This window comes from Taudactylus pleione, unplaced genomic scaffold (assembly GCF_031769625.1).
Source record: "Taudactylus pleione unplaced genomic scaffold, aTauple2 ptg000473l, whole genome shotgun sequence".
Taxonomy (NCBI): Eukaryota; Metazoa; Chordata; class Amphibia; order Anura; family Myobatrachidae; genus Taudactylus; species Taudactylus pleione.
Window position 1 is genome coordinate 11,031,344 of NW_028284875.1, and position 576,716 is coordinate 11,608,059.

The 576,716-nt window shown below is 44.9% G+C and overlaps 1 protein-coding gene and 2 long non-coding RNA genes across 5 annotated transcripts; 2 read left to right on the forward strand and 1 right to left on the reverse strand.

The window, feature by feature from the left end:
• Window positions 1-1,127: 1,127 nt before the first annotated feature.
• Window positions 1,128-450,317, reverse strand: PCNX2 (pecanex 2). Its single transcript, XM_088448947.1, has 34 exons — window positions 450,165-450,317; window positions 429,794-429,990; window positions 400,623-400,713; window positions 396,902-396,944; window positions 390,452-390,550; window positions 381,654-381,783; window positions 378,820-378,977; window positions 360,113-360,200; window positions 357,848-357,983; window positions 336,285-336,430; window positions 326,681-326,834; window positions 324,674-324,706; window positions 320,757-320,928; window positions 276,253-276,363; window positions 264,154-264,245; window positions 252,861-252,970; window positions 232,692-232,797; window positions 227,917-228,009; window positions 225,428-225,578; window positions 205,989-206,130; window positions 156,532-156,709; window positions 153,544-153,652; window positions 152,242-152,371; window positions 150,142-150,200; window positions 140,350-140,562; window positions 113,559-113,812; window positions 102,883-103,116; window positions 94,506-94,609; window positions 72,076-72,220; window positions 51,680-51,910; window positions 45,448-45,722; window positions 24,365-24,555; window positions 10,186-10,634; window positions 1,128-1,319 (listed from the first exon to the last, which is right to left on the reverse strand). The coding sequence occupies exons 1-34, from the start codon at window positions 450,315-450,317 to the stop codon at window positions 1,230-1,232; spliced, it is 5,067 nt and encodes a 1,688-aa protein (XP_088305073.1). The 3' UTR covers window positions 1,128-1,229.
• LOC148503977 (uncharacterized) lies at window positions 272,581-295,566 on the forward strand. Its single transcript, XR_015869930.1, has 3 exons — window positions 272,581-272,656; window positions 294,940-294,999; window positions 295,489-295,566. It is a non-coding gene; the product is annotated as an uncharacterized LOC148503977 (long non-coding RNA).
• Window positions 450,318-450,713: 396 nt separating the features above from the next.
• Window positions 450,714-480,525, forward strand: LOC148503978 (uncharacterized). Of its 3 annotated transcripts, none has more exons than XR_015869935.1 (6): window positions 450,714-450,753; window positions 453,265-453,481; window positions 459,870-459,992; window positions 461,029-461,077; window positions 468,396-468,538; window positions 479,730-480,525. It is a non-coding gene; the product is annotated as an uncharacterized LOC148503978 (long non-coding RNA). The 3 variants fall into 3 exon arrangements; XR_015869934.1 differs by lacking the exon at window positions 450,714-450,753 and adding an exon at window positions 451,223-451,387; XR_015869936.1 differs by lacking the exons at window positions 450,714-450,753; window positions 453,265-453,481 and adding an exon at window positions 451,223-451,387.
• The last annotated feature ends 96,191 nt before the right edge of the window (window positions 480,526-576,716 follow it).

Consider the following 576,716-nt stretch of genomic DNA (forward strand, 5'->3'; position numbering starts at 1 on the left):
CCAATGCAGATAAATTAGCTGTTACTGCTGTAGTTATACCCTGTATATACTGTACTGTATATATATTTTAAAATGTTGTGCAAAATGTACATATATTCGTCTCTCAACTGAAATATCTAATTGTAACTCAATTGTCTAACTACGATGCAAGGTTTTAAGGGTAGAGCCCAAAATGTAAGAGAAGACTGCTCCACTTATGATAACTATGGTGGATCAAGTAAAGTCACAGTCATCAACAGGATTACATTAGGACATAATATATTCCTGCATTAGGTATTACTAACAAACTTTTATAAAAAATATAATTGTTGCTGTATGTGGTAATGTTAATTTACCTGTTGTTGATAAAGAGTAAAGAGAATCAGTAAAGAGAATTAAACAAAACAATAAAAACCCCAGGATTGTGCATGCAGTGGTTGTAAGATATATGAGTGCATAGACTGTACTATTCAGCATTGTGCATAATATATTACTCTTAACATTGGGCCTGATTCAGAGCCGAACGCTATTTGCGCTCGCTCGTTCAGAAAAAGGGGCCGGCTATTTAAATTGAGCGGTCGCTCTTTGCGGTCTGTTGACGCCTCTATGTCTAAGCGAGCGAACGAAACATGCTCTCGCTATTTTGTAAAGACGCCCCCTGGCCACTCGCATCATACGTCATCTCCACTATTTATTTGAGTAATCGAGTACATCGAAAGGCGTCTGAACTGCTCGCAGTGCTTGTGGTTGGATTTTCCTACCGCAATCATGCGAACAGTTCAGGCTAAGAAACAACCAAGTGACGTGGTCGATGACGCTGCTTTGTTAATTATGCACACCCTTAAAACGCCCATTTTGACCTTTTGGCACGCCTGCGTTCGGATCACCACTCCCCGTTTTCAAGCACCTTCCCCTGTTACCACCCACAAACGCCTCATTCTGTCACTCAAATTAGCAGGCATTCGCTGTTTTGCGAGCACACAATTTAAGACCACAATGAATGGTTCGCGCATGCGTATTACAACCCATACGCATGCGCAGTTGTGCGAACATCGCTCGGAGCGAACGAGCGGCCGCTTACGAGCGGCTCTGAATCAGGCCCATTGTTCATAGGAATGTCCGATTCATTAGATACTCTGACATCTGGCATGTGTAGAGAGCTGTTATTTTATTACCGGTGAAAAGTTTGTTCCATGCTAATGTTCATGTGCTAGAAATTAATTTTCTTTAGCCATTGGCAATATTTCCCTTTATTCCAAGTAAGAGGTCTCAGCAGCCTCAACTGGATGTTCTTGTCCAACATCAGTAAGATCATCAGTGTCAAAGGTTCCATAGACTTTCTGAAAGAAAGAGAAAAGTTTTAGCTCATTGTACGTGATGTTCTGGCTCCTAATGTCATGTCCTGATTTACTACATGGGTGACCATTTATTGTTAAGTGTAGCAATATCAAATGTCTCGCCAGATAGCATTATAATAAACATAATATCTCACAGAAGTTTAGTGTTTCATTTGTTAGGCCGGGTACAAATTAGAACGACAGCCAATTGTTTAGATAGACGGGGCAATTCTCCTCCATCCTGGACCATCACAGATTTGCCGTACACACTACACGATAATAAAGAAAAACAGAACAATACCTTGTTCCGTCATTCTTTAAAATGCACAGCCGCACACATGAAATTGTTTGAATGACCATGCAGCATGGTCAATCAAACAAACTGTTGTCCACGGGAGCACACATTAGACGATATTTACGATTTGTCATTTCGATATGGCAAATTGTGTCAATATTCTAATGTGTACCCAACCTTACAAAAACCTGAAATAGTTTTGTTTCTAAAAGAAGACTAGCAATTCCATTTTAGACCTACAGAAAATAAACCATAAAAAGTAAATGTAGGAAAGCAAGAAAAAAAAATCAGTGAACACGCTGACAGGCCCATTAAATTGATAAATTACAACTGTATATACTGTTATTGGACTGTTACTTTTAAATCAGTTTAGATATTTGGGTGACCAAAAGTCACATGAAAAGCACAGAAAGAAATCATAAGTTGAAGCATTGTATTTAGTAAAGGTTGCATGTCTAACACCAGCATTACAGTTTTGGTAACATGCTAAGAGTCCTGTATCCCTGCCATCATGAAATCAGGGTTCTATTTTACATGGTATCTACATAACACCTGTAAATAACCATGAAACTCTGATCATTCTTGTAGGATGTTCAATACGTTACTGGGGCATTATCTCTCTGGCACTGAGAAGTGCGGATGTCTGCTATGGTATCACAGGTGTGTAAATAATTACATTATATGGTCACTGGCCGACCATGACTTTCAGATCCTAAAGGCGCATACACACACAACGATTTTTTGAACGACTATCGTTAACAATATTGTTTATCGTTCAATCGTTGTAAAAATCGTCCACTTTCTGAGTTAAAACAATGAACGATTATCATTCATGCGCATTCACGTTTGTAGTTTGTAGTTCAGTCAGACTTCATTACACTTTAAAAAATCTGACAGATAATCTGACAGGAAATCGTTCATAAAATCGTTGGTAACAAAATCGTTGGTAACAAAATCGTTGTATGTGTATGCAGCTTTAGTAATAAAGGGTTTCTGCCGATTAAACATGGCTGAATAAATAGTCTATTGATCAGTACCCATCTGCATTGTGGGTTTAATCAATGTAACTTATTGGAAACACACATCTTACAAGGTTCAAAATAAAGGACAACTAAAGCTCTCATGTAATAACATAAAAGTAAAATGCTTCCATAACTTCCCATTATAACTGCAAGTCTGTTAGAAAGTAGACAAGATTATCCCTTCCTCCACATTACAAAGCACTCCAGCCTCCCCCCCCCCACACACACACCATTATACACTCACAGGATAAAGAGCTAATATGAAAAAGCATTATATGTTACATTAGCAGGTGCTGAAAGGTGAAGGGGTAAGCAAGGAGTGAGAGGTGCAGGGGAGAGAGAGGAAGCAGGCAGTGAGAAGTGCAGGGGATGAGAAAGGGAAGCAGGCAGTGAGAAGTGCAGGGGATGAGAAAGGGAAGCAGGCAGTGAGAAGTGCAGGTGATGACAAACTAATGCAGGCAGTGAGACGTGCAGGGGATGAGAAAGGGAAGCAGGCAGTGAGAAGTGCAGGGGATGAGAAAGGGAAGCAGGCAGTGAGAAGTGCAGGGGATGAGAAAGGGAAGCAGGCAGTGAGAAGTGCAGGGGATGAGAAAGGGAAGCAGACAGTGAGAAGTGGAGGGGATGAGAAAGGGAAGCAGGCAGTGAGAAGTGCAGGGGATGAGAAAGGAAATCAGGCAGTGAGAAGTGCAGGGATGAGAAAGGGAAGCAGACAGTGAGAAGTGGAGGGGATGAGAAAGGGAAGCAGACAGTGAGAAGTGGAGGGGATGAGAAAGGGAAGCAGGCAGTGAGAAGTGCAGGAGATGAGAAAGGGAAGCAGGCAGTGAAAAGTGCAGGGAATTAGAAAGGAAATCAGGCAGTGAGAAGTGCAGGGGATGAGAAAGGGAAGCAAGCAGTGAAAAGTGCAGGGAATTAGAAAGGGAAGCAGACAGTAAGAAGTGCAGGGGATGAGAAAGGAATGCAGGCAGTGAGAAGTGCAGGGGATGAGAAAGGGAAGCAGGCAGTGAAAAGTGCAGGGAATTAGAAAGGGAAGCAGGCAGTGATAGGTGAAGGGGAGAGAGGGGAAGCAGGCAGTGAGAAGTACAGGGGATAAGAAAGGGAAGCAGGCAGTGATAAGTGCAGAGGATGAGAAAGGAATGCAGGCAGTGAGAAGTGCAGGGAATTAGAAAGGGAAGCAGGCAGTGATAGGTGAAGTTGAGAGAGAGGAAGCAGGCAATGAGAAGTGCAGGGCATAAGAAAGGGAAGCAGGCAGTGAGAAGTGCAGGGGATGAGAAAGGGAAGCAGTCAGTGAGAAGTGCAGGGGAGAGGGAGGAAGCAGGCACACACACCATTATACCCCAACAGGATAAAGAGCTAATATGAAAAAGCATTATATGTTACATTAGCAGGTGCTGAAAGGTGAAGGGGTAAGCAAGAAGTGAGAGGTGCATGGGGAGAGAGAGGAAGCAGGCAGTGAGAAGTGCAGGGGATGAGAAAGGGAAGCAGGCAGTGAGAAGTGCAGGGGATGAGAAAGGGAAGCAGGCAGTGAGAAGTGCAGGGGATGAGAAAGGGAAGCAGGCAGTGAGAAGTGCAGGGGATGAGAAAGGGAAGCAGGCAGTGAGAAGTGCAGGGGATGAGAAAGGGAAGCAGTCAGTGAGAAGTGCAGGGGAGAGAGAGGAAGCAGGCAGTGAGAAGTACAGGGGATGACAAAGGGAAGCAGGCAGTGAGAAGTGCAGGGGATGAGATAGGGAAGCAGGCAGTGAGAAGTGCAGGGGATGAGATAGGGAAGCAGGCAGTGAGAAGTGCAGGGGATGAGATAGGGAAGCAGGCAGTGAGAAGTGCAGGGGATGAGAAAGGGAAGCAGGCAGTGAGAAGTGCAGGGGATGACAAAGGGAAGCAGGCAGTGAGAAGTGCAGGTGATGAGAAAGGGAAGCAGGCAGTGAGAAGTGCAGGTGATAAGTGCAGGGGATGACAAAGTGAAGCAGGCAGTGAGAAGTGCAGGGGAGAGAGAGAAAGCAGGCAGTGAGAAGTGCAGGGGATGAGAAAGTAAAGCAGGCAGTGAGAAGTGCAGGGGAAAGAGAAGAAGTAGGCAGTGAGATGTGTGCGGGATGAGAAAGGGAAGCAGGTAGTGAAAAGTGCAGGATAAAGAGAAGCAGGCAGTGAGAAGTGCAGGGGATGAGAAAGGGAAGATGCAGTGAGAAGTGCAGGAGAGGAAGCAGGTGATAAGTGCAGGGGATGACAAAGTGAAGCAGGCAATGAGAAGTGCAGGGGAGAGAGAGAAAGCAGGCAGTGAGAAGTGTGCGGGCTGAGAAAGGAAAGCAGGCAGTGAGAAGTGCAGGGGATGAGAAAGTGAAGCAGGCAGTGAGAAGTGCAGGGAAGAGAGAGAAAGCAGGCAGTGAGAAGTGCAGGGGATGAGAAAGGTAAGCAGGCAGTGAGAAGTGCAGGGGAAAGAGAAGAAGCAGGCAGTGAGATGTGTGCGAGATGAGAAAAGGAAGCAGGCAGTGAGAAGTGCAGGGGATGAGAAAGGAAAGCAGGCAGTGAGAAGTGCAGGTGAGGAAGCAGGTGATAAGTGCAGGGATAAGAAAGTGATGCAGGCAGTGAGAAGTGCAGGGGAGAGAGGGAAAGCAGGCAGTGAGAAGTGCATGGGATGAGAAAGGGAAGCAGGAAGTGAGAAGTGCAGGGGAAAGAGAAGCAGGCAGTGAGAAGTGCAGGGGATGAGAAAGGGAAGCAGTCAGTGAGAAGTGCAGGGGAGAGGGAGGAAGCAGGCACACACACCATTATACCCCAACAGGATAAAGAGCTAATATGAAAAAGCATTATATGTTACATTAGCAGGTGCTGAAAGGTGAAGGGGTAAGCAAGAAGTGAGAGGTGCATGGGGAGAGAGAGGAAGCAGGCAGTGAGAAGTGCAGGGGATGAGAAAGGGAAGCAGGCAGTGAGAAGTGCAGGGGATGAGAAAGGGAAGCAGGCAGTGAGAAGTGCAGGGGATGAGAAAGGGAAGCAGGCAGTGAGAAGTGCAGGGGATGAGAAAGGGAAGCAGGCAGTGAGAAGTGCAGGGGATGAGAAAGGGAAGCAGTCAGTGAGAAGTGCAGGGGAGAGAGAGGAAGCAGGCAGTGAGAAGTACAGGGGATGACAAAGGGAAGCAGGCAGTGAGAAGTGCAGGGGATGAGATAGGGAAGCAGGCAGTGAGAAGTGCAGGGGATGAGATAGGGAAGCAGGCAGTGAGAAGTGCAGGGGATGAGATAGGGAAGCAGGCAGTGAGAAGTGCAGGGGATGAGAAAGGGAAGCAGGCAGTGAGAAGTGCAGGGGATGACAAAGGGAAGCAGGCAGTGAGAAGTGCAGGTGATGAGAAAGGGAAGCAGGCAGTGAGAAGTGCAGGTGATAAGTGCAGGGGATGACAAAGTGAAGCAGGCAGTGAGAAGTGCAGGGGAGAGAGAGAAAGCAGGCAGTGAGAAGTGCAGGGGATGAGAAAGGGAAGCAGGCAGTGAGAAGTGCAGGGGAAAGAGAAGAAGTAGGCAGTGAGATGTGTGCGGGATGAGAAAGGGAAGCAGGTAGTGAAAAGTGCAGGATAAAGAGAAGCAGGCAGTGAGAAGTGCAGGGGATAAGAAAGGGAAGATGCAGTGAGAAGTGCAGGAGAGGAAGCAGGTGATAAGTGCAGGGGATGACAAAGTGAAGCAGGCAATGAGAAGTGCAGGGGAGAGAGAGAAAGCAGGCAGTGAGAAGTGTGCGGGCTGAGAAAGGAAAGCAGGCAGTGAGAAGTGCAGGGGATGAGAAAGTGAAGCAGGCAGTGAGAAGTGCAGGGAAGAGAGAGAAAGCAGGCAGTGAGAAGTGCAGGGGATGAGAAAGGTAAGCAGGCAGTGAGAAGTGCAGGGGAAAGAGAAGAAGCAGGCAGTGAGATGTGTGCGAGATGAGAAAAGGAAGCAGGCAGTGAGAAGTGCAGGGGATGAGAAAGGAAAGCAGGCAGTGAGAAGTGCAGGTGAGGAAGCAGGTGATAAGTGCAGGGATAAGAAAGTGATGCAGGCAGTGAGAAGTGCAGGGGAGAGAGGGAAAGCAGGCAGTGAGAAGTGCATGGGATGAGAAAGGGAAGCAGGAAGTGAGAAGTGCAGGGGAAAGAGAAGCAGGCAGTGAGAAGTGCAGGGGATGAGAAAGGGGAGCAGTCAGTGAGAAGTGCAGGGGAGAGGGAGGAAGCAGGCACACACACCATTATACCCCAACAGGATAAAGAGCTAATATGAAAAAGCATTATATGTTACATTAGCAGGTGCTGAAAGGTGAAGGGGTAAGCAAGAAGTGAGAGGTGCATGGGGAGAGAGAGGAAGCAGGCAGTGAGAAGTGCAGGGGATGAGAAAGGGAAGCAGGCAGTGAGAAGTGCAGGGGATGAGAAAGGGAAGCAGGCAGTGAGAAGTGCAGGGGATGAGAAAGGGAAGCAGGCAGTGAGAAGTGCAGGGGATGAGAAAGGGAAGCAGTCAGTGAGAAGTGCAGGGGAGAGAGAGGAAGCAGGCAGTGAGAAGTACAGGGGATGACAAAGGGAAGCAGGCAGTGAGAAGTGCAGGGGATGAGATAGGGAAGCAGGCAGTGAGAAGTGCAGGGGATGAGATAGGGAAGCAGGCAGTGAGAAGTGCAGGGGATGAGATAGGGAAGCAGGCAGTGAGAAGTGCAGGGGATGAGAAAGGGAAGCAGGCAGTGAGAAGTGCAGGGGATGACAAAGGGAAGCAGGCAGTGAGAAGTGCAGGGAAGAGAGAGAAAGCAGGCAGTGAGAAGTGCAGGGGATGAGAAAGGTAAGCAGGCAGTGAGAAGTGCAGGGGAAAGAGAAGAAGCAGGCAGTGAGATGTGTGCGAGATGAGAAAAGGAAGCAGGCAGTGAAAAGTGCAGGGGATGAGAAAGGAAAGCAGGCAGTGAGAAGTGCAGGTGAGGAAGCAGGTGATAAGTGCAGGGATAAGAAAGTGATGCAGGCAGTGAGAAGTGCAGGGGAGAGAGGGAAAGCAGGCAGTGAGAAGTGCATGGGATGAGAAAGGGAAGCAGGAAGTGAGAAGTGCAGGGGAAAGAGAAGCAGGCAGTGAGAAGTGCAGGGGATGAGAAAGGGGAGCAGACAGTGAGAAGTGCAGGAGAGGAAGCAGGTGTTAAGTGCAGGGGATGACAAAGGGAAGCAGGCAGTGAGAAGTGCAGGGGATGAGAAAGTGAAGCAGGCAGTGAGAAGTGCAGGGGAGAGAGAGAAAGCAGGCAGTGAGAAGTGTGCGGGATGAGAAAGGGAAGAAGGCAGTGAGAAGTGCAGGGGAGAGAGAGGGAGCAGGCAATCACGCCGCTGCACTACATAAGGACTCCCACTTTATCTTACACACATCTGTAATGTTTAGCAAGACTGCAAAACCATCGGTACAATCGAGTACCATCACAGCCACACGCACACTTGCACAAGTTCATACCTTACTCAGAAATTGCTAACTTCCACGCACGCTATCAGGCCTCAGGCTGCGTAGGGCATCGCAGTGGATAATTTAATCACACCCCTTCAACGGCGTTTAAACGCACTGACACGCCTGCGTTCGTCCGACCACCCCTCCGTCACCACCCACAAACGGCACTTCCTGTCAATCACTCTGCGATGGGTCAGCGTGGTCTCTGCGATCGCAGTCCCGATCACAGTGGCTGGTTCGCGTATGCAAGAATCGGCCAATTGCATGCGTATTAGCAACTGCATTCCTAGCTGAATCAGGCCCATTGACCACACTTCCCTTCGATACACAAAAAAAGATCTCTGTGTAATACAGTAAGGATGCAATTGTTCCCCAGTAATCAGGACCTCCTTATAACTCAGTATGAGTTCACCCTCATTTATGCTGACTGTCTACTGTTTGCTATGTTTATAAATTAAGAAGCTTTTATACAAACCTTCTCACCACTTTATGTACACTTATACCCATGCTGAGGGTCTATCTGTGCTAGACAACAAGGAAAAAGGTAGACTTATCAGCTAAAGACCTGCCAGATGTGTCTACTATTACTGTATTTCTACCATTGTGTGTACTTTGTAGAGGGGACATCCCCAACAATATAATATATACGGTGACTGCCTGTTGTGAATGGTTATTTGAGATTATTACCTACCATTGTGAATGTTTGGTTAAGAGGGAGCACCCACCATACTGCAATTTAATTCACAGATTATCATATACTGTATGTGTGTCCCAAAAGGTGGTTACTGGGGAACAATTGCATCCTTACTGTATTACACGAAGGACCATATCATTTTGTATTATCATCCTTAGTAATGATTGTCTTCACCTTTAGCAGAAGTGCTAAGTGCAATAAGTGTTAAATAACAATGTTGAATCATCCAGTATGTTTTGTGTGTAAGATTCTGACACTGCGGGTGTGGTCTCAGACCTGATAGTCTTGATCTTTAGTGGAAGCATAGGCAAACGCAGGGGGGTGTTCCATCTGCCTGGAAACCCCCTCCCCAGCCCACACCATGAATAGTAATATAATGGAATTTTACTAGCGCTGCATGTTCTTCTCAGTATCATAAATTAAATAAATAGCACCACCTATGGATCTTTTAACATGTATCAGCCAGTAATAAATACACCTGTGCACCAATTAGGGGATTTGGAAAACATGCACCGTTAGGGATGCACTGCTGTAGAGTCCAATATTTACATATAAGTCCATGGCAGTGCTAGGTTCTTCTGCTGCTCCCCCAGACTACCGGACTTGCTCCCATGCCCTGGAATGGTGCTCACATCCAGGGGTGCCGAGAGGGGGGGGGGAGGGGGTACAGATTACCCGGGCCCGGGCTTCCCGGGTCCGGCGCCGCTCCCCCCCTCACTGAGCAGCAGCCACAGCAGTCTCCTATGCCTGTGCGGGGGAGCGATCACACTGATCGCGCCCCCCCTGGCTTGGCGCCGGGCAGAGGGGGCTCAGAGCGCCCCCCCCTCTCCAGGGGCTGCATTTTTTTTTTCTCGGCAAGGGGGCGTGGCCACACCTCCCGCGATTAGGCCACGCCCCCTATTACCGGGGCCCGACACGGCTCTTAGCGGGCCTGCTCACATCTAAAATAATAACATTCAGCTCAAGCAGGATGGCCCTACTGACGCATTTAATTGCTTACTGTGATCTCTGGTCCTGTATATGCTGGAATTATGACACACAATACACTTTGTATAACACATATTAAAGCTGGATAAGTGGTAATTATATCCTCTTCATGGACTGGCCACACTCACTCTAAAATCAAGCATTTGGAAACCCCCCTCTAGAAATCCTGCGTTTGCCGCTGAGTGGAAGTGCTGATTCTGCAGTAATTGTTCAAGAAGAGTATTGAAGTGGCCAGCATAGCAGTGCTTTGCACCCTGTTGTATGGTATTGCGGCAGATTCTCGAATGAAATAGGCTTCCCCATGCAAAGGTGAAAGCAGGAGGATCTTACAGCCACCAAGGGTTATTGCTAGCTAAAGCAATGTTATTGCCAGCAGTAACTATTAATGTATTGAATAAAAAAAATAAAATGATAAAAATAATGATGCTGGCTATCTCTACAGTATGTAGATGGATTGAAAGACTGAACGTTTTTAACTCACCTCTTTACTTTGCTTTTCCACTCTCAAATGGGGACACATTACTAGGTTTACACTAGTGGAGGACAAAGTATCTGCTGTGTTATCTCCATCAGCAGCTGACAGCCCTGACAAAACAAGTGCACTTGAAAATCCTTTTTTCCCAAACAAAAGACTCAAAGTGGAGTTTGTGGATGAAGCTTGGCTAGACTGCTGAAGTCCTCTTGTTTGTTCATGGAAATTCCTATGTCCAGTAGCAGATGCAACAGTAGTGTGAGGATAAGGTGCAACAGATGAATCTGTTAAGCATTGGTGGCTTGAAGATAGTCTTTTGGCAACTGTGTGATCAGCTCTTAATGTATCACAATAAAGATGATGTTTTTCAATGTTTGGGCCAGAGAGACTTGACACAGGAGGTATTTGGTGTAAAGAGGAATGTGTGTGAGCTGAATGACTCTTTTGTTTTCTTTTGCCTGCAAAATAGATATGATAAAAGATAAGACCAATTTTTAATCAATGTTTTAACCAGACCTTTAGATTGCAAATAATTGGTTAATCTACCTATCACATTCTTAGTGGTTAGCATTGCTGCCTTATAGTGCTGTGACTATGGCCCTCATTCAGACCCGGACGCAAATGGCCGTTCGTACGTTCGGCGTACGTACCGAAAAATGTTAATTTAAGTGCTCGCTCGTAATTTCGAACGCAGCTAAACTTCCTCCCCAAAGTCTACCGACCCCTCCTCTAGCTAACGAGCGTTCCAAATAGCGAGCGTACATCCCCATTGTGGCTTGCAGGGAACGCACGCACAAGTACAAACCGGAAGTGGGCCTGTCAGATTCCGATTACCTGCTCGTTTATTCTGCCTACCTCCCTCAATCGTATCATGCCAATCAATATATCAATTAGCTTAATTGCTCGTCCATTTTTTTTTATTTTTTTTTGACATGCAATAAACTTTACTCTTGTCCGTGTTTGTGTTTACCCGCAGAATACGTACGGCTTAAACATTCGCTTTTATTTGTCAAAATACATGTTTGAGGCAATTATCCATTTGTTTTCTGTGTTTTTACCCACGCATATTTTACTGGGTTCATTTCTTTATTTAAATTAGCTTACGCATGTCACTGCATCAAGCCTATCATAACTCTCAATAGATTTGTGGCCCTGTCGAACACATGACTCATACACTAACCAATAGAATTGGTCCTGTTAATTACCCAAATACATTAGCCAATCAAAATTTTTTTCTGGTCTTTATTAAAATTGTTTTATTAAAAATACACCATTGCCATCATGAGAGCCTCGGCATTCACCAGGCGCGAGCTCCTGGTATTAACCGAGGTGATGGACAGGCGGATCACCAGCCAGCCTCCCCCCATCACCAATCGGGAAAAGCGTTCCGCATATGCGGAGGTACGTGGCCGTCTGCGTTCCTTCGGCTCACGCCGCCAGATCGGCCAGCTGGAGCGCAGGTGGTCCGACCTGCAACGGCGGACGCCCCGCTTGCTGGCATGCTTTCGCATGCAGATAGCGGAAAGTAAGTTTATTTGACTTTGGTTTTCATGTTTATCTTTGTGGACCTAACTGCGTGTGCATGTTTTCATGTATGGCCTATTTATTATTTGTACTCATATCTGCATGTGCATGTTTTCATGTATGGCCTATTTATTATTTGTACTCATATCTGCATGTGCATGTTTTCATGTATGGCCTATTTATTATTTGTACTCATATCTGCATGTGCATGTTTTCATGTATGGCCTATTTATTATTTGTACTCATATCTGCATGTGCATGTTTTCATGTATGGCCTATTTATTATTTGTACTCATATCTGCATGTGTATGTTTTCATGTATGGCCTATTTATTATTTGTACTCATATCTGCATGTGCATGTTTTCATGTATGGCCTATTTATTATTTGTACTCATATCTGCATGTGCATGTTTTCATTTATTGAGGTTCAACAATTAGCGTTTAGCAAGGTGCTGTTCTAAAGTAACCTCAATTTGTTTTCCATCATTTAGGGGCAGAGCGAAGACTACGGCGTCATCACCGTCAAAGACGGCGCTCTCTGCCCCTCTCCCCAACCCCCAGCCAAACATCCTCTCCCCAAAATAACCTAAATTCCCCCTCCTCTCCAGCCTGCCCAGACCCTGTCGCACATCCCTTTGTGCTACTTCCCCTCCATCCCAATTCCCCCTCCCCTCCAACCACCCCTCTCGTGACTACCCCCTCGGCGGAATCCGTCATCACCCCTCCCACCTCGTTGGGGAATGTGGCCACCTCCGAGGAGGACGAGGGAGTTTGTTCTGGGCCAGCCGTCATTTTGAATGGTATGTTTCCCTTTTATCCTTTTTTGTAGTTTCAAATGTTTTGTTCTAATCCTGTGTCTGTGCCTTTTCCTTTATTTGGTTTGTCCCAAGTTTGGGTATATCTCTGTTTGTCTTTACCTTTTACTGCTGATTTCCCCATACACATATCCCACATGGCAAAACAGTTTTGTTTGTTTTTTGTGTTTTTTTGGGTGTCCATTTGTGTGTCCTTTGGGTTTTTTGGTTAAATGTGCTTTTGGTCACACTATTGTCATTTTTGGATAGCTCTGTTTTGCTTGTTTTTTCAGGGTGTTTCTTAAATTTTGTATTAAGCCCCACACTTTTCTAATCCACAGAGGACCAGAGGCGTTTGGCGGACCTAGCCGGGTGCGTCCAAGTGATGCGGGGCCACGTGATCGGCCTGCTGGTGGTCCTTGACCATATGGCTGGGATCCTGCGTCCATAATTTTTTATTTTCTACCAAAATTATTTCTTTTAATAAAAATTTTAAAGTTAAGAGTTCAGTCTCATTCCTTGTCTCCAAATCTTAGATTGTTTACACTGACATAAGTAGACTCTTGCAGCAAGTATTTGCAACTAATGTCACTAAGATTGTGTGTTGTAGATTTTTAGAAAACAGGCACATGAAACAGCTAACAGTAACAATCTGCTTGGGTTTTTTTTTGGTGTAACAATTTTTATATTAGTACATTTTACATGTTCCAATTTTGTGGGCAACCTGCTTAGCCCGAGATTCCAAAGCATACTGATTGTACATAATACCTTTTGGTGTTGGTTTTGACCCAGAAACCATATTTAAATTTTGATCAAATTGCGACATTACAGGATTAACCCTTAAGCAATTTTAACGTGGGTGAACCTGGTTACACTTGCTTGCAATGTTCAAGAAAATTTGCAAAATTACACTCTCAAAAAATTTATTCAACACATAACTAAAAAACCAAAGTGTTGGCTCACAAACAATACACACAGTGATAACAAAAAGTACAACCCATCAAACACCATATGAAAAAAGTAAAGAAAAATCAAGAACTGGTTGACGAATGAGCATGCCAACATGATTCCACAAATGTTGCGTTGCAATATTGGGTCCAGAATATATATCCAATTTGTCCCCATGAAGGTTATTTTTGGGTAGCAGGAAGTAGTCATCGTTTCAGTCCCAAAGATTATGAAATCAAACAGAAGATGGGAAAAAATAAACAAATTAATTAGATGGTCTCCCAAAATCCTTAACACATTGTGTCAAAGAACTTCTTTTGTGCCAATAATTACCTAAAATATCTGGCCACCACATCATCGCGTATGGCCCCCCCACATACTGACCTCCGACCAACCTCGGGGGGGCCATCCTCAGGCAAGGCATCCTCTGGCTGCATTGGGACACCACTCCTTATGGCAATGTTGTGAAATATCCCACACAGGACCACAATTTTCGAAACCATATCCGGCAAATACATGAGCTCACCACCAGAGCGGTGGAGGCATCTGAATCGGCCTTTTAAAAGGTTGATACAGTGCTCCACCACTTGCCTGGTGGCTGTAAGTGCGAAATTAAAATTACTTTGTGGCCCTGGTGTGGGAGCCAAATAAGGAGTGAGCAGCCAGGGCGTGCAAGGGTAGCCACTGTCTCCTGTGAAAAAGAAGTGACAACATCAGGATCACTGTGTATCAAGCTTAACATTGTTATGTACTAAAGGTCTCCACTTACCCAGAAGCCACGCATCACCAGCTTGTAGGTTGTTTAATTTTTGCCATATCCCTGATTGCCGGATGACGAATGAGTCATGTGCACTTCCGGGTAATTTTGCATTCAGGGACAGGATCTGGAGGGAGGCATCACATACCACCATTACATTCAGGGAGTGATAGTGTTTGCAGTTGCGAAAAATGGCCTCCAGCCGTGCTGGAGGCTGAAGTGGTATGTGAGTACCATCTACAACCCCTATGATGTGTGGGAAGCCAGCTATTTGGTAAAAATTGGCCTTGGCCACACTAAGGGCACCCATATCCAAAGGCATTTGAATAAAATGATGGAGGTGCTTGAAAAGGGCCTCCATCACTGCCCTCAGGATCCTGGAAAAGGAGGATTGGGAGATTCCCGCAACTATTCCCACCGTTGTTTGAAACGATCCTGAGGCACAGAAATGTAACACCACCATAAATTGCGTAAGTGGTGGTATTGCAGTAGGACTGTCAATTTGCCGCTCAAGATCACTCTCTATTAATGAGAGAGTGTCTATGATGATTTGGGGCGGAAGACGGTAGCGTCTTAACACCTCATCATCGGGCATTCCAAAAAGGGTGACACGTGTTCGATATATCTGGGGCCTTGCACGCCTACGATGCCTACGCCTGGGACGAGATTGAGGTTGATCGGCTTCCGGGAGCATGGCCAGAACAATCCGACCAAGATCAACCTGAAATGGCAAGAATTGAATGTAAGGTTTTTTTGCCCCCAAAAAACTTAAAAATTACTTATCTTTACGATACAATCCAATGATGCTTACATGCCGGGGTATTGTCATGATTTTCAAAACCTAAAAATAAAAACAAACAAACAATGCAAAACTTTAGGGTGGTCATTTAGGAATCTAAATTGGGTGCAATACAAAACATAAAAGGGGATAAACACACATTTCGGCAAATAGCAAAGCGACAGTGCGCAGACTACCACAATTTGGGCCCCAAATTCTTTAAAAATTTAGAACGGGAAATCACAACCAATTTAAATACAGAAAATAAGCAGATAAAAATGCGCTAATTAGTTCGCAATTACAAGACAGAAACTAACCAGATAAAAATGCGCTAATTAGTTCGCAATTACAAGACAGAAAATAACCAGATAAAAATGCGCTAATTAGTTCGCAAGTACAAGACAGAAAATAACCAGATAAAAATGCGCTAATTAGTTCATACATTTAGGAATCACCAAACCAAAGGTTAAAAGTGTAAGGTCAAACAAGTTGCGTTAAACAAAACATGAACATTTAATAAACAAGTGAAAAAACAAACTTACCAATAGAGGATACTGTATATAAGTCACCGGATAAAAAGGTCGTTGGGGCAGAGCCAAAAGAAACCTACCAAAGGAGAATTAATTAGCGACCCAAATTTATCAAAAAGAAGGAGACACAAAGTGAACAAAAGGAAGACGGACAAAAACTTGCCAAAAAATGACACGACAAATAAAACAACCACACCAAAAAAAGCGAACGGAAATAAAAACTCCAAAAAGACACACCGAAAAAAAACTCCAAACAACGCCGCCAAATCCAAATCCCGCCAACAATCCACTCCGACCAACTCGAGACGCCCAAAGCCATAAATAGTGTTTATTTTCCCGCACAAATTAAGGAGGGATCATAGGAACGCACAATCAATGATGCGGACGAAAAATAAGGACGCATGTATAAATACGTCACGACCCAAAAAAAACGTTCTGGTGTATTTCTTGTTTGGAGGTAAGAAATGGCTACAGACCAGGGAAACAATGGCCAAGAGTCGGCCGGTAAGTTTTTCAGGCATTTCCAAACAAGGATTATTTTGAAACATAATATAGTGAAAGTTTGCAAGCTTAAATTTCTCAACGTTTAAACAAATAGGTGAGGAGGATGACATGGAAGAGGCTGCTGGGCCCAGTATTCCGGGCAAAGCAGGGAAAAAGAAAAGGCAGCCACAATTCACAAGAAAGGAGATGGAGGTTTTGGTTCAGAAGTGTGTGGACATCCTGCCACAGGCAGACAGGAATATGGGTGCAAGCCAGAAGTGGAGAATGTGGGAGGAGATAGTCAGTACTGTCAATAGGGTGGGTGATTATGTCCGTCTAGCCCGGGATGTCAAACGGCGGTAAGTAAAAACTTGATCCCCCTAAAACCACTTAAAAAAAAACAACAGGAATAATGGTTACTTTTTCACCCACAGATGGCAAGACTTCAAATATCGCCTGAAACAAAAAATGGCGGACAGGGCTAGGCATGCAAGGAGGACAGGTGGGGGTCCCACCCCTGTGTCATTGGAGTTGAATGATTTGGAAGAGCTGGCACAGGGGTGTGTGCAGGCTGTGGAGGTGTTTGGCGTGTCGAACATGGATATGGACATGCCAGACTTTGCGGCTCCTCATGTTGTCCCAGGTAAATATTGTGATGTAACCAACTCTGAAATGTTATTGTGCCAATATGTAGATTCTAATGTGACTCTTTTCTCATTTTTCACACAGAGACACAGGCGGATGAGTCTGCTCCAGAGGGGAGCCTTGGCCGCAGAATTTCTGCTGGCTCTGCAGGGGACGAACCAGTACATCCGGCTGAGGACCCTGCAGAAGCCAGTCCAGGGCAATCCCCCTCGCAGGCAGTGGCACTCCTCACAGAACTCAATTTTAAATCGGATTTCCATACAGAGATTCTGCAGAGGATGGACACCAGTCTGCTACGGGTGGCTGAGGCCCTGGAGCAAAATGCTGCGGCCAACGTGACCATTGGTCAGGCCCTGGCGGAAAATACCAGGGCCAACATCCGCATCGCCAGTGCCCTGGAGCAGCTCGTTCGCCAGCACATGGTGGAGCCGACCTCCCTTCCTGCCGAACATCAGGATCCTCCACCTCTGGCACAACATCAGCCAATCCTCCAAATGTGCCTAGCCCTGTGCCTAGTCCAGAGGCCACAACATCTGCCTCTGGACAGGCCAGCCCGATGACATCCCGGACCCGGTCTGGCGCCCACCCTCCCCCAGCCAAACGGGGGAAAAAACGTTGACAGCACTGGCTACTTTTCCCACACTCCTTCTGTGCTTGCCCCATATTCCTTTCTGGCCAAAACTTCCCTCTCCTTTCTTGTGAATTGTTTTTAATTTTTTGTTTTAAGTTTCCATACCTTTTATGTTTGGCCAAATTATAATTTTTATTGGAATAACACTGCCAAAAAAGTTTGGGCCAAAAATGGGCCAGAAAATGTTTTTATTTTCAAATTAATTTTGAAAAAATGTTCGACATTGTATTCTGACATTATTTTATAAATGGTTTGCAGTTAATACTGGCCCACAAGGCAAAAACGACCTCCCAAAAAATAAAATCAAAAATTTTAAATAAAGGGCTCTTTAAGGAACACTTTAAAAATTACATAAGGATGCAAATTCTCCTGACCAAAGCAAAATGGTAAAATACACACAAACATGATGACATTATTGTTACAATAGCACAAAAACCAAATTCAAACAAAAAAAAACATACCTACAAATGTACGCTAATTGATTGTGTAATCCTGAAATTAGCAGCTCTGATTTCCACCTGCGTACGGTTTTGTGCTAACCAAAAAAACTCTTTTCAAAACACATTACAAGCTGGTTTTCAATTCAAAATTGATTGTTTTTCTGACAAGCCGTGATTAATCGATGAAACATCGTGGAGGCCCGGGACGGAGGAGAAGGCCATCGCCAATGTGGTCGAGTAATCCAGACCCAAAGCTGTGCGAGCAGTTTGAACGGAAAGAGGATCATCCAGTGACGTATGACTTGGTACAAACACATTTGACGTTCGCATCAGATAATGTATGTACGCCCCAAAAACGCCTCGCCACGCCTGCGTTTTTCCATCTCCACCCCCGTCAACGCCCAAAAACGCCCTGTTCTGTCAATCACATTTGACATGTCACTTCCTGTTCGCAATTTGACGAACGAGACAAAAAAAACTCGCAATCTGCCGTACGCACATGCGCAGTGTTACACCGACGCATGCGCGGTTTCCCAACATCGGAACGCAACGAGCGTACTGCTGTTAACGAGCGGCTCTGAATGAGGGCCTATGTGTTCAATTCCTGACCAGGGCTCTATCTATGTGGAGTTTATATGTCCTCCTTATGTTTGAGTGGGTTCCTCCATGCACCCCCAGTTTCCTCCCACATTGCAAAGACATATCACTGTTACTTGACACCTTACTAAGAATGGATCTGTGTCTGTTTGTTAAGAAATGTATACTGTTATCTCCAATACGCAGAAATTGATGTGATTGACGAATATATTCTCTGTAAGGCTGGGTGCACATCAGAACAATGTGTATCCCAGCCGACCCGAGGCCGGATAGAACGATACAGCGGTCAGCCGTACACATTATATGTACGATATGTCGTTCCAATCAGCAATGGAATGATATATTGTCCAATATATCGTCTAATACACAGGTTCTCAAACTCGGTCCCCAGGACCCCAAACAGTGCATGTTTTCCAGGTCTCCTCACAGAATTACAAGTGAAATAATCTCCACCTGTGGCTCTTTTAAAATGTGTCAGTGAGTAATGAACACACCTGTGCAACTGCTGGGTGACCTGGAAAATGTGATCTTTGTGGGGTCCAGAGGATCGAGTATGAGAACCAGTGGTCTAATGTGTACCCGACCTAACGCACTGCAAAATAACAAATAAATAAGCACAGTGCGGGACATCTTGCCTTTATTTACCCTGACCGCTCAGGCCCGCACAATTTTTTATTATATGTGTTAACTGTTAACTGCATTTATCCAAAAAGAATGACAAAGCATTTGCTGTGCTCATATCAATATTTTAATTAGCTAAATGAACGATGGAGCAAGTGACAATTGCTCCGGCACAGAGATAGCTGATCCGAAAATGTGCTGTCTCCCCGAATGCTTTCATTGCTCTTCGGAACAGTGAAACTTAGCACGGCCGAGTCTGACTCGGCCGTGCTAGTGCGCTCCAGCCAGGGGCGGAGGGATCCGAAATGAACCCTCTTCACAACCCGGGACTCCTTCCTATAGGGAATGAGCGGGGTGAGCGCCGTGTGCAGGAGCAAACGCCATCTGAAGATTGTTAATGCTCCCGCAGTCAAGCTCCAAAAATATAGTATATTTGGAACTTGATGAAATTAGGTCCCCATAATAGTGTATGGGGTCAGCAGGCCACATCGGGAAAGAAAGGTAATGCAGGAGATATCAGTGATATCTCCTGCATTACCTTTATGATGAATGGCCCCAATAATTAATTTCTCCAAAACTAGGTGAAGATGTTAATTTTCACCTGCTTTTGTAGAACTTAAGTGATAATAAATAGACCCCAAACAATTAGAAATGCACCTACAGTAGCCATCACTCTATATTTTACTAGAAAAAAATAAATTATAATCCATCATCATCCTCTATTCTAGGACACCCCTCCCTGCTGTCATGTAACTTGACAATGGTACAAAAAAATATCACCACAACAGCCTGCGCTCCTGGACTGCAGCCCTAGTCCACTCTGAGGCGCACTACACCTTGATACATATAAACGACACAAATGAATGGTCCACAGGGCGCTGTCTTTCTCTTTTGGTTCCCGACGTACTATGGAATCTTCCTCTCAATAAAAAGAAGAGAAACAAAAACACAGTCTGTGTATAAATCCCATGCATTATAGGTATGATCGAGATGAACTAGTGAGTGACTCACCTATCCTAGGTGAGATGCATTCATCAAAAGGTATCTTTCATATTTCCTCCTCAATCTAAATTTAAGGGTATTACATGCGGGTATCCCCCTTTAGGGAACAAACTCACCTGAATTCAGGTTTAGATGTTCCACAAAAGGTATCTTTATATATCCCAGTGAGTCGTCTCAGCGGGTTTATCCCTCTGGGTATTCAATCAGCAATACCATACCAACATATTCCAGTAAACATCAAGTTCATATAGCATCACTTCATAAAGTGCAGATGTTCAAAATTCTTGGGTTAAAAATATTTTTATTCTCCAAACAAAGCAGCATAAAAATCAACATAAAAAAAGTAGTCCAATATAAACGACCCGCTGGGATATATAAAGATACCTTTTGTGGAACATCTAAACCTGAATTCAGGTGAGTTTGTTCCCTAAAGGGGGATACCCGCATGTAATACCCTTAAATTTAGATTGAGGAAATATGAAAGATACCTTTTGATGAATGCATCTCACCTAGGATAGGTGAGTCACTCACTAGTTCATCTCGATCATACCTATAATGCATGGGATTTATACACAGACTGTGTTTTTGTTTCTCTTCTTTTTATTGAGAGGAAGATTCCATAGTACGTCGGGAACCAAAAGAGAAAGACAGCGCCCTGTGGACCATTCATTTGTGTTGTTTATATGTAACTTGACAATGCCTTCAATATTGGGATGTCTCCCTTAGGATATACTGTATATTTATTAAAGAGTATTTTCAGGATATCCCATGAAAACAGCAGTTTTCATGGGGTATCCGCAAATACTAAGGATTCCCAGCACTTAATATAGAGGGACCACAGCACTTCCTGCTAGCACATGTGCGGGGTCAGCAGACAGCGCATGTGCAGTAATGTGCCGCAGACCAGAAAATGAATGTAAAGCAATGGCAGTGATCGCTTTACTTTTACACATCACGGGGATGTGCTCCTATTGGGGAACCTGTCCCTGTATGTGATTTTTGGTACAGATGTGTCCTCATACACTATTGCCACAGTCGCACCAAACAGCCATTCACGTTGCGCCAGGTTCCGTGAAACTCAGCTTGCGCTGGGCATATTTTTTTCTTAAATTTTTTACTTTAATCTGCGAAAAGATGTGTGTCTGAATCTGTATAAAAGTGCTACAATAAAGCGGCCACAGCTTTTTTTTACACCAAGTTTTGTTTTAGAGATTTAGGGGTCTATTTATTAAGCAGTGAAAAGTGTGGAGAAGTGAACCAGTGGAGAACTTGCCCATAGCAACCAATCAGCTTTCAAGTAGCATTTATCTAGTACAGTCTATAAAATAATAGGTAGAAGCTGATTGGTTGCTATGGGCAACTTCTCCACTGTTTCACTTCTCCACACTTTTCACTGCTTGATAAATAGACCCCTCAGACTCAGTGTCATATATCAAATTAATCAGTGCAGTCTTGCGAGGCGGTTGCACATCCCAGTGATCTATCATTTCTATAAGTGGCGATAAGAAACCCGATAATTTATAAATATGGCCCATAAAAGGAAGTCAAAAGATGTGCCTGGTATCAAGATAATATACTGTACTCACAATGTTAAAACCCCTGTGTGTAGACAGAGCCGTAACTAGACTTTGGTGCTCTGGGCCAAAAAGAGCATCCCCCACCCCACACACACACACATTTATTCAAATGGGACATGCAGGGCCGTAGAGAGCCTGGCCGGGCCCGGGTAAAGGAAGGGGCATGGCCACACCCCCTTGATAAAAAAAAATATATACATTTTCAGCACCGCGGAGGGGGGCACTGTAAGCCCCCAGCGCTAAGCGGGAGGGGGGGCGCGATCAGTGTGATCGCTCCCCCACGCAGCCACAGGAGACTGCCTGGCTGCTGCAGCAGCTGTGAGCAGTCTCACACAGCAGCCCAGCACAAGCTATGTGATGAGCTGCTGTGAAGGATGGAGGGGGGCGGCGCCGGACTGTACCCGCTCCACCCCCCCTCTCGGCGCCATAGGATGTGCACCCAAAAAAGGGGCGTGACCTCATGGGGAAGGGCCATGACAAATCTGATTTGTCCCTTACGATGATGAAGGAGTACCAATCTGAAGGTATAGAAAGAGTGCTACTTGTAATGTATATGCAGCAAATATAAGCTGCACGGAGATCCGTGTATATACCCTTTGCAGGCATCTGAACTTTCTCCACTCTACACTCTCACACCGATGCTCTGCATAGCTGAGCAGCAGTGAATGGATGTAGTATACACATTGCTGGCTCTTAAAGAGGCTGTGGGGCTGTCCAGCAGCTCCTGGACACTGGGCAAGCCCCCAGCATGATGAAAATGGGGGGTGAGGCTCGCGGCTGCGTCATATTCCTCATGTCCACGCCCCCTTGCTGATAGGCCATGCCCCTATTTCCGGCCGATGTCCCTCTTCTACATCTTGAAAACTTGGGAGGTATGTGACAATATTTTGCAATGTGTGTATTAAACAAAAGAGGAGGTGCCTGAAGGTGTCCTCATTTAGGGGAGGTCGGCCAAGGAGGAGATAGCGGGGTGGCCAGGGATAAAAGAAGAGGAAGTTACAAATGAAAGTGATTATAAACAGAAAATAAAATGGTGCCTTTTGCACCCTAGTTACGGCTCTGTGTGTGGACTTGCTGACCACTTGCAGACATTTGGATTGAGAGTAGAGTTAAGTTAGTTTTTTAAAATGTAATTCGCAACAAGTTTACTGTAGTTAATAATAGAATTAGAAAATCAGCAAATTGTTTTGCAAACTAAAATATAATTTCCTATAGGATGCTCCTGACTTTATTTAGAACCCAGTCATGTGGTGCATACACACGGTCAGATTTTGTGTCAGATCTGAACGATAACAAGTTTAAAAATCGTTCATATCTGAATGAAAATCTGACATGTGAGCGTGCAACGATGAATGATGCGCGTTCCCGCTTGTCAGATAACGATATCTGATGTGTTTGCAGTCAGATTTGGACGATTTCATTCATTTTAATACTGTCTGAAAACAGTAGATTGCAGCTTGTGATTGGTCTGCCTTCTCACACAACCACTCCAAAACCATTTAATAATGTGGGTTTTTTTGATTTTCAGCTTCTGTATTCTAGAATCCACAAAAACAGATTTATGATAGCAGCCAGGGAGCTCTGGCAAGGAAGAGTAGGTTTTAAGGTAAAGATAACCTATTTGGTAGTGCAGCTTTAGCTATTCACAAATACTCCTCTAAGGTTCTGGATTGCTCTGAGGTGTATAGCTTGATATGTGGCTTGTATGGTCATTGTTCATGTACATCTGTACTGACATCAAAATACTTTCTTGCTATCTCCCTGTTTTTCACTTCAGCCTGCTAATCCAATTACAAACCTAGGGGGAGATTTATCAAAGCTTGGAAAGAGATAAAGCAGATGGAGATAAAGTACCAACCAATCAGCTCCTGTCTTTTTGCAGGCTGTGTTAAAAAAAAATAACAGTTGCATACCTCCCAACTGTCCCAATTTCAGCAGGACAGTCCCGTTTTACAGGCACTGTCCCGTTGTCCCACCCGCGGGCCGCAGTGCCCCACGGCCGTGGGAAGTTGAGGAGGCTGCCATGCGCATGCTCGCGTCATCCATCTATACTTTGCCAGCTCTGGACAAGGCTGGGGGGCTGTCCAGCAGCTCTCGGAGCGCTGGGAAAGTTCTCAGCATGCCGAAAATGGGGGCGTGGCTCACGTGGTAGGTATTTCCTATGAGGCCACACCTCTTGCCAACAGGCCATGCCCCTATTTTCAGACACGTGTCTACGGCGCACACAGTGTCCCTCCTCCCCATCATCATGTGACCTCTACAGCTTACACTTAATAGGGACATATATAAAGCTGTATATCTGTGGGCACACAGAGCAACTAATCCTATCTTAAAAAATACACCTGCTCACATTCAAATACATATATTAGTGCATCATGGTGGCAGTATCTGTGGGGTGCAATACACATTTGATGGGAAGAGGTTTTTCACAATGCTAGATCATGGAGTTCCTTGCTGACTGGGGCCTAAGCAAACAGGAGATCCTATATTATGGAATGAGAGATGAAAATGAGCCTCAGGCGTGGAGAAGGAGTGCTGCATATGTTATTACATGTTACTAAATGTACATACATAACATACATGTTATTAAATGTACCATAGATAGGACTTACATTTTCCAGGTGAACTTTATATTAGAAGTAAATTATGGCCCTTTGTTTTCCGTTTGATTTAGATATATTCATTTTAGATGAATGTGTATTTTTCTTAGGTCATCAACATTCATTTATAATATAAATGACCATAATTTCATTCATCAATGAAGATTGTTATATATTTACATAGTTTGATGGAAGACATGTCTATCCATTTTACTGCATAAAACGTGCACATTCTCCTTTTAAAGTAACAAATAGCTCACCTATAGATTGGTGTATTTTTATCTCCAATGATTTTGCATCTGAATTTTTATTACAAACATTTGGTGAGTTTCTGAAGCTTTGACTGCTATAGCTTTCTGAGTGGCTGGTAAGTGCAGAACAGCCTCCTCCACAGTCACCTTCCTCAATACGGCCTCCATCCTGCTGGCTTCTGTCATATTCCTTCCTCATCCTGGATGAATACAGTTCCTGTTAAGTACCGGATTACTCATTCAAAAATACAAACACACAATACACAGTGAAGTACTCGCTTACTATTGTGCTGTACACAGATATGAGTGAATTTCCCAATAGTGTCAATCTGTTCCACCAGCATACTATAAAATCCAGAGTACAATTAAAATTGTTTTGTTGGTGCAGGTCATCATTTTGAAATTTACAGTACATGCTTCATAAGGTAAACACTGATCTAGATTTCTAAGAGAGAGATAGAGGGACTGATTCAGAGTAGCACGTAAAGCTCATCGCAGCTGCGATCACGTACACATTGGTCGTACGAAAATATGCAAATGTCGCAGCCATAAGAATTTGTACTGAAACGCCTATTGAGCCTCTGAGCAACCCTATGGCCGCCAGAGCCGTTACCACTGCATACAAGTACCTCCCCCACGGACATACATTGCCCATCAAACTCCCTCAATCCCAGTGACATACTCTCCCCACCCAATCCCCCCAACCCAGGGATATACACAACATACACTATGCACCCTATCACCCCCTCTCCCCTATGGGCATACACTGCTTGACAAACCTACCCCCCCCCCCCCACAGCCCCAGGAACATACACTTCTGACTCCCCCAACCAAGGGACAAACACTATCCAGGCTAAGTTATGGGGTCAAAGGCAAGGTGACATTAATATCCTTGTACTGTTTGTAATTCTTATTATAGGGCATAGCGGAGGTGGTGCCTAAAACCTTCTTCACATTACCCCTCCCCCTGGCCCCAGGGACATACACTATCCCTCCGCCACCCAAGACATATAGTACACCCCCCGCCCTGGGAATATACACTATTGTTTATGTACTGGAGGATGGGGTGCCATAGCATGTGCCTGCTTAGACCACCCAGAAGCCCTGCAGTTGCCTCTATTACAGTGCCCCGCGGCCTGCAAGACAATTGGGTCAGGCCCAATTCATCCTGCAGCATTTGTGTTGGTACTGTTGCCAGCCCGGGCACATAAGTGACCACAATAAACTACAGCTCCCGCCAACTCTTGTGCCAGGTGCTAAACAGTCGAATACACATCGCTCTTGGGGGATGGAGCCAAGCATGTCAGGAAGTACTGTAGACAGGTCAGTCTTCTGTGGGGGACTGGGGCAATTATGTATCTTTTATTTTTTTTCCCATTGAGGCCAATGTGTTTGCTATTTTTCTGTGAGGGACAACGTGTGTGTTTTTTCCTGTGGGGTCACAAACGGATTTATTTTTTTTATTATGCAATGTTTTTTATCTGTGCATGCATCTAAGTTGCACTGCGCATGCTTGCCGATGGTGTTCGTACAGAGGGCCTGATTCAGAGCTGAACGCTCTGACCAGAGCTCTGAATCAGGGCCCTCCTCCCTGAAAATGGAGCGTCCTCTTGGACGCTCGCATAGCTGTGGGTGACCACCCACAGCATATGCGAGCGTCCATGATGATGGTCACGATGGTCTTGACCATCGCGACCATCGGGCTTGCGATGGAGACCCTGCGGTAGGGTCTCGCTGCCGCAAGCCCAGGAGTGATTTTGGCTCTATCAGAGCCAAAATCACTCCCACTGACATCACTAGTGATGTTAGTGGGGCCGGCCCCAGACGGAAGGCGTTCCCATGGGAACGCCTCCATCTGGCAGGCACGCCCACCAAAGGGGGCGTGCTGTCAATCAACATCGACAGCACGCCCCCTTCGGTGCGAGACCCGGAGCGACAGCTTGGCTGTCGCAGTCCGGGTCTCGCGCATGCGCACGACGGAGTCCCTCCGTCGTGCGCATGCGCAGTGGGGGAACATCGACCCGTTTGCGAGCGTCCTTTGCTCGCGAACGGGTCTGAGTGACCCCCAGAGTCAGAGACAGATTCAGACACATGAACAAAGAAGTGTATCAGAAATGCTAGGACATCCCAAGATTTTTCTATTGAGGCCAATGTGTTTTTTTTTTACCTGTGGGGACCAATGTGTTTTATTGTTTTCTGTAGCGGCCAATGGGTTAGTGGTTTTTCTGTGAGGGACAACGTCTGTGTTTTTTCCTGGAAGGCACAAAGTATTTAATTTTTTTCTTGTGCAATGTTTTTCATCTGCGCATGCGTCTGAGTTGCTCCGGGCAAGCGTCACAATGGTTTTCGTGCAGAGTTGCAGTACAGACTCAGACGCACACACACAAAGTGTATCAGAAACGTGTTGGGTGTTCCTGGGTGGTTACAGGAGGTTGGCTAATCAGATGCAGATGTAACACAGTATAGGCATGTTACTGGAGTTGCCCCCCACACCCCCATTTTCCTTGGCTTTCTTTGTCAAAGCAAATTAGCCAACACAACATTCCTTGGTGGTGGTGGAGGCTGGAAGGGGGTTTGGGGTGACACTACCTAGGCAAGCCCAGAATGTATAAGACCCCCTTAATTTCTGTTGGATTATTTGCTGGCAGTCCTAATGGGCTCAGACAAATAATAAACCCTGCAGTTGGACATTACACATCGAGGGTCATTCGCAGGTCACCATGTTGGTAATTAAAAGAAATATGCATAATAAACACCAAGGGTTACATGTTGCCTAATATCTCGTGAACCATAACGTAATAACAACATCTTCTCCTTCTGTCATCAAACTGTCCAGGCAGAAGTCAGTGTGCTGCTGGGTACATCTGTTCAATTGAAATGCTAAATTCTAACAAAGAATCACTCTTTGCCCAGTGCCAGGCTGAACAGTACTAGTTCCTGACAGTCTGAGAACTGCCACAGCACTCACTGACTGTGACTGAGTCAGAGGAGACTGGCCATGGCGCCATGCTGCATTCAGCAGCATAGCCCCCCTGATGATATCACCTGACAGACCTGCATGCAGGTCCAACGGATGATGCTGCTGTCGATGCGCTGGCACGTGCTATCTTCATTGGCATAGCGGTTACACACTGGCCGATGTGGACAAAATGTTGTCCGATCCGCCAGATCGGACAACATAACATCTAGTGTGTAGCTGGCATAAGGGCCCCATGTAAGCTAAACACCAGAAGCATTTTTTATTTAGGGTGGCAGTGACACAAACGAAAATGCCCCTCTGGCGAGTTACAGCAAAGTCCTCCTTATCGGCCACATCCTCCGTTCAGCTGCTGGCTGCCAGCGATGGGCTTCCGTGTAATGCGCATGCGCGACAGTCCGTTTGCGCATGTGCATGCCACTTAACCCAGAGGGGACCTGGTAGTGCCTGGAAGGCTTCGCTGAAGCTGGAAAGGCAGCGATGGATCCCTGTTGCCGGCAATGGGGACCGCATCGCTCTCGCCATCTAAAGATGACGAGAACGATGCTGTGACAAACAGCAGTAATCTTAGATTACTGCTGTTTGTTAAATACAGAAAGAATGACATAACCCTTTTCCCTAGCGCTAAAGGGGTTATGCATCATTGATAATGGGGCCCTAAGTATGGAGCTCTCTGCTGGTAGAGGGGCGCTGCTGGATAACTGAGAGATGCTGACTCTGCTGGGAAAGGGGCGCATAGAGGCCATCCTGGCCAGGGATGCTGACAGTGCTGAATGACTGATGAGTGCTGTGCTGGGAAAGTGGTGCTGTGCTGAATGCGTAGTGTATAGATCCCCTTCAATAGTTGCACCTGGAAGTGACATGCAGTCCACTTCCAGGCTCGTTTTGCTCGCCACGCTTCGGGCACAGGTTTATATTCCCTCTTTATGACCACGTGGATAGTAGGGAATGACTTTGGACAGTAACTGATGACATCAGGGTACAAATACTGAAGGGGATCTATCCACTGCAGTGCTGAATGAGGGGTTCTGACTGCTTGATAAGGGGTGCATAATTAGACCTGGGGTGCTGTTTCTGGATGTGGGGTACTAGATGAGGCCAGGGGTGCTGTGCTGGGAAAGGGATACTGCATGAGGCCAGGGCTGCTGTTTTGAGAGGAGTGCTGTTCTGTGAGGCAGTGTTACAAGTCACGGTCACGCTTTCTTCTGTTGCTAGGAGATCGGCACGCCTGAGGAACTGATGTATCATCCTCAGTGCAGCATGATTGGTCAGTCCTCCTATTTGTACACACTGAACTTTACGACCTCACCGACTATAGTGTTCCTGTGGGTTCACTTGGCTCAGCGGCATTAGCAGTATCCTGTCGACCCTGCTAGAAGAATCTCCCTCTCCGGTTCTATCTCCCAGCTGCCTCCAGCTCCTGTGGTCTCTCCTACGGCTCCCTAGCCGCACCATCAACTCCCGTACTGTGCTCCGGCTTCCTAATACCACCTGTGGCTTCCTAGCTGCACCGGCAGTAACGGCTCTCCAAGCCGAATCAGCATTTTCGACAGGTCAGTGGACGCTAATTTGTACACAAACTTGCTCAACTTGTACACAAACCGGTACTCTAACTTGTGTATTGTCCATCAGGACTTTGGATGCTAAGTTGTATCAACCTGTACACAAACTTGTACTCCAATCTATGTAAATTCCATCAGAACTGTGGATGCTACTTTGTACACTAACCTGTACACAAACTTGCACAACTTGTACACAAACTTGCACTCAAATTTATGTACTGTCCATCAGGACTTTGGACGCTAATATTGTACATTACTTGTACACAAACCAGTACTCAAATCTGTGTACTAATTATCAGGACATTGTATCTGGTTCACTGCTCAAGCCACAACATCGACTCTCAAAGCCAAATCAATTGTCAAACTCTTCAGCATCGGCTCCAAGCAGCACCATCGGCTCTCAAAGCCAAATCCATTGTCAAACTCTTCAGCATCGGCTCCAAGCCGCACCATCAGCTCTCAAAGCCAAATCAAAAATTTAATTTTCCTCAGCAAAGGCTCCAAGCCACAACAACGGCTCTCAAAGCCAAATCAATTATCTAACTCTTCAGCACGGGACTCAGGCCACATACTCGATTCCTACTGTTGCTCTCAACATCGAATCCTTTTGCTACTCCATGTGAATTGCTACTACTTCGAGCTATAAGTCCAGACGGCCGCCTAAGTGCCGGTGAAAGTATCCCAATTCTAAGGAACCACGGGCGGATGTTATTGGCAGAACATCTCGCTAGCCTGGTTCTAGACTTTTCACATGGAGTAAGCAATTGGATATCATAACAGGTGGGCAGTGAAAGGGTAGTATGTGGTGCTGTGAGGTGGGCAGTAACTGGATCAATGTGTGTGCTGTATATATGTAAGTTTGTGTGTCTGTGTTTGTGAGTGTGTGCATGTAGCTATACATCTATCTATATAGAGAGAGAGGGAGGTGTAATAAATATGTAAAAATGGGGGCAAATGAATCACAATTTTATGTCCTCTGCCAGACTCCTAAAGAAAGAAAGAAGAGAAAAAAATAAAAGGATCACCTAAGAGGTAAGTGATACTGAGTATCATGTAAAAAGAGGTGGGGGAGAGTGTCTGTAGAGTGTAGCGTGGTGGGATTATCTTGCCTAGGGCACCAAATTGGTTAGGGCCGGCTCAGCTCGTATGTATGTACTGTATATTTGATAGGAGTTAAGAGATTCAGCATCTTTTGAGATTAAACACATTTTTGTGATTTATAACATCTGAATAATTGTGTGAACAAGACAAAAGAGATCAGTACAAAACAACCAAAAAATGATGCAGGGATTTATCCATTGAGGTTCACTTATCAGGTAATGCCACAATTTACCAAAAATCCGTGGGAGAGCTGAGCAAGACACAACTGCCTGGCACTACTACTGTAGCTCAAAACACTAAGGGCTAAATTATCACTTTGACAGGCCAGTCTCTACAGCTGTATGTATTTATGAGACACAAATGTGCAGTTGTACGGTAAAGCCCATATTTGGGGTTTCTGGGCCTGATTCAGAGCCGGACGCTCTGACAGAGCGCTCGCTCTGAATCAGGGCCGGCCCTCTGGTCTTTTTTGAGCGGCCTCCTGGCCGCTCGCATAGCTGTGGGTGACAACCCACAGCTATAGCGAGCAGCCATAATGATGGTCGCGATGGTCAAGACCATCGCGGCCATCTGGCTTGCGACTAGACCCTTGTGGTAGGGTCTCGTTGCCGCAAACCCAAGAGTGCTTTCGGCTCTAACAGAGCTGAAAGCACTCCCACTGACATCACTTGTGATGTCAGTGGGGCCGGCCCCAGATGGCAGGCGTTCGGATGGGAACGCCTCCGTCTGGGCAGCCACCCCCCCGGCCCGCCCACCCACCAAAGGGGGCATGCTGTCACTCAACATCGACAGCATGCCCCCTTTAGTACGAGACCCGTGCAACGGTTTGCCTGTCGCTATCCGGGTCTCGCACATGCGCACGACGGCGCCGGCTCCGTTGTGCGCATGCGCACTGGGCCACCATCGACCTGCTTGCGAGCACATAGTGCTCGCGAGCGGGTCTGAATCAGGCCCTCTGTTCCACTCATTTTAAAAACAGAGTTATAGAAATAAGTAATTAAGTAAAACCTGAAACAATTTACACTTTAAAGTAGAAAGTGTATTATTTATAGAATTATAATTATTAGGCTACATTGTGCTAAACTAAATAATGCCACTGATGTGGATTATCACCAGCAGTAATCCCTAAACTAAAAAGAGATTTTTATTTGTTGTGCTCCCACCTTCTCTGGGTCTGACTGGTCATCTGACCACCACTCTCACTGTGTGATTAAGGTAAGTGAAAGGAGGGATAGAGGGGAATTAGCAAAGGGGGACCGGGGGGGAGGTTATCAGGGTGAAATAGTTGGAAGTAGTAGGTAGCATGGGAGAACAGAATAGGACACATAAGTATATTTATAATGGGTGCACCCATAGTATATTTACATTGTGCCGGCAAGCAGGTTCAGATTCCTCCTCATCTATGGCACCATCTTCACAGTGACATCTTCGGGAACATGTCGCCGCACAGTGAAAACAAAGACTAGGACACCGTGCAAGATCTTTGCTCTCCTATGCGCATGCTCCATCTCTCTGAAAATAACTGGGAAGATGGCGCCGCAGAGGAGGGACCCGTTTGCCAGCACAAGGTAAGATGTGGAGCTTACTGAGGGCCCGCTACTCAGAAGAGGGGGCTCACTGCACATGGTCCCCCTAGGGCAGTGGTGGCCAACCTGTGGCTCTTGAGCCACATAAGGCTCTTCCATTGTCCTGATGAGGCTCCCCTGACTGACACTGACTTCTTCCTCTGCTAGGCATGCAGCTGTTCAGAGAAGACTCGTTCTTTGTTGCAGCAGTCTGCTCCGCTCCAGAGGCATGCATGGGTGACATGGTGACATCACGTCGCAAACAGGTGGTGGAGCTCAACTTTTGACTGAACCTGTAGCCACGAGGACGCGGTCGCAGACGCCTGAGCCTACCTTGGTGACACAGACAATCTGCAACAAGGTAAGAGCTGTGAGGGTTTTTCATTTGTTTTTTCCTTTTATTTGTGCCATGTGAGGGGCTGGAGTGGTCCATGGAGTGGGAGGGAGTGTGGGGGAAGGTGGCTGGAACGGAGTGGCCCAGGGAGAGAGGGGGTGGGCTGTAGTGACACCTGGGGGGCTGCTGGAGTGACACATGGAGGGGCTGGATTGTATTATGTGAATGTTTTTTTTTTTCTTTCAATGTATTTTTTGTGGATGTGGCTTTTTCAGTGTATTATTTAGGATGTGGCTCTTTCAGTGTATTTTATGTGGATCTGGCTTGTTTCAGTGTATTTTATGTGGATCTGTTATTTTCATTGTTTTTTTTATATTGTTCTGGCTATTTCTTTCCCTTTATTCCCTTTAATAGTTACCTCCATGGTGATTGTGTGCATGCACTTTTACATGCTCCTACAAAAATCATGCCAGGGGCGTGGTTTAGCTGGCACAAGGCCACACCCCTTTTTGCATATACGCCTTTGGTGCGCGCATGATCTCAGCTCTTTGACATACCTGCTCAACTTAGGCCCACCCTGGTTAATGCTTGGGTTAACAAAGCGGTGGTTTGCTGGGCTGACCAGTTGGTTACAGGTTTGGACTCTGGTACTTCCAGAGCAGAGTTACGTCTACTAGCAGAACACATATGTGAGTCTGCAGTTTACATGGGAGAAGCTTCTAAAGATATCAGTCAGATTAGTGCTCGCAGATCTGCTTCGGCGATTTAGGGCCGCAGAGCCCTCTGGCTGCGCGCTTGGCAAGCGGACACAGAATCCAAGCGTGCTGTAGAGGGTTTACCATTCAATGGCGATATGCTCTTTGGCCCGGAATTAGACAAATGGATATCCCAGGCCACAGGGGGTAAGTCTTCCTTCCTCCCGTAAACTACACCGGCTCCCAGAAAAGCTTACACAGGACCTTCGTTTCATTCCTTTCGTGCGCCACATTCCTTTCGTAGTAGAGCCAGAGGGGCTCCCTCCCAAGCAAGAGGCGGCAGAGGTAAAGGCTGCCCACACACGGTTGCACGCAGACAGGAGCCTAAGCCAACTGAAAAACAGGTGGCATGACGGTCTTCCGTCCCACCTGGGACCACCTACAGTGGGTGCCCGGCTGCAAGGATTTCAACATGTTTGGAACCAGACGTCTCCGGAACCGTGGATCCGCAGACTAATTTCCCTGGGGTACCGAATAGACTTCGAGGTCCCCCCTCCGCCTCGGTTCTTCACTACAAGTCTGCCAATACCTGCAGACAAGGCCAGAGTTCTACAGGAGGCTATCCAGTCTCTAGCAGTATCATCTGTGCTTGTTCCGGTTCCAGAACATCAACGAGGTATGGGGTTCTACTCAAACCTGTTTGTAGTACCCAAACCGGATGGATTGATCAGGCCCATCTTGAACCTCAAGTCATTAAACCTGTATTTGAAGATGTATCGATTCAAAATGGAATCTCTGCAGTCCGTTATTGCGATCTTGGAACCAGGAGAGTTCCTATTATCTCTGGATATCAAGGATGCCTATCTCCACGTTCCCATCTGGGAACCACACCAAGCCTTTCTGCATTTCGCCATATTGAAGGATCATTATCAGTTTCGGGCATTGCCGTTCGGGTTATCCTCGGCTCCCCGCATCTTCACCAAAGTCATGTCAGTCATGATTGCTCTCCTTCGGTCATCGGGAGTGAACATAATCCCTTATTTGGACGACCTGTTACTCAAGGCGCAATCGGTATCTCTTCTTACAAGTCATGCCCTGCTGACATATCAGACTCTAACCCAACATGGTTGGATAATCAACTTCAAGAAATCAAATCTCAATCCGTCCCAGAGGCTCCTGTTTCTGGGCATGATCTTAGATACGGCATCACAGAGGATCTTTCTTCCACTAGACAAAGCCTGGGATATCCGGTTGTTAGTTCAGCTGGTCCTCAGGCCAAAGAAGGTGTCCCTCCTTCTTTGTCTGCGTCTCCTGGGGAAGATGGTAGTTGTTTTCGAGGCACTATAGTTCGGCCGGTTCCACTCCAGGGTGTTTCAGCTGGACCTATTGACACAGGGGTCAGGGTCTCATCTGCTTCTACATCGACAGATCCGTCTGATCCCACCTACCAGAGTGGCCCTTCTCTAGTGGACACAATCCAACAATCTTTTAGCGGGCCAGAGATTCGGGGTGTGGGACTGGATCATCGTAACAACGGATGCCAGCCTTCGAGGATGGGGAGCAGTGGTCCCCGATTATCACTTTCAGGGTCAATGGTCTCCTCTAGAACAAAAGTGGCCCATAAATGTGTTGGAACTCAGAGCAATTTACAATGCTCTGATAGAAGCAACAGAGTTTCTAAGGAATCGTCCGGTAAGAGTTCAGTCCGACAATGCAACAGCCGTCGCGTACATCAACCGCCAAGGTGGGACTCGGAGTCGCATGGCCATGCGAGAAGTAACTCAGGTCCTCAGTCAGTAATCCTGTCGGCGGTATTCATCCCGGGTGTGGACAACTGGGAAGCAGATTACCTAAGCCGCCAGGATATCCATCCCGGGGAATGGAAGCTTCATCCAGACGTGTTCAACACGCTGATACGTCGATGGGGATGTCCTCAGGTGGACCTCATGGCGTCACGATTGAATCGTCAGCTCCCGGTATACGTGTCAAGAACTCGAGATCCGCAGGCGGTGGCAGTAGACGCTCTGACAGTTCCGTGGAACTTCGACTTAATTTACCTCTTTCCTCTGATTCCACTTCTTCCTCAACTACTAAAAAGAATAAAACACGAGTCAGCCTCTGTCATTCTCGTGGCTCCGAACTGGCCTCGGAGAAGTTGGTTCGCGGACCTTCGGTCCCTATTGGCAGACGATCCGTGGCCCCTTCCTCTGTGCCCGGATCTGCTACAGCAGGGTCCTTTCGTACATCCCAACCTAGCGCAGCTGCGTTTAACGGGGTGGCTCTTGAAACCGATATTCTAAGATGCAGAGGAATCCCAGACTCTGTCATTCCCACCATGCTACGCACCAGGAAACCAGTTTCGGCTGCGCATTATCATCGTATCTGGCCTTCTTATATCTTGTGGTGTTCCAGTCGGGATCTTCCATCTAGGACTTTTCGGTTGTCCCGGTTTCTGCTTTTTCTTCAGACTGGTCTGGATTCTGGCCTTCGTCTTGGGACTTTAAAGGTGCACGTTTCTGCCCTTTCCATTTTCTTTCAACGGAAATTGTCTCTCATTCCTGAGGTGCAGACGTTTCTTCAGGGGGTCTTGCGTGTGCAGCCTCCTTTTGTACATCCAATAGCTCCCTGGGACTTGAACTTAGTGCTTTTGTTTCTTCAGTCGTCCATGTTTGAACCTTTGGAAGAGGTTGAGATTAAGTATTTGTCTTGGAAAACGGTCCTCCTCCTGGCTCTAGCTTCGGCTCGTAGAGGTTCGGAAATTGGGTGCTCTGTCTTATAAGCCACCTTACCTTGTGTTTCATGCTGATAGGGCGGAACTCCGGATGGTAGCCGCCTTCCTTCCCAAGGTAGTGTCGGCTTTTCATATTAATCAGCCTATTGTGGTACCGTCTTTGGTGGAGGACTCTGGTGGTTCTTCTACCTTGGATGTGGTTAGAGCTCTCCGCATCTATGTTGACAGGACTGCTTCTCTCCGTAAATCTGAGTCGCTTTTTGTCCTCTATGATGCGGTTCGGAATGGTTGGCCAGCGTCTAAGCAGACTCTGGCACGTTGGATTCGGTTATATTCATCAGGCTTATGTTGGTGCCGACCGCCGGCCTCCTTCGTCCATTTCGGCTCATTCCACACATTCAGTGGGTGCGTCATGGGCGGCCGGTAGAGGAGCCTCCACGTCACAATTGTGCCGTGCGGCCACTTGGTCTTCAGTACACACGTTTGTCAAGTTTTACAAATTTGATACGTTTGCTACTTCGGCATACTGTTTTGGCCGTCTTGTTCTGCAGGTGCCACAGAGCGTTCCCGCCCGTGGGGAAAACTTTGGGACGTCCCCAGCATAAGCACCTCCAATGTCCCCTAGTAAATCCTTTTCTCTGATTCCACAGGGGACACTGGACGCCCACCTCAGCGCTCTCTGCCTGCCTGTTTGGTTTGTTACATATGTTGTATGTTTTGATTGCGTGTTCTCTCCTTTTTACTCCGCTTGTTCTCCATCTCCTCTCGGTCTCCATTTTCTAAACTGGGGGCTGATGGGGTATAGAGGGAGAGGAGCTTCACACTTCTAAATTATTTAAAGTGCCGGCTCCAGTTATCCACACCTCTATACCCCAGCGTAAGCACCTCCAGTGTCCCTTGTGGAATCAGAGAAAAGGATTTACTGGTAGGTACCAAAATCCCATTATTTGTTGGTTCAGAGTGCACTCTATTAGATGCTTTCCTTTTCTCTTCTTTGATATTCTTGTTTTGTATTTATTAATTTTCATCATTTGTTTTAATTTGTTTTTCAGATTTTCCAATAGTAATCCGGCATCTCCTGCTTTCCAGCCCCGTCCCTGTCTGATTGCTGCTCCACTCCCATCCTACCTCCCCCCCAGCCCCACTGCCTCCTGTCCGTCAAAACAAAAGTCTACTTATCTGCTAATGCTAGTACTATTTTTCAGTATGCCCGGTGGTAGTGAGAGTAAAAAGTATAGTAGCGGTCTGTCGGGTTATGTGCACTAAACAAATCAAACAAATTATACTTATCCAGAACGTGTCGGAAAGAACTAGAATGATCCTGCCCACAGAAAAAGGGTGAGATCTATCAATTTTGAGTTCCAAGACTATGTTAAAGTCACCCAGTACAAGTATTGCCCCTTTTACTCTGTTATTGAAGAACAGAAGTTTTTTTTTAAAGAATGGGATTTGACTAGTGTTGGGGCATATAATGAAACGACTTACTGCAATGTTCTAGAAGACTCACCAGATTTAAAAATCTACTATTCTTATCAGCATACTGGTTTGTCAACACAAAAGGGCATTGACGTTTAATAAGTACTGCCACTCCCATTGTCTTTCGTGGACCATTACCAGTATAGCAATGTGAATATTTAATATTATAAAAAAGAGGAGGGGAATCAGCAGCAAAATTGGTCTCTTGCACAGTGACTATATGAGCCCCAGATTTATCAAAGTACAGGTTGAGTCTCCCATATCAAAATATTCCGAAATATGGAATATTCCGAAATACCAAATTTTTTTAGCATGACTAAGAAAACTTTGCTTTCTGATGGTTCAATGTGCACAAACCTTGTTTAAAGCACATATTATTAAACAAATTGTATACAATTACCTTCAGGCTTTGTGTATAAGGTGTATATGAAATATAAATGAATTTCATGTACGTTCACAAACTTTGTTTGAGCCACAAAATTCTTTAAAATATTGTATAAAATTACCTGCAGGCTGTGTATATAAGATGTATATAGAACATAAATTCATTCTGTGCTTAGATTTGTGTCCCAATCCCAAGATATTTAATTATATTATGCAAATATTCCAAAATACGGAATATTCCGATATCCAAAATACCCCTCGTACCAAGCATTTTGGATATGGGAGACTCAACCTGTAGCATAAAGCGATTTTACTTTTGTTTGGTGAGTTAAGTCCTTTTCCCTTAAGTTACATTAAATTGAGCATGACTCAGTGTATCAAGTGCTTGCAAAATGTGTAACATATTCAAAGGCGAGGACATATGTAGTATTTGGATGAGTTCTACCATATGAGCAGATTACTCTGCCAAAGTTTCCTTTATGTGCCAGCTACATGAATTTACAGAGTAAGTGGTTTTCCTATAGGGGCTTTGGTCCCATCCACTTTTTGACCTCATTTACCAGTGGTGTGGTTCACTATCTACTTCAAAAGGGTTAAAATAAAATTAAAGATACATTTTTGGTGCCATTCTTCAAGAGATTTTGTGTAAGCCTATATGCACTCGGGGACAGAGGGCTCGATTCAGACCCGCTCGCTAGATGCGTTCGCTCGTTAGATGTGTACTGAAATCCGGCTAACTAACATCAAGGCAGGCGATAGCACAGAAAGGCATTAGCACACCCACTATGTCTTGGCGTGCGATTGCTCTGTGTATGCAGACGCCCACCAGCCTGTTTTAAGACGCCCACTTATGCACGTCATCTCCAGGACGTGTATGCAACCATCGGTCAGTAACATGGAGTACCATCGGAAGAGAACGCAGCGCGTGGTCGACCATGCCCTACCGCAAGCACTTTAGTGTCAAATTCAGCCAGGTGACGTGTACTATGACGCTACGTCTTAATTATACACGCACCCTGCGGTCGCATCTCCACTCCCCCATTTTCATCGACCAACCCGTCACCACCCATAAACGGCTTGTCCTGTCACTCACTCAGCTGGGCAGTCTATGCACAGCGGGAGAACGCTTCCCGATCGCTCGGACTGGTTCGCACACGTGCACTGCGATGCATACGCAGAATGCAAACATCTGCTGGCTGCGTGCGAACTCATCTTAGTGAGTGGGTCTGAATCGGGCTCAGAGTCCCATTCTCATGTGCTGTTTGATGACTTGCTCCAGTTGGAAGGGGACTGGATCACCATTCCAATTTCTCACACAAGAGGTGACCAATATTTTCAGCATTATGCTATGTTTGTTTGTATTGTTTATTTTGCATATCTCGGAGACATCATTGACAATTTGAATGAGACAACATTTTAGGATATGGTGAAGATTCCAATCCATCTATGTTGGGACTATACACGGGTGATACATTTGAGCCTATTTTCATGTTTGCTATAGGAAGGAGAGGAGCCTAGTTATGAGTGAGCGGTCCATATTGGGCCAGCCAAGTGTTCCATACATTGGAAAATTGAGAATGGTGGTCATGGAGGATACTAGTAATATGTTCAAACTAGGGATGTGCAGGCTCGGTTCTACTCGGTTCCGTTCGTTTTTTTTACCGAATCTTATTGGGTTTCAGCTGTCACGAGTTTTGGATAGCCAATAAGATTCGGTAAAAAAAAACGAACGGAACCGAGTAGAACCGAGCCTGCACATCCCTAGTTCAAACATGTAGATTTGCCTGCTATGAGGTGTCCAGATACAATGAGGATGTGATCGAAGAGTTTCTAAGTATGTGTGAAAACATCAGGTATCTGGTGAGAGAGTAAAACATAGGAGAGATTAGTCGGGAGGGTGACTTGTTTTATACCCAATATTAAATCAAGGATTTTGAGCCAACAGGACTGCAATTTGCTACAGGTCCATCAAATGTGGGACAGGGTGCCATGCGAACCACAATTCCACCAGCAAAGGTTCAAGAATGTTGGATAAATGTGTAACAGCAGATGCAGATCCTAATACCAACAAATCCTGACCTTTTTCCTTAAAATAAATATGGAGCTCCAGGATACTTCCCTTCTAATTCGAGACCAAACCTCTGGTTCAAATGTCTACCCCATGTCCTTATCCATGGTGTCTCATTTCCATACAAGTGGCTGCTGGGGAGGTAGCGCCTTAGAAACTGGTTTATATTTTCTATACATAAATCATGTAGTGTAAGGGAATGCAAAGGAAACCAGGGTTGAGGTGAGAATATTTAAAGTACGTAGGAGGGATTAACTGAAATAGCACCCAAAGAGAGATAGAGGTGACCACCAATCTCAGGTGGTGAACTGGAACTATCAGGGGCAGCAGCCTCACCGCTCAAAAGGGGAAGAATAATATTAAACCTCTACACGCAGTCAACAATACCTGTTTATACAACACAAACAAAACCAATCATCTAGCAAAAGAATAATAAACATTTCAAGAGTACTTACTATATAAAATAGAAAATACTCATGATCTAGTATAGACACAGCATGATTAGCCGGACATCAGAAATCAGGTGGGTTAAGATAACCAAGCATAAACATAAAGAAAGTATGAATGAAAGAAATGGGATGTAGTCGGCATACCGGCGTGCGGGATGCCGACGATCTAAATACCGGCGCCGAAATCCCGACAGGTCGGGATCCCGGCACCAGTATCCCGACCGTTGGCATCCCGAATGCTAAGTATCGGGGTGCACGGGTAGGGTAGCGTTAGGTAGCGGGTTGGGTTTAGGCATTAGGGGGAGGGTTAGGCACCGGGAGGGAGGGTTAGGGTTAGGCACCGGGAGGGAGGGTTAGGGTGCGTGGAGGGGGAGGTTAGGTTTAGGCACTAGGAAGGGGGGGGTTAGGTTTAGGCACCGGGGAGGGAAGGTTAGAGTTAGCGTAGGGGTTAGGATAGTGGTAGGGAAAAGGCTTACCTTGCGTTGCCTATGGGTGTTGGTATTCTGGCTGTCGGGATGCCGCTGTCGGTATTCTGAACAGCGGCATCCCGTCAGCTGGGATATCATACTGCAGTGGAACCTTTATAAGAAACAATCAATTTATTTGGGTATGCCCACCTGTAAGGGTATCCAGTCAGGATGTCGACAGTCCGAATATTGACATGGACATAAGGTCAACAAGTAAAACGACAACATTCACAAATGTCAACGTGTTCATAATGTCCACATTTAACATGTTGACACCAGAATGTGACAGTAAATTCTTGTGTTATTTTTTAGGATTAAGGTTAGATTTAGGTTTAGGCTAAAATATGGAGAAAACTGTATTTCAACATTATGGTGTTGACATGCTATAAACATGTCAACATTTGTGAATGTCCACATGTTGCTTGTTGATCTAAAGTCCATGTCCATTCAGAACCTGACGACATTCTGAATGTTCACTTTTCATATTACACCCCCTGTCAGTAATGTTCATTTTTCTCTCCATATTGGTGGTCTGCGGAAATGATCTCCTTTTAGCAAAGATACCCTGAGAAATATCTCTATAGACCTGCAAATCTCCCAAAACTGCCATGAAGGTCTCCTAACGTCTAGCCGTCCTGAGGATATCATCTTTAATGTGGAAATAATGTAACCTCATAAGACTGTCTCTAGGATAGGGTTGCTGTATTATACCTTTAATCAAGTGTCGAAGCCTGATAATTGGCTGAGACAGAAGCTGTTAAAATTAAAATCTGCACGACGCCATTTTTCGAATGGCAACAAGAGCCCATTTTGCGAATGGCCGCCCAGCGCCATTTTAGCGAATCTCACACAATATCAGTTCATACGGCGATGTTATTATTTAGCGTTGTGCGATTCCCACGCAATAGAACAATGTTAAAGTCCTCATTATATAAATACATACATTTACTAAAACATATAATATGAACAATCCTGCAAAACACGTACCATGGTGTACTCCACAAACACGTAGACGCACAACGCTAACTAGCATCTTTTCTTAATAGCCTTACAATTACACATTGCACACTTACATAGGAAGGTTCCCTAGCATTAAGGTCAATACTCCAGATTTTATTCATTATTAATGATGTAATAAAGCGACTGCATTTAAGATCTCAGGTTTAGTACATGATAAGCAGACCGTGTTTGGTGCCATTCTGAACCACTGTTTATTTGCAGATTTCCGGTTCCATTGGCGAGGAAATTGCAACATGCGTCTGCAAATTATGGATCATAGAGAGTTAGGCATTGAAATGTACTCTGTAATGTAGCCAGTTTAGACTTGTTCTTCGGTGGGAAAACGGAAACAAAGAACTGTTGGAGGCTGAACTATAACAATATAAACTGACCTATGAACTGTATCGTACCAGAAGAACCAGGAAGAAGAACCAATGGGTTATGCCAACTTGTTCTATTGTATTGCCTATCTCTGCAAGGGTTTATATGCAAGCACCTTGGATCTGTTAGTTAGTCATCTTTCTTTGCTCTTGACGGAGGTTTCATAATTGATGTCGGGAATCTGGATTCAGAGCGCATGTGTATGTATTCGACTGTACCTTGTGATTGTATAATTTGTTTGCGCTAATTGTATTTAGATCACAGTGTGTAACTATCTTTTTGTGCTTTGGAACCACAATCCAAGTCTGGAAAGCAATTATTTCTTGTGCGACTTATAATGCTAAATAGCGACATTTAGGGTGTGTAGATCATTAGGTATTCATATCAGGGACACACATGAATAATGCAGGTTCTGTGGCTGAATAAAACCAGGTGAAACACACACTTAAAGTTAGGCAGTCACAGAACATGTGCAATTCATATGTGTCCCTGATTAATGGGATATTATAGAAACCCTCCTCTGGGGTAGTAAGTGTATTAAGTCAATAAGAAGGTCAGAAATTTGAATGCTAGGGAGACTTCTTTGAAAAAGATCCATAGTGAATTATTTAATACCCAAGTAGGGGACAGTCTCAGGTATTCCCCATATTTTAACCTTGTTTTGGAGTGACCTGTCTTCTAAGTTGCTGACCTTGCCCTGAAGAAAGGTTACTGCAAAGGCTCATGTAGGTTAATGAGGTCATTAAGGGATTCCAACGACTTCACCCATTTTGCCATATATTCAATTTGGCTACCCAGATAATGTATACTTTATCAACATGACTGAAGGGTCATACAAATTTCAGAGGTAATTTAGGACCTGAAACGGGTCAGAAGCTGTTTCATCTTATCAACCATGAGCTGTTCATTGTCCTCCAAACTATCTGCCAGAGGCGCTGATGCTGCAATGCCAGGGGGAGAGGGTGTCAGTGTACATTGCTGACCAGTCAAGGGAATGGACTTTACTACCCCAAAATCCTTGGATGACTTCAGTCTATTAGGACCCATGGTGAGGGAGTAAGTACAGTAAACCAGAGATCAGTGCATCCAGTCACTTACAGCAGGGGCTCCACAAAAAGATAAATTATAAGTCACATAAAAAAGGTGAGGGAATGTCAAGGATGAATTAGCAAGGCATCATCTTAAGAGCATTTGGCCAGGATGAGCCTGGCCAAATAGCCTCCAGGGAGACAATGGTAGGAGCTACAGAGTGTCCAGCAATATGGAAGATCAATAATAGCTACAGCACGGATAATGCAGCTGACATTGGAGTAGAGCAGCAGAATTAACAGTTATAGATATCTCCTGCACAAAACTATACATTTCCCCCCCATGGATGTAGTTATTTGTTTTCAAGCTGCTTTAAAATTGTGTTGTGGTTTGTGGATTTTCTTGAACACAGTAGTTATAGTGCATCAGGGCAGTAAATATCATTTAGAAACATACATAAATGTGGGATGACGATGTCTCAGTTTTAAAGAAAGCACATGCATTTGTGCAGCAACATGTATTAAAGACTGTGCTATAACTCTGTACTGTAAGTTTCATTGCACAATATTGTTTACTAACTAATAATAATTAACAACTAATTATATACAACTCGCAAAGTTATAACAATAATTATAATTAATTTCCCACCTAATTTCATATTCTTTGCAAATAAAACTGCACACAATATGTAGAAGTAACAGATTTTGTATTTGTCAATTTGTTAATCAATCGTAATAAAATTCACCAACATTCAAAATATATGCAACAGTTAGGTATAATATAGATGTTAATTTTTCATTTCTTGACTGGGTGTGAGTCATACTTGCCGACCTTATTAATTTCCTCTCCAGGAGAAGCCTGGAAAGGAGATGAAGGTGGGCGGTCATGTGGGTTGGGCCACACTACCGGCAGCATTACGCCCCGCCCCTCACTGCAAAATGTGGTAAATCTCGCATATTTAAATAGGAGCAAATCAAATTATGCAATTATCATAGAATCACATTATTAGGCCACCACCCCCTATTCATGGACTGCCAATTCTCAGTAAGATTCTCCCCATTCTGCCCACTTCACTAGAAAATGGGTGGGATGCAGGAGAAGTGTATGGTATGGTGTGAGTCTAGTAAAGGAGAGGTGATTTCATTTCACTGTGCAAGATTAGAGAGAAGGCAGAAATGGGTGGAAATTTTGTTATCCAATATTCCAAAGTTCTATTTGTTTGTTTATTATTTATGTAATTTTAATTCTTTCTTATTATATTAACACTTATTGATTATCTTTGACACATCTATACTTTACACTTCACTATCACCTTTCATCCATTTTTCGTGTGATGCCCTGGGAATGGTCTTTGGCTGGATTCTTTTGGGGTGCCTTGCGCCTCGGACGTGAACCCCTGAATGTTAGGGACGCCGGTATAGAGGAGCCTTGACGTTGGTCCAGCGCTTAATCATATATTTGCAAATGTATGTAACTAATACCTCTGAATTTCTATTATCATGTAGGATTCAAGTATTTTTGCCAATATTGCTGCAGTGTGCTGGAGGGAATAATCCCTTTTTTTCTCTGGTTCAGTGTAAACCCCGCCCTTTACAAGCACCTGTGCAATGTCATTAAGCTGATGTGAGTGACCACCATACTTTCTATTTGTAGATCATAACACTGGCCAGGTGCCTATTGTGGCAACGGCTTTTCTGTTAATGACAATATATCTGTCGTTTTCTCCTGTAGATATATGAAAATTATATGTAAAATGGTGGATCCTGTAACACAGTGCAAAAGGATCGGAAGATTCCTATATGAATGAGGTAATTGATTAAAATTGTGCATAAATGAGATTTAGCTGGACAAAATATTTGATAGAAGTGGTGGAGAGGGTGCAATTTTCTGAGTAAGATGAATAGATATTTGTGTGTCCTCAGGAAATGTCAGGTATTGTATTGGACCACAATCTGTACTTTCAATGGAGCAACTTCTGCAACTTCCAGAAAATGTTATTTGAAAAAGAATATTTAGATTCTCTTCTGCTAATGTAATAAAAGCATTGAAATATATGCTAATGATATTTATTATTAACTGAATACATACAATGATGCTCAACAGTATTTTATGACAATAAAGGTTGAATTAATAAGGTGGTAGTAAGGTTCATGGTTGAAGTAAGGTCTTACTTTTTCCACCATGTCCATTGCCAGCCAGACTTGCAATGTGGGCACTGTACCTATGCATGTGCGCAGTGCAGTAGGGGTGTATGTATTCCCTGGGGCTCAGACCCAGATATTTCTTGCTATATTATTGCTGCTAGTGCAGATATTATTATTAATACAGTTTCCATTACTATCCAGCCAATGTTTTCTAGCAGAGATGTTCTGTCACTTATGTGTACTCATCCCCATTTCTTTGGTGAGGAATATATGTCAATTTCTACATAGTTAAATATAAAAATGCAGCAGAGTGTGAAAAACAGTATAGTATTAGAATGGTCTGGTGACACACAGCACAGAAATATTAATGACAGTGCTTCAAGGCTTAACGAATAAACAAAATAATTTTCATATGCTTGGTCATGCTCTTTGGAGCCCCCCTTTCCAACATCCCTTCAATGACGCGCACCTGATGCTGCTGTGCGCAGCACTGAATGGTCTCCATTAGTGGGATAATTCTAGCAACTGTCCTGGTAGCAGGGACGTCCTGGCCTGCAGAGCGGTGGGACTGTCCTGCCTAAATTCAGAGCTGTGAGGCATAATTTAAAGTGTGGCTTCAGTTCTTAATCATGTTTTAAGATATTTTGATTATTCCAACTTTAAATTGTTTACAATTGTTTACCTTTAAAAACAAGATACAGCAAAAGAAAAAACAATCTGTATTACTTACGTAAGCCATTTTGTTTGAAACCACAATCTAATAACGTCAAAATGAATCGGCAACATCAAAACATTTTTGAGCTGCTCATGTGTCCCTAGATATGATGTGGTCAGAGGAGACACATAGATTGGGTAACCCAGGGGCTGATCACAGGAGGAGTTGATTAGGTTTCTTAGAACATGCTTGTTATTCTGAATGCTGCCCCTCTCATGGTCACGGTTGCGAAGGAAAATTAGTTCCTGCTGCTGTCCAGCCCACAGTCCTCTAACACATTCCTTATTGACCTGCACCAAACATGAAAACATAAATTATGGAGTTACAGAAAAATAAATCGATAATGGCTCCTTAACTTACATTCTGATACCAGATTTAAAATATGTCAGACTATTTCAAGTAATCCAAACAAGTGCAATGCCTGTGATTTTGCTCTCTTCTCTTGTACATATGTGCACATAACATGCATAGAGTTGTTCTGCATTCTAAACAAGACTGTAACCACTTCGGAAGCTCTACCATGTTTTCCAAAGCACACTAGGTTAAAGATGACATATTTGGTGGTGAAATGCTTTGAGAGTTTGATGTTGAAACATGTTAAGTCACATTTTTTGGTGGGGTTTGACCCCTTTCAATTTGCCTTTAGGGCAAATCATTAGACGGATAATGCTGTCTTGACTGTCTTCCATCACGTAAATCACATTTGGAAGATAAGAATACTTACAGTCAGGTGCATAAATAATGGGACATTGACAGAATTTTCATATTTTGGCCTCTATTCACCACCACAATGGCTATGAAATGAAACAAGATGTGCTTTAACTGCAGACTTTCAGATTTAATTTGAGGGTAATTACATCCAAATCAGGTGAACGGTGTAGGAATTACAACGGTTTCTATATGTGCCTCCCACTTTTTAAGGGGCCAAAAGTAATGGGACAAACTAAACAATCCTAAATCTAACTCACTTTTTAATACTTTGTTGCAAATCCTTTGCAGGCAATTACAGCCTAAAGTCTGGAACGCATAGACATCACCAGACGCTGGGTTTCATCCCTGGTGATGCTCTGCCAGGCCTCTACTGCAAATGTCTTCAGTTCCTGCTTGTTCTTGGGGCATTTTCCCTTCAGTTTTGTCTTCATCAAGTGAAATGCATGCTCAATCGGATACAGGTCAGGGGATTGACTTGGCCATTGCATAACATTGCACTTTTTGGCCTTAAAAAACTCTTTGGTTGCTTTTGCAGTATGCTTCGGGTCATTGTCCATCTGCACTGTGAAGCGCCGTCCAATGAGTTCTGAAGCATTTGACTGAATATGAGCATATAATCTAGCCCGAAACACTTCAGAATTCATTCTGCTGCTTTTGTCAGCAGTCACATCATCAATAAATACAAGGGAACCAGTTCCATTGGCAGCCATACATTACCACGCCATGACACTACCATCACCATGCTTCACTGATGAGGAGGTATGTTTTGGATCATGAGCAGTTCCTTTCCTTCTCCATATTCTTCTCTTCCCATCACTCTGGTACAAGTTGATCTTTGTCTCATCTGTCCATAGGATGTTGTTCCAGAACTGTAATGGCTTTTTTAGATGTTTTTTGGCAAACTCTAATCTGGTCTTCCTGTTTTTGTGGCTCACCAATGGTTTACATCTTGTGGTGAACCCTCTATATTCACTCTTGTGAAGTCTTCTCTTGATTGTTGACTTTGACACATATACACCTACCTCCTGGAGAGTGTTCTTGATTTGGCCAACTGTTGTGAAGGGGTTTTTCTTCACCAGGGAAATAATTCTTCTGTCATCCATCACAGTTGTTTTCCGTGTACTTCCGGGTCTTTTGGTGGTGCTGAGCTCTTCGGTGTGTTCATTCGTTTTAAGAATGTTCCAAACAGTTGATTTAGCCACACCTAATGCTTTTGCTGTCTCTCTGATGGGTTTGTTTTGATTTTTCAGCCTAAAGATGGCTTGCTTCACTGATAGTGACAGCTCTTTGGATCTCATATTGAGAGTCGACAGCAACTGATTCCAAATGCAAATGTCACACCTAGAATCAACTCGACCTTTTACCTGCTTAATTGATAATTAAATAATGAGGGAATAGCCCACACCTTTCCATGAAATAGCTTTTGAGTTGATAGTCCCATTACTTTTGGCCCCTTAAAAAGTGGGAGGCACATATAGACACCGTTGTAATTCCTACACCGTTCACCTGATTTGGATGTAATTACCCTCAAATTAAATCTGAAAGTCTGCAGTTAAAGCATATCTTGTTTGTTTCATTTCAAAGCCATTGTGGTGGTGAATAGAGGCCAAAATATGAAAATTCTGTCAATGTCCCAATATTTATGCACCTGACTGTATATATATATATATATATATTGGGGCATATTTATAATGGGCACAGGGTGTGCGGTGCACATGGGCACCTGGGTCCAGGGGGGCCCTCACCACACACCCTGCACCCAAATTATACTTACCACTCAGGAGGGATTCGAGAAGACATCCTTAGTCCGACTTAGCAGCATGATGAATTGAATAGCCCCGGGAGCTGATTCCCCGCACTATTCACTTCGCGTTTAATATAATTGAGCCAAATATAATTGAGATTTTATATATATATATATATATATATATATAAAATGAATATATAAAACTTGAGAGTGGTGTTTGGAGGGAAGGAGAGAGAGTGGCGGATTTCCAACAGTGGCCACTTAGTTTTAAGGTAGGCGCCAGCAATACCTTCCATGGAACTAAATACACCCACATCACAGGCCACGCCCATATGTTTACCACACCTACACCACATTGGTCACGACCCCACATCACCAGTCACACTGCTGCGGCACTTGTCACACCCCCAACAGTGGCACACAATAGGCCCCTCATGAATTTCAGCTCCAGGCCCATGTGGATGTTAATCTGGCACTGGCTTTATGTCTCAGAATCTAGAAAACACTGTAGAACACAACGAATGTTTTATTTTATTTCTTACTGTTAGAAACAGTTTAAAAGAAATAAATATTTATGTCTATTTTTATTGTCATTTGTATTTTTTGTGTAGTGTACTGTGTAGTGGTCAAGGTTTGGCTGTTCAACTGATGTGGATGGCCAACATTCCTGGATCACTTCACTGTGCAATATGTGATTATTTATAGAACAAGGAACTGCCAAGGTCCTGTAGGGGGATGTACTCACAATATAGACAGCGGCATTGAAACGGCCACAATCCCGACAAAGGCAGCAGGAGGGGATGGTTAAGGTTAGGCAGCAGGAGGGGATGGTTAGGGTAAGGCAGCAGGAGGGGATGGTTAGGGTAAGGCAGCAGGAGGGGACGGTTAGGGTAAGGCAGCAGGAGGGGACGGTTAGGGTAAGGCAGCAGGAGGGGACGGTTAGGGTTAGGCTGCGGGAGGGGACGGTTAGGGTTAGGCTGTGGGAGGGGACGGTTAGGGTAAGGCAGCAGGAGGGGATGGTTAGGGTAAGGCAGCAGGAGGGGATGGTTAGGGTTAGGCTGTGGGAGGGGACGGTTAGGGTAAGGCAGCAGGAGGGGATGGTTAGGGTAAGGCAGCAGGAGGGGATGGTTAGGGTAAGGCAGCAGGAGGGGACGGTTAGGGTAAGGCAGCAGGAGGGGACGGTTAGGGTAAGGCAGCAGGAGGGGACGGTTAGGGTAAGGCAGCAGGAGGGAACGGTTAGGGTTAGGCTGCGGGAGGGGACGGTTAGGGTAAGGCAGCAGGAGGGGACGGTTAGGGTAAGGCAGCAGGAGGGGACGGTTAGGGTAAGGCAGCAGGAGGGGACGGTTAGGGTAAGGCAGCAGGAGGGGATGGTTAGGGTAAGGCAGCAGAAGGGGACGGTTAGGGTAAGGCAGCAGGAGGGGACGGTTAGGGTAAGGCAGCAGGAGGGAACGGTTAGGGTTAGGCTGTGGGAGGGGACGGTTAGGGTAAGGCAGCAGGAGGGGATGGTTAGGGTAAGGCAGCAGGAGGGGATGGTTAGGGTAAGGCAGCAGGAGGGGACGGTTAGGGTAAGGCAGCAGGAGGGAACGGTTAGGGTTAGGCTGCAGGAGGGGACAGTTAGGGTTAGGCTGCAGGAGGGGACAGTTAGGGTTAGGCTGCAGGAGGAGATGGTGAGGGTTAGGCTACAGGAGGGGACGGTTAGGGTTAGGCTGTAGGAGGGGATGCTTCCATATTAATGAACATGTGTAACTCTTACAAGCACCTCCTTATGTGTGTACAAGCAGAACAGGAGAGGGAAGGAGCATTTCAGTATAGGATAAGCGCAGCAAAGGTGTCTTCACATGCTTTTTATTTGTAGGTGGAGACAGCAGTAGATACGTCATTCAACTTGAGAACAGTAATACAAAAGCTACTGCATTTTTAAATAAATAACCACATAAAGCACAATGAAGTGATCCAGGGATGTTGATAACTCCACAACAGCTGGACTATTATACTGTACACTGATCACTACACTACACATTGGAAAAATATGAAAACAAAGAGCAATGCAAACGGACATAAATATAGGCTTTTTGAAACAGAAATATTAGATTTTTAGAAAAATATACAATAATAAGATTTTCGGTATTCTGCAATGTTCACTTGGCTCTAAGACATGGAGCACCCACATGGGATGAGGTCCATGATGACGGTGATGATAATGATCGGCATAGACTTTATTACTAGTGTAAAAAAAATTGTAAATGTTGAAATAAATTATTTTAATAAACGTGGCTCCCCATAGTTTTTCCAGCAGCAGTTGTCGTAGTCTGGGCTCATAGTGGCAAGTTTGGGTAGCCAAACAGCATGTGGTACCACCAAAAAAGCTAATTAGACAACATCACACTGTAACAGGGAAACCCACAGCCTGTTCAGCAAAGAGCTAACTCTTTTAAGGAAATAAAGTATGTAAAATAAACACCATAAAAAATACTGTATTAACATGAAAATCATTTCCCACACACCATTATTCATCACTTTACTGTCCATTGAAATACAGGATAAATGTTTTTATTTTTTGCAGCTTGAAATTTCCGTAAGGAAAAAAAATTTAAAAGTCGATGAAAAAGGAGCACATGCTTCACAAGGAGCCATGAGCTACAACCTGCCGGCCTGTCCACTGCATATCCATTAAGAGTTTAAGTGGGCATACGCTGCCAGATAAAATGTCCATCAGACCGACAGACATTTTATCTGGCAGCCTGACACCCAGCAGAACTCACAGGCAACTAGACATTTCCCCCCTTACTTCCCTGTAAAATGGGAAATGTCTGCCGGTCGGCATCGGGCATACACTGCCCGATGCAGTTGACTTTTAACTGTAAAACATCACATTGACGGGCATGTTGGAGGATCCGGCATGTCCAACATATTGATATTCTCAGATCGGTCAGCCACATACATTATACAATTATATGGCCGATCTGCCAATATCGATCAGATCGGCCCTATAATTGTATAGTGTATGGCCAGCATAAATCAGAGTGTGAGATATAAAGATTGTGCAATAGTCTGCTATTTCCGATGGTGCCTAACCCTTTCGACGCCTATTTTTAGTCCTGTGCATTCCGGCCGCCGGTAATGAGACCGCATCCCCTGTAAATAACTCAGAGGTATAATAATACTTATATTATTATAGAAAAATATTGAACAACAAAAGAAAGGTAATTTATCCAAATGCGCAGGTGACCTGCAGCTCACTGACAATGATCCCAAGAGTGCACCCCACACCCTACACATATGAATTGCAAATGATAAATGGGTAATAGTCTTGTGGGCGCTTTCACATAAGGAACCTGAAGGTGTAAAGTTATAAAGTCCACCAATGTTCATCAATAATCCACATGAATATCGTCCTTTGTGGTCCAATCTCTCTCCTCAACAATCCTCATGCATAGGGTATATGGTAAGTTCCAACCCAAAAGAGACAGAGAAAAGAAATATAGTGCAATACAATACTTTAATCATGTTCTCAACCACCCATGTAATATGGACAATAACAACATTGGTGGATTTTATAACTGTACACCTTCAGGTTCCTTATGTGAAAGCGCTCAAGAGATTTAAAATTTAAAATTTAAATTTGCATAAAAAAAAAATATTGTTTGCCATTAATAATGTAGAAATATTGGCAACATTTAAGTAACAAAGGTAACATACTGTATTTTATGCCCCTATGACAAAAACAGAGACACACACAAAAAATCCCCAAAGCCTGAAAAGGAAATAATGAAATTTTTCAAGTTTTACCTTGATAACTTTAAAACTGAGGTAACTTTTGTGAAGCATAATAACACTGTATTCATCTCTCCCTTCATCAACAGCATGTCTCAATGTCAGCAGTTCTTCTCTGTTAGACAATATAGCAGACCTCCAAGCAGGATCTTCCTCATTGCATATTACAACTTTTTCTTCAAATGCCTTAATAGCTTCATATAGTGCAGGAGGGTCTTCATATTCTTCTGGACAAGCAAACTGTCCCTATTACAGATAAACAGCAATGATTACATGCATATGCATAGCAACTTACATGTGCTGGGACTGAGTACACATACACCTATCCTCATATTGCGCCATATAGTGTGCCATCGACTTAGCCATGCTAAAACATTCATTCTAATTACTGCACTAAGGACCCGATTCAGCTATTGCGACAGTGTACTCAGAAGGCCGATTGTTGCGTTCTGTGCATGCGTATGCATCGCAGTGCGCGTGTGCAAGTTAGCATTGCGATCGCTCTGCTTAGACCTACGCAGATACAAAGCCATCGCAGACAGAGGGACGGGACATCAGCATTTGGGGGTGGTCACTGGGGAGTGGTAGGAGAAATGCAAGCGTGCCAGTCCATTTGAGCGCCGTCATAGGGGCATGCATAAATTAGCTACTGCGACGGCATACGCAGCTTGTGTACCCACTGCGTGCGATGAGATTAGCAATTTCTGAGTAATGTCAGACCTTCTGTAATTGTGCATGAGAGGCCCTAAGTAGACTATAAGCAAACTGAGGTGGGTATAAGGGTACTAATGCTGCGCTCCTGTTATCCTTGGGTGCTTAATGTAATTAGGGAGCTGCCTGGGATAAGAGTTCTTTTCTTCCTCTCGGTGACTCTCAATAATATTAAAGGTTAAAATATCCTATTTGGCGCTAACCTACATATATCTACAGAAACACAAATTAATTGTAAAAAGTTTAGGTTTTTATTATGTTACAGACTGAATATGTGATAAATAACAATTATAATTATGTACATTCCTTGGTAAAAATTATCAAGTAAAAACACATACATATCAAATATTTACACATCATAAAAAATTGTTCACATCGTAAAAAAATAAGTAAAAAGGTATTTATAATAAAGGGGGTCCTTGTTGTTATTGCTGTAAAGAAAGTGGTAACTGTATCCAATTCCTGTGTAATAGAGTTTCAGGTTTCCATTTAAAATGTAGCAAAGTTGTTTTAATCAGTGATTTCTTTAAAACAGTTTAGAAACATTTCTAATATGTTCCTCCAGTCTGTACTTGACTTGCACGTGTGGGGATGTTGGTATAATCTTACCGCTAAGCTCGTAGTTGTTATTGTCCGATCGGGTAAGAGTACAGACCTGTAGCCGGTCGATGTTTCTACCTGGGTGCGCACCTATTCAGTGACGACCTTCTCTCGCTCGTGTAGTCCACGCTCCTAAAACCTGGAGATCCGGTATACCCGTTGCGTGTTCCCCGGACAGTCAGATGGAGGACAGGGATGCTGACCAACGCATTTCACATGTTATTACCGTACGTGCTGTGGGGGGATTGTGGATTTGTCTGGTTCCTAATTAGGCTGTCAATCATAGGGCCTGATTCAGCATGGATCGCATTCGCTAATGAATGTAATTGCATGGCAACAGCAGCACTACAAGACGCCCATCACTGTATAAAGGCATCCATTTCCCATTACATGCATCCGTAAGTCAGTGAAAACATCGGTAACATTGGAACCATTCGCACTTTGGTTGACCTGACCCTACCTCTCAAACTGCTAAACTTCCTGTCGCCATCTAGACCTCTGCCAGCATATATATATATATGCAGGGGCTGTCACAGACGTGGGATTTTGAGGCTGTGTTCCCGGACTGGGCCTAGGACCTGTATTAGTTGGCGCAGACGCTCGCTGGAGGAGACATGGCTTAATAAAGTTCCTCCGCATGAGAGGGAGCAGTGAACTGATGGGGAGTTTGAGTAGTGTAGAAGTAGCGTGGTAGCTTGGAAGCCACTTGGAAAGACTGGATAGCCTTGAGTGGATGTTAGGAGCTGGGAAGCTATGTGGAGCAGCTGGATAGCCGTGGGTAGATGTTGGTAGCTGAGTGGCTACGTGGAGCGGCTGGATAGCCGTGGGTAGACGTTGGTAGCTGAGTGGCTACGTGGAGCGGATGGAGAGCCGTGGGTAGACGTTGGTAGCTGGGACGCTACGTGGAGCGGTTGGGTAGCCGAGTGGAGACATTGGTAGCTGGGACGCTACGTGGAGCGGCTGGGTAGCCGAGTGGAGACGTTGGTAGCTGGGATGCTACGTGGAGCGGCTGGGTAGCCGAGTGGAGACGTTGGTAGCTGGGAAGCTACGTGGAGCGGCTGGGTAGCCGAGTGGAGACGTTGGTAGCTGGGATGCTACATGGAGCGGCTGGGTAGCCGAGTGGAGACGTTGGTAGCTGGGACGCTACGTGGAGCGGCTGGATAGCCGAACACCTTTGGAGCACAGTGAGAAGGCTCACTTAGTAAAACTAAGAAACTAGTTGCACTGGCAACTTGTGTCAGCATTGGGGATCCTTTTATAGTAGACGCTGAGAGCTGACAGGCTGAGAAAGAAGGAGAAGATTCCTCATTGGTGGAATGGAGTCACATGGGCAATCCAAGATGGCCGCGCCCATGGACCTGAGGACAGCGCTTCTTGGATGTAACCAGCAGAGACCAGCGATCAGCAGGAGCCAGTGTGGAAGCAGCACAGCAGCGGGACCCTCCAGAGGACAACAGAGGAGACCGCCCTGAGAGAGGAGTACGGCGCGGGAGCCGGAAGACAGCGCGGGTCAGCACCCGCAAAGGTAAGCGGCGGGGTCTGATTCTGCGGTCTCCAGGGCAGCGTGTGACAGGGGCTTAATTATGCATGCCCCTGTAACGACGTTCAAAAGCACAGGCGCCGGTTTGCGCATGCGCACTGAGATGCATATGCATGCGCAGAATGCAAATATCGGCCGGCTGCCTGCCATGTGATCCGTGCTGAGGCCCTTAGTCTGTATTCCTCCTGTTTCCATTAGTAAAAAGTCTCAATAAAAGGTTGACTCTCTCATTAATTGAGCATGAGGCTATGCACGCAAAAAAAGTCAGGAGGGGAGAGAAAACATACAGTTTGGACTTCACATACAGATGTAATAAATAACTTCTATAATAAAACCATTGAAAAAATATAATAATATCCATTATATGCCTCTATGAATCAATATTTGAATCAAGCTCCCATATAAAATCACATATCTAATTTAAACCCATGTAAGAAATCAAGTATTTATTTTATATGAAGTACTTCTAACACATCAAAAAGATCTGGAGACTATGGCCAGGGTTCAGTAATTATTCATAAAATTTCATACTTACATCTATAAAAAAAACTGACTCACACAATGTTGTTGTTTTTCTTTTTTCCAATACTTTTCTTATAGAAGTTATTTATTGCAGCAATAACAAAAAGGACAGAGGGCAATCGCTATATTGGAGTCCCTTTATTATAAATATCTTTTAACTTATTTTTTACAATGTGAAAGCAAACTGAGGGTCTGATTCAGCAGTGCACACTAGCATGCCGCTGATCGCAGATTCCAAGAGTCTGGGAATCTGCGCATGTGCAGGACCCATTCTGCGTTCCCGTAAAATGGGGACAGATTTCCGCATCTTGCAGGCTGCCAGGACCCGGAATGCTGCTAGTAGGCTTCAGCCTCTGCAAGAAAAACTAAAAAGTGGAAATAATTGTCCAACCAAGCGCTAAAGAATATAAGTGACCAGTTCTAAAAAATGTATATATATCTCAAACTCTATCCCAGAATGTATAAATATAAATATATATATATATATATATATATGGTCATATAATATATTAAAAGACAGGTAGAGTCATTACCTCTGTCTTGCTGCTCAACCCAAGAAAAACTGGGATTGCTGAGTCCCAAAATTTAAATTAGAGATAAAGAAAAATGGAGAGCGCTGGACAGAGGTAAAGCATTTACTGGTCACTACCAAAAGACATACATTTAAAAAAAGACTTCAATATAATCATAAAATACAGTATGAATTAATGAATCCAAGACCTATTGTCATTGAGAGACACCTTAAATGATCCAAAAATGATCAAACAATATAGCAAAAAGTGGCATAGGATTGACAGCATCTCATACATTCCACATCCAGCTCAAAAGTGTTAGTAGATTAAGTTGTTAGTATTTGGGAAAAAAGCCTGCATACATAGTTTCACTCCAGCTTAATGAGTAATGAATGGTAGCTCATAGCAAGTACACCGGGGAAAGACAGGGAACTTGTATCAGTTATCAGGCAGCAGTAAAGATCTTATCACCTGTGTGTGGTGAAGCTGTTTGCCGGCGTCCCGGCAGATACAGCTGGGTGGCATCTGTCCTGCCTTCCACAGGCTTCGGTGGTATGTGGGTTCTCTACCGCCTAGAGAGGAGAGCTGTGCTGTCCACTGTGAGCCCAGCAGTGCAGATTCCTGGAGATGGAGGTGAGTATAGCGCCTCCATGTGTGAAGTCCCAGCAGCTGAAAAGACACAACGGCGTGTCCGTCTGTGTACTCGCTGGAGCAGTGCGAGTGGAGCCAGCTAGCAAATGCTGTGTAGCCAATTGGGTGCTCTCTTGGTCCAGGATTCAGGAGGAAACAACTGACGCATTTCTCGGCCAATAGGGGGGCCACTTCATCAGAGGTGACTAGTGTGTCAGAACACACTCTATTTATACTGATATATAATTTAATAAATAGTAGCACATGAAACAATTAAAGTCAAATGATTTATCAACTTGTATTGTCACTGGGATAGATGGAATATAAATTCAAATACTAAACAAACTTTAACAAGGTTAAGAGATAAAATATATAAATTCAATTCATACTCTTTAAAATGAACTGGACACCTATATAAAGAGGATTTGGTGTAAATTATGTGTAATCACCATTTAATTAGCAGGGGATCATACTCATTTTTTCACAGGAGATAAAATCGATATATTTGTCTTTATCAAATAATTGTATATATATAATAATAATTACAAAACATTTGAATAAATAATAATTTAAAAATAAATAAATTTCATAACTAAATTAATTGAATGGCATTAGTTTAGGGAACACCACATCTAGGACCTCATTCAGAGTCGGTCGAAGCGGCCGCATGGTCGTATGGGAAAAGGGGCCGGATATTGAAATGATTCCTTTGCAAGTTGCGTCCCTAAGTTCGGATCGGTAGTTGGCCGACCAAGGGGAGGAAGAGGTCGGAAGTCAAAAAAATACGCCCCCTTCTCGTACGCATTGCACGTCATCTCTGGGCATATAAGGATTAATCGAGACCATCGGGAACCATCGGAACTGGTCGTAGAGCTTAAGGTTGACCATACCCTCTCTTAAGCTCTACGATCACGTGAGTGTAAAAACCTCCCATGTCACATGTGCCATGACGCTACTTTGTTAATTATGCACTCCCATAATCCGTATGCACTCCCATAAAACGCTGTTCGCATAATGAGGCACGCCTGAGTTCGGATCTCCACTCCCCCGTTTTCAAGCACCTTCCCCTGTTACCACCCACAAACGCCTCCATCTGTCACTCAAACTACCGACCTGGCTGTGTTCAAGGAGAGAGAAATTTCTGATCGTAGCGGCTAGTTTGCGCACGCGCATTGCGAACTTTATGCATGCGCAGTATAGCGAACATTGGTGGCAAACGACCGTGCGGCCGCAATGACCGACTCTGAATGAGGTCCCTAGACCCTGATAACATAGACATAATAAAAACTAATAAATTATAAATAAATATATAATAATAAAAAATATTGTATAATAAATAATAAGTAAATAATAAAATATAAGTCATAAATAATAAATAAATTACAAAATTTATAATAAATAAAATAATATATATATAAAATATGATGGACACATTAAAAATCAAACATATATAAATACACATGTAAGTACATTCATATACATATCTATACACTCACATGTACACACATAGGCACCCATATGCACATGTAAAAGTATGCTTATGCACAAACAATGAACATGAACACATACGTGCGCTAACTACACAAGTGTAAATAGAACACATAACAAAAATAACTCAATCTCTAGCCGGGATTATAAACAAAACATACTGATGTATTGGCATTACATCAATTAGTGACAATAATAAGGCAACAGAGCCCTAGAAAACAGGATGGAGAAGAGTAGAGAGAAATAAAAAAAAAAGAGAAAAAAAGGGGGCGGGGAACGGGTATTAGACCTGCCTATAGAAAGGACCAGAATGAAACCTGTGTATAAAGTCATACATCTCATCCCACTGCACTTGAAATATCCAAGTACTTTGGGGGGGGTAACCAGGAGATCGTACTCATGTCTAGGTCTTTCGATTGTCTTTTGAACAAACTGGGGGCTAGATATTATTTAAGATTAGTTGCTTTTCTAAAGACAACTCTCTGTTGGTTGTCTAGGACGGGACTTAGAACCCTATCTGCTTTCAAAAGTGAGACATTTTTTGAAATGATCCTTTTAATGGCATAAGCTGATGTATTCTATTGTGTAATAAAGGGTATTTTCTCTTTCTTATCTTCTTGATCTATAGTTTGTTTCAGATGTTTTGGTCTATTGTCAAGTATCGAAGTTCTATCTATATCGGTGACCTTTTTTAAGTACCTTATCCAGTAGGCAATGTGGGTATCCTTGTTTAGGAAAAGTATCATACAATTCTTGGGCTTGAACTTGAAATGTTTCTAGTGAGGAACAATTCCTCCTAGAATTGCTCCTCACTAGAAACTGGAGGAACTGGTCTTTAGGAATGTTATTCTTCCAAGGATTGTAGTGCCCACTTGAGTAGTTTAAATAGTTTCCACAGTCCACTGGTTTGGTATAAGTAGAGGTCATGATCTGATTATCTGCTACTGTCAGCATGATATCCAGAAAATTGATCGATACTAAACTATAAGTGTTGTTGAACTTCAGCCCGAAAGTGTTAGTGTTAAGGTGTCGAACGAAAGAGTCAATAGAGTTGGAATCCCCATCCCAAACAAAAAACAAATCTATATATCTGCCATAGAGGACCAGATGCACCCCAAATTTGCTCCCCCGCACATAGTAATCCTCAAATCTATCCATGTATAGGTTTGCAAAACTCGGGGCAAACCTGGTCCCCATGGCAGTCCTCTGTGTCTGAAGAATAAATCGTGAATCAAAAGAAAAATAATTGTGTTCTAAAATGAACCTTATACTAAATAAAATAAAGTGACGTGATGCCTTAGTTACTGTAGGATAATTTCCCAAATATTGATTAATGGCAAGAAGGACCAGTTCATGTGGTATATTAGTATATAACAATTCAACATCGAAAGTAAATAAATGGTAAGAATCTTTCCATTTTATTGTATTTATGAGGTTCAAAAAATGTGTTGTGTCTTTAATATACAAAGGTAAGGACACCACGTAGACTGTGGAAACTATTTATACTACTCAAGTGGGCACTACAATCCTTGGAAGAATAACATTCCTAAAGGCCAGTTCATCCGCATTAGGAGGAATTGTTCCTCACTAGAAAATTTCAAGTTCAAGCCCAAAGATTGTATGATACTTTTCTTAAACAAGATACCCACATTGCCTACTGGATAAGGTTCTTAAAGAGGTCACCGATATAGATAGAACTTTGATACTTGACAATAAACCAAAACATCTGAAACAAACTATAGATCAAGAAGATAAGAGAAAATACCCTTTATTACACAATATAATACATCAGCTTATGCCATTAAAAGGATCATTTCAAAAAATGTCTCACTTTTGAAAGCAGATAGGGTTCTAAGTTCCAACCTTGACAACCAACAGAGAGTTGTCTTTAGAGAGGCATCTAATCTTAAACAATATCTAGCCCCAGTTTGTTCAAAGGACAATCGAAAGACCTAGACACAAGTACGATCTCCTGGTTACCCCGCAAACCATTTGGATATTTCAAGTGCAGTGGGATGAGATGTATGACTTGTAAATTCTCTAAAAACAAGGTGACAGAAGTAGTTTCTTTTCATAATAAGAAACGATAAAATATTACAAACTTTATGAACTGTAAATCTACATATATTATATTTGTCATTTGTTAGGTTTGACGAGAATAGACACAATATACTTAATGGTACCAAAACCCACAGTCTATCCAGACATGTGGTTTACTGTCACAAAGGGGATCTAGAAGGTCTTTCGGTTATAGCTTTGGAACAATTCCCTAACACATCGAGAGGGGGCAATAGGTTTCGCCAGCTATGTAGAAGAGAAGCCTTCTAGATATTCCAGTTGGAGAATTTGATACCTTTCGGTTTGAATGACACGGTCGAATTAAACCATCTTTAATTTTTATCTAGATATAACTTCCGTATTCATGGTAGATTCTGTCCTATAGTCTCATTCTGGTCCTTTCTATAGGCAGGTCTAATAACCATTCCCCACCCCCTCTCCCCCCTTTTTTTTCTCTTTTTTTTTCTCCTTGTTTTCTAGGGCTAGGTCACCTTATTATTGTCACTAATTGATGTAATGCCAAGTCATCAGTATGTTTTGTTTATAATCCCGGCTGGAGATTGTTATGTTTGTTATGTGCTCTATTTACACTTATGTAGTTAGCGCACGTATGTGTACATGTTCATTGTATGTGCATACACATACATTTACATGTGCATATGGGTGCCTATGTGTCTACATGTGAGTGTATAGCTATGTATATGGATGTACTTACATGTTTATTTATATATGTACGTTTTTTAATGTGTCCATCATATTTTATAAATATATATATAATTTAATTTATTATATAATTTTGTAATTTAATTATTATTTATGAATTATATTTTATTATTTACTTATTATTTATTATACAATATTTTTAATTTTTATATTTTTATTCATTATTTATAATTTATTATTTTTTATTACGTCTATGTTATCAGGGTCTAGATGCGGTCTTTCCTAAACTAATGCCATTCGATTAATTTATTTTTGAAATGTATTTATTTTTTAAATTATTAATTATTCAAGTATGTTTTGTTATTATATATATATATATATATACACACACAATTATTTGATAAAGACAAATATATCGATTTTATCTCATGTGAAAAAATTAGTATGATTCCCTGCAAATTAAATGGTGATTACACATAATTTACACCAAATCCTGTTTATATAAGTGTCCAGTTAATTTTGTATTTATATATTTTTATCTCTTAACCTTGTTAAAGTTTGTTTAGTATTTGAATTTATATTCCATCTATCCCAGTGACAATACAAGTTGATAAATCATTTGACTTTGCTTCATGTGCTAGTATTTATTCAATTATATATTAGTATAAATAGAGTGTGTTCTGACACACTAGTCAACTCTGATGAAACAGCCCACCCTATTGGCCGAGAAATGCGTCAGTGTTTCCTCCTGAATCCTGGACCAAGAGAGCACCCGATTGGCTACACAGCATTTGCTAGCTGGCTCCACTTGCACTGCCCCATCGAGTACACAGACAGACATGCCGCTGTGTCTTTTCAGCTGCCGGGACTTCACACATGGAGGCGCTACACTCACCTCCATCTCCAGTAATCCGCACTGCTGGGCTCACAGTGGGCAGCGGAAGGTGACACCCGGTGCAGTCCACACCCCCACTGTCTCTTTACATTGTTTTTTCACATAAGCCGACTTCTCTAGTTTCAGAATAGAATTTACTGTACTTGCCCCATAGAAATTGACATGTCCAGCCTTTCTTCACCCTTGTATTACTCCAATAACTTACTGGCATTTGGTCAGTGATACAGTACAGTTCTCTTGTATCATATACAAAAGTAACATTTTCAAAGTGCACAAACATCTCTTGACAATTTATTTATCTTATTCTGCTCTTTGCAGCTTATTATATTTCTCATAAACCTTCTCTTTTTCTTATCTGTCATTGATTACTCACTTTCCATTTTAAAAGTGCAACTTGAAATACATGTTTTGGGCTTGATTTAGATTTGGAAGGGAGTCAATTTGGGGTGTGGATTATTAGATCGGACACAATTTGTTCGACCATGAAATGATCGACCACGTTAGTTCGACATGTAGTTTAGATAGACAAAGTATAGATCGACAGTAACAATAGTCAGATAGTAATATAGTTGAACGTGACATTAGATCGATATGTAATATATTGAATATGTAAGATCGAAAGGTATATAAGGGCAACACAACAGATCGACAACTAATAGTTGGACAATGTTCCAAGTTTGAAACCAAATAGGTAGACAAATAATAGATCGACAGTTAATAGATCGACACCACACAAATAGACATAATAACAGATCGAAATCAAATAGATCGACAGCTAATAGCTCGACAGATAAAAGATCAACAGTTAATAGATCGACAGATAAAAGATCGCCTAGTCCAGGGGTGGCCAACCCGTCATAGGTAAAGAGCCCAAGAATATCTGTAGGTATGTCAAAGAGCCGAGAACATGCGCGCACCGAAATCGCACGTACAACAAGGGATGTAGCCTCGTGCCAACTAGGCTACGCCCCTTGTATGACGTTTGTAGGAGCATGTAAAAGCACATACACACAATCACCGTGGAGGTAACTATTAATTGGAAAGAAAAAGCCAGAATACAAAAAAACATAAAAAAAACAGATCCACTTAAAATACACTGAAAAAGCAACTTCCACAAAAATACATAAAAAAACAGAATCACATTAATACAAACCAGCCCCCATGTGTCACTTCAGCCCTCCATGTGTCACTCCAGTCTCCCTCATGTGTCACTTTAGCAGCCTCTCATGTGTCACTTCAGCCCCCCATTTGTCACTCCAGCAGACCCTCATGTGTCACAACAGCAGACTCTCATGTGCCACACCAGCTCCCCTCTCTACAGGGGCGTATCTATAGTGGGTGCAGGGTGTGCGGTGCACAAGGGCCCCCGGGTCCAGGGGGGTCCGCACTGCACACCCTGCACCCATATTATTTAAAACTTACCTTTCCTAGGCCTTGCGTCGGATCTCTCAGCGCTGCCCAAAATGCCTGAAAATGGCCACCTCACCATTTTTCCAGTGATCTTCGCATGCGCAGCAGACTCTGGGCACACTATAGTGCCCAGAGTCTACTGATGATGCGGTGGCCGGTCAGTCGGCTCCGGGGTGAGAGGAGGGGGCCCCATCAGCTCCCCTCTCTACAGGGGCGTATCTATAGTGGGTGCAGGGTGGGCGGTGCACAATGGCCCCCGCGTCCAGGGGGGGTCCGCACTGCACACCCTGCACCCATATTATATAAAACTTACCTTTCCTAGGCCTCGCATCGGGTCTCTCAGCGCTGCTCAAAATGCCTGAAAATGGCCGCCTCACCATTTTTCCAGTGATCTTCGCATGCGCAGCAGACTCTGGGCACACTATAGTGCCCAGAGTCTACTGATGATGCAGTGGCCGGTCAGTCGGCTGCCGGGGTGAGAGGAGGGGGCCCCATCAGCTGCGCGCCTATCAGAGGAGACAGTCAGTGTCAGTCAGGGGAACCGGCAGGGGAGATGCATCAGAACAACGGAAGAGCCACATGTGGCCCAAGAGCCACAGGTTGGCCACCGCTGGCCTAGTCCAAGATCGATGCCAACTTGGTCAACAGTTAATAGATCGACAGATAAAAGATCAACACGTTACTTTTGGACAATACAAAAAGGTATACATATCCTACACGCTGCCTGCTAATAGCGCATCCCCCGATGCTACTTTCAACTGTGAAACTACAGGTCCCAGCCAGCCCTTTCATTCATGCAAGCACTCCTGGCAATGCTAGCCCCAACGTACACCTTGCAGGCCTTGTCCCTAATTGCTTGGCACCCCCATGCGCTGCAGTGCACCCCTTCATCAACCCCCCCAGTGCTCCCCACTATCCTGGACATGGGCACATCCGTCTAGCTTAAGACGCTGCCCGCTAATAGTGCATCCCCCGACACTACTTTCAACCGTGGAACTACAGGTCCCAGCCTGCCCTTTCATCCATGCAAGTGCTCCTGGCAATACTAGCCCCAACGTACACCTTGCAGGCCTTGTCCCTAATTGCTGGGCACCACCATGCTCTGCAGTGCACTCCATCATTACCACCCCCCCTCTGCTCCCTGCTATTCCTAGTTCGCCTAAACTTAGGCACATGTTAACCACGACAACCCGTATACTTCTAGACACTTCCCGCTAATAGCGCATCCCCCACTGCTACTTTCAACCATGGAACTACAGGATTGACCTTCGAGTAGCCTACAATTTGATTCAGATTAAAGTCGGAGACCAATGGAAGACGGTGTTCAGAACGCATACGGGGCATTACGAATATCTAGTTATGCCGTTTGGGTTGGCCAATGCCCAAGCAGTGTTCCAAGATCTGATTAACGATGTCCTCCGAGAGTTCCTTGGCAAATTCGTGGTCATTTATTTGGATGACACTCTCATTAACTCTCAATCCATGCACCATCATGTCCAGCACATTAGTCAGGTCTTGCGTAGACTAAGAGAAAATGTGTTGTTTGCCAAATTTGAGAAGTGTGAGTTTCATGTGGAGCAAGTATCTTTTCTCGGATATGTCATTTCTCCTCGTGGCTTCTCCATGGATCCTGGGAAAGTGAAAGCAGTGATGGAGTGGGTCCAGCCAACCACGTTGAAAGGCATCCAGCGATTCCTTGGTTTTTCCAATTGTTATTGGAAATTTATTTGCTCTTTTTCCACCATTGTTGCCTCCATAGTGGAATTAACCAGGAAAGGTGCGGACACCTCCAACTAGCTTTGTCAGGCTGTCTGGGCATTTGAACTTCTTAAACTTGCTTTCACCAGCTCTCCAGTCCTTAGACATCTATATCCTGGTCAGCCTTTTGTTATTGAGGTGGATGCCCCTGAGGTTGGAGCTGGAGCTATACTCTCTCAGAAGGATCCATTGGAAGAAAAACTTCATCCCGTGTGCGTTTTTCTCCCACAAATTTTCCTCAGCCGAATGTAATTACGACTTTGGCAACAGGGAGCTGCTTGCCATAAAGTTGGCTTTTGAAGATTGGAGACATTGGCTTGAGGGAGCCAAACACCAGATCTCCGTCCTCACTGACCACAAAAAGTTGACGTACATCGAATCAGTCAAAAGACCCAACTCCAGGCAAGCACGTTGGGCATTATTTTTTTTACCAGGTTTAACTTTCTCATCTCTTTTCACCCTGGATCTAGAAACAGCAAGGCTGATGCACAGTCCAGGAGCTTCGCCCCGGTCCAGCAGGATACTGTGGTTAAAGAATCCATCATTCCCAGTTCCTGTATTCACATGGCTTTGTCACGGAACTTGGCTGAGGATCTATCTGGATTTCAGGCATCAATAAGGCCACTGAGTTAATTTCTCATGCTATCTGGTGGCCGTCCTTGTCTTCGGACGTTTGGGAGTTCGTATTGGCATGTGAGATTTGTGCTTGTAATAAAACCCTCGGACTCCGCCTTCAGGATTGCGGCTCCCTCTTTCTACACCTAGGAGACCCTGGATACACATTACAATGGACTTCATTTTGGATCTACCTTGCTCTGCTCGATGCTCGGTAATTTGGACCATTGTTGACAAGATTTCACATTTTGTTCCTCTGCCCAAATTGCCATCTGCCAAAGAACTTTCTGTCTTGATTTTGGAACATGACTTTCATTTGCATAGACTTCCCAGTGACATCGATTCTGACCGTGGGACACAATTCATTGCACAGTTCTGGAGGTGTTTCTGCGCTTCATTGGGCATCAGTCTCAGCTTGTCTTCAGGATATCACCCACAATCCAATGGGCAGACGGAACGTGCTAATCAAATCTTGGAACAGTATCTACGTTGCTATGTCTTGAAGTGTCAGAACGTTTGGGTGTCCAATCTGCCCATGGCTGAATTTGCGTTCAACAACTCCCATCACTCAGCATCTTCAGTCTCTCCGTTCTTTTTTGTGACTGGGCAATATCCTCGAGCCAATTCGTTTGATTTCAGTTTCTCCAGGTCCAGATTCAGCCTAGTAGACTGGCTGTCTACTAGGAATATCAAACTCCGGTAGCCCACTCACAAGTTGGGCCCTCAGTTTATTGGTCCACTCCGGATCATTTCCCAGGTTAATCCAGTGGCCTTCAAACTCCAATTGCCGAACTCGTTGATGATCAACAACACCTTTCATTCCTCTTTATTGAAGCCAGTACACAGGTCAGATACATTTGGTGATAGAATTTCTTCCAGGCCTGCTCCGGTGGTGATCCATGGTCAACAGGAGTTTGTGGTGGAGAAGATTCTTGACTCTAGAGTCTCTTGGGGACGGCTACAGTTTCTGGTCCTTTGGAAGGGCTACAGTCCATAAGAATGTTCATGGATTCAGGAAGATGCCTTACATGCTCCCAGGCTGAAGAATATATTTATTCAGGAGTTTCCCTTTGAACCAGGCTTTAGGGGTTCTTCAACCCCGCGACAAGGGGGGTACTGTCACAAGCCGTGGCAGCGACTTGTCTCCTTCAGGCTCTGGGCTTCCTCTCACTGGCAATGCACTGGATTCTGCTCCGTTGGTTACTAGGTGCTCTGAACACCACAGGGAGTGACGTATGGTCTCAGATGCTGCTGATTGGCTCCTTTACCTATTTGTATCGTCTGAACTTCTGCCGCCTCGATTATAGCGTTTTACTTGTTCCGGTAGTGTCTAGTCTCCTGTTGTTCTTCCAGTCGAGTACCAGTGTCCCTGTCAGCCAAGTTCCTGCCTACCTTTTGTACCATCGAGGTGGCACGGTCCGCATATCTGCCACCTGCCACTTGTGTCATCTTGGCGGCACGGTGTGCATTCCTGCCTTCTGCCATTTGTGTCATCCAGGCAGCATAGACCGAGTGTCCAGAGTGCGCAACCCAGTGTCCTGTGTACACAATTTTGTGTACTGCGTGTCGAAGCCAGATAATTGCTGAGACAGGATCGGTTTAAAATTAAATCTGCACGACGCCATTCTGCGAATGGCAATGAGATGCCATTTTGCGACTGGCCGCCCAGCGCCATTTTAGTGACTCTCGCCCATTATAAGTACATACGGCGATGCTATTATTTAGCGACATGCGATTCCCACACAATAGAAAGATGTTAAAAGTCCTCATTATATAAATACAGACCATCACTAAAATATATAACATGATCAACCCTGCAAAACATGTACCATGGTGTACTCCACAAACACGTAGTCGCACAACGCTAACTAGCGTCTTTTCTCAATACCCCAATACTTACACACTGCACACTTACATAAAGAGGTTCCCTAACATTAAAGTGTAATATTCAAAGTTTATTCAGTATTATTAATGTTGTGAAATAAATGTAATTTGATATCTAAGGTTTAGTACATGGTAAGCAGTGTTTGGTGTCGTTCTGATCCACTGTGTCTTTGCAGATTTCTGGTACCATCGGTGAGGAGATCTCAACATGTGTCTGCAAACTATGGACCATAGAGAGTTAAACATTAAAATGTACTCTGTAATGTAGCCAGCTTAAATTTATTATGCAGCGGGAAACAGGACACAAAGAGCTGTTGGAGGCTGGATTGTGTCCATACGAATTGACCTATGAACTGTACTGTAACAGAAGAACCAGGAAGAAAAACCAATGGAATCATGCCAAACTGTTCTATTGTATTGCCTATCTCTACTAGAGTATATACAGTATGTGGGCTCTTTAAACCTGGATGCCAGTCTGCTTGCTTTGCTGTTGACGGAGGTGTCTACTTTGATGCCGGGATCTGAGTCCATGGCGCGTGCGTATGTAACGACTGTAACTTGGGTCTGTGTAATTTATTTGTGCTAATTGTATTTCGATCACAGCGTGTAACCATCTGTTTTTATATTGAATAATAACTTTTTGTGCTTTGGAACCACACTCAAAGTCTGAAAGCATTTATTTCTTGCGCGACTCATAACTCTAAATATCGACAATTTTAGAAGGTATAGACAGGTAGGAATCAATATGCGGCTAGTGTCATCCCGACAGCACTAAGCACACTTCAGCGTCCTGTGTACGCAAGCCTGTGTACTGCCGCTAGTGTCATCCAGGCGGCACTTAGCGCACCTCAGCGTCCTGTGTACGCAATCTTATGTACTACCACTAGTGTCATCCCGGCGGCACTAAGCACTTCTCAGCATCATCTTGCCAAGTCTTTCAGCCCTCAAGGCTGCTATTCTGCCCAGAGTGTGCAACCCAGTGTCCTGTGTACTGCCGCTAGTGTCATCCAGGCGGCACTTAGCGCACCTCAGCGTTCTGTGTACACAATCTTGGGTACTACCGCTAGTGTTATCCCGGTGGCACGAAGCACACCTCATTGCCCTGTGTATGCAAGCCTGTGTACTGCCGCTAGTGTCATCCAGGCGGCACTTAGCGTACCTCAGCGTCCTGTGTACACAATCTTGTGTACTACCGCTAGTGTCATCCCGGCAGCACCAAGCACACCTCAGCGCCCTGAGGGCCTAATTCAGACCCGCTCGCAAGCGCTGAGCGCTCGCAAGTGGGTTGATGGTGCCCAAGTGCGCATGCGCACGACGGAGGCGCCTCCGTCGTGCGCATACGCGAGACCCGAATAACGGCGGCCAAGCCGTCATTAAGGGTCCCGCACTAAAGGGGGCGTGCTGTCGATGGTGATTGACAGCATGCCCCCTTTGGTGGGCGTGCCAGGGGCATGGCTGCCCAGACGGAGGCGTTCCCATGGGAACGCCTGCCGTCTGGGTCCGGCCCCACTGACATCACTAGTGATGTCAGTGGGAGTGCTTTTGGCTCTGATAGAGGCAAAAGCACTCCTGGGCTTGCGGCAGCGAGACCCTACCGCAGGGTCTCATCGCAAGCCCGATGGTCGCGATGGTCTTGACAATCGCGACCATCATTTTGGCCGCTTGCTATAGCTGTGGGTGGTCACCCACAGCTATGCGAGCGGCAAGGAGGCCGCTCCAAAAAGGAGCAGGGACGGCCCTGATTCAGAGCGAGCGCTCTGTCAGAGTGTCCGGCTCTGAATCAGGGCCCATGTACGCAAGCCTGTGTACTGCCGCTAGTGTCATCCAGGCGGCACTTAGCGCACCTCAGCGTCCTGTGTATGCAATCTTGTGTACTACTGCTAGTGTCATCCCGGCGGCACTAAGCGCTTCTCAGCGTCATCTTGCCAAGTCTGTCAGCCCTCAAGGCTGCTACACAGCCCAAAGGCTGCTACTCTGCCCAGAGACTGATATTCTGGCCCAAAGGCCGCATCAATCCAAGGTTCTCCAGCCCCCAAGGCTGCTATTCAGCCCAGAGGCTGCTACCGGCCCAAAGGCCGCATCTCATCTTACTGTCCAACAGGCCACAGCAGTCAGGGCCAGCCAAGTCACTTCCAGCGCTCAAGGCTGCTGCAAGGCCGCATCTAGCCAAGGTATAACAGCCCTCAAGGCTGTTGGCGGGACTAATTCCTTATTGTCATGCCCGAGTCTTAACAGTAAGTCATTCTCTTATGTTAAATATTGATTTGGGAGGTGTTATAGTGCTTGTCAAGTGCACCAGCCCTACTTATATATGTACATTGCTTGTTCAAATATAGGCATGTGATGCCCAGGGGAGTAGCGAGGGTGGTTCCAGTGAGCATGTGCTCCAGGTACCAAAATGGACAGAGGACGCCATTCAGGGTTCCAGAATTCATGGGGCGCTGCACAGTATGACGGCCGCCTGTTAGTTTTATCTCGATTTGTTTGCTCTATATCCTAAATAAGTTACAGGTCTGAGATCCGTTTCTACATTTCATGCTCCCTCAAGATGTCCAGATTGCCTCCCCTCTGTGATCATCTTTTGTCACCTCCCCTTTCCTGTCAGATTGATAAAATTCACTTCTCACCTCTTTAATTCCCTCCCCTATCTACCATGGGATCAGCTCTTTGCTGCTGTCTACTCCTTTCTTTTTGGCTTCTGTCACCACCCCTCTCTGATCAACTCTTTGTCCCTCCCTTCTCCTGTCTTATTGGCTTCTGTCACCACCCCTTTCCTCTCCTTTTCTTACTGGCAGGTATGAGTTTAAAAAAAAGTAATTACTTTGCTATATAAAGTAATGAGGTGTTCCTAGACATGACCACAAAGTGTTATTTGAAAGGTCTTTTATAAAATACTGTATTAGGAGACCTGTAATAATAATAATGGTGGTAGAGAGAACATGCATAGTAGTACTCACATTAATATAGGTGCAATGTATATTTGCGAAGTAGGAGCATAGCTGAGAAGGGAGCTTCCCATAGGTGTTCCCACTCCAGTGTAAACTACTTGGGGCAGTAATCGCAGTCATAAGCTGTGTGCCCTGTGCAATCTCACTCAATTTAAGTTAAATGATCAGAATATATAATACAATATGCTCTATTGACTAATAACAATGATTCAAATGAGATAAAAGTCAGATCCTAGGTGCTATACATAAATAAAGCAGTGCCAAAGAAGCTACCCCTTAATGTCAGATAGTGTATCACCGAAGCATTCTATTTCCCCAATGGGACCTCAGTGCCCAGCGTGATACTGATACTGTTTGCTGTTTTTCTCTTCATTTCAGTATTCCCCTGCAGGGTAGCCATACCCCACTGGCACAGTTCAGTACAGGGAAGGGGAGGCGCTACAACATGCACTTTCTCAGGGCACCATGGTTCCACGCTACTTGTCTGGTGATGCCACAAAAGGGAATTTGTTTTGCACTTTTCCGTTTCCATAAATGCACCTTTCTGCTGGCACAGTGTTGCAAATACACAATGACTGTAGATTGACTGACTGATTTTTCAGCTGTTACCAGGGGTGAAATTAGACAATAAATATTTGTTTTGCACTAAGCAGCAGATTACCAAAGAAACTGCTTTTTTTTTTTTTTTAATATGAGAGTTGCAAAACTGTTGTGTATTCTAAGGAGTAGGCAAACAACTGTAGATGTGTAGTACATTTCATTGTAATGCCTTGTGCACACATTGGTGCATGCCAACCTTCTGCTTTTGGAAAGGGCCTCTGGGCCTGATGCAGAGATGTATGCTAATGCCACCATAGCGGATGTGCGAAAATACACAAAACACACTAATGCCACTGCTATTGCCAATTTGTACACAGTGGCTGTGTGAAAATACGCAAAATACAGAACTAAGATGCCAGAGCCATTTTTACTGTGTATAGGATCGCAGTTGCAGGCTGAGGCACGTCCCAAAAATGGTCACGACATGTCTGCATTTGAGTTGCTGCTCACAAACCGTCCTTGGCTGTCCATCACTTGGCAAATAAATCCTCATTGCGAGCAGTAATGGAACTTGATGCGTGCGCAGTGCAATTTAAACGCATTCGCAGATCACCAATAATCGCTTAACTTCATAAACATCAGTATTGCGTCCAGCTCTGAACCAGGCCCTACATGCAAACACTGTCTGTGACCATTTGTGGAATTACAGTCAAACATGGGAATGTGAATTGTAGAAAAATGAATAACCTCACTTCCAAGTCCTGACTATTATCACTATCATTTAATACCTGCTGAAGTACAAACACCCCTTACATGTCCTTCCATTTCTATTCCTGGTACACAAATTATAATATTTGCATAGAAACATAATAAAGGGTATATTTTGCTTCCATCAACACAATACCACTCTAATGCACTAATATATGGGTTTATATAAATGGATGCAATTTTTCAAAATAATGAAGTCACAAAACACAATTTATTCTATGTTGAAGAGTGACTCATATTATCAATGTTTAGCGTCTAAAAGTAACAAAATAAAATGTAACAATGATATATGCAGTACATTCATCATAAAGAACATGTAAACATTATGGAACTCAGAAAACAATACAACCAGAAACAATACAACCAGATCAGTTTCTATATGTTGGAAGACATAAATGTACTGTAATAGTGGAATAGTATGCCAATACACCTCATGTTAAAAATGGTTTCAATTATATTGGAAATTTTAAGTTATGGGTGGATCAGTCTACTACTGACAAATTGTTCAATCCTTTAGCCTTGCCCAGGCTGTAGATTCCACAAGTGAGTATATGACTATATAATGTCTTTAGTATCTGGCAAATTCACAACTTGTACCAACCTTGATACAACCATTAAGGAATCCTGTTGAATGTATTCACACATCTGTTATAATAAGATTAATGTATCTGCCACTGTCAGTTCTCACATGCCTATCCTAGGAATCCTCCTTTGCTATATATGTGTTATGTATTACCAGCTTCACCATCTCCAGTGTGTTACTGCCTCCCTATTTACACCAAATTATCAATCTCATCCCAATTATGTACCTGCTGTAATAATGAGTAATGTGGCAAGTATCATAGTAAAACATATTATTTGACACATACTTGATGGAGCTTCAAGGACATTCGAATTGCCGGTGCAACAACTGTATGCAGCAAGTCCATATCTGCAAACACCCATTCTTCTTCTTTTGCTATTTCATAATGTCCCTTAAATAGGGTATGAAGTCCATGGAGGAATGAATCCAAACTGAAATATTAATGGTTATATATTGCATTATATGCTGTAAATAATATAACTACAGTTTAGCAAAATAAAAATACATAAATATAATTTATGTATATAAATTCCATAGTGTATATGATAGACACTTGAGAGCTGAAATGATGTAATACTCTGATGAGCATTTTTTTTTATATATATGGTTTTGCTTTTAGTTGGTTTCCCTGAGCATAGCAATTTACCTTTTACTATGTATAATCGATAAGTACAATGTTAATTACATGCATGTCTTGGAATATTGCATAATCCTTATTACACATCATGATGTCAAATGCGTTGGCGAGCACTGGGAGCAGGAGGTAAGGTGCCAGACACGTTCTAAGGATGTGTCTGCACCCTTCTATGAAGCAGGATGTCCCTCCTGCTTCCTGCAAGGTGAAAGAGGGTAGGAGGCTGCCTTCACTTGCTACACCGTCTGTCACGGCTGGCTCAGGGGAATCTCCTACTGAGGAGCTGAAAGCTGAGGTCCCGTGTTGTGGAAGGAATCAGAGGCGAGGGGCCTGGATGTATGTCATCCTCATCCACAAGTATCGGATGTTTGCGAGACCTGACCAAACTGCTGGGAGGTGTTCACCAGTGACCCCTCTAAGCAGGATATGGATTTATACTGCACCCAGCAAGCAGGTCGCGGGTCTTTGGTCAGTTATCCGATAGAGGTGGGAAATGGAGGCAGATAACACCAATGAGGCCCAGGAGAATGTACCTCTGAAAGAGGCACTAGCGAGGATTTTGTATTTGGATATTGAACAGAGGCCCTGATTCAGAGCCGGACGCTCTGACAGAGCGCTCGCTCTGAATCAGGGCCGTCCTTCTGAATTTTAGAGCGGCCCCCTGGCCGCTCGTATAGCTGTGGGTGACCACCCACAGCTATAGCGAGCGGCCGGAAAGATGGTCGCGATGGTCGAGCAATCATTTTGTGTTTATAGACGCCCACCACCCTGTCTTTAGCCGTCCACTAGTGTACGTCATCTCCAGGAAGTATATACAACCATCAGTACATTGGGCTCCATCGAATCTGACTGCAGCGATTGCGGTTGACTGTACCCTACCGCAAGCACTGCAAGCACTTCAGTGTAAAAATCAACCAGGTGACGTGTACTATGACGCTGCCTGTAAATTATGCACGCCCCAGAAACGGCGTAAAAACACTCTGGCACGCCTGCGTCCGCAACTCCACTCCCCAGTTACTACTGGCCTGCTCTTGTTATCGTCCTACTACACGCATGCGCACATTAGTGAACATCGTCTGTAACGAGCGGCCGCTTGCTAGCGAGCGGGTCTGAATGAGCTCCAGAGTATGCAGGCAAGGTATCCAGCTGCACTGCTGGCACAGGAGAGTAACTAGAGATGACTCGATAGTAAACAGCAAGGGAACCTGGAATGAAGTGACGGCAAGCAAACACCAGTAGCAACGATGTTGTACAGGCAACTTCCTGCTGTCCAGAGCCTAGTTATATGCCCTAAGGTAGCAGTTCATTGGAGGATAGCATCAGCTGACAACCACCACACTACCATTGGGTAAAGACTAATCAGGTGACTGTCATGGCTGCGTCCATGACGGCAACCGCAGCAATCAAGACACGGAGGAGCTAATGGATGTCTACGTGATCCCTAGGCATAATCTCCAGCGCGTCACTCTCTGCTGCACCTGATGTCTGATCGCTAGAGAGGTCAGGGGAAGCCGGCGCTGGGGTGAGTAACGGCCGATCCTAGGCCGCAACCCTCCTTGTGCCCTTGGTGGCGATATCAGTTGCACTCCTACCATTATAGCCCTTTTTGGACAAGAGGGCAATAAATGGTCTATAAAGTGGATTATTATTAAATCTTTAAATAACAAAATATCTTAGAAATTAGAAATTTTTGGGGGATCAGTCTACTAATGACAAATTGTCCAAACCTCTAGCCTTTAACAGGCTGTAGATTATACAAGGGAGTAAATGACTATAAATTTTAGTTTCTGTATTTTATTCCCATCTTATTTTACACGGTTTTACATTTAGAATTCATTATTATGTATGTCAGTTTGCTAAAACTATTTTATTCAAGAAGCACTGTGACTTTCTTGCAATATTTAATCTATTTGAATAACATTCTGTCAGTGTCCAATTAAAAATTGTGTGTCTTAATTGCTTAGTTTTTGTTATGCTAAATATAAACAGGTAATTGTCTGGTCTACTGTAACTCTTATTAAATTAGGTGTCACATTAATTTCAAAATAAGATGTGCCAACTCATGTACTAATCTTAACAGCAAGTTTGAGATTGAATTTGGATAATCTTTAAGCAATTTTTGTATTGTTTTTACTTAATAGCTTAAGGGTAAAACAATATGTATGATATATGCAAAAGAGAATAAAGAATAATTCACCAAGGTCAGAATTCAATGCATAAAATATTTTTAAACAGAGTGCAAACTGTTATTTTCCTCCGTCTTTTTGTTTTATTTCTCTAAATGTCATTTTGCACAAGGTATCTGAAGATGGAAGCTTCTGCATATAATTTACAAAGGATGGACTAGCAGAGCAAAGGGAATTCAATTTGCAAGAGAAAACATCAATTAATAAAGGCCTTCTTGCAAAAGGGTCACAGCCAAATTGGACAGTTGTGCCATGAAGAGCATAGGCCTGCTGCAGAGAGCATTTTGATAGTGGGACCAGTATGACTAAGGTACATCCATTAGTCAAGAATACTGGTCATACCAGACCAGACCATGTCTAGACCACCTTATAAAAAAATCAGGCTACTTTTCTGCAGCAGTTTGAAAAGACTACAGGAAGATAGGCTGTCCTGAAGTGAGCGAGTATCACAACTCACAGATAGGTAATAGATGCTAACCCGTATTTTGGGATTGACGAGACCAAGTGGTAAGGAGTTTATCATGCTAGCGGTATTCACCAGGGACCCCCGCAGAGGAGGTTTGAACTTAGCTGCATCTGACACACAGGTTGTGGCCCTCAGACTAGGTTCCCTAATACATGTGCTGGTGTTCTTTAGACAGCAGTAGAGTACTAAGAAGACGTATAGCGTAGCGTCAAGCCGGGTCAGAAACAAACGGAAAAGACAGTACCAGGGAGTAGACGTATGCAGGTCACGGGGACTAGTCAAGGGTCAAACTGAAATACCAAGCGCAGTACCAAGGAGCAGACGGAGTAAGGTCACGAACAAAGCCAAGGTCAGGAACGAGCAGTAGTATCACAGATAAGAACGCTGGAGTAAGGTTTTTGAGCCTATACTCTGGCATTGAATAGTGCTCAGAGCTGTCCTTATATAGGGAGGGACAAATTATGCTCAGAGTGACGTCACACTAGGTGCATCTGGCCCTTTAAATCACATTCAAATCGGTGCACACTCCCCTATGGGAGCAACGACCGCCGGTGCACAGAATCAACAGCAGTCGCCGGGACTCTCCGACCACTGCCCGCTGGCCACAAGCAGATCACCACAGTGGGCGCTGACGGACCCGCCACGGCGACATAGCCCCCACAGGAAGCCAGTGCTGCCGGACCCAGTAAGAGGGATCGGTAGCCAGGCTCGCTGTGACAATGGGTTTCCTACTCCACATCTGGATTTAAAGGTTAAGCATGAGGAGCAGATGCAGATCTTTCCTCTAAACAGGACCATTATGATACTATTAATAGAATACTTCTATGATATTTTAATATCCCTCCAGAGACAAATCAACAACAGTTCAGGAACTTCAGGTGAAGTGTTACTGCCACCTACAGCTGGGGTCACTACCTCCAACAGTGGATTGAACACTATGAATCACCAGTTTTGATAACAGATCGGTTTCTAAAACTGTGTCTAGGAATTGTGAAGCAATAGGAAATTAGATGATGCATCATCTAAATAGGCATTGATGTGTTAGAACTCTGTACTGGTCCTTACCAGAGGTGCTGCTCTTTGGACTCTGTTCTGTGACATGTAATTAATGACTCAATTAACAGCATGGACTACATCTGACAGCTGGTTATTTAGTCTGTATGAGCCCAGCAATCATTGCTGGGTCATTAATGGTTCATGCTTGGTTTCTGCATTACCCTGTTTTGATGTCTGCAAGAACTTTGGATTTCAGTGCCTGTTTTGTTTGTGCAAGCTCCAGTTTCTGACAAGTTAAAGGAACTCTGGGCCTGATTCAGACCCGGACGCTATTTGCGGACGGTCGTTCAAAAAAAGGGGCCGGCTATTTAAATTGTGCGCTAGCTCATTGCGGTTTGTTGACGCCTCTATGTCTGAGTGAGCGAACGAAAAATGCGCTCGCTATTTTGTAAAGACGCCCCTTTGCCGTTCGCATCACACGTCATCTCCGGTATTTATTTGATTAATCGGGTACATTGAAAGGCATCTGAACTGCTCGCAGTACTTGTGGTAGGTTTTTCCTACCGCAATCACTGCGAGCAGTTCAGACTAAAAGACAACCAAGTGACGTGGTCGATAACGCTCCTTTACTAATTATGCACTCCCATTAAACGCCATTTTGACCGTTAGGCACGCCTGCGTTCGGATCTCCACTCCCCCGTTTTCAAGCACTTTCTCCTGTTACCACCCACAAATGGTACATTCTGTCAATCAAATTAACAGCCCCTCGCTGTTTTGCGAGCGCACGATTTCCGACCGCAATGGCTGGTTTGCGCATGCGCATTACGACCCATACGCATGCGCAGTTGTGCAAACATCGCTCAGAGCGAACGAGCGGCCGCTTACGGGCGGCTCTGAATCAGGCCCTCTGCCTTATCTGCTTACCATTCTGCTATTTGTTTCTGGATTGTTTACTTCTGCCATTCACCACATTATCATCCTGCTATTTCTGGACTCTCTTTGCTTCTGTCATTACTATTGCAAAATTAGATTAATCAGCCTTGATTTATCAAATACCAAATATATCTGCATTGCTTATGTACATACATCCCCAGTATTCATGGTTTCCAGTAACCTGTGTTTTCTAAGTTTACCTGCACCCCCTGCCATTGTATTTTCCCACAAAAAATACATTTTAATGTTTCATCATACTCTGTGACTTAACTGTAGTTTAACTGCACCCAGGGGAATCATAACATGATGTGTCACTAACTGGGCATCAACAGCTAAAAAAAGGACTATATGTAACAGTGCAATCCATTTGGAAGGGGATAGACTATGAGCCCTAATGCCTTCATCAGTCAGTTCCAATACCATCTTTCTTTCCTTTAGTAGGAGAGTGGAGCAGCAATAAAATATATGGTGGCCTCATCCAGTCCTTGCCAATGCTGGATGACATAAACAACAATGTCACTGGGAAAAGGGCATAGAGTTTGAAATAGTTCTACAGCATTTGGGAGCAAAGTTGGACTACTTTAGTTTTCATGGGCAAATGTGGACACATCAGAACACTATTTTATTCTATACATGATGTTGTGATTATGGATTGAATCATAAATTATTAAGATTTCCTATTCATTTCTGTGTGTATGAAATGTGTGCCCTGTGACCTATAAATGAACAATTATGTATTGGCCCATCTGCAGCACATAATAGTTCAGAAACCCTGCAGAAACCTGATCCTAGGACAAAAGAACGTATGTGAAACTAGTTGGCTAAACTAAATTTACATTAACACAGACAGCAAAGCATAGAGAGAAAGAAATGGCTGTCACAGCCTATTTTCACCATATAACGGTGTGGCAGCCTAAATGCATTGTACAGTCCAAGGATTCCATGGCACATAGAGGTTGCACTTGAATTATTGTGAGCTCCTCACAGCAGATTCTTAATCCATAGCATATGTAAGTGGACTGTTTCTATTATTTTCTCCATTTTATTTGATAAAAAATCTATTTGCATAATATTTTATAAGTTCAGTTATTTAATCTTTTTTTTGTGTGTAACTTTTAAGCATTGTGAGTAAACTTTCTCAGATTAAACTTTCACTTAATTATCTTGGTCTCTGTTGATTTTTATTGAATCAATAAGAATGTGGATTAGACAGTACATGCTACATATATTTGTTACAGATTATTGTTTAAATAATAATAATTGGGTTGTAACTAATTTGTAGGGACAACTGAAGGCCTTTTAGGCTTTAGTGGTGGCAGGAATTTGTAATATTAACATTGAGTGGGGATTTGTGGGAGTGTATTCATTACTGTAACAGACCAGGTGGTTGTTATTTTGATTAACTCTGTGTTCACCCATGTTATGCCAGACACAAGTGGGTGCTGCCCATAATCATTGACTGCGGTTTCAGATTGACATATCTGGGAACCAGTCATTGGTGACACGTGATACAGCACAAGACAAAATACAAGGTATAAAAACAGAGTCTGGTGAAAGGTTTCCTTGTAGTTTGGAGAAAGCAAGAAGTTGTCTCCTCTTACTTCTGTCCATTTTACTGGGAAATATTTGATTTGACCTTAACTATGAAAAATAAAAAAATTAATTTAAAAAAGAGAGAGCAGGTATGTAATCATATCTGTATACATGTGTACATAGCAGTACAATCATTATGAAAGCAAACATCTGCATTTACAGTACTGTGCAAAAGTTTTAGGCAGGTGTGGAAAAACAAGAGATATGGTAAGGACTTACCTTATCTCTGTTTCTATGAGGTCCATAAGGTCCACAGGGTTGACCTTGGGATATAGCTGCATCTGGATCCATAGGCACCACGCAGTTAAAGCTTTGCTGCTCCCAGGATGCACTGGGTCCATCCTCCTCTATACCCCGCCCCAGACACAAGCACATAAGTTGGTAAGTAGCCAAGGCCGGAGGAGATAAAAACAGAGAGAAGACTTGAACACACAAGAACCATGTTCACGGAAAGGGAGACGGAAAACCAGTGAACAGCCACATAGCCCATATGAAGCCCATATGAAGCCAGGTGCGTCAGGGCAGGTGCCCTGTGGACCTATGGACCGCGTAGAAACAGAGATAGCAAAGGTAAGTTCTTACCATATCTCTTGTTTTCTACTTCAGGTTCCATAGGGGGACCAGAGAGTTGACCTTGGGGATGTCCCAAAGCAGTACAACTAAGGGCGGGGATGCTCCTCTGGTGAAAGGAGAATCCAGCGCCCGAAGGATGCATCCTGAGAGGCGAAGGTGTCAAACTTATAGAACCGTAAAAAAGTCTGTATGGAAGACCAGGTGGTCGCCTAACACAGCTGAACAGCTGAGGTGCCACGGCCAGCAGCCCACGAGGGACCCACAGACCGAGTGGAATGAGCCTTAACAGAGGCCGGAACAGGTAAACCCTCCTGTGAATAAGCCTCACAAATAACCAAACAAAGCCAACAGGCCAAAGTTTGTTTGATGGCAGGCCAACCTCTTTTGTGAAAACCAAAGAGGACAAACAAAGAATCAGACATCCGAATGGAACTAGTCCAGTCCACATAAACTTTGAGAGCATGGACAACATCTAAGGAAGCCTCACCAGCCGAGAGATCGAGTGACTGAAACGCCGGCACATCTATTTCCTGGAACTTAGAGACCACCTTAGGAAGAAAACCCAGACGGGTGCGAAGCACTGCCCTGTCCAGGTGAAAAGTTAAAAAAGAACGGCAAGAAAGCACTCCTAATTCTGACACTCTCCTGGCCGAAGCAATTGTCTTAAGTGTCATCCACTTGAGTGCCACCGACTCAAGAGGTTCAAATGGAGGACCTTGCAGTGCCCGAAGCACCACTGCCAAATCCCAAGGAGCCACTGGTGGAACAAAAGGAGGTTGAATCCTAAGAACACTCTGGAAAAAGGTGCGGACATCAGGCAGAGTAGCAAACCTATGCTGGAACCACACAGAAAGTGCAGACACATGAACTTTCAATGAGCGAGGCGTAACCCTAGGTCCAATCCAGACTGACGGAACGCCAAAATCCTAGAAACACAAAACGATTGAGGATCGTAGTTTCTGGACTCACACCATTGAAAATAAGTACGCCACACCCTGTGGTAAATCCTGGCGGAAGCAGGCTTGCGCGCCTATAGCATTGTGCTGATAACTGAGCTGGAAAAACCCCGGGCCTTTAAGACGGATGTCTCAAGAGCCACACCGTCAAGATAAACGACCCAGATCTGGGTAAAGGCAGGGCCCCTGAGACAACAGGCCCTGACGTTGAGGCAGAGGAAATGGAACGTCGATGGAAAGGCCTTGAAGATCGGAGTACCAGGGACATCTGGGCCAAGCCGGTGTCACCAGCAGAAGCGTGCCGCCCGTCCTGTTTGAATTTCCGAAGGACGCGAGACAGCAAGGCTATCGGAGGGAAAAGATACGCCAGCTGAAATGTCCATTTCGCTGACAGCGCGTCCACCATGCTTGCCCCGGCATCTCTTATCCTGGACCCGTACACAGGCAATTTGCGATTGTGACGGGAGGCCATGAGGTCCACCTATGGCAGTCCCCACTTGTCCACGAGCAGTTGAAATACATCTGGCTGAAGGGACCATTCCCCGGGATGCACGTCGTGATTGTCACGGCCAGGGTATTTCAGCATGGCGCTAGGCGGGTATTACCTGTGAGGTCATTGTGGCGCGGGCTGTCTGGTGGCGGAGCTGGTGTCTGGCGGGGGACCTTGGCTGCGCGCGTTGTTGTGCGGCCCTGTTGTCACTCTGCGCTGGTGAGGCCTGGCGGCATCTCCGTTCCGTTTGGCATGGGCGCCGCCATCTTGCCTTCTGGCCATGTGATGCGGCTGGCCAATCCTGGTGAGTCACATGTTCCCTCCGGCCAGTAACAGCACGGCATGGGGTATTTAGGAAGGGTCAGTGCCTTCCTTCTTTGCCAGTGCAACGTGTATCTCAGCCTAGCTGAGAGGGAGTTCTCTGTGCTTTCCTGTTCCTGTGAATTCGCTGTCTGCCAGTCTGCCTGTCAGCTCCTAGTTCCCACTGGACTACCCCGCTACCTCCACCACCCTTGCCCATACCTGAGTGCCTGAGCCTGCTGACATCCTGCGCTTCAGTTCACTACCTGCAAACCTGGCTTGATTATTTTCAGTTCACTACCTGCAAACCTGGCTTGATTATTTTCAGTTTCACTACCTGCACACCTGGACAGCTCTAATTGTTTCTACCTGGACATTAACCCTTTTGCTCCCACCACAGAACTCTTGTGCACATTTTTATTTTCCTGGACTTTTATTTACTGCCACATTATATGTCTACTCAAGCACTTATTAAAAATCCTAGTTTTATTTACAAATCTGCTTCTGTGATCGCTCCTGCTACCACCCCGGGTCCACAAACAACCCAGAACATAACAGTTTGCACTGGCCCCATGGAGCCGGACACGGATCAGGAGTCAGGAGTGGATTTGTTCAGGTGCATTTCTGGTCGTTTAGAAAATCTGGAAAACGTGCAGCATCAGATGGCTAAATTTCTGCAAGAGATGTCCAAGCGACAGGATAGTTTGCAAACTTCCTTTTCTACCCCTGAAGTACCAGCATCTACATCCGCATCAGCATCTGGGAATACAGGAGGCAGATCATCTCCCCGCTTACGTCTTCCTTTACCAAATAAATTTGACGGCAATCCTAAACTCTGCCGAGGATTCCTAAATCAGTGTGACATACATTTTACCCTGCAGCCTGACAACTTTCTAACTGCAAGAACTAAAGTGGCTTATATAGTCTCTCTGTTATCCGGCCAGGCCTTGGAATGGGCTTCCCCACTCTGGGAGCGCTCAGATCCGCTGCTGGATAATTACGCAGGCTTTGTGTCATCCTTCAGGAGGATTTTCGATGAACCTGGGCGTACTGTATCAGCATCATCAAACATCATGACACTGAGACAAGGGGTCCGTCCTGTCAGTCAATATGCCGTGCAATTTCAAATTTTAGCATCAGAGCTCAAATGGAATGAGGAAGCCCTCACCTCGACCTTCTGGCATGGGTTGTAAGACCGACTAAAGGACGATCTAGTCACTCGAGAGCTTCCTACTAATCTGAACAACATGATTTCGTTGTGTATCAAAGTTGACCTACGCTTCAGGGAATGTCAGGCTGAAAAAAACAGAACTGACCGGCAAAGGTCATTTACCCCCTCCATTTCTACCCGTCCCATTCCTTCCCCTACTGAAGAGGAGCCTATGCAGGTGAATCATACACACCTCTCTAAAGAAGAACATCAGAGAAGAATGCAAAAGAACCTCTGTCTGTACTGCGGAGAGTCCGGTCACCTGCTGATCTCCTGCCCCCGTAAACCGGGAAATGCCAAATCCTAATTGACCCTGGAGACATCAAGTTAGGAGTTATGAACCCGTCTCCAAAAATTTAAGATTTCACGATTACCCTAGCCTTTAAACCCAAACCTGTCTTTGCTACTGCTCTACTCGACTCGGGAGCAGCCGGAAATTTCATAACGTCTAGATTCCTTGTTTGTCTCTCAACCATGCCATCTCTCTGACCTCTATAGACGGACGCCCTCTAACTAACGGGGTAGTCACCAAAGAGACTCAACCAGTATTGGTCCGAATTGGGACACTTCATTCTGAGTCCTTAAAATTCCTGGTGATATCAGAGGCCTCTCAAGAAATTGTTCTTGGTCTACCCTGGTTACGTCAACATAATCCCAGGATTGAATGGAGTTCTATGCAGATTCTGTCATGGGGTATGGACTGTCAGAAACCCTGTCTTCCAAAAATTCGACCTGTGAGAAAGACAGTTCCATTAGTTTCTTCTGCCATTCCCAAGGAATATCAGATGTTCGCCGTCGTTTTCTCTGAACAACAAGCAAATATCTTACCCCCTCATAGGGAATGGGACTGTCCAATTGAATTGATACCTGATAAGCTACCACCTCGTGGTCGTACCTATCCGCTGTCCTTGCCTGAGACTCAAGCCATGACCGAATACATCCGGGACAACCTGGCAAAGGGGTTCATTCGCCCCTCTACTTCACCTGCCGGAGCCGGGTTTTTCTTCGTTGGCAAGAAGGACGGTGGTCTAAGACCATGTATCGATTATTGAGGCCTTAATGACATTACTGTAAAGAATCGATACCCTCTTCCCCTGATTACCGAGTTGTTTGATAGGGTCAAGGGCTCTGTCATTTTTTCAAAATTATATCTAAGAGGGGCTTACAACCTCATTCGTATCCGAGCTGGCGATGAATGGAAGACCGCTTTTAATACCAGAGATGGACATTTAGAGTATTTAGTAATGCCTTTTGGATTGTGTAACGCTCCTGCTGTCTTTCAAAGTTTCGTTAATGAGATTTTCCGGGATCTGTTATATGTTTCGGTTGTTGTCTATCTGGATGACATACTGATTTTTTCACCCTCTGTGGCTAAACATCAAGAACATGTTAAAGAAATTTTGACCCGTTTGAGAGAAAACCACCTTTACTGCAAACTGGAGAAGTGCGTCTTTGGAGTGCCCAGTGTACCTTTTCTCGGCTATGTAATATCTGGCTCCAGTTTAGAAATGGACTCCAAGAAGGTACAGGCAATTCTGGATTGGACCCGACCTCAAACACTGAAGGCCATCCAGAGATTGTTGGGCTTCGCAAATTATTATAGACGCTTCATTAAGGGATTTTCTACACTGCTGGCTCCCATTACAGCCTTGACTCGCAAAGGTGCTAATCCTGCCCAATGGTCACCTGAGGCAGAGTCTGCCTTTCATCTTCTAAAACAGGCCTTTATCTCAGCACCAGTTCTTCGACAACCCGATCTGGACCGCCCTTTTTTGTTGGAAGTAGACGCATCATCTGAAGCTGTGGGAGCAGTCTTGTCTCAACGTTATGAGGACAACCGAGTCCATCCGTGTGGGTTCTTTTCTAAAAAATTCTCTCCTGCCGAAAGGAACTACGCCATAGGTGAGCAAGAACTACTAGCTGTAAAGTTGGCGTTGAAGGAATGGAGATATTTGCTAGAAGGCGCCAAGTTTCCATTTACTGTATTTACGGACCATAGAAATCTCCTATTTCTCAAAAACCTCCAATGTGTGAGTCCTCGTTTGGCCCGCTGGGCAATATTCTTTGCCAGGTTTCAGTTCACCCTGACCTTCCGGTCTGGAGCACTTAATCAGAAGGCTGATGCCCTATCGAGATCTCTCATCTGTGATGATTAATCTGAAAATCAAAGCAATACCCCTGTTTTGGAATCAAGAGTTTTCGCCGCATTACAACTTCAGCCTCCTACGGGAAAATCATTTGTGGCCCCGGAATTAAGGAAGCAGCTTCTCACTTGGGCACATTCCTCTCGCTTCGCAGGGCACTCAGGCAGTCGGAAGACCTTGGAGTTCCTGAAAAGACACTATTGGTGGCCTTCTATGAAGGAAGATATAATGGAGTTTATCTCTTCCTGCTCCTCCTGTGCCCAGCATAAATCATCATGACAAGCTCCAGCTGGGGAATTGCTTCCATTACCTACTCCATCACGTCCATGGACGCATCTCTCCATGGATTTCGTCACAGACCTGCCAGTCTCTCAAGGTTTCAACACTATCTGGGTTGTAATAGACCGATTTTCTAAGATGGTCCACTATATACCGTTGAAGAAGTTACCTTCTGCCCCTGACCTGGCACAGTTGTTTGTCCAACACATATTTCGTCTACATGGCCTTCCTGCTGAAATTGTCTCCGACCGTGGTGTGCAGTTTACTGCAAAATTCTGGAGGGCTTTGTGTTCTGTTCTTCAAGTGAAGTTTAACTTTTCCACGGCCTACCATCCGCAAAGCAACGGCTCCACCGAGAGAGTTAATCAAGATCTAGAGACTTTATTAAGAATTTTTATGTCATCTTCCCAGGACAATTGGGCTGCCTTGCTGCTGTAGGCTGAGTTTGCACATAATGCTTCCTACCACTCGTCAACTAACCAAACGCCATTTCAGGTTGTATATGGCATTCATCCTCGTGTTCCCGAATTCCGAAGCCTGCGTGTTTTCGATGTTCCGGCCGTGGAGGACACGGTGCGGAATTTTGCTGCCATCTGGACACAAGTACGGTCTGATTTGTTGAAGGCATCCTCTCGCTATAAGACCCAGGCCGATAAGAAGCGTAGAATAGTTCCACGCATGCAAGTAGGAAACCAGGTCTGGTTGTCTACTCGGAACCTTCGTCTAAGAGTTCCGTCTATGAAATTCGCACCCCGCTTCATCGGTCCCTTCACCATAACAGAAGTCATTAATCCAGTGGCCTACCGTTTACAGTTACCCCCATACCTAAAAATTCCCAATTCCTTCCATGTTTCCTTATTAAAGCCCCTAGTCATGAATAAGTTCCATAATGCTCTACCTGCTTCTCCTCGAGTCCAGACGGAGAGAGGAGTTGAGTTTGAAGTCGCCCAGATCTTGGACTCTCGTCTGCGCAGAGGTCATCTTCAGTATTTGTTGGACTGGAAAGGTTACGGTCCAGAGGAACGTTGCTGGACCGATGCTCGTGATGTCCACGCTTCCACGCTCATCAGGAGATTCCATTCTGCCCACCCGGAGAAGCCTGGTGAGTGTCCTGAGGCCACCCCAAAAGGGGGGGTACTGTCACGGCCAGGGTATTTCAGCATGGCGCTAGGCGGGTATTACCTGTGAAGTAGTTGTGGCGCGGGCTGTCTGGTGGTGGAGCTGGTGTCTGGCGGGGGGCCTTGGCTACGCGTGTTGTTGTGCGGCCCTGTTGTCACTCTGTGCTGGTGAGGCCTGGCGGCGTCTCCGTTCCGTTTGGCATGGGCGCCGCCATCTTGCCTTCTGGCCATGTGATGCGGCTGGCCAATCCTGGTGAGTCACATGTTCCCAGCGGCCAGTAACAGCACGGCATGGGGTATTTAGGAAGGGTCAGTGCCTTCCTTCTTTGCCAGTGCAATGTGTATCTCAGCCTAGCTGAGAGGGATTTCTCTGTGCTTTCCTGTTCCTGTGAATTCGCTGTCTGCCAGTCTGCCTGTCAGCTCCTAGTTCCCACTGGACTACCCCGCTACCTCCACCACCCTTGCCCATACCTGAGTGCCTGAGCCTGCTGACATCCTGCGCTTCAGTTCACTACCTGCAAACCTGGCTTGATTATTTTCAGTTCACTACCTGCAAACCTGGCTTGATTATTTTCAGTTTCACTACCTGCACACCTGGACAGCTCTAATTGTTTCTACCTGGACATTAACCCTTTTGCTCCCACCACAGAACTCTTGTGCACATTTTTATTTTCCTGGACTTTTATTTACTGCCACATTATATGTCTACTCAAGCACTTATTAAAAATCCTAGTTTTATTTACAAATCTGCTTATGTGATCGCTCCTGCTACCACCCCGGGTCCACAAACAACCCAGAACATAACAGTGATGGCTGAAGAAGTCCGCTTCCCAGTTGAGAACTCCTGAAATTAAGACTGCCGAGATGGCCGAAAGGTGGCACTCCGCCCAAGACAGGATGCGTGACCTCTCCGACATTGCTGCTCAACTGCGAGTCCCCCCTTGATGGTTGATGTACACCACTGTGGTGGCATTGTCGAACTGAACTTGCACTGAACTTCCGTGAAGAGCGTGACCGGACAACTGGAAGGCCCTGTATATGGCCCAAAGTTCCAGAATTTTGATGGGAAAAAACGCTTCTTCCGCCGTCCAACGGCCCTGAAGTGAAAGTGGACCCGACTGCCCCCCAACCTCGGAGACTGGCATCCGTCATGAGAACCCAGTCCGGGATCCAAAGGGGGCAGCCCTTGGTGAGATGAGATGTCTATAGCCACCAAGTCATTGACAGGCACACCTCCAGGGACAACACAAGCATCTGAGTCCTGATTCGGTGTGGTAACCCGTTCCATTTGGATAGAATCAGACCCTGCAGGGGCCTTGAATGAAACTGGGCATACTCCACCATGTCGAACGTCAACACCATGGACCCCAGAACTCTCATTGCCAAGTGAACCGACACTTGGGGAGTCTTTAAACAACTGCTCACTCGTAGTTGTAGGGAGTCAGAAAGATCCTTTGCTGATGAGAGTCCAGAAGGGCTCCCAAATGAACCATCCTCTGTGATGGAATCCTTTTTTCCGGAGTCAGAAAGATCCTTTGCTGACGAGAGTCCAGAAGGGCTCCCAAATTAACCATCCTCTGTGATGGAATGAGGGAGGACTTCTTCCAGTTTATCAGCCACCTGTGCGCTTGGAGACAAGCGATCGTCAGGTGCAGATGTTGCAAAAGTACCTCCGGAGAGCCTGCCAGCAATAGGAGGTCGTCCAGATATGGCAGAAGACGTATACCCTGGCTGCGCAGATGGGCAGCCATGACAGCCATAACTTTGGTGAACGCCCTTGGAGCCGTGGAAAGACCAAATGGCAGATCCTGAAACTGGAAGTGATGCTGTTCTATAGCAAACCTCAGATACCGCCGATGTGAAGGGGCTATAGGACCATGGAGGTAGGCGTCCTGCCTGTCCAGGGAGACCATATAATCCCCCGGTTCCATAGCCAGAATGATGGAACGCAAAGTTTCCATCCTGAAAGTTGGCACTCTGAGGAACTTGTTCAACAATTTCAGGTTGAAAATGGGTCGATGAGAACCATTAGGTTTCGGAACCAGAAACAGAGAAGAGTAGTAACCCGTCCCGCGTTGAGAAGGTGGAACGGGAACAACAACCCCTGCTTTCAGCAAGGACTCTATGGCTTCCTGGATCTGCAAGGCCTTGGTCTTGTCCTGGGAAAGACTCATGCAGAAGAACTGTTGGGGGGGGTCTGTAACGGAATAACAGGGCGTACCCCTGAGAGACCGCTTCTCATACCCAAACATCCGTTGTGGTATTGAACCAGCACTGGGCTAATTGAAGAAGTCGGCCTCCCATTCTGGGATCCCCCAGAGAGAGGCCCGTCCTATCAGGCTGAAGGCTTATCTTCTGGCTTGGAAGCAGGGCATCTAGTGCTCCAGGCCTGCTTCTTTGGTTTAGGGGCAGCCTTGGTTGACGACTGCCTCGGGAAGGACTGACCCTTAGACTTACCCTGAGTCCGAAAAGGCTGAGGTCCTAGCAGTAGAAGGCGCAGCTGCTGATGGCAGAAACGCAGATTTAGACTTTGCCAAGGTATGAACAATTTTGTCCAGGTCAGGGCCGAACAAAATCTCCCCATTAAAGGTTAAGGCCTCCAGACCTTTCTTGGAATCCCCATCCGCTCTCCAAGAATGAAGCCACAAAGACCGGCGAACAGAGACTGCTGCCGCTGAAACTGTAGAAGTTAGAAGACTGGCATCCAAAGGCGCTTCCCCATTATAGGAAGCAGCATCCCTCATCTGACCAACCAAAGCTCTCTGAACCTCCGGAGCTTCTTCCGGAAGCGTATCCTCCAGTACATTGGCCCAGCTCTCAATGGCTTTAGCCACCCAAGAGATGGCCATGGACAAACGGGCCACTGCCCCAGAGAGAGAATAAATGGACTTTAAACAAGTCTCCACTTTCCTGTCCATGGGATCCTTTAGGGATGAAATGGACGGCATTGGCAAGGTAGCACTCTTGATCAGTCGAGTAACGTGAGAATCCACTGCTGGTCAGATAAAGGAAAAACAGCCAAAGTCACCTTTTGCCTGTTTAAAATGTGGATACTTGGACTTAGGGGTGGGGGCGTCATCCTCTATATCAAGAATGGACCGCACAGCCTGCACCAATGCCGGCACATTAATGGTAGATTTCATCTCCACCTCCAGAGCAGGGAAATCTGAATCAGAATCCTCATGCAATTCGTCCTCCGCGATGGAGGCCAGCACCTGCGAAAATACCGCCCAAGGGGGATCCTGTCCTGAAGTTGGGGGGATAGAGGGACCAGGTAACCGACGACATCTCACACAAACCATCATGCGATAAATCCTTCATATTCCCCACTGAGACGCAGCGTCTGCAGGCGAGCAGATTGTGAGCCGTAGAGCGCTCAACTTTCTCATCAGACATGCTAACAAATAGATATATATATACCCAAATATATATAGCAATACAACAGGGAAGCACTTGGCGCGCCCACAAGTATGTAGCACACAAGCCCACAAATATGGCACCGTGTACCACACCACCGTATGTGACCGACCTCACAAATACATGAATTTATATAAGTATGATCCTTGAAAAGCCCTTCCCACACACCTGCCAGGGCTGTAGCAGAAGGAAAGGGATAGTTATAGACTGACAGTAAAGAGAAAAAAGCAGAAACAGTCAGCACTAGCAAAAGTCACATTCAATGCAGAAAGTTAATACTCACTGCACCTTGTCACTACAATCAACCGCCCAGATTCAGTGCTGTGTACACTGACCTTTTGCCGGGGAGAGGTACACAGGGGGATCCGACCACACACTGCCTGGAGAGATCTGCGCTGCCCACCTAAGAAAAGATGGCCGCCGGAGACCTCAGAGGAGGAGTGGCCGCAGGAGGAAGCAGCTCAGCGTCGCCAGACCTAAGTGGAAAGGCGCGTTGAGCTGAGTGGAGGAGCCGCTAAACAGGGAAGGCTCTCTCCCCTGGCTAGCGTTTAACCCCCGGGACGCCGGTTCCCGCTGCCGGCATTTAACTCCCTGTTGGTCCAGTGGTACCACGGGGTAGGCCTCCGGAGAGAGGGAGCCCGCCGCCACTAGCTAGCGCTTCCGGTCTATCCCCAGAGACCGGAGGCATGCGACTGCATAAGGCACACAAGTTTGTCACCGCAAGCAGCGAAGCGCTTACCTGATCCGCGGCTTACCTGATCCCGCCGTGATCCCCAGATCTGTAGTGGCATCGCAGCGCCAGCCGGGTGTTGGAGCGGCAGCTTAGACGTCTAATGGACAGTCTGAAGCTGCCGCTCTGAAGAGTCAAAATAAAAATAATAAAAGAACTCTACAAATAAGCTTAGGGACTGCCAAGCAGCCCCCCTGCACTAAGGTGACCCGACTCCGGCCGGGCACCAACTAAAACTGATGTGCCTGTGGCTGGGTATAGAAGAGGATGGACCCAGTGTATTCTGGGAGCAACAAAGCTTTAACTGCGTGGTGCCCGTGGATCGAGATCCAGCTATACCCCAAGGTCAACCCTGTGGACCCTATGGAACCTGAAGTAGAAATGCTGCAAAGTAAATAACAAAATGCAAAGTGAATGAACAGAAGAGAAATCTAAATCAAATCAATATTTGGTGTGACCACCTGGCTGGAGAGCGGTACAATAATGTGTATGTCTGTAGGCAACAGTAAAGCATGGTGGAGGCTCCTTGCAAGTTTGAGTCTGCATTTCAGCAAATGGAATTGGGGATTTTGTCAGGATTAATGGTATCCTCAATGCTGAGAAATACAGACAGGTACTTATCCATCATGCAATACCATCAGGGAGGCGTCTGATTGACACCAAATGTATTCTGCAGCAGGACAACGAGCCCAAACATACAGCCAATGTCTTTAAGAACTATCTTCAGCGTAAAGAATAACAAGGAGTCCTGGAAGTGATGATATGGCCCCCACAGAGCCCTGATCTCAACATCATCAAGTCTGTCTGGGATTACATGAAGAGACAGAAGAATTTGAGCAAGTCTGAATGCACAGAAGATCTGTGGTTAGTTCTCCCAGATGTTTGGAACAACCTACCTGCCGAGTTCCTTCAAAACCTGTGTGTATAGAAGAATTGATGCTGTTTTGAAGGCAAGGGTGGGCACACCAAATATTGATTTAATTTAGATTTCTCTTTTGTTCATTCACCTTGCATTTATTAATTGATCAAAATAAACTACAGATTGAAATACGGAATATTCCGAAATACGGAATTATTTTGGCATGACCGAGATAATGAAAAATTAGATTTTTGATGGTTCAATGTACACAAACTTTGTCTAAGGCACAAATTTTTAAAAATATTGTATGAAATTACCTTCAGGCTGTGTGTATAAGGTGTATATGAAACATAAATGAATTACATTTCTGCACACAAACTTTGCTTGAGCCGCAAAATTATTGAAAATATTGTATAAAATTACCTGCAGGCTGTGTGTATAAAGTGTATATAACACATAAATGCATTCTGTGTGTATATTTGGGCCCCATTCCCAAGATATGTCATTATAATATACAAATATTCCAAAATACGGAATATTCCGTTATCCAAAATACCCCTGGTCCCAAGCATTTTGGATATGGGAGACTCAACCTGTATTAACACTTCTATTTTTGAAAGCATTCTTACTTTGCAGCATTTTTTCCACACCTGCTTAAAACTTTTGCACAGCACTGAATGTATGTAAAAAAATTTCACATATTTGCCAGTTATTTAATTGTTCAATTGGTATTGTATGCTTTAATTTTTAAAAGTCATAAGTCAGTTTTTTTTGTCATGTTACCTCACTGGATGTTCTGCGATCGATTTCTACTATGAATATTGACAACTTAGTGTACATTTTTTTTATTATGTATAATGTTTTGCTTCAGTAAATACAATAAAAAAAGACAGTATGCACTGGCCAGGTATCTAGAGGACTGAGTGTAACAGAAGACATACTGGGCCGTATTGTGAGTCACATGCAGAAGCGCACGCAACAGCGTCTATTTGCGGTTGCCCATCTGCAACTTTATGCAAATGCTGCTATAAACTCAATCCCTTGGGTGCACCTGTGCAGCCAAATGTGCAAGGACTGAGACACCCACTTTTAGCACCCATGCACGCTGTATTATCTATTGGAACTTCCTAATGGGTCGCACCATCGACTTGCACCAGCCCTATGCCAGGTGCAGATTCTCCGTATGACCATGGACTCCTATGCTTGCGACTGAGCGTCTGTGAATGCAGCCGATTGCATTGACACGCTCGGGACAGTCCCATAATATGCCCACTGAAGGAACCACATTTGTGTGCACTATTAGCCACTATCCAGTCACCGCTCAGGAATGCCCAACACTTTTCCACCACCATTCTGATACCATCTGTCCCGATCACAACAGTGTCTTTAGGTGAACACTCTGTGTAACACGTGTCGTAGGGTTTTCAGAAATTTGCAAATAATGGCCGAAATATGTGAACATCAGTACTGCGTTCGTATCATGTGCGCTTCCTAAACGAGATCAAAATCTCCATTGTCAAGATTTATTAATTAATTTCCATAAGTAAATTTCACAACACAAAACAGGAGAGTGACTCTAATGCAATGCCCATTTGAATGAGGGGTTGTCCTGTGTCCCTAATGTAAGCGCATTTCCCTCTGCCTGTGTGTTACTTTATGGAAACAATAAATAAGATTGTGTTTTGGTTGGATCTAGTGGTGTAAAGAATATTGACCTAATTTTTGGGCCTTCTAACTTTCAAGATATGCTTAGCCCTTGGAACCTGGGCCGTCCTACTATCCTCGGGTGGAATGGATGACTGGCTGTTAGTGTGAAGCATTTTTTGCTCAATCTTGAGGTGTTAATATCAGATTTCACAGATAGATAAGGTCAGTACAGAAGTGGTTACATCTGTAGAGGTTTGAAGAAAAGTATTGGGGTCCTGCCAGACCTCTCCTGGATGGACGGGGTGTAGTTCTTGGTAATAAATAAGTGGTATATATTATTTCAGGTTGAGGGGGGTAATGATTTTTTGAATAAAGGGAGTGAACGGAGTTTGTACCATGTTGAAAATAAATTTATATTTCTGAATGGTGTACGCAGGGCCATCTCTTCCCTTGGGCTTGTTGGGCAGTTGCCCAAAGCCCGAAGCTTGTAGGGGCCCGCCAACCTGCCCCCCTGCAGCCACGGCCATTTGGTAAATTTGTGATATTTTTTTAAGCCGGACGCCGGTGCCCTGTATTCTAATCTAATCTAACCTCCCCCCCCCAGTGGCGAGTACTCACCTCAGTCCCAGTTTAACTTCATCCGCCGGTTTCAGACAGAGGGCCTGATTCAGAGCCGGACACTATTTGCGCTCGCTCGTTCAGAAAAAGGGGCCGGCTATTTAAATTGAGCGCTCGCTCTTTGCGGTCTGTTGACCCTCTATGTCTGAGCGAGCGAACGAAAAATGCGCTGGCTATTTTGTAAAGACGCCCCCTGGCCGCTCGCATCCTACATCATCTCCGCTATTTATTAGATTAATCGAGTACATCGAAAGGCATCTGAACTGCTCGCAGTGCTTGTGGTAGGTTTATCCTACCGCAATCATGCGAACAGTTCAGGCTAAGAGACAACCAAGTGACGTGGCCGATGACGCTTTGTTAATTATGCACACCCTTAAAACGCCCGTTTTGACCGTTTGGCACACCTGCGTTCGGATCACCACTCCCCGTTTTCAAGCACCTTCCCCTGTTACCACCCACAAACGCCTCATCCTGTCACTCAAATTAGCAGGCACTTGCTATTTGGCGAGCGCTCGATTTCCGATCGCACTGACTGGTTGGCGCATGCGCATTACGACCCATACGCATGCGTGCGAACATCGCTCGGAGCGAACGAGCGGCCGCTTACGAGCGGCTCTGAATCAGGCCCAGAGTCTCTCTGCATGTGTGAGAGGTCTGATGGGCATGCAGGAGGGTTATTTTTTTCTTCCGTGAATGGGTATGTAGGGGCCCCAGTGCATTGCTTTGCCCAGGGCCCGCACTGCTGTTAAGACAACCCTGGGTGTACGGCTAATAATGTATTGACTGCTTTTTAGGTGTAATGGACAATTATATTGAGAACCCTTTTTCCATTAAACAGAGATTACATAGTTGGCACAGTTGTCATCTACGCAATCCCAAACTCTCACCCACAGACCCCTTGTCAGCCCTCTTACAAGGTGATGTAGAAATACCCCAATGCTTGTTAGTACAAGGCTTATAACCGCTTTAAGATACAATCCATTGTTTACCTCTCCTTTTCTAATAGCTGCATATCTGCTTAGTTATTTACTTCCTGTTCTAATTAGCAGTGCTGAACAATGGAATGATAGAATGGAACAGATATTGAAGCATTGCTGGTTTATATGCAATAAATGTAATTCATTACTATTAAATATGGAAACAAATAAAGCAAAAACATATTTGTTTAAAAAAAATGGGCAGTGATGTACCATTCTAGAAACTCAAAAACCAGCCCCAGTGTCAGCGTGGTTTGATTATCACTATAATGGGAAAAGCTAACAGAGTGAGGTTTCCCTGTCATAGTGGTACCCAGCTCCAAGGTCTGCATGTCTGAAATAGAGGAGAAGGTAAAACCATTCATTTGGGCAGTCTAGGAGATTCCTCGATTTGGGAGATCGTTAATTGGGCGACAGTCACATTGTCGACAATCACATAGTTGGCAGCGTAATCTCAAGCACAATATGCCAACACTGTACTAATGTCACTGTACAATTCCTTGGATTCAATCAGGTGATTGGCGGGAGTGTTTTTCCCATCTATGTATTACATTGAGTCATGAAAGGAGTTAAGAGAAGGTTAATGTTACCTAAAAGACATGTCATGAGGTGCTGTGGCTAGTAGTTTTCTACCCAAAATACACAGTCCAAAGGAAAGGGTTACCAAAGAAGAGTCTTCATCAATATTCACTTTCTGCAATAATATAACATAAAACATATAGATAAAACATATGTAAGATAAAACACCCTATTGAAATTTACAATTAGAAAAAATAATAATTGATAAAATGGCAATTATACAGTACAAGGATATAAGTCTTTTGAAAAGCCTGAAATAAACAAATAAAAGCTCCATTAGTCTGGCAGGAGATCAGGGATAGTATCCTGCTGTTCAATTTCTACACTTATCAAAGAGCTTATCAAGCTTACAAACTTTAATATCACATACGCTGAACAAAATGTTTCTGACAGCAGACCCAGCTTGCTGGTGGGGGTACTGCCACACGGGAAATTTCTATCATATTTGCTGGACCTGCCTAAGTTATCCCTATTTTAGTCTCAGACTGCAGAAACTATGGGCTCGATCCAATTAGGTGCAATGGGTGCGATGTGCCGTGGCAACGGCGTTAAACCGCCGGCACTGAATTTGCCTGAATTTGCTTGCTGCCCTATGGGGAGCCTCTGCTTTGATTGTAGAGTTAATCCATCAAGTAAGTAGAATAGGAAACCAAATTTCTGGGGTCTCATGGCTAGAAGGCTACCTGTGCTTGTCTGGATGTGCTGGGACAAGTGCATTGTTATTTTATAGGTGTGTGATTATATATACATATTCACAGTCAATTTGTATTATATGTCACTTGGATGCTCTCTGCATTATACTATGATGTTCAGTGAACTGTATGTGGTCAATGAAATGCTCAAAGTACTGTATGACGATCATTAAAATGATCAGGGTCCAAAATGGTGATCATTTGGATACTCAATGTACTATATGTAGTCACAGAAATTCTGAGTGAACTGTATGACAGTCACAGAAATGCTAAATGTACAGTATGGTGGTCACTAGGATGCTCAGTGTACTGTATGGCAGTCACTGAGATGCTAAGTGTACTGTATGGTGGTCAATGGGATGCTCAGTGTACTGTATGGTGATGGTGGTCACTAGGATACTCAAGGTACGGTATGTGGACACTGGGTTGCCCACTTTACTGTGTGGTGGTCACTGGAATGCTCTCTGTATTGTGTGGTGGTCACTGGGTTGCACTCTGTACTATATACTGTAGCTGACGCATGGATGTTCTCTTTATTGAATATCTGTAAGTAGAATTGTAGGCATTGGCAATGATTTTTTTAATACTCCTAGGGAAAATTTTAAACTAGTAAATAAAATCATACGTAGTAAGAATGATCTATTTCAGGGGTAGGAAACGTGTGGCACTCCAGCTATTGTGGAACTGTTGCAGGGCATGCTGGGATGTGTAGTTTCCCAGCAGCTGGAGTGCCACAGGTTGCCTATCCCTGATCTATTTTATGGTGAAGGGGCTTCACCAGGACGGAATGGAAGGAGGGGGCATCACAAAGAGTTGGGGGCAGACAGAGTGGAGGGCAGGGAAGGCGGAGGTTTCTACCTCTCAACTTCTCAAAAGAGTTACAGACAAAAATTTTAAAGTCGGGGCTCATAACCTCTTAGAACATGGATCTGTATATTCACATTCTTTGTAAATTAGGACAGATGGACACAGTTGGAGAACAAGAACTTAACTGTATTTATTGTACACAGGATAACATTAACAGCATGACTTGTCTAACACACAAAAAGCAAAAGAATAACGTGCAAGCATAACACAAGAGCAGGAAAGACATGAAATCATATGACCTCCCAGAGTTATTGAGCATAAGATTGGGGTGAGCCAACACAATTTAGTATTTATTGCAATTAATTTCTTGCATTTTGCTACTTCATAAACTTTGCTATGTTGGACAGCTGTCTCTGTTTGCCTTATTATAGGTACACCTTTCACAGTTGACTACACTGTTTAATATATAACACATGCTAATTAAAAAGCTCTTAAGTATAACAGTTGAAAGCGCCACTACTGTGTTACTCTGTTGTTTCTGCAGCCTGGAGTGCAATTCCCACCTGGCTGTGAACCATGTATGGTGTTTATGGACAGGAATGGCTCATTCTTAGGATAGTGTTTTGCAGAGAGGCATAAGGCACATACTGGGCCTTATTCTGAGTCGGATGCAAGATGCATATACTACATATACTACAAATATCAGCAGACTGAGCATGTGCCGAAGACAGCAATAGCAGACTGTGCATGCGCTGCACCATGCAAACGCACCTTCATGGATTGCCATGTCCATGAAATGGGCGTATCTTTGTAGTAATTGTGAGGTTACTATGTGGATGAATGGAACATATGCGTCTTGTGAGAGTGTCACAGATGGTTAGCCTGACTTCTGTGCTTGTTTGAGATAGGACGACAGTAACAGATGGGAGCCTCATGGTATTTATTTGCAAATTTGCTATTTTTTTGTGCTGTGAATTTTAATAACAAACAGTGCATCTTTCACCCACTATTTGCCTTGTTGATTAATTTAACCCACATTGAGGTAACATAAAGGGGAAAGCCAGGGATGATGTAAAAGGCTGGCCTACAGGAAGACCAGTTGGATGGCAAGACAAAAAGAGCTAAACTTTACTCCAGTTTTGTAGCGATTAGGCCCAGAAGTAATCACCAGTGATTATATTTCATGAACGTTGTATGTATAAAGCAACTGTATTCTATTGATCTATGCGTGTTCATTGTGTAAAATGGTCCTGGGACATGTATCAAAATAAACAAGAAGGTAGGGCCGGCTCCAGGTGTTCCAGCACATTGTGCGTGAAATGTTGGAGCGCCGACCCCCCCCTTCCTACCCAAAAGCCAACAGTGGTTGTAATAATTCAGTTAAATAAGTTAAAGGTTTTTTTTGCATTTTTAAGTAAAATTATAGAAATCAACATTTTCAGTAGCAGATTGAAGAGAATAAGGAACATGAATAAATAATGTATACTGTGTGAGTTTTTATAGAAATGTGCTTGGCATAGGAAAAACATCTACATTTGCAAAAGTAGGAGCCAGGGTCAAGCTAGATTATGAGGGGTATTCAATATGAAACGTTAACTTCACTGTCGAAGTTAACGTTTCATATCGGAGTTTTTTCCTGCGTTAAAGTCTGGTGTGCGCTCCCGCTTATCCCCGTATTCAATATAAAATTAACGAAAACGGGAAACTCTGAAGTTGGATTTGCGTAAAGTTACGAATTTTTCCTTAAAATAATTGTAAGACCCCCCTAAAGTTGTAAAAACATGGGGGAACACTATGGGTACCCCCGTTTTAGCCTTTAATTGAAAGTCGGGGATTTAAATAGCCGCAGCAGGTGTTTTTTCCCCGATATTGAAGAAGTGATGCAGAAGAGCACTTAGGTTATTTTTTCCGTTTTTTTTAAGTGGTCCTATCAAATTTGGGGTACATGAAAATGGGTACTAGCATATTTTGATGTCCCTAAAGTTTTTAAAAATTCTGCATTTGTGCACCTGCCGCTATAATTGTATTCTAGAAAACATCTGCCGCATACTTGCAGAATATCCCTGAACCTATTGTTAAACAATTTCTTCCCATTTTTTTTTTTCACCCCAATTTTTGAATTCATTTTTTGGGGTGTCCCTATTTTTTTTTTAAACTTTTTTTGACACAGTTCTTTTTTAAATGTCATTCCCAGGGGTGCAGGCTATTTTTTTTAAGCCTGCACAACTAAACCCCAATTCTGCACTTTTTTTCGACACCTATTCAATGGTGAAAACTTACCCTCGTTTTTTATCAAAGACTTTTCAAAACTGCGATAAGTCTGCAATTGAATACGGTGTAAAACTAAAACCTGCGATAATGACGTCATACCTCCGATATTAACGCAAAAACGATGTTATCGCACCCATATTGAATACCCCTGTATGTCTAGGATAAGGTCAAGAGGCCACTCTTGGAAAACAATTAATGCAGAAAGTCACTTCTAGATGGCTGGAAAAGTAAATGACAATGTAGGGTCTCAGAGTTCAGATGGGGATCGGCCGTCCCTTACCGTCCCGCCGGCTTCCTCTGACTTCCCGGGCAGTCGGGCGGCTGGAGCGGCGACGTGGGAGGAGCTGAGCATTCACCCTGTAGCTGTGGTGTCAGGCGACCCAGTGACCGGGGATCGCAGTTTCCGTCATGGGCGCCGCCATGACACTTTCCCTATGTCAGTACTTCCTTCCCTGAGTGGCGCGGCTGGTCAGCTGACGCTGTGGGCCTTTCAGCAGGCTTCCAGGGGTATATATCCGGCTCCTGTGCTCCAGGTAGTTGCCTGAACAATCACTGTCGCCGCTAGTGTAACTAGAGGAGTCTCGTTCCAGGTTCCTGTGCTTCCAGTGTGTTTCTTCCAGAGCTTCTAAGCTATCTCACCACAGTGCCTTTACTATCAACAGCCTGTGTGCAAGTTTAACCTCCATCTCTCCACAGTGCCTTTACTAAGTAACAGCCTGTGTGCAAGTTTAACCTCCATCTCTCCACAGTGCCTTTACTAAGCAACAGCCTGTGTGCAAGTTAACCCTCCATCTCACCACAGTGCTTTACCATCACAGCCTGTGTGCAAGTTAACCCTTCATCTCATTACACTGCTTTTACCATCACAGCCTGTGTGCAAGTTAACCCTTCATCTCACCGCAGTGCTTTTACCATCACAGCCTGTGTGCAAGTTAACCCTTCATCTCACCTCAGTGCTTTTACCATCACAGCCTGTTTGCAAGTTAGCCCTTCATCTCATCGCAGAGCTTTTACCATCACAGCCTGTTTGCAAGTTAGCCCTTCATCTCATCGCAGTGCTTTCACCAACACAGCCTGTGTGCAGGTTAACCCTTCGTCTCATTGCACCCTAGTGCATGATCTCTGGCCAGCAATCTGGTATATACTTCGTGGGATATCCAGCTGTTACCTCAGCCTACCAATAAATCTCCACACCTCTCTAGCCAGCACCTCAAGTGCCTTTCTCCAGCCAGGAGTTCTATCCCACTCCCCACGTGCCTATTCCAGGCATTACCCTTGGGCCACGGGTGTTTTGATTCTCTTTTCCCTGCAGGCCTTGGTCAACAAGTCAAAGGACCGCGACCTGCTTACAGGGAGCCGCACAAGCCCATATCCCGCTTGGAGGGGTCACTGGCGAACACCTCCTTGTGAGTTAGACTCTGCACCATTGACTAGGTCTAGCCAACGACCAAGACTTGTGGATGTGGAGATCATATGTCCAGGCCCCTCGCCTTCGCCTCCTCCCACAGCCTCAGAGCTCGGCTTTCAAAAACTCGCCGCCCAGCGTGACATAGGGTTTACAAGACATACATGAAGCCCCCAGGTATTTGTCTAAGGAATAGAAATTTCCACAATTCCATCAGCCTGATGAACAAATAGCATTGATGGATAGAAGTATTGTACATCATGTGCAAATATCGGTGTAGCCTTAGGTGGACGGTTGCTGCTAGATCCTATTTGGAGAAAGGACCTCTGTGACGTTTCAACCACATGACAGCTGCAGAAGGGCCTGACCGCTCAAGTGTTCCCATCCACGTGGGCACAGAGGGGGAATACATTTTTGTGGCAAACATAGCGAGCCACCGTGCCCGAAGCGGGGCGAGTTTAGCGAGCCTTCAAGGGGACACATTTGGCCCCCTGTTCTCATCCTTGCCACTCCCCCTTTGATCGTGGGTCATGTGGATCTGATGTCACAGGTCCGTTACAGCACTCTATTCTAGACCTAACCTTAGGTGGACACTTCACTGCTCCCTCCTGATTAGCTAACCTCTGATCTCTATGCACTTGCATATGTTTTTTATGTGGAAAACACAGGATGTTCTATGCATTCCATAGGATGATAAGCATGCAAAGCTTGCTGTATCCCTGTACCAATTCTGTAACACTCAAGCAGAGGGAATCGGGATGTAATACCGCCGGCCACATGGCCGGTAGTTCGAATCCAGGCAACGTTAGGCCAACAGAGGAAGAGATCCCGGCAGCGGGAGCCCGACAGCGCTGGAAATCCCGATCGTCCCCAGATAAGTACTAACTAACCTAACCTACCCCCCTAACCCTCCCTTATGGGTGCCTAACCCTAACCTCCCCCCAAGTGCCTAACCCTAATCCCCCCTTCCCCGCTGCCTAAACCTAAGTCCCCCGTGGGGGTGCCTAACCCTAACTTCCCCTCGGGGGAGCCTAACCCTAAACCTCCCTCCCTCTAGCCTAACCCTAACCTCCCAGGGGGGTGCCTAACCCTAAGTCCCCCCGGGGAGCCCTAAACCTAACCCTTCCCCGCTCGCAGCGCTCGGCGTCGGTAAAATGAGCGGCATCTACATCTAGACGCTGGTCATTTCACCCTCGCCGGGATATAACAGTCGAGAAGCCGGCTGTCGGTATAATGTCTTCCTGATTGCATACCAAGCAGAGGCAGTGTATATAAAAGGTAGGTGATTTATGCCAGCAGCAGATCCAAAACACAGTACAAGCCTTCAGTGTATGAGCCACCAATTACAACAAAAGATCAGACACAGCCTCTGCTATTGCATTTCATTAGTAGTGCAGGGAGGGAGAGAGATTCCTACAGGTACAGTATTATATATTCACCTCCACACTACACCTAAATGCCCACGTTACTGCAATAGAACATAGGACGTCATACACAGGCATGGGACTGCTATCGACAACAGATCGCAAACAAGATGTTATAGCACATTTAATAGATACTTTATAAAGCAATGGACATCACACTGAAATGCCATACATATATTACTGCATATGGGTTTATTGACCAATACTGTGTCTGCATGCTGCAGTGCTGAGTGAGTGACTAGCTTCTACCTCTACCATACCCGGCTGCCGCACCCCACCACACTCACAGCCTGTCTGCCAGTGCCTGCTGCCAGCCCATGAGTAAAAAAAACAGTGAAGTGTGTGGATCACAAACTTCACCATTTTTTAATAATGGGCTGGCTGCTGGCAGCAGGCACTGGCAGACAGGCTGCGAGTTTGATGCTGAGGCACAGTCACTCAGGGCCGGTGGTCTGTCTCCTCAGCACGGCCTGGTCGGTCGATGTCTTCTCTCTGGGCATTCCGGCGTCCACCCAGTGCTCACTGCAGACACGCTGAGCCTCATGCCTGGTCCGGTGGCGGGTTGTCCACCCGCTAGCACTGCAGCACCCAGTAACTACACTGCGCTGTCAGCACCCATCCACATCGTGCACCGTAACTGCCTGCTGGAATCGGAGACTGCGTGGGCAGGGATGGCGTGTGATGTCATTCCCTGCCCGCCCAGCCCAACATTGGCGCACCATGGGTGTGTCCAAAAGCGCTTCGGGGTGGGTGGGCAGCCCGGCACACAGTGACAGCACAGCCAGACAGTGACAGGGTCGGCAAGGGAAAATGGTGGCAGAAAATCGGCACGCCCACTGTAGGTGGCGCCCTTGTGCAGCTGCTCGGGTGGAATATGCCTAGAGCCGGCCCTGACGACAGGTACTCTGCTCTAACCCTGACCTGGGTCTCTACTGCAGAAGGGCTGATGGGTTACGACCGCTGAGCCCTTTGAAGCCAGGACAGGAAGGGGGGAGATAACCATTCATTTATATCCAGATTCACGAAAATGTGTGGTATGTTGATACAACAGCATCCTATCTCTTGGGTAAACAGCTATAGGACACTTCAAATAGCTCTGTAACTATGTGTAAAACTGCCCTGTGCTTTCCTGACATAAGAAGGTGTGTCACACCATTCATTAATATTTGGCACTGAGAGAGTTAACTAGAAGGTTGAGGCTATGAAAATCCCTCCATAGCATAAAGAGAGATCTCTGCAAAAGTATCTCTTTCTCTTTCCAGCCCTTCTTGGTTGCTGCGAGATTTCAGCAGACATGAATTGATTTTAATAAAATATATAAATTATTTCAAAAAACATCTGCATCTTATTTTCCTAGATTTTGATTTACTAAACACACAGGCAACACATACTGAATACTTCTCATTTTATATCACTTAATAGTAAAGCTGCATACACACATAACGATTGAGTTAATGAACGATTTTAGAAAACGATTTTCTATCTTGAAAAAATGAACTAAAATCGTTTACTAAAGTTGTTCATTTACTATGTTCATTTAAATGTAATGAACGATTTTTATGAACTACAAACGATTTTTGCATATTAACTTAATGAAAATCGTTGAGTTGACAAGTCTGACTGAACTACAAACTACAAACGTGAACGCGCATGAACAATAATCGTTCATCATTTGACTCAGAAAGTGAACGATTTTTAGAAACGATTATCGTTAAACGATATCGTTTAACGATAATGGTTCAAAAAATCGTTGTGTGTGTATGCACCTTAAGTTATATAAAGCAAATACCTGTGCTTCTTTTTTAATACAGAATTGAATCCAGTCCAGATAAACACTGCAGAAGCTGGCTCTTGTGATACCTTGCAAGCATGGAATGTAATCTTCGTCAAAATTTATGTTAAACATTGCCAGATCATTTTCAACATGGTTCCACTTTGTGTATGGCTGTAGAGCTTTCTGTATTGATTTATCTTTCAGCCAATCCAGAAGTTTTGGGGATCTTGCTGTAAAGTATATTATACTCTGTGGATACAATTCCAATATATTCTATAAGTCAGTATTACTGTACATTACTATAATTATAACCCAGTATTCATTTTAGATATGGTATTACAGTTACAGTATTAAAAACAATTATCTAAAATACATATAAAATACAGTCTGGTCAGGCCTTAAAATACACCCATGCTTCAGCCTAGTCTTCAGAAAGATAAAACAGTTATAGGAAACTATTACCACTTGAAATGTTAGATTATCGGGTCAGAGAGAGAAGGAGAGTGAGGGCAGAGAGAGGACCTGGCAGATAAGAAGCGTGTGCATCACTGAATGTTACCTATTAACTAAATCATTTTATGCTTTGAAACTGAGGGGTAAATTTACTAAGATGGGAGTTCTATTTAAGAATTGATGCTTCCCATAGCAACCAATCAGATTCCAGGTATTATCTTCTAGAAGGTGCTAGATAAATGAGAAGTAGAATCTGTTTGGTTGCTATGGACAACATCACTTCTTAAATAGAACTACCATCTTAGTAAATTTACTCCTAAGGGGCATATGTATCGAAATCAGCATCTCATCGGATTGGCTGTGATAAATTCGCCCAATATTGCAATGCAATATTTGAATACATCACATGGATGTATCAAACATTGCATGCAGGTAAATAGTTTGCGATAAAGCTCTATCCCTGCAAATCCACTTTACTCACTTCCCACTCCCTCGATCGCCCCCCTCCTGCAATGCACACCCCACCAACCCTGTTCAGCTTACACTTACCTGCCTGGTGACTGGAGCTCCGGTGAGGTCCTCTGGGACCAGGGCTGCCATCAGAAATGATGTGGCTCGGTAGTGACAAAATAGGCAGGGCCCCCCTCCCCGGGATGCAGGGCACAGAGCTGGGAAGGCTGGCTGGACTAGGTGGGGGGCGGGGGGGGGCACAGGGCTGGGGAGGCTGGCTGGACTAGGGGTGGGGCACAGGGCTGGCTGGATTAGGGGTGGGTACATAGCTGGGAAGATTGACTGGACTAGGGGGGGTACAGGGATGGCTGGGTAGGCTGACTGGACTAGGGAGGACACAGGACTGGGAAGGCTGGCTGGAAAAGGGGGGCACAGGGCATGGAAGGCTGGCTGGACTAGGGGGGCACAGGGCTGAGAAGAATGGCTGGACTAGGGGGGCACTGGAGTGGAGGGGGGAAAGGACAGACAAGGATGGCTGGACTGGGAAGGGTGCGCAGGGAAGGCTGGCTGGACTATAAAGCGAGTGCAGGGAAGGGTCAGTATGCTTACCTGTCACTGGCAGCCAGTCAGGCATGGTGAAACCGGGCCTGGATGTCAGCGTTGTGGATTGCATCGGCAGCCAGGGAGAAGAAACAGCGCCGGCGTCATTTTAAATACGACATTGGCTGCGAGCCAATCACAGCTCGCGGACCGGCAGCCAATCAAGAATGGCCGCTGCTGATTGGCTGCTCGCGACCCCGCAGCCAATCAGTAGCGGCCGCTCCTGTCTGGGACCCCTTTCATCTGGTCTCCAGGTTCCTGCACTGTGACCCTGGTCAGCTGCCCTATGCACGACCTGTTGGGGGTCACAGTGCAGGAGTCCGGAGAACAGCAGACCGGAGTTCCAGGGAACCTCACCGGAACACTGATCACCGGTTCCTGGATGCAGGCAGGTGGGTTTTTTTTGTTTTTTTTACAGTGGTCTTATTGTGGTCTATTTAGACCACAAAGCTGATCACAGGGGCCGGCTCTCGGCTCTGTTCTGCCTGTCAGAGCAGGAGTCAGGAAAACAGGGGAAAGCCTGGAGAACATCATCTGAAGATGGCGTTATCATCACAGGGCTTTCCCCGGTATTTTTTCACAATTTATTTTTAGTAAATCTAAATAGATCACTTTTCACATTACAAGTATGGGAAATGCAGTCTGCTTACTAAAAATATATGAATTGAAGGGCTTGGAGTAGTTTTCATGAAAACTGCTCCAAAAGTCCTTTAATAGAGTTATGTGATACTAAGATAATGTGAAATGAGTGTGAAAACACCCCTTTTCACATTTTTTTGGAAAATGTATATCAAAAACTAGGGCCCTAGAAACCTTCCAGACGCACTTTATACAGTACATGCATTGTTTAGGCCCACTTCAGCAAATGCAATATAACCATTTAAAATTAATATCATACAGGCCTGATAGTCATGATACATATATACAGTAAATACAAATAAATTAAACAGTCTTTTAGAAGAAAAAACTAAAAGATGTAATTGATGGTAGTACTTATAAAGTGGTAGTACAGTAAGTTGGTGTTGAAGTTTCAGTGTTCCCATCATATGCATGTTCAGGTGGAGCAGCAATCCTGCATAAATGGGCATGCATCTCTCCTATGAGGGCTGTCCCATAAGCGGGGGAGATGGCATGCCTTGAAATAAATATGGCAGACAAATGCATCTGCACAAAAATAAACCAATGCCACCCCGTAATTGTTCATATTATCCCGCTGTTTGTTAATAACCCTTATTTGCTTTTCAACAGTTGAAAACAAAGAAGAAAAACTTTAGAAAGACGGTTTAAATTTAATGGAAAAAATCCTGCTTAATCCCATGAAGCCGTTATTTGCAGGAAACATGTTTTTTTCACCACAAAATTACTTGAAATGCATTCTTCCAAATGGCACAATAAACATAGGACAACTCAGAAATCTAAGGCTTGCTAATGGACCCTTCTGGCATATATTCAGTTTTGGAAGAGACAGGACGAGGTCCTTGCACTAGGTCAAACTCAAACACAATTACAGAATAAAGCAGTTAAATAAGTTTATTGACTCGTGACCTAGTCGATAATAACAGGAAAAGGGGCCTAGAGTGGTTCACATGCGTATCAAGAGATGGCAATGCACCCCTAAAGTATGAAACACATTAATTAGTCTCTGCATACCTCCACCTTTCCATTCTTATAGAGATTCAGACATCCTACACCAGCATTATCTGTGGAATAGCTACTTGGCATAAAATCGCCTGGTGGTCATGATAATTTAGTGTGTGTAAATATAATATACATAGCATAATAACATCAATGCAATATTCTCTAGCCCACAAGGATTGCACATACATCAAATTAAAATATCTGCCATATCATTGTACAATAAATCCTCTCAGTATCCTAGTACCAATAGGTCAAAAACATGACAGTTAGGAGCTGATTGGTTGGAGCAGCATTTAAGATTAGTAACGAGTAATAACAAGAATATCACTTGTTGATTAAACTGGGCCTTTGTTCTAAAACACAGGTTTTAACAAAATGGCTACTCACAATAATGTAACTGGACCATCTGTCATCTGTCAATAGGAAAAACATCCAAAGACTAACAGAAGTCGCCAGTAGCGGCACAATATTAACAAGAACTCAGAGGCGTAACTATAACTAATTAGTTTACCTACTTTGTAGAATGCCCTAACTCATTTTCTAAATTCTCTTGTCCTGCAGTAACTTAATCTAAAATCTACTAGATTTTTTGCACAAAATGGGCGATTCAGATCAGTCGTATCGACCAATCATGAACATCATGTGCAGAATTTGAACGATTATGCTGACTATGCGCTGTCATAATTCTGCATCGTAGACCTTATGGAAAAGTGGTGAGATTTCGACCTATCGTGTACGATGTGCTACATATGCATATCGGTATCGTATGCTCGTATGTACAATCGTGTATACCATTTGACAATAGAGTTTCAAGGGAAGTATCTCAAGTGAAATCATACAAGACATCTGAACGTTACGAGATCGTATGGCCGGCATAACACTTGACATCAATTTTGTTTCTTATTTTGTTTGTATTTATTTATTTAACAGATGGCACTGTTGTAACTTTTCTGTAAAATTCTTAGTGACAGATGAGCATTAACTGACTATAACTTGTGTGGGATATTTTTCTATATTTATATTATTACAATTCTTTGAGTGAACTGGTGGGGTGGAGCGCTGGGCACTTTTTGTTTTCTTACAGTTGAACATTAAGTGCCACAGCTTACCTATGAATTGTGAGTTTACATATATCCAGTGACTTCTAATACTTATAATCCAATATCAAGTGATCTGGGAATTGTGATATCATAATTTTGCATAAAGTAATTATTTGTTATTGATACTAATTTATAATAAGTAATTAAAACTCTGAAAAACAGGATAAAGGCCGCGTGACATCTCAACCGCGGGTGTATACATCAGTCACTCCTGCTTCCTTGGCAGGACCCGGGCCCTTCCTCTCAGTTGTGCCTCCTATCAGGTCAGATTTATTCCTCCCTAGGGATCATAATGGGCTGCCATTTTGGGACTCAGTTTGCTACTTATAGTGTGTTTGGGTGCTGTTTAATAAGCTTTCATCTCCACCTATAACATGCTACATGCCATCTTGCTACATGGCTCCCAAATATCCTGCCTACCCATGTGTTCAGTTTGGTGACTGATTGTCTGACTTACATTTCCATCCTCCTGCAAGGTTCTAATACCTCCCATCTCAATGCTGTTCCAGTGATGTTTTTCTGCCCACACTCATCAGGCCTCTGCAGTTCATACAGTACCTCTCTGATACAGCTCTTCTAAAACTACTTGTCTTTCTACTACTGCCTGTGTCTTCAACCCCCCCAGAAACCACCATGCCTGTCAAACAAGGCAAACTCTCTACCCTTGCACCTCCTATTAAATTTATATCACAAATAAAGCCTGATCCAGTGTCTTCCGAAAAGCTGTCAGTGACGTCCACCTCCATGACCACCTCTTCACCCAGCAACAAGCTTGGACTTTTCTGCTGATGCTCCGCTCACAGTCCGCACACTTCATCAGATGTTTCAGGTGTTTCGGACGGATCTCACTGCTGACTTTCAAGCTTCCTTTAAACAACTTTCTGGTGGTGTGACGAGTATTGGCACCGCACTAACAATATGGAGAATACAATGTAAGAGTTAGTGTCCTCTCACAACGACCTTTTTACCTCTCACAGTTCGGTTTTAACGGAGCTAGCGGCTGTTAAGTACAAACTTGCTGACTTGGAAGATAGAACCAGGAGAAATAATGTCAAGAACAGGGTTGTTCCAGAATCCGTGTCTAATGATGACCTCCAGGACTTTGCTCTGACCCTCTTTTACCTTCTGTGGATGTCCGAGACCTGGTGATTGATCGCATCCATTGCCTCCCTAAACCCTGCTCAGCTCCTGGAAGTTTGCCCCGAGACGTCCTTCTGCGCCTCCATTTCTTTCACATTAAGGAGGATATCCTTATAGCTGCACATTTAGCTGCACGTTTAGTGGAAGACACGGATGTTTTAAATAATCTCCAGCTGTTCCCAGATCTCTCTATATAAACTTCCAATCAAAAAAGCGCTCAGAGGTAAAGCTTTTGGTGCGGAAGGATGGCTCTACATTTGTCATATCGTCCATAGACGCTGGTTGTAAACTGCCGTCAGAGTGGAATATTCCTGTCTCTAAAGTCGGATTGGTCCCAGGGGGGATGAAGATACTCCAGATTATCCTCCCTGGATTTCTCAAAAAATTCTGGACTTTTGCTGGCTGAGATGGGAGCTACTCTGAACAGGGTCGCTGTTGTTACCTTATTACAGTGACATTACCTACTGACGATCAGACTCTTTATTAGGAGTACTGACTTCTCTTACAGCCCTATTCAGGTGTTCTGCCCTAAGACACTGCATAATGAGCTCCTCAGCCGCAAGTATTTTCAGTTTTTGGACTCCTATTGCTCTAGCCTGTTTTAAGATGTAGATTAAGTGGTTTTATTATTTTATTCTCATTTCCCCCCCCCCCTTCCCTTATTTTTGTTATAATATGTATGGCGTTTATTTCTCCAAATAGGTTTGGCGGGAAAATATGCTATTTAATGCTGTGATGTTAAAAGTTAGGTTGAGATTCTTAGTCATTATAGTATGTTAATATTTGACTCTTTCGTTTGTATTTTATAAAAGGTCTCATGGGTGGGGAATGGAACAGCCCACCCCGACATGTTAACCATTTTGCCATACATTTCCCTCACGGCAACTACTGTGGCCAGGTATACTGGACCTTTTGGTTTCTTTGATTTTTCCTGTGTTTCATTTTCTCTGTCTGGGTCTTTGTCTCCCTTTCCCTTATTTTATGTAACAGGTATATCTATTACATCCTTTTTTTCCATTTCCAGTTTTATCATGCCCAATGGTCAAGGGTTTTTCCCTAACTGTCAAGGGGCTCAATTCCCCGCATAACCGACGGTTAATCCAGTCGATTTTCCATCAACATAAAGCTAACATTGTGGTCCTGCCAGAAACACACTTTTCCTCTTCGGCACCTTCTATATTTACCCCTTGTGCTATACTGCTAATGGTCCATCCAAACGTAATGGTGTTGCCATTTTGGTCCATGCAAATAACTCATTTGTATTACATCGGAAAATTGAGCATAAAAATGGAAGATTTCTTATTCTCACTGGTATTGTTGTGGAAGTTCCAGTTACCATGGTCTCTTTATATGCTCCTAATTCCAGCCAAGTCCCTTTTCTTCGAGAAACTTTTGAAGAAATTTCTAAGGTCCGCCAGGGAGTACTTATATTGATGGGTGATTTTAATTTGGTCCTTGATCCCAAACTAGATAGATCCTCCCCCCGTGGCCACCCTTTTTCTCCTCGTGAACTAGGCCCTTCACTTGCCTTTAAGATATTATTGGCAGAGTTTGATCTGTATGACACCTGACACACCATTTTTCCGGATGCGAGAGTATACCTTTTTCTCTTCAGTTCATAAATGCTATTCTAGAACTGACCTCATTATCCTAGATAAAAGAACCCTTCAGTTTACTAAAAAGATTAAAATTCTCCTTATAACCTTGTCTGACCATGCCCCTATGTTATGGAATTGGGATACTGGCCGTCATTTTCCCCCTACACGCCCTTGGAGTTCCCTGATTATCACCTGAATGATCCTGAGATTCTAAAGGCTCTTACTGATTCTCTCAAACTATATACGCAGACTAATTCCCCTTTTGATACTTCCATTTTCACTTATTGGTGTGCCTTAAAGGCGGTACTCCGCAGCACTTACATTCAGAAGGGTGCTCATCTTAAAGTATGTTCCCGGAAAACGCAGAGAGACTTGGAATCTACTCTGCGCTCTTTGGAGTCCCAGAATCAAACCCATCCTACCAGAGCATTACATAAACAGCTTCAGGAGGTGTGACAACAGCTTCAGAAATTGTTTATGCTTTGTATGCACTCTTGCTCGCCATCAGTCATAAATTTTATGCTGCTAGAAATTAAGCTTCCCGTCTTCTAGCAGGCAAACTTCATGGTCGTCAAGCCCGTAATAGAATCAAATACCTTCTCACTCCCTCTGGTTCAAAATGTCTGATTCCCCTCGACATTGCTAACTTGTTCTCAAATTATTATGCAAAATTATATAATCTCCCTTCCACTCCCCAGCCTTCCCCTGACATTATTTCTTCCTTTTTAGATTGTCTCTTCCTTCTCTAGATGCAGATAGCCTGGCGTCCTTGAACTCCCCTTGGTCTCTAGAGGAGGTACTGTTGGTAATCCAACAACTCCCTAAAGGTAAAGCCTCTGGCCTTTTTACTCTACATTTAGTGAGGTCCTCTCCCCAATTCTTTTACAGCTATAATAAGAGGCTTCCAATACTGGCTCTTTTCCATCTGAAATGGTGGAAACACAAATTGTGACTATCCCGAAGCCTGGTAAGGACCCCTCTGAATGTAAAAATGCTAGCACTTCTTAATACAGACATTAAAATATATACGCTAACCTAATTGCTAATTGCCTGAAACTACTAATCCCCCATATTGGTACACCCTGACCAGGTGGGCTTTGATCGTGGATATCAGGCTCCTGATAATACCCGAAGAGTTTTAGATTTAGTTGAATAAATCACAATTTCTTCTTCTCTCTCTTGACGCTGAATAAACTTTTGATAGACTCCATTGGGATTGGGATTATATGCGCCAGGTGTTTTATAACTTTGGACTCCAGGGTGACATTCTCCGATCTATTAACGCTCTTTATACTGGCCCTTCAGCCCAAATTTTCAGCAAAGGTTTCCATTCCTCTCCTTTCCCGACTTCTAATGGTACTAGACAGGGGTGCCCCCTTTCCCCGTTAATATTTGTGTTAGTCACAGGTACTTCTTGCTCAAAAGATTAGTTTATCTTCTGATTTCCTGGGTTTTCAGTCCGGTACACTTCCCACAAACTGTGCCTCTTCGCAGATGATGTTTTATTATTTGTGACTGATCCGAAGACCTCATTGATTTCCCTCCATAATATTTTAAACAGCTATAATGCTGCTTCTTATTATAAACTAAATACTACTGAAACTGAAGCCCTGCCCATTAATATCCCCCCTTTAACCCTCCAACCCCTGAAAGAGCGCTTTCCTTTTATTTCAAAAGACGCTTACCTATTTTACCTAGGAATTTCTATCCCTTCTACTATTCAAAATGTTCACAATGTAAACTATGTCCCATTATTGATTCAATTGACATATCTAGCTACTGCTTGGATGAATCACAAGGTCTCCTGGTTGGGCCGCATTTAAGATGATGTTATTGCCGAAACTGATGTATTTATTCCATGCTATTCTATATGCAATCCCTCGTAAATTACTACACCAGATGCGGCTGTTGATGCTCTCTTATGTGTGGAAACGTAAAGCTCCTAGAATGGCTTATAGCCATACGATTCATTTTAAACCACACTCTCCCTGATCTATCCGGTACCATGAAGCAGCCCTACTTTCCCAACTATGTGATTGGTTCCTCCCCCTCACTCTAAACCTTGGGTGGACGTGGAATGTGCCCTTCTTCAGGGTTTCTCTCTGCCTGATCTCTTTTGGATACCCCAACGGCTTCGCCCACAATTTCCATTATTCCCTAAAGCTACCCTCGATACATTAAAAGTATGGGATTGTAATCTGACCTTTGTGTTAAATTTAAATTAGGTCCTTCAGCCTGGTTCTACTATCTCCAACTTACACATTGGGTTGTCCAGATGAATACTGGTCCCACTACGTTTCAGACGTCACTGGACCAAGTTTTAAATAGATTATCTAGACAAGATAAGATATGGCCTACAGTATCTAAACTATGTTGTCGCCTTTGCCATTCTGTTGGTACTATTTAAAAAATTTACTGGGAATGCCCTGCCTTACTTCCTCTCTGGATGGAAGTATTTACTTGTATAAAAGAAGTCCTAGGTCTCATCCTACCTCTAGACCCTTTCCTAGCCCTTTTACACTGGTAAACTGTCACAGGGCCTGATTCAGAGCCGCTCGCTCTGACAGAGCGCTCGCTCTGAATCAGGGCCGGGCTTTTTTTTTTTTTTTGGAGCGGCCTCTTGGCTGCTCGCATAGTTGTGGGTGACCACCCACAGCTATAGCGAGTGGCCATGATGATGGTCGCGATGGTCAAGACCATCGCGACCATCGGGCTTGCGACGAGACCCTTGTGGTAGGGTCTCGTTCATCGCAAGCCCCAGAGAGCTTTCGGCTTTATCAGAGCCGGAAGCTCTCCACTGACATCACTTGATGTCAGTGGGGCCGCCCCCAAATGGCTGGCGTTCTCATGGGAACGTCTCCTTTTGGACAGCCACCCCCCCCAGCCTGCCCACCAAACGGAGCAAGCTGTCACTCATCATCAACAGCTCGCCCCCTTCGGTGCGAGACCTGGAGTGACGGAGTGCCCGTCGCTAGCCAGGTCTCGCGCATGCGCACGACGGAGCTGGCTCCGTCGTGCGCATTTGCTGTGGGCCACCATCGACCTGGTTGCGAGCGCTCAGCGCTTGCGACCGGGTCTGAATCAGTCCCACTGTTCCCAAATCTGCACGTTATGTCCTCGCTCAGATTTTAATATCTGCTAGGGCTACTATTGCCCAACATTGGAAGTCTCTCCCCCCTCCTCCATTTGCTAAAGTTATAACAAAAACACAATTCCATTTTGAAATGGAGATGAGAGAAGCTGCTTATTCTATGGCATCCTATTTACCCATTGAAGTGGTATCCATGGCATTTATAGGTCACAGATGGTAAGGGTACACCCCCTGCACAACCAATTTCACTGTGTCCGTCTCCCCCTTTTAACCTAAACGAACCTCCCTAGGGAGATTCAGATGTTTAATTTCCTAATTTCTTATGTATTAACAGATGTACTATTTGTTTGATGTCTATAGATGTCCTGTTACCCCCACCCTTATTTGTTTCCTTCCCCTACCCCCCATGTTATTCCTGTTTTAGTTTTTCTGTATCCCTATAATTTTTTGCATTCACTCAATAAAAAATTATTGATGTACAAAAAGAAAAACAAGATAAAGTAAATCACTGCAGTCCAGTCTCATCATGCATTTAGGAATTTACACAATATTATAATAATAATATAACTTAATTGTTTTTGTAACACAAATTACAAATTAGATGAAAAGCTCATACTGTACCTTTACATAATATTTGATGAGAATTTTTCGCAGATCAAATACCTGCAAAAGACTTTCAGCATTACTATATATTACACTGTATCCTTCAAGTATATATTGGGTTCTTGCTACCTCCCAAGTCAGCCATCTCAGGTTGAAAGCTGCATTACATGACAGGATATGTGGCAAATGACCAGCTTGAAAGCAGCAGCATCCTTCATTGTCCTCATCACCTTCAGTTATTGCTTCCACTTCTCTTTGATGACAATATGTTCCTTTAGTGTAAAAATTAAATAAATAGAAAATCATTTCTTCCTTCATATGCATCAAAATAAACTGCTGATCTGCTGACAAACACACTATACAATATACATATAATATTAAAAATAAAACACTGTATTTATATCTCAAACCATAATAATTTTTTTTTTATTGTTTACATTACCTTTCTTTAGCTTCACAGGGACCATAACCCTGATCACTTGAGAGGGATCATAACCATTTCATTGTACCAATTTCTCACATTTCTTAGCATCGGAATATATATATTGTTTTAGGAGAGGGGGCGAATATGTAGCCTTATGCTGGCCATACACTAGTGCGATTTCAGGCCGATTGCCTGATATTCGACGTGTCGTACGATGAATTGTGTATTTTTTAGGTAGGATACGATCCGATGCGTTCTCCCACTGCTCTTAAAACGTATTGTACTATCAGATGTGCAGCCCATCATTATCGTAATTGTATGCAGATCGTGCCGTGTATTTGTGCATGCGATGCATCAGGTGTCCGACCGGCGTCATTTCAGTGACATTTTGAAGAAGTGTGTGTTCTTCAATGACCTTCCCTCCTAAACTGCAGATCGATCGTATCGTGAGATCGTATGTACAACGTGTGTAAATCGTGTGGTCGGGACTGCCAGGGAGCTGCTGGGGAGGTTCAAGTGAAATCGTAAGATGAATCTTATCTTATGCTGGTCGTACTAGTGTATGGCAAGCATAAGTTATGTACCATTATGTATATGATAATTCAATCCACAAAATGTCAGAATGTACTCTTATTTTACTATGTGGTATAATAGAAGTTTTGATCAATGTTTTGGGCCAATATTAAATGTATTAATTTTTAAAGTTGTGTGCTTTGTTTACATTTTTTTTATCTATTATTCTTGGTCATAACTAGAACATTTTGAAGGGACCCCTCGTACCCATACTTGCCTAGTCTCTCATAAGCTGCGGAAGTCTAAAGATTTTTCGGGGATCCTCCCTCCCTACCCCTGAAAGAGTGACTGGATCTCCCGCATCCGGCCCACTACCTCGTGAGGTGGGCAGGATGGGGAGATAATTGCCAGCAAAAGCGGATCCGTAGGAAGGAATGGGGCTAAAAAGTCGCAAAGCACGTCATTTTTGCTCCACCACCTCACCACAGACCCTCAACATTTTGCTGTGACAGGGGCAGGGCCTAATGATGTGAGAGTCCTGCCCCTGTCACTAAAGTATTAAGCTGTGTCTCCTCTACGGGCTTCTCCAAAAGAATGCTACTACCTAGGGCGGGAGAGAGGGGACATCTGCAAGCCACTTTTATAGGACAGTATTATACAATAAAAGTAAACATCTCATATTGAAAGTGTCAATTTAATCTTACAGTATCATAGCATTTCATTATGTTACAGAAATAGCATCATACAATATTCCAAACTCCTGTGACCCAAAAGGATACACCTTAACATGACCTTTCCCATTCACAACATGATGTTCCACTACTATGGACCAAGTTGAGTTGAGCACTTGATAAAATTTTCAGATCAGGTATGCACACTTAAAGAGTTTGTATAAGTCTTAACACTTTAACAGATGATAATAATCAAAGATAAGATAACCAAATTAATATTTTATAGATAAATAAATATGAAAAGATACGGTACCTTTCCTAACTATAATTCAACCTTTTATTTTCTACAAATGGACATATGTTTACTTCTATCTACATTTCCTTTAACACAAGAATGTCTTTGATTTTACTATGCTATATGCATGTCTTCTATTACTGTAGATACGAAAATACGAGAGGAAATTTAGGTTTGTCCTATAAAATAATTTGGACACAAGGAGCTAAAGGAAATCACTGGAGATTGACTTTTCTGCTGTGTGTATTTTCATGCCTATTGTGGTGATTCTATAAATTCATAGGAGGGAGTACCAATATTCTATACCCTTTTTTATACAGTAAACTATTGTATGACATTTTTAAAGGACATTAGTTTTTTTTATACCTACAGTTAACCAATACACTCATTATGACCATGTTTATTTTTTATCAGCTATATCCCAGTAAGAATCCAATATGAGCCATTGGAAAATGGAGTGCTGATAACATTTTGCTTATCCCAAAAGCCTGCGTTAAACACTACAGCAGAGACGAGCAACCTTTGGTTTGGAACCCAAAGTGGGATCCCAGAATCTGTTTTAGATATCTACTGGTTGTAAATTAAGGGGATTTGGTCAGGATTAATGGTGTCTTGACTGCTGAGAAATACAGACAGGTACTTATCCATCATGCAATACCATCAGGGAGGCGTCTGATTGGCTCCAAAATAATTCTGCAGCAGGACAACGACCCCAATGTCATTAAGAACTATTTTCAGCGTAAAGAAGAACAAGGGGTCCTGGAAGTGATGATATGGCCCCCACAGAGTCATGATCTCAACATCATCGAGTCTGTCTGGGATTACATGAAGAGACAGAAGGATTTGAACAAGCCAACATCCACAGAAGATCTGTGGTTAGTTCTCCAAGATATTTGGAACAACCTCCATGCAGCGTTCCTTCAAAAACTGTGTGCAAGTGTACCTAGAAGAATTGATGCTATTTTAAAGGCAAAGGGTGGTCACACTAAATATTGATTTGATTTAGATTTATCTTCTGGTCATTAACTTTGCATTCTGTTAATTGATAAAATAAAGTATTAACACTTCTATTTTTGAAAGCATTCTTACTTTGTAGCATTTTTCCACACCTGCCTAAAACATTTGCACAGTACTGTTTATTTTTTTTTCTTCAAAATAGATTACAAATTAGTCAAATATAGTACATCAAAATGTTGGGGAAAACACAGCATAGACTAATTATAAAAAATACATATAGAACACAACAACAATATCCAGAAGTTATCAGGGTTAACACAAACAAGAAAATCAATAAAAATAAGAAAAAAATAAAATTTGAAAACAAACAAAAATCCAACAAAAGCAAAGCCAACACAAAAAAAGGAAGGGATGGGACGAAAAGGGAGCGGAGGTGGAGAGTGCAAATATAGAGATTAACTGGGGAAGGCCGGCCTTTAGCAGAAGTATCTATAAAAGCCCCATCAGGGGAGAGATATCCGGACTCAGACAGCAGCAGCATTTGGTATGAACTTGAGGATTTGAATACCAGCCATGGGTGCCAAGTAGAGGTAAACTCCTGGTTACCTCTCTGTGCTCACAGGGAGGTCCTTCCTAGACATGTACATGTCTATTCAAGTGAACCATTCCTTAAAAGGGGGGGGAGACCGCCAATTAACCAAAATCACAGATTTTGCCGTGTTATTAGGGGTCAGAAGGAGTTTCCTTGCCCACTATTGACTTAGAGATAAATATCACTTGGTCCCAAAAGGGGCGTACAAGCCTGCAGTCCCACCAAATATGTAGTGGGGAACCAACTTCTACATTACACCAGCATCTACCTGGCAGGCCAGGAAACATCTTGGCTAGAGTAAGGTGACATCAATCACAGAATAACTGACAGAACTAACAAATACATTCTGAAAGATTCTGTTCCAATTATCATCTACTAAATCAAGCTGTAAGTCACGTTCCCAATCTTTACCATGTAGGGGGAGCAGAGTACATTTGTTCAATCATAAGTTTATAGCCCCACAAGAGAGAATACGCCAGGCGTGAAGGGGCTAGGCACATATCAAAAGGAGTCAATGGTCTAACAGAAGTCACGGATAGTTCCCCTCTTTGTCCAAAATGCATCAATTCTAAATATCTCCAAATCTCAGAAGGGGAAAGGTCCCATTTAGCCTGCCGAACAGAAAAGAAAGACACACACCCCTCTTTCACCAATTGGCCAACTCGTTCAACTCGATGTTGCATCCATGTAGAAAAAGCAGAGCTAGCGACACCTGGAGGAAATTCAGGATTATTAAACAGAGGGGTCATGGGGTACAATTTGGAGGACATGCAGGATATTTTCCGCAATTGTTTCAGCGAGCCAAGGTGGGTCCAATAGGATGAGGGACAACAGAGGCTTTGGACCTCCAGGGGTACTGTGTGATATGCATGGGCAAAGATTCATTCTCTAGGTGAACCCACTGTTTAATGTCAGTCGTCCGAGACCACACCATTATCCTACTCAACACAGCAGCATCATAGTAAACTGAGAAGTGCGCCAATTGAAGCCCTCCCATATGTCTGCGTCTAAAAAGGATAGCGTGTTGAAACCATGGTCTCTTATTCTCCCATACAAAATCCCTGACAACATTGTATAAATACCTGAACCAAAACTTGGGGATATGGATAGGTAGAGTTTGAAGTAAATATAAAACCCTGGGAAGTATGTTCATTTTAACTAGACTAATTCTACCGAGCCACGAGAGCCGTTTGTTTCCCAGTTTCTGAGTTTGGAGCGGAGTGTGAGGAGTAACCATTTTAATTTATCGTCAAAAAGGTTAGATGGGTAAGTACACAGGGTAACTCCAAGATATTTGAGGCTAGTGGGATGCCATGAAAAATAATTGGTTATGGTAGACTTACCTTTGATTACTCTTTCTTCGAGGTCCTTAGGGTCCACAGAAACTACCTTGGGGGATATGTGGTTTGGAGAAAACCCGGCACCAAACAGTCAACTCTTTCCGATCCCGGGATGCACTGGGTCCTCCCCCATATATACCCCGCCTCCGGCCACAGGTCCTCAGTTTGTAAACAAGCCCATTGACAGGAGAATGAAAGTGGAGAAGGAAGTACACATTACACTAGAAACACTCATACAAAAAAGAGTGAATCAGTGACAAGAAGGATCAAATCCCACTGAAGCTAGGTGCGTCAGGGAGGGAGCCCTGTAGACCCTATGGACCTTGAAGAAAAAGAGTTATCAAAGGTAAGTCTACCATAACTCTTATTTTCTTCTTCAGTGTCCATAGGGTCCAAAGGAACTACCTTGGGGATGTCCTAAAACAGTTCCATTAAGGGTGGCGACGCTCCTGAGCCAACAGACGGATCCGCCACCCAAAGGAAGCATCCTGGGAGGCAAAAGTATCAAATGATTAGAATTTGATAAAGGTCTGGATGGAAGACCAAGTGGCTGCCTTGCACAGCTGTTCAGCCGAGGCACCATGCCTAACCGCCCACGAAAGTCCTACATACCGAGTTGAATGTGCTGTCACCCTGCTGGGAACAGGAAGATCAGCCTGCATTTAAACATTGAGAAATAGTCATACGCAGCCACCGAGCCAGAGTCTGTTTGTCAGCTGGCCAACCACATTTGTGAAAGCCATACAAAACAAAAAGCACATCTGATTTCCTGATGGAGTTGGTACGATCCACGTAGATCTGAAGGGCTTGAACCACATCCAATGAAGCTTCACCAGAAGAAAGGCCTAAAGACTTGAAAGCCGGTACAACAATTTCTTTGAAAACAGGATACCACTTTTGGAAGATAGCTTGCCCGCGAACGAAGGTCAGCTTTATCCTTTTGGAAGATAAAATATGGGGGGCGACCCAAAAGTGCTGCCAATCAGAGAATCTGCAAGCTGAGGAGATAGTGAGGAGAAAAAGTGTCTTCGCTGTCAACCACTTGAGGCCCACTGTATTCAAAGGTTCAAAGGGGGAAGCCTGAAGCACCCTGAGAACCAAAGACAAATCCCATGGTGCCACCGGAGGAGCATAAGGTGGTTGCAGATGCAAAAACATTCTAACATCTGGCAAGGGAGCAATTCTATGCTGAAACCAAACTGACAGCATAGAAAACTGCATTCTCAATGTGGCCAGGTGGAGATCAAGGTCTAATCCAGCCTGGAGAAAAGCCAGAACTTGAGAAAGCCTAAAAAGCTTAGGATCAACTTTTCTATGGGAACACCATAGAAAAAAGTAATGCCAAATTCTGTAATAGATGCGGGCAGAGGAAGGCTTTCTTCCCGCAAGCATCGCATGAATCACAGAGTTGGTAATCCCTCTGTCACGACCAAGGGTTCCTTACCGGTAAGTCCGCTGTCTTTGCCCGTTAGGGCGCTCTGGTGTGGGCCTTCCGGTGGTGTTGCTGGAGTATGGAGACTGGTGGTTTATTGTTGGTAGGCCGTACAAGAATGGGAGTGTTGCGCAGCATTTCTATAGGCGCCGCCATCTTGCATTGGGCCAATCCCCTAAAGGTCAGCTGTTCTGTCTGGCCAATCAAGCTCTGCTGTTGGGGATTTAGGGGAGTTCACAGCTCCCTTACTTTGCCAGTGCAACGTGTATCAGCAGAGTCTGTTCACATTTATCTGACCTCCTCTACGCAGTTGACTTTGGTTCTGCCTAGCTCCCTGCCGGTTTCAGGTAGCCTCAGGATTCCCAGTGTTGATGTTAAATAGAAATGGAGTCCGTATTGCCTGAATAAAGAAATTATTAAGGTTTTATGCTAATATATGTGTGTTCAGCTTTTACAGTGATTCAGATGGATATGGGTTAAAAAAACTTAAAAATAATTGAAAAACAAGTCATAAAAGTGACTACTTTTCTGGACTACGTGATATGTAAAGTTGGAAGCCAGTCAGACTGTGGCATGATACATTTGAGCCTATTTTCATGTTTGCTTGAAGAGATAACCCCAACTTTTTTTTTTTTTTTCAATAAATTTTTATTGATTTTTTAACAAGAAAAAAACACAAATACAGTAGTAAAATACAAATAAAAACACAATACTTACAGTTATAATAGTTGCAAATAAGTAACATAAAATAAGTAACATAAAAATAAAATAAAACAAAGGGAGAAAATAAATATAAACCCGAAATGAAAAGGAGAAGGTACCACAGTTCACATGAATATACAATACATATAAATTGTATCACATTCAAAATGCCTAACTCAGAGTAGAGTCTAATAATCAAAATATTTTCATACAGAAGGCGTATCCCTAAGCAGAAGGTCTACACCTTCACCAACAGTTACAAATTCCTGCCATTTAAACCATAACTTCAATGGCGAAAAAGCAGACTTGGAGTATGCGACATCCACAGTTTCCATCAAAAATGCAAATTGTACCTTATGCATAATTTTATGAATAGAAGGAAGAGTAGATGATTTCCATAAATGTGCTATTGCTGTCTTGGCTGCTATAAGAACATGACCCACTAAATAACAGTCAGTTTTGGGCATACCTAAAGGGTAAACGTGTAGTAGCGCCAAAGACTGGGATGGCTGGATATTCACTTTCAATACCTTGGAAATCAAATCAAATGAATCTTTCCAGAAAGCCTGGATATGAGAGCAACTCCAAAAAATATGAAATATGTCTCCAACACTCATATTGCATCTCCCACAGTATTTTGATTGCGTTGGCCATATTACGTGTAATTTGGCTGGAGTGAAATATAGCCTATGGAGTATTTTATACTGTAATTCTAAATGATTATAACATTTGGACAATTTGTATAGGCCTCCCGAAGATCAGACTGCCATTGCTCTTGGGACTTAGATTTAACTGGAGGGCTAGCCTCGAGACACATGGAGTACCAAAAACCAATAGTACCTTTAGAATTACCTCTTTTTAATTTAGCCAAGATATCAGCCGAAGGTAATTCCAAGGAACCACATAGTTTTATTATATTAACTACCCAATGCTGAATTCGAAGATAGGAGAAAAGCTCTCCAGGAGGCAACTGAAATTGGGATTGAATTTGAGAAAACGGGATTAGAGAGGAAGAACTCGAAATGTCAGCGATGGTTTCAATCCCACATGAACGCCAAATCGCCACCGATAGATCTGGGATTAAGCGTGCTATAGCGGCTAAAGATAAGGTTTTAGCCGGTAGTTTGATACATTTAGATTGAAGTATCATGTCGTCCCACCTTTTAAGAGAGTCGATTATGGCTCTAGGGGTATTATTCAATAAAGGGCGCATTTGTTTGGGTGTCCAAATTAACTCCACTAAAGGATACTCTTTCAATAATGCCCTTTCTAAGTCAACCCAAGGTTTAGTGCTATGGGGAAGAAACCAGTCACTAATTTGTGAAACTAGACACGCTGACTGATATAACTCTAAGTCTGGGATTTGTAACCCCCCCTGGATTTTAGGTTTAGTCAAACGCTGGTAAGCTAGCCGTGGTGTTTTACCTTTCCATATATAAGACACAATTAATTTACGAGCCTTAATTAGGAAATGTTTCGGAACCGAAAAGGGAATGGTGCGAAATAAATACATTAACTTTGGCAAAATCATCATTTTAAATGCCGCAAGACGACCCAGCCAGGAAACCTCAAAACCTAACCAATTATGTAACAGTTCGGCTATATGTTTTATCGTCGGATCAAAATTTATCTTAGCGAAGTTATCTAGTCTGTTCGGGTATGTTAATACCAAGATAAAGAAGATAATCCGCTTTCCAATTATACCGTACCTGTATTTGGCTTGTAGACGTGACAAAACAAGATCAGATATGTTAAAAGGTAGGGCCTCAGTCTTGGTAGTGTTAAGTTTGTATAGGGAAGCTGCACTAAATTTGTCTAGTATTTCATGAAGGGTTGGTAATGAAGCAACAGGGTTGGTTACAAACAAAAGAATATCGTCTGCGAACAAACATAATTTATGTGAAGTTGAACCAACTGTCACTCCAGGAAATAAAGGGGAATTTCTAATTGCTGAAGCTAATGGTTTAATGGCTAAAACGTACATAAGTGGGGATAGAGGACACCCCTGTCTTGTACCGTTCCTAATGTTAAATGGGGATGACAGAAAGCCATTACTGAACACTCTAGCTGTGGGATTACTGTAGAGTGCCTTGATAGACTTCAAAATAGCACCCTGAAAACCAAAATGACTTAGTGATTCGTAAAGAAACAGCCACTGAAGGCGATCAAACGCCTTCTCGGCATCTAGGGAAAGGAGAATGAAGTCCTTACTTCGCCTCAACATCAGCTCTGCTAAATCAAAGACCCTGCGAGTGTTATCTGATGCTTGTCTGCCGCTGACGAAGCCCCCTTGGTCCGGATGAATCAAAAGGGGAATAAAAGGGGCCAACCGATAAGCTACCATCTTGGCATAAATTTTGATGTCTGAATTGAGTAGGGCTATTGGGCGAAAATTCGGACAGGAGGAAGAAGGTTTACCTGGTTTAGGTAAGGTGATAATTTGAGCTTCCAACATCTCTGTTGGAAAGTTGCCCTGACCGGAAACAAAATTAAATAAAGAAGTAAGTATGGGGGAGATCGAATTTGCAAAATGTTTATAGAATGAATTGGTAAACCCATCCGGACCAGGGGACCTCCGCATAGGCAATGCTTTGACTACACTCAAAGTTTCTTGTTCGGTCCAAGGGGCATTTAAAACTGCCAAAGCATCCTCTCCTAACTGAGGAAAAGTAACGTCTCGTAGAAAAGCAGAAATAGAAGCGCCAGATGGTTGTGTTATAGTACTGTCAGTATGGAGGTTATACAGTCCTGCGTAATACTCAGCAAAGGCGTTTGCAATATCAGCAGGGTTAAGTAGATTCTTATTATTAGGTGTAATTAAATATTCAATCCTATCTCTGGCCTGATGTTTGCGCAATTTACGAGCTAGGAACTTGCCTGCCTTATTCCCTGAATTGTAGAACTTTTGTTGAAGTTTAATTAGAGATGATTTCATACGAGCCAAAAACAATTTCTGAAGTTGATTTTGGATAGACACTAGTTCTCTCTTAAGAATACGGGAAGGACGTGCCCTATTTAGAGATTCAACCTGAGCTAAACGTAATTCCAATTCAGATTGATTGAGTAAATATTGTCTCTTAAGTCGAGAACTTGTTTGAATGGCTACTCCTCTAAGGACAGCTTTGAGGGTGGGTCGTTAGTTTCCAAATAAGATTCCAGGGCATCTGCTAATGGTTTAACACCTTCCGGAGAAGATAATAAGTGATCTGGTAAACGCCATGGTCTAGGAGGAATACTTGTAATATGACCATCCCAAGTCCACGTTACCACAGCATGGTCCGACCAAATTATGGGTTTGATACTGGATTGGCGAGTATGTTAGAGTGAATGTTTGTCTAAAAGAATCAGATCAATACGTGAATAAGTACATGTGAGAAAAACGTATAGTCTTTCACATTGGGCGAATGAACCCGCCACACGTCATATAAATCAAATTCCGCCAAGTACTTCCGCAGAAGAGCTGATGTATCGGTAATGCCACTGCTAATTCCGGAAACATTAGCTAATGATTTATCTATCCGACTATCAGGGACTAAATTAAAATCACCCATTATAATCGTATGACCACGTCTAATCTGGTGGACTTCCTCAAACACTCGTCTAAGAAACGGGATTTGAAGCGTATTAGGGGCATAGAGAGAGACTAGTGTAACCTCTCTACCATCTAGTTGACATATTAATATCAAATACCGGCCGTTCTTATCTTCTACCTTTTTAGATAAAGTGAAAGACACTGAATTATGGAACAGCACAGCTACGCCATTCCTTTTGAGAGGACCGTTGGCATAATATGCAACATTATATCTCGCGTCTCTCAAAATCGGTGGAGCCAAAGATGAAAAACGAGTCTCTTGTAGTGCTACAACTTTAGCTCTATGTCTATGGAAGGTGGACAAAGCAAGCCTGCGTTTGTTAGGGGAGTTTAGACCGTGAACATTTAAAGAAAAAAATTGAACCATAATCTATAATCCATAAATAAGAGACGTTGGTTTGACATAAATACCCAAGGTTCTAGCGAATACAGAATAATATGAACTATGGTACCCAAAATACAAATTAAACCAGAAAAAAACAAACAAAAAGACACATATAGCATTATAAATAATAAAAAGGGGAACACATAGGGGAAACTGGGATAACCCAAAAAATTAGGGTTAAAATGTTTGCCGTATAGGAAAAAAAACGGCAAAACCAAGAACATGGAGGAACGTGGCCTGAAACAAAAGCCACCCATGCAGTATATTGGTAACAAAGTATAAAGAAAGTGGACAACATTGATATGGGAGTATAGCAAAAATGATATACTCAACAAAGCAAGATACGTAAGAGCTATTCAAGTCTTACTAGAAGTCTGAAACGCACTATAGCTAATTCCAAGAACGAACTAACATAAACTCATCCACTTTGTGAACAATATAAACGTGGAGTCGCTAAACCCACAAAACAACAAAAATAGCAGTGATAACATGAGAATTTCGGAATCTGAATTACACAGGATAACATAATCAATATGCTCTAAACGTGCTTATTTAACTACAGATGTACTAGAAAGGAGGCTCAAATTAAGACTTTTTGCAATAGTAAGAAGGAGGAAAACTCTTAAAGATTCCCTCCCCTAATTTCTTAATGGTAAATAAGGTCCTTAAACTGACAAAAATACAAGTAAACAGATTATTGCTATCTAATTTGGTGCAATCAGACAAAAAAAAAAACACAAGGAAAAACATACATAAGAAATGACTATCTCATGTAAAATATAAATCTAATATCTCTGGTCCTATCGAGGAAACAGGACTGACAAGAATATAACATAATTAACACAGTAGCTGTATGTATGTAGTATTCTCACGTAGCTTTAGACCAGTCTTGAGATACTTGACCGCTGGGACCAGAAACTCAAGTAGACACTGGGATGTCCCATTCCGCCAGAAGCTTAATTCCAGCTTCCACAGTAGAGATTACGTATGAGGAAGCCTCGTAGCTGACCAGGAGCTTTACGGGGAACCCCCATCAATAAGTGATGTCATTATCTCTTAGAGCTGTAGTAATGGGCTGGAAAGAGCGCCTTTTGGACAGAGTAGCAGCAGACAGATCAGGAAAGATTTGAAGACCCCCTAGGGTGTCCGTGCCTTCAGCTTGACGTGCAGCACGCAAGATTTGCTCTTTGAAATGAAAGAAATGGACACGCATTAAAGTGTCTCGCGGGTAATTTCCAGATCCTGATCTCGGTTTGGGAAGACGATGTACCAGATCAATTAACAAGTCTTGTTGAGTAGCCGTGGGCACCAATTTAAGAAACAACTTTGAAACGTAATCTGGTAACTCTGCGTTAGATACAGAATCTGGGATACCACGAATCTTCAGATTGTTTCTTCGTGAGCGATCTTCCATATCTGCCATTTTATCTCTCATAGATGAAACCTCCGATTGGAGTTCTGCATGGGCTGAGAGGCGTTCGTTATGAAATGAGACCAATTCCTGCATCTTCACCTCTAGATGGTCTGTGCGATCGCCTAGCTCCAGAATATCAGTTCGGATAGATTGTATAGAAGTATCCACACCCTTTAACACATCAGACCGAAACGCTGCAGAAACCTGAAACATTGCCTGTGTGGTTAGCGGTGCATTAACATCCAGGTCTAGTCCCAGGTCAGCTGGTGAAATCGAATCCTGTGAAGTGGACATAGATGACGCTCCAGATGTTGGGGAAGGCATCTGTCCGACTTTAGATATAGGGGCAGTAGGAAATCGGATTGGTGCTGGAAATTTTTGTTGTCTTGTTTTCTTTGACGGCATAGTCAGATAAATGAGTAGAAATCCCAATTTGAAATGGACCAGAGGAGTGTTTTGGGGGAAGTGACTCAGAAAATTACTGCATGGGTAGGTAAAGCATTTTGCCCGGAAAGGGACAACATTCTTTAGATAGGTATCTTCACATCGTCTACACAGTTGACTCTGGTAAGTATCTATTAGAATATTATCTGCTTGCAAGGATGGTATAACACACAGGTACTGGGCTCCGTCTTCTGCCAAACGACCCCTATAGAGGAGGTGACCAAGCAAGTGAGGAGAGTCCCCTATGTAACTACCAGACTCCAGAAAAACAAGATGGCTGGGTTGTTGTTACAGCCACTATCTGGGGCAAGCAATGGGCATGTCAGGATAGGAGACACAGGGGTACAGGGACTCACCAATCCAGCCGCCCAGGCTCCAGAGATGGGATTTTACAACCAGGAAAGCCGCTCTGGACGTCTGGATGGCTCCGGCCGTCTAGGAAAGACCGCGGCTTCAGGTGGCCGGGTAGGCCGCGACACCGGAAGTGTTGCTAGAAGGGCACTATTTGCAGGGGATCTGGCCCAGAGCATGCAGGTGAGAGGAGCAGTCACCGAGGACCCAGACAGGGGTGGCAGACCCCGGTATAGATGAGGGATCCCAGGGGGTTACAGGGGCTCCGGGGAAGCACGCCTGCTTGGATGAGCAGGTCACGTCCCTCAGCCACCAACCTTTTAATGGAGCCTCCAGTGCTGAGTATCCGCAGGGCCCAGGATCTCCGTCAGGTAATGGGGGTTTGGGCGAGGTGTGAAGGCTGCAGGTGGCATAGCTGTGTCCGGCTGTGGCGATCAGCGGTGATCGCGGCCGCCTCGGCGCCAAAATCGAGGCCGGTGCTTCCGGATGTGTGGTAGGCCGCAACGGCCCCCGGAGCTCAAATTCACCCCTGGAGTTCAGACAAGGGGTCAGCAATATCGCAGGCCAACATCGGGTGTGAGTGAACCCTCAAAGGCAGCAGGGGTCCGTAGAAACAGGCCGTGTTTTGTGGGTGTTTGAGGAGCTATGGAAAAACACGTCCACTGAGCTTGATGGTCAGGCCACACCCCCCAATAACCCCAACCTTTTGAGAAGATTTCATCTAAGATGTCATGATGACCAGGGCATACGATGTCAAAGATCACAGATGCATCATCTGATATTAATTACTTATTCACTAAGAAACTCAACCCTTTTACATGCATTATTGTATACTGTCACAACCCTTTCCTATGCATCAACCAATCAAATATCTTGATTGTAATATACATGTTAACACCCATTCTGTTGTTTTATGTAACCATGTGTATAAAACCCCTTGTATCCTGGTATACTGCCAGAATTCTTACTGGTTTCTCAGTTGTGATCACCCCACAAATCTCTGCACAGAATAGTGGAGGTATTGCTGTAATAAAACTTATATGTTCTTTATCACAAATGGACGGTCCAAGAATTTTTATTTAACAAGATTGGGGCTCGTCCGGGATTTGAACTCGGGACCTCTTGCATGCTTTATGTTCAGGCAGACTCAGATGAGTAAAAATAATATTGCATTTAAGGAACTATAAAATAGAAATAAAGTTTTTTCAGTGTCTCTGATCTATATCTCTGCCAACATAGTGTTTGTTATGTACGTAATCATTAATTGTGTATTGCATTGTCACTCTGACCCATCTCCACTTTTGCCCTGGACTTGGTTCTTTCATGCCTACCATTCCATTCATTAAACAACCCAAGTTTTTCTACAGTTCTGATTCTGTGTCCCCTCCTGTATCCACCCCAGGTCCACAAGAAAACCAACCCCTGACACCCTTTGGCTCTTAAGATGGAAGACTCAAGAGCCAAGCCATCAAAGATAGACAAGGTAGCTAAGGATGTAGGCAGGGACCCTGCACTAGCAGATTCGGTCGTAGAGGAGGTGTGAGCAGAGTATCTATGGAGACACACATCAGGTCGGTGAACCAATAGCGAATGGGCCAAGACAGAGCTTATAGAAGTGCCCTGCCGCCCTCTTGCTTGAATTTTCTGAGAATTTTTGGTAGAAAAGAGAATGGAGGAAGCAGGTTCGCCAACCTGAAATCCTACCCTACTGCCAGCGCATTCACGAAGGCGGCTGAGGGTCTCTTGTCCTGGACCCGTATCTGGGGACCTTGTAATTGTGCCGTGAGGGCATGAGATCCACATTTGGTAGTCCCCACTTGTCCACTAGGATTTGGAATACCCCCGGGTGGAGAGCCCATTCTCCAGCATGTATGTCCTGATGACTCAGGAAGTCTGCTTCCCAGTTGTAGACTCCTGGGATGAATATTGTCAAAGTCAGAATGTTTGCCATTTCCTGCATGGTTGCTCGACTTTGCGTGCCTCCCTGATGGTTGAAGTAGGTTACCGCGGTCACATTGTCAGATGGTCTGGACAGGCCTGCCTCGTGCTAGAACTAGCGCCCTGTATACTGCCTGGAGTTCCAAGATATTTATGGGCAGGTGACTTTCCTGAGACGTTCACCTTCCCAGGAAAGTGCATTCCATCCTCAAAGACTGGTGTCCAAGGTGAGAAGTACCCACTTTGGGATCCACAGAGGGCGACCTTTGTTTAGATGAGCCATCTGAAGCCACCAGGGAGAGCCGAACCCTGGGGGAGAGAAGGATCGTCTGAGACTTTATCCACTGATACTGACTGCTCCAACGAAAGAGAATCAATAGCTGCAAGGGCCTGGAGTGGAACTGGGTGTATTCCACCATGTCGAAGGTGGAAAGCATGGACCCCAGGACCTGCATTGCTGAATGGACTGATACTCTTTGATTTTGGCGCAATCAAACGTTGAGCTGCAATCTTTTCCACTGGCAAAAAGATCCTCTGTGCCTGAGAATCCAGGAGCACTCCCAGATGTATCATCCGCTGAGTTAGAAAAAGTAACGTTTTTTTCCAACTGACAATCCAGCTGTGCTCTTCTAGGCAGGCCACTGTCAGCTGGAGATGATGTAAAACATCCTCAATTTGTGCCAATATCAGGAGGTCATCCAAGTATGGCAGTATCCTGACTCCTTGACCTGCCGCTTTTATGGGCAGGTGTCTGAGATGAGCAGTCATGACGAACAGCAGCACTCAGAAACCCTTGGGCAATAGGTATATGCAGATATGCATCCTGTATGTCCAGGGAACAATGATATCCTCAGCCTAATTGACCATAGGGTCTCCATATGGAACTAGGGCACATAGATAAACCTGTTGAGAGATTTGCAATTCAGAAAAGAACCATTTAGCTTCTGAATCAATAACAAATTATTAACTCCTTCCTTGTTATCCAAAGGAAACGGGATTATCACCCCTTAATTTAGCAGGGCATGAATGTTCCACTAGAGGGCAAGGGCCTAGATAGAAATTGATGGGGGAGTTATGCAAACATACTTTTGGGGAGTAATACCTTAGGAAGGTGTCACGTAAAAATCCCAGTAGGGAGGGGGATTTCCCACCTAATGCACTCTCCCTGTGGGAGAGGGTAAAAAGATACCAGTCTTTTTGGAATCTGGAACAGTTTATCTAAAGTATTCCATGCTTCCCATATAAGCTCAGTGTTCTGTTCAGATTGAAGTAATCCAGCCTAAATCACCTTCTGGTGTCTAAACACCAGGTTTATTAGGCTTTAGAAGCAGGAACCTCATCTTCTATAATGAGGATTGAATTAACTGCACCTGCTAGAGAGGAACATCTACTGATGATTGATGCACCTCCTCTCCGAGATAGGCCCAGAGGGAGAATCCTGTGTATCCTCTGCCTCCTCAGATGATACATCATAACCTGAAAGCAGGGTGGACTGAGAGGATGGTCCAGTCCATTTATATGCTTAGATGGCTGATGCCTTATTCGCCTGTAACATCTGCAGATAGCTAGATGCTAAAAGCCAAAGTCTGCACTGAGTGGACATAACCCTCCATCCAGGAAGGATATATGGGAAGAGGAAACATAGCAGGCTGTAGTCACTGTGGGAAATCCAAAGTGGGAGGCAATGTGGGGGCTGCCCACTAACTGTGTCATAACCTGAGACCAGGAGGACATTCAAGGTGACCCCTGAACAGGTGCTGGCGAGGTGAACTGTTGTGGTGTATAACAATCAACCTACAGTCCATCATTGAGAGGCCTACAGCACAGGCCTTACCTGAAACCAGCACAAGGACAACAGTCTCCTGTATACCTTTGTCCTGAAACATGGGAAATACTTACAAGTAGCCTACAACCAGAGCTGGCCCTAGGCATAGGCATTCTAAGCAAATGCCTAGGGGCGACTGGAGTGCCTTGGGGCATTCCAGGGCTCTGACACTGCCCCCGCCCCCTCTGCGACGCTGCCCCCCTTTGCACCGCTGTCTCCCCCTCCCCTCCCATTGCTGCCGCAATCGGAGCTCAGCTCAGCTCCGATCGGGCAGTACAGCAGTCAGCCGGTCAGGTGACGCGCTGACTGCCTGTGAGCCAGGTCAGAATGAGCTTCTGTATAGAAGCTCATTCTGGCTATTGGCTACAGTGGGAGACAAGATAGCCGCGGGAGGGCATTCTGCGCATGCCCAGCCGCGGCCACTCCACCCATGGGCCTTTGCGGAGCAGAGCCGTGAGGTCGGCTCTGCTTCCAGATAAGCCGCCAGCCCGCCCACTGCAGTGCCCAGGAGTTGAGAGCAGCAGCATTAGCTGCATCGAATTGTAGGTGTAACCTGCTCAGGCAGGTAGGCACTGTGGGCAGAGAGGGGGGCTGAGCAGCTGTGCCATGTGTATATATATTTTATAGATATATATATATATATATATATATATAAATACATATCTATAATATATATATCTCAAATGCAGAAGAGTGGCAGCAGGCCATGGGCTTCAAGGAACTAATCACAGCACAAGGCTTAATGTTGGTAATATTATGCATTGTGGTGTGGTCATCTCCTTGAAGTCCATGGAGTGCTGTGCTTATGTAAAGGGGAAAGCTTTGGTCTCTGGATGTGCATCCGTGTATGTATGTATATATACATATATATATATATATATATATACATACACACATATATTTGTATACACACATATATATATATATATATATATACACACACACACTCGCACATATATATATATATATATATACGCACACATATATATATATATATATATGTATATATACCGAGGACCGAACTAGAAATCAGTGTGATAGCTGTGATAGCGTAGCTCTTCCCCAGGACAGGCTCTTATCGGAGCCCGTCTCCTGGCAAGAAGATTTTAGAAAATTTGCATCAAATTATTAATTTACACATTGCAAATTTCGGCGTAAAATATTTATCACATCCACATTTAAATTGCAGATTGTGAGAAATAAGCCTGTTAGTAACAGACAGTCGTGATTACCTTTCATCCTTAGGTTCAGTTTTATGGCACGAATGCAATTGGTCCTCTGTCCAGCCACCTGATTGCAGCCACCAGCCATGTGGTAATAGGGCAGTGGCAAACATGCTGGGAGGAGAAATAGGCACAGATGGGGAGGGGGCAAAGGTACAGATGGAAAGGGGGAAGAGGTGCAGATGTGGGGGGAGTACAGGCATACTGTATATGGAGAGGGGGATGAAGCTCAAACTTTTCAGACAGTAAAAAAGACTGCAGTGGAAAAGTGACAGTGGAGGAGACTAAAGGAGAAAAGGAAATAGTGGGAGAGACTGCAGGAGAAAAGAAAATAGTGGGAGAGACTGCAGGAGAAAAGGAAATAGTGGGAGAGACTGCAGGAGAAAAGGAAATAGTGGGAGAGATGGAAACAGTGAGGGAGACTACAGTGCAGGGGATAAGGGGACCGTGGGAGAGACTGCAGGGCACAATGGACAGTGAGAGATACTGCAGGGGATAAGGGGACAGTCGGAGGGATTGCAGAGAAAGGGGTCCTTGGCAGAGACTGCAGTGGAGAAGGGGACAGTGGGAGAGACTGCAGGGGAGAAGGGGACAGTGGGAGAGACCTCTGTGGTGTGCACTGCAGTTACAGTAGGGTCAGCCTTCTTCTGTGTGGTGCCAGTAGAAGCAGGGAGGAAAGAGAAGCGAGGAAGTGAAGAGAGCTGGGGGTGGGGCTACTGCAGAGCCAAGGAAGGGAAGCTGTTCTGGTGGGGGAGCTTGAGGGGGGAAACAGTGTTAGTATGCCGGCCCCTTCTCATGCTAGCTGCACTGTGCCACAGCCTGACACTGAAAGCCAGGAGGCAGGCCGAGGAATCTTCCCGGCTGTCACTGCTAACATCGGCCCCTCACGCACAATTATAGTAGGTCTGACCTTACTCAGATATTGCAAGTCTCGTCACACACAGTAAGTATTCAAGCTTCGTATGCTGTCGCAATGGCTCATTTATGCACGCCTATGTAAGTGTTCAAACGGGCAGGCACGTCTGCGTTTCTCCGACCACCTCCCCCATCACCACCCCCAAATTCTGACCTGACATTACTCACTCTAGGTTGGCTTTCCGTAGTCTGTGTGATCGCAATGTGAGCGCAATGCTACTGTCGTGTATGCGCAGTATGCAACTACATACGTTGTTGTAGAATTAGGAATCCATGCTGAATTAGGCCCTAAATTCAGCATTCTGCCAGAGGTGGTTTGTGTATGGGTGCCAGACAACTATAAAACACATGCTACTCTTCAAATGATGGCACTACCGAGACATTTCATCGAACCCATCTCCTCACAGACCAAGGAAACAATTCACTTAATGCAACACCAACCACCCTCTGTGCAGCCATTTAACATCAGATACACCGAACACATTTCAGGGCTGTCTGGTAGAGTGCAGGAAGTCTATTTTCAAGAAGGATTAGAAATTAGACAAAGCTTCAGCCAACTACATTTCCCCTACTGCGGGAGAACTACAAGTCCCAGAAAGCCCTGCCAGTCACCAAATACATGCTTCTGGGGCTCTTTATGGTACCAAAATTTGCATAACCACTAGATGCTTGCTCGTCTGTATGCATTACAGTCACTCTGCTGCATGTTGAAGGTGAATGATTGACAGCTTTATTACAAGATGTTATGCAGCAGGTCTCTTTGGAGTATGAGAGCTGATGAGCCATGGGTCACTGCATGCAGCCAGTTATTAAACTGTACCTTGCGGTCCAGGAGGAGATGCAGCGGGAGTCCAGGTCTCCAGGATCCCCACTTGGGCTGTAGTTTGTAAAAAAACAGGCCGGCCTCCATCTTCTCTGCTAATTGGGCTCTCACAGTGTCGGTACAGTGCGGAGTTAGATCGCGTCTGGGTGAGACCTTCTCGGCTCACAGGGCATGCATTGGTTGCTGCTGGCTCCTGTCTCAGCTGCTTCCTCATCAGGTGGTGCGGTGACGGGGAGGGTGAGTGAGTGAAGCAGCTGACTACGGGAAGGAGCTTACGGCCGGCGGCCCTAGTGCCACACAATTGTACCGGCCCGGGGGGCATCTGGCACCCTGCCCCCCGGCCCAGCCTGCCACTGAGTAAGGACCTCTAGTATCTGTCTCCTCCTTGGCGGCTGCCATTTTCTGAATCTGCAGCCCCCAAGCCACTGTGAGTATGCTTTTTTTTCACTCCCTGCATTCCGGCACCCGGTGCACGTGCAACTCTAGCCCCCCCTATTTGCGGCCCTGGTCTGACATCCTTGCAAATAGCCAGAAAATTAATAATTTAGAGCAAAAGCCGCTTAAACGCATTGCGTCCAATAAAAACTCCAAAAAAGACGCAAGAATAACGTACTGTAGTTACACCATATGAGTTGAACACATTTAAAGATGTGTTCAGCACTGCACCAGTAGCATTTATGCCAGGCTTACGTTAGGCATACATGAGATACACTTATAACTAACCAGGTAATAAGCACAATTTTTCAGATTTAACAGGATAGTAAAAAAAAACATATACGCTATTAGGTTATATGAATATAAAACTGTATAATCTTCCTTCCTATGTATGAATAAGAGTATTCAAATTGGGGCCTGACTGGTCTTCCTGATTATCGTTTGAACTGTATGAATATATATTTTTGGTCGCTTGTTGAGATAATTGACATAAATGAATAGTCCTTAAACAAATTCTAGCTATAATAACTATATACATCACATTTGACAAACTCATTGACAGGACACTTATATGATTGATGACTGGGAGGATACCTGGATAATAATATTGTAAGACTAATTTCATCTTTTTGATTATCTGATGTACAAAGTGATTCTCACCGGACATTTTATTGAAAACAGCAATTACAGTCTATCATTTCCCCAGAATTAATAGGGAGATGCAAACTAAGCTCCAAAGGGACTACAGTATTCATTCACCAATATATGTGAAGTGATACTTTGAATTAATATTTCTGTTATAACCTATTTTTAGATTTCGCCACAATACTCTCTTGCTCTATTTCAATACAGCTTGAGTTTCCCATATCCCAAGTATTTTGGATATCAGCATATTCCGTATTTTGGAATATTTGCATACCATAATGAGATATCTTGGGAATGGGACCCAAATCTAAACACATAATGATTTTTGTTTCATATACAACTGTGGTAGAAGCACTGGAGAAGTCTGGGATGGCATATATGTGTGTCCCAGATTCCTATCATATGTGTTTTAAAACCCCAGGAAAAGTCTGTTATGCCAAACAGATCAGAAGTGTCGGCTTTTGGTAAAAGCCGGATAATGGGTTCTAGGGGTGTGGATGTGAGAAGAGAAGGGAGGGCTCCATCCACAGGCCATTCCAGGTGTTGGGCCTTTCAGTCTGAGAGGAGGCTGATTAGTAGTTGCACCTGGAAGTGGCTCAGATAAGCTATGTTAGGTTTTGGTTGAGTGTCTCACATACCCTGGGGGAGAACAGACACTGAGGTTTGTTCAGAGACACTGTGTTATTTGGAAGTGCTGTGCTGTGTTTGTGGTAAGGCAGTAGGCCCTGCCACTTGTAGAGAGGGAATAACCTGTCTAGTTAGTGCCCTGACGGGCTAGGATTTATTTTGATGTGTTTTTTTTGTTGTTGTTTATATTGCACAATAAAACTCGTTCCGACCAGCTTGCATGAAAACTCTGCACTGGTGTGATGTTTCCAGGCTGCTGTGTGTAAGGAGGTGTCCATCTGCCCCAGGAGTGTGTAAGGAGGTGTCCATCTGCCCCTCCTGGGGCAGATGGACTACCCCGACTATATCACAAGTGGTGGAGAATGCGGGCAGACACACTGAAAACTGCAGCAAGAGAAAAAGTTTTGCATTGAAAATTTAAAGAGACAGACACCAATTTGTTGTTTGGATGTCAATCTGTGTTTTATGAAATCCATAAAGGTGGCATTGGTAGATGCTTAGAGAAGCAAGATTCCACTTCCAACCTACACCTAAAGACAACATGGACATTGTTAAGGCCTTGCTCCAAGCTAACAAGGTTCTGCAAGAAGCTACCAGAGCCCAGCAGGAATCTAAAAGGGCTCAGCAGGAAGCTACCAGAGCGCAGCAGGAAACTAACAGAACTCAGCAAGTCGCCATAGAGGAAACCTGCCAGGCCTTAAGAGAGGTGGTACAACAGCTAGTAGACCGGTCTGGAGATGCTTCCCCTGCTCTTCCAACTCACACTCACACCATACGGGCCAGTCACATTCTGCAAAAGATGATCCAGAACGATGATGTGGAAGCGTATCTTACGCCCTTTGAAAGAACCGCAGAAAAAGAGAATTGGCCTAAAGAGCAGTGGGCATGTCTTGTGGCACCCTTCTTGTCTGGAGAACCATAGAAAGCATACTATGACTTGTGCTTGGCTAATGTGAAAGACTATGTTAAATTGAAACAGGAAATCTTAACTCGATTGGGAGTCACAGTATTTTTTCGTGCCCAACGAGTCTACCGCTGGGAGTTCCAAACAGAAAAGCCTCCACGCTTGCAAATGCATGACCTCATCCATCACTAAATGGCTACAGCCAGAAATTCTAACAGGACCACAGATCGTGGAAAGGGTCATTATGGATCGATATCTGCGGTCTCTACCTGCAACTCTACGCAAGTGGGTGAGCCATGGAGACCCTAACACAGCAGACCAATTGGTTGAACTGGTGGAGAGGTATGTGGCGGCTGAGGAACTGTTGAGTGTGCCCACCGAGCCCCGATTCCTCTATGGCGATCTCCCGTGATCACTGGTAAGACTGTTCCAGGGGAGAAGGGTGCTGGGCGGTGGAATGTACTTAAGACTGAGGGTTTGGAACCTGGAGAAAGGCCGGCCAGGCCAGGAAGGTTCCTACTCTGTAATAGACTTGATAATAGTAGGATTCAATGTTTCCGATGTGGTGATTTGGGCCATATCTCTGCTAATTGTTCACTTACCTCTGAACCTATGCAATGTGATACTGCTTATGTCAATCGCAGAATGTTTTTTTTGCACAGCCAGCCTGTACTGCTGACCAACAGGCTGGGACAGATAAGCAAATGTGTATAGTTACTGTAGAAAGCAACCGAGTAGAGGCTCTGTTAGATTCTGGTAGCCTGGTTACACTGGTGAAAGCTGAACTTGTGAACCCCTTGAAGCGTAAGGGGAAAACTGTTGGTGTGACCAGCATACATTGGGATACTCGCTATTATGTTACTGCAGAGGTGAACATAGAAACACAATGTGGTTTCGCAATAGTCTCTGTGAGCTTGGTGCATGGCTTGATGTATGATGCAATATTGGGGAGAGACTTTGCTCACTTCTGGAAGTAGTGGGAAAGCCGATTTGTTATAGAAGTAAATAACCCCGACCCATTTGAGAAGGTTACTGATGCAGTAGCAGAGGGAGTTTCTTCAGAATCTGAGAATGATGGTGGCTCACCAAGTGATGTGTCTCCTACTGAGATGGGAAGTGTTATTGAGCCAGCTGGTCATCTGCCTGATCTTGAAGTCAGAAAAGAGGTCTTTGCCGTGGAGCAGTTAAATGACCCTACTCTGGTAAAAGCCAGGGAAAAAGTGGGGGAGGCTAATTATAACCTTTACCAGCCTGGGAAAAGAAAGCCAGAACAGATATACCATGTAAATCTTATAAAATCTTGGAAGGATACAGCAGCTCTGTCAGCCGTCCAAGCCCCTCCAGTAAACCCAGGGCCCTTGGTTCCCGATGTGACAGTAGCTAAAACCCTGTCAGCAGTCCAACAGCAGGAAGTTAAGGAATTTCTTAGCAGAAATAGGGTTTTGTTTTCAGATAAACCAGGCAAAACCACAGTCATTAAACATGACATAATCACTGACCCAGAGGTTAAGATTAACCTAAAGCCCTATAGGTTACCAGAAACCCAAAGAGAATCAGTATCTAAAGAAATTAAAAAAATGTTGGAATTAGGTGTAATTGAAGAATTGCATAGTGAGAGGTCAAGTCTGTGCTTATTCCAAAGCCTGATGGGAGTGTGCGTTTCTGCAACGATTTCCGAAAGTTGAACAGTGTGTCAAAGTTTGATGCCTACCCTATGCCTAGGGTGGATGAACTAATTGAAAAACTTGGAACAGCCAGGTATTTAACCACTCTAGACTTAACCAAAGGGTATTGGCAAGTGCCGTTAACTGAGAATGCCAAAGAAAAGACAGCCTTTTCTGCACCAGAAGGGTTGTTCCAATACAAGATGTTGCCCTCTGGGTTACATGGGGCACCGGCTACCTTTCAAAGGATGATGGGTAGAATTCTAAGACCCCATAGACAGTATACTGCTGCTTATCTAGATGGTGTGGTCATTCATAGTCCTGATTGGCAGACTCACTTGCCCAGAGTGCAAGTAGTATTGGACTCCATCAAGGATTGATAGCCAACCCAAAAGGGTGTTGCCTAGGGATGGAAGAAGTAAAGTATTTAGGATACACCATTGGTGGAGGATTGATAAAGCCACAGCTTCATAAAATTGAGACAATACAAAACGGTCCATGACCCCTGAATAAGAAGCAGGTAAGAGCCTTCTTAGGGATTACTGGATATTATAGGAGATTTATACCCAATTTTGCCACCATTGCAGTCCCACTAACTGACCTTACCAAAGGCAAACAGGAAGTCATGGTTAATTGGAGTCCTGAAGCAGAGAAGGCTTTTCAGGGGTTAAAACTTGTATTGTGTACCCAACCAGTTCTGATGAACCCTGATTTTGACAGGGAGTTTGTTGTGCAAACTGATGCATCAGATGTAGGCATAGGAGCGATCCTGTCCCAGAGTAAAGAAGGTGAAGAACACCCTATTTGTTACTTAAGCAGGAAGTTGAATGTACATGAGATAAACTATGCTATGGTCGAGAAAGAATCGTTGGCCTTTAAGGTGGCATTAGAAACTCTCAGGTACTACTTGATGGGAAAGAAGTTCAGGTTGATCACTGACCATGCCCCTTTGAAATGGATGTCAGAGAACAAAGTGAGCAATGGGAGAATAACAAGGTGGTTGTTGGCACTGCAGAACTTTAAGTTTACAGTCGAACACAGGCCAGGAAGCCAGCTGGCAAATGCAGGTGCTTTGTTGCGTGTTCACTGTTTGGGGGATATGTGGTAGAAGCACTGGAGAAGTCTGGGATGGCATATATGTGTGCCCCACATTCCTATCATATGTGTTTTAAAAACCCCAGGAAAAGTATGTTATGCCAAATAAGACCAGAAGCGTCTTTTGGTAACAGCCGGATAATGGGTCCCAGGAGTGTGGATGTGAGAATAGAAGGGAGGGCTCCTTCCACAGGCCATTCCAGGTGTTGGGCCTTTCAGTCTGAGAGCAGGCTGATTAGTAGTTGCACCTGGAAGTGGCTCAGATAAGCAGTGTTAAGTTTTGGTTGAGTGTCTCACATACCCTGGAGGAGAACAGACACTGAGGTTTGTTCAGAGACACTGTGATATTTTAAATTGCTGTGTTTGTGGTAAGGCAGTAGGCCCTGCCACTTGTAGAGAGGGAATAACCTGTTTAGTTAGTGCCCAGACGGGCTAGGATTTATTTTTATGTTTTGTTTATTTTGTTTTTGTTGTTTATATTGCACAATAAAACCGGTTCCGACCAGCTTGCATGAAAACCCTGGACTGGTGTGCTGTTTCCTGGCTGCTGTGTGTAAGGAGGTGTTCATCTACCCCAGGAGAAGGACCCCCTACCCCGACTATATCACACAACTTATATACACAGCCTGCAGGTAATTTTATACAATATTTTAATAATTTTGTGCATCAAACAAAGTTTTAGTAGTACATACACAAAATTTATTTATGTTGCATATACACCTTTATACACACAGCCTGAAAATGATGTTATACAATATTTTTAAGAATTTTGTGTATTAAACAAAGTTTGTTTACACTGAACCATCAAAAAGCAAAGGTGTTACTCTCAAAAATTCTGAATATTCCATATTTTGGATATGGGAGAAAAAACCTGTATTACAATATTTATCTTGGAGGCCAGTTCCCAACCACAAAGTATGAGTAATATTTATTTTTAGCATGTTTGTGTTGTCTCTCATTGAAAGAGGACTATAATTGGATTTTAAAGAAACGTAATTTTTATACCCCACAAAGGAGCCGTCTTCATTTCTCTTTCGCGAAATTCTATAGAATGCCTATGAAACCATTTATTATATAATCTCCTGCAGCATGTGACTAGACCCCTTTCCTCCCCTCACAGCTCTCACTGGCTGGCAGACTTTCAGACTCAGCATCACTTCCATCTTCTGCCGCCAGCGCTGTTAGGACAGGGCTGTTCCCTTCTGTCAACACCTGCAGCCAGGATCTCCCCTCGCATGTGATCCCAGGGGTGTGCTAGAGGGGGAGGCCAAGTGCAGGTGCCGACAGAAGGGAAAAGTCCTGTCCTACTAGTGTTTCGCCTGTGACCCACACCCCAGGTGGGATTGGGAACGAGTTGCGAGAGACTGACATTAGGGACAGAGATGAAAAAGAGTGAGATGGGGAGATGAGCGGGACTGACATAAGAGAGAAGGATATGAAGGGTTGAGAAAAACAGAGATGAAAAAGAAGGAGACAAGATTGGGGGAAGAAAGAGGTGAGAGTCGAAGAGTGCGGGGGGTTGAGATGAGATACAGGTGGGAGGTGAGGGGGACAGAGAGGAGAGACAGATGACAGATTTGCCGTTTATCCATAATCCCCTTACCTTTAAATTCAAGTCCTCGTAGCTGGAAAGTAACAAGACCATTTCCAGTTTCTACCAAATGGACAAATGCATTTAAATAATCAGATGCTAAAATGAAACAGTCACCGGAAGCATAATTTCCCCATCGTCCTAATATCAAGTCTCCACACAATGAATGCTGAAGGGATCTTGCTAGGTGCTCATAAAAAACTGAGTTTAAGTTGTCATCATTTCCTGGAACGAAATAAATGTAAAATAAGTACAAAAGAAATAACAGCCTGATAAGAATTACAATTAATGAAAAGCAATAGGCAGTGTATGTGTATTTTTTATAATCGTCTGGGTTTTATTTTATTTATTTGAGCAGAAACAAAATCTGATCTTTATCAAAGTCCAAATACAAGAAGGAAACAATCAGATTGAATAAATACCAAATAAAATCTGGTCTTTTTAATGTTGTTTTGAACAAATGTGTACAATGTTCACTCAATAAGTTTAATTTACAAATGTAAAAAGTGTAGGAATATTTTTAAATAAATGTACTTTTATCTTTCATTATTGTGTCTGTTTTTTTGGAGTTATGAAAGATGGCATTCAACTGACAGATCTAGTATATAACATATATATCTATCTATATATATATATATATATATATATATATATATATATATACACGGATACAATTATATACCCAACTAGGTAATAAGTATAAGAAAAGCCTTTTAACATTTATTTTCATAGCAAAAAATGCATTCTGTATTCAACCTAATTTCAAGAAAGAAAAACTTCTATAATACAGCAGATACTGTATATTATTCATTATTGCATATGTATAAAAGTAGCAAAAAGATAATTTTTTTTAAATATGCCCACATTCATAGAATATACGCATGGTCAATAAAGAAAGCATTAATCAGATGGAGCAGAGTGGGATAAACTGTAAAATATGTCACAGATCTTAATAAATGTTATATGTGAAGACAAGTAAAATAGTGATAATATCAATAAATTATTAAATAAAATAATTTAATATATATAAAATTCTGTTTAAATTATATTAGCAACATGTCAATGTTGATAAATCAAAAACATTAAACAAATATTATTAATATTAATTAAGCAAATAATATGAGATATGGTAAGAACTTACCCTTGTTATCTCTATTTCTACGAAGTCCATAGGGTTCCACAGGATACCTTGGGGGTATAGGTGTGACGTCAGTCGCAGGGCACCAAAGAGTTAAGCTTTCAGCCTCCCAGGATGCACTAGGTCCCCCTCCTATACCCCGCCCCCGGGCCAAGGCACCTCAGTTAGTTACCAAGCCATAGGCCGGAGGAGGAGAAGGAAGAGAGAGAACAAAGATCTGGACACATACAAGAATCACATTCTCACCAGAGGGAGATGGAAAACCGGTGACCAGAGCAAAGCCCATCTGCAGCACAGGTGCGACAGGGCGGGAGTCCTGTGGAACCCTATGGACTTCGTAGAAATAGAGATAACAAGGGTAAGTTCTTACCATATCTCATATTTTCTACTTCAGGGTCCATAGGGTATCCACAGGATACCTTGGGGATGTCCCAAAGCAGTATCCTTTAAGGGTGGGGACGCTCCTGTGCAGAAAGGAGAATCCGCCGCCCGAAGGAAGCATCCTGAGAGGCGAAGGTGTCAAACCTGTAATACCTCACGAAGGTATGGACAGAAGACCACGTAGCAGCCTTGCAGATCTGAACTGCCGAGGCATCACGTCGAGCTGCCCACGAAGGACCCACAGACCTAGTGGAATGAGCCTTCAGAGAAGGAGGGACCGGTAGGCCTTCATGAAGATAAGCTTCAGAAATAGCCATACGGATCCAGGCTGCCAAAGTTTGCTTTGAAGCAGGCCAACCCTTTTTACGGAAGCCAAAGAGGACAAACAAAGCGTCCGACTTCCTAAACGAAGAAGTGCGGTCAACATAAGTCCTCAACTATTTCCTCGTTAATATGAAACTGGGAAACAACTTTGGGAAGAAACTCGGGCCGAGTGCGGAGCACTGCCCTGTTCCCATAAAAAACCAAGAAAGGGGGTCTACAAGAAAGAGCCCCTAACTCAGAAACACGTCTGGCCGAAGCAATGGCCAGAAGGAAAACAGTCTTAGCTGTTAGCCATTTAAGATCCACTGAGCCCAGTGGTTCAAACGGCGGTCCTTGGAGAGCCCTCAGGACCACAGCCAAATCCCAAGGCGCCACAGGTGGAACAAAGGGCGGCTGAATGCGGAGAACACCCTGCATAAACGTGCGCACATCCGGGATTGTAGCAATCCTACGGTGAAACCAGACAGATAGGGCCGAAACCTGTACCTTCAAAGAAGCAAGGCGAAGCCCATGATCTAGTCCCGCTTGCAGGAAGGCGAGAATCCGAGACAGACGAAACTCCCGCGGTGCATAACCTCTCGGTCGACACCACTGGAAGAACGTATGCCACACGCGATGGTATATCCTCGCGGAAGACGGTTTCCGAGCTCGCAACATGGTACGCACCACAGAGCTGGAAAACCCCCGGGACCTCAGCATGGCCGTCTCAACAGCCACGCCGTCAAAGACAGCCGAGTCAGGTCCGGGTGAAGGCAAGGACCCTGAGACAGAAGGTCCGGTCGTAGCGGCAACCGCAGAGGAATGTCCACGGACAGACCCTGAAGGTCTGAGAACCAGTGCCGTCTGGGCCACGCGGGAGCTATCAACAGGGGCGTCCCTCCTTCCTGTTTGAATTTCCGGATTACCCGTGGAAGAAGGGAGACCGGAGGGAACAGGTATGCGAACCGGAACGTCCACCGGACGGACAGAGCATCCACCAGAGACGCCCCTTCGTCTCTTGTGCGAGACCCGTACACCGGCAACTTGTTGTTGTGCCGGGACGTCATGAGGTCGATTTCTGGAAGACCCCACCTGTCCACCAGTAGTTGAAAAACGTCCGGGTGCAGGGACCATTCCCCCGGATGAACGTCCTGGCGACTTAGAAAGTCCGCCTCCCAATTGAGCACTCCCGGGATGAAGACCGCTGATATGGCCGGAAGATTGCGCTCCGCCCAAACCAGGATCCGAGAGACCTCTACGAGAGCCGCCCGACTGCGAGTTCCTCCTTGCCTGTTTATGTAGGCCACGGTGGTAGCGTTGTCCGACTGGACCTGCACCGGGCGACCCTGGAGAAACCGCTGTGCCTGCTGGAGAGCATTGAAGACCGCACGGAGTTCCAAGATATTTATTGGAAGCTCCGCTTCTGTCGGCGTCCACCTGCCCTGGAACAAGTGTGGACCCGAAACTGCTCCCCAGCCCCGAAGACTGGCGTCCGTTGTCAACAGGACCCAATTTGGAACCCAGAACGGACGTCCCTTGTTGAGGTGGGTCGTCTGTAACCACCACGTAAGGGACAGGCGAACCTCCTGGGTGAGCACAATCGTCTGGGACTTCAGAGACTGAGTCAGCCCGTTCCACTTGGACAGGATCAGGTGCTGCAGAGGTCTGGAGTGAACCTGGGCGTATTCCACCATGTCGAACACCGACACTATGGAGCCCAGTAACCTCATCGCCGAGTGTAAGGACACCCGGCGGCTGTGCAGACAACTGCGCACCCTTGACTGTAAAGCAGAGATCTTGTCCTCCGTCACGAAGATCCTTTGCTGTCCCGAGTCCAATAAGGCTCCAAGATGCAGAATCCTCCGAGACGGGATTAGAGTGGACTTCTGCCAGTTGATTAGCCAGCCGTGCCGTTGCAGCAGTGCAATGGTCAGGTCCAAGTGGCGTAACAGGAGCTCTGGAGATCCTGCCACCAATAACAGGTCGTCCAAATACGGCAACATGCGGACTCCCTGCAGCCGCAGAGAAGCCGCCATGACCGCCATCACCTTGGTGAAAACACGTGGTGCTGTTGCCAGGCCAAAAGGTAACGCCCGAAACTGGAAGTGGTCGCTGCTGATTGCGAACCTGAGGAACTGTTGATGGCGCCAAAGAATAGGGACATGCAGGTAAGCGTCCTGTATGTCCAATGACACCAAGTAGTCCCCAGGTTCCAGCGCCAGAATGATGGACCGTAGGGTCTCCATCCGAAACTTCGGGACCCGCAAAGACTTGTTGAGTGCTTTGAGGTTGAGAATCGGACGATATGACCCATTGGGTTTCTGTACCAAAAATAGATTTGAATAGAAACCCTGGCCCCTCTGGGAGAATGGAACCGCCACTATAACTCCAGCCTGGAGCATAGTGTGCAATACCTTCCGCAGCTCCGTAGCCTTGTTCCGGTCTGATGGGAGACCCGTGGTGAAGAAGCGAGCCGGGGGTCTGTGCCGGAAGGAGAGGGCGTATCCGTGAGAAACCACCTCCAGAACCCAAGTGTCTGTCGTAGTGGTCGACCAACACTGGGCGAACTGTAGCAGGTGGCCTCCCACCCTGGGATCCCCCAAAGGGAGGCCCGGACCGTCAGGCCGCAGGCTTGTCATCTGGCTTGGGGGCCGGACGTCTGGTACTCCATGCCTGCTTCCGGGGCTTGACCGATTTCTTAGGGCCAGCCTGTCGAGGAAACGACTGTGGTTTGGGCCTGCCCTGGGCCCTAGATGACCGAAAGGACGATGGTCCCGAACCAGAAGGAGCAGCGGCCGACGGGAGACAGGCAGATTTGGCTGCCGCCAGCGTGGCCACAATCTTATCCAGATCCGGACCGAAGAGAACTTCTCCGGTAAACGGCAACGCTTCCAGACCTTTCTTGGAATCTGCGTCCGCCTTCCAGGATCGCAGCCACAAGGTGCGACGAGCAGCTACCGCTGCTGAAGAAATTCTAGACACCAGAGTACTAATGTCTAGAGCCGCCTCGTTGATGTAGGTGGCCGAATCACGGAGATTGCCAATCAACTCCGCCTGATCGGCCGGACAGTCGGATTCAAAAGAAGCCTCTAATGAATCCGCCCAGCGCTCCATCGCTCTGGCAACCCAGCAAATGGCCATAGCCGGCCGTGCTGCCCCCCCTGCAAGGGAATAAGCGGACTTCAGGCAGATTTCTACCTTGCGGTCCGTAGCATCCTTAAGGGAGGACATGGATGGCATCGGCAATGTGGCACTACGGACAAGACGGGTCACGTGAGAATCCACCTGTGGAGGGGATTCCCACTTCGCAAAGTAATTATCCGCGAACGGATAAGCCACCGCCAGGCGTCTCTGCGGCTGGTATCTTTTGCCAGGTTGTTTCCACGCCTCCTCTAAATGGTCCACCAACTGACCCGAAAGAGGAAAGACTGTGGCATCGCCCTTCACATCTTTGAAAAAGGCATACTTAGATTTAGCCGCTGGGGGAACTTCGTCCTCAATCACCAAGGCTGTTCGGACCGCCCGAATAAGTCCAGGAATATATACTTTGGACTTAGCATCAGCGTCCTTAGTATGGAGAGGTTCCTGATCGTAAGGATCCAGAATCTCCCCATCATCAGACGTCCCTTCGTCATCCTCATAAGGAGCGGACAGAGACGCCACCGGCCTTTTATGAGACCACATCACAGACTCCCCTTGCAACACATCCGACAAGTGCTGTACAGAACTCGTCAGGGAGTTAACCCACGCTGGCTCCTGAGAACCCGGGAGCGGGGAAATAGGGAGACTGTGGGGTACCACCAATTGTCGTGGGAAACCCTGCATGGGTGACGACACCACAGACTGCTGGGACAATCCCATCGGAGTAAACGCGGGCTGCGGAGCTAACTGGCCCACTAAAGCTGTTAACGCCTGAGCGAAACAAGCCCAGGGCGGCTCCTGTACCGGTGCTGTAACCGTAATAGGCCGCGCCATGGACAAACACTGCCAGCAAAGGCCCTCCGCGCTACCCTCCCCCTCCGCTAACGGTACTTTGCACGTGGTACACTGTAGCCGGAGGGGAAAATCACTTTCAGACATGATGGCACCACGTATGTGACCTCTCTCACCAATTAAGTATTAAATAGGCGAGAGACCACCCTGCAGCACCGCACCGCAAGGGCTTTAGCAGAAAGAACAGGGACAGTAATAAAGCTGACAGTTTAGATGAAGAAAAGATTACAGGCAGCAGCGCTAGCACAGTCACATACAATGCAGAGAAATAACAATTCCTGCACTAACAGCGCTGATCACTCAACTACACAGACACAGGGCCTGGTAGGACACAGCGCTGCATACACAGACCTGACCACAGCGGAGGAGAGGTATGCGGGGGGACCCAGACCACGATGCTTCCGTCCAGCGCTTCCAGCAGCGTTCACCATGCGTTCTGGAGAAGATGGCCGCCGAGGAGCAGAGAGAAGGCTGGCCTGGGGGAGGAGCGCTGCCACAGGACCAGTCGGCAGCATGCAGAGAGGGCTGTGTGCAGCGGGGGAGGCGCCGGCTGTGAGACAGGGAAGGCGCGCTCCCCTGGCATGCATTTAACCCCTGGGACGCCGCAGCGCTACCGCTCTGCTGCGGTCCGCTGTCCCAGGGGGTAGTGGAAGCGCAGGTTGGTCGCCTGGCTCCACGCTGCAGCCAGTCCCCAGGGAGCCCCCTGCCTGGGGACTTAGGACCATGTGATCAGCGGGGACCCACCGCGGGACCCCGCTGCTTACCTCTGTCCCCCTTGAATCCGGCCATGGTCCGGAGCATCTGGGGTCACCGCTAGCTGTGACCCCAGACGCCCACCAGCATCCCCGGATCAGTACCGGCGTTCTGGTACCGGCGGGGTGTAGGGAAGACAGCATGGACGTCAGGACTGACTGTCCATGCTGTTCATCCAGATGTGCAGCCACAGCTGCATGAAGAATAAGCTTCAGGGGCTCTTCTAGCCCCCACTCCAACAGGTGCACCCGACTCCGGCCGGGCACCTAACTAAACTGAGGTGCCTTGGCCCGGGGGCGGGGTATAGGAGGGGGACCTAGTGCATCCTGGGAGGCTGAAAGCTTAACTCTTTGGTGCCCTGCGACTGACGTCACACCTATACCCCCAAGGTATCCTGTGGATACCCTATGGACCCTGAAGTAGAAATTAAATACTGTTCATCAAACCAACAATTGAAGTAAATCACAATTGTTAATTGGTTAGGGAAGTTTATTATAAGTCCATATCACGACGGACTATGTACTAAATGTATAGTAACTCGCAGGAAGAGCAGTGAGAACTGCTGTCACTGCGAGTTACAACTTGGGCATATCAGTGGAGTCTTTCACATTTTCAAGATTCCACTGGAGAATCTGAGAAAGCACATGCGCACAGTGTCCGTTTTCTGAGCCGGACAGAGGCTGCGGGAGAGGAATCTTAACATCAAAAACCTGCGAGAATGCCTCCATAGGAATAAAGCTGACACACCATCAGAGGATGGCGTAAACTGATGGGGCCAAATTAGAAAAAGCTTGGGTCAGATCATAATCCCCATTGATAATACTGTGGACTGCAGTCTGCAGCCCTAATTAGTCTATTGCTGGAGATTTCCGTGATTGTTACATAAAATTATGCAGAAACTGCAGTTTCTACATAATTTTGGGAAACAAAAGCTTAATAATTAGGTCCTTTAATCTCTGTTGGCTTCAAAATCAGACCCTACATCATTTGTGACGTCTCTTCTGAAGAAACCATAGTTTTACAGAGAAATGCGTCAAGAACACAGGGAACCAGTCCTGACTATTACATTTAAAGACGCTTATCACCTTTATTTCTACTGCCAATGTATACTGAAAAGTTAGGGGCCTGTTTTGCAAGGTTTTTTTTCCTTAAATTATGTAGGCTCTGCAGTTGCTTGCAATGAATGTATTTTTTTACAGATGTGCACTAATGCACCTAGCCTAAATACGCCAGGTATCTTGCGCTGCATGGTGTATTGAAGCTAGGTGTATTAGGATACATCTGTAGATTCATGAGTTTAATTTGTAGAAAAACATTTTTATCTTTTCATCCAAAAGCCATCGACTGTACTTTCTCCACTTGAATTGTACAGTTGATTGTTCTTAGTAAGTTTATTATATTTTCTTTCAAAATAAGGATTCATCTTTTTTTTAATACAGTGTATACACAGTATAAAGACTAAACAGGTGTGATTTTAAATGTTCAGGCAATGGAATAATCCAGTGGTTACCCAGTGTTAGTGCATTTTTAGAAATGTTAGTACTTATACATTTTTGGCCAATAATGTTAAATTACAGTTACAATTTTACTGGCAGGACAGAATTGACACTTTGACAGATCTCAAAAATTCTGGTCAAGGGCCAAGTTATTTTATTAACCACTTGCCTGGCATGGTCACAGTGTTTGTGACCACACCAGGGATTGCACAAAAATGCGACCAGTCGTAAACGCATACTGGTCAGCAGCCGCCAATGGCAGAGGGACCTCCGGCCCTTCTGCATCCCTGCACCCTCCAACCAGGGTCTGCCGTGCTGACAATTTCTGCTGATTGGGTAGAATGGCAGGACCCCCGACACAGCGGCTGCAGAGAGGAGCAGCCGCTGGGGAAATGTAAGTGACCAGCCCTAAGCCTCCCAGTGTATACTTGGCGGCTGCTCCCCTGAGCAGCTATGAGGGAAATGCAAAGTTGTGAAGGTCCGATCATCGATAGTCTGATATATCATTGACTGATATTTAATAACGCAATATTAATTTTATGTGTTTAAAAAAAATGTTTGTAAATTGTGCTGGATAAATTATAAATAGATATTCTTAACCTAAAATAGTCAATTTCTGAACGGTTTTTGGAAAAAATATTAGCCAGTTAAGTGATTAATATCACATTCTGGTGAAAACACAATAAGACAAACATTCTGTTCAAACATTATCTGTCTGATATAACTCAATTTCTTGCGCTTTGAAGGTAATAACGTTGGCCATACACTTTGCAACATTGCATCTGATATTGAGAAATTGGTCTGATATAGCAACATATGTCACCAAACTACTGCAATGTCCATTAATCACCTAACCATAATTTATCATATCATTATTGGACACACTGGTAAATGTAGTTAGAATATGATTACAAATAACTACTATGAGCATGTGTGAGGTCATCTTTTAACTAGTCATGTGGAAATGATCGGGTAACTCAGTAGTAGATGTGGTAGATACAGCCCACCAGAGTTTAGATATGTATTGTTTGGCACACATCCACCCCTGACCCCACTGCATTTATTTGATGAGAAACAAGTATATCTCTAAGATGCTCCACGGCCGCAATAAGATATATTTTATAACTAACAAAATTAATTAACAAAAAAAACAAGCACATTTACAGTGTAAATTACAGCATAATCTGAGTCCATTGCTAGCAGGGTTACCACCCGTCCAGTTTTCGGCTGGATTGTCCAGGATTTTAGCGCATTGTCCCGGATCCCAGACAAAGGGCATATTGTCCCGCCTTTTGCCGATTTTGAAAGATCTAGCGGCTAGATTCTAGCCACTCACCACTGATCATCCAACCGCTGTGCTGTGCGTGCCTGTGAGCCCTCTCTACCTGCTCCGGCTCTGCTGCTCTGGGCCGAGATTGCAGCTACACTTGGCGCAGGCGCACAGAGGCAGGCACCATCTTGGATCCGGCTGACTGACAGGTCAGGCACAAGTAGGAGGAATTGTCCAGCCCTGATACTTTGAAAGGTGCCAACCCTAATTAGGGGCCACCTCTAGGAGTATATGCATATGCAATTGCATACTTGTATGGAATCTAAAACCTTATTTGTTTTTGCGACCACTGTTTTATGTATACCATTTATGGCTGGCATGTGCTTCGGATACAATAAAAAGATATATATATATATATATATATATATATGTGTGTGTGTGTGTGCGTTTAGATTAAATTATACAGATACCTGAATTATTTTCGATCTGACTTTGAAGTCTTCGATTCATATTGTCAAGTCTCTTGGTGCTAGGGATAGAAGAAAATTAAATATTTTTCTTATATTTATAAGAAAAATAACAAGCTAAATGTACGAACTGTTCCATATAGAGATCCACTGCACACAACCATCTTCTCACATCAGCTTGACATGGCTCTTACATTACTTAACTGAGCTATTGGTAGACCCTGCTTTTCCCTCTATAGTTTGTGCCCTAAGATATAATGGCATAACCTTCAAACCTCTAAAATCCTCTGTTTCTAATACTAAAATGATACCTGCAATTATCGGGCATCCTGAAAAGTTCAGGTTCACAACTCTTTATGTATCATATGTAAATGTTAACAATTTGATATTTTATTTTGTTCTGGTCCGTGTGTAGTTATTGCTGTTTTTTTGTAATTACAACATGGGTTAAAGGTCTTTTCCATACTCTTTAACTTTTTGTTTATTTTTCCCCTTAAGAGATTGATTTGAATTCTTAAGGCGGGTATTCACTACTATATATACACAAACGAGAGCACGAATATGACTTTGCAATCGTGCTCTCGTTTGTATAACTAGTGATGTGCCTAGACTGAACGTTCACTCGTTCAGTCTAGGCAGCATGAGATCAAGACACGGACCTCTCTGCAACACACGGGAAGGGAAACAAACAGTCACAGCCTGATGACACCTGACACTCACATGTTGTGAGTGTCCGGCGTCATCATTCTGTGACTGTTATCTTTCCCGCGTATTGCAGAGAGGTCCGGCGGCAGCAAGAAGAGAACAGTAGGTGCTTTCTATTGCTCCTCGTACATGCTGAACCTGACGGGATCGTCAGGTAGACCAACATGTACAGGCGATGACAGATGGCAAAAACGACCAGCGGGCACGCGCATCACTGGTCGTTTTTGCCATTTACATGCCCGATTTGTGGGCGATTGCACGATAACAACGTCGTTATCGTGTAATCGCTTGCCAATATCGCCTAGTGGATACCCCCCTTTACTCCACCTCAATTCTGTTTATTAGGCAAATTAGTGAAAGCTGACTCAAAGGTAGACTTTAATCTAATCATTATGTAGCATCCACTAAAACTGACGATTTAGATTACCAACTGTATCTTTTTCACAATCTCTTTCTTGGTTTAATTTTTTTTCCGTAGCAGAAAGTCATCGTGGTTTGCTGACCTGCCAATTATGTGAATTGTGCCTTGGCAGGTGCAAGCTACAAAGACTTTTTGCCATTAAAAAAAACTAATTCCAAAAAAGAGCAAATAATTAAAATAAAAAAAAACCTTCATGGTCAGTTTGTTTAACCCCTAAATTCTTCTCAGTTTCCATTGATATTGCATGAGTAACATGTAATGAACATAACAAATGAACAAAATATCATCCAAAACTTCTGTAAAGGCTGGTCTTTATTTTGTACAGATTTCTCTACTTATAGTTTATCTGTTATACAATAAGTCATTCTACCTACTGCCAACGTTCACTGTCAGTGAACACACCTTCCACTCAGAACTTTATTTACTACAGTACATCTAATATCTCCAGAATGTTTCTTCTTCACACAAGATTCCACCAAGCTCTGATATATATGATACTATAATGCTCTGATATATGATACTATAATGCTTTGATATACTGTATGATACTATAATTTTCCGCCTCGATTACTGTAATCTCCTGTATCTGGCCTGCCAGTAACAAGGTTATTCCCCCGAAGTCAATTATGAATGCTGCAGCTGAACCTTATCTTTTGTTTCTCTACTTCAAATCATGCATTAGCTCAGAGGTTCCCAAACGCGGTCCTCAAGGCTCCCCAACAGTTCAGGTTTTAGAGATATCCATGGTTTAGCACAGGTGACTTAATTAGTACCTCAGTCAATTTGATTTAGCCAGCTGTGCTCAACCATGGATATCTCTAAAACCTGAACTGTTGGGGAGCCTTGAGGACCGCCTTTGGGAAACTCTGCATTAGCTGTTAGAAACAAGCTGTTTATCTTCGCCTACAAATCCTTCTGCACCTGTTATTTGAGCCAAATATTCACACAGTTAAATGACTGGTGTGTGAGATACTTACTTATTGTTTTCTTCCCAAAATTTCACTGGTCTTACATATGATGGAATAAATATGACACTGCCAAGATAAGGACTTAGGGGGCTAGAAAATATTGAAGTTGCAACTGTTTGGATCAAAAGCAAAGCAGAGTCTGGATGAATTATATGTTAAGGATTACTGGACATATACAGTATGTATTTTGTGGACCTCGGTTGAAGCTCTTGTGCAAAATGCCAAATGCTAATTAGGTTTAATGTCAAAACCCAGTTGATGTTTGATCCAGAAATGCAAGGTGTTATTATTCAAAACTGGAACACAAAGGAAAGTTAACTGTAAAGGATCAGCATGCATGGCACTCTTACCTGTTTGTTTCAAAACCAAAAAAAGAGTTATTGCGAAGGTGAAAGCAGCAAGATTAGGAGACAGACTGCATTTGGGGAGTGCAGGAGAGGGAGGAGTCCTAGAAACATATACAATGTATATGCTTTTGTTTAGATTATATAGTACTAGCTGAAGTACCCGTTGCCTGGGTTTAAATCTTGAAGTTGTTAAGTTTTAGTAAGTGATGTTGTCCAAATCCATCCAGTGGAAGGCCCAAAACAGGCTCCCTGTATCAAATTTCTGCCCAGTGCACTCCGTCGTGATGTCCGACTGGGACCCCAACAACTCCATTAGGCATCTCAGATCAATTACCACCCCTCTGTGAAGTTTTCATCCAAATACATCCAGGGGAAGGCCCAGAATAGGCTCCCTGAGTCAAAGTTCTGCCCAGCGTATATTAATGGGAGGCCTGACTGGGACCTCAACTCCCTAGTATGTCTTCTGGGATGCAATTTTACCACTCTGTGAAGTTTTTGTCTAAATCCATCCAGTGAAAGGCCCAGAACAGGCTCCCCAGGTCAAAGTTCTACCCAGTGTACACCAACGGGAGGTCCGACCGGGACCTCAACCCCCTAGTATGTCTTCTGGGTTCCAAAGTTAGCACTCTGTGAAGGTTTCATCCAAATTATGTGATGTCGTCTAAATCCATCCAGTGGAAGGCCCACAACAGGCTCCCTGGGTGAAAGTTCTGCCCAGCGCAGCCGGAGGTCCAACCGGGACCCTAACCCCCCTAAAACCTGGACTGGATCCAACTGGACCATCTCGCATTGATTTCATCCCAATCGGTGCAGCGGTGTCCGAATGCAAAACCGCACAGACAGACAACATAAATAAACAAACAGACCAATGATTTTACATATAAGATTAGGTACTAAGCTCAGTAGTAACTTTGTTTATGTGATAGCTGTATACTTTAAATATCTTAATAACAAAAAAGGATACGAGGTATAGCAAAAAACTGAGCAAATACATGAAATGATGATCCCCAGGCGATTTGCCATGGTGCAATATAGGTTAATACATATTTCATCTTGTAAAGTAGGTCCCAGATCTAGGAGAGAAAAAGCAAGTAATAAATAACATCAATGCAGTGGCATAGAAAATAACAGTAATGTTTATTTTAAATTTAAAAAAAAACCACAATCTACAGTACATGTATAATATGTGCAAATATACCTTACAAATTTTACAGATAATTACCTAAGAGCATGTTCTGCAATCTGACACACAGGAAGTTGGGCTATATGTCCCCACTGACCATGGCGAGCAGGAGTTGTGTGTACAGCAACTGTAGGGTGTTTTGAGGGATGAAACCCTCTAACCTGTTCTGACTACACACCCCTTTGAAAGGGTACGTGGCTGTGTTTGGAAACTCCAAATATTGGAAAGTGTACATCTTATTTATTGCTTCCAGGCAGGAGAGGCAGTGTCTGATCACATGAGCCATATTTATTTTATTGCTAATGCTGGGTATATGCTCTACAATTGTCTGTCAGACATCTGTCCTATCTGGCTGATTGGAATGAAAATCTGGTAATGTATGAAAGGAAATGACAATCTGCCATTTGCGCACAAACACTAGAAAATGGACAAAAAACAAACAAATTTAACCAATTTGAACAATCGTTTTTGTCTGTTTTCTAGTGTTTGGGACCATATGGTCCAATGTCATTTGCTCCCATACATCACCAGGATTTCATTCCAACCAGCCAGATTAAACAGATGTCTGACAAATAATTGTATAGTATATGCCTAACATAAGAGATTGAGAAAGAGGTCACAAACCAAGTGTGCATTCTGTCGGGTATGTTTAAAGCATTTAAAGAGTAATGGGAGACAGGTGATGTGTTTGAGGTTTGCTGTAATACTTTCCTGTTGTCAATCAGATGTACATGTGTGGGAGAGGCGGGTGACTCATTCTTGTGTTGGTGACATATCACCAGCTGATATAAACAGGAGTAGAGAGAGATAAAAATGATAATAATTGGATATGTGACCTTTTATTTTCTGGCGATAGATTGATCAATTTACATTTAATGATTACAGATAGGTAAAAAGTCCATAGGGGAGATGTATCAAGCCTTGGAGAGAGATAAAGTGGAGTAATTGCCCAAAGACTGTGCCAGTTAAAAGACAGAAGCTCACTCCAAGGCTTGATTCATCTCCCCCATGAGTGTTAGTAAGAGATGAGAGTAACCATGGAGAGGCAATATGGACAGCGTGGTGCGATGCAGGGACGGTGATGTATGTCATAGCCCTAGAGATAATGCCTTGGGAGGATGTTAAGAAAACAAACAATGTTAAGTTAAAAGTTAAAGAAAAGAAAGCATTGGGCAGGATACATTTGGGATAGTTTACCCCTATTGTTTATGTAATTCCTGGATAAATACTAACATTACTAATAATGTAAAGTAAGGACTATTTTTCCTTAAAATATTCAAGTTGTAATTTACAAACATTGGCTCCTAATCAGACAAATGCACACAGACTCACATTACACAGACGGACACACAGCCCTTTGGCAGCATCCCATCTGTGACTTTATGCTTATGCTGCTAGTGTACATCGGTGTAAGGACTGAGTCGCCCACTTTCAGCGCCTGTACATGCTGTAATACAGCCCGGTGCGTCTTTAGACATCACCACTGAATCTTACACCAGTGACATAAGACGGACCATCTCTGTGTATCAGTTTAGCCACCTCCTAGAACGCCCAGCACTTTTCTAAGCCATTTCTAATACTGGGCGCCTCAATCACATTTGTGCGTACACTCTGTCTCATGAATGCGCCACAGGATATTTTTAGGGATTTTTGTGCAAGGACAATAGCAACAAATTGCTGGAATCCGTGAACATCGGCAAAGCGTGAGACTCTGAATAACGCCCCCACAGACTAATATTTACACAGACCGACACACAAACGCACATTTATATAGACTCATAATGACAATGACTGACTTACACTAAATCGCACTGACAATTTAAGAACTTTTGAAACACTTTAGCAATGGAATCTTTGTACGACGATGTGCAGCAATCAGTGAGTGAAGTAAATAAAGGAAAGTGAGTAAAGGTACAGTAGTCAGGTAATCTGCAAGGGATGGATCTCCATTGTAATACATAGCAATGAAAAACCAAGAAGTATGTAAAAGCAGGGCTATTTTTCAGCAGGAACTCAGTACCTGAACCTCTCAGTAACTATGACGTAATGTCCTGGGTCAAAATGTAATTTCCATAAGATAAGTTTTAGACCCTTTTGAGTGCATTCTTATCTAAATACTATATATATATATATATATATATATATATATAAATAAAAGTATATAAAATGTATATATAACTGTTTTTCTAAAGCTCCACCCCCAGTAGCTCCACCCACAGTTTCTGAACCTATTTTTCCAGAAAAACAGCCCCGTGTACAAGTATCACTGAGCGGACCTCTCTAATAACACATTGGAAAACATTTGTTTTATCTGCCAATTTCAAGTATAATTAAGTAATAAGGTAATGTACGTTATTTACACAGTGGAACTCAAGGCCTCATTCAGAGATGTACACTAATCCGATGGTTTCTGTACATCTCCGATGGTAGGACACTTGCCCCCTGAGCCACAGAGGATGTTTGGGAGCAGGGTGGGGGCAGCACCGGCCTTGGTTCTGGGAGTGCCGAGGCCAGGGTCTGCGAGACCAGAAAGGCGCAGACTTCCTGGTCTTGGCTACAGAGCTTCGAGGGCCAATTTGAGTAACTTCAGGGTTACTCAGATAGCTGAAGGTAATACTGTCAGGAGGCTTCTCGTCTCCTTAGATGCCACCTGCTGCATTAGCATGTTTTCACATTGCTGCTTTTGAAAAAAAAAATTGTATAACAATAAAAAAAGTCAAACATTCTTGAATAAAATGCTTCCATTGCAAGTCCAATACAAATACTTGCCTTATAAAACATAATAGACATAATGTAAAAATCCAACAAAAAGCTCTCAGAAATAGCACCATAATCAAAGTGAAAAAATAGAGCTGTAAATCCTAGTGTGACATATTGGTTGAAGGGATTGCAAAAACAGGATCGCAGCAGCTTCATTCCAGCAACTGCTATCAAGAAAGCATCCAATCTGCATAAACACAATAACACAAATTCATACAGTGTAACTGTATCACATACAAAAACATGTTTTCAAAGACTCCTCAGTAAAGAAAATAATACTGTACATGATGTAATAATACAGTGATCACATTTAATACAGAAACATCTATAAGTACACATAAACATTACTCATATATTGTTTGTTACTGTTCTTCTTATATAGCAGATATACCATGGTAATGACTGCAGCTATTTCCAAACACAATTATGAAACATTCACAATATAAATCCAGGTCTTTGCTAGTAAGTAAGACATTTTTTTATTAATTTGGCAGAGGCGTATTATTATGTTAACGCATGTCAGGATTAGCATTAACATTTTCAGTAACTGTCATTGTCAAAACTCAATATGTTTACATAAGTCCATGTCCATGGCAATACAATGTACTTGGAAGGAAGCATATGTTCGGTTTATTCATCTACCTACAGCAGCAGTTTTCAACCGCTGTGCCGTGGCACACTAGTGTGTATTGGGCGGTTGCAGGGTCACTGAGAGGGGGGGGAACGGGTACAGATTACCCGGGCCTGGGCCTTCGAGGGGCCTGGCGCCGCCCCCCCCTCACAGCAGCCCAGCACACAGCGTGTGCTGAGTTGCAGTTGGAGACTGCTCGTGGCTGCTGAGGAGCAGCCACAGCAGTCTCCTGTGCCTGTGCGGGGGAGCGATAACACTGATCGCGCCCCCCCTGGCTTTGCGCCGGGCTGAGGGGGCTCAGAGCGCCCACCTCCCCAGCGCGCAGCACCGCTTCGCGGCGGTGCAAATCTTTTATTTCTATTGTCAAGAGGGCGTGGCTAAGCCTCCAGCTATTAGGCCACGCCCCCTATTACCGGGGCCCGCCACGGCTCTTGGCGGGCCTGGGCGGTTGTTCAGTGTGCCGCAGCACGAACAGAGCCGGCGGTCAGATTAAGTACTGTGGATCGGGCAGAGCTGCTGCTGAGCTATTCTGGGAAGCTCAGCCACGGATGGGCCGTGACCTATGTAGACGCAGCGGCATGACATCACAGGTCAGGCACGCCACGTTGCCAGCCAGCCCAACCACCCCGCCAGCCTGCCCGCCAGCTCCGACATCCAGCCCGCCTGCCTGTACTTTGCTGTGCTGACAGCTCTACACTGTGTCAGCCGATGAGGGACAGGTAGGTGTCAAAAAATTTATATTTATTCTTAATGTGGGAGTCAGTGTGAATTTATGTTTTTTTTGGGGAGCAATATGCCCTTTATACAGTGCCTCCATTAGCGCACCCTTATACAGTGCCCCCAGTAGTGAAACCTTATTCTGTGCTCCCCTATGCAGTGCCCCTTATACAGTCCCCCTTATGCAGTGCCAGCAACAGAAATCTTGGGGCCCGGTACACTGAAAGCACTGGACCCCCCCTCAAGAGAAACGACTCTCGCACCCACACATCCCTCCATTGCATGTGACAATGGCCCTTTAAACCTTCTGCAAAGCTCTCACTATCTGAGGCTATGCAGATATAAAAACAAATCTGCCATGAGGAAAAGAAGCGGAGCAAGTGCTTTACACGCTTGACTGAGTTTTTTTCACTAATTATATATATATATATATATATATACACACACTCATATGAACATTTAGAGTATACACACACACACTTTATATATATATATATATATATATATATATATACATACACACACACTCATATGAACATATAGAGTATACACACACTTTATATATATATACACACACTTTATATATATACACACGCACACTCATGAACATATAGAGTATACACACACACACACTTTATATATATATATATATATATATACACACACTCATATGAACATATAGAGTAAACACACTTATATATATACACACACAAACACATATATATATATATATATATACACACACTCATATGAACATATAGAGTATACACACACTTTATATATATATATATATATATATACACACACACACACACACATATATATATATATATACACACACACATATATTAGGGGTGAGCGGGTTCGAATTTCTGAAATCCGAACCCCCCCGAGCCCTCCCCGATCCGAGGCCGATCCGAGTCAGGCTCGACTTTTTCCGCCTGACTCGGATCTGAAATCGAGGCAAAACGTCATCATCCCGCCTTCCGAGTCTCGCGGGTTTTGGATCCTATATAAGGTACCCGCGTCGGCGCCATTTTCTCACTCGGCTGTGGACAGTGAAGAGGGAGGGTGGGAGTTAGGGCTGGCTGGGCTGTGTAGTGTAGTGCAGAGTAGTGTTGTGCTGTGCTGTGCTGTGCTGCTGTTGTCCACTACTTCAAAGTCCATAGGGGCTGGCTGTGTTGTGCTGCTGTTGTTAATAGGGGCTGTGTCCACTACTTCAAAGTCCATAGGGGCTGGCTGGACTGTGTTGTGCAGTCAGTTCTCCATAGGGGCTGTATCCACTCCAAAGTCCTGTGCAGTGTCCCAGTCCTAAAGGGGTGCTGTAGTGTTGTCCAGGGGGTGCTCTGTCCATCAGGGGTGCTCCCCCCAAGTGCTAAAAAAATTATATTTTTTGTGTTTGTGAATTGTGTGCGCAGTAGTCGCACGTGCATCAACAAAGTAGTGCCAAGCGTGCACCTGTGTCATAAGTAAATGGCCGGCTGGCTTGACCGTTAAAGGGTGCTGTAACCCCCAAAGTACACTCCAGTCCAAACCAAAAAAAAAATTATTTTCTGTGTTTGTGAATTGTGTACGCAGTAGCCGCACGTGCATCAACAAAGTAGTGCCAAGCGTGCGCCTGTGTCATAAGTAAAGGGCCGGCTGGCTTGACCATTAAAGGGTGCTGTAACCCCCAAAGTACACTCCAAACCAAAAAAATAATATTTTCTGTGTTTGTGAATTGTGTGCGCAGTAGCCGCACGTGCATCAACAAAGTAGTGCCAAGCGTGCGCCTGTGTCATAAGTAAAGGGCCGGCTGGCTTGACCGTTAAAGGGTGCTGTAACCCCCAAAGTACACTCCAGTCCAAACCAAAAAAAAAATTATTTTCTGTGTTTGTGAATTGTGTACGCAGTAGCCGCACGTGCATCAACAAAGTAGTGCCAAGCGTGCGCCTGTGTCATAAGTAAAGGGCCGGCTGAAAGGGTGCTGTAACCCCCAAAGTACACTCCAAACCAAAAAAATTATATTTTCTGTGTTTGTGAATTGTGTGCGCAGTAGCCGCACGTGCATCAACAAAGTAGTGCCAAGCGTGCGCCTGTGTCATAAGTAAAGGGCCGGCTGGCTTGACCGTTAAAGGGTGCTGTAACCCCCAAAGTACACTCCAGTTCAAACCAAAAAAAAAATTATTTTCTGTGTTTGTGAATTGTGTGCGCAGTAGCCGCATGTGCATCAACAAAGTAGTGCCAAGCGTGCGCCTGTGTCATAAGTAAAGGGCCGGCTGGCTTGACCGTTAAAGGGTGCTGTAACCCCCAAAGTACACTCCAAACCAAAAAAATAATATTTTCTGTGTTTGTGAATTGTGTGCGCAGTAGCCGCACGTGCATCAAGAAAGTAGTGAACAAGCGTGCGCCTGTGTCATAAGTAAAGGGCCAGCTGGCTTGACCGTTAAAGGGTGCTGTAACCCCCAAAGTACACTCCAGTCCAAACCAAAAAAAAAATTATTTTCTGTGTTTGTGAATTGTGTGCGCAGTAGCCGCACGTGCATCAACAAAGTAATGCCAAGCGTGCGCCTGTGTCATAAGTAAAGGGCCGGCTGGCTTGACCGTTAAAGGGTGCTGTAACCCCCAAAGTACACTCCAAACCAAAAAAATTATATTTTCTGTGTTTGTGAATTGTGTGCGCAGTAGCCGCACGTGCATCAACAAAGTAGTGCCAAGCGTGCGCCTGTGTCATAAGTAAAAGGCCGGCTGGCTTGACCGTTAAAGGGTGCTGTAACCCCCAAAGTACACTCCAGTCCAAACCAAAAAAAAAATTATTTTCTGTGTTTGTGAATGGTGTGCATCAACAAAGGAGCAGCGCCAAGGTGCGCCTGTGTCCCATAAGTAAAGAGCCGGCTGGCTCATTTCTTAAAGGATGGTGTAACCCTCAAAGTGCGCTCCACAAACAATAAAAATATTGTTCTTTTTTTTCTGTCTTTGTGAAATGTGTGGGCTGTAGCCGCACCTGCATCCTTAAAGCAGCAGCGACAAGCGTGCGTCTGTCTGTTAAAGGGTGGTGACACCCTCAAAGTGTGCTACACAAACAATAAAAATATTCTTCTTTTTTCTGTCTTTGTGAATTGTGTGGGCTGTAGCTGCACTTGCATCTTCAAAGCAGCAGCGACAAGCGTGCGTCTGTCTGTTAAAGGGTGGTGACACCCTCAAAGTGTGCTACACAAACAATAAAAATATTCTTCTTTTTTCTGTCTTTGTGAATTGTGTGGGCTGTAGCCGCACTTGCATCCTCAAAGCAGCAGCGACAAGCGTGCGTCTGTCTGTTAAAGGGTGGTGTAACCCTCAAAGTGCTCCAAGAAATAAAAAACTATTTTTTTAATGTGTTTGTGACTTGTGTGCGATGTAGCCGCACTTGCATCCTCAAAGCAGCAGCGACAAGCGTGCGTCTGTCTGTTAAAGGGTGGTGACACCCTCAAAGTGTGCTACACAAACAATAAAAATATTCTTCTTTTTTTTTCTGTCTTTGTGAATTGTGTGGGCTGTAGCTGCACTTGCATCCTCAAAGCAGCAGCGACAAGCGTGCATCTGTCTGTTAAAGGGTGGTGACACCCTCAAAGTGTGCTACACAAACAATAAAAATATTCTTCTTCTTTTTTCTGTCTTTGTGAATTGTGTGGGCTGTAGCCGCACTTGCATCCTCAAAGCAGCAGCGACAAGCGTGCGTCTGTCTGTTAAAGGATTACATCGGTGACAGCATCCAAGTAGGCATGTCAGACAGTCCGTACCTGTACTGGCAGGAAAAAGAAGCAATTTGGAGGTCCCTGTACAAACTGGCTCTATTTTACCTGAGTTGCCCCCCCTCCAGTGTGTACTCCGAAAGAGTGTTTAGTGCAGCCGGGAACCTTGTCAGCGAAAGGCGTAGGAGGTTGCTTCCACAAAATGTGGAGAAGATGATGTTCATAAAATTAATTATCAACTCTTCCAGGGAGACCAGCCTCCAGACCGTACAGAGGGACCTGTGGTTGTGGATTCCAGCGGGGACGAATTAATACTCTGTGAGGATGAGGATGTACACAACACTGAAGAGGGTGAGGAATCGGTGGATGAAGAGGATGAGGACGACATCTTGCCTCCGTAGAGCCAGTTTGTGCAGGGACAGATTAATTGCCAGCTTGTTTTGTGGGGGCCCAAACGAACCAATCATTTCAGCCACAGTCGTGTGGCAGACCCTGGCGCTGAAATGTTTGGTTTGTTAAAGTGTGCATGTCCTGTTTATACAACATAAGGGTGGGTGGGAGGGCCCAAGGACAATTCCATCTTGCACCTCTTTTTTTTCTTTGCATTATGTATAGTTTGGGGCCTAGTTTTTCAAACTGCCATCCTGTCTGCCACTGCAGTGCCACTCCTAGATGGGTCACGTGTTTGTGCCGCCCACTCGTATCTCTTAGCATAGTCATCCAGCTACCTCGGTGCAACCTTTTGGACATAAAAACACTATTGTGAGGTGTGAGGTGTTCAGAATAGACTGGAAATAAGTGGAAATTAAGGTTATTGAGGTTAATAATAGCATAGGAGCAGAAAAACACACAAATTCTGTGATTTTAGCTGTTTTTATGCTTTTTTTCAAAAAAATACAGATCCAAACACAAAACCCAGAACCCAAAACACGGAAGGGTGGTTTTGGCAAAACCAATCCAGATCCAAAACACGAAGAAAGATCCAGATCCAAAACCAAAACACAAAACACGAAAAGTGGCTGGTGCACACCCCTAACATATATATATATATATATATATATATATATATATACACTAGGGGTGAGCGGGTTCGGATTTCTGAAATCCGAACCCCCCCGAGCCCCCCCGATCCGAGGCCGATCCGAGTCAGGCTCGACTTTTCCCGCCTGACTCGGATCTGAAATCGAGGCAAAACGTCATCATCCCGCCTTCCGGGTCTCGCGGGTTTCGGATCCTATATAAGGTACCATCGTCGGCGCCATTTTCTCACTCGGCTGTGGACAGTGAAGAGGGAGGGTGGGAGTTAGGGCTGGCTGGGCTGTGTAGTGTAGTGCAGAGTAGTGTTGTGTTGTGCTGCTGTTGTCCACTACTTCAAAGTCCATAGGGGCTGGCTGTGTTGTGCTGTGCTGCTGTTGTTAATAGGGGCTGTGTCCACTACTTCAAAGTCCATAGGGGCTGGGTGGACTGTGTTGTGCAGTCAGTTCTCCATAGGGGCTGTGTCCACTCCAAAGTCCTGTGCAGTGTCCCAGTCCTAAAGAGGTGCTGTAGTGTAGTCCAGGGGGTGCTCTGTCCATCAGGGGTGCTCCCCCCAAGTGCTAAAAAAATCATATTTTTTCTGTGTTTGTGAATTGTGTGCGCAGTAGCCGCACGTGCATCAACAAAGTAGTGCCAAGCGTGCGCCTGTGTCATAAGTAAAGGGCCAGCTGGCTTGACCGTTAAAGAGTGCTGTAACCCCCAAAGTACACTCCAAACCAAAAAAATAATATTTTCTGTGTTTGTGAATTGTGTGCGCAGTAGCCGCACGTGCATCAACAAAGTAGTGCCAAGCGTGCGCCTGTGTCATAAGTAAAAGGCCGGCTGGCTTGACCGTTAAAGGGTGCTGTAACCCCCAAAGTACACTCCAGTCCAAACCAAAAAAAAAATTATTTTCTGTGTTTGTGAATGGTGTGCATCAACAAAGGAGCAGCGCCAAGGTGCGCCTGTGTCCCATAAGTAAAGAGCCGGCTGGCTCATTTCTTAAAGGGTGGTGTAACCCACAAAGTGCACTACTCTCCAGCAAAAATAAAAAAATATTTTCTGTGTTTGTGTGCGCTTTAGCCGCACGTATATATCAATATAACATAAATGGAGGACCAAACTTTCTCCGATAAAAATAAAATAGGGAAAGATCAAGAACCACTTCCTCCTAGTGCTGTTGCTGGGAGTTGTTCATCATCCCAGAGAGGAAGTAGGAACATCACTACTTTTACTAAACAATTGACACTCCAACAGTCCCTAGCGATGAGGATGAAGTACGACAGCAGTCATCCTGAAGCAAAACGTATAACTGAGGCCTTGACTGCTATGTTGGTGTTAGACGTGCGTCCGGTATCCGCCATTAGTGCAGTGGGATTTAGACAATTGATGGAGGTAATGTGTCCCCGGTTCCAAATCCCGTCAAGATTCCACCTGCATCCTCAAAGCAGCAGCGACAAGCGTGCGTCTGTCTGTTAAAGGATGGTGTAACCCTCAAAGTGCGCTCCACAAACAATAAAAATATTGTTCTTTTTTTTCTGTCTTTGTGAAATGTGTGGGCTGTAGCCGCACCTGCATCCTTAAAGCAGCAGCGACAAGCGTGCGTCTGTCTGTTAAAGGGTGGTGACACCCTCAAAGTGTGCTACACAAACAATAAAAATATTCTTCTTTTTTCTGTCTTTGTGAATTGTGTGGGCTGTAGCTGCACTTGCATCCTCAAAGCAGCAGCGACAAGCGTGCATCTGTCTGTTAAAGGGTGGTGACACCCTCAAAGTGTGCTACACAAACAATAAAAATATTCTTCTTCTTTTTTCTGTCTTTGTGAATTGTGTGGGCTGTAGCCGCACTTGCATCCTCAAAGCAGCAGCGACAAGCGTGCGTCTGTCTGTTAAAGGATTACATCGGTGACAGCATCCAAGTAGGCATGTCAGACAGTCCGTACCTGTACTGGCAGGAAAAAGAAGCAATTTGGAGGTCCCTGTACAAACTGGCTCTATTTTACCTGAGTTGCCCCCCCTCCAGTGTGTACTCCGAAAGAGTGTTTAGTGCAGCCGGGAACCTTGTCAGCGAAAGGCGTAGGAGGTTGCTTCCACAAAATGTGGAGAAGATGATGTTCATAAAATGAATTATCAACTCTTCCAGGGAGACCAGCCTCCAGAACGTACAGAGGGACCTGTGGTTGTGGATTCCAGCAGGGACGAATTAATACTCTGTGAGGATGAGGATGTACACAACACTGAAGAGGGTGAGGAATCGGTGGATGAAGAGGATGAGGACGACATCTTGCCTCCGTAGAGCCAGTTTGTGCAGGGACAGATTAATTGCCAGCTTGTTTTGTGGGGGCCCAAACGAACCAATCATTTCAGCCACAGTCGTGTGGCAGACCCTGGCGCTGAAATGTTTGGTTTGTTAAAGTGTGCATGTCCTGTTTATACAACATAAGGGTGGGTGGGAGGACAATTCCATCTTGCACCTCTTTTTTTTCTTTGAATTATGTACTGTTTGGGGCCTAGTTTTTCAAACTGCCATCCTGTCTGCCACTGCAGTGTCACTCCTAGATGGACCACGTGTTTGTGCCGCCCACTCGTATCTCTTAGCATAGTCATCCAGCTACCTCGGTGCAACCTTTTGGATATAAAAACACTATTGTGAGGTGTGAGGTGTTCAGAATAGACTGGAAATGAGTGGAAATTAAGGTTATTGAGGTTAATAATAGCATAGGAGCAGAAAAACACACAAATTCTGTGATTTTAGCTGTTTTTATGCTTTTTTTAAAAAAAATACAGATCCAAAACACAAAACCCAGAACCCAAAACACGGAAGGGTGGTTTTTGCAAAACCAATCCAGATCCAAAACACGAAGAAAGATCCAGATCTAAAACCAAAACACAAAAAGTGGTCGGTGCACACCCCTAATACACACACACACACACACATATATATATATATATATATATATATATATACACACACACACACATATATAAATATATATATATATATATACACACACACACACATATATATATATATATATATATATATATATACATACACACACACACACACACATATATATATATATATATATATATATATATAACAAAAAGGTGGAACTTTGGTGCTGTATTGCTGTACTGGGATATGTTCAAATTTTGAACCTGGGGAATAGTTCACTACACTGTGCGTCTTCTTTGGAAAGGATGGCAGCTCAGTCTTTTCTGTCGACCATTTAGTTTGGACGGTTTGTAGTAGAAATGTGGAGAAAAGGGGGAAAAGGGGCGAGCGCCTGATAGTGTAGTAGCTAAGATAACCAATGTAAATTACTTTAGATTCCAATATATATGCGTACCCTGTATACGCTTGTTATGTAAGCATATCATATAACAACTTGCGACGAACACCAGACTCCAAATCTAGACGTCTTTCTCCTGTAACTCCTCTGTCCTGGACTCAATATACACCACATTCACAATTTTCTGGCACTTTAGTAATGCAAAGGATTTGCTACCATAGTGTAGTAAGTATCAACTTAGATCTATTAATGAAATGCACATTAAAATTAACACAAGGTAAAAAAGAAGGTGCTTATCTTATAAAGCTCTCTGTGGCTGGTCTCCCAGGGCAGGTTTCCAGGGGTTCGGGGTGTCAATAAAGGTAAGAGGAGGTGAGGCTGGGTAGCCAACGTGTGTCACCTTAAAGAAGGCTTCCTCAGGGGTAATATTTACTATTTGCCAGGGAGAGCCAACGGAAGTGTAAAGCCATACGGTCTTTACCAGTAAAGCTGGTATGGACCCACATGCTATGGTAAAGACTGTCTCAATCCAGATTGGCCCTTTATTGATCAAGTGTTCAACCTGGACTGGCTCTATATTGTTGGAATATGCTGGCTGCCTTAATAATTATTTTAATAGATACTATAAAAGGGTATATAAGGGTTGGGGAATATTGTATAAATATTGAAATATGCTAATACATATGCTATAAAATGATACATCATAATAGTATAAATAATCGTAAATATATATACACTACCATTGAAAAGTTTGGGGTCACTTAGAAATTTCCTTATTTTTGAAAGAAAAGCACAGTTTTTTTCAGTGAAGATAACACTAAATTAATTAGAAATACACTCTATACATTGTTAATGTGGTAAATGACTATATTAGCAGCAAACGTCTGGTTTTTAAAGGAATGTCTACATAGGTGTATAAAGGCCCATTTCCAGAAACCATCACTCCAGTGTTCTAATGGTACATTGTGTTTGCTAAGAGCGTTAGAAAACTAATGGATGATTAGAAAACCCTTGTGCAATTATGTTAGTACAGCTGAAAATAGGTTTGCTCGTTAGAGAAGCTATAAAACTGGCCTTCCTTTGAGCTAGTTGAGTATCTGGAGCATCACATTTGTGGGTTCGATTATACTCTCCAAATGGCCAGAAAAAGAGAACTTTCAATTGAAACTCGACAGTCTATTCTTGTTCTTAGAAATGAAGGCTATTCCATGCTAGAAATTGCAAAGAAACTGAACATTTCCTACAACGGTGTGTACTACTCCCTTCAGAGAACAGCACGAACAAGCTCTAACCAGAAAGAGAAGTGGGAGGCCCTGTTGCACAACTGTGCAAGAAGACAAGTACATTAGAGTCTCTAGTTTGAAGTTTGAGAAATAGATGCCTCACAAGTCCTCAACTGGCAGCTTCATTAAATGGTACCCACAAAACACCAGTGTCAACGTCTACAGTGAAGAGGCGACTCCGGGATGCTGGCCTTATAGGCAGAGTGGAAAAGAAAAAGCCATATCTGAGACTGGCCAATAAAAGGAAAATATTAATATGGGCAAAAGAACACAGACATTGGACAGAGGAATATTGGAAAAATGTGTTATGGACAGACAAATTGAAGTTTGGATCACACAGAATAACATTTGTGAGATGCAGAACAAGTGAAAAGATACTGGAAGAGTGTCTGACACCATCTGTCAAGCATGGTGAAGGTAATGTGATGGTCAGGGGCTGCTTTGGTGCTGGTAAAGTGGGAGATTTGTACAAGGTAAAAGGGATTTTGAATAAGGAAGGCTATCATTCCATTTTGCAACGCCATGCCATACCCTGTGGACAGCGCTTGATTGGAGCCAATTTCCTCCTCCAACAGGACAATGACCCAATGCACACCTCCAAATTATGCAAGACCTATTTAGGGAAGAAGCAGGCAGCTGGATTTCTGTCTGTAATGGAGTGGCCAGCGCAGTCACCAGATCTCAACCCCATTGAGCTGTTGTGGGAGCAGCTTGACCGTATGGTACGCAAGAAGTGCCCATCAAGCCAATCCAACATGTGGGAGGTACTTCAGGAAGTGTGGGGTGAAATTTCTTCAGAATACCTCAACAAATTAACATCTAGAATGCCAAAGGTCTGCAATGCTGTAATTGCTGCAAAAGGAGCATTCTTTGACGAAAGCAAAGTGTGAAGGACAAAATTATTATTTCAAATAAAAATCATTATTTCTAACCTTGTCAATGTCTTGACTATATGTTCTATTCATTTTGCACCTCATTTGATAAATGAAAGTCAGTTTTTATGTAAAACACAAAATTTTCTGGGTGACCCCAAACTTTTGAACGGTAGTGTATGGCGAAAACTACAGTATATGAAAATATTGATAAAAACAATTATAATAAAAAAAATGAATTAATATTAAATAATAAAAAAATAAAACATAAATAAGGATAGACATATATTAATATATATACATAAATATATATATATATATATATATATATAAATAGATGCATATAAAATATAAAAACACCAACAGTATTTCAAACCACTTAAAAAGAAGGGGGGACACTTCAAAAAGATTTATACAAGAATAAGTTGTTAAGCATTAAAATATTTCTGAAAGAGGGGTCACAAAAAGGGTGCTATTTCAGAGCCTTCATTGTGGCCCAATGGGAACAATGTATTCAATTCATAATTCCAAAACATTTCTCTTTGTGACAGAAGTTTCACCATATCTCCACCTCTGGGGCCCAAGGTGACAGGTTCCAATGCTTTATAAGTAAAGCCTTCTGTTATAGTGGTCGGAAAAGTGCCTCGACAATGGACGACTTTCAATCTTATTTTTTATATTTCTTAAATGTTCTTGTATCCTTAATTTCAGCTGTCTTTTTGTCTTACCAATGTATTGCAGTCTACAACTGCACTCAATCATATAAATTACCGATGTAGAGTTGCAATTAGTGAAGTGCTTTAGTTTATACTTCTTGGATCTGTCTGAGTTAAAGAATGTACGTCTATTGGGGTTGACAAATTTGCATACATTACAGCGACCACACTTATATGATCCCATACATTGGATAGTTGACTGTTTCACCGTGGTTATTTGTTGAAGTCTGCTTGGAGCCAAGATTTCTTTGTGGTTTCTAGATTTCTTGAACACTACGTCCGGTCTATCTGGTAACAGATCTCCTAAGACAGGGTCCATCTTAAGGATATTCAAGTGCTTATTGAAAATTTTTTGATATTCCCTTCTTCACTGTTCAGTTGTGTGATAAAAGGAACAAATTCTTTCACCCTTTTATCTTTCTCCTTCTGTATTAGTAATTCCTGTCTGTTGAACCTCTCCATTTTGCACTAATTGACTAATTTTTTGGGGATCTAGAAAAAACTCTCACGAAAGAGACCAAGATCTGGTGGGACATAAAAGGCCTGGAGCATTATATTAAGGTGAACAGAATTCCTAAAGGCTAACACAGAATTCATAACGAAATGGTATAAGATACTACACTAGTGCTCCCTCAACCTGATGAGATTAATCATTAAAGAGAAAAAGAAATCACTTACCACATTAGAAGAATGTCTCAAAACTAAGGAACAGTTTATCATTACGAATAAAGAAAGTGAAGAGAACAAAATCAATGAGGAAGTCGAGATACGAAACGGAAGTATGCAATAAGAGAAAACATCACGAGGGCCTCCCCACTAAAAAGGAGAAGAGGAAATAGAGTAGGCCGATAGAAATCTCAAAAGAAGGTTTCTCCGATAGACACATCTCACAGAGAAAAAGGCATTTTTAACTTATTAACACATACCCTAACCACTGCAGAAGTATCCCTACTAAGTAGAGGCTTGACTTTTGCTCCCATACAAAAACCCAATAAATTCCAGATGTTCATTGACCTCAATAAGTTTACAAGGAAATGAACCCTGAAATGCCACTTCGCTAAGAAAGAAACAACAATCATGACAAATTATTATTCATCAAAGTCCAATCTGAAGCCATCCTCTAAGTTTTATCCACTGGAATTCAAGGGACACCACATTAACATGTTTTATGACCTGGTTAAGAAACATATACTGGATACTACCAATCTGAAGGAGGCCAAACCAAATCTCACCCGTATAGAGAAACATGCCTTTAAAACATTGAAGAATAATAATGAGCTAGTACTGAAGCCAGCAGATAAAGGAGGAGGCGTAGTCATCCAAAACAGAAGGGACTATGAGAAAGAAGCTTTCAGACTACTAAATGATGAAAAATCATATAAACCCCAACCCAAGGACAATACGGAGGAGTTCCTCACTGAACTCAGGACGATATTGGTCAATGGATTGCACAACCATATTATAACTAAGGATGAATACCAGTTTCTTCTAAATAGTACCCCCATATTTATCATCTACCGAAGATACATAAAAATTTAGAGAATCGACCATGTAGACCAATCATAGCGGGGATTGATTCAATCACGGCCCACCTATCTGAGTATGTGGACGTATTTTTGAACCCTTATGTTAAGAAACTTACATCATAGATAAAAGATACTACCAGTGTACTAAGCAATATGGAAAGATTTGAATGGAAAGCGAACAACAAATGGGCCACAAAAGACGTCTCATCATAATATACTTCAATAGAACATGAGAAAGGTATTCTGGCTTGTCAGAAAAGTCTAGATGAAGATTCTAAACTTGATGATCTCCATAAACATTTTATCTGCATTTTAATACGTTACATTTTCACCTACAATTACTTAAAATTTTTAGACAAATTTTATCTTCAAATCTGTGCAACCGCTATGGGCATGATTTTCGCACCTAGTTATGCAAATATTTTTATGGGTATGTGGGAGGACAATCACATTTTTAAAGACAACCTTTTTTATGACAAGATAAGATTTTATAAGCGATATATAGACAATATTATTCTGATCTGGGAGGGTGAGAAAGAAGATTTTGAAAGTTTCATTCAATACATCCTCCTGAATTACTTCAACCTGGAATTCACTTATACCTTTAGCAAAGACTAGGTGGAGTTTCTGGATCTGGTTCTGTCCAGTAAAAGATACCTCCGTAGTTACCAAAAACTTTATTAAACCTGTGGACACGAATAGCTATCTTCACTATAAAAGTAGTCACACTAAATCTTGGAAAGATAATATTCCTTTCTCACAATTCTCCAGAATTAAAAGAAATTACACAGACCAAGAGTCTTACCAAGAACAAGTGAAAGTATACGCCAACCGCTTCAGAGATAGAGGATACCCGGAGAACATACTGGATAAAGCTCTGTGCAGAACGGAGAGGATCAACAGACAGGAATTACTAATACAGAAGGAGAAAGATAAAAAGGTGAAAGAATTTGTTCCTTTTATCACACAACTGAACAGTGAAGAAGGGAATATCAAAAAAATCTTCAATAAGCACTGGAATATCCTTAAGATGAACCCTGTCCTAGGAGATCTGCTACCAGATAGACCGGACGTAGTGTTCAAGAAATCTAGAAACCTAAAAGAAATCTTGGCTCCAAGCAGACTTCAACAAATAACCACAGTGAAACAGTCAACTGTCCAATGTATGGGATCACATAAGTGTGGTCGCTGTAATGTATGCAAATATGTTGACCCCAATAGACGTTCATTCTTTAAATCAGTGTTATAATATCCAATGCCTACTCCACGTGAAAAGTCTAGAACTAGGCTAGCAAGTTCTTTTGCCAATAACAACCGCCCGTTGTTCCCTTAGAACTAGGATACGTTCACCGGTACTTAGGCGGCCGCCTGGACTTACAGCTCGAGGTAGTAGCAATTCACATGGAGAAGCAAAAGGATTCAATGGTGAAAGCAACAGTATGCATGGAGACTAAACAATGGATAGTTGATATGAGTATAGATCTAGTACAGGAGGTGGTACACTATCGATGCAGCTAGAAGCTGGTGCAAGATTCTGTTGGTAATAAATGTGATATGACTTTGGGAGTAAAGCGGCTTGAGGCCAGTACTGAGGAGAGTTAAATAGTTGATACATTCTAGAGATCCGATGAGGCGGCTAGGAGCCTGTACTGAAGAGTTTAAACTTTGATTAGACTTTGAGAGCTGATGGTACGGCTTGGAGCCCGTGATGAAGAGTTTAATAATTGATTTGGCTTTGAGCCCCGATGTTGTGACTTTGAGCCTGTGCTGAGGAGAGGAAAATATTGATTTGGCTTTGAGAGATGATGGTGTGGCTTGGAGCCCGTACTGAAGAGTAAAAATATTTGATTTGGATTTGAGAGCCGATAGTGTGGCTTGCAGCCCGTGTTGAGGAGAGTGTCACAGCTCATCACAGAGACCCCAGAATCAGACCCCGGAACTTACCTCTCAGAGCGCTGTGGTGCGGTGGTCTGCTGCCCCGCCGTCCTGTACCTGCAGGCGATCGCTCTCCCTGTCTCCTGATGGCGCCTGCATCTTCTCCTCAGTCTCCGGCCCGGTGTTTCACACATGTATCCACCGCGGGTCTCCGGTCCATGGGTGCGGCCATCTTGGATTGCCCATGTGACGCGGTTTCCACCAATGGACTTGCTCCTCCCACTCCTTCAGCCAGTAAGCATCCAGCGCCTTCTATAAAAGGAAACCTCATTCCTCTCACTAGTTGCCAGTGCAACAAGTCCCCTAATTTAACTAGTGAGCCTCACCACTGCGCTCCATAGGTGTTATAGCCGCTCCAAGTAGCTTCCACGCTACCACCATCTCCATACGGCTACCCAGCCGCTCCAAGTAGCTTCCACGCTACCAGCACCTCCATACAGCTACCCAGCCGCTCCAAGTAGCTTCCACGCTACCACCACCTCCATACGGTTACCCAGCCACTCCAAGTAGCTTCCACGCTACCACCATCTCCATACGGCTACCCAGCCGCTCCAAGTAGCTTCCACGCTACCACCATCTCCATACGGCTACTCAGCCGCTCCAAGTAGCGCCTGAGCTACCACCGTCACTCTACGGCTCCCTAGCCGCAACCAGCAGCCCGTGCTGCCATCTTTACCATACGGCTCCTTAGCCACACCAAGCAGTCTGTGCTTCCACCATCTATTACACAGCTTTCCAGCCGCATCAAGCAACTCCCGTGCTATATCAATCCTCTACCAGTCTTCTGCATCCTCTCATGTGGATGAACTTCATCAAACCTAGTCTCCTCCAGAGAGCATGTGAGCTGAGTAATACAGGTCCAAGACCCAGCCCTGGAACAAAGTCCCAGAATCCCACGCCTCTGACAGTTTGCACTGGCCAGATGGACTCGGCAAGTGGTCAAGGATCTGGAGTAGATTCCTCTCAGGATGTGCTATCTCATCTGGAAAGACAAGAGACCTCTCAGGCCCAGTTGATCCAATTCATCCAGGATATGTCATCGCGTATGGACAACATTCAGGCCTTGCTAGCCCACCCTGTTCCAGTTGGCGCTCAAGCCGCTCCTCCTCCTGCGGTGTCACCTGCTCCTCCGATTCCACCTTCTGCTCATCTTCAGCTCTCACCTCCGAGCAAGTTCGAGGGCAACCCCAAGTTATGCAGTGGTTTCTTGAATCAATGCAAAATCCATTTTGAGCTTCAATCTGCTAATTTTCTGACAGCCAGAACCCGAGTGGCATACATATCTTTCTACTCTCTGGTCAAGCACTCGATCGGGTCTCGCCCCTCTGGGAGAAGTCTGATCTTTTGCTCTCCAAATATTCTGAATTCGTTGCCACTTTTTGCAGAATTTTTGATGAGCCTGGAAGAACCACTTCCACATCAGCGGATATTCTACGCCTCCGTCAGGGCAGCAGGACCGTCGGCCAATATGTCGTCCAATTCCGGACCCTGGCTTCGGAGCTCAATTGGAATGAGGATGCTCTCATTGCTGACTTCTGGAGTGGTCTTTCAGAAAGACTCAAAGATGATCTGGCTTCCCGTGACCTTCCAACCAGTCTGGATGATTTAATCACTCTCTGCAATAAGGTGGACCTTCGACACAGAGAACGTGCCTTGGAGAGAGGCAGATTAGATCGTGGAAGACTACTTCCAGCTTCTCGACTACCTTCTCCTCCTGTGGGTGAAGAACCCACGGACTTTGTTCATAAATATCAGATTCCTTTTGAAGCTCTAAGCCGAGAAGTGACTTTAACTGCCATCGATGGTAGTCGAATTAATACTTGAACCATAACCCAATGCACTCAAACCCTTAAACTCACCGTTGGGGTTCTCCACTCTGAGGAACTATCTTTCCTAGTGATTCCCAAAGCCTCTCATTCCCTAGTTCTCGGGTTACCCTGGTTGCAGAGACATTATCCACAAATCAATTGGTCAACCATGCAAATTACCTCTTGGGGAGCCAACTGCTTCAAGAATTGTCTACTTCGGGTGGTTACCGTTCGGTCCACTGATCTACAGCTACCAAAGGGTCTACCTGAACCCTATTTGGATTTCTCGGATGTGTTCAGTAAGCAAAAAGCGGATCTTCTACCTCCCCATCGCAAATGGGATTGCCCCATAGATTTAATTCCAGGGAAGAACCCTCCTAGGGGATGCACCTATCCACTCTCACTCCCAGAAACTCAATCCATGTCCGAATATATCGAGGATAACCTAAAAAAGGTTTCATCCGGCCTTCCTCTTCTAGAGCAGGGGCTGTTTTTTTCTTCATAAAAAAGAAAGACGTAGGGTTACGTCCATTATCGCGGACTCAATGACATAACTATTAAAAATCGGTATCCTTTACCTCTCATAACCAAGTTGTTCGACAGCGTCAAAGGAGCCACAGTCTTCACAAAACTCGATTTAAGAGGCGCCTACAACTTGATTCGTATCCGACTTGGTGATGAATGGAAGACAGCTTTCAACACCAGGGATGGGCATTACGAGTATCTCGTCATGCCTTTCGGTCTCTGTAATGCCTCAGCTGTCTTCCAGTTCTTCGTCAACAAAATCTTCCAAAACCTTCTGTACAAGACTGTGGTCATCTAATTAGATGATATATTGATCTTTTCTCAAGATTTGGCTAGTCATCAGGATCAGGTGAAGGAAGTTCTTCTAAGATTACGCTCTAATCAGCTTTACTGCAAGTTGGAAAAATTTATTTTCGAAGCTTCCAGTGTACCTGTCACAGTTGGTGCTAGTGAGTTACCTGTATCAGGTGATGAACTGGAATCACTGGAGGCCGGCTGGACTGGAACCATGGTTAACATGAATAGCTCTTTTATTATAAGAAGTGGGTAGCAGTGAGAACTGCCTTTGGTGATGAGTGACTGGAACTGGAAACTGGAGACATTGGAATGAGACCAGAAGGAACTTGGAGGGACCGGACTGGGACCGGCAGGTAGGCTGACTGAGCTGGTCGGGGTACCAGTAGATGAGCTTGCAGATGGATGGTAGCACGGAAGCTACTTGGTGCAGCTAATGAGCCGTGAGGTGAGTGGACTTGGAGGAACCGGACTGGGACCGGCAGGAAGGCTGACTGAGCTGGTCGGGTTACTAGATGAGCTTGCAGACGGATGGTAGCGTGGAAGCTACTTGTTGTGGCTTGGGAAGCCGTGGGTAGATGTTGGTATCTGGGTAGCTATGTGGAGCAGCAGGATAGCCGTGGGTGGACGCTGGTATCTGGGTAGCTACGTGGAGCGGCAGGATAGCCGTGGGTGGACGCTGGTATCTGGGTGGCTACATGGAGCGGCCGGTTATCCGTGGGTAGACGCTGGTAGCTGGGTGGCTATGTGGAGTGGCTGGATAGCCATGGGTAGATGCTGGTAGCTGGGCAGCTACGTGGAGCGGCTGGATAGCCGTGGGTAGACGCTGGTAGCTGGGTGGCTTCGTGGAGCGGCTGGATAGCCGTGGGTAGATGCTGGTAGCTGGGTGGCTACGTGGAGTGGCTGGATAGCCGTGGGTAGACGCTGGTAGCTGGGTAGCTACGTGGAGCAGCTGGATAGCCGTGGGTAGACGCTGGTAGCTGGGTGGCTACGTGGAGTGGCTGGATAGCCGTGGGTAGACACTGGTAGCTGGGTAGCTACGTGGAGCGGCTGGATAGCTGTGGGTAGACGCTGGTAGCGTGGAAGCTACTTGGTGCGGCCTGGGAGCCGTGGGTGAGAGATGGTAGCGTGGAAGCTACTTGGTGCGGCCTGGGAGCCGTGGGTGAGAGATGGTAGCGTGGAAGCTACTTGGTGCGGCCTGGGAGCTGTGTGGAGAAGCTGGTAGTGTGGAAGCTACTTGGAGCGGCCTGGGAGCCGTAGGTGAGAGGCTGTTAGCGTGGATAGCTGAACGCAGCAGGCTTACGGATAGCACTGGTCTAGGAACCAGCAGGAGCCTGGGCCATACTGGCACACAGAGGTACAGCTATAGCACAAGCAGTACACCACGGAACGTAACAAGATGTTCAAGCACTGAGTGCTATTAGAGGAGGATCTATATACCTAGAGTCTGGCAGCGATTGGTGGATACAGACAGGTGGTCTGGCAGTGGCATTCTGAGTGGAGCAAGGCACAACATGCAGAGGGAGTAATCATCTCTGCAGCCCTTGAGAATCAGGACCACACCTGTGATTCCAATTAAGACTAGCAATGCTCACAGACAGAGCAGGGTCTAGGTGATTAATCAGTGTGGGGAGGTGAGAGCTCTGCACACACAGAGATGTAACAGCCAGCATGATTCAGCCAGAGCAGATGTCCCAGGAGAATTACAAACACAGATCCATGGAGCAGCTGGCAGAGGTAAGTCACAAAAGGTAAAAACTAGCCAGGATTGTGACAGTACCATTTCTAGGGTACGTCATCTCCGGGTCAAATCTTCACATGGATCCTGCAAAACTTCAATCCGTCCTCGACTGGTCTATTCCTACATCACTGAAGTCCATTCAATGATTTTTAGGTTTTGTGAACTATTACCATACATTCATTAAAGGTTTCTCTACCCTGGTAGCTCCCGTCACAGCTCGCACCTGTAAGGGGGCGGATCTAACTACTTGGTCAGCATAAGCCACTTCTGCTTTTCAACTCCTGAAGCAAGCGTTCATCTCGGCCCCTGTGCTGAAACAACCAGAGGTGACAAGATCTTTCATTTTGGAAGTCGATGCTTCATCCGAGGGAGTTGGAGCAGTTCTCTCTCAATGTTTTGAGGATGAAAAACTTCATCCTTGTGGATTCTATTACCCGAGATTTTTGCCAGCTGAGCGGAACTACTCCATCGGATACCAGGAGTTACTCGCCATAAAATTGGCGCTTGAAGAATGGCGATATGTTTTAGAGGGGGCTCTGTTTCCCATCACCATCTATACAGACCACAAAAACCTACTCTATCTGAAATCAGCTAACTGTTTGAATCCACGGCAAGCTAGATGGGCAATGTTCTTCTCTCGATTCAACTACAAGCTTTCCTACTGCCCCCGCTGATGCTCTCTCTCATTCTCTGGAGAGCGTTCCTAAACAGCTCTTTGAACAGCATCATCCCATCTTGGATCCAACCTCGTTTTCTACTACCAGTATTTCTATGACTCCACATGTTGGGAAGACTTTCGTGGAACCCCACCTTCGTAAAAAGTTGTTACAATGGGCTCATGCATCTCATTTCTCTGGACAATATGGCATTGAGAAGACGACTGAATTTATCCGGCGATCCTACTGGTGGCCTTCAATTAAAACAGATGTTGTCTCCTACGTCTCCTCCTGTGTTAAGTGTGCTCAGCATAAAGTACCTCTGCAAACTTCTTCAGGGCAACTTCAGCCTTTAGCCATTCCTTCACGACCATGGACACATTTATCTATGGATTTCATCACTGAACCTCCTCCATCTCAAGGCCACAACACGGTCTGGGTTATTGTGGACAGATTCTATAAAATGGCCCACTTTGTGCCTCTCACTGGACTTCCATCAGCTCCATTACTCACCCAAAACTTCATTAAGGAGATCTTCAGACTTCATGGTCTTCCGCAGACTTCATGGTCTTCCGCAAGGAGTGCAGTTTGTAGCTAAATTTTGGAGATCACTTTGTTCAGCACTTCGGGTGAAACTTAACTCCTCTACCGCATATCATCCCTAGACCAATGGACAAACTGAGAGGGTCAACCAAGATCTCGAACTGTTTCTTCGCACCTTCATTTCCTCTTCGCAAGATGATTGGGTAGAGCTCCTTCCATGGGCCGAATTCGCTCACAACAATCATTATCACACATCCACTAACTCCACTCCTTTCTTTACAGTGTTCGGTCATCATCCTCGAGTTCCAGAATTTTCACTTCTTCCGACACTGGATGTGCCAGCTTTCAAGTTTTCTCTCCAGCAGTTCTCTGATATTTGGAGGAAGGTTCGCTCCGCCCTCATTAAAACTTCTGCACAATATAAAAGATTTGCTGATCGCAAGAGATGAGCAGTACTTAGTCTTCAATCTGGAGATTTGGTCTGGCTCTCAACCCGTAACATCAGACTCCGGGTTCCCTCAATGAAATTCGCTCCATGTTATATTGGGCCATTTCCAATTGCCAAGGTTCTGAATCCAGAAGCTTACAAGATAAAACTACCTCCACACCTCCGCATTCCTAACTCTTTCCATGTCTCTCTTCTGAAACCATTGATCCTCAACAGATTTCAAAAGGAACCTCATAAAACTGCTGGTGTTCAAGCTAAACCTGGACAGGAATTTGAGGTCATTAGTATCCTGGACTCTCGTTTACGATACAATTGCCTTCAATACCTCATAGACTGGAAGGGTTTCGGTCCAGAGGAAAGAATCTGGATTAATGCTCCTGATGTACATGCACCTCGCCTGGTCAAGATTTTCCACAAAAAGTTCCCTCATAAACCCAGAAAGTGTCCAGAGGCCACTCGTCAAGAGGGGGGTATTGTCACAGCTCATCACAGAGACCCCAGAATCAGACCCCAGCACTTACTTCTCAGAATGCTGCGGTGCGGTGGTCTGCTGCCCCGCCATCCTGTACCTGCAGGCAATCGCTCTCCCTGTCTCCTGACGGCGCCTGCATCTTCTCCTCAGTCTCCGGCCTGGCGGTTCACACGTGGATCCACCGCGGGTCTACGGTCCATGGCCGCGGCCATCTTGGATTGCCCATGTGACGCGGTTTCCACCAATGGACTTGCTCCTCCTTCACCTTCAGCCAGTAAGCATCCAGCGCTCTCTATAAAAGGAAACCTCATTCCTCTCACTAGTTGCCAGTGGAACAAGTCCCCTCCCCTAGTTTAACTAGTGAGCCTCACCACTGCGCTCCATAGGTGTTATAGCCGCTCCAAGTAGCTTCCACGCTACACCATCTCCATACGGCTACCCAGCCGCTACAAGTAGCTTCCACGCTACCACCATCTCCATACGGCTACCCAGCCGCTCCAAGTAGCTTCCACGCTACCATCATCTCCACACGGCTACCCAGCCGCTCCAAGTAGCTTCCACGCTACCACCATCTCCATACAGCTACCCAGCCGCTCCAAGTAGCTTCCACGCTACCACCATCTCCATACAGCTACCCAGCCGCTCCAAGTAGCTGCCATGCTACCATTTCCATACGGCTACCCAGCCGCTCCAAGTAGCGCCTGAGCTACCACCGTCACTCTACGGCTCCTTAGCCGCAACCAGCAGCCCGTGCTGCCATCTTTAGCATACGGCTCCTTAACCGCACCTAGCAGTCCGTGATTCCACCATCTATTACACGGCTTTCCAGCCGCATCAAGCAACTCCCGTGCTATATCAATCCTCTACCAGTCTTCTGCATCCTCTCATGCGGAGGAACTTCATCAAACCTAGTCTCCTCCAGCGAGCATCTGAGCTGAGTAATACAGGTCCAAGACCCAGCCCGGGAACACAGTCCCAGAATCCCACGCCTCTGACAGAGAGTTACCAGTTGATTTGGCTTTGAGAGCCGATGGTGCGGCTTGGAGCCGATGCTGAGAAGAGTAAAATAGTTGATTTGGCTTGGAGAGCCGATGTTGTGACTTGAAGCCCATACTGAAGAGTTTGACAATTGATTTTATCTTTGAGAGCCAATGTTGTGGCTTAGAGCCTGTGCTGAAGAGTTGGACAATTGATTTGGCTTTGAGAGCCGATGTTGTGGGTTAGAGCCCGTACTGAAGAGTTTGACAATTGATTTGGCTTTGAGAGCCGATGTTGTGGCTTGTGCACTGAACAAGATACAAATGTCCTGATAAATGGTACATAGCTTGAGTACAAGTTTTCTGACTAGAGATGCGGTGGTGTGACCAGTGTTGTGGGGGTGTTGCCTGCACAGGGGTCATATTAATAGTGTAATGTGAGAGTTTTGGAACATAGGGAAATACCCCTTGTTAACGGGACCATAATATGACAAAATAAGAAAATTAGCACTTAGTGATGATGTAAATGTGAAACCCTTTAATAAAGAGCATAAGGGTCACATAATGATGTCATGAATGCGACAGCTCTCTATATAAAAAAAAAAGAGTGACCTTACCTAATTAATAGCTATACTGAGAATATATTCGATCACAATAATGAAAACTAAAAAAAAAGAGTCACAAATCTAAAAAAAAAATATGCACTCACCCAAAAGAAATTAAGAAAAGAAATTAAGGTGCTGGAGACAATTCTGATTGTAATGTAAGGAGAGCAAAAAATAGATGGCTTGCTAAACATATCTTGTTTATTGCAAATGGTCCAATGTGCAAGTCCGCAACTGTTCAGACGCAAATGGCCCTTTCTCAAGTTGTTCCTTGAAAAACAGTAACAAACTGGACTTTTAAAGACTAAGGGCTCGATTCAGACCCACTCGCTTTCAGCGTATGCGAATTCGGCTAAGTGACGGCATGGCAGGGGATCGCACGGCAAGGCATAAGCACGCCCACTATGTCTTGGCTTGCGATAGCTTTGTGTATGCAGACGCCCACCAGCCTATCTTAAGAAGCCCACTTGCGCATGTCATCTCCAGGAAGTGTATGCAACCGTTACATCGGGTACCATCGGAAGCGAACGCAGCGCTTGAGGTTAACTATACCCTACCTCAAGCACTGCGAGCACTTCAGTGTAAAATTGAACCAGGTGACGTGTACTATGATGCTGCCTGTTAATTATGCACACCTCTGAAATGGCGTTAAGACGCTCAGGCACGCTTGCGTTCGCACCTCCACTCCCCCGTTTCTAGTGGCCTGCCCCTGTTATCACCCACAAACGGCTTGACCTGTCACTCATTCAGCTGGGCTGTCTATGCTCGCCGAGCAAACGCTTCTCGATCAATTGGACTAGTTTGCGCACGCGCACTGCGATGCACGCTCACATTGCGAACCATCGCCAGCTGCGAGCGAACGCTTCTTAGCGTCCGGGTCTAAATCGGGCCCTAAATGTGATGTAGCGGAGCTCACATACCCACGCTGATGTATTAATATATGTACTAAATGTGTGCCCAAACCATATAGGCAGCGCTACAGTTTAAGATGCAGGTATGGCACATATCGGGCTTACAGAAGCAACATCTCTCCATCCATGAATATGTACAAAGCGGATATGCTGTAATACTGAACATACCCTTCATGGCAGAGATAGAAAGATGGTGGATATGATGCAATCTAAATATACTGGGATAATAATACTACTCAATATCCCAAAAGTGACACAATGAGTATTACCTACAGTAATTTGATACCGCTCTATGTAATTCTAATATATTTCATTAAAAGGGAGGTATCTGATGTCTACGATTTCAAATGTAAATGATTCTTAAAAAATATATATATATGTATATAAATATATATATATATATATATATATAAAATTAGTTTTATGGAAATATAACAGATGGCATAACCATTCAAAAATATTTACAGCAATAATTATATATAGGGCTGAGCTCAGATACTTTTAGGAGCAGTGGTTTGGCGGCAGCTGCATGACGTCATACAGCGCCAGCCAGAGACACTGTAAGAGGACCGGCCCCAGATCTGAAAGCACCCTGTGCGAGAATTTTTGAAGCACCGCCCTCCTCCCAAACTACTTTAAATAATACTTTATTATTAATTATTATTAATAATAATAATTTTAAACAAAAACTATATTTTCTAGTATTTAATTTAAAAACACAAATGAAAAAAAAAATGTTCAGGCCCCTTAGGATTACCTGTCTCATATATACCCCATTATTCACAGTAGTACCATATACATATAACCCAACCGCAGGAGTTTTGCATATGCCACCTCCAAAGTAGTGCCCCATATGCCACCACTACAGTACTGCCACATATGCCAACAACACAGTACTGCCCCATATGCCAACACCACAGTGCTGCACCATATGCCAACACCACAGTACTGCCCCATATGCCACCACTACAGTACTGCCCCATATGCCAACACCACAGTACTGCCCCATATGCCAACACCACAGTGCTGCCCCATATGCCTCACTGATGCGTGGAAGTGTCTGTGTGGCTGTTGAACACTTCAGATAAAGAGACTCTTGCATTCTGTCACCCACTTGCAGTATGAGATCGTCCATCGGTGGCTCCATGAGCAGGTGTAGAGGCTCTGCCACCAGGAGCATGTAAAAACGGCAGGGCTAAGATTCAACGGGAAGAACACTCACTTTAGCCACCCTCTGCTAGTGTCCCCTCCTATTTGCGGAGTTCCAAACACCCGGACTTCTGGGTACTGGCTATGCTTGCTGGGTTTGTGCGGCTGCTCTGCATGAGCATTTGAATGAAGTGTGGACTTCAGTTAAAAAAACAGGTAGCACTGGCCGTCCGGAGCCTGTACAGAGGCGTGCCAGACCAGTCCATAACAAATGATTCCCGGTGGCCTGTAGCCAACGATGTTCCACAATGCACCCGTGTGGCTTGAATTACAGGGAGGGCTAGTTAAGCCTTCACGCTGCGGCATGGGCCATGTGTGAGTCACACGACAGTGTGTGACACTATGTACGGCATATGAACTGTGGGTGGGCGGGTGGCCAGGGGTGTAGGGGTCTGCCAAGGCTTCAGTGGGCGGGGCATTGGTCAGGAGATGCTGACAGGCTGCTGTAGCAGGATTTTTTTGCCTGTCTACAGCAGTACAGCAGATCAGAAAGTGTGGGCCTATTTTGATGGGGTGGCCTGGAGCTACAGCTCCATCCGCCCCATTGTTAATTCTGCCCTGCAGTTAGCGTCCACTGACCTGCCGAGAATGCTGATTCGGCTTGTAGGGTCGTCACAGCCAGAGCACAGCACGGGAGTTGATGGTGCGGCTAGAGAGCCGTAAGAGAGGCCACAAGAACCGGAGGCAGCTGGTAGACAATACAGAGGAGAATGAGTTCCTTCCAGAAGATACAACAGAATACTGCTCGTGCTGCTGAGCCGAGAGAACCCACAGGAACGCTATAGTCGGCAAGGCAGCAAAGGTCCGGTGTGTACAAATAGGAGGGTCACCCAATCAGATTGTGCTATGGACAGAACGTGACCTCCTGAGGCATGCCGATCGCCTAGCACCGGAGGAGACCGGAACAACCGTAATCTGCACAGGTAAATTTCTGGAGGGAGACAAGTCGTGACTGCAGCATGTAACACTCGGACAGATCAAAGGAGTATAAACTAAAGCACTTCACTAATTGCAACTCTACATCGGTAATTTATATGATTGAATACAGTTGTAGACTGCAATACATTGGTAAGACAAAAAGACAACTGAAATTAAGGATACAAGAACATTTGAGAAATATAAAAAATAAGATTGAAAGTCCTCCATTGTCGAGGCACTTTTCCGACCACTATATGGAAGGCTTTACTTATAAACCATTGGAACCTGTCACCTTGGGCCCTAGAGGTGGAGACTTGGTGAAACTTCTGTCACAAAAAGAAATGTTTTGGATTTATGAACTGAATACATTGTCCCCATTGGGCCACAATGAAGGCTATGAAATAGCACCCTTTTTGTGACCCCCTCTTTCAGAAATATTTTAATGCTTAACAACTTATTCTTGTATAAATCTTTTTGAAGTGTCCCCCCTTCTTTTTAAGTGGTTTGAAATACTATTGGTGCTTTTATATTTTATATGCATCTATATATATATATCTATATATATATTTATGTGTATACATTTGTATCTATCCTTATAAATGTTTTATTTTTTTATTATTTAATATTATTATTATTTTTTTTATTAACTTTTTATCAATATTTACATATAGTTTTCGCCATATATATGTTTACGATTATACTATTATAATGTCCTCTCGAAAGTATCATTTTATAGCATATGTATTAGCATTTTTTGAATGTTTATAGTCCCCAACCCTTATATACCCTTTTATAGTATATATTAATATAATTATTAAGGCAGCCAACATATTCCAACAATATAGAGCCTGTCCAGGTTGAACACCTGATCAACAAAGGGCCAATCTCTAATATGTGCTGGTGACTTCAATAACGTATTGAATTTGTCATGAGACAGACATGTTGGCACGGGTCAGGCTGGTAGAGACCGGGGGACTGGATTTGCGAGCATGATGAGTGAGGTGGGCTTATTAGATGCTTGGAGACTTAGACACCCACATGAAAGGCAATACTCATACTTCTCTACTCACAGATCATTTTCAAGAATTGACCTGGCCTTGGTAACACCAAACATTATGCCTCGTATACAGAGGATCCACTACCAAACTAGGGGCATTTCTGACCACTCCCTTATCTCATTGACTATTGATTTAGAAGGCCATAGAGGACAATCTTTCTGGAAACTCAATCCGTTTTGGCTAACAATAATTGGTGCTGGTCTTGAATTGGAAGCTGCATGGTCGGAGTTTTTTTATTTAAATAGTGAACCGCTCTTTCAACCCAATTTGTGGGATACTTTTAAGGCTTTCCTTAGAGGTACGTTGATACAGAGAGTAGCCAGCCTTAAATCATTCTATAAAAAACAGGAGCTTGATTGGAGACAATGTGTACAACACTGGAGTTGACCTACCTTTCTGATAACTCTGGATCTAACAGACAGGATTGGGTAGATGCGCAAAAGGCATGGAAAAACTGCTTGGACGATAAGGCAAACTTTAAACTGCTATTTTCTTCTCACCTCCAATATGCCTAAAAGGATAGACCCGGATCATACTTGGCCAATCTAGAGGCGAGAGACCATCCATAAATGTAGCCCAAATTATTGACTGTGATGGAGTGGTATATAATAAGAATTTGCTAAATACTACCGTCAATTGTATAGTTCTCGTTTAGATGATAGGGTACAGGATATTCAAAACTATTTGGCGGATATATCTCTTCCAAGACTTAGTCAAGAAGACCGTGACTTCTTAGACTCCCCCATAACCATAGAGGAGATTGAGTTGGCCATTAACGCCTTTCCCACCGGAAAGGCCCCGGAGGTAGATGGGATCCCCCTCGAGCTGTATAATAAACATAAAGCCTTTTATTTGCCTTGCCTACTTAATCTTTTCAATCAAATATACGAATATAACAAGCTTCCGGGTTCTATGTCAGAGGCTTTAATAATTTAACATTCTAACTACCAGAATTAACCAAGTTATATTACAACTGGTTCACCCAGATCAAACGGGCTTTATGCCGGGCAAATCAACTGCCATTAATCTCAGATGCCTGTTTACTCACTTGCAAATGCCCCGCGATGACGACTTAACATCTGTCATCATGTCTCTTGATACCGCTAAGGCATTTGATTCAGTGGAGTGGGAATATTTGTGGGAAACACTGGAGAGATTTGGGATTGGTCCGAGATATATAAAATGGGTTAAATTATTGTACTCAGCTCCAATGGCAAGAGTTGCGGCAAATGGATTTGTCTCCTCCCAGTTTCCACTGTTCCGGGGTACCAGGCATGGCTGTCCCCTTTCACCTGTCTTGTTCGCCCTTGAAACATTGGCGTGCAAAATCAGAGCCTGCTTGAATATACTAGGACTTACCGTGGGAAATTAGGTGGGGAAGACTGCGTTATACGCAGATGACATTTTATTGTTTATTTCAAAATATACAGTTTCCATGCCGCATGTTTTAAGTATTATAGATACATTCGGTAGACACTCCTACGTACTTCCATTTGTAGATCCTGGCCCAACTGACCCACTTTTACAATTCTCGCTGCAATGGGTAAATTCTTTCAAATACCTTGGGATTTGGATTTCCAAAGATCCCTTGCGATATCTACCCCTTAATATCACCCCCCAGCTGGAGTTTATTAAAACTCAAATCTCTGTTTGGGGCAAATTACCACTCACTATGACAGGCCGGGTTAACATAGTTAAAATGGTTTTGCAACCTAAACTATTGTAAGTTCTACATCATTCCCCAATATATACCACAAAGCAAATATTTAAGCAGATTGATGGTCTGCTTTCCTCCTTAATTTGGTCTAGTGGGAGAGTGTGAATCAAAACTGATACACTGACTAGACATAGAGATTCAGGTGGTTTGGCATTGCCTTCATTTAAATTATACTATTATGCAACGCAGCTGGCACAATTGTGGGAATGGTTCCAAGAATTACAGGCATATTCAATGCCTAATTTTATTATGGCTGGGAGTGGCACGGGTTTGTGTCCAGTTCAACTACTCCTTAGTGATTGTTTGATAATTGTTAGAATCCCCCTGTTTAATCAAGCTGTAATGATTTGGAGAGTGGCCTCACAGATTCTAAGGGGGGAGGGATTAGACCCAGATACCTCGTTAGTTCATGCAAAGGCGCTTACTGAGCTCTCTGAGTTACAAGTTGGGGAGGTGTGGGGAAAATGGGGTGTGACATCTATTGGGCAATTATATCGAGAAGGGTATCAAATAATTTCAACAACTTCAAGACGAGTTTAAAGTCCCTGGGGAATACTTTTATAGATTCCTTCAACTCAGATATGCACTTAACGCTCAATTTGGTGGGGCTCCTCTGCTTCTCCGAGACTTACTGCTTAAAATAATAATGTAATCTACAGGTTCTAGCCGTCTGATTTCTATTTTATGTACTAAACTACCGGATGTGCATCATGATTCAGATCTAGCTCATATTAGACAAAAATGGGTAAATGATGTTGGTGCACTCTCTGACGAGGCATGGCAGGAGGCCCTGGCTAGTCCGCACAATGCCACAGTATCTGCTCGATTTCAGCAGATACAGCTGTTTATACTTCACAGAGTATATATGACACCTACTAGGCTACATGCAATTGGGGGTAGGGCAAATACACAATGTCCTAAATGTAACTTGCCAGAGGGAACTTTTTGGCATCTTATATGGCAGTGTCCAAAGATAAATACTTTCTGGCAAGAAGAGTGCCGCATTATATCAGATACGGGTATACCATAAGATGTCCTCACTCCGGTATCCTGTATTCTAGCTAATATTGAAGATGATTCAATTGGTAAATACCCTAAATTATTTGTAAACAATATGTGCATGCTCGCTAAGGTGTGCATAGCGAAGGAATGGATGGCACAGTAAACACAGTCGTTTCACATAAAAAATATGAATATATAGACAGGAAATCAGAAAATAAATACCTTAAAATTTGGTCTAGATGGCTTAAATCGTCTTATGTTGGTCATGAAAATGAAAAGTGTGTTGGTGATCAGTGATTGCTTATTGAGTCCTGATGATATATGTAAAATGCTTGAGATAATAAGTCTTCCTATGTAGATTGTGATTTAATGTGATATGTTTACTCGGCGACTCGCTTGCTGGAAATTAAATGTAAGTGACCATGTTTGAACCCTTCAGAAATAGTTTTTTTCTATATATCTCGAAATAATGTTTTAAATACCAACTAAATAAGAGACCACGTCTTTGTCCTCTTTGAAATATATATAAATCTATTGTAAATGAACAAATGTCATTATATTGTTTTTTTACAATGATTCAACAATGTAATTTTCTGTTTGTAAATGTTTACGAAAAAAAATCAATAAAAATGTATTGAATTAAAAAAAAACAAAGGCCAATCTGGATAGAGATAGTCTGTCCCATAGCATGTGAGTCCATAACAGCTTTACTGGTAAAGACCGCATGGCTTAACACTTCCGGCGATGGCAGACTGCTGGAAGTGACGCTCACTTCCGGTCCGCGAGTGACAAAAAACTGGAAGTGGGTGTATTTGGCGCCATTTTACTGCTAAGAGCAGCTGTAAACAGGGTATAAAAGGGCTCTCCCTGGCAAATAGTAAATATTATCCCTGAGGAAGCCTTCTTTAAGGTGAAATGCATTGGTACCCCAGCCTCACCTCCACTTATCTTTATTGACACCCTGAACCCCTGGAAACCTGCATTGGGAGACCAGCCACAGAGAACTTTATAAGATAAGCACCTTCTTTTTTACCTTGTATTAATTTTAATGTGCATTTTATTAATAAATCTAAGTTGACACTAACTACACTATGGTAGCAAATCCTTTGCTTTACTAAGGTGCCAGAATATTGTGAATGTGATGTATATTAAGTCCGAGGCAGAGGAGTTACAGGAGAAAGACGTCTAGATTTGGAGTCTGTTGTTCTCTGCAAGTTGTTATATTACGCTTACATAACAAGCGTATACAGGGTACTCATATATATTGGAGTCTAAAGTAATTTTGATTGGTTATCTTAACTACTACACTATCAGGCGCTCACCATTTTCCCCCATTTCTCCATATATACATATATACATATATATATATATATATATATATATATATATATATAGTAAAACACAATGAAGGTGGCACTCCAAGACTGATACCTTTAGTGAAGCAAATGGTGCTTTATTGCTATGTTTCGGGGTCCAGCACCCCTTCGTCAGGACACACACAGAGTGAACACACAGTGCAACTTAAATACAAATATTCTAAAGACTACAGCTCCACACCCTTAATCACACAACCTATGATCAAATTAAGGACCTAGTGGTGAAGACAGACATCACAAAAGATCGTTCATAGATATTGTTCATAGATATCGTTCAAAGATCGTTCAAAGATCTTTCAAAGATATCTTTCAGTGAGTCATCCTGCCACATCTCTGAAAAGGCATAGTTGACGATATCGTCCAGATTGGCCTGCATGTACGGACGATCCTAGATATCGTTATCGTTCATGCAGGAACGCGCATCATTGGTCGTTCGCTGAATAAACAATGAACGATATGATTGATATATATCGTTGAACGATATCGTTATCGTTCATACCGTAACGATAATATGAGATATGGTAAGAACTTACTTTGTTATCTCTATTTCTACGAAGTCCATAGGGTTCCACAGGATACCTTGGGGTATAGGCGATGGCGGCAGACATCCAGGCATCACAGAGTTAAAAACTTCTCCATCCTCCCAGGATACACTGGGATCCCTCTCCTATACCCTGCCCCGAGCCTCAGGCACTCAGTTTCGTCACAAGCCATAGGCCGGAGGAGGATAAAGAGAAAGAGAAGAAAGTCTGGAACACACAAGATTCACAGTCTCACCAGAGGGAGACGGAAAAACCGGTGACCAGAACCACAGCCCATCTGCATTACAGGTGCGACAGGGCGGGAGTCCTGTGGAACCCTATGGACTTCGTAGAAATAGAGATAACAAAGGTAAGTTCTTACCATATCTCATATTTTCTACATCAGGGTCCATAGGGTATCCACAGAGTACCTTGGGGATGTTCCAAAGCAGTATCCTTCAAGGGTGGGGACGCTCCTGTGCTGAGAGGAGAATCAGTCGCCCGAAGGAAGCATCCTGAGAGGCGTAGGTATCAAAAGCATAATACCGTACGAAAGTATGGACAGATGACCACTTGGCCGCCTTGCAAAGCTGAACAGCTGAGGCGCCACATCGAGCTGCCCACGAAGGACCCACAGACCTAGTGGAATGAGCTTTAACAGAAGATGGAACAGGAAGGCCCTCGTGAGCAAAAGCTTCAGAGATAGCCAGTCGAATCCATCCTGACAATGTTTGTTTAGTGGCAGGCCAACCTCTTTTATGGAAACCATAAAGGACAAACAAAGATTCTGACTTCCTATAGACAGAAGTGCGGTCCACATAGATTTTCAATGCCCGCACCACAGCCAAGGTGGCCTCACCAACCGAAAGGTCCAGTGAAGTAAACTATGGTACAATAATTTCCTCGTTGATATGGAAACTAGATACCACCTTTGGAAGAAACCCAGGACGAGTGCGCAGCACAGCCCTGTGTCTATGAAAAATTAGAAATGGAGGTCTGCATGAGAGAGCTCCCAATTCTGAAACCCTTCTGGCCGAAGCAATAGGAAGAAGGAATACAGTCTGAATGGGTAGCCATTTCAAATCCACTGAGCCCAGTGGTTCAAATGGCGGTCCTTGAAGAGTCTTCAAGACCACAGCCAGATCCCATGGTGCCACAAGTGGAACAAAGGGAGGCTGAATAAGAAGCACCCCTTGCATAAAGGTGCAGACATCAGGAAGCATAACAATCCTACGATGAAACCACACTGAAAGTGCAGACACCTGTACCTTCAGGGAAGCTAGGCGAAGACCCTGGTCTAAACCCGCCTGTAGGAATGCCAGAACCCTGGACAATCTGAACACCTGAGGAGCATAACCTATAGTGCGACACCACTGGAAGAAAGCCCGCCACACTCTATGGTAGATGTTGGCAGATGAAGGCTTCCAAGCTCTCAGCATGGTGTTGACCACAGAGCTGGAGAAACTTCTGGACCTCAAGAGGGCAGTCTCAATAGCCCCGCCGTCAAAGACAGCCGACTCAGGGCCGGATGAAGGCAAGGACCCTGAGACAGCAGGTCCTGATGTTGAGGCAACAACAGCGGAGTGTCCACTGAGAGACCCTGAAGATCCGTGTACCAGTGCCGCCTGGGCCACGCTGGATCAATCAGCAGAAGCATGCCGCCTTCTTGCATGAATTTGCATATCACTCGAGGAAGAAGGGAGAACGGAGGGAAGAGGTACGCATACTGGAAGGTCCACTTGACTGCCAGAGCAGTCACTAGACAAGCCTTTGCGTCTCTTGTTCTTGACCCGAACATCGGCAGTTTGTTGTCGTGTCGTGAGGCCATGGAGATCTATCTCTGGAAGGCCTCACTTGTTCACCAGTAGCTGACACACCCTGGTGAAGAGACCAATCCCCTGGATGCATGTCTTGACTGCTGAGAAAGTCTGCTTCCCAGTGGAGAACTCCTGGTATGGACACTGCTGATATTGCGGTGAGATGATTTTCCACCCATACTAGAATGCGGGACACCTCTGTCAGAGCCACCTGACTGCGAGTCCTTCCTTGGCGGTTTATGTATGCCACCGTGGTGGCGTTGTCCGACTGTACCTGCAAAGGTTTTCCCTGCAAGACCTGTCTTGCTTGCTGGAGAGCCTTGAATACAGCCCGCAGTTCCAATATGTTTATTGGAAGAGCAGCTTCTACCGATGTCCACCTTCCCTGAAAGAAGTGTGGACCCATCACGGCTCCCCAGCCCCGGAGACTGGCATTCGTCGTCAGAAGGGCCCAGTCTGCGATCCAAAAGGGGCGCCCCTTGTTCAGGTGAACCGTCTGTAGCCACCAGGCCAGAGATAATCGCACCTCCGGGGAAAGCACCATAGTCTGTGTCTTTATCCTTTGGGGCGACCCATTCCATCTGGAGAGGATCAGCTTCTGCAGAGGTCTCGAGTAAAACTGGGCAACCTCCACCATGTCGAACATGGATACCATGGGTCCCAGTAACCTCACTGCCGAGTGAATAGACACCCGGCGACTCTGCAGGCAAAGACAGACCTTTGCCTGTAACGCAGAGATCTTTTCTCCCGTCACCAAGATCCTCTGATGTTGGGAATTCAACAGAGCTCCTAGATGCAGCATCCTGGTACCAGGGAGGACTTCTTCCAATTTATCAGCCAGCCGTGAGACTGCAATACAGAGACTGTTAGTTGCAGATGGCGCTGAAGTTTCTCTGAGAACTCCGCCAGTAACAGGAGATCGTGGAGATAAGGTAACAGGTGGACTCCCTGCAACCGCAGGTGAGCTGCCATAACTTTGGTGAACACCCGAGGTGCTGTAGCCAAACCAAAGGGCAGAGCCTGAAACTGGAAGTGGTCCTTGACCACTGCAAATCTGAGGAAGCACTGGTGTGCTGGGACAATAGGGATATGCAGGTAAGCATCCTGAATATCCAGCGACACCATGAAATCCCCAGGTTCCACTGCTAAAATAATGGAACGCAGGGTCTCCATCCTGAACCGAGGAACCCTCAGAAATTTGTTGAGGGATTTGAGGTTGAGTATTGGCCGGTAGGACCCATTGGGTTTCTGCACCAGAAAAAGATTGGAGTAATACCCCAAACCCTTCTGAGACAAAGGAACTGGCACTATAACTCCATTCTGGAGCATCGAGTGCATTACCTTCTTGAGTTCCTGGGCCTTGTCCTGATTGGACGGAAAGCACTTGGTGAAAAACCAGCAGGGAGGCCTCATGCGGAAGGAGAGGGCGTACTCCTGAGAGACCACTTCTCCGACCCATGTGTCTGAAGTGGTCAGACACCAGCTTTTTGGGCGAATTTCAGAAGTCTGCCTCCCACTTTGAGGTCCCCCAAAGAGAGGCCTGTCCAGTCAGGCCGAAGGTTTGTCATCGGACTTGGGAGTGGGACGTCTGGTACTCCAGGCCTGCGTCCAGGGCTTTGCAGGTTTCTTGGCGGCAGTCCTCCTAGGAAAGGACTGTACCCTGGGTCTGTTCTCCGTTCTATAGGCCCTTTTTGGAATCAGCATCTGCCTTCCAAGAACGCAGCCACAGGATACGACGAGCCGCCACTGCTGCTGAGGAGATCTTGGACGCCATGAGGCCCATATCTAAAGCTGCCTTATTAATGTAGGTAGCTGAGTCCTTTAAATTACCCACCAACTCCACCTGTTCAGGTGATGAGTCTGGGTCCAGGGATGCCTCCAAGGTATCAGCCCAGTGCTCCATAGCTCTTGCCACCCAGCACAAGGCCAAAGCCGGCCTGGACACGCCTCCTGCAAGGGAATATTTCTACCCTGCGATCCGTTGGATCCTTTAAGGAGGACATAGAGGGCATAGGCAACTTAGCACTCTTTACTAGACATGTAAATCCACTTGTGACGGGTTATTACATTTTGCTAAATAATTATCTGCAAAAGGGTATGCCACCGCAAACCGTCTAGGGGGCTGGTAACGCTTACCCGGCGTTTTCCATGCCTCCTCTAAATGATCCACTAGCTGATCAGATAGGGGAAACACTGTGGTATCACTTTTAATATCCGTGGAAAAGGCATATTTTGATTTAGCTACAAGAGGAGCGCCATGCTCAATAACAAAGGCCGTGCGCACCGCACGTATGAGCTATCATCTGTCGTCACAGCATCCTGATTTTGATGAGGTTACAGCAAACGCTTCTGCGACCGCACAGACGACTAGCCCTGTAACACATCTGACAGCTATTGTACTGTGGTAGACAGTAAATTAGCCCACGCTGGTTCATGGATGACCTGAGGGGCGACAACGGGAAACTCTGAGGTACGATTAACTGTTTAGGAAACCCCTGCATAGGGGACGACACCATAGACTGATGTGAGACCCCCATCTGGGGACACGCAGGGGTTGTCGTTAACTGGCCCACCAGGATAGTAAGTGCCGCAGCATAACAAGCCCATGGTAGCTCCTGCACAGGTGTAGTGACAGAAATCGGCCGTGCCACCGCAGGCACGCCTTACATAATCCATCAGAGTTACCATCACCCTCTGCCAATGATACCTTGCATACAGTACACTGAGGCGGAATGGGGAAATCATGCTCACTGTCAGACATACTGAGTGTGTGACCCGGAGCTGTATGTGACCACTGCACTTCACAACAAGTTGTATAGTGAGGTATAAATACCCCTTGCAACACCGCACGGCAAGGGTTTGTTAGCAGAGAAGAAAAACAGGGATAGGGAAAATAGCTAACAGTATGTGAAAGTGAAAGTAACAGACAGCAGCGCCAGCCCAAAGTCACATACAATGCAGAATATTGAAAACCCTGCAGTATCTGCGCTTCATCAACTAACCAGACCTCAGCCTGGTAGGAAACAGCGCTGCATACACTGACCTTGCACTGGAGGAGAGGTATGCAGGGGGACCCAGACCACGATGCCCGCGTTAACAGCTTCCAGCACTGTTTGCCACATGTATTAAAATGGCCACCGAGGAGCAGAGGGAGGGCTTGTCCGGGGGCGGAGCGCATGCAGATGCCTAACCACCTTGTGGAGAGGCCGTGTGCAGCGGGGGAGGCGCAGGCTGCTTAGCAGGGAAAGCGCGCTCCCCTGGCATGCATTTAACCCCTGGGACGCTGGACATTTACCGTTTCTGTCCAGTCCTCAGTCCCAGGGGGTAGCGGAAAGCGCAGGGATCAGTAGCCTGGTTCCACACTGCAGCCAGTCCCCAGGGAGCCCCTGCCCGGGGACTAAGGACTGTGCTATTCGACTGGGACCCACTGCGTGACCTTGCCACTTACCTGAACCACCGTAAATCCGGCCACAGTCCGGGCAACCATGGCCACCGCTAGCTGTGACCCCAGTTACCCACCAGCATCCCCGGATCAGTACCGGCGTTCTGGTACCAGCGGGGTGTAGGAGCGACGACATGGACGTCAGTACAGACTGTCCATGTTGTCTGCTCGTTAGATGTGCAGCCATAGCTGCATTGAAGAACTTCAGGGGCCTGCAGACCCCCACTCTGTACGGTGCATCCGACTTCGGCCAGGCACCGACGAAAACTGAGTGCCTGAGGCTCGGGGGCGGGGTATAGGAGAGGGACCCCAGTGCATCCTGGGAGGATGGAGAAGTTTTTAACTCTGTGGTGCCTGGATGTCTGCCACCATCGCCTATACCCCAAGGTATCCTGTGGATACCCTATGGACCCTGATGTAGAAATATCTGTCCATGTGTACGCACCTTAACCCTTATAATGAAAAGCCCTGATACATAATTTCTACAAAGTAGGTGAACATGTTAATGTTCACCTATTTTTGAAGAAATTAAGGGATAATGAATAGACCCCATGGTAATACTGTGCAGTAGTACTATTTGAATGTTATTGTGCTGTGCAATGCACATGAGGTGGGGGATGTTTCTCATTTTTGTATGCCTTGTTGGGCTGTGCCTCTCTCTGAAATTTAAGTTGAGTGCTCAATTTAATACATTTTCTATTCTGTTTAAACATGTAGAGAAAGTAGAATATCTCAAGGTTTTATGTTAAGGGAGATGTGTGACTGTTCAAGGGAAGACAGCAAATTATAATTAATGGATGAAATGACAGTGATGGGACCAAAAAAGGTAATGTGCTATTTCAATATTTTATTATATATATTTTGCTTACATATTTGTATTACTGTTCCACACTGTGGCCCTGATTCAGAGCCTCTTTGTGAGCTCTGAATCTGGACGGCCTGTTTTTTTTTTTGGCCTGCCTCCAGGCAGCTTGCTAAGCTGTGGGTGACCACCCTCAGCTTTTGCGAGCGGCCAGGTGATGGTCGCGACCATTGGACTTGCGACGAGACCCTTGTGGTAGGGACTTGTTCCCGCAAGCCCCAGTGAGCTTCCTGCTCTAATAGAGCAGGAAGCTCACTACTGACACGAGTGATGTCAGTAGGGCCGCCCTCAAATGGCAGGCGTTCCTTCAGGAACGCCTCTGTTTGACCAGCCACCACCCCTCCCTGCCTACAAAACGGCCGAGCTGTCGATCAACATCGACAGCTGCCCAGTTTGTACCGAGACTCGGAGCGAGTGAATTTCTCACTCGCTCCGGGGCTCGCACGTATGCAATGGCCCACCATCGACCCGCTTGCGAGCAGGTCTGAATGAGGCCCTGTATTCAGCAGGTGGAGTCATGAGTACTGAATATGCAAGGAGATGACCAGATTGGCGATGTCAATTAGTGCAGCTGTTCAAGGGGGGTGTCACTCTCCAATATGAGAGATAAATAGAAAATTACTAGAAAACAGCCGTAGATAGCTGACAAACGTAGGGTGGAGTAGGAAATCCACATGTATAACTGGTCCGGATGGATGATGAGGGTTATCCCAATAAGTCCAGTACAAGTGCTTTTGCTTAAATGTGCGTTTTGATGTGGAAATAACCCACAACTTCTTCAGATGCTTCTGAAGTAGTAGTGGGTTGTTTCCACAACGAAATGCGTTAAGCAAAAGCAATCATACTGGCGTTCAATGTCAGCCATCTATAATCTTGCTAATCACTGACCATCTCATCTCTCTACAAGATGGTTTATATTTACTGACAATACTGGGCATTATCTGGATAATTAATATTCATGTGCACATAATAGACTATTTGTAGCCATTACAATGACCCTATTTTTAGAGGGTTCTGCTTTGGAATTTAATAATCAGTTGGATGCTCCTTATTGTGTCCAGGATATCCATATTTAACAATGGTTTTTACTGTTTTCTATTATTTTGCAATTATGTCTGTTTAGTTTTTTATTTTATTGAAGTGTTATATTCATTCTACCAAGCTGTATCAATAAGAATTTTTTATTGACAATTGGTAATTTTTTATTACTACCACATTAGCACTGTTCTCTAGTTCTTTTTGGAGTTATGAGTACTGTATACTTTCCTCTCGCATCTTAAAGTATAGTGAGGATCAGTAAAGATTATATATATTGTATAAGACTGAATTTGATTACAATTATTTGGTCGCCAGCTTGCACATCACCTGACCTCCTTCACATCATATTGCCTTCTAAACACAATGCAGAGTGGCGCGCACAGTACCAGCAACACATCTGAGTTCAGATTGGCTGAGATACGCAGTTTGCATCATGTGGTCTTACTTGTACCTCTGTATGGATGAGCTACCTGATTCCTTCAAAATTCAAGAATGCAAGAAAAGGAATGTTTAGGCACTGTTTTAGTAGTCATAGATTAGTAGGGGTCACTGGTGCTCATAGCAACGGGTTAATGGTGTATTTGAGTAGATTTTTAATTGAGTTTTATACCTCTTTTCCACCTAAATTCCGGGTCTGACCCGGAGTTGGAACAAAGTTCCTATCCGGATCAGACCCAGAATTTTGCCGGCGCCGACTCGGGATATTCCCGAGTCAGCGCCGCTCACACCGCAGTCGGGTCTGCATAGACCCGGCTTTTGCAGAGTGAAAGTGGTCGCTTGGAGATGACCCGGAGTGCGCTGTTCTCACAGGAGGGTTTCACGGGCTACACCCGTGTTAAACCCTGCTAGTTACCTGGGTTGGATTGCCGGGTCACTCGACCCGGCGATCCAACTGTCTCCCCTTTTACACCAGGGAGCTGCCCGGGTTAACCCTTCAAAAACCCGGGTTTTAGCTCCGGTGTAAAAGAGGTATTAGAGACATGTGAAATTTGCAGGCAGAGTTGGGGCCCAAGAAATGTTAAGGTAAGTTGTAAATATGAGAAGCACATTGTGATGTAGGGCTCTAAAGGTCAAATGGGATTATTTGGGGTAAATGAGGAGTGTTTTGGTGCAAGTGTAGGTTTAATGATATGTGGAAAACTGCAGGGTGTAATGGAGTATGTTTGGCATATATTGTAAAGGCATGTGGTGACTCTGATTACTAATATTAAGGGTACTGTGTGGCCCTTTTGATAGTTAGAAGGCCACAATTGTTGCACTTGTATCAGGTGTCTATCACTGGTGTAGATACTTCCACCCACTGGGGCTGATTCTGAGTTGGGAGCAGGGTAAATACTGGCTGCTTTTGCATGTAGCCCACAAATGCTGTACAGCTTTATTTTTACACTGCAATTTAGATTTGAGCTTGAACACAGCCCTTACTCTCTCATTTTAAATCTGCCACACCTGCAGTGCAACATGGTTTTGCCAAGGTGCAAAGTTACTTGCTCTTTTTTGCTATGCTTCCAACTCAGAATAAGCCCCTTTGTGTCAATACCTGTTACCTAGAAACTCTGGTACCAATGTTATAATGTGATGGTGGCTGTGTAGAAGGTGAAATAATGATTATGTTGTATATATTACTTTAACTATATCTATTGGCAATTATATTTATTTATGCATTTAGGCCCTGATTCAGAGCCGGACGCTCTGACCAGAGCGCTCGCTCTGAATCAGGGCCCACCTCCATTAAAATGGAGCGTCCTCCTGGACGCTCGTATAGCTGTGGGTCACCACCCACAGCATATACGAGCATCCAACAAGATGGTCGCGATGGTCTTGTCCATCGCGACCATCGGACTTGCGAGTGAAACCCTGTGGTCGGGTTTCTCAACCGCAAGGCCAGGAGTGATTTTGGCTCTATCAGAGCCAAAATCACTCCCACTGACATCACTAGTGTTGTCACTAGTGATGTCAGTGGGGCCGGCTTCAGACGGTAGGCGTTCCCATAGGAACGCCTCCGTCTGGCAGGCACGCCCCCGGAACGCCCACCAAAGGCGGCGTGCTGTCAATCAACATCGACAGCACGCCCCCTTTGGTGCGAGACCCGGAGCGATGGAAAGTCCTTCGCTCGCCGGGTCTCACGCATGCGCTCGACGGAGCTCCCTCCGTCGTGCGCATGCGCAGTGGGGACCATCGACCCACTTGCGAGCGTACTGCCACTCGCGAGTGGGTCTGAATGACCTCCTTATTTTGATAGGTCACAGGACAAGACTGCAGCATAGCCAACCAACAGGACTTACGCTTGGGGGTTCAGGACTACAAAACACTGAGCGTGTCCAGAATCTTGGTGTTGTCCTGGATAGTGGCTTGACACTTAAACATCAGGTATCAGCCACAAACAAATCCTCATTCTTTCATCTGAGGAACATACTGTATTCAGAATGAATCACTTAATTCTCCCAGAAGATCTGCCTAAAGTCATACAGTACATGCATTTATATCATCACGCCTAGACTACTGCAATGCCCTCTACCTTGGTCTCCCAGCAAAAGAATTGCACCGCTTGCAAATGGTACAAAATACATCTGCCAGGCTATTAATAAACCAGCCCCATTCCAGCCACATAACACCTATTCTCTACTCACTTCACTGGCTGCCTGTAAGATGGCGAATAGTTTTCAAATTTGGCTTACTAACTTTCAAAGCCCTACATGGCCAAGGCCCAAGGTACTTGAAGCAGCTTCTGGTCCCTTACTGCCCACTCGATTACTGCGATCTGCTTACAAAGGACTATTAACAATACCTAGAATCTCCCGAAATTAATTTGGGGGTGTAGCCTTCAGCTTTGTGGCTCAGATTCTATGGAACTCGCTTCCCCGCACATTGAGTGCTATTAGGAGAAAAGTGCTGTATAAATAAAATTATTATTATTATTATGTCACAAATCGTGCTGTACACTGCAGCCGCCGGGTTAATTACCTGGTTCCCTGCTCCATGATCCGACTCTGTGACAGTCTCCCTCCAGCTGCAGTTTCTTCTCACCTCCTACAGTCTCCACAGCTTTCACGTGCAGCATTCCCTCCAGTGCTGGCTGCTGGGAGCAGCCATGACAGTCTGTATCAGGTGACTGTCCAACAACCAACAGGAGACCAAGTTGCTGTCATCTGACACCTGCAGCCAATCACTACTCTCCCAGGGGTATTTATGGCTTCTCCCTGCACACAGCACTTGCCAGTGCAATGCTGTCCTCAGTCTAGCTGCGTGTTCCATTGGTGAGATACAGCGGATTATTCCTATTGATCCCCTGTGCAGTTTTCCACCTTGCTGTTCCACTGGCTCCTGTTATCCTGTTCTATCCAGGTGGTCCTGCACTCCGGTTCCATAGAAGTGATCCTGCACTCGATTCTAGTCCAATACCTGACTTTGACTGTTCCAATCCAGTCCCATTCCGGTGTTCCAACAATCTGGATCCATTCCAGCATCTGGTCCCATTCTGGTGATCCAGTATTCCGGTCTAGAGCTATTCCGAGTTCCACGTGATCCAGTGACAAACTAGTTCCAGTCTCTCTGTACCAGTGTGCCTCAAGCACCTATCATCTGTTTATGTCTAGACCCCTGCTGTTCCACCAGTGCCTTCAGTCACCAGCAGCCACATCTTGCTTTCCAGTACACACAAGTACACACATATACTTCACATTCCTGTCCCAGTCCATAAGCAAAAACTACTTAAGACCATCCAGCTTACGTCAACAGCCTCAGACTGCATTCCAGCCCAAGACTCAAATCCAGTTCCACAAACAAGTTCAAGCACAAGCGTGACTTATTATTATTATTATTTTCACAATGATAAGGGATGTCAGCAAAGAAAAAAAGGAGAGTTATGGTATAATTTACCCTTGTTAACTTTCTTTCTTCGAAGTCCATAGCGTCCACAGTGAGACAATGGGGTGCAGATGGTACTTGTAGGACCGTAAACCAACAGCAAAGCATTTTTCTATCCCAGGATGCTCCGGTCTTTCCCCCTATACCCCCCGCCCAAAGCCTGAAGGAAATTCAGTTTTGTTAACAAGCCCAAGGCAGGAGCAGATGGTAGAGAAGGAAGACTGGTACACTGAAGAATCACAATCTCACACAGAGAAGGAAATGTGACCAAGAGAAAAAAACCATAGCAGCCAGGTGCGTCAGGGCGGGTGCCCTCTGGACTTCAAAGAAAGAGAGTTAACAAGGGTGTTTTACCATAGCTATCCTTTTCTTCTTCAGGGTCCATAGGGCTCCACAGGGAGAGAATGGGGATGTCCCAAAGCAATTGTTCGAGGGCTGAGACACTCCTGAGCTGAGAGGAGAACCCGTCGCCTGAAGGAAGCATCCTGAGAGGCAAATGTATCAGAGGCATAGAACTTAAGAAAGGTGTGAACAGAAGACCAGGTGGCGCCTTGCATAGATGCACCATGGAGGGCTGCCCACGAGGGACCCACAGAGCAAGTAGAATGAGCAGATACTGTAGCAGAAACAGGAAGGCCAGTCTGCGTGTAAGCTTGTGAGATAGTCATGCGAAGCCATCTGGCCAGAGTCTGTTTGTTAGCTGGCCATCCCTTCTTGCGGAATCCATATAGGACAAAGAGGGAGTCCAATTTCCTGATGGACTAGTATGGTCCACATAGATCTTCAAAGCATGGACCACATCCAAAGAGGCCTAACCTACTGGTGAGTGAAAGGCCAGAACCAAGATTTCCTTATTAAGGTGAAAACGAGAGACCACCCTGGGAAGGAAGCCAGGGAACGTTTGAAGAACAGCCCTGTCCGGATGAAAGATCAGAAATGCGGAACAACAGAAGAGCGCCCCTAAATCCGATACTCTACTGCCTGTAGGGTATCGGATTTAGGGGTGCTCTTCTGTTCCTATAGCCACAAGAAAAAAAATCTTCGCAGTGAGCTATTTCATATCTGCTGAACCCAGTGGTTCAAATGGAGGTTCCTGAAGCGCGTGGAGAACCACTGACAAATCCCACAAAGCCACAGGAGGGACAAAGGGAGGTTGTATGCGGAGAACACCTTGCAGGAAGATGTAAACATCCGGCAGAGGAACAATTTTGAGCTGGAACCAGATGGACAGAGCAGAGATGAGCACTTTCAGAGAGGCTAGCCGTTGTCAGAGATCCAATCCAGCTTGAAGAAAGGCAATGATTCGAGAAACCCTAAAAACCTGAGGGACAAAGTTTTTAGTAGAACACGCTCTGAGCATGCTCTGGACCACAGAGCTAGAAAAACCCTTTAGACCTTAGCAGGGAAGTCTCAAGAGCCAAGCCGTTAAAAACAGACGGGCCAGATCCGGATGTAGACAGGGACCCTGAGACAACAGGTCTGGGCGTAGAGGAAGTTGGAGAGGAGCGTCTATGGAGAGACTTTGGAAATCAGAGGACCAATGGCATCTGGGCCAAGCCGGAGCTAACAGCAGGACGTGCCTCCTTCTTGCTTGAACTTCCGAAGAACCCGAGGAAGAAGGGAGACTGCAGGAAAGATCTACGCCAAATGGAAAGTCCACCTCACAGATAATGCATCCACAAAGGCTGCGTCGGGGTCCCTTGTCCTGGTCCTGTACACTGGAAGCTTGTGGTTGTGTCATGAGGCTATGAGGTCCACATCCGGTAGACCCCAGTTGTCCTCCAGGAGCTGAAATGGATGTAGAGACCACTCCCTTGCATGCATGTGTGATAGCTGAGGAAATCCACTTCCCAATTGAGAATCCCTGGGATGAACACTGCGGAGATGGCTGAGAGATGGCGTTCGGCCCATGTGAGAATGCGGGACACTTCTGCCATCACTGACCGACTTAGAGTGCTTCCTTGGTAATTGATGTAGACCACTGCCATGGCGTTGTCAAACTGTACTTGTACTGGTTTGCCCCGAAGAATATCCTGAACCAGGGTGAGGGCTTTGTATATAGTTTGGAGTTCCAGGACATTGATTGGTAAGATCGCCTCAGCTGGAGTCCAGCGTCCTTGGAAGGAGTGCTGGCTGGTCACTGTGCCCCACCCGCGGAGGCTTGCATCCGTGGTGAGAAGTGCCCAGTCCGGGATCCAAAAGGGGTGACACTTGTTTAAGTGGGACTTCTGTAACCACCAGGATAGGGACAGGCGAACCTCCGGAAAGAGGCTCATCATCTTGGATCTGAGCAGATTGGGCAGCCCATTCCACCTGGAGAGGATCAGGTGTTGTAGAAGCCTGGAGTGGTACTGAGCGAACTCCACCATGTTGAAGGTGGACACCATGGATCCCAAGGTCTGCATTGCAGAGTGAATTGACACTCAGCGACTGTGGAGTAATCTGCACACTCAGTGCTGTAGTGCGGAGATTTTGTCTGCTATCAGGAAGAGTCTGAGTCTGAGAGTGCAGGAAGGCTCCCAGATTTACCATTCTTTGAGAAGGGGTCAGGGAAGACTTTTTCTAGTTGATCAGCCAATCATCCATTTGTAGAAAGGCAATGGTTACTTGTAGATGGTGGTGAAGAATCTCTACAGAGCTTGTTAAGAGCAAGAGATCGTCCAAGTATGGGAACAGTCTGATCCCCGACGAGGAAGACAGGCCGCCATAACTGCCATGATCTTGGTAAAGACCCGAGGAGCTGTAGAAAGCCTAAAAGGCTGTGCTTGAAATTGGTAATGTTGCTGAAGGACAGCAAACTGGAGATATCGATGAGAGGGCGCTATAGGTACAAGTAGGTAAGCATTCTGAATGTCCAGAGACACCATAAAGTTCCAAGGCTCCGTAGCCAGGACAAAAAAGCGAATGGTATCCATACGAAACCTGGGCACCCTGATAAACTTGTTCAGAGACTTGAGGATAGGTCGATGAGACCCCTTTGGGCTTCTGAACCAAGAAAAGGGTAGAATAAATAACTCATCCCTTGCTGTAATGAGGGGACCAGAATAATTACCCCTGAGAGCAGCAAGGACTGAATGGCCTTCTGGAGGTCCTGTGCAAAAGAACTGCTGGGGAGGCCGCCTGAGGAATAAGATGGTGTAACGGTGGGAGACCACTCCTTGAACCCAGGCGTCGGTGGTGATCTGACGCCAGGACTGGGCGAACTGTAGCAACACACGTCACGTGGGAATCCACTGCAGGGTGGAACTTCCCATTTAGTGCAATCAGTAGCTGGTAGAGGGTAAAAAAAATCAAACGTTTAGGCAGCTGAAAGTTTTTATTTGCTATATTCCATGCTTCACTCAATAGATCAGATAGCTGATCAAAATGAGGAAACTAAAAGATTTGCCTTAGGAGTGAGTTCTACATCTTCTATGTGAAGAATTGATTTTACAGCTCTGACAAGTGCAGGTATATTCAATTTAGAGGGGGCTCGTCCTCTCCTGAGGGGAAGTCAGCGTAAGAGAGGTCTGCGTCTTCTGCCTCCCCAGATGATAACTCAGAATCTGATAGCTGGGTGGACTGGGAAGATAACACAGCACGCTTAGTAGGTTTACTAGGTAAGGGTCTCTCCTTTTGCAACAATTGTTGAAAAGCTGTAGAGGTACCCGCCAGATTCTGCACTGAGATAGAAAGTACGTCTACCCATGGAGGAGGCAAAGGATTTGCATCGAGTACCTGTTGTGGCCATCTCAGCAACCACAGGGACCGTTAGGCAGTCCACAATTTTTGCCAACACTTGTGAGAAAGAAGCCATGGGGGGTCCTGAGGAGATGTTGCAGGGACCAATGGGCCAGGTGCCGTATAACAAGATGGACAGAGACCATCTTGAATGAGATCCTATGAAGCTAAGCCTGCTAAACAGGACTGACAAGAAACCAGAGTGGGAGCAGTAGCCTGCTTGTTATTCTTGCTTTTGCTAGACTTAGCTGCAAAGATAATATAGTACACACTCTGGCACAGTGCCGTGAGCAACACAGATATATGTACAATATGGCACAGTGTAAGGAAAAATATGATGGTGTTATACACAAATAGTGGAGGGAAAAAGGTATACACTGGTCCACAACAGGCACAAATCCCCACCTGGACCACTGTACCTGAACTACTACACTGTTCAAAATTCTATAGAGAAACTGATACATCAGTACGCTTCAAACATTATTATGGTCTTTTGACATGAAACTATATATATATATATATATATATATATATATATACATAATCAGTCTTGCAGTGTGGCAAGCTTAAACACCCCTGATAATCAGGGCAGGTATTTTCACTATTCAATGAATAAGGTACAGTAATGTCATCCATTATTTGTCTATATTTTCACTGCAGCGCCCCCACATCAGATGTCAGTCTCTGACATTGAAGACAGCAGCTAGCAGCTTCTTACCTGTGAAGCTACCGGCAGGTGTTCCTCCATGCTGTTAATGGAGTCCGGGGCTGGACTGGACAAGTTTGGAAGGGGGTGAAATGGAGAACTATTATAGGAGGGACCTCATGGGTTTGTGTCAGCCCTGCTCATAACTCTGCTCTTCTACCATTCTTCTGGTTTGTTGTGGTTGGCCTAGATACAGGGGCGCAGAGAGGGGGGGGAGCGGGTACAGATTACCGGGGCCCGGGCTTCCTGAGGGGCCCGGTTCCGGCGCCGCTCCCCCTCCCTCACAACAGCCCAGCACACAGCGTGTGCTGAGCTGCAGTGGAAACTGCTCGTGGCTGCTGAGCAGCAGCCACAGCAGTCTCTTATGCCTGTGGGGGGGAGCGATCACACTGATTGCGCCCCCCCTGGCTTTGAGCAGGGCTGAGGGGGCCCAGAGCGCCCCCCTCCCCAGCGCGCAGCGCCACTTCGCAGCGCTGCAAATCTTTGGGGGTTTTTTCGGGAAGGGGGCATGGCCACACCACCCACGATTAGGCCACGCCCCCTATTACCCGGGCCCGCCGCAGCTCTCAGCGGGCCTGCCTAGATATAATAATAACAGCAAAGAGCATTAAAAAATATGAAGGCTACTTGAGAGTTTGATCAGGTATGGCAGGAAATTCCATTGGCGAGTAGCATCAAGGGGGAAGTCTTGGAGGCCCAAGTGAGAGATGGTTATCAGTAAGGAGGTGAAACTGATCTAAGAGGGTGTCAGAGTAAAATGTATGGGTAATGTAATATCATTTACATCATATGTGATATGATTAATGTGATATGCTATTTTTTATTAACTAATAAATATGTATTTATATTAAATTATTGCTATTCATGATGCATTATATACAGTACAAGGCTCATATAATATGTTTTCAGTGGCTTCACAATTATTATACTGACAAAACTGGTCACCTAGCTAATTTATTTTAGGATAGACCAATAAATGTATACATTTTCCTGGTTTGGTGAATCCAATTTTTTGTTTTTACAATTTAACAATTTTTTTTCTTAGGAAAGAACTGAACTGATTTTAAGAATAAAAAAATCAACAAAAATGTACAGAATGCATTACTGTATAGTAAAAAGCAAATGATTAGTATATCAACAAAAAGTAAAATAAAGCTGTAAAAATATATGTATACCTAATGTGTCTCTATCAGTAAATGTGCAGGTGGAGAGGACACAATTAAAAAAAAGTCCAAAATTTTTTTTTTTCTTTTAGAATACATTTGGTTTCTATATATTGTCATGCTTGTTATAAGTACCAAGGGGTACATTTACTACAGTGTGGGTTTTTAGAAGTGGAGATGTTGCCCATAGCAAACAATCATATTCTAGTTATTATAGTCCATAAAGTGCTAGATAAATGTTAAGTAGAATCTGATTGGTTGCTTTTAAAAACCTGCACTTTAGTAAATATACCGCTAAGAATACTCCAATGGTTCCACGACAGTATATATACACTTGAATGTTTGACATATTTTTATTTTATAACACAACTTACTGTTTTCCAAACCTTTTGTACTTGCTGATTGAAAAGGCCTCAATGGTCACAGCATTTAAAATGATTGATGGGTACAATACATATTTTTCAAAGCAGACAAGCCATACATAAAACTTTTCAAACCACATTAAGTGGGCTGCATCTAAAATAAATAAATACAATACATTTTTTAAAACAACTACAAGTACAAATTAATGCAAGTAATCAAGCAAAGAAATATAATTGAAGAACAGCTCAAGGGTGTTTATTGCACCAATACACTAAAAATTCTGGCAATACCTATTTCTATGTGAAATAGAACAGTAGATGCACTAGGGAGGTTTATTCAGCTAGACATCCATGCACTAGCCAGAATAACTTTCCAGATCCACACTAATTAGATCTAAAGAAAAAATTTCCTAAAATAAAATGTTAGCAGTCTATGTATTTGTATTTATTTTAAGTGTAATTTTAATTTGTTGTGCATTATAATAAATTTGGGAACGGGAAGGATATGTGAAAGAAGTTTTATTTTCCTTCTAATTTAATGAATCCAAAGAATTTGAAGGTTCTGGATTCTGTGCAATATAAAGGGTTTTTTGAAGTTTTTGGGACAGTTGAGGTTTGTTGAATTTAAAAATTTTCACTAAAATGTAATCTGCACTGGATCCCCAAAGATCTTTGAGTGATCTTGCAGAGATCAGTACAGTATGCAGTACACAACTTCCAAGTTGCCTGGGTCTCTCAATGTATATTAAACTCAAACAGGTTAATGTCTGGAATTAAACATTAACTATCTAACTAGCCGATTAAGGCACCAAACATGGAACCTATTAAGTTTCTTACACAAAGGGATAAATTTACTAAAGGTTGATTTTAATCAATTTAAATCGATCAATATCAATGTTGTGTTTCAACGGCTAAATCACAGATTTGCTAACAGATGATTTTTATATAGCTTTTTACGTGTTAGTAAATGTGCGGTTTAGCCCCTGAAACATAACATCAGTGTTGATCGATTTTTAATCAATTAATCGATCTTAGCACTGAGGTAATTGGTTTGATGCGGCCTCATAAAGCTACAATTTATAACTGGCTTGTGAAATTGATAGTATTTATATAGTTCAAAATAGCTTCTGCGTATTGCATATGGATCTTTGGACCCACTGTGCACCTACATTTTGGTAAAGCCTATTTCTCAGGGGTGTATAAGTTTGCAAGCAAGGTCAGCAGTAAATTGCACAGGCAGAGGGGAGGAGTTGGCTAGAGTGAAGGTGTTCCTAGTTAAGTATAGAGGAGAAGTGGAGCAGTGAGACTTTATTTTATGAAGCAATAATACTGAAATCAGATAATGGCCAGAATGTAACAGCCTTCCGATTTTGTAAATTGATTTTTAGAAGATTTGCGAATTGTCGTATGTAATAGATTGCAAATTTCAGCAAAAACGACAGAAGCACATTTTAAAATGTGCATCTCCGCAAGTCGTCATCCCACATTTTTTCAATCTTGAAGGTACAAGTACAAGTAAAAAAAATCAGAGAATAGAATAGAGGTGTCTCTGGGCTACAAGATAGCTGCACTCACTATCTAGCCTGGCACCTTGTATCAAAAGTAAAAATAAAAATAAACAATAAAAAAGTATAACCCCCTCAGCTCAAAAGTGTCACCAGTACACAGCCCAAAGGCTGCATCTCACCATTATCCCAGGGGCCACGACTAGTCAATTTAAACCAGCCCCAAGGCTGTCTTCAAACCGAGTCTAGCTAAACTAACCCTGTGTTCATAACATTATCACCGGCCACAAAATAGAGGTTAGTCATGGAACCCGGACAGAATTCGGCGCAAATTCTGGCAGCTCAGATTCAGGTGCTAACCTAGAAGGTCCAGGAACTTTCCCTCAAGGTGGATGAAACACGGGCAGCACCCGTCCACCCCATGGTTCACGAGCCCAAACTCAATCTGCCCGACCGGTTTTCTGGGAATCGTAAGGTCTTTCTAAACTTTAAGGAGAGCTGTAAGTTTTATTTCTAGCCTATGCCTCAATCCTCGGATTCTCAGGTTCAACGAGTTGGCATCATCATTTCCCTCCTGCAGGATAACCCACAGACTTGGGCATTTGGTCTCCCTTCCACTTCAGTCCATGGACTCCTCTTTTACAGCTCTCGGACTACTTTACGATGATACAGACAAGGCAGCTCTGGCAGAGACAAGCCTCCGGTCTCTGAGACAAGAGAACCGGCCAGTGGAGGATTACTGTTCAGAGTTCGGGAAGTGGGCCGTGGATTCTGGATGGAATGATCATGCGCTGCGGAGTCAATTCCAATGGGGGTTGTCAGACCAGATCAAGGACATCTTAGTCCAACACCCACCACAAATTCCTTGGACGACCTCATGAGTTTGTCTATTCGGATAGGCCGACGTCTCCGAGAGCGCAGGTTGGAAAGAAATCTGCCATTACCAGCTCCTCACTCCCCTCTTTGAGTTCCTGCTGCAGTCCAGGAGGATCTGATGCAGTTGGGGGTTTGCCGTCTTCCAGCTAAGGAGAAATGGAGGAGGCGCACACGGACTATGTATGTACTGCGGAGGTAATGGACATGTGGCCCAACACAGTCCTGTCAAGTCAGATAAAGACAGGGTCTAGATGGTTGTGGAGAGTTACATCTAGGCCTTGCATCCATCTCTCCAAAAAATTCAGTCCTTTTCCCTACCTTGCGCACATCTTCGGACGGTCAGGTTCCTGTCTCGGCCTTTATCGATAGTGTGGCCATGGAAAATTTTATGGACCAGGCATTCTTTGAGACCTAGGGTCTACTTCCTGAACCTCAGAATAATCCAATCACTGTTATTGGCCTAGATGGAAGAAGTCTTTCTTCAATTCCTATTAATTTCCAGACGCCTCCTATACAGTTGACTGTGGATGCTCTGCATCAAGAGGAGCTCTCATTTCTTCTCCTCCAGTGTCCGATGGCTCCTGTCATATTAGGCTTATCATGGCTAAAGAAGCACAACCCCGTTATCCAGTGGCAGACTGGGGAGATTCTCCAGTGGAGTCCTTCTTGTTTTGTTCATTGTTTGTCTCATCCACTTCGTCTTGCCGCAGTCATTCCAGTGGACACTCCCAAGGTTCCTGCTCCATTTTGCCACCTCATCGCCCCATCGATTGTGCCATTGATCTGGTACCTGATGCCAGACTTCCTAAGGGTAGGCTGTAAGCCTTGTCAGTTCCTGAGGATAAGGCGATGCAGGAATACATCAAAGAGGCTCTTGAGAAGGGATTAATTCGACCATCCAGATCTCCGGTAGGTGCCGGTTTCTTCTTTGAACAAATGGGTCCCTCTGGCCCTGCATTGACTTTTGTGGCCTTAATAAAATTACAATGAAAAATGCCTACCCTTTGCCTTTGATCTCAGTTCTATTAGACCAATTACGGGAGGCATCAATTTTCTCAAAGGTTGATGCATGGAGCTTACAATCTCATCCGCAAAGTAGACGAGTGGAAGACAGCCTTCAACACCCACTTGGGGCATCGAGTATTTGGTTATGCCATTTGGTCTGTCCAATGCCCTCGCTGTCTTCCAAGACTTTATTAAAGAGATCCTGAGAGATTTCCTGGGGAACTTCGCTGTGGTGTACTTAGATTATATCCTCATCTTCTCTGTATCCTTGGAGCAACATCGACAACATGCTAGGCAGGTGTTGCAAAGACTCTTGGACAACAATCTTTACGCCAAGTGCGAGTTTGAGTTGAAGGAGATATCTTTCCTGGGGTACATAATTTCCTCTCAAGGCTTCTCCATGGACCCAAGTAAGGTGAAGGCGGTTCTAGATTGGGAACAACACACTTCTCTGAAGGCCAAACAGCGGTTCCTTGGGTTCTCTAACTATTACCGCCGCTTCATCAAATCTTTCTCCACTATCGTCTCACCTATCATAGATTTGACCAAAAAAAGGGGAGGATGTCTGTCATTGGTCTCCCCAGTCTGTACTGGCATTCAATCTTCTCAAGATGACCTTTGTGAGTGCTCCTGTTCTCCGCCATCCCAATCCTGACCTTCCTTTTGTGGTGGAGGTGGAGGCCTCTGAAGTCGGTGTGGGTGCCATTCTTTCACAAAGGGATGTGAAGGACAATAAACTACACCCTTGTGCCTTCTTCTCTCTGAAGTTTCAAGCAGCTGAGAAGAACTACGATGTAGGCAACCGACAGCTTCTGGCTATCAAGTGGGCATTCGAATATTGGCGACACTGGTTAGAGGGGGCTAACCATGTAGTATCTGTTTTGACGGATCATAAGAACCTGGTATATATTGAGTCCGTCAAAAGATTAAATGCCAGGCAAGCATAATGGGCCTTATTTTGTACTCGCTTTAACTTCACCATCTCTTTTCGGCCTGGGTCCAAGAATGTAAAGGCAGATGCCTTATCCCGTAGTTTTCCTGCTGATCATGGTTCTTCTGATAAAGAGGAAACCACAATTTCTTCTACTCGGATCCATTTAGCCCTGACAAGAACCTAGGCAGAATCTCTCAAACAAAGCCAGGCTGAAGCTCCTCAGGAAATGCCCAGGGATGAATGTTTGTCCCGGAAAGATTACGCAAGGCAGTCCTTAAGGAGTTCCATTCGTCCAAGGCTGGGGGTCAACCAGGTGTGGCCAGGACTCTAGAACGTCTTTCACTTTCCATTTGGTGGCAATCCATGCCTTGTGATGTTCGTGAGTTTGTGGCAGTTTGCGATGTCTGTGCTAGGAACAAGGCTCACCGTACCGCACCTGAAGGTCTGTTATGTCCTTTGCCGACTCCCCTTAAACCATGGACACATATCGCAATCTCCCGTCGTCTGCTCGTTGTACTGTCATCTGGACAATTGTTGATAGATTCTCCAAAATGGTGCATTTTGTTCCACTCAGCAAATTACCCTCAGCCAAAGAACTTACAGTACTTTTTGTTCAACATGTCTTTAGAACACATGGGCTTCCTTTGGATATTGTTTCAGACTGCGGTACCCAGTTTGTTTTGCAAAATTTTGGAAGTGCTTCTGTGCGGATCTGGGCATCAAGGTCAGCCTGTCTTTAGGATATCATCTGCAGTCCAATGGCCAGATGGAGTGGGCCAATCAATTCCTGGAGCAGTATCTCCATTGCTTCATCACCAAATGTCAGAACAACTGGGTGTCTCTTTTGCCATTTGCTAAGTTCGCCTACAACAATTCTTGATCATTCTTCATCCTCAATGTCTCAGTTTTTCTGCAATTTCGGAATTCATCCCAGGAGCAATGGTTTTGAGTCTTCACCAAATACAGGTCCTCATCTTCGTCTGTTTCCAGATTACGATGTGTTTGGTGGAAAGTTCATCAGTCCCCCCCTGTAGGCGTCTGGTCGTTCCAAGGGCTGGGAAGGCATACGCCGTGGGATTGCAGTCTGAAGGTGTGGCATTTGGTTTGGCTGTCCACCAAGAACATCAATATACACCAAAGATCACAAAAATTGGGACCCAAGTTCATTGGGCCATTCAGAATTATTGCTCAAGTTAATCCTGTTGCTTTCCGCTTAAAGTTACCCCAGTCCCTCAAGATCAATAACACTTTCCACTGTTTTCTTCTTAAGCCAGTTTTCCTATCCTCCAGATACTCTCTCAAATGTTCAATCAGACCACCACCAGTTCTTGTTCAGGGACGGCAAGAGTTTGTTGTGGAAAAAATCCAGGCTCTAGAATTTCCAAAGGCTGTCTCCAGTTTCTTGTTCACTGGAAAGGATACGGTCCGGAGGAACACTCTTGGATTCCAGAAAGGTCATTACATGCTCCTATCCTGAGGAGAAGATTTTTTGAGGACTTTCCAGACAAACCAGGGTTTAGGGGTTCCTCAATCCCTCGTCAAGGGGGGGTACTGTTAGGATCTTCAGTGAAGCAGATCATTTTGTTTGCAGTTTCGAGCCTTAGTTGCTACTGGGGCACTGCATTAATAACTGCCTGTCTGTGTGCAGTATCAGGTGCACACTAATTGATTCTCCTGTCTTGCACAGCCCAGGTGCACACTGGTCTGTCATCAAGGGAGGCTTGCTCTGGTTGGGCCCTGTTCTGTTAAATTCCAGCCAGCCCTTCACTCCATGCCGGTGATAGAGTTTCTCGTACTTCCGGTTGTTCCAGTCTCCTGTTTCCCAGTTAAGTTCCAGAGCCAGTCTAACTGTGTTTTTCTACTGCCGTTTGTCCCATCCAGGTGGCGCAGTCTGCATTCCACCTGCTCATGCTGCTTGTGTCATCTAGGCAGCACGGTGGGCTTCCTCCACCTGAAGCGCCAGTCCATGTCCGGTGGCTTGTGTCAACCCGGCGACATTGGCCGCAACTCTGTATCTCGAGTGCGCGATCCAGCACACCATTGCCAGTGTCATTCCGTAGGCACTGTTAGCATCTCAGCGTCCCAAGTGCGCAATACAGTGCACCATCACCAGTGTCATCCCGGCGGCGCCGGTTGCAACTCAGCATCCTCAGTGCGCAATCCAGCACACCGTTGCTAGTGTCAACCCGGTGGCATGGGTAGCAACTCAGCATCCCAAGTGCGCAACCCAGTGACATTGGTAGCAGCTCTACGTCTTTGTACCCAATCCATCAAAGACTCTTCAGCCCAAAGGCTGCATCAAACCTTGGGGCCCCAGGTCACAACTAGCCAAGGCAAATCAGTCCTCAAGGCTGCTTCAACAGATAACACTGTACAACAAATGAATACTTTTAATTTGTTTCCTTTCTAAAAATAGTCATACATTACTAATTTGAGGTCAAGAAAAACTAAAATGATTTCAGAATGTTTTTACTAGCTCTATTTAACAGTTGTTTTAATTCAATCACAAATAAGAACACAAAACGAAACAAACATACAGCATACGAAACAAACATACAGCATACGAAAGTACTATCTAATATAGTGGCCTATTCATGGGGGTGCTTTCTCTTTGCTTGTCGCTTGAACTCCTCTTCTGGGGCATCTCTTGTCACCGTCCAACAGTAGTGATTCACCTACCCTGATATCTTTCTTCCATCGCTGAAATGTCTTGGTGGAATCGCTCACTATGCTTGTCACTCAGTGCACCAGCTATCTTGTGTGGGTAATCCTGTGAATCGCATATATTTGAATAGGGGAGGGGACAAATAACTGATTCATTTAATTGGGTCATTAGGCCCTGCCCCCTCTGCGCGGAACGCAGATTGCTGGTAAGATTCTCTCCATTCTGCCCATTTCACTAGGAATACCCCTACATCGTCATAAATGGGCTATATCTTGGAACTCAGAGCTAACTGAGAGTTTTAAATGTAATATTCATTCTTTGCATGCTGAAATCAATTAGAAGTAACTATTTTCACATCAGAAACATTTTCATTGTTGTGCAGTGTAGTTGGCTGCATCTCAACATTAGCCCCTTGGCCACAACTAGTCAATGCAAATCGGCCGTCAGGGCTGTTCCAACAGCCCAAAGGCTGCAGCTCACCTTTAGCCTCTTGGCTACAACTAGTCCATGCAAAACAGCCCCGAAGGCTGCTTCACAGCTCAAAGGCTGCATCTCACTCTTATCCCAGGGGCCACGACTAGTCAATTTAAACCAGCCCCGATGCTGTCATCAAACCGGGTCTAGCTAAACTAACCGTGTTCATAAAAATAGACAGGTGTATGCCTTTCAAAATCATGTCCAATCAACTGAATTTACCACAGGTGGACTCCAATTAAGCTGTAGGAACATCTCAAGAATGATCAGTGGAAACAGGATGCACCTGAGCTCAATTTTGAGCTTCATGGCAAAGGTTGTGAATACTTATGTACATATGTTTTCTTAGTTTTTTTCTTTTATTCAATTTGCCAAAATCTACAAAAAACTTTTTACACGTTGTCATTATCGGGTATTGTGTGTAGAGGACAAAAATTAATTTATTCTTTTGGAATAAGGCTGTAACATAAAATGTAGAAAAAGTGAAGCGCTGTGAATACTTTCCGGATGCACTGTATTTAAAAAGAAAAAACGTAAAACCAGATTTGGCATTTCTTTTCTATTAGGTAGTTTTTTTGTACACACCTGTTCCTGTATCTACATGTTCCAGCCCCTGACTGCAGGGCATGCTGATGCCTTTAATTTAACAAGTGCCCGCATACCTAAGCAGTCAATGGCTGCCATGGCTTGATGATTTTAGGGCTTTTTCACTATTACCCTGGCACCAACCACCCCAAGGGTGCTAGGATTAGTTAATCTCTCAGATTATTCTGCCACATTCTCATCAGCCTATGTAATCAGGTTTAAGAGTATATTAACAAAAACTAGTTTGGACCCATAATTCACCAAGTTGCTAGCTCTGTCTAATCTCTGCTCCCCATCCCGGGCCTGTCTCTCTCTTATATCTGCCCTCTCATCTCTCTCTTTCTCATCTGTGTCCCCCCATCTGCATCCTGCTGACCTCTATTCCCCTCTTTGTTTCTCCATCAACCTTCTCTCCTCATCTTTCTTACTGTAATCTCTGTCCAACTCCCATCTATCTAAACTCTGACACCCCATTGTCTGTCCCAAACCATCTCACCTCTGTCCCACTGCTGCCTTGTCTCTAACACCCCTCCCGTCTATCTTTCTCACCTCTCCTCCCCCAATCGTACATCTATCCCCCTCCAATTTCTCTTATCTCTGACATCCTCTGTCTCTCATCTCTGCCCCCGTATCTTATCTCTGTCCATCTCCCACCTCTGTCATCTCTGACTCCCCTCTTCCTGTCTCTCTCTCTCACTGTTATTCCCCTATTACATCTCTGTAACCTTCCAGTCTCACTCATCTTTATGTCCGTTTGTGTGTATGCAAAGGGTAAGGGGAGGCAAGTGTATGTGCGTGGTGTGGGGGAGCGGCGCAGTTGGGGGGCGCAAATGGGGGCACAATGAGTGGGGAGGGTGTGGGGGTGCTGGCTTTGGGTGCTGACAGGAGTTTACAGAACTCCATTCTGCTGTCACTGCTCATGACTCTAACCGTCCTCTGCGCATGTGAGCAGAAGGAAGGGCCTCTTCTCTGCTCTACTGCGCAACTGTGGAGACAGAAGTCTAAGAAGATTATATTTTAGATTATCAGGACTTGTAATGTCTCATTGCAGCATATTTAATCAATAAAAATTAAGTATTACCTGAATGTCCCAAAATTACATGCAGGGACAGTAGCAGCGATAGGAGCCCGTCCCTGCAATGTGTAATAAGTAAAGTTACTTCCGGGTTTGGACTGTGGCCGCCCTACTCTAAATGCATGATCATCAGACCACGCACCTTTGTCGAAAATGTTTGCGTAATGTGGCCCATAGACTACAATGGGCCACATTACATATAAAGATGGTATTAGCTAACGGGTCCAAGGGGCAATTCGAAAGCTTGGTAATTTTGACAATTTAGCAGCCCACTGCTTTTGCGATCAAAAACAGGGGACAGCAGCAGATATCTCCGATACATAGGGGGGTATTCAATTCGGAGCGAAAAGTCCGTGCTGGACTTTTCGCTCCACATCGGAGGATAAAGTATCGCACGTGCCGGCTTTATCCCCGCATTCAATTAGGAATCAGCGAAAACGGGAGGCGGCGGAAAGGTAAGCATCGGGAATTGTTCCTGGGACCCTCCTAAAGATGTCTAGACATGCGGGATCACTATGGGTACCCACATTTTTGGGTGTAAGCATATTTTTAAGTCCTTGAAGTCATTTTTCAAAATTCTTCAAAAATGCCCCTGCCGCTACTACTCGCATTTTGTAAAACACCTGCCGCATACTTGGGAACCCTTCTGGAATTAATTTCGGTACTTTAGAAGTTTGTCCCCCTTTTTTTTTTTACCCCAAAATGAAACTTAATTTTTGGGGGTGTCCTGATTTTTTTAAAAAACTATTTTTGACACAGATCTTTTTTAGGGAACATTCCCAGGGGTGCAGGCTATTTTTTTTAAAGCCTGCACCCCTAAACCCCAATTCTGCAATTTTTTTTGCCATGTAAAACATGGTGAAAAGTTAGCCCCGTTTTTATACAAAGACTTTTCGCACCGGCGAAAAGTCCTTGTAATTGAATATGGGGATAATTAAAATAGGTGAAAATGACGTAATCGGTAATAAATTATCACCGATAATGACTTTTCGCAGCCAAGTTGAATACTGCCCAAACAGTCAAGAGATATTTCATATTTTTGGAGGATATCCCGTCAAAAACTGTTTGATAAATATGTCCCTTATCCCACCTTAAACAGACCTTAGATGATGTGTCAATTATTTGTGAAAAGTCCCCAAGTATTCCCCAGGTGTTTTTAAGATTGCAGTCGCCTGCGGCAGATGGATTTTTTAAGTTTTTTAAAACTTTACATTAGCAACTTCCAAAAATGCTAGCATCCATTTTCATGTACCCCAAATTTACTGGGACTAGTTATTTTGATGGAAAAATATTGCTTAATGCCATTCTTCACCAATTATGCAAAGATGCTAATAGCAAGCTTTTGGAGAAACCCCTCTCCTCAGATTAGCTTTATTAGGGGTACTAGAACACCCCTATAGTGATCCCCTATGTTAGTGCAGCTTTTCGGGGGGGGGGGTACAGAGTGTTTTCCCCATTTTTTACAGTACTTTTTGCCAGATCCGAATTCACAGGGTGCCGTTTTCACCGCTTTCTAATTGTATACGGGGAAAAGCGGTGATGCACGCGATGCTTTTTCGCATGGAAAACCAGCGAAGACGGCGAAAAGTCCATCGTGCAAAAAGTCCGGGACTTTTCGCGGCTAAATGAATACGGGCCAAAAATCTTTAGTGAAGAGGATGGACTACTTTTCACCCAATAAGGCACACTTATTTTGGGGAGGTGGCTCCTGATGGTTAGAAGTTGAAACTTAAGCAGGGCATCCACTATACAATTATCTGTCAGATATCTGTCCAATCTGGCTGGTTGGAATGAAAACCTGGTAATGTATGGGAGCAAATGACAATTAGTCAAAAATAGCCAAAAATGGTTGTTCAGACAACTTGGTTAAAACACACAAATTTAACCAATTTGAACATTTTTTTTTGTCCTTTTTTCAGTGTTTAAAACCATATGATCGACTGTCATTTGCTCCCATACATTACCAGGTTTTCCAACCAGCCAGATTGGACAGATATCTGACAGAAAATTGTATAGTGTGTGCCCAGCTTTACCTTTACTCAGGACTGAAAAACCAAATAACGTTGCCATGTACATTAGGCACATTTCATACCCTCATACTCAAAGGTACACAGGGGGTCATTCCGTTAGCGCCGATGCGCTCGGACCGGATCGATGGCCCCCCACAGAGCATGCGCACGACGGCGCCGGCACCATCGTGCGCATGCGTGAGACCCGCTACGACCGACAGCGCCGGTCGTAGTGGGTCTCGATCCAAATGGGGCGAGCTGTCGATGTTGATTGACAGCTCGCCCCGTTTGGAAAGCGGGCCGGGGTGGTGGCAGCCCAAACGGGGGCGTTCCCATGGGAACGTCTACCGTTTGGGGGCGGCCCCACTGACATCACTAGTGATGTCAGTGGAGAGCTTCCGGCTCAGACAGAGCCGAAAGCTCTCCGGGGCTTACGACAAGGGAGACCCTACCCTAGGGTCTCGTCGTAAGCCCCGATGGCCGCGATGGTCTTGACCATCGCGACCATCACCTTAGGCGGTCGTAAGGCTGTGGGTGTTAACCCACAGCCTTACCACTGCAAAGGAGGACGTCTTGAAAATTCAAGAGGTCCTCCCCTCATTCAGACCGACCGCACGCTCTGTGCGACCGGCTCTGAATGAGGTCCACAGTCCCAACAACTTATCTTTGTATAATTTTTTATTCTAATTAGATCAATTCAGAAATAAATAAAAAAGTTATCTGAAGAATTGTTGAGAGTGTGGAATCTGATATAAAACTTGGATAAACTTATAAGGTTAGGTGATTATGGCACTTTTTATCTGCGTACCGGCATCTTAATTTCATAGAAATAAAACGCAGTGGACAGATACATATCAAAAATAAAAAAGGCACTTTTCACAATAAAAGAAAATGACTGAAATAAAAACATGGAAATAATTTGCTAAAATAATGAGGGGATCAGTGATTGACAAGGACCACCCTCCAGATATTCTCTATGGCCACCTGTTTCTGGCTATAAATAATTTATCACAGTTACAGCAAATGAAACATGTGGTGTGACATACACTGTAATATTAATAGATAAACTAAATAAGCATACCTTGGGAGACTACAAGGGAATGGCTACACCCATTCTACAAATACTCTATGTTACGGTATGTCAGAAGCTTTGAACCCTTGATCAATCTGACAACAATGTTAATACAAATTTAACTAAATTAAAAATAATACACAATAACAATCTAATGCGCTCCCCCTGGTGCTGTACTGGTGTTGTCTACTGTATTTTAAGGAGTATATGACTGATGATTCTCAAGTAATATGTACAACACAGTGGGCGTAATACCATGTGACGTAGTGATATGTCATACACACTATGGACTAGAGATAGTGAAAGTACACAGCATTTAATGTAGTAAAACAACCACAACAAAATACAATAGGTTATACTGTTTCTAGTCAAAGTCACAATGGGGGTAACTAAAATATGGGTACAGTAATATGGAAGGTGAATCCCATGCACGTGATAACTAAACTGGTAACGTGGTTATGCTGATATAGTAGAGGAAGTCAACAGGTGGCGTCCCAACCTGAGTTGATCCTTTTCAGTCACTTCTTCAACAAGTGAAGCGATAGCTATAAAGAGGATGATCGCACTGTGTGGGGTAACACAAGTGCGGGGGTACCTGTATGTTGGAGTCTCTGTTTCAGGCTGTCTGGAGTTCGCCGGGTTTTTCTCCAGGGACGCAACAAGCGGCACACCTGGTCCTGGTGGTCCGCTTAGCGTCAACCTGGAGTGTAGCTCCGTGGTTGGTACAGCAGGTTTTGCTGTGCTGCCGGTGGGGGCAGAGTGGAACAGTCTCCTGTGCGTTGCCGCACTGATTGTCCAGCTCCTATGTTCTTCCGGGTAGAGCGCGCTCTAGGGGCAGGTAGCGGTCACGTGATTCGGAATTCAGGGAAATTTCAGTATCATGCAGGAGATTGAGTGTGGGTCCCAACGCGTTTCGGCCCTTTAGGCCTTCCTCTGGGGGTGTGTTAGCATATGTGCTGGTTCCTGCTTGTATTTATAGGGACAGGTAACCTTTGATTGGTTCTTGTTGTCATCTATCCAGCATTGTTGTTCCAAATGGTCTTTCAAAGTGGCCATTTTGTTGAAGATGTTCAGCATGGAACAGGTTAATCAGCCATTTTGGGTGGGATATTCTTGATGGAATTTTTTTTTTTTGTTAAGCAAGATTTCTCATTGTCCTCATGTATTAAGTATTCAATAGTATTGATATTCAATAGTCTGTATACCTAATGATGGTCTTAATCTGTCTCTTGTATAGACAGGGATATTGTTTGAATTAAATCATGATATAGATGCACTAGTAGGTGGAATATCACTAGATTAAAGTACATCATTATTAGCATAGTAGGTCTGGATTGTCAATTGTTACAGATTATGGATCTGGCCTCATTGTCTAGGTTGAGGCCTTTTGGAAAGAAAGTGTCTAATTCTATTATACATTTTAATTCTTCTTTATTTATTAGTAAAGTGTAATCTCCTCCCCTCCAGTTTTTGTGAACTTGCTTTATGCCATAAAATTCAATGTATTGTGTTCTGCATTGATGCATCTCTTTGTAATGTTTAGCAAGAGGATGGTCTTCTGATCCTTTTTGCACATTTCGTATGTGCTCGCAGATCCGTGTTTTTAAGGGTCTTATAGTTCTTCCCATGTAAAATTTGGGACATGGGCATTTTATGATGTAAATTACCCCTTGCGTGTTACATGTGATCCTATTTCTAACGATAAATTCTTTTTTGTTACTAGGTGATATTATGGAAGTTTTGGGTTTCGTGCTTTTGTGACCCATTGTTTGACACGCTTTACAGCATCCACAGTGGTAGAAGCCATTTTGATCTGTAGCTGATGCCAGTAAAGTAGTCTGTTTCATAGTTTTTGGTGGGATATGGTTGTGTACCAATTTCATTTTTATGTCTGGGGCTTTGCGGAATGTCACTGTTGGTTTAGGAGGAAGGATCTCTGATAGAATAGGGTCTTCTAGCAAAATATGCCAATGTTTATTCAAAATGTGTTTGACATGTTTGGCCTGTTGAGTGAATTGTGTTATAAAATTTACATTCATGTCCTGATTTCTAAAATCAAGTCTTGTTTTTGTACTGGAGTAAAGATGCTCTTGCTTCTTGTTGTACTTTATCTTTAGTATTATTGACTAGTTGGTTATTGTATTGTTTGGAAATTAGTTGGGTTGCAAGGGTTTGTCCTTGTGTTAAATAGTCGGAGGTCTTAGAGCAGTTGTGCCTCAGTCTTTTGAACTGTCCTGCTGGTATGTTCTGTAGCCATTTTGGGTAATGTCCACTTGATGCCAGAATGAAACTATTCACATCTACTAGCTTATGGAATGTCTTGGTTTCTATCTTCCCTTCTTCAATAAAAATTTCTAGATCTAAAAATTCAACTTGTGTTTTACTGTATTTGGATGTGAATGTCAAATTATAAGGATTGTTGTTTATATGGTTCAAGAATACGATGAGAGATGCTTCATCTCCATCCCAAATGCATAGTACATCATCGATGAAACGTACCCAGAGGACGAGATTTGCACCAAGTTTGCTATGGGACCAGATGTAATTGTTTTCCCATGTGCTCATAAAGAGATTTGCGTAACTTGGCGCAAATCTCGTCCCCATTGCAGTCCCTGTGGTCTGCCTGTAATAGGTGTCATTAAACCATGTGTAGTTATGGCTTAGAATGAAGTTAATGCCATCTAGAATGAAGTTGATTTGTAAGTCCTGTAAATCAGAATCTTGTGTAAGGTGATTCCTGATACTATCTAATCCTTGATCATGTTGAATTACTGTATAAAGCGATGTTACATCGCTGGTTATCAGCCAATAGTTGTTTTGCCATTTTATTGAGTCTAGTCTATTAAGTACATTGGTAGTATCCCTAATGTATGATCTTTGTTTTTTCACGAAGGGTTGGAGGAAGGTATCTATGTAATGAGATAAATTTGATGTGATGGATTGTATACCTGATATAATAGGACGGCCTGGAGGGTTCTTTGAATCCTTATGTAACTTTGGTAAATAATAAAAAACAGGGATGCATGGATGTTTAATGTCCAAATATTGATGTCCTTGTTTGGCTAGTATTCCTTCATTTATACCATGTTTGAGTAATTTCTGTAGTTTACTTTTGTACATGTTGGTGGGATCTATTTTCAATGGTTCATATGTCGCTTTGTCCTCAAGAATTCTGGTGGCTTCTTTGATATAGTCCTGTTTGTCTAGTAGCTCCATACCTCAGCATTTGTCAGCAGGCTTAATTACAATGTTGTTGTTATGTTGCAGTTCATGTAGTGCTTTGGATTCTGCTTTGGTTAAGTTACATGTGTTTCTCTTTGTATGTTTCTCATCTTTTTTGATAAGGTCTTTTTCTAGTAAATTAGTGAATGTCTGGATATGGTTGCCCAATATATAGTTGGGGTAGAATTGAGATGGTGGTTTATGGTTAGTATGTTTGTATATATCACTGGTTTGAGGTGTGTGCTGTGGTATTGGATTCTGGTGAAAAAACTTCTTTAAAGATAGTTTTCTTTGGAATTTCTGAATATCCAGGTATGTGGAGAATTTGTCCAATTTGGAGGTGGGGGCATACTTTAGTCCTTTGTCAAGGAGACTAATTTGGTCCTGAGTTAATGTTGTGGAGCTTAGGTTGAAAATACCCTTGCCTTTAGGTTCTACTGTGGTTCTGTGGATCGTTTGGCTTTTTTGGGTTCCTCCTCTACAACCTCTTCTGGTTCCCCCAGTTTTCTTTTTATTGATTTTTTGCTGACTGAGACAGGTTCCTGGGGAAGTAATGTGTGTCGCACACCTGTCTCTAAGTCTAAAAAATTGTCCCCCCATTTTCTGATTGTTCAGGTCTGTCTAATGGTATGTTTGTGGTTTGTGTTGTTGATTGTACTCCAGCGGAGTCGTTGGACCAATCTAATTCAAGGGATAATCTTGCTAAGTTTTGAATAGGATCTTTTTCTTCTTGATCTTCAAGGCTATAAGTTGAGAATGAGGTGTCAATGTCCGTACTTGTATCACAGTCACTGTTTGATATTGATTGATTGAGTAGTAAGTGGTGCTTCACTTGTGGTTTTGGTATATGTGTTGTCTTTGAATGTAATTGTGACATGTATTGCTGATATGTTAGATGTAGTCGTTTGTAGATGGAAGTGTTAGTTTTGGTAGTTTGGTTTATCTTGTTCTGGGTGGTATTACTCTTGCTGTGGTGAGATGTGGTTGCCACAGAGTTCCTAACAGGTTTAACGTGCTTTCCGAATCACGTGACCGCTACCTGCCCCTAGAGCGCGCTCTACCCAGAAGAACATAGGAGCCGGAAGATTAGCGCTGCAATGCAGAGGAGACTGTTCCACTCAGGACGAGAGAAGGAGAGGAAGGCACAGCAGTAACGCGGCTCACCCCCCACCGGCAACACAGCAAAACCTGCTGTACCAACCATGGAACTACACTACAGGTTGACGCTAAGCGGACCACCAGGACCAGGTGTGCCGCTTGTTGCGTCCCTGGAGAGAAACCCGGCGAACTCCAGACAGCCTGAAACAGAGACTCCAACATACAGGTACCCCCGCACTTGTGTTACCCCACACAGTGCGATCATCCTCTTTAAACCCATCGCTTCACTTGTTGAAGAAGTGACTGAAAAGGATCAACTCAGGTTGGGACGCCACCTGTTGACTTCCTCTACTATATCAGCATAACCACGTTACCAGTTTACTTATCACGTGCATGGGATTCACCTTCCATATTACTGTACCCATATTTTAGTTACCCCCATTGTGACTTTGACTAGAAACAGTATAACCTATTGTATTTTGTTGTGGTTGTTTTACTACATTAAATGCTGTGTACTTTCACTATCTCTAGTCCATAGTGTGTATGACACATCACTATGTCACATGGTATTACGCCCACTGTGTTGTACATATTACTGGAGAATCATCAGTAATATACTCCTTAAAATACAGTAGACAATACCAGTACAGCACCAGGGGGAGCGCATTAGATTATTATTGTGTATTGTATTTAACCCCAGAGGGATTGGCACCCTCATATCTAAGTGCCGCATACCCCGTCAGATATAATCCAGTGCGCAGGAATACCGAATCTCTTATTGTAAATTAAAAATAAGCATTTGCTGATTTCCCCTTTAAAAATCAAATGTCAGTCTTCTTTGCTGCAGTAATCTAAACAGAAATGTCAATTACAGGAAGCAATGGAAATAGACAGCTGCAGCTTGATATAATATAGCTGCAGGTGTAAATATACAACCAGCCAATCAGAAGCGGCTAAATAACGCTGCTGGAAGTTGTTGTCATCATCATTGTGAATTGCTGCACCAGCCCTTAAGCACTCACAAGATAAATGACTACTAAAATATGTATCTGCGGATGTGTGCATGTCTAGTTGTTTTGGAATTGTGTGCGCACGCTCATACTGTGTTCTCCCCACGCTTGCCCAACACTGCTTTCTCCCATTCTGCCTATAGAAGATCATTTATTTTCACTGATTTGCTACTATAGATTGCAATAAGTATTAAACGTGGTGACAAAACACACATGGGTCAAGGATGATTCTGTACTGTATGCACACACTTGTATCTAGCAAAAAAAAACAAAAATATCATTAGTTTGCATAGATTTCTGGATAACATTTGACTGCTGTATCTCTTACACGATCACACAATACAGCTGGATTAATAGGGATGCAAATAACTCTGTACCACAGAGAGCAAACTGGCCTAAAAAAGGAAACATAAAACATTTTGATATGTGGCTTTAAGCTGTGTTGTGTGTCATTCACTGACAACTTGGTTTTCAATTCAGGTTTACTGTACCTAGAGTTTTAATTTGCCAAAATTTAGAAATGTATCACTGTAAAATCAAAACATTTGGTGATCAGAACGTTACACTGCACCTGGTAGAACGATAGCAGGTTAATAAGTGGCTGAGAAGGTGAAGTTACAGCTTTGGGTTCTTGGAGCATGGGACAATTTCTCTAGTGTCTATGGGCTCTGCAATAGGGATAGGCTTTATCTCAGTGGTGGAAACTATAGCTGAGTCTACTTATGTATTACAGCATGTTTATCATTCTCAGTTCTTACAAGAGTGTGGTGGGGATCCAGTCAATATCCCATCAGTTGGGATGCCTGCATTTAGAATGCCGGAGCCGGATTCCCGGCACCTTTCAGAATCCCGGCGCCGGCATCCCAACTGCCGACATTCCGAAGGTAAGTACTGCGGTTAGGGGTAGGGGTTAGGCACTAGGGGAAGGATTAGGCACTAAGGGGGGGGGTTAGGTTTGGGGTGTGGGAGGTTAGGTTTAGGCATTGGGGAGGGAGGGTTAGGGTAGGGAGAGGGGGAGGATTATGATACTGACTGACAAGTGTCGGTATCCTAACCATGTCGGGATGCTGGCGTCAGGATTTTGAATGCCAGGATCCCGAGTGCCGGGATCCCGTACCCAATCCGTGTGGTGTGGTGGGTATATACCACCCAATATTATTATTTCATTTGGCCTCATTAACCCTCATATATTCTATCATCATCTTAACTCTCCTTCCTAGACCACCTGAGTTCAAACTAACAGATTATTATTTTGCTAGGGATACATAAGTTGTTTCATCAACTAGGAATTGTCATAGTTATCACATTTCACATTCAACTGATTCATTCACTCATCTTTACACATGGAACAGCTGTATTTAGAGATCAGTACCTCGGACAGATGCATCTGAAGTGAAGCTGAATAGATTCACTCCTGACTGTAAATGAGAAATATTTTACTGAAATCCAAGTAGGTGGGCGGGGCATGTGCCACTGCAAATTGCATCATTGTAGCCCCAGTCCCTGCTGGGTAATGCCACCATTTTTTCATTAAGTAATGCGGGATGGCGCCACAATGACACAATTCATTAAGTCGCTGGAACACTCACTTTAAGTGGGAACTGGCCGTGCACCTAGCGGCTGATCTCAGGAGTCTCCCAGACATCCCATGAGAGTAGACAAGTATGTAGCAGCCTTCTATCTATTGTGTGCTTCATAGGCAATGATATTAAATGATGTTGTCATATATAAAGTGTATCTGACAAAGTGGCTGTATTTCTCCCTGAAATATTGTGTGATTTTCATTCATTTAGAGGGTGCTAACAAAGTAAGCCTATGATACAGTCTTGTAAATGTATTCCTGATAATCAAGAGTAATTTACGGTAAGTCATCCTAAAAATGTAAACAGATATGTCTTAATCCAGAATATGAGCTACTCACCAAAGATTTCTCTCTGTCTGTATTCCTTATTTTGAAGAACTGGCTGCGAAATCCATAGCCAAGGATGATGTTTCCGAAGTTGTGGTATTATATAGTGTGCCAGGAGCCCCACTGCTAGTGCTAGACCAAGTAACACAATGCTGAGAAATGGCTATAAAAAGAAATACACCTATTACTTTTACATTTCATAATACAAAGATGTCTGTCTCTTTGTAATCTCTGTCCACTTCCTCCCCATCCCTACCTCTCTCACCTGCATCCTCTCTCTGACATCTGTCCCCCTGTGGGTGCCGACAGCTCCAAGTGCATCCAAACAGCAGTTATATGCAGTCTCCGTCCCCTCCCCCCCGGCCCCTCTTTCCTGTATTTCTCCTCTTCGGAGACTGGAACTGGAGATGGTGGCAAGCAGGGCAAGCTGGTGGCTTAGCGACCTTGTGGGGCTGCCATTCACCATTTTGAACAGTGCAGCACGTCTGCCATAGTGATGGATGCAGGGCGGATTGCCAGCAATGCTGCAGTGTTAAAGTTCAGTGTCTGCAGGAGGACAGAGGTGGTATTGAGGGAGGTTGGGGAGAGAACACTTTCTTTATAGGGTGGGTTGAGGTGGTTAGAGTGGGCACAATTTCTTTACAGGATGAGCAGAGGTGGTACAGAGGGAGGTGAGGGCTGGCCCGCTGTTTTAACAAGGGGTGACCCATCTAGGAGCAAGGAGGTTTTAGTTTTACCTTGTCCGTAAAACAATGCAGGTGGGACCAAGTAGAAACCCAAGACCATATTTGTTTCTTGTTTTACTCAAATTATAAAGGTGGGGAGGCAATGATTCCCAGCACTCCTAAAGTAATTTTGCAGTTACTAAAGATAGTCACTACAACTGGTCCATGTAGCCTGGTAAATATAGGAGGATCCTGGTTATTGCTAACACTGCATTTTAACACTGATAATGAAAACAAAACAAGATGAAACATAATCTTCGGACACAGCAGCATTGGAAGTGGTGTGAGATCTAGCAAAAAGTATGCACTATGGGCCTGATTCAGAGCTGAACCCTCTGACCAGAGCGCTCGCTCTGAATCAGTGCCCTCCTACCTGAATATGGAGCGGCCTCCTGGCCGCTCGCATAGCTGTGGGTGCGAGCGGCCCAAAAGATGGTCGCGATGGTCTTTGACCATCGCGACCATCGGGCTTGCGACGAGACCCTGCGGTAGGGTCTCGCTGCCGCAAGCCCGGGAGTGATTTTGGCTCTATCAAAGCCAAAATCACTCCCACTGACATCATTACTGATGTCAGTGGGGCCGGCTTCAGACGGTAGGCGTTCCCATGGGAACGCCTCCGTCTGGCAGCCACTCCCTCGGCACGCCCACCAAAGGGGGCGTGCTGTCAATCAACATCGACAGCACACCCCCTTTGGTGCTAGACCCTTAGCGACGGAGAGCCCGTCGCTATCCGGGTCTCGCGCATGCGCACGACGGAGCTCCCTCTGTCGTGCGCATGCGCAGTGGGGCAACATTGACCCGCTTGCGAGCATCCTTTGCTCGCGAGCGGGTCTGAATGACCCCCTATGATCATATAAAAGCACAAATTGATATACAAATTCTTAGATATGCATATAAGTGTCACTGGACTTCAAAAGCATTAGTGGTCACAAATGATAATAATTAAATAGATAATAAAAAGTGTTTGTTCACTAGTAAATTGCAATAAAACAGAATATCTCTGATAAATAAATAATACAAAAGCAAAGAATATCAATATAATGAAGTGATAAAAGATAAATAGAAAACAAACTAATGGGCCAATACAAGCTACAGCTTGTCATTAACAAAATCTAAAGCTCCGTACACACGGAGTGATCAGACAACGATCAGATATCATTGTCTGATCGTCCTGCATGTGCTGGATGTTCGATATTGAACATCCAGCACATGCACCAACCCCCAAACAACTATAACGACCCACGATAGTAACCAGGCTAACCTGGTCAATATCGACCAGGTTGGCCTGCATGCACGGGCGTTGGTCGATATCGATATGACCGATATCAATCCGTTACCGCACATCGACCATTGTTTGGGGATTGGAAGGGACCAAAAACAGGACGATATGAATGATAATGATATGATCGATATTGTTATCATTCATATCGTCCTGTTATATCTGACGTGTGTACTCACCCTAAGCGGTAGATTTACTAAAGCTTCTAAAACAGCCAACAATCATAATGTTTTCTTTCCTGTATAGTTGTTATTATTTGTGTTATTTGGCTATATCCCTCTGATGTAGTTTAACATACTGTTATACAGCAGAAGTCTTTTTAATATATATATTGCCTAATTTTCATATTATTTTATTTTACACAGATTAAACTACGTCTGCAATTACAGCATTAAATGGACTGTTCACTTTCGGACAACTAATTTTTGAATTAATAAGCTTCAAAAAATCTTAATGATATGTTGCATTATCACATACCGCGTACACATTCTACTTACTCTGAGTGACAGAAACACTGTGCTGGCACTGACTGCAAATGATAGAAATGCAATCACTGTGCAGGCAATAAGATCTGACATAAGAACTTCTTTCTGTGAAATAAACAAAACCATTAATGTTTTTGAGAACACTGACAAGACAGCATTCAAACATCTGCCTACATATGCTTCAGGAATAATTGTTGCTAGAAAATAATAACATAATTATAGGAGAAATTAAACTGAATACGTGGAACGGGCTGTGATAGAGCTAAACTGGTATCTGAACTGAACCTGAACATCAGGACACAGTTTTGTGGAGCAGGATGAGTATATTAGCTGCGGGGGGAGGAACGGAGAACAAAGAAGGAATTTTTAGCAAAGTAGAAAGACGGCGCATTGCTGCACCTCTTTTGTGCAGCAGCGCAAACACAAGGGTTGAGGTGTAAAAGCCTCTGATTTTCGCATTTTCATCATTTTTCTGGAGCATGTCCAACGATTTGCAAGTCGAGTTGAATCGGCAGAAAAACAAGAATATAAATCACATCACCACAAATCAGCCCCCTGATCTTTTGTATGTTCAAAATACAAGTCAACAGTTGTTCCTTTATATGCTGCAATTTTATTAGGGGGTGCAAGTTTGAAGACAATACTAGTCGCACTAATTGAGACATCACTACACAGACAAAGGACAATATGCAGCAAAGCCAGAAATGCAGTCAAACCCCTGAAAATGCACTTTTCGGGGGTTTGACCGCATTTCTCATATGCACCAAGCCCCGCGAGGTGGGTAATGCCATAATTAGATGGCGGTACCCAATAAAGCCTATGAGCTTCTAGTCGCAAAAGACGTGAGAAGAATAATCCCTCTGAGCGTCCCCCGCAGAACGCGTGCATGCGCAGAAGAACGCCAGAGGGACTTCTGGGTCTTAGACAACTAGAACACCTCAAACATGTTATCAGAATCGATTTCATTGTGGGCAAAGCTGCTGACAACAGTTAGTGTGTCTTAAGGGGCACTTCTACTGTGTGGCATAATATTTTTAAGAGATACTAGTGTGTGGTGTAACGTGAATAAGGGGCACTACTGTGTAATGTAAATAAGGGGCACTACTGTGTGACGTAATGTAAATAAGGGGCACTACTGTGTGACATAATGTGAATAAGGAGCACTACTGTGTGACATAATGTGAATAAGGAGCACTACTGTGTGTCGTAATTTGAATAAGGAGCACTACTGTGTGAGGTAATGTGAATAAGGAGCACTACTGTGTAGTGTAATGTGAATAAGGGCTCTGTTTGGCATAAAATAAATAAGGAGCACTACTGTTTGGCGTAACATGATTATGGTACACTACTGTGTGGTGTACGGTGAATAAGGTTGCACTACTATTGTACTATTGAGTGACCATGCCCCTTCCTGCGAGACTCGGACCTTTTTGGACACACACCTTTGGTGCGTGCTGTCCCTATTTACAATATGGAGTGAGCACCAAATGTGTTGTTTCGGGTCTGCTTAATGGTAAAGAATAGTTGTGACTTACATCACCATTTTGCACCCAACATCTTTTCTGTTTATAGATGATCCACTAATCCTTGAGAAAGGGTAAATAACTTGAAGCTGCAATTTAGGAAGTACCTCTCTGGAGAGTCCAAAGGACGTTCTTGGTGACGCTGCCGCAGCAGCTCCCTCTTGTGTAGTGTTATTTCCGCCCTTACACGGCGATGCGAGGCAGGTGTTAATGCAGGGGAGTCTTGTTGTTTGGTTAGGCAATTGGGTATATAACCTGGTTTGGGGGCAGTTAGCAGTATGCTCATGATTAAGGTGTTTGGATAACACTGAAACGGCTGCTGTCGGGCGTTACTTTTTTGAGGGACCCGGGATCATGTCATTATTGATGAGTACACTATGGCAAGAATGAGTAAGGCTTACTTTTTGGCTCACTCTTTTGGGACGCATTGCAGCAGTGACCGGGTTCCTGTTGCTGATTGGAATTTGGGGAGATTTGAGGCAGCACCTCTGCTCCTTCCTTACATGCCTATCCAGAACTTCAAGCAGGTTCTGAAAGCCTTTATGGTAATTGTAATCTTTTCTTCCATTCTGGATTTTAGCTTCTTACTTGTGTGTTTTTATGTTACATGTGCTCATTTGTGATTAAAAAGGAAATTATGCTATGGGTTGCTTTTTTTCCTTTCTTTGACAGTCATACCCTCATCCTTGCCATCTGACGCAGAATTATCGGTTATACTATTGAGAAGATTTCAGTGATTGAAGGTCTGGCCCCTTTTATGAATAGAGGACATCCAATCATTGGAGGATAAGACACTCTCAGAAAAGGATAGTTATCAGTACATCTAATCTATTTTTATCTACATTGTCATATCAGTAAAGCGCCGACAGATATCAACATCTTTATTTATGTTTAGTTAGTATCAGTTTTTGAGGTGGTGGGAACAACCTCATTGAGTTGTTTGATCTGTTGGCTGCTGGAGCGCTCTGAGTTATTTCACACTATTTTTGTTTTAGTCATATGCTAATGAATATACCCGATTGTCCTATGCCGTTTTTGGAAATGCACTTTATTATGGATGCACTAAAACTTTTCTGATGCACTTTATATATGGATAAAACTTATCTTCATTAATAATTGGATGTGCTGGCTCCTTTTATGTATATAAATGTATACTGTATATAAATATCACACCTGTATCACACCCTAATCAAACTCTACAAATATCTCTTGATGAAGTGGCTCCAGCTACACATCACACAGTGTGATAGAGAGTGGCTGCCAGTTTCTTAGCACTCATCCTCCTTATTATTTTTTCCACTGTTTTCTCCATGGTGGGCAGAGTCATGACATCATTACTGTGTAGTGCCCACCCGGGCAGAGCCTCGGGGTGATTACTAGACTCTCCAGAGAGTCAGGAAGATCACCACTTTTTTAGAGAGTCATCCTGACATTCACAGAGTGTCAGCAAGTATGGTTTGCTGAGGGGGTGTGTAGTTCAGTTCTAAATTTCAGTGTACAAACATAGTTGCCCAGTATTTGAGAAAGCAGCAGTTTCACTGCATGCAAAAATAATAAATGCATTGCAACGAGAATACTTGCTCCTTTATTGCACCTTATGTTTGTTTTTCGCATATTAATATTATAAACATTTATTTATATAGTGCCAACATATTACGTTGCAATTTACAATTGGGAATACTATAATAAAACAATATTGGGTATAACAGACAGAGGCCCTCATTCAGAGCCACTCGCTAGCGGCAGTACGCTCGTTCCGAGCGATGTTCGCACATCTGCGCATGCGTACGGTTTTTAGTACGCATGCGCGAACCAGTCAGTGCGGCCGAAAATCGTTGGTACGCAATATAGCGAGGGCCTGCTATTTTGAGTGACAGAATGAGGCGTATGTGGGTGGTAACAGGGGAAGGTGCTTGAAAACGGGGAGTGGAGATCCGAACGCAGGCGTGCTTAAAGGTCAAAACGGGCATTTTAAGGGAGTGCATAATTAATACAGCAGCGTCATTGACCACGTCACTTGTTTTTTTTTAACTCAGAACTGCTCGCAAAATAGCGGTTGAAAACACCAACCACAAGAATAGCGAGCAGTTCATACGCTGTACGATGTACTCGATTAATCTAATAAATAGTGGACATGACGTATGGTGCGTGCGGCCAGGGGGCGTTTTTATCAAATAAACGAGCGTATGTTTTGCTCGCTCGTTCAGACTTAGAGGTGGGAACAGACTGCAATTTGCGAACGGATCATTTGAATAGCCACCCCTTGTTTTTGAACGAACGACCACAAATAGCGAACGGCTCTGAATCAGGCCCAGAGAGCGAAGAGGGCCCTAACTCTGAATAAGCCTGTTAGGGCCTGATTCTTACACAATTCCAAATGTGACTGCATCCCACCATTTGAAGAAGACTGTGCATGCATTGTGGCCTGCATATGTAACTTAGAGCATCTACAAGCGATACTGAACAGTCATACTGGCATAGTGGCATACTGTTTGGCAACTAGGCAGCAATGGGGCGTTTGCATGCAGTATAAGCATCCCGTGGAAGTGTTGTAGGCCTGTAGACTCAGAGCCTGACTCAGCAAGGAACGCAGTTGCTAATGCGCACGCAATCGGTCGATTAATTCGTACTGCACATGCGTATGCATCATAGTCTGCGTGCGCAAACTAGCAATTGCAGACCCAGAGCAGAGTGACTGACAGGAAGTGTCGTTTGTGGGTGGTCACGGGGGGGGGGGTGTCTCGGGGAACGCAGGCGTGCCAGTGCGTTTCAACAACGTTGCATGGGCATACATAAATTAGCCACTGCGATAGCAGACACCGCCTGAGGTCTCATGCCGTGCGCAGAAGTTATAATTTCTGAGTGAGGTCTGACTTGCCTTAACTGTGCTATGGGTCCGATGTTACCGATTGTTTCGCTATATTCCCCTAGTATATGGATGTGAGTAAGGGGACGAGGGCGTCCTTATGTCAGGCTGTGTTCGCAATGTGAATGCAAACATTTAAATAGCACGGCTGATATTAGCAACTGCGGTGTGTGTGTGTAGAAGCAGAATAGCGATATACCTATCCCATGCAATGAGCATGGGGTAGGTATATCAGTGATGATGATGACTGTTCTTGGCTCTGGAGAGCTGGGGATTGTGTGGTCGCATAGGTTTTCGCATAGAACTTCTGAGTGCTGGAAGCAGACGGAAATGTGACCACATCAGAATCATGATTACTGTCAGCACTGCCAAAAGGGCAACAAAGATGAGCAAATTACCACTGAGTTTTTCATCTTTTCTAGTAATGTATCTTCTTGCGGTGTGGAACAAATTGTCACATTTTCTTGAATAAATCCAGGAAACAGTGTGCCCTTAATCAGAGATCTATCAAACAAAATGAATGGAGTTAACTTAAACTGTAAAGGCATTGAGACTGATTCAGAGCAGCATGCATGATGGTCGCAAATGGGGCCTTTTGCATGCTTGGCAAGTAATGCGGATCTTTGCCTGTATTCAGAGTTGTATATATTTAGGTGACTGCAATACCACATCCATCCACTTGTGAAAATAGCTGTCATCTATAACAGTGCACATTTGCACCAGCCCTATACTAACTGCAGGAGTTCAAACACTCTGTGTATGTACTACTCACCGCAGCCGGCAACTCTGCTTACACACCCTCAGAAATAAATAGATAAATATTTGCAACCCTCACGTCTGCAAGAGATTAGCCCTCTTGTGGTTTCTGAGTATTACCGGGATATCTAGTTACAGCTGTTTTCAGGTGATTCCCACAAAAATGAAGTATACACAGATGAAGGTTGTGGAAAACAGTACTAGTAGGATTCTATGTAGGTTGCTAAATTATTAAATGTACCAATCTCCAAAAAGCTATGCTGACGCAATTGTAACCTATGGGCTACATTATCACAAATTGTTTGGATACCTCTGACCTAAAGAGCCTAAAAAGTGCAAATCATAATACAATGTGAGGGGTGCAAATGCAATTTTTGTCTGCCTACAAACCAGGAATTAATAGAATGATAATTACTTTCCAAGGGCTCAGAATCACCAAGTTTGGGTTTCCGACTGGCGTCCTGTGTTTAGGTGCTGCTGCTCTTCCAGCTTCTGTGCTGTTTGCTATGTAATTGAGGCCAGGGTCCTTCCTGCACCTGGGGCTGACACTCTCCACAGGCGATTGGTACTAGCCATTAGGAGGAGGCTGTTTCCTATCACATGCAGTCTTCATTTATCTGCTGTAAGAGAATTACAGCTCTTCCCATGGAACAACTTGGAAGATAGGCTGCGTAGAAGGCAGGCAGACAATGAGAGCTGTGGGGAAGAGAGGGGATAGGGCCTCCCTGCAGCTCTCTTCAGTGCCTGTGCTATATCGACCATATTATTTTTTTGTGCAATATCTGTTTATTTATTTTTCATTTTTTTGTTAAATCTTTTTATGGAAATTTTATAATAGTTACATACAAAAGAATTAGATGATTTGTGTTAAATACAAATAGATATTATGGTAACAATTCGACATAGGTGGAAATTATAACCAGAATATAAAATATATATAGTTGAACAATTAACTCACTATAGTGCAGTAACGATATCTGTAGTGATGATGCACATAGGGGTTTTAATACATGTTTGAGAAAATATGAATATCTGTACTCAGAGGCCTGCTCTGATTTTTCCCCATTCGTGCAGTTTGAGAAAACAACAAAAAGAGAAAAAAAAAAGAAATCGTTGAATTAAATAACATGAATTAAACCAGACTAACAAACATTTCCATCATTTCTCTTTTGTACACCAGTTCAATAAGTACAATTATTCATAAAAAAGGGGGGGGGGGCACACAAGACAAACATGCATGTGGGGAAAACACGATAGGTAGGGTGGGAGGGACATAGGGAAGATTCTCAAAAAGAAGTTGTATTTCGAATCTCACAATTTCTCCATCCGTATATAATCAGGCTCCTATTTTTCTGTTTCTGTCAGTCATATCCACATATCGTCACAAATACAATAATAGTATATATATTATTAACTTATAGAGAAATATAATACAATCATACCCTCTATATTTAAATCAGCTGTCTCAGCAGATACCAATTTGTGTTTTCAAACACCTGTAATATTTGGGTTTGGGTCTGTGGTGGCAAGTAATCAATGTAAGGACCCCATCTCCTGTAAAATTGCACTACTCCCTTCTCGACATCCGGAAATGAAGCCCTCCTATCAAAATATAAATTTTTAAGTAGTAAATGTTGTACCTCAGAAATAAAGGGTGGAGTGTTACTGGTCCATTGTTTTAAAATAACTTTTTTGGCCGTAGTTAAAATAATAGAAAGTAAAGGAATAATGGATCTTTTATGTGGTCCAAGTTCCCAATTGGTATAAATAAGACATAAAACCGCTGAAGGGTCTGGGCGTAAATGTAAGGAAAAAATATTATTAATAAACACAATTGTTTTGTTCCAAAATCGGCGAATCTTCCCAGAAATTGTGATAAAAGGAGGCTGATTCATGATGACATTTAAGACATCGACCTGTTTCGTTAGGGACCATATATTTCTTCTGATGTTGTGAAATATATGCTCTATTCAGTACTTTATAATGTACTTCTTATAGCATTGCCGTGCGCAAGTACTTCATTGTAGAGTCAAAATGTAAGAGAAAGCTGTTAGGTTTCGGGAAAGATGGAATATCCCTGGACCAACTACTATGTAAAGAGTTCCAGGCATGGTGGGAATCAGTCTTATTCAGCATGTCAGTTAATAGTTTAGTATGATTGCTATGGAATTTTATTAGAGATAAGAGTGAAACTAGTGGGTCAGATCCATCTGGAGTTAAATAGGCTTTAGGTAGACCAGAAATATAGTGTCGCAATTGGAGATACATATAAAAACAGTTGTTCGAGACGTTAAAGGTATTTCTGATATTGATAAATGGTAGTATGTTACCCCCCGGGTCGAATACATCATTGATTATTAGAATCCCCTTCCTCTTCCATTCTGCAAAACCCCTATTGGTCATAGCAGGGGGAAATAGTGGATTACCACAGATAGAGATAAACGGAGTGAAATGCCAATCCCTTTTCAGCCTGTGGTTAATCGCTATCCAGGCTAGATAGGTGCTATTAAACAGGGGGCTTGCTATAATTTGTTGGGGAATGGATTTTCTGGGGGTGTGGGAGTATGGTTTAAATAACTCTCTCTCCACATCCAGGGAAGTATAAACAGAACGATTCAGTAACCAATCTGAAATATATCTGAAGGCAACTGATAAAGAAAAAATCTTTAGATCAGGGACACCCAATCCCCCCTCTTTCCGGGGCAAACTAAGTCTAGCCAAGGTAATCCTTGATTTTCCGCGGTTCCAAATAAATTTAGTGAACATTTTTTGGAGTGCATATGGATCTGTTTTGGGGGGAGATCGGCAACATCTGCATAAGGTATGAAATTTTGGGGAATATAACACTCTTCAAGACGGCAATGCGTCCCAGTAAGGACAAAGGTAAGGATAACCAATCTGTTAGTAATTTTGATATTGATCGGAGTAATGGGGAGTAATTCACTGAGTTTAGTTTCCCAGGATCAAAAGGAATATGTATCCCCAGATATTTCAAGGTTGGGCGTGCTAAATGAAAATTTTAAAATATGGGGATTGAGTGAAAGTCCTCTGGTGCACCAGAAAGTGGTAAGTATTCCGACTTGGCTACTTTCACCCTGTAACCCGCAAAAGATCCAAATAAATCCATGAGGCGCATCACCTCCGGCATCGAGGAAGCCGGGTCGGACATAAATAAAAGCACATCATCAGCAAATAATGCTACCTTTAGTTCTACTGCTCCAACCCAGATTCCCTGAAACACCGTGGAAGCGCAGAGCGCCATAGCAAGCGGCTCCAAAGTGAGTGCAAACAGGAGTGGTAACAGGTGGCAGCCCTGTCTGGTACCCTTGTATATAGGGAAGGGATCTGAGGAATAGACATTACAGACAATTTGTGAGGTTGAGTGAGTATATAGTGAGGTAAGAAGCATAATAAAATCTGACTGGAATCCAAATTTATGGAGTGTGAAAAATAAATGGTCCCAAGATACCAGGTTGAAGGCTTTTTCGGCATGAAACGATAAGATGGTATGTAAATCCCTGGTTTTTAATGACTGTACCCAATTGGATGCTGCCAGTACTCTACGTATATTGGCCGTCGAGTGACGCCCCCATATAAACCCAGTCTGATCTTCATGAACCAGTCTGGGATGTACTACTTTCATTCGCTCGGCCAATATTTTTAATAATATTTTGTAGTCATTATTAAGAAGAGAAATAGGCCTATATGAGCCAGAGCATTCCAGGTCTTCGCCTGGTTTGGGTAGGACTTTTAGGATTGCTGAGTTGAAGTAAGATGGTAAGGTCTTAGTAGTTAACATGTGATTATATACAGATGTTAATGTATCTATAATTTTGGGGGAGAGAAATTAATAAAATTCCCCAGTAAGCCCGTCAGGGCCAGGGGCTTTACCCGAACTCATACCTTGTATAATTTTTTGTACCTCTGATGCAGAGATCGGGGCGGTTAAGGAAGCAGCCAAGTCAGAAGGCAGTTGAGGAGGGGTATTAGTAGACCAGAACAAATCTTTGTTTGATTCATCAGGGGGGGGGCGCAGCATATAGTTTGGTATAAAAAGAACGAAATTCTTCGACTATTTGTTTGCTAGAGGAAGTGTAAGAGCCGGTGGATGTGCGGAGTCTTTTAACCAGAGTGGACGGTCGTGGGCCCTTTAAAAGACTGGATAAGAGGCGTCCGATCCTATTGCCGTGCTTGTAAAATTTAAACCCTCTTTGGAATGTGTGCCTATCTCCCATGTCAGTTAGGATAGCGTCAAAATGGGTTTTACAACCCAAGTACAATTGCTTATGTGCGGGAGTAGGAGAAGTTTTAATCATGAAAAGGATTCTGTAAGTGCTTGTTGTGTAGACTTAAAAGTTTTCAAAAATCTTTTTCTATTATAACTGACATATGAAATGAATTCCCCTCTGAGTACTACCTTTGAGGTCTGCCAGAACAACAGAGGGTCTTCTTGCTCATGTGATTGATTATCCTGCTTGTAGTTTTGCCATGAGGAAATTTCAGTGAGGACATTAGGCTGGACGGAAAGCGCCATTGGCGAAATGGGCCTTTATCTACATTGACTGCAAGATCAACCCAGACCAATGCGTGATCTGAGAGACTTATTGGTTCGATGCAACTATCAAGTGATTTAAAAAATATGGAGTCGGACATCAAAATATAGTCCAGCCGGGATAATGAGCCATGGGCAGCCGACAAGCAGGAGTAATCTTTTTCAGTGGGATGCTTGGCTCTCCAAACATCAATGAGCTGCAGTTGTTGCATGACATACGGTATACCATATCTGGGCATGTGTGCAGATCGACTGGATGGGTGTTGACAATCCATCTCCTTTGATACTATTAAATTAAAATCTCCACATAAAATTACATTCTCATTACATATAGGGTATAGTTTTGAGAGAACAGATCCTAAAAATCTCTTGTCATACCGGTTAGGTGCATAAATAGTACAAATCACATAAGGTGCATCATAAATGGAAGTTTCCAGGATGGCATATCGACCCTCAGGATCTGTCTCAGTTCCAAGGACTGTAACAGGTAGATCATGTCTGGCCATCACCACCACACCTCTAGATTTGGAGTTGCATGGGGATGACGCCAATACTCTCCAACCCATCATATTAAGTTTAGCAACCTCTGTCGCAATTAGATGCGTCTCTTGTAAACACACCAAATCTAGATGTAATTTATTTAAATATATTAGAATTTTTTTTACACTTAATTGGGGAGTGGAATCCTCCCGCATTCCAAGTGCCAAATCTTATTTGTGACATAACGTTAATTTAAGACGATGCTAAGAGGATATGTGCTATAATTCCAATGAGCCAAAATATCAAACCTATCATAAGGACATGGAGAAGAGAAAAAGAAATACATATATGGACAGGGGGAGGGGAAGTGGACACAGTGGGGAAAAGACATACAATGGGGTAATAGTAACACAGCCGTTGTAAAAGGCGCTGACGAATACTTGTAATTACAAACAGGCTGTTTTGTTATCAAGATTGAGACTTCCGGTTGGCGCAGGTGGATAGGCGCCAATAATAAAGAGTCCTGGCCAGTGAACTCCTAACCAGACCCAGCAAAACAATAGTAATATATCCTTCAGCAAAGAATATTTTCACTTTTGTAAAACAACGTGTGTTATAACTGAATGTATTATTCATTGTTAACCAAAGGGGGTGACACAAGGTAATGAGTTAAACAACAATGTCAGTAGAACACATTATACTCAGACCCTCGTGGGTGAAGTAGGAGAAGACAGTGCGGAGTCTTTTTCGGATTGAAATAACTCCCGAGTATAAGCTTCAGCACGGGCGTATCTACCCATTGGCCAGGATGGCACTCGCCAGGGGCGCCGACCAAAGGGGGGGTGCCGCCCGGCAGTGCCACCAGTAGCCAAGGGGTGGACAAGTCCCCCGGGCCCACAAGTGTAGGGAAGACCGCAGTGATAGCGGTCTGCCCTACACCGTTTATAAACACACATCCGCCAGCGGCGGCTAATGAGAGTCAGACAGACTCTCATTTGCTGCTGCGTCGTCTGCTGAGGGAGCAGGCTGGAGCTCACTAATGAGCTCCGTGTGCCGACTCCCCCCGCAGCATGTGATGGGAGAGACGTCATACGTCATGACGTCTCTCCCATGCAGGAGAAGAGCGGCCGAGGCTCAGAGCAGACAGCGGCGTTCTCGTCAGGAGCGGGGATAAGGTAAGTTGAATTTTTTTTTGTTCTGTTTGTGTGTGTAAGCCTGGCACTACAGGGGGGGCACTGAAATAGGGGGTGGCCGCTACTGGGGGCACTTTATGGGGGGGTGCCCGCTACTGGGGGGTACTGTATAGGAGTGGCCACTACTGGGGGCAATTTATGGGGGTGGTCACTACTGGGAGCACTATATAGGGGTGGCCACTACTGTGGGCACTTTAGGGGGTGGGTGGCCACTACTGGGGGTACTCTATAGGGGTGGCCAATACTGGGGGCAATTTAGGGAGGGTGGCCACTACTGGGGGCACTGTATAGGGGGGGACTACTACTGGGGGGCACTGTATGGGGGGACTACTACTGGGGGCACTGTATAGGGGGGACTACTACGGGGGGCACTGTATTAGGGGGGACTACTACTGGGGGGGCACTGTATTGGGGGACTACTACTGAGGGCACTGTATAGGGGGGTACTACTGGGGGCACTGTATAGGGGGGGCTACTACTGGGGACAATGCAGCATAGGGGGGACTACTACTGGGGGATTACTATTGGGGGCACTGCATGGGGGGGTGGGCACCAGTCCATTACATTGCCAGGGGCGCTTGGATCACTAGATACACCCCTGAGCTTCTGCATCTGCTGCAGTGGTGAAATCTTTATATGTGTCGCCGTCGTATAATCTCAGACGTGCTGGGAATAATAAAGCAAACCGACGACCATGCTGGATTAAATTTTGGCAGATAGGGGAAAATTCCTTCCTAGCCTTGGTGACTTCTGTAGAAAAGTCTTGGACTAAAAATAGGCGGTGACCTTCCCATGTAAGGTTACGACATTTGCGGGATGCTGACCATATAATATCTTTATGGACATAATTCAGGCATCGGAATACGACAACTCGAGGTCGCCTGTCTGGAGTATTTCTTTGCGGCCCAAACGATGCGCTCTCTCCACAATAATATCCTGACAGATCTCAGCAACATCTAAACGTGCCGGGAGTTGTGTAGAAAATTTTTTAACAAGATCTGTCATTTAATGGTCTCCGGGAGACCTACGACTCTTAAATTGTTCCGACGTGACCTGTTCTCAAGGTCGGCGACTTTAGAAAGTAGTTGCTGGTGAGATTTATGTAATGTAATAAATTCAGCTTTCAAAGTGTTAAGTTTGTGAAAATTAGATCCAGACACATTTTCAGTTTCAGAGACTCTTTGAGAGATCTGCTGCATCTGGCCCTTTAAGGCAGACATTGTCTGCTGAAATATATCTGCCTGTTCCTGAAGCATAGGTCCCCATAAGTTATGAAAGAATCAGCGGTACCTGTAGCAGGCTCTGAGGATGTCTGAGCCACTTGCTGTGTAGAAATAGGAATCGATTCTCCCTGCTGCGGAGTCATGGCCGCCATCTTGGATTCGGAGGGGCGGCGGTCAGCGCGGTTCCTCTGTGATTTCCACAGCATTAAGGAGAGGAAATACTTTTCCATACAGGTAAGCGGGGTCTCGAGTGTCTGAGGAAGCTTCAGGGGGCAGATTGGAGGCTGTCAAACAGCCCTGTGGTATGTAATTCACCGGGTCTGGGGCGGAGCCCTAGCCACACACAGCTCACTGCATAGTGGGCGGAGCTGGAAGTCTACCTATGTTTATTTTTTTTAAATATTTTACAAAATCACAAGTAACAATATATAAAATTGTGGGATACAGACCACACACAACAAAAACCAAACACGGAGATAAACCCACAACATAATAGCAGTATTCAAAAAATATATACAATATAAAACAATTAAGATAACAGATACAGAGAAAAGTCCTGCACTAATAAAGACTAAAAAAAGGACGTACAAACAAGGGGAGGGGGGATAGGGAGGGGAGATAGGGAGGAGGGAAGGGTAGAGAGTAAATCAAAATCCCAAATAGAAAATAATTCCTGAGAGGCAGCAAGTAGCAGGAGCAGTTACACAGGCTCTATCAAGGGAGAAATTTCTGGCCTCAAGCAGCATATCTTAGGTATTCTCTAAAAGACTTGAATTCCGGCCATGGGTGCCAAGTGAAGATAAACTCCTGATTCCTCTCTGGGCTCACTCGGAGGTCCTCCATTGACATATACATATCTATACAGGCAAACCATTCCTTAAGTGTGGGGGCAGAAGTGGACTGCCAGCAAACCGGGATCACAGTTTTCGCGGCGCTATTGAAAAACTTTAGCAAGGACTTTTTATAAGTTGCCAGAGAATAAATTAAGAAGCAAAAACGAGGGGTCTGAGGGAATGTCGTCGCCCCAATAGACTTAGCAATATAGCAACAGAAATAACTTGGTCCCAGAAGGGTCGTAGGAGACCGCAGTCCCACCAAAAGTACAGTGGGGAGCCTGGCTCCCTATCACATCGCCAACATTTATACGGTAGCTCAGGAAACATCTTTGCTACCGTGAGAGGGCATCTGCACCAGCATGACAGAACTAGCATACGTATTTTGGAAAATTCTATTCCAGTCACAATCCTCTAAATTAAGTTAAAGGTCTCGCTCCCAATCTGTAGCATACTTGGAGGGGGGTTTGGCGGAGTACATGTGTGTAGCCCCTCGAGAGGAAATGCGCCGGGTGCAAAGGGGCCAGGCACATATCCTCAAAGGGGGTCAAGGGTCTGGTACTAGCCGCACAAATATCATTTCATTGTATAAAATGCTTCAATTGTAAAAATCTCCAAATCTCAGATGGAGGAAGAGCCTACTTGGCCTGTAGAGCAGAGAAGGAAGACAAGCTCCCCCCCATCAACCAGCTGGCCAACTCGCTGCACTCCTTGATGCCTCCATACCACAAACGCAGAGCCAGCAACCTCCTGCAGCTTGTGTTAACCCGGCGGCACAGGCTGCATTCCAGCGTCCAAAGTACGAAATCAAGCATACTGCCGCTTGTGTCAACCTGGCGGCACAGGCCACACATCAGTGACAACTAGCCAAGGTTTACCAGCCCTCAAGGTTGCTACACGGCTCAAAAGCCGCATCTTGTTCTACATCCCAAAGGCCACAACTAGCCAAGGTTTACCAGCCCTCAAGGCTGCTACACGGCACAAAGGCAGCATCTTGTGCTACGGCCCAAAGGCCACAACTAGCCAAGGACCAAGGCCTACCAGCCCTTAAGGTGCTACACGGCCCAAAGGCCGCATCATGTTCTACGGCCCAAAGGCCACAACTAGCCAAGGTTTACCAGGCCTCAAGTCTGCTACATGGCCCAAAGGCCGCATCTTGTTCAACGGCCCAAAGGCCACAACTAGCCAGCCCTCAAGCATGCTACACGGCTGCAGCTTTCCAAGTATTCCAGCCCTCAAGGCTGTTGCGGGACATTATAACATAACATTATCACCCACCCCAAAAAGAAAACTTTTTCATACGACGATCATAGTATTCATCCTTTCTTTTGTTCTTTTCTGTCATGGAGCCCGCTCAGAATCCTGCGCAAATACTAGCAGCTCAGATTCAGGTTCTGACCCAAAAGGTGCAAGAACTATCTCTTAGGGTTGAGGAGACTTGGGCTGGTCCAACTCATTCTACGGTAGTGGAGCCTAGATTGAATATGCCCGACCGGTTTTCTGGAAACCGCAAGGACTTCCTAAACTTCATGGAGAGTTGTAAATTCTATTTTAAGCTGTGACCTATATCCTCGGGCTCGGAGGTCCAACAAGTTGGGAATGTAATTTCCCTCTTACAGGGAGACCATCAAACTTGGGCCTGTGGCCTTCCTTCCACCTCTGCTGCATTACTGACTGTGGACTCTTCTTCACCACTCTGGGTCTGCTTTATGATGATCCAGACAAAGCAGCCACGGCTGAGGCAAGTCTCCGGTCTCTGAAGCAGGAGAACAGGGCTGCCGAGGATTACTGTACTGAGTTCCATAAGTGGGCCGTCGACTCTGGGTGGAATGACTCAGTTCTCCAGAGTCAGTTTCATTGGGGGTTTTCTAATCAGATAAAGGACATCTTGGTTCAATATCCTTTTCCAGAGAGCCTAGATGATTTGATGAGCCTGGCCATTCGCATCGACCGACGGCCCTGGGTAGAATTGAACTTGCCCTCTCTCCACGATCTCCTGTTTGAATGTCTCCGGCTGAACAAGAGCCAATGCAATTGGGGGCTTTCCGTCTTCCAACAGAGGAGAAGCGCAGGAGATGCACATTGGGTCTTTATCTTTAGTGTGGTGGTAAAGGACATATAGCCCAACTTTGTCCTGTTAAGTCGGGAAAAGGCAAGGTCTAGGTGTAATTGGAGAGTTATATCTAGGCCTTGTATCCATCTCTCCTGAAAATTCAGTCCTTATTCCCACAGTAATCAAGTCATCATGTGCTCAAGTTTCTGTTTCTGCCTTCGTGGATAGTGGAGCCGCAGATAACTTCATGGACCTGTCATTTTTTAAAACATTGGGCCTCACTCATGAACCCATATCTAATCCAGTCACAGTTATTGGTCTGGACAGCAGAAATCTCTCCAAGGTTCTGATTGCTTTCCTGACTCCTCCATTACAATTGGCTATCGGAGCTCTGCATCTAGAGGAATTATCATTTCTTTTACTTCAATTTCCACTTGCTCCTGTAGTACTGGGATTACCCTGGTTTAAGAGACATAACCCGGTGATCCAGTGTCAAACTGGCGAAATACTTCAGTGGGGGGTCCTCGTGTTTTTTACACTGCCTTTCTCGACCCATTCATCTAGCAGTGGCCATCCCATCACAGTCCTCGTCAATCCCTGCTTCCTATCGTGATCTGACTGAGGCATTTTCTAAGAAACAGGCTGACGTCCTTCCTCCTCATCGACCCTTCGACTAAGCTATCAATCTTTTACCTGATTCCAGACTTCCCAAAGGCAGGTTATTTGCATTGTCTGTCCCTGAGGGTAAAGCTATGCAGGAGTATATCCAAGAGGCTCTGGGAAGGAGCAAGCGTCTTTTTTGTCCAGAAAAAAGATGGATCACTCTGACCCTGCAATGATTTCCATGGATTAAACAAAATCACCATCAAGAACGCGTATCCCCTGCCGCTCATCTCTGTTCTCTACGATCAATTACGCAAATTTCTAAGGTCAACCACCGGGGAGGATGCAATCATATCCGCATCAGAGAAGGAGATGAGTGGAAGACGGCATTCAACACTCATTCAGGGCATTTCGAATACCTCGTCATGCCATTTGGTCTCTCCAACGCCCCAGCTGTCTTCCAAGACTTTATCAATGATGTCTTAAGAGATTTTCTTGGAGTCATTGCAGTAGTCTACTTAGATGATATCCTCATCTATTCCAAGTCCATGAAACAGCATCGACTGCACGTGAGACTGGTGTTGCAGAGACTTCTAGACAACAATTTTTATGCCAAGTTGGAGAAATGTGAATTTGAGGTGGAAGAGGTCTCCTACTCTGGTTACATCATTTCTTCTCACGGGTTTTCCATGGATCCAAACAAGGTGAAGGCTATCTTGGATTGGGAGCAACCAGCTTCGCTGAAGGCCATCCAGCATTTTCTTGGTTTTGCAAATTATTATCGCAGGTTTATTATATCCTTCTCAATGATTGTCTCATCCATCGTGGAATTAACAAAGAAGGGGGCTGATGTTGCTAATTGGTCCACCAGCGCCACTCAAGCTTTCAAGACGGCTTTTGTGTCTGCTCCTGTTCTTTGACATCCCAATCCGGATCTTCTATTTGTGGTTGAGGTAGACGCTTCCGAGATAGGAGTTGGCGCCATTCTTTCTCAAAGGGATATTAAAGATGGCAAGCTGCATCCATGCACCTTCTTCTCTCTGAAATTTGATTCGGCAGAGAGGAATTATGATGTGGGCAATCGAGAGCTTTTGGCCATTAAATGGGCATTTGAAGACTGGAGACATGGGTTAGAGTGGGGCTAATCATGTGGTTACTGTTCTGATGGACCATAAGAATCTATCCTATATCAAAACTGCCAAGAGGCTGAATGCTAGGCAAGCAAAATGGGCCCTGTTCATCACCCGCTTCAACTTTGTCATCTCCTTTCAAGCTGGTTCCAAGGATCTGAAGGCGGATGCCCTCTCACGTAGTTTTCCCATTGTTCATTCTCCTATTGTTTCGGAAGAAACCATCATTCCGGCTTCCCAAATTCATCTAGCCTTGACTAGAACCTTGGCGGATTCCCTCAAGCACTGCCAGTCCAAAGCTCCCTCTGAAAAGCCATCCGGATTGCTGTTTGTCCCTGAGAAGTCTCGTAAGGCAGTCCTGAATGACTTCCACACGTCCAAAGCTGTTGGTTAGCCTGGCATCTCTAGGACTCTTGAACTACTCTCCCATTCAGTTTGGTGGCAGTCCATGTCTCGGGATGTTCGGGAGTTTGTAGTGGCTTGTGACGTCTGTTCCAGGAATAAGACTCTCCGGACTACACCTTCTGGTCTGTTATTGTCCACTGTCTACTCCCTCAAAACCTTGGACCCATACTGCTATGGATTTCGTGATAGATCTTCCATCATCTTCCCGCAGTTTGGTCATCTGGACCATTGTTGACCGAAACTCTAAGATGGCTCATTTCGTTCTCCTCATAAAACTACCTTCAGCTAAAGAGCTGGCAGTACTCTTTATTCAACCTGGTTCTAGACCTAATGGGCTTCCATCAGATATTGGACCTCATTCAGAGTCGGTCGAAGCGGCCGCACGGTCGTACGCGAAAAGGGGCTGTATATATGCAAATGATTCCCTGGCAAGTTGCGTCCCTAAGTTCGGATCGGTAGCTGGCCGACCAAGGGGAGGAAGTGGTCGGAAGACAAAAAAATACGCCCCCTTCTCGTACGCATTGCACATCATCTCCAGGCATATAAGGATTAATCGAGACCATCGGCAACCATCGAAACTGGTCGTAGAGCTTAAGGTTGACCATACCCTCTCTTAAGCTCTACGATCATGTCAGTGTAAAAACCTCCCATATCACATGTGCCATGACGCTACTTTGTTAATTAGGCACTCCCATAAACCTTATGCACTCCCACAAAACGCCGTTCGCATAATTAGGCACACCTGCGTTCGGATCTCCACTCCCCCGTTTTCAAGCACCTTCCCCTGTTACCACCCACAAACGCCTCATTCTGTCACTCAAACTACCGACCTGGCAGTGTTCAAGGAGAGAGAAGTTTCTGATCGTAGCGGCTAGTTTGCGCACACGCATAGCGAACTTTATGCATGCGCAGTATAGCGAACATTGGTGGCGTACGACCGTGCGGCCGCTTCGACCGACTCTCATTGTCTCGGATCAAGGGACTCAATTTGTTGCCTGTTTTTGTGCTAATCTCGGTATCACTGTCAGACTGTCATCAGGTTATTATCCACTGTCCAACGAACAGACGGAGGGGGCCAATCAATCTTCGTAGCTGTACCTCCACTGTTTCATCTCCAAGTGTCAAAACGACTGGGTTCCTCTTCTGCCTTTTGCTGACTTTGCATTCAACAACTCCTGCCATTCTGCTTCTTCCGTTTCTCCTTTTTTCTGCAATTTTGGGACTCATCCTAACAGTAATTCCTTTGAGATGACATCAACCAGAACTCCTTCATCTTCATCTGTTTCTAGGTTACGGACAGTCTTGAGTAAGGTGCACCAATCTCTTCTCCAAGTATCCGGACGTTCCATGGTTTGGGCTGACAAACGTCGCAGGCCCTGTAACTTCAAAGGTGGGAGACTTGGTTTGGCTGTCCTCTAGGAACATTAATCTTCGCCAGAGATCACAGAAGTTAGGCCCCAAATTGATTGGCCCCTTTAGAATCATTCACAAGTTAATCATGTGGCCTTTCGACTGAAATGACCCAGTACTCTCAGGATTAACAACACATTTCATTGTTCACTCCTGAAGCTGGTTTTCTTATCCTCTAGGATTACTCCTAGGCATTCAGTCAGGCCTCCACCGGTGCTCATCCAGGGTCGCCAGGAGTTTGTTGTGGAAAAAATCCTTGACTCCAGAATTTCACGAGGTTGCCTTTAGTTTATAGTCCACTGGAAGGGGTATGGTCAAGCACTGAGTTCTCTTGTCTGCTTTGTTATTCCTGCCATTTGTGTCATCCAGGCGGCACGGTCCACAAACCAACTTCCTGCCGTTCGTGTCATCTAGGTGGCACGGCCCGCATACAAACCTCCTACCTTTTGTATCAACCCGGCGGCACAGGCCGCACTCCAGTGTCCAAAGTACGCAATCAAGCATATTGCCACTTGTGTCAACCCGGGGGCACAAGCCACACATCAGCAACAACTAGCCAAGGTTTACCAGCACTCAAGGCTGCTACCCAGCTCAAAAGCCGCATCTTGTTCTACGGCCCAAAGGCCACAACTAGCCAAGGCTTACCAGCCCTCAAGGCTGCTACCCGGCTCAAAGTTCGCATCTTGTTCAATGGCCCAAAGGCCACAACTAGCCAAGACCTACCAGCCCTTAAGGTTGCTACACAAGTATTCCAGCCCTCAAGGCTGTTGCGGGACTAATCCATGGAGGTATCTCTATCCATAACAACGACACATTCACTGCTTCAGATTTAGAAAAGTCCACTTCAAAATTAGATAGGGTACCAAATTGCGGCCTAAGATTAGGGATCGAAACAACTGGGTTTGACAAGATAGGAAGTAGGTCGTCTGCAAACAGTGCTAATTTATAGTCCGCATCACCCACTTTAAGACCAGTGATATTAGAATTAAGTCTGATGGTACATGCTAGAGCTTCCATACATAGCATTCCCACTAGGCTGTTTTAGCGGGGCGCGGTGCCCTGCCCTCTTCTGGAGCACCCAGTCCCTCCTTCTGGAGGGCCCAAGCGGCCTGCCCTTACCGCGCAGTGCCCTGCTAAAACAGCTGTCTCCACCTGCGGGTCGCAGTGTCCCACGGGTGGGGAAATGTGCGGTGACCCGGTCGCCGCCGGTCAAAGCATGTGCCCGGCATCTATTCTTCCTTTCAGCAGCGCTTGGGGGCTGCCCGGCGTGTCTGTAATTGTCGGGCACGCCCCCTAGAGTGACAAAAAGGGGGCAAATTTTATAGACACGCCCACTTTTCAATGGCTATACCCCCTTTTGGGAGCATGGCGCGAGCTAGAGTGAACATTACATATAAAATAGGGGAAAGGGGACACCCCTGTCTAGTGCTGTTTTTAATCTGAAAGGGCCTCACTAATCCTAATAAGGGCAGTGGGGGAGCAATAAAGTGCCAGTAGCCAATGTAGGCCTACAGGACCAAGACCCAGATGTCTCAAAACCCCTTCCATAAATATCCAGCTGATTCTCAGCATCCGTTGAAAGCATCACCACTGGGACGGAGCCACCAGAAGCCAGATGAATGAGATCTATAGCTTTGATAGTATTATAACGTGCCTCCCTCCCAGGAACAAAACCCACTTGGTCCGAGTGTATTAGGTCAGGAAGCAAAGTCTTAATTCTATTAGCAATAAGTTTTGCAACAATATAACATCAGTATTAAGAAGGGATATCGGGCAATAACTAGCACACAGAGCCGGATCTTTACCTTCGCTCGTCGCGTCTGGCGCATGCGCACGATGGAGCTCCCTCCATCGTGCGCATGCTCAGTCCAGAACATCGACCCACTTGCGAGCGGACAGCCGCTCGCGAGTGGGTCTGAATCAGGCCCAAGGTGTGTAAAGATAAATCAATAAGTGTTAATGAGATGTAAAAGAATTAAAATGACATAAATAATACACAAACGCATAGAAAAGTGAAAAAATATTCTATGTGAATTAAGTGGTGATGCCATGAGCAAGGTCCAACCAGAACAATCCCGGGGGCCCCACTCCCAAACGCTCACCCCAAAATAATTATTGCTACATAATAGTAGCACCCACTCTGGGTCATATAATAACAAATTGATGTACTGCATGATAACAGTACATGAGCTGAGAGCTAACTTACCTTGGAGGTACCCCAAAAAACCTCCACATGGCACTATAAGGATCAGCACCTCGTCCTAATGCTGACTCCTTTCATGCCTCCAAACTGCAAGCAAACAATATGGTAGTTGCTCAATCAGCTTAATATACTACAGGTGCTTGTAAAGGGTGGGGTTTACACTGAACATAGAAAAAAGAAAATTGCCCTCCAGCACACTGCAGATAAATCAAAAATACTTGAATCCTACATGATAATAGAAATTCAGAGGTATTGGTTTACATACATTTGCAAATATATGAATAAGCGCTGGGCCGTCGTCAAGGCTCCTCTATACCAGCGTCCCTAAAATTAAGGGGTTCACGTCCGAGAAGCAAGGCACCCCAAAAAATTCCAGCCTATCCTTTAACACTTCACTATCACCTTTTTTCCCCTTTTCGTGTGATGCCCTGGGGGTGGTCCTTGGCTGGAATTTTTTGGGGTGCCTTGCTTCTCGGAGGTGAACCCCTTAATTTTAGGGATGCTGGTATAGAGGAGCCTTGACGATGGCCCAGCGCTTATTCATCTATTTGCAAATGTATGTAAACCAATACCTCTGAATTTCTATTATCATGTAGGATTCAAGTATTTTTTATTTATCTGCAGTGTGCTGGAGGGCAATTTTCTTTTTTGTATGTTCAGTGTAAACCCCGCCCTTTACAAGCACCTGTAGTATATATAGTTTTGATGTCTTCAGTAATAATTTCAAAATCAAAAAACATTGAATGAGAAGGTGTGTCCAAACTTTTGACTAGTTCTCGCTCTCTCTTTTCTCTCTCTCTGTATATATATATATATATATATATATATATATATATATATATACACACACACACAAACACATATATATCCAGTCCAGATTTCCAGCCTCTGGAAGCAGCAGATGACGTCACCACATCTAACGTATTAATAAGTGACAACGCCTAATAAGTGAGACGTGGTGATGTCATCCACTGCTTTGAGGCTGGAAATTTACCCTGAGACCTGGACTTACTGTGACCACAATTCCTGAGGTTTGTTGAGAGAAATGTTCTGAGTTCAATAGAGTTCCTTAAAATAACTGAACTTCAGTTGCTCTGACTTTAAGTAATGCTTAGTGTGCGTCTTCTGGTCAATGTAAGCTACGGCTGCTTTATTGGGACTCTGTACAGTAATATGCATCTAGGGTCACTTTTAGGGACAGGGACATTGCAGCATAGTAATAGAGATGTGTCCACATACATCTATCCTCCGTGTGCTACAAGTTGCTCCACACATAGCGCAGGAGTGCTGTGTGACTCGGTAGCGCTGAGCGTCTTTTTGTGTATCTATTTTTACCTTCAAATGCATCTTATTGGCACAAGCAGCTTCTGCTGATTAAAATTATATGCAGCATGCCTATGTTCTGTGAGCGAGTGCGGGTGTATCTGCAAGCGAATCACTACGTTACAGTGTTACAGTCGCTGATACTATAACGCACTGGCTCACAGAACATAGGCATGCTGCATATCATTTTAATCAGCAGAAGCTGTTTGTGCTATCAATTCGCATCACTTTAATTCAGAAGCTTTGAAGGTAAAAAGTCGCATAAAAGACACTCGCACTACCAAGTCACACCATATTAGTACAGTACATGCAAACACATTCATCACGTCTCAGTGAAAGCTGTGCGTGCCTCTAACCCCTGTCTCAGCCCTTGAGACAAAAATATATATTTTTTTTTTAAAGTACAGGATTCACACATTTACTGTACTGCAATTATTTAATACTTTATTACACATTCATTTACAGCCCTGATTCCATGACCAAAATGCTGTACTATAGTGTACCGAATCACAGCTTCTGTCAGTCAATCATCGGGCGGTAATACAGAAAATGCATTGGAAATCTGACGCATGCGCTGTGTAGTTTAGGAAAAGTGACACCTGGTGGACAAAAAGTTGTATTACACGATATGACTTTTTTCCAGTGCTAGGCTGCCTTTCGTTACGAAACATTCTGTGTGCCACGACTCAAGGCTACAATGTTGCGCAAGATGCATGGTGCGCTACATAGCTGAATGGAGCAACAAACTAGCTGGGCACATCTCTAACAGCTGATATATGGCTGCTACTTTTAACTCTGATGGACGTGAGCATTATTACAAGTAAAAGTGTTTTTATACTATCTCACATTGGGCCTGATTCAGATATGTACATAAATCCAATGGTTTACATACATATTCATATTTTGTTGGTCTGCGCATATGAATATGACTCCTCTGACTCAGACCTCGGCACTCCCAGGAAACGGTGGTGACATGCCTCCATTTCCAGGAATGCAAGCCAGTGCAGGGGTGGAGGTAGATGCATATATCTTGGCCTTACTCAGGGGCTTGAGGCAGACCGTCCGAGTAAGCTTCAGCTTGCAATGTTGATCAAATGCTATGTCTTTGGGCGCAGCACTCGGATCTCCAATGCTAGCTGGAGGTGTCTTTCACACACACACACACACACACACACACACACACACACACACACATAGAGAGATACACCAGGGCCAGTGCTAGGCTTTGCTGCACCCAGCGCCGTCCTGTGTTGCCGCCCCTTCCCACCTCCGTTCCCTCCCCCTGTGCATATATCATCAAAATAGCGCTGGGTGTCAAAATAGCGTTGGGGTCTGTCGCCGGATCCCGTGGTGATCCGGGCGACAGACCAGCTTGCACATGCTTGGAGCCGCTAGTGATATACACGCACACACTAGCAAAGGGACCGGGCATATGATGGGTCACCCTCAGTCTGCCCGCAGCCCACCCCGTCTCCCGCTCTGCCCTACCCCATCTCTATACGCTGCTCTGCTCCTCTCTCTGCCTGCTGTTCTGTCTTGCCTGTTGCTCTGCCACCCCCACATTCTGTCCTGCCCCCTCTTCCTTCCCATACTGACTCCCTTCCTGGCGGCCCCTCCTCCTCCTCTCCGTCTAGGTTGCAGGCTAGAGTCTATACCATCTCCCGAACAGTGGGAGATGTTGGACGGGCAGCGCACATGCATGTTGGAGTTGGTACAAAGAGGTTTAGAAAATCAGCAAGACTATTTAGGAACAGCGGGCCTGATTCAAACGGACGCAATGCTGATATTTACACAGAACAAGCAATTGTTTGCTAATGCACATGCGCGAATGGCACACTGCTTACGGGCAGCAATTGTTTTGTGAGTACGTTAGTAAAGTGACTGACAGCTAGTCAGCATTGGGGGTGGTAATGGGGGTGGCTAGCAGAAAGCAGGCGGGTCTTAATAATTAAACGCCATTTTATTGGCGTGCATAAATTAGTAATTGCGATCTCCTGTGCAGCATGAGAGCTCTCTGCGTGTCAGGAGAGCTGCAGTGTTTGCAGCTGGTCAGACTTACAACATATGCAGCATTGCTGCCCGATGTGCGTAAATGGTACCAATGTTTACGCTTTTGCACGTCGTTGGACAGATATAAGGAGGTAGCAGTGGGCATCCCTATGCCTGGCTGTACTTGGGAAGGCATTAGCATATTTTAGCAACTGCGATCCGTGAGAGAATGCAGCTGCGATTACATTACCGTCCGTCACTGAATCAGGCCCAGTATACAGAGATATCAAGCGCATAATAACATTTAAAGAAATAGAAATAAATGTTGACATTTTTTTCATTAAGCAACTTTAATAAAGAAATTGTATATTTGTTAAGACATGAGTATTTTTATAGATAGAATGCTGAACTTACATTATAATTGAAGGGTCGCTACTTTGTCGACTCAAGTGATAAGAAAGTGCTACTAAAAGGCCACAGAATGTAGAAAAAAGAGGTGGTATATGTCTAATATCCCAGGGTTCCTAAATATAAAACAAATGTTATTAATAAGCAATTATATAGATACTTAAAAAAAAGTAAAAACGAGCACATTGTATTACCATTTATATTTTCCATGGATCAAATATGTAATGGAGTCATTAAAGCCTTGGTCCTGCTTGTTGCTCTCACAGAAACATTAATGACTCACTATTAATCAGTTTTTAATGCTTTTTTCTTTTAATAATCAAGGGCAATAAAGCCCTCCAATGGCATTAGTGAATGCTAATAGTGAATCCAGTATTGATAACAGGACTGCTGGAATGACATACCACATTGCTGTGCTACTTATTATACATTGCTGTCCTTTCAACACAGCATGTCAGGTATTACAGAACACAGGGCATATTTTGACAGTTATACTGTTAGAGAGGGTGGCATTATGAAGTGCATAACACAGAATTGAACAGATGTGTTTTAATGCACCTTTTGGAAGGGAAAATATTTGAGGGTAGTTGCATGTACAGCTTTAGGGAGCCCAGAAACAGCACAGTGAATGCTAGACAACGCCCAGTGGACTTAGGCCTTCATTCAGAGCCGTACGCTCTGAGCAGAGCGCACGCTCTGAATGAGGGCCGCCCTCCATAATTATGGAGCATCCTCCTGGACGCTCGTATAGCTGTGGGTCACCACCCACAGCCTATACGAGCGTGCAGTTTGATGGCCGCGATGGTCTTGACCATCGCCACTGCGAGCCAGAGCCTACGGTTGAGTTTTTCAACCGCAAGGCCCGGAGTGATTTTGGCTCTATCAGAGCCAAAATCACTCCCACTGACATCACTAGTGATGTCAGTGGGCCGGCTTCTGACGGTAGGCGTTCCCTTGGGAACGCCCCCGTCAGGGAGGCACGCCCCCGGCACGCCCACCAAAGGGGGCGTGCTGTCAATCAACATCGACAGCACGCCCCCTTTGATCAGACACAACGAGCGAAGGAAAGTCCTTCGCTCGTCGCGTCTGGCGCATGCGCACGACGGAGCTCCCGCCGTCGTGCGCATGCGCAGTGCACAACATCGACCCACTTGCGAGCGGACAGCCGGTCTGACAGTGGGTCTGAATCAGGCCCTTAGTAAGAAGAGAGCATCACTACCAACAAAAACTGTGCATTAAGGGCCTGTTGTAGAGATGTATGCAATGGCGATTTCTACACAGAACTATTCATTTTACGGTAATGCACATGCTTCAAAGACGCACACGCGATTGCACACGCACGGAGAACCCATTAGCAAAGGGAGTGACAGATAGTCAGCGTTTGGGGGAGGTAACGGGGAGTGGCTAGAAAAACGCAGGTGTGTGTTACGATTTAATTGCTGTTACAAGGGCGTGCATAAATTAGCCATTGTGTTCTCTTACGCAGCCTGAGAGCTATCTACGTTTTAGGAGAGGAGCTGTATTTGAGAGAGGTCAGAGGTCAGACCTCAAGGATGGTCAATGTTACAGGTATTTACGCTGGTAAGCAATGTCGGACGCAGATGAGAACGCAGCAATGGGAGTCCCTATGCTCGGGCAAGCTTTGGAATTATTAGCATATTTTTGAAGCTATGATTGGTGCGCAATCGCCGCGGCGATCGCATTAGCGTGAATCAGACCCTAAGCTGTCTGATAAACAGGTATATTTCTGCAAAAACTACTGTGTTTCTCCGATAATAAGACCCACCCTGAAAATAAGCCCTACCCTTACTTTTGAAAAACGGTCCAAAATAAGCCCTAGCCCGAAAATAAGTCCTAACAAAATCCCCATTTTGTCTGGTCCCTGCGCTACACTAAAATGCCCCAGCTCCGCCCCCCGCATGAAATGGATGCCGCTGTTAAAAGATTTAATAGTGGCATCCACTCACAGCTGCAGCGTCTCACTCTCTCACAGTGAGCGCGTGGCAGCATCATTTACAGCAGCGCCGCGGTGGATAGTAGAGAAAAAGAGGAAAAAAAATAAAGGTAAGGAAAGAATTGTAAAGCAGGACTGAGGGTATGATGGGGATAAAAGCAGGACTGAGGGCATGATGGGGATAAAAGCAGGACTGAGGGCATGATGGGGATAAAAGCAGGACTGAGGGTATGATGGGGATAAAAGCAGGACTGAGGGCATGATGGGGATAAAAGCAGGACTGAGGGTATGATGGGGATAAAAGCAGGACTGAGGGCATGATGGGGATAAAAGCAGGACTGAGGGCATGATGGGGATAAAAACAGGACTGAGGGCATGATGGGGATAAAAGCAGGACTGAGGGTATGATGGGGATAAAAGCAGGACTGAGGGTATGATGGGGATAAAAGCAGGACTGAGGGCATGATGGGGATAAAAGCAGGACTGAGGGCATGATGGGGATAAAAGCAGGACTGAGGGCATGATGGGGATAAAAGCAGGACTGAGGGCATGATGGGGATAAAAGCAGGACTGAGGGCATGATGGGGATAAAAGCAGGACTGAGGGCATGATGGGGATAAAAGCAGGACTGAGGGTATGATGGGGATAAAAGCAGGACTGAGGGCATGATGGGGGTAAAAACAGGACTGAGGGCATGATGGGGATAAAAGCAGGACTGAGGGCATGATGCGGATAAAAGCAGGACTGAGGGCATGATGGGGATAATAGAAGGAGTGAGGGCATGATGGGGATAAAAGCAGGACTGAGGGCATGATGGGGATAAAAGCAGGACTGAGGGCATGATGGGGATAAAAGCAGGACTGAGGGCATGATGGGGATAAAAGCAGGACTGAGGGTATGATGGGGATAAAAGCAGGACTGAGGGTATGATGGGGATAAAAGCAGGACTGAGGGCAAGATGGGGATAAAAACAGGACTGAGGGCATGATGGGGATAAAAGCAGGACTGAGGGTATGATGGGGATAAAAGCAGGACTGAGGGTATGATGAGGATAAAAGCGGGACTGAGGGTATGATGGGGATAAAAGCAGTACATGACCATTTTTGAATAAAGGTAGATTTTTTTTTGTTCACACTTACCTGTTTATTGAAATTGCTGTCAATGTTAATTAAAATAAGCTCTACCCCAAAAATAAGCCCTATGGAGTTTTTTTGACCCAAAAAAAAAAATAAGCTGCAAAGGATGTAGGTGGAATGGTGCCAGGTACACATTAAAACATAGGGATTATGTAAATATAAATCTTTTAATATGATGCAAAAATCGATAAATAGTGCTAATCAGCAGGAGGCAATGTAGCAATGAAAAACATGTACAAATGTAAAAATATATCTGCAACACTAAATATGTGAAAAGGAGGATAATGTCCTGTAGCAACTGCAACAATAGTAGCAAAAGGATAAATGTAACTGAACAAATGAGTGTCCGTTCCAAGGAGTATATAAAGCTCCAAAAAATAATATATTGTCAGTGCTGGTTAGCAGCCATGGATTTGACAGAAATGGTGGAAATACCCTGGAAGTGAAACTGTCATATAGTCTGAATGGCATATGTACCACTCCTGAAGATTAATAGCTCATATTAGATACGCTCACCTCTCAGCCGTGATATGTGAACTCTCCAGGGAAGGATGCGGTGCCAGCCTGAGGGTTGAGTGGAAGTGCTAATGCATGTATGGGAGCACTGGAGCTGTGAGCTCTGAAGGTCCAAGGGTGTGGCAGTGTGTAGCAGCCGGCGGTGGGCAGTAGGACTCCCAGCAGTGAGGTAACTCTCTCCAGAGAGATGTAAGCGGCGTGTAGGAGGCTCACAATACTGAGCCGCAGCTGGTGGTCAAATCCTGTGCTGGCTCAAACAGGGCTCGGAGTTAGAGGAAATCCAGGTGATGTGTCAATCCACTGGCTGGATGGATCATGCAATAATGTAATGATGGGGCAGTTGAGTAAAAAATAAGTGGTCTCTGTATTCCTTAACGTGTTTCACTGCATAAAGCAGCTTCTTCAAAAAGGCAGAATAAGTAATTGTAGCATGGGCGGCTATATATACCCATTTTCATTAATGGACCACCTGTGAATCAACACCTGTCAAGAATCAGTGGCTGACAGGTGCATGTTAGAATTTTGGGCCTGATTAAGAGCCAAACGCTCTGACCAGAGCGCTCGCTCTGAATCAGGGCCCTCCTCCATGAAAATGGAGCGGCCTCCTTGCCGCTCGCATAGCTGTGGGTGACCACCCACAGCACATGCAAGCGTCCATGATGATGGTCGCGATGGTCTTGACCATCGCAACCATCGGGCTTGCGACAGAGACCCTGCGGTAGGGTCTCGCTGCCGCAAGCCCTGGAGTGATTTTGGCTCTATCAGAGCCACAATCACTCCCCCTGACATCACTAGTGATGTCAGTGGGGCCGGCTTCAGACGGTAGGTGTTCCCATGGGAACGCCTCCGTCTGGCAGGCACGACCCCGGCACGCCCACCAAAGGGGGCGTGCTGTCAATCAACATCGACAGCACGCCCCCTTTGGTGCGAGACCCGGAGCGATGGAGAGCCCGTCGCTCACCGGGTCTCGCGCATGCGCACGACGGAGCTCCCTCCGTCGTGCGCATGCGCAGTGGGGGAACATCGACCCGCTTGCGAGCATCCTGCACTCGCGAGCGGGTCTGAATGACCCCCTTTGTTGCCTAATTAATCGCAGTTCAAATACCATGTAGAGATACTAGACATATCAAATAAAAATAAATATGACAATATATAGTAGCACTACAGCACTGTATACAATTAATAAAAAGATTTTGCAAAAGATTTTTTGGCGTGTTACGATTAATAAAAATATTTATAAGTATTATATTGGCAAAAGTGGAAAAATAAATAAATGGAAAATAAAAAATAAAAAATAATAATAATAGACATCCATATAAGGAAATATATGAATAAAATCAACACATGTCAAAAAATTCTTATGAAAAATCATAAGACCCTAAAGACAGCGGCAAGCTCACAGCCATTACATAGCATAAGCAGTTAGCATGTGACATGTATATGCATGCATAAAACGAACCATTCCTACGAGGCACATAGATATAAACATTAAACATGGTATATAATAGATCATTAATATAAAATACAGTAATTAGGTAAAAATAATAATAATAATATTAATAATAACGACATATAATATGATAATAAACAAACCAAATAGATAATGAATACTGAGTCAGGGATACACTAATGTATGTATATATATATATATATATATATATATATATATATATATATATATATAGTACTATAAACTGGAGAGTTACAGGAAATAAACTTCAATGGACGATACGAAGGATTGTCAGATGAATTAAATGTGTGTACTGGTATTGGGACATATAGAGAGAGGGGAAATTGCTTTCAATGTTAATTAAAATAAGCCCTCCCCCGAAAATAAGCCCTATGGAGTTTTTTTGACCCCCCAAAAAAATAAGACAGTGTCTTATTATCGGGGAAACACGGTATGCACTGTGCTTTGACATTTTCACTATGTTATAAATGAATCACAATGTAAATGTAAATCACAATGTAAATACTAAACACAAAACTATTACAAACCAATATATATAAAAGGGTGACTGCACAATATTTTTGTGAATATACATATATCATTTCATGTGTTGTAATCTTGCAGATTCACTTTTCAAAATCAACACACACTTTATAGTAGAAGAAACCACTTTATGACCCTCTGTAACAAAACAGGGTGGTGGTACCATGAAAAGGATTAAGCGTAGACGCACCCCCACTGCTAAATTCATCCTCCTTCTCATCAACGTTTATTTATAGGACACAACACATTCTGTATGCTGGACAATGAACGTGCAGCATTTACATACATGGATATAATAACACATACATTAATAGCCATAAATTTGCAATTATAGCTACCATGGACACAAATATGACTTCAATGTGTGTAAGGGAACAAACAGCAAAAGATTCTACTAAAGACATGACATCAGGACAGACATAAGACATAGAGCCGTATTCAATTTGAGCCGAGCCGCGATACTTTTCGCGGTCCGGACTTTTCGTCTACAACGCCTGTTCTGCAGGCGGAAAAGTATCGCGCACGTGCCCGCTTATCCCCGTATTCAATTTCAAAGTACGTGAAAACGGGACCCGGCGAAACTGAAACAGGTGAAAAGTACTGTGAGAAATGGGGAAATAAGCCTGACACCCCCCCAAAAGATGCTCTGACATGGGGGTTCACTAAGGTACCCTCCGATTTGGCTTACTGAAGGTATTTAGTGCTTTTAAACGGGCTCAATAGCTGCTAAATAGCATTTTTCTATACGTGGTGCAGAATAGTATTCAAGAGTATTTTTCCCTGAAAATAACTTATCCCTGCAAATTTGGGGTACTTGAAAATGGGGGCCAGCATATTTAAAAGTTGCTAAAGTAGAAAAAATTGTGAAAAATAGACCTGCCGCAAGCACCTGCACTCAAAAAAACATTTGGGGCATACTTGGGGACCCCCCCCCAGAGTCAAGTTCGCTAGTTTTTAACTTTGTACCCCAACTTTTTTTTCCCACCCCCTTTTTCAAAGTAATTTTTTGGGGTGTCCTTAAGTGGTTTTGTTTTGTACCTTTGGGGGACTGTCTGAAGGCTGCAGGGGGTTCCCACAATGTTGCACAACAAAACCACAATTCTGCACTTTTTTCCGCCTGCTATTCATAGGCAAATTTTTTTGCCTAGTACATTGCATTGACTTTCTGCCTAGGCGGAAAGTCTTTCGAATTAAATACGGGGTAAAAGGAAAACAGGCGAAAATGACGTCATCGGCGAAAAAGTATCGCGGATCCGGACTTTTTGCCTCAAACTGAATACGGGCCATAGTGTAGAAAGGACCCTGCCCATAAGATCTTACATTCTAGAGGTAGGGGGTAATTACAGACAGTATGTGCAAATAAGATACAAGTGGATGTGGTAGATTGAGGAAACAGAAGTAGACATGAGATTCTACGGGGGGTATTCAATTTGGGAGCGAAAAGTCCATGCTGGACTTTACGCTCCACATCGCAGGTTTTCCGGGGATAAAGTATCGGGCGCGTGCCCGCTTTATCCCCGTATTCAAATAGGAAGCAGCGAAAACGGGAGCCGGCGGAAAGGTATCGACAAAAATCGGGAATTTTCATTAAATGTCCCTGGGTCCCCCCTAAAGATGTCCAGACATGGGGGTTCACTGTGGGTACCCCCATTTTAGCGTGCTGAAGCAAGTCGGGGATTGTAATAACCGTGGCAGGTGCATAAATGCGGCTATTGAAGAAGTGGCGAATAGCACTTAGGTTTTTTTGGGGGAAAAATAACGTGTTCCATCAAATTTGGGGTACATGAAAATGGGTGCAAGCATATTTTAAAGTCCCTAAAGATTCTTCAAAAATGCACCTGCCGCTACACCGGCAATGAAGAAAACACCTGCCGTCTAGATTTAATTTGGCTTTTTTATAACTGTGTTCTGTATTTTTTTATTTCACCCCAAATTTAAAGGTAATTTTTTGGGGTGTCCCATTTTTGTTTTTTTTTGCCACATATCTTTTTTAGGGGACATTCCCAGGAGTGCAGACTATTTTTTTAAGCCTGCACTCCTAAACCCCAATTCTGCACTTTTTTCGCCAGCAAAAGGCTGGTGAAAACTTATCCCCGTTTTTTACATTGACTATTCCAGCAGTTCTCAAACTGTGGGTCGTGACCCCAAAGTGAGTCGCGGCCATCTCAGCTTGGGGTCGCGACTCACATGGGGTGAGGTTGATGACCCCTCTGAGGAGAGTGAAACCAGTTGAACTGTCTGTTATTTCAGACTCCTCAGATCACCTGCTGAGAGATCCGAGGAGTCATCAGGCAGCCCCGTTCCACCCAGTGCTCAGCTTCTCTTTTCCTCCTGCCCAGCAGCAGAAACTGACAAACAGGCAGCAAGCCTCAGCAGCAGACTCAGAGGAGCCAGCTGCCAGACTCTCTCTGCAGTCTGTGCAGATGTTGTTAAGTAAGTGCAGCCTGGGGGACCACTGCTGCCAGGGTGGGAGGACACAGAATGTGTGTTGATTGCTGTGTAGGGAGAATAAAGTTCCCCAGGAGGAGGAATGAGGGGAGTGCTGAGCACAGACCCTATGGGGGAACATGGGAGCACACAGTGTGGGAGCTGGAGGGGGGGAGGGAGGGGGGGACATTAAAAAACATATTAAATACCCATTGCCTCCCCCGTCATCCACGGCCTCCCCCATGAAACACACTGCACCCTCTGTATTTCTCATCTACCACCTCCACCTGTTACCCACTGTGTCCTATGTCACCCTTAGCCTCCCACTACCTCCCCAGTCACTGACTGTCTTCCCTGCCACCCTTTGCTGCTCCTTGCCACCCACTGCCGCCTCCTGTAACCCACTGCCATCCTATGCTTCTCCTTTCCACCCACTGCCTCTCAGTCACCCACCGACACCCTCTGCCTCCCTCTGTCACCCACTGCTTCTCCCTATTACTCACTGCCTCCTATGTCACCTATTGCCTCCCCAGTCACGGTCTGCTTTTCCATACCATGATCTGCCTCCACCCTATCACCCTGTCTCTCCCTGTCACCCTCTGTGCCTCCCCATGTGAGCCACTCGTTATCCATGTTACCCACTGCCTCCTATGTCACCCTTTGCCTCCCCAGTAACCCACTGTCTTTCCTGAAACCCTTTGCTGCTCCATGCCACCCACTGCCTCTCTTTCACCCATTTCCTCCCCGTCACCCACTGCTTTACGCTGCCACCCACTGCCTCCCACTCACCCACTGCCATTCTTTGCTTCTCCCTGCCACCCACTGCCTCTACATCACCCGACATCCTCTGCCTTCCCGTCACCCACTGCTTCTCCCGATTACCCACTGCCTCCTATGTCACCTATTGCCTCCCCAGTCACCCTCTGCCACCAACACCCCCTCTTTTTCTCCGTGTCACCCACAGCTTCTCCCTGTTATCCACTTCCTCCTACTTCACCCTTTGCCTCCCCAGTCACCCACTGTCTCCCCAGTCACTCTCTACCTCACCTTGCAGGGACAGGGGCTTCGAAAGGAGCTCGTCCCTGCAATTTCTAAATGAAATTATCGCATTAGCGCAGTGGCGTAAGTTCTTACCAGATGCCCGGGGGCAAGTTATAATTTGGTGCCCCCCTAAAACAAAAGGTAAAATAAATGTGGTGCATATCTATCACGTATGCACAAAAACACTAATATAGAATAGCCTTAAGTGGGGTGACTGTATTGTGGGAAATAGAGGAAGGGCCTCCATTGTCTCCCATAGTTCTGCCCCTGCATTAGCAGATACCTCACTTCAGTTTTGCGTCTCCATAGTGCTACTGTGCATGAGCGGTCTGCTGACCATGCATGTGTGGCAGTCAATCTGCAGTAACTTGCTGGGGTCCTGTAATAATTTTTATTGTTAGACGGGGTCCCAGAGCAAAAAAGTTTGAGAACCCCTGGACTATTCGCACCGGCGAAAAGTCAATGTAATTGAATACTGGGATAATTGAAATAAGCGAAAATGACGTCATCGGCAATAAATTATCGCCGATAACAGACTTTTCACCCCATATTGAATATGGCCCTAGGGGGTAAATTTACTAATGTCGAATGCGGCAAAATCGTCCGATAAATGCATATTCAGAATTTACTAAAGGATAAGCTCTGCCGACTTTGCTCCATTCCATGTCTAAATCTCGGCTGAGAAAACCCGCAAATCAGACGGTAACATGTTTTCGGACAAATAGACCATCAATCCAACTCAACAGCATTTTGCCATAGAAAGCAATAGGACCGTGAAATTTACTAAGGATTCGTATTGTCAACACGGGCAATAAATAGTGCAAATCAGCAGCAGAAGATGCCATAAATAGAATAGAAAATAAGAACCCTAAATAGAAATCTCAAATAGAACAACTTTTTCTATTCGAGTTTCATATCTCAACCGACACAGATGCATGCACAGATCAGTGAGACCCGTGATATATGCATCTGCAGGTCTCACCATTGACTTCAATGATGGGAACGGCTCATTGGCTGAGAGGCAGATGACTTGCCTCTCTCAGCCAATGAACGCTCAGCATCAGGATTTCTACAGTATAGTGAAATCCCACGGCGGAGCGGTCATTCGGGTGGTACTGTCCTTAGAGGACGGTACTAATATCCGCTGGTCCGGGATTTTAATTTTGTTTTTTGCCAAAGCCCATGGAGGCCTACATGGACAGAAGAGGATCCACGCGTAGGAGAAGGTGAGTATGCATTTTTTTTTCAGGTACCTTATGGATTACCTACTTGGAGAAGGGATATATAGGTGAGTATGTGAGATAGTGAGTGTGAATGTGTGTGTGCATGCATGTTTTATTAAACTTGTACTGTCACAGTGTGTGTTGTTTTTTTTTTATATTTCTTTATTGCGGAACTACAGGTACCAGCGGGCCAGTAATGAACCGCATGCTAGTACTTGTGGTTCTCCTAGTACAGCAAAAGACAATATTTTTACTACTATCAATTGCACCACACTAGATAATCAACCCGGCACCCACCGCTACAGTGTAGGCCATGGAGGGGGGACCCATTTATTGGGGGGTCCCAGCTCTCCAGGGATCCCCGGCCTGGGCTGACTAGCGGTCAGGGCTAATGCTTTGGCTGGGGAACCCAGTGAAAGGGTTAAACTGGCTGTGGCATTACCCCCACGCTACAAAAACTTTGGTGCTGGTTATGGAAATTACAGGGGACCCATACGCTTTTTGTCCCCTGTATTTCCAGAACAAGGACCGGCTCACAGCCCAGTGTTGATTGCGCTAAATACAGGGGACCTCTACGTCGTTTGTCCCCTGTATTTTGGCAACCAGGGCTGGTTCTAATTAGCCTGGTGCTGGTTGTGCTTAATACAAAGGACCCCTACATTGTTTGCCCCCTGTATTTAGCACAACCAGAACTTAGGTCTCCAAAGCCCGGTGCTGGTTGTTCTTTTAGGGAGGGGGCCACGCCATTTTAAAAAAAAATCCTTCTGTATTTTGATACATTTGGGCAGTATTTAATTTCATATTGCCACTAATAGCAGCAAAAAATTATAACTATCAGGTCTCAAACCCGATAATTGATATATATGCCCCAGAGTGAGGACTGTATTGAAAATGTAACTAATTTGTTTTGGAATACAAAGGTTGTGAAATACAAGGTTTCCTAGTTCTCATTTGCTCTTGTGATTTAATCTCATTGCAATCTGTATGTTAGTCACATTAGCTATCTTACCTTTATGGAATTACTGCAGAAGATGTATAAAATGGCAACTGCAAGAGTGCTCCGAAGTAAACTGTAAAGTGCTGACACAAGTCCAACTGTTGCTGCAATACAAAATCAACCATCACAATATACATCATTTATTTTAGCTAGATTTCTCATAGCTAAATAAGTTTTGTATTTGGTAGTCTATATTAGTATATAGTACTGTTGAAAATATTTTCTTTTCTTGTAAAACCAGTACTGCTCAGTGGAAATACGCACTCAAGGACATTTATGAAATCTGGCGCACATTAGAAAGTGCTGTACATTATCCCCAAAAGTCCTCATTTTTGTACATGTATGTAAGTACATTAAAGGTAGGCAACATCTGACTAACCAGCAATTAGGATACTACAAATGCCAGCATTGGTCTGATACTCCTTCCCCACCCCCAACAGTTTTGGATTTGGGGGTGATTCAGCTTTGGACTGATTGCAAAGCTGCACCCAGGCAGCTTTGTAATTCCGTCCTTGCTAATATCCAATTGCAGCAGGAGGTGTATCACCGAGGTCGCAGGCTGGGACCACCATCACGTCCATCTGAGGCTTACTCAGGCTGGCCGGCTTGCGAGGCCTGGATACTGCGTCCGTAGATGCAGTATGTGGCCTTGCCACTCCTGGAAAATACTGCTGACACGCCCGTTTCAGGGGATGCCGTCCATCACTTAAATGCACCCCCGCACTGCCCCTAAAATGCCTCTGTCAGTCAGGCAGAGGCATAGAAGGGTCTGCGCATGATCACACAGAACCCGTTCTGCACATTCGGAGAACTGGTCCTGCACACAATAATCGGGAATCTGCGATTAGTCCATGAACCTGTGAATGATATGCTCATTTACACTTACAGATATCTGGGTTTTAAGTAACTCTGCTATCCTCCTTATATACCTGTGGGTGTAGTATGTATAATGTCTGACCTAAAGTCAGTGTGTTTGCAGTGCAACTGAATGTGTATTTGAAAGTGTAAGTGAATGTGTGTTTTCTTGTCGGCACGTGCATGGCCCAACATACAGCATACACATTAGGCGATTTTGACAATATATTGGACCAATACATTGGCCAAAATATCGTCTAATGTGTACCTAGCTTAAGACGCCAGGGACAGTACCACTGCATTAAATGAGACAGTTGATGCCTCCCATACGCCCCATTAACAGTCGCAACACATCTGCCTTTCACTCGCCAGCCCCTTCCGTTGCATCCCACAAATGCTCACTACCTGTCAATCATTCTGCATCCAAGTCCACACTGCAACCACCATTCTAAAGCCATCATGATACAGATGCATACGCAGTACAAAAAACATTGGCCAACTGTGAAAATATCGGCACTGTGTTCACCTCAGAATTAGGCCCTGTGTGTATTGATGTGTAACTGCATATGTTAAAAATCTATCTATCACGGTAGTCTACTATAGGTGCATTTGAAACTGGATACAAAGGAATACCTCTGGGATAAATACAGAATTAATTAACAATTGTAAAAGGAAACAATATGCATATATTACTTGTAATAGGTAAAGTTAAAACTACATGCATTAGGGCACAGGTTCTCAAACTCAGGACCCCAAACAGTGCATGTTTTCCAGGTCTACTCACAGAATCAAAGGTGAAATAATTATCTCCACCTTTGGATCTTTTAAAATGTGTCAGAGATTAATGAATACACCTGTGCTCCTGCTGGATGAGCTGGAAACTATGAACTGTGTTGAGTCCTGAGGACCGAGTTTGAGAACTCCTGCATTAGGGCACAGGTTCTCAAACTCAGTCCTCAGGTCCCTAAGCAGTGCATGTTTTACAGATTTTCTCACAGAATCACAAGTAATTCGCTCCACCTGAAAATCTTCTAAAATGTGTCAGTGAGTAGTGAATACACATGTGCACCTGCTGGATGACCTGGAAAAGTGTGACCTGTGTGGCGGCCTGAGTACCACTCTATTAGGTATTACATTATTGACTCATTCTGACCAGTTAACGTAACATATAACGTAACATAGTCATACAACTACAGAAACAAAATAGATAAATAGTAGTAAATATCATTGGAATGTCCTTTGTCAATCAACTGTGTACAGAGTAACCTCTTTGTGGGGGCACGCTCTGAAAAATGTATAATGAATAAAATATCTTTTATTTAGTATCAATTAAAAGGTAACTTAACAGTAGATAGCAAGGAGTTGGAAAATAAGGAATTGCTCCATATGCTGGGCATACACTATACAATTATCTGTCAAATATCTGTCCAATCTGGTTGGTTGGAATGAAAACCTAGTAGTGTATGGGAGAAAATGACAATCGACCACTAGCTGACATACACTGGAAAACAAACAAAAATGGTCGTTCTCAGACAAATTGGTTAAATCAAGTAAATGTAACCAATTTGAACAAACAGTTTTGTCCATGTTCCAGTGTTTAAGGTCATATAGTTGATTGTCATTTGCTCCCATACATTAAGAGGTTTTCATTCTAACCAGCAAGAATGGACAGATATCTGACAGATAATTCAATAGTGTATGCCCAGCATAAATTGACCAAAATGGTTCCTTAATGCAAGAATAATTTTTAACAAATAAAGATGGGTGCGCGACTCGCGTCATGCGTGCGCACTAATATGAAAGAGGATACATCTGTATGCTAAATTGCTGTGTTCAAATAGACAGACACAACAACACCTATCTCATAAATGGCTCTTTTAGGAAATTAATTTAACCCTTTAATTTAAGAGTTTTTGAAGCATGAATTTACAGCCGACAGATCTACAACTGCATGATGCTAGAATGGCAGCATGGGCCAGAATCTCTTTAATGATTGTTTCCAGCACCTTGCTGAATCCTTCATTCTGTTGTGGTCCAATGTACTGTAATTCAATGGGAACATGGTAATTAATTTGGGAAAGCAGAATATGGAATAGATGGGCAGCTACTGAGGAGTGCTCAACGCAAATTAAATTAACGTCAAGTCAGTTAATAACCGGGCAAATAATTAAGTGGTCTCTTGTCTGTGATAGGCTGAGCGGGATCTTTGTTCTTTAATAAAAATAAATATTATGTAAATTTAAAATGTAGTTTTGCCATTAGAATGTTAAAAAAAAATAAAAACATTTAAAATCCTGTCACATCTGACCTGTATCTTAAGAGTATTGAAATAAGTTCTTGTTTCTGCATGAATACTTCTAGGGGTATATTTACTAAAGTGCGGGTTTTTAGAAGTGGAGATCTAGCACCTTCTAAACATAATAGCTAGAATCTGATTGGTTGCTATGGGCAACATCTCTACTTCTAAAAACCCGCACATCAGCTAAATAGGTATCTTCCTAACCCTCCTTGCAATGTCACCATGATACATTACCAGGGAGGAATTTCTGCAGTCACCCCTAAAAGTAGAAGTGCTTCTATTTCTTTTTTCTGTCTGGACAACCGGGTACTCTCTCACCTTCGGTCCACTGACTGAAGATTTTTGTTACATGAAAAGGAAGCAGAAGTGCCTGGATTACTGTATCCAGACTCTACTATACTATTAATGCTAAATTCTGCTGTTACTTATGATATGATTCTAACCATTGATACCATATTATTTACCATATTCACTTATAATATATATGTTTGTCTGTATTATGATGCTTCTTCAGACTACACACAGTCATATATTTATTTATGACAATTATGTTTGCCTATATTTGACTTTACCTGAATAATTCCGGTCTAAGTGTAGCTGTACTAAATTGGAGCTGTCTATACATTTAAGGCTTATGAAGTGAACATTATGCAAACCTATATTTTTGGGTTGTCACTAATAACACTTTTACACTAAAGTCCTGGGTCTGACCCGGTATTTGGAACATGTTTCCAATCCTGGTCAGACTTGGGACAGACCCCGTTCCCACTGCAGCGCCAACCCGGGTTATTACCGAGGTCGGAGTCGTTCACACTGCACATGGGGGCAGTGGAACTGCTCTCCGAGAAACCTGGAAGTCCCCATGCTGTAAATGGGATGACCTTGGTTACCCGTTTACAGTGGCGTAACTTGGGGGAGGCGGCCGGACCACTACTGAGGGCACTGTATAAGGGGCACTACTGGGGGTGTTGCATAAGGGGACACTGTATAAGCGGCACTACTGGGGGCACTGCATAAGAGGCACTACTGGGTATTGTATAAGGGTGCACTACTGAGGGCACTGTATAAGTAGCACTACTGGGGGCACTGCATAGGGGCACTACTACTGGGGGTACTGTATGATGGGCACTACATAGGCGGACCACTACTGGGGGCACTGTATAAGGGGCACTACTGGGAGCACTGCATAGGGGGGACCACTACTGGGGGCAGGGCCGGCAACAGAAATCTTGGGGCCCGGTACACAATGTCTCTGGGGGCCCCCCCTACCCACAGCACCATCCTCCTCGGCCTAAAAACCCTGAACCCCCACACAGCAAGATGTATTTATTAGAAAATTTCAGGACAAAGGTGGCAGGGAAAGGAAAGAAGTGACAGGGACAGGGTAAGGACAGAGGTGACAGGACCAGGACAGAGGGGCAAGGATAGACGTGAGGGTCGAGACAGAACAGTGGGGACAGGAGAGAGGAGTTACAGGGCCAGGAAAAAGGGGACAGTGGTGACAGGACCAAGACAGAACAGAGGGGACAGCAGAGAGGGGTGACAGGGCCAGGAAAGAGGGGATAGGTCCAGGACAGAGGTGACGGCAGGAAAGAGGGGACAGGACAAAGAAGTCAGGGGAGGACAGAGGGGACAGTGCCAGGGCAGAACTCCCCTCATCTTAGGCTCACATGGCACCAACCTCCCTTCCCTTACTGGGCACACAGAGCAAACCCTCCCTTAGTGGCCAAACTTAGAACCCCCCCTTCCCTTACTAAGCAATCTTATCCCCCCTGGGTACACTTAGCCCCCCCCCCAATCTGGGCACACATAGCACAAACACATCCTTTTAATTACTGGGCACACTTAGAACCCCACCCCCCTTACTAGGCAGACTTATCTACCCCCCATTCTCCTTTCTTACCAGGCACACTTGCTGTGATGCCACCAGGTGCTAGCAGCATTCCACACAGCCCAGACACTCTGCACTGCAGTCCGAGTCCCGCCGATGTCCAGAGTCCCACCGACCAGTGCCTGACATAAAGGGTCAGGCCTACGCAAGAACTGGTGCAGCGCAGCGGAGGAACAGTGAGGAGAGATGGGAGGAAGGAGGGGGAACAGCAGAGGGGTGGGACTTTGTGAAGAGCTTGTCATAGTGCGACAGGTGCAGCGGCAGCCGGCAGCACATCAATGGACCCAGCAGCCACTGCAGTGAGAGTACCTCTATAGCCTGGCGCCTCCCTGCCATATAGTCTGTCGAGTGTGTTGCCGCGGCCCCTCTGAACCTCGGGGCCCAGAACGGGGGTACCCTTTGTACCCCCTGTCGCTGGGCCTGACTGGGGGCACTGCATAGGGGGACAACTAATGTGGGCACTGCATAAGGGGCATTACTGGGGGCACTGTATAAAGTTGCATTACTGGGGACATTGCATAAGGGGCACTACTACTGGGGGCATTAAGGTTCATATGGAATGGAAAAGAATTTTCCCAGAGTGATGAAAAACGGTGGCGTGTCATGTTGACATGCCCCATTTTTCAGTGGTCACGCCCCTTGTGGCATGTGGCCACACCCACATTTTTGGCGTGCACATACTTGGGGGGGGGTCCTTTTTTTTACTTGCCCTGGGCTCCAAATACCCTATTTACGCCACTCTCTGTTTACACTGCAGGGTTACATGGGTTGTTCTAGTGTTAAACCCTGCAAGCTACCCGGGTTGGATTGCTAGGTCAACCCAGGTTTAGCTGTGGTGTAAAAGTGGTATAAGTGGCCAGTAATTTGTACACCACAGGCTTTGATATATTCAGCAGAAGGTATGTATTTCAGAATGAGGACATAGGTATTGATTCTTGATGCATTCTGATTCACTGTTTATGATTTTGTTTTTAATGAATGATACTAAGTATATACTACATTGTTTTTACATGACTGCAGTTCAGTTTACTATACTACATTGTAAAATAAATTGTATTATAATAAACAGCTTTTGTAACTTTCTAGTGTTTATACCGGTGCAGACACTTTCTCTTAAGTGTTTCTTTTTGTGAGGGTGTGGACAGAGGCCCTGATTCAGACCCGCTCGCAGGTCTGAAGGGCGTTTTTTTTTTTTTTCAGTCCGGCCCCCCTGGCCGCTCGCTAAGCTGTGGGTGACCACCCACAATTTTAGCGGGCGGCCAGATGATGGTCGCGACCATCGGGGCTTGCGATGAGACCCTTGTGGTAAGGGTCTCGTCTGCCGCAAGCCTCGTGATGTCAGTGGGGCCGCCCCCCAATGGCAGGCGTTCCTTTCTCGAACGCCTCCGTTTGGCCAGCCACCCCCCCCCCCCCCGACTCGCCTACCAAACGGGGCGACCTGTCGATCAACATCTACAGCTGCCCCTTTTGGATGCGAGCAGGGGTGTATCTAGTGATCCAAGCGCCCCTGGCAATGTAATGGACTGGTGCCCACCCCCCCCATGCAGTGCCCCCAATAGTAATCCCCCAGTAGTAGTCCCCCCTATGCTGCATTGCCCCCAGTAGTAGCCCCCCTATACAATGCCCCCAGTAGTAGCCCCCCTATACAGTGCCCCCAGTAGTAGTCCCCCCATACAGTGTCCCCCAGTAGTAGTCCCCCCTAATACAGTGCCCCCCGTAGTAGTCCCCCAATACAGTGCCCCCAGTAGTAGTCCTCCCATACAGTGCACCCAGTAGTAGACCCCAGTAGTAGTCCCCGCCAATACAGTGCCCCCCAGTAGTAGTCCCCCCTATACAGTTCTCCCAGTAGTGGCCACCCTCCCTAAATTGCCCCCAGTATTGGCCACCCCTATAGAGTGCCCCCAGTAGTGGCCACCCACCCCCTAAAGTGCCCACAGTAGTGGCCACCCCTATACAGTGCTCTCAGTAGTGACCACCCCCATAAATTGCCCCCAGTAGTGGCCGCTCCTATACGGTGCCCCCCAGTAGCGGGCACCCCCCCATAAAGTGCCCCCAGTAGCGGCCACCCCCTATTTTAGTGCCCCCCTGTAGTGCCAGGCTTACACACACAAACAGAACAAAAAAAAATTCACAGGCGGATGTGTGTTTATAAACGGTGTAGGGCAGACCGCTATCACTGCGGTCTGCCCTACACTTGTGGGCCCGGGGGACTTGTCCACCCCTTGGCTACTGGTGGCACTGCCGGGAGGCGCCCCCCCTTTAGTCGGCGCCCCTGGCGAGTGCCATCCTGGCCAATGGGTAGATACACCCATGGATGCGAGCGCCGGAGCGAGTGATTTCTCACTCGTTCCGGGGCTCGCGCATGCGCACTGCCCAACCGTCGACAGGCTTGCGGGCGGGTCTGAATCAGGCCCAGAATCCCTCAGTTATCAGCTGCAAGTATTTACACAGGGCAGCTCTTATTTATAAGCACACCTATTTGTTTTATTACAACAGCTCCAGAATGACATACAGTATACACAGTGACTAGCTGTAGCACGAGGAAGGGTGACAACTGTAATACTGGGGTAATGTTTAATTATTTTTGCAATGCCATCTGACTGTACAGTAATTCAGGATTAAGCTTTGCCGATAGTCTTGGTACCTCCCCGTGGGATAAATATATCTCTTGCATAACAGTGGGTGAGACACGTACCATTTTAATGTATTACTATAATGCGCATGGTTGGGTCCACATGGCATCAAGCCAATGTGGGTAGCTCCAACTTGACCTTTGAGAGCAGGCCAGTTACAACAGTAACAACGTCACTTATCTGGTATCTCTGTGCATCTTGGTCTAAACGCGGACACCATGGTGTTCTGGGAATATCCTCTAGTCATATTACCTGCAATCCACTTTCCCGGTCAGAAGTTCGGCAGTATAGATGACTTTGAATGAAGGGAAAGGTCTGCTATTAGTTCTCAACAGGCAACACGGCCGCTTCTGCAGCTGAATTGTGTGTGACTCTGAATTATTATTACATTTTGTTTGGCACTATGAGGTGGATGCAGCACCACATAGGAGGTAGACATAAAAAATAAATATGGTAAACAGCATAAATACAATGCACAATAGTGAACCATTGCAGGTGTCAGCCCCTAAGTCCCTTCACAGTGGTGATTAATATAATTGGTTTTATAAAGCTCCTCTGCAGAGATTTGTACAACCTGCACTGGACTATTTGTCCACCCCTATAGAGTGCCCCCAGTAGTGGCCACCCGCCCCCTAAAGTCCGGAGTGGGAAGTGGACCGGGACTGGGTGCAGGGTCCTTGCGAGCAGTTTCCTGAAATGGGAACGAGGCTGGATGAAGAGAGTACTTGTTCATGAATGTCTCTGCCTTTGCAGGATGATGTGGAAGACGGAGATCTAAGAAAAAAAGATAAGCTTAACCCCACCGGGTATTCAGGGCACAACTCCAGAGACACTGAGGTACGGGACCCTAGTACTGGTGCTGCCTGGGGATGCTGGTGGAGGAGGCTCTGTAATGTAGCACAGGTAGCTGTTCGATTACTGGAACTGAGACAGGCAGTGTGAGTGAGTCAACTTTCAGGCATATTAGTTTCAATCCTCTCTATGAATGCAGGATCTAAAAGGTACTTGTGTAACAATAACTTGGTACATACACAGTCTATTACAGTACAGTATGTTCATTCACATATATGATATAAGAGCTGGTTCCAGGGAAAATTAGATATCTGAGCACTCAGACCGCCAGTGTCACTAGCCTTAATACAAAATACCTGTATTTTAAATTTGCATTTAAAAGGCAAAACTATACACATAATACTCCATCCAGTTACTATAAGATTATGTTATTGAAGAGGCTAGTGAGTTGAAAAGGCAGATACACTTCATAGTGCAGTGCTAATGAGACCTAGTAGGTCAGTAGCACTAAATATATGCAATAGGGGTAATACCTCACAAAAGAAAAAAACGAATGAAACAGTGTAAAGCTGCTGGGCATACAAGCTGCACTTCTTCCTCCATTTCCTTCTTAATTAGTGGACATGGGGCCTGATTCAGCAAGGATCGCTGTTGCGATCACAGCTCCGTAATTGCAGGCAGATCCAGTGCGAAAATATGCTAATGTTTGCAACTGCAATGCCATCACAGCCAAACATAAGGACGCCAACATCCCCTTAGCACAGAACGCAGCAATCGGCCGACTGCATGTGTATTCGCAGTTGTGATCGGTAATGAATCAGGCCCATGAAGTGCAAAGTAAGGCCTGTTACATATAATAGTGTTTTCTGCTGCCTCTCTCTCTGCTTTCTCTGCCCAGTATCTCTCAGTACTATTCTTCTTTATGTGCTTTTCACGTTTTGTACCATTTTGGAGCAGGTTACAGCAGAGGCGGATTTAGACCTCATGTGGCTCTAAGCAAGACACCGATTTGGAGCCCCTCTTCCTCAAATAATCCAAAACACTATATTTTCTTTCCTGATTTAGGGCCTGAAAGAGCACGTAACTGTGAACCAGGACAAACCATCTTGTAATGCAAGGGGTGCAAATACATACATTTTATTTTTCATGCAGGGTAAATACTGGCTGCTTTTGCATGTAGCCCACAAATACTGCACAGCTTTATTCTTACACTGCAATTTAGATGTCAGTTTGGACACACTCCTCCCAAATCTAAACCTCTCTACACATTTTACATCTGACCCCCCTCCCCACCCCCACCTGCAGTGCAGCATGGCCTCGCCAGGATTATCAGTTACAGTACGTGCTGTTTCTCACTCTATTCCCAAAGCTGAATAAGGGCCTTAGGGCCTGATTCAGAGCCGGACGCAATTAGCGCTCACTCGTCCAGAAAATAGGGGTGGCTATTCAAATGAACCGTTCGCTCTTTGCGGTCTGTTCACGCCTCTAGGTCTGAACGAGCGAACAAATCTTGCAGTCGTTTTTTGGATAACTACGCCCCCTGGCCGCTCGCATCCTACGTCATGTCCGCTATTTAGTAGATTAATCGAGTACATCGACCAGCGTATGAACTGCTCGCTATTCTTGTGGTTGGTTTTTCCTACCACAAATTTGCGAGCAGTTCTGACTATAAAATAACCCAGTGACGTAGTCAGTGATGCTGCTGTATTAATTATGCACACCCATAAAACGCCCGTTTTGACTTTTAAGCACGCCTGCGTTCTGATCTCCACTCCCCGTTTTCAAGCACCTTCCCCTGTTACCACCCACATACGCCTTCTCCTGTCACTCATATTAGCAGGCATTCGCTATTTAGCGAACAAACGATTTTCGGCCGTACTGACTGGTTCGCGCATGCGTATTACGATCCGTACGCATGCGCAGTTGGGCAAACATCGCTCGGAACGAACGAGCGGCCGCTTACCAGCATCTCTGAATCAGGCCCTTAGTCCAATTACATTATTTGTAATTTTTCCTCCTTATATTGTAATTCCCCTTACACATTATGCCACGCAGTAATGCCATTTACAAATGATGCCACACAGTAATGCCCTTTACATATTCTGCCACACAGTATCATAAAACATAAATAAAGGTGTCGTGTTTTTAAATGTTATGAAGAAAAAAGGAATTTAGTACCCGCACAAGAGCAGTTCAATTCTTCACATATTATATACTGCACCCATACATATGATCTAGTAAATATTTTGATTTTTTGATTTGATTTTTGATTTCTCATGGAAGGTGCACCCTAGAATAACTATCACATGCAAGAAAAAGAGGTAGTATTCTAAAATGGGGCACTCAAAAAGCAGTATCTCCTATATGTAACCTTTATTACATAAATTAAAAGCAAATTATAAAAACAGAATGTGAAGTGATATGTACTGTAACATGTATGTAGTTTATATTGTCAGTTAAAAAATGGACTCCTGAAATATAGGGTATTTACCCCACTCCTTGAAATGTGGGCCTTGAGCTAGAAAGCAGCTTTTGGTATTGGAGGTGTATTATTATCCAGGTCAAATATTAACCTCAATTTATTGGTGGATATCTCTCCAAACATTCTATACCTGAAAATATACTACTATCCTATGTAATAAAGGTTACATTTAGGAGATACTGCTTTTTGAGTGCCCCACTTTAGAATATTACCTCTTTTTCGTGCGTGTTTTTAAAAATGTTGGTGGTCTCATGATATCTCACTGTAGCAATGAAACTACATAATTCATAAAGAAACACTGAATTGGGTCCAGCATTATATAAACTCAGCATGGGAAGTACAGTATAGCCTTTAAGTACAACATTTACTTTATTAGAAGAGCACTAATTTATCAAATATGATTCATCTGTTTATTGCATTCTATATTTTTATCAAGGTTCTGGAGAATTACATATTAATATAGGAAATCATAATAAGCATATTTAATATCATGTATTGTATAACATGGTCTGGCCCAGTCTGATACTGCAACTACAGGGATGCTGATCACACAGATTTGTGCCGACACCCCCTCCCCCCCATGTCTACTAGAGCTGGTGAGTGTTGCTGAACAATCCACCAGCCAACATCACTGGCACTGGGAACCCAAACACCCCCCACCCCCCGTGGCCGACACACACCCCCCCACACACACACACCCGCAGACCGTCCCTTGGCAACTATAGAGGTGGTGAGTTCTGCTGCAGCTGAACTAAAGTGCCGTGATCCACCATCAAACATTGCTGACGCACACCTTGTTTTTTCTTGTACCCTCTCTCTGGAGTTTGGATGGCAGCGCCACCTCGGCTCAGCTTCTTCTTGTTTCCTCTCTCTGAATCAGAGCGTGTGACGTAACAGGTCACACGCAGCAGTACAGTGCAGGGGAGAGAGAGACAGACAGCGTGGCACCTGCCGGCAGCTGTCCAACCAATCATGTGCTTGTGCTTATAGTCAGCCGGGGCCGCTCAGAACAATATAACAAGCCTCCATACATCCCTGTCGACGGGCACCCTGGACCCGCTGGGCCCTAAGCGGCCGCTTGTGTTGCCTACTGGTAAATCCGCTACTGGGTTACACAAATGTTCATAAATGATAAGTTACAGCACTGTATGGGGCTTACCTGAACCACCAAAAACAAGGATGTCAATCTGCTCCAGGAAATATACACAAAACGTGTTGATTTGCGGAAAAAGACCCAAAAGAGAGATGATGGGAAAACAACTTACAAACACTGGAAAAAACAAAGAAAGAAAGATACATAGCAGAATTAATGATTACAATATATAAATTAAACAGCAATGGCACATATTATATTGCTCTATGATAAGCACAACTCATAATTAAATTAATGTATACTCAGTTGTGTATAGTGTAATAGACTTATCTAAAGCTTGACATTTAAGTACAGGTTGAGTTTCCCATATCCAAATATTCCGAAATACAGAATTTTTTTTAGCATGACTGAGATAGTGACACCTTTGCTTTTTGAGGGTTCAAATTACACAAACTTTAAGGCACAAAATTATTACAAAGTAGGGGTGAGCGGGTTCAGATTTCTGAAATCCGAACCCCCCCGATCCGAGGCCGATCCGAGTCAGGCTCGACTTTTCCCGCTTGACTCGGATCTGAAATCGAGGCAAAACGTCATCATCCCGCCTTCCGGGTCTCGCGGGTTTTGGATCCTATATAAGGTACCCGCGTCGGCGCCATTTTCTCACTCGGCTGTGGACAGTGAAGAGGGAGGGTGGGAGTTAGGGCTGGCAAGGCTGTGTAGTGTAGTGCAGTGTAGTGTTGTGCTAGGCTGTGCTGCTGTTGTCCATAGGGGCTGTGTCCACTCCTTCAAAGTCCATAGGGGCTGGCTGGACTGTGCTGTGCAGTCAGTTGTCCATTGGGGCTGTGTCCACTCCAAAGTCCTGTGCAGTGTCCCAGTCCTAAAGGGGTGCTGTAGTGTTCTCCGGGGATGCTCTGTCCATCAGGGGTGCTCCCCCCAAGTGCAAAAAAAAATAAAAAAAATTTCTGTGTTTGTGAATTGTGTGCACTGTGGCTGCACGTGCATCAACAAAGGAGCAGCGCCAAGCGTGCGCCTGTGTCCCATAAGTAAAAGGCCGGCTGGCTTGTCCGGTAAAGGGTGCTGTAACCCCCAAAGGGCACTCCAAACAAAATAATTTTTTTGTGTTTGTGAATTGTGTGCGCAGTAGCCGCACGTGCATCAACAAAGTAGTGGCAAGCGTGCGCCTGTGTCCCATAAATAAAGGGCCGGCTGGATTGACCGCTAAAGGGTGCTGTAACCCCCAAAGGGCACTCCAAACAAAATAAAAAAAATGTTTCTGTGTTTGTGAATTGTGTGCACTGTGGCTGCACGTGCATCAACAAAGGAGCAGTGCCAAGCGTGCACTTGTGTCCCATAAGTAAAAGGCTGGCTGGCTTGTCCGTTAAAGGGTGCTGTATCCCCCAAAGGGCACTCCAAACAAAATAAAAAAATATATTTTTTTGTGTTTGTGAATTGTGTGCACTGTGGCTGCATGTGCATCAACAAAGAAGCAGCACCAAGCGTGCGCCTGTGTCCCATAAGTAAAATGCCGGCTGGCTTGTCCGTTAAAGGGTGCTGTAACCCCCAAAGGGCACTCCAAACAAAATAAAAAAATAAATTTTTTAGTGTTTGTGAATTGTGTGCGCAGTAGCCGCACGTGCATCAACAAAGTAGTGCAAGCGTGCGCCTGTGTCCCATAAATAAAGGGCCGGCTGGATTGACCGCTAAAGGGTGCTGTAACCCCCAAAGGGCACTCCAAACAAAATAAAAAATTTTTTTCTGTGTTTGTGAATTGTGTGCACTGTGGCTGCACGTGCATCAACAAAGGAGCAGCGCCAAGTGTGCGCCTGTGTCATAAGTAAAGGGCCGGCTGGCTCATTTCTTAAAGGGTGGTGTAAGCCACAAAGTGCACTACTCTCCAGCAAAAATAAAAAAATATTTTCTGTGTTTGTGTGCGCCTTAGCCGCACGTATATATCAATATAACATAAATGGAGGACCAAACTTTCTCCGATAAAAATAAAATAGGGAAAGATCAAGAACCACTTGCTCCTAGTGCTTTTGCTGCTGCTGGGAGTTGTCATCATCCCAGAGAGGAAGTAGGAACACCACTACTTTTACTAAACAACTGACCCTCCAACAGTCCCTAGCGAGGAGGATGAAGTACGACAGCAGTCATCCTGAAGCAAAACGTATAACTGAGGCCTTGACTGCTATGTTGGTGTTAGACGTGCGTCCGGTATCCGCCATTAGTGCAGTGGGATTTAGACAATTGATGGAGGTAGTGTGTCCCCGGTTCCAAATCCCATATACATTCCACCTGCATCCTCAAAGCAGCAGCGACAAGCATGCGTCTGTCTGTTAAAGGGTGGTGTAACCCTCAAAGTGCGCTCCACAAACAATAAAAAAATTCTTCTTTTTTTTTCTGTCTTTGTGAAATGTGTGGGCTGTAGCCGCACCTGCATCCTTAAAGCAGCAGCGACAAGCTTGCGTCTGTCTGTTAAAGGGTGGTGTAACCCTCAAAGTGCCCTCCACAAACAATAAAAAAATTCTTCTTTTTTTTTCTGTCTTTGTGAAATGTGTGGGCTGTAGCCGCACCTGCATCCTTAAAGCAGCAGCGACAAGCGTGCGTCTGTCTGTTAAAGGGTGGAGTAACCCCCAAAGTGCGCTCCACAAAAAATAAAATAATCTTTTTTTCTGTGTTTGTGTGTGAAATGTATGCGCAGTAGCCGCACCTGCATCCTCAAAGCAGCAGCGACAAGCGTGCGTCTGTCTGTTAAAGGGTGGAGTAACCCTCAAAGTGCGCTCCACAAAAAAAAAAAATTCTTTTTTTTCCTGTCGTTGTGAATTGTGTGGGCTGTAGCCGCACCTGCATCCTCAAAGCAGCAGCGACAAGTGTGCGTCTGTCTGTGAAAGGATTACATCGGTGACAGCATCCAAGTAGGCATGTCAGACAGTCCGTACATGCACTGGCAGGAAAAGGAGGCAATTTGGAGGCCCCTGTACAAACTGGCTCTATTTTACCTGAGTTGCCCCCCCTCCAGTGTGCACTCCGAAAGAGTGTTTAGTGCAGCCGGGAACCTTGTCAGCAAAAGGTGTAGGAGGTTGCTTCCACAAAATGTGGAGAAGATGATGTTCATAAAAAGTAATTATCAACTCTTCCAGGGAAACCAGCCTCCAGAACGTACAGAGGGAGCTGTGGTGGTGGATTCCAGTGGGGACGAATTAATACTCTGTGAGGATGAGGATGTACACAACAGTGAAGAGGGTGAGGAATCGGTGAATGAGGAGGATGAGGACGACATCTTGCCTCCGTAGAGCCAGTTTGTGCAGGGACAGATTAATTGCCAGCTTGTTTTGTGGGGGCCCAAACGAACCAATCATTTCAGCCACAGTCGTGTGGCAGACCCTGGCGCTGAAATGATTGGTTTGTTAAAGTGTGAATGTCCTGTTTATACAACATAAGGGTGGGTGGGAGGGCCCAAGGACAATTCCATCTTGCACCTCTTTTTTTTCTTTGGATTATGTACTGTTTGGGGCCTAGTTTTTCAAACTGCCATCCTGTCTGCCACTGCAGTGTCACTCCTAGATGGGCCACGTGTTTGTGCCGCCCACTCGTGTCGCTTAGCATAGTCATCCATCTACCTCGGTGCAACCTTTTGGACATAAAAACACTATTGTGAGGTGTGAGGTGTGAGGTGTTCAGAATAGACTGGAAATGAGTGGAAATTAAGGTTTTTGAGGTTAATAATAGCATAGGAGCAGAAAAATCAACACATTCTGTGATTTTAGCTGTTTTTATGCTTTTTTTAAAAAAAATACAGATCCAAAACACAAAACCCAGAACCCAAAACACCGAAGGGTGGTTTTGGCAAAACCAATCCAGATCCAAAACACGAAGAAAGATCCAGATCCAAAACGCGAAAAGTGGCCGGTGCACACCCCTATTACAAAGTATTGCATAGAATGACCTACAGGCTGTGTATAAGGTGTTTATGAAACATAAATGCATTCTGTGTTTAGATTTGGGTCCCATGCCCAAGATATTTCATTATGGTATGCAATTATTCCAAAATACAGAATATTCTGATAACCAAAATACCCCTGGTACCAAGTACTATGTGAGACTCAATCTGTGCTGTCTCTCCCTTTTTCTGTTTTTGTCTATTCTCTCCCATTTTGTGAATCATCACTGACCTCAGGGTGTGCCACTAACGCATTTATGCATCATAACATTAGACACACATTGAATATATTGTTGGTTCTGGCTATTTTTTTATACATTGAGTGGAATGCATGATGCATCACATTTGGGATCGGATGTATCCCGCCGCTCTGCACATGCATGCCTGTGTTGCAAACGCCGGTATGCATGAAGGAATGGACAAAGGACTGCTCGGCAAGAGCGGTCATTTACGAATGAGGGACTTCCGGATCTGCTTGAGCAGAATGACACACGCGCCGTGGGGGGTGCTGGGAGGAATCCGATTGGATCCCTCACACAGCACTCTGTGGAGAGAAGCCTATAGGACTCTATAGGGTAACACCATCATAAGATGGCGTTACTCACCGCGTCCAAGCCCCGGAGTGCATCGCCTAGTGTGTAGGCACCTTCAGTCATATGGGTCACATTGGTATTATTAAACAATAATATACTAAGCACTACAAGGATAGTATAAACTCTTTTATGTATACCCCTTTCAGACAGAGAAAAGAACCCGGTCATTTTCCGGCTCTTGCCGGGTCGACCCGGGTTTTTTTCCTGTCTGAAAGGGTCAACACGGGACCTAATTCCCGGTACTTCAACCCAGGTATTTACCAGGGTTTCTCCCGGGTCTTACATGGGTTGGCGGCTGTCTGAAAGGCGCCGACCCGGGTTTTTCAACTCCGGGCATAGTAAACAGCACTTATTGGCTGAGATGGCGGTGCACAGGCTGATTGGCTGAGCTGCTGGGTCTCCCTGATTGGCTGAATGGGCGGGGCAGTGGCGCTGGCGTCTGATGTCACAATTGTGCTGCAGAGGAGAGAGAGAAGCATGGCGCACTGGAAGGATGAGGAGATCCGTGAGCTCCTGGCAGTCAGAGGGGAGGAGATCCACAAACAGGTCAGTGGCACAGTGAAGGACGCGATAGTCTACACAAACATAGCTAAGGTCCTCACCTCAAGGGGTATTGTGCGGACCCAGCAGCAGGTAGTGAACAAACTGAAAGCTCTACGCAAATACTACAACAAAGTTCACGACCATAACAGGCAGAAAAGTGGTGCTGCCAGAATGGAATGGGTGTACTACGATCAGTGTAATGAAGTCTCTGGCAATTCTGCACTGGTTAATCCCATTTCCATATCATCGTCTAGTTGTGCATCTTCACGAAGTGTTACCCCGGAGAACAGCCAATCCTGCCCAATGACACCACCAATACTCTTTGATGACATCACAGAGATAAGTGACACAGATCCGATGGCTGCCACGGGGGTCCCAGACACCAATACACTTGAGGGTGTGGTTGAGGCGAGTGGAAGCAGTACGACTGGGATGCCAACTCCTGCACAGACTGAGACTCCGACATTGCGCAGGAACAGTAAGTAAAGCTGGCCACACATCTAAAGATTATCTGTCCAACCAGCCAACTAGTTGATTGGTTGGAATGAAAATCTGGTAACGTATAGGAGTAAATGACAATCAGCAATTTGCTCCCAAACGCCGGAAACTGGACAAAAACTGTTCTTTGAACAATTTGTTTGGATCAAACATTTAACAAACTTGTCTGACGACCATTTTCATCTGTTTTCTGGCATTTAGGAGCAAATTGCTGATCATCAGTTACTCCCATTCCATACCAGATTTTCATTCCAACCAATCAACTAGTTGGCTGGTTGGATGAAAGTTGGTCTAGTGTGTGGCCAGCTTTACTCTACACCCAGTATTTTTGGGATGTTAACATTGTCCTGTATTGACTTGTCATTATAGTATGACTATGCTGATTTTATTATGCTGAAATCTAAACTCAATGTATCTGTTGCAATGTGAAGCTAGTGTGCAGTAGGCCGCAAGCACATATATGTTTACATTACGGCTTTGAATTCATTTGTAAATGTATTTTTTCTTTTCTTCTTTTCCTAGTCTTTGAAGTACCAGAGCGGAAGAAAAAAACTTCCAAGATGGAGCTAGCAACGAGCACAATGACCAGAATCCTGGTAAATCAGCTGCGAGATTCTGATGCTGAATTCCAGGCACAGGAGGATGCCCGACTCCAGCGCTTCTTTGACAATGAAAGAGAGTTACAAAATTAATTTGTCAGTCAACTTGTTGGTCTACATGAACTAATTTCACGTGAAAACAGAAAGGCACAGATGTCCTTCCTTAATGGTCTAGTGTCTAGGTTACACGCTCCACAACCTTATGTAATGTATCCTCCTCAGTACTCTGAGGGTCCTGTTAGAAATTACCAACAGCATAGCAGAGGGCTACCATTTCTGCAAAGTAACCCCTCCAATCCACCTCATGCTACTCCACATGGCACAGTGCATAGTTATCCAGATGGCATAGTGAATAGTAATCCACATGTCACTGTACAGAGCAGTCCACATGCCAATACCAGTCCAGAGGGCACAGTGCCTAGCACTCCACATGTCACTGTGCATAATAGTCCTGACGACACAGGAAATACTAATCAACATGGCACTGTGCATACTTATGCAGATGGCACAGGGATTAATACACAGGATGGCAGAGTGCATAGTTATTCAGATGGCACTCATCATAACACTCCACTTAGCACTATTGTCAGCACTGCCTACAGACAGTTGTAGATTTGTATGATGTTTTACGTTTGCTGTCTACTTTATATTTCTTTTTTGTTGAAGCTTGTTGTTTTTGACAATATTGTTTATCCTGCCGTTAACAGGCCTGGCAAGAGCTTAGGGCAATGTGTGGGTGCCCTTTAAGTCAACTACGTGTATATATGGGGGTGTACATAATTTAGAATGTACACACATTACCTCCATTTCTTTTGTATTAAAAAATTTGTATACTGCACTTAACAGGCCAGTCGTGAGCTTTCTCCCATGTGTGGCCGCTGTATTACAAAATGTATACTGTATATGTGTCGTTTCTAAGGCTGGCCCTGACACACAGTTCTAATAGTTGGGGTGCCTCCCCAATTATATTTTTCAGTTCCATGACAGCACAACCTATTCTATTGTCTTTATATATAGATATATATATTTAAATTGTTGAATGCATTAAGGCCATGTTGTTAATGGCTAATGCATATTTGTTGAAAAATAAAAGAAGCACTTTAAAAAATTTAATACAGCAGGTGTTACATGTGACATAACATTCTTTAGGCTTTCATGTACTTTAGGCTTTCAAATAAAAAAAAATGTGATTGCAAAACAAGACTTGTGTCGTCTATGTCATTGTATGTATGCAGTGAGTAGACACCACCCACTTTTCATGACCTCATCTCTGTGTGCCGTAAAAGCAGTCCATTTATTATGACACACTGTATATTGCAGGGATAATCTGGGTTCTGTGTGAAAGGGGTCTACCCAGGAATTTCCCGGGAATTATGTGCTGTGTGAAAGGGGGTTAGGAGCAAATTCCCGGGTCCTTCCCGGGTTGAACGATATGGGAAAAACCCGGGTTTTTGGGATTTTCTGTCTGAAAGTGGTATTACACTAATTTGTCTCTTAATTGGAGTCCTTTTTGTTTGTTTAAAATTGCCCTACCTATTTTAATGTTCACAATAAAAGTAACGTTTTAGCTAATAATTCTTTACTATTACAAGTGTGCCCCACAAAGAGTCTTCCGTCTCTTATATGTATGAAAATACTCATTCTAGGGTGCACCACCAACCACTTAACAAAACTTGGTCTCTAGGAACTCTATTATACCCCTCTTAAACCAACATAAACGTGAACACGCATCAACCCGGGGTCTTTGTCAGTGTAAATGGATCCAACTCGGGTATTTTGCATGGTTGGCCACTGGTTGTTCCCGTGACACCCTGCAGTGTAAATGGCGCGATCCGGGTCACGATGAGCTGCATGTCGTCCGGTTGGCCAGCTTCAGTAGAGCTTGGAGATTACATTATCTCCAACGTCGGAAGAGCCGGGTCACTGCAGACGGTCTGAACTGTGCAGACTCCGGAATATCCTGGGTCGGCTCCGCAATATGAATGTGTTCCAACTCCCGGATTAGACCGGGCGCTTTGGTGTAAAAGTGGTATAAGATTCATTGTTGGTCCTAACATAATTACCCAATTTGAATGCTAACCCAGTGCAGAAGTCGCTTTCATTTCTACTTATGCCCCAGGATATGGACAATGAAGGTGAAATACATTTTTCAGTCTTAACTTGGATTTCCACTCCAGTTCTTTTTAAAGTATTACCTTCCCTGTCCATTACAGACAACTAAATTCCCTCCCAAATATTGGATTGCAACCACAAATGTAAATTTATTGAAACATTATTTAAAAACCTCATAAAAAGTCATTTTAAACTGATTTTGTACCTAAACTAGTACTAAAATCTGCATAAATGTGCACCTCATAACTTATTAGTAATATTTTCACTGAGCTGTGAGCTGGCTGTCTGAAAAGTCCACCTACATTCTACAAGTAACTGTAGTTGAGTTGCCCTTGAATTCTCCCCTCTAGTTTAGCAATCCAGGCACTTCTGCCATGGGAATGTCACTAGACAACCCCCGGCCAGGCATCAGTCACTGCATTTGTCTCTGCTCCGCTTCTCAGCTGGCTCCCAGGGAACGTGCAGTCTCATTTTTAATTAAAGACAGCCATCTTGGATTCAACATGAGGCTGCCTTTTCCTATACTTAGCAACTTTCTGGCTGCCCCCTCCAGGAGACATAAGTGTGCGGTGCGGGGGTGTGGCGGCGAGATCGCAGCTACATTGATCGATTCAGTGCGAATAGCGTCATCGCCCCCCCCCCTGGAATGCCCTTTTACGTTCGATAAGTGGGTTTGACTGGGTGCGGGTGTAGGGGAGCGCAGGGAGGCAGTGGCCAATCCGGGAGAGTTGCCTTCACTTGGCCGTACCGGGAGAATAGGCAACCATGCCTCTTCCCTGGGAGCTGTCTGAGATGCAGAAAGGACATGCTTTAGGTAGAGTTTGGGGTTGCCTAAGCGCACACCCTGTGGATATGCCTATGGCTGAAGTGCCCACAAAATTAATGAATAGTTTCTAGCACACCACCAGAAGCAGATCTGACAACTTCAGAAGATATGTAGTCTGGCCCTCAATTAGCACATAGGAAGTTTATGAATTTTTAAATATCAATTACTTGCGACCCGCCCTGGCTTCACACAGGAGCAATTTCATCACGCCAAAGCTCCCTGCATCTCATAACAACCTACACCATATCATCACAGTCCCCTGCACCTCACCACAACCCCCTGCTTCTAACTCCTGCCCCCTGCATCTCACCAGTGTCACCACAACCTCTCCTGCTGCTGCCCTGCAGCTGGCTGGAGCTCGGCCACTGAGATGTGCTGGGAATGGCAGGAGGATCGTGGATGAGAGATTTGTATTGCAGCTACAGTAAGCATTATCAGCAGCATGTCCCCAGGGCTGGGGCAACTGTGCACATTTCTGCAGCCTCCATGCGCACCCCTCCCGGCTGCCGAACATGGCGATGAGCAGTGTCCTCATTGTACCCTGTATTTCCTGGTCTTCCTGTTGAGCTCCTTTGATGTGGAGCCCCGTCCGAGAACAGCACTGACTTACTTGGGAGGTTCCCCTGTTCACCAAGGGCGTTAGCTGTGGCCGAGACCCATGGGCGTTAGTGGCAGTGGTTCAGGCGTTTGTGGTGGTGCGGACTGTGGGAACCGTTGCAAGTGCGGGCTGCGGGACCCATCTGCGTTGCTGGCACCAGTGGCAGTGCGGCCTGCGGGACCAGTCGCCGGTGGTGCTGTGTCTCCCGCAGGCCTGGATCCTTGCAAGCCATTCTGCCGGCAGCGGTGCCCATTTAAATAATATTGTGCAGACATATGCAGGCTCGGATTCTGTGAGATCCGTGATACCTGCATCCGTGTATAAATAAACACAGAAGCACGGATGGATCAGTGAGATTCGTCTGTGCTTCTGTGTTTAAAAAAGTAAATTCTGTGTAAAAAAAAACCCTCCCTTCCCCAAAAGAACAATCAGACAACCAGCCCCGGACTTTGGAGACTCAGTACTGGTAGTGCTATATACAGGGGACAAACGACGTAGAGGTCCCCTGTATTAAGCACAACCAGCACCGGGCTAGTCAGAACCAGTCCTGTTTACCAAAATACAGAGGACAAACGACGTAGGAGTCCCCTGTATTCAGCGCAACCAACACTGGGCTCTGAGCTGATCCAAGATCTAGAAATACAGGGGAAAAAAATGAGTAGGGTTCCCCTGTATTTATCAGAACCAGCACCGGACCCTTTCTATTGGGGAGTAATGCCACAACCAGGTGAGCCCTTTCACCGGGTCCCTGGCCAAAGCAATACCCCCTGAACGCTAGTCAGCCAAGGCCAGTGATCCCTGGGGGCCCCCCAAAAAAGGGGTCCCCCTCTCCAGGGCACCCCAGACCTAAGCCGATAGCCCGGGGCTATACCCGGCGCACCTGTAGCGGTGGGTGGCGGGTTGATTATGTAGTGTGGTGCAATTGATAGTAGTAAACATATTGGCTTTTGCTGTGGAACTACAGGTTCCAGCAATTTTCCCCCGCATGCTGGTACTTGGAGAACCACAAGTACCAGCCTACAGGGTACTACGCGCCCGCTGGAACCAGTAGTTCCAAAGCAAAATATCTATTAAAATAAACACAAGACACACACACCGTTGAAGGTAAAAGTTTATTAAAACATACATGCACACACACTATCTCACATACTCATCTAGTATCCCTGAAGCCCATCACGTCCAGTAGGAATCCATAGGGTACCTGTAATAAAAAATCCATACTCAGCTCCTCCTATACGTGGATCACGTCCTCTTTTGTCCATGTAGCATCCCCGGGATTGGCATAAAAAATAAAAAAATATGCGGACCACCGAACACAGGGCCTGATTCAGCAAGGAGCGCAAAGGAGAGAACGCACACACTTGGCCACTGCGTATATATGCTAATTAATGCGTACGCATGGCAACCGCAGCATAAGATGCAGACGCCCCGCACTATACAATGCAGCCCACGTCCCTTTACTCAAAGCCTGAGTAGTCCGCAAGACAGCGGAAACATCGGTAACATCGAGAACCATCGGGACTATACGCACAATAGAGGTAGACCTGATGTCGTGCAGGATTTTGGCTACTTCCTGCATACCATCGCCCCGCCCCTATGGCTGGCTTATATAAGCCAGCACGAGGCATCGGCATGGCAGTCCGATGGCGGGGAGGCAGCAGTGAAGAGCTGCCGAAGAAAGAAGATGCCGGGGAAGTTCTGGATGGGCGACAGCCATGTGAAACAGCTTAAATGCCGCCACCCTCCACGTGAAGGAAAAGAAAATATTAAAACAATCAGTGTTTTGTTTTTATTTTAATATTTATTTTACAGGGGTACTATAGGTACCAGCAGGTCCTTAAAGCCCCACTTGCTGGTACTTGTGGTTCTCCAAAAGAGAACACAAAAAGAGAATCTGATTTTCTAACAGAATTTGTACGCTCCATATAAATACGGAGAGCACGAACTACATCCAGGGAGACTTCACCTACAGAAAGGTACGGAGCCTGAAAAGCTGGAACAACAATTTCTTCATTCACATGAAAATGGGACACTACCTTAGGAAGGTAACCCTCCCTTGTTCAAAGAACAGCTTTATCCTGGTGAAAAAGAAAAAATGGGAGCGACAAGAGAGCACTGCTAAATCAGAGACTCTGCGAGCAGATGAGATAGCAAAAAGAAAAATTGTCTTTGCTGTCAACCACTTCAAATCTGCAGAGTCTAAATGTTCAAATGGAGATGCTTGTAACCCTTAAGAACCAAAGACAAATCCCACGGTGCTACTGGTGGAACAAATGGAGGTTGAACCCGCAGAACTCCTTGGAAAAAAATTCTAACATCTGGTAATGAAGCAATCTTCTTCTGGAACCAGACTGATAGTGCAGAAACCTGCACTCTTAAAGTAGCCAGGTGGAGACCAATGTCTAATCCTGCCTGCAGAAAAGCCAGAATCCTGGAAACTCTGATACCTTATTATTATTATTATCATTTATTTATATGGTGCCACAAGTGTTCCGCAGCGCCTTACAAAGTACATAAACAAATAGATGAACAGTGACTTACAGAACAATACAATACAATACAGGACAAGGACATGGATAATATACATAGCTACATTAGCAACCATAACACCCACATAAGCAGCTGAGCATAAGCAACCAAGTATTAGGTGCCCTAGTGGTGAGTAAAAAGTAGATGAAAGTAAAGTAGGTAGAAGCACAAGAGGGTAGAGGGCCCTGCTCGTAAGAACTTACATTCTAAATGGGAGGGGCAGACAAACAGGTGTGACACAGATGGGGTGGACAGGGTGGAAGGAGCATGTAGCAGCGAGTTAGGATGACAACTGGAAGGCTTTGATGAAATAGTGGGTCTTGAGAGCCCGGTTGAAAGATTGTAGAGAGGTGGAGAGTCTGATGGGGAGAGGGAAAGAGTTCCAAAGGTGGGGAGCAGTGTGGGCTAAATCTTGGAAGTGGCAGTGGGGGAAGTAATCAGTTGGCATGAAAGGCGGCGTGCATTAATTGAACGAAGATATCGGCAGGAGAGTGAAGGGAGATAAGATCATAGATGTAAATGGGAGATTTGGTGAGGGCTTTGTAAGTGAGTGTGAGAACCTTAAATTGGGTTCTGAAAGGAAAGGGGAGCCAGTGGAGGGCTTGTAGAAGAGGTGAGGCAGATGTAGAGCATTTGGAGAGTAAGATGAGCCGAGCAGCAGCATTGAGGACAGACTGGAGAGGAGAGAGATGGGATTTGGGGAGGCCAGATAGGAGGAGGTTACAGTAGTCCAATCTGGAGATGACCAGTGATTGTAAGAGGGTTTTAGTAGCATCCCGGGTGAGATAGGGTCTGATCTTGGAAATATTTTTGAGATGGAAACAGGACTGCAAGAGGTTCTGGATATGTGGTTTGAAGGAGAGGGATGAGTCCAGGATAACTCCAAGACAGCGCACTTTACTGCAATATATATTTTGTTATTCTTGTTTCAAAATCTAACCTTTGGATACCCTTACTCTAGAAACCCTTCAATGATCAGCTCTGTGCTCTGCATGTACAGTCAGCGCATAAAATGAAGAGCGGTTCTTGAGTGCTCTCAACAATGTCACACGGGGACAGATGCTCTGCACTGTATACAATGTGCATACAGAACACAGAGCCAGAACCATTCAAGAGGAACCGCCCACAGAAGGTGAGTACTTAGGGGCACAGGTGGGGGGACTTTGGGGCATACTGGGGGGCGTCATGTGGCATGTAGGTTGCATTGTGGGGCATACTGGGGGTGGGCACCATGTGGAATTTAAGGAGTGTACTGTGGGGTAAAACAAGGGGCATAGTGGCAGGGTGTCAATTCTTTTGAAGAAGGCCCCCACAAATCTTAATTCGGCCCTGGTTCTTGCATACCATCGCTGCCAAGTAATACTGTCATTTGTAATTCTCCAAGTTTCAGAATGCCCTGGCAGACATAGGTATGATGGTGCTACTGGTACTATATAAGAAGCACTAATTTAGACAGGTACATATTATTGCAGTACAAACTTATAGTTAGCTTATTATTATGTGCCAAGGGCCAAATTAATTCTTACTAGATTTGTAGAAGGATTCTAGCCTTCCTATGTCATTTAGGGGTCTAATTACTAAGCAGTGTTAGGAGACAGAGTGAAAAGCGACAAGGCGCCAGCCAATCAGCTCCCAACTGTCATCTCCCAAACACAGCCTGCAAGATGGCAGTTAGGAGCGGACTGGCCGGCACATCACCACCCCCCACCCCGTCTCCTAACTCCTAACACTGCTTAGCAAATAGACCACTTAGTATGGAGCATTCGTTGTCCTTAGGTATCATTTATTAATGTAAGTGATTTGTATAATTTATTAACAGTGTAGGGGCAAAACTACAGTATTTTTGCCACTGGATTTGGTAAATAAATTGTTAGATGATATCAAATGATTTCCTTAGCAAGCATACCCGAACATGTGCTACTATCAATATTTATAGAGAAATCTGTATTATAGTAATATTTTCCATAATTATGTTAAAGTAGCCTGTATATCTCCCATCCCTATGATGAGATGTCATCTAGATATATAAGATAGGTATGGATATATTTTTTACAAATCGTTAATAAAATAAATTAAACCATGCGCTGATTGTACTAAACTAAAATTTAGTAAATGGATGTGAGACATATTATCAGCTTTGTCAGCAATTTTAATACACCATATAAACCTATTGGGCCTAATCCCAGCTAGCTGGCCACCTGCAGCAGGTCATAGGTGTCAACTCATTACGACATCACAGACACTAGGGGGGGTTATAAATTGTTGCTGCTGTGTGGTGTGACTCTGATAACAGGAAGGGAAGGCATGGTTATCTGGAGAGGAGGAGTCACAGAGCGAATTGATAGCAATTATGCTTATAAAGTTTATTTTTTTGGTGATGTTGATCACCGCAGAGATTGAAAGCCGTCCTATCTACAGAGCAGAAGGTAATGGAGAATTATTTGTATGATTTTCTAGTAGTAAGGATTGCTAAACGAATTCATATAGGATAACTATTTATCATAGGAGAGCCCTATTGCAGATTAAATCAGCCCTATTTATCAAAGCATTTACCCACCCACGCTGTATGTTACGGTGATACAGGTACCACTGTAATTCCTGTTCTGAGTACACCATCCAATTACCGTATATACTCGAGTATAAGTCGACCCGAATATAAGCCGAGGTACCTACTTTTACCCCAAAAAACTGTGAAAACTTACTGACTCGAGTATAAGCCTAGTGTGGGAAATGGCAGCAGCTGGTAGTGCCCCCAGTAGTAATTCCCCCTGGTTGTGCCCCCAGTAGTAATCCCTCCTGGTAGTGCCCCCAGTGGTAATCCCCCCTTTCAGTGCCTCCAGTAGTAATCCCCCCCTGGTAGTACCCCCAGTAGTAATCCCCCCTTTTAGTGCCCCCTGTAGTAATCCCCCACTGGTAGTGCCTCCTGTAGTAATCCTCCCCCCGGTAGTTCCCCCAGTGGTAATCCCCCCTTTTAGTGCCCCCTGTAGTAATCCCCCCTGTAGTAATCCCCCCCTGGTAGTGCCCCCTGTAGTAATCCCCCCCCTTGTAGTTCCCCCAGTGGTAATCCCCCCTTTTAGTGCCCCCTGTAGTAATCGCCCCCTGATAATGCCCCTTGGTAGTGCCCCCTGTAGTAATCGCCCCCTGGTAGTGCCCCCTGATAATGCCCCCTGGTAGTGCCCCCTGTAGTCATTGCCCCCTGGTAGTTCCCCCTGTAGTCCCCCCCCCCTAGTAGAGAGAGACGTGAAAAGATTAAAAAAAAAAATCACTTACCTGAACTCCTGCTCCTGGTCCCGCCGCTGTCCGCTCCTCCGGCCGCTTTGCATGGGAGAGACGTCGTCATGCCGACGTGTCTCCCATCACCCACTGCGGGAGCCGGAAGATGGCTCCCGCTGTGGGAGCAGCAGCAGCCGCTGAGAGTCTGACAAACTCTCAGCGGCTGCTGATTACACCAAACACGCAGCTGCCAGCTCCGGCGGCTGTGTGTTTGGCAGTGTGTAGCGCTGACCGAACTCCGTCCGGTCAGCGCTACACTTGACTCGAGTATAAGCCGAGGGGGTACTTTTTCAGCACATTTTTTGTGCTGAAAAACTCGGCTTATACTCGAGTATATACGGTATGTCATTGCCAGAGCAAAAGCATCAACAATACTTTATTCCTGGAAATTTTTTGTAATGTTTTACTATTGCAATTGTTTAATTATTAAAATAGAGAAAAATATGAATACAACATATAGCAATTGCTTATGATATATATAATGTTATATATAATATTTGGTATGTGGGTGCGTTGCTGTGATTTTTTAAACTTTAATTTATTTATGTTTTTTTATAAACAATATCCAAATATAATAATAATAATAATAATAATAATATTCAGCTGTGTCTTACCAATATTTGCCGAGGGGGTCTGTAAAAATGCGCATGCGCGGGATCACAATCCTGCATATGCGCACAACTCAACAAGTTGACTTCAAGGGACTGCATTGGCTGCAGTCCCTAGAAGCCAGGTAGGGCTGGTGTAATAGCAGGGGACGGCCTGTACAGCATGTGATTAGCAGGGAGCGCTTGCATTGTGACGTCACTGCAGTGGTGGATTATACTGAGGAGGCTGCAGCTCTAAGGCCCATAGGTAAAATCCGCCACTGATGATAATAATAATAAAAATGACAATAATAATAATTTTATTTATATAGGGCTTTTTGCAGAGGGACAAATCATGACCACAATACACAGGTTTAGATTTGCAGGAAATACAGAAACCAATGAACAGATAAGGGCATTCAGTTCCACTGCAACTGGAAAGACGGCTAACGTATATACAAAACCACTGAGACTGGCCCTAATAAGCAGTATGTTACTATTACTGACCTGGGCCTGTATGTCTGAGGCAGCTGAGTAATGTCAGTCCGGCCCTAGTCATCACCATAATAGCCAATACTGTAATAAGCCACCTACACAGCAATTTCCATGTTATCATATGCTACAATATATTGTCTGGGCAGGGGAGCATCTATAACTAGTGCAGGGTGTGTGGTGCACACTGCACACCCCACACCCATATTTGTAATACTTACCTCTCCAAAGTCTCGGGTCAGATGTAGCAGCGCTGCATAAACTTCTGGAAAATGTCCGCCTCAGCCATTTTTCCCGGTGTTTTGGGCATGCGCAGTAGGAGAATCTTAATTTTGGAGGGCTGGCAGCAAGTTTTCATCAGCATGCCCCATAGTGGGACATATTTTCTTAATAAAGACACGTGCCCAGATAGATTGATATATATATATATATATATATATATATAGATATATATAGTCAAGTGCATAAATATTGGGACATTGACAGAATTTTCATATTTTGGCCTCTATTCACCACCACAATGGCTTTGAAATGAAACAAACAAGATGTGCTTTAACTGCAGACTTTCGCATTTAATTTGAGGGTAATTACATCCAAATCAGGTGAACGGTGTAGGAATTACAATGGTTTCTATATGTGCCCCCCACTTTTTAAGGGGCCAAAAGTAATGGGACAAACTAAACAATCCTAAATCTAACTTTCACTTTCTAATACTTTGTTGCAAATCCTTTGCAGGCAATTACAGCCTGAAGTCTGGGACGCATAGACATCACCAGACGCTGGGTTTCATCCCTGGTGATGCTCTGCCAGGCCTCTACTGCAAGTGTCTTCAGTTCCTGCTTGTTCTTGGGGCATTTTCCCTTCAGTTTTGTCTTCATCAAGTGAAATGCATGCTCAATCGGATTCAGGTCAGGGGATTGACTTGGCCATTGCATAACATTGCACTTTTTAGCCTTAAAAAACTCTTTGGTTGCTTTTGCAGTATGCTTCGGGTCATTGTCCATCTGCACTGTGAAGCGCCGTCCAATGAGTTCTGAAGCATTTGACTGAATATGAGCATATAATATTGCCCGAAACACTTCAGAATTCATTCTGCTGCTTTTGTCAGCAGTCACATCATCAATAAAAACAAGGGAACCAGTTCCATTGGCAGCCATACATGCCCATGCCATGACACTACCACCACCATGCTTCACTGATGAGGTGGTATGTTTTGGATCATGAGCAGTTCCTTTCCTTCTCCATACTCTTCTCTCCCCATCACTCTGGTACAAGTTGATCTTTGTCTCATCTGTCCATAGGATGTTGTTCCAGAACTGTAATGGCTTTTTTAGATGTTGTTTGGCAAACTCTAATCTGGTCTTCCTGTTTTTGAGGTTCACCAATGGTTTACATCTTGTGGTGAACCGTCTATATTCACTCTTGTGAAGTCTTCTCTTGATTGTTGACTTTGACACATATACACCTACCTCCTGGAGAGTGTTCTTGATTTGGCCAACTGTTGTGAAGGGGTTTTTCTTCACCAGGGAAATAATTCTTCTGTCATCCACCACAGTTGTTTTCCGGGGTCTTCCGGGTCTTTTGGTGTTGTTGAGCTCTCCGATGCATTCTTTCTTTTTAAGAATCTTCCAAACAGTTGATTTGGCCACACCTAATGTTTTTGCTATCTCTCTGATGGGTTTGTTTCGATTTTTCAGCCTAATGATGGCTTGCTTCACTGATAGTGACAGCTCTTTGGATCTCATATTGAGTCGACAGCAACTGATTCCAAATGCAAATGTCACACCTAGAATCAACTCCAGACCTTTTACCTGCTTAATTGATAATAAAATAACGAGGGAATAGCCCACACCTGTCCATGAAATAGCTTTTGAGTTGATAGTCCCATTACTTTTGGCCCCTTAAAAAGTGGGAGGCACATATAGAAACTGTTGTAATTCCTACACCGTTCACCTGATTTGGATGTAATTACCTTCAAATTAAATCTGAAAGTCTGCAGTTAAAGCACATCTTGTTTGTTTCATTTCAAAGCCATTGTGGTGGTGAATAGAGGCCAAAATATGAAAGATCTGTCAATGTCCCAATATTTATGCACCTAACTGTATATATATATATATATATATATATATATATATAATGTTTGTATTTCTGTTTATTTTAAAGGATCGGCAGAGGCTACCAGGGAACATCTGAGAGAAAAGAGGAGCTTTGATTGGGATTCAAGTACAGTCATTATTTTATTTTATCCCTTGCCCCAATTCCCTAGCTATAAAAGTCTAAATTAATGGTATATACCTGGTGGGCTGGAAATTACATTATTAGCCTCCTAAAGTGCACATAGTTCCCATATGGATGGTAGTGTGTGTAAGAGATGCCACCTCAGGCAAACAGAACCTCTCTGCAGGCAGAATCCATAGGCCCGTACATGTCACTGTCTCTTACACGGTGCTGTGACAGGATACTTATTCAGTTTCTGAATTAGACGAGATTCCTCCATTCTTAGCCTGGTCATAAATAACCATATGTGATAGGCCGACAGCAGTTATTATGTGCACAGTGTCCATCTTCAACTCAGCTGTTTGCAGGCGCCGGATGCTACGGTACCAGCACAATTGCCAGATATCAGCTGCAGTATCACACCATGTGTAGGCACCTCACACAAATCCCAATCTCCCTACGTGCTTTTCTCATCTTTCTTTGTTTCCTGAACAGTTATACCAGGGCGGGGCTTCGTGGCTAAGGTGGTGGTGGCTAGCACAGGCTTCTTGTGCATTGAAATACTGGCGGGAGCATGTATTTTCTGCCGTGCCTGGTAAGTTACTAACATTCTCTACACATTATATTACATTTTATATGCACTCTAACCTAAAATATCTACTGTTCTTGAAGTGCATTTGCTGCATACACACGATGGAGGAAACTATTTTGCAGATTCAACCAACACTCATAAGGATGCAGCCTAATAATTCAATAGGAACCGTTGGTTTGTGAATATTGGTCATGAGTAGGGATGTGCATGCTCGGATATTTTCGAATTTGCACGCCGAGTTCGGATTTTACCCTCCAAAAAATGGGACTCAGAAAGAGGCAAAACGTCATCTTGCATGGTCAAACATCATCATTTCTGCACATCCCTAGTCATGAGGTGCCTCGTTGATATTATTGGTACCCAATGAATTAATCAGCTGCATTCCCGTGAATCTTGGTTTAACCCACAAAATGGCTGCCTCCAATGTCAGTAGGTGACTGATGCACCAGGGCATAAAGCGACACCCCAGGCAGGAATGAAGAACGGCACGGGTTGTGACAGGTGCTAGAATGACCACTAGATATCCATGCCTGACCACAGGTGACTAAATTAATACCTCGGTCAATTTAATTTAACCATCTGTGCTCAACCATGGATATCTCTAAAACTTTAACTGTTAAGGTGCCTCAAGGACCGCGTTTGGGAACCTCTGCCTTAAGTGAAGGTGTTATTATGGGAGTTACAGAACTTCAGAAGGACAAGAATGAGGTAAAACTTGAGCAGGTCACAAAATGCTGGGAATAAGATTATGACTCAGTGATGGGTAAACTGGGGGAACCAGTCTCTGGGCCGTGCTGTGTGCGCTGTTATCATCTGACAGAGCCTCATTATTTTTACCATTCAGCTTCAAATTCCTAAGAGAGTTTTTGAGCAATCGGTCTGAAGAGCTGACTGAACAGCTGACGGATCACCTGACTGAGCACCTGGCTAAACACCTGACTGGATGTCAAACTCCGGAAGAAGATATAAAGGCATTCCTGAGTCACCAGATATCTAAACCAGGTAATAATAATGTCTTTCTTATAGAAAGTGGGCACTACAAGGTATTCCTTATACTAAGGGGGGCATCACTTGCAGTGCACGTGTTTCACTGCAATTTACATAACTAATTTCTCCCAATAGGACAAAAAGTGATGTGCAGTATCGCAGAGGGTAAGGCAGCCATCTTGGGCACCCCCAGTTGCTATTCTAAAAAAAACATTCACATCAGCGCCTGCACCATTGGAGCTTACAGTCTGTTTTATCACCCACACAAGGGTCCATTTTTGTAAAAAAAAACATTTATTCTACCAGCAGGCTTATGTCAGTGCATGCTGATACCTGTAGTGCCATACCGTGCTTACAATATTAGCATTGGGCTGGCCATCTGTTGGCGTGGAGGTGTGTGTGTCTGTCTGAGCTCTCCCCTACAGGACAGGGTCTGATGCAGAGTAAGGGAGGGAGGATTTGTTTTTCCATTCTTTATTACTGTGTCTATAATTTACAGGCAAGAATGCTCATACAGCATGCAGTACCTCCTAGCACCACCAGGGAGAGTATTACACTTACATGTGCACACCCTACTGTACTGAGGTTATGCCTGATCCCCCCCTCCCCACTCCAGGCCCAATAGGCCACAAGTGTCATTTACATCCCAATCTAATACAGTGACATATATCTGCACATGCACATTGCAGGACAGCTTACTCATACACGCTATACATGGACTTGTGTCCAACTCTAAGTATTTTATATGAATAGATATTAGAGCAGTGCCTTATATTACACGTGAGGCAAACAGACCTGTTTGATCAGCGCTTCCATTTCTAAGTCTGGAATATCCCATGGTTTTGCTGTTCCTCACTTACATTATCTCACCCTTTCTTTCATGGTCCATAGCACATGAACATCACAAAGCCGGCACCGAGGAACGGACACAGATGAGCAGGAGCCAGAGGAAGGAGAGGAAGCCAAAGATGCCCAAGATCGCAAAGAATCACTTCAAAAAACTCAATGTGAAAAAAATTGTACCCAAAATGACCAAGAAAGTGCTGAAACTAAAAAAGCCAAAATTTTTTAAAAAAAGAGGAAGTAAAAAAAAAAAACAACGGCCACTGGGATGGGGTAATTTGTAATAATTCTGCAAATTGGGCATCATTTATTATTTATCATTTACCCATTTTTTTTTTTTTTTAAGTTACTTTAAAAACCCCATTATTCCCTATACACTATGATAGAATAAACACCAATTATTTATGTATAAAACATGCTGAATGTATTTGTGCATCCTCGTGCTGACCTTGCGCCTCTCACTACATAGAAACATGATGAGAAAGGAGGAAGAGGGACAAAGGGGTACATGCCGCGCCTTGTATTTCAGCTGCTATTTCCCTCCTAAGCAAGGACACATTTATACATGAAGGTGCTGTTCATTGGGCTCAACCTAACTAAGGGCCTGATTCAGACCAGCTCGCGAGCGCATAGCGCTCGCAAGCGGGTCGATGGTGGCCCAGTGCGCAAGCCCCGTAGCGAGTGAGATTTCACTTGCTCCGGGGCTCGCAACAAAACGGGGCGGCTGTCGATGTTGATCGACAGCTCGCCCTGTTTTGTAGGCGGGTGGGGGGGTGGCTGCACAAACGTAGGCATTCCTGAAGGAACGCCTGCCGTTTGTGCGCGGCCCTACTGACATCACTCCTGATGTCAGTAGTGGACTTCCTGCTCTATTAGACAGCTATAACACGGCTGTGTTCGCACACAGCTGGTCGATGTTTGTGCTTTGTGCATGCATATGCTTTGAAGTGCATGTGTGTGAACCGACCGCTGCGAGCGGAAAGCGATCGCAGCAAGCACGCAGTCCCATCTCATAGTGATTGACAGGAATTGCCTGTGCATTTGAACTAGGGATGAGCAGGGTCACATCTCTGAGATCCGAACCCCCCCCCATCTGGATCTGAGTCAGGTTCGAGTTTTTCCGCCTGGCTTGAATCTGAAATTGAGGCAAAACATCATCATCCCGCTGTCGGATTCTCGCTGGTTTTGGTTTCTATAAAAGTTCCCTGCATCTGCGTCATTTTTTACTCTGGCTGTGGACAGTGAAGAGGGAGGGTGAGGGTTTGCTGTGCTGGTCCTGCTGTTGTCCATAGGGGCTGTGTCCAAACTCCAAAGTCCATAGGGGCAGGCTGGGCTGTGTTGTGCAGTGTCCCATAAAGGCTACAGTCCTAAAGGGGTGCTGTAGTGTTATCCAGGGGGTGCTCTGTCCATCAGGGGTGCTCCCTCCAAGTGCAAAAAAAAATTTTTTTTTTTCTGTTTGTGTGCGCTGTACCCGCACGTGCATCAACATAGCAGCGCCAAGCATGCGCCTGTGTCATAAGTGAAGGGCCGGCTGGCTCGTCTGTTGAAGGGTGGTGTAACCCCCAAAGTGCCGGAAAAAAATAAAAACAATTTTTCTGTGTTTGTTCGTGTGCGCCTTAGCTGCACGTATATCAATATCACATTAATGGAGGACAAAAATTTGTCCGATAAAAATAAAATAGGGAAAGATCAAGAACCACTTCCTCCTAGTGCTGAAGCTGCTGCCACTAGTCATGACATAGACGATAAAATGCCATCAACGTCATCTACCAAGGCGAATGCCCAATGTCATAGTAGAGGGCATATAGAATCCCAAATGAAAATGACATTTAAAACATTTAAATCATCTGAGGAGAAACGTAAACTTGCCAATATGCCATTTACGACACGGAGTGGCAAGGAATGGCTAAGGTCCTTCCCTATGTTCATGACTAGTGGTTTAGCTTCACATGACGATGGAAGCCCTCCTCCCGCTAGTAAAATGAAACGAGTTACGCTGGCAAAAGCACAGCAAAGAACTGTGCGTTCTAATTCTAAGAAGATATCACAAATCCCCATGGAGAGTCCAAGTGTGGCTACGGTTGCGATGCCTGACCTTCCCAACACTGGACAGGAAGAGGTGGCTCCTTCCACCATTTGCACGCCCTCTGCAAGTGCTGGAAGGAGCACCCACAGTCCAGTTGCTGAGGTGTGGCGGATTGAATATGTGAAGAGAGAGTTATACCTCTTTCACATCACAAATGCCGGGTCGCATCTGGGATTTGTATATGCGTCTATCCCGGGTGGGACCCAGCTGAGACCCCTTTCAGACTGGCAGCCTGACCCTATGCAGTGAATGTGACCCAGGTCGCCTCCACCCGGGTTACCCATTCACACTGCACCGCAAGACCCAGGTTCAACCCTGCTCGGTATCCGAGTTGAAATGTTCGCCCCGGCTTATTTTAATTGGGCCCTTTCACACTGCACTCTAACCCCAGGTTGCTGCACGTTCATGTGCAATAACCCGGGTTATTTGCTGGCAGTGTGAAAGGGGTATTAGATTTGGGAGGGGTGTGTCCAGACTGAAATCTAAATTGCAGTGTAAAAATAAAGCTGTCCAGCATTTGTGGGCTACATGCAAAAGCAGCCAGTATTTACCCCACATGCAAAAAAAGGTATGTATTTGCACCCCTTGCATTGCAACATAATTTGTCCAGGTACACAGTTACTTTCTATTTCTTAAGGTGCCCAGACACCTACGTGATTTCTGTCCGATTGTACGATTTTCGACGAGCCATACGATCAATCCTGTAGAAATCGTGCTTTTTTGTTCCCTGTACACGATCCGATGCGCGCTCCCGCAGCTCCTAAATTTGATCGTATGATCTGATGTGCAGCACATCTTCTCCGTCGTATTCGTATGCTTCTCTTGCCGTGTTTTTGAGCATGCGATGCATCGTGCGTCCGACCGGCCGTGCCCTGTCACTTGAGTGACAAGTTCCTGTTTACGCCCACTGCAGACAGTGCCTGAGCGGAGAGGATCAGCAACGTGAGCAGCAGACACAATTGTGCAGGTATTGTATAGTATTTGCAGGCCATTTGTTTCCCATATACAAAGCCCACTGGCTACTAATGTTTAGCATATGCATAGTGGGCATTGGTTTGAACCCTGCACACACTGACCACCTCTCTTTACCCTTCAATGCCCACCCATTTTTGCCCATCTATTCCCCAGCAATGGCCGCCATCTAGCTATTGTTTACCAAGCAATGCCCACCCATATTTGCCCAGCAATGCCCATCTATTCCCCAGCAATGGCCACCATCTACCTATTGTTTACCCAGCAAAGCCCACCCATTTTTCCCCAGCAATGCCCATTTATTCCCCAGCAATGCCCACCGTCTAGCTATTGTTTACCCAGCAATGCCCACCCATTTTTGCCCAGCAATGCCCATCTATTCCCCAGCAATGGCCACCGTCTAGCTATAGTTTACCCAGCAATGCCCACACATTTTTGCCCAGCAATGTCCATCTATTCCCCAGCAATGCCCACTGTCTAGCTATTGTTACCCAGCAATGCCCACCCATTTTTGCCCAGCAATGCCCATCTATTCCCCAGCAATGGCCACAGTCTAGCTATTGTTTACCCAGCAATGCCCACCCGTTTTTGCCCAACAATGCCCATCTATTCCCCAACAATGGCCTCCGTCTAGCTAATGTTTAACCAGCAATGCCCACCTCTGATTGCCCATTGATCACCGTCCACCTATGTTTTTGAACCAATGCCCATCGGCCATTCCACCCTCCCCTAAACATGTTTTATAAAAGTAATCATGGAAAGCACATTGTGATACTGCATTGGATTGATGCCCCACCCCACAGACAATTATCTGCATCTGAAAGAAATTACACTACAACTTTATTAATAACAAACCAATAATTTCAACAAAAGTGTTCAATACACCATTTTGGGGGCCCCATTTACACAGTTCAATGGCCACCCCCACTGTTGGGGATGGCCAGAATATAAATCCACTTGGGAGCCCCATTTACACAGTTCATATTTTATATTTATATATTTTGTTTTTTTCCACATAGGAATGTCTCTGGATCGGGGACCAGAATTCATAACTGGATTTATCGAGCTATACGGGCACCATGACTGTCTTTGGCATACCAAGTCCAAAATGTACAGCAACAGGCTGAAGCGTGACCACGCCTTAAAGGAGTTGTCAGAGTATAGTATGCCATACCACGAAGATGCAAAGTCCCTAGTGTGGGTTCGCAATAAGATACAGAATCTGCAGACAACCTTCAGGAAAAAAACAACATAAGAAGATGGAGGATTCAAAACGGTCTGGAGCCGGGGATGACAGCTTATACAAACCCAAACTTTGGTATTATGACATGATGCTGTTCCTGGTGCAGCAGGATCCCCTGAGATCTTCAGTACAGGTGATGGCGGAGGAGGAAGAGGATTTTGTGGCATCTGCAGATACATCAACAGTAAGTTCCAAATTTTTCAGATCATATTCTCTTGCCACGGCACTGCACCGTCCCCATTAAAATAGGCCATATATTCCTCTCTGACCTTTTTGGCCAGAGAAGTCCCAGGTTCCCTAACCATGGGTGGAGCAACTCAGGGGAACGGAGCAATCTCTTCCGGATTTTCAGGGTCTTCAATTGCATGTGTTCCCAATAACCTTTGCTGGGTGGCTTTCTTCCACAGGAAGTTGTGCAGGATACAGCAAGCCGTGACCACCCAGTCAATCTTCTCGACCTTTAAATGTATTGGGGTATGCAAAATCTGGAATCGGTTGCCCAAGATCCCAAAGGCGTTCTCCACAATACGCCTTGCATGAGATAGGCGGTAATTGAATACCCGCTTTTCATGAGTCAAGGCCCTCTGAGGGAATGGCTTCATGACATTTTCAAGAAGGGCAAAAGCCTCGTCAGCCACGAAAACGAAATTCCTTATGGGAACACCATTGACCAAAGGAATGCCAAACTCTGTAATAGATGCGGGCAGACGCAGCCTTCCTTGCCCTAAACATTGTCTGAATAACCAAACTGGAAAATCCCTTTGTTTTCAGGATGGAAGTTTCAAGAGCCACGCCGTCAAAGCTAGACGGGGCAAGTCCGGATGTCGGCAGGGACCCTGCGTTAGCAGATCCTGCCACAGAGGAAGAGGATAAGGACTGTCTACTGACAGATTCTGTATGTTGGTGAACCAATGATGTCTGGGCCAAGCTGGAGCCACCAGTATTACTGTTCTGCCTTCCTGCTTGAATTTCCTGAGAACTCTTGGAAGCAGGGAAATTGGAGGAAAGAGATACGCCAATCTGAAGTCGTATCTTACTGCCGATGCATCCACGAAGGCTGCTGATGGGTCCCTGTACCTGGGGACCTTGTGGTTGTGGCGTGACGCCATGAGATCTATTTCTGGTAGACCCCATTTGTATGCCAGGAGCTGAAACACTCCCGGATGGAGAGACCACTCTCCGGCGTGTATATCCTGGCGACTTAGGAAGTCTGCTTCCCAATTGAGTATCCCCGGAATGAATATTGCCGAGATGGTCGGAAGATGACGTTCTGCCCAAATGAGAACCTTTGTCACTTCTTTCATGGACGCATGACTTCTTGTGCCTCCTTGATGATTGAGGTAGGCAACTGTCGTCGCATTGTCGGACTGGATCTGGACAGGCCTGCCCTGAAGCAGGTCCTGTGCCCTGACAAGTGCTTTGTATACTACTTGCAGTTCCAGAATGTTTATGGCAGATGACTTTCTTGATCTGTCCATCTTCCCTGAAAGGTGTGATTATCTGGGACCTTATTGAATGATACTGTCCCTTCCACCTGGAGAGAATCAACCTTTGCAGAGGCCTGTAATGGAACTAAGCATAGCCCACCATGTCGAAAGTCAATACCGTTGATACCAAAATCTGCAGTGCTGACAAAATGGATACTCTTTTCCTGCGTATCAACTTGTGTATCCACATTAATGCCACAATCTTGTCCTCTGGCAAAAACACCCTTTGTGCCAAGAATCTAGCAATGCTCCCAGATGAATCATCCGCTGTGTTGGAGAAAGTGAAGATTTCTTCCAATTGATGATCCAGCCGTGCCTTTGTAGGCAGACTATGGTCAGCTGAAGATGGTGTTGCAACACCCCCGGAGTCTGTGCCAATATCAGCAGGTAGTCCAGATATGGCAGTATACTGACTCCATGACGCCTGAGGGAGGCAGTCATAACTACCATAATTTTGGTAAATGCCCGGGGAGACGTAGAAAGGCCAAAGGGTAGAGCCTTAAATTGGTAATGTTGTTGAAGGACAGCAAACCTTAAAAATTGCTGGTGGAATGGGATAATTGGAACATGCTGATATGCACCCTGAATATCCACTGAAACCATGTAATCTCCCAGTTCCATAGCCAAATAATTGACCGGAGAGTTTGCATGCGGAATTTGGGAACATGGATAAACCTGTTGAGGGTTTTATATTCAATATAGGGCGATATGCACCATTTGGTTTCGGACCAGAAATAGATTTGAATAATAACCCCTTCCCTGTTGAGAAATAGGGATTGGAATTATCACCAATGCCTGCAGCAGGGAGTGAATTACTTCCTGAAAAACCAAGGCCCTGCTCACCTCCGATAGAGGCTCTGTGGCAAAAAACCTTTGTTGGGGCTGTCTCCTGAAAGTAATGGCATACCCCTGAGAGACCACTTCTCGGACCCAGGCATCTGTAGTTGTTTGATGCCAACAATCTGTAAATTGAAGAAGTCGGCCCCCCAGGAGGAGGCCTGCTCCATCAGGCCGAGGGCTTACTGTTTGGCCTAGAAGCTGAATGTCTTGTCTGTGCAGACCCCTTAGTTTGTCACTTTGACCTGTAAAAACTATTCAGCTTGGAGGAAGTCTGTCTTTTGGTTTTCCACTGAGGACAAAAAGACTGAAAAGAAACCTGCTTAGTTCTACTATATGACGTAGATGGCAGACCTGCTGATTTTGAAGCCACCAGAGTAGTAATTATATTATCCAACTCTGCTCCAAAAAGTACCTTTCCATAGAAAGGTAAGACTTCCAGTGCCCTCTTTGATCTGGTATCAGCTTTCCAAGATCTTAACCACAGGGCTTTACGTGCCACTATGGATGCTGCTGATGCCTTAGAAACTAAAATTCCAGCATCCACTGCAGCCCCTCCCAGATAGGAAGCTGCTTCCCATATGTGGGAGATATTCATCATCTATTCCAATGCCCCTATTCATTCTTCAACAGCTTTTGCTACCCAGGCTCCAGCCATAGCTGGACAAGCAACCACTCCAGATGACGAAAATATTGCTTTATGACACGCTTCAATCTTTTTATCTGTGGAATCATTCAGCAAAGACGCTGATGGAATAGGCAATGTAGCATTTCTAAATAAATGTGTTACATGAGCATCCACAGTAGGAGGTACCTCCCAATTAGTACATACAGAAGGTGGGAACGGGTACAATGATGTTATTCTTTTATTTACATAAAACCATTTATCATGGTTACCCCATGCCTCCTCGATAAGCTCTGTAAGCTGTTCAGATACAGGGAACTCCGTTTTGACCACCTTCCAGTGGTGATTAAACATTGGAACCTTATTACTATTAACTGGTTCATAAACCTGAATATCTAGGACTGATTTAACCTCCCTCACCAAAGATGGAACAACCATCGTGGACGGATGATCCTCCTCCCCAGAACTAGATCTTGGAGAGGAAGCCTGTGCATCCTATGATTCCCCTGATGATGCGTCTGAATCCATATGTTAGGCAGACTGATAAAAAGATAACTTGCGCTTAGGTGCTTTGGTCACTACCTGTCTGTTAACAACTTTAGATGGTGCCATACTCTGACTAGAATGGCCATAACATCCTTCCATGAAGGATGCATGGTAGGTGCAAATATAGCATACTGTGGACACCCCATCCAAGGAGGCATCATGGGAACAGCCGTATGATCCACAAACTTCATCATAACCTGGGACAAAGAGGAAACCCAAGATGGCTCTTGTCCAGGGACAGGTAAACTGGACTGGTGAGATGACTCTTTATAACAGACAACAGTCAAACTATCCTTTATGTCCTTAGAGGACACATAAGCCATACATGATTTACATGGAACCAGCACAGGCAGCTCCCCCTCCTGTTTCCCTTTAAAATTTTACATGTTCAAAATAAAGGCAATAATTGCAATTTCATGTGACAGCCTTTACAAAATCTTAAAGAATGTGAAGTACTCAGAAAGAAACCTCCACCCCAAGAGGACGGAGAGAAAACAGTGATAGGTACAATTGACAGTTTTAGAAATAAAAGACAGTGTCAATCAGCAACTAGCAAACAGCGACATACAATGCATATGTAATATAATTACAATCGGTTCTAAATCAACGACAGCAGCGCAAAGTAATGGTAGGACATAGAGCACCATATACCTTATCCAGGGGAGAGGTATACTGGGAGACTGACCCAGACCCTCCTGAGACCAACAGCTACAACAGGGCGCACTGAGCGTGGACCGTGAGCATCTCATATACACGTGGAGGATAGGCGGAGCAACCCAGATGTGCAAAACCCTTTGTATGTAGGGGCTGCGTCTGGGTCGAGGGAGGAGCTAAGTTGCGTTAACCAGCCGGTTACTCTGGCCTCGTGGCAGCAGATAGCGTCTGCTACCGATCCCCTGCGTGAGATGATAAGGCCATGGTTAGTGAGTGAGGATGCGGACAATCCCAGGCTCTGATAGCAGCGGCTTCTGGTGCGTCTCTGACACCAAAAGCAAGGACTGCCACGCGCGATTCCTTGTAAGCGAAGAATCACCTTACCTGACATCTCCGAGCATCCGGTGCAGTCCAGATCACAGCAATGCTGCTAGCTAAGCTCAACCAGCGACCCGCCAAAATAATCAGCACAATTACCAGCGGAGGTAGATGGAGCCACAGTACGTGCGTCTTAATTCAGACGCTTGGTACTGCCAACTCAGAAAAACATATAATAAAACATAAGACAAAAGCTTAGGACTGTTCTGAGCTGTCCTCCTGTTGCAAAGGTGCGTCTTGATTAGGGGTGTGCACCGGCCACTTTTCGTGTTTTGTGTTTTGGTTTTGGATCTGGATCTTTCTTCGTGTTTTGGATCTGGATTGGTTTTGCCAAAACCACCCTTCCGTGTTTTGGGTTCTGGGTTTTGTGTTTTGGATCTGTATTTTTTTTAAAAAAAGCATAAAAACAGCTAAAATCACAGAATTTGTTGGTTTCTCTGCTCCTATGCTATTATTAACCTCAATAACCTTAATTTCCACTCATTTCCAGTCTATTCTGAACACCTCACACCTCACAATAGTGTTTTCATGTCCAAAAGGTTGCACCGAGGTAGCTGGATGACTATGCTAAGCGACACGAGTGGGCGGCACAAACACGTGACCCATCTAGGAGTGACACTGCAGTGGCAGACAGGATGGCAGTTAGAAAAACTAGGCCCCAAACTGTACATAATGCAAAGAAAAAAAAGAAGTGCAAGATGGAATTGTCCTTGGGCCCTCCCACCCACCCTTATGTTGTATAAACAGGACATGCACACTTTAACAAATCAATCATTTCAGCGCCAGGGTCTGCCACACAACTGTGGCTGAAATGATTGGTTCGTTTGGGCCCCCACAAAACAAGCTGGCAATTAATGTGTCCCTGCACAAACTGGCTCTACGGAGGCAAGATGTCATCCTCATCCTCCTCATCCACCGATTCCTCACCCTCTTCAGTGTGTACATCCTCATCCTCACAGAGTATTAATTCGTCCCTGCTGGAACCACAGGTCCCTCTGTACGTTCTGGAGGCTGGTCTCCCTGGAAGAGTTGATAATTCATTTTATGAACATCATCTTCTCCACATTTTGTGGAAGCAACCTCCTACGCCTTTCGCTGACAAGGTTCCCGGCTGCACTAAACACTCTTTCGGAGTACACACTGGAGGGGGGGCAACTCAGGTAAAATAGAGCCAGTTTGTACAGGGACCTCCAAATTGCTTCTTTTTCCTGCCAGTACAGGTACGGACTGTCTGACATGCCTACTTGGATGCTGTCACCGATGTAATCCTTTAACAGACAGACGCACGCTTGTCGCTGCTGCTTTGAGGATTCAAGTGCGGCTACAGCCCACACAATTCACAAAGACAGAAAAAAAAAAAGAATATTTTTATTGTTTGTGGAGCACACTTTGAGGGTTACACCACCCTTTAACAGACAGACGCACGCTTGTCGCTGCTGCTTTGAGGATGCAAGTGCGGCTACAGCCCACACAATTCACAAAGACAGAAAAAAGAAGAAGAATATTTTAATTGTTTGTGTAGAACACTTTGAGGTGTCACCACCCTTTAACAGACAGACGCACGCTTGTCGCTGCTGCTTTAAGGATGCAGGTGCGGCTACAGCCCACACATTTCACAAAGACCGAAAAAAAAAGAACAATATTTTAATTGTTTGTGTAGAACACTTTGAGGTGTCATCACCCTTTAACAGACAGACGCACGCTTGTCGCTGCTGCTTTAAGGATGCAGGTGCGGCTACAGCCCACACAATTCACATAGACAGAAAAAAAAAGAACAATATTTTAATTGTTTCTGTAGCACACTTTGAGGGTACCACCCTTTAACAGACAGACGCACGCTTGTCGCTGCTGCTTTGAGGATGCAAGTGTGGCTACATCGCACACAAGTCACAAACATTAAAAAAATAGTTTTTTATTTTTTGGAACACTTTGAGAGTTACACCACCCTTTAACAGACAGACGCACGCTTGTCGCTGCTGCTTTAAGGATGCAGGTGCGGCTACAGCCCACACATTTCACAAAGACAGAAAAAAAAAGAACAATATTTTAATTGTTTGTGTAGAACACTTTGAGGGTGTCACCACCCTTTAACAGACAGACGCACGCTTGTCGCTGCTGCTTTAAGGATGCAGGTGCGGCTACAGCCCACACATTTCACAAAGACCAAAAAAAAAGAACAATATTTTAATTGTTTGTGTAGCACACTTTGAGGGTGTCACCACCCTTTAACAGACAGACGCACACTTGTCGCTGCTGCTTTGAGGATGCAAGTGTGGCTACATCGCACACAAGTCACAAACACATTAAAAAAATAGTTTTTTATTTTTTGGAACACTTTGAGAGTTACACCACCCTTTAACAGACAGACGCACGCTTGTCGCTGCTGCTTTAAGGATGCAGGTGCGGCTACAGCCCACACATTTCACAAAGACCGAAAAAAAAAGAACAATATTTTAATTGTTTGTGTAGAACACTTTGAGGGTGTCACCACCCTTTAACAGACAGACGCACGCTTGTCGCTGCTGCTTTAAGGATGCAGGTGCAGCTACAGCCCACACATTTCACAAAGACCAAAAAAAAAAGAACAATATTTTAATTGTTTGTGTAGCACACTTTGAGGGTGTCACCACCCTTTAACAGACAGACGCACGCTTGTCGCTGCTGCTTTAAGGATGCAGGTGCGGCTACAGCCCACACAATTCACAAAGACAGAAAAAAGAACAATATTTTAATTGTTTGTGTAGCACACTTTGAGGGTGTCACCACCCTTTAACAGACAGACGCACGCTTGTCGCTGCTGCTTTAAGGATGCAGGTGCGGCTACAGCCCACACAATTCACAAAGACAGAAAAAAGAACAATATTTTAATTGTTTGTGTAGCACACTTTGAGGGTGTCACCACCCTTTAACAGACAGACGCACGCTTGTCGCTGCTGCTTTAAGGAAGCAGGTGCGGCTACAGCCCACACAATTCACAAAGACAGAAAAAAAAAGAACAATATTTTAATTGTTTGTGTAGCACACTTTGAGGGTGTCACCACCCTTTAACAGACAGACGCACGCTTGTCGCTGCTGCTTTGAGGATGCAGGTGGAATCTAGACGGGATTTGGAACCGAGGACACACTACCTCCATCAATTGTCTAAATCCCACTGCACTAATGTCGGATACCGGACGCACGTCTAACACCAACATAGCAGTCAAGGCCTCAGTTATACGTTTTGCTTCAGGATGACTGCTGTCGTACTTCATCCTCATCGCTAGGGACTGTTGGAGGGTCAATTGTTTAGTAAAAGTAGTGATGTTCCTACTTCCTCTCTGGGATGATGAACAACTCCCAGCAGCAGCAACAGCACTAGGAGGAAGAGGTTCTTGATCTTTCCCTATTTTATTTTTATCGGAGAAAGTTTGGTCCTCCATTTATGTTATATTGATATATATACGTGCGGCTAAAGCGCACACAAACACAGAAAATATTATTTTATTTTTGCTGGAGAGTAGTGCACTTTGTGGGTTACACCACCCTTTAAGAAATGAGCCAGCCGGCTCTTTACTTATGGGACACAGGCGCACGCTTGGCGCTGCTTTGTTGATGCACGTGCGGCTACTGCGCACACAATTCACAAACACAGAAAATAATTTTTTTTTGGTTTGGACTGGAGTGTACTTTCGGGGGTTACAGCACCCTTTAACGGTCAAGCCAGCCGGCCCTTTACTTATGACACAGGCGCACGCTTGGCACTACTTTGTTGATGCACGTGCGGCTACTGCGCACACAATTCACAAACACAGAAAATAATTTTTTTTTTGGTTTGGACTGGAGTGTACTTTCGGGGGTTACAGCACCCTTAACGGTCAAGCCAGCCGGCCCTTTACTTATGACACAGGCGCACGCTTGGCACTACTTTGTTGATGCACGTGCGGCTACTGCGCACACAATTCACAAACACAGAAAATAATTTTTTTTTTGGTTTGGACTGGAGTGTACTTTCGGGGGTTACAGCACCCTTAACGGTCAAGCCAGCCGGCCCTTTACTTATGACACAGGCGCACGCTTGGCACTACTTTGTTGATGCACGTGCGGCTACTGCGCACACAATTCACAAACACAGAAAATATTTTTTTTTTAGGTTTGGACTGGAGTGTACTTTCGGGGGTTACAGCACCCTTAACGGTCAAGCCAGCCGGCCCTTTACTTATGACACAGGCGCACGCTTGGCACTACTTTGTTGATGCACGTGCGGCTACTGCGCACACAATTCACAAACACAGAAAATAATTTTTTTTTGGTTTGGACTGGAGTGTACTTTCGGGGGTTACAGCACCCTTTAACGGTCAAGCCAGCCGGCCCTTTACTTATGACACAGGCGCACGCTTGGCACTACTTTGTTGATGCACGTGCGGCTACTGCGCACACAATTCACAAACACAGAAAATATATTATTTTTTTAGCACTTGGGGGGAGCACCCCTGATGGACAGAGCACCCCCTGGACAACACTACAGCACTCCTTTAGGACTGGGACACTGCACAGGACTTTGGAGTGGACACAGCCCCTATGGAGAACTGACTGCACAACACAGTCCAGCCAGCCCCTATGGACTTTGAAGTAGTGGACACAGCCCCTATTAACAACAGCAGCACAGCACAACACAGCCAGCCCCTATGGACTTTGAAGTAGTGGACAACAGCAGCACTACACTACACTACACTACACAGCCCTAACTCCCACCCTCCCTCTTCACTGTCCACAGCCGAGTGAGAAAATGGCGCCGACGCGGGTACCTTATATAGGATCCAAAACCCGCGAGACTCGGAAGGCGGGATGATGACGTTTTGCCTCGATTTCAGATCCGAGTCAGGCGGGAAAAGTCGAGCCTGACTCGGATCGGACTCGGATCGGGGGGGCTCGGGGGGGTTCGGATTTCAGAAATCCGAACCCGCTCACCCCTAGTCTTGATCCTGCCAAACGAACAACTGAAGTCCTATGGCTAGGGGCATTCTGGGAGCAGAAGATTTAACTGTTTGGTGCCTGGTCTTCCAACCATAATATCCCCATGGTATCCCTGTGGACTGATAAGCGGTCAGTGGCCGGGGGACCCGGTGAAAGGGTTTCCCTGGCTGTGGCATTATCCCCCCGCTAGAAAAAGTTTGGTGCTCATTTTTTCCCTGCACTTCCAGAACCAGGACTGAATCAGAGTCCAGTGCTGGTTGCGCTTAATACAGGGGATCCCTACATCGTTTGTCCTCTGTATTTAGCCCAACCAGTATTGGGTCTCCAAAGCCTGGGGCTAGTTGAGCTTTGGGGTGGGGGCACGCAGTTGTTGTTTTTCTTTTTGTTTATACTTTTAATTAATTTTTTTTAACACAGATGCACGCATGGATCACACTAATCCATCCATGCATCTGTGTCTTTTATCACAGGTGCTTACCGCACAGATCACACTGATGCATCTGTGTTTTGATGCATGCAGGGATACTAGGTGAGTATGTGAGATAGTGAGTGTGCATGTATATGTTAATAAACTTGTACGGTGTGTGTGTAATGGGTTTTTTTTGTATCTCTTTTCCAGTGGAGCTACAGGTACCAGCAGGCCCGTAATGCCCTGCATGCTGGTACATGTGGTTCTCCAAGTACCAGCATTGCTGGGACCTGTAGTTCTCCTGCAAATGACAATTTTATTTAGTCTTTCTTTGCACTACACTATACACCAGAGTTGGCTAACCTTGACACTCCAGCTGTTATGGAACTACATAACCCAGCATGCACTGCTACAGTTTTGCTATTAGGGCATGCTAAAACTGTGGCAGGGCATGCTTGGGATATATAGTTCCACAACAGCTGGAGTGTCAAGGTTAGCCAACACTGCTATACACTATCAACCCAGCAAACCATCGCTCCAGGGGTGCCGGGGATAGCCCTGGGACCCCTTTATTGCAGGTAATGCTTTGGCCGGGGGACCCTATGATACGGTTCCCCTGGCTGTGGCATTACCCCCTGCTAGAAAGGGTCCAGTGCTGGTTATGGTTAATACAGGGGACTTCTACACTTTTTGTCCCCTGTATTTCCAAATCTCAGCTGAGACCAGTGCTGGTTGCACTAAATACAGGGGCCCCTACGTCTTTTGTCCCCTGTATTTTGGCATCCAGGACTGGCTGTGAAAATCCCGGGGCTGATTGTGCTTTGGTAGGGGGATACGCCATTTAAAAAAACAGAAATTAAACTTGTTTTCAATTTTTTTTAACACAGATGCATGGACGGATCTCACTGATCAGTCCATGCATCTGTGTCTTATTGTTTTTTTTTTCTCAGATGCATGCACACACCGATCGTACTGATCAATGTGTGCATCTCTGAATAATTTTTTTTAACACAGATGCCTGCATGCATGGATCTCACTGATCCGTGCATGCAGTCAGCTATCTTTAAATCTTGCACAATAGTTCTTATGTCAATATGTGCTGTTTAAGCACCATATAGTGTCCTGGAGTGCTGGGGGAGTGCTCAAAGGAAATCGTTCATGATATCGTAACGTGAGCACATTGGGGGAAATTCAATTCAACACGCTAATGAATAGCGACGGGAGGGACTCCCGCAGCTATTCAATAGACTGCGCTGTTTGGTTGCGCGCTAAGGATTTCTTCTCGCACCCCCCTGACCCCCGCAGCTGTCTCTCCCTCTGCACCCCCGAAACACCTCCTGTGTGCTGTCCCCTCCTCCACCAACTCTAGTGTACCATTTTGTTGCCCTTCTCCCCTGCAGGTGGCCCGATTTGCTGCTCAAGTCCCTCATGGTTAATAAATTATAAAAAAGCAATGAAATTCCATAGACAAAAAACCTTACGGTTTCACATGTCCCATTAAGGCTACTTAGTCATGATCTGAAATTTCACAAAACCTACTGAATTTCTGCCACTTAACTAAAAAAAAAAATCAATGAAATTCCAAAAATTAAGGCTTACGCCTTAATGGATGTGTTCCTTGTGCAATACAGATATGGTATGCCATCACACCCTGTGGTTAGCTGCAGCTGTCACTCACAAAATGGTGAAGATGCTAATTCACAGAATTGTGTGCTCATTGGAATACACACATGCAGTCTATGCAACTGAGGTCTAAACAGTTATGTGGCTGTGATAAAATGGAATCGGTATGTAATACCGCCGGCCGCATGGCCGGCAGTTCGAATCCCTGCAGCGTCAGGCTGACAGAGGAAGAGAACCCGGCAGCGGCAGCCCGGCAGCGCTGGAAATCCTGATCGTCCCCAGGTAAGTACTAACTAACCTAACCTACCCCCCTAACCCTAACCCTCCCTTAGGGGTGCCTAACCCTAATCCCCCCTCTGTGCCTAAACCTAACCCCCCCCTTCCCTGCTGCCTAAACCTAAGTCCCTTAGGGGGGTGCCTAAACCTAACCTCCCCCCGGGGGTGCCTAACCCTAACCCCCCCTTCCCCTAGCCTAACCCTAACCCTCCCGGGGGGGTGCCTCACCCTATGTCCCCCCCGGGAGCCCTAAACCTAACCCCCCTCCACCCGCGGCTGTCCATTCGCGGCACCCAGCATCCCTTCGATCGGGATGCCGGGTGCCGGTCTCCCGGCGTAGGGGTAATGACAGGCGTCTAGATTTTAGACGCCTGTCATTTAACCCTAGCCGGGATTGAGGAGTCGGGAAGCCGGCGGTCGGTATTGCGGCTGCCGGCATCCTAAACGTATACCGATAAAAGCACTGGGCAAGTGTGGAATGGCTTCTATGTGTGTCCCAGATTCCTGTCCTACATATATTAAAACCCCCAGAAGAAGTCTGTTTGGTAACAGACTAGATGTCGGCTTTTGTGAAAAGCCGGAATGAGTCCTGGGGGTGTGGATGTGAGGAGAGGGAGGGCTCCATCCACAGGCCACTCCAGGTATTGGACCTGTCAGCCTGGTAGCAGGCTCATTAGGGCTTCTACCTGAAAGTGGCAAATATAAGCTGGGTGGTGTTGTGACTGCGTGTCTCACACCTGGGAGAGCAGGCTAGCTTGCTCTGAAACACTGCTGAATACAAAATCTGTGAGTAATATGGACGTGCTTTTTGTTTAGTGTTCTGACAGAGAGGGAATATTCTGTTTAGTCAGAGCCCAGACGGGGTAGGTTTTTATTTATGTTTGCTTTTGTTTATGTGTCCGGATAATAAAGACTGGCGCCGACCAGCTTGTATGAGACAAATAAGAGCAGTCGGCGCTCATAGGAAGGGAAAAAAAAAGGAAGTGTCTACCACTAGCTGCTCTCTCAGGAATTATCCTCAATTCCTTAAACTGATATGGCAAAAATAGATCAAGCGCTCTGTGGTATTAGCATCTAATTTAATTAACACTACTAAATATATCTATATAACAGTCTAAATATTGCACTGGTGGGCAAGAACTTGAGGCTGGGTGTTCAGGACTGGAGTCCTATTGGTATGAAAAAAGTCTGGTAGCAGAGTATAAAGTCCCTAATAATAATAAAGTAATGTATATTTGTCCCAATGATGATGATACAATATAATCGTAATACCACACTGGTAGGCAACAACTTGAGGCTGGAAGTTCAGGACTAATTAATGGCAGATGATATATATAAAACTAAAGTTGGACAACATCTGTCGGCAGAGTGTTCGCACGTGCAGACTTTTATGTGTATAAAATTGGGTCGGCAAAAACTGTGGGCAGATTGTTGTTTAAAACGAACCGTAGTCTGGATATTTGCGAATGTAGTCTCCTTCTCCTCCGCTTTCCTCACCACCTCAGAAGAGGAACGTAGTATCAGAGTGACAGGTACACCAGAATGCAGTATCTTAAGGTAGGAATATAGTGACTTACCTGACCTTGTATGAGAACCCAGACTTGTGTTATGTTTATCTGGCTGCTGTGTGCTTAAAGAGAGAGACCACCTACCCTGGAGAGGGACCCCTATTTGGACTGTGGGCCTGATTCAGAGCCGGACGCTCTGACAAGAGCGCTCGCTCTGAATCAGGGCCCTCCTACCTCTTGTTGGATGTTGGAACGGCCTCCTGGCCGCTCGCATAGCTGTTGGTGACCACCCACAGCTTATGCGAGCGGCCAAAAAGATGGTCGCGATGGTCATGACCATCGCGACCATCGGGCTTGCGACGAGACCCTGCGGTAGGGTCTCGCTGACACAAGCCCAGGAGTGCTTTTGGCTCTATCAGAGCCAAAAGCACTCCCACTGACATCACTAGTGATGTCAGTGGGGCCGGACCCAGACGGTAGGCGTTCTCATGGGAACTCCTCTGTCTGGGCAGCCGCGCCCCCGGCACGCCCACTAAAGGGGGCGTGCTGTCAATCACCATCGTCAGCACGCCCCCTTTGGTGCGAGACCCATAGCGACAGCTTGGCCATCGCTATACGGGTCTCGCGTATGCGCGTGACGGAGCTCCCTCCGTCGTGCGCATGCGCACTAGGGCACCATCGACCCGCTTGCAAGCGCTCAGCACTCGCGAGCGGGTCAGAATCAGGCCCTGTGTCACAGGCACCCACATGCCACTCAGTGCCACAATCTTCCCATTCGGTCACCACAACAATCCCACTAGGTTCCAACATCCTTCTCACTCCATACATCCATCTCATTCAGAAAACACATTCAGCTCCCTAATTTCTAAAACTATCATACTTTGTCTATGCCTGTACACTATCTGCGTCTCCATGCTGCTCTATCTTTCCCAATCCATACAGCTGTGTAGCCTCCTACCTGTGCTAGTTCTTTATTCCCTCATCTGCACCAATCTGTCTTTCCACATCCGTGCCTCCCTGTCTTCCTGCATCCCATGCCACTATGTTTCCTTCCATCTGCACCACTACCTTCCCCAGTGGCGGACCTTGTGAGTGGTGGGCTCAGGTGCAAAAATTGCTTTGAGCCCCCCCTCCTTGGCCCTACTCCAAGTTCAAATTGCAGTGGGTGACAGGGAGAGGTAGAGGGTGACAGGGAGAGGCAAGAGGTAGACAAAGAGAGGCAAGAAGGTGACAAAGAGAAGCAGTGGGTGACAGGGAGAGGTAACAGGCAGTGGGTGACAGAGAGAGGGAAGAGGCAGTGGGTGACAGGGAGAGTGTGTTAGGGAAAGGTGACAGGCAGTGGGTAACAAGGAGAAGCAGTGGGTTACAGGGAGACGTGACAGGCAGTGGGTGACAGGGAGAGGAAAAAGGCAGTGGGTGACAGGGGACAGGGTGGGAGGTGACGGAGAAGCCATGGGTGACAGGGATGGGTGACAGGCAAAGGGTGAAAGGGAGAGGGGATAGGCAGTGGGTGACAGGGAGAGGGTGACAGGCAGTGTGTGACAGGGTGAGGCAGTGGGTGACAGGGAGAGGGTAATAGGAAGAGGTGACAGGGAGAGAGTTACAGGCAGTGGGTGAGAGGGTGACAGGGAGAGGTGACAGGCAGAGGTAGGGGCAGTGTGTGACAGGGAGAGGGTGATAGGGAGAGGGTGACAGGCAGTGTGTGACAGGGAGAGGGGAGAGGCAGTGGGTGACAGGGAGAGGGTGATAGGAACAGGTGACAGGCAGTGGGTGACAGGGAGAGGGGAGAGGCAATGGGTGACAGGGAGAGGGTGATAGGAAGAGGTGACAGGCAGTGTGTGACAGGCAGTGTGTGACAGGGAGAGGGGAGAGGCAATGGGTGACAGGGAGGGAGTGACAGGAAGAGGTGACAGGCAGTGGGTGACAGGGAGATGCAGTGGGTGCCCAACACATTATACCACACTGCAGTGCCCCCCACTTATGTCACACTGTAGTGCCCCACACATTATGCCACACGATAGTGTCCACACAATATGCTACCTGTAGTGTCCCTGCATTATGCTACACTGTAGTGCCCTCACATTATGTTACACTGTAGTGCCCCCCACATTATGCCGTAAGGAGTGCACACACATTATGCCACACAGTAGTCCCCACAGATTATGCCACACTGTAGTGCCCACACATTATGCCACCTGTAGTGCCCACACATTATGTTACACTGTAGTGCCCCCCACATTATGCCGTAAGGAGTGCACACACATTATGCCACACAGTAGTCCCCACAGATTATGCCACACTGTAGTGCCCACACATTATGCCACCTGTAGTGCCCACACATTATGCCACCGGTACTGCTACACATTATGCCACACTGTAGTGCCCAAACATTATGTCACTGCAGTACCCACAGATTATGCCACCAGTAGTTCCCACACTTTGTCTAACTGTAGTGCCCACACATTATGCCACCTGTAGTGCCCACACATTATACTACACTGTAGTCCCCACACATTTTTCTTCCTGTAGTGCCCACACATTATGCTACACTGTAGTGCCCACACATTATGAAACACTGCAGTCCCCATTCATTAGCCAACCTGTAGTGCCCACACATTGTGCTACACTGTAGTGCACACACATTATGCCACCTGTAGTGCCCACACATTATGCTACTGTACACTGTAGTGCCAACACATTATGCCTCCTGTAGTGCCCACACAGTGTACTCACCAGCAGCATCCTCAGGCCGCCGGCAGTGCAGCAATCACAGCCTCACAATGAGTCACACCCGTGAGGCTGTGCTGCTGCTAAACTCCAGGTCAGAGGAGCATGTGATGGGCTCCTTCAATCAGAGCTCAGCACATGCTCCTCTGACCCCACTGAAGAGACTACTGGGGTATATTACCCAGTAGTGCACTGCAGTGCTGAGCCTGACTTCACTGTGCCCTGGTTCTCTCTGCGTGTAGCTGCCGGCCGGCTCAGTCACAGCCTTGATGAGGTAAGCTGCTGCACTGCAGCCTGCCATACAGCTACAAATGACGCCGGGCATTGTGGACCCCTATATTGAGGTGGGCCCCGGTGCAGTGCACCAGTTGCATCGCCAGTATTTCCGCCCCTGACCTTCCCCCCAGCCACGCCACTCTGTCTTCTCCTCATCTATGCCACTCTTTCTTCCTCCATCTGCACCACTCTGTCTCCCCCCCACCCGCATCACTCTGTCTACCTCCCATTCGCTGTCTTCCTCATTCCCTATTGATGTGTGTTCTCCCATTGTGCTAGTCTGTATTTCGTCATCCTACCAATCTGTTTTTACCCATCTGCGCTGCTCTGTCTTCCCGGGTCGATGCCACTCTCTACCCCCATCAACGTTGCTTTATTCTACCAAACCGTGCCACTCTGTGTCCCCTGCATCCGCAACACTGGTTTTTACCCATCTGCATCACTTTGTCCCCCTCATCTACACCACTGATTTCAACCCATCTGCATCACTTTGGCTCCCCTCCATCTGTGCTGCTATATCTCCCCCCTCCCCCTCTCCACACCTTTCTGTCTTCCCCATCCACACCACTCTGTCTCTTCCCCCATCCACCCCACTCTTAGCCCATCTGTGCAGCTCTATCTTCTGCTCAGATCTCAGTTGCATAGACTGCATGTGTGTATTCCAATCAGCACAGAATTCTGTGAATTAGCATCTCCACCATTTTGTGAGTGTCAGCAATCTCACTCTGCAAGAGTGCTGAATCTGCAGTTAACCACAGGGTGTGTGTATATATGTAAATACAAATTCTAAATGTATATAGTGCAGTAGATGTATGTAATATATATGTATGTGTGTGTGTGTGTGTATATATATATATATATATATATAAATTTGGTCTGTCTGTATCTGTTTGCAGTGCTGGGTATGTTTTTATTTTCATGTTGGGGCCAATGTGTTTTTATTATGTGGGGTCAAGTGTATTCTTTTTTTACCTTTCTGTGCCAGTGGGGAAGCGGGGGCCCTTACAAGATTTTGCTATTGGGACCACAAAATTGTAGTTACGCACCTGCGTGTGGCTAAGCGGGAACTTCAGAGTGTAGCGCTTTACATGTAGCGGCCGCTCATTGGCTGGTTACACGTGGGTCCCAGCCAATGAGTGGCCGCTACATGTAAAGCGGCCGCTAATTGGCTAGCGGCCCGTGGGAAATAACAGATGACCACGGTCATCTGTCATTTTGTGAGGTGCAAGTATTATGTCACAACATATACTTGCACCTGTTCGCATGGATCGCGTTACTTGTTTTCTTATTTTGTCAAGAACGTGGATGCTACACAGAGTGGCGCCAGGATGGAGGTGAGTATGGGATCTTTGTTCCAGGTATATCCGTGGAATCTACATAGGACAAGGGGACAGAACAGCTGGCACACCTATGTATGTGTGAATGGCATAGGTGTATGTAATACATTTTTACTGTATACGGTGTGTGTGTACTGTGGTTTTATATCTATTTATTTTACAGTGGGGGTACGGGTGCTAGCCGCCTGCTGGCACTTGTAGTTCCACACGTGCAAAAGGGCAGGCATGCTAGCACCAGTAATTTCACTGTAAAATACAATAGTTTAATACTATTTTACACATTATTAAACCCATAACCACAGACCAGGGGTGCGGGGATGAGCCACGGGCTTCAGATCAAGCCTGGGGTTTCGGGAGAAGGGGGATCCCTTCTTGTGGAGGTACCCACCTCCCCTGAGATCCCTGGCTTGGTCTGACCGGCTTCAGGTGCAAATGCTTTAGCCATGGAGACCCGGTAATAGGGTCTCCTGGCTGTGGCATTACACCCCGGTCGGTTTGGGTCCGGTGCTGGGTTTAAATATAGGGAGGTCCCTACGCAATTTTTTTCCCACTACATTTACAATCAGCACTGGCCCTGCAGTGGTCTCGTTTTGTTCCCCGTAATTTTGGAACCAGGACTGCCTGACCAGTCCTGGGCTGGTTATGCTATTTGGAGGGACCCTACGTCATTTTTTAAAAAGATTTAACCCTTCTTTAACAGGTAGACCACACAAGCAGCCTTCACATATCTCACTGATATGTGCAGGCTGCTTGCTCGGGAGAGTTTTGCAGAGAGAAAACACGGCAATCTTGGGTGAGTAATTTCATCTAAACTTGCGACTCGGGGGAGAAGTCTCGATCTGCTTCACCATTGGAAAACTCACTTTCAGCTAAACTCACTTCTTATTAAATTTGCGAGTTTATAAACGGGAAAATCACCAGAGTTTTGGAGATGCATATGACCTGCGTTTCGGCGATGCAAATCGAGATAAAAAAAAAAAACACTCGATCAGACTCGAATCTTAGTATATTTACCCCTAAGTCTTAAAAGAAGGGTATACCGTTAGAAAAAATGTAGAAAGCAGAAAAATAAAAAGGAAAGGTAGAGAGAATAAAAAAGAAATTGCAACTGTTAAATAGAAAAAACTAAAATGCCAGTAGGTACCTGGCCTTAGAGATGTTGAAGCTATACTATAAGTCTTTATATACTTGGATCAACACCCATCCTTTAAATTGATAGATCATTGTTACTATGACCTTTGCTGATGCAAAATATCCAACTACAGATATCTTGTTTCACCCTGTTTTTCCTCCTTAATTAAGGATAGATGTGCTAAACAGACAGCTAGACAGACAGCTGTTCTAAGACAAAACAGAAATGTTAAGGTAAAATTGAATACATACATTACATTAAAATAGACTTACCAATAATTTGATCTCTTAAGATGTGGAAACATTGTGGTGAAAATAAATGAAATCCATATAACGTAGGCAATTGCAATGTTGCAACTTTAGATCCACCATCCAGTAACAAAATAAGACAACATAATATACAAAAATAAACTGGTCTGCTGTATTTAATAATTTGGTTGTATCCCTGCAAAAAAAAAAAAAAAGGGTAGTAAGAATAAGCTTAGGAATCCACAAATTTTTATTAGCAGGAAAATGGAATTCATTCAAAAATATTATACAATACAATTATATAATATGCACACGAAGAATCATACATATGAAAAATTCAGTATAAGTAAAACTAAATGGTGTCACTTATTTTGAAACTGGGACATAAAAGGAAACTTTTTCAAGCGGCGATTTTTGGAGTGATTTTTTACAACTTTAGAATCTCAGAATTCATCAATGTAAGACAACAAAATAATTGTCAAAAAAACAATTAAAATGCCTCTGCAAGTTTCCCAGAGTCTTTCCACCAGCCTGCTCTATGGAGAGCTGCATGCAAGCCTGATTTGCGGATGGAACTTGTGTTTTTCTATATTGCGTGCATGCTCCGTACGCATCTATAGGCAATTCCAAACCTTACGCATCTCAGTCACATTTCCAAATGCTGCTGAATAGGTGGTAATGGTAAGGGATGTAGTCCGACACTGTAATCCCGGCGTGGTACTACAGACAGGCGTTGAAAACTTGACACCTGTCATTAACCAGACGCCGGGAAGATCGACGCGCGGCATACCGAACGAAGGTAAGCCGGGCACGGACAGCCGCGCGCGGGCGGGGGAGGGTTAGGTTTAGGGCTCCCGGGAGGACTTAGGGTTAGGCACCCACTTGGGCGGGGTTAGGGTTAGGCACCCCCGGGGGGAGGTTAGGGATAGGCACCAACCCAGGCTTAGGTTTAGGCAGCGGGCAAGGGGGGGTGAGGGTTAGGCACTTGGGCAGGAAGTTAGGGTTAGACACCCCTAAGGGAGGGTTAGGGTAGGGAATTAGGTTAGTGATACTTACCTTAGGACGATCAGGATTTTCACCCTTGTCGGGCAGCCGCTATCGGGATTTGAACTGCAGGCCATGCGTCCGGCGGTAATACTTACCACACCCAATGGTAATGGGGCACATGCATTTCGGGTATGTATAAAGAACGAGCTATGCTAAGTTGAGCGTAAGCACAGATCCGTCTATTTTCAGATAGATCTCTTGCATCAATGGTAGGGCTGATGCAAGTGTGGTTTGATAATAATGGTGGGTATGAAACCATGCATATGGATAGGGGAGGTGCGTTTGCATTCATGCGTACAACTCTACATATCATTGTGAGTGCAATTGCGATCGATTTGCACACAACATGAACCTACTGTATGTTGGGGATGTAGTTAAGTAATCATGCTGTCAACGGGAGAATGCCAACGTAATACTAATTGGGTACGGGATCCTGGTGGTCAAGATTCCATGGATCAAAATACGGACAGTCAGAATCCCGACAGTATTAGGTAAGTATCCTAACCCTAAACATCCCCTCCCGCAGCCTAACCCTAAACCTCCCCAACCGCAGCTGACCCACTCCACCCCCCCCTGCAGCCTACCCTAACCATTCCTCCCTGCACCCTAACCCACCCCTAGTGCCTAACCCAAACCCCTAACCCTAACCCTAATACTTACGGTCGGGTTGTCAGTGGTCGGGATTCTGAAGCCGGGATTCCAACAGCTGTCGGGATTCTTGCGCTGGTATTCTGACCACCAGCATACCGACTACATCCCGGGACTAATTTTATATAAAGCATGTTAACTGTGTCTGCATTATAACTTCAAATATAATAGTAATGCATCATGTTTACAGTTATAATGTCGACACTGTTAACAAGCTTTAAATAACATTAGTACTGCATCCTCCCATCGACAACATAAATATCGCCAAATCATATCTATGCCGTATATGGTATGAATTCTGCACACTGACACATCCCCTTGTTGCAATAACACTATAAAATGATGTCTGTTTGGATCCGTTTTATTCACTATACTACAGTACCTTGCAAAGTATTCACCCCCTTGGCTTTTTACCTTTTTTGTTACATTACAACCTGTCATTTATTTCTTTTTTTTATTTGAATTCTATGTGATGGATCTGCACAAAATAGTCTAATTTGGTGAAGAGAAATGAGAAAAATATACATAAAAAATAATCTTTATAAATAAGATTCTGAAAAATGGCATGTGCATATGTAATCACCTCCTTTGCTATGAAGCCCCTCAAAATTTCTGGTGCAACCAATTACCTTCAGAAGTCACATAATTAGCGAAATGAAGTCCACCTGTGTGAAATCTAAGTGTCAAATGATCTGTCAGTATAAACACACCTTTTCTGAAAGGCCCCAGAGGCTGCAACACCACTAAGCATGAAGAACAAGACATTCTCCAAACACGTCAGAGACAAAGTTGTTGAGAAGTACAATTCTGGGTTGGGTTATAAAAAAATATTCAGATCTTTGATGATCCCCCGGAGCACCATCAACTCCATCATCATCAAATGGAAAGAACATGGCACCACAACAAACCTGCCCACCAAAAGTCACAGACCGGCCAAGGAGGGCATTAATCAGAGAGGCAGCACAGAGATCATCGGTAACCCTGGAGGAACTGCAGAGTTCCATAGCAGAGACTGGTGTATCTGACCACAATAAGCCATACACTCCATAGAGCTGGTCTTTATGGAAGAGTGGCCAGAAAAAGCCATTACTTAGTGATAAAAATAAGAAGACACAAGCCAAACGGCATGTGGGCGACTCCCCAAATGTATGGAGGAAGGTGCTCTGGTCAGATGAGACTAAATTTTAACTTTTCGGCCACCAAGGAAAACGCTATGTCTGGCCCAAACGGAACACATCCCATCACCCCAAGAACACCATCCCCACAGTGAAACATGGTGGTGGCAGCATCATGCTGTGGGGATGTTTTTCAGCAGCAGGGACTGGGAAACTGATTCGAGTCGAGGGAAAGATGGATGGTGCTAAATACAGGGATATTCTTGAGCAAAACCTGGTTCAGTCTGCCTGTGATTTGAGACTGGGACGGAGGTTCACCTTCCAGCAGGACAATGGCCCGAAGCATACTGCTAAAACAACACTCGAGTGGTTTAAGGGGAAACATTTAAATGTATTGGAATGGCCTAGTCAAAGCTCAGAGCTCAATCCAATTGAGCATCTGTGGTCAGACTTGAAGTTTGCTGTTCGCAAGCGGAAACCATCCAACATGAAGGAGCTGGAGCAGTTTTGCCTTGAGGAATGGGCAAAAATCCCAAGGGCAAGATGTGGCAAGCTCATAGAGACTTATCCAAAGCAACTTGCAGCTGTAATTACCGCAAAAGCTGGATCGACAAAGTACTGACTTTAGGGGGGTGAATAGTTATGCACGCTGAAGTTTTCTGTTATGTTGTCCTAAATGTTGTTTGATTCACAATATAAAAAAAAAACACAACTTCACAGTTGTAGGCATGTTCTGTGAATTAAATGATGCACACCTTCAAACAATCCATATTGATTCCAGGTTGTGAGGCAACAAAACATGAAAATTGGAAAGGGGGGTGAATACTTTTGCAAGACACTGAATATGCTGTCCTAAAGAAAATTACTGTTTGGACAAAAATACTGTACTGTTTTATTGAAATGTACAGGTTTTGGCAATATTATGGTGGGTAAGTTGGTTTAGGCACACATTTTAAATGAAACCACTAGAGCTTGATCAAATGTATTTATTTGTAACTTTCATGTTGGTAAAAATTACATATTTATTTTGTAAGAGTCATTTATATAGAGCCCAACATCGACTCGCTTGCGAGCGCTCAAGCGCTTGCGAGTCTGAATGATGAAATAGATACAGTATATAGTTTAACTTACATGAACTGGTGATGCAGGATCTGGTTGCACACTCTAATATAAAGAAAATGATAGAAAAATGTTAGATTTGTATACAGGGCTAGTATTTCTAAATACAATGACATTGTAATAATGCAGATTTTCAAAGGAAAGTAGGTTTATCTAAAAAAAAATAAAACTAGATATATTTAATCGAATATATTTTAATGATTTGATTAAATAAAATAATAAAAACATTGGGCCTGATTCAGGGTTGTACAGCTGCAGGGAATCAGCAGTACAGTATCGTACAACTAATATGCTAATGCCGCAGGAGACACCTGAGGTATATAGATGCCACCTGACAGCATCGCAGATTCAAGTGCTGCATCCTAAGACTCAGCATTGGATCTCCTGCGAGCCCATCGGCAATCTGAGTAACCCTGAGGTTATTCAGATTGCATCTCGCAGCTTCGTCCTAGGACAGGAAGTCTGTGCGGAAGAGGCGACCGTGGCCTTGGCACTCCCAGAAGAAAGTTCCTGCATACCGGGGCAGGCTTGCTGGTACCTGTAGTTTGCCTGGTATCCCGACTTTAGATAGACAGTATAAAGGTCGACAATGTCTAGATAGACAGATGTTAGACAGGCAATAGGTCGACGTGGACAAAAGGTCGAAACACACTAAAGATTGACATGGAAGAAGGTAGACAAATTGTCATCATGGTCAAAAGGTCAACATTAAAATTGCTGACACACAAATGGTCGACACTCTTTTTTTTTATGGTTAGGCACTTACCAGAGGGTTAGAGTTAGGGACTTACCCCGACGGTTAGGTTTAGGCACTTACCCCGATGGTTAGGATTAGGCACCAGGAGGGAGGACTAGGGTTAGGCACTTACTGGAGGGTTAGGGTCAGGCACTGGAAGGGACAGTTAGGGTCAGGCACCTACCCCGACAGTTAGGGTTAGGCACCAAGCGAAGGGTTCGGGTGAAGATTAGAGATAGGAAAAAAAAATGTTTCGACCATTTGTGTGTCGAACCATTTTCGTAGCAGGGACCATTTGTGGATGGCAATGGTGAGGTGGCGAATTAAAGGGAGATGTGTTGTGACCATTTTCGGGGTGTGTCTCTGTCTGCGACTCCAGCATCTCAGTTCCCGTAGCCATTGTGCGCGACCATAGGGCTACTCGACTGATTTGTGATTGATGCTGCATCCTTCTATGCAGCCACTTGGATTTGCGAAGCCATCAGTGGGCGTCACAATACAAATACCAGCGGCTACAACATCTGCATATTCTTGCACAGCCACTGTATACAAATTCACAGCTGCATCAGCATTACCGTACAATCTTGAATCAGGCCTCCTGCTGGCAAACCAACTATTGCAAACCTCTCTTACAAATAGACAGAAGATGCCCCGTCCTTTGCTGCTTGGCTTGGTGAATTCCACTGTCTCTCATGAACATAACTCGTATTTTGTATACTAAACAAAAATGTCCTGCTAAATTTGAAAAAGTGGTTCTCTTTGGCAGTACTCTGGAACTGGAGCCTACAGCTACAGTATTTGATGTTACCTGGGTGTCCTCTTTTGATATGTGTACTGTGATCTCTTTTTTCTTTATGCTTCTCATGCATGAATGACTCTATGTTTTTTTTTGTGCATTGTCTGACGTTTTACTTACATGTTATACTATATTACAATAGTATTATTATTATTATTATTATTAGTCAACTGAACTGTTGTTTAGGCCTTGTAATTTTCTTAGATGTGTTGTTGCACACATTTATCTGCTTCTTATGTTTTTTTTATTGACCTTTATTAGTTTATTTTTAAAAATCTCAATAAAAATTCCTAATTAAAAAACAAAAATCACAATTTTTCACAATCAATAATCACTCTTCCTATTACTCTACCTTCATCACTAACATGTCACTATCCACACATCACACACCTGTATGACAAATGACGGACAATAATATGCAATCAGAAAATGGAAATATGAAATATTGTCAGGATGAAAAGGATAACTATTATACATACTTTCCTACCTTAAGAAGGCAAAACTGACAGCTAGCGATAACAACACAAAAATGGAAAATCCAAATATCTTTAAAGAGGTTTTGGTGCAGAACCAAAAATCCAAAAAAGGATACACAGATGGCAAGCAGTATGGTTAGGAAATCCTCCAGCATGTTTTCAGTTCTGGAAGTTAAATATGAAAAAGAAATATTGAAATAAATGAATTGATTGTTTTAGTTATATGAACAAACAATATTGTGCCCTGCTTACAAATGCACATTTCAAACCTACATTTATAAACTCAAAACACATCATATGCCTATGTAATAACATGGTTTGGTCGATAAGAAGAAAAAGTATGATTATATATAATTAGGTATGTGCACCGACCCCCGTGTTTTGGTTTTGGATCTGTATCTCCTCGTGTTTTGGATCTGGATTTTGTTTTGCCAAATCCGCCCCTTGTGTGTTTTGGTTTTGGATTATGTTAGGGTATGAGTCCGCACTAGTTAAATACATACATGAGATGATAATATATTGACATATGAAGATACAAATGAAAATACAGAAAACCAACATTCTGGTCTATCCTAACTGTAAAATTCATTGGATGACTCCTGGTTGGTGGTGCACCCGCAAAATTTGTGTAAAACACATGAAGCAAAAGGTAGAGATATTTTCTTGTTAGGAACAAGGAAATATATCAAGAATAGAACAAATTAGCCTTGCGCGGGGCACTCTTGGAAAATAATATCAGTAATTTGTAAATGATATGGTGAAAATTAAGCTAAAACTTAACATTTATTATGACCTAAAATAAAGCTCTCTCATGAGAGTAATTACAATAAGGAACGAATGATGTACAATAAAATCAACAGTCACAGAGAGTGTGTGAAAGAGTTGACAAAATAAACAATGAAACATACAATATAAATCAAAACGGTGAATCAGCCGTATATGTAAGGTCAGAAGTGGGTCGCAGATCGAGGTTCAATCATCCTATCATAGGATTAATGTATGATGCGACCGTTCATAAATAATATAAACATTTAAATGAATATTGTCTAAATAGAAAAAATATTGTCTAATAAGACAAGAGGCGAAAATATACAGCAGACCTCAAGACCTCAGTCCTCAAATGAGAATTCATAGAGGAACTAGGAGGATACACCTCAAATAAAGTTTGAATACAATTGAGAATTATTCTAAAACATCTTGATAGGGGAACCTAAATAAGTATGTATATAATCATTTGTATTAAGTCTAATTAGATACATCTGACAAAATAAGAATCATGAGTTAGATCATACATTTGTTGTTATTCATTGAACAAATTCCTGGATCATAGAATGTCAGAAAAAGGTACATAAATCAACCTTCCAAAATCGGTCTTAGATCAGCGTCTCAATTCCACCTGTGACATAAATCACTTATAATAATAATCATCACTGAACATACTGAAGGTGCTAGTTAACACATAATGATGAAAATAAGAGTTATATAGTGTTTATTGCACCTATTGAATCAATACACCAGTGAAGAATCTCTGTCACCTAAAGGGGAAATAAAGTTTTGTAAGAGCATATAACTTCCCAGTAGTGAGATCACTGGTTTGGATATGTACTAACACAATTATACATTGTTCATATGTCATGCAATAAGCGTTACCAATAGAGTTCAATTGGTAAAAGTGTTGCAAATAAAACAAGATGTTAATCTAGAGTGGTGATGAAAAAAGTAAGGTCTGGAATAAATGGACGTGCAGTCACTTCTGCTTTCCCCCATCTAAATCAGATGGGGGATGAGAGAGTGACTACAACGTGTATGCCAGATGAAGTAAAAGACAGCGTTTCTACTGTCTGAGATGGCAATTGCGTCTCTCCCCTGATACCAACCGGCATTGCAGGGGAAGTCAAGCGCTACAGACTCAGATGAGAGAACGCTAGTAGAGGGATAGGGAAGTACCTGTAGGAAGAGCCTGTTCAATGCAATGAGGTGCGTGTGAGGTTCTGCTACTGTGAGCAATGAAGAAAGGACGCGCGTTTCGCCGGGAAGGCTTGGTCACCTGATCACCGGGAAAGACTCCTGCTTACTACTAGATAAGGAGCTGAGGTCCAATCAGCGTGTTTAATTTCAGAGTGACAATAGTGAGAGCCAATGATTCCAGGTTGTTCGATAACCAATTACATTCCACACTGGTGCTCAAGCGTGTGTTACAGATGTAATTAGCATATGTAAACAGATAGTGAGTCATCGTTCTCACTATGTAAAGGGACTGCTATGTAGAATTAGACAATCTTTAATTCCATTCACAGTGACTGGGAGATATTAGGTGGAGACAGAAAAAGCAAGCAAATATTAAATACGTACTCCTGTTGTGTATAGCAAGAAATTGCGCACTACAGCAGATAAATTAAACGTATTAATTGTCATATATGGATCATCAGGCAGTTTGTCTGGAGACGGAAAACAGGGACATAAGTAGATATAAAAGATAAAAAGGATAATAAGATGTAAGTAGAGAGGTAGTGTGAATAAGGTATAAAATATACTGGGGAGAGAAGTAATATGTAAATAAGTATAAATAAAATGTAGATATGAGGAAATATAACGATAAATGACAATGCAAGTAAAAATAAGGTATGAGACAAATTGAGATAAAAATGAATTATATGAAATAAATTAAGAGGAAATGTCAAAAGAGTGAGATGACACAAAGCAGAAGAAGAGCGTGAAATGGTTAAGACCATATGCGGAAAAGTGGGCAAAAGGAAATATAATAAATAAGAAAAAATAAATAAATGAAATATGAAACATTTTAATAAAATTAAGAGGTTAGGTGGTACCAAAACGTAAAATGAATATGTGATACAAATATGGTGAAGTTATAATGGTGATGAAGACAAAAAGGGGGAACAATGGGTGAAAGACAAATAAATAGGACTCCCAATATAACAGGGAGATAAAGAGCTTGTTGGGGGGTGGATTATTAACAATGATAGAGGTAAGTACACCTTGATGGTGGTGAGTGTGCAAGGTAAAAGTGAATGATAAGAGTAAGGATATATAGAAAGGGACAGTGGCTGGGTACCCAAGTATGAGGGATAAAAGAATCATAGTGAGCTGGAATATTAAATAGGTAAAGAGTGGGATAATTACTCTGTAAGAAAGACACCATAATTGATATTCTCATTTAGTCCTCCTGGCATCAATGTCCCCAAGCGGAAGATCCATTCGCTTTCTTTCTTTTGTAAGGTTTTATTCAAGTCTCCCCCTCTCAGTCCAAGTTTGATTCGTTCCAGTCAAAAGAACTTAAGATCCTGTAGGCATCCAGAGTGTTTGTGATAAAAGTGTCTGGCTACAGAAGTGAGTTGTTTCATTTTTGAAATGTCTGTTCCTGCATTGCGTATGTTGCCCAGATGTTCGAGGATCCTGATTTTAACCATCCTCGAAGTCATGCCTACATATTTCTTTTCGCAGGGGCATATAATACAGTATATAACATTACTGGTTTTGCAGTTAAAGAACTCATTGATTTTAATTGTTTGACCAAATCTATCTGTAATTACTTGAACGGTTGTTATATGTGGACACGTTTTGCAGTTACCACATGGATGGCTCCCCACAATGGTGGGGGTATGAATATGGTGGTTAGTAAGGTGACTCCTAACCAAACAATCTTTAAGGTTGGGTGCTCTCCGCCAACTCATATTGACCTTGTCTCCCAGATTGGCAGCTAAGTCGTTGTCTGATAGAAGAATATGCCAATGTTTTTGTAAAACATCTTTGGCCTCTCTCCAACTATTGCAGAAGTCGCCAATAAATCTGATCACCTTGGTACTCTCTTTTGGAGTTTTATTACCAAAGATCAGAGTTTCTCTGGAGGTTCTTGCAACCTCGTTATGGGCTTTTTTAATTAGTTTTCTGCTGTATCCCCTATCAAGTAACCTAGATGTTAGTTCTTTGCCCTGGGTCTCAAAGGAGTCATCATCTGAGCAGTTCCGTCTTAATCTAAGGAATTCACCTTTACGGATATTGTTGATAGTGGGAGGGAAATGTGAACTACTATTGTGTAATAAGCTGTTAGTGGAGGTCTCTTTTCTATAGATCTCTGAGCAGATTTTGGAGTTTGTTCCCTTGTATAGCCTGAGATCCAGAAAAGCAATACTAGTACTGCTGCTATTGCAAGTAAGTCTCAGGTTGATGGTATTATTATTGAGATGTTCAACAAACTTGTGAAGTTCTTCTTGCGATTCATCCCAAATCATTAGGATGTCATCAATGTAGCGCATCCAACTGACAATGTGTTGGGTATAATTGTCATTGTCATCATGAAAAACATACTCTCTTTCCCACCAACCTAAGAAGAGGTTAGCGTATGTCAGTGCACAGGCTGCACCCATCGCCATTCCTCTTATTTGTATATGAAAATGGTTATTGAAAATGAAATAATTATAATGCAAAACAAAGTCCAAAAGTTCCAAGAGAAAGTCCTGGAAGTCTCCCATTTCTTCCATGCTGAGAAAGTATCTAACAGCATGGATCCCTAAATCATGAATTATTGATGTATAAAGTGATTCAACGTCAAGGCTCACAAGTAGATAGGTGTCTTCAAGGGTAACATCATGTGTCTTTTTTAAGACATCGGTAGTATCCTTAATATACGACTGGAGACTAAGGACATGTTGGCGTAAATGTATGTCAAGAAAACAACTGGCCTTTTCTAATAATCCCCCATTTCCTTCACAATTGGTCTGCCCGGTGGATTATGTAGATTTTTATTAACTTTGGGTAGGAGGTAGAAGGTCGGAGTCCTAGGGTACGAGACCCATAGATAGTCATACTCCATATTAGTAATTACTCCATTGTAGACGGCTCTGTCTATGATTCTTGAGTATTTTGTTTTGAAATTGTCCGTGGGATCAAAGAGGGTTGTTTTGTAACAGGTGACATCCTGTAACTGTCTATTGGCTTCTTTGAGATATTGGTTAAGTGGCCAGATCACAATATTCCCACCTTTGTCAGATGGCTTGATAACCACGTCATCCCAGTTCCTAATTTCTTTGAGAGCTTGTCTATGTGGAAATGAAAGGTTCCCATGTGGTTTGCGTCATCTCTGATGTCTATAAATATTGTCAAAGACACGAGAGACCAATCTCAAAAAGACACCAACCTCCGGGCAAAGTGTTTCCAGGGGAAAAAAAGTGGAGCGTTTTTTACAGAGGGGTCTTGTATGAGTAGCTTGAGAAATCGTGTCTTGATCTAATTCTGTCAAGGCCACAAGAGCGTCTAGTTCCAATTGTGAAAGATCATCAATGTTCATACTCATAGTTGTTTACTCTGTCCTTTGTTGTTTAGAGCTATGAAATGTCGTCAATAAAAGTTTCCTCCCAAAGAGTTTTAAGTTTGTTTCCCATTTGAATCTATCAAATTGATGGGTAGGGGAGAAGGATAGGCCCTTACTGAGCACTTGTTTTTGGATATCATTGAGAATATGATCAGACAAGTTTATAATCTCAAGAGATGGTATTGAGAGTTCTATTTTTTGTTGAACCTGGTTGAGTAACGGCTTGGGGATTGAATTTCCCATCTGTCTTTTTTCTTGCCCCCCCCACCTCGTTTTGGATATATACGGGGTGGCCGCGGGTGCCCCTGGTTTCCTCTAAAAAAATTGGAAAATGTAAAGGGTTATCCTCTCTCTGAGTGTGTGGATTTTTGAATTGAGAGTTTACATCCCATGGGTCATCAATGTCAGAAATATCAGTTTCTGACGAAGATGGTGTATGGTCAAGAGGGCCAGTATTTCTTTTCCTCTGAATTTGATTCCAGCGGAAAATATTTCCTGTCAGAAAATCATGTTTATCCCTATTAAACTTGTTTAGTTTGTGATCTATTATAGTTTTGTCATATTCTTCTAGTTCTTTTTTGATTTTATTAAAATAATTTTGTAATGACGGATTTTGTTCCCATTGTTCTAGTGTTTGTCCTAATCTGTCCACCTCTCTAGTACATTCTTCTAAAATCAAATGGTCGTGTTTGATTAGCATTCCCATTAGTTCTTGGGAACATTTAAGAAGAGTACTTTCCCATTCTTTCCGTAGATTGTCAGTACGTAGTTCAAATGTAGGAAATAATTTGGGACGTAAACCTCTAGGAGTTATTTTATGTTTGACGTAATTCTCTAAACTAAAAACATCCCAATTGATACGGGTTTGTTTTTGTAGAGTCCGTTTCAATAAATAAAGCTCGTTTTCCCAACCAGAATTGGAATCTAAGCTGGCGGTCTCTATAGAGAAAATACCGTCCACATCCTCTAAACGTCGTCTATTGTTGAGTTCTGTTTTAAGATTGAAGCTAGTCATGGTAAAATAAAATAGTATATGTCATGATATAGAGATTATCAGAGATAAGGGACTGATGAGATAATAGTAAGCAGAAGTTTTAAACCATTTGGTTTTGGATCTGGATTTTTAAAAAAAAAAATCATAAAAACAGCTAAAATCACATAATTTGGGCCTGTTTTTGTTCCTACAGTATTATAAACCTCAATAACATTTATTTCCAGTTATTTCCAGTCAATTTTGACTACCTCACAGCTCACAATATTTATTTAATCTAGTTTAGGCCAAAAGGTTGCATCCAGCTAGCTGACTGACAGCTAAGAGACAGCAGTGGGCAGCACTAACATGTGGCAGTTCAGCTTCCAACATGGCACAGAGTGGCATTGCAGTGGTAATAAACTAAATGACCCCTAGGAAGTTTAAAAACCATGAATGTTTTCATTAATCAAGAACTTGGTCAGAGACCCCAGGGAATTGGAATACTTTTATAGGCTGAAGACAGGGAAAGGACCGAAGGATTTATTAGTTTTTAATTTATTTTTTATCTTTCTTTTTATTTTTTGTGGATTGATATTATTAATTTATTTCATTTTTATTTTTTTTACACTGGGGAAGAGCACCCCTGAACGAGGCAGCAGCCCCTTGATGAACAACACAGACAGCACCCCTTCTTTATGTACAATAAAGCATCCCTGCCAAGTGCGGACAGACCACCTGCAGTGCAGAGTCACAAATACGTGGACGATAAACTGATGTCTGTCCAGCAGTGTCACTAAACAATAAAAGCACAGCTAAGTTGCTAACGCACAAAAAAAAGAAGCACTTTTCTTTTTTTTACACTGGGGAAGAGCACCCCTGACTGACAGAGCACCCCCCCTGGACAACACAGCACCCCTTTATGGACTGCAGCCCTAGCCCCTTGATGGACAGGACAACAACACAGCACCAGCCCTTACGTATAACTCAGCAGCAGCCCCTTGATTGACAGAACAAGTGACACAGCAGCTGCAGCACCCACCCACTGAAGTCCCCCTTTATATACTGCAGACCCAGCCCCTTTATGGACAACACAGCAGCAGCCTTCAGCCCCAGACCCCGACAGGACAAGTTGGACAACACACTGACACATACAGTGACAGCAATACGTTTGTTCAGTTCACCATCCACACGCGGAGTGAAAATGGAATCCAAAACTGATGAGAATCTGACAACAGGAGGATGACGTTTTGCCTCGTTTTGAGATCCGAGTCAGACGGGAAAACCCGAGCCGGTCCTGGATCAGACTCAGAATTGCAATGCTCGGGTGGGTCCAGTTCTCTGAGAACCGGACCCGCTCAGCTCTACATATAATACAGTTTAGGTCACTTGGTGAGTAACCTCAATTACAAACTTCAGAACAGAGAGGGAACCTAGCCAGAAAAATAATGTTTCGTAGTTCACGTACTTAAAAATTCAGAACTACATATATGATTTGTATTTTACCATTGTCAGAGGCTACAACCCTCTTACCTGCCTAAATTGTGGCATCAGCTGCAGCCCCTAGAAGCCGGTAGGGCTGCCATTATCGCAAGGGAGTGGTTTCCAGTGGGAAGCGCCCACTGCTGTCATAGTCCAGACTGACAGTCTCAGGGAAATAAAAGACCTACCCCTGCGTGTCTGGCTGTGATTAGCAGGGAGCATTTCCAATCGGAAGACACTGCCCCTGCTAGGCACTGGGGGTGGCGGATTTTATTGGGGGGGGGGGCTGCAGCTCATGAGCAAGTGGCCTTGTTATGGCCTGTTATGGTGTGTCTCTGATACTACCCCAGCCAAGTACTTTCTTTCCTGTGACAAGTGGAAGCACAAAAGAACACTAATTGGAAGTGCATTGTAAAAGCTATGATGAATATGGATCCTACTTTGCAACTAGAAATGTTTGCTATCTAACCTGGGGCCTTGTGTTAATATGTACCACAGTCTAGGTGAAATATATAAGCATGATGAAGCACAGAGGTGCCAGACAAAGGGCCTGATTCAGCAAGGAACGCAACGGCTAATGCAATAGCGATTACCCACGCAGTGCGAAACCATCAGTACAATTGAGTACCATGGCAGCCTCACGCACACTTGCACAAGCTCTGACATTACGCAGAAATTGCAAACTTCCACGCACGCCATAAGGCCTCAGGCTGCGTAAGGCATTGCAGTGGATAATTTATGCACGCCCCTGCAACGGCGCTGAAATGCACTGGCACGCCTGCGTTTGCCCGACCCCCTGCGTTTGCCCGACCCCCCCCCCCCCCCGTTACCACCCACAAACCGCACTTCCTGTCAATCACTACGCGATGGGTCTGCGTAGTCAGTGCGATCTCAGCCCCAATCGCAATGGCTAGTTCACGCACACGTACTGTGATGCATATGCAGTATGCAACAATCGGCCGATTGCGTGCGTATTAGCAACTGTGTTCCTCACTGAATCAGGCCCAAAGTTGTGATGAATGGGAACCACAGACTTTCATGTCACAGGTGTCAGAGGACAATAAGGACTTCACATCTTACTATCCTTATTCTGACAGGTGGATATTGACCACTGACACTCAGTAGCACTGGAGATTCACTAACTTTACATGGGATTATTGCATATGGATTATAAGGAGATAGTATTTTAAGGAATCATCATCTGGAGCAGTATTGCTGGGCATACTAATCCTGTTGGCCATATTAATCTGCACATGACTGCATACACGTGTCCTCATACACCTACGTCTATACGCAATTCAGTGCAAGACACCCAGTGCGACTGGGGTGCCCTAAGAGATGTAGTGTACTATCTTTTTTTTTTACATTTTGTTTATTATTCGCATCGCAGATGCAGCGAGAGCCGCTCACTGTGTACCAGAGACACTGGGCTGTGACTTACATCGTACAGGAATTAGTTTTACACAGCACTTGATATATAGATTTTGGACAAAATTTACTAAGCGGCGGGTTCTAAAGCCCGGCGGTTTGGTGGCGGTTGGCTATCGGCAGATTTGCTAAGGCCAAAACCGCTTCAAAACTGCTGTCAAAACAGAATTCAGAAAAGAATAGCATAGTACTAGGGCTAAATTACTAGTCAGCGGTTTTGGTGTCATTTAGAAACCGCCGTCAACCCGCTAAATTTTGCCCTTAGACTCATTTACACACAGATGTACACACAGATGTCCACACCCTGTGCCGGCTTCTGCGCACACATATGCATATTATGCAGATAAAACTAGTAAGTAGAATAAGGAGAAAACATTAACTGATAGGTATTAATGAACATACTTACTTATCCAGCAGTGCCAACAATGCCAGTCTATCACACCAAATTTTTACCCATTTGCCAGGAAAGATGCGAAATTTATAAAATTGCTTTTTTGGAAAGCTCTTCTCTGATGAGACATGTGACAAATCTTCAGTAGCGCGACTCAAATGCTGCAAGACATATAAAATACTTATACTTCTATTGTTTGTTTACATTTTCAGTTGTAAACTATATTATTCTTTTTTTTTTAATTATGTAATTGTTATTAAAGGTTTTGAGAGAAAAATACAATCAAATAGGGAAACAGGCATATATACTGTATGAGGAATATTGCATAAGGATATACAAATCAGTAAACAAATGACAAAATAGAGGTTAGCCATTGTACTGACGGACATGAGAAACTGAGAAAGAGGAACAATTACACACAAAATACCCCACAACAGTCACGGATAACCTAGGCAACACCCGAAGCGCCATTCAGGCGTACACACAATAAAACCAAAGTAATAATGGGGTATAAATGACATATAATAATGTGAAAAATAAAAAATTCACATCAGCCAGGATATCAAAACTTCCCATAACCCCCAAACCTATATACCATATCCCTAACCTATAAACTAAACAAATACAAATAAGTAATAATTACACTTAAAACAAACCTTCCCATAACCCCCCACCCTGTTTAGCCTAACCCCAAGTCAGATATACCTGGATCCTTATATTAACCACATCCTAACTACACTACATATAACATACCTAACCTAACAACCCCCCCCCCCCCCCTTCCCCCAAGCCATAGAAAGGATTGAAATGTCGTACAAATGACTGGGGCTAATAACTACTGTAAGTGACCAAAAAACATGGCTTAAGGAAGGCTAGACCCAGCTCTGCCGCACTATGGACTTTCTCCATTGGAAAATTATTGAAAGTTTACAGATAAACATAGAACACAAAGGATATAAAATAGAAAGTACAGAATTATGGTATAACATACCTTTGATAATTATTTTTCTTTGGGGTCCATAGAGTCCACAGGAATTACCTTGGGGTATATAGTTGGATCGCATCCAATGAACCAAACAGCAAAGCTTTGGAGCTCACAGCATGCACAGGTCCTTCTCCCTATATACCCCATCCCCAGCCACAGGCATTGAATTTGTAACCAAGCCTTGCGCAAGAGACGGAGAGTGGAGAAGAAAGAAAAATTACACAAGAAACACTCAATCATGAGAAGAGGGAACTTGTGAATAAAAAGGAGTAAAGAACAGATCCTAACTGAGGCTAGGTGCGTCAGGGTGGGCGCCCTGTGGACCCTATGGACCTCGAAGAAAAATAATTATCAATTACCATAATTCTATATTTCTTCTTCAGGTTCCATAGGGTCCACAGGAATTACCTTGGAGACGTCCTAAAGCAGTTCCCTTACGGGTGGGGATGCTCCTGCGTAGAGAGTAGAATCCACAGCCCAAAGGAAGCATTCCTGGGAGGCAAATGTATCAAAAGAATAGAATTTGATAAACGTATTCACAGAAGACCAAGTGGCTGCCTTGCAAAGCTGTTCAGCCTAGGCACCATGTCTTACTGCCCACGATGGTCCCACTGACGGAGTGGAATGTGCTGTTACTCTGTTAGGAACAAGGAGAGCAGCCTGAGTATAGAAAAGTAAACAATGTAGCGCTGGACTAATTAGAAAATAGAAAACTAATACACACAGCTGTAGACGGCACCTAGAGATTGTGCTTCAAATATCACGATAGGCTCTACTCTACCTATCAGTTTAAAAAAAAAACAGACCAACAATAAGATTAGAACAATGAAGCGCTATCTCAATATTAAAATAAAACAATGTTTAATATTACAAATATATAAATATATAGATGGCCACAATATAGACTTACAGCGTATAATTAAAATTATCTAAAATTCAAAGGAATATAATGATCTCAATATCACAAAACACTGTTTATGGACTCAATAACTAGCAGCTTTTGTATTTGGTGATACGATACAATTGTATCAATTAGTATTCACAATATCGGAAAAAAAATTTCCCTTTACATAATTCAAAGACAATAATCTGTCCAATTGATGCAGAAAAAATTGAGGATCCAACGTGCTTGTATTAAATATTTTCCATTTTTCTCCCCATAAGACTCCTGTGTTATAACAAACTTTATAGTTCCATAAAACGTCCAATATAGAATATAAAACAATGTGTACAACTTAATTAAGTTGACATTGGACGAAGTTCCAATATATATATATATATATAGAAGCAATCCTCCTGTTTATATAGGAGTTTATATATCCAAGATATTTATTGGCTGGAAGAGCCCGCTTTTCTTGCTTTCTCTGGTAAAGCAGACCGGGCTTGTGAAATAATCATCAGAAAATGAAATGCTACTGCCGCTGTATTAGCGCTGTATGGACACAGTTTTCTATGCAGTTAGCAGCTCCTCCTGGTATGGAGACCGGGGTAAAGGTCCGTTTATCAGTCAATCAATTTTATGTGATACGTGGTGCACTCACGTTTTTCCAGAAGTCGGACCTTTCTCCTCTGTTCCATGGGAGTCTGTCTGCGAACAGTCTCTGTAGCAGCGGTTAGCTGTTGCTGGCGTCTGATGTGTATAGCCTGCACCCTTCTCCTCTGCTCTACAGAGACCGGGGGCAGGCAGTATTCCACAGCAGTGTCCGCTGGTGTTGGTATCTAGTGTGTACAGCTGACACACTAAGTGTGATCACGCAGGCAGCATGCAATTTGCTGCCGTAAACCTTCCACACGTTATTACGCCTCTCAAACGTTCAGCGGTTTCCTCAGGAACTGGTTAGTGTGGGGCTGCATTGCTCCTTATTTAAAGGGTAACTAGAATACCAACTGCTGCATATAATTAAGGATTTAGAGTGCTTGTTCATCCCATGTGGAAGCTATTTAACAAGACTTTGATTGCCATATACTTATATTCACAGCCAGCATATCTTGGACCGCTATTCTAATATAAAACAAAGAAACCATCTGTATATCTTCTTATTTCGTTCATTTAACTGTCTATAGATATCCAAACATATATAGAAGACAAAAAGATAAAACCTACACATCAATATTAATAATCATTAATGATATAAAGATTAAATTGGTTAAAACGAACTCCAAAAAAAAAATTAAGTATATATATATATATATATATATATATATTTATTAGGGGTGTGCACCGGCCACTTTTCGTGTTTTTTGTTTTGGTTTTGGATCTGGATCTTTCTTCGTGTTTTGGATCTGGATTGGTTTTGCCAAAACCACCCTTCCGTGTTTTGGGTTCTGGGTTTTGGATCTGTATTTTTTTGAAAAAAAAGCATAAAAACAGCTAAAATCACAGAATTTGTGGGGTTTTATGCTCCTATTCAATTATTAACCTCAATAACCTTCATTTCCACTCATTTCCAGTCTATTCTGAACACCTAACACCTCACAATATTGTTTTTATGGCTAAAAGGTTGCACTGAGGTAGCTGGATGACTATGCTAAGCGACACGAGTGGGCGGCACAAACACGTGGCCCATCTAGGAGTGACACTGCAGTGGCAGACAGGATGGCTGTTTGAAAAACTAGGCCCCAAACAGTACATACTGCAAAGAAAAAAAAGAGGTGGAAGATGGAATTGTCCTTGGGCCGTCCCACCCACCCTTATGGTTGTATAATAGGACATGCACACTTTAACAAACCAATCATTTCAGCGCCAGGGTCTGCCACATGACTGTGGCTGAAATGATTGGTTCGTTTGGGCCCCCACAAAACAAGCTGGCAATTAATGTATCCCTGCACAAACTGGCTCTACGGAGGCAAGATGTCGTCCTCATCCTCCTCATCCACCGATTCCTTGGATAAAACAGGAAAAAGGGATTTAGGTATCCCTGGACTGCTTACGGAATTAGCCAAAGTTTCTGAACTTGACAGTAACTTTTTATGAACGTGCTGCAGGTGCCGTATAAGGGAGGATGTTCCTCGGTGGTTAACGTCCCTACCCCTACTTATTTCACCTTTACATATGGTACAGTACATATGGCAAGACAGTTGTTGTCCGGATTTGGATAGAAATATTGCCAGACCAAAGAGGTGGAATGTTTGGTCTTCTGCCCAGGCATGACCGTGATGGGCTTTTTCATCCCACGGACAACAACTGTCTCCCCCGGAGCCTGATTTAAACAAACCAAATCACCATCAGAATCCTCCTCGCCAACTTCCTCCTCAGCGTCAGCTACACCAGTATCCTCATCCTGTTGTACTTCAACAGTGACATCTTCAATTTGCATATCAGCAAGTGGACTGTGGGTGCTCCTTTCAGCACTTGCAGGGGGCGTGCAAATGGTGGAAAGAGCCACCTCTTCCCGTCCAGTGCTGGGAATGTCAGGCATCGGAACCGCCACCACACTTGGACTCTCCTTGGGGATTTGTGATATCTTCTTAGAACGCACAGTTCTTCGCTGTGCTTTTGCCAGCTTAACTCGTTTGATTTTTTTAGCGGGAGGAGGGCTTCCATCGTCATGCGAAGCTGAACCGCTAGTCAGGAACATAGGGAAAGACCTTAGCCGTTCCTTGCCACTCCGTGTCATAAGTGGCATATTGGCAAGTTTACGTTTCTTTTCAGATGATTTTAATGTTTTTTTTAAGGTCATTTTCCTGAACTTTGTCATTTGGGATTGTATGTGCCCTCTACTATGACATTGGGAATGGGCCTTGGCAGACGACGTTGATGGCATGTTATCGTCTATGTCATGACTAGTGGCAGCAGCTTCAGCACTAGGAGGAAGTGGTTCTTGATCTTTCCCTATTTTATTTTTATCGGAGAAAGTTTGGTCCTCCATTTATGTTATATTGATTTGATATATACGTGCAGCTAAGGCGCACACAAACACAGAAAATATTTTTTTATTTTTGCTGGAGGGTAGTGCACTTTGTGGGTTACACCACCCTTTAAGAAATGAGCCAGCCAGCTCTTTACTTATGGGACACAGGCGCACGCTTGGGGCGCTGCTCCTTTGTTGATGCACGTGCAGCCACAGTGCACACAATTCAAAAACACAGAAAATATATATTATTTTTTTTTGGAGTGTACTTTGGGGGTTACAGCACCCTTTAACGGTCAAGCCAGCCGGCCTTTTACTTATGACACAGGCGCACGCTTGGCACTACTTTGTTGATGCACGTGCGGCTACTGCGCACACAATTCACAAACACAGAAAATATTTTTTTATTTTGTTTGGAGTGTACTTTGGGGGTTACAGCACCCTTTAATGGTCAAGCCAGCCGGCCCTTTACTTATGACACAGGCGCACGCTTGGCACTACTTTGTTGATGCACGTGCGGCTACTGCGCACACAATTCACAAAAAAATATAATTTTTTATTTTGTTTGGAGTGTACTTTGGGGGTTACAGCACCCTTTAGCGGACAAGCCAGCCGGCCTTTTACTTATGGGACACAGGCGCACGCTTGGCGCTGCTCCTTTGTTGATGTACGTGCAGCCACAGTGCACACAATTCACAAACACAGAGAAAAAAAAATTATTTTGTTTAGAGTGCCCTTTGGGGGTTACAGCACCCTTTAGCGGTCAATCTAGGCGGCCCTTTATTTATGGGACACAGGCGCACGCTTGGCACTACTTTGTTGATGCACGTGCGGCTACTGCGCACACAATTCACAAACACAAAAAAATATATTTTTTTTATTTTGTTTGGAGTGCCCTTTGGGGGTTACAGCACCCTTTAGCGGTCAATCCGGCCGGCCCTTTATTTATGGGACACAGGCGCACGCTTGGCACTACTTTGTTGCTGCACGTGCGGCTACTACGCACACAATTCACAAACACAAAAAAATATATTTTTTTATTTTGTTTGGAGTGCCCTTTGGGGGTTACAGCACCCTTTAGCGGTCAATCCAGCCGGCCCCTTATTTATGGGACACAGGCGCACGCTTGGCACTACTTTGTTGATGCACGTGCGGCTACTGCGCACACAATTCACAAACACAAAAAAATATATATTTTTATTTTGTTTGGAGTGCCCTTTGGGGGTTACAGCACCCTTTAGCGGTCAATCCAGCCGGCCCTTTATTTATGGGACACAAGCGCACGCTTGGCACTACTTTGTTGATGCACGTGCGGCTACTGCGCACACAATTCACAAACACTAAAAAATATATTTTTTTATTTTGTTTGGAGTACCCTTTGGGGGTTACAGCACCCTTTAGCGGTCAATCCAGCCGGCCCTTTATTTATGGGACACAGGCGCACGCTTGGCACTACTTTGTTGATGCACTTGCGGCTACTGCGCACACAATTCACAAACAAAAAAATATATTTTTTTATTTTGTTTGGAGTGCCCTTTGGGGGTTACAGCACCCTTTAACGGACAAGCCAGCCGGCCTTTTACTTATGGGACACAGGCGCACGCTTGGCGCTGCTCCTTTGTTGATGCACGTGCAGCCACAGTGCACACAATTCACATTTTTTTTTTTTTGCACTTGGGGGGAGCACCCCTGATGGACAGAGCACCCCCTGGACAACACTACAGCACCCCTTTAGGACTGGGACACTGCACAGGACTTTGGAGTGGACACAGCCCCTATGGACAACTGACTGCACAACACAGTCCAGCCAGCCCCTATGGACTTTGAAGTAGTGGACACAGCCCCTATGGACAACAGCAGCACAGCGAAGCACAGCACAGCACAACACTACACTGCACTACACTACACTACACAGCCCAGCCAGCCCTAACTCCCACCCTCCCTCTTCACTGTCCACAGCCGAGTGAGAAAATGGCGCAGACGCGGGTACCTTATATAGGATCCAAAACCCGCGAGACCCGGAAGGCAGGATGATGACGTTTTGCCTCGATTTCAGATCCGAGTCAGGCGGGAAAAGTCGAGCCTGACTCGGATCGGCCTCGGATCGGGGGGGCTCGGGGGGGTTCGGATTTCAGAAATCCGAACCCGCTCACCCCTAATATATAATATATATATATATATATATATATATATATATATATGAGAGAAATGCTGGATGGCACTCTGGAATCAGAATAGAGTTAAATAAGTAATCACAACACACTGTTGGTTGTCGTCAACGTTTCAGAGGTTTGCCCTCTTTTATCAAGACATTTGCTGTTTCAATTTGGTGTGAGTGCCGGGCATTTGGACTATGATTTTATATATATATATATATATATATATATATATATATATATATATATATAAATAAATGTAATTTTTTTTTTTAGATTCCAGATGCTATGTAAACAAGAAGCATACTGGATTTTCCGCCTAAAAACCTTAATGCCGCAAGGCTTAAACGATACAGTTGAACTGAATAATATTTAAGACAGGTGTGTAGGGGAACATAGCTGCACATCCTGAGTTTAAATATATCTCGGATGTGGAGACGTGAACCTTTAGCATCCTTATACAGTTATTTGGTCTGTACACTGTTGGACTGCGCCGGTCAGGTTAAGGTTGCAGTGTGGGGAGCGAATCGCGAGTCTAAATATATCTTGTGATGTCGCCCCTTGCGCAGCGCCCCTCCCTTTTCCGTATATAGATCCCAAATCGTTATCTATTATTTATTGTTATTATCAAATGAGCCTCTTTGACATAAATAGCTGGTTCTGGGTTTTTTAACGGGTCCCAATTTATAGACCTTGTTTAAAGTTAGGGTTTCTCCATAATATAGGTATTGTCATGTATAACAATAGATCAGTGCTCTCTATATATAGTGACTTAGTCTATAGTCAGGGGTTCTTCAGATTATAGCTATTCATATGCATATTATTAGATCATTATTATGTACTCAGTGTATTTATATAACTTTAATTACCTGTACTTTGCAGATTTATGTCTAGTTTAGTGGATATACACATTATTATTTTTTATATAGGCACTTGTATAGCTGTATGTGCATAGATATTTTAGCATAGTTTTATTTGATTTACTACTATATATTATAGAGCATTTTATTCAGGTATTGATTATTAATGGTTGTCTATCAAATTATGATTATTTATATCCTATTGTATATGTGGCCATCCATATTTTTTTTTTTATTTCTATACGTATTTAAAAAAAAAAATTATCTCATATATATATATATATATATATATATATATATATACATACAGGTTGAGTCTCCCATATCCAAATATTCCGAAATACGGAATATTCCGAAATACGGAATAATTTTGGCATGACTGAGATAATGAAACCTTTGATTTTTGGTTCAATGTACACAAACTTTGTGCAAGGCACAAATTATTAAATATATCGTATAAATTTACCTTCAGGCTGTGTGTATAAGGTGCATATGAAACAAAAATGAATTTCATGTATGTACACAAACTTTGCTTGAGCCACAAAATTATTGAAAATATTGTATAAAATTACCTGCAGGCTGTGTGTATAAGGTGTATATAACACATAAATGCATTCTGTGTGTATATTGGGGTCCCATTCCCAAGATATTTCATTATGGTATGCAATTATTCCAAAATACGGAATATTCCGTTATCCAAAATGCCTCTGGTCTCAAGCATTTTGGATATGGGAGACTCAACCTGTATATATATATATATATATATATATATATATATATATATATATATATAAATATATAAATATATATATATATATATATACTTAATTTTTTATTTGGAGTTCGTTTTAACCAATTTAATCTTTATATCATTAATGATTATTAATATTGATGTGTAGGTTTTCTTTTTTTATCTGCTATATATGTTTGGATATCTATAGACAGTTATATGAACGAAAGAAGAAGATATACAGATGGTTTCTTTGTTTTATATTAGAATAGCGGTCCAAGATATGCTGGCTGTGAATATAAGTATATGGCAATCAAAGTCTTGTTAAATAGCTTCCACATGGGATGAACGAGCACTCTAAATCCTTAATTATATGCAGCAGTTGGTATTCTAGTTACCCTTTAAATAAGGAGCAATGCAGCCCCACACTAACCAGTTCCTGAGGAAGCCGCTGAACGTTTGAGAGGCGGAGAAACAGGTAGAAGGTTTACGGCACACTAGATACCAACACCAGCGGACACTGCTGTGGAATACTGCATGCCCCCGGTCTCTGTAGAGCAGAGGAGAAGGGTGCAGGCTATACACATCAGACGCCAGCAACAGCTAACCGCTGCTACAGAGACTGTTCGCAGACAGACTCCCGTGGAACAGAGGAGAAAGGTCCGACTTCTGGAAAAAAGTGAGTGCATTACGTATCACATAAAATTGATTAACTGATAAACGGACCTTTACCCCGGTCTCCATACCAGGAGGAGCTTCTAACTGCATAGAAAACTGTGTCCATACAGCGCTAATACAGAGGCAGTAGCATTTCATTTTCTGATGATTATTTCACAAGCCCGGTCTGCTTTACCAGAGAAAGCAAGAAAAGCGGGCTCTTCCAGCCAATAAATATCTTGGATATATAAGCTCCTATATAAACAGGAAGATTGCTTCTATATATATATATATTGGAACTTCGTCCAATGTCAACTTAATTAAGTTGTACACATTGGGCCTGATTCAGAGCCGTTCGCAATTTGCGGTCGTTCGTTCAAAAACAAGGGGTGGCTATTCAAATGATCCGTTCGCAAATTGCAGTCTGTTCACACCTCTAAGTCTAAACGAGCGAGCAAAACATACGCTCGGTTATTTGTTAAAAACGCCCCCTGTCCGCTCGCACCATACGTCATGTCCGCTATTTATTAGATTAATCGAGTACATCGACCAGCGTATGAACTGCTCGCTATTCTTGTGGTTGGTTTTTGCTACCACAATCTTGCGAGCAGTTCTGGCTATAAAATAACCCAGTGACGTGGTCAATGACGCTGCTGTATTAATTATGCACACCCATAAAACGCCCGTTTTGACCTTTAAGCACGCCTGCGTTCGGATCTCCACTCCCCATTTTCAAGCACCTTCCCCAGTTACCACCCACATACGCCTCATTCTGTCACTCAAAATAGCAGGCATTCGCTATATTGCGAGCACATGAATTTCGGCCGCACTGACTGGTTCGCGCATGCGTATAACGATCCGTACGCATGCGCAGATGTGCGAACATCGCTCGGAACGAGCGTACTGCCGCTAGCGAGTGGCTCTGAATGAGGGCCATTGTTTTATATTCTATATTGGACGTTTTATGGGACTATAAAGTTTGTTATAACACAGGAGTCTTATGGGGAGAAAAATGGCAAATATTTAATACAAGCACGTTGGATCCTCAATTTTTTCTGCATCAATTGGACAGATTATTGTCTTTGAATTATTTAAAGGGAACATTTTTTTCCGATATTGTGAATACTAATTGATACAATTGTATCGTATCACCAAATACAAATGCTGCAAGTTATTGAGTCCATAAACAGTGTTTTGTGATATTGAGATCATTATATTCCTTTGAATTTTATATCATATTAATTAAACGCTGTAAGCTTATATTGTGGCCATCTATTTATATATTTGTAATATTAAGCCTGAGTACAGACTTGTGAAATTGTCATACGAAGCCAGCGAGCCAAAGTCTGTTTGTTCGCTGGCTAGCCTCTTTTGTGATCCATACTGTATAACACAAACAAAGACTCAGATTTCCTGACGGAACTGGTATGGTCCATGTAAATACAAAGAGCTCTAACCACATCTAAGGAAGCTTCACCCTGTAGACAGGTCTAAAGACTGATAGGCCGGTACTACAATTTCTTCATTTATGTGAAAACGGGAAACCACCTTAGGGGGAGGTAGCCTGCCTTGGTTGGTATGGAGGACAGCTCTATCCTGATGAAAGATCAGATATGGCGAGCAACATGCCAATGCTGCCAAGTCAGAAACTCTGCGAGCTGAAGAGATTGGGAGGAGAAATAGTGTTTTCGCCGTCAGCCATCTCAAATCCACCCTATCCAAGGGTTCAAAGGGATGCGCCTGCAGTGCCCTGAGAACCATGATGCCAGCGGTGCGAGAAATGGAGGTTGCAGCCGAAGAACCCCCTGAAAGAATGTTCTAACATCCGGCAGAGGGGCAATCTTACGCTGAAACCAAACTGTAAAAGCCGAAACTTCTACTCTCAAGGTGGCCAGGCGAAGACCCAAGTCTAATCCTGCCTGTAAAAAAGCCAGTAATCTAGCTACCTTGAACACCTTAGGGTCATATTTTCTGTGGGAGCACCACAGAAAAAACTAATGCCAAATCTTGTGATAGATGTGAGCAGAAGCAGGCTTCCTTGCTCTCAGCATCGTCTGGATTACAGAAGCAGAGAACCCTCTGGCCTTAGAGACGGCGGGCTCAAGAGCCATGCCGTCAAAGCCAGCCGAGGTAAAGCCCGGTAGAGGCAAGGACCCTGTATTAACAGATCCTGCCGTAGAGGCAGAAGTGGACTGTCTACAGACAGACGTGTCAGATCGAAGAGCCAATGCCTCCTGGGCCAGGCACAGGCTATTAGTATCATTCTGCCGCCCTCCTGCTTGAGTTTCTGACGACTCTTGGGAGGAGGGAGATTGGAGGAAACAGGTATGCTAACCTGAAGTTCCACCTCACTGCCAGAGCGTCCACGAAGGCGGCTGAGGGGTCCCTTGTTCTGGACCCGTACCTGGGGACCTTGTGGTTGTGACATGATGCCATGAGGTCTACGTCTGGTAACCCCCACTTGTCCACCAGGAGTTGAAACACATCCGGATGAGGAGCCCATTCTCCGGCATGTATGTCCTGGCGACTTAGGAAGTCCGCCTCCCAGTTGAGCACACCTGGGATGAAGATTGCCGAGATCGCTGGAAGCTGGCCCTCTGTCAACAGCAGAATCCTTGCCACATCCTTCATGGCTGCCGGACTTCGTGTGCCTCCCTGATGGTTTAGGTAGGCCACCGTTGTCGCACTGTCGGATTGAACCTAGACAGGCCTGCACTGCCCGAAGCTCCAATATATTTATTGGTAGATGGCTTTCTTGGTCTGTTCACCTTCCCTGAAAGGTGTGCTGACCCATTACTGCTCCCCATCCTCGCAGACTTGCATCCCTGGTTAGGAGTTCCCATTCCGGGATCCATAACGGACTATCCTTGTCTAAGTGAGTCGTCTCCAACCACCAAGCCAGGGAGCGTCGAACCTCTGGTGAGATGCAAATCATCTGATGCTTTATCCGATGATATTGCCTGTCCAACTGGGCCAGGATCCACAGCTGTAGAGGCCTGGAGTGGAACTGGGCATACGCCACCATGTCAAATGTGGCCACCATGGAGTCCAGAATCTGCATAGCAAAGTGTACTGACACTGTTTGCTTGCATAGTAAATTCTGGACCCGAGACTGTAGTGCTACAATCTTGTCCTTCGGCAGAAAGATCCTCTGTTCCAGAGAGTCCAGCAATGCCCCTAAGTGCACCATCCGCTGAGTTGGTGAAAGAGAAGACTTCTTCCAGTTGATCACCCAGCCGTGCTCCTGTACGCAAAGAATAGTCATCCGTAGATGACATTGTAACATCTCCTGAGACTGGGCCTATATCAGGAGGTAACCTAGATATGGCAGTATCCTGAGTCCTTGTCTTCTGAAACGAGTCATCATGACTGCCATTATCTTTGTAAATACCCGTGGGGCTGTAGCCAGAATGAAGGGTAGAGCCTGAAACTGATAATGTTGCCGATCCACCGCAAACCTGAGAAAGGCCTGGTGGGATCTTGCACTCAGGACATCTAGATATGCATCCTGTATGTCCAGCGAGAGCATGAAGTCTCCTGGCTCCATCGCCAGCATAATTGACCTTAGAGTTTCCATGCGGAACTTTGGCACCCTGACAAATCTGTTGAAAGATTTTAAATTCAGCATAAGGTGGTGCGACCCATTGGGATTTTGAATCAAAAATAAATTTGAGTAAATAACACTTCCCCTGTTGCATCACAGGAACGTGCAGTATGACTCCTGAGTCCAGGAGAGCCCCCACAGACTCCCGGTAGGCCAAAACTCTGACCGGGTCTGTAGGAAGGTTTGTAAGAACATACCTCTGAGGTGGATACCTTCGGAATGTAATGGCATAACCCTGAGATTGGCTCTCGTACCCAGGCATCCGTAGTTGTCTGCTGCCAGGCCTAGGAGAACTGTAACAGTCGGCCTCCAACCCTGACATCCTCCAGGGGGAGGCCCACCCCATCAGACAGTACGTTTTCCGTCTGGCTAGGAAGCTGGGTGCTTGGTTGACCAAGATTTCTTGGGCTGCTTTCGATGAGACTGTCCCTGGCTGGCCGAGGACTGTTTTTTCATCCTATTCCGTGACCGAAAGGACCGAGACGACAACTGCCTTTTAAAAGCAGATGTAGATGGTAATTCAGCAGGCCTGGGTGTTGCCATGAGATCATTATATCATCTAAACCCGGACCAAACAATACCTTGCCTGTGAAAGGCAAAGATTCTATAGCCTTTTTAGATCCTGGATCTGCCTTCCAGTTCTTTAACCAAAGGGTTCTTCGGGCTGCCACTGAGTTAGCCGAGACCTTAGACGCCAGGATGCCTGCGTCAATACCAGCTTCCCCAAATACATAGTCGCTTCCTGCATCTGGTCCAGAAGAGACTGCTGCTCTTTTGTTGGGTCAACTATAGTCTCGCGTAGAGACTTTGGTCCTGATTCAGACCTGCTTGCGAGCGCCGTAGCGAGCGAGAAATCGCTCGCTCCGGCGCTCGCATCCAAAAGGGGCGGCTGTCGATGTTGATCAACAACTCGCCCCGTTTTGTAGGCGGGGTGGGGTGGCTGGACAAACGGAGGCGTTCCTGAAGGGACGCCTGCCGTTTGTGGGCGGCCCTACTGACATTACCAGTGATGTCAGTAGTGAGCTTCCGGAAGCTCACTGGGGCTTGCGACAGACGAGTCCCTACCACAAGGGTCTCGTCGCAAGCCCCGATGGTCGCGACCATCACCTGGCCGCTCGCAAAAGCTGTGGCGAGTGGCCAGGAGGCCGAAACAAAAAGAAACGCCCTGATTCAGAGCGAGCGCTCTGAAAGAGCGTCCGGCTCTGAATCAGGGCATTTGTCCAATCCTCCATAGCCTTGGACACCCAAGCTACAGATGTAGCTGGCCTGGTAATGGCCTCAGATGGAGAAAACATTGATCTGAGATGACTATCAAGTTTTTTATCCATAATGTCCTATAAAGAGGATGCTGCCGGAATGGGCAATGTGGCGCTCCTAATCAATCTTGTGATGTGAGCGTCCACTGTTGGGGGAAATTCCCATTGATTACACGTTCCTGGTGAAAATAGGTACCGAGAGGTTACATTCCTAGTGGCTGGAAAATGCTTGCTAGGCGAATCCCATGCCTCAGACATGAGGTTTGTCAACTGTCCCGACTGAGGGAAATAATCTTTCCTTCCACTTGCAGAGAGGCTGAGGACGGTAGTATACTCTGGCTAGAGTGAGCAGCCACAATAACCAAATAGGGATTCATGGGGGAGAAAACACATAGGATGAACCTGCTGTGGGTACCCCATAGCCTGAGGCATCACCGCAGCTGGAGCCCATACCTCCGTGGCCCTGCCACAGACCTCAGGTGTGATGGACATCCAAGACGGCTCTAGTGATGGGGCAGGGGAACCAGATGTATTCGGTAACTGTTTCATACAGGTAATACAGAACCCATTCTGGTTAACATCCTGCTCAGACAGACTTGCGGAACAGGACTAACAGGATATAAGCACCGGATGACTCCCATCCTCATCTTTACCTTCAGGCATAATGCATGTATAAACGGTACAAGATATGCAAGGTCTAAATGCAATGTGACAGTCTATCAATGACACACCCCACCCTCAAAGGGATAAGGAGAAAACACAGTGATAGATGTACCGGACAGTTTTTACAAACATAGGCAGTATACATATAGCAGCTAGCATACAGTCACATACAATGCATGAAAGACGCACAATTCTACAGCAATGTGGACTCAATCAACTGACCGGCCCCCGGAGGGAGATGGTAGGATATATAGTACACTATACGCCAAACCCTGAGGGGGAGGTATATAGAGAGACGGACCAGACCTATGACACCAAACGCTACAGCCGTGGACAGACCAATGCTAAACTACGCGCGTCTCACACATGAGGTGATCATTTATAGCAAACCAGACTCTGGAATCCGTAACCAGAAGTTCGAGTCTGGAAGGGAGGAGCGGTCAGGGGAGTGCCTTATCTCCCCTAGGCTGCGATTTTGATGGCCAAGTACGCTGAACTACAAGGTAGTAAGACGTTGATTAGTGCGCTCTAGTTCGTCTTACCGCCCGTCCCCGGCAACAGACGATATGGCCCCGGCCACCATAGTGAGGAAACGCGGGATGACCTCCACCCGCAGTGGCCTCTGATACGTTTCAACACCAGAGGCGAGGGACTGCTTTGCGCATGATTGCCTGAGAGAAATCCTTACCTGCCATCTCCATTACCCGACCGCAGTCCCGCACCTCAGTGTCTTTAGGCCGCTAGCTAAGCCACGCTGAGGCCTGCCGAGAAACTCAGGGTATAAAGCGGTGCTGGTGTTTCGGGGTCGTCGGAGGTAGATGGAGTCGCAGTACAGCATCATTACCGGCACTGGATGGTAAAACATAAAAGAAAAAAGCTTAGGACTGCCTAGCAGTCCCGTTGTTATAACAAGGGTGTCAGGATCCGGCGTGGGATCGGCCTTTACTCAGGGCTGAACTGGTGTCTTTAGTCTCCGAGGCATTCAGACACCAGTGGTAGTGGTGGGTTATGGCTGAGGATTTTCCCCGGCGTCCGCTAGGACTTTAATGCGTGCGTCCTCACTCCTATGTTAGCAGGCAGGGGCGCAGCCATGTTGGTTCATCTCACCTGATCAGTCTCCTCCAATGGCAGCCCTGCAGTCTCCCTACTGATCTCATGATCCAGTGATCAGCTGCCTAAGGGTAGATGGGTATTTAGGTCCGACTCTTGCAGCAAGAAGTTGCTGTTCAACATCGCTGCATGACTGCACATAAGAGCTCATTCAGAACTGCTCGCAGCCCTTGAGGTTGCCTTTCCCAGCCGCAAGCGCTGTGATCAGTGCTGGCTGAAATACATGCAGGTGATGTGTACAATGGCGCTACTTTGCTAATTATGCACGCCCATTAAATGGTGTTTTGTCAGCCTGACACACTTGCATCCGCAAAACGACTCCCCCATTTACAAGCACCTTCCCCTGTTACCACCCCTGGCACTATCTGTCACTCAAAGTAGTGACCTGATGTTGGCTTACGAGCAACCAAAATCCGATCACAAAGACTGGCTTGCATTCGCGCACTACAAATTATACGCATGCGCAGACGGACGAAAATCGCTCAGAGCGAGCGCACCTTAGCGACCGGGTCTGAATCAGGTCCATAGTCTTTCCCTGTGACAACCGTCTCATGTTCCAGAGGCTGTATTTCTTTCCTCTGTGTTCCTGGTTTCCTGTGTGCCTTCAATCACAACTCTGTGTATCCAGTCCCCATGTTCCATACAAGTTCCTGGCTTCCTGTGTGTCTCCAGTCGCATCTCTGTGTTTTCAGTCCCCGCATCCTGTACAAGTCTATCCTGTGTGTCTCAAGTCGCCCCACTGTGTATACTTTCCAGTCCTCTGCTGATGCGTCTGGAGTTGCACCTTTGTGTATTACGCGCTCGCAAGCGGGTCGATGGTTGTGCATTGCGCACGCGCGGCGTGCGCAAGCCCCGTAGCGAGTAAGAAATTCACTTGCTCCGGGATTCGCTACAACCGGGACGGCTGTCGATGTTGATCAACAACTCGCCCCGTTTTGTAGGCGGGGTGGGGTGGCTGGACAAACGGAGGCGTTCCTGAAGGGACGCCTGCCGTTTGTGGGCGGCCCTACTGACATTACCAGTGATGTCAGTAGTGAGCTTCCGGAAGCTCACTGGGGCTTGCGGCAGACGAGACCCTACCACAAGGGTCTCGTCGCAAGCCCGATGGTTGCGACCATAACGACCATCACCTGGCCGCTCGCAAAAGCTGTGGGTGGGCACCCACAGCTTAGCGAGCGGCCAGGAGGCCAGCTTTAAAGAAAAAAGCTGCCTCTTGCCGCGCACCAAGCAAAATAACTGAATGCCTGTGGCTGGGGGCGGGGTATAAAGGGAGGAGGACCAGTGCATGCTGGGAGCTCCAAAGCTTTTCTGTTTGGTGCATTGGATGCAACTATATACCCCAAGGTAATTCCTGTGGACCCTATGGAAAAACAGGATATACAAAGTTCACATCAGAAGAAAATAAAAAGGGGGTAGAAAAGGCATCCAAACAGAAAGACCTATTAATGGGTTTCGAGTCACTAGTCCGGGCAGGCCTCAGCTCCTTGAAAGGATGGAAATAAAGGAACAGCCCCGTCCCAGCACACCGGAGGAGAAATAGGAGAAAACATAGCATACTTTAACAATAAATCCCGTTATCTCAGTGCACCAAGAAGGACCACAGCAACGTCCGAATCCAGGACACAGACGATAGTACAAACTGTGAGGACTGCAAATTCAGATATCGAATGCACATGCAGCCTAACCCTTTCAAAAAACTTCTGAGGGGTACAGCAGGGAGAAATTATATCCATCAGCATGTTGTCAAATTTATTGAGAAGTCTCTCTGTAGAGACATTAATAGTCTGGAGAATTTTTCGCAGAGAACTGTTCATTATTGAAGGCATACCCCACCGGTATGCCAAACCTGGAGGGGATACTGCCACATATACAGAAGTAACCAGGATTTAGATGGAGGGCTGGCTGCTACTCCAGGCCGCGCCCTGTAAACTAGATTATTCTGACATCTCTACACAACCCGAATTAAACAAATTAAAAAGAGAAAAGTCTCATAAGGAATGCATTAGTGGTCCACAATATTACTCACAATTTAAAACATCACTTTTATTAACATGCAATAAAATCAAATGTTTCATATAATAGTAATTATTCAACAAATTTGATCAAATACAGTGGGCCTGATTCAGAGGCGCTCGCAAAAATCGAGCGCTCGCTCTGAATCAGGACAGGCGCTTGGTTTTTAAGTTGCGGCCTCTTGGCCGCTCGCATAGCTGTGGGTTACCACTCACAGCTTATACGAGTGGCCATGATGATGGTCGCGATGGTCAAGACCATCGCAACCATCGGGCTTGCGACGAGACCCTTGTGGCAGGGTCTCGTGGCCGCAAGCCCCAGAGAGCTTTCGGCTCTAACAGAGCCAGAAGCTCTCTCACTGACATCACTGGTGATGTCAGTGAGGCCGCCCACAAACGGCAGGCGTTCGCTTGGGAACGCCTCCGTTTGTGAAGCCACCCCCGGCCACGCCTTCAAAAGAGGTCGAGCTGTCGATCAACATCGACAGCCCCCCCTTTTGTAGTGAGTCCCGGAGCGAGCGCACAGAGCTTGCGACCGGGTCTGAATCAGGCCCAGTGTTCCGTATAGTGGCCCTGATTCAGAGGTGCTCGCTATATGCGAGCGCTCGCTCTGAATCAGGGCGGGCCGTTTTTTTTTTACACCAGCCTCCAGGCCACTCGCTAATCTTGCTACGGGGCTCGAGCATGCGCAGTGCGCACACTGCCCGGCCATCGACCCGCATGCGAGCGCTATGCGCTCGCGAGGGGGTCTGAATCAGGCCCAGTGTTTAAAAGTTAGAAAAAAGTGATTAAAATGATCATTATAGCACTTATAAAATATTCTCATGAAGAGAAGAACGTTTCAAGTGTAATAATGATACACTTCCTGGAGATGACGTGTGCTAAGAAAGAAAAGTGGGCGTCATTACATCAGCAAGCGTTCACTCTGCCGTTTCTCTCTAAGACATAGAGGGCGTCCTTTAGCCTGGCTGTGCGAATTGCGGCATTTGCATATCCGCCCCCTGATGGCTGCGAGAGAGCGCAGCTTAGCGTCCGGGTCTGAATCGGCCCCTGAGTTCATCATTCAAGTACCATCTCGTGATACCATTCTCCTGTGCTGCGTCTGAGGCCACAGTGTGTGTACTGAGGCCCTGATTCAGAGCCGGATGCTCTGACAGAGCGCTCGCTCTGAATCAGGGCCGTCCTTCTTCATTTGTAGAGCAGCCTCCTGGCCGCTCGTATAGCTGTCAAGACCATCGCGACCATCGGGCTTGCGACGAGACCCTTGTGGTAGGGTCTCGTTGCAGCAAGCCCTGGAGTGCTTTTGGCTCTATCAGAGCCGAAAGTACTCCGACTGACATCACTTGTGATGTTAGTGGGGCCGGCCCCAGACGGCAGGCGTTCCCATTGGAACGGCTCCGTCTGGCCAGCCACTCCCCCGGCAACGCCCATCAAAGGGGGCGTGCTGTCACTCACCATCGACAGCACACCCCCTTTGTAGCGAGACCCATAGCGACTGCTTGCCCGTCGCTATCCGGGTCTCGCGCATGTGCACGACGGAGCTGGGTCCGTCGTGCGCATGCGCACTGGGCCAACATCGACCCGCGTCTGAATTAGGCCCTGAGTTCATCATTCAAGTACCATCTCGTGATACCATTCTCCTGTGTCAGTGCTGCGTCTAAAGCCACAGAGTGTGTACTTCGTACATCATCCAAGTACCCGCTCATTATACCATCTCCTGTGCCAGCATTGCGACTGAAACCACTAAGTGTTTTCTCTGTTCATCACTTCAGTACAATCCTCTAATATCTTTCTCCTGTGCTTGATCTGTGATAGTGTTCGTCCATTTTTTCCCACTAGTGACGGATACCTGACCAAAGGGCCGTGACCTGCCTACTGGGTGCAGCCTAAGCCCAAATCTTGCTTGGAGGGGTCACTGGTGGTCTCACCAATATCCAGTACTGGTGGATGAGCAAAACAATATTTCAGGCCCCCTCGCCATCTAATTTCGTGGCAGAGAATCATCTTAGCCAGAGCGTGACAAGATGAAATATAGGCCCTGATTCAGACCCGCTCGCTGGTCTGAAGGGCGTTTTTTTTATATCCGGCCTTCTGGCCGCTCGCTAAGCTGTGAGGACCACCCACAGCTTTTACGAGCGGCCTGGTGATGGTCGCGACCACCGGCCTTGCGACGAGACCCTCGTGGTAGGGTCTCGTCTGCCGCAAGCCCCAGTGAGCTTCCGGCTCTAATAGAGCCGGAAGTTCACTACTGACATCACGAGTGATGTCAGTAGGGCCACCCCCAAACGGCAGGCGTTTCTTCGGGAATGCCTCTGTTTGGCCAGCCACCCCCCCCGACCCGCCTACCAAACAGGGCGAGCTGTCGATCAACATCGACAGCTGCCCCTTTTGGGTGCGAGTGCCGGAGCGAGTGATTTCTCGCTCGCTCCGGGGTTCGCGTGCGCACTGCCCGGCCATCGACCCGCTTGCGAGCTCTAAGCGCTCGCGAGCGGGTCTGAATCAGGCCCCTAGTCCTTATTGTTTAAAAATAAGGCAAATTTTCTATTGCCCAGGGTTTTCTAACAATTTTTGCAGATATGACACTTCTATCATACCCTCTTAAAGAACCATACACCCTTCATTAGTACCCCCATAGATTCATTAAGCAGACAGTCCCAGTTGACTAAACATCTTATCTCTACTATCAACTGCTCTAACAACTACACACCTTATCCCTTATCTCAACTATCTATCAACTGCTCTCCTATAACCAGGCTGAAAAAGAGGTGCATGAATTGGCTTGGGAGTGTGACTATGGACTCCGAGGAGTGGTCTGACATTAGATTGGAAGTAGCTAAGAGCTCCATCTCAGTACAACAAAAAACTCCTACAAACTCTACTTTTGTTGGTACCTAGTACCCACCCGTCTCCATGCGATTTACCATATAGCTTCTGATCTTTGCCGGCGCCTTTGTGGTCAGCAGGAAACCCTGCTCTATTGGTGGTCCTGTCCCTATGTTCAGCCCTTTTGAACGAAATTCATGACTTAAGTAAATCCATCACCGCTCTGTTGTCTCGGCCTATACCACATAACCCACGCCCATCACAAAAATTGATTACCCACATGCTAAGTGGAGCTAAGTAACACATTGCGGCACAATGTAAATCAAGTACACCCCCTTCTTTATTAGCCTTTTATCACCTCTGTTGTGCACAATACTCCTGCCAGTTTTTAAAAAAATTGGATGCCATAGACCAGCCACTATCTATTACAGAAGAAATGCTGGCAGACAATTTTGTTATGGAGCAAATCTTCTTCAGATGGGAGAGATATTACTGTATGGCAGTGGTTCTCCAAGTGTGGGTTGTGACCCCAATGAGGGTCATGGCCTGTCATGTCACTACACTAATGTACAGTAATGGAGTATTAATCTAACCTCTAGTGGGAACCAGAGGCAGTGATGTGGATTGGGATGTCTGATGCCTTGTCAGGATCATATTGGGATGTCTGATGCCATGTCAGAGGCATATGGAGTTGTCTGCTGCCATGTCAGAGGGATATGGGGTTGTCTGCTGCCATGTCAGAGGCATATGGGGTTGTCTGCTGCCATGTCAGAGGCATATGGGGTTGTCTGCTGCCATGTCAGGGGCATATGGAAATGTATGATGCCAAGTCAGGGGCACTCACAAATGAATAGCAGGAATAGGCACTTACTTCTGGTGTCCCGCATTGACTTATTTTTGCAACCATTAATGAGACTTGTTTTTGGAAAGATTCTTCTTCAGGGTCATCAGTAAATAGACCCTGATTTTCTGACATTGTTTCAGTTTCTGAGTTGAATTCTGTTTCACTGTAATATATAAATACATATGTCAACAATGGTTGTTTTGCCTCATGTAAATAACAACTGTAGCACTCTATGTCATCTCTATCATTTAGTAAGCTTATTATTCATTTAGGGTATAGCTCCAAGTGTCTGCATTATTCAATGGCAAAATGTCTTCCCACAATTGTATCATTCATTATTACAAGTATACAGGGGCTGATGCACAGCTGTGCATAAGTCTGTTTGTGGAGCGGTATTTTGTCAATGTGCATGCTCTGGAATCATGCTTGTGTAACTATGGGCATTGCAGACTTGGGGCCTGATGCAGAGGTAGACGCAACAGTGCCCACAGCTGCGACCATTGGTGGTCGGCCGTCAGTGACTTTATGCAAATGGTGATAATTCCGTTGTGTACATCCATACGTCCAAATGTGCAAGAACTTAGACGCCCAATGTGAGTATCTGTATATACAGTAATAATGATTGGTGCGTCCTTAGACACGCCGATAAGACAGACAATCATCAGTGGCTCCCCCAGTAAAATCAGCTTCCTCAATGAGCCAGTTGAAGTCTATCACTGCATTGACTACACTCTGTGACTGGCAGTGACTGGAAGCATTATCTGCCAATCACACACAGAACAGCAAGTCCCAGGGGGACGTGTTTTCTCCCCCTGGAACTTCCAGTCCGGGCTGCGATTAGCATATAGTGTGCTTCCAGTGGGAAGTGGCTCCTATGACTTTCAGGCAGCCCTACCTACCCGGCTTCTAAAGGCTGCACCAAAAGCAGTCTCTAGAAGCCGGTATTTTCGCATATGCGACGCCATGGACGCTTGTGCGCGTGAGCCAGATCTATTGCGCAGGCACCAGGACCTAGCCAGCTGGGACTATCTCCTCCACTCCTTCGGCAGCGGCAGCCCCCCTCATCCAAGAGGGTAGGAGCCGCTGCTGACCATCACCATGCATGCACTAATACAAGTGCCTATCAACACCCAGGAATGCCCACTAGAATTTCATTGCACTTCTCCCTGTGTGCACCTGAAATTACAACTGTGACTCCGCAAGGACACAATCGGGACACATGTGCAGTAGCAAGAAATCTGACATCAGCAGTGCATACACCTCTGAATCAGACCTCTTCTCTTTGTTAATGTCCCTACAGTAAAGTGATGTTATAGTTGTGTTTGTGCACTCAGAATGCCGGCTCCGGATTCCCGACACTTGTCAGAATCCCGGTGCTGGCATCCTGACCACCGGAATCCCAAAGGTAAGTAGCAGGAATCCCAAAGGTAAGTAGCAGGATTGGGAGAAGGGATAGAGGTTAAGGTTTAGGCACTAGGGGGAGGGTTAGGATTAGGCACTAATAGGGAGGGTTAGATTTAGGTTGTGGGGAGGTTAGGATTAGGCACTAGGGGGGAGATAAGGGTGAGGCAGGGAGGGAGGGTTAGGGTAGGGAAAGGGGGAGGGTTAAAATACTGACCGACGTAAGTCTAACCCTGAAGGGATGCCGGCGCCGGATTCTGACCGCCGGCATCTCGTACCCATCCTCTACATCAAACTGGTTATATTCTGTTTGCTTTATGAAGAAAAATATAATCAAAAAATTTCAGTTTAAAAAAATATTCAAATCTATAATAATTAGGGACCACTACATCTCCAAAGTGAAATTTCCAGAAATTATGCTTGAAGATAAATTCATTGTCCAGTGTTAATCCAACTTTTCAATGCAGCTTTAGTAAATAATAAAGTATCATTGTCCCATTCCAGAAAGCTAAAGCTTCTCAATATCGCTAGGATACTGCCTTGATGGGGTCTTATACTGGTTAAAAATCTGAGAATGCAGTGAACTACATTACTGTGACATCAATGGCCTAGCCCTAGCCCCAATTTCACAGTACACAACTCACAACTCTACCTGCTTAGCAAGAAGCACCTTCAGTACCTCCTACAGAGGAGTGCAATAGGGCGTGGTTGACAAATATATTTATGTATAAGCATAATAGATATATTATGTATATTATTTTGTGTAAATATTATGCACCTCAGCAATACAAAGTATTTGATACATATTTTGATATTTCATATAGTAGCTTTACTTTAACATGCGAATACATAGAAATATCACACGTGACACACAGACAAGAGATTACTCACTGTGCTAAGGAGGCACAGCTGGGCTTCCTGTGTCCGCAATGCATATCACTGTGATCGCCGCAGTTCAAGGAACAGGATCTAGTATTTGCTGTCAAAGATAAAACACACGCCAACATATAACAAACCGTGGAATGTTCTACCATGAATAGCACACATATGTTCCCATCTACTAAGCACAGTATACATACACACTGGTGTTTTTTGAAATGCTCCTGGTGATGACATGCCTATTGCCATGTTTATATTGCATATTTGAAAACATTTCATATTTAATTTTTGCACTGACTATAAGTAAACACATTCGGGAACACAAATCAAACTTCCAGAATATCCTGTAGACTCCCAAACTCAGGAGAGACTAGAAAGCTTCCCTGATCACACCCAATTACACAGTGAAGTGGGCATTGCAGAACTGTGATAATGTGATTCACGGTGCATTGTATTATGGTCCTGTCCCCTGTATTGTGTAGTAGCCGAAATTACGCGATCACTGCACCACACCTCCACACTTGGACCTAACAGCGAACCCACAATAAAAGTGAAAAGCAATGTCTATGTTTGTGCTTGATATGCGTTTTTACTAGAATTTGGAAACAGAAATAAACAGCAGTTAATAGATTTTGTGAAAACGGACAACAGCAACACCTGCAAGAAATAACAGATTCATAGAAATGTTTAAAAAATCACTGTCAGAACTGGAGTGGTGCTCTTGTAACTGAGATACATAATATGCTTCAAAGGGATGCGCCAGCTAGTAATTAAGCACACATAAAGGAGGGAGGAGGACAAATGTTAGCACCTGCATTTTCTTTCTAAAATAAAGGCCCTGATTCAGAGCCGGACGCTCTGACCAGAGCGCTCGCTCTGAATCAGGGCCCACCTCCATAAATATGGAGCGTCCTCCTGGCCGCTCGTATAGCTGTGGGTCACCACCCACAGCCTATACGAGCATGCAGGATGATGGTCGCGATGGTCTTGACCATCGCGACCATCGCCAGTGCGAGCAGAAGCCTGCGGTTGAGTTTCTCAACCGCAAGGCCAGGAGTGATTTTGGCTCTATCAGAGCCAAAATCACTCCCATTGACATCACTAGTGATGTCAGTGGGGCCGGCTTCTGACGGTAGGCGTTCCTTTGGGAACGCCTCCGTCTGGCAGGCACGCCCACCAAAGGGGGCGTGCTGTCAATCAACATGGACAGCACGCCCCCTGTGATCAGACACAACGAGCGAAGGAAAGTCCTTCGCTCGTCGCGTCTCACGCATGCGCACGACGGAGCTCCCTCCGTCGTGCGCATGCGCAGTGCACACCATCGACCCACTTGCGAGCGGACAGCCGCTCGCGAGTGGGTCTGAATCAGGCCCAAAGACTTCAGAGAACATAGAAACATCTCCCTAAACCGTAAGAGCATCTTATATGCGATGATGGAGGAAAATATTTATAATTTACATTTTAAAAGCGAGAAAACTGACTGTATTACAGATGGCACTTCTATATGTGTGACGTATTATATTACATTGCTCTCAGTGCCTTTTAGAAGGATTGTAGTCAGCTTGTCGACATCTCAAAATGTCGATATATGAAAATAAGTTAGGTTTAGGCTGCAATTAGGGTTAGGCTTAGGTTACAATTAGGATTAGGCTGAGGCTGCAATTAGGGTTAGGCTTAGGTTACAATTAGGATTAGGTTTAGGTTACAATTAGAATTAGGCTGAGGCTGCAATTAGGATTAAAGTTAGGCAAAAAAGGAGACTTATGTTTCTTACCTGTTAAGTATCTTTCTTCGACTCCATAGGGGGCACAGGGATGACACTGGTATAGCCTGGAGAGGAGAGTCTGGGCACCAAATAGTTAATTGAAAATACCCACAAGCTCAGGCTCCTCTCCTCTATACCCCACCCCCAGCAGGCAGTTTAGTTTGCAAGGCCATGGCAGGAGCGAGTCAGAGAAGGAGACGGAGGTCCGGCACTCACACAGAACCATACAGACAAAGGAAAGTACAGCCAGACAGGCCACCAAGGAAACAAACCCCGGCAGTCAGGGTGAAAATGTGCCTCTTATGGAGTCGAAGAAATAGACTTAACAGGTAATCAACAAAAGTCTCCTTTTCTTCTTCCTCCACTAGGGGGCACAGAGATGACATTGGTACATTCCAAAGCTGTCCCCCTATGGGCGGGGATGCTCCTGAGCTGCAGCGAGCACAGAACACCCGAAGGCTGCGTCCAAGTACGCAAAAGTATCAAAGGCGTAAAAGCGTATGAAGGTATGAGCAGAGGACCACATGGTAGCCTTACAGAGCTGTTCTGCAGAAGCCCAACAGCACACCGCCCAAGAAGTCCCCACTAACTGAGTGGAATTAGCCGTCACCACGCAGGGGTAGGGAGGTTCGCCAAGGAGTAAGCCTGGCGAATAGTAAAGCAGAGGCAGCTGGCCAAGGCCTGCTTAGTAGCTGGCCAGCTCCTCTTGTGAACATCATATAAGACAAACAGAGAATCCAACTTGAGAATATCTCTGGTCCTTTTCACATAAAGCCGGAGAGCCCTCACCACATCCAAGGAAGCTTCCGACTAAGAAGAATCCGAAACCTGGAAAGCCGGTACCCAAATTTCTAGATTAATGTGGAAAGGCTACCTTGGGAAGATAGCCCAGGCGAGTTCGCAGCACAGCCCTGTCTGAATGGAAAATAAGGAACGGGGAGCAACATGATAGTGTCTTCAAATCCGACACCCTCCGTACGGACGCGATGGCTAGAAGAAAAACTGTCTTCCAAGTAAGCCAGCGTAAGTCAACCATCTGTAACGGTTTAAATGGGGCCTACTGGAGGGCTCTGAGAACCAAGGACAGGTCCCAGGGAGCCACAGGAGACATAAACGGTAACATAGAGAACACCCTGGAAAAAGATCAGCACATCCGGTAATAGTGCTGTGTGCCGTTGGATGAGAACGGACAAAGCCGAAACCTGGACCTCCAAGGAAGAAAGCCTGATGCCAAATGCCAGACCTGCCTGCAGAAAGGAAAGGATATGGGAAAGGCAAAATAAAACCCCTAGTCGCACACCAATAAAAATAGGTACACTAAACCCGGTGATAGAGTTGTGCTGAAGAAGGCTTTCTAGCATTCAGCATGGTGCGAAATACCCTTCTGGAGAACCCCCTTGCTCTAAGGATGGATGTCTCAATAGCCACCCTGTCAAAGCGAGACGGGCTAGATCCGGATGGAAGCATAGACACTGTGACAGAAGATCCGGCTGCAGAGGATGTCGATGGATAGGCCCAGCAGATGTGCAAACCATACCCGCTGCGGCCAATCCGGCGCCCCCAGGATCATTGTGCCTTCCACTAGCTTGAAAATGCAGAGCACCTGAGGAATCATCGAGACCGGAGGGGAAATGTAAATTTGAGGGAAGTTCCAAGGAACCACCACGGTGTCTACCAAGAGAGGGTTTTTTATCCCTGGTGCAGGAGCTAATGATTGTGACGAGACGCCACCAGGTCTATGTCCGACAGGCCCCACCGGCGGACTAGTAGTTGAAAGATGTCCAGATGGAGCACCCACTCGCCTGCATTAATGTCCTGACAAGTTAGGAAATCCGCTTCCCAATTCTGGACACCCTAGATGAAGACTGCGGACAGTACTGGAAGATGATGCTCCGCCCAATGGTGAATGCGGCTGACTTCCTGCATGGCTCCGTGACTGAGAGTACCTCCCTGGTGGTTTATGTAAGCCACCCCGGTTGCACTGTCGAATTGTATCTTTACTGGCCGTTCCCAAAGAAGATGCTGTGCTTGACACAGGGCCCTGTATACAGCATGAAGTTCCAGGACGTTGATGGAGAGCTGGCTCTCTTGACAGCTTACCGCCCCCCACCCCCGGAGCGTTACGCCTGAGGGTTGAGGTTGGTTGTAACAGGCATGGGAGGCTGAATAGGAGAGTAGGGAGGCGTGATTGAATCTGGGTGGCTTGAGCCAGGACTTCGTCATACGTTGAGGGAAGATTGGAGGCAGGGAACTACTGGAGATGATTAGCCTGAAGGTGAGGACAGTAGGAAACAACTTTATTAGACTGGAAATTGAATTGGAAATAATCAGATATGAACCGAATCGATGATATCGATGATATGGAATTGATGAAGCAGGATCAGATTGGAACTGATGTTGTAGAATACATGAAATAGAATCCATGATATGGAATTGAAGAACTGGATCAGTTTTAGACCGATGATGATGAATTGAAGTACTGGATCGGTTTGAGACCGATGATGATGAATTGAAGTACTGGATCGGTTTGAGAAAGATGATGATAAATTGAAATACTGGATCGGTTTGGACAGATGATTGGAGATATCGGCTGGGACCGATGATTGGAGATATCGGGCCAGATGTACTAAGTTCTGAAAAGTGATAAACTGGAGATTGATAAACCACCAGCCAATCAGGCTGGTCGTTTATCACTCTCCACTTTATCACATTCCAGAGCTTGGTACATCTCCCCCATCGTCTGGGACCGATGATCGGCTGAGACCAATGATTGAAGATATCGCCTGGGACCGATGATTGGAGATATCGTCTGGAACTGAAGATGGTAGGGATGAGCAAGTCTCTGTGGTAAAACCAGACTGGAGTACTAGGAACTGGAGACTTAATAACCAGACTTAGAATTACAATGATACGGACTGGAACCGTTCAGATACAGTGGACCTTATTCAGAGTCGGTCACAAGCGCCAATGCGCTCGTTACCGACTCGATGGTTAGTCCTGCGCATGCGCAACGGCCGCACTGTGCGTGCGCAAGCCCCAAAGCGACAGAGAAATTCTGTCACTCCGGAGTTCGTTACCAAAGGGGCAGCTGTCGATGTTGATCGACAGCTCGCCCCGTTTGGTAGGCGGCCCGGGGGGGTGGTTTCCAAAACGGAGGCGTTCCTTAAGGAACGCTTGCCGTTTTGTGGGCGGCCGCACAGACATCATCAGTGATGTCAGTGGGGAGCTTTCCTGCTCCATCAGAGCAGAAAGCTCCCTGGGGCTTACGAGTGCCCAGACCCAACCTTAGGGTCTGGTCGTAAGCCCCGATGGTCGCGATGGTGATCACCATTACGACCATCAACCTGGTCGGTCGTTAAGCTGTGGGTGGTAACCCACAGCTAGCGATCGACAAGGAGGCGGCCGTTCAGGATGCAAGCGGCCGTCCTGATTCAGTGCGACCGCTTGCATCTAACGACCGCCTCTGAAAGAGGTCCAGAGTACCTGGGAGCTAACCACAGAGCAGTAACTTCAGCAGAAGTGACGTTGTACTGGCAATGTGGGCCAGTCAGGAAATGGAATTTATAGGGGTGTAATCTCAGTGATTGGTTGCTGGGATCAAATGGTCTGGGAGCAGCACTCTGAGGGGTGGAGGAGAGTCAGCTGACTGATTCCAACAAGGCTGCGCCCATACTGATTTTTGGATGGAACTCTGGCATGTAGCCAGCATGCTGGCATGCTGAGTATAAACACTGAGACACAGGAAAAGTGTGGACAGGCCTCATAGCCAGCTGGATGCGCTATGCAGTGCAGGCAGACCTCTGCGTCATCAGGGAGTGGTGTGTGGTCACAGAGCGATCAGACCTCAACAATAGCTGGAACAAACACCACAGAGGTAAAACATAGGAGAAACTAACAAAATATGGGAAAAATTAGTCAGGATCGTGACAAGAAGGCTTGCAATGGTGATGAGTAAGACCCAGTACTGGATCTAAATGGGGTGGCCCTTGACCAGATGCGAGCGCTGGAACCAACACAATAGGGAGAAGCGAACCTCTCGGGGAAGAATGAGTCTGTGCCTTGAGGTTCGCACGAGACTTGATCCATCGTTTCAGGCTGACCCATTGAAGAGGCCAAGATTGGAACTGACCGTACTCCACCATGTCCAAAGTTGAGACAAGAGTCCCCAGAATCTGCATGCACGAGTGTATGGACACTCAACGTTGGCCTAGGAAGGAGTAGATTCTGGTTTGTAAAGTCAAGATCTTGTCTGAAGGGAGGAAGACTCTCTGAGCTCTGGAATCCAACAAGACTCCCAAGCGGAGCATCTCCTGGGACGGAGTTAACGCGGATTTCAGCCAATTGAGTATACATCCGTGTGACTGTAAGAGCTCCACAATGAGATGGATGTGATCCCTGAGAACTGGTGGAGACTGGGCCAGGAGAACCAGATTGTTCAGGTAGGGTAAGATTCTGACGTCCCTGCAGCGAAGATGTGCTGCCATCAGGGGCCCGAGGGGGGGAGCAGATATCAATTACCCCGGGCCAGGGCTTGCTAGAGGGGTCCGGCGAGGGCACCCCCCTCCCTCTGATCACACAGCAGCCCAGCACATGCTGCAGTAGCCGCATCTGTCTCCTATGCCTATGGGGGGTGCGATCACACTGATCGCACCTCCCCACTGGCTTTGCGCCGAACTGAAGGGTTCACAGTGCACCCCTACCTGGCACTCAAAAATAATTTTTTAAAATAAAATTTAAGCCTAAGGGGCAAGTAAGTCACACCCCTCCACCCCACTGCCGGCGCGGCTCTTGACGCCCCTGACTGCCAATACCGCCATGACCTTCGTGAACACACGAGGGGCCGTGCACAGACCAATAGGTAGAGCCTGAAACTGATAATGTCTGGTCTATACTGCAAATCTTAGGAAGTGTTGGTAACTGGCTCGTATGGAGATATGCAAATAGGCATCCAGGATATCCAACGATGCCATAAAGTCCCCTGGCTCCAGAACTAGAATGATGGACCCCAGAGACTCCATACAGAATTTGAGAATCCAGAGGAACTTGTTCAGATGCTTTAAATTGAGAATGGGTCAAAAAGAGCCGACTGGCTTTTGTATCAGAAACGGATTGGAGTAAAAGCCTAACCCTCTGTGAGACGGGGAAACAGGGATAATGACCCTTGAGGCCACGAGAGAGCGAATAGATTCCTCTAGAGATTCTGCCTTTCCTGGCTATGTTCGAGCATAGCCTTGAGACATGAGCCTCTGAAACTATCGTCTGTCGTGGTCTGCATCCACCCTGCCAAATATCGAAGCCGGCCTCCCTCCCTCCCTCCCCGAGGTCTTCAGTGAGGAGGCCTGCCCCATCATGAGGCAGGCTTGTCCGCTAGCTTGGCAGCCGGACATCTAGTGGACCATGGTTGCTTACCTTGGAGTTTGGAGCTTTTGGGGACCGAACCCTGCCTTTATGAAATGGCTGGCCTCTGGCTTTGCCCTGCGGACGAAAGGAACGAGAGAATGAAGTCCTAGGTCTGGGAGTGGCAACTGACAGTAAGAAAGCGGACTTTGATGCCGCCAGAGTGGCCACCATCTTGTCCAATTCCGGACCGAACAGAATGTCTCCTGAATAATGAAGGGCTTCCAGCACGTTCTTGGATTCTGAGTCGACCCTCCAGGTGCACAACCAGAGTGCTCTTCTGGCTGCAATAGCGGAGGCTGATACCTTAGATGTTAAAACCCCTGAGTCTATGGCCGCTTTGGAGATATAGGAAGCTGCCTCACCAAAGACACCAGGTCACCCCTGTGAATGCTGAGGTGAGCCTGTACTCTAAAGCAACCGCCTAGCCGCCGACAGCTTCAGCCACATAAGCCGATGCCAGGGCTGGACGAGCCAGAACACCTGCATTAACATAAATGGATTTCAGGAAATTTTCTAGCTTTCTATCCATAGATGCTTAAGAGATGCAATGTTAGGGACAGGAAGGAACGGCGACCTAATAAGGTGCGTAATATGAGCGTCTATAGGAGGATGAGATTTCAATTTAGCACTATCCTCTGCTGGGCAAGGATAAAATGTAGCAATACGCTTAGAAACTTGAAAACGCCTATTAGGGTGGGTCCACGCCTCTCACTGCCTACTCAGTAAAAAACTAAGTTATATAAATTAAATAAATTAAATAAAAGACTGTGGTAGACCACCTAAAGCAACTGTGACCAAGAAGACTGCATAGACGTAGGCTGCTGTAGTCAGTGTTAAATTCAAAGTGTAAAGATGCATACACACGTAAAGATTTTCTGTCCAACCATCCAACTAGCTGATTGGTTGGAATGCAAATCTGGTAAGGTATGTCAGCAATTTGCTCCCAAACGCCGTAAAATGGACAAAAACTGTTGTTTGAACAAATTGTTTAGATCAAACATTTTACAAACTTGTCTGACGACCATTTTCATCTGTTTTCTGGCATTTAGGAGCAAAATGATGATCATCAGTTACTCCCATACCTTACCAGATTTTCATTCCAACCAATCAACTAGTTTGATGGTTGGACAGAAAATATTTACGTGTGTACCCAGCTTTAGATTATAAGTGTAATTACAATTGCATCGGAGATCTTATTAGCCATATGCACACCATGCAAAGACTGACGTGACTTCCCATCAGATGCTGCTATTTTGAATGCAATAGGACAGTTTTGTTTTAGAAGCTGCTACCTTGATTGCAATAGGACAGGTTTCTTTTAGATGCTGCTACCTTGATTGCAATAGGACAGGTTTGAAAAATTGTTTTAGGTTATTTGTAACTACTGTTCCCATCAGATGCTGCTACCTTGATTGCAATAGGACAGCTTTGTTTTAGATGCTGCTACCTTGATTGCAATAGGACAGCTTTGTTTTAGATGCTGCTACCTTGATTGCAATAGGACAGCTTTGTTTTAGATGCTGCTACCTTGATTGCAATAGGACAGCTTTGTTTTAGATGCTGCTACCTTGATTGCAATAGGACAGCTTTGTTTTAGATGCTGCTACCTTGATTGCAATAGGACAGCTTTGTTTTAGATGCTGCTACCTTGATTGCAATATTTGAAAAATTGTTTTAGGTAATTTGCAAATGCTGTTTCCATCAGATGCTGCTACCTTGATTGCAATAGGACAGCTTTGAAAAATTGTTTTAGGTAATTTGTAACTACTGTTCCCATCAGATGCTGCTACCTTGATTGCAATAGGACAGGTTTCTTTTAGATGCTGCTACCTTGATTGCAATAGGACAGGTTTGAAAAATTGTTTTAGGTTATTTGTAACTACTGTTCCCATCAGATGCTGCTACCTTGATTGCAATAGAACAGCTTTGTTTTAGATGCTGCTACCTTGATTGCAATAGGACAGCTTTGTTTTAGATGCTGCTACCTTGATTGCAATAGGACAGCTTTGTTTTAGATGCTGCTACCTTGATTGCAATAGGACAGCTTTGTTTTAGATGCTGCTACCTTGATTGCAATAGGACAGCTTTGTTTTAGATGCTGCTACCTTGATTGCAATAGGACAGCTTTGTTTTAGATGCTGCTACCTTGATTGCAATATTTGAAAAATTGTTTTAGGTAATTTGCAAATGCTGTTTCCATCAGATGCTGGTACCTTGATTGCAATAGGACAGCTTTGTTTTAGATGCTGCTACCTTGATTGCAATAGGACAGCTTTGTTTTAGATGCTGCTACCTTGATTGCAATAGGACAGCTTTGAAAAATTGTTTTAGGTAATTTGTAACTACTGTTCCCATCAGATGCTGCTACCTTGATTGCAATTGAAAATTTGTTTTAGGAAATTCCTTACTGCACTCCAGGCTAGGACATTGCAAGTACTTCCCAATCTGCGTGTTGCTTTTATTGATTGCTTCTGTTGTTATAAACACATCAGACTGGATCGATTCTGTACAGTTCAATGTAATTTTTGCCTTCATACTACAGAAAATCTTGTTTGTATTGCCTCCTTCCATTACGTCACATCTAGCCAGGCAGTACTAATAATGACAAACAAATATAGGTGCTATGTACACACATTTAATGGGCTCTATGAAAGATGATGTTCAATGTCTGAGGAAGGGGGAGATTTTACTCCTGAACCATGTGACAGAAATACCAAGAGCCTAGTGACCAGCCATTTGATTCTGATCAGTGGGATAGCCGTGAACTGTGCTAAGCCTGTACAAGTCTTCATACTATTATGGACTAAGTCACACACAGAAGTTACTGTACATGAATTGCCAGTGGCAGTATTCAAGGGAACATCTGTCTGGGCCGCCTGTCAAAGTGTATGCTGGTGTGTCTTGCACTTCAAAATCAGGGTGCAGTGACCATGACCTAAACACACTGCTGGAAAGTGTAGTACCCATGAACAGTATGAGAAGACAGCAAGGCTCCTAAGCTGACTACTTGCCAGACAATAGAAAATCTCCACTAATAGGAAGATCCATTTGTTATACAGAGGAAGTACCTGCCTGAATAAGGACAATACAGAAGAGACTACTTTCTATAATATTATAAGGATAATCATGAAAAGGATGGGATTCTTGTATATTTTATTGTGAATTCTTTGAGGTATGCATTTGTTTGGCTGTTTTGCTTGTATTTGCTTTCTCATACAGTAGGGGTACTGTAGCACAGACATAATAGGCTGCAGGTGGAAAGGGCGCCTACACGTTATCATTTTTTTAGACTTTAGTACTAATAATGAGTCACACTGTCAGTGTCACTGACTCATTATTACTGTACAGTATTTTGTGGCTGACCGCGGGGCTGACCACAAGGAAGGAGGAGGCCGCGGTCCGGCTGGAGGAGAGGAGGGCCCCTCCCTTTCTTATCCTCGCTCTAGCTGTTACTATTCACTATTTTGCCCGAGACCCAGCCCCTTTCCCGTTAGCCCCGCCCCCTCCTGTCTGTATTTTTATAGTCACCCTCCAATCGTGAACGATGCCCAAGACCCCGCCCCCTAACACCGAGACCCCGTCCCTTCTTTTAAAGTCTAGCCCTATGTCTCTCATTGAGTTGTTTCCTTTCCTGTGCCTTGGAAACCAGCAGGGACAACACAGATGGTATGCAGTCGGGAAGCCGGGAGACCCAATCCCGACAGCTGACTTCACGACTGCTTTATCCCTGCGAGGGTTAAATGACAGGCATCTCATTTTACCGACGCCGGGAGACCGGCATCCCGATCGAAGTGGGGGAGGGTTAGGTTTAGGGCTCCCGTGGGGGACTTAGGGTTAGGCTCCCCCCAGGAGGTTAGGGTAAGGCTAGGGGGAGGGAGGTAAGGGTTAGGCACCCCCGAGGGGGACTTAGGGTTAGGCACCTCCCCGGGGTACTTAGGTTTAGGTGGTGGGGAAAGGGGGGGTTAGGTTTAGCCACTTAGAGGGGAGATTAGGGTTAGGCAATGGGGGGCAAGGTTAGGGTTAGGCACCCTAAAGGAGGGTTAGGGCGTTAGAAATAGGTTAGACTATACTTACCTTCGACGATCGGGATTTCCCCCTCTGCCGGCACCCTAATGTCGGGATTCCAACCGCCGGGAAGGGGTCAGGCGTTAAATCATACCGCTTCTTACACAGATCTTGAGGAAAGTAAGTGCCAGTGTCATCTAGGGGGTGGTATGTATGCAATGGGGAGGCGTGAAATTTTTTTTGCGGGGTGTTGGGGGGGTGTTGTAATGTGTTTTAATAATGTCTGTGGTGGGGGTGATGTATTAATGTAGTGTGTGTGGGGGTGTATTAATTTTGTGTGTGTAAGAGGTGTATTCGTATTATCTGTTATATAACTTATATGTGGGTCACTGATGTTCTCTGCATTATATGGAGCTCAGTGCGACACTCTCTACATTATATGGTGCTTACTGCTACACTCTCTGCATTATATGGTGCTTATTGCAATGCGCTGTACATTATATGGTGCTTACTGCTACGCTCTCTGTATCACTAGACAGTCCCTGTGATGTTCTCTGTATTATATGGAGCTCACTGCGACAGTCTCTACATTATATGGTGCTTATTGCAACTCTCTCTGTATTACTAGGCAGTCGCTGTGATGTTCTCTGCATTGTATGGAGCTCACTGCGACAGTCTCTACATTATATGGTGCTTATTGCAACTCTCTCTGTAGTACTAGGCAGTCACTGTGATGTTCTCTGCATTGTATAGAGCTTACTGCGACAGTCTCTACATTATGTGGTGCTTACAGCAATTCTCTCTGTATTACTAGGCAGTCGCTGTATGGAGCTCACTGCGACAGTCTCTACATTATGTGGTGCTTAAGTGCGACTCTCTCTGTAGTACTAGGCAGTCACTGTGATGTTCTCTGCATTGTATGGAGCTTACTGCGACAGTCTCTACATTATATGGTGCTTACTGCAACTCTCTCTGTATTACTAGACAGTCACTGTGATGTTCTCTGCATTTATATGGTGGTCACTGTGACGCTCTCTGCATTATATTGCGTTTACAGCGATAGTCTCTACATTATATGGTGCTTAACTGCAACAGTCTCTACATTGTATGGTGCTTACTGCAACTCTCTCTGTATTACTAGGCAGTCGCCGTGATGTTCTCTGCATTGTATGGAGCTCACTGCGACAGTCTTTACATTATATGGTGCTTATTGCAACTCTCTCTGTATTATTAGGCAGTCGCTGTGATGTTCTCTGCTTTATATGGAGCTCACTGCAACAGTCTCTACATTATGGCATGAGAGGCGGCGTGCATTTGTTGAACGAAGAGGGCGGATAGGAGAGTGAAGGGAGATGAGGTCAGAGATGTAAATGGGAGAGGAATGGGTGAGGGCTTTGTAAGTAAGTGTGAAAACTTTGAATTGGGTTCTGAAAGGAAAGGGGAGTCAGTGGAGAGCTTGTAGGAGAGGGGAGGCAGATGTAGAGCGTTTGGAAAGGAAGATAAGCCGAGCAGCAGCATTGAGGACAGACAGGAGAGGAGAGAGATGGGAGTTGGGGAGGCCAGATAGGAGGAGGTTACAGTAGTCCAATCTGGAGATTACCAGTGAGTGTATGAAGGTTTTAGTGGCATCCTGTGTGAGAAAGGGTCTAATTTTGTAAATATTTTCAAGATGGAAACAAAAGGACTGAGAGAGATTCTGGATATGTGGTTTGAAGGAGAGGGAGGAGTCCAGGAGATCTCCAAGACAGCGCACTTTGGGGCTAGAGAGATAGTTGTGCCATCAATTGATAAAGAAATGGTGGGAAGTGCGGTTATGATGGAGGGTGGGAAAATGATCAGCTCAGTCTTAGACATATTAAGTTTAAGAAATTGCTGGTACATCCAGGAAGAGACAGTAGAGAGACAGTTGGAGATACAAATGAGGAAAGAGGGGGAGAGGTCACGGGAGCAAAGGTAGATCTGAGTATAATCAGCATAGAGATGACAATGTGTCACGACCAGGGTTTCTCGGCATGGTAGTCGACGGGTAATACCTGTGAGGACGCTATGGAGAGGGGCATCTGGCGGTGGCACTGGTGCCTGGCGGGGAGCATTGGCTGTGCGTGGTTCCGTGTGGGCATACTGTCACTCTGGTCTGGTTAGGCTTGGTGGTGCTTCTGTTCCGTACTGGCATGGGCGCCGCCATCTTGTCTCCAGTCAGGTGACCTAGTTGCCCTATCCTGTTGTGTCACATGCTCCTCTCAGACCAGTCACGGCTGAGCACTGGGGATTTAAGGGAGTTCAGAGCTCCCTTGCATTGCCAGTGCAACGTGTTTCTGAGTGAGAGCTGAGAGAGTGAGTTCCTGTGCTTTCACCTGGTTTCATTGCCTGAGCCTGCTTCACCTGACCTGCTCCAACCCTGCTGGATTCCCCTGCCTCCTCCAATTTCCTTTCCTATTGCCTAAGCACCTGTGTCGGCTAGACTTACCCTGCACCCTCCATTTACCTTTTCCCCTGCCTGAGAACCTGAACCTGCTGTTTCCCTGCACCTTACCTCCATTTACACCCAGCTGGACTTGGTTACCTCTACCTGCATTTTGTTACAGCCCACCATACCTGCATACTGGACTGTTCCTGCCGGTCACTTTCTGGACATTCTCCCATTTACTCCACTACAGTTATTAAGTGCACTTTAGTGCTATACCTGGACTATTTCTTGCCATTCCCATGTCTGTTAAGCCAATCATTAAAAGTTCCACATTTACCTTTAAATCTGCTCCTGTGATCGCTCCTGCTACCACCCCAGGTCCACAAACAACCCAGAACATAACACAATGGAGCTCAAAAGAGCTGATGAGTTCACCTACAGGGGACGTAGAGAGTGAGAATAGGAGAGGTCCCAGAACAGAACCTTCGGGAACACCTACTGTAAAAATCTGGGGGGGGGGGGAGAGGAGTCATGAGAGGAGACAGAGAATGGTCGGTCAGAGAGGTAGGAGGATAGCCAGGAGAGGGCAGTGTCACGTAGACTAAGAGACTGAAGGATTTGCAGCAGGAGAGGATGGTCCACAGTGTCGAAAAGCATCAGAGAGGTCAAGGAGAATGAGCAGAGAGTAGTGGCCCTTAGATTTAGCAGCAAGGAGGTAATTGATGACTTTTATGAGGGCAGTTTCAGTGAAGTGGAGAGAACGGAAGCCAGACTGAAAATGGTCAAGGAGGAAGTGGGAGTAAAGAAAGGTGGTAAGGCGGTTGTAAACAACACGCTCAAGGAGCTTGGAAGCAAAAAGGAGGAGAGATGGGACGGTAGTTTGAGAGAGTGTTAGGATCAAGGGTAGGTTTTTAAGAATGGGGGAGACAAGGGGTGGTTTGAATGCAGAAGGGACAGTGTCAGATGAAAGGGAGAGATTGAGGACGTGGGCAAGATGGGAACAGGCACAAGGAGAGAGGTAGCGTGATAGGGTCAAGGGGGGAGGTGGAAGGGGGGGAGTACCAGATGAGAGCCATAGCTTCCCTCCAGATACAGGGGAGAAGGATGTCAGACTCGGTAAAATGGATGGGGAGGGGTGATCCGGGAAAGGAGAGCAGGGGGGACTGGTGGGATATGATGTCCTGACATATGGAATCAATTTTAGATGTTAAGTAGGTAGCAAAGTCAAGGGCAGAGAGCGAGCAGGGGAGGCGAGGAGGGGGTGGACGGAGGAGGTAGTTGAAGGTGGTGAACAGACACTGAGGATTTGAGGACTGGGGGGAGATGAAGTTCTTCAAAAATGAGTGTTTAGAGAGGGAAAGGGCAGCACTGTAGGATGAGAGCATAAATTTGAAATGGGGATAATCTGCCTTAGAGCGCGATCTTCTCCACTGTCGCTCGGCTATGTTTATAAACCATGTTCCTGTCCTGCATTGTTTTGTACTGCTAATAACTGTTTTTCTTGTGTGCTCATTTATGTACTGTGTAAGCCGCTAAGGAACCTTTGTGGCGCCATATAAATACAGGATAATAATAATAAAGCAGCCCCCCCTGAACAAGGTGCCCAGCACTCGTTGCCACCAAACTCAAACTGCCTGCCGGTGGCTGGGGGTGGGGTATAGAGGAGAGGAGCCTGGGCTTGTGGGTATTTTCAATTAACTATTTGATGCCCAGACTCTCCTCTCCAGACTATATTTACCAGTGTCATCCCTGTGCCCCCTAGTGGAGGAAGAAGAAATAGGATTGATGACATTCTAACTGTTAACATGTGTAATGTAGACATAATAATAAACATGCTGACATTATGTCAGTGTCAAGATTATTAATATCATCATTCTAAATGCCAACATGTCTTAACATACCCCTTTCAGAAACCTGCTTCTCTATCAAAGTGCAGCAAGGAAGCGCAAAAAGGGTCCCAATAAAAGTACAGGATGACACCTGATCTCTGCCAGTTCTGAGCTAAAACAGAATTCAATTCAGAGTTGGTATTGCTGAGTGCACCTACGAATGGCAAGGGACTGCCTTATAAATGCATCATCCCCATCGCTTTATTTCATTACAATAATTCCACTTCATAAGCTGAAATCTTATTTACACAGTGTTCCACAAAGCAAAGTGTGTATAGTCACTATCTGTCTGACTCTAGTATATAATTTTCCCTACTCATTCCTTCTACCTTCTTTTTCCCAGAGAAAGGCTCATTTTCTGATAGCGGTCATACTAATTTGTATATTAGATCTACTATATGTCACTTTACTATGCAATGTAAATGCTGCATCATTAAATAAAAATGTAAAAAACAGAAAGGCCAAATTGATAGTGTTACACACAAAAGGACGTGAACGTTTCACTAACTCAGAGCTGGCGGAGATCAGGTATTGTCCTATATACTATTATTGATACGAAACATTTCCCAGTGCACACTGCAATCTGCAACATTATATATATATATATATATATATATATATATATATATATATATATATATATATATATATGCATCCAACATCCAATTAACACTGGTTTCTCTATAGCAAGGTGACAGCATGCTCATGGCTTCCCTGTTATACTGGAAAGCAGGCCACACTGTCCAGTGCTGGAGCTACTGTACTTAGGGATTTGGGGGTGGAGGATTTAATATTTGCAATACACAGGGCATGGTAAAAGGGGCTGTATAATTAAGGTTGGCATGTGTATCAGCAAATGCACTTTTCTGAGCTTTCTAGACTATCTCGTGCACTGTAGCTGATGGCTTCACACACACACACACACACACAAAACAGACACATGATAAAAAGAGTCCTGACGTCTCCTCACATTCATGGATTATTTAGCCCGTACACACTGTAAGGCTCATACTTTTATTAAAAGTGGATGCACTATGTTTATTGAAAATATCTTGTCATTTATATCATTTAATCTTGTTTAGCTCATATTGTTCTTATGACATGTTGGTAATGTATGTTATTCATACTTGCCAACTCTCACTGATTGCATGGAGACTCCCTGAAATTATAGAAAACTCCCTGACTCCGTGAAGGACCTATAAATCTTTCAGAGTTGTTCCTTACAACCATTATCTACTTGTTATATAGTTGGGGGAAAAAAGATATCGGATATATACATTCAAATGGGATCATCAGTGCCATTTCCCTGCCTTTGTTATAAGGCACAATGAGCCCTATGGCTACATGCATTTTCATATAAGGTTTCTTCTGGCCACTTATATGGAACCACTTGTAAAACACAATACTGAAAAGTATCAGTGTGTTTTCATCAACAAGCAGATCTTACTAACTGCTTTGGGGCTCATTTACAGTTCAATGTTAGTAAATTTCATGGCACGTCTCTCAGATGTAGCAGTACATGCCCACTTTACCACCGCGCTCATAGGTGGTGCTGTCACAATTTCCCTGAAATGCTTTATCAAATGTAGGCAGGTATGATGTTATTGCGACATTCAAGTTCTGCATTACTTTTTCAATAAAAACAGTTAACACAAAAAGAAGAGTGGAAAGCTTTAATCCATTGAAATGGTTGGCACTAAATGAGCAGAAGGTTGGACTTTGATGTGATGTTCCTTTGCCCTTCATAATGAAAATGTTTTGGTGGCGCATTCATGCCAAAACCAAGGTGTTTTGAGGTGAGCATCTGCTGGGTCCAGTACATGAGTTGCAGTGAGTGTATGGCAAGGCATTTTATGATTATGTCCATATGTTACCCGGTAGAGAAACTATTTGCTAGTCTTCTCTGGTAAAAGCCTATTCAACAAGGATCACAGTCATACATGTACCTTTTGTTGCTGTCACCATCTCAGGATGGAAATAGCAGTGGCACATTGCAGAAAAAAAAACTTTTTTTTATTATAAATAATATTTTTACTGAAAAAAAATACCAAATTGTCTGATCATTTTATCTATATGTCATCTAGTTGTTAAATGCATTCAGACTGCCAGGGAAATGTTACGTTTAGACATACCGCTGGCAGCCATTATCTCTAGGGAGTTGTGCATCACAATTTCTTAGTAACTGCGAGGATGGCTGATTTCCCATCGCTGCAGTAAGTTGTAACAGAAAATCTTTGTTATTGCCGCTTAATTAAATCTTTATAGCAGAGCAGAAATTTAAATTGTCTTGTTGATTTTCAAAAAATCTGGTAAACAAGATCTCTGAATCAAATATCACATACTTCATTTAAGTATACATTATCCTATTTATCAATTTATAAGCATCCTTCTAAATTAACTATATTAAATACCTTAGCATTAACAGACACTGCAGTGATTCCAATAATTGCAGACAACATGCAAATTCCAGAGTGCAAGCACAAACATAATAGAAACAAATGCTTTGGGACTATCTGGGGGTGGGATGGTCACAAGTTAGACCCCTACCAACACTCAAGTGCTGGGTACTTCCGATATTAAAATTCAAACTGGAAAATTACACCTAATCTACTTCAGAAAGCTTAGGTAGCACATTATGGGCCTGATTCAGACCCACTCGCGAGCGGCTGTCCGCTCGCAAGTGGGTCGATGTTATGGACTGAGCATGCGCACGACGGAGGGAGCTCCGTCGTGCGCATGCGCCAGACGCGACGAGCGAAGGAAAGTCCTTCGCTCGTTGTGTCCGATCAAAGGGGGCGTGCTGTCAATGTTGATTGACAGCACGCCCCCTTTGGTGGGCGTGCCGGGGGCGTGCCTCCCTGACGGGGGCGTTCCCACGGGAACGCCTCCCGTCAGAAGCCGGCCCACTGACATCACTAGTGATGTCAGTGGAAGTGATTTTGGCTCTGATAGAGCCAAAATCACTCCGGAGCTTGCGGTTGAAAACCTCAACCGCAGGCTCCGGCTCGCAATTTCGATGGTCGCGATGGTCTCGACCATCGCGGCCATCACAAAGCACGCTCGTATAGCCTGTGGGTGGTGACCCACAGCTATACGAGCGTCCAGGAGGACGCTCCATTAAAATGGAGCCCGGCCCTCATTCAGAGCGTGCGCTCTGCTCAGAGCGTACGGCTCTGAATGAGGGCCTATGTTTGTTTTCGCATTGATTTTTTTTGCCTTTTAATAAAATACTATATTAGAATGTCAGTCTTACCATTGCTGTGTATATGACCATGCATTGCTTCAACCAGTGTATCATCCTCCATGGAGGTCTCAGTTCCATATAAAACTTGTAACACAGAACTATCTTGCTGTGAAGGATGTGCATGAGTCACTTCATAGATGATCTTCTGCTTTCTGGTGACCTGGCAACTGCATACATTAAATGCACTTAATATATTATTCTAATTATAAAGCAAAGCACAATTACAAATAAACCAGGATAAAGTAAAATTTGCTATGACAAAATTAAATCAACAAAACATATGTGAAAGGTTTGGTGGGTGGCAATGTCTCTGTATTTCTTGTCACATGATTTATTTCATCTGACCCAAACTGTGTTATGGATTGCATTTGTTTAGTGGCAGGTAATCAGCAAACTATGCACAGAAGACCTTAATTTTCCCAACTGCTTTCAGTATATTTTACCCTCAATGCTCTGTTTTACAGTAAAAGAGAAACCAAACACCAACAGTACACCAAGACACTGGGATCATTATTATGCCAAGCCAGAAGCATTAATTATTCATAACAGAAACCCTTTCTTATATTAACAGTGTCATGTTATCCCACCATTTAGATAAATGCCCTAATTGTGGGTTCACCAGTGACGTGTGGTGAGGTCAATGGCTGGGGAGGCACACATAGAGATGGGTCTGAGTGCTGGGAGCTTGTCTCACCCCCTACTCACTATAACTCTCCCCTCACTACACTAAGCTTCAGTGTCCATTAATTCTCCTATCTGCATCACTATGTCTTCTCTTGTTGCTGCTGAGTGATCTCTAAACACTGCAGTGCAATTCCAGGTCATATGACACATCCAAGGTGTCCATCAGTGCTCAAGGCACGCCCCCCATGCTCAGAGACATGCCTCTTTTAGCTCTCTTTCTGTGCAGCTTACTGACCATGGTGTGGCCCCGCCCCCAGCTCTGCAAGCAGTGTCTGACTATACAGAAGAGAGGCTGAGCTGTTGCCGCCTCATCTCTTGTCTGCCTGCAGTCCCAGGGAGCTCCACAAAGCTGGTGAGTGTTAATTATAAAAATGATTACAGTAAACAAAGAAGATGTTTATAAGTTATAAATATCTTTTTTGTATTATTCTAATCATTTTTATATCAAATCTCAGGAGTATGACAGGGGGGGGGGCTGTCTCCCTTGCCTACCCTGACTGCACGTCCCTGGGGTTCACTATAATTAGTTTGCCAATGTTAGTAAATTATGTTTAATATACACTTCTACATATTACACAAAATTGCCGACTTTTTCAACCTCGTCTTTAGGAGATCATGGAGGAGAAGTCCAAGGGTAAAATGTGGGGGACCTAACTCATCACTACCCCATTCCCTGCTGCAAAACAACACAATTTGTATTGCACATCACAGTGAGACCATGATGACCAATTTGCCACTTGTTATCAAGGCCCCACCCAGGCCACTTCAGAATAAAATGATGCGGAATCTGGGAGGGAGTTAATTATTAGCAGGTATAGTTTACGTTATATAAAGTGCTTGAAAACAGAAAACATTTGTCAAATTTCTTCAACTTACCTGCTCACTGTTGGTTAAAAGCTTCTTTTTTTTTTTATAGCATGGAAGAGTATACGAGTTGCTTTATGCAATAAAAGGAGGTGAGATTTTTTGGTTTAAGTTTTCATATACAGCCTTAATTGCTATTTTACAGTAAGCTTGAATTTACTTTTTCCAAACTTTCAATCATATCAATGTGATTGGCTGACTGCATCTACATTTGTGCAGCCATTTGTTTCATTCCAGCCTATTATAGGTGAATTGTAGTCAGCACACTCCTCTAACTGGCTTGTTTTGGACTTCCCTTGTTGTGTGCATTGGATCCCAATTCTGTTATTGAACTCCTGCCCTGACATTTGCCTCTATCTTGACAACTATTGTTTTCCACCTAACCTTATCTTTACCTGAGTCTTGACAATTGTTGCTAGTCACCTGCCCTGACTTTCCTGATTCTTGACCATGATTGTTAGTCATATGACCTGACCTCTGACCCTAACCTGAATCTGGTGTTGCCTCATTTCCAGACTTTTTTCTTGCTTTTCTCTCTGACTCTGTGTGGGTGTGCACATTTTACCTAGCCTCTAACATTGCTTGTTCCCGTGTTTAGTTATTACAGTTAATGGTCACCAGAATTTCCTGTGCGAGCACTAATCCTTTGGTTATATGTCTAGAATCACATGCATAAGTCCTAGGGGATACTGAGTACTGGTGAGCACTTTCTGGGGCAGATATAGGTGAATCACATCTGTAGGGGCAGCTGCATTTTATGACAACATATACCAAAAGTGGAAATACTGTATATGCAATAAGTGGTGAAATAGGCACAGTTGTGCAAAAATGAATAAATGTGCTGCACATATGAGTACGCTGTGTTTTGCAAATTACCCCTATTGTAAGCATTCTGCAACGTCTTTATGCATAAACCATGTATGTGAAGATACCAAATTTATATTTAGCTCTTTTTCAGTGTTTGGCTATTTGGTTTACAATCATGTTCTAATAGAATGAGCTCGGTACACCTATTGGGTACAGGCTGACCTAGGAGGCTATTAGTGGGTAAAGTACAGTACATCCATTCACTGACAAAGCATAATACAAAGTATTATAGCAATTCACAGGAACAAGTAACAGTGGATCACAAAATCTACAACCTAGTGACAGCTACAGTCACTATTATGTAATACTGACAATGTAAATAAGTACTGGCGAGAATTGATGCCAAGTGAGTTAGCTTTAAGTCTTACACCAGTCATCCAGCTCTTGCATAGTATTAAAGCAAATGCAGCTAGACTTGTATTACTTACTATGGCTGCTGTTCTTGGATTTTTTGGTCAGTTATGTTGAAATACTCGTTTTCCGGCAGTGACTTCTGTCTTTCTGGGGGATATTCACGACACATGGCATGTTCAAGCACATCTTGTGTTGTACAACTGTCTGCATATTTTTAAATAGGAGAATAACACGTAACGTTATTTCATCTGTACAAAAAGAAATATAATATACAAAGGAAAAAACACTGTGGGCCTGATTCAGAGCCAAACGCTCTGACCAGAGCGCTCGCTCTGAATCAGGGCCCTCCTCCATGAAAATGGAGCGACCTCTTGGACGCTCGCATAGCTGTGGGTGACCACCCACAGCTATAGCGAGCGTCCATGATGATGGTCGCGATGGTCAAGACCATCGCGACCATCGGGTTTGCAACAGAGACCCTGCGGTAGGGTCTCGCTGCCGCAAGCCCTGGAGTGATTTTGGCTCCGCCTACGTCTGGCAGCCACACCCCCGGCACGCCCACCAAAGGGGGCGTGCTGTCAATCAACATCGACAGCACGCCCCCTTTGGTGCGAGACACGGAGCAACGGCTATCCCGTCGCTAGCCGTGTCTCGCGCATGCGCACGACGGAGCTCCCTCCATCGTGCGCATGCGCAGTAGCGCACCATCGACCCGCTTGCGAGCGTCTTGCGCTCGCGAGCGCGTCTGAATGACCCCCTGTGTTCCTATAAGTGTCAGTGCAAAAATAAAGATTATAAGTGAAAATATTAACTGAAATCCCTGAAAAATCTAAGTAAGGTGTGCATGTCAATACATATTTTTAAATGTGCAGTCTCATACAACCCCTTTATTGTTTCAACATTTGATTTGATGAGTGCAGGATGCCACTCTCGAGTATATTTACTAATGTGAGAGTTTTTAAAAGTGGAGATGTTGCCCATAGCAATGAATCAGATTCTAGGGGTAGAAAAAAAATTAATTTACTAAAGTGAGAGTTTTTAGAAGTGAGTTTTAGAAGAGATGTTGCCCATAGCAACCAATCAGATTCTAGCTATTATCTTCTAGAAGGTGCTAGTTAAATGTTAAGCAGAATGTGATCGGTTGCTATGGGCAACATCTCCACTTCTAAAAAAAAAAAAAAAAACCTCTCACTTTAGTAAATATACCCCTTAACATTTGGGTAGGGAAGTGTAAAAACCACAAATCATTTTATAGGCAGGGCCGTAACGATGTGTGTGATACCAGTGCAGTGTAAAAATCTTAATTTTAACCAAAAAAGCAGCAAAATGCTTTATTAAATGCATATATCTGAGAAAACAGAAGTCAGATTATAATAAATGCCACGGTGTTTCTCCAACTAGATCAGACACCCCATGGATAATATGAGATATGGTAAGAACTTACCCTTGTTATCTCTATTTCTACGAAGTCCGTAGGGTTCCACAGGATACCTTGGGGGTATAGGTGTGACGTCAGTCGCAGGGTACCAAAGAGTTAAGCTTTCAGCCTCCCAGGATGCACTAGGTCCCCCTCCTATACCCCGCCCCCGAGCCAAGGCACCTCAGTTAGTTACCAAGCCATAGGCCGGAGGAGGAGAAGGAAGAGAGAGAACAAAGATCTGGACACATACAAGAATCACATTCTCACCAGAGGGAGACGGAAAACCGGTGACCAGAGCAAAGCCCATCTGCAGCACAGGTGCGACAGGGCGGGAGTCCTGTGGAACCCTATGGACTTCGTAGAAATAGAGATAACAAGGGTAAGTTCTTACCATATCTCATATTTTCTACTTCAGGGTCCATAGGGTATCCACAGGATACCTTGGGGATGTCCCAAAGCAGTATCCTTTAAGGGTGGGGACGCTCCTGTGCAGAAAGGAGAATCCGCCGCCCGAAGGAAGCATCCTGGGAGGCGAAGGTGTCAAACCTGTAATACCTCACAAAGGTATGGACAGAGGACCACGTAGCAGCCTTGCAGATCTGGACTGCAGAGGCACCACGTCGAGCTGCCCACGAAGGACCCACAGACCTAGTGGAATGAGCCTTCAGAGAAGGAGGAACCGGTAGGCCTTCATGAAGATAAGCTTCAGAAATAGCCATACGGATCCAGGCTGCCAAAGTTTGCTTTGAAGCAGGCCAACCCTTTTTACGGAAGCCATAGAGGACAAACAAAGCGTCCGACTTCCTAAACGAAGAAGTGCGGTCAACATAAGTCCTTAAGGCCCGCACAACATCCAAAGAGGCCTCACCCACGGAAAGACCCGGTGAGTTAAAGGCCGGAACAACGATTTCTTCATTAACATGAAACTGGGAAACAACTTTGGGAAGAAACTCGGGCCGAGTGCGGAGTACTGCCCTGCTCCCATGAAAAACCAAGAAAGGGGGTCTACAAGAAAGAGCCCCTAACTCAGAAACACGTCTGACCGAAGCAATAGCCAGAAGGAAAACAGTCTTAGCTGTTAGCCATTTAAGATCCACTGATCCCAGTGGTTCAAACGGCGGTCCTTGGAGAGCCCTCAGGACCACAGCCAAATCCCAAGGCGCCACAGGTGGAACAAAGGGCGGCTGAATGCGGACAACACCTTGCATAAAGGTGCGCACATCCGGGATTGTAGCAATCCTACGGTGAAACCAGATAGACAGGGCCGAAACCTGTACCTTCAAAGAAGCAAGGCGAAGCCCATAATCTAGTCCCGCTTGCAGGAAGGCGAGAATCCGAGACAGACGAAACTCCCGCGGTGCATAACCTCTCGGTCGACACCACTGGAAGAACGTATGCCACACGCGATGGTATATCCTCGCGGAAGACGGTTTCCGAGCTCGCAACATGGTACGCACCACAGAGCTGGAAAACCCCCGGGACCTCAGCATGGCCGTCTCAACAGCCACGCCGTCAAAGACAGCCGAGTCAGGTCCGGGTGACGACAAGGACCCTGAGACAGGAGGTCCGGTCGTAGCGGCAACCGCAGAGGACTGTCCACGGACAGACCCTGAAGGTCTGAGAACCAGTGCCGTCTGGGCCACGCGGGAGCTATCAACAGGAACGTCCCTTCCTTCCTGTTTGAATTTCCGGATTACCCGTGGAAGAAGGGAGACCGGAGGGAACAGGTATGGGAACCGGAACGTCCACCAGACGGACAGAGCATCCACCAGAGACGCCCCTTCGTCTCTTGTGCGAGACCCGTACACCGGCAACTTGTTGTTGTGCCGGGACGCCATGAGGTCGATCTCTGGAAGACCCCATCTGTCCACCAGTAGTTGAAAAACATCCGGGTGCTGGGACCATTCCCCCGGATGAACGTCCTGGCGACTTAGAAAGTCCGCCTCCCAATTGAGCACTCCCGGGATGAAGACCGCTGATATGGCCGGAAGATTGCGCTCCGCCCAAACCAGGATCCGAGACACCTCTACGAGAGCCGCCCGGCTTCGGGTTCCTCCTTGCCTGTTTATGTAGGCCACGGTGGTAGCGTTGTTCGACTGGACCTGTACCGGGTGACCCCGGAGAAACCGATGTGCCTGCTGGAGAGCATTGAAGACCGCACGGAGTTCCAAGATATTGATTGGAAGCTCCGCTTCTGTCGGCGTCCACCTGCCCTGGAACAGATGTGGACCCGAAACTGCTCCCCAGCCCCGAAGACTGGCGTCCATTGTCAACAGGACCCAATTTGGAACCCAGAACGGACGTCCCTCGCTGAGGTGGGTCGTCTGTAACCACCAAGCAAGGGACAGGCGAACCTCCGGGGTGAACACAATCGTCTGGGACTTCAGAGACTGAGGCAGCCCGTTCCACTTTGACAGGATCAGGAGCTGCAGAGGTCTGGAGTGAAACTGGGCATATTCCACCATGTCGAACACCGACACCATGGAGCCCAGTAACCTCATCGCCGAGTGTAGAGACAACCGGCGGCTGTGCAGACAACTGCGCACCCTTGACTGTAAAGCAGAGATCTTTTCCTCCGTCACGAAGATCTTTTGCTGTCCCGAGTCCAATAAGGCTCCAAGATGCAGAATCCTCCGAGACGGGATTAGAGTGGACTTCTGCCAGTTGATTAGCCAGCCGTGCCGTTGCAGCAGGGCAATGGACAGGTCCAAGTGGCGTAACAGGAGCTCTGGAGATCCCGCCACCAATAACAGGTCGTCCAAGTACGGCAACATGCGGACTCCCTGCAGCCGCAGAGAAGCCGCCATGACCGCCATCACCTTGGTAAAAACACGTGGTGCTGTCGCCAGGCCAAAAGGTAACGCCCGAAACTGGAAGTGGTCGCTGCGGATTGCAAACCTGAGGAACTGTTGATGGCGCAAAAGAATAGGGACATGCAGGTAAGCGTCCTGTATGTCCAATGACACCATGTAGTCCCCAGGTTCCAGCGCCAGAATGATGGACCGTAGGGTCTCCATCCGAAACTTCAGTACCCGCAAAGACTTGTTGAGTGCTTTGAGGTTGAGAATCGGACGATACGACCCATTGGGTTTCTGTACCAAAAAAAGATTTGAATAGAAACCCTGGCCCCTCTGGGAGAATGGAACAGGCACTATAACTCCAGCCTGGAGCATAGTGTGCAATACCTTCCGCAGCTCCGTAGCCTTGTTCCGGTCTGATGGTAGACCCGTGGTGAAGAATCGAGCCGGGGGTCTGTGCCGGAAGGAGAGGGCGTACCCGTGGGAGACCACCTCCAGAACCCAAGTGTCTGTCGTAGTGACCGACCAACACTGGGCGAACTGCAGCAGGCGGCCTCCCACCCTGGGATCCCCCAAAGGGAGGCCCGGACCGTCAGGCCGCAGGCTTGTCATCTGGCTTGGGGGCCGGACGTCTGGTACTCCATGCCTGCTTCCGGGGCTTGACCGATTTCCTAAGGCCAGCCTGACGAGGAAACGACTGTGGTTTGGGCCTGCCCTGGGCCCTAGATGACCGAAAGGACGATGGTCCAGAACCAGAAGGAGCAGCGACCGGCCGGAGACAAGACGATTTGGCTGCCGCCAGCGTGGCCACAATCTTATCCAGATCCGGACCGAAGAGAACTTCTCCGGTAAACGGCAACGCTTCCAGACCCTTCTTGGAATCTGCGTCCGCCTTCCGGGATCGCAGCCACAAGGTGCGACGAGAAGAAATTCTAGACACCAGGGTACTAATGTCTAGAGCCGCCTCGTTGATGTAGGTGGTCGAATCACGGAGATTGCCAATCAACTCCGCCTGTTCGGCCGGACAGTCGGAATCAAAAGAAGCCTCTAATGAATCCGCCCAGCGCTCCATCGCTCTGGCAACCCAGCAAATGGCCATAGCCGGCCGTGCTGCCCCCCCCCGCAAGGGAATAAGCGGACTTCAGGCAGATTTCCACCTTGCGGTCCGTAGCATCCTTAAGGGAGGACATGGATGGCATCGGCAATGTGGCACTACGGACAAGACGGGTCACGTGAGAATCCACCTGTGGAGGGGATTTCACTTAGCAAAATAATTATCCGCGAACGGATAAGCCACCGCCAGGCGTCGCTGCGGCTGGTATCTTTTGCCACGCTGTTTCCACGCCTCCTCTAAATGGTCCACCAACTGACCCGAAAGAGGAAAGACTGTGGCATCGCCCTTCACGTCTTTGAAAAAGGCATACTTAGACTTAGCCGCTGGGGGAACTTCAACCTCAATCACCAAGGCTGTGCGGACCGCCCGAATAAGTCCAGGAATATATACTTTGGACTTAGCATCAGCGTCCTTAGTATGGAGAGGTTCCTGATTGTAAGGATCCAGAATCTCCCCATCATCAGACGTCCCTTCGTCATCCTCATAAGGAGCGGACAGAGACGCCACCGGCCGTTTATGAGGCCGCATCACAGACTCCCCTTGCAACACATCCGACAAGTGCTGTACAGAACTCGTCAGGGAGTTAACCCACGCTGGCTCCTGAGAAACTGGGAGCAGGGAAATAGGGAGACTGTGGGGTACCACCAATTGTCGTGGGAAACCCTGCATGGGTGACGACACCACAGACTGCTGGGACAAACCCATCGGAGTAAACGCGGGCTGCGGAGCTAACTGGCCCACTAAAGCTGTTAGCGCCTGAGCGAAACAAGCCCAGGGCGGCTCCTGTACCGGTGCTGTAACCGTAAGAGGCCGCGCCATGGACAAACACTGCCTGCAAAGGCCTTCCGCGCTACCCTCCCCCTCCGCTAACGGTACTTTACACGTGGTACACTGTAGCCGGAGGGGAAAATCACTTTCAGACATGATGGCACCACGTATGTGACCCCTCTCACCAATTATATATTAAATAGGCGAGAGACCACCCTGCAGCACCGCACCGCAAGGGCTTAGCAGAAAGAACAGGGACAGTAATAAAGCTGACAGTCTTGAGAAGAAAAGTTACAGGCAGCAGCGCTAGCACAGTCACATACAATGCAAAGAAAATCAATTCCTGCACTAACAGCGCTGATCACTCAACTACACAGACAAAGGGCCTGGTAGGACACAGCGCTGCATACACAGACCTGACCACAGCGGAGGAGAGGTATGCAGGGGGACCCAGACCACGATGCTTCCAATGCAGGCTTCCAGCAGCGTTCACCATGCTTCTGAAAAGATGGCCGCCGAGGAGCAGAGAGAAGGCTGGCCAGGGGGAGGAGCGCTGACACAGGGCCAGTCAGCACAGTGCAGAGAGGGCTGTGTGCAGCGGGGGAGGCGCCGGCTGTGAGACAGGGAAGGCGCGCTCCCCTGGCATGCATTTAACCCCTGGGACGCCGCAGCGCTACCGCTCTGCTGCGGTCCGCTGTCCCAGGGGGTAGTGGAAGCGCAGGTTGGTCGCCTGGCTCCACGCTGCAGCCAGTCCCCAGGGAGCCCCCTGCCTGGGGACTTAGGACCATGTGATCAGCGGGGACCCACCGCGGGACCCCGCTGCTTACCTCTGTCCCCCTTGAATCCGGCCATGGTCCGGAACATCTGGGGTCACCGCTAGCTGTGACCCCAGATGCCCACCAGCATCCCCGGATCAGTACCGGCGTTCTGGTACCGGCGGGGTGTAGGGAAGACAGCATGGACGTCAGGACTGACTGTCCATGCTGTTCATCCAGATGTGCAGCCACAGCTGCATGAAGAAAAAGCTTCAGGGGCTCTTCTAGCCCCCACTCCAACAGGTGCACCCGACTCCGGCCGGGCACCAAACTAAACTGAGGTGCCTTGGCTCGGGGGCGGGGTATAGGAGGGGGACCTAGTGCATCCTGGGAGGCTGAAAGCTTAACTCTTTGGTGCCCTGCGACTGACGTCACACCTATACCCCCAAGGTATCCTGTGGATACCCTATGGACCCTGAAGTAGAAAAGTATCTAACTTCTTTTGTAACTTGAATTACATTTTGTAAAATAAACATTAACGTCCTGGGGAGGCTCAACCATTATAGATATTAACAAACTATCACTAGCAGTGGATCAGTACAGAAGTGTGAATCCCAAGTTAGGTTGTTCGCAGGAGAAAGGTAAAGGAAATTATCCCAAAAGACATTTGGGCATTACACTTTTGTTATTTGTTAAAATTTGTTTTATATGTGGTCAATTCAATATTGTGCAGACAGAGAATATACATTCATGTCCTATAGTAGGACTGGACATGTGCTAGTTTATTTTCAGTATACTCCTGCAAATAGTTACTTCTATTATAAATAAACCTAAGGGGGCTGACACAGTTGCAGGGCCACTGAGACTTTGGCCAGGTCCTCTGAGGAAATCACTACTGAAAAAAGAAATGCGTCAGTAACTTTGTTTTATTGTTGGATTTTCACACTGCACTTTACAATCAGTACACAAAGCTGATTATAGGCTCTATTCATTATGTTAATTATCGGGGTCCGATAAATAACATTCCAACTCGCCGCGAGCGCCGAAGCAATTTGCCATTGATATGGTGCGGAGATATCTGATCCGACAATAAGCTGTCTCAACTAATCTGTTCACTAGTGAAACTTAATTAGCACTGCCGAGTCTGACTGGCAGTGCTAGTGCGCCTGTATGACCTAGAGTTCATGCAGACGCACAAAAGGAGAGGGGTCAGCACCGAGTTCGAAAGCAAACGCCATCTGAAGATGGTGAATGCTCCTGCAGTCAAGCTACAAAAATATAGTATTTTCAGAGCTTGATGAATTTCTGTCCCCATACATACTACTGAATGGCAATAGCGGGTCATATCGGGAGAGAAAGGTAAGCAGGAGATATCTGATATAAGTGACAACGAATAGAGCCAGTAAAGCACTCAATGCCATCATTTTGGATGCCCAATCTGTTCTATCGGCAAGTGCCGATCACTAACTAAAAGGGATACAGCATTTTACAACAAGCTGTTTGAATCACAAGCCTCTGATCAGCACGGTGTCACCAGTTTCCACCAGTGACCCACATTACAAGTTGGCTCACAAATCCTAAGGGGACAACACAGTCAGTAATATATTGTCCTTTTAATAGTGTATATTTGCAAGACTTTGTTGCTCATCAAATATTATCTACTCTAACAGAACGGACTTATATCTGTGATTTTACTGTGCACTTGTTCTTTGGTAAACGTCACAGCAGTACAGCTTACCTTACATATCACAATAAGACTGCATGCTTTTTATCAGAACATCGATATATATTGTTGCAATCGGTACAATTTCAGCCACAAAACAACACAAAACATACAGTATACCTTGTGTGGTATCTGTTATCTTCTTGGATCTCACCACTGCACTTCAATTCACACTGGTCAAACTAACATGAGACACTTCATTCCTCACGGCTGATCAAACTTTTATGTACCGATTTTACTGACTTACTGTACTGCAAATACTGCAATCAAGTGTGGTAAACATACAGTACATACCTTGTGGGCTGCCACTGGGCCCTGGAAGCTCCACCTCATGGACAGGGGAGCAGCCCTCTGACCGGAGCTTTGATTCTCCTTCCCTTAACCTTCCTGATGCTATAAATTTTAAAAAAAAGAGTGTGTTTGTGTGTGTATATATATATATATATATATATATATATATTTACTTACTTACTACAATATGAAATACATCAATTACAGTTAATTTGGATGTTTTACAATGAGTCCTAGATGGGCCCATGCGGCATTGAGAACATCTAGGAGTCCTTATAACTACTGCAGGACTACCTGCTGCTGCATTTATTATATAGCAGGTCACATCACATACATTACTAAATTACATAATTGGAGTTTGAGCAGGTACATGGTTCCATATTGCCTAGCAGACTCATGCAGCATCATGATCATGTATGGGACTTATGGGCCCTATTTATTAAAATGCAGCGACAACACAGATTTTCTATCGCCACTTCTTGCAACAATTAATAATCTATTATCACTGCCATTTCTAGTTAAAATATTGGCAGAGTATAGTAAAGATTGGCTATCTTCATTAAAGCTATATGCTCATTTTAATTTCGAAAAATGATTGTTACCGGGCCTCTACCTCACTTCATTTCTACTCATGGCTAGAAAAGACATCCCGTCCTCGGTTCTGAATAATCCTCTGCTGATGGCCACTAGGATGGTTTGGTTAAACTCAAAATTATAGCAGTTGAACGTCTAGTCTTCGCTATACTTGTATCTCCCTCCGCTGGGTAATCCTGAAATCAGAGAGGCCATACTACCTTTTCTTTTTTGTCCTGGTCGGCTGCGGATCTATCTTCTATCAGATTGTTGGTAGATAGTGGGACTCACAAACCTCTGATCATTGCTGAAGCCACTGAAGGTATGATTTTTGGCGCCCCAACCATTTTCCCTTTCTTTAGACCCAACACTATGACCCTACGGTTCTCCCTAACATTTCTCCATCTATCTGGGTTAATACGCTGGATAATGCATTTCTGGTCAGACATCACTCTTAAAAGGCCATCTGCTTATATTACTCCCTCATAAAGGTAGGCATTCCACTCTTCTCTTGTGAATATCAGATGGGTCTTGTTGCTTGGTAGGAGCAGTTTCCACACCTTCAGCTCTCTTAGATTTTGACTGCCCTCTCTTATATGCTTTGCTCAATGCCAGCAATGATCTAAAAAGAGATGCTGTATAAAATATTTTATTTGGGCTATTGGTCTCCATCTAGAGCTCGTGTGATTGGAATATATCATTCCCCTGAGTGACTTAGATGTGCCACTTTTCCTGCCATCCTGTATTACTGCTTCTGGAACTGCCATCTGATCAAAAGATTCTGGGCCTAAATAAAACAATATGCTATGTCAGTTTTGTTAAAACTTTCTCCCATTGACATGGGCCATTTTGGTATCTGAGTCACTGTAGGAAGAAATGTTTAACTATTCATTCTGCAGTAGCGTATAAGTGTACCATGCAGCAATGGCTTTCTCCACACCCGCTATCCCTTGCTCTTTTACAATCTTTTAGTATTTGAAATAGATTGGATTGAGGCCTCTCTCCGCAAGGAGGTACAGGTTAAAAAATGTTTTCACCATTTGGGAAAGTTAAATAGACTCCTTACCTGATGCTATTAAGTCCCAAATTAAGACCTGCTTTCAGACCACAAAATGGTATGCAACCCGAATATTACTGAGTGACCCCCCCAGTATAACTGGCATATTTGCTAAATTATGCTGTGTCCCCTTGAGGGAGGGTGGGGGCACCTCCATCTCTATCTTTGGACTAAATCTCTCTCTCCAACCTTCCCCTGTAATGGATAGGTAGTTACGGCCTCTTCCTTTATCCTAACCAATGTTATGGCCTCTTCTTTTATCCTAACCTATTGCCCTCTGTGCGGCGACTTGTTGCTGTTCCAGATTCCTTCTCCTAGGCTTAGTGCTTTTTTCTTTCTCTCCTTTATCCTTTCCTTGTCCATTCTTTCTTCCCTTCCTCACCCAACCTCCTTTTATTTTTCTTTTGTATACTCCACTGAAAACTGAATTATGGCTCCAACTTTTTTCCCCTATATGACGGCCTTGAGAATTTTTTTTTCTATTATTTTCTTATTGATTGCATTGTGCCTCTCAACATTCAATACTGTATGGTGCATAGTCTGCTATAGGTGCCACACCTTGTTAGGAACTCTTTGATTGTAATACTTTGCTTTTACTTCTCTGTTTATGGTCTCTGGTTATTACTGTGTTCTTTGACCCTTACTTGTATTGCCATTAGTCGCTCAATAATTACAATTTTGAAAAAAAAAATATTGCCGAAGCAGCTGAGTGAGAGAGCAGTAAGAGTATTGTTACCACATCGCTGGGTCTTGCAAATGTGCATTCATGACCCAGGATGCCGCAACTTACTGTACATGCAGTGTTTCACCACAAGCCTTAACCTGGGATTTTAACTCCACTTGTAAAAATATATATTGAAATACAGCAAGTCACTGGGAAAAAATTACCCCCCTTTCTACATCAGGTGCTGATCTCAACTTATTTGAAAAATGAAACTGGAATGACAGATCTAGAATCCTTAGAATCACTAAAATACCTTATTCTACCAAAGCCCCACTACTAATAGACTTTCAGATATTCTTTGGCAGGTGCTCCATGTTTCATTTCACTCCCATCCGTTGAATTTCTGACAGTATTTTATGTTGCATACTTGCCGGGGTCATTAGGGTTTGCCTCAACTAACTTTTCCTCCTCTCTCATCATCAACAACCTTTGATAGTTCCTAAGGCATATAGAAGAATGGTGTAGGACCTGGTTCATGGTCACAAAACTGCGGGACATCTAGGGGTAGAAAACACTTCTGAGAAAATTGTGCAGCTTGTTTTTTAGCCAGGGGTCCATAAAGATGTGTCAGTATCATCCCTCCCTTGCAACATTATAGAAGTCTGCTTGTCTAATTGCCCATTATTGAGGTCCCATTTGAGAGAATAGCTATGGATTTGAATGGACCTCTAAAAAAGTCTGCTCGGTTCATCAGAACATTTTGGTGATAATGGATTATGCTACTAGATACCCAGAAGCGATACCATTGTGTAATATGTCAACAAAGACAATTGCTGGATATTGCAAAAGAGACAAGGGAGGTGCAACCCAGACCTTATAAGAGAGTTATTGAACATGTTTCACAGATGCAGTAAAGAATAGATGCAGTGGTGCCAATAGTGAGAGCGTACTTTCAAGTAGGCCTAAAAGGCACGATAAAGGGTAAACAATTGTAATGCTCAATTATGCACCTTTGCTCCTGCGGACAGAGTGCTTATTTTGGTTCCCATGGTAGAAAATAAATTCTTGGCCACATGGCAAGGATCATTTGAAATGATAGAATAAGTGGGTGAGGTTAATTATAAGGTGTACTAGCCTGGGAAAAGAAAATCAGAACAGATCTACTGTGTCTTATAAAACCTTGGAAAGATAGAGTAGCTCTGTCAGCCACCCAGGTTCCTCCGGTAACTGGAGTACCTTTAATTCCTGAAGTAATAATAGCTAAATTCCTCTCAACTATATAATAGCATGAGGCTAAAGAATTTTTCGGAAGACAAAGAGATTTGTTACCTGACATACTTGGTAAAACAAGTCATTAAACATTAGGCCTGTATGCTAATCACATAGTCGCTGCATACAAGGTGATAACATGCTAACGCCGCAGGATGCGTCTTGTGTAATCAGACTCCTCTGCCGGCTTCTCTGATCTGCTGTTGCCCCAACTTAATAAAATTGAGGCAATACAAAATTGGCACGACCCCTAAATAATAAGCGAGAGCTTTCTTAGGAATCACAGGGTATAATAGAAGATTTATACCCAATGTATATAACAAAAATAGCAGGTGTGTCTGCATACCTGAAATTAGTCCTTGTGGTACAAAGACACACCTGCTATTTATGTTTTCTCTGAAGTTCACATAGGTATATGGATATTGAAGTTATTAAATGATTTTATATTATGGGAAGCACCTTTCTCACATTTTTTTGAGGTTTCAAGCGCCAAATGAAGTGTGAGAATCCAAGGCTTCCATCATTTTCAGAAGTGTTTACACAATACAAAGCTGGTCGTACCATCAAGTTCTGAGTATAAAAGAAGCGCGTTACTCCACGTTTGTTTTTATCTTTCCATATAAAGGGGTATTTTGGTGATACCTTTTGATTTATTACTGTCTTCTGAATACTGCGCAAAAGAGAACCTGTACTGTTTACCTTATCCCCTTTGAGCCAGGATGAGACGCTGGTGATGTATGGCTTAGCACTATGCTCATCCTCAAATCCTCCGGAAATACTAAATGCTGTCACAATGCTCCAGGGGGAGGAGGAGAGTGCTAGCCACTGGTGACGTATGACTTAGCACTATGCTCATCCCCAAGTCCTCCGGAAATACTAAATGCTGTCATAACGCTCCAGGGGGAGGAGGAGAGTGCTAGCCACTGGTGACGTATGGCTTAGCACTATGCTCATCCCCAAGTCCTCCGGAAATACTAAATGCTGTCACAATGCTCCAGGGGGAGGGGGAGGGGGAGAGCGCTAGCCACTGGTGATGTATGGTTTAGCACTATGCTCATCCCCAAGTCCTACGGAAATAATAAATGCTGTCACAATGCTCCAGGGGGAGGAGGAGAACGCTAGCCACTGGTGACGTATGGCTTAGCACTATGCTCATCCCCAAGTCCTCCGGAAATACTAAATGCTGTCACAATGCTCCAGGGGGAGGAGGAGAGTGCTAGCCGCTGGTAACGTATGGCTTAGCACTATGCTCATCCCCAAGTCCTCCGGAAATACTAAATGCTGTCACAATGCTCCAGGGGGAGGGGGAGGGGGAGAGCGCTAGCCACTGGTGATGTATGGTTTAGCACTATGCTCATCCCCAAGTCCTACGGAAATACTAAATGCTGTCACAATGCTCCAGGGGGAGGAGGAGAGTGCTAGCCACTGGTGACGTATGACTTAGCACTATGCTCATCCCCAAGTCCTCCGGAAATACTAAATGCTGTCACAATGCTCCAGGGGGAGGAGGAGAGTGCTAGCCACTGGTGACGTATGGCTTAGCACTATGCTCATCCCCAAGTCCTCCGGAAATACTAAATGCTGTCACAATGCTCCAGGGGGAGGGGGAGGGGGAGAGCGCTAGCCACTGGTGATGTATGGTTTAGCACTATGCTCATCCCCAAGTCCTACGGAAATAATAAATGCTGTCACAATGCTCCAGGGGGAGGAGGAGAACGCTAGCCACTGGTGACGTATGGCTTAGCACTATGCTCATCCCCAAGTCCTCCGGAAATACTAAATGCTGTCACAATGCTCCAGGGGGAGGAGGAGAGTGCTAGCCGCTGGTGACGTATGGCTTGGCACTATGCTCATCCCCAAGTCCTCCGGAAATACTAAATGCTGTCACAATGCTCCAGGGGGAGGGGGAGGGGGAGAGCGCTAGCCACTGGTGATGTATGGTTTAGCACTATGCTCATCCCCAAGTCCTACGGAAATACTAAATGCTGTCACAATGCTCCAGGGGGAGGAGGAGAACGCTAGCCACTGGTGATGTATGGTTTAGCATTATGCTCATCCCCAAGTCCTACGGAAATACTAAATGCTGTCACAATGCTTCAGGGGGAGGAGGAGAACGCTAGCCACTGGTGATGTATGGTTTAGCATTATGCTCATCCCCAAGTCCTACGGAAATACTAAATGCTGTCACAATGCTCCAGGGGGAGGGGGAAGAGGAGAGTGCTAGCCACTGGTGATGTATGGCTTAGCACTATGCTCAACCCCAAGTCCTACGGAAATACTAAATGCTGTCACAATGCTCCAGGGGGAGGAGGAGAGCGCTAGCCACTGGTGATGTATGGCTTAGCACTATGCTCATCCCCAAGTCCTACAGAAATACTAAATGCTGTCACAATGCTCCAGGGGCAGGGGCAGAGCGCTAGCCACTGGTGATGTATGGCTTAGCACTATGCTCATCCCCAAGTCCTACAGAAATACTAAATGCTGTCACAATGCTCCAGGGGCAGGGGCAGAGCGCTAGCCACTGGTGACGTATGGCTTAGCACTATGCTCATCCCCAAGTCCTCCGGAAATACTAAATGCTGTCACAATGCGCCAGGGGCAGGGCGAGCGCTAGCCACTGTTTGTATCTGGCTTAGCGTCATGCTCAACCTCACAGTCTTTATCATTTATATGAAAAAGTCTATTACCTATTATTAATGAAAGTGAAGCATTTATATTGTACTGTGTTTATTGATGTGACTTGTTTATATGTATAATTTAAAACATTTTTATGAATATATTTATTAGCAGATTGATCTTTGCACCCCCTTGGTGATAATTTGTTACCATCTAGAATATAATTTTACATATAACATTTAAATCAGTATCAAAAGAAAAGAAAGTTAAAAACCTTTGAATTCTTCACAGTGGTCTAATGTCTGTGTCTGCATTACCTATAATGTATAAAATCATAGCACAATGTAAATACATCTCCATCACAATTAAGACAAAATAAAAAATGATTAAACTTATACAAACATTATTCATGCATATATAATTGCTATATAAATAACATAACATTGCATGTAAATAAGTAAAACCCTACCACTCTATGAGGTGGAGATTTACTCAGCAGCAGTTTTGGAAACAGTTTATAAACAACCACACATTGCATGTGATTACCAGAGCCAAACTGTCGGATTTACTATGCTGCAGTTTGCAAAGTCTCAAACCACATAGGTACAGTATAGAGAAAACCACATGTAGTTTAGAGAAAAACATTTTAATTTTACCTTTATTATAAGTTATTAGGGGCCTGATTCAGAGATAGACGCAAATCCCACTGTGACTGCGACCTGGTACGAAGCGACTGTGCAAAAATATGCAAATGTCGCAGCTACCTGGATTTGTACTGGGACGCCCACCGGCGACTTCGCAAATCTAACTGTTTCCATACAAAGACGCATCATAGGATGCAGATCAGTCAATTAGTATTCCTATGGTTACACAGAATGGGCGTTGGAAGTGTGAAGCCGGAGATTTTGCAACTGTGTTCGGGATCGCAGTCACAGGCTGGGACACATTCAGAAAACAGTGTTGACATGCCTGTATTTGAGTCACCACCCCGGCTGCTGCCCACAAATGGTCCCTTCCAGTCAATCAAATTGCAAATAAATCCTCTCTGCGACCACCGTCACACGACCATCGCGGCATATATGCAGTGCAACTCCAGTGCATGCATAGGAGAAAAAACGTACATTTGGCGTCCATCTCTGAATCCTTCCCTAGATTAGCTAGTGACATAAGGGGAAGTATAATTGGCATATGGGGAGAGCTGGAGGAATATAGTAATGTCTAGATGGCATGTGGAAAAGTGTCACAATTCCCAAATGGATAACGGATGCTAGCCCAAATTTCGGGATTGACGAGACTTAGTACTGAGGCGCGGAGTCTGCATCCAACGTGCAGGTTGTAGCCCTCAGACTTGGTTCCCTAATACAGGTGCTGGTGTATTCTGGGATTAAGCAGTGTTCGAGGAAAGCGTAGTCGACGAGCCGGGTCAGAACCAAACAGATAAGCTGGTACCAAGGGTCAGACAAAAACAGGTTACAGGGAAATGTGAAGGAATATCAAGCGCAGTACCAGGGATGAGACGGAATCAAGTCACGAACAAAGCCGAGGTGAGGAATGAGCAGTAAGTATTACTAGTAATGCTGGAGTATGGTTGACAGCCTGTACTCTAGCACTGGATTGTGCCCCGGAACCCCCTTATATACCCTGCCTACTCAATATTTGCGCCAAACGTGACATCACGTTTGGCACGTCTGCCCCTTTAAATTTTACACAGGACGGCTTGCGTGTCCCTATGGGAGCCGCGGCCGCCAGTGTTCCAGTCCCGGTGAGGGGAAAGGACGGGAATTTGTTGGCTGCCAGCAGCCTGCACCGGGGAATGCACGCCCACCGACGGCCAGGTCCCCAACGACACCGGACCCGGTAAGTAGCAGCTGGTGTCTGGCGCTCTGCGACAGAAAGTATGGGTGGCATGTGGGGGAGATGTGAAGCACATGTGGGACATGAGGGCATGTTAGTGGCATTTTATGGCAAGTGTGGGTCTGTGTGCTTATGGAGAAATAATTAAGCAAATGAGGGGGCATGTTGGGATGAGTGATGAGTGAAGGCTAACCCTTCTGGTCTGATTCCACAGTAGAGCTACTGTAGCACAAATTGCTGAAAAAGTAATAAAGTTAATCCTGGCTATGATAGAAAGGTGTCAGAACGCACAGTGAATCACAGCTGGATGCGTATGAGGTTGCATAGTCTCAGACCAGTCAGAGTGCTCATGCTGACCCCTGTCCATCACCGAAAGCTCTTACAATGGCATGTGATCGGCAGAACTGGACCATGGAGCAGTGGAAGAAGGTGGCCTGGTCTGATGAATCACGTTTTCTTTTATATCATGTGGACTGCCTGGGCCACCAGAAGCTTAAGTGTTTCACACTTTTTAGTAGTGTAAAGTTGATTTTAGATGCTTTTTAATTATATACTGTACCCATTTCTCCTGTGTTAATTCATCTTTCCTGAATGTCTTATATGTTCCTACATCTCTGTGAAGTATTCCCTGCATTTGTTCACTGCTCCTGTATGTCTTCCATGTGTCCCATCACATTTTCTTTATCTGTCTCCCCTGTCCCCCATAAAAACTTACACCTCACCCCCAGGTAACACTTATAGATCCCACGTCCATCCCCAGAAATGTACCTGTCCTTGAAGGTGCATGTCATGTCTCTGTCTGGGGTTACAGAACAAGTGAGATGAGATGCGGAGAGGACAGAGACTCGAGGGGAGGAAGAGGATTTCTGTCTGCACTCAGCTGCCAGTGTGACACTGTGCAACAGACTAACTGCCGGTGCCCCTGCAATGTGCATTAAAGCATTGGCAGCACAATTGCACCCATTCCTTTCTCTTTATGTTTGAATAGTGAACCTCTTCTTCCATGGTCATGCCCGCCACGTCCAGAGGATCAACAGAGCCGCAGGGACCTCACCTACCTCCTTGTGTGTAACAGTCAGATCAAAGTACAGGTATTATAAATAGATAAAAAAAATGGATTTTAAAACATGGCAGTGGCAGGTTACCAGTGGCCTCTCTAGAACCTACTAGGCCCTATGAAGCTGCCTACACCACATGAGAGTGACACACGGAATATTGAAATTTTTTTATTTTTTTTTTAAACAATTTGTGAAATGAATGCCAGTAATGCAAATGATATTGAAGGATTGTTTACTCCAAGCCAATCAGTTCAGAAGAGGCTCCAATCGACTGTACAGACTGCAGAGTGCTTGTCTGTAGCGTCTAAAGGACAGCATCTGCAGGGTGCCCTTCCAGGCACCCTGCTAGCCAGAACCAAGGTCACTGGACGCATTCCCCTAGTTACTGCCGTGTAACTAACCACTACTGTACATAATCATACTGCTAACTAACCACTATATAATCATTCTACAAACGGAATTGGTATGTAATGCCGGCTGCTGTTTTGCCGGCGGATCAAATACCGACAGCATCAGGTAAGTAGTCTAACCCTCCCATCTACCTCCCTAACCCTTCCATAGTGGTGCCTAACCCTAACCTCCCCCCTTAGTGCCTAACCCTAACCTCCCCCATTAGTGCCTAAACCTAACCCTAAACTCAACCGTCCCGAAGGGGTTGCCTAACCCTAACCCCCCCTTTCCGTACCCTAACCCTCTCGGGGTGGGTCTAACCCTAAGTCCCTGCGGAGGTCCCTAACGCTAACCCTACACCCCCCCCCCCCCCCCCCGCGGCTACACCCGGCTTACCTTTGTTCAGTAAGCTGGGTGTCGGGATTTAGAAGTGGGGATAATGATGGGCTTCAGGATTTTGACGCCTACCTATAGTCCCATGTCGGGACGCGGCTGTCGGGATATCGGCGGGCGGGATAGCGCTCGCCGGTATCCTAAGTACATCCCACTGCATAATCATACTAACCGCTACATAATCATACTGCTAACTACCTACATAATTCCTAAACATAATGATCCACACTCAGCTATGTTTGTGAAAATTATATACAGCATGAAATGTATATTGTTAAATATTTACTAATATATACTGACCAGTGAATCTGAAGAAATATTGCTATTGCTGTCTTGATGGCACTGAGAGATGTCTTGCATATTTGACTCTACACCAGCATCTTTTGAATTGCTACTGAAAAAACATAAAAAGATATTTGATTGTAGATTGTACATTATTCTAACGATACGGTTTTTCTACATCTGTGACCATTTTGAAAATAATATAATAAACCTGTCTTGGATCACATGCAGGTCCCAGTGCAGTAAGATAAGACTTACTGAGAATTAATAATAAGCATTCTTACCTTTAGTCAGCAGCTCACTAATGCAATTCTCTCCCCTACTACAGCTTGCTTGATTCAACCTGTCAATAATGAGTATCTCACATGGTAGAAGCATCAGTAACAACTGTAAGTCTGCCTTAGGGCGGTATTCAATTAGTTTTGCATTGGCGAGAAAGTTTCGCCTGCCCGACTTTACGCCTACATCGCGTGTTTTGGACGCGGAAACTTATCGTGCGCGTCCCGCTTTACGCCCTATTCAATTACTAACCAGGCAAAAATGGCAAGCGGCGAATGCAGAACAGACGGAAAGTACTGTCAGAATAGGGGAAATCAGTCTGAAACCCCCCCCCCCAAAAAAAAGATGCACTAACATTGGGGATCAATGTAGAAGTGATCCAATAGCTCTAATAAAACTATTTGGGGTACTGAAGTTGTTTAAAATCCTTGTTATTAGCGTCCTTGTTAAAGTGGTGAAGAATAGCATAAAGCAGTATTTTTGGACAAAATAAGTAGTCCAGTCACATTTGCGGTACTTGAAAATGGGTACTAGCATATTCTTATGTCTCTAAAGTGAAGTTTTAAAAAACGTGAAATAACGCACCTGTTGCATGCACCTGCAATCCCAAAAACACCTGACCCATCCTTCGCTAGTTTTTATGCTTGTCCCCCCACTTTGTACTTTTTCGCCCCCAAAATAAAAGTACTTTTTTGGGGCGTTCTTATGTTTTTTTTTCCGGATTTTTTTGACACACTTGTCCTTTGGGGGCTGTCTCAAGGGTTCTGTGAAATTCTGTGAAATCTCCTGCATTGTGCTATTAGTACATAGCAACAATTCATAAAATTAAGCAGAAACTGCAGTTTCTAGATAATTGTATGGAAGACAAATGATAAACAGGCCGCTAAATCTTATGTAAAACTATATGAATTAATTGACATTTATTAGAAAGAAAAATATACCAAACTTCAATGTATAGGTTAATTTTTTTTCTCCAATTTATGTAAGGCCTTCTATAGTGTATGGTTAGATAAGTCAGTTACTTAACCTTCGATTGACGACAGTATTTTTGCCAAATAAATAAAATGGTGTAAAATGCTTGTAGTTTGGTTAAATGGAGTCATGATTTTCAGATAATACCTTTGAACAATTTTTAATTCTTTTATTTCTGCTTTAAATGGAGAAAATAATTTTAAAATACATTCTAAGTTATGGTACGTTTCATAAAGTGACCCTTTCTGGACTCTTGCTATACAATCTAAATCATTTTCTCTCGTTACCCTCCCCAATGATCAATTTCCCCTATGCGCCTCCTTTCCCCTATCCCACTTACCTCCCTTCTTCCTCTGTCTTTAGGTATATATGGCCCCTTGCACTCCTAGACCTATAATATATTCACCTGTAGCAATCTCATGCCTGCTACAAGTCGAGGGCTAATTTTGTGAGCCCCTCGGCCCTTTTCACACTCCCTTTTTCCTACAATTTTCTTTCACGGCAGGCTCTGCCACTCTCTCCCCTTCTTTATCAATGAATGGATTATTTCAAGTATTTTCATTACGTTTTGCCCTACGTGTTACGTATGGCAATTACCTGTACTGTATTGCTTTCTGTTCTTTTAGTTTGATAAGCTTTAATAAACCTTTACGATTTGAAAAGATAAATTCTCAGAAAAAATATATTTATAGTGTTCATTTTTTGGTTTATTATTGTTTTACTTTTTTAGGAGAGTTTGGTGGTCAATAATGACATTTTAAATCATAAAGTACACGAAAGCTAGCATAAGCTTGAGAGGAGATAAGCACCCTGGGGTCGATTCAGACCCGGACGCTAAGCTGCGCTCTCTCGCTGTCAAAAGTGGCCGTGTATGCAAATTCCGCGATCGCACTGTCTGGTGTAAGTACACCTCTATGTTTTAGAGAACAACAGCAGAGAGAGCGCACGCCGGTATAAAGACGCTCACTTTTCTTTCTTAGCACACGTTATCTCCAGGAAGTGTATGATTAATCAGAACCTTTCGAGAACCATCGGAGCTGCCTGCATCGCTTGAGGTAGACCCTGCCCCACCGCAAGCGCTGCGATCACTGCAGGCTGAAATACAACCAAGTGACATGTACAATGACGCTTCCATGCTAATTATGCACACCCATAAAACTCAGTTTTGACACTGGTTAGAATTGATTTTTTGTTGACGTGTTGTAAGTGGTTGTTGTATTAGATCAATGAAGATCAGTAGTTCTGTGTAGGCGGACTCTGTTATCTTATATTAGGACTGGTGGAGGAGTGAGTTTCCTCTTTTCAGTTTGTGATCGCCTGGATAAGTACACAGTGTCTCACTGAGCATATTTGCCTTTTCTCTTTTATTTCTTCCTCAGCCTTATCCTCCATTTTTCTAACCTCTTGTTCATTTCCCAACCTTTTTCTCTGTCCTTGCTTCTCCAACTCTCCCCCTTTTCTTTTTTCTTTTCCCTCTAACCACCCTTTTCATTCCTCCCACTACTGTCACATCTCCACCCTCTCCTCGCTTGCTGCCCTTGCAGTCCACATTATCAACCTCTCCCTGCTTTGCCAGTCAGCCCGTCCGCGTCATGCCCTGTCCCCGCCGCAATGCATCCCCAGGCGCTGCACCTTCCCCCCACGCGCTGCACCCCCCCACGTGCCGCTTAGTGGAGGCAGCCTGACCATTATCAGCTGCGGCTGCATCCTCTTATACACGCGGGGCACGCACTGCACCCACGTATGTTTCCTCCCGTCCTCCCTCCTCTGCCGTGTGCAGCGACGGGCTTACCGTGCCTTCCCTCTCCAGCCTTGGCTATCCAGGGGAGTGTGAGTTATTGGAATTTTTTATTTCTGCGAAGAAGGTTTCATTGAAACAATTGCAATCATTGCTCAGTCTGTTTAATTTCTCATGCCGGGTCGAACCTATGGGTAGGGTATTTTGTCGCAGGTTGGAAAGAACCACCACAGGTGTTAAAAAGGCCCACCACATGACAAAATGCTCCTTTTAGAACTATTTCTGATTGTAGTGGTGGTGGAGTTGTGGGCTTCACAGCTTAATAATCGCAGGATTGTATTTTGGTGCGATAACCTGGGAGTAGTGCAGGCCTGTTACAAGTCGCGGTCACGACTTGTCTCCTTTGAGAAGTTTACCTGGTCAGGACAGGGTTATTCCGCTTCCCTCAGTTGCTAGCCGATTCGCACGCATCAGCAGGTGACGTGTCATCCACAGCACGGCATGATTGGCCTCTCCTATTTGTACACTCTGGCCTTTTGCCGCCTCACTGACTATAGCGTTCCTGTAGGTCCACTCGGCTCAGCCACACCAGCAGCTCCTGTGCTGGTGTGGGTTAACTTGTCTCTCCTATGACTCCCTGGCTGCACCAGCAGCTTACATGCTGCCATCGGCTCACCTGCCTCTCCTATGGCTTCCTGGCCGCACCAGTAGCTTCTGTGCTGCCATCGGCTCACCTGTCTCTCCTACAGCTCCCTGGCCACATCAGCAGCTCCCTTTCTGCCACCAGCTAACCTGCCTTCCTCACGGCTCTCAAAGCCAAAGTAGACAGGATTGTACACAAACTTGTACACTAAATTGCATACCGGCACTCAAAGCCGACGTACACAAAGTTGTACACAAACTTATATACTAAACTGCGTACCGGATCTCAAAGCCGAAGTACACGAAATTGCGTATCGGCTCGCAAAGCCGTAGTACACAGAATTGTACACTAAATTGCGTACCGGCTCTCAAAGCCTCATAATTACTTTCTTTCTTTTACAATCAGCATCAAGCTGCATCATCGGCTCACAAAGCCGCATCAATTGTGTACTTCATTCTACTACCGGCTCCAAGCAGCACTATCGGTTCTCAAAGCCTCATCAATTGTGTACCATCCTCTGTTACCGGCTCCAAACTGCACCATCAGCTCTCAAAGCCTCATCAACTTCTTTCTTTCTTCTACTACCGGCTCCAGGCCGCACCATCGGCTCCCAAAGCCACATCAACGAGTACTGTCTGTTACAACCGGCTCTAAGCCGCACCATCAGGCTACCAAAACTGCATCAATCGAGTACTGTCTGCTACAATCGGCTCCTAGCCGAACCATCGGTTCATCAGCCACATCATCGACTCTCAAGTCTCCTGGATACCAGTTTCTGTTCCTATCGTTCCTCTCTCCAATGAATCCCATTGTGTCTTCGTGTGAACCTCTACTACCCCGAGATATAAGACCAGGCGGCCGCCTAAGTACCGGTGAACATCTCATAGTTCTAAGGGAACAATGGGTGGTTGTTATTGGCGGAAGACCTCGCTAGTCTGGATTTTAGGGGGTTCACACGGAGCAGGCTTTGGGGTTCGTAAGGAGATTGCTTAGGCATTTAATATTGATATGTCTGCATAAGAACATCGAATTTACAGTGAAGCACGTTCCGGGTGTTGAAAACGAGAGAGCCGATGCATTGTCCCGTTTTCAATGTAGTAGGTTTAGGTCATTGGCGCCTGCGGCTAGCATTTGTGGTTTATCATGTCCTGATCATGTATGGCAGATCATCAGGCCGGCATTGAAGGACTCGTGCTGAAGGCTTTGGCTACGGATACGCTGAAGACCTATTCGGCAGCTTGGAATGTCTGGCAGGCTTTCATTGCTGAGAAGGATCTCGGTAAGAGTTTGCAGGATGCTATGATAGAGTTTGTTTGGTTTTGGCATGAAAAGGGTCATTCAAAGGCAGCGATGTCCGCTGCTTTACCAGGAATTTCATATTTTTTGCGCTTGCGGGGCTCGGTCGACCTGACCAAGTATTTTATCCTCTCTAAGGCTATGAAGGGTTGGGCGAGAGAACAAGTAGGTTTGGGTGATTCGCACAGACCTATAGATACCGTGTTATTGAAGGATCTGGTAGTAGCTGTGTCCGGTGTGGCCCTGGGGGATTATGAGGCAGTTTTGTTTAGTTTGGCTTTAGTTTTGGTATTGTTTGGGGCACTGCGGGTTGGTGAGCTGGCAGCAGCTAGCAAGAAGTATGTTCACACTGTTTTGCAAGAGAATGTGATTGTGAAGCCAGATTTGACTTTAATAGAGGTATGGCCTTCTTCTTGTCTCGAGGATGGTTAGTGGTCCTATGTGGCAGATGGCGGTACGTTGTCAGCGGACCCCTTATTTGGAGGAAAGCAGTGCTCCTCTGCAGATCAATTTAGAGCAGCAGTGCTTGGCTAGCAGTTCCCCTTTTAGGGAAGCGAGTCGGTCGCTGCCTTTGGGGAGGACCAGGTCTACATCCTACGGAGGGATCCGCACTGTGCTAGTTAAGGGGAGGTGGTACTACCCAAGTTGGTTTGCGCACGGGGTGGAAACTCCACCCCTATTTTAGTAATAAATCTTTACATGGGCTGTAGCCGAGATAGCACTGTTTTTTCGTCACCATGCTTGAGTCCTCCGGTATCAGAGACGCCGTGACGTAGACTGGAGGCTTAGCCATATTTTTGCAAATATATTCAACCGAGATCTCTGAATTATCTACCACCATGTAGCTTTTCAATTCTTATTGCTGATTTCATTCTGAGTGCTGGGGGATTACTTTTTGTTTCTTGTATAGACTAACCCCTCCCTTACATGCACCTGAGTGATATTACTGAAGTGATTGACTAAAGTGTTAGTATGTTTTAATAAGAATAAAGCAATGTGTTAATAGGTGAAAGTTGTAATTACAATGCTAAGAAAAATAAATAAATATTTACAGAGACAAGAGTCTGAAAAATAATCTGCAAGGGCTGTTTAAGGCATGTTTCCAATAAAATCAGTCTAAGTATTCAGCAGCATGCTCAGACATCGCTGCACAAGCACCAAGCAATGACTTAGCAAAACTCCAATGCAAAAAAGCTCTAATCAGAAGCTGATGAGAGATGACTCCATAGACAAGCAGAGTAATGGTGCGTACACACGGTATGATAAAAATGCACGATATGAACAATAACAATATCGTTCATATCGTTATCGTTCACTTTTTTGGTGCCTTCCAACCCTCAAATGACCATCAATGCGCGGGCACGTATGGATGATAACGATATCGTCCATCGGCCGTGCATGCAGGCCAAACTAGTCGATATCGACCAGGTTACATAGGGACCCGCGATTGTTGGTCGTGGTTCGCTGGCCCGTTGTTGGTGGGTTGTGGTGTGCTGGATGATCGATAGTGATCATCCAGCACACCGGGAAAGTGCAGGGAGATGTCAGCGATATAGTTATCGCTGACTGATCGTACCGTGTATAGGCACCATTAAACTTACCAACAGTGGTTTGCGTTCACATATGCAGTACACTGTCTGAGGCAATAAGAACAGAGGATTTTCATTGTGCACCTGAGTGTCCACATTTAGATGAAGATGCCATATCAGAGATGCTGTTATTGGTGTAAACTGCTGAGGCATTTGCAGATGGATTGCCCTATGAGCCGTGACTCACTCAAGGGCCCAGTTGGAGTTGCCAACAATAGCCCCATGTGATATGGACCCACCCATGCAACAATAAGGGTCACAATAGCTTGATGTGGCAGAGGTGGAGGTGATAGTATTTGAGATATTTTAAGCTGTGGATGTGGTTAGGTATAATTATGCTAGTCTTCGGAGACATGTGCAGTCTATTTGGATGATGAAGTATGCAGTGTAGGCACTTGGGAACTTGGTTGTGTCAATTATGGTAGTGTGATCTGACTAGGTAAATAGGTCCCAGGTCAGTGGCTAAAGCTGGACTGCCAGCAAACAGATGAAAATGATCATTCAGACAAGTTTGTTAAATGTTTGATCTAAACAACTTGTTCAAACAACAGTTTTTGTCCATTTTCCGGCATTTGGGAGAAAACTGCTGATTGTCATTTGCTTTCATACCTTACCAGATGTTCATTCCAAACAATCAACTAGTTGGATAGTTGGATGTAAGTTGGTCTAGTGTGTGGCCAGCTTAAGCCAAAAACATCCCTATTACAAATGTTCAACTGAGTATTATGGAGTGGTTGAAGTAGGGGTGTTGGAAGGATTTTTTGAATACATTGTTCTGGTAAATGACATGGTAACAGCTACTTTGTTCAGCCAAATAGCCGCAGCCTGCCTAGGACCAAATGCACCAAACCCCTAGGAGGCATGGTGTCTACCAGTTGCCCAGAGTATGGACAACCAATCTTGGACTAGAATGTCATGAGATCGGGGTGTTAGAATATTGAACCCTGATGGACACACCTTCTTGTCCAAATGGTATTTAACACTGCTTGTATTATATTATGTAACAACGTATGCATGTATTTTAGGTGCATTGTACACTTTTCAAATGTTACCAGGTGGAGTATTACACACTGTTACAATGTAAATCTGCCTTTTGTTTGTGTACCTTTAGTTGTGTACTATGTCTCCTGGCAGTTGCCTCTATAAGTAGCAAGCAGTTATCATAATAAATCACAGCCTGCTTTAGTAGAATTGCTGGAGCCACACACCTCAGGGTGCTTGCAAGTGAGCATAGGACTTGACAAAGTTACAGCTTCAGTTTGAACTAATCACAGGGCTACAAAGGTTTGGCTGCAAGCGAATTGTGAAATCTCTGCACACTTTCCTACTGTCTGTACTGGCCAACAGCAGGAGGACCTTGTGCTCAGTCCCTACCACATGGATAGGAAAGTGAATAGCATAGCTCATTAGCGGGGATTGAGCATCTAAGTCACTGAGGTAAAAACTGGTGAGGTATAAGAGGTGTAATTTGCATTATGGTGATTCCCCTGGTATTGGTAAATTTAGTAAATTTATATGTTGTACATCTGAATTAAAAAGTTGGGTCTTTCGTCCACTAGGTCAGTGTTTCCCAATTCCTGTCCTTGGGGACCCCTAACAATGTTTTCAAGTTATCTTAGTTGGTGCACAGGTGTATTCATTACTGGCTGACACATATTCAAAGAATACACAGGTGAGGCTAATTATTTCAATAGTGATACAAATTTGATATGCAAAACATGCACTTTTATGGGTCATGGAGGACTGGAATTGGGAAACACTGGCCTACAGTAGGTGATTTACTTAACCCACATTAAGGTACTAGGAAGGCCAGGGGCAATGCTCAGATGGCTAACAGAGCAAAAAGAGCTTAACAGTACCCTGGTATCCTCAAAATTAATAAAATACCAGACGTGGTTACATAGCATATGCAGATTAAGATGAGCCCTATAAGGCATGGAGCTCCATATGGTATTTTACAAATGTACCTTCTTGTAACCTTAAACATTTCACATTCAAGAGGATGCATCAGCTAGATCCTACCTTAAATTATAAAATTCCTACCACAGCATTAAAAACTGTTTTCCATAGTGACACCCTGTAGATGTTTCTTTGGCTGCTTCCTATGGTCTTTCAGTTTCTTCAGCTGAATTTCCCCAGCTTAATTATCTAAAAACTGGATGGACAAATAAATAAAATATTCTGCGGTCTGCAGAGCGATGCTGCCAAACTCACACTTAGGGACATATTCAATTAGCCGCGAAAAAGTCCCGGACTTTTTGCATGCCGGACTTTTCGCCGTCATCACTGGTTTTCCATGCAAAAAAGTATTGCGCGCGTTCCCGCTTATCCCCATATTCAATTAGAAAGCGGCGAAAACTGCACCCGGCGAAATGCAAACTGGCGAAAAGTGCTGTCAGATTTGGGGGAATCAGCCTGACAGCTCCCAAAAGATGCACTAACATTGGGGATCATGGTAGATGCCCCCGAATAGCCCTGCTGAAGCTATTTTGGGTACTTAAATGCTCTCATTAGCTGCTAATTAGCGTCTTTGCACAAGTGGTGAAGAATAGCATTTAGCTGTTTTTTGGGGGTGAAAATAACTAGTCCCAAGGACTAGTTATTTTCACCCCAAAAAAACTGGTAAATGCTATTCTTCACCGCTTGTGCAAAGACGCTAATTTGCGGTACATGCAAATTTGGGGTACATGAAAATGGGTGCAAGCATGGTTAAAAAAATCGCAAAAGTTACATTTTAAAAAGCGTGAAAAACGCACCTTCAGCAAGCACCTGCAATAAAAAAAAACCTCACCCATACTTGCTGACCCCCCAAAGTCTATTTCGCTAGTTTTTACGTTTGTGCCCCAACTTTGTACTTTTTCGCCCCTTTTTCAAAGTCATTTTTGGGGGATTTTTTTGACGCAGTTTACCTTTGGGGACCTGTCCTAAGGGTGCAGGGTGGTTTCCCCACCTTTGTACCCCAAAACCACAATTCTGCACTTTTTTCCGCCAGGTTTCATAGGCGAATCTTTTTCTCATTGAGTTTCCGCACCGGTGAAAAGACGCCATAATTGAATACGGGGATAAGTTTTCGCCTGGCGAAATGACGTCACCGGCGAAAACTTTTTCGCCGAAAACGGCTTTCGGACCTAATTGAATATAGCCCTTAGGGGTATATTTACTAAAGGACGGATTTAAAAGACTCTTACTGGCAATCTCTTCAGCTGCTCGCAAAACTATTTTACACTTATGTATACAGAGCTCTCCGCCGACCGTTGAAATGTTTTAAAAAAACTTTTTTATGTTTCATATGGACTAGCTGGAAGCCTTCCTCCAGAAAAAGATACGTACAGTACTAGACGATTCTTTGCAACGTGGGAGAGTTATATTGAGGTCCTCCCTGTTTCCACTATGGATGCTATTGCTTCTGTAGCACTTTGTGGTACGAAACTCTTATTCTTCTTCAAGATTCACCGATATCCTTTTAAAGTACCAAGGTTGTTTGGTCCAGCTCCAGGGCCTCTCCACACTATGGGCAGAATTTACGAAGCAGCGGCTTCTCAGCGGGTTGCAGGTACATATTTAAAATGGCAGCACAGCGTGCTTTACATTGTGTCCGAGTGCCGTTTAAAATATAGCGGCTACAGAAGGCATTGCTTCGTAAATTCTGCCCTTTGTATGTTTTTGTATTGTGAACTATTATATGTTATTGTATCTATCGCACGATCCATCGTACCTCACGTAACTTGACTGACAGATCCCTGTATATGCCCAATCACCATCTTGTGCAGCATCGTGGGTTGAATGAGAAGGAAGGACGCGATGAGCCTGCACACCCAAATCTGGACTATATTGTTTTGGTGAGTATATTGTTGCTGCATTGATGCACCACCAATGTGAGCCACCCATTGTCCCCCTATAAATGTATGACCCAGCCACCGCCCCCTTATATGAGGTGGACGGTGGCTGGGTCATGCATTATACACCCTGTCCACAAATGTGAGCCACCCACCTACCCACTGCCCACCAATGTGAGCCACCCACTGCCCCCCTATAAATGCATGACCCAGCCACCGCCCGCTCATATGAGGCGGGAGGTGGCTGGGTCATGCATTATACACCCTGTCCACCAATGTGAGCCACCCACCTACCCACTCACTGCCCACCAATGTCACGGGCCACCTATTAAATAGCTAGAAAATATGAAAACACCATAACAAACATATTACAGCACCATAACAAATATATTATAACACCATAACAATATATTATAACCCTGTAAAAAAAGACATATTAAAATACCCTAACAAACATATTAAAACCCTGTAAAAAACATATTAAAACACCATAACAAACATATTAAAACCCTGTAAAAACATATCACAACACCATAACATGAGCAAACACATTTAAAAATGTACCTAAAAATTTAAATATCAACATTAAAAATCACAAAACTATTTACTATTATTGCTAAAACTGCATATGTCCATATATTTCTTCTTCCTAGTAATGTCTATTTATAAGGAGCGAGAATTTGTCACTGAAGCCCAAAAAATTGGCAGCATTGGAGCAGTTGCTGGAGTACACCAAAAAGTTTGTTTCGGATGCTACCCTCAAAACTGTCCGCATCAAAATATAAGGACAGTGTGCGTGAAGGAACAGTGTACAGTGTATGTAAGAAAGTGGATAATTCCAAGCGGTCCGGAGCGGGCACCGACGACCTCTATCATCCCACGCTGTGGTACTACAACCCGATGACCTTCATCAGCGTTCAGGAGCCACAACGCCAGTCTCTGGTCTTGATGGCCGAGCGAGAGGGAGAAGAGGAGGTGGCAGAAGTGAGTGGACCGTCTAAGTAGATTTTGGTAAGTAGAGACACAGGCCCTCATTCAGACCCGGACGCAAGTGGCCGTTCGTACGTTCGGCGTACGTAAAAAAATATGTAAATTCAAGCACTCGCTCGTATTTTCGAACATCCTCCCCAAACTCTACCGACCCCTCCTCTAACTAACGAGCGTGCCAAATAGCGAGCGTACATCCCCGAAGTGGCTTGAAGGGAACGCACGCACAAGTACAAACCGGAAGTGGGACTGTCAGATTCCGTTCACCTGCTCCTTTTTTCTGCCTACCTCCCTCAATCGTATCATGCCAATCAATATATCAATTAGCTTAATTGTTTTTTTTTTGTTTTTTTTCACAATGCAATAAACTTTAATCTTGTCCGTGTTTGTGTTTACCCGCAGAATACGTACGGCTTAAACATTCGCTTTTATTTGTCAAAATACATGTTAGAGCCAATTAAACAATTGTTTTATTTGTTTTTAACCACGCATAATTTCCTGGGTTCATTTCTTTATTTAAATTTGCTTACGCATGTCACTGCATCAAGCCTATCATAACTCTCAAGAGATTTCTGGCCCTGTCGAACACATGACTCATACACTAACCAATAGAATTGGTCCTGTTAATTACCCAAATGCATTAGCCAATCAAATTTATTTTCGGGTCTTTATTAAAAATGATTTTTAACAAATACACCATTGCCATCATGAGAGCCTCGGCATTCACCAGGCGCGAGCTGCTGGTGTTAACCGAGGTGATGGATAGGCGGATCACCAGCCAGCCTCCACCCATCACAAATCGCGAGAAGCGTTCCGCATATGCGGAGGTACGTGGCCGCCTGCGTTCCTTCGGCTCACGCCGCCAGATCGGCCAGCTGGAGCGCAGGTGGTCGGACCTGCAACGGCGGACGCCCCGCTTGCTGGCATGCTTTCGCATGCAGATCGCTGAAAGTAAGTTTTTGGGACTGTGGTTTTCATGTTTATCTTTGTGTCCCTAACTGCGTGTGCATGTTTTCATGTATGTCCTATTTATTCATTGTACTCATATCTGCATGGCCATGTTTTCATGTATGTCCTATTTATTCATTGTACTCATATCTGCATGGCCATGTTTTCATGTATGTCCTATTTATTCATTGTACTCATATCTGCATGGCCATGTTTTCATGTATGTCCTATTTATTCATTGTACTCATATCTGCATGGCCATGTTTTCATGTATGTCCTATTTATTCATTGTACTCATATCTGCATGGCCATGTTTTCAGATTTGTGTTGTCAGAAATTAGTGTTTTACTCGGTTTTGGTTGAAACTAACCACAATTTGTTTCACATCTTTTAGGGGCACAGCGAAGACTACGGCGTCATCGCCATCCAAGACGGCGCTCTCGCCCACTCTCCCCAACCCCAAGCCAACCCTCCACACCCCCAAATTCCCCTATTTCCCCCTCCTCCCCAGCCTGCCCAGACCCTGTGGAGGATATTTCGGGGCTCCTTCCCCTCCATCCCAATTCCCCCTCTCCTCCAACCACCCCTCTTCTAACTACCCCCTCCCCTGAATCCCAAATCACCCCGCCCAGCTCTTTGGGGAATGGAGGCACCTCTGAGGAGGACGAGGGAGTGGCTTCAGGAGCGGCCGTTATTTTGAACGGTATGGTTTTTTTTTGGTTTATTTTTCGGCAAAAACTGTTTGGATGTAATCATGTGTCGTTCCCTTTTTTTGTGTTTTTATGGCGAATTTTTGGGTGTTTTCTGGTTGTCTTTACCTGTTACTGCTGATTTCACCATACACATATCACACCTGTCTGAATCTGATTTTTGGACTTGTAATTTTGGGGTAGACCATTTTGGGGGGCTTGGTTTTTTCGGTGTAATTCTGCTTTGGGCCACAATATTTACATTTTTGGGTAGCTTGGTTTGGCTTGTTTTTTAATGTGGTTTCATTATTGATGTATTAATCCCCACACTTTTCTAACCCACAGAGGAACAGAGGCGTATGGCTGAATTAGCCGGCTGTGTGGGGCGTATGCGGGAACACGTCATCGGGCTGCTGGTGGTCCTTGACCATATGTCGGTCCTCCTTAGGAACCAGTTTTAGTTTTTTTTTTTACAAAAGATAAATAAATTAATATTTTAAACTTAACGTTCTGTCTCATTCCTTGTTTCCAAATCAGAGATTGTTTACACTGACATAAGTAGACTCTTCCAGCAAGGATTTGCAATTATTGTCACTAAGATTGTGTGTTGTATTTTTTAGGAAAACAGGCACAAGAAACACCTAACAGTAACAATCTGATTGGCCTTTTTTGGTGTTGTACAAATTATATATTACTACATTTTACATGTTCCTATTTGGGGGGCAAGCTGCTTAGGCCGATATTACGAAGCCAACTGATTGTACAGGATTCCTTTGGGTGTTGGTTTGGACCCAGAAAACATCTTACATTTTAGCTCAACTTGCGTCATTACAGGCTTACCCCTTAGGCAAATGTAACGTGTGTGAACCTGGTTACACTTGCTTGTAATGGGCAAAAAAAGGTACAAAATTACACTCTCAAGACATTTATTCACAACAAAACTAAAATAACAAAGTGTTCACTCACAAACAAAACACACAGTGATAATCATAAATACAACACATACAAAAAAATTTAAAAAACACACAAAAAATCAAGAACTGGTTGACGAAGGACCATGCCAACATGATTCCACAAATGTGGCATTGCAATATTGGTTCCATAATATATTCCCAAAGTTTCCACATGAAGGTTTTTTTAGGGTAGCAGGAAGTAGTCATCGTTGGAGTCCCAAAGATTATGAAAACAAACAGAAGATGGAGAAAAAAAAAAAATTAATTAGATGTTCTCAAACAATCCGTACCACATTGTGTCTAAACACTGTTGTTTTGCCAATATTTACCTAAAATATCTGGCCACCACATCATCGCGTATGGCCCCCCCACATACTGACCTCCGACCAACCTCGGGGGGGCCATCCTCAGGTAAGGCATCCTCTGGCTGCATTGGGACACCACTCCTTATGGCGATGTTGTGAAATATCCCACACAGGACAACAATTTTCGAAACCATATCCGGCAAATACATGAGCTCGCCACCAGAGTGGTGGAGGCATCTGAATCGGCCTTTTAAAAGGCCGATACAGCGCTCCACCACTTGCCTGGTGGCTGTAAGTGCAGCATTAAAATTACTTTGTGGCCCTGGTGTGGGAGCCAAATAAGGAGTGAGCAGCCAGGGCGTGCAAGGGTAGCCACTGTCTCCTGTGAAAAAGAAGTGACAACATCAGGATCACTGTGTATCAAGCTTAACATTGTTATGTACTAAAGGTCTCCACTTACCCAGAAGCCACGCATCACCAGCTTGTAGGTTGTTTAATTTGTGCCATATCCCTGATTGCCGGATGACGAATGAGTCATGTGCACTTCCTGGTAATTTTGCATTCAGGGACAGGATCTGGAGGGAGGCATCACATACCACCATTACATTCAGGGAGTGATAGTGTTTACGGTTGCGAAATATGGCCTCCAGCCATGCTGGAGGCTGAAGTGGTATGTGAGTACCATCCACAACCCCTATGATGTGTGGGAAGCCAGCTATTTGGTAAAAATTGGCCTTGGCCACACTAAGGGCACCCATATCCAAAGGCATTTGAATAAAATGATGGAGGTGCTTGAAAAGTGCCTCATCACTGCCCTCAGGATCCGGGAAAAGGAGGATTGTGAGATGCCCGCCACTATTCCCACCGTTGTTTGAAACGATCCTGAGGCACAGAAATGTAACACCGCCATAAATTGCGTAAGTGGTGGTATTGCTGTAGGACTGTCAATTTGCCACTCAAGATCACTCTCTATTAATGAGAGAGTGTCTATGATGATTTTGGGAGGAAGACGGTAGCGTCTTAAAACCTCATCATCGGGCATTCCAAATAGGGTGACACGTGTTCGAAATATCTGGGGCCTTGCACGCCTACGATGCCTACGCCTGGGACGAGATTGAGGTTGGTCGGCTTCCGGGAGCATGGCCAGAACAATCCGACCCAGATCAACCTGAAATGGCAAGATTTGAATGTAAGGCTTTTTAACCCCCCCAAAAAATAGATTTTTACTTAGCTTGATGATACCATCCATTAATTTATGCTGGGCATTTCTGTTGCAAAATTGGGTGCAAGACAAAATATAAAAGGGGAGAAACACACATTTGCCCAAAGAGCAAAACGACATTGTGCAGACTACCTCAAATTGGGGCCAAATGTAATCAACAAATGCTAAAGGGAAAACACAACCAATTTTAGGGGTCTAAATAACAGTAAAAAATGCGCTAATTAGTTCGCCAATACCAGCCACAATAGAAACAGGTAATAATGCGCTAATTAGTTCGCAAATACCAGTCACAATAGAAACAGGTAAAAATGCGCTAATTAGTTCGCAAGTACCAGTCACAATAGAAACAGGTAAAAATGCGCTAATTAGTTCGCAAATACCAGTCACAATACAAACAGGTAAAAATGCGCTAATTAGTTCGCAAATACCAGTCACAATAGAAACAGGTAATAATGCGCTAATTAGTTCGCAAATACCAGTCACAATACAAACAGGTAAAATGCGCTAATTAGTTCGCCAATACCAGTCACAATAGAAACAGGTAATAATGCGCTAATTAGTTCGCAAATACCAGTCCCAATATAAACAGGTAAAAATGCGCTAATTAGTTCGCAAATACCAGTCACAATAGAAACAGGTAAAAATGCGCTAATTAGTTCGCAAATACAAGTACAAAAATACGCAGATAGAAAAAGACGAAGTTTTAGAAACATTTCAGACTAATAAAAACAAAGGTTACAAGTGTAAGGTCAAACAAAGTTGCGTAAATACAAACATGAACATTTAATAACCAAGTGAAAAAATAAACTTACCAATAGATAATATATAAGTTTCCGGATCAAAAGGTCGTTGGGGCAGAGCCAAAAAAAAACCTAACAAAGATGAAATTACGAAAAATTAACGTTCAAAAATTCAGGAAAAGAAGGAGACACAAATTGAACAAAAGTTAGCCTGCCAAAAACTTACCAAATAAAGAAACGCCAAAAACAAAACCACCAGAAAAAATGCGAACGGAAAAAAATGAAACAAATTTAGCAAAAAAAAACAACTCCCACCAACGCCAACTCCAAAACCCGCCAACAATCAACTCCGACCAACGTAACCTCCAACAATCAACAAACGCCACCTCGACTCGAGACGCCCCAAGCCATAAATAGTGTTTAGTTTCCCGCACAAATTAAGGAGGGATCATAGGAACACACAATCAATGATGCGGCCGAAAAATAAGGACGCATGTATAAATACGTCACGAGCCAAACAAAAAGTTCTGGTGTATTTCTTGTTTTGAGCTAAGACATGGCTACAGACCAGGGAAACAATGGGCAACAGTCTGGCGGTAAGTATTTCAGGCATTTCGAAACAATGATTAATTTGAAACATAATATAGTGCAAGTTGTGAAGTTTACAATTCTCAACATTTAAACAAATAGGTGAGGAAGATGACATGGAAGAGGCTGCTGGGCCCAGTATTCCGGCCAAAGCTGGCAAAAAGAAAAGGCAGCCACAATTCACAAGAAAGGAGATGGAGGTTTTGGTTCAGAAGTGTGTGGACATCCTGCCACAGGCAGACAGGAATATGAGTGCAAGCCAGAAGTGGAGAATGTGGGAGGAGGTAGCCGTTGCGGTCAATAGAGTGGGTGATTTTGTCCGTCTATCCCGGGATGTCAAACGGCGGTAAGTAAAAACTTGATCACCCAAAAAAACTGGGGGAAAGAATGCATGAATAATGGCTACTTTTTCACCAACAGATGGCAAGACTTCAAATATCGCCTGAAACAAAAAATGGCTGACAGGGCTAGGCATGCAAGGGGGACAGGTGGGGGTCCCACCCCTGTGTCATTGGAGTTGAATGATTTAGAAGAGCTGGCACAGGGGTGTGTGCAGGCTGTGGAGGTGTTTGGCGTGTCCAACATGGATACGGACATGCCAGACTTTGCGGCTCCTCATGTTGTCCAAGGTAAATATTGTGATGTCACCAACTCTGAGATGTTAATGTGCCAATATGTAGATTCTAATGTGACTCTTTTCTCATTTTACCAACAGAGACACAGGCGGATGAGTCTGCTCCAGAGGGGAGCCTTGGCCGCAGAATTTCTGCAGGCTCTGCAGGGGAGAAACCAGTACATCCGGCTGAGGACCCTGCAGAAGCCAGTCCTGGGCAATCCCCCTCACAGGCAGTGTCCCTCCTCACAGAACTCAATTTTAAATCGGATTTCCATACGGAGATTCTGCAGAGGATGGACGCCAGTCTGGTACGGGTGGCTGAGGCCCTGGAGCAAAATGCTGCGGCCAACGTGACCATTGGTCAGGCCCTGGCGGAAAATACCAGGGCCAACATCCGCATCGCCAATGCCCTGGAGCAGCTCGTTCGCCAGCACATGGTGGAGCCGACCTCCCTTCCTGCCGGAACATCAGGATCCTCCACCTCTGGCACAACATCAGCCAATCCTCCAAATGTGCCTAGCCCTGTGCCTAGTCACGAGGCCACAACATCTGCCTCTGGACAGGCCAGCCCGATGACATCCCGGACCCGGTCTGGCACCCACTCTCCCCCTGCCAAACGGGGGAAAAAACGTTGACAGCACTGGCTACTTTTCCCACACTCCTTCTGTGCTTGCCCCATATTCCTTTCTGGCCAAAACTTCCCTCTCCTTTCTTGTGAATTGTTTTTAATTTTTAGCTTTACGTTTCCATAACTTTTATGTTTGCACAATTATTAAAATTTTTGGAATTAACGCTGCAAAAAATGTTTGTGTAAAAAATGTGCATGAAATTTATTTTTTATAGAAATAAATTTGCCAAAAATGTACGACTTTGTATTCTGACATTATTGTAAAAATGGTTTACATTTAATCCTGGCCCACAAGGCAAAAACGCGCACAACCAACATTTTACATGAGAAAAAAAAAGGGCTCTTTAAGGAACGTTTAAAAATTTACATAAGGATGCAAATTCACCAGGCAAAAGCAAAATGGACAAAAAAACACAAACATGATGTCATTATTGTTACAATAGGCCAAAAACCAAATACTAACCCAAAAATAAACCCCCACAAATGTACGCAAATTGATTGTGTAATCCTGACATTAGCAGCTATGATTTCCACCTGCGTACGGTTTTGTGCTATCCCAAAAAACTGATTTCAAAACACATACCAAGCCGGTTTTCAATCCAACACTAATTGATTTTCTGACAAGCCGTGATTAATCGATGCAACATCGTGGAGTGCCGGGACGGAGGAGAAGGCCATCGCCAATGTGGTCGAGTAATCCAGACCCTAAGCTGTGCGAGCATTTTGAAGGGAAAGAGGATCATCCAGTGACGTATGAGTTGGTACGAACACATTTGACGTTCGCATCTGATAATGTATGTACGCCCCAAAAACGCCTCGCCACGCCTGCGTTTTCCCATCTCCACCCCCGTCAACGCCCAAAAACGCCCTGTTCTGTCAATCACATTTGACATGTCACTTCCTGAACGCTCTTTGACGAACGAGACAAAAAAAGCTTGCAATCTGCCGTACGCACATGCGCAGTGTTACACCGACGCATGCGCGGTTACTCAACATCGGAACGCAACGAGCGTACTGCTGTTAACGAACGGCTCTGAATGAGGGCCACAGGACCCAATTCAGACCTGCTCGCAAGATGCGGCCGCTCGCTCCCATCGCATGCATATCCAGTGCACGCCCAGCGAAGCAGGCTGTCGCACGGCAAGGGATTAGCACGCCCACTATGTCTTGGCGAGCGATCACTTTGTATATGCAGACGCCCACCAGCCATTCATAAAATGCCCACTTGCGTACTTCGGCCCTCATTCAGAGCCGTACGCTCTGAGCAGAGCGCACGCTCTGAATGAGGGCCGCCCTCCATGAAAATGGAGCGTCCTCCTGGACGCTCGTATAGCTGTGGGTCACCACCCACAGCCTATACGAGCGTGCATTTTGATGGCCGCGATGGTCGTGACCATCGCGACCATCGAAACTGCGAGCCGGAGCCTGCGGTTGAGGTTTTCAACCGCAAGCTCCGGAGTGATTTTGGCTCTATCAGAGCCATAATCACTCCCACTGACATCACTAGTGATGTCAGTGGGCCGGCTTCTGATGGGAGGCGTTCCCGTGGGGGAGGCACGCCTCCCGTCAGGGAGGCACGCCCCCGGCACGCCCACCAAAGGGGGCGTGCTGTCAATCAACATCGACAGCACGCCCCCTTTGATCAGACACAACGAGCGAAGGACTTTCCTTCGCTCGTCGCGTCTGGCGCATGCTCAGTGCATAACATCGACCCACTTGCGAGCGGACAGCCGCTCGCGAGTGGGTCTGAATCAGGCCCTTCATCTCCAGGAAGTGCATGAAAACATTGGACCATCGAGCACCATCGGATGTGCACATAGTGCTTGAGGTTGACTATACCTGGCCGCAAGCACTGCAATCCCTTCAGTGTGAAATACAAGCAGGTGACGTGTACAATGACGTTGCCTGTTAATTATGCACGCCTATGAAATGTCGTTGAAACACACAGGGACGCCTGCGTTCGTACATCCACTCCCCCGTCTCTAGTGGCCTGCCCCTGTCACCACCCACAAACGGCATCTCCTGTCACTCATTCAACTGGGCTGTCTATGCTGAGCGAGTGAGTGCTTCCTGATCTGTCGCAGTGGTTCGCGTGCACGCAATGTGATGCATACACATGCGCAGAACGCAAATATCGGCCAGCAACGAGCGATCGCATCGTAGCGAGCAGGTCTAAATCAGGTCCACAGTTCATACACCAAAACCTTTTTTTTTTTTTTAAACGAACATTTTAGAATAATCCCAAATGTTATCTCAGACAGTCCTCCTGCCATGGCACCGCACCTGGGCCCTGATTCAGACCCGCTCGCTGCCGTAGGCAGCTCGCAGGGTCTGTGGGCATTTTTTTTTTCTTTTTTTCTCTCCAGGCCGCTCGCAAAGCTGTGAGTGCCCACCCACAGCTTGTGCGAGTGGACTGGAGACCGTCACGATTATCGCGACCATCGGGCTTGCGACGAGACCTTGGGGTAGGGTCTCGGCTGCTGCAAGCCGGAGTGGACTCCCTGCTCTAATAGAGCAGGAAGTCCACTACTGACATCTCTAGTAATGTCAGTAGGTCCTCCCGCAAACGCCAGGCGTTCCTAAGGGAACGCCTGCGTTGTACAGCTACCCCCCTACCCGCCTACAAAACGGGGGGCAACCTGTCATTCACCATCGACAGCCGCCCCGTCTTGTAGCAAGCCCCGCAGCGACTAAAGCTCAGTCGCTCATCAGAACCTGTGCACGCCAGACCATGCCCACCGACCACTCAACGCCCCACAACATCTTCCACACCTCCCCAAAGAAAAAAAAAAGGCAGGGGAGAAAGCAGCAACAGCAACCTCTTGAGCCTGAGGACATATTCCTGCAGCAGGCGGAACAAATCCTCCAAAAACAACCAGACCATATTGATGACTTTACATCACATATGAATAGCACTATGCGCCAAATGAATAGCCAAACACAGAGGGAGTTCCAGAGGCTGGTCTATGAGCTGCTGATTAGGGGCCTGATTCAGACCCACTCGCGAGCGGCTGTCCGCTCGCAAGTGGGTCGATGTTATGGACTGAGCATGCGCACGACGGAGGGAGCTCCGTCGTGCGCATGCGCCAGACGCGACGAGCGAAGGAAAGTCCTTCGCTCGTTGTGTCCGATCAAAGGGGACGTGCTGTCAATGTTGATTGACAGCACGCCCCCTTTGGTGGGCGTGCCGGGGGCGTGCCTCCCTGACGGGGGCGTTCCCACGGGAACGCCTCCCGTCAGAAGCCGGCCCACTGACATGACTAGTGATGTCAGTGGGAGTGATTTTAGCTCTGATAGAGCCAAAATCACTCCGGAGCTTGCGGTTGAAAACCTCAACCGCAGGCTCCGGCTCGCAAATTCGATGGTCGCGATGGTCTCGATCATCGCGACCATCACAATGCACGCTCGTATAGCCTGTGGGTGGTGACCCACAGCTATACGAGCGTCCAGGAGGACGCTCCATGAAAATGGAGCCCGGCCCTCATTCAGAGCGTGCGCTCTGCTCAGAGCGTACGGCTCTGAATGAGGGCCTAGGTCTCTTAATTCAAATCTGCATGTTTCAACATATATAGCTGACCCTCTTATGTACTCACCTTCCCCAACCGCCTCTGTGAGACGGCTACTCCCCCACCCAGTACCCCATGCACAAGCCAGGCAATTTACACTGCCATGTTGGAGGCAGAAGATGATTTGCCAGATTTTTGTAATATGTAATGTATTTTTTTTGTATTATTGTTGCCTGTACTATCACCAAATTTTATCACTCCCAATAGGTACTGTATAGTATACAGTGGTGATTATGCTGATTGGACAAGGTCACTACACACATGGCGCAAGTACAGATTGATGGAAGCCGGGGCCACAATCTGTACTTGTGCAATGAGTGTATTGGCCTGTTCAATCTGGCATCTGACCCACCGTATACCATACAGCAGCCTAGCTATTGACTGACCTAGTGACTGATGAAATTTGGTGATAATGCTGTTTTCTACATTTTATATGCATACTTAAAAATTTATATATAAAAAAAAATCTTAGTTATTACTGTGCAGTGTTGTTGGCACAGTGTTGTTAATGCAGCCGACAATACTGTTATATAAAGTGTTAAAAAAATAAATATATATATTATGGATGCGAGTGCAAGCTGTTCGGCGCCAGTCTTTATTGTACAATATTAGAAATTACATAAAGAAAACATAAACATAAATCCTAGCCCTCTCTGGGCTCTAACTTTACAAGTGATTTCCCTCACTACCAGAACCTGGCAGGGCCTAATGCCCTCACCAGCAACAAAGGCACTGCACAACACTTACAGTTAGGTTTCCAAGTGTCTCTGAGCAAACTCCCTGCCTGCTCTCCCAGGTGAGACACTCAGCCCCAAACAAACCAAGCATATCTTGGCCACTCTCAGCTGGAAGCCCTAATGAGCCTGTTACCAGGCTGAAAGGCCCAAAACCTGGAGTGGCCGTGGGTGGAGCCCACCCTCTCCTCACACCCACACCCCCAGGTCCCAAACCGGCTTTTCAAAAAGCCGAAACTCAAGCTTGCTTCACTGCAAACTTTCTCCTGGGGGTTTTAAAACACATAGGTCAGAAACCTAGGGCAAACGTATCTATCACTGACCACTTTACCAGTGATCCTATCACTATATATATATATATATATATATATATATATATATAGTGATAGGATCATTGGTAAAGTGGTCTGTGGCAGGTACATTTGTCCCAGATTCCTGTCTTGTGTGTTTTAAACCCCCAGGAGAAAGTCTGCAGTGTAGCAGGCTTGAGTTTCGGCTTTTTGAAAAGCCGGTTTGGGACCTGGGGGATGTAGGTGAGAGGAGAGGGAGGGCTCCACCCACGGCCACTCCAGGTTTTGGTTCTCTTAGCCTGGTAACAGGCTTGTTAGGGTTTCCACCTGAGAGTGGCCAATATAAGCCTAGTGTGTTGAGGGCTGATTGTCTCACCTGAGAGAGCAGACAGGGAGTTTGCTCAGAGACACTTGAAAACCTAACTGTAAGTGTTGTGCAGTGCCTTTGTTGCTGGTGAGGGCATTAGGCCCTGCCAGGTTCTGGTAGTGAGGGAACTACCTGTGAAGTTAGTGCCCCGACAGGGCTAGGATTTATGTTTATGTTTTCTTTATGTTGTTTCTGACATTGTACAATAAAGACTGGCGCCGACCAGCTTGTACTTGCATCCAGTCTGGCGTACTGTTTCCCAGCTGCTGTGTGTGAAAGGAAGGAGTCCTCTACCCAGGAGAGGGACCCCCTAACCTAACTGTGTCACAATATGGTGGAGAATGCGGGAACGTGACGGTGGCCCGCCAACTGATGTGCCTCCCATTGAGGTGGGAAGTGTTGTTGGGCCAAGTGGTCGTCTGCCTGATTTAGAGGTCAGAAGAGAGGTCTTTGCCGTGGAGCAGTTGAATGACCCTACCTTGGTAAAAGCCAGGGAGAATGTAAAAGTAGTTGATGGTAAACCCGTAAACCCTGATAGTACTTTGTCCTATCCCCACATGGCAATGTGTCAGGATTTGTTATATCAGGTGACTAAGAAGGGGGAAGATATTGTGGAACAACTAATAGTTCCCAAAGCCTACAGAAGAACAGTGTTGGATCTGGCCCATGGTCATATCACAGCAGGCCATCTAGGGGTAGAGAAAACCACTGAGCGAATAATGCAGAGGTTTTTCTGGCCCGGGCTTCATAAAGAGGTGTCTGACTTTTGCGCATCCTGCCCTGAGTGTCAGTATCATGCTCCCAGGCCACATTTTAAGGGTCCACTAGTTCCATTGCCTATTATAGAGGTGCCGTTTGAAAGAATAGCGATGGATTTGGTTGGACCCTTAATGAAGTCTGCCAGGGGACACCAGTATATTCTGGTCATAATGGATTACGCTACCAGGTACCCGGAAGCGATCCCGTTGCGCAATACGTCAACCAAAACCATTGCCAGAGAGCTAGTTCATGTCTTTAGCAGGCTGGGTATACCCAAGGAGATACTAACTGACCAGGGTACACCGTTTATGTCAAAAGTCATGAAAGAGTTATGTCGCCTGTTCAAAATTGAACAGTTAAGAACTTCGGTTTATCACCCCCAAACCGATGGGCTGGTCGAGAGGTTTAACAAGACGTTAAAACACATGCTTAGGAAAGTGGTCGACAAGGATGGTAGGGATTGGGATTACTTATTGCCGTATTTATTGTTGGCCATAAGAGAAGTTCCCCAGTCCTCCACCGGGTTTTCACCCTTCGACTTGTTGTATGGGAGACACCCAAGGGGGTTACTAGACATTGCCAAAGAGACATGAGAGGGGCAGTCTAGTCCTTACAAAACCGTGATTGAGTATGTTTCTCAAATGCAGGAGAGAATTGCTGCGGTAGTGCCGATAGTGAGAGAGCACCTGGAACAGGCTCAACAGGCACAGCAGAGGGTATACAACCGCAATGCTCGGTTACGCAGCTTTGCTCCTGGGGACAGAGTGTTAGTATTGGTTCCCACTGTGGAAAATAAACTTTTGGCTAAATGGCAAGGGCCCTTTGAAATCTTAGAAAGAGTGGGGCAGGTCAATTACAAAGTTTACCAGCCGGGGAAAAGAAAGCCGGAACAGATATACCATATAAATCTGTTAAAGCCCTGGAAAGATAGAACGGCACTATCGGCCGTCCGAGCCCCTCCAGTAAATCCAGGGCCCTTAGTTCCCGAAGTGACAGTGGCAAAAATCCTGTCGGCAATTCAACAACAAGAGGTTAAGGAGTTTCTGATCAGAAATAGGGTGCTGTTCTCTGACGTACCTGGGAAAACCTCGGTCATTAAACATGACATCACTGACCCAGGGGTTAAAGTTAATCTAAAGCCCTATAGGTTGCCAGAGGCACAAAGAGAATTGGTGTCGAAAGAAATTAAAAATATGCTAGAGTTAGGGGTTATTGAAGAATCACATAGTGAATGGTCAAGTCCCATTGTGTTGATTCCAAAGCCCGACGGGAGTGTGCGTTTCTGCAATGACTTCCGAAAGTTGAACAGTGTTTCAAAATTCGATGCCTATGCGATGCCAAGAGTGGATGAATTGATTGAGAGAATAGGGACGGCAAGGTATTTAGCCACTCTTGACCTAACCAAAGGGTATTGGCAAGTACCGTTAACCGAGAGCGGCAAACAAAAGACAGCTTTTTCAGCGCCAGAGGGCTTGTTTCAGTACAAGATGTTGCCCTTCGGGCTACATGGGGCACCTGCTACCTTCCAAAGAATGATGGACAGGATTCTAAGGCCCCATAGACGGTATGCGGCTGCTTATCTGGATGACGTGGTCATTCATAGTCCTGAATGGCAGTCTCACTTACCCAGGGTACAAGCAGTTTTGGACTCCATCTATAAGGCAGGTTTGACAGCCAACCCCAAAAAGTGTTGTCTAGTTATGGAGGAAGTAAAATATCTGGGATACACCATTGGCAGAGGCCTGATAAAGCCTCAGCTCAATAAAGTTGATGCCAAACAAAACTGGCCACGGCCTCTGAATAAGAAGCAGGTGAGAGCCTTCTTGGGAATTACGGGGTACTACAGGAGGTTTATACCCAACTTTGCCACCATGGCAGTCCCACTGACTGACCTGACCAAAGGCAAAATAAAAAGTCATGGTAGAATGGAGTCCTGAGGCGGAGAAAGCTTTTCAGGAGTTGAAAGTAGCGTTGTGTTCCCAACCAGTCCTAATGACTCCTAATTTTGACAGGGAATTCATAGTACAAACCGATGCATCAGAAGTAAGTATAGGAGCGGTCCTGTCCCAGAACAAGGAGGGTGAGGAACACCCTATTTTCTATCTAAGCAGAAAGTTGAATGTACATGAGAGAAACTATGCCACAGTGGAGAAGGAGGCGTTGGCCATAAAGTGGGCGTTAGAGGCTCTCAGGTACTACTTGGTTGGAAGAAAGTTCAAATTGATCACTGACCATGCCCCTTTGAAGTGGATGTCTGAAAATAAAGACAGTAATGCGAGAATTACGAGATGGTTCTTGGCGTTACAAACTTTTAAATTTTCAGTGGAACACAGGCCAGGAAGCCAGCTGGCCAATGCTGACGCGTTGTCATGCGTTCATTGTTTGGGGGCTTCAGTTGTTCCGCCCCACAGGTCGAAACAAAGGGGGGGGATATGTGATAGGATCATTGGTAAAGTGGTCTGTGGCAGGTACATTTGTCCCAGATTCCTGTCTTATGTGTTTTAAACCCCCAGGAGAATGTCTGCAGTGTAGCAGGCTTGAGTTTCGGCTTTTTGAAAAGCCGGTTTGGGACCTGGGGGTTGTGGGTGAGAGGAGAGGGAGGGCTCCACCCACGGCCACTCCAGGTTTTGGTTCTCTTAGCCTGGTAACAGGCTTGTTAGGGTTTCCACCTGAGAGTGGCCAATATAAGCCTAGTGTGTTGAGGGCTGATTGTCTCACCTGGGAGAGCAGACAGGGAGTTTGCTCAGAGACACTTGAAAACCTAACTGTAAGTGTTGTGCAGTGCCTTTGTTGCTGGTGAGGGCATTAGGCCCTGCCAGGTTCTGGTAGTGAGGGAACTACCTGTGAAGTTAGTGCCCCGACAGGGCTAGGATTTATGTTTATGTTTTCTTTATGTTGTTTCTGACATTGTACAATAAAGACTGGCGCCGACCAGCTTGTACTTGCATCCAGTCTGGCGTACTGTTTCCCAGCTGCTGTGTGTGAAAGGAAGGAGTCCTCTACCCAGGAGAGGGACCCCCTAACCTAACTGTGTCACAATATATATATATAAACATTTCTTTAGCAAGAAACAAATGTGTAGTGTGTTTTTTTTTTCTTACCTTGCAATACTGGTAATGCAGCACTTTAACAATAGCCTCCGGGATGATGACGCCCAAGTACCTCAGGGTAGCCACCAGCCTCTCTTCAGCAGGGATTGCACTCCGAAGTCTTGTGTCCTGCCTTTGGTTGTGGGTGGTCACCATACTCAGCAACTCCTGGAAGGTGGCGTCATCCATGCGCAGGTAGTTGCAGTAGTCGTCCTGGTTGTTCTCCTTGATCTCCGTCAGCAGGGACATGTGAGAGCGAGTATCCCTTTGCACCACTCCTTGGTCCAGCATGCTCTCCTCCTTTGCTGGGCCCTCTCCTTCATCACCTTGACCCCAGCATAGACGACCAACACTCTATACCGATAGGGATCCATCAGCACAGAGTTCAGGAACAGGATAGAATGCAGGTAGCACACACTTGCAGGTAGAACACACGTTGTAAAAGGCAAGCCAAATACAAAGCAGAGCACAGTAGCAATGTACAGGCTTCAGCAGGTATACATCTAGCCTCACTAGTAACAGAACGTGCACAGAGTTAAAATGGCACCTGCTTTTTATACCCCCTAGCTAGCCCCGCCCATTATTTAAATTTCCAACCAATCGTGAAGATCCTCGTGTGTTGTTTGGTAAACTCACGATCTATCATGCACAATCTCACTATTTGGACTTCCGGCACGATAGATCGTGAGATCGTGTATCAAATTGGCAGCTTTTCAGACCAAGTCATGCCCACGATTGCCTGGGAGCTCCCGAGGAGAGTTCAAGAAAAATCGTACACGATGTCGGATCGTGAGCACATCGCCAAGTGTGTAGGCACCTTATGTCTAAAGGTGTGTACACACGTAGTAATATTTTTGGACGACAGAACGATAACGATATTGTTGTTGTTCAGTCATCCAAAATATCATTCAGTTTCTGCCCCAAAACGATGAACGATAACGACCATGCACTCCCGCTGGTCGTTGGCCCTTGTCATTCATCGCCCGAACCTCCAGTCCAACGATATTGTCAGGTTGTAGCAGGTTCGGGGATGAGGGAGGGAGCCCGGCACTGACCGATATCGTTCTTGATATCGTTCAGTGTTTCTGCTCAGTGTCGTTAACGACACGGAGCACACCCCTGCCGGGGACACACTGGACAATGTCGCTCATGGAGCGAAGCGTCCCGTGTGTATGCAGCATAAGATGTGTCACAGCCAGCTTACACTGTAACGTAGCATTTCGCATGCAGATACACCCGCAGTCGCACACAGAATATAGGCATGCCGCATTTCATTTTAATCAGCATAAGTTGCTTGTGTTTTCTATTCGCACAACTGTGCAAATAAGGCGCACTAGAAGGTAAAAAGTCGCACAAAAATACGCTTGTAGCGCAGGGAGGATAGAAGTCTGTGGACATATCTGTAGCATAGTAAAAACAGGCACAAAATAATTAAATTCAATAATTGATGTAATCCATAAACAACTTTATTTAGAAGAACCCTGAGGGATTCTCCTGAGAGGCCTCTCATAATTACTAATGATTTCCATCAAACTCTCCTAGGGATAAATGTGTTGGGTGGTGAAGTTAGGTTCCAAATACTACAAATACTATGGGCCTGATTCACAGTTGCTCATAAAGCATCTGCATTTTTCCATACTGTGCATGTGTTCAACATGAACATATGTGCCTCTGTGTATCCACGGTTCATAGTGTACTAAGCCGCATTTCCCCTTGATCCTAAATGGGTATAACTGGGCAGCAGTGGAGTGTTCTCACATAGGATAAGTGTGCCATGGATGCAGGGCTGAAACTAGAGGTGTGCCAGCACAGCAGCCACACAGAGCACAGGGTCCTGTGGGCAGCACCGTCGCTGCCCCACGGCACCTCCATGTGGCTTGCAGGGTGCCTGGAGCGGTTTCCTGTAGTTTTAGCGCTACTGCAGAGCCTCTGCATTCCTGCATCCTGTTGTTTAGGGTATCTCTTTGTAGCATCATTACTGTTAGCCAGGGTTGAATAAATCTAAGAATTGTCCCAAAGATAGCTCAGAAAAGCTTCACAACCATATTTACTGTATATAGAAACATGGGGAATAATCCTATAATTACTATACTGTTAAATAATTTTAATAATAAAAGTGAATACACGGGAAGGGGGGGGGGATTCAGGCAGCCGCAAGGTCCAGTTACCAGTATGAGGTGTGAGCATCACCTACACATTTACTCTACTAACTCATGTCTTATTAAATCGCCCCCATATCTAATAATAATTTGTCGTTGTCCGCCTATATTTTGTACATATACCAGAACCCTTAGATCATAGTTTTTCATGCCAAATATAATTTGTTCTAAAGCCATATTTTTTTTTCCATCTTACCATGAGACTGTGTGGCCAGTTGTGATGTTGATGCTGTTAGCATTCTTCATTTGCTTTGGTTTAGCTTTTTTATGATGGATCACAATTCCTTTATCAAACATTAGGTGTAGTCGAAAACTTACAAACTTGATCACTGCAAACAACACTGTTGTAGACACACAGTAAAGGCATAATGTGAATGTTGTTGGAGGCAAGCCCTGTGGAAAGATAGACACAGATTTTCATTTATTCTACTGCCTGAGCATTAAGATGAGATAGAGAACAAGCATGCACAAATCACTTGAGCACACAACACATAAAGGCATTTGGTCTGATTCAGCAGTGCATGCAAATCATGTGCGGCTGCAGGGCCACCCCTACCGTTATGATGGGTACGCGGCTGCATAGAGCTCCACAATGTGGAGGGCGCACCAGTGCCGCAGCTTGACTTGTGATGCAACCGCAGCCACACCTCCTCCCAGCGTTAGTGAGGAGATATGAGTGTATTATGTGTCTCAAACATGACTACCAGCTACGTTATCACAAATAAAACAAATTCTTGTTATTGTAGAAAGAGGGTAGTTGTTAAAAAAGCAAAACTAAGTCGATTCTGTTAAGTAAAGCGGCCTAGACTAGTAAGGTACTTCAAATGGAGAAAATAATAGAATTTTATAATTTTTCATTAATTTGAAAACTGGAGCCAATTCAGCTATAGCAAAGATAGGACGTGCGAGTACTCTCAAACCGATCTTAAATCCATGGCAAGAAAAAACAATTTTTGTTCCCCAGTGTTATCAGTGTGGAGAAAAGTCAGACATTTTATGTGACAGTGCTTAGACGAGGCTTGGCACTGCTCTGTCTCCTGGAGGCATGTAAGGGCGCCATGACGTCACATCACAAACATACTGACTGAGAGGATGAGCCGCTCGAGGAGCCATTGGCAGGTCAATAAATTTAAGGATTTTAAGCAGATGTATTAATTAGGCTTTTTCTTAACAGTCTGTATCGTGAGGGATATTATAATTTTCAATGAAAATATCCTTGCTATGTACTAAACTTAACTTGCAGGGACAGCGGTAGTGATGACCACTGCCCTGCGAGTTACATCCCCGGCATTGTGGAGGAGTCTTTGTGAAAGACTCCTCCCGGGGAATCTGGCACTGCGCATGCACACAGAGTGTGGAGATGGATCTTAAAATCCTTCTCCTGCGAAGCCTCCATAGGCATAAAGTGGTTTACACCATTTAAGGATGACATAAACCAGCGGGGCCAAACTCCGAAAAGCTTTGCTTTTCATAGTTTCGTATGTAGGGGTCAGATTGCAATCCCCATTGATGATAATGTGGACTGCGATCTGCACCGATTACTGTGAAATCTACTATATTAGGCTGTTAGGCCCTCATTCAGAGCCACTCGCTATTTGCGGTCGTTCGTTCTAAAACAAGGGGTGGCTATTCAAATGAACCGTTCGCTGTTTGCGGTCTGTTCACGCCTCTATGTCTGAACGAGCGAGCAAAACTTGCGTTCGTTTTTTGGAAAAATACGCCCCCTGGCCGCTCGCATCCTACGTCATGTCCGCTATTTATTAGATTAATCGAGTACATCGACAAGGGTATGAACTGCTCGCTATTCTTGTGGTTGGTGTTTGCTACCACAATTTTGCGAGCAGTTCTGACTCTAAAATAACCCAGTGACGTGGTCAATGACGCTGCTGTTTTAAATATGCACACCCATAAAACACCCGTTTTGACCTTTAAGCACGCCTGCGTTCTGATTTCCACTCCCCATTTTCAAGCACCTTCCCCTGTTACCACCCACATACGCCTCTTTCTGTCACTCAAAATAGCAGGCATTCGCTATTTTGCGAGCACATGAATTTCGGCCGCACTGACTGGTTCGCGCATGCGTATAACGATCCATACGCATGCGCAGTTGCGCTAACATCGCTCGGAACGAACGAGCGGCCGCTTACGAGCGACTCTGAATCAGGCCCCTAGTACAAAGCGGTGATACATAAAATTATGAAGAAACTGTTAAAATGGAACTTAAACAGGACTGATTATTAATAGGAACTTATACAGGACTTGTTATTATTACTATTTTTCATTCATTTTTTTGGATCTATTGTCTTTTTCTTTTTTGCACATAATTATTATTATTATTATTATTATTATTATCATTACTTACATGTTTTTTTCCTTTATGAATTAATTTTAAATTCATGGTGTATTTATTTATATTTGTTTACTGTATTTGCATTTTATAGTGAATATATGCTTTTATTCAATTTTCATGAATGCAACAATATTGATTCAATCTAAGCTGTATACAGTCATATATATTTTATCTATTTATTTGTCAAAGGAAACAATTGGTCTTGAAAATACATCCTGCTAATCAATATGCACTCTGCCTAGAAAACAGTTCAGACAAATTGGAGGTTTTTGTATATTGCTTATATTTGGATATCTATTTTAGCGCTGGTCATCTCTTTATTATATGTACTTTGGGGGTCATTCAGATCCGCTCGCAAGCGGGTCGATGTTGCCCCACTGCGCATGCGCACGACGGAGGGAGCTCCGTCATGCGCATGCGCGAGACCTGGATAGCGACGGGCTCTCCGTTGCTCTGGGTCTCGCACCAAAGGGGGCGTGCTGTCGATGTTGATTGATAGCATGCCCCCTTTGGTGGGCGTGCCGGGGGCGTGGCTGCCAGACGGAGGCGTTCCCATGGGAACGCCTACCGTCTGAAGCCGGCCGCACTGACATCACTAGTGATGTCAGTGGGAGTGATTTTGGCTCTGATAGAGCCAAAATCACTCCAGGGTTTGCGGCAGCGAGACCCTACCGCAGGGTCTCCGTCGCAAGCCCGATGGTCGCAATGGTCTTGACCATCGCGACCATCATCATGGACGCTCGCATAAGCTGTGGGTGGTCACCCACAGCTATGCGAGCGTCCAGGAGGACACTCCATTTTCATGTAGGAGGGCCCTGATTCAGAGCGAGCGCTCTGGTCAGAGCGTTCGGCTCTGAATCAGGCCCTTTGTTTTGGAGTTTGACACCCTCCCTTGAACCAGCAGTTTATTTTGACAGCGCCATTTTGTTTGATCTTTGGGGGTCATTCAGACCCGCTCGCGAGCGCAGTACGCTCGCAAGCGGGTTGATGTTACGCCAATGCGCATGCGCACGACAGAGGGAGCTCCGTCGTGCGCATGCGCGAGACCCGGCTAGCGACGGGGTAGCCGTCGCTCTGGGTCTCGCACCAAAGGGGGCGTGCTGTCGATGTTGATTGACAGCACGCCCCCTTTGGAGGGCATGCTGGGGGCGTGGCTGCCAGACGGAGGAGCTCCCATGGGAACGCCTACCGTCTGAAGCCGGCCCCACTGACATCAGTAGTGATGTCAGTGGGAGTGATTTTGGCTCTGATAGAGCCAAAATCACTCCAGGGCTTGCGGCAGCGAGACCCTACCGCAGGGTCTCCGTCGCAAGCCCGATGGTCGCGATGGTCTTGACCATCGCGACCATCATCATGGACGCTCGCTATAGCTGTGGGTGGTCACCCACAGCTATGCGAGCGTCCAAGCGGCCGCTCCATTTTCATGTAGGAGGGCCCTGATTCAGAGCGAGCACTCTGGTCAGAGCGTCCGGCTCTGAATGAGACCCTTTGTGTTTTCTATTATATCAGTAGTAGAAAGACGCCTAATGCATGCTTTTGTTGCAACTAAGATGCATTATTGGGCAAAAAAGACGCTCGGTGCAAGCTCTGTTCCTCAGGACCTGACAGCTCACACGCCAGGTGTCTTGCCCCGCATTGGCGTATTAAGGCTAGGTTATCTGGATACATCTGTATATACGGAATTACTAATGTTTACGATAGTACAGTGATGGGGAAAAACAAAGAAGGGAGTGTAGTTGCCGCCATAGCACAGAAGTGGGAGGTTAGGGTTAGGCACTCCTAAGGAGGGTTAGGGGGGTTAGGATAGGTTAGTAAGTACTCACCTACGGATGATCGGGATTTCCAGTGCTGTCGGGCTGCCGCTGCCGGGATCTCTTCATTTGTCTGCCTGCCGCTGCCGGAATTCGAACTCCCGGCCATGCGGCCGGCGGGATTTCATACCACTCCCCTCATAACCCATGGTGGAAGTCCTCATGAGAAGAGACGTGAGGCGCAGCACTATCTTGCTGGTAAAGACAATGGATGGAACTGTCGGCCAAAGCAAACGAGGAGGACTGAAACCTGATACTCAGACAGTTCCATTTACAGAACTTTGCATGTGACCAGCTTAACTATGGGCCTGATTCAGCAAGGAACGCACAGGAGAGAACGCACGCACTTTGCCGATGTTTTCACACTGCGCATGCGTATGCATCGCAATGTCCGTGCGTGAACTAGCCAGTGCGATCGGGTTAGGGTACGCAGACTACACGCAGTGTGTACGCAGACCCTTCCGAAATTGATTGGCAGGAAGTGCCATTTGTGGGTGGTGAAGGGGGGTGGTCAGGCGAACGCAAGCGTGCCTGTGCATTGGGACGCTGTTATAGGGGCGTTCAGAATTAAGGCAGTGTGGCGCCATACGCAGCCATAACGTAAGCTCTACACAGGAAGCGGCCAAAATCCTGCGGAAGCTCAGGTCAACCACTAATATGCTAATGAGTTCGATGGTTCTCGATGTTTACGCTACAGTATCTTGTATACTGATCAGGCTTTGAGTAAAGATGGGCGGCTTAATATGTCGCTGGGCATCTGTATCTTGTGCTGCAGTCTCCGTGCGTATGCATTGATTAGTATATTCTCGCAGCGGACGGGTGCGTGCGTTCTCTCCTGTGCGTTCCTTGCAGAAACAGGCCCTATGTTACCTTAAACTGGGTGCACACTTAACAGATGATGGTTGTTCATACACACTGAACAACCATCATCTGTCATCTGGCCGCGTGTCCCGTTTTCTGTGGGGCATGTCACGACCCCCTCCCCACGGGCCTCTGTTGCAAGTGTCAGCCGACCGCCCGTGCACACAGCACGATGCCCCAATAAATTTACAGATCATTTGGACACAGCCAACACGATATGTCTCTGAACAACGTTGTTCACAGGTATATAGCTGGTACACACTGGCCAACGCACACAATGTATATTGGCTGCTCAATAGATCGACCAATATATCTGCCAGTGTCTAGCAAATGCATTTATAGGGTTGACAGTAGCTAATAGGGTAGAGGAGCCTTTTCAGCTTGTTTGGGATACAGGGCCTAATTCAGACCCGCTCGCGAGTGCTGAACGCTCGCAAGCGGGTCGATGTTGGCCCAGTGCGCATGCGCACGACGGAGGCGGCTCCGTCGTGTGCATGCGCGAGACCCGGACAGCGACAGGCAAGCCGTCGCTCCGGGTCCTGCTACAAAAGGGGCGTGCTGTCGATGGTGAGTGACAGAACGCCCCCTTTGGTGGGCGTGCTGGGGGGCGTGGCGGCCCAGACGGAGGCGTTCCCATGGGAACGCCTACAGTCTGGGGCCGGCCCCACTGACATCACAAGTGATTTCAGTGGGAGTGCTCTCGGCTCTGATAGAGCCGAAAGCACTCCAGGGCTTGCGGCAACGAGACCCTACCACAAGGGTCTCGTCGCAAGCCTGATGGTCGCGATGGTCTTGACCATCGCGACCATCTTCCTGGCCACATCTTCCTGGTCACCCACAGCTATACGAGCGGCCAGGAGGCCGCTCTAAAAATGAAGAAGGACGGCCCTGATTCAGAGCAAGCGCTCTGTCAGAGCGTCCGGCTCTGAATCAGGGCCACAGTTTGTTGAAGCCGGATGATTGGCTGAGACCTAAATTGTAAAAATTTAAATCTGCACAACGCCATTTTATGTTGCCCCTGACGACGCCATCTTGCATCGTCAGCATGAAACCATTGTGTGCGATGCTAATATGCTATTATTAGCATTGTGCGACTACATTGCTACCGCATAGTGGGGGTCATTCAGACCCGCTCGCGAGCAAAGGACGCTCGCAAGCGGGTCGATGTTGTGCGTATGCGCACGACGGAGGGAGCTCCGTCGTGCGCATACGCGAGACCCGGCGAACGACGAGGAATACGTCGCTCGGGGTCTCGCACCAAAGGGGGCGTGCTGTCGATGGTGAGTGACAGCACGCCCCCTTTGGCGGGCATGCCGGGGGCGTGGCTGCCAGAAGGAGGCGTTCCTATGGGAACGCCTACCGTCTGAAGCCGGCCCCACTGACATCAGTAATGATGTCAGTGGGAGTGATTTTGGCTCTGATAGAGCCAAAATCACTCCTGGGCTTGCGGCAGCGAGACCCTACCGCAGGGTCTCGTCGCAAGCCCGATGGTCGCGATGGTCTTGACCATCGCGACCATCTTTTTGGCCGCTCGCATATGCTGTGGGTGGTCACACACAGCTATGCGAGCGGCCAGGAGGCCGCTCCATTTTCAGGTAGGAGGGCCCTGATTCAGAGCGAGCGCTCTGGTCAGAGCTTTCGGCACAGTTGCGCTGTTTAGCAAAGCACTCTACACATAAAACGCACCACGCATATTAGCAACTATACGCAATGGGCCTGATTCAGAGCCGCTCGTAAGCGGCCGCTCGTTCGTTCCGAGCGATGTTTGCCCAACTGCGAATGCGCACAGATCGTAATACGCATGCGCAATCCAGTCAGTGCGGCCGAAAATCGTTTGTTCGCTAACTAGCGAATGCCTGCTATTTTGAGTGACAGGATGAGGCGTATGTGGGTGGTAACAGGGGAAGGTGCTTGAAAACGGGGAGTGGAGATCCGAACGCAGGCGTGCCAAACGGTCAAAACAGGCGTTTTAAGGGTGTGCATAATTAATACAGGAGCGTCATTGACCACGTCACTGGGTTATTTTATAGCCAGAACTGCTCGCAAGATTGTGGTAGCAAAAACCAACCACAAGAATAGCGAGCAGTTCATACGCTGGTCGATGTACTCGATTAATCTAATAAATAGTGGACATGACGTAGGATGCGAGCGGCCAGGGGGCGTATTTTACCAAGAAACGACCGCAAGTTTTGTTCGCTCGTTCAGACCTAGAGGCGTGAACAGACCGCAAAGAGAGAACGGTTCATTTGAATAGCCACCCCTATTTTCTGGACGAGCGAGCGCTAATTGCGTCCGGCTCTGAATCAGGCCCAATATCCCCACACTGACACATTGCACATTTACACAAAAAGGTTCCCTAGCATTAAGGTTAATATTAAAGGTTTTATATTTTGTCAAATTTATTGTGAAATGCAGGTATTTGATATCTAGGGTTTAGTACATGATAAGCAGACCGTGTTTGGTGCTATTCTAAACCTCTGTTTATTTGCAGATTTCCGGTTCCATCGGCAAGGAGATCGCAACATGCATCTGCGAATTATGGATCATAGAGAGATAGGCATTGAAATGTACTCTGTAATGTAATGTTTATTAGCCAGTTTAGACTTGTTCTTCGATGGGAAAATGCACACAAAGGACCTCATTCAGAGTCGGTCGAAGCGGCCGCACGGTTGTACGGGAAAAGGGACCGGATATGCAAATGATTCCCTCGCAAGTTGCGTCCCTAAGTTCGGATTGGTAGCTGGCCGACCAAGGGGAGGAAGCGGCCGGAATTTAAAAAAAAACGCCCCCTTCTCGTACGCATTGCACGTCATCTCCGGGCATATAAGGATTAATCGAGACCATCGGGAACCATCGGAACTGGTCGTAGAGCTTAAGGTTGACCATACCCTCTCTTAAGCTCTACGATCATGTCAGTGTAAAAACCTCCCATGTCACATGTGCCATGACACTACTTTGTTAATTATGCACTCCCATAAACCGTATGCACTCCCATAAAACGCCGTTCGCATAATTAGGCACGCCTGCGTTCGGATCTCCACTCCCCCATTTTCAAGCACCTTCCCCTGTTACCACCCACAAACGCCTCAATCTGTCACTCAAACTACCGACCTGGCTGTGTTCAAGGAGAGAGAAATTTCTGATCGTAGCGGCTAGTTTGCGCACGCGCATTGTGAACTTTACGCATGCGTAGTATAGCGAACATCGGTGGCGTACGACCGTGCGGTTGCTTCGACCGACTCTGAATGAGGTCCAAAGAGCTGTTGGAGGGCTGAACTATTACAATAAAACTGACCTATGAACTATATCGTAACAGAAGAACCAGGAGGATTATCCCAACTCGTTCTATTGTATTGCCTATCTCTGCAAGGGTACATATGCAAGCACTCCAGATCTAGTAGTTAGTCATCTTTTCTTTCTGTTTCATAGTTGATCCTGGGATATCTGGATCCAGAGCGCATGCATATGTATCGACTGTACCTTGTATTCTGTATAACCTTTGCGCTAATTGTATTATAGATCAAGGCGTGTAACTATATGCTTTTTTATGTGAATAATAACTTTTGTGCTTTGGAACCACACTCAAAGTCTGGAAAGCAATTATTTCATATGCGTACGCAACGCTAAATAGCAACTTTAGGGTATAAAGGTTTAATAGGAATTCATAGTAGTTAATAATGCCTTACTGTACCTTTGTAATACCTATCAAGGGGAGAGGATATAACAGCTAATGATGCATGTTCCACTGGTACTGAAAATGGAAGATTCCAGGGCCGGACTGGGACTAAAAATAGGCCCTGGAATTTAAAGCACACAGGCCCACCTCGCGTCATCATCCGGCTCCTGGCATAGACTCCACCCCTTACTATTGCTGACTCCTCCCACTCCTTAGTCTATGCTCTTCCAAATATAATTAATATTAGAACAACATACAAGTTATACATCATTCTCTGTATTAAAATACACACAACAGAGAACATCCTGCAAGGGAGTAAAACATTTGCCATAGTGAAATATTTGGTATTTGGTTGCTGTTAGTTATAGCTGGCACTTAATTGATGTAGATCACACACAAAGAAAAGGGAAGGCATTTTCCCAGTTAACCAAGCCCTAGCTTAGCAGTTGTAGAGGATTAGATAGTGTTCACTGTAGGATTTTTTTAGGGCAGGGGTGTAGAACACAGAAGACGACACATCTGTGCACACCAAAGCAGTATCTACACATTTTGATGTCCTGTGTACATAAACAGCATTGGTGCCGCCATCCACAACTGAAGCAGGGAGAGCGCGCGTACCGAAAAAAAACGAAACGGTGTGGTTTCGTTGGGAAGGGGAATGAACACACAATAGTACTCACAATTCAAATTATGCCACACAGTAGTACCCTTTAGTCACATGACACCACACAGTAGTGCCCTTTCGTTACATTACACCGCACAGTAGTGTCCCTTATTCACATTACGTCACACAGATGTGCCCCTTATTTACGTTACGTCACACAGTAGTGCCCCTTACTCATGTTGTGTCACACAGTAGTGCCCCTTATTCAGTTTATGCCACACAGTAGTGTCCCTTATTCACATTAACTCACACAGTAGTACCCCTTATTCACGTTACATCACACAGTAGTGCCCCTTATTTGTTATGTCACACAGTAGTGTCCCTTATTTATATTATGTCACACAGTAGAGCCCATTCACGTTACGCCACACAGAGCCCATTCACGTTACGCCACACAGAGCCCATTCACGTTATGCCACAAAGTAATACTCCACAGTAGTTCCCCTATACCACAATATGTCATGCAGTAGTAATGTCCCTTACACATTATGCCACACACAGTAATGCCCATTATAACATGTTATGCCACACAGTATTACCCCTTATAACACATTATACCTCACACAGTAATGCCCCATATAACACATTAAACCTCACAGTAATTCAACTTACAAAACACTATGCAACACAGTAATGCCCCTTACACATTATGACCCCCATCCCTGCAGAAGCCTCTCACCTCCGCTCCCCCTGTGTATGTCCAGCATCCTCTGTCCTCCCCCTTCAGCAGACGAATTTAGTACCAGGCCACCAGCGCACCTGCATGCAGCCTCAGACATGGAAAGACAGCGTCGGTGCCATTTCATATCTTGTGCTGGTCGTGAGTCAATCGGAGCTCGTGGACCGGCAGCCGCTACTGATTGGCTGCTGGTCTGCGATCTCCAATTGTCTTGAGACCAGGCACCAGATTAAAAATGATGGTGACACTGTCTCTTGAGGGCTCACTGCATGCTAGTAAGCAACACCTCTGACAACCGGGCCCCTCCATCGGTGGCACTGGCCGTACCGGCCCATCTGAATACCCTTCTGGTATTTGCCAGAACTGCCAGATGGGCAGTTCGGCCCAGGTACATTTTCATTTATGTGGAGGACAAAACATGTGAGCATAGATTCTTCTGGCTTGGAAGCCATGTGGCAGTCATCGGATATTGCCAGTCTTGTATGAAAACCTAATTACAGTGCCCAATTGATACCCACAGCTAGCTTTCAGGTCCCCTTTGAGAGTGTTGGCAGCTGTCCTGATTTATATGAGGCTTTCTTGCAGTCCCAAATGACAGGTCTTTTTACTCTGATGTGTGTGGAATTCAGGGGTCTATTTAGGGTAGGAAGTATGATCCTCATCATGGCACCACCTCCATTTCAGGGTGTCCTGATTCAAAAATCCTAATATATAATGAGTTAAATATGGCAAAGAATAGTACTTTATCAAAAGAAATTAAACTTGAATAGACTGTTGTACAATGAAGTGATTGTTACAAAAATTTTTCAGAATACATGACATTTTTGAAGTCGTCTTGACAAAGAAAAAATCTGCCTAGCATGGCTCTCATGCAGGGAAGCCTGCTGTGCCCCCCCCCCCCCCAACTAGTGCCGTTGAGAGCCTAGCCGGGCCTGGCTAATGGAGGGGGTGTGTCCTAATCACGGGAGGCGTGGCCACGTCCCCTTGAAAAATAAATAAATATTTATCACTTTTTCAGCTCTGTAAGCCCCCCAGCCCAATGCTAAGCTCCCCCCCTCCACAGCCATAGGAGACTGCTCCGGCTGCTGCAGTCTCACACAGCAGCCCAGCACAAGCTGTGTGCTGAGCTGAAGTGAGGGAGGGAAGGGGGGGTTCATGCCACCTCGGGGCCCCTGCTGGGCCCCTCTAGCAAGCCCGGGTAAACTGTACCCGCTCCCCCCCCTCTCGGCGCCCATGCCACCCCTCAGTCCCTATCAGTACACTTGGGCAAGACAGTTCTTATCAGTGCGGCTGATATCATCATTATCAGTACTCACTTGCTCTAGCCACATCCCTGGTGCAAAAGATACATCTTAAAGCAAGGTTTAATTAGGTATATGCACAACTATGCATGGCCCGCAATTCTGTTGACATGCCCTCTCTGAATTCAGCCTACATGCGGACAACCCGTTGTGGCTTTTCATTTGCAAGCTGAATCGTTTACGACAGTGGTTCCCAAACTTTCTTGCACCACGGAACCCCAAAGTATTAGCATAGTTTTCACGGCACCCCTGGGCCAAAATTTTGTATTCAGAAATTATTTAATAAAGTAGTAAAGTTAAGTAAATTGTGCTCACCTGTCATCCTTAGGTTCAGTTATTTGGTGGTGGACAGGTTTGAACTTCTGTTTGTCCACATATTTACATTACACTGACCATAAATAATTTGATTTGTTACTAGACCACCATCCTGAGGCACCCCTGCAAGTGTCCCGAGGTACCCCAGGGTGCCTCAGCGCACAGTTTGGGAACTACTGGTATACGACTAAGCATCACTTGCACTTGCTCAGCTCGAGAGCATTGGTCTGCAAGATTTGCTAACCCGTATATGTTTGTTCATTGAAAGGAAAAAGGAAAACTACAGACACATCCCAAATAATCTGAAAAGCACTCTTCTATTCTTCCCATGACTAATCACTGCTGAAATGATTTTCTCATCAACAGTGGCGAAACTTCATAACTGGCGCTTTTCAACAGGAGATACAAAATGGTTCCGGCACTTTCTAAGATCTATTCCAAAAAAACTTTTTGATCGTGTTCTCAATGTATTCAGAAATATGTGAAAAAAAAGCGAAACAACAATACTGTGTGATAACGTAAACATTTTTTGTTTCTTATAAGAGACAGATATGCACTCACCATTCAAAGGTGGGTGATAAGCATAGGACACAATAGTCACTGTGGTCCTACGGTGGTTGCAGAACGCAACGTAGATCTTGTCAATGTTGTCGGTGAATCGCTCCAGAATGACGTATATCAATGGGGGAAACACATATGACAAGTATCCATAGTGCAAATCACTATAGCCAATACAAGGTCCTACAAGAGGATGTAGTATACTCACCTTGAAAGGGGTGTGATAAGAGCCTTGGCCATTTATTTTTTAAAAACTATGGGCCTGATTCATTATGTATCGCTATTGCGAACACAGCTACGATTACGCACGCAGGTCCACTGCGAAAATATGCTAATGTTTGCAATCGCAATGCCGTCGCAGCCTAACATAAGGACACCCACATCCCCTTACTCACATCCGTAATACTTAGCAAAATAACGAAACAATCGGTAATATCGAGAACTATCATAGCCTCACGCACAGTTGCACAAGGTTAGACCTTACTGAGAAATTGCTAAGCTCGTCGCATGCAGTGGGAGCTCATGCTGCATATACCATCGTAGTAGCAAATTTATGCACACCCCTGTAACGGCGTTCAAACGCACTGACACGCCTGCATTTCGCCAACCACCCCCATCACCACCCCCAAACGTTCACTTCCTGTCAATCACTCTGTGATGGGTCTGCGTAGACGATCGCAGTATGATTGCAGTGAGTCATTTGCGCACGGGCATTGTGATGCATGCGCAGAACGCAACAATCGTCCATCTGTGTGCGTAATCGCAGTTGCGATCGGGAAAGAATCAGGCCCTATATCTGTAGTTTTTTTGTGAATGGATGTAGAGTCTGTGGCTCTCAATACTGGTCCTTGGATCCAGAATTAAATGCTCTTACAAATTCAGTTAATAATTTGTGTTTATCAGTCTATGGGGCATATTCAATTAGATGCGAAAAGCCGTTTTCGGCGGAAAAGTATCGCTGATGACGTAATTTCGCCAGGCGAAAACTTATCCCCGTATTTAATTCCAAAGACTTTTCGCATACGCAGAAAGTCAATGCATTGGCAAAAAAGATTTGACTATGAAAGCAGGCGGAAGAAAGTGCAGAATTGCGGTTTTGGGGTGCAAAGGTGGGGTAACCATCCTGCACCCTTGGGACAGGCCCCCAAAAGTTAACTGCGTCAAAAAAATCATTAAAAATTTGAAGAACAACCCAAAAAATTACTTTGAAAACGGGGGTGAAAAAGTACAAAGTTGGGGTACAAACTTCAAAATTAGCTAAATAAGCTTTTGGGGGGGGTTGCAAGTAGGGGGGAGGTATTTTTTTGATTGCAGGTGCTTGATAAAGGTGTGTTTTATAAAACTTCACTTTAGCGATTTTTAAACATGCTTGCACCCATTTTCATGTACCCCAAATTTGCTGGGACTAGTTATTTTCTCGCTAAAAAACTGCTAAATGCTATACTTCACAACTTGTGCAAAGATGCTAATTAGCAGCTAATGAGAGCATTTAAGTACCCAAAATAGCTTCAGCAGGGCTATTCGGGGGCATCTACATTGATCCCCGATGTTAGTGCATCTTTTGGGGAGCGTCAGGCTGTTTTCCCCAAATCTGACAGCACTTTTTCACCTGTTTGAGTTTCGCCGGGTGCTGTTTTCGCGTCCTTTGGAATTGAATTGGGGCGAATAACGGGGCCGCGCACTGAAAGTTTTCACTTCCAAAACACGCGAAGTCGGCGTAAAGTACGGCAGGCGAAACCTTTCCCACTTTTCGCGTCTAACTGAATATGCCCCTATAGTGGTGTGTTCAAATGACACCAAATAAAACTTTTCAGAAAATGAAAAGAAGAATTTACATAAAAATGAATACAATAAATTTCACAATGAAGTTACTTTCTTTTATTTTTTAATTATAATAAAAAGTTGATCGCACACAGAAATACAAGTGTTGTATATCAAATTAATCTGCATGCTCTCCTGGTGTGTCCTAGTGACATTACATTGCGACTAAGGAACTGGTGAAAAAGAAGCAAAAAACACCAGGCGCTAGCAGAGTCGCTCGGGACCTGGCGTGCCAAGAGGGGCTGTTTGGCGCGGCTGCGGCAGGAATGAATCAGGACTACTTCCTTTGTCCCAAGGAGTTAAGCCACTGCTCAGCACAAAAAAACTCTGCCCTTATGTTTTAAAATATTGTTCTCTAGTGAAAAATATATAGCATTTGCTCTTCTGCCATCTTTGTAACCTCTTATGATCCAGTAATGTTGCCAAGATGATGCAGCAGAGGCTGCTGGCTTAAAAAATGACTATATCAAGCCTATTGAATATGGTAGTATCTTCGGGAGAGGTAAATGCTTTACATACTCTATTAGACATGGTATATAGCGAACACTTATAGATAGAGTAAGGGTTGTATTACCTAATGTAACCCTGCTCTCTCTCTCTCTGTATATTTGGAGAGTTCCTTTAAATTAGGCATCCTCATGTAGTAATTTGACCAATCAGAACCGTTCTGACATTAGGCTAATTTGCGCTTTAATAATGCAGAAATCATGGATCACTAATATATTTATGTGAGTCCCTGAAGCATTGCAATACTTTGGCACTTGTCCAGATCAGTCTCATGCGTTCTATGAATGAGACTGGGCATCTGCAATATCAGGGAAGGTAAAATCATTTAGTCACACACTCTGGAGCTGTAGGAGCCCCAAGGGTGATATAAAGGCCACTGACTATGGGCCTGATTCAGACCCACTCGCGAGCGGCTGTCTGCTCGCAAGTGGGTCGATGTTATGGACTGAGCATGCGCACGATGGAGGGAGCTCCGTCGTGCGCATGCGCCAGACGCGACGAGCGAAGGAAAGTCCTTCGCTCGTTGTGTCCGATCAAAGGGGGCGTGCTATCAATGTTGATTGACAGCACGCCCCCTTTGGTGGGCGTGCCGGGGGCGTGCCTCCCTGACGGGGGCGTTCCCACGGGAACGCCTCCCGTCAGAAGCCGGCCCACTGACATCACTAGTGATGTCAGTGGGAGTGATTTTGGCTCTGATAGAGCCAAAATCACTCCGGAGCTTGCGGTTGAAAACCTCAACCGCAGGCTCCGGCTCGCAAATTAGATGGTCGCGATGGTCTCGACCATCGCGACCATCACAATGCACGCTCGTATAGCCTGTGGGTGGTGACCCACAGCTATACGAGCGTCCAGGAGGACGCTCCATGAAAATGGAGCCCGGCCCTCATTCAGAGCGTGCGCTCTGCTCAGAGCGTACGGCTCTGAATGAGGGCCTATGTGCCTTAAATATTGCTTAGGGATTCCACCCCATGCATTATCCCCTTGTAGAAATGATCTTATGGAAATACGCATAACGCAGAAGTTTGTCAACTTTCCTGCATTATTCTCTCTCCCTTTTGAAAGTGTGGTCTGCCCCTAGACAACTACTCAGAATACGAGAAGGAGCATGTGCATTACATTTGCTGGTTGTTAAAAATCTGAAATATGCACTAGGGATGACCATCGACCATCAATGGCGAATAACCATAGATGGTTTGCCACCGATGGGTGATGGTTTTACCATCGATGTTGGATATCCAATGGTACTCCGCCACTGATGGCAGTGAAGTAGCAGTGGAGGGGGTTTCCCACGGCCCACATTGCGCCGTGAAGCCCTGACACTCTTTTTTGATTGTTCTGCTGGTCGCTTCATCACACAGCAAGGACGTCTATCGATGGCTCCCTTCGATGGTTTCATGCCATCAATGTTAAGTACTGATGGCATAATCAATTTAGACCATCGGTGGTTAAATCTTAGGAGAGTAACTATACTCAATAGTAGAAAAATGTACTGCAACTATGGCCCATATTCAATTGTCGACGAAAAGTCTGAATCCGCGAAAAAGTATCGCGGGTGCGAAACTAATTGAATACAGGCCTATAATTGGAAGCACAATGTGGGGAATATTTATAAGCACTTTTCTAGATGTTTCTAGATGTTAGTGTAAGAGGAGCTTGTTCACCAGAAGGGAGCACTGTCTTGATTTTGTTTCATAGACAATATCTGATTGGGACCATCCCATAAAAAATGCCAGTAGTGATGAAGGGCCAGGGACAACAGCTAGTATGACTATACCCTGGCCAGCAGAGGTGCAGACATGTTCATATAGCAGAGATGCTACAATTACTATGTACAAGTAATGCAGAGTACCCACCTAATTATATAGCAGCACTGCACAGATCACCAAATATGCATATATTGATAACCCTCATACTATCAGAAAGCAAACTTAAAAATACAATAGCCAAATGAGTCCATATGTTTATCTAACAGTCATGAGAGGAATCCACGTCATCATGGACCAGCCATACTGTACGTATTATTTATATATACTGATCATCAATAATCTTGTGTTGTGCTGTGATGATACGATTTGCATTACCACGCCCCCACATAATGTTATCCTGGATCTCCCAGAGGGAAGCAGAAAAAGTAGGTATGTATAGCTCTCTGCAATAGGTCCATTAGTGAGGTTCTCTTTTCCTTGCCAGATGAATGGGCACCAATCCAGAAGAGACTTCCTCATTAAAGCATAGCTCCCCTGCCTCATAAGCACTTGCGTGACTGTATAGAGGAATCCATATGGAAGTGAGCAGTACATAGCATGTGATCCAACTCAGAAGCAGAGTTAGGTCATTTACAGCGCACACTAATATAAATTGTTTGTTTTTCTCCCACATGCAAACTGCACTGTGAAAAAAAACACACAAAAGGGACTGAGGGGTCTATTTACTAAGCAGTGTTAGGAGACAGAATGAAAAGTGATAAGAAAGTGATAAGGTGCCAGCCAATCAGCTCCCAACTGTCATCTCACAGGCTGTGTTTGAAAAATGACAGTTGGGAGCTGATTGGTTGGCACCTATTCACTTTCTTATCACTTTTCACTTTGGGCCTGATTCAGACCTGCTCGCAAGCAATTGAGCGCTCGCGAGCGGGTCGATGGTGTGCTCTGCGCATGCGCAGCGGCCGCACCACGCGTGCGCAAGCCCCACAGTGAGAGAGAAAATCTCTCGCTCCGTGGCTCACTACAAAAGGGGCGGCTGTCGATGCTGATCGACAGTTCGCCCCATTTTTTAGGCGTGGCGGGGGGGGTGGCTTCACAAACGGAGGCATTCCCAAGCGAACACCTGCCGTTTGTGGGTGGCCCCACCAGTGATGTCAGTGAGAGAGCTTCCGGCTCTATTAGAGCCAGAAGCTCTCTGGGGCTTGCGGCCATGAGACCCTACCACGAGGGTCTCGTCGCAAGCCTGATGGTCGCGATGGTCTTGACCATCGCGACCATCATCCTGGCCGCTCGTAATAGCTGTGGGTGGTCACCCACAGCTATGCGAGCGGCCAGAAGGCCGCACAAAAAAAAAAAAAACGCCCAGATTCAGAGCGAGCGCTCTTTCAGAGCGCCCGGCTCTGAATCAGGGCCTCTGGGCCTGATTTAGACCCGCTCGCGAGTGCTATGCCGGCTCCATCATGCGCATACGCGAGACCCGGACAGCGACGGGCAAACCGACGCTCCGGTTCTCGTAACAGAGGGGGCGTGCTGTCGATGTTGAGTGACAGCACGCCCCCTTTGGTGGGCGGGCCAGGGGCGTGGCTGCCCAGACGGAGGCGTTCCCATGGAAACGCCTACCGTCTGGGGCCGGCCCCACTGACATCACAAGCGATGTCAGTGGGAGTGCTTTCAGCTCTGTTAGAGCCGAAAGCACTCTTGGGCTTGCAGCAATGAGACCCTACCACAAGGGTCTCGTCGCAAGCCCGATGGTCGCGATGGTCTTGACCATCGCGACCATCATCATGGCCGCTCGCTATAGCTGTGGGGGGCCACCCACAGCTATGCGAGCGGCCAGGAGGCCGCTCAAAAAAACCAGAGGGCCGGCCCTGATTCAGAGCGACCGCTCTGTCAGAGCGTCCGGCTTTGAATCAGGCCCTCTGTCTCCTAACACTGCTTAATAAATAGGCCCCTAAGTCTCTTTAATAAGATGACTTTTTATTATGTGCTCATCTATTTCCATTGACTTTTACAGCATACAATAAGAGGTCCCATTTAAAGATACTCTGCAGCAGATTCAATTATGCGCGTAAGCCACCAGAGCAAATCCCAGCGAATTCTGTGCCTTGCAGACTATGGAGGTACAAGCAGAATCTGCCTAACAGAATATGCGGAAGAATATATATATGCGAGACCAACATTGCCATGTGACTGGTTCATATAGCCCACCAAGAACCTTCTAAGCCTGATCCAGAGGTGAGAGTAAAGCAGGAAAGAGCAAGTAATGCAGAGTAAACACTACACGACGTGTGTACCCAGCGACGGGACGATGCGATGGGGCAATACATTGCGCCTTCCGTATACACTGCACGATGCAGTGGAGGGCGGCGATGTGTCATTCCATGCTGCATTTAGCAGCATGGTGTTGTTCATTGCATTGTCCCATCTGCTGTACAGCACAGCAGATGGAACGATGCGATGACTGACCTGCGGGCACGTGCAATCGGGGGTACACACTATGTGATCTGCATGATATATCTTCCCCTCCCTTTTAAAATGTAAGCTCTTACGAGCAGGGCCCTCTACCCTCTTATGCTTCTCCCTACTTTAGTTTCATCTACTTCTTACTCACCACTAGGGCACCTAACACTTGGCTGCTTATACCGCTGTTGCTTATCTGGGTATTATGGTCGCTAATGTAACAATATATATTATCCATGTCCTGGTCCTGTAGTATATTGTTCTGTAAGTCACTTGTCTACAACTTGTTTATGTACTTTGTAAGGCGCTGCGGAACATTTGTGGCGCCATAAATAAATAATAATAATAATATATCTTTCCGATCCATGTATTGTGCAATTAAAATTGCATAGCGTGTACCCATCTTAACTGTGCACCTTGGCAAAACAGTGTTGTACTGTAGGGGAGGGGGGAGCACATTTTAAACGTGCAAAGAGATTTAGATTTGGGCAGGGTATGTCCAAACTCAAATTTAAATTGCAGTGTAAAAATAATGCTGCCCAGCATTTGTGGGCTACATGCAAAAGTAGCCGGTATTTACCCTGCATGCAAAAACGCAAAAAAATAAATGTATTCAGACCCCTTTAATTGCAACATGGTTTGTCCAGGTGCACAGTTACTTGCTCTTTTTGCTTTACTCCCGCCTCAGAATCTAGAGCTATGCGCAGTATGCACCTGTGAAAATTACGTATTCGGAGGTTTGGCCGTTTATGCACCAAGCTCCGGAATGCGATACATTCCATGGCTTGGATTAGGTGGGCAAAGCCATCAACGCCACTAGGTGGCGGTCATTACACATATTACACCCGCCTCTGCAGCAGAGATATCCCATCAGATGTACCATCTTTAGATGGCGTTGCCTAATAGAAGCTTATGGGCTTCTAGTCGCAAAATGCTGTGAGATGAATCCAAGCAGATTCCTTCCAGTACCCCCTGTGGCGCATGCGCAGAACGACTTCTGTGTCATAAACTCGAAAATCTTTCTATCGCAAAGGACAGCTCTTACTGGGATGCACGCTCCCACTGGTCGTTTCTGACATCAATCATCGCCTAACCATCTCGGTCAAACTGCCGATAACGACAGCTTGGGCATGTTCAGGGATGAGGGAGGGTGCCTACACTGAACTACATATCGTACAGTGTAGGCAGTACAGGGGATCAGGAACAACTGTACCATTACGATGTTGTAATCGTACTCTCTTTCCATTGTCGGGTAGTCACCTCTCTGTCTATCCGTTTATACCCAATCTCGTTTTATTACTCTTTTGTTGTAAAGTGCAAATGAATGTGTGCTATATAAATAATTGTCTATAATAATAAATACACATTATTTTCCCTAACACCACACAGAAGTGTGCAGGAAAATGAGTCATGTGTGGCTACTGTAATATAGAGTTGGGGAACATCACACTGGTGCATCACGCTGACTAGAATTCAACAACAGATAGTAAACTCATGGTTAAATCCTGAATGTTCATTGAAAAGATAGCAATGTTGAAATGAGAAATTATGAACAAAGTCACTCTGCAGTACTGCATAGAAAATGTGCTGTTCCGTGCAACTCTGCAAAATGGATATTTCCCGTGTTCCATTCTAGATGTTCAGCTAGTAAGGAACAGAGAGTAATCAGAGCTCTGGATATTTCATATAATAAATGTTGTGCTGAGAGACTACAGTAGCTGCACTCTTATCTAGTATCATCTACTCCAAATGCAAAATAATGAATAATTCACATTACAGAAACAAGAATGTGCAGTGTTTGTTGCAAAGAAAAGGTGATTAAAGTCTGCACTAGAAAAGAGGTATTATTCTCTCTACTTACCAAATGCATAGCTAGAGGTAACAAGAGCAGGAAAATCCATAGATATAAGTGACAGATGTTATTAAATCGGCTATCCTCGGGATCGTGGTACCATCCTCCTGTCAGTGCAGCCCAGACACCCTGCCTGAGTATCTGCAGGACATGAGATCCCATTACTGCTGCAGTGACAGCGCCGGCAGAGATATATAAATGCTATAATATTATAGGTAATACTGACAGCAACAGCCGGGCAACGCAAGGCCATGTATGGCGCATCCCGGCCAAGTCATGCTAAGGGATTGACGCAACTACTAGATACTGCAGCTGCCATGTACTGCGAACCGAGCTTCATCCAAACCAAGGGCACCACTGAGCATAATGTAAATGCAGGTGTTATAAAGCTTATACAGGCTGCAGTTCTCCCGAAAACCACTAGGTGGCGGTCATTACGATTATATTACACCCGCCTCAGTCTCCGCAGCAGAGACAGAGAGATATCCCCATCAGATGCACCGTCCCCAAGAATCAAATACAGTAGCAGATTATATTCCCCCTCTATGCCCACATGGACAGTAAGGAATGATGTTGGACAGTTACTGATGACGCCAGGGTACAAAAACTGAAGGGGATCTATGCACTTTGATAAATAATACTTTAATATGCAGAAATGCTGCGCTTCCCCCATATTTAACATGTATTATCTTATTGAGGTTACTTTGGTAAATGGAGTAATAAGCGGAGTGCTTCATACATCAGTCCCAGTCCGGGATATTGCCATAAGTAAATAATAACAGGCACATTAGGGAGGAATTATAGCACTGTATAACCCGTGATCAATGGGACATGGTTGATAAGCAGCAATCTGTGGCTTTCGGCAGACTAGCATAACCTACTGTGCTGTGTGCCTGTTGGTATATGTTACAGGTAAGCAAGTGGCGGTGGCCCCTACACTAAAAAACTACAGACAGATCACTAGCTGGTGTCGGGGATTGATCCGTTCCTGATCGATTAGCTCTCCCTGGCACGATTCTCCGGGCGTCTGTATCGGCAATTGGCTGCTGTGCCTAATGAGAGCGAGATAGCTCACAGTCACTGTCCACCGTTTGGACGTCAGCTCTGTGCATTGCACCATGTATCGCTCTCTCAGACCTCTGCAGTTGCTCAGGCTGCACGCCGCTAATAACAGGCAGCTGCTGCCGGCAGTGGGGCGCATACAGACGCCAGCTCTCAGACACGTAAGGATGGTAAGTGGCGCATGGTTGTGTGTCCTCCGTGGTGTCAGTGCTAAGGTCACCTTCCCTGCTGAGAGCGCCGGGCATGCCTCCTCTGCCAGCAGTGTGTGAGAGCGCCGGGCATGCCTCCCCTACCACCAGCCATGTGTGAGCACCGGGCATGCCTCCCCTGCCAGCAGTGTGTGAGAGCGCCGGGCCTGCCTCCCCTGCCAGCAGTGTGTGAGAGCGCCGGGTATGCCTCCCCTGCCAGCAGTGTGTGAGAGCGCCGGGTATGCCTCCCCTGCCAGCAGTGTGTGAGAGCGAAGGGCATGCCTCCCCTACCAGCAGTGTGTGAGCACCGGGAATGCCTCCCCTACCAGCAGTGTGTGAGCACCGGGCATGCCTCCCCTGCCAGTAGTGTGTGAGAGCGCCGGGTATGCCTCCCCTGCCAGCAGTGTGTGAGAGCGCCGGGTATGCCTCCCGTGCCAGCAGTGTGTGAGAGCATCGCGCATGCCTCCCCTGCCAGCAGTGTGTGAGAGCGCCGGGCACGCCTCCCCTGCCTGTAGTGTGTGAGAGCGCCGGGCATGCCTCCTCTGCCAGCAGTGTGTGAGAGCGCCGGGCACGCCTCCCCTGCCAGTAGTGTGTGAGAACACCGGGCACGCCTCCCATGCCAGCAGTGTGTGATAGTGCCGGGCACACCTCCCCTGCCAGCAGTATGTGAGGGCACTGGGCATGCCTCCCCTGCCAGCAGTGTGTGAGAGCCCCGGGCATGCCTCCCCTGCCAGCAGTGTGTGAGGGCGCCGGGCATGCCTCCCCTGCCAGCAGTGTTGTGAGGGTGCCGGGCATGCCTCCCCTGCCAGCAGTGTGTGAGGGTGCCGGGCATGCCTCCCCTGCCAGCAGTGTGTAAGGGTGCCGGGCATGCCTCCCCTGCCAGCAGTGTGTGAGGGTGCCGGGCATGCCTCCCCTGCCAGCAGTGTGTGAGGGTGCCGGGCATGCCTCCCCTGCCAGCAGTGTGTGTGAGTGCCGGGCATGCCTCCCCTGCCAGCAGTGTGTGAGGGTGCCAGGCATGCCTCCCCTGCCAGCAGTGTGTGAGGATGCCGGGCATGCCTCCCCTGCTAGCAGTGTGTGAGAGCAAGCTGGGTAGAAGAACACATCTGTAGTCATGATGTCCTGGATACTTCGTTGAATGAGGACTGGTTTCAGTAGTGTATTACACACGTCATCCCATACTTGCCAACTCTCCCTCAATGTCATGGAGACTCCCTGAAACAGGCCAGGGGGGGGGGGGCGCTGCTCTGTGGTGCCACACACAGCAAGGGGTAGAATCCAGGGCCAGCCCTATCATTGCGCCAGGTAGGTACGCAGCTACTTTGAGCGCACCCTGATGAGGGTGCACTTGTAGAGATCGGCTGTTGGCGCGGGGCCCCATACCCCACTGCTACACCGGCTACCAATCTTTACAGCGTTGCCCGCCTCATTGTGGATGGAGCAGAGTGGGCTCGTGGGCCTTTCCAGCGGAGCAGCAGAACAGGGGCGCCACTGCATAGGTGGCGCAGTGCATTCTATTCCCTGCAGGCCGACATACAGTCTCTCCCAGAGCATCATTATTGTACCGTTCCCACTCCCTTTAACCATGTGCCTGGAGTCCCGAGAGGCCAACCGGTGCTGCCTCAGCAGCTGCCAGTCCTCTGCTCCCTGTACCCCTACAGGACAGCGGACAGCTCCTCTAACAGTGACAGCTACTGGTCTGACTGCCACCCGTCCCGCTGCCCCACAATAGCCGCCAAGGTGAAGCAGTCTCACACGTTCCCGAATCACTACACTGCCAAGTTGCAAAGGTACCTGCCGCCAGCGTAGATTTACTTCCTGCTGTGCTGTTTCTACCTGTTATGCCACTTGTTTTCGTGCAGGTCTGCTGTGAGGAGGCCGAGGAGGATGTGCTCCCGGTATCAGCACCAGCAGGGGTACTTCCAGCATCATAACTCATCATCAGCACAAAAGGGCTATCTGCAACATGGATACTCCCAGCAACAGAGCTCTTATCCAGCCAGTGCCTCCTGCAGGGGCAACATGCCCACCAGCTGACTGCAGCCATCACATCTCTCTCTTCTCTTCTAATATGAACAGGTCAGATCAGTCTCCTGTGGGGGAATGGGGCAATTAATGTGTATATTATTTTCTACTTCAGGGTCCATAGGGTATCCACAGGATACCTTGGGGTATAGGTGTGACGTCAGTCGCTGGGCACCATAGAGTTAAGCTTTTCAGCCTCCCAGGATGCACTAGGGTCCCCCTCCTATACCCCGCCCCCGAGCCAAGGCACCTCAGTTTAGTTTGGTGCCCGGCCGGAGTCGGGTGCACCTGTCGGAGTGGGGGCTACAAGAGCCCCTGAAGCTTTCTTCAGTGCAGCTGTGGCTGCACATCTGGATGTACAGCATGGACAGTCAGTCCTGACGTCCATGCTGTCTTCCCTACACCCCCGCCGGTACCAGAACGCCGGTACCGATCCGGGGATGCTGGTGAGCATCTGGGGTCACAGATAGCGGTGACCCCAGATGTTCCGGACCATGGCCGGATCCAAGGGGGACAAAGGTAAGCAGCGGGGTCCCGCGGTGGGTCCCCGCTGGTCACATGGTCCTATGTCCCCAGGCAGGGGGCTCCCTGGGGACTGGCTGCAGCGTGGAGCCAGGCGACCAACCTGCGCTTTCCACTACCCCCTGGGACAGCGGACCGCAGCAGAGCGGTAGCGCTGCGGCGTCCCAGGGGTTAAATGCATGCCAGGGGAGCGCGCCTTCCCTGTCTCATAGCCGGCGCCTCCCCCGCTGCACACAGCCCTCTCTGCACGCTGCCGACTGGTCCTGTGGCAGCGTTCCTCCCCCAGGCCAGCCTCCTCTCTCCTCCTCGGCGGCCATCTTCTCCAGAACGCATGGTGAACGCTGCTGGAAGCGCTGGACGGAAGCATCGTGGTCTGGGTCCCCCCGCATACCTCTCCTCCGCTGTGGTCAGGTCTGTGTATGCAGCGCTGTGTCCTACCAGGCCCTGTGTCTGCGTAGTTGAGTGATCAGCGCTGTTAGTGCAGGAATTGATTTTCTTTGCATTGTATGTGACTGTGCTAGCGCTGCTGCCTGTAACTTTTCTCTAAACTGTGAGCTTTATTACTGTCCCTGTTCTTTCTGCTAAGCCCTTGCGGTGCGGTGCTGCAGGGTGGTGTCTCGCCTATTTAAGTTATAATTGGTGAGAGAGGTCACATACGTGGTGCCATCATGTCCGAAAGTGATTTTCCCCTCCGCCTACAGTGTACTACATGTAAAGTACCGTTAGCGGAGGGGGAGGGTAGCGCGGAGGGCCTTTGCCGGCAGTGTTTGTCCATGGCGCGGCCTCTTACGGTTACAGCACCGGTACAGGAGCCGCCCTGGGCTTGTTTCGCTCAGGCGCTTACAGCCTTAGTGGGCCAGTTAGCTCCGCAGCCCGCGTTTACACCGATGGGTTTATCCCAGCAGTCAGTGGTGTCGTCACCCATGCAGGGTTTCCCACGACAATTGGTGGTACCCCACAGTCTCCCTATTTCCCCGCTCCCGGTTCTCAGGAGCCAGCGTGGGTTAACTCCCTGACGAGTTCTGTACAGCACTTGTCGGATGTGTTGCAAGGGGAGTCTGTGATGCGGCCGCATAAACGGCCGGTGGCGTCTCTGTCGGCTCCTTATGAGGATGACGAGGGGACGTCTGATGATGGGGAGATTCTGGATCCTTACGATCAGGAACCTCTCCATACTAAGGACGCTGATGCTAAGTCCAAAGTATATATTCCTGGACTTATTCGGGCGGTCCGCACAGCCTTGGTGATTGAGGACGAAGTTCCCCCAGCGGGTAAATCTAAGTATGCCTTTTTCAAAGATGTGAAGGGCGATGCCACAGTTTTTCCTCTTTCGGGTCAGTTGGTGGACCATTTAGAGGAGGCGTGGAAATGGCCTGGCAATAGATACCAGCCGCAGAGACGCCTGGCGGTGATTTATCCGTTCGCGGATAATTATTTTGCAAAGTGAGAATCCCCTCCACAGGTGGATTCTCACGTGACCCGTCTTGTCCGTAGTGCCACATTGCCGATGCCATCTATATCCTCCCTTAAGGATGCTACGGACCGCAAGGTGGAGATCTGCCTGAAGTCCGCTTATTCCCTTGCGGGGGGGGCAGCACGACCGGCTATGGCCATTTGCTGGGTTGCCAGAGCGATGGAGCGCTGGGCGGATTCATTAGAGGCTTCTTTTGATTCCGACTGTCCGGCCGAACAGGCGGAGTTGATTAGGAATCTCCGTGATTCGGCCACTTATATCAACGAGGCGGCCCTAGACATTAGTACTCTGGTGTCTAGAATTTCTTCAGCAGCGGTGGCTGCTCGTCGCACCTTGTGGCTGCGATCCTGGAAGGCGGACGCAGATTCCAAAAAGTGTCTGGAGGCGTTGCCGTTTACCGGAGAAGTTCTCTTCGGTCCGGATCTGGATAAGATTGTGGCCACGCTGGTGGCAGCCAAATCGGCTTGTCTCCCGTAGGCCGCTGCTCCTTCTGGTTCTGGACCATCGTCCTTTCGGTTATCTAGGGCCCAGGGCAGGCCCAAACCACAGTCGTTTCCTCGACAGGCTGGTCCTAAGAAATCGGCCAAGCCTCGGAAGCAGGCATGGAGTACCAGACGTCCGGCCCCCAAGCCAGATGACAAGCCTGCGGCCTGACGGTCCGGGCCTCCCTTTGGGGGATCCCAGGGTGGGAGGCCGCCTGCTGCAGTTCGCCCAGTGTTGGTCGGCCACTACGACAGACACTTGGGTTCTGGAGGTGGTTTCCCACGGATACGCCCTCTCCTTCCGGCACAGACCCCCGGCTCGATTCTTCACCACGGGTCTACCATCAGACCGGAACAAGGCTACGGAGCTGCGGAAGGTATTGCACACTATGCTCCAGGCTGGAGTTATAGTGCCTGTTCCATTCTCCCAGAGGGGCCAGGGTTTCTATTCAAATCTATTTTTGGTACAGAAACCCAATGGGTCGTATCGTCCGATTCTCAACCTCAAAGCACTCAACAAGTCTTTGCGGGTCCCGAAGTTTCGGATGGAGACCCTACGGTCCATCATTCTGGCGCTGGAACCTGGGGACTACATGGTGTCATTGGACATACAGGACGCTTACCTGCATGTCCCTATTCTTTTGCGCCATCAACAGTTCCTCAGGTTTGCAATCCGCAGCGACCACTTCCAGTTTCGGGCGTTACCTTTTGGCCTGGCGACAGCACCACGTGTTTTCACCAAGGTGATGGCGGTCATGGCGGCTTCTCTGCGGCTGCAGGGAGTCCGCATGTTGCCGTACTTGGATGACCTGTTATTGGTGGCAGGATCTCCAGAGCTCCTGTTACGCCATTTGGACCTGACCATTGCACTGCTGCAACGGCACGGCTGGCTAATCAACTGGCAGAAGTCCACTCCGTCTCAGAGGATTCTGCATCTTGGAGCCTTATTGTCCTCGGGACAGCAAAGGATCTTCGTGACGGAGGACAAGTGTCCCTACACTCGGCGATGAGGTTACTGGGCTCCATGGTGTCTGTGTTCGACATGGTGGAATACGCCCAGTTTCACTCCAGACCTCTGCAGCACCTGATCCTGTCCAAGTGGAACGGGCTGCCTCAGTCTCTGAAGTCCCAGACGATTGTGATCACCCCGGAGGTTCGCCTGTCCCTTGCGTGGTGGTTACAGACCCACCTCAACAAGGGACGTCCGTTCTGGGTTCCAAATTGGGTCCTGTTGACAACGGACGCCAGTCTTCGGGGCTGGGGAGCAGTTTCGGGTCCACACTTGTTCCATGGCAGGTGGACGCCGACAGAAGCGGAGCTTCCAATAAATATCTTGGAACTCCGTGCGGTCTTCAATGCTCTCCAGCAGGCACATCGGTTTCTCCAGGGTCACCCGGTGCAGGTCCAGTCGGACATCCCTACCACCGTGGCCTACATAAACAGGCAAGGAGGAACTCGCAGTCGGGCGGTTCTCGTAGAGGTTTCTCGGATCCTGGTTTGGGCGGAGCGCAATCTTCCGGCCATATCAGCGGTCTTCATCCCGGGAGTGCTAAATTGGGAGGCGAAGTCGCCAGGACGTTCATCCGGGGGAATGGTCCCTGCACCCGGACGTTCTTCAACTGCTGGTGGACAGGTGGGGTCTTCCAGAGATCGACCTCATGGCGTCCCGACACAACAACAAGTTGCCGGTGTACGGGTCTCGAACAAGAGACGAAGGGGCGTCTCTGGTGGATGCTCTGTCCGTCCGGTGGACGTTCCGGTTCGCATACCTGTTCCCTCCGGTCTCCCTTCTTCCACTGGTAGTCTGGAAATTCAAACAGGAAGGAGGGACGCTCCTGTTGATAGCTCCCGCGTGGCCCAGACGGCACTGGTTCTCAGACCTTCAGGGTCTGTCCGTGGACAGTCCTCTGCGGTTGCCGCTACGACCGGACCTTCTGTCTCAGGGTCTTTGCCTTCACCCGGACCTGACTCGGCTGTCTTTGACGGCGTGGCTGTTGAGACGGCCATGCTGAGGTCCTGGGGGTTTTCCAGCTCTGTGGTGCGTACCATGTTACGAGCTCGGAAACCGTCTTCCGCGAGGATATACCATCGCATGTGGCATACGTTCTTCCAGTGGTGTCGACCGAGAGGTTATGCACCGCGGGAGTTTCGTCTGTCTCGGATTCTCGCCTTCCTGCAAGCGGGACTAGATCATGGGCTTCGCCTTGCTTCTTTGAAGGTACAGGTTTCGGCCCTATCTGTCTGATTTCACCGTAGGATTGCTACAATCCCGGATGTGCGCACCTTTATGCAAGGTGTTCTCCGCATTCAGCCGCCCTTTGTTCCACCTGTGGCGCCTTGGGATTTGGCTGTGGTCCTGAGGGCTCTCCAAGGACCGCCGTTTGAACCACTGGGATCAGTGGATCTTAAATGGCTAACAGCTAAGACTGTTTTCCTTCTGGCCATTGCTTCGGCCAGACGTGTTTCTGAGTTAGGGGCTCTTTCTTGTAGACCCCCTTTCTTGGTTTTTCATGGGAACAGGGCAGTGCTCCGCACTCGGCCCGAGTTTCTTCCCAAAGTTGTTTCCCAGTTTCATGTTAACGAGGAAATCGTTGTTCCGGCCTTTAACTCACCGGGTCTTTCCGTGGGTGAGGCCTCTTTGGATGTTGTGCGGGCCTTAAGGTCTTATGTTGACCGCACTTCTTCGTTTAGGAAGTCGGTCGCTTTGTTTGTCCTCTATGGCTTCCGTAAAAAGGGTTGGCCTGCTTCAAAGCAAGCTTTGGCAGCCTGGATCCGTATGGCTATTTCTGAAGCTTATCTTCATGAAGGCCTACCGGTCCCTCCTTCTCTGAAGGCTCATTCCACTAGGTCTGTGGGTCCTTCGTGGGCAGCTCGATGTGGTGCCTCGGCAGTTTAGATCTGCAAGGCTGCTACGTGGTCCTCTGTCCATACCTTCGTGAGGTATTACAGGTTTGACACCTTCGCCTCTCAGGATGCTTCCTTCGGGCGGCGGATTCTCCTTTCTGCACAGGAGCGTCCCCACCCTTAAAGGATACTGCTTTGGGACATCCCCAAGGTATCCTGTGGATACCCTATGGACCCTGAAGTAGAAAATATGAGATATGGTAAGAACTTACCCTTGTTATCTCTATTTCTACGAAGTCCATAAGGTTCCACAGGACTCCCGCCCTGTCGCACCTGTGCTGCAGATGGGCTTTGCTCTGGTCACCGGTTTTCCATCTCCCTCTGGTGAGAATGTGATTCTTGTATGTGTCCAGATCTTTTTTCTCTCTCTTCCTTCTCCTCCTCCGGCCTATGGCTTGATAACTAACTGAGGTGCCTTGGCTCGGGGGCGGGGTATAGGAGGGGGACCCTAGTGCATCCTGGGAGGCTGAAAAGCTTAACTCTATGGTGCCCAGCGACTGACGTCACACCTATACCCCAAGGTATCCTGTGGAACCCTATGGACTTCGTAGAAATAGAGATAACAAGGGTAAGTTCTTACCATATCTCTTTTTTTTTTTTTTTCCTATAGGGGCCATGTGTGTGTTTTATTTTTTTATATATTCCTGTGGGTGAAGAAGAATTGTGTATATATAGCTTGATGTGGGGGGAAGTTCAAAATTTCTTGCACAAGGTGCTAGTAAACCAGAGGCCAGCTCTGACAGTGTGAAGAAAGAAACACTCAGCTGATAGCAATGGGGAATACGGGGAACTTTAATGTGGGATATCTGTGTGAGGGGTGAGAGCTGTGAGGGGAGGAGGGGGTGCCAGTCCCTTACTTTGCCAGGGGCACTCAGACCCCTAGATACACACCCAGTTGTGGGATTTCTTGCATCACTTGTATTGTTTATCCCCCAGAATGTAGATATATACAGTGGTCAAAGTGGGCTGGCATACGGCATATACTGTAAGTACATATGCACAGTGTAATTCTGGTGGTGCTATACAAGGATAATAACACGATTGCATCGTCTTAATACAGTTTCATCTGAAGTCACGATAATGACAATGGGTTCGGGAGGTTCCTTGCCATCCTTTGCCAGTGAAAATCAGACAAGATCCTCAATTCAGAATCATGACCTTGACCTGGATCAGCCATTATTGGGTAACGGTAAACCATACAAGTCATTATGATAAAACATGCTTAGATTTATAAGAAATTGTAAAATAAGACATAGTACTGTACAAAGCTACGTTCTCTAGGAACTCATTACTACATATCGGGTAGACTAAGTATTACCTTAATTTTATTCATCACTTGGTCAGTGCTTGAATTATGAAGCATTAACAGAGGGGATGCAGAGGTTACTGATCGTTATGACGTGCCGAACATGTGCGTGGTCTGTTCCCATGTGTGGCAGAGAACCAGAGAAATTACGTCACCCCACTGACCCCTGATTATGCAAATTACCCCAACATGGCTTCATATATAGAGCTAAGATGATCAATTTAATCTCTATGACCAGCAGCAGCTCCTGCCTTCGTACCTGAGGGGGGCTGCTGCTGGCTTGGATCCCGGCACCTGCTTAATGAATCTGGCAGGCGTCGAGACCAGCGCATGCGTGGAGGTGGTGCCGCGCATGTTCATGCGTAACACCAGCTTATCGGGGCTGTATTGTTTGCAGCCCCGAGAAACCCTGTAGGGCTGCCCGAAAGGCAGAGCAGTAGCTTCCACTGGAAACCGTTCAATGCTGATCGCAGCCCGGACTGGCTGTCCCAGGGGGAGGAGACACCACCCCTTGCTGCCTGTCTTCAGCGTGACTGGCAGGTGGAGCTTCCAATGTGAAGTCGCCTCCAATCACAGTGAAGCCAGTGCAGTCATGGACTGCACGGGCTCACTGAAGTGGCGGATTTTACTGGGGGGACTGCAGACTCGCAGCCCCTAGGTAAGATCCGCCACTGTTTATGACCATTGGCTACATTGGTGTGTGTGTGTGCGTGGTCATCAGCCAGTTGCACGGCATGGGGTCCGTCATCGTCCAGTGTCACTTGGCAATCACGCTAAATAACTGATGATCGATCTGTAACGTTAATTACAATTCAGAGACTGTCATTACTCTGAAATTCTTAAGCAGAATATTTGGGAAGCAAATAATAACCTATAGAAAACACAGTAAGCTTTTATGTTTGTATTTCTTAAGGTGCAAATATCTCCTTCTGCAGTAAAGTGAAGCGGAGTACTGACACCAGGTAAGTAACAGTCACCGATCACACAGGTATAAACTAGTTCTAATCCCCTCCCCCTTCCCCCTACCAAGGATCTAGATGCAGAACAGAGTTTCTATTCATAAATATTAAAGATGTGCGGTTCGGTTTTCCTGAAATATGAACACACCCGAACTTAGGGGTTACAAGTCAAATTGAGTCCCAGTTCGAAATCACTTTGGGGTTCTGAGTCACACAGAGTCCCGGTTCGGTTCTGTAGTCAGTTCAGAATTCGGATTTAAAAACCGAATTCGGGATTTGGATTGCATGTACACATGATTATAGCTGTGTTTTATCGTTTTGTTTTTTTTTAAATCGTTTTTTTAAGGGATCCAAAATTGAAAACGAACCAAAACACTTTAGGGTGGTTTTCCCAAAACACGCTGATGAATTAGAACCAAAACCAAAGTATGGGGGTTCGCACACATCTCTATTAAATATAGCTTAATGAGTAGTGCCAGAGCATAAATAGGTCCCATAGTACCCAGTACAAACTGTTTTTTCCCTTCCCCATCACTTCCTGAAGGGACATATTGGGCCTGATCCTGAGACAGATGTAGCAGTGTCTGTGACTTTTGCCTGTTGCCCATCTGAGACTTCATGCTAATACCGCTACAAGCCCTTCCCTTGTGTACATAGGTGCGTACGAATGTGCAAGTGCTGAGACACCAGAGTTACTCACGTGTGCCGCCGGCTAAAGAGGATGCCGTGTGGATGCTTCTGACGGGCACACTGCAGTGTCTGCAGCTGACCAGGTCTCACCAGGAGTAGCCCAGGGCACATTTGTTCCCTGTTCCGGTCGTGACTGGTTGCTATGGGCAACACCACTGCTAGTCTGTTTTAGAAGCTTTAGTAAATCTACCCCGAGGGGTCAGAGAGAGTAGACCTCCCCATACCACTCCTCCCTCTCTCTTATTCCCTTTCTTGAGCTGAAGTGTTAGATGCATTTTGCATAAAAAAATTAAGGCGTAAAAATGTTTTTAAAAAACAAACAAAAGACGCAATTTTGTGTCGATTTGACATTGAAATTAGAGATCGATCTCCAGTAATAAACCATATTTCCAAGTTCTCTTTTAAAGAGAAAGGTAACTGACATATGTAATAATCTATACTTAAAAGGAGTAACTTTCGTATTTGCGTCTTGTCGGAATTAAATTTTTTATCCTTCCTGCAGTTCTATTGGTTTTATTAGTTATTAATTACACTCTCTGTGTTGTATGTGTATGAACTGTGTGTATTGAGCATTGTTTTACAATGAACTGAAGCCACAGCTCCTGTTACCCTGGCGCACTTACTATTGCTGTCTGCATGGAATATATCTCCATAATATGATTCAAAGAGAGATTTGGCTGATCCGTGTTCGGTTTCCACACGTAAATCCAGCACTGGAGATCCTGATTCCCTGTCATGTTTCTCTTTCAGGCAACAGAAAGCAACAGCTCATGGAAATTCTAAGACATGTGGTACTACTAGTCAGGCCAACCAGCCATACTATAAAAAATGATAGCGTACCCTGTGATATCAGCAAGAATAGGGTGAGAACACAGACAGAACCATCACAGTAAAGGTGACGTTGCATAACCCAGCGGTTTTCAACCGCTGTGCCGCGGCACACTAGTGTGCCGTGGGCAGTTGTGAGGTGTGCCGCAGCGCCGTCAGGAACGGCGGTCAGGGCCACCAGTCACATTGCAGATCTGTTAACCGGGCAGCGCTGCCGCTGAGCTCCACTGGAAGACTCAGGCGCGCCCGGCTGTGACCTGCATGGATGCGGCGGCGTGACATCACAGGTCACGCACGCCGCATTTTCAGCCCGCCATACCCGATCCGCAAGCCAGCCCAGCCACTGACTCACCCGCCCACCATGCCCGCTCCGCAGGACAGACAGTCTGCTCTCCTGCCCGCATGCATGCTTGCACGCTCTCACGCTGCTGAACACTCTGCACTAACAGGTATGTGGATTATATTTTCTGTGAGGTCAGACAATGTTTTCTTTTATTTGTGTGAAAGTGTTTTAGATTTATTCTGTGGGGCTTATTGATTGTTTTTTCCTGAGAGGAGCAATGTGGAGTTTTTATTTTTTGTTTCTGTGGGGGCCAATGTATGCATTTTATTCCTGTCGGGGCCAATGTTATTTTTTCTTTGGGGGCCAAGGTATGTGCCTTTTATTCCTGTGGGTGCCAATGTAGTGAGTTTTATTGCCGTGGAGGCCAATGTAGTGTGTTTTATTCCCGTGGAGGCCAATGTAGTGTGTTTTATTCCTGTGGAGGCAAATGTCTGTTTTTTCATGGGTCGCGCACGCCGTATCGCCAGATGGTGTGCCTTGGCAATTTTGAAATCTTGCATAGTGTGCCTCGTGTTGAAAAAGGTTGAAAATCACTGGCATAACCAAACCATGGGGAATGGGCAGTTCATAATGGGGACAACTCAGACTGCGACTTTTTCTTAATGCTAATGACGCAGCCGATGGGATTCGTACAGAGATGCCCACCTGCTGTGAAGCTAATCTGCCACTTTGCTTATTAAGACGCACATTACACCAGTCCTATGGAGGAGCAGAATATTTACCTGAATATGGCGGCCACAATCAGTGCAACTGATTATGGCGTGGCCCCCCGTTACTACCCAGACACGCCCACTGAAATGCCTCTGTCTGAACCTATATTGTTCTGCAGCTTTCAGCAGTAAACTATATAGACGCACATGCAGTGCGGTTTGGACGCATGCACAGACTGAGGGGGGCCTGCATGGAGGCTGCTCCTTCCTCTCTTAATCCACCCCATATAATTGTACAACCTTCACAAACATTACTTGTGTGTGGCTAGGGGTGGATTAAGAGAGGAAGGAGTACCCTCCATGCAGACCCCTCCTCTCTTGACAGCGCATGTGCAGAGTAGACTGAGGGACCCGGGAGTCCCTTTGCATGCAGTTGTCTGCCAGCGCGAGCTACGAGGGATCCTATCCCATCCTTCTCGGGGAAAGTTCCGAAAAAAAACCCCATAGGCTTCTATTCGTCATTGTCATTTATAGGTAGCTTTCTTAGCTTAGTTTTTCGGAGCTTGGTGCATATGGAAAATGCATTCAAACCTCCGAAAACCGCATTTTCTGAGGTTTGAATGCATTTTTAGCATTAGTATAGATCACTGCATTTCAAAATGAGGTCCTGATTCAGCAAGAATCGCTGATGCGATCGCGGCTGCATTCACGTACGCAGGACTGCTGCGAAAGTATGGTAATGTTTGCAATCGCAAAGCCCTCGCTTGGACAACATGAAGATGCCTATGCAGTGAGTACTAATGCTGTATATGCCATCGTAGTGGCTAATTTATGCACCCCCCTGTAACAGCGTTAAAATGCTCTGGCACGCCTGCGGTTCTCTGACCACCCTCCCATCACCACCCCCAAATGCTCACTGCCTGTCAATCACTGTGCAATTGCTCTGCCTGATCTCCGTGATCGCAGTGAAGCATTCGTGCACTGCGAAGCATGCGCAGTACGCAACAATCAGCCGACTGCGTTTGCTTGTGCATTAGCAATTCTTGCTGAATCAGGCCCTTAGTTCATACAGTATACAGTAAGAGACTAGGCAGGTCATTGGGGAGGAAGTCACAGAAGATGACTCATTGGGATGAAATGGAATATTTTAACATTCCCAAATACATATGGAAAAGTTCCCATACCATTACAGAACTTGAGATGTTTAACATCATATTTGCACTTTCTGTGCAGCTGAGAACAAGCTATTATTCTCTGTTACCAGTCACCAGACTAAGGGACTCTCCCGGCAGTCTCAACCAACGACCATAAAAACAGCAAACATGGTAGGCAGAGGAAGAAATGTTTCCCACTGTAAATAATCATGTGATGTTTGTTAGAAAATGGTGCTAGTTTACATTCATTAGTTACTATTTGTGAATTTGATCTTTGACTATAGTATCCGTTGGTTATTATATTATAGTATTTATTTATTACCAGTTATTTATATAGCGCACACATATTCCGCAGCGCTTTACAGAGAGAATATTTGGCCATTCACATCAGTCCTTGCCCAGTGGAGCTTACAATCTATATCCCTAACACACACACAAACAGGTTAATTTTTGTGGGGAACCAATTAACCTACCAGTATAGGGCCATGGTGGGAATTGAACCCATGACCTCAGTGCTGTAAGGCAGTAGCGCTAACCATTACACCGTCTAAAATAATAGAAATTTAGCTTTTTTTCCCACAATGAAGGCCAATTGTTTTCCATGAGAATGATGCACTCATTATTGAAGAATAATCAGGCAAAGAATTACCTGGTCAGTGTACCATCTGCTACCGGGCAGGAATCTAGGTAATTGGCTGAATATTGAGTTATATAAGTTTATCACACGAATCGTTACGTTTTCCTCAATGGACACGCGTATGTGCAATGTGTTTACTTGAATACCAAATATAAATGCAACCAGGGGCATTTTCCTAGAAAAAAATGGGCCTGCAAGTAGTCTCCCTGCATCCCCCGTTTCTCATCATAGTCTACTTCGCATGTGCTTGTCTCCGGGAAGATGGCACCTGTGACATTTTCTTGGTGATTTCTGCAGCAAAGGCAGAGAGGTAAATATAGTCTTTTTGGTGAGTCCACAAAAGTCAAATCAATTGCTAAATGCATTGTACAGGGACGCCACCCAATATAGGCGCAGTCCTTCCAACCATCCCGATTTCAGCGGGACAGTCCTGGTTTTTGGGCACTATCCCGCTTTTCTATCTCTTGGTCCGAAGTGTCCCTTGGGCGGTCGGGAGGTTGGGGACACTGCTAAACAAAGAGCAGCAGTGCTGGTGAAGCTGAAAGGATGCCGCAGCGTACATTCAGTGCAGGGAGACTGCTGGGGGCAGGTCAGCTGCTGGCTGGCGCCCCAGCATGACATAAAACAGGAGGTGCGCCATACGGGCAAGCCCCCAAAATGGTGTCATCTAGGTGCATGGTCTATGGATATTAGACCATGCCCCCTTTTCGGGCTGGGGGTCGCCAGACAATGATAGCACAGGTGCGCTATTCCACCTGGAGCTGGCCCTGGAAGTGGATGTGTTGCCCATAGCAAGCTATCAGATTCTACTTACCTTTTAGAAGATTGTAGCTAGAATCTGGTTGCTATGGGCAACATCTCCACTTCTATAAACCCACACTTTAGTAAATACACTCCTATGTGTTAGGCTCTTTGTGATTTAGGGCCTGATTAATTACTGATCACAACTGCGATTACGCACGCAACTTGCTGATTGTTGTGTACTGCGCAGTGACTACGCAGACCCATTGCAAAGTGATTGACAGCAAGTGAGCATTTGGGGGTGGTCGGCGAAATGCAGGTGTGCCAATGCGTTTGAACCCCTTTACAGGGGCGTGCATAAATTAGTCACCATAAGCAGTTTGGGCTTTCACTGCATGCGATGAGGTTAGCAATTTCTGAGTAAAGTCAGGCCTTGTGCAAGTGTGCGTGAGGCTCCAATGGTACTCGATGGTCTTGCAGACTTGCAAAGTATTACGGATGTGTGTAAGGTGAAGTGGGCTTCCTTATGTTAGGCTGCGACGGCATTGCAATAGCATTCATTAGCATATTTTTGCAGTGGGATTGTGTGCGTAATCACAGTTGCGTTCGCAATAGCGATCCGTAATGAATCATCAGTTGTGACTGTCTGGATTGTAGAACTGTTTGGTCACTGTACATGTTTTGGTATTGCTTTTATTTTTCTCATATTGCTCTGTGGTTCTTTTTCTCACCTGTTCATCATCTTGCATATCAGTTAATTTGAGTCATCTGAAGTACTGACTTCCTGGTCTGTTATTAAACATATATCCTGCTCATCTTGTTAAATTGTCTGTTTCTCTGTTTATATTATTGTGTATATGTCTGATTCTGTGGCCCATATGTAATAACCTGTAAGTTGCAAGAACTCAAGCGTTTGCGGCGATTTAGCCTGTAGAAATTACATCGGCAATAATTTAAAAGGCAAAACCAATATGTGAGACAAGGCTTCTTTCTCAGGGAATCTGCCAAAGCAAACCGAGAAATGGCAAATGTAGATTGTACCAGTAGCCATTACCTGGCCTGATTCCAAGACTGACGTATCGGCAATGTCAGACGCAGTAAAGCGATGTTTTTCATATGCGCGTGCATCTGAGTTGCACTACACATGCGTCCTGATGGTGTTCGTACAGAGACACTGTACAGATTTGGACGCACGGCCTCCGAAATATATTGGGTGGTCCTGTGCAGCGACTGGAAGGTAACTGGGTCTCTAACCAGACGCATGGATATGTTGCGTCCTATGGAAGTGTCATAGGTGTTTCGCTGAAAACGGTTGCATACATAGGAGGCCATACCATACTTACCGACTTTCTGGTTTCCTCCTCTGAAAGGGGGGCAGCCAGGTCGGCGTTGCAGGGGGCGTGGCGGCAATGGTGGGCAGTGTGGCGATCTGATTGCATCACTGTGACTCGCCCCCATCTATACAATGTAGAGATTACCAGCATTGTAAAGCAGGGGGCGGGGCTACAATAATGCAAATCACATCATTGGCCTCCCTGGACCGCCCACTTTCACTCGGTAAGTGAGTACTCTAGGGAAAGGAGGATGGGATTTTTGACGGGCTGCAACTGGGAGACTTGTCCTCTCTTACGGGCAGCCGTGAGCACCACGTGATTTTTGGGAGCCTACCGGCCATTCTTCGAGAGTAGACAAGTATGGGCCATAGTCAGACGGAGAAACTGCCATATGCAGGTGCTAGAGCTCATTCTGTGACCGGTGGTGGCAACTTAAGATACACCAAGCGGTATTTCAGCATCTACGGGCGCTGATATCAGGCGTCTCAGTCCTTGCACATTCGGATGCATGGATTTACACCCAGTAAGGGCTTTGTAGCGGCATTGGCATAGAGTAGCAGATGCGTCTGTGGCAAAACTCAGCAACGGCTGCAAAGCATGCGGCTCAGAATCAGCCCCAGCATGTACTGTATGTCTTATTTTTTGACTGTCAAACAAATGGTCGTGCCCGCATTGATCCCAAGCTTCTTCCACATTGCCTAGCGATATTGTCATTTATTATACTGGGCTTTCCGTTCCACAGCACATGTTAGAAGCCAATATCTTTATTTGGGTACAGTTTTAACCAGTTTTGGGTTTTTGGGGGGGGTTTTTTTGCAAACGAATGGTCATTACATGACTTTAGATGGTTTGAAAAGTTTTACAGGATTAGGAAACTATTTGCCTAACATGTTTTGTACTATGTTTTGCTCACACATATAAATTGAATATAAAACCATTTTCAGGCCACCATCTGGACAACCTGTTTCTCTGCTACACGCACCAGTCAATTTAGGAGAGAACAGAACTCGGACCAAGCATCTGCCAGACTATGAGCTGTCCAACCTTGGGCTCTATCTTGCACAGAGAAACTAGAACCATGAGACCGGTAAGGGGATTATCGGGGCGTTATCATGTCAACCCCTCATTCTGGACCATATCTCAGCCAACATATGTTTCCTCACATTACATTTACTTTGTTATTAATGGCAGAGGGGGGAAAAGAGAAGAAAATAACTCATCTTTTTTGGGGGCACACTAATACCCCTTTTACACCAACTGAATAACCCGGGTTATTGCCGGGTCGATGCTCTGTGTGAACGGCTCCCAGAAAAAATTCCCGGGTTGATTTACCCGGGAATCTTACTCTGGTTGAGAGCAGGGTTGAACACGGGTTGTTCCCGGGTCATGAGGCAGTGTGAACGGGTGCTACCCTGCTTATTTGACCCTGCTAGCTCTGAAAGATGCTGATTGGAGCTTCTGGGGCACTGGCAGATGATGTATTTTCTCAGTGCCCTGCAGAGAGAGACACACATGAAGCCATCGCTTGCCTGCCTATCCTTCTACACCACAGCAGCCTGACCAGCAGCCACAAAAGCAGGCAGGCACACAGCTGCACCACAGCCTGACCAGCAGCCACAAGAACAGGCTAATACACAGCCAGAACAGCAGTCTGTAGCAATGCTGTAAGCAGTCCCCACCCCTCTCTTTTGTTGCCTTTTGTGACCTCATCTTTGTCAGCCCTTAAAAAGTCCATTTTTAATGACATCTATAGGGAAAAGCAGGGATTACCCGGGTTCAGTGTGAACTGGGCAAACCCGGGAATAACCCGGGTCGAATTGCAGTGTGAACGGGGTCTGAAGCTGAGTTCGACCCGGGATTGACCAGTGTTCAAATTCCAGGGTCAGACCCTGGATTTTGGTGTAAAAGGGGTATTAGTAGTTAATGTAAAATCTAACTTTTATTAAATTCTGTTTAAAAATAAGTAGTCAATACTAAGAAAAACAACATGAAAATAGACAGATATAAAAAAATGTATAGGCTCTAATACAGCAAATATTGATAAAGTATTCAAGTCTCAATACTTAATGATTAAAGCAGCAGTCTTTACAATCTATATACACAGGAAATAATTTTATATAAGGCATCCATAGTATGGTTTAGAAAAATTATACGTCAATTTGTGAATAATTTGTATATCACTAAACATACTAGTGCTTGATGCTAGTGTATATTGTACCAGCCTCCCCTGCAGCCAGCATAGTATAAAATAAATCCATTATCTGTGTAAAGAAAAGCAGATAAACCAGTACTATGTGTTTTCATTAAGTGATCTATAATCATCTGCTGACTTCTACCGATGTTCATATACCATAAATAGAGTAGTTAATTATCACACTCCAGTGTGTACAATATGCGATCTGTGGTTCAGACAGATTTGGAGGTGACAAGAGGAAATTATAAGTGTCTGTCACAGAGTATTTAAGGTGTATATAATGTGTCACACAGAGGCAGTGACAAAAAATCTTTGAGATGATATCAAAAAGTATTGAACAATGCCACAGCGTGACGCATATACTATAGAACACCGTCCATCATTGCCAGCGTTCAAACACACATAGTACATTCAATGTTAGTATTGAACATTAATTTTAATTAATGTGATTGAGGAATCAGCAGGGAAAAACATGTATATAACAAAAAATGATAGTGGGTGTAAGGGATAAGGTATCACAAAAATAAAGAAAAGCTACTCCCTCGTAACACATCTAACGGGCATCTGCTGACATGCATTAATACAGCCGGTGAGCTTACCCCCCAGGTGGTCATAGGATGTGACTGAGTATAACGGGCATCTGCTGCTTGCTGTGTGACATGCATTAATACAGCCGGTGAGCGTACCCCCAGGCGGTCATAGGATGTGAATGAGTGTCACGGGCATCTGCTTTTGCGACGTAGGTCTTAGTGGGCTCTGTTAATACAGCGCAGAGCCCTCCCAGGCCACCGACTCAATGAGCGTGTCCTACGAAATTACAATAGTATATAAATAAAGTATAGAAAGATACGAAAATAGATAAAAAATGCCTAACTTAAATCAGCAGTGTATCTGCTGTGTGACACCCCTGCATCATTACACCAAATACTCCCAGGATCACACAGATATGGCTACAAATCTGTATCTGCTGTGTTACATCCCTGCATCATTACACCACATACTCCCAGGATCACACAGATATGGCTACAAAGCTGTATCTGCTGTGTTACGTCCCTGCATCATTACACCACATACTCCCAGGATCACACAGATATGGCTACAAATCTGTATCTGCTGTGTTACATCCCTGCATCATTACACCACATACTCCCAGGATCACACAGACATGACTACAAATCTGTATCTGCCATGTTACACCCCTGCATCATTACACTGCATACATGCAGCAGTATGAAAGCTTCCAGTGAGTTTGAGGTATGAGAAGGAGGACTGTGCGACGTGGGGACAGCACTTTCATCCTCTTTGTCTTTCAGGAGCGAAGGCACCAGAAATGGCGGCCGTAGCCAAATAAGGGGGAGGGCCGCCAGGCGGATATCTCCCTGGTCATTTCTATCACTGTATCTGCGGACTCTCCCTGTGATAGAAAGGACATTATGTAGTAACCTTTGCTGTCAGGAGATGTATGGGCTAATGCTGTGTGGGACTGGAGCATGAAGGGCCCACTGGGAGAATGCAATGGTAGAGACCCATAAAGTTGTTTGATCTGAGCAGTCAGCAGAAATCTGTGGCCAGCCACTAGAGAGGCATGAGAAGCCCACGGAATACAATTTATGTTGCCTAATGTACATGGACACCACTGTAGCTACCCAGCGCTTCTTCCACTTGAACTGCGTTTTACAATCTCCCGCTGCTGAGCTGAATAAGGGGGTCATTCAGACTGTTCCCCACTGCGCATGCGCACGACGGAGGGAGCTCCGTCGTGCGCATGCGCGAGACCCGGGGAGCGACGGGCTTTCCATCGCTCCGGGTCTCGCACCAAAGGGGGCGTGCTGTCGATGTTGATTGACAGCACGCCCCCTTTGGTGGGCGTGCCGGGGGCGTGCCTGCAGACCGAGGCCCCACTGACATCACTAGTGATGTCAGTGGGAGTGATTTTGGCTCTGATGGAGCCAAAATCACTCCAGGGCTTGTGGCAGGGAGACCCTACCACAGGGTCTCCGTCGCAAGTCCGATGGTCGTGATGGTCAAGACCATCGCGACCATCATCATGGCCGCTCGCATATGCTGTGGGTGGTCACCCACAGCTATACGAGCGGCCAGGAGGCCGCTCCATTTTCATGGAGGAGGGCACTGATTCAGAGCGAGCGCTCTGGTCAGAGCGTCCGGCTCTGAATCAGGCCCTAAGTCCTTACGTCAGCCAAGCAGCGGAAAATGTGACACCAGCAGCTCAAGTAGAAGTAGCATATCTCTTTGTCTGCCTGCTATTGTCCAGTCTTGTTTTATTTCTGTATTGTTCATAATTGTAGAGTCCAACCAAATATGCAGGCTCTACACAGTATAAGTAAATGTTAATAAATAAGTAGCAGCGCAGCCTGCTACAGCCGTGTCTGGCCAAAGGCCAAAAGAAAAGAAAATTGACTGTTCACATTCATATAAATTAAAACTAAGCTTTATATTTTATAAATTATATAGTTTCTACTTCAGGGTCCATAGGGGGTCCACAGGGTTGACCTTGGGGGGTTATAGCTGGAACAGGATCCATGGGCACCACACAGTTAAGCTTTTAGCTCCCAGGATGCACTTGGGTCCTCCTCTATACCCCGCCCCCGAGCCACAGGCACCTCAGTGTAAGCTGGTGCCCGGCCGGAGTCGGTCACCGCGCAGGGGGGCTGCAGGAGCAGCCCCCAGAAGCTTTTTTATTTATTTATTTATTTTAGTTTCTTTTACTACAGACGGCAGCGAAGGGCTGTCTGTACAGACGCCCACGCTGCCGCTCTGATCCCCGACTGGCGCCGCGACGCCAGTACTGATCTGGGGATCGTGGCGGGAGGGCAGAGTCCGTACTAGCCGGACTCTGTCTACCTCCCAGGACTGCTGCCGGAGTCGCCGGGGATGCAGGTGAGCCGCGCGTCGCTGGCTAGCGGCGGCGCGCGGAATACCTTAAATGCAGTCCTTTAGCCTCCGGTCCTGGGGACAGACCGGAGGCTGCTGGCAGTGGCGGCGGGCCCCCCCCATAACCCGTGGGACCACTAGACCACCAGGGATAAAGGGGCATGCGGGAAGCCAGCATCCCTGGGGTTATGGCCAGCCAGGGGAGGAAGCCTTCCCTGTTCAGCGGCTCCTCCCCTCAGCTCAGCGCGCCTTTCAGCACGCAGTCTGGCGTCGCTGAGCTGCAGACTCTTCGGCCACTCCTCCTCTGAGGTCTCCAGCGGCCATTTTCTCACAGTGGCAGCGCAGATCTCTCAGGGAGCATGCGGACCGGTCCCCCTGTGTACCTCTCCCCTGATTAAGGACAGCGTACACAGCACTATAGCCCTCCCAGACACTGAATCTGGGCAGGTTGATTGTAGTGTAAAGGTGCAGTGAGTATATCTTCCTGCATGGTATGTGACTTGTGCTAGTGCTGCCTGTCTGTGCTTATTTTCCGCTTACTGTCAGCTTATACCTATCCCTTTACTTCTCCTACAAGCCCTACAGGTGTGTGGGGGAGGGGCGTTTCTACTGACCTCACTTATATAGATCACGTATTTGTGAGGTCCGTCACATACAGTTGTGTGCTACTCAGTGCCATATTGTGGGCTGTTGTTCAGCACACCGGTGAGTGCGTTTTACTTCTACCCTGGTGCCAGATATATAATATATTCTGTCATGTCAGACGAGGAGGTTGAGCGCTCAGTGGCTCCGATGTTGGCCTCCTGCGGACGCTGTTCTGCAGGAGTGGATAGGGAGGATTTGTCACAGGAGGGTCTGTGTAGTCGGTGCCAGGTGGCTCCTGGCCCATCCAGACCTTCTCTGACGCAGGAGCCACCGTGGGCGATGTTTTCTCAAGTGCTGGTGTCTATTGCGGACCGTCTATCGGTCCCGACTGCTCTCCCTACTAGGGCGTTACCCCAGCCGACCATCCCCCATTCCCCGGGTGTCCCGCAGTTATTGCGGAGTCCTCCTGGGTCTCAGTCGGTGGGTCCCTATGCGGGGTTGCCTATGTATATACAGGCTTCCCCTGTGCCGCAGCAGCCTGTGGTACCTTTTCAGGCCCCTATGGTGACTCCTCCACCCTGGGTGGATGTGCTCTCCAACTCAGTACAAAATTTGGCGGCCGCTTCCTCGGTTTTTCAGTCAATGTTGCAGACTGACATGCCTTCTAGGATTTCAAAACGCTCACTCATGGCACGGGCTGCTCAGGTATCGGACTCAGAGGGTTCCTCAGATGATGGGGAGGTCCCTGATGACACTGACTCGGACGCCTCGGTCCAGGAAATGGATACCAAGTCGTCCATTAATGTGCGAGCACTGGTTAGGGCGGTGCGAGCTATTCTTCTTATAGAGGATGAGGCACCGGTTCCTAAGTCGAAGTTTCCTAGTTTCAAAAAAACTAGGGTGGCTTCTGCGGTGTTTCCCCTGTCGGATCAGTTGACGGATCATATGGCGGTAGCTTGGCAGGCGCCCAGTAAGAGATTCCTTCCTCAGAAGCGGTTGGCTTCTAATTATCCCTTCCCTGAGGCACATTGTAAAAAATGGGAAACCACCGGCGGTGGATTCCCATGTCACCCGTTTAACTCGGGGCGCTACTTTACCATTACCGTCGATATCCTCGCTGAAGGATCCCACGGACAGGAAAGTTGAGACTTGTTTAAAGTCAATTTACTCCCTCTCCGGGGCGGTGGCCCGACCGTCCATGGCCATCTCCTCGGTGGCCAAGGCCATTGAGGGGTGGGCCAATGCATTGGAAGATACCTTCTCGGATGACGCTCCGGATGTCCAGCGGGCATTGTTGGGACAGATGAGGGACGCTGCTTCTTACATTGGAGAAGCTTCTTTAGATGCTAGTCTGCTGACTTCGCGGGTATCGGCTGCAGCGGTGTCTGCCCGCCGATCCTTATGGTTGCGGTCCTGGAGAGCGGACTCTGATTCAAAGAAGGGCCTGGAGGCCTTACCTTTCAATGGGGAATTACTATTTGGTCCGGACTTGGACAAAATTGTGGATACCCTGGCTAAATCCAAGTCAGCCTTCCTCCCTTCGGCGGCACTGCCTGCTAAGGTTCGGAGTTCGGCTTTTCGTTCCTTTCGGGTTCAGGGGAAGGCGAAATGTCAGTCCTTCCCGAGACAATCTGCGAGTAAGACTGCCTCTAAGCCCAAGAAGCAAGCCTGGAGTGCACGGCGCCCTTCTTCCAAGCAGGAAGATAAACCTGCGGCCTGATGGGACGGACCTCCCTCTGGGGGACCTCAGAGTGGGAGGCCGACTTCTTCTATTTGCCCAGTGCTGGCACGATACCACCACGGATGCCTGGGTTCGAGAAGTGGTCTCCCAGGGGTACGCCCTGTCTTTTCGGTACAGACCACCCCACCAGTTTTTCTGCACGAGTCCTTCTCAGGACAAGACCAAGGCGTTACGGATTCAGGAGGCTATAGAGTCCTTGCTGAAAGCAGGGGTCATTGTTCCCGTTCCTCAATCACAACGAGGGACGGGGTATTATTCGTGTCTGTTTCTGGTGCAGAAACCCAATGGTTCTCATCGCCCTATCCTCAACTTGAAGTCTCTGAACAAATTCCTCAGGGTTCCCAAGTTCAGGATGGAAACGTTACGTTCCATCATTCTGGCGATGGAACCGGGGGATTACATGGTGTCCCTGGATATCCAGGACGCCTACCTCCATGTTCCGATAGCACCTTCGCACCAGCGGTATCTGAGGTTCGCTATCCTTCAACACCACTATCAGTTCCGGGCGCTACCCTTTGGTCTCTCCACGGCGCCGAGGGTGTTCACGAAGATTATGGCGGTCATGGCCGCACATCTTCGGAACCAGAATGTACGGCTGCTGCCGTATCTGGACGACCTCCTGTTGCTGGCGAGCTCCCCAGAGGTACTGCTTCAACATCTCCACCTGACGATCGCTTGCCTGCAAGCACACGGGTGGTTGATAAATTGGAAAAAGTCCTCCCTGATTCCATCACAGCGGATGGTTCATTTGGGAGCCCTGCTGGATTCGCGTTAGCAAAGGATCTTCCTGACTCCGGAGAAGGTCGCCTCCCTACAGCTGCGGATACGCAGTTGCCGCCTGTCGGTCCATTCGGCTATGAGAGTTCTGGGGTCCATGGTGTCGACATTCGACATGGTGGAATTTGCCCAGTTCCATTGCCGGCCCCTGCAGGGGCTGATTCTATCGGAATGGAACGGGTTACCTCACCGGATCCGCTCTCAGGTGCTGGTGTTGTCTCCGGACGTTCGGCAATCTTTGGCTTGGTGGCTTCAGACAGCTCATCTGGTCGAGGGGCGCCCCTTTTGGATCCCGGACTGGGTCCTGCTCACGACGGATGGCAGTCTCCGGGGTTGGGGGGCAGTGACCGGCTCATTGTCTCTCCAGGGTCGTTGGTCTGCGGAAGAAACTCTTCTTCCCATCAACATCCTGGAACTGAGGGCTGTATACAGGGCCCTGCAGTCGTCCGGCCCCGCTCTTCACGGAAGGGCGGTACAGGTGCAGTCCGACAACGCCACCACGGTGGCGTATATCAACCACCAAGGAGGAACTCGCAGTCGGGCAGCGATGTCGGAGGTGTCTCGCATCCTGACTTGGGCGGAGGGTCACATTCCAGCGATCTCGGCGGTCTTCATCCCCGGAGTCCTCAATTGGGAAGCGGACTTCCTCAGCCGTCACGACGTGCATCCCGGGGAATGGTCACTTCACCCAGAGGTGTTTCAGCTACTCTAGGTGGGGACTGCCGGAGCTGGACTTGATGGCCTCCCGTCACATTCACAAGTTGCCCGTTTACGGGTCAAGGACAAGAGACGCAGGCGCAAGTCTGGTGGACGCGCTGTCGGTGCAATGGACGTTTCACCTGGCGTATCTGTTTCCTCCGATATCCCTACTTCCTCGGGTTCTGCGGAAATTCAAGCAGGACGGCGGCACGCTAGTGCTGGTAGCTCCGGCGTGGCCCAGACGTCCTTGGTACTCCGATCTCAGGAGCCTCTCCATCGACGCTCCGTACCTTCTTCCTCAGCGTCGGGACCTGTTGTCTCAAGGGCCCTGTCTTCACCCGGATCTGGGTCGGCTGTCTTTGACGGCGTGGCTCTTGAGACAGCCGTCTTGAGGTCTCGGGGCTTCTCCAGTTCGGTTATTGGTACCATGCTCAGGGCACGCAAGCCTGCTTCAGCACGGATTTATCACAGGGTGTGGCACACTTACTTTCAGTGGTGTGAGTCCAGAAATTATGATCCTCAGGTGTTCCGAGTTTCTAGGGTCTTGGAATTTCTTCAATCAGGATTGGACCTCGGCTTACGCCTTGCATCTCTGAAGGTTCAGGTTTCCGCCTTGTCTGTGTGGTTTCAACGGCGGATTGCAATGCTGCCGGACGTTCACACCTTTTTCCAAGGTGTTCTCAGGATCCAGCCTCCCTTTGTGCCTCCTGTGGCACCTTGGGACTTGGCGGTGGTTCTACGGGTCCTGCAGGGTCCTCCGTTTGAGCCTCTTGAGTCGGTGGAGCTCAAGTGGCTGACATTTAAGACCGTTTTTCTACTGGCAATTGCTTCGGCCAGGAGGGTGTCTGAATTGGGGGCGCTTTCCTGTCGCCCTCCTTTCCTGATTTTTCACCAGGATAGAGCGGTGCTCCGCACTCGTCCTGAGTTTTTGCCCAAAGTGGTCTCGAAGTTCCACATTAATCAGGAACTTGTTGTGCCAGCTTTTCAGTCCCCTGATATTTCAGCTGGTGAGACTTCCTTAGATGTGGTCCGGGCGCTTAGAATCTATGTGGACCGGACGGCTTCGGTTAGGAAGTCTGATTCCTTGTTTATCCTCTTTGGTTTTCACAAGAGGGTTGGCCTGCCAACAAACAAACGTTAGCCCGTTGGCTTCGTTCTGTTATTTGTGAGGCTTATGCACAGGAGGGTTTACCTGTGCCAGCCTCTGTTAAGGCTCATTCCACTCGTTCTGTGGGTCCCTCTTGGGCTGCTAGACGTGGCGCTTCTGCTGTTCAGCTGTGTAAGGCGGCCACTTGGTCTTCTATTCAAACGTTTTTGAGGTTCTATGCGTTTGACACCTTCGCCTCTCAGGATGCATCCTTTGGGCGCCGGGTGCTCCTTTCAGCACAGGAGCGTCCCCGCCCTTAGTTGAACTGCTTTGGGACATCCCCAAGGTCAACCCTGTGGACCCCCTATGGACCCTGAAGTAGAAAACAAGAGATATGGTAAGAACTTACCTTTGTTATCTCTGTTTCTACGAAGTCCATAGGGTCCACGGGGCGCCCGCCCTGACGCACCTGGCTTCAAATGGGCTGTGTGGCTGGTCACCGGTTTTCCGTCTCCCATTGCTGTGAGTATGGTTTCTTGTGTGTTCCAGTCTTCCTTCTCTCTGTTCCATATTCTCCTCCGGCCTAGGCTGCTTACCAACTGAGGTGCCTGTGGCTCGGGGGCGGGGTATAGAGGAGGACCCAAGTGCATCCTGGGAGCTAAAAGCTTAACTGTGTGGTGCCCATGGATCCTGTTCCAGCTATAACCCCCCAAGGTCAACCCTGTGGACCCTATGGACTTCGTAGAAATAGAGATAACAAAGGTAAGTTCTTACCATATCTCTTGTTATTTAGAATTTAAATATTTTGAATCTAAGATTATTCTTGCAATCCTAAAGAATAAAAATAATACATTTATAATAATCGTACTATGTAAAAATACTGTACATGCACGTAACTATATATTGAAGAGATGTAATCTTTCACCCATCTCTCTTTTCTGTCTCACTCTCTTACCTCTCTACCTTTCTTCACACTCTCTCTCCTTTCTCTCCTCTTGCACTCTCTATCTCTCTCCTCTTATACTCACACTTTCTCTCCTCTCTCATACTCTCTTCTATCACTCTCTCCTCTTAAACTCACTCTACTCTCTCTCCTCTTACACTCTCTCTCCTATTTCTCTCTCCTCTTACACTCACACTCTCCTATTTCTCTCTCCTCTTACACTCACACTCTATCCTATCTCTCTCATCTTACACTCACTCTCCTCTTACACTCACTCTCTCACCTATCTCTCTCCTCTCACTCTCTCCTCTTAGTCACTCTCTCTCCTCTTACACGCACACTCTCTCCTATCTCTCTCCTCTTACAGTCACTCTCTCTCCTCTTACACTCTCACTCTCTCTCCTATTTCTCTCCTCTTAGTTACTCTCCTCTTACACTCATACTCTCTCTCCTCTTAGTTACTCTCCTCTTACACTCATACTCTCTCTCATCTTAGTTACTCTCTTACACTCACACTCTCTCTCTTAGTTACTCTCCTCTTACACTCATACTCTCTCTCATCTTAGTTACTCTCTTACACTCATACTCTCTCTCCTCTTAGTTACTCTCCTCTTACACTCTCTCCTATCTCTCTCCTCTTAGTTACTCTCCCCTTACACTCATACTCTCTCTCCTCAGTTACTCTCCTCTTACTCACACTCTCTCCTATCTCTCTCCTCTTACACTCATACTCTCTCCTTTCACTCTCTCTCGTCTTACACTCATACTCTCTCTCATCTTAGTTACTCTCTTACGCTCTCTCTCCTCTTAGTTACTCTCCTCTTACACTCATACTCTCCTCTTACACTCTCACTCTCTCTCCTATCTCTCTCCTCTTAGTTACTCTCCTCTTACACTCATACTCTCTCTCCTCTTAGTTACTCTCCTCTTACACTCTCACTCTCCTAGCTCTCTACTCTTAGTTACTCTCCTCTTACACTGATACTCTCTCTCCTCTTAGTTACTCTCCTCTTACACTCACACTCTCTCTCCTATCTCTCTCCTCTTAGTTACTCTCCTCTTACACTCATACTCACTCTCCTCTTACACTCACACTCTCTCCTCTTAGTTACACTCTCCTCTTACACTCATACTCTTCTTTCACTCTCTCTCGTCTTACACTCACACTCTCCTATCTCTCTCTCCTCTTACAGTCACTCTCTCTCCTATCTCCTCTTACACTTACACTCTACAATTTGACCTCAGGGACACAACAATTTGTATAAAATCTTGCACACCCCATTTGTATGTTTAAGGTTTATTGTTCTTTAAAAGTAATTCTCACTTATTGTTACTGAGTGTAATTCCTGTGTAATTACAGCTAAGGCATGCTTCTCTGTGACCAGCTATCCTTGCACCCCGACTGTCCTCCACATTCTCAATGTTGGTGCTTCTAGATGCCCCCAAAACACTCGCCAGGGAATGATGAAAGTGATGTCCACAAACACTGGAGCTACCATTAAATATAATTGCATGGTGGCCAGCCCTGTACCCACCCCCCGGCCGACTTCCACTAAACTATCCTAGCTCCGATACCCTCTCAGAACCGCCAGCACTGCAATAATATAAAAATCTTGATGCAGAATCTGGACCGAGGGTTTGGGGGACTCGGGGCACCTAAAGCAGGGTAATTTCACCTAAGACAATGCAGGGATAATTGCACAGATACTTCGGATGAGTGTCTTCTCAGCAGAACATATCAGTGTCACGATCCGGCTGGAGAGTGACCACTAAGACTCTGTGCATAATAATTTACGGCTGAGGGGCTTCGTGGATTTCATCAGTCACAATCCGGCTGGAGAGTGACCACTAAGACTGTACCTAAAGGACATCACAATTTACATGCAAGTTCCCTCGGCTGAGGTATTTCGCAGACTTCATCAAAGTCACAATCTGGATGAAGAATAAACACTAGGATTCTGTGCCTAAAAGGACTGTCTCACGGGCCATCACCTACATACATGGCCAGAGACCACCTCCTTCTATATAAAGACTCTTTTCTGTGAACATCATCAGTTACATGCAAGAACCCTCGGCTGAGGGGCTTTGCAGTCTTCATCAATCTGGATGAAAAGTAAACACCAAGGGGTAAATTTACTAAAGTGAGAGTTTTTAGAAGTGAGTTTTAAAAGTGATGTTGCCCATAACAACCAGTCAGATTCTACTTAACATTTAACTAGCACCTTCTAGAAGATAATAGCTAGAATCTGATTGGTTGCTATGGGAAACATCACTTTTAAAACTCACTTCTAAAAACTCTCACTTTAGTAAATGTACCCCCAAGACTCTATACCTAAAGGACAGTCTCTGGGATCATCACCTACATCCAAAACCTGAGACTAGCTCCCTTAATATAAAGAGTTTTTCTTATACGTTGGCTGAATATAAGACATTCTGAAGCCTCTGTGTGTTGTGTTATTTGTTGGGTGATGCAGAGAGACACATTACACCACATAAACATACTTTTATCCACCTCCTTTCCATCATTAGTAATAATAATCCTCCCTGTCTCCTGTTGTCACTAACACCAATACCGGCCACACACACAATCAGCATGAACCCAGGTTAGTCAAAATAAGAAATGCCATTCTCTGACTAAATCCCATTTGAAGAGTTAAAAACTTGTCAACAATTCATGATCACTGTACAAATAGATGCCAAACCAGGATATAATACACACAATCTAAAAATCCAGCTGGAAAACATCTAATGGTCAGAGTGTGATGTTGTTTGATTACCAATATAGACAAAAGACACCAACTTGGGGCTATAGACATCAGTCAAGCAACTGTACAGCCCAATAGCTCAGGCCAAATAGCAATAATAAACATTAGTTCAATAAATCTAGCACAACATGGCCAAAAGAAAGAGCATTATAACATGACAATTTTTTATTTTTTTTTAAAAAGCAGTCTTAAACAATGACCTTTTAACAACACCTATAATTAGGGTGTAGGGTCTACTAAGAAGGCTGGAAAGCAGAGATATTTAAAAGACAATACAAATATCACCAGAATTACAATAAGGAGCCCAAGTGATGCAATGAAACGCCAATCTGACTCAACTCCCTGACAGTCGTCCGTAGTTGCGGGCAGGGTGACGACAATATTAAACATCGATTCACACAGAACTAATCCACAACGATTTCATACAAGGACTTGTCAATAGAGAAAAATAGACTTCTGTAATGCAGTGTTATGTCAGCCCCATCCACATCCCCAACAAAACATCCATAGATGCGGGCAGAGTGGCCAACACCACACAATACCTGATCACAAACTGAAAAGGAAAAAGTGACCAAAGCCCTATGTACTAGACAATAAGGCCTAAAGTACAAAGTAACACATACCAAAATATTACAGGAAGCAGTGCAACCCTAAATTATCATTCAAACCCCTAGGGCTTTATGACTAACCTATAAATCCAGTGAGATTCACACTGAAGTAATTTGAGGGATCTATTTCCTCCCCTAAAGAAGGCCGGAATATGATCGATGATCAAATATCTTAGGGTTGAAAGATTGTGACCCGCTTTTACAAAATGTCTGGCACCCGTATTGGTCGCTATTATCAGATATAGAGGGATATTCAATATGAAACGTTAACCTCGCCGTTGAAGTTTTCACCGCACATCGGAGCTTTTGCCGGCGAAAAAGTATCGTGCGCGCCCCCGATTATACCCGTATACGATATGAAATCGTTGAAAACGGCACCCGGCGAATGTGAAATCAGCGAAAACTTCTCTGATTTTTGGGGAAATGACCCTAACACCCCCAAAAAGATGCTCTGACATGGGGGATCACTCTGGATACCCCCGATTAGCCCTGCTGAAGGTTTTTGGGGTCTTTAAACGGGCTCAATAGCTGCTATTTTGGAGATTTGGGAAGGTGGTGAAAATAAGTAGTCCCAGCAAATTTGGGGTACTTGAAAATGGGGGTGAGCATATTTAAAAGTTGCTAAAGTGAAGTTTTCAAAAAAGTGAAAAAACCACCTGCCGCAAACACCTGCAATGAAAAAAATACTTGGGGACCCCCCTAGATTGTAGTTCGTTAGTTTTTAACTTTGTACCCCCAAAAAAAATTTTCTCCCCCAAAATTAATGCTTTTTTGGGGTCCTCTGAGGTATTTTTTTTTAATTTTTTGACATAGTTTACCTTTGGGGGACTGTCTGAAGGATGCAGGGTGGTTTCCGAAATGTTACACCCCAAAACTCCAATTCTGCACTTTTTTTCGCCACCCATTCCTTGGTGATACTTTTCTGCGGGGTCGAATGCAATATACTTTTAGCACCGGCGAAATGTTTTCAAATTGAATAAGGTGTAAAAGTAAAACCAGCGAAAATGACGTCATCCGAGCGAAAACCTCGCAGAAACAGCGTTTTCGCTCCATATTAAATACCCCTAATAATGGCAGATCGAATCGCAGACCAGTGCAAGGCCATACTTCCACGTAACATGCTCTCTGTTTTGCCCATGTAAAATAAACCACATGGGCACGTGATCAGGTAAACAATGAATTTGGTGCTGCAGATAAGTCTGTGCCTGATGAAAAAACATTTGGAACTATATGGGTGACAGAAACTATCACCTGTGGTGAGATACCTGCACGCCAGGCAATTTACACTCTTAGGCCCCCATTTACTTACGAGTTTTATCACCAAAATGAGTGATAAATGTCACTGTGTATGATAAATGGTGCTCCAGCCAATCAGCTTCCAACTGTCAGCTGTTAGAAAAATGTCAGTTGGGAGCTGATTGGTTGGCGCACCATTTATCATACACAGATAAAACTAGTTAGTAAATGAGGCCCTTAGTGTCTGATTCATTATGGGCCACTATTGCAATCACAGCTGCGATATCGCAGATCTGATGCGAAATATGCTAATGACTGCAGTCACAAAGCCAGTACAGAGACGCCCACTGCAGCTTTCGCAAATCTGTAAAATCTTGCAATCCTGCGTACATCAGGAACATCGGCCCCTCGCACACAATTACAACAGGTCTGACCTTACTCAGAAATTGCTAACCTCGTTGCATGCAGTGAGTACTCAAGCTACATATGCCGCTGCAGTGGATAATTTATGCACGGCATGTAATGGTATTCAAACGGAAAGGTACGCCTGCGTTTCTCCAGTCACTACCCTCAAACACTGATGTCCCGTCCCTCCATCTGCGATGGCTTTGAATCTGCGTGAGTGATTGCAGTGCGATTGCAATGCTAACTCGTGCACTGCAGTGCATACACATACGCAGAACACAACAATCGACCATCTGCATACGCTATCGCAATAGCGATCCATGCTGGGTTAGGCCCTTAATGCCTCCATTTTTATGCCTAAGGAAATGCTTTGCTTTGCTCTGCCCAAAACTACTAATATCAATTTTAATGACCCAGTTGCGAATATTTCTACCACCAGTATAACAAGGCATAATAGTGGTCTCTGCAAGGTTCACATAAGGATCAGTTTGTACAATTGGCCGCAGCATATGTTTTTTGTCACTAGTTCTAGTCTTGGAGCGCAAAAGTTGTTAACAAGGAGCAGCAATAGCACACTCCTTAGCAATAGGGAACCCCTATCGCAACCCCTCTCAAGGAACTTAGCAATCATGCCATCAATAGTGACCTCTATATCACTGCACACATGTCTGGCTCATAAAAACTGCGAGTAAGGTAAGCTGTACTTGGAAGATTTGGGGTGAAAACTGCTTGCATGAAGCAGCGTGCATCTATCTCTCTATATAAAGAGGTATTGATGGTGATGATACCACCATCATAACATATCTGGACATCCAGAAAGTAACACAAGCATCATCGATAGTATATGTGACCTTAATAATTCTACTTAATGCATTATGATTCTCAATAAAACAGATAAGTTGTTCCTTAGTACCGGTCTATACGATGAAAATATCTTGCATAGAAGTTTTAGGCCAGACACATCAGTATTTGAAAAATATATATGCATTGGCGTACGATGGGGCTACATTTGACCCCATCACACAACCAATGAGTTACAGGTATAATTTCCCATCAAAAATGAAATAATTTTTTGATAAAATCATATGCAGTAATTCAGAGAACAGGCTAATATTGGGCCCACAAAACAAGGGATTGTCAGTGATTAATTTACACACAGCCTCAATATCCTCAGAGTTGGGTTTAATTTGGTTTCTGCAATGCCGCCGGCAACAGATGCCATCTAACACCTGGCACAGACTTCTTACTCTCACCTTATCTTTTTTTTCTATCAGTACTGTCGAAGTCCCTCTCTCATCCGGTGTCCTCTATTTAAGAGACCTGACAGCAGACGGGACGGAGACATCTTAGTACCATACTTTGTCTATCTCCAGTTCATTAAAACATGCTACTTCATAAACAATGTGTTATGCTTTTATGCATTTAATCATGTTATTTTTCTAACTCTGTGTGGTAAACCAAGGTGTGTGTTACACCAACATTTGTGAATGTAGCCTTGAAATAATCATGCTACTTCACAGACAATGGGTTATGCTTTCATGCATATGTTATTTTTCTAAATCTGTGTATTAAACCAAGGTATGGGAACTTCAGCCCTTGATTGATTTCACTTTTGATACTTTGTAACAAAGTGCAGTTCGCTCTCAGGAACTCCGACTCCCTCTCTTAATGTCATTTTCCCATGCTATTTACGTTTTGTAGATTAATTGGGACTAATAGCATATGAGCAAATACTGTCTCTGTTTAAACCCAACTTCTTCAAAAATGAGCTGGTGTCTAGTAGGTAATTAGGGTGACCCACCACACAAGGTTGTAGTAATGCATCAAGGTAAATAGAAGTGCTCTGGAACAATGGCCCCCGAGCAGAAATAATGGGGCAACCCGGATGTCACGACCCTGACTAGTTTTTTGCCTTATGACTTACCCCTGCCAACTGTCCTGTGGATCTGTATATGTAATTCGCCTGGGAGAATTGCCCTGATCATGCTGGCTGCAACACTTCTGTGTATGCATTTGGACTGTGCTCTCCTTTCCGCAGTGATTATTCACCTAGGTCCTTTCCTGTCTGTGAACACTGCTAGTCTTGATTGGAATTGCAGGTATAGTTCTGACTCTCAGTACTGCAGATATGTTTGCTCCCTCTGCATGTTGTGCCCTACACCACTCAGAATGCTACTGCCAGACCACCTGACTATCCACCAGTTCCTGCTAGACCCAGGGTATAAACATCCTCCTCTGATAGCATTCAGGGCCTGAGCATCTTGTTACTTCCCGTGGTGTACAGATTGTGCTATATCTGTCCCTCTGTGTACAAGTGTATCCCAGGCTCCTGCTGGCAGTAAACCCTGGTACATCCTGCTGGTTCCCAGACCAGTTTTTCTAGTAATCCTGCTGGCAGCAATACCTGGCATATCTAGAAATCCTTCTGGTTCCCAGACCAGTTCATTCAGCAATCCTACTAATAGCAATACCTGGCATATCCAGACATCCTGCTGGTTCCCAGACCAGTTCATCTAGTAATCCTGCTAACAGCTATACCTGGCATATTCAGAAATCCTCCTGGTTCCCAGACCAGTTCATTCAGCAATCCTGCTAATAGCTATACCTGACGCATCCGGAAATCCTGCTGGTTCCCAGACCAGTTCAATCAGCAATCCTGCTAATAGCTATACCTGGTGCACCTGGAAATCCTACTGGTTCACAGTCCAATTCAGCAAATCTATCTACTGGTTCTCAGTCCAATTCTGCAAGACTATCTACTGGTACCCCATCCAGCTCAGCAAGCCTACTTGCCGGTCTCAGTTCGGTTCCTCCAAGTTTACTACTGGTTCCACTCCAACGTTACAAGTTTCCTGTTCCTGTCATTTATCATTAAAGGCAGTTCTCGCTGCCATACCATTCATATGCAAATAGAGCTATTTACATCATCCATGGTTCCAGTCAAGCTGGACTCCGCTGAATCCAGTTCAACACCTGAGTCATGTAACTTTCAAGCACCAATCGTGACACCAGGGGGTTGTTCAACCAGTGTTCGTGAGGTCAGCTGGTAACCATAGTGTCAGTGTTGGTGGGGTCCACTGGTGACATTAGTGTCAGTGTTGGTGAGGTCAGCTGGTGAACATAGTGTCAGTGTTAGTGGGGTCTTTTGGTGATAATAGTGTCAATGTTGATGGGGTTTGTTGGTGACATAAGTGTGAAAGTTGGTGCATGGGGTCCTTGAGTGACCTTAGCATGAGTCCAAGTGGAGCCATTTGGTGATCTTAGTGTCAGTTAGTGGGGTGAGTGGGTAACCTTAGTGTGACTGTTAGTGGGGTCCCTTGGTGATCTCCGTGTCAGTGCTAGTGGAGTCACCTGGTGACCTCAGAGTTGGTGGGTTCGCTTGTGATCCTATTGTCAGTGTTGATGGGGTAATTTGATAATATGGTCATAAAATGTATACAGTAATTTTGGTCATCTACTTGGTATGACAATGCTGACTGTTTCCTTAATGTGACATGCTTCAATAGCATTTTTGTTTAGAATATAAATGATTATATATGAATGATACTATACTCTTAATATGGGGGGTGGGCTATAATCTAAAATTAAGTGCCATGGGACCCCAAAGCCTTATTCCTGCTCTGCAGATAAACTAGAAGTACCTACATGCCTTTTGTTTACTGTCTCACAATTAAATCAAGACATTTTTATTGAATTTTTCAAACAAACAAAACAATAAAGTCATCAAAATAAAACAGCACATAAAATATAATACAAATACTGGACAAAGCTAAACACACTCCAGTACAACATCGTTAGCATAGACAAAAACACACAATAAAATCGTCCTAGAATTGCATACAAATTAAATATACAAAATGCAAATATAAATGGAATTAGCTACTGGTATAGCGAAATATGTAAAAAAAAAATAGCACTAGTTTGCAGCTTCATGAAATTAACTGAAACAAATTATTTGCGTTAAGAAGCTGACAAAAAGGGAAATACTACTGGGCAATCCCATAGTAAATGCCAAAACCAGAATTCAGTGCACCACATTTTGGGCAATTAGGGATCTATTCATAAAAATAACAAAAAATTAATTGTTACTTTTCACTATATATCACATCGGCTCGCTATCCAGGGGTTCTGTCTTCGGCTGTGGTCCAGGGTGAGCAGCCGGGAGATTAAGGCAGGTCCAGCGGCTCAGGTCAGGGGCGGCTGCAGTGGCTGCTGGGACATCAAGGGGGAGGAGCCAGTGCTGGGAGCCGGGTATTGCTGGCAGAAGACAGGGAGGTAAGCAACTTCCCTGCCCGCTTTGTGTTCAGATTACACTATCCTGAGATGGCGAAATCTGAACACAAAGGAGAAGCGGAAAGCGAAGCCATACTAAAGTATGGGGATGCGATTCATCCACGGAGCAGGGGTGCTGCTGGAGAAGTAATGAACTTCTCCACAGTAACCCCACTCTGTGAATTGCACGAAGCAGAGAAATGCCCTGTTTTCTGCAAAACAGGACTTTTCTCTGCTGTATGAATAGACCCCATAGCATCAGTCCTCAAACCAGACCGCTGTAAGGAAAGTAGTAAACTTAATAGAACCTAGAATTTGCAGCCATTGGTCATCTGAAATAGGACCCTGATCAATTTCCCATTTAAGTTTAAAAGGATCTAGCAAGTCTGGCCTAAAATTAGTATTAAGGCTAGCATAAATAGAAGAGATTTGACCCCTAGAGCCCAAACAGGTAACGAATGATTTAATCGGAGAAGGGGATAATATTGGAGGCAAAATACCAAATTGAGACTGGACTGCAGGTCTCAATTGTAAGAATCTATAAAAGGCTGTGTTAGGGAAACCGAACTCAGACTGCAGCTGTATAAAGGATTTAAAAACACCCTCTCCAAATAATTGCCCCAAGGAAGAGAGCCCTTTCACTCTCCAAATATTATTAAACCATAAAGGGGGATCCTCATCAAAATCTGTCCAATCAAATAAAGTGTGTGCACCAGAAATCCAGCTTGATAAATGGACCAATTGAGAGGCCATATAATACAGAGACGTAAATCAGGGAGGCTTAAACCACCCGAAGACTTGGATCTAAACAAAGTTTTTATGGCCACTTGCACGGATTTGTCACCTTACATAAATGAAGATAAAATACTCTCAATACTTGAAAAAAAACTTTTCTAGGGATATAGGGCTCTATTTCTTAACATTATTTTTACTAAAATAAAGTGAAAAAGGGTGTTTTCACACCCGTTTCACATTATTTTAGTATCACCTAAAGTTACTAAAGGGCAATTGGAGTAGAATTCGTAAAATTCTACTCCAACCCCTAAGTATCACTTATTTTTAGTAAAGCAGATCGCATTTCCCATAATTGTAATGGGAAATGTGATCTGGCCAAAGTTACTAAAAATAAATTGTGAAAAAATATCGGGGAAAGCCCTGTGATGATAATGCCACCTGGAGGTGGCGTTACCCAGGGTCTCCCCAGGTTACCGGACTCCTGCTCCGCTCTGACGGGGAGAGCAGAGCACGGAGCCGGCCCCAGTGATCAGCTGTGTGGTCTAAACAGACCACACGCTGATACACTGTAAAAAAAAAAGTAAAAAAAAAAACAAACTTACCTGAGTCCATGGACCGGAGTACGGGGCTCTGGTGATCTCCTCTTTCCGGTCAGCTGGTCTCCCATGCTGCACTGCGGCCCGGTCGTCACCTGACAGGGTCCCAGTGCAGTATGGGATGTCAGCTGACCAGAGGACATCACCGGAGCCCAGATCATGCAGGTAAGTGTAATTAAGGGGGAGGGGGGGGGGGTTGCAGGGGGCCCACGATCGCGGGGGTTGGGCCTAGTGATGGGGCGGGGCTTAGCAACGGGGGGTAGCAGCGGCGGCCGGTCGGCGCATGCGGCGGGGCACTTGTCACTGTATTTTTTTTGCAAAAATACCGTGACTAGTGTGCGGAAGGGATTCACAGGGACAGACCTTTATCTAGTAAAGCCCTGTGATATTGCCTGAATTCGCAATGTGAATTCAGTCGGTAATATCACACTACAATCTGCATTACAAATGCAGATTGTAGTAAATAGAGCCCACAGACTGTAGAATTCTGTAAAAGATATAAATATTTTTGCTGAATTGACATTTTAAAAAGATAAATGCGTCCCATAACGGTAAGGGGCAATTTCTTACACGTATGAATCCTTAATTTAAAATTAGAAGTAATTGGATCTATATTTTGAAGAACAGTCTGTAGTTTGTGGGTTGATACAGACTCCCAGGTACTTAAATAGTAAAATCCTCTGAAGTGGGCAAGAGGATTGATTAGTTATAGGGTGACAACCAGAAATAGGAAATATATTACATTTGTCCCAAATTAATGAGTAAACCTGAAAAACCGCCAAATGTATTGACTACAGTATTCCCAGCAATGTATCCAAAGAAGTATTGGCATCTTCCAAGCGAGTCCCTCTAGCAAGGGCAAAAGGGTCCATAGTATATCCATTAATTGAGACACAAGCTGCCGGGAAAGAGTACAATAGCTGAATTCAGCAGATAAAACGAGGACCAAATCCAAATTTATGTAGGACCTCCCAAAGGTAGCCTCATGCAACCGAATCAAAGGTCTTTGCAGCGTCAAGAGACACCACCACAGCCCCCGGCTGGACAAGGTCGCTCCTTTGCAAATTGTAAAATAGCCTGCGAAGATTCAGAACTGTAGAAAAACCTGTTTGATCTGTTTGTATAATAGATGTGATTACGGAATTTAAACGCACAGCCATTATTTTAGCTAAAACTTTAACATCAGTAGATAAAACGGAAATGGGACAGTACGACTCAGGCAAAGTGGGATCTTTCCCTGGCTTAGCCAATACTATAATAATGGCCTCAGCCAGAAGGAGGAAGTGAGCCCCATTCATACAGAGCATTAAAAGTGTCCAATAAGGGCCTGATTCAGCAAGGATCGCAGTCAGACGATTTTCACGTTCTACGCATGCATATACATCGCAGTGTGCAAACTAGCCACTGTGATCGGGAATGAGAACGCAGTGTGTATGCAGACCCATTGCAAAGTGATTGAGAGGAAGTACCGTTTGTGGGTGGTGACAGGAGGTGGTCGGGCGAACGCAGGCATGTCAGTGCGTTGGGATGGCTTTGCAGGGGCATGCATAAATTAGTTACTACCATACATAACCTGAAGCCTCATAGCGTGCACTGAAGTTACCAATTCCTGAGGTCTGACCTGCCTTAACTGTGCGTATGGGTTCGATGTTACTATGTTGCCCAAGTGTACGGATGTGAGTAAGGGGAAGTGGGCGTCCTCGTGGTAGGCTGAGATCGCATTGCGAATGCAAACATATGCATATCCCCACTGATATCGGCAATTGTGTGCGTATAAGAAGAATTGCGATCTTTGCTGAATCAGGCCCTAAGTGCGGATTAAAGAATCCCTTCATTTTTTTATACACCTGTGCAGGAGGAATCCCATCACAGCCGGGTATGCGGAGACCGCTGCATCAACCTCTTCTAGTGTAAATGGAGCTTCAAGGAATTCAATAGCTTCCTGCATCAGGCATAATCCTGAAGTTGTGAATAGGTATATTCTAGAGACTCTAGAGGTACTGTATATAAAGAGGAATAATATTGAAAAAATACTTCAGCAATATCATCCCTAGCATAACAGGTGATATCTTGAGAATTAAGGATAACCAGGGTAGACCTACTACCAACATCTTCCTTAGACATAGCTGCCCCCTACTTCTGCCTGAGAATACTGCATATGCTTGGAGAATATTAATCTACGTTTAGATTTATCAAAGAGGTAGTCCGACCACTCCCCCTGAGCTTCCAACCACATAACACGGTCAGGGAGAGCCTTAAGTACACATCCACTAGAGATTATTAAATTGAGCGATAACTATATCGTTCATTAATCGTTCGCAAAGCGTTTAGAAAAATGTCTAAAACAACCAGCGATGCGCGCTCCTACTGGTCGTTTAGACATCTATCATCGGGCAAACAAAATGTACAACCTGACGATAACGTCAGGTTCAGGATGTTAGGAGATGATTGATGTGCCTATAATGAACGACTGATCGTTCAGTGTAGGCATATCACAGACTGACAAACGACTGCACGATTACAATGTCATAATCGTGCAGACGTTTTTATGTCTTTTAGTGGATGTGTGCCTTTATTCACAATATAACGGGCTTCCAACTGACAGCATAATTGTTCAAGACGCACCTCCTCCTGCCTGTTAAATTACTTCATTTCAGATACTTAAAAAGGAGCCCCAAATAGCAACTTTAAGGCCGTCACATAAAATAACAGGAGTTCGACAGGAGGCATTATCTAACTTGATATTAAGGGATAAAAGCACAGGCGAATGGTCGGAAATACCCCATGGCAAATACTTCACCTCCAAAATATTAGGAGAGAGGCTTGGAGATATTAGGAATAAATCTATTCCCGAAAAGTTATGGAAAGTAGCAGAATGACAAGAATACTGAGCAACGGAAGGGTGGCGAAACCTCCAACAAACCAAGGCCCTGATTCAGAGCTGGACGCTCTGACCAGAGCGCTCGCTCTGAATCAGGGACCTCCTCCATTAAAATGGAGCGTCCTCCTGGACGCTCGTATAGCTGTGGGTCACCACCCACAGCATATACGAGCGTCCAACAAGATGGTCGCGATGGTCTTGACCATCGCGACCATCGGACTTGCGAGTGAAACCCTGTGGTCGGGTTTCTCAACCACAAGCCCTGGAGTGATTTTGGCTCTATCAGAGCCAAAATCACTCCCACTGACATCACTAGTGATGTCAGTGGGGCCGGCTTCAGACGGTAGGCGTTCCCATGGGAACGTCTCCGTCTGGCAGGCACGCCCCGGCACGCCCACCAAAGGGGGCGTGCTGTCAATCAACATCGACAGCACGCCCCCTTTGGTGCGAGACCCGGAGCGATGGAAAGTCCTTCGCTCGCCGGGTCTCGCGCATGTGCACGACGGAGCTCCCTCCGTCGTGCGCATGCACAGTGGGGAACATCGACCCACTTGCGAGCGTACTGCCGCTCGCGAGTGGGTCTGAATGACCCCCCAAGTTCTGAAACAAGCTAAGCAAAAGGGGTAGGAGAAACAGGAGCAGAAGATTCCCTCCAGCAATCCAAAATAGAGTCCATAACATTATTAAAATCGCCTACGCAAATTACTCGGGTAGCTGGGGACTGGGCGATAAATGAAGCAGAATCTCATTACTATACAGGGGTGGAATATAAATAACAATTAAATGAAGCACAGTATTATTAACACGCTCTTAAGAAGTCATATCTGCCATGCGGATCAACCTGACTATATTAAAGTTGAAAGTTAAGGGATTTCTTAATGAAAATAGAAATGCCCCTTGCGTTATGGGAAAAAAGTGGAGTGATACATCCTACCCACCCAAGGTTTTTTGAGAGCCAATACTTTACCACCCTCTAAATGGGTTTCGGAAAGACATGCAACATCAGCACAAATATTTTTTAATACAATACAAGTGGAGCGCTTGTTTGAAAAAGTGTACCACAATTTAAATGAAAATTAAATGTTTAATAGATCAGAGTAAAAAGGTAATGCACACATATATAATCTAGAGATGAGCAGGTCCAGTTCTCTGAGACCCGGACCCACTCGAACTTCGAGATCCGAGGCGAGAACCAAGCTAGGCTCGGGTTTCCCTGCCTGACACGGACCCGAAAACGAGGCAAAATGTGTCATCCTCCCGCTGTCGGAGTCTCACGGGTTTTGGATTATATAAAGGTCCCCGCAATCGGCGCCATTTTCACTCTGGCTGTGGAGAGAGAAGCTAGCAGACGTGTAGTCACTGTCAGTCACTCAGTGTGTGTGTCCAGTCGGGGTCTTGACCTGAAGGCTGCTGCTGTGTTGTCCATAAACGGACATAGGCTGCAGTATATAAAGGGGGGCTTCCTTCAGTGGGTGCGGCAGCTGCTGTGTCACTTGTCCTGTCGATTAACTGTGGCTGCTGCTGTGTTTTTTCCTGTCCATCAGGCTAGGGCTGCAGTCCATAAATGGGTACTGTGTTGTCCAGGGACACTGCCACAGTTTATCGTCCGCGTATTTGTAACTCTGCAGGTGGTCTGTCCGCTCTCGGCAGAGGTGCTTTGTTGTCCATAAAAAAGGGGTGCTGTCTGTGTTGTTCATCAAGCGGCTGCTGCCTCATTCAAGGGTGCTCTTCCCCAGTGTCCAAAAAAATAAAAGTGCTTTATTTTTGTTGTGTGTGTGCGTTAGCAACTTAGCTGCACTATTATTGTTTGGTGACACTGCCGGCCAGACCGCAGTTTATTGTCCACGTATTGTGACACTGTAAGTCGTAGAGCAGTGTGTTATTCTTATTCATAAAAAATCTTGTGACACTAAGTGGTAGTGCAGTGTGTTATTCTTATTCATAAAAATCTTGTAACACTAAGTGGTAGCACAGTCTATATTCAACTTTTCACTTCTTTCCTTAATTGTGAATAAATTATTAGTCTACACACTGACAATAACAAAGTGCTAAATAACATGCGTTATATATAAAACATAATAACATCACTAAGTGGCAGCACAGTGTGTTATTCTTTTCTTATTCAAAAAAAAGTCTTGTGACACTAAGTGGTATCGCAGTGTTATTCTTATTCATAAATAATCTTGTGACACTAAGGGGTAAATTTACTAAGCTGGGAGTTCTATTAAGTGATGTTGCCCATAGCAACCAATCAGATTGCAGGTATTATCTTCTAGAAGGTGCTAGATAAATGAGAAATAGAATCTGACTGGTTGCTATGGGCAACATCACTTCTTACATAGAACTCTCATCTTAGTATATTTACCCCTAAGTGGCAGTGCAGTGTATTATTTTTTTCTTATTCATAAAAAAATCTTGTGACACTGTAAGTGGTAGCGCAGTGTGTTATTCTTATTCATAAATAATCTTGTGACAGTAAGTGGCAGCTCAGTGTGTTATTCTTATTCATAAAAAATCTTGTGACACTAAGGGGGGTATTCAATTAGGCTGCAAAAGTCGGATTCGGCGATAATGTATCGCCGATGACGTAATTTTCGCCTATTTCAATTATCCCCATATTCAATTTCAAAGACTTTTCGCAGGTTCGAAAAGTTTTTTAAAAAAAAAAACGGGGATAACTTTTCACCATGTTTTACATGGCGAAAAAAAGTGTAGAATTGGGTTTTAGGGGTGCAGGCTTAAAAAAAATAGCCTGCACCCCTGGGAATAGCCCATAAAAATTAACTGTCAGAAAAAAAAAATAGGGACACCCCAAAAAAATTAAAATTTTGGGTTAAAAAAATAAAAATGGGGAACAGTGTTTAAAAATAACGCAATAGGTTTAGGGGTATTCTGTAAGTATGCGGCAGGTGTTTTCTAGAATAGGCTATTAGCGGCAGGTGCAGTTTTGCAGAATTTTTATAAAATAAGTTTAGGGACTTAAAAATATGCTAGTACCCATTTTCATGTACCCCAAATTTGATGGAACCACTTGATGGAACAAGTGCTCTTCTCCATCACTTGTTCTAATGTCGGGAAAAAACACCTGCAGCGACTATTTAAAAATGCAGAACACATTCTGCAGGGCTAAACGGGGGTACCCAGAGTGAACCCCCATGTCTGGACATCTTTAGGGGGGTCCTAGGAACAAAACCTGAAAATTCCCGAATTTTTAGCGATACTTGCCTTTCCGCAGGATCCCATTTTCGCTGCTTCATAATTGAATACGGGGATAAAGCGAGCGCGCGCTCCATACTTTATCACTGGAAAAGATGCGAGGTGGAGCGAAAAGTCCAGCATGGACTTTTCGCTCCCAAATTGAATACGGGCCTAAGTGGTAGGGCAGTGTGTTATTCTTTTCTTATTCATAAAAAAATTTGTGACACTGTAGGTCATTGATACCGCAGTATAATATTTTACATTGGTACAAATTGACATGTGTGTTGTATCCCACTTCATTCCTGTTTGTTGATATGGAGAACGATCAGTTGAGAGGAGAGCAGGAACCACATACTAGTGCTGGAGCTGCTGCCAGTGCCACCAGTCATGACAATACTAATCCATCTACATCATCTACTAAAGCTGATGCCCAAGGGCATACAGGGCTTAAGTCAGGGCTTCTAAAATCAAGAACCAATCTTTTACCGTGGTAAAGAACAAAAAACATAGAGAGCAAAGTTAGCTGCAGAAAGACATAAAATTGTCAATATGCCTTTCACCTCATGAAGCGGCAAGTAAAGGCTAAGGCCTTGGCCTTTATTTATGACTGGTGGTTCTGCCTCTTATGATGATGTAAGCACGAGTGAACATACTGACATAGAGATCGAGGAAGCTTCTGTGGAAGTGCACCAGAATGAGCAGAATTTTCGTGTAGCTGACGCTAATAAGGATGTTGTTGATGAGGTTGTTGTTTGTGTAAATCAGGCACCAGTGGAAGAAACAGTTATTGCCTATGATAAGGAAATGCCCATTGTCATGCCTGGGCACGAGACAAAAAAATCCACTTCTTATGTGTGGAATTATTTCTACCCAAATCCAGAGAACAATTGTTGAGTCATCTGCACCCTTCGTAAAGCAAGAGTAAGTAGAGGAATCTCCTCCCTGTTACGTCATCTGCAGCGCATCCATCCAAAAAGTTTTCGTGTTTTGTGTTGACTCATCTGCATCACCAAAACCAAAACACGCAAGGGGTGGTTTTGGCAAAACCAAATTCAGATCCAAAACCAAAACACAGGGATCGGTGCACATCCCTAATATAATCAATAAGGTGCATATGAACACTCAGACTAAATGTATAGGTGAGAATGAAAATGCAACAGAAGGCAATACATGGAGTGTAATACAGAACCAGCACAGAGGGGGCGATTCAGACTCGGATGCAAAGAAGCGCACTTTCGCTGCCATCAGGGGCAGGGTATGCAAATTCTGCGATTGCACAGCAAGGCTTAAGGATGTCCTCTATGTCTTAGAGAGCGATGGCAGAGCGAACGGACGCCGGTCTAAAGACGCGTCCTTTTCCTTCGCAGCACACGTCATCTCCAGGAAGTGTATGTATTATCTGTAACATCGAGAGCCATCAGAGCTGCTCGTAGCCCTTGAGGTAGACCCTACCCTGCCGCAAGCACTGCGATCGCTGCAGGCTGTAATACAACCAGGTGACGTGTACAATGACACCTCCATGCTAATTATGCACGCCCATGAAACGCCGTTAGAACACACAGGCACGCCTGTGTTCACATATCCACACCCCCATTTACATAGACCGTCCCCTGACACCACCCACAAATGGCAATATCTGTCACTCAAAGTAGCGCTCAGTCTTGTGCTATGAGTGAACAATTCACAATCGCAGTGACTGGCTCACGCACTGCAGCGTATACGCATGTGCGGACGGGCGACTATCAGCCATAGCGTGCGATCACGGCTTAGCGACCGTGTCTGAATCAGGCCCAGAGTCCCTCTCTTGTGAAATATGTTCGTGAATCGCTCTTTTCAATGAAGTCAATACTCACTATCCAGATAAAGAGGTAAGGTGCGTGTATATATTAAGCGGGGTCGCCTTTAAGCAGCGTCTCACTCCGAACAATCAGCCGTCCGGGTGCTGTACAGACAGATATTTTTTAATCTGGGCTAATACAAGAGAATGTTTTATTATATTATTTAAGATGCAAACATTCCAGCCAAGCAGACAAAGCCCCTTAGCTACTGTAGACATGGATCAGAAGAGAGAGAAAAAAAGGTACAGAATAGAGAAAATAAGAGAAATGAAAAGGAGAGCAGCATCAACGTGACTGTATAACGGGTTAAAAAACATACAGAATCCATACAAAAAAGCAATGGCATAATCACATACCAGTATAGAACATGATATAATATATAATAACCAGCAGAACTAATAAGTGCAAACACATACATTTCAAATAATATAAAGATGACAAAAAGAAAAAAAAATGTCCCAACCCCACCCACCCTGTATAACAATCTAAACTGTGGTATACCTGGATCACTATCCTGCAAGAAAATACAAACTATTTAAAAATACAAAAAACATACACTACAATGGTAGCTTAGAGAGTTTTCCCTAAAGCTATTCCTAGTATGGTACTCCCATAGTGTGAATAAATTCCCTGGTGCAATAATGACATCTATAACAAACTTATACAGTACCACTGTATCCTGAATTAGGTAGTAAAAGGCACCCAAAGGTAGCATCTAGGCCAAAATTAGATAAGACTAAATACAAATTGACATCAGACTTAAAGATGGACTTTCAGCAAGGGCCCTGGGGCTGCCGCTCAAGTCAATCATCCACATCCTTGGAATATTGAAAAAATGAGTTGAGCCCATGAACTACCCGCAAACGAGCTGAAAACAGCATAGAATATTGAATATGATGGTCACGAAGTTTCCTTTTAATCTGCTGAAACTAAGGACCTGATTCAGACCCTGCTCTCTCGATGCGTATGCAAATTTAGGTAGGCAGACGATCGCACGGCAAGGCATTAGCACGCTCACTATGTCTTGGTGTGCGATCGCTTTATGTATGCAGACGCCCACCAGCCAGTCTTAAGATGCCCACTTGCGCACGTCATCTCCAGGAAGTGTATGCAACCATCAGTACATCGGATACGATCGCAGCGCTTGTGGCTGACCATACTCTACCGCAAGCACTGCGATCACTTGAGTGTAAAAATCAGCCAGGTGACGTGTACAATGACGCTGCCTCTTAATTATGCACGCCTCTGAAGCAGCATTCAGATGCTCAGGCACACCTGTGTTCACATCTCCACTTCCCCTTTTTAATGGCCAGCCCCTGTCACCACCCACAAATGGCTTCTCCTGTCACTCACTCTGCTGGGCCATCTATGCACAGCGAGCGAATGCTTACCAATCTCTCACACGGTTTTGCAAATGCGCACTGCGATGCATGCGCACAATGCAAAAATCGGCCGGCTATGAGCGAACGCATCCTAGCGAGCGGGTCTGAATCAGATCCTAAGAGAGGTTCTTTTGTACTTCCAATGCAAAGTCCGGATAGACTGCTTCAGAATGATTGTCGTATTTAAGCGGGCCATGAATACGAGCTAAACGTAGAACTGTGGACCTGATTCAGACCCGCTAGCTAAGTCGCGATCGTTCACTATAGGAGATTGTCACCTGTCTGCTGTGCATCGCAGTGCGAGTGCGTGAGCCAGTCACTGCGATCGGGAATCGTGCGCTCGTAGTACACAGACTGAGTGCTAATTTGAGTGACAGAGTGACGTTTGTGGGTGGTGTCAGGGGTTGGTCTATGAAAACGGGGGTGTGGATGTGTGAACACAGGCGTGCCTGAGTGTTCTAAAATAGGTAAATGGGTTTGTAGTCAGAATAGATAATTTTACAACTATTAAAACATGTCAATTATCTTAATAACTACAGAACCCATTTACCTTCTCTATAAGATGTTTTGAGGTTTATATATTTGGATAGATAGTCATTATACGAACATTATTATTGCAATCTAATATATATTTATGTGTTTGCATGTGTCACTCTGTATATTTATATTTTCAAATTGTTTTATATTTTTCTTTGCTTTTTGGAACCCATCCACTGTGTTGCCCTCTCCCAGGCCTGTGCTGGATTACAGCAGCAGCCTCAAGCTGAGAAAAAGCCTCAGCAATACAGATGGCAGGATGAGGACTGAACAACAGCAGGTGCCATTTAGAGATAGGACAATTTCAGTTAAGAAATAACAACTTTATACAATAGGGTTTCCCTTTTTTTTTTTGCATGATATTGAATCGGGCATTTCTGTGTGCGGGGTATGGTACCAGAAAGTGGTGGTGGGTAAATAGGTATTACAGTAGGTAAGGCTTGGTGTCACGTACTGATGGAGAGTGAGGTATGGTGTCAGGGAGTGGTTGTAAGTATTTCTGTGGATGAGGTTTGTGAACGTTATTTTATGGGGACTCTCAATTTTTTGCCTAGGGCCCCAATCACCCTGGTCCCATCTACTATCTCTCATCCTGGCCCTTTGTCATGAAAGTAGAATTATGTGAAGTGATTAGAGCAGTGATTCTTCTTTCTTTCCATTCCCTCTTGTGGCTGTCCATGTCTCTCTGGCAACAGACCCCTTCAGCTGAGCAACACACTATGTCAGGTCGCAGGACCAGAACCAGGCCTGAAAAGGGTCCTCTGAGAAATAAAGGTGGGCTGGCTGAGGAGCACCCCCAGAGGAAGTTTGTACCATAGGACAGACTGCAACCTGTTTCCGGACAGAGATCATGAGGGCCAAGACCCTCAATAAAAGGGGAAATCTATGAAGAGCCCTTGACCAGATGCATCAGGAAAAACTGTCGGATGGAACACCAGTATATCAATATACAAGAATATACACAAGTAAATAGGTCACCTCTGCCAAAATTTGGCGTGTTGCACAGATCAACGTTTATACAACAACATCGGAGGAATCTCTAGCCCTCAGAAGTGCTGCCCTGTCAGCCACCCTGTGAAACCAGATTAGGGCGATCTCAGAACAGATCTGGACCGAGAAGGTCCAACTTGAGTAGGAGATGCCAGGGAAGGCCACTGACAGGCTGAGTAGGCCCGCGGCTTAAACCCTGCTGTATTAACCTGGGGTCACTAGAATTTTCAATCCACCTATCTGCTCTAAGCTTGAGGAGAACCTAGAGAAACTGGGGCATTGTATTAAGATATACTAGAGGATAAACGTCCAGGTGACAGAAAATGCATCTACCAGCTGTAAGACATATACCCTCTATTTATAATGCAATGTCCCATTATAAGAGAAAGCGGCTTTGGAATGTACAAAATCACTTCAGGTACTAAAGGAATATCCCAAAGAACCAGTAAATTGGGCATTTAGCAAATGGTATGTTTTTGAAACTATATGGTTAGTACATACTTGCCTACCCTACCCTCCTGAAAATCAGGTGCCGCTCCCGACCTCCCAGTTGCCGCCCACCCCTCCTATCCCCCCGCAATAACACCTGCAACCCCCGCAGCGCCCCCTATATTATCGGCATTGTGTAGCAGGGGCGGGGCCAAACTGACGCGATCACGTGGCCCCGCCCCACCATGCCCACAAGTGCCTGTCACCCGCCCGGCCACTCCTCCTTGTCCCGGCCGTGACCCCCCCGTCCCCCGTCCTGCCGATCTGGCTGCTCCCAGAAAGTCGGCAGGTATGGGTTAGTAGCCGAGAATGCACTGTAAGGCAAATGTTGTATTATATTAGTTGGTGGTATTCATAATTTAGTCCGAAAGAGATAAAAGCAAAAGGCACATAATAAGAAAATGGGGCTTTGGCAAAGCAACTTGTGCTTTATTGCCATTGTTAGCATTGCACCTAAAACAGTGAATACAAAGTATGGTATGCGCCTAGCAGTATGAGTATGGAACAGGAAGTATGCTGAAATATGGGAAAAACAGATGTACAGTAGCCGGATTGTAAATTGCAGTCAGGAGACTCAACAGTGGGAACCCGCATATTACAAAATGACCCCCACACTGTGCTACAGGGAAAAGCCCTGTAGCCCCAGTGGGGGTACAAACAGTCGGCCAGCGGTACCCAGAGAGCTAATAGCTGTCTGTTATGCAAGCTCAAACATGGTCTGGGATGGAAGCCCACTTCAGGGGCTGAGCCACTAGGGGACTAGACTGCTGCACTGTTGTGGAGCATGTATCACAGGGACTAGTGATTTCTACAGGGGAGCGAGTTACCTGCTAAGTAAGCCCGAAGGATGACATGTAAACATGAGGGACATTAAACCACAAGCGTTTTGAGTGTTGCCAGCTTAATAACTTGTTGGATATTGTCCCTTTAAGTTTAGCTGGTCTTATGCAGCCAATGAATGTTTCATGGGGAGTGGTCTAAGAGTATATAATGGAGTGATGTATGTAAATCTGCCTCTTTGTTCCAGCTTTTTTCCAGGGCAGGGAAGTGCATTTTGTCAGTTGTCATTTTCCTTAATAAAACTCTCTTAGGGGCCTATTCATTAACACATAAAATTCGATGGAGGTAATTAGGTTTAGAACTCGCATGGAGTTCTACCTAATTACCGGAGGAATTCATAATTCCTCCTCTCCATAACTATTCCGAAAAGCTGTCATTTTTGCGATGACAGCTTTTCGGGAAATAGATAGTTTTCCCTCACTACACTGCATTACCGCAGCTGGAATCCGTGCTGCGCATGCGCTGTTACATTCGTAAACCCAGCGCATGCGCAGCACTACTTAGAGTTGCGGTAATTTTGTGTACCCCCCCAACCCCCACCACTCACCTCCCCCCCCGTCCCGCACTTACATGTCCGCGCAGCAGCCTCCGATTCCGTCCTGCTGGTCTGACACGTGGTCTCCCAGCAGACCACAGTACAGATTAGAAAAGAAAAACTTTTTTGTGTTCTGCTGGGAGAACACAGTGTCCGACCAGCCTCCGGAGCCAGAGGACGCACCAGAGCGCCGGAGAGAGACGTCGGGGGACCTATCCAGCTGTAAGCAGGTAAGTTTCACCTGCTATTCGCCACCTCACAGTGGCGAATAGTACCTCCATCAAATTCCGAAAATACATAATTTTCGGAATTTGATGAATACCATAATTTCCACATCCCCATACTAATGTATGGGGAGTGTGGAAATTAACGCAGGGGAACTTAACCAGGAGATATCAGTGATATCTCCTGCGTTAAGATACTTCATGAATACTAAACTAACGTTATTTAAGGAAAATGTCCTTGAAAACGTTAATCTAGTGTTTATGAATAGGCCCCTTAGTGCTTTCCTTCTCCTTCTTTCCTCCTGTTCTTTATCGTTTTTAGTTATTCTTTTCATTTACTTTGCTATTACCTTTCCTTTCTGTCCTCAATCATTATCCTATCACTGGTTTATTGTTCTGCTGGGGGTGGGGTGGCTATGTCCTGCCTAGTAATCAGCCTTCCCAGACCCTGGCCATTGACTCCACAGTGCCCCCATGTTATTAGGGGCTGCAGGGGTGGTTCCCCTATTGATAGTTCTATCCCCCCTCAGGCTGCTGCTGCAGCAGCTTTGTGGAAGGTGTGCCAGTGCGTCGGAGGGGTGCTCCCCCTCAGTCCTTAATGCCCCTGGTCAATGTCATCTTTGTGGCTGCTGTGGCCAGCACCATAGGCAAACTCAGGAGAGATTTATGGGTGCCTTGTCTTAAACCCTCTCCCCCACCCCCTACCATGATGACCACAATAGATATAGCATATAATACTAAAGTTGCATGTTTTTTAGGATCCCCTTAGTGTCACAATGAAATAACTAGCACTACAGTCCCTGTTGATCTTTTAAAATGTGCCAGCCAGTAGTAAAAAATTGAAAAGCCAGTAATGAATATAGTTGTGCACCAACTAGGAGATCTGGAAAACATGCACTGTTCGAGGTGCACTGATATAGACCATCTTTAGGATCAATTATTAATACTGAATAATACACCATCCAGTACATAAGGGGACCAAGCTATGCATCTATGTCCAGGGCAGTGCACGGTTTCTTTTTCTGCCCTCCCCCAGATTCCCCAACTTGCTGAAATGATCTGTAATAGAGCCCACATATGAAATAAAGGGCCTGATTCAGACCCACTCGCGAGCGGCTGTCCGCTCGCAAGTGGGTCGATGTTATGGACTGAGCATGCGCACGACGGAGGGAGCTCCGTCGTGCGCATGCGCCAGACGCGACGAGCGAAGGAAAGTCCTTCGCTCGTTGTGTCCGATCAAAGGGGGCGTGCTGTCAATGTTGATTGACAGCACGCCCCCTTTGGTGGGCGTGCCGGGGGCGTGCCTCCCTGACGGGGGCGTTCCCACGGGAACGCCTCCCGTCAAAAGCCGGCCCACTGACATCACTAGTGATGTCAGTGGGAGTGATTTTGGCTCTGATAGAGCCAAAATCACTCCGGAGCTTGCGGTTGAAAACCTCAACCGCAGGCTCCGGCTCGCAATTTCGATGGTCGCGATGGTCTCGACCATCGCGCCCATCACAATGCACGCTCATATAGCCTGTGGGTGGTGACCCACAGCTATACGAGCGTCCAGGAGGACGCTCCATGAAAATGGAGCCCGGCCCTCATTCAGAGCGTGCGCTCTGCTCAGAGCGTACACCTCTGAATGAGGGCCAAAGATTCAGCTCAGACAGGATGTCTCTACTTTTACATATAATTGCTTACTGTGTTTGCTGGTCCTGTATATGCCAGAATTATTTCATTCAATACATTTGTATATTATAGCTGGTTTAAGTGCTGATTATGCCCTCTTACTGGTAGAAAACAGTTGCAGCAAACAGTGGCAGTTTTTATGCTGGGCATTGAGGTCCCATTGGGGGAATAGAATGCTTTAGTGATGGGCTATCTGACAGTAAGGGGTAATGGCTCTGACACTGCTTTATTTATGTATAGCACCTATGATCTAGCTTTTATCTCCTTTGAATCATTGTTATCGGTCAATAGAGGAGATTGTATTGTATGCTGCATTCTGAGCATTTAACTTAAAAATGTACAGAATACATGTGCTACAGTGAGTTTCTACAGGGTGCAAAGCTTATTATTGCAATCATTGCCCCAAGCAGCTGTCACTGGAGTGGGGACACCTATGGGAAGCTCCATTCTCAGCTATGCTCCTACTTTGCAAAAATACATTGCACCTATATTAATGTGAGTATTACTAACCATGTTCTGTCTACCACCATTATTATTATTCCAGGTCTCTTAATAATTTAAAAAAGAAGAAAACAAATAAATAAATATCCGTAACTTATTTAGGGTGTAGTGTAAACTAACCGAGATAAAAACTAACAGGCGGCCGTCATACTATGTAGTGCCCCATGAATTCTGGAACTCTGGATGGTGCCCTTTCATGCTCCTCTGGAACCACTCTTGCTACTCCCCTGGTTGTTACACCTGCGCCGGGTGCATTGTCTCCCGTGGCTGTGGTGCCCCCCTCTGACCCAGCTCCTGCTATTGCTGCCCTCCATACGCAGTCACTTGGGCCAGCGTTTTTTTTTTACCCCTTTGCTAGCATCCCAGTCTTCCACGCCTGGGTCATCAATTGATCAGTCATCAGCAGTTGCTGCTTCCCCATTGCCTTCTCATGTTCAGACGCAGCTGGACCCATTGGCTGGCCAGCGTCTTGCTGCTCTGGGGAAGGTGGGCACAGTTGAGGAGGCCTATTTCTACTACCATAATTGGCAGGAGGTTTTACTTTATATTTGCAGTGTGCTACCCTGTAACCCACCCTCAGGAACATTTGAATGTCATTAAATATCTCCGAAAAAAATAAAAAAATATCTAAAAGGAGGCCTCACCCTGAAAAGGCTTGCCTCCATACCGAATCTGGTACCGCCCCCAGCCGTCCAGCTATCTGTAAGACGGCATCCCCTGTATGCCTCGGTCATATGTGGCGCTGGCTATGGCTATATCCCCATAGGGAAGTGGCTGAATACTCCTGCAGTAACACTCAACTCCAATTTTACTGACGCTGCTGTCGCAACTGGCTTTTTAAGTTTACCTCAGTGGTTCGTGGTGCGCTTCACTTTGGCCGTTGATATGGGTTGCGTAGGGGTTCACTAAGAACATGCTGTTGCTTGAGCTGTTCCCCATTGTGGTTGCTCTAGAACTCTTGGGGGGCCGCTTGGGTAATGTGAGTATGATTTTATTGCGACAACCTGGGCGCGTTGCAGGCACTTGACCTCGGAATTCGTCCTTTCTTCCATTTGTTCGTTTGCTAGCATGAATTGTTCTGTGTTGCCTGCTGCTTAATGTCCAATTTGTGTCCAGGCATGTGCCTGGTATACAGATTGGGATTGATAATGCGCTGTTGCCGTTCAAGGAATTAGCCCCTCAGGCCGCTCTGGCAGGTGGGAACACAAAATATGATTAGCAGTGATCCTGGGCGCCTATGGCTGGCTGCAGATAAAATGTCAAAAAAGTACCACCCCAAGACACTCAAAATATATGTAGCAAAAATATTACTGTGACATTTCAAGTGCGCACGGTACCAAAATAAGAATTATGGAATACTTCCCAATTGATATTGGGGTCCTGTATATGTCAGTCAGTCCCAGACGATGGTATTCTCATTTACATGTAAAACATAAATATCATGTAGACATAGTGCATTAAAGTAATCAATTTATTGAACAATAAAATATGAATGAACAACTGGTGCAACTTCCGTAGTGCACCACATAAACTTATTCATAAACGCAATACACAATACGCCAGATATGTTATAATATGTTATAGATCAAGGGAAAGGGGATACCACTGCACTAGCCAAATTGATTTAAAGTGATCCCCATAAATAATATTCTTTAAATTAAATCTCTTTTTGGGGGTGCTGCCAGGGACAATAATAGAAATCCAATATACATATTCCACAAGAAGGAGAAAGAATGTCCTCTATTGGTGCACAAAGGATAGTAAATATTAACTAAAATATAACTTTTAATACATTGTTTAAAACCTTACTGTAGTGAAATATCAATAAAATAAATAGATTCAGATATTGTGAAATAAAAGACAGAAAAATGTGAATAAAATAAAGCGGACACTTTGGGCAACTGCTATCTTCTAAATAAAGTTATATATGATACTCTGAGTATTCATTACTCTGTTATTGAATATATATGTGTTGTTGGTTACTGAACAGTACAGAGGTAATACAATTATATTGCAATGTTGTATCTCACACCTTGTGCATGAATGATCGAGTACATGACATATATTCACCCTAATACTTATAGAATACCATTACATATACAAGGGTATGTGTCACATTAACAAAATAATTACGTCGTTTGAAACTGCATTAAATATTGTGGTTTAAACTATCCTGCTTCTACACACCACACACTGTATCAATATTTGTGAAAAATATACTTTATTCCTATTTACATTGAAACATTTGTTTCCAATCACATACAGAGTGATTTAGTACAGTGAATGGATAGAGGGCTTTTTCTCTTTTTGAATCAACCCGTGTCTGCAGTTATTCATACAGACCTGTTCTTATCACATTGTGCTTGATTCCAGCTTATTGTGAGGTAGGTAATAAGTAGGGTTAGATCAAATTGAATCTGTAACAATGTTAAATTATTATATAGCCCTCTGGATATTTTATGGGGACATTAAGTGTCCATCTGTTGTCTGGGCATTAATTCAACATAAATTAATTGACTATTGCTAGATAAATAGATTCAAACCCTATTATGATCTCTCTTAGATATAAGTGTTAATTACTAAACCACTATTATTAGAGAGAGCAAAAGGAGAATTTGAATATAATTCATTCAATTCAATAATCCCTCCGTGTGTTGTTAGCGCCTCCGTATGTTATTAAACAATAAGGGAACACTTAATCCCGTGCGGTCTGTAGCCTGTGCACCGGCCTCAGACCCCAGGTCGGAATACTCTACTTCACTAGCTGTCAGTTGTTAGGTAACATGTACAATTCCACGTGGTAAGGCAGTGTCTATAGTCAGCGTGTTACTGCCGCGGATAGCAGACTTGAGTCATATAACCCAAGCGTGCTGCAGCCGCATCTTGGGTGTATTCAAATATTAAATTGGACCTGAAAATAACAACATATTCACACAACAACATCTAGTTCAAACAATCATTAGTGGGAGCAGTGCCCATGGTCAGCGTTCTAGACTGCCGACATATATTTCACTAATAAGTTTTGTCAAGGCTAACCCGAGTGTATCATTCAGCTGGGTTAAATAGATTCCTGGCATCCAATCATCTCATTCCTAATAGTCACGTGGTGTAATCACCCAATGAGCTTCATCCAATGTTATGTATGTGTAATTTTTATTAATGAAAGGTAGGTATTGTTTTCTATATAGCTTGAATCCCATATCAACAAAATAAGGTTTATTGATTAATAGTATACCTCTGTATATTCCATTCGGTTAAAAGCAAATTAACTAATATATAAATTGATGAATATTAATTATGAAGATTCCATAGTCATATCTGTCAATAATTCAGAAATTATAATATTTAAAATGAGTATATAAATATGCATAGTGCCCATTAATTCAAATAAATTAATTATATACTATTATATTAACAATGTTAGTAAATAGCATAATGAGACTATAATAAATTGAAAGAAATGAAGTGTATGGTGAACTATAGTTAGAATAAGTTAAATACAATAAAAACATATGGTGAGTGTTACTTTCGTGTAAAGGGTAAAAAAAAATATATTGTATATATTAATGTGACAAATGTCAATTTATTAAAATGAATAGTGTATATGATGACTGTTTAAATATTGCATGAAAAAATTGTGAAAAAAACCCTAAAGTGAATATAATAAATCAAATTGTGAAACAATAGTGAAAAAAATGCCAAAAAATCCCAAAAAAAGAAAATTATTAATAAAGAAGCCCTTTTATTTGGTTGGTTATATTAGATAAGTTAAATCATATAGTTGTGGAAAAAAAAAATTTTGTCAAAATATAACAGAACTAAATTAAATATCCTAATTCAGATGAATGATTCAGCTTGATCACATTCACATAATATCCAAATGGAATCAAAAGTGTACCATACTTAATTATACAGGAGTATAAAAATTTCAACGTAAACTAGCCAACTTTGATATTTGGTGTAGAAACATATAATTTCAAAAAAGTATATACACTATATATTGATCGAGGAATAGTGATGATAATAATTCACTAATATATTCACATTAAGTATTGCATATTTAGATAAAGTCAGACAATCGGTCATTATGGAAATCGTATTCAGTGGTTCCATTGACCCAACAGACCTTGGATGAAAATTATCATAAAAATTACATGAATGCAATTAATATAATCATAAAAAAAATTTGTGATTGTTTTGTCAATGTCCTTAGTGGAATCTATCTTAATCACGAATCCCATAAATTTAATATAGGGTTGCATATGATAGTGAAAAATTGTAACAGATCTCCCTGGTTAAAGGCAGAATACAGAGAATTCTTACATACTGTAAAATAACAATGTATTCCTAATGTGCACACCCATCTTATAGATCACATATGTATATAAAATTGTTACACACAATAACATAAATATAAATGGATACAGGGAGTATTATGGATGTATAAGGTCCATAGGGATTATCCCACAATGTAGGTAATTAAATTATGAATATTACTAAAGTCTATAGACTAAATAAGTATCACATATTCTGTTTCCTACAAAGGGTGAATAGCTGTAATTTAATAATATCCATTTAATTCCTATGACCCAGCAGGCATTAGATAACAAATCTTCCAAATATTCCTACCCATCTGGGGAAATTAGTTCCACCCATCTGATAAATCCAATATGCATATTAAGGACATTGCACTTAGTAACATATGTATGAATGGGTATAATGAGTGATCAATCAAACCCACAGTATTGTGAATAAATAGGAACACATTCTGGGTTCTCAAGATATAAAGGTTACAGAAATTTAAATCACACATCCTGTATCATACAAAAGGTAAGTAATTGTTATTCTCATTCAATCCCTTTGGGGATATGCAATCCATGAGGAAGATCATTTTAGTCTCTGCTTGCAACAACTGTCTATCCAGATCCCCACCTCTTATTCCCATTATAATGTGCTGCATTCTGAAGGCTTTTAATCCTGAAGGACAGCCCTCATGGTAACGTAACAAGTGATTGGCCACTGATGTCAGGGTTTTGGAATTAACGGGAGCAATAAGTCAAACTGAGATTAATTTCTTGGACCTGACCATTAGAATTGAGGAGAATGGAGTGATCACAACAGACATATACAGGAAAAAGACCGCCACAAATAGTATCCTGCATTCCACCAGTTCCTATTTGCCAGCAACCATTAGAGGAATTCCCAAAGGGGAACTATTACGAACTAAAAGAAATTGTTCAAATAGGGATACCTTCATAGTACGAGAACGTCAATTATCTGAACGACTGAACAAAAAAGGATATGGAAAGAGCATTATAAAATCAGTGGTTCAGAGTGTTAGGACCTACCCTCGAGAGTCACTTCTGATAACCAAGAAGAAACAACAAACAGAAGAACCAGTCCGGTTTCTTGGCACTTTTAATCAAAACTGGCATCAAGTCGACAGTATCTTGCAGAAGCACTGGGGGGTTCTGCAAACTGATGAAGACTTGAAAGCCATCCTTCTTAAAAGAGTACAAACTAGCTGGAGGAGAGCGCATAATTTGAAAGATATCCTGGTTAAAAGCCACTTTGACATCTCTAAAAAAAACAAGACTCTGGAAAAAAGGATCATACCATTGTGGATGTTGTAAAGCGTGTAAATATATGTCACCAAGGGAATACTTTATTGATAAATTTAGCAAAAAATGAACAATTAACAACTATATCTGTTGTACTACTATAGGCGTAATATACCAACTTGAGTGCCCATGCAGTAAGAGGTACGTCGGTAAGACAATTAGACCAATGAAAATACGGATATTGGAACACGTGAACAGCATCATAAATGCGAGGAGAGACATAGCCAAATTTAAAACCATGACATCAGTGGCCAATCACTTCTTACGTTACCATGACGGCTGTCCTTCAGGATTAAAAGCCTTTGGAATACAGCACATTAAAATGGGAATAAGAGGTGGGGATCTGGATAGACAGTTGTTGCAAGCGGAGACGAAGATGATCTTCCTCATGGATTGCATATCCCCAAAGGGATTGAATGAGAATAACAGTTATTTACGCTTTGTATGATACAGGATGTGTGATTTACTTTTAGTCCAAAAAATTTCTGTAACCTTTATATCTTGAGAACCCAGAATGTGTTCCTATTTATTCACAATACTGTGGGTTTGACTGATCACTCATTATACCCATTCATACATATGTTACCAAGTGCAATATTCTTACTACGCATAGTGGATTTATCAGACGGGTGAAACTAATTTCCCCAGATGGGTAGGACTATTTGGAAGAATTGTTATCTAATGCCTGCTGGGTCATAGGAATTAAATGGATAGAATTAAATTACAGCTATTCACCCTTTGTAGGAAACAGAATGTGTGATACTTATTTAGTCTATAGACTTTAGTAATATTCATAATTTAATTACCTACATTGTGGGATAATCCCTATGGACCTTATACATCCATAATACTACCTGTATCCATTTATATTTATGTTATTGTGTGTAACAATTTTATATACATATGTGATTTATGAGATGGGTGTGCACATTAGGAATACACTGTTATTTTACAGTATGTAAAAATTCTCTGTATTCTGCCTTTAACCGGGGAAATCTGTTACAATTTTTCACTATCATTTGCAATCCTATATTAAATTTATGTGATTCGTGATTAAGATAGATTCCACTAAGGACATTGACAAAACAATCACTATTTTTTTTAATGATCATATTAATTCCATTCATGTAATATTTATGATAATTTTCATCCAAGGTCTGTTGGGTCGATGGAACCACTGAATACATTTTCCATAATGACCGATTGTCTGACTTTATTTAAATATGCAATACTTAATGTGAATATATTAGTGAATTTTTATCATCACTAATCCTCGATCAATATATAGTGTATATACTTTTTTGAAATTATGTTTCTACACAAAATATCAAAAGTTGGCTAGTTTATTTTGATATTTTTATACTCCTGTATAATTAAGTATGGTACACTTTTGATTCTATTTGGATATTATGTGAATGTGATCAAGATGAATCATTCATCTGAATTAGGATATTTAATTTAGTTCTGTTATATTTTGAAAAAAAAAAAATCCCACAACTATATGATTTAACTTATCTAATATAGCCAACCAAATAAAAAGACTTCTGTATTAATAATTTTCTTTTTTGGGATTTTTTGCCATTTTTTTCACTATTGTTTCACAATTTGATTTATTATATTCACTTTAGGGGTTTTTTCACTATTTTTTCATGCAATATTTAAACAGTCATTATATACACTATTCACTTTAATAAATTGACATTTGTCACATTAATATATACAATATATTTTTTTTTACCCTTTACATGAAAGTAACACACACAATATGTTTTTATTGTATTTAACTTATTCTAACTATAGTTCATCATGCACTTCATTTCTTTCAATTTATTATAGTCTCGTTATACTATTTACTAACATTGTTAATATAATAGTATATAATTAATTTATTTGAATTAATGGGCACTATGCATATTTATATACTCATTTTAAGTATTATAATTTCTGTACTATTGACAGATACGACTATGGAATCTTCATAATTAATATTCATCAGTTTATATATTAGTTCATTTGCTTTTAACCGAATGGAATATAGAGAGGTATACTATTAATCAATAAACCTTATTTTGTTGATATGGGATATATAGAAAACAATATAGAACAAGCTATATAGAAAACAATACCTGCATTTTCATTAATAAAAATTACACATACATAACATTGGATGAATCTCATTGGGTGATTACACCACGTGACTATTAGGAATGACATGATTGGATGCCATGAATCTATTTAAGCCAGCTGGATGATACACTCGGGTTAGCCTTGACAAAACTTTAGTGAAACGTACGTCGGCAGTCTAGAACGCTGTCCATGGGCACTGCTCCCACTAATGATTGTTTGAACTAGATGTTGTTGTGTGAATATGTTGTTATTTTCAGGTCCAATTTAATATTTGAATACACCCGAGATGCGGCTGCAGCACGCTTGGGTTATATGACTCAAGTCTGCTATCGGCGGCAGTAACACGCTGACTATAGACACTGCCTTACCATGTGGAATTGTACATGTTACCTAACAACTGACAGCTAGTGAAGCAGAGTATTCCGACATGGGGTCTGAGGCCCGTGCACAGGCTACAGACCGCACGGGATTAAGTGTTCCCTTATTGTTTAATAACATACGGAGGCGCTAACAACACACGGAGGGATTATTGAATTGAATGAATTATATTCAAATTCTCCTTTTGCTCTCTCTAATAATAGTGGTTTAGTAATTAACACTTATATCTAAGAGAGATCATAATAGGGTTTGAATCTATTTATCTAGCACTAGTCTATTAACTAATTTATGTTGAATTAATGCCCAGACAACAGATGGACACTTAATTAATGTCCCCATAAAATATCCAGAGGGCTATATAATAATTTAACATTGTTACAGATTCAATTTGATCTAACCCTACTTATTACCTACCTCACAGTAAGCTGGAATCAAGCACAATGTGATAAGAACAGGTCTGTATGAATAACTGCAGACACGGGTTGATTCAAAAAGAGAAAAAGCTCTCTATCCATTCACTGTACCAAATCACTCTGTATGTGATTGGAAACAAATGTTTCAATGTAAATAGGAATAAAGTATCTTTTCCACAAATATTGATACAGTGTGTGGTGTGTAGAAGCAGGATAGTTTAAACAGACGTGCCACAATATTTAACGCGGTTTCAAACTACCTAATTATTTGGTTAATGTGACACATACCCTTGTATATGTAATGGTTTTCTATAAGTATAGAATAAGTATAGAATATATGTCATGTACTCGATCAATCATACACAAGGTGTGAGATACAACATTGCAATATAATTGTACGTATTACCTCTGTACTGTTCAGTAACCAACACATATATATTCAATAACAGAGTCATGAATACTAGTATCAAGAGTATCATATAAAACTTTATTTAGAAGTTAGCAGTTGCCCAAAGTGTCCGCTTTATTTTATTCACATTTTTCTGTCTTTTATTTCACAATATCTGAATCTATTTATTTTATTGATATTTCACTACAGTAAGGTTTTAAACAATATATTAAAAGTTATATTTTAGTTAATATTTACTATCCTTTGTGCACCAATAGAGGACATTCTTTCTCCTTCTTGTGGAATATGTATATTGGATGTTATAATATGTGCATATATGCGTACACAATATAAAATCCAGGGGCCACTGCCTCTTGTTTCCAGTAAAATCGGGGAATTACCTCTCTGGCAGGTGACCCATGTCCTTATGTTTGGCAGATCATCAGGCCGGCATTTAGGAATTAGCTTTGAGGGCCATTGCCCCCCAGGACTTTGCGCTGTTATCAGTCGGCTTGGCTGGAATGGAAGCTTTTGTACTGGTTTCGGTGACTCAGGCATTTAAGAGTTTGCAGAGAGTCATGCTGACATTTATATGGGACCTGTATTTGCAAGGGTGCTCGCTTGCTGTGGTACGGCATATTTTAGCAGGTATGTTTTCTCTGTGTTATATGACAGGCCAAGCCCCTTCAGGTACTTCATAATTTCAGGGGCCTGCAGCAGTTGGTCCAGGTCGACCCCTAAAGCAGTTGACTGCAGGTGTCCCATTGATATGTCCATGTTGCTTTACTTGGTGGCTGCGGTCCCTTCAGTTTGTTTTTATTTTTCTGCTTTGAATGCTTGCTGTTTCAATTAAGTTTTTGCCATGACACTTCATGTAGCGTTTTGGGTCTGCAAATTAGTTGCCCCTTTAAGAGGGCTGACCCACCACTCACTATTGCGGATGTAATTTGTATGCCCAGAAGCGTTGCTAGGCCTTATACAGTGCTCCAGTACATATTGCAGTCCATATCCCATTCCTGCAGTATGTCCGGTGGTGCTGGCGTACTCTTTGAGCAGATACATGGCGATGGGATGGGGCTTGCTTGATGCACAAGGATGTATCCCCGGTTACGAAATACCATTTTTGTCATGTTTTTGCAGCGTTGTCTAGCTTTTTCAGAGCTCGAGCCGGGCGAGTTTGGTAATCACTCATTTAGAATAGGAGCTGCTACATCTGCGGCTTCTGCTGGCTTATCCGACAGAGATATCCAATCCCTTGATCGGTGGCGTTCTGCATGTGTACCGACATTATATTCGTCCAGGCTTAGCTGTTTTTGCTCCAACGTAGCTCACCGGAGGCCTAACCACTCGCCGACCTACTGCGGGAGTCTATGAGAAATTTTTATTTTTCCCCCGGGGGCCCAATTGACTTCTGAATTATATGATATGGCGTGATGGTTAGTTTACTCCGGGTTTTTTTTAGTTTTTTTGTCTAAAGTCTGGTTAGCTACGTTGTTCCCCTCCCCCTTCCCCCCATCTTTGTTAAGTTTTTTTGCCATGTCTTATCGGTTTATTGTGTATGTGGTTCGACTGCTTTGTTGGTGTTTTTTCTTTCCGTATTATAAGGTGCTGCATTTGTATGGGAATGAACGAATCTACTTATGTTATGCTCTGTGGACATATATGTACTCCATTCAAAGCAGTGCTATAATTATTGTTTGAAATAATACTGACAGAGTGGCATTTGGTTTCAATAATTATTTATTGCTATAGATTAAATAAATAATAATATATAGATATCTAGGATATTACCATATATTTCGTAAAAATATTAAAAAACAGACGTGTATTGATACCGAGAATCTATTTTAATTACACTTTTTCTTACCTTTTTCTTAACATTTTAATTTCTTTCTTTTAAATTTCACGGACTGTATTATTGATATACATATTTTAAAGACTAATTAAAGTTATATTTAATTCTGTGCAACAATTGCAGACAACTCTTTCCCTCTCTACCATCATTGGGAATGCTTTAGATTAGCAAACTGCATTGGATTTGCGCTCTATTGTCATTAGATCCATTTGATAGCAGAAGCCCTGCCTCCCTGCCAGTGTTGTGGTCTTTCATTGTCTACAGGAGTGTTTGGAGGTGTGCTGGTTCTGGTGCCCGGTTGGATGTGGCTAGGAGGAAGGTAAATACTGCAGTGGTGAGATACATGTTGGAGAAAGGTGGTGGTGTAGTGGAGAAAGGTGGTGGTGTAGTGGAGAATGGTGGTGATGTAGTGGAGCAGGTGTTTATTCAATTCCAAGATGCACATTTGTTTTCGTGGAGATGGCATGCATTTTAGTCCTGCAGGATTGGCTAATTTTCTGCTGGTTTAGGTGTTTCTTTTTACAGGGTTGCGTTATGGTGGCGGTGCATCGGTTTAGGCCTCGCTTGGCGGAAAAGAACGACACTTGGAGTTACTTTATGTTAATAGTTAGGCTTAGTGGGTGCGCTCTCATTAAAGTGGAGTAAGGCAACAGCCAATTCTGGACGGGAAATGGCTATACCACCTGGACCAGTGGTTGAAGGTAAAGGAGAGTTGATCACCAATGCTTGGCTTCTGTGTGTGTTTGTTTGAGCTGTTTGGTTGTCATTGTCCTGTGCGTTCTTTTTGTGCCGTCACCATTATTAGTATTAACTTATAGTCTAAAATTTAATGACTAGTCAAAAATAAATTTGACAAAATATTTAAACGCCAACACTGTTGTCTGTGTCTTTATTCTTAGAAGTTAAGTTCCATTGTATTTAAGACGGTTGTTATATGGTAACACAATAATACATGGTAGTGAGTTTATGCTCTCTACACTGGAAAGACAGGTTAAGCAAACCTTATAGGAGCCTGTGAGGTGTTACCAGCAGAGGGTACATAAAAGGGTCCTGAGAGGAATACTCTGCACTGAACTGTGAAGTTCATGCTATCCTGGGGTTAAAGTGGGTAGGAACAGGGAGGAACGGGATTTTGTCATCCCTAATGGTAGGCGTAACTAGTTCTGCCTCCGCCATGTACCTGCGTAGAAGTCCCACAGACAGAGAGCCACTATGTCTGACGGCGGCCACCTCCCCTCCTCGGTCTCCGGCTCCATGTTCCTCTTCCTCTGCCCGTGGATCACCCCTCCTATCACTCACTGTTGATCTGTGTCCTGGCGGCTCCTTTTGTGGCACAGCATATTTGACATCATGCTGTCACCGCAGATGCATAGTGCACTAAGGAGCCGCGTAGAGGAGCAGGGGCTAGGGCGGGCACGAAGGTGAGCTGCTGCTAGAGGGACGCTGGGGGGGGGGTGAGCTGCTGGCGGGAGAGGAGACACAAGGGCAGAGGGAACTGCTGCTAGAAGGACACGAGGGGGATAAGACACAGGGGCAGGGAGCTGTTGGTGGGGAACATGGAGCTGATGCTGAGAGATGCAGGGGCAGGGAACTGCTGAAAGGACACAAGGTGTAAGATGGAGAGACACAGGGGGGTGGTATTAGAGTGAAGACACAGGAATGGCGTAGATGAGATGTGGGGGGGAGTTGATGTTTGTGAAACACAGGAAGATGGTGCTGAAGAGACAGTGGGGGAATAGCATTGGAGATTCGCAGGATGGATAAAGCTGGTGAGATGCAGGGGGATGGCACAGATGAGTAGCAAAGGGGTGGCACTGTAGAGATGCAGGGGGATGACGCTGGAGAGACGTAGGAGGATGTGGTGTGTCCATGGTAAGAATCACACTGATGACATAGAATTTTTTTTTTTCTTTTTAAGTGACCTAACATTGTGGACTCAGCTGATGGCAGGAGTGCTAAAAAAGCATCTAAAATGTATTTGACATTGTCATAGCCCCCAAAGCTTATAGGGGCCTAGGTGGCAGTTGCTGTAACCTAAACTATAGCTCAGTAAGTCTCCTGTTTTATACAATGAAGTCACACTATTTAGCATAATCCACAGCAGCACCCTGCACACAGAGAAGTTCAGTCTGCAGCAGAAAACCAGTCAGTTATCTATACAGCAGTACTTATATAGGTGAGGTAGGTATAGGGTTGTGATACGCCCTGGTTTTCCTGAGATCATACTGAATTGGGGTCTGTGTCCCGGGGTCCCAAAGATAGTCTTCAGGACTCCAAAATGTCCCGGTTTCCTGAAAGGGTATCTACTGTCACTGATGGCCTAGTGGTCCCTGGCGCCCAGTCATATTGTCCAGGCATACCCCCCACCGCTTCTCTGTCTGTTCTGCAGCCTAGAGTGGTGTAGTGCTGTGTTATGTCATGTTATGTATCCTGCTGCTGCATGGGCTATGTGTGGGGAGTTGTGCCTGCACTGGGAGGACAGGAGACTGAACAATGCATCAGAGGTACAGAGCTGTCATGTGGCCATTATGCTGCTCCCTTCTCTCTGCAAACACAGTAGTGTGCAATGCAACAGTAGCAGCCAATAGTTGCAGCTGTGATGTTTAACCTACTTACTGTATGATGCAAACTTCTCATGATGTGTAGTTTTAAACGTGGTAGTAATTTTATATATGTACTATATGAATTTAGTGTATATTAGGCATGTATATCATATAGCCATTACTGATTAACATGATGCTCATGTTTTGGATAGTACATGGGGTACCCCAGCTCTATTCAACACCGTGTTCCATAAAGTCACAGAGGGTCACTACATAGCTGCTCTTGTGCTATTTGCTCTATAGCTCAGTGATCTGAAAAGATCTCTATTCCCTGTGATTAATTCCACAGCTGTGGGATTATATCTGATATACACTATATGGAATGTAGTTTGGAAGCCGACGGTCTAAATCCCGATCGTCGGTTTCCAGACGTTCTAATCCCGGCGTGGTACTAATGACAGGCGTCTAAATCTAGACACCTGTCATTAACCAGACACCAGAAGACCAACGCCCGGCATACCAATCGAAGTGATGCCGGGCACGGACAGCCGCGGGGGGGGGAGGGTTAGGTTTAGGGTTCCCGGGGGGTACTTAGGGTTAGGCACCCCCCCGGGAGGTTAGGGTTAGGCGGCGGGGAAGGGGGGGTAAGGTTTAGGCACTTAGAGGAGGAATTAGGGTTCGGCACTTGGGGGGGGGGGGGAGGTTAGGGTTAGGCACCCCTAAGGGAGGGTTAGGGTTTAGGGGGGGAATTAGGTTAGCGATACTTACCTTAGGAATGATCAGGATTTTCAAAATTGCCGGGCTGCCGCTGTCGGGATTTGCCGGCGGTAATACCTACTACACCCACACTATATAGGGATGGATTTATATGATAGTTACTGGATGGGCAACATATGCACATGAAATCCACCTTTCTGATCAGTATATCAGCTGTTGCTGTGAGGGCTTGCATAGGGGCCCCAAGCCACCACTTAGATGAGCTTGCTGTGCAGCGCATATGTTTAAAACTTTATTTTTGGGCAGGGGCTTGGCCACATTGGACTTGGCCATGCCCCCAGTGTATCCCAGATTTTAATTTTTTAAATATAGCAACCCTAGGTAGATACACTATACCATTGGCACCAGTCTGTAAGGTATAGTATTTTGTATTGTTTTATTTATTTATTTTTTTGGGGGGGGGGTGGATTTGCACTTTCGGTGAAAAATAGGTCTGGCATGGGACTTGAACAGAAACAACTGTAAAGGCTCAAACACACTTAACGATATGCTCCATGAGTGATATCGTTAAGTGATTCCCCTGCACTGCTGGGCTCAATGTCGTTAACATCATTGAGCATACACACTGAACGATATCGTTAATGATATCGTTCAGTGACGGCATCCTCCCACATCCCCGAACTTAATGAACCTGACAAGATCGTCAGGTTGCCCTGCAAATACGGGCTGAAAGACATCGTTAACAATATCTTGCATACACACTGGACGATACTGAACGCGATGAATGATAACTATTTAGTTATTGTTAATGAACGATATCGTTATCGTTTAGTTTATCGTCTAGTGTGTACGCGGCTTAAGTCCTGTAAGACATAATATTTAACCTGGGGCCACATGCAGTGAAGTACAAGTGTAATTCATTGTTGCAGTCAGACACCTTACATGGGGCCTGGCAGTTAAGTCCAGTCATGACGGTCTAAATTGAAAATGGCCAGTCAGGTTTGATATATTTGAAGTGGCCAGTATTTAAAATGGCTGCCATAACTGTAATGTGGAGAGTGCAGGGACCTTTTGTGAGCTTCTTTATAGACGGGAGTGTGCCAAAATGGTGGGGGAGGAAAGAAACTGGAGGCCCCTCCCCCATGGCCGACCCCAGGTACTTTCCGCCATTTTTAAAGGTGTCCTGTTACAAACAAGGTCCCTGGTGGCCCTAGTAGTGGAGTGGAAAACCGGATCACCACTAAGCCATCCCATTAGCAACCTCCCCCGGCCGGAGGGGGATCGCTGCTGTGTTCCGGCTACCTGCACTGCGGGGAGCCACTTAGCTGCTGCCCATTAGACTCTGTACACAGCTTGTCCCCGCTGTGTGCTCTGGGGGCTGGTCAATGCACTGGCCACTAGAACAGGGTACTGGAGTGGCCGGCATGAGCGCTGCATCTGCAGCATAGCCGCTGGCCGTCCAAGTAAAAATAGATTAAATAAACTAAATTAAAATTAAAAAGAGAAAAGAAAAAAACAACCAGCTGCAGTAGCAGCTGAAAAAAGCATGCCCAGCTCCATTTGGCACAAATATGAATCTGAAGGCTGCAGACAGGGGATGGGGTATAGGGGAGGAGAAGCCAGGGCTCTGCAAAAGTTATCCTTTTGGTGCTCAGACTCAACCAGTTCCACCTATACCCCAACATATTCCAGTGTCCCCCATGGATGAAAGAGAAAAGCAATACACAGACATTTGATCTAAATGCAAGAAACCAACAGAATCCTCAGATCCACATCTTTTACATATACATATACACATATATATTGGGAATGAGCAGGTTCGGGTCTCAGAGAACCTCACCCACCCGAATTTTGGGGATCCGGGGCGATCCGAGCCACGTTCTGATCTCCCTGCCTGCCCCAGATCCCTCACCCGAGGATTTGACACTGTCGGGTCATGAGGGTTTGTATTGAGCGGGCTTAACACTGATTGGCTGAGAGAGTCGTCTGTCACAGCTCTCAGCCAATCAGCATTAAGCCCATTTAATATGCACACAGGAAGCAAAAGAAGATGGTGCCCGCCATCCCCCGCTGCCTGAAACCGCCGGTACCCCCGCTGCCGACACCACAGCTGCCGGCACCCCTGCCTCACATACTGAGGACACCATCAGTGACCCTAACACTGCCGACACTCCCACACTGAGGACACCACCAGCACCCCTGCTCTGCCGACACTGTCAGCAAACCTGCACTGAGGACACTGCTGGCACCCTGCTCTGCCGACATCGCCGGCACCCTGCATTGTGAACACCCCTGTACTGCCGACACAGTCAGCAAACCTGCACTGAGGGCACCGCTGGTACCCCCGCATTGCCGACATCGCCAGTACCCTTCACTGAGGACACTGCCAGCACCACAGCACTGCCATTCCATGAACTGAGGACACCATCAGCAACCCCTGCACTGCCGACACAGTCAGAAAGCCTGCACTGAAGACACCGCTGGCAACCCACCGGTACCCTGCACTGAGGACACTGCCATTCCATGTACTGAGGACACCATCAGCAACCCCCGCACTGCCGACACAGCCAGCAAACCTGCACTGAAGACACCATTGGCACTGCCGACATAGCCAGTACCCTTCACTGAGGACACTGCCAGCACCACAGCACTGCCATTCCATGTACTGAGGACACCGTCGGCAACCCCCGCACTATAGACACAACCAGAAAACCTGCACTGAAGACACCGCTGGCACCCCTGCTCTGCTGACACCACTGGTACCCTGCACTGAGGACACTGCCAGCACCTCAGCACTGCCATTCCATGTACTGAGGACACAGTCATGCCGACACTGCTGTCACAGTAAGTGCACTATTGGTGTATCCAACCCACACTATATAACACACTGTATCCATGTTGGAAAGTGGAAATTGAACTGTCACATGTTAGTGCCACCCACTGTGTCACTTAGCTTAGTCAGCCAGCTAGCTGGATGCAACCTTTTGGCCTTAACTAGTTGAAAAAAAATAATATTGTGGGGTGGTCAAAATTGATTGGAAATTACTGGAAATAAATGTTATTGAGGGTAACAATACTGTAGGAACAAAAACTCCCATTTTATGTGATTTTAGCTGTTTTTATGATTTTGTAAGAAGCAATCCAGATCCAAAACCAAAAAAACAAAACACCAAGGAAAAAAATCCAAAACCAGGGGAGATCCAGATCCAAAACCAAACCACGAGGGTCCGCGCACATCTCTAATATATACACAATGTTAAGATAAGCCATAAGTAAAGACTTGGCAAGAGATTAATTATTAAACAGTAAGTAGTATAAAAAGAGTATAATAGAAGTAGGACAAAGAGGTAGAACAAAGTTTATATTAAATAGAGAAACTGAGCAGTCGAGTAAGTGAGTGGGAGAGAGCCAAACAGGATGGGGTCCAATACAAAACCACATCCTAGAGCAAGTTCATAGCAGGCTCAGCTCCACAGCCTGGATTGGGTGCAAAGCAGGCAGGCTGGTGTGTCTGATTAGTAGTTTCAGGGGTGGCAGACTCCGAGGCCAGTGAGGCTTGTGTGGTATTATTAAGAGTTGGGCCTAAGCAGAAACTAGGGCCTATATTTGGACCAGCAGGTCAGACATGAGTACAGAGTAGTGCCGGCAGGACTGAGTGACGAAATTGAAAGTCCTGTGTTGGACAACAGTAGAGAGATGGTTGGTACAACAGTGCCTGGCCATCTTCAGATGATAGAGGGGCTCAGAAAATGGAAGGTACTGGGCCCCAGTGAAGAGCCCACCAGAAGCATAACTGCACTGTGCCAATACTGAATGTTCGATGAATCTGCTTCTTTAACTGTGGCTGCCAAGAGCAAGAGGTCTAAATACATTCATTGGGTGCAAACAATGGGCCTGATTCAGCAAGGATCGCAATTGCAAAACTGCATTCAGGCGGCTTTGCAATAGCGATCCTTGCAATAATGCAAATGCAGCAGGAGGTGTATGACAGCCCCTGCTGTATTTGTGATCCCAGCACTGCGACGGAGGTCGCAGGCTGGGATCACCATAGGGACCATCGGATAATCGGGAATCTGCGACCAGCAGTGAACTTGCATGCATTGCTGAATCAGGCCCAATGACAGACTTTTAGGACATGTAGTGGTTGTTGAGAAGTATATTCTCAAGGTTCAATCTCATCACTCAAGACCTGAACAAAACTATTACAAAAATGTGTCACAGACTATTTATGAAAACTAATTGTATATATAGAAAGTTCCATAAAAGCATAAGGAGCTGTAAGTTACTCAAATTTAGCAACATAATACAATGAAAATGAGCACTATAGGAAGAATGTACTTCAGAATTGGTAAAGAAACTACAGTCATAATTTGCTGAACATGTAGATAATGCTAAAAGAGAGCTGGAAAAAATATGTAGGGGCAAGGTATGGAAACCAGTCCAATAGATAAATAGTTCTGATGACAAAGAGCAACCAATCAGATGTTTGCTTTTATTTTGTAAAGTGCACAATAAAGTTATCACTAGTGAAGCCCTTGGTTAGAATTATTTATATATATATATATATATATATTGTTCGTCAGGATTTCACAGACTACGATCTGGAGATCCGTAGACAGTTAGATGACTCTACCACCTATCAGAAAGCCCCTTTTAATCCAGGACCTAGAATTAAAAAAGAAGTGGATGGTCTGATTCGTCTAGCACTTGTTGAAGGCTGGATCAATGAGACCACAGCGGATATTCTGACAGTAGACTTCCCAATTACCCCTATTTTATATACACTTCCAAAAGTGCATAAGTCCCTCATCAACCCGCCTGGCAGGCCAATTATCTCTGCCCGTGGTTCAGTGCTGCAGCCTCTGGCCGAATTGTTAGATCATTATTTACAGCAATGTGTGGTTAGATATACCAGGCATACGGGACATTTTTTGAAGGCTATTAGTGAACTGTCTGGTTTACCGGACAATTGTCATTTAGTGACCATGGACGTATGCTCCCTCTACACCATCATCCCACATGATGGTGGTGTAGAGGCGGTCTGTCAGCGTCTGGTAGAAGGTCCTTATATAGGACCGCCGATTGAGTTTTTACTCACATTATTAAGGACAGTGTTGGAATGTAATCATTTTATATATAATGACACTTTCTTTATACAGAAGTCTGGGACAGCCATGGGCTCGAATATGACCCCTGCATACGCAAATCTTTACATGGATCAATATGAGCGTTGGCATATTTTTTCCAATTATAAAGATAATATCATTTACTATCGACGTTACATCGATGACGTGTTTGTGCTATGGCAAGGGAGCATTGAGTCCTTTAATGATATGTTGGAGACTTTAGATTCAATTGACAGTCCAGTACGCTTCACAGGTGCCATTGATGCTAAGCAGATGAGCTTCCTTGATGTTTTGATTTTTAAGAAACAGGGTCATTTGGCCTGTACTTTGTACAGAAAACCGACAGATAAAAACACGACTTTATTGGCCACTAGCCACCATCTGGATGGACTGAAACACAATTAGCCAATATCACAGTTTATGCGTGTTTTTAGAAATAATTCTGAACAGGACCTTATGGAGACACAATTGAAAGAGACCAGTGAGAGGTTTTATGCACAAGGCTATACCAAACAAACAGTCCAAAGATGCCTCACCAGGGCACGGGAATAATCTTCAACGAGTGCTATTGTAAGATCTAAGGACACCTCGAAAGATAGATTGATCCTGGGCACCAGATGTGATACTGGTTTAAGAGCTGTGCAATGTCCGTAAAAAAGAACTGGCTGCTGTTAAGGACTGATCAAAGCCTTAAAAAAAAATTGTTAACCCTGTCTGTAGTTACTAATATATGTATGTACTGTATTTTTTATTAGTGATAGCCTGGTTTATTAGTATGTGCTAAAACTAATGATATTTTTGTTCACTAACATAGCTGTGCTGGTACTAGGTTAATTGTAAACTGCTGGAGCCCATGAGGAGTTTCTAGGGTGCCCACTTTATTGCTGAGGTGACAGCTGCAGAGATAGGCGGAGTGATTCAGCTTGGTGTGATTTGTCCTGTCAGAGAAAGAGGGACAGAGTGGGGAAAGAGGAGGTGGTTATTCCGGTTAGTGAAGACAGCCAGGGGGAATGGCCAGTCTGTCTCACATCCCACTCAGCTGAAAGAAGTACAGAGGAGAGATCTGGGTAGGGATGACCATCGGTGGGATAGCCATTGATGGTCACCATCGGTGGTTAACTTCAATAGTGTGTAACCATTGGCAGGAAACCATCAATTGTTTTGCCCACAGATTGTCAGCCCTGCTCTGTAGTCCCTGGGGAGTGGGCCAATGAGATTTAGGGGTATAGCTTTGTTCTGTGTCCTTGCTCCAGGGAAGAAAAAAAATCCATTGTGGGTCTCTGAGCCATTAATGGCGAAGAACAATTGGATCGCCACCATCACTGGCAAAACCTTCAGCCATCGGTGATTAACAATCGATTGTTTATAATTATTGAAGGTTGATAGCCATCCCTAGACATGGGACTCGGCACAAAAGATGAAGCTGTCAGAGCTATTGTCAACTATGCCTCATAGCAGAGCTGGATCATAGCACAGCTCAGGAAACATGAGATAACATCCCCTATCACTCACATGGCAAAGGAAAAGCAACTTATAGCTGCTTCTAAAAGCCAGTTTTGAAAATATCACTTCTACATTTATGGACACAGACAGATAATTACTGACTGCATCAATTCAGATAAAATACATGTAATATGTCTTCAGTTGATCACACTGCATTCTGATAAGTGGAGATAGGGATATGCGATTATTAAGCTACCCCCAGACCCGCAGTAATGAACAGCCCTATTACATCAGGACAAAAGGCTTCATAACTAACTGCATTATCATCATTTACAGAGTGTAATGAATGGTACAATAGCTTTAAAACATTGTAAAGATAGAAATAAATAGCAGCATCTGCCACCAAACTTAAGCTGGGTACACACTGGAGCTATGGGCATTCACATCGGAATGAATGCCCTTGAACGGGGATTGCCCGTCCACACTTGACCGAGCTAATGAACGACAGAACAATCATGCTTCCATCCTTCATTAACTTACTAAAGGTCACTAGTGATATCACTAGGCTTGATGTGCAGCACACCAGATCTATCGTCGCTAAACACTGAACAATGTAGGCGATTTGACGTTACGTTGATCTGTGTCTTAATTAGTAACTCACATTAGAGTCTCTCTCTATATATATATATATATGTATAATACTTACTAAAAAAGGAGTAACAATTAGATTATTTAACTGTTGTTACTCAGACTGGGGGGCCTATTCATTAAACCTAAAGTGTAATTTTTCATGTATTTTTTTACATACTTATGTATGTGCTGTATGCATTAAAAGACTTAAAAGACATATTAATATGGGGATGTGGAAATTACTTATCTTAGATTTTCGGGAATTGATGCTGTTACTTTACGCCGTCTGCAGGCGGTGTACAGCCCCCTGAAAGTGCTAACAAGTTGCCATTTAGATTTTGTATATCAGATATACCCCCAGTTTGTGTGCTCCCCCTCCCTCTCCTCTGGTGGGGTCTGTCATTAGGGGCGGGATTCTCCCTCCTCATAGGGCCTGATTCTGAAGGCCCCCACATGGAGTGATATAGTGGCCGATCCGATGGTTTTGAACAATATCGTTGCTATACTGTTCCATTTGTTGGCATGCTATCGTCCGTGGTGCGCTCCCATGGGGTAGTCCGTCGCTCCTCTAGATCTTTCTGCATGTTGAATTGATCTGGGGGATCGCCTAATGATCCCATGCAATGCTATGCAGGTGGGAGAGGGGGGTGCTGGCATATCAGGCGGTCGGCTGCCATATATGTCTGTCATCAGATCAGCCATCGCATTGCAAGGTGCATATCGCACCATGTTTGGGGCCTTTGAGTCGGAGGCAGTCGCGGCCTTCCTTGCTTCTTTTGATGCAGTAGCGTCTGCGACTTCATGCTAATGCAGCTACTGTGCCCTTCACTGGTGTAAATTTGTGCATTCAAATGTGTAAGGACTGAGACGCTCACTGTCAGTGTCTACAGAAGCTGTAGAAGCTAGGTGCATATCATCCGTCTGTGTATGGCCTTTAATATGAGCAATTCAGTGTCTCTGTGCAACCGCTTTCAGCAACATGCTCATATCACTCCACTTTCTAAAACACTACACTACATTTTTGCGTGCATCTGAATCAGTACTGCACCTGTGCACAAACACCATTAGGGCACATGCACGTGCAACTCAGTGGCATGCACATACAAAAAAACACACAGTCCCCTGTGGAAGTATAGAATTCATTTTGTATCCTAAAAGTCTTTTCAAGTATGCCACGTATTCATTGTAAGTAAATGCATAGGGCAGGAAAGAGTTAATTCCGTGTGCAAAAGCATATGTACATATATGGTAAGGTATGCGATTCCAAAACTTTACCTAGCCCTGTGGTTTTTTCTAAATGTAATCGAAAACAAATGTATACTTCAGAAACTATAAATGTATGTGCTTTGCCGCCATTAAACCAGAGATTGATTTCACACTACACAAGACAGTCACGTTCTTGAATCTCTCTCTCCTGTGTATACACAGCATTGTGCTGAAGCAAACAAAAGCAACGAGGGTCTCTGAGCTCATTGTATTTATAGCCATAGCTTAAATACAGGACTGACAACTGGAGGTCCCACCGAGATATCCAGCAAGCTGATCACTGGACGGACAACAAGCGTGTCTGAGAGGAGAGACATCAGAATAACAATCCCGGGTGGTGAGTATTTTTGTACTCAATTCTGATTCCTCTGCCTTTCATCAATTCTGATTCCTCTGCCTTTCATCACACGTAGTGTCCTGGGATCACACTGGGTATTTATAGACACCCTCACTGCTTTTTTATTATTTTTCTGAAATGTACTAACCAGTCTGTCATTTGTTGTTATATGTTAGGCCTGACTGATGTATGAGAGATATTTTGTCTGTGTGAATTTGTATGTCTGAACATTGTTGGTGGTTCATCCTCAGAGTGTGCAGAAGGGGGGATTAACCTTGGCATGATTACGCGGTGTATACTGGATCATGCTGGGGCAATTCTCAGGTCTGCATGCTTTAGGAGAAAGGACGTGTTGTAATGTCAGGTGATTGAAGTCCTGTTGTATAAAGGCAGGTGCCTGAATGCTTATCTTTTTTGTAATTCCTATCTATGACCCATATGAGGCATACTAGGTCAAAGAAATGTCTTGTTTGTCTTGTACATCTATGAAAATGTTTTTAACCCATTTAGAAATGTGTAGTTAGAGTACCATTAGTATATCCTATAGATTTAACATTGAGTGGGTTAGGTTATGATATAGAAGAATCCAAAGAAAGTCCATTAGATCTGCAGTCAACACCCACTGGGTTTTGACAAGAGGGACCAGAAATTTTTAGAACAGTCTGTTGTTATATCTAGTTATCAAAAGAACAAAGAGATAGACCCTAATAAAAAGTAACAGTAACCAGATAAATTAGAGGGAATAATATTCAGTTAACTGCACCAATTAGCCAATAGACCCTTCACAATAAGGAAGTCCATAAATTATACATATAGTCAGGATACTTAGGGACCAGTAGTTTCCACAGATATAGGTCATAAGGGATTTTGACCATAAACTTGTTAGAACGAGGGACAGTTTTAACAAATGGGAAATACTGACAGTAAGTCAGTGCCTCAGGGCACTGCCCTGCAGGTAATAAAGAAACTATATGGTGATACAAAGGGCAACAGTTTTGTGAAGGTGTTTAAAAAGGCAGGATTAGGTGAGGAGTATTGGTTTGATTCTAAAAACCTCTCTGATTTAAGAAGGGAGCATAGATTGCAGATAAGGAAACAGTTTATAGAAGATGAGGTAGATAACTGGATTGAAAGATGTAGTAAATTAGGAACAGACATTTCAGATGACACACTTGAAATGCAGATGGAACATTTGTCACTAATTGACCCACTAGGGGTCAACAGAACCATTCCAATTAGACCCATACCACCTAGAAGGGCAATATATCAACAAAAATATCCAAATTGGTCTTGCTTGTGGATTTTGTAATGTCCCAGGGGATACAATATGTAAAAATTGTCAGGCCCTATGGTCTGAACAATGTCCAACCTGTGGGTTAGGACTGATTGATAATTTAAGACCAAAAAACCGATTGATTCCAGAACAAATATTGCATCACATCAGAAATCCAGCTAAATATACTTGGAGATGTGACTGTGGAGTCTGCCATTATTGCAAGATAAACAATGTACTACTTGTAAGGTTCTAAGAAGTAATAGAAGAGACCCTTTCTCTGAAGAACCTAAAGGGGCTACAGCCCCACCACCTTATGACACTAGACCATTATTTCCAGTTTCAGTCTCACAGTCAAGAGACAATGATGGTAATGTAGTACGTACCACCTCCTCCTATAAGCATTGGACCCCTGTGGAAGCAATGGGGTTCATAAAAGATTTACCAGACCCCAGAAACAATCCAATGGGTTTCCTCAGGTATATGGAAAGGATAAGAAGTGTTCATAATGCCACATTGTTAGATATGCATGATCTCACTGAAACAGCATCAGGAGTACATGTAGCTAATGAAATAGCTCAGGCTAGAGCAGGAAATGGTGATAATGATTTTAATCCACCAAACATAGCAGGCCAGACAACAGCAGAAAGCGGGACCGAATGGGTAGCTAGTTGCAGAGTTTGGGCCCAGAGAGAGGCTGCTAATATGCCCGCTATAGAAGAGAACCAAACTAAGGGTCAATCTGTGGTGGAATATTATGAGCAACTCCTTAAGAGGCATACAGACCAGGGGTTTAACACACAAGACCCTGGTCATGTAAGGATTCTGAAATTAACTTTGTTTGCTGGAATGAATCCTGAATTAATGCGACAGTTAGAGCTCTGTAGGCCAGAATATTCCTCCATGCCTCTAAATGACCTAGTCAAAATACTTAGGTCTATAGAAGATAATGCTAAGGAAAGGCAAGAAAAGTGCGATAGGAAAAAAGATGCCATGCCCAAGCCCATGTATGTTCTTACTTACCCTAATTTAAATCAGAAGGGTAGCAAGGAACAGGGCTATAGACCACCCAAGCCATCAGGCAGACCTAGTGGTCAGCAATCTAAAAGATCAGAAGAATGCATTAAAAAAGGGCTTTGTTTCAATTGCATGGAGAAGGGACACATTAAGAGGAATTGTCCCAAGTTAAAGAAACTCCAGACCCAAGACCTTTTGGTGAATCTTAGCCAGCAATAGGAAACAGGCCCCCAGAGTCTAATTTGTCCCTTAACATGTAATGCCCCAACAGGACCACAAATTGTGATACCTGTTAAATTGGGAAATAAAAAGATAAACTGTCTCATAGACTCTGAGACTGCTCCACTAATGTAGTGGGAGTGGGGGGGCCATGTTATCAGCCTCCCTAAAACCAAACCTATACAGATTGAATTAGACTCAGGAGTAGTGCTAACAACCCAGTTTCTAATTTCAAAAGATTCACCAGTGAATTTATTAGGAGCTGACCTACTGGCAGCTCTGGAAGCTAACATAGTGTACAGAAATGGGGAAGCCATGTTAAGTACACCAGCAGGATTGTTGCAAACTTTGGCCTATGACACTGCACAATCCCTAATGACATGTTTACCCTCTGAACAAAAGGAGGAACCCTTATTGTCTGTAATTGAGGCAAGGGTACCATCAGGGGTATGGGCAAAGGGAAAAATGGATGTAGGACTCCTACCAGTAGATCCAGTAACAATCAAAATTAAACCTACAGCAACGCCTGTGAAAATGAAACAGTACCCCCTTAACGAAGGCCAGACACAGGCAATAGAAACACAGATACAACAATATGTACAAGCAGGAGTGTTAAAACCCTGCAGATCCCCATGGAACACTCCGTTGTATCCAATTAAGAAACGATCTAAGGATAATGAACCTGTATCTTACAGACTAATTCATGATCTTAGGGAGGTTAATAAGCGTATGGTAATTGATAGTCCTATTGTGCCAAATCCACATACGCTTCTAAACCAGATCCCTCCCTCTGCTACACACTTCACAGTCATAGACTTGGCGAACGCTTTTTTCTCAGTCCCTCTGACGGAAGAAAGTCAATTAATGTTAGCCTTCACTCACAAAAGTCAACAATACACGTGGACAAGATTACCACAAGGAGGAGCCACTTCACCTAGTGCCTTCTCAGAAGCTATGACACTGGTATTAAAAGGATGGGTACCAATAGATCCAGAAACAGTGCTCATCCAGTATGTAGACGATTTGTTGCTATGTACCAATAGTGAAACAATGTGCATAGAAGAGACAGTGTCATTATTGAAATTTCTACATGAAGCACAATGTAAGGTGTCAAGAGACAAAATACAAGTTGCAAAGCCTAAGGTACAATTCCTAGGCCATTGTATAACCCACCAGGCTAAGCACATCCTGGAAGAGAGAAAACAGATTATACTAGATGTAAAACCACCCCAGACACTGAAACAGTTAAGAGCCTTTTTAGGGCTTATCACATATTGTAGGGATTGGATCCCAGGTGCATCTTCTAAGCTTCAAATTCTATATGATGCACTAAAAGGTGATAAGCAGCAAGGCCCTCTTAAATTTATAGATGAGCAGAATCAGGTGTTTCAGGAGTTAAAGAAAGACATTATATCTGCTCCAGCCCTGGCTTTACCCAATTACAGTAAACCTTTTACACTATACTGTCATGAGGTCCAGGGCCACGCACAAGGGGTGTTAACACAAGAACATGGGGGTAGGCAGAAGCCTTTGGCTTACTATTCCCTACAGCTATATCCAGTCATCAGAGCTGCCCCAACCTGTATCAGGGGGGTAGCAGCGGCAGCCATTTTACTAGACAAAACTGCAGATATTGTGTTAGGTCATTCATTAATATTGCAAGTGCCACATGCCGTTACAGAAATACTCAATCAGGCACAGACTAAACACTTATCTGCAGCTAGACTCACAAAATATGAAGTAGCATTACTTACCCCATGTAATGTAAACATACACAGGTGCACGGTATTGAATCCAGCGTCATTACTTCCGAAAGATTCAAAAGGAGGAAGTTTAGAAACAGGAGACATTGACACTCTAGCAGCACCAGATATGCTAATTAATAGTAGTGCTGCCAGTGACAGTAATGATAGCAGAAAGGAAAGTGAAAATCACAATCTTTTTTCTTCAGACACATGCTGCGAGTATGATTGTATTCAGCTTATGGAACAGGAAATCGCACAGATCTCTCCTGTATTAGACATACCAATTCCTAATGCACAATTAGAATTGATTCTAGATGGTTCAAGGTATTATGTAGATGGCCACCCACATACGGGATATGCAGTTAGTACTGCACATGACCCAATCATTCAAGAACCTTTACCACCTACCATGTCAGCCCAAGAGGCTGAATTAGAGGCATTAAAGGCTGCATGCCTTTATGCTGAGGGACAGACTGTAAACATCTACACTGATTCCAGGTATGCCTACGGGGTCGCTCAAGATTATGGTCCAATCTGGAAAAGTAGGAACTTTGTAGGGTCTACAGGTAAACCAATAAAACATGCAAACTTGATTAGACAGTTATTTGAGGCCTTTCAGGTTCCCAGGCAACTTTCAGTAATAAAGGTCAAAGCTCACACTAGGGAACAGACGCCAGAAGCAAAGGGAAATGCATGTGCGGATGTTGCTGCCAAGGAGGCAGCTCTTAAGCCCCTACAACAGTCACCACAATCAGCTGCTCTTATAGCATCAGCTGTAGAATCCCCTAAAGTGAGTCAGAACATTCTCTTGCAGTTCCAAAAACAGGCCTCTCCAGATGAGTTGAAAGCCTGGCAGAAACAAGGAGCTGTGTGTATACAAGGAGAATGGTCATGTAAAGGACTCACTTGCCTGCCCAGGAGCCTCTACCCAGTGATGGCACAAATACTGCATGGAAAGGTGCATGTGTCTAGAGACACCATGATCAACACTGTTAAAAAACATTGGCATGCTCCAGGGTTTGGCCAGGCTGCGCAAGCCTTTGTGTCCGGGTGCGTGGTATGTGCACTTCACAACCCTGGCAAAGCTGTCAAGGTACCACTCAAAAGCACCCCACAGACATTTTTTCCTTTTCAGAGAATCCAAATAGATTTCATCCAACTGCCTCCCTGCTCTGGGTATGTCTATGTCCTCGTGGCAACCGACCTTTATAGTCACTGGCCTGAGGCCTGGGCCTGTAGGGCAGCAAATGCTAAAACAGTAGCAAAAAAGCTAATACAAAAAGTAATTTGCAGATATGGGGTACCAGAGACAATAGAAAGTGACAGAGGTACTCATTTTTCAGGTGAAATTGCACAACAGATAATGAGTGACCTAGGAATAGTCTCCGCTCTTCACGTGCCATACCACCCCCAAAGTTCCGGGTGCGTGGCGAGACTAAATGCCACCCTAAAACTTAAGATACAAAAATTGATGGCAGAAACAAGTAAAACTTGGGTAGAATGCCTTCCAATGGCTCTACATTGTGTAAGAAATACTCCATTGAAAAAGACTAAGCTGACACCATATGAGATACTATTTGGTAGTCCATACAAACTTGGTTATTACTTTCCTCAGCAGTTGCAACATCTACATGGTGATCTGACTGGTTATATGATACAGTTGCAGAAACAACTAACTCAAATCCACCATCAGGTGTTTTCATCTATTCCAGATCCCAACGCAGACTGTAGTTCTCATAAGCTGCAGCCTGGAGACTGGGTAGTCATCAAAAGACATCTGAGGAAGGTCCTTGAGCCCAGATTAGAGGGTCCTTACCAAGTTCTCCTGACAACTCCTACAGCGGTGAAGGTGGCAGAGAAAAATACGTGGATACACGCATCGCATTGCAAGATCTTTACACAAGGGGAGTTGGAGTAAAATGAATAAATATATGCTTTTAGGCCCCAATCCTGATAGAGGCTTGTGGGGATGTATTCTATGTTCTGCTATGGTTATTATACTTATTTTAGCAATGAATTTTGAGGAATTGATAAACAGGGGTAATGATGCTTTTAATAGTACAAATGGAACTAATCAATCCTTGGTAAGAGTTAAAAGAGAATTGCATGAACAGCTTAATGAAATATGGGATAACAAGTTCTTGCAAATGCACTATCTATTAATGCAAGATATTAACCTCACTGATTGTTGGATTTGTACACATTTCCCGATTTCAGCTAAAACCATGCCATATGTGGCAACCCCAGTAAGTTGGGATGAATTAAGTAAAGATATAGACACCTGGACTAGGCCAATAAAATTGACACATGAGCCATTTAACAACTCAGCAGTACAATTGTTTGTGGCTGGGTGGACCCAACCTCCATTTTGCAAAGCAGTACGTGATGGTTCATTTGACCAGTGGGGCAACTTTGGCCAAATGTGCTATCAAGATGACTGTGTTAATATTAAAAATGAAGGGTCTAAAAATGCAAACCTAAAGTTAGGAACTATTAATTTTAAAGTAAATGTTACCTTTTATGCTAGACAAGTAATTCGCTATATTGGTGAGGTACCGACACACCAACCAACAACTACTAATAGAATATAACACTAGCGATACTAGATGGGAACAATATCTCAATCATTCCAGTGTTTGGGATAACACCACAAATGATATACGATGCACTTTGGATGACCAAGGTATATATCACGTGCTAGAGAGTTGCCCTGTAAAAAATACTTCAAGGTTGTTATGGCATGCTCAACAAGTAATTAAAACTGGACAGCACTTACTACCAGAAGGGTATTATTTTATGTGTGGTAATAAGGCATATAAATTTCTACCCTGGGGAGGGTCAGGCAGTTGCACTATAGCAAGACTGAGCCCAGCCTCATGGATAGCAGAAACCATAGATATAACCAATAGCCCAGCAAATCATCGAGTAAGGAAGGATCTTATAAAAAGTAAATCTCATGCTCATGATTTAGTATATATCCCATGGTATAAGAAAATGGGCCTAGCTTTATCAATATCCTGACTTAGTATTCAGAATGCTCATAATATAGAAGCATTAGCTAAATTATTTGACAATGTTACAGATTAAATATTGGATGTATTAGAAATAGTTGATGAGACTTTAAGGTATCATACCAAGATTCTCAGACAGCATCAGCTGGTTCTGGACTATCTAACGGCCTCACAAGGGGGCATGTGTCAGATAGTGGGACCTGCTTGCTGTAATTATATAGCTGATAATTTTACTGACCCAATATATGCACACTTGAAGAAAGTCAAGGAATTGAAGGAGCAGTTTAGGAAGACGCATAATGATCCAGAGTATGATATTGATAGTAATGGATGGTTTTCATGGTTGAATCCAGCAAATTGGTTCAAGGGGATAGGAGGTTGGCTTTCAGGTATCCTCATGTTAATAGCTAAAGGATTTGCATTAGTAGTAATCATTTATATTGTTGTTAGATTTGTTGTATGGTTAATAAGGAAAATACTTACACTTGATTACTGTTCTAGGTTTAAAGCATCTAAAGAAATGTCGAAGACAACTATGATCCTGCTACATGAATACGCCCAGAACTTCTGTGTAATCTGCAAGACAAGAGAACCATTGCTTTGCAGAGACTTGTGCGAACAATGTATGGCAAAAATAGAAGACTTCTACAAGGATACGGATGAAAAGGAAGATTCAGGACTATAGGGAATAAGAGACTCATCGCCTATATGGTCTTGAATGGGCACTGCCCCATGTAGCTACCTCGTTAGGGGGGATAACTTGTTGTGTGAAGTAGGGACCAAATACATAGGGGGTGGGTCATGGCTAGGTAAGTTAGAAAAAACAATAGTATGTAAGATTTGAATCAAAAAGGAGGAAAATGAGGAAATATAGAATTCATTTTGTATCCTAAAAGTCTTTTCAAGTATGCCACATATTCATTGTAAGTAAATGCATAGGGCAGGAAAGAGTTAATTCCGTGTGCAGACTCAGTCATATATTCACAGAAAAGCATATGTACATATATGGTAAGGTATGCAATCCTAAATCTTTACCCAGCCCTGTGGTTTTTTCTAAATGTAATCGAAAACAGATGTATACTTCAGAAACTATAAATGTATGTGCTTTGCCGCCATTAAACAAGAGATTGATTTCACACTACACAAGACAGTCACGTACTTGAATCTCTCTCTCCTGTGTATACACAGCATTGTGCTGAAGCAAACAAAAGCAACGAGGGTCTCTGAGCTCATTGTATTTATAGCCATAGCTTAAATACAGGTCTGACAACCCCCACAGGGGAAATGCACACACATTGGCCTACACATGAAAAAATAAAACACATTGATTCAATTATTCCTCCCACAGGCAAAAAAGAAATAATACAAACATTGATTCCCCCACACCCTCAGCACCTCATCACCACCCTTGTCACCTCATCACAATTTTCTGCTCCTCAGCCCCTCACCCCCATTTTTAGCCCCTTGCCAACTCAGCCTCACCATTCCTCAGCCATGTGTCTTCTGCTCCAAACCACCTCTTCCCCTCCCCCTCTCCCTTGACACTAGGCATGCAGGTAGGCAGATTTATCAAAGCTTACAATACTTACTGACTGCCACACTACTGTGACACAGTCAGAACTGGTGGGCCGGCGCTAGCTCTTGCTTCTCTGTGACTTCTGTGTGCACTGCCACTGACTGTGCAGGGCTGCAGGGTGCTGCTGTGCATGTAGTCATGGAGTGAACGCTGCAAAGGTAGAGGGTGATGGAGGCGGGCCGAGGACGGGCTGAAGGCGGAGCCGTCAGTGGTGACTGACGGCTCCGCAAAGGCTTATGGGAGGAGCTGCTGCGGGTGGGCAGCAGCTCCCCCGGCGGCCATTTTTCTTTAACTACACAGTCACACAGTAACGCTGCGCGATCAGAGTTGAGCTCCGATCGCAACAGCGGCAAGCGGAGCAGAACAGGAGTCAATGAAGGGCAGCTACACAGGGACGGGCCCAGCAGGAACCGGCCCGGTGTCCCAGCGGCCCAATCCGCTGCTGGCCGTCCTCATCTCAGCAGGACACAGATCTTACCCCGGCCGCTGCCTGCTGCGGGACCTCACGCGACCTCTTCATTCGGGTCTCTCCAGCTGAACTTGTGTTCCCCCCAGCGCTTCATCCTGCTGCAGACTGAAGCCTCTCCCTTCTGCTCCCCGGTGGCACTTGTAAGTAAGCTTAATAATTAACTGTTTACTTACTGTAAACAGTTACTTGAAGGAGCACTTACAAGTGCAGAGGGGAGATGCTTCAGTCTTCAGCTGGATGAAGCACCAGGGGGGGGGACATGGGTAAAAGTTATTTGCAAATATAAATATATTTCATATTCAATTACCGCAGCTGAAATCAATGCTGAACATGTTCCGCTTCTGTGATTAGAAGCGGCGCATGCGCAGAGCTGACAACAACTGCACGAAGGTAGGAGAAGCAGGGAAACGTATCTATTTCCCATCGCAAAAATGACAGCTTTTCAGAATAGATAGTTGTGGAGAGGAGGAATGATGAATTCCTCCAGTATGGGAAAGATTTCTGGACTGCACAACCTGACTATATATATGATGGGAGGTGCTAGCTGATGAGACTAATTGCAGGCACAGAAACAGACAAATCTCAGGTGCACAACTCCAATTTATTAATAATATATATAAATGCAATAAAATTTTGCAATCAATAGAGGTTTTTAGCATAATCATGGCCAAGGTTATGGGCCTACCCACCATATCCAGGTAACCTCTTTCGGGTAGGTCCCTAACATACTAGGGTTCAAATCCAGAGCGCAGGACCCCCCAAAACTGGCCCAGCCAAGCCGCCCCAGGGCACCACCATAATAAGAAAAGTGCAGTGTAAAGAGATAGTTAGGAGCAGCTGCAGCTGCATATAAAGAAAATAAAAAAGTGAAGTACATATATATTAAACACACACAGTGAAGGGTTAAAATGTGTTATAAAGGAAAATGTGTTATAATGCGGTGCCCTGAGACAGATTAATCAATGCAATCCAGGGGGACCCACACCCCAAAAATGAACCAAAGTTGCACTACAGTATATAACTTGTAGGACTTATCTAGAATTGTGCCTAATACAGTGTGCACATACATTACCATACTCCATGCTTTTAAACCAATAAGGAAGGGTGCTAGTCCAGAATGAGGGTCGTCTATTTTCCCTCAGAAGTGCAATAAAGCACATTAAATGGAGCATATGGGAAAGATTTCTGGACTGCACAACCTGACTATATATATGATGGGAGGTGCTACCTGATGAGACTAACTGCAGGCACAGAAACAGACAAATCTCAGGTGCACAACTCCAATTTATTAATAATATATATAATTGCATTTATATATATTATTAATAAATTGGAGTTGTGCACCTGAGATTTGTCTGTTTCTGTGCCTGAATTCCTCCGGTAATTAGGTAGAACTCCATGCGAGTTCTAAACCTAATTACCTGCATCATATTTTTAGTAATGATGAATAGGCCCCTATGTGTTTTGGTTTATAAAACAAGATGTCATTGTGTTGCATGCTTAATTGTGGTTAATGCAAGACAGGGGAAACTATGGTAAAGTGGTTCAGCTAAATAAAATGTCTTCATTGTTAATGTGTGATTCATTATATGTACTCAACTGTCTAAAGGGAGAACTGGAAATAGAAGTTTTAAACAGGTAATTAATAGTTGTAAAGGGAGAAGATTTGTTAGCTAAACAATACTATAGAGTATCCATGTATGTATAGCGTTCCCAAGTCCGCTATAGAGAGTCCTGACAACTTTGGTGGAGGCACTGAAAGAAAACAAACAAGCACTCTGAGTAACGAAGTATATATAATGTGCAAGGTGTAGGAAATTGTAACCGTGGGAAGGGCACAGAAACCTATGCAGGTAACGGTGAACCCCGATTACTATAGAATATGACTAGCTGATATGTTAAATGCCACCTGCTTTCATTGATGTCTTTCATAGTTTCTTTCAAACTCATAGGGGCTTATTTATTAAGGTAAAACAAGCTGTAAGCCTTCCAAAAACTGGTATTTTTTATAGGATTGCCACATGTTTGAGCGGTACTGCAGCAGATACCCACCTGATCTGAAATGCTTCACTCTACTTAGCTTTTTGGAGCTTGGCCCAATTAGCTAATGTCATCTTTAGATAGTGATATGTAGCCCATAGGCTAGAATTTTTTGGAGAGGAATCAGAAAGATCTTCGTAACCACTGCTCGTGCATCATCAAGCTGACTTCACTGCTTCTTTAATATTTTTCATATATTAGAAACTTACTCTCTTTTGCAAATGATGACACTGTGCTCTTAATTGTAGTACATAGGGGTCTCTATGTCTTAAGTCCCCCAGGCCTCCTAAACCCTCCCGGAGCTATTCAATTCAGAGCGCTGTTAAGTTGGAGAATGCTGGTTCTTGCAAATTAACCTGGGAGTTTAGTCATGAGAACCGACATTCTCCGACTAAAGTGCCGGCTGCGAGGCTGTTAGCGTTGCGCTAAGCCGGCAAGCCGCTGAATTGAATAACTTCGGGAGCTCCCTCCTGGGGTTATTCAGCATCGTTTTAACTTGAATTCCCTCCAATCGATGCACAAAAAACCCAAAGAATAATTGAAAAGCAGTAAAAGGTTTTCACAGTACAGAAGTAATTGGTACACATGAAATCCATTGAACAGTACAAGATACAGATCCAATTAACAATAACCAGATTATAAAGTACATTTGTAACAGCAGTATGCAAAAGAGGGCTCGGGCACTAATGGGTGACATGTCTACTATAACACTAATATCAATCTCCCTCTTGTTCCCAATTCCATGGAGGACATCTCCAGTGCAGTCATGCAACAGGAAGGAGTAAATAGTGGGGGGCGGAGCTCAGCGGCGGCCGGCACATGCGCAGGCACTTGTCACGGTATTTTTTAAAAAAATACAGTGATAAGTGTGCAGAGGAGATTCGCAGGGACAGAGCTTTATCGCAAGCTCTGTCCCTGCAAGGGATTTTTAGCAAATCCCTGTTATATAGGCTGAATTCGAAATGTGAATTCAGTCGGTAATATCACACTACAATCTGCATTGAAAATGCGGATTGTAGTAAATAGAGCCCATAGTGTTTGGATATGAATTTAAGTGGAAGATACAGTGAAAAATAAATGTAAAAAGGGGATGTCTGGCGCTCACCCGTCGGGCAGTGTAATGGGACGATCCCCCAAAAGAATTTGAGTTTGAGTCGAGGTTGGCAAGGTTGCTATAAAGCCTTCCCTTGTATCTAAAAAAGGAAGAGGTCTTCTTTTCTTTATCAAACATTATTTCCACCCAGTCCATTTGAAAACTAAAATTGAGTTTCTCTCTATATAGGGGCATATTCAATTATGTGCGAAAAGTCCCGTACTTTTCGCATGCCAGAGTTTGCCGACATCGCTGGTTTTCCATTTGGAAAAGGATCACTATAGATACCCCCGAATAGGCCTGCTGAAGGTATTTGGGGAACTTAAATGATCTCAAAAGCTGCTAATTAGCGTCTTTGCAGAAGTGGTGAAGAATAGCATTTAGCTGGGTTTTTTTGCTGAAAATAAGTAGTCCCAGTAAGTTAGAGTTGCTAAAAAGTGAAGTTTTAAAAAACTTAAAAAATCCACCTGCCGCAAGCACCTGCAGTCTTAAAAACACCTGGGGCATACTTGGGGACACCATTATTTTGCTAGTTTTTAAGTTTGTCCCCCAACTTTGTACTTTTTCGCCCCCTTCTCCAAAGTTTTTTTTGGGCTGTATTGGTCCAGGAAGACGTTGCCAATCAGCAGCTGAAAATGCCCGCACTACGCCTGAAAATAAGCTATGGGATAGGCCCTCAAAGTTTAAAATTTTGCCTTGGCCTCGAGGAATGTCAGGGGTCGCTTCACATTAAGATCAAGCAGGTGACTATGTACTATGTACCCTCCACACCATAAAAGGATAGGCTGCCTCTTCCTCTTCGAAGTCTAAATTACACAATAGCGGGAGGTGGATCGATTTATGGGTATTAAGGCAAAGAATATGCCAGAGGCGTCTGGTTGTCATCAGTAAAGGATTGTCCTGAACCAGGGGTGTATCTAGGGGTCAGAGCGCCCCTGGCAAACTAAGGGACTGGCGCCCCCCTCCAATGACTGCTTCTACTTAAAAAAAAAAAAAAACACACACTGGGGGTTGTTTAATTCACACATGTGAAGAAATAGGGAGAGTATAATTTTTATTTTTATTTGTAATATATCTTTTATAGAACTTACTCCATTGCAAACCACTATATATAAATTTATTTATGCAAAAAAACACAGGAAAAGCTTAAAAACACTGAATCAAAAACAAACAAAATGCATTATGGGTAAGATAATTTACATATATTCAAATTGGGCTAGCTATACTGCATTACACTTTTTAACAACTGATACCTACACTCCACCTTTAATATACTGGGATGAAAGATCTTCTATATTTTCCCACATAAGAATGCAGACAGTCCATTTGGAGCATGTCTTATTTCCAACACAAGGTTAGCCACCACCTAAAAAGATCATAGCCAGTCCCCCAAAATGAGGAAAACATAAATTTATTACACTTACACTGGGGGTAGTTCAATTTACATGCCTGTAGAAATAGGGAGACTATATATATATATATATATATATATATATATATATAATTTTTGTTTTCAGTTATAACACTTACTACATGCAAAGCACTGTTTATTAATTTCTATATGTCAACAACACAGGAAAAGAGGGCATCAATAACAAACAAGATGCATTGTGGGCAAGATAATTTGCATATATGTAAATTACCTTGCGAATAGAGCCTTGTGATTGATGTGGTGCTTGCACTCTTTTCCTGCACAGTTGACATATTGGAATTAGTGAGTGGTGATTGGTATGTGTTGGGTATTGTGGGGGAAGAAATATATTAGGGATAAAAATAAAAAAAATGTACTCTCCCTAATTTTAAATGTTTCTGACATAAAGGGACATATAAGAAGGCCAATACATAGTAACAGTCAATGGAGAACACTGGTAAGAGCAGAGGAGACAGAAGGAAATCAGGGGTCTTTGCTGTAGCTGACTGCGGGACACTGCAAGAGCAGAGGAGACAGGAGATTATGTGCTAGTGATGTTGGGCTGAAACAGCGGTGCCCACCCTGGCAAGGGTCATCTAGGCCAATAGGAAGCTACACACACCCCTGTCATGAACTTCTAGCGACTTCCATGAATATTAAGTATTTTAGGGCCATTGTAATTCAAGGAGTGTATTAACGTAAACATCTTTATCGTGTATGTGCACATTATTTTAAAATAATTACAGGCTTGTTGATTACCCTACATTAATGGAGAGATATACCAATTTATTTTACGGAAAATGGGGGAGCGCAAACACACCAGAGACAGGGCCGTAGAGAGTGGCCCAGGCCCCAGTACTTTTTTGGTGGTGTGACCTAATCATAGGAGGTGTGGCCACATCCACCTTAGAAAAAAAACAAAACATTATTTCCAGGGGCTGAGTGAGCCCCTCAGTCAGGGTCAAAACCAGGGGAATAAGCGTTCAGTGTGATCACCCCCAAACACACACAGGCAAATTAGACTGCTGCTGATCTGCTGCTACCGCCTCCTTGGCCCCACAGCAGCCCAGCACACAGCAGAGTGTGCAGTCTGGAGAGAGAGGCTGTTGTCTCTGCTGACAGGTAAGAGGGAGGGGGACGGCAGCAGATCCAACAAGTTGGGCCTAGGTAATTAAGACTTATATTATGGCTAGATACTATTGAAAATTTGTTAGGTTTTAAGAAATTGAAATAAGACAGACTACATACTGTATATGTAAATAGCCTGATATAAAATTGTAAATGTCTGTTACACTGTACATTATACAAGCTCACGTACTTTCTGCATATTGGTGGTGATCATGAAATGCAGGTTATGTACCCTGATCACATGATACATATAGACTTTGAACTTTGGGTGATGCATTATGATAAATATACGGCACCTATAGAACCTACAGTAGCAGATATTAATGTAAGCACGACTGATTGATAAATCAGATACAGAGGTAAATAAACTATTCATTGCAAATAAAACCAAATTGATGTGAATGCTCTTATGCTATAATTCTTTTTTGCTTTTAGTACACTCATCTTACCTATAGTACACACATCGGAAGCTTAACCATTATTAATAAAAAATGCATCCTATACATTCACAAGAAACATGTCATATCACAGACGTGCACCTCTGTGGTGTCACTGGTTCCTTCTGACGTCATAGGCTAAATATTGGTGATGTGTGTAGGTGTTAGGTTCCCCTTTATAGGTAATTTGGTTAGTAAAAAGTATTAATAACACAGAGTGGAGAAAATTTCAGAAGTGATAGGGCTCCTAAAATTTTGAAACAATACATATTATACTTTATCTATAAGTGGTCTGCAGCACTTATAGATAAAGCATAATATGTAAACAATCAGACAGTACAAGGTAAAACAGAACAGTACAGTAGCCAGTACACTACAGTAAACAAATAACAATTAGCACTACAAATCTCAATACAGCCACGGCATGTAAAAGGAGCACTCACAGGATCCACCGCTTGTCAGGCCACAGGTTGGACAGGCAGTGGAGCACCTTGGTCACCAGTTCAGAGAATACAGGAGAGGTCAGACGGAAAAACGGTCGGAGAAGCCTAATTCAATTGCTGCAGTGGCCACGCCCCCCAAGTTTTATTATTCTTATTTAGGAAGTGTAACGTCACTAGTCGTGGGTTTGTTCAGGTACGATCAGACTGATGATACTTAATGATTGGTTTGGTGTGTACAGAGCAAAGTTTATATGGGTGCATGTCATCCATACACCCACTTTTCTACCATTTTTATTTGTAAAGTTTCTGTACCCTCCCCACCTAAATACACACCTCTTACTCATTATAAAAACACCTCTTCCTCATTATAAAAACTTAGGTTACCTGGTTTCTATGTCCTGCATAAGTTTTATTAGGGTCCGGAGGAATGTTTTAATCAGTTTCCAGGGTCCAGAGAGAAGCTGGTCTACCTCAAGCTTTTCCGCCACCACTAAGAGATGTTTTGCCATGCATTCCCTGATGGAGCTGTTACCATGACTAGAGGGGAGAATGAGAAATGATACAAATAAGCATAATGAAACCTGAGCAAGCTGTCATCCATATTTTGTTTTGTGTTTTCCCAGTGCTACACGCCATTATGGAGCATGCTATACATTACTCTAACTTGCAAAGTGGTGTGACAGTGCCTTTCTTTACTTTCTGTAAGAGAAATTCTCTACTGTCCTCAAATCTCTGTCCTCAACTTTCTTTGCAGTCAGAACAGGGAAACATAATAGCTGCTTTCTGGCAAGTACCTATAAAAGTGATCTTAATGTTCTCAAAAGATTGTACCAGGTAGAAAGGACAGGATTTACTTTAATTTTTTATTACACAGCTTAAAAGTAAAAAATTAAATCTATGTCCATACTATTTACAAATTCTGATCTTCCACCCATACCCAACACAGACTGAAAAACATAAGAGATAGCCTCTGGTCTACTGCAAGCTGAACTAGAGACAAAGGTTGTATTGGCTGCGGTGGGTTACCGACCATATGTGCTACTTATTCCAATCCTTTAATTATATTACCAGTTAATGGTCTTGATAAACTAATACATACCTACTGCCCCCAGAAATTATGGCAAACAAGGCGTTGGACGGGTTGATGTATTCCACCATCAGGCCGAGGCACTTATCGGATTCCTCCCAAATAATTTTTTTTTCTAAAGTATTTTTTATTCAATTTTTTCTCAATTTTAAACATACATCATAACATTACAAAAATAAAATAAAACCTATAAATATCCAGCACACAATAATCCTACAATAGCATATCACAAAGGAAATACATTACTACAGACAACTATTACATTTTGACATATTAGTATAGTGTATCAGTTACCATCATCTAAACAAAATAATCCCAGTAATAATTACCTTCCAAATTGCATAAAAAAATGAAAAATCTAAATCTTTCAATAGAAATATTACTAATTGAAAATAAAACAATAAAACGCAAAAAAAAGTAACAGAATGCCAGTATTTTCTTTTTTTATACTTTATCTTTATTGCACCAACATTTCATAGCTGTACAATTTGCATTCAGGGTTACATACTGTACATACCTATTATATAAAACAAAAGTCACAATTTATGCATCATTTTCAAGATTTCATATTAATACATTAACCCTTAAAAATTCGCTCTATCCTTTTCTCTCTATTATCTATTATCCATCAATTCCCTTTCATTTCATCTGGTTAAGGAGAAACAATCCCTAATTCTGGTTTGTATTGGTGTAGATAAGGTTTGGATCTATCCGCCCCATGTCTCGAGAAACGTTCTCATACTTTTTTCCTTCTGGAGGGACGCCTCTTCCCACTCCATCTGGAAAATGTAGTATAGCTTCTGTAGAAAAAGGGACATCGGAGAACTTACAGGCTGGGTCCACATTTGCAAAATATATATTTTTTTTTTGCCGCAGCTGAGATTGCTAGGAGTATTTTTCGACTTCCTGATGTATATCCCCTCTCCTGGGGCATTGTACTAAATATGGCCCACTCTGCATTGATCAAAAAATCCTTTTCCACATATAATTTTATAAATTCCCCTACTCTTCTCCAGAACCTCCTATACTCGCGCACTTCCATAGACAATGTGCTAGGTCGACTCCTCCCATTCCACATTTTACACAGCTGCATGAGTTTGATATTCCCATCTCCCTACGTCTCAATGGGGTTAGGTAAGCTCTATGATAGATTTTAAAGGACATCTCAGAGTATGTCGGTATCGGTGACAGTCTGGAAGTGCGCTATATAGAACATCCAGCGATATGGCCGAAAATTTCTCCTTCCATCTGCCAATACCTGTTGTTGTCTCCTTGCTCTCTACTATGTCTCTTACAAATGAGTAATACCATGATATTGCCTTTTCGTTCTGGACCTGTAGATGTGTTGTATAACAGATAAGACTCATGGACTCAGGAGTGCAGCATAACACATTTACTTAGAACAACATCAGTAACTGAACTGAGCACAAACAGGAACCCCCTCCCAGCATTCATAGCCCCATGGAAAGCCTCATCCTGCTGGGTCCTAGCAGGATACATATCTACATCCCTCCCTTCATAAAGATGATAGAGAAGAGGTAACACAATAAAAAGAGAATAACGAAAGGAGAGAGAATGGGTATGGAAGGTTATGTGACCTTCCACACCCATTCTGATTGGAATCGGGAATTGGACCTGCATACACGTCCTGACTTGGTGGTATACATGTGTGGAATGGGAGCCTGGTCATTGCAAGGGCTATCTGTTGGTGCTGTTGAGTCAGATGGCGGTTCATTATCAATTGAGGAAGCCACAGGTTCTGACAATCCCAGGCTTGGTGTGATGCGTGAGGTGTTTGTGCCATCCACTGTTACATTTGGCGCAGTAATAGTCTCTTCAGGTACACTCAGGAGGTGGCGACGATTACGCTCATACACAGCTCCATCTGCTTGAACAACATAGCTGTTGGGCCGGTCGGCTTCCTTTAGAACAGTAGCAAGTTGGTCATATCCTTGAGCGGTCTGTAGTCGAACAGCTTGTCCTAGGACTAACTGAGGGAGAGCGTGTGCTGTACAGTCATAATTCCTTTTATTAGATATGCACTTAGCAGCCAGTGCTGCCTGCACTTGTGTCTGTAATTGAGGCTGTAATTGCTGTTTGGTAATTGGGATTTGAGTTCTGGTGCAACGTGATAACAACCGTTGGGCAGGGGATGGTAATCCATCTCGCAGTATGTTACGTAAGTTAAGGAGTGCCAGACAAACGTCGGTCTGGTCTCATGCGCATTTCTCTAACAGATGCTTAGCGGAACGAACAGCTCTTTCTGCAAGTCCATTGGATTGTGGATATAGTGGTCTGCTGGTGATGTGTGTGAAATCCCAAGTACAAACAAACAGCTTGAACTCATTGCTCGTGAACTGTGTGGCATTGCCTGTAATGAGTTTCTGAGGTATTCCATGTGTGGCAAAGTGCTGTTTGAGCTTGGTAATTATGGTGGTGCTGGTAACAGTGCTTAATTGATCGATTTCAAACCATCCTGAGTAAGAGTCTACAAGAACCAGGTACTCCTTACCCCTCCATACAAAAACATCAGCAGCAGTGACAGACCAGGGAAGATCTGCTATGTCATGCAGATGCAGTGGCTCTTTAGGTTGGTGTACATGAAGGGCCGCAAACAGAGACCTCCTTCTCTAGATCATGAAACATGATAGACCAATTGTGCAGTTCTCTGGCCCTACACTTCATGGCCTCCAGACCAGGGTGGCCTTGGTGCAGTTGCTTGGTGTAGTACTTTTGCAATGTGTAGGGTATAACAAATCTCTGACCTCACAAAACAATCCCATCTGATAGTGATAACTCATCTCGCATGCAAAGAATGGGCGTAAGACTTGGGGTAGCTCCCTGGAAGACTGTGGCCAGCCTCACAGGATAACCTGATAGAGGCGTTGACATAAATCATCTGCCAAAGATTCTGTATGCAGCTCCTCCATTCGGGCAGAGGACAGGAATTGCACAGTCATTACATCATAGTCATCATTGACCTGCAGCGGAGCAGAATGGGGTAGGAACACTCTGGAGAGGGCATCAGCCACGAACATTTCTTTGCCACGCTTGTAGACGACATCTAGGTGGTACCTCTGTAATTTGAGCATCATCCTTTGAATACGGGCTGATGCATTGTGCAGGGGCTTTCGCAGGATGGTAATGAGCGGTTGGTGGTCAGTTTCGACGGTGACCGGCCGCCCGTAGATAAAATCATGGAATTTGTGGCAAGCAAACGCCAACAACTCTTTTTCGATCTACGCATAACGAGATTCTGTGTCCGTCAGAGCCCTGGAATGAAAAGCAATTGGTCCATTGTTCTGGAGGCAAACTGCACCCAGCCTGTGCTGTGAGGTGTCAGCTGAGATCACCACTGGTAAGCGTACATTGAAGTATTGCAGAATAGGAGAGCTGCTGAGTATGCATTTAAGTTTTGACACCATGGCCTGGTAATCTTCCGACCAACACCACTCCGTATCTTGGTGTAGAAGATGCCACAGGGGTGCAGTGTTCTCACTGTAAGTGGGGATGAATTTTGACAGGTAGTTAGTCATTCCTAAGAAGTGTTGGAGGCTAAGTTTGTCCATAGGCAAAGGCTTGTCCTGGATGGCTGCCATTTTGTCAGGGTCGGGTTTAACACCATGGTTAGTGAGGAGGTGACATATGGGACTTTAGCCACTCTGAATCTGCACTTATCTGAGTTGAGCTTTAAGTTGATAGCACGTATTCTGTCCAATACCTGGTATAGACGCTCATCATGCTCTTGCATAGTAAGGCCCCAGACGAGGATGTCGTCGACTATAATCTCACAGGGGTATCCAGCAAACAGTTGTTCCATACACCGTTGAAACACTTCACTGCCAGTAGTCAATCCATATGGCATGTGTAGAAAGACATATCTCCCAGCTGGTGTCATAAAAGCCGTGAGTGACGATTCTTTGTCTAATGGGATTTGCCAAAACCCAGATTTTGCATCTAACGTGCTGAAAACCTTGGCTTCTGGCATGTCAGCAATGACTTGTTCTACTGTTCTCAATGGGTGGCGGAGTCTTAGCAGTGCTTTATTGAGGTGTACAGGGTCTATGCAAATCCTGACAGTCCCATCTTTTTTTATAGCAGCAACCATTGCAGATACCCACTGGGCCGCTTCTTCAATAGGGGTAGTAACACCAAGCAGTCATGCGCTCTAACTCAGCTAGGACCTTATCCTTCATGGCGATTGGAACCCTCCGGGGTGCACACACTGTAGGGATGACAGATTCATCTAAACGCATGTGGTATATGACGGGTAGCTTGCTGATGGTGTCGCATGTGAATAAATCTTTGAAGTCGCGTAACTCTGGGGTGTCTTGTTGTATCATGTGTACTTCAGGCCCCAAATGTATCAAGCCAAGGCGCACACTGTAAGGCAGTCCAAGCAATGGCCTAACGTCACTACTATGTGGAATTGCAACGGTGCACACGTATATTCGATGGTGGTGGTGCCCACAGTCTTGATAATATGACCTCCATATGCCACTAAGTTTACAGTGTCTGTGTGATCTATTGTCGCTTGCAGGCTGGTTTTGTGCAGCAGAGTCTTGGACATCACGTTGCACTTGGCACTAGTGTCAATTTTAATCTTTAATGTATTGCCACTCTCTTTATCAAATAAGTTAGTGAAAATCTCTCCTTGGTTTGCAATTAGATCGACACTTTCACAATATACTGTCTCATTGGTATGCGCTATTGACTCCGTGCCCACGTGGTTAACTTTATGCATCTGTCTGTCTACATGTGTTACTTGTGGTTCACTGTGTGTCACGGTTTGTCTGGATCTGCAACACTTTGCAAAGCTTATTGCAGCGGTTGCATCATTTATTAAAGGCATGACACATCTCCTGTGCAAGTGCGTGGCGTCCCCACAGTTGTAGCATGGCCTTATTGCATTTGTGTGCGCTGTACAGTGCATATTTCAGCCTCCCTCCGTAACTCTTTTGTGCCCTGTTCTGATTTCTCGTGCAGCATGCAGATGTGAATAGCGGAGTCTAAGGTTAGATCCTTTTCTCGTAGTAAGTGTGCACGTACTTCGTCACTACGGGTACCACATACGATACGGTCTCTGATCAGGTCATCAGTTATTGCTCCAAAGTTACATTTGTTTGCCATCCATGATCGAGTCAAACATACATTTGCCAGAGCACACAAATTAATAGCATATTGAGTGCTATAACGGTCCAGCTCATCATCTTCTCTAGCCCCTAAACTGCAGAACTTCGGTGTAAGTACTGTAATGGGAATACTGGTGTGAGACATAGCAGCCTTTACATTAGTCCAAAAAATCTGAATCACCGAGCATTCCCATAATAACTGCCAAAATGTGCCCTGAATAATACCACATTTAGTACAGAGAACAGACTGTCTACCTCCAAAACGTACCAATCTCACAGGGATTAAATAAACTCTATGTAGAATAAATAATTCTATCTGCTGAAAGCAAATAGACACAGTAGCTTTACATGGACACAGTAGCTTTACATGGAAATAGACACAGTAGCTTTATATGGACACAGTAGCTTTACATGGAAATAGACACAGTAGCTTTACATGGAAACTCTAAAACTGATTCCCACTCCTCATCACTAAAAATACTGACCATAGATTCCCAACCATCCCTATGATGCGATGACATCATATAGGAGTATACGATTGACAATGACTTCAGAGGACATAAAGATAATACAAATAATTTTACTGAGGAATTGCAAATAGAAGAAGGATCATCCTCAAATTGGGCATTCAGGGCTTGTCTGAGTTGCAAACACCTATAGAAATATGTAGTTGGAAGATTAAATTCTTCCTTCAATTGAGTAAATGATTTCAAAATCCCATTTAAATAAAACTACCCCTTTGTACCGATCTTTTATCCCACACCTGTCTAATAGAAAGAGTATCCAACTTAGAGAAACGACACGAACACCACAAAGGGGTATCCGTATCAATCCCATCAAACTGGAGTAGTGTATGAACCTCACGCCATATTTGAATTGCTTGGACAAGTGGGGGAGAACTACTCCTGGAAATCTTACCACTTAGCCTGCAGTGGGATATGTCCTGGCATTGCCTGTGACACAAAGAGAGTAGGTAAGGAGTCAGCATGGCTGTCCTGTAACCAAAACTGAACATGAGCCAATTGTACAGCATAGTAGTATAATTGGAAACAGGAAGGGCCATACCACCATTCACCCTGGATATAGTAAGAACATCAATTTTCAATCAGGGCGTCTTAGAAGAGAGCATACTATTTAATTTCCGAAACATAGATCTATTAATATATACTGTACTGGGGACTGTTGTAATATATAGAGAAATATGGGTTGCGACACCATTTTTATCAGGTTCACTTACATAACTGTAAGAGGAAGCTTAGTCCAGGAACCAATCTTCTCCCACAAATAAGAGAACAACGGCATTAAATTCAAATCTATAAAAGCTATTCGATTAGATATCCAGCCCCCCAAATATTTAATTCTAAGAACCCAACAAAGAGGTCATGGGTCTCAAGAGCAACAGGAGGAGCATCCCGCAATGGTAATATAGAAGAGTTACCCAAATTAGTGACAAGGCCCGAATTGCCGCTAAACTCTTCAATTTGAGAACCACGGGTATGGCTATATCATCTGTGTATAAAGCTATTGTATCAACTCTATGTCATGATTGGTGCTTGTGAGTTAACTGTCTCAGGTGATGAACTGGATTCTCTGGAGGCCGGCTGGACCGGAACCATGGGTAATGTAGATAGCTCTATTTATAAGACTTGTGTAGCAGTGAAAACTTCCATTAGATGATAAATTACAGGAACCGGAGGAACCGCACTGGGACCGGCAGGAAGACTTGTTGAATTGAACTGATGAACCAGAACTTGACTCTGGACTGGAACAACATGGACTGAACTGATGAGCTTGGAACTTGACTCTGGACTGGAACAACGTGTACTGAACTGATATGACAGGAACTTGACTCTGGACTGGAATAATGTGACAATGACTGAAGGGAAGTCAGGTAATACTGAGACAATGGCTAAACAGGGTAATCTGGAATTTCTGTGACAAAGACTGGAACACCGGTGCAGGCTGGATGAGTAATAGGGAATAACAGGTTCAGGAAGGAAAGGGTAGGTCTGGGAATTTTAGGTTCAGGGAGGGAATAGGTAGGTAAAAGGAGCAGGAGTTGATCCACAGCAGGAAGCAAGGCAAGGTGACACGATGCAGGTTTACAGAGTGCCAGGGACCAACAGTGAGTATTGCTAGCAGCAGAGCACAGGCCATGGAATTGCTGTAACAGGACGTCTGGATGCCAGGCATTGCTATAGCAGGTTTTCAGGATGCACCAGGGGTTGCTGTCAGCAGGTTTACTGGATTGCCAGGTATAGCTGTAACAGGTTTTCTGGATAGCTCCAGGGGTTGCTGTAGCAGGTTTCAGGGATACACTAGAATGCAGAAACAGCATGAACCATACACCACGGGAAGGCGAGATGTTCAGGCCCAGAATGCTATCAGGGGAGGAAATATATACCCTGGGTCTGGCAGCAATTGGTAGATAAGGTCAGGTGGTCTGGCAGTAGAATTCTGAGTGGTGGAAGGCACAACATGCAGAGGGAGTATTCATCTCTGCACTGAGCACTGAGAATCAGAACTGAGCACTGAGAATCAGAACCACACCTGTGACTCCAATCAGGGCTAGCAATGCTCACAGACAGAGGAGGCTCAGGTGGACAATCAGTGTGGAAGGGAATGCACACAGAGAAGTGTAGCAGCCAGCATGACCAGAGCAGATCCTCCAGGCAATCACACACACAGATGCATGGAGCCAGCTGGCAGTGGAAAGTCAACAGGCAAAAGGTAAAAACCAGACAGGGTCGTGACAGTACCCCCCTTCTTTATGGGTGGACTCCGTACACCAAAACAAAAACTTTCTTCAGACATGACATTCTAGGAGCTTCAAACACAGGGACACCATAACTCTGAAAACATCTCTTCAGACATCTTCATCCTCAGAGTAAGTAGACCATTCTTCCTCACTACAGGTGGAACCTTCATCACCTAGGAAGTTTTTAGTAATCCCAATATGAGGACACTCTCCTGGAAATGTAGAATGAGAAGATGTAGAACCGGCATTATTTCGCTGGTATCTTTGGTGGGAAGATGATTGTCTTCCCCAGAAAGCTGTAGCTCTCTCGGGCAACTCCTGAGGAAATACATGACTGGGAAGGACAAGGTCAAACGACAGATGGTCTTCAGGAAATGGAGAATTATTGTGTGCATGATTGAACTCAGATTCCGAGTCAGTGTCTAAAGGTGAAATGCAAGAATTAGTATGACTTGGGGGCGTGGCCTGGAGTAGCATGGAGTAGGACGTGTTTGCCAGCTCTCCCGATTACATCCTGTTTAAAACTCCTGTTTGCCTGGACATATCCTTTCCAGCTTTGGTGTGGTGGTGTGGTACACTCTCCTGCATCTCCTGTGAAGTACCGGTGACATATTTCTTCAATACCTACCTGCTGTGGTCCGCTGATCTTCGTGTCTGGATCCCGCAGTGTGGTCTGCCTTGCTCTGGCGGCTGGTCTCTTGTGCTGGGCGGCTCCCTCCAGTTTCCTGGCAGCGATCTCCGGTGATCCGGCTACGCTGAATGTTGCTGCTGCTCACTGTCCCTCCGATTTCACTGTGGTCAGTCCTTGTGGTTTGAGACGTGTGGAGGATCGACGGCTGCTCTCTTATCCCTGGCGGAGTTTACCTGTCCCCTTTGTGGACTCTGCTAGTGCGGTTTTGCGGTGTGCTGGCCGCCGCCATCTTGTAGCAGGGGATTCCCTACAGCCGTTGGTTTGGTTCTGATCTCCCTGCTGTTTTCAAATTGCTGCACTTGGTCAAATATTCCTGTTAATTTTGCTGGCTTTGGTTACAGAGATAGTATAATTCCTAAGGATATGTTTACTCCCCTACAATCAATACTTCATGCTATCAATGCCTCAACACAGAGACTTCTCAGTAAGCTTGACGCCATTTCGCTGGAAGTTGCTTTTCCCTGCTGTGCCCCTCGGGAGTCCTGTGAAAGGGTTAAGCTGGATACACACCTGATGCTTGACTTTGCGGATCTCACAATGGATATGACAGCCTGTACTCTGGAGTTGTTTGATGTAAATGTGGGTTTTCAAAAAATTCCCCCAATAATCCTATTTGGTGCACTGAAAATGCAGGATCTATATTTTCAGTATATTGTGAATTCTACTGTTTCTCCTCGAATGTGCTGAACCGAGACTGCTCCTTTACTTTTATTTTTTCAAGGGACGGAGGCCTGGCCGGACTAATCTTTAATGTTCTGTAACCCAACATCAGGCCTTACTAATTGGTACTTATACTGTGTAGTCTGTATATCCTGTTTATTTAATTTTAGCATTTTTTTTATATATATATATATATATATATATATATATATCTGACATAATATAGGTGTGTCTGTAAATATAATGAGAGTTTTTAAATTTTCCCTCATGTGAGATATGAGTCTGTTCCTGCCTGGTCAGGCTAATGTCTAGTGTTTTGTAGCCCTTTTTCAGGCCATACTTATTGCTATTCTCAGTGTATACTTAGTATATCCTGTTTTAGTCTTTAATTTTTTATTTTATGTGCGCTGCAACATCTGTATATCTGTGACATATATGCTGATTCATATGGGAATTGTTCCAGTTATGTATAGTACAGGAGAGTTGAGTTTTGCCTAGCTTAGGAGATGTGACCGGACTAATACTAGTATTTTGCAGTATATTATTTTATCTGTTGGTAATTTTATATATCCTGTTGAATGCTTCATTCAATTTTTCCTCTTTGTAATATGGGTATATTTCGGTTTGTAATCTATTGCTATTTGTTCAGTGGAATGTATAAAAATTTCTAATGTTGCGGGAGGGCTGGGGCTAGTTTATTGCCCCTGTCATTTATTTAATTATAATCCTTTAATTGGGCTGGGTTGGGGGGGGGGGTTAGGGCTGTTAGAGTAGTTAGTGGCGGGTTGGGAGTTAGGGGATCCAAGTATGCCTGGGTTGGGGTTAGGTCATACAGGGTGGGGGGCTACGGGGTGGTTTGATTTTCTGGGGGGGGTTCATATATATTATTTAAATTATGTTATATTTTTATATCAGTAGACATGAGACTGTTTTTTTTTTGTTTTTTTTTTTCCTCAGTATTACTCCTGTTATGTGGTATAATACATACTACCTAGATAATATGTATGTTTATAAGACATATATTATATAGCCATAGATTAGGTGGGCTCAGATGGCGCCTATGAGTCTGCCTTATACTATCCGTATGGTTTAAGTTAGGTATATCTATATGTTTGCTATTTACCATGGATTATGATTTCTATACATGTAACACCTGATTGCTTATTACTCTGTGATCTACATTCTATGTCTGCTGATATTATTATCATTCTGTAATTTTTTATATAATGTTTGGGTATGTCTCAAAAAATTTAATAAAAAACCTTAATTTAAAAAAGAATTAGTATGACTTGAAGACAGATAGGACACCTGGGAGGATCTAAACGAAACTTGACCAGTTTTGATGGTGTTTTGGGAGGTACTGCAGTATGGAGAGGACAAGAAGGTGGGCGCACATCTCATGTTCAGGGATACAGATTTTATAGTGCTGCTTCCTTGGGATGCCTGGATTTCAGCACGCTGGCCCTTGAAAACTTGACCTTGTTCAGATTTCAGAGGAGTGGAGGACGAATTCTTGGTAGCACAAACAGACTGCTTGGACAATATTTTGGAACTGAGAACTTTGCTAGAATTTTGGTTTACAGGGCAAGGACCAAATTCTTTGACAACAGCTTCAGTGAAAGTCTTTATATTTTGAAGCATTGGATCATTGGAGTTGTAAATAGGGGCAACCCAATCCCAAGCTTTACCTTGAAAAGATGAGATAATAAACTCTACAATATTAGTAGGCTTGACTCCACATGGCAAAGGTGAATTCATCATAGCGAAGAATTGTTCCAATAAAGCATAGTATTGAGATAAGTCCCCATCAAAATAAATGCATGTTGGAGTATCCGATGAACCCTGTGTGTTCAAGGACTGTGGAGCACACACAGGTGCAGGGCTGGAAGAGACTTGAGGATGCTCCGTGTCAGACAGGGTCGTGACACTCTAGTCCTCAGCTGAAGTCCCACAACAGCAGAATGACCCCGCAGAACACATGCCAGTGGTTCTATTGCTAGGGCAAAAATGGCAGGGGATAATGGACAACCTTGTCTCATACCGCAAAATAATGAAAATGGAGGGGAAATAAACCCGTTGACAGAAATTCTAGCACTGGGTCTATCATATATAATTTGTACCCATTTAAGGAAAACAGGCCCCAACCCCATACAATGCATGACCTCCCACAAATAGGGCCATTCCACTGAGTCGAAAGCTTTTGCCGCATCTAATGAGACAACAACCGAAGTTGCTTCCTGCTTATGAGATGCCTGCAAATGAGTGTAGAGATGTCTAATGTTTATTGAGGTTGATTTACCAGGCATGAAACCTGTCTGAACCGGATGCACAATAGAGGTAATAACCTGGTTAAGTCTAAGGGACAACATTTTTGCAAGAATTTTTGCATCGGTAGGAATCAATGATATTGGTCTGTAAGCATCAGGGAATCTAGGATCCTTCCCAGGCTTTGGCAAGACAATAATGACAGCCTCCGACATAGAGGACGGAAACACACCTTCCTCATTTAAATCATTAAATAACTGAAATAATCTAGGGATAAATATCCCAGCATGTTTTTTATATAATTCAAAATCGGTATGCAGTCATTACCCGGGGCTTTGCCACCATGGAAGGATTTGATAGCAGCCTCTATCTCCTCAAGGGTGAATGGGGAATCAAGGAAAGTAACCTAATATTAGCCACATAAGACTGCAGTTCGGCCATGGAACAGGAAAACCTAGTAGTATATATATCCTTATAGAAAGTAAGAAAAAGGTCAGCTATATCCGGGGTAGTTGTAACAACAGTACCATCAGAACACACAAGCTCAGCAACAGTCACAGATGGATGATCAGCGTGTACTAAGTGTGCTAGATAACACCCTGTCCTAATTGCATTTACATAGTAGGTATGGGATTTAAATAATAGGCTACGCATATTCCTATCAGATATTTGAGCTGTCCACGCAGACTGAGCCTCCATCCACTGGATCCTAGACGTATCTAATTTGGCCCGCAAATAGACCAGTTCCAACCGGCGTGACTCTGACTCAAGTTCAGCTTCTTTCTTTCTTTAAAACAGCTTCAGTTCAGCAAAATGCTTAATCAGAGTACCTCACATATATATGCCTTAAAGGAGTTCCATACAACTGCCATTGAGGCAGAGCCAATATTATCTGCAAAATACCCATCCCACAGAGCCTCTAACTCAGAACCTGCTTTCATTTGAATAAGCCAGAAGGGATGTAGCTTCCAAAATACTTGATCCCTAGGACTATCTACCTCCAAGGACAGCATGAGAGGAGAATGATTTGACACCCCTCTGGCTTTATAAGTAACGTGACATATTTTGGGGAGCAGACTGGCGGAGACTAAGGCCAAATCAATTCTGGAAAAAGAAGTGGCGGATTGAACGCGGCCCATCACCTGCTGCAATCCGGCCCATAGACCGGACAGCAGTTTGGACACAATTTATACATAGAAATACCACATATCTGACCCTGGATTCAAAATCAGTGATACTTGTCATTAATATGGTGGTTACAAAAAAGGAATATCGTAAACAAAAAATATAATGAACAGCAGAACATTGTCCCACCACGTTTGTGCCTTATGCCCTCGGCCTGCAGAAGTAGCAGCTATAACTACAGATTGTTATAATTTAAACCATTTATGTACTGAGGGTGGATTAGAAACAAGTTATTGTACATTTTACAATAATAAAAGGGCTGAGTGTCCATCCACAGTCGAAGAGACACTGACAAATGCATCCTTTTCCCCCCCTAATATCCTGCAAAAAGTATTGTGCTGGGTGGAAAAGAAAAGGGAAAGTCCTGATCTACCCAACTTTTCACATTCACTCGGCCTTGGCCAGCTGAAAGTAGACACATGACTCCGCAAAAGAACATTTGACCTGCACTTGCACTGTCCTTAATATATAACCCATATTGGATGCTATGTTACCTTTGAAGAAAAAAATCTAATTATTACATAAAGTGGTGAGAAACAGCCATTTATAGGGGTATTCAATATGGGAGCGAAAACATCGTTTTTGCGTCATTATCGCAGGTTTTAGTTTTACACCGTATTCAATTTCAAAGATTTTTCGCAGGTTCAAAAAGTCATTGATAAAAACCGGGGATAACTTTTCACCATTGAATAGGTGTCGAAAAAAAGTGCAGAATTGGGGTTTAGGGGTGCAGGCTTAAAAAAATAGCCTGCACCCCTGGGAATGACATTTAAAAAAGAACTGTGTCAAAAAAAGTTTTAAAAAAAAATAGGGACACCCCAAAAAATTTATTTAAAATTGGGGTGAAAAAAAAAAAAAGGGAAAAAATTGTTTAACAATAGGGAAATAGGTTCAGGGCTATTCTGCAAATATGCGGCAGGTGTTTTCTAGAATAGATTTATAGCGGCAGGTGCACAATTGCAGAATTTTTTAAAACTTACTTTAGGGACATCAAAATATGCTAGTACCCATTTTCATGTACCCCAAATTTGATGGGACCACTTAAAAAAACGAAAAAAATAACCTAAGTACTCTTCTGCATCACTTCTTCAATGTCGGGAAAAAACACCTGCTGCGGCTATTTAAATCCCCGACTTTCAATTACAGGCTAAAACGGGGGTTCCCATAGTGATCCCCCATGTTTTTACAACTTTAGGGGGGTCCTACAATTTTTTTAAGGAAAAATTTGTAACTTTACGCAAATCCAACTTCGCAGACTCCCGTTTTCGTTAATTTCATATTGAATACGGGGAAAAGCGGGCACGCGCCCGATACTTTAACGCAGGTAAAAACTCCGATATGAAACGTAAACTTCAACAGCGAAGTTTACGTTTCATATTGAATACCCCTCTATGTGTCCGTTTTAGTGGACTACTCACTTGAGTAACATTAGCAGACACAAACTTGACATTGTTCTTGCAGTTTAAGCAGACACGTCACACTGTCCATAAACTCTCTATCACCAGATCATACTGGACACTCAGCCACACACAGATCTTACTACTAAAAATAACAACTCAGACACAGAGATTGCCGTGGAAAATTGGTCAGACTTTTATTTATCAAATAAGAACTTATTTAAACAACCTAGTTGAATATTATCACTGGCATATAACTATTCAAAAACATTTTATGAACCAGAATGCAGTATTGTGGCGGGGATTCTGAACAGCCTAGCACAATATAAAATCAATAGTTATGAAAAATAACAAAAAGGAGGGGCTAAAAGCCCGCTGTGACACATATCGATTCGGGACCACTGCCCCTCCCACAACAACTCGCAGGGATCACGGACCTCCTGCCCAACCCTCCGGGGAAAGTTAGCTAAACTACGACTTGAGGGGCCACCCATGCAGCTGGGAAGAACAGGACCCACCTGGATTGGTGGTCATCCAATCAACGCCCTACATCGCCCTAATGCCAACCCAGCCGCATGGGTAACCCCCCAGGGAAGACTAACAGTAATTCCAAAATATATAACCCTAACCCCAGAACACAGGTCGTTCAGAAACCAGGCAACCAACAAAATCTGTCACCAACAAACCACAACTAAATCCAGGGATGGGTGGGTGGACAAGATCTGGAAAAAGAGAGAGGGCTAGCTACAGTTGATTACCCATAAGACCTTACAAACCCTTCCCATTCCTCCAAAACCTGCCCATACCATTGGCTAACTGACTGACGCTAAAGCCCTTCCCAATCAATTAACTCCCTGTGTCCCTGAGTGTACAGAGTGCCAGACTGGAGGTTTATGACTCTACTGACATATAAAATGACCTCCGTGTTCTTTCTGCTCCGATATTCCTCGGCTGTTAGCAGTTTGTGGAGTTCCATTAATTCTGCCCTCACCTTCACTGCAAGGACAGGCTGCTGCTCTAGCTGAGGGATTAGAGATGCCTGAGATCATAGGCAAACACAGGGGGGTTTCCGGCTGCCTGGAAACCCCCCTTCCCAGCCCACACCATGACCACAATAGAAATAGTAATGTAATAGAATTTTACTAGTGAGTGCTGCATCTTCTTCTCAGTATCACAAATGAAATAATTAGCACCATCTTTTAACATGTATCAGCCAGTAATAAATAACCTGTGCACTAACTAGGCGATCTGGAAACCATGCACTGTTAGGGATGTACTGCTAAAGAGCCCAATATGTACATATATGTCCAGGGGAGTGCTAGGTTATTCTGCTGCTCCTCCAGACTCCCAGACTCTCTCCAATACTCTGGAATGGTGCCCATATCTAAAATAAAAACATTCAGCTCAGGCAAGATGAGCCTACTACCACATCTAATGGCTTACTGTGATCACTGGTCCTGTATATGCTGGAATTATGACACACAATATACTTTGTATGACGCATATTAAAGCTGGATAAGTGCTAATTCTGCCATCTTCATGGACTGGCCACACTCACTCTAAAATCAAGCATTTGGAAACCCCCCTCTAGAAATCCTGCGTTTGCCACTGTGAGGTTCTGTATCCTCTTCTATAGGTCTGCTCTTGCTGCAGGAGAAATTGTACAGTCTTTTATAGTTGCTACAGACATTCATTCTAAAGACAACTTAGGAAAAAGGATAATGGGGTAAATATACCTTTTGACATAAATGTCTCACCATAATTATACTCGGCTCCTAAAATGCTGTAGAGTTACGGAAGCACAATATGGGTTTGATTAGAGTTCCATGCAAGTCCACTCTGCAGACTGATCTCACAATTTCTGGCAACTGTATGCGCAACTTCAATCAACTATGGGCGACTTGGAGTCATACTCATCTCAGCTGCTTCTCCACTTGTGACTGAGTAGATGTAACTAGGCAGTGACTGGGCATTTGCACATAGGATAAGTGTGTAGAGGATGTACGGACAGCATTGTGGGATAGTCAACGGTGAGCGAAAACACACATCCGGCTGATTACAGACAGAGGGCCTGATTCAGATCCGCTCGAGAGCGCTGAGCGCTCGCAAGTGGGTTGATGTTGGCCCAGTGTGCATGCGCACTATGGAGGCGGCTCCGTCGTGTGCATGCGCGAGACCCGGATAGCGACGGGCAAACTGTCGCTCCGGGTCTCGCTACAAAGGGGGCGTGCTGTCGATGTTGAGTGACAGCATGCCCCCTTTGGTGGGCGTGCCGGGGGCGTGGCTGGCCAGAAGGAGGCGTTCCCATGGGAACGCCTACCATCTGGGGCCGGCCCCACTGACATCACAAGTGATGTCAGTGGGAGTGCTTTCGGCTCTGATAGAGCCAAAAGCACTCCAGGGCTTGCGGCAATGAGACCCTACCACAAGGGTCTCGTCGCATGCCCGATGGTCGCGATGGTCTTGACCATCGCGACCATCTTCCTGGCCACTCGCTATAGCTGTGGGTGGTCACCCACAGCTATACGAACGGCCAGGAGGCCGCTCTAAAAATACAATAGGCGGGCACTGATTCAGAGCGAGCGCTCTGAAAGAGCGTCCGGCTCTGAATCAGGCCCAGAGCTCTAACAGCAGGTATACAGTTGGTGCAAATGTACGCTGCTAGGGAAGGAGTGTACTTTCACAAGCAGATGGGTAGTATAACTATAAGTCAAGACTCCTCCAGCTCAGCGCAAAGTCCTTTTGTGGAGTGGCAATGGCAATGTGTTGCTTTTGAACAGCTACAGTAGGAACCATCTCCACCCTGTTATTTAATTTTTCAATCCGCAAAATTAGATCTCAGTACTCCACAAACCTGGACGAGCTACTGCGTCTTTTCTAACTGTGTCCAGCCGCTCTCATCGACGAATGCAAGCTCCTGCTCCTCTACAGTCTGATAGAATTAAGGAGTTTGTTCCAGTGGTGGGGGGCAGCAGGGGAGGCAGATTCGGAGCGACGGGAGAGGAAGATAGCTGCAGCATTGAGAACAGATTTGAGAGGAGCGATATGAGAGCAGGGGAATCCAGTCAGTAGAAGGTTGCAGCAGTCAAGATGGGAGATGAACAGTGAGTGAACTATGGTTTTGGTGGTATGCTGGGAGAGGACAACTGTGTGACATTGGGAAATGAACTATGGATGATTGTGACATTGCTGTTCTAGTATATGTCAGTGTTCAACACTACAGGAAAACTAGACAGGCCTGTTGAAGCCTGGAGAGCGCTACTGCACAGTCTCCATGATGCTCCTACAGGGATGTATCAAATCCTTTACCAAGATGGCCTCCGGTAAGACTTCTGTGCATGTGCGGCAACATCTTGTCACTATGTTTGAGCGCCACGGATGTGTTCCATTTATCTCAGTGAGACCCTGTGACTACGGCATTCCACACCTGCTATTCACCACTTAAATTCTACACCGCTACCTCCAATCACCAGCTGGTGTCTGTATGCAGTGGCGGCTGCAGGGGGGATGAATGGAGCGATCGCCTCCCATAGCGCAGTCCCTCCTGCACTGAACACAGTGCAGGCTGTGTGCCCTCACCGCCCCTTATCTAGCTGCACCGCCGATGGAGGATGTGTGTCACTGTACTAAACACACTGCTGGGCTGCTCTCCCGCATCCTCCCTCCCAGCAACAGTGGAACACACAAAGCTGGCTATATGCGCTCCACTTCTGGTTAATTAGACTGGTTAAATACCCGGCTATAGCGGGGATGGGGTGAGGCAGGAGAGCAGCCAGGGACCAGCAGTGTAGTACAGTGAGACTCACACTTGGGGCGGGATCTCGGGAAGGGGAGGTGTTAGAGTCACCCCTGGTGATGCACACTGTCCGTAGTATGACTTCCCTGTGTGAGGCGGCTCTGGGGCGGGCGCTGCGTGCAGACCTGCTCCGGGTTTCAGCTGCTCAGGTAGGACCAGTGCTCAGTCAATGTGACAAGTGAGTAAGTGATGAATGGTTTGTATATAAGTAGCTGCCTCTCCGGTCCTAATACACAGCTTTATTATATGCTGAAGCTCACCCCATACACTCTATGAGACTTGCTGTTTGTGTGTATGTGTAAATGTGTGTGTTTGTAAGTGCCCAGGTGCACAGCAATAGCATCACTACACAAACATTACATCATACATGCCTACCCTCCCGGTTTTCGCGGGAGGCTCCCGATTTTTCGGGTAACCCCCCGCACCCCCGGAAGGGTAGGCATTTCTCCCGCATTCTGCCCACTTCCTAGTGAAGTGGGCAGAATGAGGAGAATACCCGCGGCGATCGCGGGTCTCCGTGAAGGGGGCGGGGCTTAAGATGTGATTCTGCATGAATCACAGCATTTGGCCCCGCCCCCTATGTAAATTCGACCGAATCGCGGCAGTTTTGCCGCGAGGGGGCGGGGCTTAATGACATGAATTGTTAGGCCCCGCCCCCAACGGCCCCCTGCTGCTTCTCTTACCCGGGCTTCTCCCGGGAAGAGATTTATAAAAGTAGGTAAGTATGCATTACATACATAGGGCTCTCATATGGGACTTGTTAAACCTTATCTCTGTACACCCCCTCCTGGCAAATACAGAAGGGCTGATGGCCAGATGGGTCGGTCAGGCCAATTTCGCGGAGGGGGGCCCTGGTGGCATGAGCTTTGAATTTGTTGCCGTACGGCGGCCCAACCATCTGCTGCAGCCCTCGAGAATGACAGATCTGCTCTCATTCTAATCTAGCACTAATGGCAAGCCAATGGGAGCTCGCAGACCAGCAACCGCTGCTGATTGGTTGCTATAGGCAACAACTCCACTTCTAAAAACCTGCACTATAGCAAATTTACCCCTAGGTGTAAGGTCAGTGTTCGCAATGGTGATGGCAGTAGGGGAGTTTTTTATTCTTATTTCGGAAGTGCAACGTCAATAGTTGTAGGTTTGTTCTGGTAAGATCAGACTGATGATACTTTAATATTGATGTGGTGTAAATGGAGAAGATATTATATGGGAGCGTGTCATCCCTACACCCACATTTCTACCATTTTCAATTCTAAAGTTTCTGTGACCCCCTCTCCCCACCCACAGCTCTTACTTATTATAAAAACTTAGGTTACCTGGTGTCTTCGTCCTGCATAAGTTTTATCAGGGTACGGAGGAATGTGTCAATCCGTTGCCAGGGTCCAGAAAGAAGCTTGTGTGCCCCAAGCTTTTCCGCCACCACTAAGAGATGTTTTTCCATGCATTTTCTGATGGAGCTGTTACCGTGACTAGAGGGCAGAATTAGAAATCGACACAAATAAGCATAACTGAAACCTGAGCAAACTGTCATCCACATTTGTTGTTGTGTTTTCCCTGCGCTACATGCCATTATGGAGCATGCTTTACATTACTCTAACTTGCAAAGTGGTGTGGTGTTGCCTTTCTTTACTTTCTGTAAAAGAAATTCTCTACTGTCCTTAAATCTCTGTCCCCATCTTTCTTTGCAGTCAGAACAGGGAAACATAAAAGCTGCTTTCTGGCACATACCTATAAAAGTGATATTAATGTTCTCAAAATATTGTACCAGGATTAGAAAGGACAGGATTTAATTATTTTATTAAATAGCTTAAAAGTAAAAAAAACTAAATCTATATCCATACTATTTATGAATTATGATCTTCCACCCAAGACTGAAAAACATAAGTGATAGCCTCTGGTCTACTGCAAGCTGAACTAGAGACAATAAAGGTTGTGCTGGTTGCGGCGTGTTACAGACCAGATGTGCTACTTATTTCAACCCTTTTACAAGTTAATGGTCTTGATTAACAAATACATACCTACTGCCCCTAGCAATTAAGGCAGACATGGTATTGGATGGGGTGATGTATTCCACCATCAGGGCGAGGCACTTATCGGATTTACTGGAGTTGCAGATTGTTTGCAGCAGAACCCGAGTAATGTTATCTACTGCTCCATCCATTTCGTTTCTAAGGACTCGGAACAAGTTTCCAAGTGTCTGGATGGCAAGGCGTGCGATGATCTTGGATCGCACATTAATGAGCTGACATGAACAAAGTAGAATTCAAATATAATTGTCATTTTATATCACTTAATAAATTAAAGATATCCGAAGGCATATATTCCATGTGCCATTTTGTATACATTAGGTGCATTTTTTAATTGTTATTTTAGCTACTGAGTTTTTCTAACATATTTTCTTATCAGGTAGATAAAGAATACATGTATGTACTCACTGTAAAATCCCTTCGAAGTCCATCTGGCTGGGGGCACTGCGGTAGAACTTACAGATAAGTTAAAGCCCAGCAGTAGGAGTTCGGCACTGAACTAGTTAAAAAGACAACTCCGCCTCCTCTAACCCCATCTGCTTCCACTGGATGCTCAGATTTTACGGTGAGTAGTGAAAAAAAAAATCAGATTTCAACTATCATTCATCTGGGGGACACTGCGATAGTACTTACAGCTAGAACTTCCAAAAGCAAGCTAGGAGAGGAGCATCCTTCAGAGCTGCACTGAGAACTTTAGGCCCAAAACTGGAGTACCCCATACCAAAAGTAGGAAAACGATAACATTTTGTGAAGGTGTGCACAGAGGACCAAGTAGCTGCTCTGTACAACTGTTCCACCAAGACTCCATGGCGAATTACCCAAGAAGCCCCAATAGCACGAACTGAATGAGCCTGAAGAGAAGCTGTAACTGGCATGTCCACAGACAAAGAAGCTTGATGTTTTTGTAGAGGTAACACGACAGAATGAGCCTGAAGAGAAGCCGTAACTGGCATGTCCACAGAGAAAGAAGCTTGATGGTTTTGTAGAGGTGACACACCAGGCACTGGTACTCTTGGATGCTGGCCAGCCCCGTTTTGGACCATCAACCAACACCAACAAGAGAATCTGTACGCTGAATAGAAGATATACAATCCAGGTAGATCCTTAGAGCCCGGAAATTATCTAACAACTCCAACATGTAAAATTTAGTAAAGGAAGAAGTCCCGCGGAAAAGCAGGAAGAACAAAGTCCTGATTGAGTTGGAATTTAGAAACCAACTTAGGTAGAAATGGAGGTTCAGTCCACAAAACCACACGATCTGAATAGAAAATGACCAGGGGAGGTGCGCAGAACAGAGCAGTCAATTCCGACACACAGGTCTGGCAGATGCAATCACTAGAAGGAAAACCACCCTTAAGGTGAGATACCTCAGTTCCACCAATCCAAGAGGTTTGAAAAGCACCAAACATCAAGTTTAGTTCCCACGGAAGAATAGGTGGAACATACGGTGGTTGAATATGAAGAACACCTTGAAGGAAGGTTTGAACCTCCTTAATGGTGGCCAATTGCTGCTTGAATAGGATAGACACAGTTGAAACCTGACCTTTGAGTGAGGAAAAGCAAAGATCCTTAGACAACCCATCCTGCAGTAAGGACAAAAGACATGGTAAACGAAAGGTAGCAACAGAGAAGCCTTTACGTATGCACAAGAAGGTATACAGTTTCCAGACACTATGATAAATTCTGGAAGTTACTGACTTGCGTGCCTGATTCATGGTCATGATCACCTGGCAGGAGAACCCCCAAGCCCAGATCTGGGTCTCCAGAATCATGCTGTCAAAGCCAGTTCAGTTAAATTTGGATCCTAGATGAAGGAGGTCTGGCCAAAGAGGTAGATGGTAAGGATCCTCAGCAAACATTCTCTGAAGGATAGAATACAACTGTCGATGAAGAAAGTCGGGAGCTATGAGAATGACTGCGAGAGCCTTGCGACTCACATGCTGAAGAACCCTGGGCAGTATGGACTGGGAAGGAAACCAATATCCTAGGTGAGAGAACCAAGGAGCGGTAATGATATCCACAAAGGCTGCTTGAGGTTCCGAGACTGAGCTCCGTACAGAGGAAGCTTCTTGTTCAAGTCAGAGGCCATGAGATCTATATCGGACCATCCTCACATGTCCACTATTTCCTGAAACACCTCCTAGTGAAGTTTCCATTCTTCAGGATGAATAGTGTGATGGCAGAGAAAATCTGCCTTGCAGTTGTCTACAACGGGAATGTAAATGGCCATGAGACACCTCACTCATGGCCTGAACACTCCGAGTTTCATCCCTGTTTGTTTATGTAGGCCACAGCCCTGGCATGGTTCAACTGAGTTTGGACAGGCTGGGCCTGCAAAGACCTCTGAGTCTCTGGACCAGGGCATTCCTGATCGTCCTCAACTCGAGGATGTTGATGGGGAGAGCTGACTCTATTGTGGACCAAAGCAATTTTAAATGTTGGTATAAGACAACTGCTCCCCACCCAGAGTATGGAGCCATCACTGGAGTGACTAGCATGTTTGTGGGGACAGCTGGAAGAGCTGTCTGTCCAGCCGGGAACCCGTCCTGGACCAACGGTGTAAGATTTGGAGCAGAAGCGACCAGGCATGAAATCTGAAAAACCTAACCGCCTCGAAGGCTGCTACCATTTTCTCCAGCAGTTACATACATCGGAGAGCAGACACCTGAGGCAGTGGCAGAAGAGATGTTATCCTGAATTGGAGGTCCCACGCGGATACTTGAGTGTCCAGGGGAGACTCACAAACACCATACACTTGGATGGGAAAAGATTGGACTTTGGAAAATTCTAAATCCAGCCGTGAGTCTATAGAGAGTCCACTGCTACTTGCAGATGTTGCTGCAGAAGGACCCCCATTGAAGCCTTGAGAAGCACGTCGCCTAAATATGGAATGATGGTAACTCCTGCGAGTCTTAGCAAGAAAACCGTATGAGCCATGACCTTTGTGAACACCCTTGGAGCCATGGAGAAACCAAATGGTTGGGCCTGAAATTGGAAATGGAGATCCCTCACCTCAAAGCAAAGTAGATGCTCATGACCCTTCCAGATCAGAATATGGAGGTAGGCATCCTTGATGTCGATGGAAGCTAAAAACTCCACAGCTTCCACGGTGCTGATGACGAAGCGAATAGACTCCATCTTAAATTTTGCTAGAAAGAGGTAAGGGTTCAATAACTTCAAGTTCAGGTTTGGGCAGAAGGACCCATCCAGCATGTTGACCAGAAAAATACTGAAGCAAAATCCCAGCCCTCGCTGGGTAACCAGCCTGAACAGCTTGCAGGAGAGCACATCGTCTGGTTGGAACCTGGGGAAGAGGAGTGACACAAAAAACGGAGTGGCACAGGACCATCCAAGTCCAGTATGTACACTCTGGATACAAGGCTGCTCACCCAAAGATCTGGTGCCTACTGAAGCCAGGTGTTCTCGAAACTGAGGAAGCGGGCCCCCAGAACTTTATGCAGATGGCTTGTATGTTGGCTTGGTAACAGACCAGCGGGTGCCTGTAATGCCATAGCCCATTAAAGCTACCCTGTTGGAATATCTCAACATACCTCAAAAGGACAGGAAACACCCCCTACCCCGAGGCCGAAAGGAACAAAACCAAGGAACCTTTGTCTTGGGGGTAGAAACCGGAAGGTAAGGGCTCTTAGCCCTGGGAGATAAAGTTCTGACCCAAAAAGAAATCCCCCCTTAAAAGGGGACCACCTCTAAAGTACATTTTGATTCTGAGTCAGCTTTCCAGGACTGAAGCCAAATCGACCTCTGAGCAGAAACTGCCAATGCTGAAATTCACGACTAAGGAAGGCATCCATAAGAGTGAACACAGATTTCAGCACAGCATCACCCTTCCGATCAGTGTGATCTTTCGAAGTAACAGAGTGCACCGTAGGGATAATGGTAGCCTTAGCCAACCTAGCAACAGGTGCATCCTCCCAAGGCTTAGTATCCTCATCTGCAAAAGAATTAAGACACCTACATTTTTTAGGGACCTGAAACTTTGTGTCTGGTTTTAGCCAGACTTACTTTAATGTTTCTCCAAATGGGAAAAAAGCAGGAAAAAAAGGACACCAGGTTTCCTTTAATGTTTCTCCAAATGTGAAAAAGCAGGAAAAAAGGGCACCTGCTTCTTTTTAGGCTTAAAGAAAGAAACAGAAGAGGCCTTAGTGGCATCAAAGTCCTGTATCAGTAGGGTTTGACGGACTGCATCAATTAAATGATGGACACCTGATCTACCAGGGGGAGTCCCAACCTGAGGTATCCCCCCAATCAGAAACTAGTTCCCCTTCCTCATGAGAGGAGTTACCAGAATCAGAATCCCCAGGGAAATTAATTGTGGGCTGTAAAGGTCTCTTTTTAGTAGCCATGGCCCCTGCAGATGCTACTGTACCATCTTAATAATAGATGCAGCCATCTCAGACAGACACTTCATATTATGGGCTCATACTGATTACTCTGCAGCAGTAGAGAGGAGGTGAGCGACTGCCTGTGGACAAGGAAGAGAGTCACTTACTGGGACTGTCTGAGCTCTGCAATAGCGCCTACTGTGGAACAAGCCCAACCTGGAATCACTGGCATGTCAGCCGAAACCCCCAGCCGGCGGGTCTCGGCGTTGTACGCAGCGCAGAGAGCACCTGGCTCTGTGCAACCCTTAGGTAACTTCTAAACGCAAGCGGAACATAAAAAATACAGAGCAGAGCACTGCTTGACTTTGTATTATCTGGCTTCCCTGATAGGTTATCAGAAACAGTAACAAGAAAACAGTAAAATCAACAAACTCCTGCCTAAATCCTTAATATGAAGGAATAGTGGAGGAAAGCGATCTGTGAATAGGGATATGTTTAGGAAGCTGGTGGCAGCAATCCTGACCGCCGGCTTCCCGAATACTCTATCCCGCCTAGGGTTAAATGACAGGCATCTAAAATCTAGACGCCTATCATTTTCCCAACGCCGGGAGACAGTCGCCCGGCATCCCGATCGAACGGATTCCGGGGCGCCGCGAGCGGACAGCCGCAGGGGGGGGGGGGAGGGTTTGGTTCAGGGCACCCGGGGGGAATTAGGGTTAGGCAGAGTTGGTAATAGAGTGAGATATCTCTCTCAACTGATCATCTTGGTGAAACCATGCTGCACTGCAGGTGGGGCAGATTTAAAATGTGCAGAGAGATTTAGATTTGGGAGAGTGTTTCCAAACTGGCATCTAAATTGTAGAGTAATAATAATGCTGTGCAGTATTTGTGGGCTACATGCAAAATCAGCCAGTATTTACCCCACAAGTTAAAAAATGTATGTATTTACACCCCTTGTACATTGTATTGCAATATGGTTTGTTCAGGTTCACAGTTGAGATAGATATCTCACTCTGGGCCTGATTCAGACCCGGATGCTATTTGCGGACGGTCGTTCCAAAAAAGGGGCCGGCTATTTAAATTGAGCGCTCGCTCTTTGCGGTTTGTTGACGCCTCTATGTCTGAGCGAGCGAACGAAAAATGCGCTCGCTATTTTGTAAAGACGCCCCTTTGCCGTTCGCATCACACGTCATCTCCGGTATTTATTAGATTAATCGGGTACATTGAAAGGCATCTGAACTGCTCGCAGTGCTTGTGGTAGTTTTTTCCTACCACTATCACTGCGAGCAGTTCAGGCTAAAAGACAACCAAGTGACGTGGTCGATGATGCTGCTTTACTAATTATGCACACCCATTTTGACCGTTAGGCATGCCTGCGTTCGGATCTCCACTCCCCCGTTTTCAAGCACCTTCCCGTTACCACACACAAACGGTACATTCCGTCAATCAAATTAGCAGCCCCTCGCTGTTTTGCGAGTGCACGATTTCCGACCGCAATGACTGTTTTGATTATGCGCATTACGACCCATACGCATGCGCAGTTGTGCGAACATCGCTCAGAGCGAACAAGCGGCCGCTTACGAGCGGCTCTGAATCAGGCCCTCTATTCCCAACTCTGAATCAGGCCCAATGTCCCAAGTGCAGAAAGCATTTGAATAAATAGCAAGGTGCTTTGTACAGAGGCGTCACTAGGGTTGGTCACCCGGTGTGGTAGCTCATGGTGTCACCCCCCCCCCAACCTGACCCAACAAAATTTAGACTAGTACAGTGCTTTTAACATATAAATGTGTATTATGTATTTTAAGTCACAATAACCATACTGTACAATATCACTGCAAACATACTCAGACTTACAGTGCAGATTTCTTGAAGGTGAAAGCAGAAACTAGGCAGCACTCAATTCCAATAGCGTCAGGAGTAGGGTTAGGCTGTCTCCTCCAGACTGCTCTGAAACCTCTCACTTTATTCTCTGAAAATATGTTTATAATAAATGAGTAACTCTAATATGTGGATAATTTATAATGTACTATTATATATGTTAAATCAATGGGCAGCAATATTTTCCATTTGCAGATGGACAAGCAGTCGCATTACCTCTATGGAATGCCCCTTTTTCAGTGTCCCCAGTAGTAGTGCCCCTTATGCAATGCCCCTGTAGTTGTGCCCATTATGCAGTTCCCCCTGTGGTAGTGCCCCTTTATGCAATGCCCCCTGTAGATGTGCCCAATTTACAATGCCCCCTGTACTAGAGCACATTATGCAATGCCCCCTCTATTAGAGCCCCATATGCTGTACCCCCAATAGTGCCCCTTATACTTCACCACCAGTAGTGCTCCTTATTCAGTGGCCCAGCAATGCCCCTTAAGCTGTGCCCCCAGTAGCACCTCTTATGCAGTGCCCCTTAAGCTGTGTCCCCAGTAGTGCCCTTATACAGCGCCCCAGTATTGCCTCTCTTATGCAGTGCCCCCAGCAATGTCCCTTATGCAGTGGTCCAGCAATGCCCCTTAAGCTGTGCCACCTGTAGTGCCCTTATACAGTGCCCCCAGTATTGCATCTCTTATACAGTGCCCCCAGCAATGCCACTTAAGCTGTGCCCCCAGTAGCACCTCTTATGCAGTGCCCCTTAAGCTGTATCCCCAGTACTGCCCTTATACAGTGCCCCCAGTATTGCCTCTCTTATGCACTGCCCCCAGCAATGCCCCTTAAGCTGTGCCACCTGTAGTGCCCTTATACAGTGCCCCCAGTATTGCATCTCTTATGCAGTGCCCCCAGCAATGCCCCTTAAGCTGTGCCCCCAGTAGCACCTCTTATGCAGTGCCCCTTAAACTGTATCCCCAGTACTGCCCTTATACAGTGCCCCCAGTATTGCCTCTCTTATGCACTGCCCCCAGCAATGCCCCTTAAGCTGTGCCCCCTGTAGCGCCCCTTATGCAGTGGCCCAGCAATACCCCTTAAGCTGTGCCCCCAGTAGTGCCCTTATACAGTGCCCTCAGTATTGCCTCTCTTATGCAGTGCCCCCAGCAATGTCCCTTATGCAGTGGCCCAGCAATGCCCCTTAAGCTGTGCCCCCAGTAGTGCCCTTATACAGTGCCCCAGTATTGCCTCTTATGCAGTGCCCCCAGCAATGCCCCTTAAGCCACGCCAACAGTACCACCTCTTATGCAGTGGCCCTTAAGCTGTGTTCCCAGTAGTGCCCTTATACAGTGCCCCCAGTATTGCATCTCTTATGCAATGCCCCTTAAACTGTGCCCTCAGTAGCGCCTCTTATGCAGTGCCCCTTAAGCCGTGCCCCATTAGTGCCCTTATTATATAGTGCCCCTTAAGCTATGCCCCCATTGGTGCCCTTATACAGTGCCCCAGCAATGCCCCTTAAGCTGTGCTTCCAGTAGCGCCCCTTATTCAGTGGCCCTGGCCCACAGTAATCCCCCTTATTACTCCCCTGTGCTACGCAGTCAGTCAGTACTTACCTCGTCTCCTCTCTCTTCATGACCTGCAGGCCAGCACTGGGTGTGTTCGGGTGGGGTGCGCAGTCCTTCTTGACATGCAGCTCGCTCATAGGCCCGTAGTCCCTCCTCCTCCATCAGGCTGAGCGGCTCCCAGAACTCCAAGCAGAGCCGGCGTGCGCGATGACGTCATCGCGGCCGGCATCCAGAACCACACACAGGCACAGAGATTCCCTGTGCCTGTGTGTGGCTCTGGACGCCGGCCGCGGTGAGAGAATGTGCAGCGCCGGGCAGAGCAGAGCAGAAGAGGACCAGCGCGCGGCAGGATGGACCAGTCCCCAGCTATAGTGAAAGTGTCAGACTCCGGCTCCCAGCAGCAGCTCATGGTCGGCGGTGCGCGGTGGTGCCGTGGTTGTGCGGCCCACGGGTGTGACGTGCGGTGTTGCCACAACCCTGCACCCCCCTAGTGACGCCACTGGCTTTGTATAAAGAGGTACTCAATCAATGGTAAGGTGCTTGTATATACAAGTGCCCAGTGAGTACTGTTTGTATTTTGATATTTTATTTAATATTAAATCTGTCTAGTTTTATTTCTTACAACTAGCGCTGCTTTACCTTTTATTCCACTACTTCTCTGGAGGCGGACTACCTCCTTTTAGCAGCAGCTTGGAGCGGTAACACCTAGCAGCGCCCTCTACTGTTTATAATATTTATGTTGTATAAAGAGCTTGCCTGCTCAGGATACCGAACAGACACAAGAAAACTGCTGTCAGAAATATACAATAATCACATTAAATGTGTCACATAAAAACATCCAGCAGGTTAACAAGCAAAGGACATTGTAATCCCACACATTGCCTGATCTCTTGCCACTGCAGCATCCCAACAGTCTGCTGTACGGTCTCCTTAGCAGCTAAAATGGCACTGACCAAACTCCCATAAGTCCACCAGGTAGGGAAGAGGGGCGAAGCCAAATGCTATGCACCGCTGGGAGCAGGGACTATAATGGAATCATTTATACATGCCATAGCCCTCTCCCAGCCAACAAACAAACACAGTCCAAAAGCAGAGCAGCGGAAGCCAAAGTAGTAGTAGTGGGAAGTGACAGAAACAACCGGTCATGGACCAGAAGAACGGCATTCTGATCCAGGAGCAGCAATGAAAGGGGTTGCAGGCCAGCGCTACCAGGGTAGCCTGTGACTGCACTTACTGTACCTGACCCAATGCCTCCTCGGAGTGTGACCCGGTGTGGCAGGGCCCCTAGACCAGCTTCGGTGGCAAGAGGTAAAGCAGGATTGAGTTAACAGGGACTAAAGTGCTATTAGTGAAAAAAAGAGACAAAGAAATAAACCTAACTAAAAAGCTAAGGTAACAAATAAAAAAAAGTGCCTAAACCAAAATCCAGTGGAGGTGGGAAGGGTTATAGGGGGCACAGGTTCAGTGCCAAACTCCTACTCCTGGACTCTAACTGCAAGTACTACCGTAGTGTCCCTTAGATGGATGATCCATTTATACATGTTCAGTGCAAGATGTGTTAATTTTTTGTTTGCAAAATAAATCTCACAGTTTGGATAAAATGTAATAGGGTCAGAGATTGTGAACTGTGCGAGTCTAGAGCTATACTTGCACATTTTTACAACTCACCCTATGCAATAGGGTGCAAGAACATGCAAACTCGCATGTTTCTCACACCCCCGCAACTCACAATGGCAAAACACATATTCTGATGTTTTGCCATTGTTAGGATACAAATCGGGCAATGTAATAGAGTGCAAGTGTTTAACTCACACCCAGGATGAGCCTGTCCTGGTTCTCAAAATACAGGGAAAAAATGCATAGGGTTCCCCTGTATTTAAGAACAAGCACCAGGCTCTGTTGAGCCGATCCTGGTTGAGAAAATATGGGGGAAAAATTACATAGGGATCCCCTGCAGTTTCATCAACCAGCTGTAGACTCAGTGAGCTGGTCCTGGTTGTGGAAATACAGGAGGGGGGGCAAAATGAGTAGGGGTCCCACACATATTCCACAGCCAGCACCGGACTCTTTCTAGCAAGGGTGTAATGTTACAGCCAAAGTACCCTTTCATCGGGTCCCTGGGCAAAAGCATTATACTCGACAGCTAGTCAGCCCAGGCTGGGGATCCCCCCAATAAAGGGGTTCTCTTTCTCCAGGGCACCCCAGACCTGGGCTGATGGCCCGGGGCTATACCTGGCACCCCTGACCGGCGGGTGCCAGGTTGATTGTGTAAATGTGAGTAAAAAATAGAAAGAATAATATTGTCTTTTACTGGAGAACTAGAGGTCCCAGCTAGCCTCCCCCACATGCTGTTACTTGGAGAACCACAAGCACCAGCATGTGGGGAATTAAGGGCCCTCTGGTACCTCTAGTTCACATGTAAAAAAATATAAAAAAAAAAAACGAGACACACACCGTGAAAGTAAAAAGTTTCTGTGCATTCATAAATTAGACACTGTTCTTGCTCGAGTATTTAGAGATCTGCTGTGACTGCGACGGCCTAGACTCACTCAGAAGCTGCATGGCTGTCAGATCTATGTCGATGACTTTGGAGACTTTAGCATATTTTTGCTATTGTGATCAGTTAAGTGATCGCAGCTGCGATGGCATATGCATGCAAATTTGAATCATGCCCTTATAGCCATTGTAATAACAGAGGGTAATATTGTAACAGATCCCTGTCAGTATATGTAGAATGTCAGACTATTAATGTAGTCAAATAAAATGACTTTATGAATAAATTAATCATTACTCAAACATGGCTAGTAGAGTCTCATAAATAATGAAACTCTACAGTAGTTTGTGGATGTCCCTCCAGCCCAGGTATTTAGGAAGGGCAACCTGTCTATAGATATGAAGGTCAAGATGATACAGCAACTCCATATAAGTATAGCTTGTACTAAACAACTTACCTCTCGGGTAAGTGCATCACATATATGACAGAGTCTGCAGATGAGGACATTTGGATATCAGGAAGCGAGGCACCTCAAACAAAGCAAACCTTCCTTCTTCTGCTCCCTTAGGATCACACAACCATTACAAGGTATTAGTGGAGAAATACAGTGTGAAAATAACCTTATAAATACACATGATAGCTACTACTGTATGTTCCATCCTGCCTGTCTGGACCATGACCCAGGGGGTGGGAGCTGTTGACGTGATAATGCTTACCTTAGATCTTATGCCGGCCACACAAACTCTGATATTTGCAGCAGCATCATCAGACAATTAGCCTATATTTTAAAATATGTTGTTGTCCCAGCACAAATAACCATACGCCATAGTAATCATCATTGTAGGTAAATGCCATTGGAAGATAATCACAGATGGCAGCTATCTGTCTGGCATTAATAGGCACCAGTGATGATGGGAGAAAGTTAACTGTCTGGCCTGTTCATCAATTGGATAGATTTCATCCTATGTGGCAAATTGCTTGGCCAAATCAGAATCTTTTGCTTAGGGCTCAGGCTTTAGTGAAAGTTGCTGAATGATGTACACAGAACTGTACTCAGTCAGCATTCAAACATGGACCTTCACTGAAGCACACCAGAACCACAGCAGCAGGTTACACCATTCAGAAGGCAGCAATCTATTGGCAGGTGAAAGCAGACATGTTGTGTGTGTGAAACCCTACTGGTACTGTGGTACACTTACATGGAGTACCTGAATACTGTCTATCACCTCTTCACGGTGACTCTTCTTTGCTCCGGCTATGGCGTGGGCATGGCATCCATGACCAGCAGGACCCCCGAATACTCGGGTGCTTAGCACAAAGTACCTGATGGAGGGAACACATGTGGACAACAGGTGCAGTGCAATAAAGAAATGTTTGGTGCCAGACCATCTCATGATGCAATAACAAGAAAATTTTATTTACAGTCCTCTATATCCTCCAGCACAGTAAGCGTAACGGTTACAAGCTCTACTTCGCCAACTTCCTCTAGCACAATTTTTGCAGCAGATGGTAAATGCTGTATTTTACGCTTAATGGTTACAGAAGATTAGTTACGTCAGGGCCGGATTAAGGTCTGTGGGGGTCCCTGGGCAACAAACATGTGGGGGCCCCTATTAAATGTGACAAACTGAGGGTATGCGCAATGGGGACCTTATGCAGAGCCCCCAGTAGTGTCAGTGCCCACAGTGGTAGTGCCCCATATGCAGTGTACCCAGTAGTAGTGCCCCTTATGCAGTGCCCCTATGCAATACTCCCATTAGTAGTGCCCCTGTAGTAATGCCCTCTGTATAAATGCCCCCAGTAGGGCCCTGTAGTTGTGCCCCAAATAGTAATGCCCCCAGTAGTAATTGGGCATGTGCCCAATAGTAATGCCCTAGTAGTAATGTCCCCTGTATAAATCCCCCAGTAGAAATACCCATGCAGTTGTGCCCCCAATAGTAATGCCCCCAGTAGTCATTCCCCCTTTAGTAGAGCCCTCTGTAGAAATGCCCCCAGTAGTAATGCCCCTCTATTAGTGCCCCCAATACTAATGCTCCCTCTCTAGTAGAGCCCCCAATAGAAATGCCCCCTGATTAATGCCCCCAGCAGTAATGCTTCCCCCCCAAGTAATGTTCCCAGTAGTAATTCCCCCCCCCCATGTAATGCCCCCAGTAGTAATGCCTCCCCCCTTCCCGAGTAATGCCTCAGTAGTAATGCTCCCCCCTGAATAATGCCCCCAGTAGTAATGCCTCCCCCTCCCCGAGTAATGCCCCAGTAGTAATGCTCCCCCCTGAATAATGCCCCCAGTAGTAATGCCTCCCCCCTCCACGAGTAATGCCCCAGTAGTAATGCTCCCCCTGAATAATGCCCCCAGTAGTAATGCCTGCCCCCTCCCCGAGTAATGCCCCAGTAGTAATGCTCCCCCCTGAATAATGCCCCTCGCCAGTAATGCCCCCAGTAGTAATGCCTCCCCCCTCCCAGAGTAATGCCCCAGTAGTAATGCTCCCCCTGAATAATGCCCCCAGTAGTAATGCCTTCCCCCTCCCCGAGTAATGCCCCAGCAGTAATGCTTCCCCCCCGAGTAATGTTCCCAGTAGTAATTCCCCCCCCCTAGTAATTCCCCCAGAAGTAATGCCTCCCCCCTTCCCGAGTAATGCCTCAGTAGTAATGCTCCCCTCTGAATAATGCCCCCAGTAGTAATG

Excerpts from the sequence above, each read along its gene's own strand:
- PCNX2 (XM_088448947.1), bottom strand. The coding sequence starts at position 450,317 with ATGGGATCTCATGTCCTGCAGATACTCAGGCAGGGTGTCTGGGCTGCA. Across the intron at positions 232,798-252,860 it reads AGCGACCCTTCAATTATAAT|ATCTCTGATTAAGGGCACAC; the intron begins GTAAGTTCAGCA and ends TTTGTTTGATAG. Across the intron at positions 225,579-227,916 it reads CAGTGTTTCTGTCACTCAGA|CCATTTCTCAGCATTGTGTT; the intron begins GTAAGTAGAATG and ends TTCTTTTTATAG.